Here is a 576,716-nt window from a genome sequence, read left to right as displayed (position 1 = left end):
TCTGTATCTGTTTTGTCACCATTTTTGTGTATGGCTGCCACTTTACTCAACCTCCTGAAAGCTCCCTGGTCTCCATAGGCTCCTCTACAATGATTGGGAGTAAATGAGGACTGCAGATGCTGGAGACCAGAGTTGAGAGTGTGTTGCTGGAAAAGCGCAGCAGATCAGGCAGCATTCGAGGAGCAGGAGGGTCGATGTTTCGGGCATAAGTCCTTCATCAGGAAATTCCTTTTCCAGGGCTATACTTTTCGACTCCTCTATAATGATTGTCAACGCAATGTAAAAATTCTTGGGGTTAGTTAGCTCAGTTGACTGGTTTGCAACAAAGAGTGATGCAAGTTCAGTTCCTGCACCGATTGTGATTACTGTATAATGAAGGACACTCATTCTCAACCTTTCACCTCATCTGAGGTTTGGTGACCCTCAGACTAAACCAACACTGGTTGTGTCTCTAATGAGAAAGCAGCCCTGCGGTGGGGCAGCTTTATCTTTATAAATGTCCATCTTTGTCTGTGATAATACTTGTGGATCAATCAATCACTGGGAATTCTTTGTTTTATGCCCTTTTAGTCTGCTCAACTTTGATCTCATTGATCCTCCAAAGGTATTAATTCTGTTTGGTTGGGCAAGGTATGTTGGCCGCATTTTCTCTAAAGAATACCTCAAGGAAGTAATCATTCATTCAGAATTTTCAGCATTTTGTCCACATCCTCCATTTGGAATCCATTTTGGATCTTTTATTAAGTTCATTGGAAATCTCTGGCTGTAAAACCTTTACAACCGTGAGCTCCCATGACATGACTGAAAGCAGTAAATCAGAAGATTTACCTCAGGGAATCTGCCAATTCACTCATTTTAGTAAGAGTTCTCCTTTATCTTTTAAATTGGCAACCAGTGAAATATATTTTCTCAAAGAAGTCCATTTTCTGCACTGGATAAAAAAGTGATCAAAGTGAGGAGGTAGCCTTTATAGTGCCTTCTGTAAACTTAGTGACTTGTTTATTAAACAGAAAAGGTTTCCTGATCATTAAGGAACCATAAAGAGTGAAATTGAAGGGCAGGTTCAGGTAACACTCCAATCGATCGACAAGATTTTATACATAATGGATTACAGCAAATTAGCGCCTTGACTAAATCCTTAAAATATCATTACACATTAGCTCTTCCACAAAAAATGAGTATACACATGCAAAAAAGCATACTTTGTGACAATGTTAAATGTGATGTGGACTGGCCGGTGTTGGACTGGTGTGAACAAAAGTTAAAAATCACACAACACCAGGTTAATAGTCCAACAGGTTTAATTGGAAGTACAAGCTTTCAGAGCGCTGTTCCTTCATCAGGTAACTAGTCACCTAATGAAAGAGCAGCGATCTGAAAGCTAGTACTTCCAAATAATCCTGCTGGATTGTAACCAGGTGTTGTGTGATTTTTAACCATGTTAAATGTAACTCTGATTCTTTTGATGAAGCATAGGGACGAGTGTCAGTCCCTTCAGCCCTTTGAGCCTGTTCCACCATTCAATGACTTCATGGCTGATCTGTGGCCTAACAACTCTATACACCTGCCTTTGGCCCATACCCCTTAACATCTTTGCTTAACAAACCATTATCTATCTCAAATTTAAAGTTAGCAAATGATCCAGTATCCACTGCTGTTTGTGGAAGAGAGTTCCAAATATCTACCACCCTTTATGTATAAAAGTACTTCCTACCATCTCTCCTGAATGGTCTAGCCCTAATTCTCAGACTATGTCCCCAAGTTCTAGAATCCCCAACCAGTGGAAACAGTTTACCTTTATTTATTCTGTCTTTTCCAATTAGTATCTTGAAGATTTCGATCAGACCACCTTCTTAAACTTAGAAGCATAGAAGATAGGAGCAGGAGGAGGCCATTCAGCCCTTCGAGCCTGTTCTGCCATTCATCATGATCATGGCTGATCGTCCAACTCAATAACCTAATCCTGCTTTCTTCCCATAACCTTTGATCCCATTCACCCCAAAATGCTATATCTAGCCGCCTCTTGAATACATTCAGTGTTTTGGCATCAAGTATTTCCACAGGCTCATTACTCTCTGAGTGAAAAAACATCTCCCCACCTCCATCCTAAATGGTCCACTTCAAATCCTCAGGCTGCGAGCCCTGGTTCTGGACACACCCACCATTGGGAACATAATTCCTGCATCTACCCTGTCTAGTCCTGTTAGAATTTTATAAATCTCTGTGAGATTCCCCCCTCACTCGTCTGAACTCCAGTGAAAACCATCCTAACCTGGTCAATACCTCCTCAAACATTAGCCCTGCTATCCCCGGAATCAACCTGGTCAACCTTCGCTGCACTCCCTTGAGCGTCCTTCCTCAGAAAAGACCTTCCAATGTTTAGAGAAAACAGCCTAGCTTGTATAATCTCTCCCCACAACATAACCACTGAAGTCCGAGTCTCATTCTTGTTCCACTATGTTGTATCCCCTCCAAGGTTGACATATTCTTCCTCAGGTATGGTGCCCAGATCTACCCACAGCGTAGTGCTGAGGTTTGCAAGGATGCGATGCTTGCAGTGTCAGGAAAAGTGGAGTTTCCATGTTCTTCCCATGTCTGCATGGATTTCCTCCGGGTGCTCCGGTTTCCTCCCATAACTCAAAGATGTGCAGGTCAGATGAACTGGCCATGATAAGTTTTCCGTACTGTTAGTCAGGGGTCAATATAGGGTAGGACAATGGGTCTGGGTGGATTACTCTTTGCAGGGTCGGTGTGGACTTGTTGAGCTGAAGGGCCTGACTCCACACTGTAGGGAATCTAATCTAAAACTCAAAGGAGCATGCCACCATCCTCTCTGAATGGTTCATAAACATGCAGCCATCTGGGAAAACCACATGACACTCATGGATGGATGAACTGAGGAGGATATCTGAGGACGGCACACTAAGTCTGTTAATGAGTACCGAGGATGGGGAATGTACGGTTCCAGGGAGTATGGGCGGTGGAGCGGAAGGGGCTGATTTAAATATTCCAAATGTTATTTTGTCACCATTTTAACTAAAAATAAAGTGTGACACACGTGCATGGGCAGATATGCAGGCCTGTGCAGAAACGCAGGTAGGTATAGCCAACAGCAAATATCCATGCACTGACTCGCATAGAATGCACACACTTACATTTCAGACAAAGCAATGGTTTCAAAATGAAATTGTAGTGAAGAAACTGCCACTATTGGAAAAGCTGATCCAACTAAATAAGATGAAAAGAACAACATTGACTTTCTGGCATTCTCACTCCTTATGATTGGTTCTTGCTTTTGGCAAGTGATCACTTTCCAGCGAAGACCACTATATTTTTGGCAAATGCCGAGTAGGTGTGGCAGCATCTGTGGAGAGAGGAACAGGGTTGATGTTTCAAGTCCACTGGTCCATCTTCAGAATGGAAAGCTGTTAAGGAAAGGTGGTATTTCTGCTGATGATGGGAGGGTGAGGGGAAAGGAGTGAGCTGACAGGTGGAGAGACTCCAAAGAGAAACAACGTAAGTGAGGAAGACAAGGCAATGGTTGATAGTGAGCCCCCTGTAAATACCACCCTTCTCCTCGTTACTATCAGTTCTGAAGAAGTATCACTGGACTCGAAACGCCAAGTCTGCTTTCTTAACAGATGATGCCAGACCTGCTGAGTTTCTCCCACAATTCCTGTTTTGATTTCAGATTTTTGGCATCGGTAGTTCTTTATTTTGTTCCACTATATCTGGGATCTGGTCATTTCCTATTAACCAAGAAAACAGGGGGTTGATTTGGATTTCGGAGGGACTGGATGCACCACTGAATACCAGTTCACTGTCAACAGCAATAATACATTGAATTGTTTGCTTGCTCTCTCTATCAGTGAGCAGGGTGGAATAATCACATGCATTTCTGAATAATCAATATGCACACCAAAGAAAAGTTGAAATCCCTAATTTTCTTTCCTCCCCCGATTTGCGTTGTGGAATATTTCCCAAGGCATCTCCTCGGGGTGTTATAGAACATAGAGCAATATAGCGCAGAACAGGCCCTTCAGCCCTCAATGTTGCACCAACCTGTGAACTAATCTAAGCCCATCTCCCTACACGATCCCATCATCATCCATGTGCTTATCCAAGCACTGTTTAAGTGCCTCTAATGTGGCTGAGTTAACTATACTGGCAGGCAGGGCATTCCATGCCCTTACCACCCTCTGAGTAAAGAACCAGCCTCTGACATGGGTCTTAAATCCATCACCCCTCAATTTGCAGCTATGCCACCTTGAACAAGCCAATGTCATCATCCTAGGAAAACTGTCTAATCATCTGATCTAAGGGGCTTTTTTTCGGCAGCTTTGAGAATGAGGGCTGGGTATTGAGTCACAGGAGCACTCTATACCTAGCCTTGGCATCTGGGCCTTTAGCGAGAGAATCCCATGGTTTTCTATCAAGTTGTGGGATCCCTCATGGATTTCGCTTCCTGACGCTTGCAGTTTGCTCTCTGGAAAGGTCAGTGTAGCCCTGATTTAGATCTCAGGAAGACCTGGTGACCCAGCCTGTGTCATTTCCAGTTTGCAGGTGTCATTGCTAACAGAAGTGGCATAATGTGAAAGATGTATTGTACAATAGGGGTGACCAATCCTCAACTGTCATCATCCAAGCTGAATTTTACTCTCATTAAATTAACCTCAGGGATCATTGAGATTTGGAGCCACTGTTTATGATGTGAGTTAAAATCCATGATTGCTCTACTGATCTTAATGTAGTGACAGAGAGTAACCATTCCCTTAATGAAATGGGGATGTGATAGAGGATCACAGTATTGTGGTCAGTGTATGTTTTGTCCAGTCCTTTCTAGCTGTTAGAGCAGTGGAATAATTGATTAGGCTGAGGGGTGACCATGCCCCTTATGGTTTTACAAACCTCTAAAAGGTCATCCCTCAGCCTAATCGATTACTCTCCTGCTGTAGGTGCTAGGGAAAGACAGGGCAAAACAGGCTGACTGCATTACTCTGATCCTCTATCGCATCCCCATTTCATTAAGGGAATTGCTACTGTCTGTCACTACATTAAGATCAGTCGAGCAATCATGGATTTTACCTCGCATCATAAACAGTGGCTCCAAATCCCAATGATCCCTGAGATTAATTTAATGAGAGTAAAATTCAGCTTGGATGAGGACAGTAGAGGATTGGTCACCCATATTGTACATTACATCTTTTACATTATTAGTAATGACACATGCAAACTGGATTTGTCCCAGGTTAGGGAGTCCAAAACGAGAGGGTATTGGTTGAAAGTGAGAGGGGAAAGATTTAAAAGGGACATAATGGGTGCGTGTATGGTTAGATTACTTACAGTGTGGAAACAGGCCCTTCGGCCCAACAAGTCCACACTGACCCTCTGAAGAGCAACCCACCCAGACCCATTCCCTTACATTTACTCCTTCACCTAACACTACGGGCAATTTAGCATGGCACATTTTTGGATTGTGGGAGGAAACCGGAGCACCCAGAGAAAACCCACGCAGACACGGGGAGAATGTGCAAACCCCACACAGACAGTTGCCTGAAGCGGGAATTGAACCCGAGTCTCTGGCGCTGTGAGGCAGCAGTTCTAACCACTGAGCCACCCCTATGGAATGAGCTGCCAGAAGTAGCAGAGGTTGGTACAATTACAACATTTAAATAGTCCCTGAATGGGTATTTGTTTAGGAACAGTTTGGAGGCATATGGGCCAAATGCCAGCAAATGAAACTGGATTAGTTGAGGATATCTGGTCGGCATGGATGAGTTGCACCAAAGGATCTGTTTCTGTGCTGCAGCTCAACTCTGTGACTCTATGATTACAATCTGGCTGCAATAGTTTCCAGGCTGAGGAAAGGGGAATATGTGAATGAAGTGACACCATTAGATCTGACGATCCGACTGTGGAAACTGCACTGTTTTAACCTACAATGGTTTGAGCTTAGGTGAAACTAAAACATGTGGAATGGCAGTTCAATGTTTGGACTTGACAAGTGAGATATGCTGATCATTTGACACAAACTGACTTTCAGATCTTGGATGCTGTAATGAATTTTCAAGCAAAATGATTACTTGACCACATCAATCCTAAGAATGGATTTGCAATATCAGTTAGATGTAATTTAATATGCATGTTCTGATTGGATTTTAATGATTCATTCTAACCTCGAGTCTTGAGGGGTATTTTACAATTGTTTTGATAGCATTTAATGGACAGTGCTGATTCATCTGCAGATTAGATATCATTGCTCATTTTCAATATTATTGGAAGTGAACGTCAGACTTAAACTATGACTGTGGCAACCTACGGAAGGGAATTAGATATATACTCGCAAAGGAAAAACTTGCAGATGCTAGGGAAAAGAAAATCTCAGTCAAAGAGTGGTCACTTTCACAGTGGGCTGAATGGTCACCTATGTGGCTCTATGCTATGATGTTATAACAAAATGTAAGATGGGACCAAACAATTGCTAGCAACGTAATAATTTTCCATCAGTAATGCTGCTGCTGCAGTGGTAGGAACTTACTTGAGCTGGTAAAGTCTCAGTGTGGCTTCATGACGGCAATGCACTGACTCCATCTTAATAGCGATTGAAGCAAGCTAAAAATAAATCTTCCCAGTGTGGCTAATTCCAAGTGTCGTTACTTGCATTTGCAAAACAATGCAGGGGCGTTTTGTGGTTTTCCTTTGGCTTGGCTGGTTAATAAATCTAGAAAGATTTTAATTAGTGTGCTGATAAAGCAGGGCACCAGCAGTAAATCATTATCGGTTGAAAACAACTTATCAAAAAAAAGGGGGGTGTGATCAATGGAAAGGTTTCTTGATGAAGGCTTTTGCCTAATGGATTGTTCACAGGGGTCAGCATATTAGTAATATGGTCCAGAATTGGGATGGCAGAGGGTACATCAAATGATATTATCAAAAATGCTATTTGATAGGCTGTTTACCTTTGAAATAAGGCTGTAAGTCACACACCTCCTTCTGGAATGTGCCTACGCAGAAGAAGTCTGGAGAGGAATGCCGTAGTGTTTGTCGAGGCTCGTCCCGAGCAGTGCCATGACGCGGGACTCCGTGCTCTACGGTCTGTTCCTCGGGACGCACACCGAGACGAACATCAACTGTGCCTGGAGGATCATCAACTCGGTGAAGGACGCTCTCTGGGCGGTCCGAAACTTGTTGATCTTCCAGCTGAAGGAGTTGACCCCGATTGAGTGTTGCAGACTGGCACATTCCAAGGTCCAGGACTACGTGTTGAGGGATGCGCTGAAGCTTGGGACAGCTGCCGCCAAGGCGCGGTGGGGAAAGACCACCGTGTAACATCTGCCTGCCTAAGAAGAACAGGGGGCCCACGCAGTCATTTGAGCTCTGCTGACGCCTCAGCTAAAAATGTAATCGTACAGACCCTTAAATAGGAATGATTACTCTGTATCGGGTATGCAAAGAAATGGAACATTTACATATGTATGGCATGTCCGTTGGAAAGATCATCAAAGTATTCATGATAAAGTATATTTTTGAAATACAAAAAAAAGGCTGTAAGTTGAGAGCAGAATTGGGTAACATTTCATTATTACAATAGCATAACATTTGTGACCAAAACATCTAGTACATACAGATGGGAAATTATTGACCATTTGTAACCATTCCCCACAAAGCCAAATAACCTTGGGAATGGCAAGCTGAAAGCTGCCAGGGTAACACCCATACGAATGCTCCAACAAATGCATACTCACTGCATCTAATGTCATAACATGCCAAAGCCACTTGTTACAGCCACATGCGGAGGGCTAGAGTCACTCTCATCTCGGCCCACTCTTCATTGATCCAATTTTTTAAATATAAAGTGTGTGCTTGCCAATTCAGTGAATGGTTGACAGTGCTGCGACTGGAAAAGCCATGGGGAAATAAATTATCATATAAGTTTCTTTCGAAGAAAAGGGTGTAGTGATTATTATACTGAACATGTGATTTCATGAGATAATTTAATCCAACTCTTTTACACACACACACTCAAACACACTCAATCACAAACACACACACTCAAACACATTCAAACACACTCAAACACACTCAATCACACACACGCACTCAAACACACTCAATCTCACACACACTCATTCACACACAATCACACACACTCAATCACACACACATACACACACACACATATACACACACATACATGCACGCACACACACATGCATACACACACATACACACACATACATACATACACACACATACATACACACACATACACACACATACATACACACATACACACACGCATACATACACACATACACAGACACATACACACACAAACATACACACTTACACACACATACATACACACACATACACACACACATACATACACACACTTGTAAACTACAAAACTGGTGTAATTTTACAGCCCAATAAAAGGTAATGATGATTTGGATGTTGGATCTTCTAGATGCAGCATGGTGGCTCAGTGGTTAGCATTGTTGCCTCACAAAACCAGGGACCAGGGTTCAATTGGGGAGGCACGGTGGCTCAGTGGTTAGCAATGTTGCCTTAAAGCACCAGGGATACGGATTCGATTCTAGCCTTGGACGACTGTCTGTGTGGAGTTTGCACATCCTCCCCGTGTTTGCGTGGGTTTCCTCCGGGTGCTCCGGTTTCCTCCCACAATCCAAAGATGTGCAGGTTAGGTGGATTGGGAGAAAGTGAGGGCTGGAGATCAGAGTCAAGAGTGTGGAAAAGCACAGCAAGTCAGGCAGCATCTGAGGAGTAGGAGAATTGATGTTTTGGGCATAAGCCCTTCATCAGAAGATGTGCAGGTTAGGTGAATTGTCCATGCTAAATTGCCCATACAGTTCAGGGATGTGTAGGTTAGGTGCAATAGTCAGGGATAAATGTAGAGTAATAGGGTAGAGTTGTGGGTCTGGGTGGGATATTCTTCAGCAGGTCAGTGTGGACTTGTTGGGCCTAATGGCCTGCTTCCACACTGTCGGGATTTTGTGATAACAATTGGAGGATAACGACAATGCGTAGCCTTTCCTCCTGGGAATCTGCTGGGATGACTCTGGCTGTGGAGGGTGGGTAGCCAAACAACAGCTTGAGTTTGGAGAGTGAATGAAGAGAAAGCTAGTGCACTCATTCAGGAGCCTGCTTTTTCTGTATCTCTCCCTTCTCTGCCCTAGAGAGAGACGGCTTTTTAAAACACAGAAAACCGTTGGTTTGCTCACCATCATGATCGCCTCTCACCAACTGACTGGTTCCTCAAACGTGGTCGTAGCAAGTTGACTTCCAGGTGCGTGTTTTAGAAATGATCATGTTATGACTGCATGAGATTCCTTGTCAGCCAGATTCCATTGTCTAAAATGACTGTCTCAAACCGGTTGTACCACACTTGGTTGCAAATGTAGGTAGCCTGGAGTTCCTTTTTTGAATGGAACAGGAGATGGAGCATTTACATTCCTGTAAAGTGATTGTCTCTGATGGATTGTTCTAGACAGTGTGGCTCCATTGCAATTCTCAGGATACAACTCTGTGCATGTTTGGCCATCTTAGAAGCTGCTGTTTCAAGTCAGAAATGATATTGTTAAGTCTTTAATACCTCAACCAATGGTTTCACCAACAAATATCTGGAATTATTTTTAATATAAGGCATGTCTTTGTTACACACTCGTGATATTAAATTTTCTCCTTTTAGAAAATACATCAAATGTAATTCTAGTGTCTCATTTATGATATGCTGGGAAACCCCAAAATGTTCCTGAGAATATCATTGCCTTAATAGGGTATGTGAGAAACGAAGCTCACTCACTTCAATCATTTCAGTCTGAGACAAGATCTGAAGCAATAGTATCATTTATTACACTCTTACAAGAGGGGTGTGCTGTCTTCTACTATTTATAAGGTAGTCACGCGCACACCGACTTTAACGAGTACACAACATTTATGTTATTTGTTTCTCTTCCCTCTTCCCATTGCTCCTCCCCTGTGTATATCTGTTTCTAATCTAAACCCGGCTGTTTATCTCTGAACTCATCAGGCCTTATCTGTGACAAAATGTTTATCTCTGGCCTCACAAGGCCGTTTGACCACCTCTCTCTGTGGTCTTATTGTTATATATCCTTCTTCACTGCCATCTGTTTCTGTGCTTTCCAAAGCAATATTTCCTTTTATTCTTTATTTACACTGAGCCTTATGACCTCTTGATTGTGTGTTTTTTTTGCTGAAGCAGGAAACAGATGCTTGTAACTGTTTGTACAGGCATATCTAGCTTAACCTACACCCCCTCCCCTCACAACACCTTATCTATTTGTCTGTAACATCTACCATTGTTTGCAGGCACATTTCATTCTTGTACGCGCATTTCAGCGAATACAAAAACATTTATATATTTCCTTCACATAGTTTTCATTCTTGTTAACTTAGCTCTTGGCTGAAACAATTATACACTGGTGTGAGTTCATTTACCTTGCATAAGTAATTATGGTTGCAGAAGTAACACATACTTTACCTATATCCCACAGGTAGTTAGGTGGTGGAGGATGGTAGGTGCCTGGAACGTGTTGCCAGCAGAGGTAGTAGAGGCAGGCTCGGTTGATTCATTGAAGGTGCATCTGGACAGATGCATGAGTAGATGGGGAGCAGATGGATACAGATGCTTAGGAATTGGGCGATAGGTTTAGACAATTGATTTGGATTGGCTCAGGCTTGGAGGGCCGAAGGGCCTGTTCCTGTAAATTTTCTTTGTTCTTCCTTTGTTTTTCTATAAACCCAAACTCATCCAAAAGTCATCCGTCTGTATCCTCAACTATCCTGCCAATGTCTACTCTTCCTCAATGATCTACGCTGAGTTCACAGTTGATTGTTGGTTTACAATAAACTGGAGAAACTTCCAGATCTACCAAAAGAGCAAATTTTGTATCTCTGTCTCAAAATACCTGAAGTCTGAACGAAGCAAGTTATTTCCTCCAACCAGTTGTGGTAAGCCAGAAGCAACTAAAATACTTTCTAATTTGTGTATCAATTGCCCTAAACCTCCTACAAAGACGTGAAAAAACTTAGAGAAAGGGGATTAAGTAACAGAAGGACTTGGGGAACAAATGGATTACCACGAGGGAGTTAATGGCCTAGTGGTATTTTCACTGGGCTGTTAATGCAGAAACCTTGGTACTACTCTAGGGACCTGGGTTCCAACTCTGTTACAGTTGGTAGTGCCCTCATCCCATGAATTAAAAAAACAGATCAGAGCCTATCAGCTAGTGCTATTGAACCAGTCTTTTCCTCCATCCATAACACCATTTTTAAAAAACTGTTCCTATCTGTATGTAAGTGTAGGAGTCTCAATGATGTGGTGGTGCCAGTGTTGGACTGGGGTGTACAAAGTTAAAAATTACACAACACCAAGTTATAGTCCAACAGGATCTCTGAAAGCTTGAACTTTCAAATAAACCTGTTGAACTATAACCTGGTGTTGTTCAATTTTTAACTAGGAGTTTTAAGAGAGGGCACCAGTAGAGTTTTTATGTTGATAGTTAATAGTTTTACTTACCTGTGGCATATTTATTTATAATAAACAGCATTCTTGTGAAGTACAGGGGTGAGAGAATCTGTGCACTTCTTCAAGTTGATTGCAATACAAGAATGATTCCAGAGATGAGGAACTTCAGTCACAGAGATGGAGTGGAGAAGTTGGGACTGTTTTACTTCAGAGGATATTTTGAGAAGACATTACATGTGGGTCATCAAAATCATCAAGGACCTGGACAGAGTGAAGACAGAGGAATTGGCCCCACTGGTGGCAGGATGGAGTTGGAGAGGTCACAAACTGAGGGCAATTTGTAAAAGAAGCAGAGAAGACATGATTTCACACATTGAGTGGTAAGAGCTGGAACTTGCTGCCAGAGTATGTTGTGGAGAGTGCTTCATAGAATTCCTACAGTGTGGAAGGTGGCCACTTGGCCCATCAGGTCCACACCAACCCTTTGAAGAGCATCCCACCATATCCCTGTAATCTACATTTCCCATGGCTAACCCACCTAGCCTGCACACTATGGGCCATTTCCCATGGCCAATCACCTAAGCTGCACACTGTGGGAGGACACCAGAGCACCTGGAGCAACACTGCACTGACATGGAGAGAACTTGCAAACTCCAAATGGACAGTTGCCCCAGGGTGGAATCAAGCCAGGATCCCTCGCACTGTGAGGCAGCAGTGCTAACTGCTAAGCCATCATGTTGTCCCGTTCAATTGAAGAATTCAAGAGGAGATCTGTTTGTTATAAGAAAAGGAAGCACACGCAGGCCTTACAGGGAAAAGCCAAGTGAGTGACACTAGCAGAATTGCTTCTATGCAGAGTTATCACAGGCACTACAGGCTGAATGGCCTCCCCCTGTGCCGTAAACATTCTGTGATTCTGTTAACAAACACAGCACCATTGTGGGTGTGATTAAACAGATTTTAATAACTTGAGTTGAATCTGCATATGAGTGCACTCACTTCAGAGAGATGCATCTCAAAATGACCAAGCAGCAGGAAGACCTTCAGAGTTCAATTGACCAGCAATGTCCTGCGAGTGCCTTAATGACAGCACTAATACATTCTGTGTCACTGATAGCCACATCAGTCTTATGCAGTAAACTCTCTCAGCCATTCAGTTCATTTTGATTGATGACTGCTTCTGCTGATCTAGCGTTGAGGTGCTTAGTGATGTTAAACATTAATGTCATTGGAGATTGTTGTATCGCAGAGACTTATTAGAACCTGGAATCTCAGGGAATTTACTTACATGACTTTGTGACAACTATTAATGCCTATAGAGAATAAAATCAACTATAATTTAAAATCTGCCTTGCATCTATTTCCAGCAGTTTCCCAGTGGGCAGGTTAAGTTAAAATTGCCCCCAGTCTACGATTATTTCACTGGTTAGAGCAGGCCTCGGCATTAACTCTGAGAATTTCACAAAACTCTGAGTGTTAGATTTCATTTTTACCAGTGCTATGGATGTTTTGGCATTGAACTTTACCTTTGAAATTGAACCATCCACCAAATATACACCTCTGAAATTGATCCATTTCATAAATGTACATTATTGCTTACTTCTTTCCTGGTATTAAAGAAACAATTTTATCTGAATTAATAGAAAGAGATCTTTCTTGTACTATTCAACAGGTATTGAAGCTCTGATCTCTGCCAGGTACAAACACCATAGGCTGCAGGTGGGTAGGCACATCACCTTCTTCCAATTGATTTCCAAATCGCTATCTCCCTCATTTGGAACTAGATCCCTGTTCCTTCACTATCATTGCATGACATCTCTTCAGCAGAGGCCAGTATCCCTTCACCTGGTCACCCTTTATTTACATGTGTGCATAATAAATGACACTGACCCAGCTCCCTCAGAGGAGGGACTACAGATGCTGGAGATCAGAGTCGAAATGTTGGTGCTGGAAAAGCACAACCGGTCAGGCAATATCCGAGGAGCAGGAGAGTTGACGTGTTGAGCATAAGCATTCCTGGTGAAGAGCTTATGCTCGAGACCTCGACTCTCCTACTCCTCAGATGCTGCCTGATCGGCTGTGCTTTTCTAGCACCACACGTTTTGACCAGCTCTCTCAGAGTGAGCAGAACCCCTGAGACTCCTGTTTATATCTGTCAGCCAGGGCTCTCTGATTGGACCAGGTTAACAGCCCCAATCAGCGAACTCATAGTCTGTAAGGTCCACCTGGCTGACCTCGTTACACTCACTACAAAAACAATGGCTCACCATCACTTTCTCAAGGGCAGTTTGGGATGGCGTAGTAAGTGCTGGTTTTGCTAACAACATGGGATGAGGGTGTTACTGGCTGGACCAGAACCTGTTGCCCATCCCTAGTTGCCCCTCTGTGAAGGTGGTGGAAGTGAGCTGCCTTCCTGAACTGTGGTAGACCCAAAGCGCCATGACGCAATGAGTTCCAGCATTTTGCTCCAGTGATGGTGAAAGATCGAGGATATATTTCCAAGTATGAAGAGTGACTATCATGAAGAGGAACTGGCAGGGAGTGGTGTTCCCATGTATCTGCTGTCCTTGGTCCTTCTGGATGGTAATTGTCCTGGGTTTGGAATGTACTGTCTAAGGATCTTTGGTGAGCTTCTGCAGTGCATCTTGCAGATAGTACACACTGATGCTACTGAGGGTTGTTGGTGGAGGGAGTGAATGTGTTTTGATGGTGTCAAGCTTCTTGAGTGTTGTTCGAGTAGCACCCATTCAGACAGTGAGAGAATGTTCCATCACACTCCTGACTTGTGCCTTGTAAATGGTGGCTTTAGGGGTCAGGAGGTGAGTTACTCACCACAGTATTCCTAGCCTTTGACTTGCTTTGTAGTTACTGTGTCATTGTGGTGAGTCCAGCTGATTTCTGGTCAATGGTAATGTCCAGGGTAATGGAGGATTTAGTGAAGAAAATGCTATTAAATGTCAAAGGGTGAGGGTTAGAATTTCTCATATTGGAGATGGTCTTTGCCTAGCATTTGCATGGTATGAATATTGCTTGCCACTTGTCAGCCTAAGCCTGGATATTGTCCAGGTCTGGCTGCATTTGGACATGGACTGCTTCAGTATCTGAGGCGCATGAATCAGCAGTGAACAGTCCTCTATATGATGGAGGGAAGATTATTAATGAAGCAGCTGAAGATGTTTTGACCTCAGACACTTCCATGATGAACTCCTGCGGAGATGCCCTGGAGCTGAGATGATTGACCTCCAACAATCACAACTATGTATGACTCCAAACAGCAGGGAGGTTTACCCATGATTCCCATTGACTCCAGTCTTGCAAGTCAAATCTGGTGTGATGTCACGGGCATTCACTCTCACCTCCCCTCTGGAATTCAGCTCTTGTCTGCGTTTCCACCAAGGCTGTAATGAGGTCAGGAGCTGTGTAGTCTTGTTGGAACCCCGTTTGGGCGTTCCTGAGCAAGTTATTGCTAAACAAGCCCTGCTTGCTGACACCTTCCAGCTTTTCCACATGATTGAGAGTAGTGTGCTAATTGGCCAGGCTGGGACACATCCTGCTTTTTGTGTACAGGACACACACGTGCAATTTTCCACATTGTCAACTAGGTGTCACTGTTGTAGCTGTACTGGAACAGTCTGTGAATGGAAAATAAGACACTACAAAGGAATAAAGAGTGCCATTATAAGCTGCAAAGTTGTAAGAGAAGACTGAATCACTTTGAACGTTGGCTGGGCTGCAGTGAACCTGGCATGAAGGGTGTAGAGAGCCTTTTTCAACCCAAGGAGGTGGGGGTTGGGTATGAAAGAGTGATGATAGAGAAAACCTGAGTAGGAAACTAACTACTCTGGTCAAAGTCCAAATGTCACTTGCTTTTACCTATTTTTATGATTAAAGATTGGATTGTCTTGAATCTGTAAGAAAAGTCAGGGTGAGGCATCTGTCTGACAACCTCTAGAGAGTGTCGATGTACCAGGAGACTGCCCCATGTTCCTGGCCATTACATACTCAGGACTAACGCCCAAGTCGCTGCCAGTGTGAGGGAGGTTAAGAAAGTAGAGCAGTGGTGCAGTGAGAAAGGTCCCATGAAGAACACGAATGAACACCAAAGATCAGAGAGACATTTCAGTCAGAAGATCACTTCTGACCTTCAAGAGAGAGCTTTCCAACCCTGGGCCGTTCCTGATGCAGCAGAGAGTGAAGAAGGCAAATGGGTATGTTGGCCTTCAGAGCAAGGGATTTGAATCCTGGAGCAGGATGTCTTGCTGCAATTATATAGGACCATGGTGAGATGGGATGGCCTGGTGGTATTATCACTGGACTTGTTAGTCTAGAGACCTAGATATTGTTCTGTGGATCTGGGTTTGAACCCCATCACAACAAATGGTAGCATCTCAATTCAATTTAAAAGAAACAAAATCTGGAATTAAGACTCTGATGATGACATTGTTGAGTGTTGGGAAAAAACCCATCTGGTTCAATAGGTATTCTTTAGGGAAGGAGATCATCAGACCATCCTCACCCGGTCTGTCCGACATGTGACTCCAGACCCATAGCCATGTGGCTGAGTCTTAACTTCCCTCTAGGCAATTAGGGGTGGGCAATAAATGCTAACCTGGCCATTGACTCCCGCCTCCTGGGAGTTAAATGAAAAAATGACCATGCCCGGAGCATTGCCAGTCCGGCAATTTTGGTTTCCTTATCTGAGGGAGGATGTTCTTGCTATGAAGGGAATGCAATACAGGTTTACCAGACTGATTCCTAGGATTGCCTAGGACTGGCATTTGAAGAGATTTAGTTCGGACTATGCTCATTGGGGTTTAGAGGAATGAGGGGTGATCTCATAGAAACCCATAAAGTTCCAACAGGAGTAGATACCCTGAGACTGGCGCGCCTGTGAAATTCTCTACCGTAGAAACTGATTGAGTCTAAAATACTTGATGTTTCAACAAGGAATTCAACAAGAAAGCAGATACGATAGCAACATTTAGAAGTTATTTCATTAGACACGTGAACAAGCAGAGAATAGAGGGAAATGTACCATGTGCAGGCACTTGAGATTGGTCTAGAAGTGCATGATGGTCAGCATAGACATGGTGGGCTGAAGGGCCTGTTCCTGTGCTGTACTGCTCTATGTTTATTGGATTGTGGAGGTAGCTACAGCTAAAGGGAAAGTATCTGTTCCTTCTCAGAGGCCAACTCATCCACATCCTGTGAAGCAACCAGTCTAACAGATTAATCCACATCTACTTGGGTAGTATATGGATTACACCAATGTCAACAGCATGATGTTCAATCCCTGTTCCTGCCAAGGTGGATTAAGGGCCTTCCTCCTTACCTTATTCATATTAAACATTACAACATCTCGCTGTGACTCAGAAATAATCACCTGTGGCAGGGAGGTCAGGGAGAAGATAAAGCCGTTAACTGAGGTGATTTCCTTATTGTTGCTAAGGGCTTTGACTTGGTCATTAGCCTAATGAGGGGCAAAGTCACCATGTCACACACACGCCAGGCAATGGTCATCTCCAAAAGAGATAATCTAATCAATGTCCCTTGACATTCAATGACATTGAATCCCCCACTGTTAACTTTCTGGGGTTACCACTAATCAGCAAGTGAACTGGACTTGTCACACAAGTCAGTGGCTACAAGGGAGTGCCAGAGGCTAGGAATACTATAACTCACTTCCTGACTCCCTAAACCTTATCAACCACCTACAAGGCACATGTCAGGAGTGTGATGGGATACTCCCCACTTGCCTGGATAGGTGCAGCACCAACAACACTCAAGATGCTTGACACCATCCAGGACAAAGTCGCTCATTTGATTGGCACCCCATCCACAAACATTCAGTCCCTAAACTACCAACACTTGAGTAGCAGCAGTGTGTACTTATCTACAAGATGCACTGCAGAAATTCACCAAAGAACCTTATCCAGCACTTTGCAAACCCATGACCTCTACCATCTGGAATGACAAGGGCAGCAGATATGCGAGGATAATACCACCTGCATGTTCTCTCCAAACCATTTATCATCGTAAAGCCATAGTCCTAGAGATAACAGCACATAAAAAGACCCTTCAGTCCAACTTGTCCAAATATCCTAAATACATTTCAAGGTTTGTGCGAAGATTTGTAGCTCGGGTTCTCGTTGTTGTGGTTCTGTTAGCCGAGCTGGAAGTTTTTGTTGCAAACGTTTCGTCCCCTGGCTAGGCGACATCATCAGTGCTCTGGAGCCTCCTGCGAAGCACTTCTTTGATGTTTCTTCCAGTATTTATAGTGGTCTGTCCTTGCCGCTTCTGGGTGTCAGTTTCAGCTGTCCGCTGTAGCGGTTAGTATTTTGGGTCCAGGTCGATGTGTTTGTTGATGGAGTTTGTGGATGAATGCCATGCCTCTAGGAATTCCCTGGCTGTTCTCTGTCTGGCTTGCCCTATGATAGTAGTGTTTTCCCAGTCGAATTCATGTTGCTTGTTGTCTGAGTGTGTGGCTACTAGGGATAGCTGGTCGTGTCGTTTCGTGGCTAGTTGATGTTCATGTATGCGGATTGTTAGCTGTCTTCCTGTTTGTCCTACATAGTGTTTTGTGCAGTCCTTGCATGGTTTTTTTTTACATTTAGCTCCATTAGCCAGCATTTGGTCCATATCCCTCTAAACCCTTCATATCATATACCCATCCAAATGCCTTCTAAATGTTGTAATTGTACAGCCTCCACCACATCCTCTGGCAGCTCATTCCATACACGCCCCACCCACTGCGTGAAAAAGTTACCCTTCTGGTCCTTTTTAAATCTTTCTCCTCTCACCTAGTTTTGGACACCCCTCACCCTGGGGAAAAGACCTTCTGTATTTATGCCATTCATGCTATAAATTCTGTGCCTTAGAATTGTGTCCTCCACAACCACCTGATGAAGGAGCGGCGCTCCGAAAGCTAGTGCTTCCAATTAAGCCTATTGGACTATAACCTGGTGTTGTGTGATGTTTAACTTTGCACACCCCAGTCTAACACCGGCATCTCCAAATCATACTCCTCATGGTTTTATAAACCTCTATAAGGTCACCCCTCAGCCTCCAACGCTCCGGCGAAAATAGCCTCAGCCTATTCAGCCTCTCCCTGTAGCTCAAACCCTCCACCCCTGGCAACATCATTGTAAATCTTTTCTGAACTCTTTCAAGTTTCACATCATCTTTCCTATAGCAGTGAGACCAGAATTGCATGCAATATTCCAAAAGTGGCCTAAACAATGTCCTGTACAGCTGCAACATGACCTCCCAACTCCTGTACTCAATACTCTGACCAATAAAGGCAAGCATACCAAACGCCCTCTTCACTATCATATCTACCTGCAACTCCACTTCATGACTTGGGAATATATCACCATTCATTCAGTATTGCTGGATTAAAATGATCTCTCTCTTACAGCATTGTGGGTTTACCTATAGCACATAGACAGCAGTGGTTTAAGAAGTTAGTTCTCTGGTACCTTCTTGAGGGCATGTAGGGATGGGCATTAAATGCTGACCTGCCCAGTGATGCCCCAGTCCCACAAGTGAATGAAAGAGCTCAAGGAAGGATGCACCAGTATTCCCCTCAGAAGAAAGTAAATTTCCTGTTGGAATTACAAGCAGCTTTACAAATATTGAGAACGAATAAACTTATAGCAGAAAGGCAGCGAATCTCCCAATCCTTTCCACTGCCTTCCATTCCCATTAGCACATGACTGAAGGACATTTAAATGCTCCCTCCTCCTCATCTCTGTTCATCACTGCAATGGTCCAACTGTCCAAATAACACAGCGCCTTACACATCCAAACATGAAGCCAATCTGAGTGAGAGGCAGGCGTCACAGCCTGACAAACTCAACTTTGAGGAACTCCCTTGCTGTGTAAGATCAAAAGTTGTGCGAGATAAAAATAGCTATCAGATTAAAATTGACAGATGTGATGATAACAAATGTTCACAGTCGGTGACAGACGAATCCTTCAGTGCCACTTTCAATTTTCTTGAGAAAACTGAGCCTTTTGCGTCTTCATCTCGCATTTAATTTCATTTTTACTGCAATGGCATTGAACTCATCGTTTGGCTTCAAGTAGGATTCACCCATTTGATTGATGCAAGTTTTCATCCAAGGTCAGCCAGTCACATTCATTTGTCAGTGTCGGCTATCCAGAGACACTTAATTCAGCTATCTCCATGCATGTCTGAAATTGAACCTGATAGAGGCCATAATGACCCATTTAAGTGTGAAAGTACCACAAATCATTTGTATATTAATGAATTATAGTTTTTTCAGAAAAGATCAAATTAATACTTAAAACCTCTTACCTTAAGCCGCACTCATAATGCCCGCACGCCATTGTGAGCGGTTAAACTGTCTTCAGCCGCTACCTTTTATCATTGTTTGAAAGGGGTCCAAGGGAGTTATCTGGCTGTAGCTGATGGATCCACAATCGGGCCACCTGGCTCAAAGTTAGGTGCACTACCACTGCACCCCAACAGCCCCGTCTCACGAGTGTTTAGACATTTTAAATTATTCTGTTCAGATATGTTATGATACACTTCTGGAGCAGGTGGGACTTGAACCCAGGCTTCCTGGCTCTGCCTTTGCAGAGTGCGTGTTTATATTATTTGACTTCTGCTCTGGGCCTGAAGGGCAATGACTGAGTACAAAACATTGTATTCACTTGTGCACCAGCTGAGGTTGTGTGAAGGACTGTCCTTCTCAACCTCTCCCCTCACTAGAGCTGTGGTGACCCTCAGGTTAAACCCCACCAGTTGTCTTATAGAGTCATAGAGTCCTATTGCATGGAGACGGGCCCTTTGGCCCAAACTCGTCCATCCCAATCAAAACGTCTATCCGCGCTAACTCCATTTCCCTGCACTTGGCCCATATCCTTCTAAACCTGCCTATCCATGGGTTGGTCCAAAAGCCTTTTAAATGTTGTTAATATTTAAAGTAGCCGCAACCATTTCCTCTACCACGTTCATACCATTCTCTGTGTAAAAATGTTGCCCCTCAGATTCCCTTTTATCCTTCTCTCGCTGACCTTAAACTGATACCCTCTAGTCCTCGATTCCCCAACTCTGGGAAAAACACTGAGTGCATCCACCCTGTCCATGCCTCTCATGGTCTTATACACTTCTGTAAGATCCTTCTCAGTCTCCTAAGCTCTAAAGAAAAAGGCCCTGGCCTGTCCAGCCTCTCCCTATAACTCAATCCCTTGAGTCCTGGCAACATCCTTATAAACTTCTAACATCCTTATATATTTCGTCTGCACTCTTTCCAGTTTAATAACATTATTCCTGTTGCAATGGTCTGAAAGGTGACTTTACTGTTATACTGTATTTTCATCAAAATGCTGGTATTTTTAAACCAACCCATCTCTACCCCCCCCCCCCTTCCTATAATTCTCCATTGCTCCCCTCTCTCAGCTCCTTCACCCAAACTTCCATCCACACTCCCCACTGCCCCTCCACCTCTCCCTTTGGTTTAGTGCATTCCGTTTTCCACAGACATTCTTCATACAATCTTGAATTCTTTGGCTGCGATTCAGATACTGAACATTCAGGCCTTTCTCAAAGTTTGAGAACTGTATTTATTTTGGCATCAAACAACTCAAGGTGACTTTCCTGAGAAAATAGCCAAGCAAATAAATGATCAAAGACAGCACATGAAAGTGCTTGCGAATCCAATAAGATATCCTGAGAATTACTGTTGGCTATTTCTTCTGAAAGCTCTGGTCAGAAGATTGAATTTATAGAGTACCAGACCACTCTCCAGCTTTGAAGTAGGCAGTTGTCTGTGGGTATTTAATGAAGTAGGCAGATGTCTGTGGGATATTTAATGTTCTGATCTGTGCAAGCACTATTTTATAGAAACATAAGCAGGGAAGATTAAAGTTTAGAGAAGCAAATTCACCTCTGATAAAATCTAAGATTCCTTTTTCCAAAGCTGTAACGTGTTAGGTGCATAAATGAATAACTTACAGATCAGCTGTTGCTGTATCCTTCCTTAGCACTAACGGTGTGTCTGTAAGACTGAAACATCAAGGATATGCAGACAAGACAGAAGTTGAAGTAAGGCACTCGAAATCTTTTGCAGCATGAGGATTAGCTTTTACATTAATTTCCAAGGTCAAAATGATCTCTCATTACATATTTTAAAAGTCTGCGATAGTGTGCCTGAGAGATTATGTGCTACTATATGGGTTAAATATTGAATGTTGAGCACAACAATATCAAAACTTTGAAGCCACACAATACTCAACTAGTCCTAGAGATGTACAGCATGGAAACAGATCCCTAGATCCAACTCGTCCATGCCGACCAGATATTCTAAATTAATCTAGTGCCACTTTCTAGCATTTGGCCCATATCCCTCTAAACCCTTCCTATTCATATCGCTATCCAGATGCCTTTTAAATGTTGATGTTGTATCAGCCTCCAACACCTCTTCTGGCATCTCATTTCATATGTACACTAACTTCGGCATGAAAATGTTGCCCCTTAGGTCACTTTTGCATCTTGCTCCTCTCACCTTAAAACCTATGCCCTCTAGTTTTGACTACCCTGGGGAAAAAGACTTTGGCTATTCACCCTATCCATGCCCCTCATGATTTTATAAACCTCTATAATGTCACCCATCAGCCTGTGGTGCTCCAGGGAAAGAAACAGCCCCAGCCTATTCAGCCTCGAGAACACAAACCCTCCAAATCCGGCAACATCCTTATAGTTGTTTCTGAACCCTTTCAAGTTTAACAACATCTTTTCTATAGCAGGAAGACCAGAATTGAATGTAGCATTCTAAAAGTGGCCGAACAAATGTCCTGTACAGCTGCAACATGACCTCCCATACTCAATGTACTGACCATTAAAGGCAAGTGTACAAAACACCTTCTTCACTACCCTGTTTCTCTGCAACTCCCTTTTTGATTAGATTAGAATCCCTACAGTGTAGAAACAGGCCCTTCAGCCCAACCAGCCCACATCGACCCTCCACCCAGACCCATTTCCCTCTGACTAATGCACCTAACACTATGGGCAATTTGTCATGGCCGACTCACCTGATCTGCACATCTTTGGACTGTGGGAGGAAACTGGAGCACCTGGAGGAAACTCACACAGACACTGGGAGAACATGCAAACTCCACACAGACAGTTGCCCGAGGGTGGAATCGAACCTGGGACCCTGGTGCTGTGAGGCAGCAGTGCTAACCACTGAGCCACTGTGTTTCAAGGAACCGTGAGCCGGTGCTCCAAGGTCTCTTTATTTGCCAACACTCCCCAGTATCTTACCATGAAGTATATAAGTCCTGGCCTGATTTCCCCTCCCAAAATGTTGTTAACAAGGCACTGCTCTTTAAAAAGTATTTACTTGGGTCACTTTTAAAAAGCGAAATGTTTAAAGAATGCCTGATATCCGTTTAGTGATGAACTTTTAACAATGGAAGAAAAGAAGCAACTAAAATGGTTGCTTGATTGTGCAATCTTTGAGATTGGGCCCATGCACAGTAACCAGACTCTAGTGAATATCAAACTAAATATGGACTTCTGGGGACTTCACATCTCATTTTTCATAAGGATGTATCAACCCGAAAAACTATCCAGAATTGGAATCAAAGTGAATCGATGGTCCTTACAGAAACAATTCCAAATGGGTATCGTCGAACTGAATGCGCAATTTAAAAATAAATCCTAAATGGTACTCAGCCATAACATATCATCAACATAACCATCCACCTTATTTAGAAAGGACTTTAAGCTTGTGACATGTTACATGGTGAAACAGCTATGTAATAAAAAGGCAAGAACTCTTTTTTGCAGACATATCTCTAACAAAGCCATTAAACTATCTCAATTATCATCTTAAATATCATTTATTTGACTAACTCGAACAGCTAATTCAATTCACTTCAATGTTTATTAGTGGAAGATCTCAAGAGAGAAAAGCACTTCCTAAAACTGTGTAACTTCAAATTCCGCTGCGAACTAACTCCGAGAAATCTCAACTATTGGGAACCTCACCGGCTGCTGCTGACCATCTTTCCAATTACCAGATCCTTGCTTCAATATCAATGCACCAAAACCATTTCCAATACTACAGCCGGACTTGTAGGAGGCTGGAGGTGATAAGTCAGAATGGAGAAGATGATGTAAAACTATGATCAATGAGCATGCAGATAGTTTTCCCAGTATGAATGAGAACAAAGCCTACAAATTCAAGACTTTTATGCAAATGCACGAGTTCATGGAAAGATACTGTGTTGTTGTGTCCAGACTAGGTTACATGATCTTGTAAGGAACAATGGTTACATCTTGCGAAGAAACAGATGACATATCCAAGCTGTATATCATCAACCACCCATTCTCAGTGAATCAGATATGAAAATATAATAATGAATAACAGCTATGTATCTGTGACAAATGATACATATCCATCCACAGTGACTACATCCTGTAGAGAAAATTACACTGCCAAGTCATCATAACTGCATAAGAACTAGATTCTGTCATGTCACATGTCCACCAAGACATGATATGAATATATAGAGAAGATACATTGAACATGTTAATGGAAATGGATGTATTCTGGCATAGACTCCAGACCAGGCTGGCTTGGGCCTTTAAGACATCATGATGCTATGTGTCTGTAACATCAGTAAGCATAAAACTCTGACTGTGTACATTAGTCTGTGGCTTTACAAGGCTACACTATCCAAGTTAAATAAACTTCAAGATATCTGACTCATAAGAACCCAAATATTTGTGATATATGCTAAGTTGGCTGGTGTACTGAAATGAAGAGTGTGGTCTGGAAAAGCACAGCTCATCAAGCAGCATCCGAGGAGCAGAAGAATCAATATTTTGAGCATTATCCCTTCATCAGGAATGAGAGGGTGGCCCACGGGGGCTGAGAGATAAAGGGGAAGGAGCTGGGGCTGGGGGGAAGGTGTCCGAGAATGAGATAGGTAGATGAAGGCCCTGTGGCCGAACACTTTAAAATGCCCTCCCACTCCACCAAGGACATGCAGGTCCTGGGCCTCCTCTACCACCAATTCCCTTGTCAGGTCCACGCCTCCCACCGCCACCCTTCTCTCCCGGCACCTTCCCCTGCCACCGCAAGAACGGCAAAACCTGCACCCACACCTCCCCCCGCTTCCCCTCCATCCAAGGCCCCAAAGGAGCCTTCTATATCCATTAGAGATTTACCCATACTTCCATACGCGTCATCTACTGTATCCATTACTCCTGATGTGGTCTCCTGTGCTTTGGGGAGACAGGACACCTACTTGTGGATCATTTCAGGGAACATCTCCGGGGCACCCACACCAACCAACCCCAGCACCCTGTGGCTGAATACTTCAACACCCCCTCCACTCCTCCAAGGACATGCAAATCCGGGGCCTCCTCCATTACCCAACCCTTACCACCTGACGCCTGGAGGAAGAATGCCTCATCTTCGACCTTGCACTCTCTAACCACAAGGCATGAATGTGGATTTCACCAGTTTCCTCATTTCCTCTACCCCCACCTTATCCCAGATCCAACCTTTCAACTCGGCACCATCCTCTTGACCTGCCCTACCTGTCCATCTTCCTTCTCACCTATCTGATCCACCCTCCTCTCCAACCTATTGCTTTCACCTTCATCTTCATCAGCTACCTTTCCCCCAACCCCACCCCCTCCCATTTATCTCTCAGCCCCTTGGGCCACCACCTCATTCCTGATGAAGGGCTTATGTTTGAAATGTTGACTCTTCTGCTCCTCAGATGCTGCCTGACCATCTGTGCTTTTCCAGCACTACAATCTTAGACTGTGATCTCCAGCACCTGCAGTCCTCACTTTCTCCAAGCAAACAGAAACTACAATGGGCCATCCATTGGTTTGTATGTGTCGAAAAGGAAAATGTAGCAATAATCATTGGACTTCAGAAAAATGAGGGGTGATCTCACTGAAGCGTATAACATCCAATGGGCATTTGACAGTGTGGATACAGAATAGATATTTCCTCTCATGGGAGAATCTAGAACTAGGAGGCACTATTTAAAAGTAAGGGGTGTCCCATTTAAGACTGTTAAGAGGGATTTTTTCTTCTCGCATCCAGAGGGGCGAGGGGTGAAGTGTCATTCAATACACACAATATGGAGCTCCCTCTTTATCAGCATTGTGGGTCTACCTACAGCACATGGACTGCAGCAGTTTACGAAGGCAGCTCACCATCACCTCATGAGCAAGTAGAGATGGACAATAAATGGTGGCCCAGCCAATGAAACCCACATCCCATGACTGAATACAAAGAAATTCAAGGTGGCAATAGACATGTTTTTGTTTGCAAAGGAAGTCAAAGGCAATGGCGACAGGAAATTGGAGTTAAGACCACACTCAGACCAGCATGATGCAGTGGGTTTAAGGGACTGAATGGCCTGTTCCTTCTTCTAAGGTTCTTACAATCTTATTTTGAAAGATTACGCAGATATCTTTCACAGTACGATGTGGAAGGTACAGATTAATACTTACGCAATGCTACAAAACTTCCCAGGCATTTTGATCTGTAATCCCCAGAGACAGGAAATGTTGATTTACAGTATTGTTTGTTTGAAAGTAATTGGACAAGCTGATATTTATGGAGGGCGAAAGATGTGAGGTTAGCCAGGAGAGCATTGGAAGAGTGTTCAGCATGAGCTCACTCTCATACACAGGCAGCACCAGGCGCAACTAATCTGGTGTGAGGTATTCACTGGGGAGCAGTCATTGGGACTGACAGGAATGGGTTAGGAACACAACTAAACAGATGGCAAATATTGACCAGAAACTGAGACTGTGAATACTGCAGCTTTCCTGCTTGTGCAGTTAACACACTTGAATAAACCTGAAATCAATATCCAAAAATTTATTGGGAAAGAAACTTTGAAAGGCACAGTTTAGAGAATTAATATCATCACCAAAACGTTCAGAGATGGAGAGGTTTTAGACTTTCCATAAAAACAGTCCACGTTGCGAACATATTGGGGGCTTTACATTAGGCAAAATCTGGATTAAGAATTCAGGATGAGAATATTTTGAATTTTACCTGGAGATTAACACTTAAAGTGTTTTTAAAATGCTTTTGCTTTAAATTCGGAACTGAATAGATTGCAACAAAGTCTGCTCCTCTTTTTAAAGAGGTATGCTTTGTTCCCATACCTTGGTTTAGTTGAACACATTTCAATATTTTGTCTACAGGGGGTCAAGGTAATCTCACTGACATTCTGTTTCAGTTGTATTAAAAAGTGCTTCCAAGATAATCCCATGATAAATGGTGACACTAAGCTAGATGGGAACCAGAAAGCAGATGAAACATTTTACAACACGAATGAGAGGTCTCAAGGCTCCAACATTTCATATCACGCTTGTTTGTAAGACCTTGCTCTATGTTAACTGCCTCCAGCATATTCTAACTTGGGTCCAAGTATGTAATGTTTGTCACCAGAATCACCAATTTGAAAAGGAATCAGGACAGGATTAATACTTGATTGAGAATGAATACATTTCCACCTCAACTGTGCCTAGTTGTTAGGAGATTTGATGCACAGCTGGATTGGGGTTTGAGCAGAAGGTGGAAGATGGTACCAGCAAATACAGGGGAGAGTACAACCAAGGATTCCCTCTGGGGCCACAGGAAGGAGCTCTCCTGCTCTTTTTGATCCACATGAAAAAAAAATGACTCACCATGGACTTCTCCAGCATCCTGTCCGGTGGCAGTTCTCTTTAGAGTGGGCCTGTGAGCTGGCTTCGCAGCCTCAGCCCCAGGTCAAGAGGTCATCAGGCTCCTACTGACCCACTGGGAAGTCTCAACATTCCCAAAGTCCTGGAAGTTAAAGTGACAGGATGCACTGGGAGAACAGGGCAGGGAGTGTATAACATGGGAAAGGCCCATCTGTCATTATCATTCACTATTTATTTGAAGGCTCAGTGTTGTATGAGGAAATAGTCCTGAAAGGTTTAAAGTTGGAAGTCGCGTTAAGCTCCACTCAATCTGACCATGTCTCAGAGTCTTGGGTAGGAAAATGAGGAGAGTGACTCTGAATCTTTAATGACATCCATGTCTCCCATTAGTCTTTAGTTCCAATGTCTGTGTATTGAATATTGGTATTTTTTAATAAACTTGATCATATGCATCTCTTGAGCAAGTGGAATTTGAACCCAAAACTTCTGGTTCAGAGGAAGGACACTACCACTGTGTCACAATAGCTTATTTGCATATATAGTGCAACTTGCATTGATTTGCTATTCTGCAATAAACAACATTTGGTTAAGACGAGTGTCTCTTCTCATTAATACAGGTTGGACAGTCTGGAGGCAGGAAGCATGTTTCTGCTGATGGGTGAGTCCAGAACCAGAGGGGTAAGCCCTTTAGAACAAAGTTGAGAAGAAGCTTCTGTACCCAGAGAGTGGTGGGTGTATGGAATGCTCTGCCCCAGAAGGCAGTGGAGACCAAGTCTCTGGATACTTTCAAGAAAGAGATGGATAGAGCTCTTAAAGATAGTGCATGGATAGGGTAAATAGGCAAAGATTTTTCCCTGGGGTGGGGGAGTCCAGAACGAGAGGGCATAGGTTTAGGGTGAAAGGGGAGATATAAAAGGGACCCAAGGGGCAACAGTTTTATGCAGAGGGTGGTATGTGTATGGAATGAGCTGCCAGAGGAAGTGATGGAGGCTGGTACAATTGCAACATTTAAGAGGCATTTGGATGGGTATATGAATAGGGTATATGAATATGATTCCTGAAGAAGGGCTCATGCCCGAAACATCGACTCTACTGCTCCTTGGATGCTGCCTGACCTGCTGCACTTTTCCAGCAACACATTTTCAGCTCTGATCTCCAGTATCTGCAGTCCTCACTTTCTCCTATATGAATAGGAAGGGTTTGGAGGGATATAGGCCGGGTGCTGACAGGTGGGACTAGATTGGGTTGGGACGTCTGGTAAGCATGGATGGGTTGGACTGCAGGGTCTGTTTCCGTGCTGTACATCTCTATGACTCTATAGTGGAATCAAGGGTTTTGGGGAGATGGCAGGAACAGGATACCGATTGTGGATGATCAGCCATAATCAGAATGAATGGTGGTGCTGGCTTGAAGGGCTGAATGGCCTACTCTTGCACCTATTGTCCATTGTCTATTAATATGCACCATGGTTCCTCATCTACCACTGCAACCTAGTCAAAGACAGGGAAACAATGGCAGCATCCTTCTAATTCATACATACCACCATTGGGACTCAGGAATAACATTTCAAAATCTGAAGGAGACCTTAGTGGCTGAGTCAGTGAAGTGTTTACATGCAGTGACTTGTAGACCAACAAGATAGAAAGAGGAAGCTTGCTGGAAATTGAAATTGCTGACTGACTCATACAGAGGACTCAGGGACAGATTCTAATGGCCCAGATTACAGGAGAATGTTCATGAACATAAACTGGGATTTGTCGGATGTAGCTTGTCACAGATTCCGTGGAGCATGACCAACTGGGGGAAACTACACTAGTGAATATGGGCAATGCCAAGGAGCTCGTGTTGTTATCAGAACACTAAAGAACATGCCATAGAGCATTGTACCTAACCCAGATATAACTTGTCACAAGGCTTTATGTGCATAAGAATGCAAGAACATAAGAGACAAGAAGAGGATTAATCCATTTAGCCAGAAGACCCTGCTCCACAATTCATGGCTGATTTTCTACTTCAACCTTATTTTCCTACATTGAGCCTATAAGCTTTTAGCATGCAGATTCCAATCTCTGTCCAGCATGTTCTCAATTACTTTTTGATTTTGATTTTATTGTCATGTGTAGTTTATAGTAAGAATACTACAAAAGCTTTCATTTTTGAACACAAAATGACGCCATTTTGAATAATTTAAGAATAAGGTAAAAAAATGGAACGATATCGCTTGAGAGAGTCTGTCAGTCCAGACACTGTTCTATCAACAATGGAGGTCGCCATTGTTACAAAGCGTCTCATAACAAGAATAAAAGGTGGCACCAAGCTGGGAATCGCATGAAGCACCTTACAACAAGAATGTGAGGTCTCAAGTCTCCAACATTTCATATCATATTTCTTTGCAGGATCTAACTCTGTGTAAATTGCCTCCAGTATTTACCTGCAGAACACCAATGACTGCAAGTTATAAATAATTAACTGGTAGCACAGCACATTGGAGTATCCTCAGTCAGGATTTGAAAGCTATCACATGTTTGTTGCTTATTTTTAATGGTTCAAAACCATGAACTATAAACAGCTGCATTGCCTTGGGGAGTGTGTGTGTGTGTGTGTGTGTGTGTGTGTTTCCTACAGCTCAGGGTTGCTAAATAATTACACATTAAAACATAATTCAAATGTGCGAAAGCTCATGTGTGAGGAATAAAACAACCTGATGTGATGCTAATGAGCAAGAAATTTACATCACCCAACGTGAGTCTGAAAAGAAAGTGTAAATCTAGTCCCACACTGAATTCTCTTCGTCCTTCCTGAAGAATAAATATAGACAGGAGAACATGGGAAGCCAAATGCCTCCAGAAGGATAGAGTAAATATTTTTTCATAATATCCAACTGAGAAAACTGTAGTGAAAAGTGAGTCAGAAGTCACACGACACCGAGTTATAGACCAACAGGTTTATTTTAAATTACAAGCTTTCAGAGCACTGCTCCTTCCCTCAGGTGAAGCTCTGTTCCATTGTCACTTCAGCTGATGAAGGAGCAGCGCTCTGAAAGCTTGTAATTTAAAATAAACCTGTTAGACTGTACTTTGGTGCCGTGTGACTTCTGATTTGGTCCACCCCAGTCCAACACTGATATCTCCGCATCATGGTTAAAAATGAGGGCTTATATAATGAGACTCACAACGGAATGAAAACACACCAAAGTGATTTGTTTTATGTCGACCCAGTTTGGGGGCATGGTGGCACAGTGGTTAGCACTACTGCCTCACAGCGCCAGAGACCCGGGTTCCATTCCTGCCTCAGGCAACTGTCTGCGTGGGTTTGCTCCGGTTTCCTCCCACTGTCCAAAAATGTGCAGGTTAGGTGAATTGGTCATGCTAAATTGCCCGTAGCGTTAAGTGTAGGGGAATGGGTCTGGATGGGTTGCTCTTTGGAGGGTCGGTGTGGACTTGTTGGGCCGAAGGGCCTGTTTCCACACTGTAGAGAATCTAATCTAATACTTCTACTGTTATAGGTTTAATTTCACCTTTAAAAAACCCTTCAAGTTCATTTCTTTATAATCTGAGCACAGTAAGCCCTCACCTAAAGTTGTGATTGAATTGTAGAAAATTGTGAATTTAAATGAATCAACTTTATGTGAATTACATCTTTGCATTAACATCAAGCACTGAAGTATTTTGAAGGCAAATCGAATGCTACCCTTTCTCGCAAGATGGGTTCAGTACAGGAGAAGTAACGTCTTGCTTCAGTTGTATAGAAGCTTGGTTAGAAAGGACCTGAAATACTATGGGCAGACTGTTGTGCCCTTATCTCAGGAGAGATACCACTTCCACACGGAGAGAACATAGATTCACCAGAATTGATCCTGGAACAGCATGACGGTCCTATGAAGAGAGATTGCACAAACTGGGTCTGCATTCTCCAGAGTTTCAGACAATGAGAGGTATATAGACAGGGTGGGTGCAGGTAAGGTATATCCCCTGGTTGGGGAGTTCAGAACCCAGAGGCACAATTTAAAAATAATGGGATGCTATTTGGAACTGCGATGAATAGAAACATTTTTCTTAACCTCAGATAATGGAAGTCCCCTCCCCAGAAGGGTGTAGATGTTTAGTCTTTGTGTTTATTTAAAATGGAAGTTGCTAAATCTTGATTATCCATAATGCACAGGGTTATAGAGATAAAGTGGGTAAAGGACATTAAAATGGCCACCAGCCATGATTGTCTTTAGTGGTGGTGTAGGTTTGGTGGCCTGATTGGCCTTTTCTTGTTCCCATGTTCCAATGAAAAAGCTGTAATGAGATTCTCCAACACCTTCTTTATCAGAAAATAAAGTTAAATAATATTAGTTGTCCTATTATATTGGTAAATTCAGATACTGGTAAATATCCCCACTCTTGTGTAGGGGGTGAGTGATGGGGAGCTGTGGTAATTCTAGAGAATTGCGTGGGGATCTGACACAGTGAGGGCATTGATTACAATAAACTCAACTTGGCACTGCTTCAAATCGGGCTCTGCACTTTCACAACCCCAGAGCTTCAGATCAAAACTAGGACCCTCCTTGGTCGGGAAAATGGATTTCAAAGCCGGTAGGTTAGAGAGAAACAAAGGCCAAAATGGTGTCAATTGGTCCCAGGTCATATTGGTTCAAAATCATAACTCAGGTCTCAAACCGAGATCACAGGCCAACTTGACTGAACAACCTTTGCATAAACAATGTAACATGGGCAAGGTTTAACAGGAACTTACTGGAGAGTAAAACAAAATTCATTTCTACATAATGTTAAATCAGAAAGAGTTGGAGAAACTCCGTAGCCCTGGCATATCTGAGGAGAGAAATAACATTTCCAGTTGGATATAACCTTTCTTCAGAATGTCTTCTGAAAATGTTGCTTTTATTCATTCATATATAACCTTTCATGATATGATCATATCCCAGCGTGCTTTGCGGTATTGCCACAGATGCAACATGGGAAATGAAAGCATATATTCACAAAGACTAAATTCCCACACATGGCAAAGAGATAGTTTTCTCTCAAAGTTTATTATAGGATAAACATTGACCATAGAGTCATACAGCACAGAAACAGACCCTTTGATCCAACTAGTCCATTCCGATCATATTCCCAAGCTAAACTTGTCCCACCTGCTTGCATTGGGCTACCTTCCCTCCAAAACTTTCCTATTCGGGTATCTGTCCAAATGAATTTTAAATGTTGTAAATGTACCTGCATCTACCACTTCCTCTAGCAGTTCATTCCATATGTGAACCACTAAGAGAAAGTGAGGACTGCAGATGCTGGAGATCAGAGCTTAAAAATGTGTTGTTGGAAAAGCGCAGCAGTTCAGGCAGCATCAAAGGAACAGGAGAATCGATGTTTCGGGCATAAGCCTGAAGAAGGGCTTATCCCGCAACGTCGATTCTCCTGTTCCTTTGATGCTGCCTGACCTGCTGCGCTTTTCCAGCAACACATTTTCAAGCTCTAATACGTGAGCCACTGTCTGTCTAAAAAAGATTGCCCTCATGTCTTGGTTAAATCTTTTTCCTCTAGCCTTAAAAATATGTCCACTAGTTATGAATTCCCCCACTTTAGGGAAAAGACCTTTGCTATTCACCTTATCTATTCCCCTCAGGATTTTATAAACCTCTATAAGATTGTCCCTCAACCTCCTATGCTTCAATGAAAAATGTCCCAGGTTATCTAGTGTCTCCCTATAATTCAAACCCTTCATTCCTGGCAACATCCTGGTAAATCTTTTTAAAATCCTTTCCAGTTTAATAATATCCTTCCGATAACAGGGTGACCAGAACTGGACACAGTACTCCAGATGAGGCCTCACCAATGGACTGTAAGACCTCAATATGGAGTCCCAGCTCCTATACTCAAAGAGAAGCCAAAAAAAAACTGAATATGTTGTAATCAGAAACAAAAACAGAAGCTGTTGGAATTGCTCAGGCAGCATTTCTGAAGAGAAATGAAAGTTAACGCTAAGTTCCAGTGACCATTCCTCAGAATCGAAAAAAGTCCGTTTGTATGCAGAAAACAGGGTGGAGGGAGGGGATAAAGAGTAAATGGTAGATTAGATTACTTACAGTGTGCAACAGGCCCTTCGGCCCAACAAGTCCACACCGACCCTCCGAAGAACAACTCACCCAGACCCATTCCACTACATTTACCCCTTCACCTAACACTACGGGCAATTTAGCATGACCAATTCACGTAACTTGCACATTTTTGGACTGTGGGAGGAAACCGGAGCACCGGGAGGAAACCCACGCAGACACGGGGAAAATGTGCAAAATCCACACAGACAGTTGCACAGAATTGAACCCCGGTTTCTGGTACTGTGAGGCAGCAGTGGGGATAGAGCACAAAGAGAGAGAAGAGCAGTTAGAAAGGTAAAGGAATCAATAATAATCTGGCTGGGAGGGTGACCAGCTGTTAATGGAGACTGCTAGTGGCTAACAATAGGTAGTGTGTAATGGCAGGCTTTGTGATAATAAGGCCTGGTGTGTGTGGTCATTTTCCACTTGGGGACTCTGCAGCCCTCTGGACTCAATATTGAGTTAAATAATTTTAGGGCCTGAACTCCCCTTGTCCCAGCCCCCTATCCACACATCAGGCCTTGTTATTCCTGATGAAGAGCTTATGCTCGAAACGTTGACTCTCCCACTCCTCGGATGCTGCCTGAACAGCTGTGTTTTACCAGCACTGCACTCTTTGACTCTGATCTCCAGCATCTGCAGTCCTCACATTCTCATAGTCTGTTATTACACACTACCTATTGTTAGCCATTAACAGTCTCCATTAACAGCTATTCACCCTCCCAGCCAGGTCGTTTCCGATTCCTTTGTTCGTCCAACTGCTCTTCTCTCTCTTTGGGTTGTATCCCCATCTATCATTTACATCTTCCCACCAACTCCAACTCCCCCTCTGTCCCCCCACACCAACGCCATCCTATCTTCTACATAAAAAACAACATTTTCCTAGTTACCATCAGTTCTGACCAGACGCGAAATGTAAATTTTGATTTCTCTTCACAGATGTTGCCAGACCTGCTGAGCTTTTCCTATACTCAAAGGTCTAAAGAATGGAGGCAAGTGTAATAGATACCTTCTTAACCACCAGGAGAACACCCGGGTTCTTTTTAAAAAATATTGGATTTGAGAGATCAAAATATTGGCTTTGAGAGGACAGACATGGCCTCAAGTTAGCACCTTATCCAACTGTCGGCACCTCCTTCAGAGCAGTAATCCCTCACCTCTGCACTAGAACGTCAGCCCAGGTGACGTGCACAAGTACTTGGAGTTGAGAATGCAGCTTGTTCTGTTCTTGGTGGAACAGGAACTTGGGCTGTTGGTAAAAGACAAAACTAAATTCATTTAAGTCGGTGGCAGGAGGAGGTGAGTCAGCTTTGTTAGTGTAATCATCTAAACAGCTCTCACTCCGGCAAAAATATATGAAAGCTGTCTGCAATCCCTGCACGAGAAAACTATTAATTACACAATATTCGGGAGGTCAATTAAACTTTTGTTTTTGAATTATAGGCCTCTTTACACTTTTCCATCACAACTGAATTACTAAATCAGTATTCAGATACCAGAGCATTTCAAAAAATGGCAGATTAAGTGTAAGAATCCTCGCAGTAAATTAGATTATACTTAATGTGCAGTTAATAAAAAAGAACAACACTGACAATTATGCACGTACAAATCTATTCTGTTTAAATCTGTGTCTCATCAGACTCAGGGGCATAGCTCAACTTGTTAACCTTTTTTTAAACGGCTTTTTACTGTTTGCGGTTAAACAGACAGAACAATTTCTGGAAAATCTTCTGTTCCTTGAGAATTAATAAAGTGCCTATAGAGCTTCCGAGAGTTTTAGAGCACATTTACATATCAGGCATTCATAGCTCTATATACACTGCATTCATCCTTCTGTTCAGGACAGAGTTGTGTGTAAGCCTGGATTCATCCTGTATTGAGCTGTCGTCTAGCATCTTAACAATTAAATGGTTACAAAGTGTCAGTGAAAGAATCCTTTATCACTACGCATTTGTCGATAATTAGAGTCATGGCTTTATAGAAAAATCATCCCAACACATTTATTGACTCCTGACATATGATTAGCTTTAAACAAATTCTTTATCAGGGTTGAGCAGTGGCTTGTAGAATTGTCATCTTGTACAAGTTATTTCATTCAAAGCAAGAGAAATCATTGAAAGTTTGGTTTAAAAACAGCCTGCATTTTAACCAATCCTGAGATCAGGAACTACGATGGAATGTTATTGAGTCGCACGGTGGCTCGGTGGTTAGCACTGCTGCTTCACAGCACCAGGGACCCAGGTTTGATTCCTGCCTCAGGAGACTGTCTGTGTGGAGTTTGCACATTCTCCCTGTGTCTGCGTGGATTTCCTCCCACAGTCACAAGGATGTGCAGGTTAGGTGAATTGGCCATGCTAAATTGCCCATAGTGTTAGGTGCATTAGTCAGAGGGTAAATGTTGGGGAATGGATCTGGGTGGGTTACTCTTCGGGGGGTCGGTGTGAACTTGTCGGGCTAAAGGGCTGTTTCCATGCTGTAGGGAATCTAATCTTTGCAAGTAAGTGTGGGTTTTACATGGTTACATCTGCAAGTTGAAGTACTATTGGCATTTTATAGTTGGCAGTTTGCAACCATAAAGAGAGTTGGCCAAAACTTTCCATTTTGAAGTCCAAGTGAAGCACTGGGAGTGATGGATGGTGTTACAGCTGAACAGGGGGAGTTACCTCACGTGGTCACGTGCTTCTCAGCTTGTGTTGTTGCATCCTCTCTTTCACTTCTTAGAATAACCAATGGGGAAAAATTCCAGAATTGTTATTAAAAAGCAACAACAGTTCCATTCTGGCTGCCGAGAATAAGCATGGAACTACGTTGATTCTAAGCTCTGCTTACACTTTTAAGCATTAAGAGGCTGATAGCGTTATCTTAATTATATTTCATTTTCAATCCACAAAAAGCCAATCACAACATGATATTCTGTCAGTAAGTCACTTGATTTGAACCCTTACAACATCGGTTGGAATCAGTTGGTGGTAGGTTATGGATATGTTTAGTTAAGCTGTTCAACGCTGTTTCTCACATAACCCTATTAGCAGCAGAAACCAATTTAACTATTATATGATTTTAACTCAGTCAGATAAGCTGTTTTCTTATACTTTTAAGACATTGAGTTAATCACTTTGTTTTCTTATATCCCCACAATATCAATATTCATAGAATCCCTACAGTGTGGAAACAGGCCCTTCGACCCAACAAGTCCACACTAACCCTCCAAAGAGTAACCCACCCAGGCCCATTCCCCTACTACTCTACATTTACCCTGATTAATGCAGGTAAACCATATGCCTGAACACCATGGGCAATTTATCACAGCTAATTTGTGTTTCTTTGGACTGTGGGAAGAAAATGAAGCACCCAGAGCAAACCTGCACAGATACAGGGAGAATGTGCAAACTCCACACAGACAGTCGCCTGAGGCTGGAATCGAACCCACGTCCTTGGTGCTGTGAGGCAGCAGTGTTAACTACTGAGCCACCGTGCCGCCCTGTGCTTGGACAGCATTGTCCAAGTAACTTGCCGAATGAGATACTAAGCAAGCTGGACCTTCTTGTCACTGGGGCACCTTCTGGATGCAAGGTGCTGGGATTTATAATTAAAGCCAAAGGCTGCCACTTCACTCACAGTAACCCAGGACCTGCCCCACAACTGGTGCTAGTCATCCCCTCGTGCCCAGGAATGCCAGGTGAGAAACCAAAGCTGGCTTCTGGGTATTACTGATGCTGCCTTGCAATTCTGGATTGGTAACTACCTTCAGCTCCTGTCGATCTAGCTTTATCCCATCTTTGTCAGTGCTGTTTCCGAAGAAGTGAACAACTCTCTTGGAGTATTCATACTTCCCACAGAATGATGTGGCGGTGGACTGGGGTGGACAAAGTTCAAAATCACGTAACACCAGGTTATAGTCCAACAAGTTTATCTGAAAGTACTAGCTTTCACAGCGCTGCTCCTTCATCAGGTAACTAGCTCTGAAAGCTTGTACTTTCAAATAAGCCTGTTGGACTATAACCTGGTGTTGTGTGATGTTTAACTTCTCATAGAGAGTAAACTTTACATCCTGCAGACATTTTAATGCCACATTGTCACTCTCTGGTCAAGCTTCTCAATTGCCTCCCCAAATATCAATACGTCGTATATAGGACCCCTTTCAAATGTTACAATACAATGGACATTGTATGTTGGAAGGTTTCTGGTGAAACAGTATCTCTCAAATGAGAGATAAGTGTAATAAGCTGTTTTACTTGATCCTCTAATGTGATTTGCTTGAAATACCATTGGCATCAAGTTTAGTAAAAATGCTATTTTTTACGCAATCTCACTAAACTCTCATCAACAGTATGGACATGGTGTAGATTTCTGTCACTTTCTTGAGGTGTGTTAGTTCAACTCGTATTCTGTTGAGGCCATTGGAATTGGGTATAGGAACCATGCCTCAGTACCGCTTGGTTGAGATTAGGTCAAATGGAAAATAACACCCACCTTGGTCATTTCCTGAAGTTGCCTCTGAACGTGATTCATTGAGGGATATGGAATCTTCCTGGGTGTGTGTGGACATAATGACTTAGCATCTTCCTTTAACATGATCTGTATTGATTCCTGGGTTAGCTGAATTGTGCAAACAATGTTGGGGCTTTTGTGTCAAAGAACACGCTAATGTTGTTTTTCCACCTTTTGAAGAAGGTCAAGGGTCAAACAGGGTCAAGAGTGAGGTTTACTAATTCTATCTTACATAAGCATTCTCTACCATCTTTATTGTAATATCATTTGCAACATCACTGGAACCTTTGGCTCTGTTCCTTCTATGCAATGTAACTCCAGATCTGTGGGGGGTAGCTTCTGTTTCCGCAGCCATAGTGTTTGGTTGGAGGAGGACATTGACGGTTAACCATGGAGCAAGGTTCAATCAAATAACAAGTCCATTGACAGAAATAAATTCTTCAAACTCAGTTTGGATGAGTATCTAATTTCCTGAAGAAGGGCTCATGCCCGAAACGTCGATTCTCCTGCTCCTTGGATGCTGCCTGACCTGCTGCGCTTTTCCAGCAACACATTTTCAGCTCTGATCTCCAGCATCTGCAGTCCTCACTTTCTCCTCTAATTTCCAAGAATGCCTCGACTATCACTTCCATTAGAGTTGGTGATCGACTGTGCACAGTTTTGGTTGCAGCCAGAGATTAGAGTAGGTTCCCACAGTGAGGAAAAAGGCCCTTCAGCACAACAAGTCCTCACCGACCCTCCGAAGAGTAACCCACTCAGACCCATTTCCTTCTAACTAATGCACCTAACACTATGGACATTTTAGAATAGCCAATTCACTGGACCGGCACATCTTTTTTGACTGTAGGAGGAAACCGGAGCACCTGGAGGAAACCGACGCAGACACGGAGAGATTATGCAAACTCCACACAGACATCTGTCCAAGGCTGGAGGGGGAGTATGTGGGAGGGAGGGAGAGATGGGGAAGAAAGAAGGAAAGAGAGAAAGAATTGGAGAGAGAGTGTTTTAGAGTGTATGAGGGGAGCCAATGAAAAAGAAAGTGCATGGCAGGCAGAGAGAGAGAAAAGGATAGAGAGTGTGTATTTGGGAAGCACTGAGAGAGGGAGGAAGTTTCCTACTGTTACGTGCCCCTGCCTTGCCTTTTCTCTCTCTCTGTCCCATGAACTGCCCCCTTTCCTTTTGTGCTAAAGTGCCACCTATGAATCTGAAGCTGGTGTGTTGCCATTTCCTATGGAAGATTCCATAATCCCTCAATGAATTGCAGAAGCAACTTCAGGAAATGACCAAAATGGATGTCATTTTCCATGTGACCTAATCTCAACCAAGTGTGTGACAGGCCAGGGTCACATAGAGGCAGCTACCACAGTTGTAGAACTTACAGTGAGAGGGAAGCTGAGGACCATTCAGAAAACTCCACCAGAGGCAGCTGAAACAGTGCAGTAAAGAAAACCAAAACCATCACACGTGAACTATAGGCCCAAGAACGTCATCAAGATTTCAACAGAAATACCTTCATCCGGTCAGGTTATTGCTGAAGTTAATGAACACAAGGCGAGAACACCTTGAAACATAACTGATCAATTAAAGATAGATTACTTTACAGTGTGGAAACAGGCCCTTCAGCCCAACAAGTCCACACCGACCCGCCACCCACCCATACATTTACCCCTTACTTAACACTACAGGCAATTTAGCATGGCTAATTCACCTGACCCGCACATCTTTGTGACTGTGGGAGGAAACCCACGCAGACACGGGGAGAACGTGCAAACTCCACACAGTCAGTCGCCTGAGGCAGGAATTGAACCCAGGTCCCTAGCACTGTGAGGCAGCAGTGCTAACCACTATGCCACCGTGCCACCCACATAGCTGCAGAGGAAAAATCACAGTTGTGCAGCTTATCAGGCACAAGACAACCTAAGGGAATTCTGAAAAATTTGATCGAAATCCTGGGAAGTCTTAAATCCTGGGAAGTCTTAACTCACTTCACCTTTGTCAGTAGAGTGTAGTTTTAAAAGTAATCTGGTAGATGGACGTTCCGTTAATAAAGCATGTTTAAATTATATAAGTAATTAAACTTTAATTGCAATTTAAACAACATGTTCTTGTTGCCCAGTTACCTTCCAGTACAATTCTGTTGAGCTCCAGTCCTTTGTTTCTGACTTTAGAGACAACTCTGTACCTTCTCTGTGCTTGTGCTCTTTGGTGCATGCATTTATTTACTCTTTAGCCAAATATTTCTAGTGATTTCTGTGCACTATTTTATATTGGGTTTTTCTTAACTGCATTATTTTCTATTGGTTAATTGCCTGCATTATTATTACAATCATTACGTGTAAGATTTTTAGGGCGCTTGACAGGAAAGGTGTGTGGAGAGGGTGTGGCCCCTTTTGGGGGAGGCTAAGACCAGTGGACATACAGGTATTCTATCTGAAAGTAGAGTGTTCCTATGAAATCTTTTGTAAGCTGAAATGGCGTTAAGCGAAGAAGCATTAAATTATATGGGAAAAAAAATTGCCTTTTTCTCGTAAAAGCGTACATCCTCTTCGGATTTCTTTCAGTTAGTAAAAACAGGTACTAATGTAGCTCTTTCGGTAAAAGAGAAGTGGTGTAAAGCGAACCTTTGAAAAGCTGGGCATACCTGTAATCTCAGAACGAGAGCTCACGTAGTTAAGACAGAAATGATGAATGTCTTCCCTCAGAAGGTAGTGAAATCTGTGCATTCTTAACTGCCAAGGGGCTGTGGAGGCTGGATCATATTTGAGACTAAGATGTAGATCCTTTTTATTCAGTGAGGGAATCTCAAGTTATGGGGAAAAGGCAAGAAAGTGGAGTTGAGGACCATCAGATTGGTTAGGATTTCAATGAATGGCAGAACAGAAACAATGGGCTGAATGGCCTACGTCTGTTCCTATATCTTCCGATTCAACAGCTTAATCATCAGTGCATTCCAGTGCTCAGTTATCTGACCCACGCAACACTGTGGTGTAAGAAACCCAGACCGTTTAGCTGCAAGTGTAACCCACATATCCTGCTTCATATCGTCATACTTTGGATATTTTACACTCTTGCAGTCCTGCAGTAGAATCTTCCAAAGCATAAAAGGAGATTTAGAAATGAGTAAATCATTCCGAAGGTTTCCGGAGTACTGCAAATTCGTCGTAAGATGTTCAAAGGTAAAAGTAGAAATATTAATGTGAGCTTGCTTATTCTCTCCATTGGCTTCACCCTGATCCAACATTAATGACAGTGCACCCAGTTATGCAGAAAGAGTTAGTATTGTAAAGCTTGTGCACTTTCTTCCACATTCCAAAGGATGATCCTTCGAAGATTGCACAAGTGAAGCAATTAACAGCTGTGCTCTCATCCCATACAGAGTGTGCAGCTGTGCACAAACCACTTGAAGCTTCCTTGTACAAATAGAAGTAATGATAAATCGCTCCTCTTTGTGATCTGTCGGTAGCTGCATAGGTTAATTAAGCTGATCATAAAGCAACAGGCCAGCTCTGATCATTCTCCCTCTTCAGGTCCGAGACGTTCGATTGATACTTTCATCTCTTCGGCCCACAAGCTTCAATGAGTGATGGTCCTTCCTTAACTGGCCCCTCAGTGACTCCTGAGGTACTCTCAGCCTCCATGAAATCTCGCTATAGCAGCTTCAAATATTTCGCAAAATATTTAACCTTGCTGCTCTTTGGATGAACCCCTGCATTATGATCGCATTCGTCAAATGCTCACTTCGCCTGGTGAATGAGCAACACTCCAAAATCTTGTGATTTTAAATAAACCTGTTGGACTATAACCTGGTGTCCTGTGACTTCTGACTTTGTCTGTCCCAGCCCAACACCAGTACCTCCGCATCGTCAAATGTTGACACCTTCAATGGGCTATGAAAATAATGATTGCATGAGGAGCGGTTGAGTACTCGATGGAGTTTAGAAAGATGAGGGTGGATCTGATTGAAACTTACTGAGAGGCCTGGAAAGAGTGGACGTGGAGAAGATGTTTCCACTTGTAGGAGTGGCTAGGAGCCAAGGCACAGCCTCAGAGAGAACTGGTGACTCTTTAGAACTGAGAGAAAGAGGATTTTCTTCAGCTAGAGTTTGGTGAGGCTGTGGAACTCATTGTCACAAAGGGCTCTGGAGGCCAAGTTATTGAGTGTCTTTAAGGCAGTGATAGATAGGTTCTTGATTGGTAAGGGGATCAGGGGCTGTGGGGAGAAGGCAGGAAAATGGGGTTGAGAAATGTGTCAGCCTAAAGTAGACTTGATGGGCTGAAAGGCCTAATTCAGCTCCTATCTTTGATGGCCTCATGGAAGTCATAAGAAGTTTAGCTTCCATAGGGAGTATTGAATGAAGATAACATTACAATGCAATTAGAGGGGCTGATTGGCCTACACCAGCTCATAATTCATATGTTGATACAACTTACATAGGACTTTACTCAAAACCTCTATTGGTTTGGGTTCATATGCAAAGAGAACATTAGTCACATGCCGGTCACAGAAGGTCACATTTCTCCACGTCCACTCTCTCTGGGCCTCTCAGTATTCTGTAAGCTTCAGTCAGATTCCCCTCCATTGCACCCCACCCACCTCATCTTTCTAAACTCCACTGAGTACAGACCCAGAGTCCTCAACTTATAAGCTCCTCATATAACCTTTATTTTCACTGCCCACTGAAGGCGTCATTGTTTGACTTTGTGGAGATTCTGGTGTTGGACTGAGGTGGACAAAGTCAGAAATCACATGACACACATTGGTCACATGTTGTGCCACTGTAGAAACTGAAGCCCATTCATTGGAAGACAGTTTTAGGGTGAGATCTCAACCCTTAAAGAGATGGGGGTCCTAGTTCCCGTGCTCAGATTGGCTCAGCTGGAGTTGGGTCTCCTAGCAGCAATTGAGGAAGCGAGGGTATCCATCTAAATATGCTGATGACACAAAGTTAGGCAACACCATAGACAGTGTAGACAATACCATAAAATTACAAAGGGATATTGAAAGACTGCGTGAGTAGGCAAAACTATGACAGGTGGATATAAGCAAATGTGCGATTTTCCGTTTTGCATCAATAAAGGATAGATCATGCAACTTTCTAGATGGTATGAAGTTAAATACATTGGAGTTCCAAAGAGATTTAGAGGTTCAGGTATGTAGATGTTTTAAATGTGCATAAATAGATACAGAAATTAATCAAGAAGGCAAATGGAATACTGGCTTTTCTCTTGAGAGGACTCAAGTCTAAGCTCGTAGACATTACGCTGGAGTTATACAAAATGCTGGTTAGACTTCACTCGGAGTACTGAGAGCAGATCTGTGCATCACACTTGAGGAACGATAGATTGACCTTGGAGAGAGTACAATGTAAGTTTACAAGAATGATAGCTCGAGTTCAGGGGTTAAGTTGTGAGGAGAGATTATAAAAATTAGGTCTGGTTTCTCTAGAATTCAGAAAGTTGAGGACTGATCTGATCAAAATCTTCAAGGTGTTAACAGGAAAAGACCGATTAGATAAAGATAAACTATTACCAAAGGTTGGAATTCCTAGAGCTGGGTGAGACAGTCTGAGAAATCGGATAAGACCACTCAGGAGAGCACTTCTACACATAAGAATGGCAGCTGTTTGAAACTTTCTCCAACAAATAGTAATGGATGCTGGATCAATTGTTAATTTTAAATCTGTGATAGATTTAAAAAAATACTTTTTTCAGTGAAGATGTTAAGGAATATGGGCCAAAGGCAGGCATATGGAGTTCAGCCACAGATCAGCCATGATCCCATTGAATGGTGGGACAGGACGAGGGTCTCACTGGTCTACTCCTGTTTCTACTTTCCAATGTTCCTTTCCACAGGCATTCTGAGCATTCCCAACATTTTCTGTTCACATTTAAATTGTTTATAAAGTGCTTTAAAATAGTTTAGTATTAATTAGCTTTTGCAGATGAAGTTTTTTTTTGTAGTCACTGTTTCTTGGTCACAGTGATATGTGTGTTCAGTTATATTCTCAGGATAGGAATCCTTGCCCTGTCTGAGATTGTTGGATTGTGCTTACTGCTGTTGAACAATGTGGTGCTGGAAAAACACAGCAGGCCAGGCAGCATCAGGAATGAAGAAGGACTTATGCTCGAAACGACGATTCTCCTGCTCCTCGAATGCTGCCTGGCCTGCTGTGTTTTTCCAGCACCACATTTTTCAACTCTGGTACTCCAGCATCTGCAGTCCTCACTTTCTCCTCCAGATTGTGCTTACTGTGTTCTATTTGGCCACAATATAACATCAGACAGAATAACATGATCTGTTCTTACTACCACTGTTCTAAATGTAGGCAAATAATTGCACTGGGGAGACAGTGAGGACTACAGATGCTGGAGATCAGAGCTGAGAATGTGTTGCTGGAAAAGCGCAGCAGGTCAGGCAGCATCCAAAGAGCAGGAGAATTGACATCTCGGGCATGAGCTCTTCTTCAGGCCAGGCAGCATTCCTGAAGAAGGGCTCATGCCCGAAACGTCGATTCTCCTGCTCCTTGGATGCTGTCTGACCTGCTGCGCTTTTCCAGCAACACATTTTCAACAAATAATTGCACTGGGCCTGCTCAATCACTCGGAACAGCAAATATCCCTGGATATCAGCTAGAGTGAGAAACAACGAGACTCCAAAATTGGCATTCAATTCAGAGGGGAAGAAAGAGAAATCTCGCACCAAGTCATGAATTATTGTAATGAGAGCTTTCCCCTAATATTGCCATATGGACATTCATTGTGTTTAATTTTTTTATATTGCAAAAATATACTTTATTCATAAAAGGAAATCTTTATCTCCATGCACAGTTAATGAAGGTGTTCAGATCTATACCGTCTTTAAATTAGATTCCCTATAGTGTGGAAACTGGCCTTTCGGCCCAACAAGTCCACACCAACCCTCCGGAGAGTAACCCATCCAGACACATTCCCCTGCATTCACCCCTGACTAATGCACCTCACACAACGGACAATTTAGCATGGCCAATTCACCTGATCTGCACATCTTTGGACTGTGGGAGGAAACCGGAGCACCCGGAAGAAACCCACAGAGACACGGGGAGAATGTGCAAACTCCACACAGACAGTTCCCTGAGGTGGGAATTGAACCCAGGTCCCTGACGCTGTGAGGTAGCAGTGCTAACCATTGAGCCACCGTGCCGCCCAGAGAAGAAAATAAACATTGGCGTTTGACTTTCTCTATGTTTACAATTAAACTGTAGCCATTAGCTAAAGCATCAGGAAGGCCCAATCACTGAATATGTTTTGGCAGGAAGACCTCAGACAGAGTCTTTGCCCACTGTGCCTTGGCGGCAGCTGCCCCAAGATTTAGTGTGTCTCTTGGCTTGTAGTCCTGGACTTTGGAATGTGCAAGTCTGCAACACTCAGTCAGGGTCAACTCTTTCATCTGGAAGACCAGCAGGTTTCAGGCAGACCAAAGAGTGTCTGTCGCTGAGTTGATGGTCCTCCAGGCACAGTTGATGTTTGTCTTGGCGTGTGTCCCGGGGAGCAGATCGTACAGCACGGAGTCCTGTGTCACAGAGCTGCATGGGGTGAACGTCGACCAAAACCACTGCATCTTTCTCCAGACTTCCTTTGCAAAAGCGCACTCCAGGAGGGGATGTGTGTCAGTCTCTAACCCCCTCGCAGTTGCTTCAAGGGCAGCCTGCATTGATGCACTAAGTCCAGGCATGTGTAAAGGATCTCTCAGGCAGAGCTCTTCTCACCACCAGCCAACTGATAACTTGATGCTATCACCTGCCACTCATGCGTCTGTCCTTACCCCTTCTCATTACTCACAACAATGTGATCAGCTTCCCCTTCTAACTTTTCACCCCACCAGCCTCTGCATTCAAAGGGCCGTTCTCTGTCATTTCAGACAACTCTCAGCAGAACACCATCACCTAAGGCATCTTCCCCTCATCCATCCTGTCTGCATTTTGCAGGGATTATTCCTTCTGGGACATGCTAGTCCATTCCTCCACCACCAACACCTTTTCCCCTCCCAACGGCACCTTCCCATGTAACAGTAGAAGGTGCAACCCCTACCTCTTCCCCATCTCCCTGCTCACCATCCAAAGGCCGAAACAGTGTTTCCAGGTGAAGCAGCATTTCACCCATACCCCCTCTAATCTTGTGTATTGTACTCACTGAGCCCAATATGGCCGACTCTACATTGGAGAAGTCAAATGCAGACTGGGTGACCATTTTGCAGCACACCTCTGTTCTGACCCTGACCTTCCCATAGCCGGTCATTTTAACACAGCGCCCGGTTCACATGCCCATGTGCCTGTCCTTGGGTTGCTGCAGTGCTCCAGTGAATCACAGCGCAAACTGGGGGAACAACATCTCATCTTCCAAATGGGCAGTTTGCAACCTTCTGGGCTCAATGTTGAGTTCAGCACCTTCAAATTGTGAACCCATTCCTTCCCTTTCTTTTAAGCTTTGCTTGTTATCTTACCTGTCACCCACTCCCCCCACCCCAGTGGGACTGTCTGTCCTTTCCAATCTGTCAGTTAGATACACCATTGTTCTGCCATTCTCACATTCCGATCACTTAATCTGGACTTTAACCATCCTTTCTCCCTATAGCACTCCAACACCTCCTCCTCCCAACTATAGCATAAATGTTGTTCCCTCCACACTTCTCTTCAGCTCTGATGAGAAGGCATTTCCATGGATGCTGCCTGACCCACCATTAGCTCCAACATTTTTTTGTTATCACACGTCTTGGTGCATATAGGAAAGTTCTGGTGATGAGGCATTCTGCCAAAATGGCTTTGACATTCTGCTCAGGAATCACCAGATAAGATCAACCCTCTCCTTTTCCTGGTGGATCTTGAGGACTCTACTTCCTCTACTAAGTGCTGACCACTTCCTGATGGCCTTGTGCTCAAAGGTGTTTGTCTTCACAAATTTCTCCACGAAGGACAGGAGATACAGAACAGTCCAACTACTTGGAATGTTCTGCAGCAATGCATCCAGTCCCATCCTTCGCATCACCGGGGACAGGTAGAATCTTAGTACGTAGTGACATTTGGTGTTTATGTACCGACGGTCTCTGCACAGCTTGATGCAGCCGCATGCAAAGGTGGCCGTCAGGATGAGAGAGACGTCAGGAATACTTCCCTCCTTCCAACTTATCCAGAGTTTTGTACATGGTGGCCCTTTGGACTCGGTCCATCTTCAACCTCCAAATGAAGTAAACGATAGCTTGGTTGACTGCAGTGGCAGCGATTCGGGGAATAGACTACATCTGCACCAAGGAAAACAACAGAGAGTGTCTCATACCTGATGACCACATTTTTACCCACAATGGACAGGGACTGGTGTTCCAATCTGCCTAGTTTTTGCCTCATTTTGGTGACACACCTCTCCCAAGTTTTGGTGCATGTCCCAGTCCCTCCGAACCATATTCTCAGCACCCTCAGGTAATCTGACCTCTCCTGTGAGTTGTTGTCGAAGACCTCCATGATAGAGGACAGGGACAGCCACGAGGCTGCACTTCCTGTGGGCTTCGTATCACACAGTCTGGCATTAAAGGATTTGCTGATTCTCAGGATGTTGGACTGAGGTGACATTACCAAGCCATCTTCTTCCTTCAGTCTGCTCAATGCAGAGCTCTTCCTGTACACTTTCTGGAAGAAGAATGTCTCTTCCTGCTCCGTGGAGTGGACCCTTGACCAGAAGGTTATCTTGGAGATTACTGAGGCAAAGAATGAGGCTTGTTGGCCCTTCACCTCCTGGTGACTTTCATGACATTGACCCCCATCATCTGCAGCAGGAGTAGGTTCTGCGGGCTTTTCTGGAGCTTGGATAGTTTTCCTTGCGTCTCTCTCACTTTGTGAACATCTTTGAAGATGAAGAACTTCTTGATACTCCCTTTGTTTGTTTCCCACCAGTCTGCTGGAGATTCAAAGTGGGGCTTCATGGTTCTCCAACCTGCATAATCCTTTCTCAGCCACTTCAATGATTTCTGGGGTCAACAGTTTCACGTTTAGCTTCCATGTTCCCTTACCAGTCCGCTGGTCATCCTGTAGGTGACAGCCGGCCAGCAGGAGGCAGTGGTGAGAGAAGAACACTGGCTTGATGTCAGTGGATCTGACTGAGAATGTGAGAGACACGAACGGGAAATCTCTCCTTGAGCAGCTAGACCTGTCTAGCTGTGACCAGGTGTACCTACACTGCTCTCCATCTGCAGGGGAGCTGAAGACGTCCTGCAGCTTGGTTACTTTAACTGTTTCCATCAGGACTCTGGATGTGGGGTGCAGTTCGCAGTCAGCCCCTCCACATCTTCTGTCCACATTGATGATGTAGTTGAAGTTTCCGGCCAGAATGACCAGCCTGAACCTAGCCAGCAGCAATGTGATAGGGTCACAGTAGGATGGCTAGCCACTCACTCCCTACAGCCAGGGCGTACACGGTAATTAGTCTCAGAGGAACATTCCCCTGCTACCAGGTGGTACCTGACAACCACCTCCTTAATCCATTGTTGTGTTGAATTCTGGGTTGTTCTTGGCCAATGCCACCACTAGGTGGAGTGTTGCTGTCCACATGTGCGAGGGTTCAGAGTGACTGACAAAAATAACTGCGTCTCTTGTCCCAGAATTTGTTCCCATCAAGAGACAAGGAACCAGAGCTCAACAATGTCTTCCATTAAAGTTTAAACAAGGTGCAAGATCTTGGAAAACACACCAATAATTATCATCGCTCTGTAAACTCCTTTGCAAATCAAGGTTTCTGTTGATTGTTAATTATTCTGGTCTCCATACAGGGACAGTGCAATGTTGTCTGACCAGGAATCAGCCTTGTCTTTACTGAAACCAGGTACTCTCCTGACAAAGAATTGTCAGACTGATGGTAATTAGTTCTGAGGAATAACAACTTAATATACTTACGATCTTATAATACATGGAGTATAATTTCTCAGAATAAATTTCAGAACGATACAGTGATGACTTTTAACAAGGTCATTCACCGACTGGGGCTGTCTTTACTAGCATTCCAGTGGATTGACAATAACATTTGAACAAGAGTGTTTTGAATGTTAAATGTATCCGAATTAAATTTGGATCTCACAGCCTTTGACGAATGTTAACCATAAAATTTCTCGTGACTGGGTCAGTCAAACAGGACTCTCACCATCTATTGTTGATGGATCTATCAAAGTTTGGATGTTGTGTCCTTGACCTTTATACTTAAAAGGCAGCTTTAACTCAAAACGGTTCAATTCCTACTTGGGTCTCGAGCAGACAACCTAGACTAAAAACTAGGCAGAAGTGGGTACTGCAGATGCTGGAGATGAGGGTCTAGAGTGGTGCTGGAAAAGCACAGCAGGTCATGCAGTATCTGAGGAACAGGACATTTCAGGCAAAAGCATGCCTGATGAAGAGCTTTTGCCTGAAATATCGATTTTCCTGCACCTTGGATGCTGCCTGACCTGCTGTGCTTTTCCAGCACCACTCTAATCTTGACTCCTGAACCTAGACTGACACTTCAGTGAAGTACTGTTGATGGTGCAGTCTGTCAGGTGAGACATTGAATTGAAATCAAAACTGGTCGACGGACTTTTTGAAGAACAGCAGAACAATTCTGGCATCCTGGCCAATATTTTCCCATGAGCCAATCTCACTGAGTCAAACTGGATCATTCATCTTATTGCTGTCTGTGGTGCCTGGCTGTATAAAGATTGATTGTTGCAATTCCTATATTGCAACAGCAACTGAAACACTTCAGGCCATTTAGAAGCTGTGAACTGTGAAGTAAATGCAAGTTCTGGTTTTATTTTTACCCACTGTGTAATATGTTGTGGCATGGAAAGCCAGCATCCATTAGTCACGACCAGCTTCGAAACCAGATCCTATAAATACTGCAATTATCTTAATCCACTACCCACTCTGTTCCCTTAAAATTGCAATTTCAACAATTAGATCTATTTCAGGAAATGAGAAAGAATTTCTGAGTCACGAAAAGCTTCATGAAACACTGAATGTGCTCAAGTCTTTTGCCCATTCACAAATTCAAGTCTCAACAAAATTTAATCATAGCATTAAAAAATATATGAAACTGTGAAATCTAAACAGGGACCTGGGTCATGATGATTTCTACTGAATCATTTTAACTGGATTATAATAATTAAACAACTTTGCCCCAATGTTTTTTTGTGACGAGATAAACACGTGACATTTGTGACAAAGGTCTTTACACAGCGTCAGAATTTCTTCTGAGAGAGATTTTCTTTTGGATGCTAAGTGTTAGTAAATATAAATTCTGTATTGATTATGAATGGACTGTTAATAATGAATGATGACTTTCTATTCTCATGGTTGAAAATGCGTTGCTGGTTAAAGCACAGCAGGTCAGGCAGCATCCAAGGAATAGGAAATTCGACATTTCGGGCCTTAAGCCCTCCAGCATCTGCAGACCTCATTTTTTACCCTTTCTATTCTCATGAACAAGTAATCTGTACATTTCATATCCTGTAAGAACACCCATCTGCTTCTTTGTAATGTTGGTTGAGAGAGCAAAGATTAGATTAGATTCCTTACAGTGTGGGGAAGATAGATTTAGGGTGAGAGGGGAAAGATATAAAAGAGACCTAAGGGGCATCCTTTTCATACAGAGGGTGGTATGTGTATGGAATGAGCTGCCAGAGGAAGTGACTGGTACAATTGCAACATTTAAGAGTCATTTGGATGGGTAAATGAATAGAAAGGGTTTGGAGGGATATGGGACAGGTACTGGCAGGTGGGACTAGATTGGGTTGGGATATCTGGTCAGCATGGACGAGTTGGACCAAAAGGTCTGTTTCTGTGCTGTACATCTCTATGACTCTATGACTCTAAGTCACTTGTAGGAGTGATGTCCGTTGTAGCGTAAAACATAAAAAAGAAATAGTTGGAGCTTGTCAGAAAGGCTCGTCAGATAAGTGATTGTATATGTAGATATATAATCTACATATAAGTTGAATCCAAACAGCAAAGGCAGTAACTGCACAGATTCATTGCGCTTTTTAGGTATTTTAGGTTAGACTAGATTAGATTAGATTCCCTACAATGTGGAAACAGGCCCTTCAGCCCAACCAGTCCACACTGACCCTCCAAAGAATAACCCACCCAGACCCATTTCCTTCTAATGTACCTAACACTATGGGCAATTTAGCATGGCCAATTCACCTGACCTGCACATTTTTAGACTATGGGAGGAAACCGGAGCACCCGGAGGAAACCCACGCAGACACGGGGAGAATGTGTTGGAGGTGATTTCCTCTAATTCTAGGAGCAGCAATTACTATTTTTTATGCTGTTTTGGAATTCCGGACATAAAAAAAAGGTCAAAACAACACTTTTAAAAGGGTGAAAGACAAACAAAGGCAGCGAGCACATGTTCCGTAAGGGGGAGAGAAAAATTTGGGAAAGCAAATCTTAGCAGGACGTATACACTTAATGGTAAGGTCCTGGAGTGTTGCTGAACAAAGAGACCTTGGAGTACAGGTTCATAGCTCCTTGAAAGTGGAGTCAGAGGTGGATAGGTTAGTGAAGAAGGCGTTTGGTATGCTTTCCTTTATTGGTCAAAGTATTGAGTACAGGAGTTGGGAGGTCATGCTGCGGTTATATAGGAGATTGTTAGGCCACTTTTAGAATATTGTGTGCAATTCTGGTCTCCTTCCTATTGGAAGGATGTTGTGAGACTTGAAAGGGTTCAGAAAAGATTTGCAAGGATGGTGGCCAGGGTTGAAGGATTTGAGCTGTAGGGAGATGTTGAATAGGCTGGGGCTGTTTTCCCTGGACCATTGAAGGCTGAGGGGTAACCTCATAGACGTTTATATATTAGGTATTTTAGGTTAGACTAGATTAGATTAGATTCCCTACAGTGTGGAAAGAGGCCCTTCGGCCCAACCAGTCCACACTGACCCTCCAAAGAATAACCCACCCAGACCCATGGATAGGGGCATGGATAGGTTAAATAGACGAAGTCTTTTCCCTGGGGTGTCCAGAACTGGAGGGCATAGATTTAGGGTGAGAGGGGAAAGATTTAAAAGGAACCTAAGGGGCAACATTTTCATGCAGAAGGTGGTGTTTATATGGAATGAGCTGCCAGAGGAAGTGGTGGAGGCTGGTACAGTTACAACATTTAAAAGGCATCTGGATAGATATATGAATAGGAAGGATTCAGAGGGATATGGGACAAGTGCTGGCAAATGGGACTTGATTAGGTTGGGATATCTGGTCTACATGGAAGAGTTGGACCAAAGGGTCTCTTTCCATGCTGTACATCTCTATGACTCTATGTCTCTCTGACATATAGACTGAACATGGCAAGTGGGTAAGGACAGCTTAGTTGGTGAATTCATGGAACAATTTTGGGATGGTTTCTTAGAACAGCCAACCAGAGTGCAGGTAATGCTGGAACTGTGATGTTGAGGTGCCAGCGTTGGACTGGGTTGGACAAAGTCAGAAGTCACGCGACACCAGGTTAGAGTCTAACAGGTTGATGTGAAGTCACAACGCTGCTGCTTTGGGAAATTACTTTACCTGATGAAGGAGCAGCTCCAAAAGCCGGTGATTTTGCGAGAGCAAAGAAAAAAGAAGCATATTATCTAAATGCCGAGGGATTGCAGAGCTCTGAAATTAGGAAGGATTTGGCTGTTCAGAATCAGAAAAGGCTACTATGCAGTTATAGAAAGTAATTAGGAAAGCAAATTAGAGTCGTAGAGATGTACATCACAGAAACAGATCCTTCGGTTCAACTTGTCCATGCTGACCAGATATCCGAAATGAATCCAGCCCCATTTGCCAGCACATGGCCCATATGCCTCTAAACCCTGAATTAAGTATTATTATTTCTTACACATGGAATTCAATGTAGAAGTAGGTTATACAGGATACTTGTGAGAGTGTACCCAGAATATAGTGTATAGTATTGGTCATCTTATTTAAGGAAGAAATGAATAGAAGAAATTCGGAAAAGGTTTATCGGGCTAATACCTGGAAAGAGGAAGAAGCTGTCGTATCAGAAAAGGTTGGACAGGTTTGGCTCTGCCTGATCTCAGCTGAAAATGTGTTGCTGGAAAAGCGCAGCAGGTCAGGCAGCATCCAAGGAGCAGGAGAGTTGATGTTTCGGGCATGAGTCTTCTGCCTGATCTCAGAAGATTAGAAAATATGAGACTAAACAAAGAGGATGTTTAGGCAAATCTATAACTAGAGATTGCTATTTAAAAATAAGGGGTCACACATTAAAAACAGAGTTGAGGTGATATTTTGAATTTTTGAGTCTGTCTTTCTAGAAACAGAGTCCTTGAATATTTTTACAGCAGGTGCTGAAAGGATTCTGAGTAAACAACAATGTGTAAGGTTATTGGGGGAAATGAGAATGTGGATTTAAGATTACTTTCAGACCAGTCATGACCTTATTAAAGCTGGATGCTGCTCATGCTTTATATTCATGCACCTGTCAATTCCACATATTGGAAACTGAGAAAATTACTTCAGTTACAAGAGATTGTTTTTCTGTTAATTTATTATCTAAGGCTGAACTTGATTCAGTGGTACTTATTATTCAAAGCTGTTCTTTGTGTTAAAAATAATGAAAATTGAAAATGTCGGAGCTTTTGAAAAGAAAATTTATCAGGCCAATATTTTTAAAAACATTAACATTGACTCTATCGAAGTATTTTAACACCCTCCAGATTTTCTGCAATGACTTTGTCACCACATTAGCTTAGATTCCAGATCGAAGCACTTACTCATTTTTAAAATTCACCCATAGGACATAACATTACTGCCAGGCCAGCATTTATTGCCTGTCCTGAATTGCCTGGAAGGTGGTTAAGGGTCAATCACATTGCAGTGGGTGTGGAGTCACATGTAGGCCAAATCGGGGAAGAATGGCAGATTTCCTTCATTAGTGAACCACTGTGAGTCTTTCAGCTCTCGCTGTGAGGCATAAGCACCAAGAATGCAAGGCAAGGTGGGGATACTGTGAGCATCTATGTGGGTGCCAAGTGAGTCAGCACTAAGAGAGCGAGTGAAAGGTTCTGCTTTGCTCACTGAGCTGCGTTGTCAGTGAGCTGGGTGCCAGTCCCTTTGTGTAAAACATCTTTGTTGCAGCATTACAGGGAGAGACACTGGTTACTCCAGGGTTCAGCACTGATTTAAGTAAGGAAGTGTACTGTCAGAGATGTACCATGTTAGTGTAGTAAAGCTGATACATGTTCAGTGTAAATGCCCCAGAGAGAGGTAATGGCCTAGTGGTATTATCGCTGGACTGTTAATCCAGAGACCCAGTTAATGTTCTGGGGACCCGGGTTCAAATCCTGCAATGGCAGGTTTGAATTCAATAAAAATCTGGAACGAAAAATGAAATGATGACCACGAATTCATTATCAGTTGTTAGAAAAATCCGTCTGGATCGCTAATGCCCTTCAGAGAAGGAAGCTGCCATCCTTACATAGTTTGACCTACATGTGAGCCCAGACCCACAGCAATGTGGTTGGACAGTAAATGCTGGCCGAGCCAGTGAGGCTCTCATGCTGGGAATGAATATTAAAATAATGTGGTGTTTATGCACTCACCTCACCCCCCCCCAACCACCAATGGAGTGTGCCCTAAGATGTTGGGGACTGGTGTTTGCCAATACCTCAGGGCACACTCCACGGGCCGCAGGCGGCAAGCTGAAATCTCCAGGTTCCGCTTCAAGTTTCATGTCATGAATTCTCAGCATCCAGTTTCAACTCAGTGGATAGGAGACCGGGATTGTGCGTTTTGATGAGGTGAGTCAGGTAGTGCTGAGGGCATTAACAAACGATAGCTGACGCAAGCAGGCCCCTTGCTAGCAAGAATCTCATTTTCGCTGTTCAGCACTTGGTTGGAGAAAGGGCCTTTTGGATCTCAATGTTGAGAAGCTCCTTGCTGGACATCTCACCCAGTTTTCTCTATGTTCTCATCATGGCCCACATCATTCAGGAGCCACAATCAGTGATCAAGTTCGATGAGGTGGAGGTGCCAATGGACAAAGTCAGAAGTCACATGACACCGGGTTAGAATCCAACAGATTTATTTGAAATCACAAGTTGCTCCAAAAGCTTCAGATTTCAAATAAATTTGTTGGATTCTAAGTTGGTGTCATGTGACTTCTGATGATGTCCAATGAAACACTTGCACAATAAATACACTTGGTGAAAGTACAAGCTAATATTTTTAGTTTGTAGTAAGGAACCCACATATCTTGTGTTCTGTGTTTCCCACTTAATTAATCCTTCAATTTTGTAACTTTGGGCTTTATTTTCTGAGAGGGAAGTGTATGGTTTGGGAACGATCAGGTTATAATGTGAAATAAAACATTAAAGTTGCAGTGAATGGCTCTGATATCACTCCCTTCATTCTAGGAGGAGGATCTTTCACCAAATTCTTCAGAAAAACGACAAGAGCCTTTGAATTGAATCCTTAATTTTCCCAAATATAAGGAGAGTAATGAGATTGGTGTCTCGTCGGATTTACTTGCTAAACTCGATAATGCCATTCATGGGATGTTGCTCTGTTATGTGCTTGACTGAACAGTTAGTCTTTCTGGGTGAGGTAGTATGGAGATAATGAATACATCACAGAATGAGATTATGTCAAATGAATCATTGAATTTGTCAACTGTGCTGAGTGCTTTATTTTCCATAAATCATCACTTCTCACTCATGTCTCCTGTTTAATTCTGGAAAAAACAAACAGCTGAAAGGTACACGAACTGTCAATTTTAATATGTCTTTTTTCACCCAGTCTCTTACTATAACTCCAGTGCGAGACTAATAAATAAAACAGCTTTTGACTGCTAATGCTGTTCCCTTGGGGATATCACTGGCTTCATGACTGAGTCACGCCTGCAAAGAAAAAGGCTCATTGTTTCCAGTGTCTCATTTTCAAACATGTAATTTGTTCCTAGGTTTGCAATAATACTCCTGCAGTGACCAATATTCTCAATCCCATCTCACGCCTGCTCTTGGTGCTCTTGACACCCCTGAAGCCCACCCTCTCGCCCAGCTAATCATTCACTTTGGTATTCCCTTCTCTCCTTTCCTTCATGTCCAATGGAGACTGGATTTGATTGTTGAAGGTGTACAGCTGGGCTAGCCAACCATTACTAGATCTGGGTAGAACACATCAAACGCTACAGCTCCTGCTCTGCTTCTACCAATATTAATCACTTTCCCAGCATCATTGTGGATTGTAAAGATAGCTGTCATCTTCTTTACACCAGTAGCAGCCATTTGCTTAATCCATTGGCTTCTGCCTCCTCCTCCTCATTACCTCCAGCATCAAATATGACGAGCTTATGAACTATTTTGTCACTAGGATTGGGACCATCTGTCTTAGTTGCTTCCTCTTCTCCTCCTTGATCATTAAGATGATCATATCCCACCGCCCACAAACCCCCAGCCCTATCCTTAACCTTACCCTTTTTCTTCACATCTACCCCTACCTACCTCATGCCCTCTCTGAACTCACCTTGTCCACGAGGCAGCCATCCTCACAATAATTAACCACAACCATCAAGCTTTGAGAAATCGCCCCTTGTTGTTCAACTGGCCATCTCTACTCTTCTCCTGTCATAGCAACCTAACCTCCTGAAAGGCTTCTCTTCCTGTTTTTGCATTGTTAACAATAGTGGCAGCAGTGTGTAATGCTGACAAGATACATTGCAGAAGCTTGCCAAAGCTTCCAAATCTGGCAGATCCACTATCTCTAGAAAGCCAGCAGATACATGGCTGTCAAGATCCCCCTCCAAGTCACTCACCATCTTGATGTCAAACCACAAAACCATTCCATCACTGCCCTAGAACAAGACCCTGAAACTCTCTCCTCAACAGAACCTTGGGGGAGCGGGGTTCCTACATCTCAAGGGTTGCAGCTGTTCAAGAACTGTGGCACATTGGCTCAGTGGTTAGCATTGCTGCCTCACAGTGCTAAGGACCTGGATTCAATTCCAGCCTCGGGCGACTGTCTGTGTGGAATTTGCGCATTCTCCCCATGTCTGCGTGGGTTTCCTCTGGGTGCTTCGGTTTCCCCCAACAGTCCAAAGATGTACAGGTCGGGTGAATTGGCCACGCTAAATTACCCCGGAGTGTTTGGAAATGTATAGGCTAGGTGCAGTAGCCATGGGAAATGCAGCATTATGGGATTGGGTCTGGGTGGGATGTTCTTTGGAGAGTCAGTATGGACTTGTTGGGCTGAATAGCCTGTTGTCACACTGTGAAGATTCTATGATTTGATGACCACATCGAGTCACCCCCTTTCTAGAGGGCAGTTATAAATACCTAGCGATGCCCTCTGCTTGAGGACCAATTATTTTAAGAACTCCTAAGAATTGTGCCTTGGTTTTTTTTCTCTATTTTCCCTCCACCTGCTGGCCCCAGGTGACATTTTGTGAAGACATGATTTGCTGTACGTGGGGCTGATTTCACATGGCCCACAGTACCACCTCCCAGGTTTGCTCCATGACCTCAGTCATCATCTTGCTTGATTGAGCTACACTTACATCAAGCATGAGGTTCAGAAACTAGGCCATAAATTTCGGTCCGGGATACATTCCATGTCATGATATTTGAACATTTTAAATAAGCGATCGATATCCTTGTTCAGCTGGTTCTTGCTTTTCATGACTCTTGTCTCTCGTTCCTTCTTCTCTCCCTCCTGAAATTCGTAAGCAGGACTTCTTAAAGTTCATTCTTTTTATCCAGTTTAACCACCTCCTCTTCGGGTGCTGTTGTGCCCTGATCTGGTTTGTTTGCCAATGCTTGGATAACCTGACAGTTGTGATGGTAACCCACAGTTACAAACCTTCAGCAATACTCGTGGTTCAAACATAAACTAGCCATCTGTATATTTGCTGCTAATTAACTGGAGACATGCCAACAGTAATTGCATAATTAACCCTTCACCTACCAGGAACCGATCAAAAACAATCAACAAAGGAATTCATAGCACACACATGCACATCACCAAAAATAATGAAGCAACAACAGGAAAAATACCAAAAGCCACCACTTGAAGGTAGAGTCACAGGTAGGCATAATAGTGAAGAAGGTCTGCTTTCCTTTATTAGTCAGTGGATTTAGTATAGAAGTTGGGAGGTCAGGTTGCGGGTGTACAGGACATTGATTAAGCCACTTTTGGAATACTGCATTCACTTCTGATCTTCCTGCTATAGGAAGGATGTTATGAAACTTGAAAGGGTTCAGAAAAGATTTACAAGGATATTGTTGAGTTTGAAGGATTTGAGCTGCAGGGAAAGGCTGAATAGGCTGGGGCTACTTTCCCTGGAGTGTTGGATGCTGAGGGGTTATCTTGTAGAGGTTTATAAAATCATGAGGAGCATGGATAGGGTGAACAGCCAAGGTCTTTTTCCCAGGGTAAGAGAGTTCAAAACTAGAGGGCTTTGGCTTCAGGTCAAGGTGGAAAAATATAAAGGGACTGAAGGGGCAACTTTTGCACGCAGAGGGTAATGCGTGTACGGAATGAGCTGCCAGAAGAAGTGGGGGAGGCTGATACAATGACAACATTTAAAATGCATCTGGATGGGTACGTGAATAGGAAGGGTTTGGAGGGATGTGGGCCGAGTGCTGGCATATAGGACTAGATTAATTTCAGATATTTGGTTGGCATGGATGAGTTGGACCGAAGAGTATATTTCCATGCTGCGCAACTCTATGACTGTATAATTCTTTGTTCTCATTTCCTACAGTTGGATGAAATACTAGGATGACTAAAGCCCTTTGATTTCTGGCGTGTGTTTTGCACTAAGTGAATGTTTAGTTTTTGTAATATTTGGTCATTTCTTAGGACTCAGGAATAAAGCAAACATCTGTGTGTAATGAGTCGCAATGATCGTGGAAACTGCCTGGTAATTAGATGCTTTGTTTTAGAGAGTCTGGTCAACCTTTCAGTAATGCTTTCTGGAAACATAATGAATAATTTATTATCACCTCAAATAAAAACAAAACACTATGCATGCTGGGAATCTGAAACGTACGCAGAGAACTCTGGAGGAACTCAACAGGTCTGGCAGCATCTGTTGAGGAGAGAAATGGAGATAATGTTTCGTTGTAACTCTTCCTCACAACTTTTTTATTACTATCACTGTTTTCTGGTTTTCAATAGAAATGGGAGATTTCAATGGTAAGGCTAACTCATTAAACTTGACAAAATCATTCAAGGGAGTTTGCATTGCTTTTGAATAAACCTTTCCTTCTAAGGTGGTGGAATTAAAGGCTACATCATAAAATAATGGGTGATGACAAATAAACTACTCTATTGTCCCCCCACCCTCCTCTCTGACCTATCACCTTCATCCCTACCCTCATTTACCTATTGTATTCTATGCTACCTTCCCCCCCCCACCGCCACCGACCTATCACCTTCATCCTCACTCACATTCATCTATTGTACTTTTTGCTACCTTCCCCCTCCCTCTCTGACTTATCACCTTCATCCCCACCCTCATTCACCTATTGTACTCTATGCTACCTTTCCCCCCCGACCTATCACCACCATCCCCATCCCCATCCATCTATTGTACTCTTTGCTACCTTCTCCCTCCCCGAACCATCACCTCCATCCCCACCCCCATTCACCTATTGTATTCAATGCTACTTCTTCCCCACCCCACCTCCCTCTCGTTTATCTCTCCACCCTGCAGGCTTCCTGCCTTTATTCCTGATGAATGGCTTTTGCCCGAAACATCGATTTTCCTGCTCCTTGGATGCTACCTGAACTGCAGTGCTTTTCCAGCACCATTCTAATTCAGACTCGGGTTTCCAGCATCTGCGGTCCTTGTTTTTACCTACTCTATTGTTCAACTGTGCTGAGTGCTTCATTTTCAATAACTCATAATTTTTTGCTCATTCATAGCATCATAGAGTTGTACAGCACGGTCCAACTTGTCCATGCTGACCAACGGCGAAGGATGAGGGGTGACTTGACAGAGGTTTATAAGATGATCAGGGGAATAGACAGAGTAGACAGTCAGAGATTTTTCCCCCGGGTACAACAGAATGTTACAAGGGGACATAAATTTAAGGTGAAGGGTGGAAGGTATAGGGTGGATGTCAGGAGTAGGTTCTTTACCCAGAGAGTGGTGGGGGCATGGAATGCGCTGCCTGTGGGAGTGGCAGAGTCAGAATCATTGGTGACCTTTAAGCGGCAATTGGATAGGTACATGGATAGGTGCTTAATCTAGGAGAAATGTTCGGTACAACATCGTGGGCCGAAGGGCCTGTTCTGTGCGGTATTGTTCTATGTTCTATAATCTTGTCACATTTGTTAGCACGTGGCCCATATCCCTCTAAACCCTTCCTATTCATATACCCATCCAGATGCTTTTTAAATATTGTAATTATACCTGTTTCCATCACTTTCTCTGGCAGCTCATTCCATACATGTACCACCCTCTGCGTGAAATAGTTGTCCCTCAGACCCCTTTTAAAACTTTTCCCTCTCACCTTAAACTTATGCCTTCTAGTTTTGGACAAAAGACCTTGGTAATTCATCTGTTCCATGCCCCACATGGTTTTATAAACCTCTGTAAAGTCACCCTTCAGCCTCCGACACTCCAGGAAAAAATAGTCCCAGCCACTCCCATAGCTCAACCCTAGTAACATCCTTGTAAATCTTTTCTGAACCCTTTCAAGCTTCACAGCACCCTTCCCATAGCAGGGAGACTAGAATTGGATGCAATATTCCAAAAATGGTCGAACCAATGTCCTGTACAGCCGCAACATGACCTTCCAACTCCTGTACTGAATGCATTCAATCTTGGCAAAAGAAGCAATTAAATGGTTTAAGAAATGTAGGCTGTAGCAGTGGACAGAGTTTCTCCCGGTCTCCCAGCATAGTTCTGGTCATTAGTGTATACTTTGGTGGTTCCACTGAAAATACTGAAGAGTAAAGGCAGCACATGTGGAAAATTAGGATTCAATATTTTAGCCCTTCATTCACGGATGCTGCCTGGTGTGCTGAGTATGTCCAGCTTTTTTTTATTTTTGTTTCCAGCATCTGCTTGTACTCTGTTTTAGATTAGATTACTTACAGTGTGGAAACAGGCCCTTCGGTCAAACAAGTCCACACTTACCCATCCAAACCCATTCCCCCACATTTACCCCTGCACCTAACACTATGGGCAATTTAGCGTGGCCAATTCACCGAATCTGCACATTTTTGGACTGTGGGAGGAAACTGGAGCACCCAGAGAAACCCACGCAGACACAGGGAGAATGTGCAGAGTCCACACAGTCAGTCGCCTGAGGCAGGAATTGTACCTGGATCTCTGGCACTGTGAGGCAGCACTGCTAACCACTGTGCCAAGTTTTTGTCTAGTATTATTTCTGGTGGTGTTGATTTAGCATTGAGATAGTCTTCACTTGAGGTGGACCTTAAGCTGTTTGTTCAGGCTTGTTTTGAAATAACTCCATGAAGTCCGCTATTCCGTCACTAAGTCACCTTTTCAATTACACGTGATCCAGCCAGCTCAGAGCTGGCTTTCAGATGAACAGGACCCCTGATACTCCTAGTTATATCTGTCAGCCAGGGCTCCGTGATTGAACCAGATTAACAGCCCCAGTCAGGGAACTCAAATCTATGAGGTCCACTGGCTAACCTCATTACAATCACTACAGTTTGTATCCAAGGCAGCCACTGTAACAGGAGTTAACCCCTTTTCTTACACTAATTCAGGGCTAGCACCAATCAAAGGACCCTGAGTCAACTCAGCCTGCCCTGCCTACAATCATGCACATTGGTTTGCTCAGGTTATCGAGGTCTGCTTGCTGCCTAGAGTCTAGGAGATCACCACTTTCCTCAGTGGAGTCACGTCTTCCATTAAACACTTCCATTGCTGAGTTGCCTTTAGCATAGAGGGACACAAGCAACACTCTCTGAATCCCTTAAAACTTCAGGTCGTAATCTTAACAAAATGCATGTGTCTGCTTTTCCCACGCTGAGGATGGTCTAACAAAACTTGCATTGGTCTGACACCTTCACAGGGCATAAATGTGATGTTAAACTAGTCAGTCAGTTTCCCTTTGACTAAAACTTCATGTCAAAGTTTACGTCAGAGAGGAGGAGTTTGAGAAAACACTAGGACTGTTTGTTGTTGGAGAAATCAGCCTTCCATATGGAGTTCAACCAATTTAATTCTCCTTACAGACTGAAAAGGTTCACATTGGACTATCACTTGGTGTTGTGTCATTTTTAACTTTGTCCACTCCATCGGCATCTCCACATCACTTTAATATTGGCTTCTTTCTTGATTTCTTGCCACTTGCTCCATCTTTAGTTCAGGACCATCTGTTGATGGAAAGTACATGAAAGCCCCAACAACAATCCATTTCACAAGAGTCAAAGGAAATGATAAAGGTGTGTTTTGAAGCAAATTAAAAGCTGCCTTTCAAATCTAGTTGTGGTACAAAGTATGCCTTTTATTAAACTCGTAATAAAGGCTGGTTATGGCATTAATCAACTCCAGTCTCCCCATTACTCTTGACCCACTCCAATTTGCCGATCGGACCAAGAGATCCATGTCAGATGCCATATCACTTTCCCTTCACTCCTCCCTAGAACACCTTGACACCAAGATGGGTGGGTTGCACTTCGGCGGGTCGGTGTGGACTTGTTGGGCCGAAGGGCCTGTTTCCACACTGTAAGTCTAATCTAATCTAAGAACAGCTACGTGAGAATCCTACTCATTGACTACCGTTCAGGCTTCAACACTATTATCCCCTCGAGACTGATTACTAATCTTCATGATCTCAGACTAAGCCCAACTCTCTGTAACTGGATCCTTAGTTTCCTGACCCACAGCCCACAATCAGTGAAGGTTGGGAACAATATTTCATACTCACTAACACTCAACACTGGAGCTCCCCAGGGGTGCGTACTCAGCCCCCTACTGTACTCACTGTATACCAACGACTGCGATGCCAAATACCAGACTAATGCCATTTACAAGTTCACTGATGCCAACACCATAGTCAGTTGAATCTCAGATGGGGACGAAACAGACTAGAGATGGGAGGTGGAAGACCTGGAAAAATGGTGCACTGAGAACAATCAAGCTTTCAATACCGGCAAAACCAAGGAACTCATTATTGACTTTTAGCGGGATGTTACTCCTGCCCCCCCAATACATTAGCAGCACAGAAGTGGAGCAAGTGGAGAGTGTCAAGCTCCTGGGAGTGGTCATTTCCAACAAGCTTTCTTGGACTCTTCATGTGGGTGCACTGATTGCAAAGGCCTAACAACGTCTCTTCTTCCTCAGGCAGCTGAGGATATTTGGCATGACGGCGAATACCCTTGCTAATTTTTATAGGTATGCCATCGAGATCATTCTGTCTGGATGTATCACTACCTGGTATGGCAACTGCACCATTCTAGATCGGAGACGGTTACAGAGAGTGGTGATCTCAGCCCCGACAATCACAAAGGCCAACCTCCCAACTATAGAATCCATCTCCTAGGCCCGCTGTCAAGGAAAGGCCACCAGCATTCTCAAAGATCCGTCCCACCCTGGCAATGCTTTTCTACAACCTCTACCATTGGGGAGAAGGTACAGAAGCCTGAACACACGCACCAGCCAGTTTCATAACAGTTTCTACCTTACTATTGTTAGAATACTGAACGGACTCACAAACTTTTGGCATTTGCCTGTACCTGCGTTATTGTTTTTGCTGCTGTTAACCTATTATTTACTTACCTCTGCTATTTAATGATATGATCTGCTATTTAATGATATTGTATTGCTCACAAGACAAAGCTTTTCACGGTGCCTCGGTACATTTGACAATAAGTTGAATTCAATATTATTATTGAAGGGGAAGGTGCAATACCTGCCCCTTTACCTCTTCCATACTCACCATCCAAGGCCCCAAACACTCATTTCAGATTAAGCAGTGTTTCACCTGTACCTCTTTCAATTTGGTCTGTTACATTCGTTGCTCCCAATGTGGTCTCCTCTATATTGGAGAGACAAAACACTGACTGGGTGATTGCTTTGCTGACCACTTTCGGTCTGTACACAATCAGGTCCCGGACCTTCCTGTGGCTTGCCACACACAACCCTGCTCCCATGGCCACATGTCTGTCCTTGGCCTGCTGCAATGTTCCAGTGAAGCTCAACGCAAACTGGAGGAACAGCATCTCATCTTCCGACTCGGCCCGTTACAGCCTGCCGGTCTCAACATTGAATTCAACAACTTCAGATGATTATCCCATCTTGACCCCTCTGTTTTCATTCTGCTCTGTGATTTTATTTCATTTATTTTATTTATTTTTAAAAAAATGTCACTGTTCTGTACCTCTTATTTCTTGATTGTCTCTCTTTCTCTCGCTCCCCACTCTCTCATCACCTTTTTCCTCTCCTCTTCCCCCTTTGCTACCCTTCTCCCCTGTTTTCCATTTTGCCCCTGCTTCACCATCCCCCCCATCCCCCACATATTTTGTTACACAGCACTGGCTTCAGCCTTGATCATTCACAGCTTCTAATCTCCCTATAATCTCTCTATGCACTGCCATTATCGCCTTTTATTGCTACCTTTGCTACTAGAACCATGACTCACCTTCTTTCAGCCTCGTATAAATACTTCCCTATTTCTCCACTTTTTTAGCTTTGACAAAGGGTCAGTTAGACTCAAAACATCAGCTCTTTTCTTTCCTTACAGATGCTGCTAGACCTGCTGAGATTTTCCAGCATTTTCTCTTTTGGTTTCAGATTCCAGTATCCGCAGTAATTTGCTTTTATTATTTCTTAATTCTTTCATGGGCGTGTGGCAAAGCCAGCATGATTTGCCCCATCCCTTGGTGTGGTGGCTTGTTAGACCATTTTAGAGGGCAGTTCATCAGCCACATTCCGGAGTCTAAATAGGTCTGACCAGGTGAAGATGGCAGATTTCCTTCATTAATACATTGGACAATCGATGATGTGACCATTACTGAGACAAGTTTTATTAACATGAATTCCATGTCCTCAGAAAATTAAGAGAAACTGAGGACTGCAGATGCTGGAGATCAGAGCTAAAAAATGTGTTGCTGGAAAAGCGCAGCAGGTCAGGCAGCATCCAAGGAGCAGGAGAATCGATGTTTCGGGCATGAGCCCTTCTTCAGGAATGAGCCTGAAGAAGGGCTCATGCCCGAAACATCGATTCTCCTGCTCCTTGGATGCTGCCTGACCTGCTGCGCTTTTCCAGCAACACATTTTTCACCTCAGAGAATTAACCTGGGCTCTGGATTAAGAGTGATATTATCCCTGATATTATCTCCCCTTCTATTATATGATATGCTCTCTGTAATACAGTGATCTATTATAGGTTATACCATCCTCTCAGAGTGTCCTCAGCATGGGAATTGATGATGGTCCATATTAGATCATCTTGTTTATCATCATGTCATTAACATTCTCATAATATTATAACAGGTTGTAAGCAGATGAAAGATTATGGTCAGGAATTGCTGGAAAAACTCAGCAGGTCTAGCAGCATCTGTGAAGAGAAATCAAAATTAACATTGCAGATCTGGTGTTCTGAGGAAAGGTCACTGGACCCGAAAAGTTAACTTTTATTTCTCTTCAATGATGCTGCCATACCTGCTTTTCCAGCAACTGCAGTTTTTATTTCTGATTTACAGCATTTGCAGTTCTTTTAGTTTACATGATAGATTATAATGTGTACTCAATTTTTATCATAGAATCCCTACAGTGTGGAAACTGGTCCTTCAGCCCAACAAACAGGATTTTGTAACACAGATTCTGGATTAGTGGTGCTGGAAAAGCACAGCAGGTCAGGCAGCATCCGAAGAGCAGGAAAATCGACGTTTCAGGCAAAAGCCCTTCATCAGGAGTACAGGCAGAGTGCCTGCAGGATGTAGAGATAAATGAGAGGAGGGTGGGGGTGGGAAGAAAGTAGCATAGAGTACCTGGGAGTTGCAGTGGGAGAGGGATAATCCAGAAACTGCTTTCTAGCATCTGCAGTCATTGTTTTTACCTAGTTGATTTCAACCCTACTGCGAATCCTCTTGCAAGAATGCCAGTCTTGAAGAAAGTTAAAAATCACACAACACTAGATTATAGTCCAACAGGTTTAATTGGAGGCACACTAGCTTTCGGGGCGATGCTCCTTCATCAGGTGATTGCGGAGGGCTCGATCGTAACACAGAATTTATAGCAAAAATTTGCAGTGCGATGTAACTGAAATTATACATTGAAAAATTGATTGTCTCTTCATGAAAGAAGTGAAACTATCACTGTATTCTAACAGATGAAAGGCTTAACAGACAATCAATTTTTCAATGTATAATTTCAGTTACATCACACTGCAAATCTTTGCTATAAATTCTGTGTTACGATCGAGCCCTCCACAATCACCTGATGAAGGAGCATCGCCCCGAAAGCTAGTGTGCCTCCAATTAAACCTGTTGGATTATAACCTGGTGTTGTGTGATTTTTAACTTTGTACACCCCAGTCCAACACCGGCATCTCCAAATCATGCCTTGAAGAAGTTTTCCTCCTCTCTCTACAAGAATCTCAGGGAGTCCCTCTCCCACTGCAACTCCCAGGTACTCTATGCTACTTCCTACCTACTCCCACCTTCCTCTCATTTATCTCTCCACCCTTCTGCCTGTATTCCTGATGAAGGGCTTTGGCCCGAAACGTCGATTTTACTGCTCCTCAGATGCTGCCTGAACTGCTGTGCTCTTCCAGCACCACTAATCCAGAATCTGGTTTCCAGCATCTGCAGTCATTGTTTTTACCTTTTGTGACACAGAAACAGGCCATGTGGTCCATCTGGTCCATGTCTGTGCTACATTTGTATGATTCCCCTCTCCTCTTTACCTAACGTTATTGATGTAACTTTCATCCTTGAGCATTAATCCAGCTTTCCTGAGAGTTCAGGAAATGCCTTTCGTTCTGGTGAAGACACTTCAAGGTAATTAACCAAAGCAACAAACATGTTGAATTAACATTGTGCTTTCAGGAATTGAACCTAATCAGGTCTACCAATGTTGGGATGGCAAAATGGCCACCATGTAGTTAGCAAAGAAAATTTGTGTCAATGTTCTGCTGCCCTCTATTTCGGCATCCTTGGACTATAGCTATGCAAATTGCTTATGTTTAGTGCAAATTGTATAGTGTGAATGTATAAGCTTTCAGCATTGAAAAATTCATGTTGAGGGAAGCAGTTGAGCCCACAGATACTTCGAGGAGACGTTGGTTAAGAAACAGATGCTAAGACCCTCAGGAGGTCAGTGTTGATAGAGCTTCTTCAGTAGCATTTCAAAGAGATAACATACATAGGAACAGGAGTAGGCCATTCAGCCCCTCGGGCCTGTTCTACAATTCAGTGAGATCATGGTTGATCTATGGCCTAACTCCATACACCTGTCTTTGGCCCATATCCCTTAATATTTTTGTTAACAAAATTTTACCCATCTCAGACTTAGAACTAACAACTGATCTAGCACCCACCATCATTTCCAAACATTTGTGTTCAAAATGCTTCCTAAATCATTTGTGAATGGTCTGGCCCTGATTCTCAGACTATGCTCCCTAGTTCCAGAAACCCCAACCAATGGAAATAGTTTATCATTATCTACCCTATATTTTCCTGTTAATGTCGTGAAGACCTTGATTGGACCATCTTTTTAACCTTCTAAATTCTAGAGTAAACAAACCTAATTTATAACATCTGTCCTCATAAGTTAACCCCTGAAGTTCAGTTATCATTCTTGTAAACCTACATTGTACTCCCTCTATGGGTTGTGGTGCACAGACCTGATCAATGTACAGTACAGGGTATACAGGTATTGAGATACCACGCAAAATGGACACACATTAAGTGGTCACAATGCTGGGACCTTACAAAGAGCTAAAACAGAAGAAAGCCCTTCCTAAACAAAATACTTGATGTCACAAACAAAACGTGGGTTTAAGAAAACTTCAAAATGTATTATATATTCAATATGGTTTCACATGAGGAACTGCTACTCACATCTTTGAGATGGATAAGGAACTGGCTGACAGAAAGGAAATAACAGTTATCAGTTAGAGAACGATCAGTTACAACAAACACTGAGAACAGGTGTGGCAGCATCAGTGAAGAGTGAAACAGAGTTAATATTTCATGTCCCATCCGACTCCTTCAGCACTATGGAAGAGTTAAGTTGAGGAGATCCAGTGAATGGAATCATGGGCTTTCTCCTGTTTCTGGTTGATCCTAACCACCTGGATCCTTTCAGTCATCCTGTACGATGTTTCTCCTCAACTTCTGTCATCATCTGTCATCCCAACACCCCCCCCCCGCCCCCCCCACCTAAGTCAGATCACCTCATGAAGACTTTTTGTCTATCACCTGTACTTTTGCCTCCTACCACCCTCACTCTGCTTTCTCTATCCCACTCGTTGATGGCCATGCTTTCGGGCAGCTGTGTATATAATCGGCATCTTGCCTGGAGCCCTCTACCTTCTGCTTTGTTGTGTTGGCTTCATTGTCTAATGCCCCTTTATCACCAACTTTTCTAATGGGTCTCACCAGTTACCTGGGCATTACCTGCTGCAATGTTGGCCCTAATAATGAAAACTCTTTAATGGAAATAGTCGGAAGATGGATCTTCAAGAATTCAATCGATGGGGCTGCGATTAGTTCCTTTGGCTGCTTGTTCCAAAGTGCCTTTGTCCTTGGGAAGAAACTAGAGCACTGTCTTTGAAACAAATGGTCATTTTGGTTGGAGTGGATAACTACCTTGTGTTTTTCAACGCTGCAGATGCTTGGCTCTGCCATTTTGTAACACCCAGTTCAATATTTTATGGAATATGTTCCATCTATTTCTTTCCCACCATTGCTGCAGTGATTCCCACTGCAATTGTTTGATCAAGGATGTATTCTTCTCTTGCAATGGATCTTGGTGCAGGTTTCAGAGCTTGGGGCTTTGGTCATGAATGGTGGGACAATAAATCCTAGGAATGGACAAGAGGTTGGAATTGGAGGGGTGTGGGGGTTGTAGTGGGTTGTAGGGCTGGAGGAGATGACAAAGGTAGGAAGTTAAAGAAACTCGATAGTTTTGTCTCTTCACTGTTGGAGAAATGTTTATCCACCTGTGCTAAAGTTCCTAGCATTTGAAGAAATTAATCAAGAGTGGGAGTTACACAGTTAAGCTGAAATCAAAGCAGAAAATATTCAAAGAAATTCTCAACCTCAAGGACAGAGAAACAGAGTTAATGTTTCAGGTCAATGATCCTTCATTGGAATGTATTTCAACTATTTAGATGCAATTATTCTTGTTTATTCCAACACATTTGAGTTAACTGAGTGTTTTTGAAGTCATTGAATGCGTATTATGTAATCACCCTGTTCCAGAATGTTATTAAATACTTCTAGAACAGGTGGGACTTGAACCTGTATTCCTTGGCTCAGGGGTAGGGACACTACCACTGCACCACTGTTTATCAGGGCTGAGTATAGCTGTTTTTTTGTCTTATACAATGTAACATTGAGGGACACAAAGGTGAAAAATAACAAAATTAATCTGAAATGATAGCATCAGGATTTAATGTGTGGTTTTGGCTTTTCCTCACCACAGTTATTGCACATTGTTTTTATGTGAGCTCCCAATGCCATTAAAATTGCAACATTTTTTTCAGCAATGGCTACTGGCAATGTGAAGGTCATGCATTTTTTTTGGGTGAATTTGTCTTCAATCATTGCTGTGTTACATAGTGACATCCTGCAGAACAAATATTACAAGAGAAAAGTTGTATTTTCAGTGTACAGCTGTTGTGCCTCATCAAACTTGATGGTGTATGTGTGTGTGTATGTGTGAGAGTGCGTGTGTGTGTGAGTGCATGTATTGGTGTGTGTATGTGTGAGTGTGTATGTGCATGTGAGTGTGTGTGTGTATGTGTGTGTGTGAGAGAGTGTGTGAGTGTGTGAGAGAGTGTGTGAGGGTGTGTGTGTGAGAGTGTGAGTGCGTGTGAGAGTGTGTGTGTGAGGATGTGTGTGTGAGAGTGTGTGTGAGAGTGTGTGTGTGTGTACGAGAGGGTGTGTGAGGATGTGCGTGTGTGTGAGGGTGTGCGTGTGTGTGTGAGAGTGTGTGTGTGTGGGGGTGTGTATGAGGGTGTGTGTGAGGGTGTGTGTGGGTGTGTATGTGTGTGTGTGTGAGAGGGTGTGTGTGTGAGAGGGTGTGTATGTATGTGTGAGAGGGTGTGTGTGTATGTGTGTGTGTGTCTGTGTGTGAGTGTGAGTGTATGTGGGTGTGTGTGTGAGTGTGTGTGTGTATTTGTGTTGTGTTTGTGTATGTGAGTGTGTGTGTGTTGTGTGTATGTGTATGTGAGTGTATATGTGTGTATGTTGGTGTGTGTGAGTGTATGTGTGTGTATGTTGGTGAGTGTATGTTGGTGTGTATGTGTGTGTGTGTATATGTGTGTGTATGTTGGTGTCTGTGTGTGAGTGTATGTGTGTGAGTGTGTGTGAGTGTGTGCGCATGTACGTGTGTATGTGTGAGTGTGTGTTGTATGTTGGCATGTGTGTGTTGTATGTTGGCATGTGTGTGTGTATATGTTGGTATGTGTGTGTGTATGTTTGTGTGTGTGTATGTTGGTGTGTGTGAGTGTATGTGTGTGTGTGCATATGTGAGTGTTTGTGTATGTTGGTGTCTGTGTGTGAGTGTATGTGTGAGTGTGTGTATGTGTATGTGTGAGTGTGTGTATGTGTATGTATGTGTGAGAGTGTGTGTGTGATTGTGTGTGTGCACGTGTGTGTGTGTGCACGTGTGTGCGTGTGTGTATGTGTGTGTACGTGTGTACGTGTGTATGTGTGTGTACGTGCATGTGTGTGTGTCTGTGTGTGTGTGTGTGGGTGTGTGTGTGTGTGTTTTGGAGAATGTGTGTTGGAGAATTTGTGTGTGTGTTGGTGTTGGTGTGTTGGAGAGTGTGTGTTTGTGTGTCGGAGAGTGTGTGCGTCGGTGTGTGTGTGCGTCAGTGTGTGTTGGTGTCTGTGTGTGTTGGAGAATGTGTGTGTGTGTTGGTGTTGGAGAATGTATGTGTGTGTGTTGGTGTTGGTGTGTTGGAGAGTGTGTGTTTGTGTGTTGGAGAGTGTGTGTGTCGGTGTGTGTGTATTTGTGTGTGCGTCGGTGTGTGTTGGTGTCTATGTGTGTGTTGGAGAGTGTGTGTGTGTTGGAGCATGTGTGTTTGTGTGTTGGAGAGTGTGTGTTGGTGTGTGCGTGTTTTGGAGAGTGTGTGGGTGTGTGTTGGAGAGTTTGTGTGTGTGTGTATGTTGGTGTGTGTGTGTATGTGTATGTGTATGTGTGTGTGTATGTGTGTGTTAGTATATGTGCCAAAAAGGTTGAGTAGCAATTTGTAAATCCTTCCAATACGTAATTGGCAGACAAAAATGATGGGAGCTCATACACACAAACTCTCCAACACACAAACTCACACACACACTCACACAAACACACATACTCCAACACACACCAGCACACACTCTAACACAACACACACACACACCAATGCACACACTCACTCCAATACACACTCACTCCAATGCCTGCCAATTATGTATTGGAAGGATTTACAAATTGCTACTCAACCTTTTTGGCACATATACTAACACACACATATACACACACATACACCAACATACACTCTCCAAAACACACACACACCAACATACACACACACCAACACACACCAACATACACACACACACACTCTCCAAGGCACGCACACACACTCTCCAACTCACCAACACATACGTACACACGCTCCAACACACAAACACACACACACTCTCCAACACACCAACACATACCCACACACTCTCCAACACACACACACTCTCCAACACACACACACTCTTCAACACACACCAACACACACACTCTCCAACACACCAACACACACCAATACACACATACACTCTTCAACACACACTCCAACACACACCAACACAAACACACTCTCCAATACACACCAACACACACACACTCTCTTCAACACACACCAACACACACACTCCAATAAACACATATCAACACACACAGAGGCACACAGCAACACACACACTCACTCCAATACACACTCACTGCAAAACACCCACACACAGCAACACACTCTATCACATACACCCACCAACACACACACTCCAACACACAAACACACACACTCACTCCAAAACACCCACACACCAACACACTCTAACTCATACACACAACAACACACACGCACACACGCACATACACAGACATACACACATGCACACACACACACACACACACACACAGACTCACTCCAAAACACCCACACACACCGACACACTCCAACACATGCAAACTAACACATACACACACCAACACACACACTCTAACATACCGACACACGCACACCAACACACTCCAACACAAGCACACCAACACTCTCTAACACATATACACACCAACACAAAACACACACTCACTCCAAAACACCCACACACCAACACACTCTAACACACTCTAACACACACACACACACACACACACACACACACGTATTGTTTTGCACTGTTAATCCGGAGACCCAGATAACATTTTGGGGACCTGGTTCGAATCCCGCCATGACAGAAGATGGAATTTGAATTCAGCAAAAATCTGGAATTAAGACTCTAATGACTATTATAAATCTATTGCAAATTGTTGGAAAAATCCATCTGATTCATTAATGTCCTTCAGGGAAAGAAACTGCCATCCTTACCTGGTCTGGACTCCAGACCCACAGCAATGTAGTTGATATTTAATTGCCCTCTGGGTAATTAGGGATGGGCAATAAATGCTGGTCCAGCCAGTGACACCATCATCCTGTGAATGTGTGCTGTGTTGTGTGTTGGAATGCGTGTGTGCATTGGTGCGTGTGTCGATGAATGAATAAAAGAAAAAAACACACACAGACAGACTGACACACACACACATATAAATTATAGATTTTTCTCCACATTTATAGAGATCCTTCACCTTATAGACATGTACAAACTGATCCAAGAAACTGGATTATTGATCAATGAAGATTCTTTCCTTTAGAGCTGGGTTCTTATTCCTTTTCATGGAGGTGATGTTCAAAGTTTTATTTCATTTACAGGAATGGAACAGCAATCTATTAAATGATCAGGACTAAAGCCCTGTCCATCCTTTACAGGAATGCGGGATACAAGGGAAGGGTTTGAGGTCTGACACCATGGTGGGAACTGATTCGCAGTCCCATTCGTGACATCACAATCTCTTCCAGTGATTAATCCTGGGAGTATCTGCTTGAACCATGTGGTAGGTCATTTATATTCACGAATCAGGTATCTGGGACACAAGGAAAGGTCTGTTTGAAATGTTAGGATTGTACTGGCCAGGGCAAGCACCTGATAGGATCAACCCAAAATCAATTTGCTGCCTCATTTGAAAAAGAGTCACCCTGAGCAGAGCAGCACTCCCCCAGTACTGCAGCATGATCAATCTGGATTATATTGGAGTCAAGTCTCTAGGGAGAGACTGGGACCCACAGCTTTGTGACATAAACATACTGAGCTACAGTCACTACAATAGGAATGCGCAAACTTGGATTTTTGAAAGGATGTGCAAGTGGATGGAGCAATTCACAAGGAACATTTGGGCTAAGTCCTTTGTAAGATATTACAGCATACCACAGAATTTGCATGAGTTGGACTTTCATAGAATCTCTTCTGTGGAAGCAACCCATTTGGCCCACCCTAACCAGACCCAATGGCCAATCCACCTAACCTACCCATCGTTGAGCTGTGGGAGGAAACACACTCAGGTATGGGGCGAATGTGTAAGCTCCATACAGAAGCTACCTGAGGTTGGAATTGAGCCAAGGTCCCTAGAGCTGTGAGGCAGCAGTGCTAACCACTGAGCCACCTTGCCACCCTCAGTCTGTCGCTAGATAAGGAGGAAGAAGTCAACACTTGAGTTGATGAATCATGGAGAATGGCTGATCTTTTGAGTTTAAACATTATGCTTACAAGTGTAACAAACACTGCTCTTAAATAATTTGTGATAGATATTTCAAAACAATCAATGGTATAATAACTTTTGCTGAACTACATTAACCTTTTCATGCTTGATCGATTAATGTTCTTTTTTGAACATTATGAATTGTAAATTATTCACAAATTTGGCCTCTCCCAGGCAGTACTTTATAAGCCATTTGTTCTTCCCAATCTTTTAATTAAAAATGTTAAAGACTATAAGCGATGAACGTAACAATTACATTTCTGCATCAATTGTTTATTCGATCACAAAATGTGATTTAAGAAAAAAATCTCATAATGAGAATGAAATGCTGCTGGAGCTTTGAATGTTGAAATTGGAGAGTAAGGAAGATAAATCCAAACGTTAAGATTCACGATTCTGCTCTCTGACCTTTTATGAAGAAGGTTACTTTTGATTTATAACTTGTTCAGCAACGTACAGGCAAAGGGAGTTCTTGGTTTTTAATTCTGTTTTCAGTCAGAACCATTATGCACTCAATTTGATCCCAGAAAAGCCTGTCACGGAGTATTACAGATGAACAGTGAGATAGCAGTATAGCTTATTGTTTTGAAATGCTCATCATTGGGGATCTTTCTAGAACTGAACTCCTTTCCCAGCAGGTCCTCAACAGTTATTTTCTGTTACATATAGTCAGTGCCATAGAACTTGTGTTTCACTGTGATCAAAGATGCAATCATTGCAATGGTCATGGAAATGGCAGACCAATCACAGTTTAAAGTTGAAATTCTACAGCTAACATTGTATAAGATAAATTCACTAATGTCCCATTTTCTCATATATATATATAGAGAAATAGAGTGAGTTTAATCTGAGGGTCACCAGACCTCAGGTAAGGGTAAAGTTGATAAAATGGGTTCTTCATGTAACCTCAGCTGATCCAGAAATTAAACCCACAATATTGGCATCACTCTGCATTGTAAACCAACCAAATGAGCTCGCTCACTCCCAGCTAAATGTATCCACAACTGTGTTATAGCTCCTCTGTACACAAGGGTGGCTCAGTGGTTAGCCCTGCTGCCTCACAACACCAGGGACCTGCGTTTGATTCCAGCCCCAGGTGACTGTCCATGTGGAGTTTGCATACTCTGCCTGTGTCTGCGCAGGTTCCCTCCCACAATCCAAAGATGAGTAGGTTAGTTGAATTGGCCATGCTAAATTGCCCATAGTGTTCAGGGATGTGTAGGTTAGGTGCATTAGTTAGGGGTAAATGTAGAGTAATAGGGTAGGAAAATGGGTTTGGGTGAGACACTCTTTGGATGGCTGGTGTGGACTTGTTGGGCCGAAGGGCCTGTTTCCACACTGTTGGGATTCTATGATTCCAAGGGGCCACTGGCACATTTACTGCTCTGCAAAAATATTTTACTGAACTCTATTTTGTGGTTTAATGGATTAATTCTAACTATAATATGGAAATCAGACACAGGCATCATCAGAGGAAGTGATGCGACAACCACCTGATTGGTGCAGCATCAATGTCACCACCTTGAGCAATAAGATGGTGGTCCAATAAGGCTCTTACTTCACACACTCTGCTGATTTGTTACTTTTCCCATATTAGTCAAGCAAATACCAAGAATATGACAGGCATGAAGGAACATGACCTTCTTGTTTGAGTAAGAACACATTTTCTCTTGAGTATTTGGAATCTCTGCAGGAATTCCTCAAGGTAGTGACCAATCATCTTCACAGGCTTTATCAATAACCTTCCCTCCATTGTAGAGCCAGCTGTGGGGACCTTTGCTGATAAATGTACAATGTTCAGCACCATCCTCATATACTGAAGCAGACCATGTTGACATGCAGCAAGACCTGAACAATATCCAGGCTTGGGCTGACATGTGGCAAGTAACATCGGCAAGTACGGGTAATGACCATACTACATCTGAGCTAGAAACTACTATTAAAGGCAATATAATAAGGCACTTGGACAAGTTCAAGGTAATCAGGCAAAGTTGATATGGTTTTGACAAAGGGGAAATCATGTTTAAATAATTTGTTGGTGTGTGTTGAAGAAGTAACGTGTGCTGTCGATAAAGGAGAACCAGTGGATTGACTGTACTTAGACACCCAGAAGATCAAAAGGTCCAACCACCCACAGAGCATTTTTCAAACAGAACAACTGTAAAACTCAGTCAGGTGACCAAAATATCTTTTGAATGAACTGAGCTTGAAGATTCCGATGATAAAAGCCATCTGTGTGTTGTGGCACTGGTCTATGTGTGCGAGAATGCAGGCCTGAAAGCATCTAGGACACTTCATACTTTAGCCTTTTGCTGTCAGTAACTAACCATTTTTTGGAAGAATTGTTTTTTTTCACAATTAGACTGCAGAGAAAACTTCTTTAATTTTGTTTAATATGTGTGTTGCTTTAAATAGATGAGTACATATTTCCTAATTCTGATATTTCAAACCACGAATTAATCAGCTTTGCATCTCTGTTAAGTGATTATTGTTTTTATAATAAAATTACTTTCCTATTTATTAAAGCAACTGTATGGATGAAGCTTTGTCTTCTAAACCTAATATGGATAAAGTACATCATGGGTCATGTCAGTAACTAGGTTAACTTAGATCATAGAATCCCTACAGTGTGGAAGCAGGCCATTTGGCCTATCAAGTCCACACTGGCCCTCCAAAAAGCATCCCACCCCCAGACCTACTCCTCTGCCCCATCCCTGCATTCCCCACAGCTAATCTGCCTAGCCTGCACATTGCTGGACACTGGGCAATGCGGGAGAAAGTGAGGACTGGACATGTTAGAGATTAGAGTGTAAAAGTGTGGTGTTGGAAAAGCACAGCAGGTCAGGGAACATCCAAGGAGCAGGCAAGTTGACATTTCAGGCATAAGCCCTTCATCAGGGGGGGCAGAAGAGGTTTGAAAGATAAATAAGAGGATGAGGGCGTTGGGGGAGGTAGCTGAGAAGGTGATAGGTAGATGCAGGTGGGAGATGATAGTGATAGGTTGCAGCAGAGGGTGGAGTTGCTAGGTCGGAAGGAAGTTGGACAGGTAGGATATTTCAAGAGGTTGGTGCCAAGTTGGAGGGTTGGATCTGGATAAGGTGGGGGGAGGGGAGATGAGAAACTGGTGAAATTGATGTTGAGGCCATGTGGTTGGAGGGTCCCAAAGCAGAAGATGAGGCGTTCTTCCTCCAGGTGTTGGATGGCTTGGATTTGGTGGTGAAGGAGGACTTGCATATCCTTGGCTGACTGGGAGAGGGAGTTGAAGTGATTGGCCACAGGGTGATGGGGTTATTTGGTGCGTGTGTCACAGAGATGTTCTCTGAAATGTTCTGCGAGTTGGCATCCTGTCTCCATGGCCAATTCACCTCACCTGTACATTGTTGGCCTGTGGGAAGAAACCGGAGCACCCAGTTGAAACTCACACAGACACGGGGAGAAAGTGCAAACTCCACACAGACAACTGTCTGAGGCTGGAATTGAATCCAGATCCCTGGAACTTTGAGGCAGCAGCACTACCCACTGAGATACCATCTAAATGGATATTATGAGTAGCAGAACAAGACAGAGACAGTGCACCCCTGCAATCTTGATGATAACATTACTACTCAAGATGAAACAATGCAATGTGCCACAAGATTCAGTCATCATCTCAGGCTGTGATGAAGAACAAAACACAGGTCAGACATATGTATACACTTTCCACCTTTGCAATACTACCACCAACCTCAAGCCATTCCAGTCAACTATTTCGATGGTGGGAGAGTCCATATCAAAGGGGGCTCAGCCTTTTAGTAGAGTAAGGCTGTTGTGGAGTGACATAGCAAGCACTTAGATGCAGTACAAGCAACTGGGGAGAGGTGATGGTGTAATGATGATGCCACTAGATTAGTAATCTAGAGGTGCAGGTTCAAGACCCACCACAACAATTGATGGAATTTAGATTCAATCTAGAATTGAAATCTTGTCTCAATATTGGTTACCGTGCAGCTATCGTTATTTTTGAAATTAAAGGAAAACACACCTGGTTCCCTAGTGTCCTGTAGAGAAGGAAAGCAGCCCTGTTTCACTTGGTTTATATGTGACTCCAGACCTGCAACAATGTGCTTGACTCTTGAACTATCAATCAAGCTAATCAGTCCAATTGCAATTAGGGAAGGACAAAAAAAAAATCTGGCTTTGATCGCATTGCAAAAACATTAATTTAAAGAAAAGTAAATCTGGGCATCTTTCCCTCCAAAAGGCCATTGACATTGGATCAATTGAAAGTTTCAAAATTGGGATTGATATACTTTTGTGAAAGAAGTAGATGAAGATATTTGGAACCAAAGTGGATCAAAAGTGAAGTGAGTGAACTGAACCAAATTGGGTTTGGAATGTAGGCCAGTCATGTTCGGGTCAAGCAAGCTTGAGGGTTTTAATAGGCAAACCCCATTCTTAATTTGTTATAATTCAGTTCATTTAGGTGAGGAAAAAGTCAATGAGGGACATAATGGTCTCTTCACTTTAATAAAAAGTCACTCATTTGTAGATGATTGTCATGTTTAATTCCCCAGAGTTTCAAAGAATGATCTCATTGAAGTTGTGATGAATTCTTACAGGGTGGTGGGAAGTGGAATATTTCCCCTCGCTGCTGATGTGAGAACCAAGAATATGTTCTCAAAATGAAGGGTCAGCTCTTTAAGAGTGAGTTGAAGGTAAATGTGGTCACACAGAGGATGGTGAATCTTTGGAATCCCAGAGGGCTGTTGGGAGCTCAGTTATTGGACAGTGTAGGAAAGACATTGGTAAGTTGCTGGAGTCTAAAGATATAAAAGGATATGGAGATTGGACAGCAAAGTGACATTGAGGAGAGTACCATCCACAATCCCATTGAATGGCATGGATGGCCTGATGGGTCCATTCCTGATACTGTGTTTACCATGGAAGCTGCCCAGTTACTGTAGTTGAGTTATGATTGTGTAATGTGACTGTTTGATTAGTTAGGTGGTTGTGTTGTCTGGACCATTTGGAAAACACACTCAGTGTAACAAGAGAACCTCCTTTCCCAGCTGAATCAGAGACCTGTACAAATACATTTGAGGCAATGAATAAATTAGCCAGTGCTTTTTAATGAATCGCCATTCAAAACCTGACCTTCACTGGCAGGCATTTATGAATTGAAATCTCTCTAGGGCTAATACTTTCACATTCAAATAGTTTGCTGACTTTTTTGGCTGTAGACTAAGGTATGCAATGACAGGATTGGTATTACCAAAACTGAATATCATTAACAAACACAGGGAATGCTGAAGAAACTCAGCAGGTCTGGCAGCATGTGTGGGGAGAGAATCAGAGTTAATGTTTTGGGTCTGGAATAAATCTGCAACTGCAGTATTTTGCTCTACCTTTGAGCTGGGTTCAACTTCTGCCTGTTCCACAGCAGTGTGTAATAATATGTCTGAACAGGGTGATTGGAAAATATCTGTACAGTTAATGCAGGGAGCAGCCATCGTGACTTTTGCAAGCTGAACATCTCTAGTAAGACGGCTCAAGACTTGTTCATCATCTAATGCCAAGGCCCTGAATGGTCCAGACCCCAGTGACAGTCCTTTCAGTTGTTCCTCTGTTAAGAGCTTCCCAAACTGGTTTTGTGTGGTTAATGTTCCCTCATTGCCTGAGCTTAGCTGTTGAGAAACCTCCAATTAAAATTCACAGCACAATAGTCAAAGGGTAATTATTTTGCTCAATGCGGCAAACTTATTTTGGGATGTCTATTCAGGGCCACTCGAGATAAATATAAGGTGAGTAATGTTTCAAGCTCAGTGTGCAGATAAACAGAAAACAAACACAGCACGCTGCATAGTGTGTTTGTTCCGACTCATTGTAAATGTATTGATATATTTAACTAACGCATTAACACGTTTTCTTCCCCCCAAGTACAAACAGACTACTCATGAGCGCAGATAAATTCTTACTGGCCACTTTTCCATCTTCAGTGGCAGTGAAGTTCCAAAAGTTAGCAACTATTCGCAGAGTATTGCACAACTTGAGCGATTCCATCGTAGCCCGATGGAACTCTGGCATCCCTGCACCTGATTTTCCTCACAGTCTCAGGGCGGATAAGGAAATAAAATCAGTCCTGATCGACAGGATGGTCTTGTTTGAGGAGACTGAGTGAGCGAAGTTCAGAGAGACAACTGGCATGTCCCAATTTTATATCCCTGATGGCTTCTTCACAAATCTGGCAAAAATCACAACCAGGTCAATGAGTAAGCACAAAAGTTCACACAGTGTTCAATGATTCAATGGACCTGTGTTTGATTATGAGAGTCTGATGACTGATCCTTGATCACACTGCTCGATTGGTTCAGACTGGGTGTTGACTCAGAGCAAAGTTATCAGGTGTCACAAAGCTAGTCCTTTTATTTCGTAAAAGTTGTTCCTTGGCTCAAGAATACTCTGTCCTTGATTTTCTTCAGAGGGGTAATAAACCAAGCCGGGCTCCGATCAGACTGGTTTGGTACAGAGATGAAAAAGATTTTGGGAGGCCTTTTGTTTACATGTAAACAGATGAGCCTTCAGGCCAAAGTGGTCATGTTTTAGAAGTGACCTGTAAAATGAAAGGGGATTGGTCTGCTCTCTAACTCAGCAGTTCAGTTCAGTTCAGTTCAGAACTGGTTGGGAGTTCAACAGTGAGCTGCATGGAAAAAACTCTCTCTCTCTCTCTCTCTCTGCCCTTCTAACTTCAACCTGTAAAGATCTGTCCTTCCTTGGACTGTGTTTTAAAGGGTGTTTGCTTATTGGGACTGTTGTGTGTATTTGGATTAGCATACTTAAGTCTAGTTTGAATAGACTGCGTTCTGTAGGAGTTCTTAATCCTGTTCTTTGAGTTTCATTGTGTAATTTTGTGAATACATTTTATGTCTGTTTTAAACCTGGTAGTCAACCTCGTTAACTTAATCCTGGTAATTTTCACTGTACATTTACTGAAACAAATAGCAAAGTTATGGTCTTGGGTTGCCTGCTTTAGAATGTTTTGAGTGGCCTAACCTAGTCTGTGACACAGGCACCACAGAAACTGCAACAGGAGGATGGTGTCGACATTTTAAAGTGTTGTATAAAAGTTTCAAAACAAAATTTCTGCGTTCTGGAGTCATCTCGAGTTGATTAAGAGAAAGAAAGAAAGCCCAACATTTCTGACAGTTAGAAGAATGTAAGAATATATCTTGGCAGCTGGTTAATTGGTGATAGTTGGGTGGGGGGGATGGTTGGGAAACAGTGTGTGAGGCATTTGCACTCCTGATTACACCCCACCCTCACCTGACGTGTTGAATTTCCCTGATCACCATCCTCGCCCTCTTTGTATCCCAAGTTGCTGCCTCCAGATCCCAACATTAGGTCTCCCCACTTCTCTGCTGCACTATTTTCCCCTGTAAACACCTCCCCCTGCCTTGACTTTCACTGAGCTGACCCTCAGGACAGACCATGAGCCCCAGGACAGACTGCCCTGACTGATGACTGACCAGACTGTTGACTGCTCTCCGTGTAGCTCCCTGCCTGGTATATTCTCACATCACGTTGCACTGAGTGCTGCCACCCACCTTTCAGGCCTACTCACAGGACTGTAATAAGGAATCCTTCCACCCCCGGAATGGAAAACTGGCAGTGCCCAAGCCTCTGGCCTGTGAGTGGATAATGCCCCTGTTGAACGGACAGGCCCCTGACTGATGGTAGCTCACTTGACTTGACTCCTGTTTTACTTTGAGATGATGAGGTTGATGCTCATGCAGAGTGTTGCTGCATCAGCTGGATGTGTGAGATTGATATAGTCCTCTGATGTACAGTAACGTTTCCACCCCTTTGACTGATCCTTGCTGTCCAGCCTGACCAAACTCCTGGCTTTGTATTGTACTAAAAGGCAAGCTTTGAATGGCTCAGTGGGTTAGAACTGCTGCCTCATACTCAAGGGACCCGAGTTCAATCCCAGCCGGAGGCAACTGTCTGTGTGGAGTTTCTGCATTCTCCCCGTGCACTCATAGTGCCCAGACTAGATGGGTTAGCCATGGGAAATACAGGGTGACAGGGATCAGGTGGGTCAGTGTAAACCTGATGGACTGAATAGCCTATTTCTATACTGAGTGATTCAGTGAAGATAGATTTACTGTGTGCCTTTTCAGGTGCTTGTTAAAAGTGTCAGAAAGCAACACCAAGATTCTGTGAACATTGAAGTGGGTGGGTGAGGGAGAGAGAGACCTTGATAAGGTTGCCAGCCCTTGAGTTTCCCTCCATGTCCCATCCTAAGAAGGACTGTGGGCATCACGCAAGCCTGTTTAGAGGGCTGGCACCTCAGAACAGCTCCATTGAGAGAGAGAGAAAACACCAGGCCTGATGCATTCTGGGCACTGGGAGGATGGGACTTTGTGCCATCATTGCTGGGCAAAACAGGAGGGTTACACTGAAGATTCCTGCAGCTGTCGGGATCATTGGGATGGAGGAGAAAGCCCTCTGCAGGAACTGGACATGACCTGGCTGTGAACCCTTCCTCCCCTCCAGTTTTGATGGCCTCTTGCCCTGCTGTGGGAAGGCCATCTACTGGTACCCTCCACATACGGGCTTGAGCCATGTTAACAGTGAAACAATGAAAGAACATAGGTCCAGAACCACCTTAACTGACCAGCCATCTCCGTGGAAGTAGCAACTAATCTGGGAAATGACCCTATGGTGGAAATGAGTTGGGGATCTATCTCAATGCAGTTTGCTCTGCTCCCCTCCCAAAACACAACCACTAAACCCCAACTCTTGCCTCCAAACCCATTTTCTCAGGATTGGGATAATCTCACAACAAGTTAAACACCCAATAATTTAGGTTAGATTAGATTAGACTTACAGTGTGGAAACAGGCCCTTCGGCCCAACAAGTCCACACCGACCCGCCGAAGCGCAACCCACCCATACCCCTAACCTAACACTACGGGCAATTTAGCATGGCCAATTCACCTGACCCGCACATCTTTGGACCGTGGGAGGAAACCGGAGCACCCGGAGGAAACCCACGCAGACACAGGGAGAACGTGCAAACTCCACACAGTCAGTCGCCTGAGTCGGGAATTGAACCCGGGTCTACAGGCGCTGTGAGGCAGCAGTGCTAACCACTGTGCCACCGTGCCGCCCACTAATTTCTAAAGGACAGGAGAAAATTGGAGGTTTTCAACCGGTTATATTCACTATGAAATTCAACATGGAACTTGTCTTTACACAAAGAATGGTGGAGATGTGGAATTCTCCGGGAATAAAGCATATGGTATAGATACATTTAATAGTAAGCTGGATAAGAATGTGAGGGAGAAGAGAATAATGGGATAGGCTGATAGAGGAACAATGAGGAGGTTCAGGATATTTCCTCTGGCTGAGGAATTTGGAACCTGGGGTCACAGAGGTGGGACAATGGGTTGAACATCATTAAGATGAGCAGAGATTCCTTCATTCGATGAGCTGTGAATTATTGGAATTCTTGTCCGAGCCTGCTTCTCATTTGTTTCAGCATATCCCAGACAGGCAGCAATCAACATTTAGATGCGAGTCACACATCCTGAAGATAGAGCAGGAATGTTGAGTTGAGGTAGAGAGATCAGTGATGACCTTATTGAAAGGCAGAGAAGGCTTGAAGGGCTAATCTTCCACCTTCTGTGAGTATTCCTGGATTTCTATTTATGTCCTTAAAGAATATGCAGCTGTACCCAATTTACAAAGTATTTGGCCATTTACCAAGGCAGCTTCTGAACTACACAAAGGATGTTTTATTATTTTGTCAAACAATAACGAGTCAAACATTTAAAAATAAGAACACGGTAATGTGAATTTTTACTACTTCACTTACAATGTTTGCTTAACTTTAACTTGAGAAACCAAAGAGATTGAATTTGATACTTTGGTTATGAAACTCACCTTATTCTTCAGCGTTAATCTTACTGCCCATGACCTGCAAAATGTCAGCTTTGTAGGTTATGCGCATTCCATTCCAGCAGCATTAGGATGTCCCTGTGCTACACATGAACAAAATCCTGTTGATGCTTCATTATCAGCCGATAGTCAGGGACAAAGGACTAATACAGTGTTGTTGCTATTGGTAGTCCAGAGATTTCATTTAACACCCTTGTGACCCGAATAGAAACCCATCTCAGAAATAGAAAAATTGACATTAAATTGTTTAACCTGGACTTAAAAAAATGAGTTTCTAAAATAATGATCGCCAGATTGTGTTGCTAACCCACCTGGTTCACAGATCCTTGAGGGGATTCAGTTCTCACCTTCCTCTGATCTGGCCTACGTGTGACTCCAGACCTACACAAAATGATTGGCACTTAACTTATAAAAGAGCATAACAAGTCATTCAGTTGTGGATTGCTCATAGATTCCCTCCAGTGCAGATAGAGGCCATTCAGTCTATCAAGTTGCTCCTACCCTTCAAAGAACATCCCACCCACTACCCTATCCTGTAACCCCATGACAGACAACTTAGCACAGCCAATCCACCTGACCTACACATCTTTGGACTGAGGGAGGGAACCCACACAGACATGGGGACAATATGCAAACTCCGCACATACAGTCACCCAAGGTTGGAATGGAACCCAGGCCCCTGGAGCTGTGAGGCAGCAGTGCTTACCACTGTGCCATCCTAGTTAAGAATGGGTGGCAAATGTTGCCCTAGCCAGCAGTGCCCACATCCTGTAAATTTACGAATGAATAAAAGTTGGAAGACTTACTAAGGAGGGCTAGGAGGAATGCAGCTGGAAACTTTCAAAAGATTAATTAAATATCCAACCGAGGGACTGATTCACCGAAGCCTCAGGAATGGAACTATTGGCTCGTGCCTTGGTCCTGTGTTGCTGCCGGCACATTTATACATCTGGAAACGAATAAGAGGATTTCTCTGGAGGACCCTAGGTTTGCAGATTGACTTTCAACATTTCCCTGTTACTGTTCAACAGTGCTTGAAATCTCCAGCAGAGGGGGGTATTAACACAAGAATAGACTCACTGCTGGCTGTCGTGTGCAAACAGAGATTATTCCTGGTGTCTAGGTCTTTTTCTCTACTGTTCTGTTCAAGAAGAAAATTGTGATTAAACTTATATTGTGCAAAGAAACCATTCCACAAGGTTACATTTTGGTACTCCTCACTGAGTCATGTACCTTACTTCATTTTGAATGTATAAGAATTGCTCCTGATCAGCTCATTTTTAATATTAGGCACCTATCCCCAGCCGGTGTTGACCTTGAGATGTCATTAGCTAATACACAAGGACTCGTGTTTGCATTTAATGCAAGAACATAAACACATCTTTCAGAGAGTCATCTTTAGCAGATGGAGAAAGATCACAAAGTGTTCTTATTGATACAGGGAGCAGATTGTTTGACATCTCCCCAGAAACACTGGGACATGATGCTGTCAATACTCAGTGGATGGAGAAATTCGACATATTGTAAACCTATCATGGGCATTTGAACTTTGAATGTGGTGTTGCAATTTGCAGCAGTAAGAATTGGATTGGCTTAAGGAAGATGGAGTGGGGACTGGTATTTGGCCAAAGTTATTGCTTTAAATAGTTGTGTAGCTGCTAAAGTATCTCAGTATGTGTCCTGTACTGGTTACAGGATCTCCAGTGCAAAACCCATCTGAAAACGGGGAGAATACTTGACTGCTTACCCTTTAATGTGGAGTTTAATTTGGATAAATGTGAGGCATTGCATTTTGTTAATACAAACAAGGACAGGATTTATCCAATTAATGTTAAGGCCCTGGGTAATGTTGTAGAACAGAGGGACCTGGGGTTTAGGTGCATAATTCTTTGAAATTTGCGTTACAGGTAGACATAGTGGTTAGGAAGATGTTTAGCACACTTACCTCCATTGCTCAGAACTTTAGAACATAGAACATAGAACAATACAGCACAGAACAGACCCTTCGGCCCACAATGTTGTGCCGAACAGTTGTCCGAGCTTAAGCACCTATCCATGTACCTATCCAATTGCCGCTTAAAGGTCACCAATGATTCTGACTCTGCCATTCCCACAGGCAGCGCACTCCATGCTCCCCCACCACTCTCTGGGTAAAGACCCTACCCCTGACATCCTCCCTATACCTTCCACCCTTCACCTTAAATTTATGTCCCCTTGTAACACTCTGTTGTACCCGGGGAAAAAGTCTCTGACTGTCTCCTCTATCTATTCCCCTGATCATCTTATAAACCTCTATCAAGTCACCCCTCATCCTTCGCCGTTCCAATGAGAAAAGGCCTAGCACTCTCAACCTATCCTCGTACGACCTATTCTCCATTCCAGGCAACATCCTGGTAAATCTCCTCTGCACCCTCTCCAAAGCTTCCACGTCTTTCCTAAAGTGAGGCGACCAGAACTGCACACAGTACTCCAAATGTTGCCTTACCAAGGTCCTGTAAAGCTGCAACATCACCTCACGACTCTTGAATTCAATTCCTCTGCTAATGAACGCTGATACACCATAGGCCTTCTTACAAGCTCTATCCACCTGAGTGGCAACTTTCAAAGATCTATGAACATAGACCCCAAGATCCCTCTGCTCCTCCACCTGACTAAGAACCCTACCGTTAACCCTGTATTCCGCATTCTTATTTGTCCTTCCAAAATGGACAACCTCACACTTGACAGGCTTGAACTCCATCTGCCACTCCTCAGCCCAGCTCTGCATCATAGCTAAGTCCCTTTGCAGCCAACAACAGCCCTCCTCACTATCCACAACTCCACCAATCTTCGTATCATCTGCAAATTTACTGACCCAACCCTCGACTCCCTCTTCCAAGTCATTAATAAAAATTACAAACAGCAGAGGACCCAGAACTGATCCCTGCAGAACTCCACTTGTAACTGGGCTCCAGGCTGAATATTTACCATCTACCACCACTCTCTGACTTCGACCAGTTAGCCAGTTCTCTATCCAACTGGCCAAATTTCCCACTATCCCATGCCTCCTGACTTTCCGCATAAGCCTGCCATGGGGAACCTTATCATATGCCTTACTAAAATCCATGTACACCACATCCACTGCTCTACCCTCAACCAGATGCTTGGTCACCTCCTCAAAGAATTCAATAAGGCTTGTAAGGCAAGACCTACCCCTCACAAATCTGTGCTGGCTGTCCCTAATCAAGCAGTGTCTTTCCAGATATTCATAAATCCTATCCCCCAGTGTCCTTTCCATTACTTTGCCTATCACTGAAATAAGACTAACTGGCCTGTAATTTCCAGGGTTATCCCTATTCCCTTTTTTGAACAGGGGCACAACATTCACTACTCTCCAGTCCACTGGCACCACCCCTGTTGACATTGAAGACGAAAAGATCATTACCAACAGTTCTGCAATTTCCACTCTTGCTTCCCACATAATCCTAGGATATATCCCGTCAGGCCCAGGGGACTTGTCTATCCTCAAGTTTTTCAAAATGCCCAACACATCTTCCTTCCTAACAAGTATCTCCTCTAGCTTACCAATCCATTTCATACTCTCCTCTTCAACAATACAGTCCCTCTCATTTGTAAATACTGAAGAAAAGTACTCATTCAAGACCTCTCCTATCTCTTCCGACTTAATACACAGTCTTCCATTTTGAGTCCAGGAGTTGGGATGACATGTTAACATTGTACAGGACATTAGTGAGGCCTCTTCTGAAATACTGTGTGCAGTTCTGGCCATAGAATCATAGAGATGTACAGCATAGAAACAGACCCTTCCGTGCAATCTGTCCATGCTGACCAGGTATCCTAATCTAATCTATCCCCATTTGCCAGCACTTGGCCCATATCCCTCTAAACCCTTAATATTCATATACCCATCCAGATACCTTTTAAATGTTGTAATTGTACCAGCTTCCATCACTTCCTCCAGCAGCTCATTCCACACACGCACCACCCTCTGCGTGAACTCTCATCCTAAACCAATGCCCTCTAGTTCTGGAATCCCCTACCCTATGGAAAATATCTTGTCTAATTACCCTATCCAGACCCCCATGATTTTATAAACCTCTGTAAGGTCACCCCCTCAGCCTCTGACACTCCAGGGAAAACAGCCCTAGCCTAATCAGTCTCTCCCTGTGGCTCAAACCCTCCATCCCTGGCAACATCTTTGTCAATCGTTTCTGAACCCTGTCAAGGTTCACAACATCCTTCTGATAGAAGGGAGACCAGAAATGTAAACAATAATCCTGTTATAGTCGACCTGTTATACAAAGGATATGATTAAACAGGAGAGGATTCAAATGGTTTGAGTTATAAGGATAGGCTGGGACCTTTTTTTAACTGGAGTGTCGGAGGTTGGGGAGTGACCTTATTGAGTTTAATAAAATCATGAAGGGTATAGATAAGGTGAATGACGAGGGTCTTTTCTCCAGGGGGTGGAGTTTAGAACTAGGGGGGCCATATTTTTAAGGTGAGCAGAGATAGATTTAAAGAGGACATGAGGGGCAAATCCTTTACGGGGAGAATGGTACGTGTGTGGAATGAACTATCAGAGAAAGTGGTGGATGCAGGTACAGTTACGATGTTTAAAAGACATTTGGGTAAGGTCATGAACAGGAAAGGTTTGGAGGGTTTTGAGCCAAATGTGGGTAGGTTGGACTCGTTTAGTTTGAGAGCATGGTCAGTGTGGACTAGTTACACAGAAGGGTCTGCTTCCATGTTGTATGGGTCTATAACTTCGCCTGGTCAGACCAGGTTTGTTCAGCGGACCACTGAAAATGAAACAAAGGGAAGCATGGAAATGCTCTCCTTTATTCTGGTCCTTCCCAAGAGAAGTTCTCCTCCTGGATTTACAATAAAACTCGGAGCATGTGTTCAATGTACTCCCACACTCTCCTGGATTGTCTCTCCCACTCCTACAAGATTCAGTCTTGTGCGCAGTTGTGAGAAGTCCCAGTGTAGTGAAATGCTGCATTTATTGAGAGGATCTCATATCCTGATTCATGAGCTGTAGAAATATTAAGATAATACTTCTATTAGAATGCAAGCTGTTATCTTCACAGAGAGAAAGCTTTGGTTCTTTAGCAACTGCAACCCTCAAATTAGTAAATACTTACTACTTCCCCTCCCCTCCAGCCCTGATCATCAAATATTTAATCTGTATCTTTGATAAATTGAGCATTGCGTTTTGTCCCATCAGAAATGCTGATCTCGGGAAACTGGGCTTATGAAGTGAAGGTGTAGCTGATTATATGTGAGGTGGCGGGATCCATGCTCCTGTGAAGGTGTACATCATTGGAATCATGTCGATTGCAAGAATATGTTTTGCTGCAGTCTAGATTTCAGCTGTGACAGGCTTAGATTGTCCAGATATTGCGTCTATGCAAAACGAGAAAAGGAAGACATTTAAAATGATTGGCCACCCTGGCCTCAAGTGAATGAATGGTCAGTACTTGAAAGATCAGGAATTGAGTCCTGTGCTAAGACAGACAAAGTCTTAATTGTAAACAAAGACAGAAATTGCTGGAAAAGCTCAGTAGGTCAGACAACATCTGCTGCGAGCAATCAGAGTTAACGTTGTTAACTGTTAACAGAACTGAGGAAGGGTCAGTGGATCCTAACAGGAAGTCTGATTTCTCTCCAGAGATGCTGCCAGAACTTTCCAGCAATTTCTGTTTTTGTTTCTGATTTACAGCATCTGCAGTTCTTTCGGTTCATTTTTAGTGTTTTAATTACCACAGCCTTTCATGATCTTAAAGTCAAAGGTAAGAAGGAAAATGTTCAAAATTACTGTGTTTAATTAGTTTGGAGTTTGAGTAGATAGGAGATGTCATATGAGGATGCATTTACTGACTTAGACCATCACGAAGTTCAACAGATCTGATGTAGTATTGCTGCCAGGAGGTCCTCACAGAGCATACTGAGATGGAATTGGAGCAGGAAGTCAAGGAGCTCAATTTCTTGTCCCTGGACTCTTCTCATGCAGTATAATTATTGCCTTTCCCCTTGAATTTGTGTTCTTGCAAAATGTCCTGATGAGCACAACTTAAAAAGTTTTGACAAAAAATTTCAGCACTAGTTTGGGCACGCTGAGCTCAAGTAAATGAATGGTCCGTACTTGATAGGTCAGGAATCAGGTCCTGCAGCATAACGTATTCTTTCAATTGACATGGTACCAATGGTGTACACCTTCACAGGAGTATGGATCCTGCCCCCTCACAGCTTGATATGAAACCAACCACCTCTTCATTTCATAAGCCCAGTTTCCTGAGATCAGCACTTCTGATAAGATAAAGTGCAATTGCCAACCACCGACCTCAGGTCATGAATGGGGACCCCTGGTGCACACACAACAATTTTCTTAGCCCCTCCGAACTGTGTGGAATTCTGTAATGATGGCCACACCTCGGTGCCCCGTGCTCATCCTAATGAATTCACCTGTAGCCATTTGGTTGTACAGAACGTGAGTGTTGCTGAAAAAAGGAATCAGTTAAGACAGAAAAAGTCTTAATTGTAAACCAAAACAGAAATTGCTGGAAAAGCTCGGCAGGTCTGGCGGCATCTGTTGAGAGAAATCAGAGTTAACGTTGTTAACTGAAAAAAACTGTTAAAAGCCAAAATAGCCAAAACTTTCAAACAAAGCCTTGGCATCATACTTTCTGTTCATCTCCACCTTTTCGTCAGGAATTCCTGATGAAACATCAAATCTCCAGCTCCTCGGATGCTGCCTGACTGGCTGTGCTTTTCCAGCGCACACCTTTTGACTCAAATACATGTACTGCCAAATGTCTGCCTCAGGTCATGAATTGGGGATCCCTGGTGCACACACAACAATGCTCTTAGCCCCTCCGAACGGAGCGGAATTCTTTGACGATGGCCGCACCTCGGTGCCCTGTGCTCATTTAATGAATTCACCAGTAGCCATTTGGTTGTACAGAACATGAGTATTGCTGAAAAAGGACACATTATTTTGTCAAAACTTTATAACCTGTGCTCATCAGGACATTTTGCAGGAATACAAAATTCATGGGGAAAGCCAGCAATTATACTGCACGAGAAGATGCTGCTGATTGGATGGCAAGTGGATTCTCCTTAACCCTATTTGCCAAAGCTATCTAATGTCCCCTTTTTGCCCTCCTGATTTCCCTCTTAAAGTATACTCCGACTGCCTTTATAATCTTCTAAGGATTCACCCGATCCATTCTGTCTATACCTGGCATATGCTTCCTTCTTTTTCTTAACCAAACTATGAGCTGCCAGAGAAAGTGGCGGAGGCTGGTACAACTACAACATTTAAAAGGCGTCTGGATGGGTATAGAGGGATATGGGCCAAATGTTGGCAAATAGGACTAGATTAGGTTGGGATATTTGGTTGACATGGAAGAGGTGGACCGAAGGGTCTGTTTCTGTGCTGTACATAGAACATAGAACATAGAAATATACAGCGCAGTACAGGCCCTTTGGCCCTCGATGTTGTGCCGATCCAAGCCCACCTAACCTACACTAGCCCACTATCCTCCATATGCCTATCCAATGCCGTTTAAATGCCTATAAAAAGGGAGAGTCCACCACTGTTACTGGCAGGACATTCCATGAACTCACGACTCGCTTCCTTCTTTTTCTGAACAAAACCATGAGCTGCTGTTTCTCTGTTTCTGTGCTGTACATCTCTATGATTCTCTCACTGTGATTGATAGATGCGTTGCCATGGAGATTGCACCCATTAATACTGTTTTAGAGTTACATTTTGAACCCGGCAGCTTTACTTTGATTGGCCAGGGCATTGTTCTAAGAAATAAAGCAACAAATTATTGTCATCTATTTTATTGAGTTGAAGCAGACATAGTATATGGACATGTTCCTTATGTCTGGATTCATACACATTGCTTCCAGTACATGCATGTGTGCCCCACTCTGAGCCCAACTGGCCATCCCAATCGAGCATCAGTGTAATCCCTTTCACATTCAGGATTATCCAGCAAATGTTGTCCAATTATGGAACCGTATCTAATATTGGACACAGTGTTGTAGGTTTTGTAAGAGCAGACTGATTGGACAGTACCCTGCTTGTTGTCAAAGGGACATTTTATTTGCTGTGATCAGTGAGTCTTTGGGATATACAGCCTCCATCTGTAACATCACACAAGCATTGAAATGCCGATCCCTCATCACTGAGTTGTGTGATAGGCAGACTGTCTTTTTGGCTTGATAGCAGCATTCTGTTGTGGCAAATATCAACTCATAGCAGCATTATCAAACAGTTAGTCTGACCTGATGATCAAATGTTTGAGATACCTTGCATCTTCAGGATAATCTGAGGTAGATTGTTCAATGTCCAGCACCAAGAGTGACTGTCTTAGGGCCTTTTATGAATTTTTCCTGGTATACAGTCTCTACGTAATCCTGCAGGAGCCAATTTTGTATTTTGTAATGTGAAGTTTCTGTTTTCTGAAGTGCATTATATTTATCTATTTTATAGCTCGTCTGCCAATTAGCTGCTTATTTTCAGGTTTTCTGTGTTATATTGCTTTCTTCCACAATGTCAACTATACCTCTCTGTCTTCCCTTTTGGTTTGGTCTTACCTATAAATTTTGAGATTCAGATGTTTGTTTGTAAGTTCAAATTGTTAATGTAAATTATGGTGAACATAGGGTGGCATGGTGGCTCAGCGGTTAGCACTGTTGCCTCCCAGTGCCAGGGACCTGGGTTCGATTCCAGCCTTGGGTGATTGTCTGTGTGGAATTTGCGCATTCTCTTTGTGGGTTTCCTTGGGGTGGTCTGGTTTTTACCCACAATCCAAAGCTGTGCAGGTTAGGTGAATTGGCCATGCTTAATTTTCGAGGAGAAAGTGAGCCCTGAAGAAGGGCTCATGCCCGAAACATCGATTCTCCTGCTCCTTGGATGCTGTCGGACCTGCTGAGCTTTTCCAGCAACACATTTTCAGCATGCTTAATTTTCCCACAGTGTTCAGGGATATGCATGTTAGGTGCATTAGGAAAGGGCAAATAGGGTCTGGGTGGGTTACTCTTCGAAGGCTTGGTTTGGACTTGTTGGGCCAAATGGCCTGTTTCCACACTGTAGGGGTTCTATGATTTGTCCCAGTGAGGACACTTATAAATCAATGCTTTCTATTTTCCTTCAGCTGAAGAAACTATTTTTAGTTCTCCCCTCTTATTTTCTTTTCTTGGTCCATTTTCTATCTCTGTACCCTCTGATCCCAAATAGCCTAAACCTTACAATGATCTTGACAGGTGGACCCTTAATTAAGGCCTGTTGAAATTCCAAATACATGACATCTTCTATGTTACCCCAGTCAATCTTTCCCATAAGGAACAGAGCATAGAGTACTACACATATTCATTTTGAGCAAAAAGAAGGTTTTATTTTTAAAAAGTGGGGAGAATGACACCAACTTTGGTGTTTTCACAATTAAATTACCATTACTTATAAAAATACAACTTATGGGAAAGGTGGTGAGGGCATTTAATTAAATGGGGGGATATTGGTATTGGCATCTACCGGCTTTCCATCAGTATTCAGGAAGCCTATGGATGGCCTTCTATCCAAATGAGATCTTTAAGGGGTCTTTAAAGCCTGAGTAATAGTTACGCTCACTACCACTGGCAATCACCAAGAAGTGGGCAAGGAAGGATAGGTGGGCGGTGGTGGGTGGCTGTGGTTGGCATTTATGAATAACTGAAAATATTCATTTGCTTGCAGGCTCTCAGGGGTGAGAGTGGGAAGAGAGGAGTGTGATATTTTTCATTCCAATATGCTCAGTACCTGACTGAGGGAATAGATCACACTGAGAGTCCCCCATTCTGCACTGGCAGATGACAGTATCCCAATGATGCTGGGATTCAACAATGATCCTTGCCCTGATGTGGATGCAGTACCAGGCAATGGCACTGCCTCCCATTGGTGCTACTGAGTATGGAAAACCTGCCACCCTTTGATTGGCTGAGTGCGCAGTGTTGTGTTAGTTTTCACAATTAGTACACTGAATATCTTCAAGAGATATATTATGACATCAGCATAACATTATAAGGGTATGAAGTTTTCAGACTCCATCTTAACCAGAGTCACTTGAAGCATGACCCACTGAGAAAGCATACTGCTGTTTGCAACTGGAAACTGAAGAGTCTGTGTTTGTGATAATTGGGTATTTAAAAGAGGTAGAGTACACATCGGTCGAATTTGTCAATATCACATTGTCCATATCGAATTTTTACTTTTATCATAAGCATTGTTTCAAATACTCTGCTGGAGGCAATGTCCATACCATGGTGTCAGTTCATGGTAAGCAGCAATGGCCGTTTCTCAAATTATTCAAGATCCCAGTAAAGGATACCTCATAGAAAACCTCATAGAACATCAACTGGATGGTAACCCTGGACTTTCAAGGCATTCAAAAAACCAGTGAGTAAAATCTGTGAATAGAAATCTTAATTAGGCAGCAGGAAAAGCTTTCTGATTAAAATAAAAGCCCTGCTAAGCTAGAAATTAGCAAGCTGCTTTCTGTTTCTAAGTTTATAAAACCTGTTAAGAGACTTCCTTCAGCATAGATACAGAATTCCACTGAATGGATTAAAACTTTTCAAACACTGAAAGCAGTTTCAGAACCATGCAGTCCTACCTGTGTGCAGAGGTTAGTTGGCTTCACCATTGTTTCATAATTAATGTTGCATAAAGAGTAGTCCAGAGAAAATTTCTGTGTATCCAGTTTTTGTGCATTTTGCATTTAGACCAACACTGACCCAAAACTTTCCCTTCAAAATGTTTTATGAATCTTTTGGTTCCAGAAATTTTCCGAAAATGTTTAAATATAACTTGTGAAGTGAAATATTTTAAAAGGCTGTAAGTTTTTGTTTTGGGAGATGAACTGTTTTCCTTACACTAAATACAGCACAATTCAATTTTTATTTGGTGGGATGGGGCTTGTACAAGCATTTAATAATTTTGGAAGGGAAAGGGTTAATGAAGATCTTGTCCGAATGTTGTAGTACCTAGCAATTTAGTTCAGTTCTGACCTTTTTGTTTTGGGCAGCAAATAGATGATTTGCTGTAATGCGTGCTTGATGATAGCTGTTAGGTTTAATTTATTCATTGATTTCAAATTTTAAAAAGCTCTAATATCACCTTGGTTTAAATTAGATCATGAGATGTAATGCATGTTTGGGACTGGACATATAGTTTTAAATTATTAGTAGTCAAAATTTGTCATGTGCATTACTTAATCCTGCTATATTAATACAGAATTCACAGACTGAGTTAAACTTTAACTTTGAACAAGCTTTTGCAGTTTAGTAGTGATTTTTACTTTTTGGGCAAGTCTGTGGGTTTCTCTTAAAAAAAAGTGTATTTTGTTTTTTAAATTGCAATGCAATAATTACATTCCTTGCTCGAGATGTTGAAATATATTGAAGTCCTCTATATGTTTTGTATTGTTATGCTGTATTTTAACAGGATGACAGAGTACTTGGTCAATGGAAAGATTCTTGGTAGTGTGGATGTGCAGAGGGATCTTGGAGTCCATCTGCATCGATCCCTGAAAGTTGCCACCCAAGTAGATAGTGCTGTTAAGAAGGCATATGGTGTGTTAGGTTTCTTTGGTAGAGGGATTCAGTTCTGGAACTGCAATATCATGCTGCAACTATACAAACCGCTAGTGCGGCCACCCTTGGAATATTGTATACAGTTCTGATCGCCTCATTACAAAATGGATGTGGAAGCATTGGAAAAGGTGCAGAGGAGATTTACCAGGATGTTGCCTGGTCTGGATGGAAGGTCTTATGAGGAAAGGCTGAGAGACTTGGGTCTTTTCTCATTGGAAAGGTGGCGGCTAAGGGGGGATTTGATAGAGACATACAAGATGGTCAGAGGATTAGATAGGGGAGACAGAGAAAGACTTTCTCATAGGATGATGACGTCAGCTTGTACGAGAGGGCACAACTACAAATTGAGGGGTGATAGATTTAAGACAGATGTCAGAGGCAGGTTCTTTATGCAGAGAGTGGTAAGGACGTGAATGTCCTGCCTGCTAAGGTAGTCAACTCAGCCACATTAGGAAGATTTAAACAATCCTTAGATAAGCTCATGGATGATTTTGGGATAGTGTAGGGGGACGAGCTGAGAATAGTTCACAGGTTGGCGCAACATCGAGGGCCGAAGGGCCTGTTATGCGCTGTATTGTTCTATGTTCTAAATGTGCACTATATCTTTAAGAGACACCATCATGTCATAATCACTGAATCAGAGCATGTGACCTAAAGATATAAAGGTCTTAGATGCCATCTAAAATGGGGCCACTTAAAGCATGACATACTGATGAAAGTATGCCCTGTTTTTAACTGAATAACTTGATATTATCTGAAGCAATGGAGTGCCTGTTATATTTGTATATATCAGTAGTTGCAATAATCATCTGTTGAATCTTTCAATACTGAGGTACCCATATGCTAACCCTAACCCTGTTGCAGGTGCTAACATAAGCATCAGATATAAATGCCTTGCTGGAGGCAAAGCAAAAGCCAGTTCAGACAAAATGTGCTCCCTAGGGGAAGGCCTCACTCTGGCCCTAGCAAGTTCCTGAATAGCAAAAAATGTAGTGGTCCTTCTTGGAAAGAGACAAGGTAGGGCAGTCTTGTTTCTCTAGCTGAGACCCTCTCCCCTCCCCCACTTCCCCTTCTATAAGCCTCTCCCAATAATGTCAGAGTTAGCAGAATTGTGAGCATTTACCCATTGGGTGCCTGATTTATGAATGCTTGTATTTACGAATGCGATCCTATATGTGGATTTTAATTTTAAAGACCTGATTTACGAACATTTCCTGAACTCACAAGCGGATATTTATACTGTCCTGCATTGTGGTCTGATTTGCTAAAATAAATCTTGTGAATGGACTCAAGTACAAAACCTGCTCACTACCAGGGGAGTGTTTGAACTCATTTAAAGCACAACTAAAGACATGACATTTAGTAAACACTACATTTCAACACCAGCTGCATTAAGATGATTATTAACAAACCCTTCTAGGTGAAAGTGAGGACTGCAGATCCTGGAGATCAGAGTCAAGATTAGAGTTATGCTGGAAAAGCACAGCAGGTCAGGCAGCATCCGAGGAGCAGGAAAATTGATGTTTCGGGCAAAAACCTGTTATCAGGAAATCTCCCCTTCTGCCCAGCCAGTTTCTTAAATATTAACTTTGATTCACACAGAGTGTATACTTTTCCTGCACAACCTTCGAACTCAAATTTCCAAAGAGGAATACTTCCTTTAGTACCTGCAGGGTTCCGATGCTCCAAATCACAGTTTTCTTGAGTGGTCTTGGGGTGATGGTGCAGGAAGATCGGCCTGTTCAGCCTCAATCAATGATGCTGCTCAAACATAGAGTATTCTGTCAGTGTCCAACTGTAAAAATAAGAGACAGGTGAAAATGTCAGGATGGATTGTGAACAGAATTGCCTTTGGCGGTCTGAGAGCTGTCATCTCCCCGAAACAGCTAATCAAAACTGAGCACAAGTTACATGACCAGTTTGTCAAGACCCTATCAACTGTGATGGGGTTATCAGGTGAAAAGGGAGAAACCAGAAAACCAAATACTGCTTGTGAATTAATCAAATAGTTGTTCCAAGGTAGTCAGCTGTACATTTACAATGTAGTCATAAGCATATCTTCACATTAATAGCCTGCAAGATCAATGGAACTGTAAAATTGTATGTGTCAGAAATATTACATTGTACAGAACACTGGTCCTGCTACAACATATTTATTCATCACTGTTTTAGTACCTAAGGTGAGATTTATGATGGTTGGATCGCTGCTGTTTGACTTATGGACTCCTTTTGAGTTTATTAACACGAGAAAGAGAAAATTTCCAGCTGTGCGTACAATTTTTGTGCATTTTGCGTTTAGACCAACACCGGCTACAGTGCTGCAAACATTCCCCAGTGATAAGAATGCCACTGGAATGTAGAGTTCTTCCTGAGAAAGAGCGCTTGTTGAGAGAAATTGCAAGCCTGTCTTGCCAGATTAGGTGTGATGCTGCGTTGGATATAATTCAAAATATAATCCCCACCTGTGTCGCTTCCCCATCTTTTCCACAACTTTCCTTTTGAAATCATCAAATTAAGTTTCTGCCCTGTAAGATCACTGAAACTGTTATGGACCAGACCAAATCTCTGCAAATTATCCAAAAGATAGTCTAGACTCTAACCTTTTCTTATTATAAAGGGGTTGTGTTCCAGATTCAATTTGGTTGGTCAAACTACCAGGTTTGAAGCAAAACTTCCTTCCTTCATACCCATTATTTAAAACACAACAAAAGGAAAATAGCTGTGACTCTATTGAAATGCTTAAGAAAATAATAGATGCAGTACCTATTACTAATTAACTGTAGGAGAGATATTTATTGACTGACTGGCTCAATATTAACCAAAGCCAACATTTTTCACAATATCTGGTACTGGAGAGTCTCTTCACACTGTTAGAATCATAGGATCCCTACAGTGTGGAAACAGGCCCTTCAGCCCAACTGTTCCATACCAACCCTCTGACGGTTAACCCCCCCCAGACCCATTCTCCTACCCCATTATCCTGCATTTATCCCTTACTAATGCAACTAATTTACACATCCCTGAATACTAGGGGCAATTTAGCATGGTCAATTTATCTAACCTGCACATCTTGGATTGTGGGAGGAAACCAGAGCATCTAGAGGAAATCCACACAGACACAGGGAGAATGTGCAAACTCCACACAGTCACCCGAGAGTGGAATTGAACCTTGGTCCTTGGCGCTGTGAGGCAGCAGTGCTAACCCCACTGTGTCACCCGATTAAGTAGCTAATCTTATCACCAGAATCCATCAAAAATATATACTCACTTGATATTTTTAAACAATTCTTAGTTGCTGGATGACAGCACTGACAGAACTCAGTCTTTACAGCTCTGTAACTCCTTCCTCCCTCTGTAACCTTGCCCTCACCTATATCTCAGGCTCCATCCATATGCCTCTAAAATCCTCAACCATTCCAGCACGGTGGCACAGTGGTTAGCACTGCTGCCTCACAGTGCCAGAGACCTGAGTTCAATTCCGCCTGTCTGTGCGGAGTTTGTACATTCTCCCCGTGTCTGCATGGGTTTCCTCCCACAGTCCAAAAAATGTGCAGGTTAGGTGAGTTGGCCATGCTAAATTGCCTGTAGTGTTAGGTGAAGGGATAAATGTAGGGAATGGGTCTGGGTGGGTTGCTCTTCGGAGGGTCGGTGTGGACTTGTTGGGCCGAAGGGCCTGTTTCCACACTGTAAGTAATCTAAATTTGTATTGCCACAATATTCAACTCAGTGAAAACTGCTTTCTGTAATCCAAGATCCTCATTAAACCCTATCCCTCTAATCAAGGCTATTGTCATTCCATGTCCCTCCTTGTTTTTTATTTATTTTATTTCTGATCACAATGTTGCGAGGCACCTTGCACGTTAAAGGTGCTATGTAAATGCCCATTGTTGTTCATAAAACTATGGAGTGGCTAAGACTCAGCAGAAGGCTATTTGGCCTGTTGGGTCCCTGATGGCTCTTTGCAAGATGATAAGGTGCCTTATAGTGATGGCGACAGCAACAGCCATCTGTTAGCCAGATGAGTGGTAGGATCTCCGGTGGGTATATTAAAGCACCATGGCAGGGGGCATTACATCAGGGCTGCTTTTCAATGCAACACCACCAGAGCCTGTACATGGATTGAAAACATGGACAACTTGCATTTACATAGCTTCCTTCACAGTTTCATGGAGTATCAAAGAGATTTGTCAGCAATGATTGACACGGCTGATAAAACAATATTGAATAGGAAAGTTTGACACAACGATTTATAAAAAAAATGACCAAAATGCATGTCAACAAGGTTCAAGGTGTACGAGCAGGTAGTAGGTATATTTATAAACTGATATATGAACTGTTTAAAAAAGAAATTGATTTATTAAACGTGTACATTTTAAAATAAACCCTATAATAAATTTGCTGCAACTTCTATTTGTGGTTAAAATAGATGGTATTATTAATAAAATCTATGACAGCCTTTTGTTCTCTTTATATTTCAGGAACCACTTTATGTGAGATATGTGACTAGCAATTTCAACGTCAAATATAATGATCATGACCCTTGCTGGGGTCGTTACAAGAAAATTGATGAAGACAGAATTTCCCGGTGAGTGAATACAGTAACCTGCAACAAACCTATAATTTGAATACATCTATTTTTTACCCTGTTTTGAAAGTGCAACTGATAGTCTTATTTTTGTTTTTTTTTAATGCAATTTGGATTTGTAGTAATAGCAGGGCTGCATTGTCTTCTGAGTTTGGAAGAATTAATTTCGTCAAATCTTTGTTACTACAATATCTTATATCAGAATAAAGTCTTAGAGAGAGAGATGACTGGTAGTGAGTTTACTCTGAGGGTCACCATGCTTTCAGTAAGAGGCAGGACCTTTTATGGTAAACTCAGCTAGAGAATCCCTGGGAGCCAGCTGTTTAAGTCTACTCTGACTCTCCAAGCAGCATCCTACTCAGACCCAACTGTGTACCCTATCCCTGTAACCCTGCATTTCCTATGGCTGATCCACCCAGCCTGCACAGGGCTCAGAAAAGATTTACAAGGGCGTTGCCAAGGTTGGAGGATGGGGCGGCATGGTGGCTCAGTGGTTAGCACTGCTGCCTCACAGCACCAGGTTCGATTCCAGCCTCGGGCGACTGTCTGTGTGGAGTTTGCACATTCTTCCCGTGTCTGTGTGGGTTTCCTCCCGGTGCTCCAGTTTCCTCCCACAGTCCAAAGATGTGCAGGATAGGTGAATTGGCCATGCTAAATTGCCCTTAGTGTTAGGTGCATTAGTCAGAGAGAAATGGGTCTGGGTGGGTTACTCTTCGGAGGGTCGGAGTGGACTGGTTGGGCCGAAGGGCCTGTTTCCACACTGTAGGGAATCTAATCTAAAATTTGAGCTATCGGGAGAGGCTGAACAGGCTGGGACTGTTTTCCTGGAGCATTGGAGGCTGAGGGGTGACCTTATAGAGGTTTACAAAATCATGAGGGGCATGGATAGGATAAATAGACAAAATTTTTTCCCTGGGGTGAAGGAGTCCAGAACTAGAGGGCATAGATTTAGGCTGAGAGGGGAAAAACATAAAAGAGACCTAAGGGACAATTTTTTCATGCAGAGGGTGATACGTGTATGGAATGAGCTGCCAGAGGAAATTGTGGAGGCTGGTATAATTGCAACATTTAAAAGGCATTTGGATGGGTATATGAATAGGAAGGGTTTGGAGGGATATGGGCTGGGTGCTAGCAGGTGGGACTAGATTGGGTTGGGATATCTGGACGGGTTGGAGCAAAGAGTCTGCTTTTGTGCTGTATATCTCTATGACACTATCCCTGGACAATAGAGGGCAATTGAGCATGACCAATCCACCTAACCTTCACATCTTTGGACGTTGGGTGGAAACTGGAATACTCGGACGAAACCCACGCAGACACAGGGAGACTCCATACAGACAATTGTCCATGGGTGGAATCGAACTCGCAGCTCTAGCCCTATAAGGCAGCAGTGTTAAACACTGTGCCGTCCTGGTGCAGGTATTTAAGCTCATGCTGCTGGTATTACTCTACTAAGCCAGATGTCCAGTCAAATGAGATGATCAACCTCCATGCATTCCTTACATTGGTAAGGAGAAGAAGTCATCTATAGAATTGAGTTGTGTCAGGCAGGGGTCAGTGATATGGAGTTGAGTATTGTGAGATTTCCTGCGTGAATGTTCGGTTGTTGCACTATGAATTGTCTGTTAGCTCCCTCGCTTGTGAATCGATTGGAAATTTTCAGTTTTTACTTGCTTCTTATGATCTTCCTTTTCTTTTACGAAATGTTGAGTAAACCCTTATGGACTTGTCTGTTATCCAGGGTAAGGGTGCCCAAAACTGTGGGTGGGGGGAGTGGTTTGGGGGATGGGGTCTGAGGAAGGGTTACCGGACCTGAAACATTAACTCTGATTTCTCTCCACAGACGCTGCCAGGTCGACTGAGCTTTTCCAGCGATTTCTGTTTTTCTTACCCAAACTAGACTGTGTAGGCTCAAGGTGAGAGGGGAAAGAGTTAAAAGAGGCAACTGAGGGGCAACCTTTTCACGCAGACGGTGCTGCATATATAGCAACGAGCTGCTAGAGGAAGTGGTACAGGTGATAACAAATGCAACATGTAAGATGTTTGCACTGGTACATGGATAGGAAGGGTTTAGAAGGATAGGGGCCAAACACAGGCAAATGGGACGAGTTCGGTTTAGGAAAACTGGTTGGTATGGACGAGTTGGCCAAAGAGCTTGTTTCCATGCTGTATCACTCTATGAGCAGGTTGTAAGAATCACAGAATTGTTATGCGTAGAAGGAGGATTTTCAGCTCATCATGATTGCCGTGATACTGGTTTATCCAATGGGGCTCTATTATCTAGGACAAGTCTCCTGCCTCTGCCTCATATCCACGACTACCATTTCTATCCAAAAAAAACTTCTAATAGCCTCTTGAACGCTTCAGTTGAACTTCCTTCCCCCACATTTCCAGACAGTATATTCCATACCCTGACGACTCACTGTGTGAACAGGGTATTTACTCAGATCACCCTTGTCTTATTTACTTTAAATTGATGCCCTCTTGCTCTTGTTTCTTACACACACAGAAATAGCTTCAGCCTACCTACTCTATCCAGCCCCCACCCCTGATTTTTGAGAATGTCAATCAGGTTTCCTGTCAGCTTTTTTCTGTCCAGAAAGAACAGTCCCAACTTCTCCAATCTACCCTTTTAACTGAAGATTCTAATCTGTGGAACCATTCTAGTAAATTGCTTCTGCACTCTCTCCAATGCAATTTTGGTGCCCGAAATTGTACACGATTCTCCAGCTAATGTCTAATAAGTGTCTTATACACGTTCAACACCACCACGTTGCTGAGAGTCCAAGCCCTGTTTATTGAAGTAAGGGGGATATGCAGGTCTGTAAAATTCCCTGGTTGGCCATCCACAGTTTTATGACAGGGAAGGCAAGGCCTTGACTAGAAAATGGAAGTGACTAATTATAAGGGTCTCATGCCTGCTGGCCTTAATTTTGGCACCGAGTGGAGATGGAGCTGGTGGCGAGAGGGTGAGGGCACAGCTGGTCATCTTGCTCAGGTCTCAGTTATGAAGGAAAGTTGAGGCAGCTGGCCTCAATGGTTCCCTTTCCTAATCAGACAAAACACATAGCAACCTGTTCCCAAACACCTACCAGCCCCAAGGATGCTCTATCTTCACCTCAGCCTCTCCATCAAAATCACCATCCCCCAGATCTCAAAGGTTTCTCCCCACATCCCTCAAGTTTTGTCTTCTTCTCCTTTGAGCTAGGGGTTACTATTGACCATAAACTCGACATTTTATGGAAGTGTGTGCTATGTACAAATTACTTGTTATGCTTCCTGCAATACACAGGATGTACACTTCAAAGATGTTTCTTTAGATATAAAGAGAATTGGGATGTCCTTTGCCATTAGTTAAATTAATACATTAATGAATAAAGTAACATAGACTGATAAAAGATTCTCCTGCTCCTTGGATGCTGCCTGACTTGCTGCGCTTTTCCAGCAACACATTTTTCAATAAAGACTAATAATAAGTAGGAATGGCTGATAATAAATTAATTAATGATAGGGTTTATTTTAAAATGTACAGGTTCAATAAATCAATTCTTTTAAACAGTTCTTTTATCAGTCCATAAAAGATACACACTATTGGAGCATCAGCCTTAATTTCTGTTGACGTTTATGTTAATAAAGTTTTCTTCCTTGATTGAGAAGTTTTTAAACCATATTCATTGAAGTCATTTTGAGTTTGTGCAATATTTTTGTGTTCAGTGGTAATGATATTCAGGAGAGATGCAACACAAGATTGTGACTTGCTATTAATTGTTCTAAACCATCAAACCAAATCAAAATAATCACCATCATCCTGGAGCCAGAAAGTATTAGTCTGTCACTAACTAACATATAAAAAGCTTAGAGTCATAGAGTCATAGAGATGTACAACACAGGAACAGACCCTTTGGTCCAACTTGTTCATGCCATCTGATATCCCCACCCAATCTAGTCCCACCTGCCAGCACCCAGCCCATATCCCTCCAAACCCTTCCTATTATATACCCATCCAGATGCCTTTTAAATGTTGCAATTGTACTAGCCTCCACCACTTCCTCTAGCAGCTCATTCCATACACACACCACCCTCTCCATGAAAAAAGATGCCCCTTAGGTCCGTTCTAAATCTTTCCCCTCTCACCCTAAACCTATGCCCTCTAGTTCTGGACTTTCTCACCCCAGAGAAAAGACTTTGTCTATTTATCCTATCCACGCTCCTCATGATTTTATAAACCTCTATTAAGTCATCTCTCAGACTCCGACGCTCCAGGGAAAACAGCCCCAGCTTAGTCAGCCACTCCCTTTAGCTCAAATCCTCCAACCCTGGCAACATCCTTGTAAATCTTTTCTGAGCCCTTTCAAGTTGTACTAACGTGGAGAATAAATGGAACTTTGTCACCACCAATGCAACCTTCTTCACACAAAAACATCACACTTTGTACCACAGAATAGAAATACTGGAATCATAGCATTTCTTTGGACCACAGTCTCATCACAGCCTGACTCCTGATCTACTCTATACACGGTCAGAATGAATTGGGTAAAATACTTTTCTGCAGTCATGCTTGTTTACAGTAATAAATAGATGCATCAGACCTGTCTGAAACACAATGTATCAGAAATCTTCTTATCTCTTTTAGCTTATAGAGTTTATAATTGAGTTGGTGAACCAAATATATAAGATGGATTATTTTCCTCTCACTTCAGTGGTTATCACAAAATGGATTCAATGCATAGTATCTGCCTCCTGAAAAGGAAGGAAGGAAGGAAGGAGAACACGAAAAGTAAATGCTGAGGGAACTGACATGATGTTAAAAGTGAACAGTTTTTATTTAAGTTTCTACAGTTGTAAGTGTTATAAAAGCAGTTATCTCTACATGTACTGGTGTTTATCTCTCACTGTTGCAGTTTATGCTTTAAATCTGCCAGTCAGTGGTGACTAAGGAACTGATCTTTTGTTTAAACTCCCTACATCTATGACACAGATGGAATAATGATGAGGCACGTTCTTACAGCACAGATATGATTAGATTAGAATACCTACAGTGTGGAAACAGGCCCTTCAGCCCAACCAGTCCACACCAACCCCCCAGACCCATTTCCCTCTGACCAATGCACATAACACTATGGGCAATTTAGCATGGCCAATGCACCTGCCCCACACATCTTTGTGACTGTGGGAGGAAACTGGACCATCTGGAGGAAACCCACACAGACACGGGGAGAATGTACACACTCCACGCAGACAGTCACCCGAGGCTGGTATCAAATCTGGGACTCTGGTGCTGTGAGGCAGCAGTGCTAACCACTGAGCCACTGTGCCACCCATATGTTGTAGAGCATTTGTATGCCTCCTATTGAGTTAGGAAGACTGTCTGAGATAAGTCAGTGTAAACACCGAACTCCAGTTTACCAAAGCTCGATTCTGGTGAAATTCACCTTTTCTACAAGATAGTAATTTGATAGTTCAAGCTTCTTGTCCTTCTTACTAAGTATTAGTGTATGGGGCAAAGTTTCAGATGGTTGATTGGACTTCTGGTGTGTGTTCCATTGTAGAACAATTGCTTCTCACAGAACGTTGGATTAATGGAAGATACTAGCTGACTATATTGGTTCAATCTAAACTTCACTCACATATTTACTCTCAAAATGTTTTCCCATGGTGTACACAAATTACCGAGGGTGACAAGTGGGTAAATCAACTAACATTACTGTGCCTAAACTAAGTGATGTGTACAGAAGGACATTATTAAGCTGGAGAGGGCTTGGAAGAGATTTACCAGGATGTTGCTGGGTATGTAAGGTTTGAGATGTCAACAAGGCTGGATAGGCTGGAACCTTTTTCACTGGAGCTTAGGAGGTTGACGGGTGGTTTTATAGAAGTTTATCAAATAATCTCTAGTATAGATACAGTTAATGATAGTTGTCCTTTCCCTCGAATGGGGATTTCAAGACTAGGGGGCATGTTTTTAAGGTGAGAGGAGAGAGATTTTAAAAAAAGATATGAAGCAATTTTTTTTTACACAGAGGGTGGTTCGTGTGTGATTGGATTCCCTACAGTGTGGAAACAAGCCCTTCGGCCCAACAAGTTCACACCGACCCTCCGAAGAGCAACCCACCCAGACCCATTTCCCTCTGACTGATGCACCTAACGCTATGGGCAGTTTAGCATGGCCAATTCACCTGGCCTGCATATCTTTGGATTGTGGGAGGAAATCAACTAGGAAGAAGTGAGGACTGCAGATGCTGGAGATCAGAGCTGAAACATGTGTTGCTGGAAAAGTGCAGCAGGTCAGGCAGCATCCAAGAAGCAGGAGAACCAACGTTTCGGGCATAAGCCCTTCTTCAGAAATGAGGAAGGTGTGCTAAGCAGGCTAAGATAAAAGGCAGGGAGGAGGGACATTGGGAATGCGATAGGTGGAAGGAGGTTAAGATGAGGGTGGAGCATCCAGAGGGAACCCATGCAGACATAGGAAGAATGTGCAAACTCCACACAGACAGTCTGCCCAAGGCTGGAATCAAACCTGGAACCCTGGTGCTGTGAGGCAGCAGTGCTAACCACTGAGCCACCGTGTGGAATGAATGTTCTGATGAGGTGGTGGATATCAGTACAATTACAATGTTTTGAAATACATTTGGATAAGTATATGAACGAGAAAGTGTTGAAGGGAAATGGACCAGGAGCAGGCAGTTGAGACTAGTTTAGTTTGGGATCATGTTCAGCATGGACTGGTTTGACCGAAGGGACTGTCTCCATGCTGTCTGACCCTGACTCTGTCAAATCCTTTAGAAGAATCACTCCAACTATTTTTCAGTCTCTAATCTCCAAAGAACAGAAGAGCAGGTCAGAGCCTCAGACCAGTGCAGTGAATGACTTACCTCCTGACTTCCTCAAACCTGTCCACCATCTATAAGGCATAAATCAAGAGTGTGATAAAATACTCCCTACTTGTCTGGATGGGTGCAGCTGCAATGAAGTTCAGCACTATCCAGGACAAAGCAGACTGCTCAATTGACAACAACATCTGCTCCCTCCATCACTGATACTCAGTAGCAGCAGTGTGTACCATCTATAAGGTACATTAGCAACATTTGAAAGGCATTTGAACAAATACATAGAAAGGAAAGGATTAGAAGAATATGTGCCAAGTGCAGGGTAATTGGGTTAGTATGGACGGACATTTTGGTTGTCATGGACCAACTTGGGTCAAAGGGCGTGTCTCCATGCTGTAGGACTCTATGACTCTGTACACTGCAAAGATTCATCATAGCTCCTTAGACAGCTCCTTCGTAACCTACGACAACTTCCATCCAGCAGGACAATGGCAGCAGATAAATGGGAACACCAGCCCCTCCAAGCCATTCATCCACCTCACTAAGGAATATAAGTATCATTGTGTTAAATCACTAAGGAATAAGAGTGCCATTGTGTTAAATCACTAAAGAATAAGAGTGCCATTGTGTTAACTCACTAAGGAATATGAGTGACATTGTGTTAAATCCTGGAACTCCCTTCTTAATGGCATTATGAATGTACCCACAGCAGGTGGGCTGCAGCGGGTCAAAGGGGCATCTCATCACCACCTTAAGGGCAACGAGAGGGATGGGAAATAAATGCTGCCCATTCAGTGACACTCACATTCCACGAGTGATTTAGAAAAAAGCAAAATCAGCAATCTGACCACATGAAGCTCATTGAGTTAGCTGAACCCCTCCAAGACTGGAGGTACTGCAGGAGGTGAACAGAGTTCTATTGATGCAAGTTTCTAATGGTGCTTATTGAGACACATTTCAACTTGGATGGACTGCCTCGGTTTATCACTATGACCTACTTTGGGAGGCAGTTATTGCTATGATGACACTAGGCTTTTGGGTTTGAACAAAAACATGCATCGGTCCACTTGCTTGAACGTTTGAGATTCCTCGATTTATATTTAGCTCCTTGAGATGAGCATAGTTTAATCCCATCTTTAGCAGCCAGGTGTGTTGTGCTGAACCCTCACCAGAGGTGCTGAGGCAGGGACTCTACCCACTGTCTCATCATCTCATGCTGGGTGAATCTCCAGGATGGGCATCCCCCACCCAGGGGGTTGTCCCTGCTGCAAGAGCACAAGATATCCAAAGCTGGTTACTAACTGCTGCTCCCAAGGGAGGCAGATTGCAGGATTACCACAAGGAATTTCCTCTCTACCTGCAGGAATTCTATCCGTCTCTTCAGCTTCTCTCAGGCAGGGTGGGGGTGTTTGACAGGTCAGCTTCTCTACGATCCTTGGGCTATTCAGTTTTTGTTGAGTCTTGGAAATGACAGAACCAAAAGTGCTCAACACTCCCACTTTCTATTTTAGTCATTTGTCCTTGCGTTACGAAAGAATTGTCGTGATTCCATTATTTCTCTGCAGTGAGCTGCCACAGAAACTCATTCCTTGTACTCGCCTGTCATGAAGTTCTTGTTTTTCCCAGCAGTTTTCTGCAGACCCTCAGTTCTGGCTATGAGTCACTCTGGTATATTGATGTGACACAGCATTTCCACTGCACTGTTCCTAACATCTCGCAAGTAGTCATTGTAATGCCTTTACAGTTGGTTGTTATTTGGGGTAATGGTAAGTGACTGCTCACGCAACATACTCGCATCTGCTTGGCATTGCAAATTAACAGCTCAGCAGAAAGTATTTCTTGTTAAGGCATTTGCAACAGAATTCTTAAGTCTCTAAGAGGAACATAGGACTTTGGAGCAAAATAAGATAATTCAGCCCCTCAGTGCCTACTCCACCAGTCAATGAGATCATGACTAATGTTTTTGTGATCTTGGCCCCACTTGTCAGTCTGCTTCCTTATTGCCTTCAAACTGCACTGTTTCTGAAAAGCCAATCCACAAGAATGAAAATTTTGCATAAATTCTCTGGTAGCTCATGGCAGAATTAGTTATGTTTCCATTTGCTCATTGTACCTCATAATCAATGAAGTTACCTTTGTATTGAGACCTAGGTTTGTACCCAGCACTGGATTTCACTTGGCTGTCGATGTCGACTATAAAATTGGCACCACTCATTACATCCTTGTGAGTTAGGAACATTGTTATGGACCAGACCAAAATCACTCAAAGTATAATAAGAAGGTAGCCTGGACTCTAACTTGCTCTTATTTTAAAAGTAAATGTGAGGTGCTGTGTTCTAGGTGCAGTTCAAACTACTCAACGTTAAGTGAAATACAATTTATTCAAACAGTGTAGTTAAAGTACAATGAAAGAAAGACGAACTTCGAATAACCTAACTCTATTAGAAAACTTTTCAGAAGAATGGATTATTTTATTACTAATCAGTAACTGTTCCAATGTAGTAACATCGCATCAACGTGCCCTTGTCAAATTCAGAAAACAGAATTGTCTCACACGCAATTCCAGCAACCCCAGATGAAAAATGCCCAGAGAAATCTCAGAGAGAGAGAGAGAGAGTGTAGCAGCCGGGAGAGATTCACTGCTGTCCAATGCTGCAGAGACCCCAGCTACTACTGCTGCATAGAAAAAGTAAACAAAACCCTGCTTCTGTGGGAGCTTAACCCCACCCATTCAGGCTGCTTCTATTGTTCAAACTTTAAAAAAAAAGTTTCACAAGCTGTTTACTTTACTGGCTTTCCAAAAGGATATTCAGAACCTCTGTCTTAAAACTTCTGTTTAAAGTAATACAGAACAAAATAATTACTTAACAGCAATGCATCGTCACAGCATATTGGAATCAAAGCACGTATTAATTCAGGTAAACTATTCATCTCCTTGAGCTTGTTTTTCCTGATGACAATTCCAGTTCTCTACTTTAAGTTTTAAACCCTTTAATACCCACACCTAATAACTGAATCTTGACATTTTCAATGACAGAGCTGCATTAGCATTTTGGAAGAGAAAGTTTCTACATTCAAGGGCATTTTAGTTTTAGGGGAGGTGGGGCCTTGTGGCATTATGATTGGGCTGTTAATCCAAGGACTCGGGTAATGCTTTGTGGGCCTGCATTCAAATCCTGCCACAGCGGAATTCAATAAAAATCTGGAATTAAGAGTTTAATTTGGACCATTGTCGATTATTGGGAAAAGCCCATCTGATTCATTAATGTCTTTTAGGGAAGGAAACTGCCATCCTTATCCAGACCGACCTCCTTGTGATCCCAGACCTACAGCAATGTGGTTGATTTTTAACATCCCTCTGGGCAATTAGAATGGACAATAAATACTGGCTTGACCAGGGATGGCTACTACCTGTAAATGAACAATAAGAAGACATGAGACCCCAGGTAATCTCATGTTGTTGACTGCCTATTGGTTTGTGTCAGTGCAGCTCTCCAACTGGTTTCAAAATTCCTGATTTGGAGAAGCCGGTGTTGGACTGGGGTATGCAAAGTTAAAAATCACACAACACCAGGTTATCGTCCAATAGGTTTAATTGGAAGCACTAGCTTTCGGAGCGACGCTCCTTCACAACCACCTGATGAAGGAGCAGCCCACTGAAAGCTAGTGCTTCCAATTAAACCTGTTGGACGATAACCTGGTGTTGTGTGATTTTTAACTTCAAAATTCCTGACTCCATTGAGGTCCCTGTGCAGTTAGTGTTTGGTTTGGTCTATCTTTATAGATGCAAGTGATGCAAGGTAAATTCTCCATCCACAGACCACAGGAAGACTCAGGATTGACTTTGTGTTCATTCAAGCAACCTCAGCCTTAGAGTTATGTCTGCTATTCTGTCCTATATCTGTCAGATACATACAGAGAAAGCATCATCCGTTATCCCCAGTAAGTCACGTGAGTATATATTGTTGACATTCCATTATTGTACTCTAAACAGAAATCTTTCAATCTAAGTCCTTCTCTTATCCTACTACAGGAAGCTGATGGTACTGGGAGAAAGTGAGGACTGCAGATGCTGGAGATAAAGCACAGCAGGTCAGGCAGCAGCCGAGGAGCAGGACAGTTGATGTTTCAGGCATTCCTGATGAAGGGCTTATGCCCGAAATGTTGATTCTCTTGTTCCTCTGATGTCTGACCTGCTGTACTTTTCCAGCAGTGCACTCTCGAAGCTGATGGTACTGTCTAGTCTGGTCACAAGGCTGATACAGGCCTTAGGCTGTTTAAGGTTCATGACTGCTCAGATATTCCTTACAGTACTAGTCTTAAGCTATCATATAGGCTTAGGGACAGGCCATTCAGCCCAAGAAGTCTATACTGACTCTCTGAAGAACATCCCACCCAGAATCACCCCCTACCCTATCCCTGTAACCCTGCATTTCTCTTTGCTAATCCACCTAACTTATGCATCCCTAGATACTATAGACAATTTAGCATGGCCAATCCATCTAACCTGAACATCTTTGGATTGTGTGAGGAAACCCACACAGACACGGAGAGAATGCACAAACTCCACACAGTCACCCAAGGCTGGAATTGAACCCGGGTCCCTGGTGCTGTAGGCAGCAATGCTAACCATTGAATCACTGTGCCATCTTGTTGGAACCCCTTTTAAAAAAGATATTATTTATTTCCCACGGCACAACTTTCAGTAGACCAGCCATCATAGGTTAGGCTGTCATTGGGTTTCGGGCCCAGGGTTCTAAACTGCACTGCCCAGACACCGCTCCCATAGATCGTATTGTCTCTACTCCTGGTGTGCTGCATCTCTGCCCTATCCAAGATCGACTATTGTCTGATTCTGAGGAATTTCAACAAACTATTTAATTTATTCTTTTTAGACGTCACACTGATCTCTATATGTAACTGCACTGTAGCACAAGATATTCTCTCCTCTCAGTCTTGATAACATGTGACAGCTAATGATCATCTTAAATATCATCATGACATTAACTTGTGCATTCTCTTCATACTATAATTCTGTATGATGTTATTATCATACCTGATAATGAATTCATTGCAGTACAGTATGGAAACCAAAAGAAAAATGGATAAATCTCTCGATACACTTTTTGAAAAATAAATTTCATGGGATGTGGACATTGCACGCTGAATCAGCATTCATGGTCCTAGGACCATTAAGAATCAACCATCTTGCTGTGTGTCTGGAGTAGACCAAACCAGGATGACAGATTTCTTTCTCTACAGGGCATTACAGCACTAGATGGGTTTTAACAAGAATTGTCATGGTTTCTGTCAGACTAACTTTCTAATTCCAAATGTCGATTGAATTCAGCTTCACCTTCAGAGGGATTTGAACCATTACCCGCTGCATAAACCCAGTTTAAAGTGTGGACTGCAGATCTTGGAGTTCAGAGTTGAAGATGTTGGTGCTGGAAAAGCATGGGCTCATTCCTGATGAAGCGCTTATTCCTGAAACATCAATTCTCCTGTTCCCGGATGCTGCCTGACCAGCTGTGCTTTCCCAGCACCACACTCCTTGACCCGTATTAACCCAGGTGCACATTATCAGTCCAGTAACAATACCATTGCACCACTGTTCTCCAATTAGCCTTGACATACAGGAAGTGGAAGTTGATGGTAGGTGTTTTGTGAATCAGTGGTTTTATAGATCCTATTAAAATCTAAAAGGATCCAGGTTCATCGGTAGGCACAGCCCTTGTGCCTGGCTTCAGAATCGTTGCTATTTCACAGCCATCGGACCTGATGTTCCTTCTGTTGTATTGTGTAATCTAGCATGTGACATACCTTCAAAGAGCCTAGTCCTGATAGTGCCACTGCAGCATAACTTGTGACCTGATGGTGTTCAGGTCTCAACCTCTATCTTACTGAATCCTCTTGCAGCATGACATGCTGAGGGAATTATGCTGCAATTTACTTAGCTTTAGCCCATGTAAGCAAGCGTCTGTGATCCTAATATATGTGGATACAGGACCTGCTGAATCCTTTTGTACTGTGTTACCTACCTCTTATTTGTATGTCACAGCTAACATGGCAGCATGGTGGCTCAGTGGAATCCATACTAAATTGCCTGTTGTGTTTTGGGATGTCTGGATTGGGTGGATTATTTGATTTGCGACCTTTGATGTATTATTACCATGTGTATGTGGGTACAGTGAAACGCTTTGTTTTGCATGCAGTACAGGAAGATTATACCATGCAAAGATCACAGGATGAGTGAACAGAGTGAGGAGAACAAAGTCACGGCTGCAAAGAAAGTGTACAAAAAGCAAGATCAACATTAGATTTGAGAATTGAGGTTTGAAAGTGCAGAATGATTGTAAGAAATCAGAGAATACGATGTGCTGCAGGGTGCTCTCAAAGAGTCACTCTGTGTTAGCGCCATCTTGATTCCTGGATGTTTGTAAAGAAACTGCTCCCAGGTACCACATCACTTTTTGCTTCCTGCATAACAGGTGCAAATGCTCATGGCAATAACCTGTTTAAATGTGTCCATGTTGCCGGTCAGATCTCTCAATGATGCCCCAGTTTTCTGCCACCTTGGGTGAATAAAAAAGACCCCATGGCATTGTTGGACATTGGCACATTGGCCAAAATTTATCCCTCAAATAGCATCGCAGAAACAGATCATCACATCTTTATCATACTGCTTAATAAATGTAGGGAAGATGTCTTCAATGACCAGGGAGCCTAGAACCATGGGATTGTAGGTTAAGGATATGGGATATGCATTTAGAATAGATTAGATTAATGTGCAAACAGGCCATTTGGCCCAACACTCAGTGAGTGGTGAGTCTGTGGAATAGAAAGCGAGCGAGGCTGAACATTTAATATTAAGAAGGAGATGGATATAGATGTGGGGGCTAAAGGGATTAGAGAAGTGCGGAGAAAGTGGGGACAGGGAACTGAGTTGGATGATCAGCCATAACCACACTGAATGGTGCAGCAGGACTAAAGGGCCAAATGACCTATACCTATTTCTACGTTTCTATGTTTTTGCAGTTGATAAGACCTTGCAGTGCAGAAACTGACTGGTTTCACACAGCATTTTAAATAATCTGAGGCTCTCCTGTGGCTGTAGGAGAATGTGCAACGTGCTGAGGGCATGACAGAGGAGAGGCAATTTTTTCTTTCCGATTTACAGGATTTTCCACCAGCTCCCATTAATGCAGAGGAACATGCTGCGATACTCTCATTTCTCACTTGTGTTTTTGAACACCATGTTTTATTCTCTGGAATTATTTGGCTCAGTGGGTTTTACTGCAGGGCTGTGTGGCTTTATGAATTGGTTTGTTGTGAAGTTTCCATTTCTCACTATAATTTGCTTTGATCCTTCTCGGTCTGGCTCCTCAGAATGGATTTACTGCCACCATCTGAGTTTTCCAGATGATTGACACAACTGATTGTTTCTCAGAAAGAAGTGAACAATGGCTCCTATTTTCTCTTGACTACAATCTGGTTCTTTGCAACTTCACTTACAATCACAGAATCCCTACAGTATGGAAGCAGGTCATTTGACCCATCCTGACCCTCTGAAAAGCATCCTACCCAGACCCACCTCCCTACCCTATTCCCCCTGCATTTTCCATGGTTAATACACCTAGCCTACACACTTTTGAGCACTCTGGACAAAATAGCATGGCTAATGCACCTAACCTACGCGTCTTTGAGCACTATGGGAAGATCAGCATGGCCAATCCACCTAACTTGAACATCTTTGTGACTGTGGGAAGAAGCCAATGCAGATGCTGGGAGAAAGTTCAAACTCCATGCAGACAGTCGCACAAGGCTGGGATCAAACCCAGGTCCCCCTGCATTGCGAGGCAGCAGTACTAACCTCCTGAGCCACCCTGCCACCTAACATCTCAGGGACATTGTCATCGTGTTAATCAGATGGTCCTTATAATACAGAAGGAACATTCTTATTTAAATTTGGAGGTCAGAAAGCTGGAGCATTTACTTGGTCTGGTATTTGGACACAGATTCATTTAAGATGTGTCTGGATAAATGCATGAGTGGGTGGGGAGCAGAGGGATACAGATGCTTAGGAATTGACCAACAGGTTTAGACAGTGGATTTGGATTGGCTCAGGTTTGGAGGGCCAAAGGGCCTATTCCTGGGCTTTTTTTTTGTTCTTTGTATTTGTCCTAAAAGAAAACCTTTTACTGGAGCTCATCGGGAGTCTGGCAGATTTGCTACCACCATCTTCTCTCAGGTTAGGGCAACTACAGGAACTGAAAATGTGTTGCTGGAAAAGCACAGCAGGTCAGGCAGCATCCAAGGAGCAGGAGAGTCGACATTTCGGGCATGAGCCCTTCTTCAGGAATAGGAACTGCCATATTTACATATAAACAAGGAGGCCACTCAGCCCTTCAAATCTGCTCTGACACTCAATAAGGTCAGGGCTGATCTGATTTGACCTCAACCCAACATTCCTTCATTCCACTGAAAACCTTTCATCCTCTCGGTAATCAAAAATCTATCTAAGTCTGCCTTAAATGGATTCTGCATTCATTACCTTTTGAGGAAGGGAATTCCAACACTTCGAGTAAAAAATGAGGTCTGCAGATGCTGGAGATCACAGCTGAAAATGTGTTGCTGGTCAAAGCACAGCAGGCCAGGCAGCATCTCAGGAATAGGGAATTCGACGTTTCGAGCATAAGCCCTTCATTCACAACCCTTTGAGAGAAAAAGGAGCCTCCTTATCTTTGTTTTAAATGGGCAACTTTTTACTTTCAAACAATGGCTCCTAGTTTTAGATTTTCCCACAAGAGGAAACATCCTTTCCACATCCACCCAGTCAAGGCCCCTTAGGGTCTTTTTTGTTTTGATTAAGTCCCCTCTAATTTGTCTAAATTCCAGAGGATACAGACCCAGCCTGTCTTGTAAGGCCATCCAGGTACCAGTCCAGTACATCTTCGATTATGATAAGCACGTGGCTTTATGGAAGTTATTCTGGCAGTCTTGTAGTTAACTTAGTGTTGCAATGTATGCCTAGGATCATGTTACAGGGCCCCAGTAACAGATAATGGCAGTGCATTATGATAGGGTTAGTTAAATCACTGGGAGATGAGCTAAAGCTGAAGATGATGGTGTTGTAATGTGATAGGTTAAATGTGATGGAAGAAACTAATGTGGTAGACGATGATTAGTTTAGAAAGATAAAGCAAGCCAGCATGATTGGCTATGCTAATATTATCTGGTAAGTGCGGGACCAACAATTTATATAAACTGGAGGAGAACAAAGAAATTGTTTTGAGAAGATTTGTAGATCAGGTTGAGTTTCTGGATGTAGGTTTGCTCACTGAGCTGGAAGGTTCATTTCTAGATGTTTCGTCACACTACTAGGTAACATCTTCAGTGGGCCTCCGGGCTTTACCTAGCAGGGTGACGAAACGTCTGGAAATTAACCTTCCAGCTCAGCGAGCAAACATACATCCACAAGAAATGGTGGGCAATCAGGGAAGACATTTTTCTGGCTACCACAACTTTGATTTTGTAAGATTAAAGTTTCATTTTGTGAAGGATTTCAGGGTAGCAACTAGGCACGAGTTACATTAATGTGATAGACGTTGTTACAGCCTATGAGGAAGATCTAGATGATAAGTCCTACCAGAAAAACCTAAGGCATAGAAGCAGAAGTAGGCCATTCAGCCCATCGGGTCTGCTCCACCATTCAATAAGATCATGGCTGATCTGATAACCCTCAACTCCACTTTTGAGTGTTTTCCCTGTAACCCTTGATGCCTTTACAGATTAAACATCTTTCTATCCCAGCCTTGAATATATTTAATGATCCAGTCATCACAACCCTCTGTGTTGCAGAATTCCACAAATTCACATTCCTTCAAGAGAAAGAAAGTCCTACTCATCTTTGTCTTAAATATGCCAGCCCTTATTTTGAGATTGTACCTCCTACCCTGTCCTCTAGGCATCAGGTCCTCTAAGACTCTTGCATGTCTCAATCAGGTCACCTCTCATTCTTCCATATTCCAATTAGTACAATCCAAACCTCCTCAACATCTCCTCACAAGACAGTCCCCCCCAACCTGGTATCAGTCTAACGAGACCTCTTTGGACTGTCTGCAATGCCAGTATGTCTTGCCTTAGGTAAGTAGCCCAAAGCTATTCCCAGTATTTCAGCAGTGGTCTGACTAATGCCTATTTAGCTTTCTAGTACCTTTGTGATGTCAAGCTATTTTCCTATCGAGTCCATATGATAGCATCATAATGGGGCTGTGCTGAAGGCACTCCTCATTATTAATCCTTAAATCATCACAATAATTCCAGGAGTCACTGCATTTTGTACAGTAGTGCATTGTGCATGCTTACTTCAGTTGTTTCCTCTGAATCAGAACGTTGTAGATTCAAATGTCACTTCAGACCCTCGAGCCAGCATCCAGGCTGGTAGCCTCATACAGTATAGAAACAATGCTGATTTGTTGGCATTGCTATCTTGCAGTTGAGATATCTGTCTGTTATGTACATAAAACAGATCCTACGCACTATGTAAAGAAAGGCAAGGGAGTTATCCTCAGTGTTTAATAAATATAAACCCTTCGGTCAACATCACTGATAACAGGTTATCTACATAGAACATAGAACATAGAAGGATACAGCGCAGTACAGGCCCTTCGGCCCTCGATGTTGCGCCGACCGAATCCTATACTAGCCCAATAACTTCCAAATGCCTATCCAATGCCCGCTTAAATGACCATAAAGAAGGAGAGTTCACCACTGATACGGGCAGGGCATTCCATGAACTCACAACCCGCTGTGTGAAGAATCTACCCCTAACATCTGTCCTATACCTACCACCCCTTAATTTAAAGCTATGTCCCCTAGTAACACCTGACTCCATTAGCGGTAAAAGGTTCTTAGTATCTACCCTATCTAAACCCCTAATCATCTGCTCATCAATTCGTTACCATTATGGGCGGCACGGTGGCTCAGTGGTTAGCACTGCTGCCTCACAGCGCCAGGGACCTGGGTGTGATTCCCACCTCCGGCAACTGTCTGTGTGGAGTTTGTACATCCTCCCCGTGTCTGTGTGGGTTTCCTCCGGGTGTTCCGGTTTCCTCCCACAATCCAAAGATATGCAAGTGAGGTGAATTGGCCATGCTAAATTGCCAATAGTGTTAGGTGCATTAGTCAGGGGTAAATGTAGGGGAATAGGTCTGGATGTGTTACTCTTCAGAAGGTTGGTGTGGACTTGTTGGGGCGAATGGTCTGTTTCCATTCTGTCGGGAAACTAATCTGGATTTGTAAAGAGCTTGCTGTAAGCAAATTGGTTGCTGGTTTCCTTCATAACACCAGCCACTGATTTCTAAATTCTTCAATGGTTGTAAAATGTTTTAGATAAATTGTGAAAGAGCAAAAATGGAAGTTCTTTCTTTCAATATCTTGTCTTTGAAAATTAGTTTAATTGACAAAATTAGCTAACTGTCTAAGTAATTTTCTTTTGCAGTATTTTAAACTGGTGAAGGGAATAAGGCTGGATTGTTAGTCTTATTTCTTCATTGTTTAATTCATTTGCTGTTTTACTGTTTGTGGGGATTTCGTTGTCAAGAGGATTTCTCACGATCAACACATGATGCAAATTATGGGTGAAAAACTGTTAAACCTGTGTTGTTCACGTTAGCAGATGAATTTAAGCCAGCCCCTGCAATCTTTCTAAAACAGCTATTCCAGTTCAATAACTGTTTTGTAAGAAAACTATTTCTAGTCAATTAAATTGGAGTTATTAAAGTTATTCTGTAAAGCTAATAAAATGAATAACTGGAATAACTTTAATAACTCCAATTTAATTGACTAAAAAAACAGTTTCTTCTGACTTGACAAAATGCCACCTCATAGTCATTGAAATACTGTGTATTGAGGGGAGGTGATAGCTGTGTTATATTATCTCAAGGTTGTTAATTCAGAGATCCCAGATAATGTTTTAGGGATGTGGACTTGAATCCTGCTGTGGAAGATGGTGGAGTTTGAACTGAGTATAAAAAAAACCCTCTGGAATTAAAATTATGATGATGATGACCATGAGACAATTGGCAGAGGAAAAGAAAACTGTTTATATAATAGTGGATGCCGCAGATCTGAAATTAAACAGAAAGTGCTGGAGAAACTCAGCAGGTTTGGCAGCATCTGTGGAGAAAGAAACAGTTAATGCTTTGAGTCTGCTATGATTTTTCCTCAGAATTTCACACAAATTCTGTATCTCTCTACAAACGCTGCCTGACCTGCTGAGTATTTTCAGCCTGTTTCTTGATCGCATTAAGACAGAGAGAGTTGTTTGCCCTGAGGCTTGTTTTTCTGTATAATCTCTGCCACAGATCAATTTTTGGTTCATAGAATACAGAGCTTTACTTATTGTTTTGAACACTATCGGGAGAGAGAGCCTGAATTGTGTCCGTAACTGTTTGAATAGATATTGAATGACAAAATGTTTTTCTCATCAAGTGATACCTGCAAATAACTGTCAGTTATTTATATTACATTAAAAAAAAGTATGGCATGCAAGATGCAATTCTGACAAAAAAAATGTTAGAGAAACAAAGGTATTGTATAATAAATGCAGCCAGGGTGACTTTTTAGATGAGATATGCAGTCTGTAATAGCTTAAAGGAAGACTGTCCCTTTTGTAACGTGCAGTGAATTAAGTTCCAATGTTGCTTCTTTTCACAAACACAGTGGCACCTCAGTTTTGACAAAGAATCTGTGTCTGAAAACTTGTTGTGATTGGCAGCATCTGCAATCAAGCCTTGCTCAAAATAAAAGCTGCAGTGACGTTGAAATCCTTGCCCTATGTACCAGGTAAGGAGACCAAACTTGGTCACAGAGATCAGAAGTTGAGGGGGTGGAGTTCTCATTGGCCTAGATTCACCAGTCTCGAGGTAATTCGAGACAGAATATACTCAGAATGAGTGCCACCCCCTCCCCCCGAGGTCCCAATGGGCAATTACCCCATGTCCAGAACTCCCTGCAAAAGTCTCTGACTGTGGGATAGCACCAGAGAATTTGGTCAGTTCTGATTTAACTCCCTGGATAATTACATAGGATATGTTGGAAAGATTAGAGGTAGGTCTAACTCATTGGTGACGATAAAATGGACACCAAGTCACTCATTAACCCATCCCCAGAGAAACCCCTAACCGCAGGAACCCATCTGACCCACAAAATAACTACCAGCCCCCGGAAATCCTGATGCACGCAATCAGCTTAAACACTCAATCTGCCACCCTCTGGCTGGACAAACTCCCTCAGCCCCCGACACACTCCCCGCTCACCCCCGACAAACTACACCCTCACACCCGACACACTACCCCCTCACCCCTGACACACTCTCCCTCACCCCCCAACACACTCTCCATCACGCCCCCGACAGACAACCCCCTCGCCCCCCGACACACTCCCCGCTCACCCCCGACACACTACACCCTCACACCCGACACACTCCCCGCTCACCCCAGACACACTACACCCTCACACCCGACACACTCCCCGCTCACCCCCGACACACTACACCCTCACACCCGACACACTACCCCCTCACCCCCTGACACACTACCCCCTCACCCCCGACACACTACCCCCTCACACCCGACACACTACCCCCTCACCCCCGACACACTCTCCCTCACCCCCCGACACACTACCTCCTCACCCCCGGCACACTACCCCCTCACCCCCGGCACACTACCCCCTCACCCCCGACACACTCTCCCTCACCCCCCGACACACTACCCCCTCAGCCCCCGACACACTCCCCGCTCACCCCCGACACACTACCCCCTCACCCCCCGACACACTCCCCGCTCACTCCCGACACACTACACCCTCATGCCCGACACACTACACCCTCACCCCCCGACACACTCTCCCTCACCCCCCTACACACTACCCCCTCAACTCCCGACACACTAGCCCCTCACACCCGGCACACTCTTCCTCACCCCCCGACAGACAATCCCCTCATCCCCTGACACACTCCCCCCTCACCCCCGACACACAACACCCTCACACCCGACACACTACACCCTCACCCCCCTGAGACACTACCCCCTCACCCCCGACACACTCCCCCCACCTTGACACACTACCTCCCTCACCCCCGACACACTACCCCCTCACCCCCGACACACTACCCCCTCACCCCCCGACACACTACCCCCTCACCCCCGACACACTACCCCCTCACACTCGACACACTCCCCCCTCACCCGTGACAAACACCCCCCTCACTCACCCGACACACTCCCCAGTCATCCTCCGACATACACCCCATCACCCCCGAAACACTACCCCCTCACCCCCCGACATACACCCTCCCACCAGGGTTATGTAGGTGCGTGGGTGTAGGGGTAAGGTGACAGCTATCAGAATAGAATGACAAGTGAGGGGTGAGGGGTGTGAAGGTAGGTTAGGTTGTTGGGAGGGGGAGATGTTTGATTAGTTAGGGGATAGTCAGTTCAAGAGAGCATTCGGAGGGTATATTCAGCTTAGCATGGGTGAGTCCCATCAGTGTGGGGCTCATTGGGTTTGGGGGAGGGTGGTATTCGAAAAGTTGGGGGTTGGTGGTCAGCCAGGTGCAGAGGGTGTTGTCTGGTCATGTCTGGTGGGTAGAGCAGTCAGTCAGTGGGGAGTTGGGGTGGTCGGTGCAGGTGGGAAAGGGGTGTGCATTGGAAGAGACCAGTTTTATAGTGATCCTGAGTTTGACACTGTTTGAGTCTATCCATCTTTTCTTGAAGAACCGTCCAGGTCAGTAAGTCAAATCTCCAGCTCTCACTCTGAAGGGACGGAGGACTGGGTTGCAAAGTCAAAGAAGCAGAGAGGTGAGGGAGAAGTTTCATTTTTGTTGTGGTCCATGTGCAGTGTCTGAAAAGATATTGAAAGCTGAACGCATTTCTGATCAGAAGTGCAACAACTTTCAAAGATTTATCACTTCATTTACCATCTGGATGTCTGGCATTGACTAATGCGTAGGTGTTCTCATCTTGCAGACAGTTCTGATTATAAACATACCAGTTCAGTCAAGTCCCCTGTCAAATTCCAGATGAGTGACATGGCAATACTATGGCTTTGAGAGGAGTAGAATCATAAAATCCCTACAGTATGGAAGCAGGCCATTCAACCCATCAGACACTACAAAGAGCATCCCACCCAAACCCAACCCATCCCTGTAACCCTGCATTTCCCATGGCTAATCCACCTAACCTGCAGATCTTTGGACTGTGGGAGGAAACCCTTGAAGACATGGGGAGAATGTGCAAACTCCACACAGACAGTTACCCGAGGCTGGATTTGAAACCAGGCCCCTGCAGCTGTGAGGCAGCAGTGCTAACCACTAAGCCACCATATTGCCCAAGGTGCTTTTCAGGTATATTTAGACTCATAGAGTCATAGAGATGTACAGCACGGAAACAGACCATTCGGTCCAACCTGTCCATGCCGACCAGACATCCCAACCCAATCTAGTCCCACCTGCCAGCACCCGGCCATATCCCTCCAAACCCTTCCTATTCATATACCCATCCAAATGCTTTTTAAATGTTACAATTGTACCAGCCTCCACCACTTCCTCTGGCAGCTCATTCCATACATGTACTACCTTCTGCGTGAAAAAGGTGCCCCTTAGGTCTCTTTTATATCTTTCCCCTCTCACCCTAAACCTGTGCCCTCTAGTTCTGGACTCCCTGACCCCAGGGAAAAGATTTTGTCTATTTATCCTATCCATGCCCCTCATGATTTCATAAACCTCTATGAGGTCACTCCTCAGCCTCCAATGCTCCAGGGGAAACAGCCATAGCCAATCCCACCTCTCCCTATAGCTCAATTCCCCCAACTCTGGCAACATCCTTGTAAATCTTTCCTGAACCCTTTCAAGTTTCAAGTAGGTAACGGGAGATAAATTCCACAGTTTAACCCAACATTCAGAATGATCTCTCCTAATATTACAGGACATGATTTTGTGCCCAGTATCATTATCTAGTTATCAGAGTTGATAATGTATTGCTGGAAAAGCACAGCAGGTCAGGCAGCATCCGAGGAGCAGGAAAATCAACGTTTCGGGCCGGAGTCCTTCATCAGGAAATGATCCTTGGATGCTGCCTGACCTGCTGTGCTTTTCCAGCAACACACTCTCAACTCTGATCTCCAGCATCTGCAGACCTCACTGCCTCCTTATCTAGTTATCACACAGTCTGAAAACTTTGCATATTGAAGATACTGTTCCCCCAGCCATATTCAGTCCATCAATAAGATCATGTCTGCTCTGTTTGTGTTTCATATTCGATATTCCTATCAACTCTGATCAGCTTTATTTCCCTTGCCTTGCGGAAACAAGTCACACAACCTTCTGAGAGAAAAGAGATTTCCGTTGTCTCTTTCTTCAAAGGGCACCCTGTGTTTTTATAAACAATGGCCCCTGGTTCTGAACTCGCACAAAAATGGGGATGTAATGATTGGGGAGGTTAAAATCAGATCAGTTGTGAACCCGTTCAGTATCTAACCTGGCTCAAAGGGCGAGTGGCCTACTCTTTTCTTTGTACATTCATCAAAAACATTCTCTCCCTGCCCACTTTATCAAGACCATTCAGAACCACATACACTTCAAAAAAGCCACCACTTGCTCTTCTCAATTCCAGTGGTAACATACCCAATCTGTCTAACCTGTCCTCATAAGACAACCCGTTTATTCCAGGTATCAGTCTGGCAAACTGCTGAACAGCCTCTAACACCATTACATCCTTCCTTAACTAAGGAGACCAGAACTGCACACAATATTTGAGACAAAACCAGAAATTGTTGGAAAAGCTCAGTAGGTCTGGTAACATTTGTGGTGAGCTATCAGAATTATCTGCGTTATCAGAGGAATCACAGTTCTGAAGAAAGGTCACTGGACTAGAAACATTAACCGATTTCTCTCCACAGATGCTGCCAGACCTGTTGAGGATTCCCAGCTATTTCTATCTTTGTTTCTGATTTCCAACACCTGCAGTTCTTTCTGTTTGTTTTTCCCGAGATGCAGTCTCACCAATGCCATATATAGAGTCATAGAGATGTACAGTATGGAAACAGACCCTGCGGTCCAACCCGTCCATGCCGACCAGATATCTCAACCCAATCTAGTCCCACCTGCCAGCACTGGCCCATATCCCTCCAAACCCTTCCTATTCATATACCCATCCAGATGCCTCTTAAATGTTGCAATTATACCAGCCTCCACCACATCCTCTGGCAGCTCATTCCACACATGTACCACCCTCTGTGCGAAAAAGTTGCCCTTTAGGTCCCTTTTATATCTTTCCCCCTCAACCTAAACCTATGCCCTCTAGTTCTGGACTCCCCCACCCCAGGGAAAAGATCTTGTCTATTTAACCTATTCATGCCTCTCATGATTTTATAAACCTCTATAAGGTCACCCCTCAGCCTCCGACGCTCCAGGGAAAACAGCCCCAGCCTGTTCAGCCTCTCCCTGTAGCTCAAATCCTCCAACCCTGGCAACATCCTTGTATATCTTTTCTGAACCCTTTCAAGTTTCACAACATCAGGGCGGCACGGTGGCACAGTGGTTAGCACTGCTGCCTCACAGCGCCAGGGACCTGGGTTCAATTCCCGCCTCAGGCGACTGTGTGGAGTTTGCACATTCTCCCCGTGTCTGCGTGGGTTTCCTCCGGGTGCTCCGGTTTCCTCCCATAGTCCAAAGATGTGCGGGTCAGGTGAATTGGCCATGCTAAATTGCCCGTAGTGTAAGGTAAGGGGTATGTGTAGGGGTATGGGTGGGTTGCGCTTCGGCGGGTCGGTGTGGACTTGTTGGGCCGAAGGGCCTGTTTCCACACTGTAAGTAATCTAATCTAATCTTTGCAATAGGAAGGAGACCAGAATTACACACAATATTCCACAGTGCCTTAACCATAACATAACACTTACAAGATGCTTTGAGCCTTCATTTCCAGACAAATATTTTCATGTTACTTGCTTGCCATCTAATTATCTTTATTTCTTACCTTTCATTTTTATAAAGCATGTCTGAACATTAATGTGAGGAAATTGAATGATTATGATATTTTAGAAAGATGTTCACTGTCTTACTTGTAACCACCAATAAAGTGACAATTCTAAGTTTCATTTATTCAGAGCACAAGGAAATATCTTTGTGTGTGAATGATCTGAATATATTCTTTCTGAACATAAGTTGTTCACTAAACGCCAAGATCCTCAAACAAGCTTATAGCTTCTTTTGAAAAGTGCTGTTATACATTTTAGTGGGATGATTATTATTCCTTTTTCACCTTATATTCTAGGTATAATTGAAACAGGTTTGCCCAATCAATCTGTTAATTACAGTTCTTTTTCAAGTCTCCCCTTTTTTTGTGGGCTTTAAGGCAGGAGTACATATCTGTTTTAAGCTTCCAAGAGTTGACTTGGAACTCTTATGGAAGAGTTCCATTCTAACTTATGGAAACATAGGAGAAGGCCATTCAGCCCCTCAAGCCTCTCCATTCTAGATCATGGCTGATCATCTACATCAATGCCATATTTCCACATGATCTCCCATTGTTTGATATCATTAGTAACTATTATTATTAATCCCAATCTTGAACTTACTTAATGACTGAGCTTCCACAGCCCCCTGGAGTATAGAATTCCAAAGATAACCCCATCCTGAGTGAGGAAGTTCCTCATCATTTCAGTCCTAAATGGCTTACCTTTTATTCTGAGACTATTGTTACAGGCCATGCCAGACCCTCTCAAAATATTTTGAGAAGGTATCCCAGACCCTAACTACTTCTTATTTTAAAGGCAGATGTGAAGTGGATATTCCAGTTGTGACGCGGCTGGTCAAACCACTCAGCTTTAAGCAAAACAGAATTTATTTAAACACTATGGTTGAAACATGAACAGAAGAAAACAAAATTTAGAATAAGTTATTTGCTTTAAATCACACAACACCAGGTTGTGGTCCAACAGGTTTATTTGGAGGCACTAGCTTTCGAAGCGCTGCTTCTGCATCAGGTGGTTGTCTTAACTTATTTGAAAACCCAACCGACTCAATATTGCAACTTAACGAAGGAGCTTTTCTAATCCCTGCAACATCCCATTAACACACCCCTTTGTAGAAGGTAAATTCAAATACCAGTTCTTACAGACAGGAGAGATTTCAGAGAGAGAGTTCAGGCAAGAAGCATCTGTTGAAGCATGGAAGCTCTTTTTTACTGCAGCTGCTTTTCTAGGTCCCCAGCAGTTTCTGACTCCCTGCTAAAACCAACCCAAGCTAGAAAAACAAACTGGGAGAACTGGCCACGCCCCTGCCATTGTTAAAGTAGTCAATACAGACATTTCGACCCCCCTGCCTTTACAACCCCTGCTGAAAAAACAACAAGGACAAAATAACTTTGTTAAAAGGGCAGCATTATCACATTATGCCCCCTGGTTCTAGAGTCCAGAACCAAGAGAAACATTCTTTTTACATCTGCTCTCTCTATAGAATCATAGAGTCACACGGTGCAGAAGAGGCTGTTTGGCTGATTAAGTCTGTGCTGCCAAAGATACACTAAATCTACTCTAGCCCTATTTACCAACACTAGGCCCAAAACTTTGAGTCAAGAGTGTGGTGCTAGAAAAAAAGGGCTGATGAAGGGCTTCCTGATGAAGGCCTTTTGCCCCAAACATTGAGTTTCCTGCTTCTCGGATGCTGCCTGACCTGCTGTGCTTTTCCAGCACCACACTCTTGATTCTAATCTCCAGCATCTGCAGTCCTCACTTTCGTCAAAACTTTGAATGTTATGACACTTCTAGTGTTCATTCCTCGGCACTCTTGGACTTTAACGCTTCCAGACACTTGGCATGCTCCACACCTTCGTCTCTCCAACCAAAGTTGGTAATCTCCCAGTTGGCAAAATTACATCCACCTGCTACTATCTTACCCATTCACTCAGCCTGTCTTTTTAAAGGTTGTGAGGTTAACAACCTCAACTACCCCTCCCAGGCAGCGCATTTCCGAACCCTACCACTCACCAGGTGAAAAATGTTTCCTCAATTCCACAGGTTCATAATTCCGTGAACGTGGAGTCACAGATAGACAAGGTGTTGAAGAAGCGTTTGGTATGCTTGCCTTTATTGGTCAGTGCATTGAGTATAGTTGGGAGGTCATGTTGCAGCTGTGCAGGACATTATTTCAACTAGTTTTAGAATACAGCGTTCAATTCTGGTTGTTATGAAACTTGAAAGGGTTCAGAAAAGATTTACAAGGTTGCCAGGATTAGAGGACTTGAAGCATAAAGAGAGGCTGAATAGGCTGTAGTTATTTTCCCTGAGGGATGACCTTATAGAGGTTTATAAAATCATGTGAGGACTGAATAAGGTGAACAGACAAGGTCTTCTCCCTGGGATGTGGGAGTGCAGAACTAGGGGACATAGGTTTAGGGTGAGAAGGGAAAGATTTAAAATAGACTTAAGGGGCATGTTTTTCAGGCAGATGGGGTGCGTACATGGAATGAGCTGCCAGAGGAAGTGGTGGAGGCTGGTACAATTGCAACATTTGAAAGCATCTGGATGGGAATATGAATGGAAGATTTCTGAGGGATAGGGGCCTGGTGTTGGCAAATAGCATTACATTAATTTAGGATATCTGGTCGGCATGAGCAAGTTGGACCAAAGGGTCTGTTTCTGTGTTGCACATTCTATAATTCTAAATCTCTTGCTTTTACACCTCTCTTTAAGAATGCCGGACGTTTCCATGAGATTGCCTCTTATTTTCCCAACTCCCAAGAATACAGGCCCTGTCTGCATTCAGCATCCCAGGAGTCAGCCTTGTAAACCTTTCTGCACTCTCTCAGGTAAGTCTATCCTTTTTCAGTTAGGGGGACCAGAACTGTGCAAAATACAGCAGATACGATCTCACCACTGAAATTAAAGCAAGATTTCTTCACTAATGTACGCAAATCTTGAAGGTTAACGTACGGTTTTCTTTCCAAGTTGCTTGGTGCACCTGCATGCTAGTTTTCAGTGACTTACACACAATAACTGTGCGACCTCTTTGGACATCCAACCCTACCAATCTCTCGGCGTTGAAGAGATACTCCACACCTTTGTCTTTCCAACCAAAGTTGACAACCTCCCAGTTGGCAAAATTACATCCATCTGCTATTCTCTTGCTCATTCACTCGGCATGTCTAAATCCTTTGGAAATCTCTTTGCATCCTCTTTATGACCTATATTTCCACCAAATTTTGCCTCATCTGTAAACCCGGGACCAATACAAAGGCTGTCACATCCCAATCATTGTGAACCACAGAGAACACAAACCCTGATCTTTGCGATACCCCAGTATTCCCAGCCTGTCAACCTGCGGCTGACTTAATTACTATTCTCTGCCTTCTGCTTTTTAACTGATATTTAACCCATGCCAGGATATCACCCCACTTACATGCACTTTTTGTTTACAAGACTCCCATATCAGATTTATCAAACATGATTTTCAGTTCATAAATCCATGTTGACTCCGCCCAGTCATAGAATTATTTTCTAAATATATAACAATCATGTCCCTTTAGATAGATACTAGTATATTTTGTTCCACTGACGTCAGGCTAACTGGTCTGTAGCTGTCTGCTTTCACTCTCCCTCCTTTCTTAAACAGAGGGTTAAGGTTAGCTTCACATTGTTCATCTGTTCTTGCTTGTGTCAACTCTTTACCATCTGAAACCAAAGGACAAGAGGATTGTGGTGAAGGAGGAGGGATCATGATAGTGCATAATATAGAAAAGCTTCATTACTCCACAGAGCAGGAGGGAGGGGGACCCACATCAAGAAATGAGTGCAAACTCAAGACCAAGAAGCAGAATTAACAATGAGTACAAACTGACGTGATATCTGCAATGTAATCTGCTGCAATTTTCACAATTATGTTTTTATACAATTTTAAGATCAGTGAAGCACTCTTGGGCATAATTACAGCAGATAAAACAGATGCTGACATGTTGATTATCCCCCAACTGACTTTGTGTTTATAACTGTCAATGCTGTAAGATTGCTTTGGTAAGATAATATATAGCTCCTTTAAACACCATCTTAACCCTGACAGGACCTAACTGCATTGCTAAGTGTCTCTTGATTATTGAGCCCTGTGTTCTGGCCAAGATTAGAGACTGTTAGCTGAAGGACCTCAGCGTAAGACAGTTCAATGATTAGGTACTTAATCCCAAACACAAAGCAGAGACGCCAATTTTTGAGTGCACCATTAACCCTGAAAGCCCTCTTGAATCTATCACAATGCAAGTTTTCTGCTGTGCAAATGGCAATTTTTTATGTGCATTGGTTGGACTTGAATTAAGTAAAATGTTGAGGCTCATTAACTGAAGAAAGACATTAAAGGTTGCTTGATTTTCTGATGCAGGGGAAATAAATATCTTCAATATTCAAACACGAAAGCAGAAAAAAAAGGTTTCTTATTGATATTTTCAATTTACTAAGAACATTGTGGAAGAATCATTCATTGTTTCACCCCAGTCCATACCCAAGGGGATCTTGATGTCAAATGCCTTGTAACTGACTGTGTGTGCTATTGCCAGAAGTGATTTTGGAAGCATTGTCCATATCCTTCTCTGCCTTGGCTCATTTAACGCTGAACCCCACATCCATATTCTTATTAAATGCTAGATTTCACTATTTTAAATTTCTCCCAGCCTCCGTCCAGATATTGACAGGAGAGCTGAACTTCAGAGGTGAAGTGAGAGTGACTGTCCTTGATATCGACTAAACTGGAGTCAATGGAAATAAACTGGAGTTATATGTAGCATAAGGAAAGATAGTTGTTGTTGGAGGTCAGTCATCTCAGCTCCAGGACATCCCTGCAGGAGTTCCTCAGGGTATTGCCCTAGACCCAATGATCTTCAGCTGCTTCTTCAATGACCTTCCCTCCATCATTAGGTCAGATCGTCTAATGAGAGAGCAGCCCTATGGTCTGTCAGGACTATGGCAATTTCAGAAGTGGGGATGTTCATTGGTAACTGTACAATGTTCAGCCCTCCTCAGTTACTGAAACAGTCCACTTCCATATGAAGGAAGACCTGGATAGGCTTGGGCTAAGGCATGGTAAATAGAGTCAAGTCACAAAGGTTGCTGAGAAAGGTTGGGATGAACTCAGATTTCTCCAGTTTCCACATTTCTCCTCCCCCCACCTTGTCTCAGTCCCAGGTCTCGAACTCAGCACCACCTTCCTAACCTGCAATCTTCTTCCTGACCTCTCTGCCCCCACCCCCACTATGGCCTATCACCCTCACCTTATCACCCTCACCTTAACCTCCTTCCACCTATCACATTTCCAATGCCCCTCCCCCAAGTCCCTCCTCCCTACCTTTTATCTTAGCCTGCTTGCCACACCCTCCTCATTCCTGAAGAAGGGCTCATGCTCGAAACGTCGATTCTCCTGCTCCTTGGATGCTGCCTGACCTGCTGTGCTTTTCCAATGATACCCCACTGTCAATATCTTGGAGGGGTTACCATTGAACAAAATCTGAACTAGACCAGCCATATAAACACACCACAGCTGCAAGAGCTGGTAAGAGGATAGGAATTCACTGGCAAGTAGCACACACCTGTCTCCCAAGTTCCTGTCCACGATCCACAAAACATAAGGCAGGAATGTGATGGAATACTCTCATCCTGCCTGGATGACTGCAACTCCAACAACACTCAACGGCTTCCAGAACCAAACAACCCAGCTGATTGGCACCCCGTCCACCACTGCCAGCATTTATCCCCTTCATCGCTGCTGCAACAGTACCACACATGGGATGCACTGCAGTAACCCACGAAGGCCCCTCCCATAGTAAACACCAAATCTGCAACATCTACCACCTCGATGGACAAGAGCAGCAGAGGCATTCCCTCCAAGTCTCACACACAATCCTGACTTGCAAGTATATCAGTTGTTCCTTCATTGTCACTGAGTCAAAGCTTCCTTCCTGGCAGCATTGTCTACGTACCTACATCTTACAGACTGCAGTGGCTCACAAAGGCAGCTCACCACCAGCGTCTCCAAGGTAACTAGGGAAATGCTAGTCCAGTGAGCCACACCCGCATCCTGTGAACAAATAAAAGAAACTTATTGAATGGCTGCATCAAAAGCTTTTCCTCATGTCATGACTGCTTCTTTTGCTAGTTGTCTTCAATCAATTTCCTCTAGCTCTTGACTTTCCTGGTGTAATGGGAATCATCCCACCTTGCTTTCCCTTTCTCCGCCCTTCATGATTTTTTTACAACTCCATCAAGCCTTGCCTTAGCATTCACTTCTCTAATGGGAAAACCCTTCCTCTGTTCCCTTGAATCATTCTTGTAAACCTGTTCTGCACCCTCTCCAAGTCCTTCATGATTACAGTACCCAGAATAATACATGATTTGGAGAATAATAGAATAACTAGAATAGTACACACTTCATTTGAGATTGAACCATAAGCTTCACCATAATGTTACTCTTGCGCTTTACGCCTTCATTTATAAAACTGAGGATCTTCCTAAACCACTTTCTCTACCTGCTGACTTTGATATTTCTGAGGCCCCTTCCAACATTCTATATCTTCTATTTATCATGGATATCCTGCCTCCTTCACTTAGCGTTGTTATTCTGTTGCCTTTCTCCCTCAGCAATGGATTAATGTGTCTCATTTTCCACGGAAGATTTCCTTGTTGTTATCAATTTCTTTATAGGCCTGCTGCTCCCACTAATTTCTTATCTCATCTGTATTCTGTTTTGCAAGATTTATTTCCTTTTTAGACTTGATTTAATCATTTTTGCACGTCTCTAGAACCCTCCAGCTAGACTTTACAATTTTCCTGACACTAGATTGGCATTTCTTTTTTCATGGGCTATGCTTGGCTGACTTTGAATATCCTTCTGTCATTTGGTTATAAATCCTCACTAATAATACACTTTGGTCTCAGTACAGAAGAAAAAGTTCATAGAGTGTTGATAACTTCTGTTGTTTTTTGTTGTGTGTGTGTGTGAATGTGTGTATGTGTGTGTGCGTGTCTGTGTGAGTGTGTGTGAGAGTCCTTCACGATGACAGTACCCAGAATAACACATGATTTGGAGAATAATAGAATAACTAGAATAGTACACACTTCATTTGAGATTGTTGGATATTTGACTCCACAGAGATTTCCCTGGTTCTCACATTGCTGAGTAAAACCGATAGTATGTCAGAATGAGGGGAAGCTTGGGATGGTCATATTCCTTGACCAAATCCATTGACACTTGAAAGGTGCCCCAGGGAAAATTAAACTAAAAAAGCTGCGGGTCCACAAGCTGTCAAGAAAATTACTCATTGCTTTTCATCTTCCTCAATATCGTTTGACCGAAAAAAAAATGCATTTTTTTCCATATACTGCGCCAACTCTTCGCTGGCAGGATCGAATGAGTCAAGTTTCCTAAATAATGGCATAATGCTAGGAATGTTTACCACAACTCAAAGACGACTGTTGTGAGTGAATTTCTTCAGAAGCGTGCTTCACTCTGATCGCCACTGCAATAACTCCACAGAGGCCAGTATTCCATCACCAAGTCACTATTTATTTACCCGTGGAGAGTAGTTGACGCTGATCCAGCTCCCTCAGAACCAAACTCTCAGAACAACGGGGTGTCTGATACTCCCTTTCATTATCTGTCAGCCAGCGCTCCCTGATTGGACCCGATTAAAGCCCCAATCAGGGAACTCATATTCCATGTAGTCCAACTGGCTGACCGCACTAGAATCACTGCACTTCACAAGGTACAAAGCTTACATTTGAAAGGTAAAGCAGGATGCTTTGCTTCAACTGACTGTTTTATGTAACAAGTCTATTTGGGAAGCAAGAAAGATATCAAAGTTGGTGGTTTAGTAGATGAGAATATTGGGTGAAATTGCCCCAGTTCCTGCATAATGGGGTACTGGTGAGAAAGTTGGGAGAATCATGTGAGAAGACCAGAGAGGAGCTTCCCATTGTCAATAGCTGCACGTTGAATTTTCCAACCAAGAGTTGGACAGTGAGAAGGGACTTTTGCCAATGTTTGCATGCATTAATATCCTCATTGTGAAAACATTGCACCTCATTAATTTGCAGTTTTCCATTCTACCAAGATCTGGGAAGGAACTAAACGGTGACAAACCCTGACATGAAAGACAGAGCAGTAACCCAGCAAATCCAGCTTGCTGCTTGCTCCTCCAGACCTCTGTCAGTTACCAATATCTCAGGGTGTACTCTGCCAGTGGCAACTGCAAATACCATCACCAACTCACCCCCATCTGCCAGGACCTCAGCAGCAAAGCAGGGTGTATTTGTGGCAATTATTAGAAACCAAATGGGCTAGCTATGGACTCCCAGTGTTTGACCAGGTTTATCTCTGGGCTTTAAATATGGTGTGGGTACCAGGAATCCTGGCATCAGTTGGTACCTCTGGCTAAAACCAAGTGGGAGAAAAGGATGAGTGGGACACCATAGGTAATGAATTTGGGCAAGATAACATGAGAATCCTTGCTGGTTCATGCAGAGAGAAACCCTTTGTGAAATTTACCAGAATTGACACGGGGATAATTCCTGGTATGATTCAGCCCATGGTCATCTAGTCAATGTTGGTCCACTGTAGAATTATTCATTCAAAACAAAACCAATTGACATCTTAGTGGCACAGTGGTTAGCACTGCTGCCTCATAGCGCCAGAGACCCGGGTTCAATTCCCGCCTCGGGCAACTGGCTGTGTCTGCGTGGGCTCCCTCTGGGTGCTCCAGTTTCCTCCCACAGTCCAAAAATTTTCAGATTAGGTGAATTGGCCATGTTAAATTGCCCACAGTGTTAGGTGAAGGGGTAAATGGGTGGGTTGCTCTTTGGAAGGTTCGTGTGAACTTGTTGGGCTGAAGGGCCTGTTTCCACACTGTAAGTAATCTAATCTAATCTTAGTAAGCTTACATTAATGCTGCAATTATGCATCTTGCAAGATTGTTGCTTCTAAATAGTGATGATTCTGGCCAGTATTACAGGTAATGTACACAAAAACAAAAGAATCACAAGTGATATGGAACCAAATTAAGAAATTAGTATCATATATAATGAAACAGAATGGTTGTCCTGGAGCTATAGAGTTATAAGGTCATATAGGATGGTAAAAGACCCTTTAGTCCAACCAGTCCATACCAGCCATGTTCCCAAACTAAACTAATCCCATCAGCCTGCACTTGGCCCATTTCCCTCCAAACATTTCCTACTCATGGACCTATCCAAATGCACTTTCATCCATCACTTCCTCTGGCAGATTGTTCCACACACTAACCACTCTGTGTAAAAATGTTGCCCCTCACGTCCTTTTTAAATCTTACTCCTGTCACTCTAAAAATATGCCCTCTAGTTTTGAACTCCGAGACGTTAGTGAAAAGAGCTTTGCCTTTCACATTATCTATGCCTCTCATGATTTCATAACCCTCTATAAGGTCACCCCTCAATCTCCTATGCTCCACTGAAGAAAGTCCCAGCCTATGCAATCTCTCCTTAAAACTCAAACCCTCCTTTCCTGGCAATATCCTGGTAAATCTTTTCTGAACCTTCTCCAGATTAATAATATCCTTCCTCTAACAGGGCGACCAGAACTGGACACAGTATTCCAGAAGAGGCCTCACCAATGTCCTGTAAAACCTCAGTATGACACCCCAACTGCAATGCACAAAGGACTGAGCAATGATGACAAGTGTGATAAATACCTTCTTAACCGTTCTGTCTACATGTGATGCAAATTTCAAAAATTAAGTACCTGAACCTCTAGGTCTCACTGTTCTATAACACTACCCAAGGCCCTACTGTTAATTATATAAGTCCTGTCCTTGTTTATTTTACCAAAGTGCAATATCTTGCATTTATCCAAATTAAACTCCATCTGTCTCTCCTCAGCCCGTTGACCCAATTGATCACAATCTGTTTGTAATGTTAGATAACCTCCTTCACTGTCCATTATACCACCAATTTGGTGTCATCTGCAAACTTACCAATCATGCCTTTTATACTCTTATCCAATTCAATTACATAAATGACAAACAAAAGTGGACCCAGCTCCGATCCCTATGGAGCACTGTTAGTCACAAACCTCCAGTCGTAAAAACATCCACCATCACTCCCCGACTCCTCCCCTTAAGCCAACTTTGTATCCAATTGACAAGCTTGCCCTGAATCCCATGTGATCTCATTTTACCAATTAGTCTACCATATGGAACCTTATCAAAGGCTTTACTAAAGTTTAAGTAAACAACATCCACTGCTTTGGCTTTATCAATCTTTTTAGTTATTTCCTCAAAAGACTCAATCAAGTTTGTGAGACATGATTTTCCTCACACAAAGCCACGCTGATTATCTCGAATTGGTCATTGACTCTCCAAATGCATACAAATCCTATCTTTCAAAATCTCCTCTAACAACTTGCTCAGACAAGGTCAGACTCACAGGTTGATAGTTTCCAGGCTTCCCCTTATAGCCTTTCGTGAATAAAGGCACAACATCAACCACCCTCCAGTCATCTGGCACCTCAGCTGTGATTATAAATGATACAAATATTTCTGCTCGTGACTCCACAATTTCCTCCTTAACTTCCCATAATGTCATGTGATGCACAAGATCAGGTCTTGGAGATTTATCCACCTCCAGCACTTCCTCTTCTGTAATGTGAACTGTTTTCAAAACATCAAGATGTGTTCCCTGGCATTCTCTAGCCTCCATTTCTTTCTCAATAGCAAAGAACTGACACGAAATATTCATTTGATATCTCTCCCATCTCCTGAGGTTGAACACAAAGGCAATTTATTGTGGAGTTACTGCGACGTACAACAATTCTTCGGAAAGGAGATAGGCCTGCCATTTCTAGAAGTTTGAATTTTCGATCTGTCTTTAACTTGTCCATTGTAAATAGAGCAGCTAGCTAAAGGCAAATACAATTCCCAGACTAGCTGTACATTATCCTAATTGATCAGTTGTTTACAAAACATAATGGAAGCCGAGAAAGCATTTCTAATCGCACTTTTCATGAGCTGAAGCTGTGCAAAAGGACTTTGCCTCCAATAAACTATTTTTGGTGATATGGCCACTGGAGTGTAGTAAACAGCAGCCATTTTGCAGACAGCAAGTACCTCTAGGAAGGATATTGTGAAACCCAGGAGGTGCAGAAACAATTTATAAGGATGTTGCCAGAGTTGGAGGGTTTGAGTGATCGGGAGAAGTTGAATAGCCGGGGCTATTTTCCCTGGAGCATCAGAGGCTGAGGGGTGACCTTATAGAGGTTTACAAAATTATGAGGGGCATGGATAGGGTAAATAGATAAGGTTTGGATTAGAGTGGTGCTGGAAAAGCACAGCAGGTCAGGCAGCATCCGAGGAGCAGGAAAATCGACATTTCGGGCAAAAGCCATTCTTGATAAAGGGCTTTTGCTGGAAACATTGATTTTCCTGCTCCTCGGATGCTGCCTGACCTGCTATGCTTTTCCAGTACCACACTAATCTAAACTCTGGTTTCCAGCATCTGCAGTCCTCACTTTTGCCTAAATAGGCAAGGTATTTTGCCTGGGGATGGGGGAGTCCAGAACTAAACTGCATAGGTTTAAAGTGAAAGGGGAAAGATTTAAAAGGGACATCAGGGGCACCTTTTTCATGCAGAGGGTAGTGTGTGTATGGAATGAACTGTCAAAGGAAGTGATGGAGGCTGGAACAATTACAACATTTAAAAGGCACCTAGATGGGAATATGAATAAGAAGGGTTTGGAGGGATATAGAGCAAATGCTGGCAAATGGGATTAGGTCAGATTGGGGTGACTGGTCAGCCTGAACTCCTTGGACCAGAGGGTCTATTTCTGTGCTGTATGACTCTATGACTCTCATGAGCTAATCAATGGGTTTAGGTGATAATTATAAAGTGCTCAAGCCTAGAGTTCCTGTGGGGGCTCTTGTGATGAAAGTGGTAGTGTCCCTGCCTCTGGAGAAGGAGACCTGTGTTTAAGTCCCACTTGCTCCAGAGGTGTGGCCTAGCTCTCTAAACAGGTTGATATCAAATTAGGAAAGACTTTTATGAAAACTGGGCTCTTGTGGCACGGTGGGAGCGTCCCTACCTCTAAGCCAGGAAACCTGGGTTCAAAGAGTAAAAAGTGAGGTCTGCAGATGCTGGAGATCAGATCTGAAAATGTGTTGCTGGTTAAAGCACAGCAGGTTAGGCAGCATCCAAGGAACAGGAAATTCGACGTTTCGGGCCAGAGCCCTTCATTCCTGATGAAGGGCTCTGGCCCGAAACGTCGAATTTCCTGTTCCTTGGATGCTGCCTAACCTGCTGTGCTTTAACCAGCAACACATTTTCAACCTGGGTTCAAATCTCACCTGCTCCAGCGTAACTCTGAGTAAGTTGATCAGAAATATTTAACCATGCTAGTTTGAGTTGTTGTGAAACTTTTGATCTAACTACCTCCAGATTCTTTCTAATATCCTTATTCTTACATAAAGGGCAATTATTTTTAATCAGTAATGTACTTGTCAGCAATTGCTTTATGGCTGACTACCTTTTAATGTTACTGCCAATTTTGAACGAGCGATGTGGCTGTCTTGTGAGCACATTGTGTAATTGGTCCCTGGGCATTTTAAAAGTCAACTTGTTAAGAATCTTGAGCAAAAAAAAGGTACGCAATATAAACATTTATGATGCATCATTATTTTAAAACTCTGTTTCTAAAGTAGAGATAATTGGTTTTTGGTCATCAGTGCTGAGAAGCTCTGGTTTGTTTTATGAAAGGGTCAGAAAGTCATTTTGAACAGCCAGTTGCAAAAAAGAATGTAATTTAAGCTGAATGACTAGTAGTGCTTCCTGGTGAGATAATTACTGGGATGTTAACAAAGTGATTAGATTAGATTCCCTACGGTGTGGAAACAGGCCCTTCGGCCCAACCAGTCCACACCAACCCTCCGAAGAGCAGCCCACCCAAACCCATTTCCCTCTGGCTAATGCACCTAACACAATGGGCAATTTAGCACGGCCAATTCATCTGGCATGAACATCTTTGGACTGTGGGAGGAAACCAGAGCAAACCAATGCAGACACAGGGAGAATGTGCAAACTCCACACAGACAGTCGGCCGAAGCTGGAATTGAACCTGGGACCCTGGTGCTGTGAGGCAGCAGTGCTAACCACTAAGCCACTGTGCCACCCCCAAGTGGACCTATAGCTAGGCAGATGGCCGGGGCCAAAGAGGTTACAAAAACAGAAGTTGCTGGAAAAGTTCAGCAGGTCTGGCAGCATCCGTGAAGAGAAATCAGAGTCAATGTTTCGGGTCTGGTGACCCCTCCTGAGAACAGTTCTGAGGAAGGGTGACTCGACCTGAAACGTTAATTCTGATTTTTCTTCATGGATGTTGCAAGACCTACTGAACTTTTCCAGCAACTTCTGTTTTTGTTTCTGATTTTACAGCATTCACAGTTCTTTCAGCTTCCAAAAGAGGTTGAGTTCTGTGGAGGTTCAGCAACTCTCATCAGGTTGATTCTTGAGCTGTTTTATGGGGAAAGATTGGACATGCTAGGCCTGTATCCACTGGAGGATAGAAGAGTAGGAGATGAATTGATTGAAACACAGAATAGAATGGCCCTTAGTGGCTTAGTGGCTAGCACTGCTGCCTCATAGTGCCAGGGACCTGGGTTTGATTCCACCCTCGGGTGACTGTCTGTGTGAAATTTGCATGTTCTCCCCATGTTTGTGTGGGTTTCCTCCAGGTGCTCTGGTTTCCTCCCATAGTCCAAAGACATGCAGGTTAGGTGAGTTAGCCATGGGAAATGCAGGGTTACAGGAGGCAGATAGGTCTGGGTGGGACGGTCTTCGGAGGGCTGGTGTGGACTGGATGGGCTGGAGGCCTGCTTTCACACTGTAGGGTTTCTATGATACTCATAATACCATTCTCAATACTTGCCTAGTGAGCTCTTTAAATAATCTGACCAATACTGTGCACAGAAGAGATTTACAAGGATGGTGCCATGGTTGGAGGGTTTGAACTGTGGGGAGAGCCTGAATAGGCTGAGGCTATTTTCCCTGGAGCATCAGGCGCTGAGTGGTGACTTTATAGAGGTTTATATAATCATGAGGGGCATGGATAGGGTAAATACACAAGGCCTTTTCCCTGAGGTGGGGAGTCTAGAACTAGAGGGCATAGGTTTAGGGTGAGAGGGGAAAGATTTAAAATGGACCTAAGGGGCAACCTTTTCACGCAGAGAGTGGTATGTGTATGGAATGAGCTGCCAGAGGAAGTGGTGGAGGCTGGTACAGTTAGACTCTGATCTCCAACATTTGCAGTCCTCACTTTCTCCTCCTTTTTCAGGTGAAACGTACTGTTTGAGAACAGTGAGGTTACACTGGGACTGGATAAAACATTGCTTGAGTCACAGCTAATGTTAGCCCTGGAATCCATATTCTAGGAGGGATGTGATAACACTGGAGAGGATGCAGTGGAGATTTACCAGGATGCAGCCTGGGCTGGAAGTTTCAGGGATGAGGAGAGATTGGACAGACCAGGGTAGTCTTCCTTAGAACAGAGGAGGTTGAGAGGGGACATGATTGAGATGTGTTGGATTATGCAGGGAATAGATACTGTGGGCAGGAAGGAAAATTTCCCCTTAGTGGAGAGATCAATGACTAGGGGCCATAGATTTAAAAAAAGGACAGGAGAGGAGGAAAAAAGTCACTGAATGGACTCACTGTCTGTAATGGTGATAGAGGCTGAGACTCTCACAACATTGAGGAAATACTTAGATGCACAGTTTGTGATGCCAAGATATAAAAGTGAGAGAAAATAGAATACAATAGTATAGTCTTGATTGTCACATGCTTTGGAATGAATGCAGTGAAAGGTTTATAACATCAGCCCTTGTGCCACCTTAGTTACAGGGGATCTAGCTGTTAAATATTATTACAGAATTGAAATACTTAAGGAAAGACCAACATGGGAATATGGAGTTTAAAAAGCCCAGGCTGATAATAAAAAGTACCTTTGAAGTTCTCAAGTTATAGTCCTTTTTCACCGAGTCTGTACCAACTGGCCTTCACAACATGAGGTCTTGCTGCCTCCATGTGCTGGCTCTGTCCCAGAATCTGCTCGTGCTCACTCTGATCCTGCTCCGAGCTCCGGCTGCCACTCACTTCCGGGACTTGCATCCAGGATTCGAACTGCTCCCGCTCCAGGCTCCAGCCGCCCACACCGGCCTGGTCTCTGACACATCTCCCACATTGGCCTGGTCTCTGACACATCTCCCACACCGGCCTGGTCTCTGACACACCTCCCACACCGGTCTGGTCTTTGACACCTCTCAAGTACCGACCTGGTCTCTGATACGCCTCCTACATTGGCTTAGTCTCTGACACACCTCCCACACCGGCCTGGTCTCTGACACACCCATCACACTGATCTGGTCTTTGACACAACCACCACACCGGCCTGGTCTCTGACACAACCACCACACCAGCCTGGTCTCTGACACAACCACCACACCGGTCTGGTCTCAGTTCTTTCCCATTCTCCTTCCTCCCCAGGTAGGGTAGTTTAGAAAGCTAAAAGGTGGTGGACTGGGGGGGTGGGAGCGAAAGAAATACTGAAGCAAAGAAGGAGAAAAGAAAGAGAAAGGAAGAGGAACTTGTGAGCAGAGAGGCTCTGGCTGGAGCACTTACACAGCTGCCAAATTAATTCCCACATTCAAATAGTCAGGTGCTATATGACTGACACAGACTCAACGGGCTGAAGGGCCTTTTTCTATGCTGTAAATATTTTGACTAGATGTTAAACTCTCAAAGTTGACTCAAACCTCCTTCCAAACAATGTACTTCTGAGGTTTACTGAGGTTGGACAGGGAACAACACACTCTCAGGAAGTAAGTTCACACATTGTGAGCAGCCAGCAGCCTCTGATTCAATGTGGGTTTCAGGTCTTCTCATGTCTCGGGGTAACACGGCAGCTCTGAGAGGCAGTAAGTGCCTTTCCAGATCCCTGCCTCTTCACCTCTACCAAGCTGTCAGATTGGCTGTGCAGATATATTCACCTCACCACCGCTCCCGCACCACCCTCATATCACCCTGTTCCTGAGAGTGACCCATGGACTGAACCCTCCCTGGATGTGGGGAGCTCTCCACTCAACTGAATGCCAGGCCTGAGTGTTAAAGAACAAGGTTTCAGTTCTAGCTCCACAAGCCTGCCTGAATTCTGCCCTGCCACGCCCTGACAAACCACCCTCTGCCTATTTGTTTTCTGTTCAACCTATTCAGAGATGTTGTTACACACCTCTGAAGTACATAGGTTTTGAACCTCTGCCATCCGTCGCATATCCCTCCAGCCCCCCCCCCCCCGGCTGAGAGATAGGGACATTACCACTGCACCACAAAACCCCATTACCTTCTGTCTATATATTTCTTTTTTTGTGTTTTCCAATTCATTAATTGGCATGCAAGACCTATAAAGTTCCACCCAAGAATGAGGGAGATGGAGGGGGCTAAATCAAAATGGTGTTAGAACAGGAGATAGAACACTCTGCCCCTTGTGGTGCCCACCTCTCTCTAAAGGCATGAAGAGTGGGCACTGCGTGCTGCCTCCCCAAGGACACCCAGACACTCCCTCCCCCACCCCCCACCATCTATGCGGTGACTGTAGAATTTACAACACAGGCGGAGTTTATGTGATAACTCAGCCACTGAAATGGTTAAGTTCAACAGCTTCAAAATTACGCTGCTATTGGTCTACAATTACACTGTCAATTATAATTAACATTAGCTTAGGGCTTGCAGTGACCTTTACCCAAGCACTGCCTGCTCTGTAATTTGTGTGACCTTAGGGGCAGCATTGACTTTGATTCTGTTAGAATCTAACAGGGCGATGCAAGCCTGCAATATGGCCAGCTAAATCGCTGTTACTTCATTCGACATGGAATGAAGTATGATTCAGATGTCCGCTTCTGAGGGGCAGGACCTCAGACACTTTCAGCATGCAGATTTAGTTTCTGAAACACATTAAACATTATGAAATAAATTAAACATTATGAAAATGCAAAGCAAATTACCTGGAAACTCTCCTTGTTATGTGAGGTCAATAATTTAGGGAATGCAAAATGAGAATAGATGAACAGCCAGTTCGAAATCTGGGTGTGATGGATGAACCTGGAACAAAATAAGGAAATTGAATTGTAATTAAGTCAGCTATGCATGTAGAAGAGTTCCTCTTTTTTTAAAAAAAACAGAAATAATGTCTTTTTAGTCAGTGAATTGTTCATGTTTATTAGTCATTCTATATAATATGTTTTTGGCGATTTTTGAGTTTTGTAGCTCAGGTTAATGATAAGTCTGTAAGTTAGCTCCTGAGCTGAAAAATGTGTTGCTGGAAAAGCGCAGCAGGTCAGGCAGCATCCAAGGAGCAGGAAAATCGACGTTTTGGGCAGGCTTATGAAGGGCTTATGCCCGAAACGTTGATTCTCCTGCTCCTTGGATGCTGCCTGACCTGCTGCGCTTTTCCAGCAACACATGTTTCAGCTCTGATCTCCAGCATCTGCAGTCCTCACTTTCTCCCGTAAGTTAGCTCCTTCAAGCTCAGTGAGCTAACTTACAGACTTAATATATTTTTATCTGACTCTGTCGTGATGTGATTATGAAATTATAGGGGTGGCACGGTGGCTCAGTGGTTAGCACTGCTGCCTCACAGTGCCAGGGACCTGGGTTCAATTCTCACCTTGAGCGACTGACTGTGTGGAGTTTGCACATTCTCCCCGTGTCTGTGTGGGTTTCCTCCGGGTGCTCCGGTTTCCTCCCACGGTCTAAAGATGTGCAGATCAGGTGAATTGGCCATGCTAAATTACCCATAGTGTTAGGTGCATTAGTCAGGGTGAAATGTGGGGAATGGGTCTGGGTGGGTTACTCTTTAGAGGGTTGGTGTGGGCTTGTTGGGCCGAAGGGCCTTTTTCCATATTAAAGGGAATCTAATCTAACATTTGTTGCAAATAAATTCCATTATTGGGTTTCGATTTGTAAAAGGGCTTGACAAAATAGTTGCAATGGATATTTTCTATGGCTAGGTAATAACAAGGACTGCAGATGCTGGAAAGCAGAATCTAGATTAGAGTGGTGTTGGAAAAGCACAGCAGGTCAGGCAGCATCCGAGGAGCAGGAGAATTGACATTTCAGATAAAAGCCGCTAGACAGCCCAGAATAAAAATAGAAAATATTATGTACGCCTTACAGCTACAATTATGCCTTCAAAGGACATGTTCATGATACACCACCATATATAACCCATGGGTAAGGAACTCTCAGATTCTATCTTAATTGGGACCACTTGAAGGATGACATACTGGTGGAAATGTGCTGTAGTGTATGTCCAAATAGTTCAGTATTCACCCACACACTGAAGAGTCTATGACTGTAATGCATACATATATTATATGTATATATACACACACGTAAAACTGTAGGAATTATAAGACAAGTCTAACAACTCTTTCCATCCCATGTTAATCAAGTCTAGCCCCTAGGCTATATGAGCTAAGAAAGGTACTCCCTCATAGAGTCCAGAAACCACATGGGAGGCAAATGGCAATAAGATGACAGCTGATGGTAAACAGAATTCACCACTTTTAAAACAAATCTAAATTCAAAGTGGTGGACAACTGGAAACCTCAGTTAAGATCAAGTAATTCTGAGCTTCAAGGCATTCAGAAAAATACCAACACCAATTTCTGTGAGGACAGGTTGGTAGATTAAATGGCAGAATGTTTTTTGCAGTTCTTTCAAAACAGAAGCTCTCTTTTAAAAAAAAATCTTATAATGAGCAAACAGTTTGCTCCCCTTTTTATTATTTGTCTGTGGGGTGGAGGTATCACTTGCTAGACCAACATTCATTCCCCGGAGTGCAGATAGGAGTCAACGAGAGTGCATTATGTCTGAAAACACATATAGACCAGACCAGGTTAAGACAGCAGATTTTATTCCCTGAGGGAATTTTAGAACAGTAGCTGTATGAAACTGAATCTCATCCTTTTTGGCTAAGACCGAATTTCGTAGGTTTTTTTGGAGGGTTCTTTGTCATGGGACCCAGTGAGTTGTCGTCTTGTCAAATCTTAGCAAACGTGCTGCATTAATTAAAAGCAACATACTGCGAAAGCTGGAAAACTGAAGTGAAAACAGACACCGGTTTTCATGTGTGCTGGAAGTGCTTTCAAAACTGATGAAACACTAACAGGGCTGGCAGAATTTGTGGAGAGAGGGACAGAGGTAATGTTTTGAGTCGGATATGACTGTTCTTCAGAACTCTTGACTGAAAAGTAAGTGAAGCAGGAATCAGCCCTCCCTCTAATGATGAGCCTATTACAGTGGCACAAATGAGCTACCAACTTATTCATCAGAATGGAAACTAGCAATACCAAGCCATTCCACAAATGTAAAATGATTGATAAAATGTGGCAATTTAAAAACAAAATAATTTTCATATCAATTTTATATATTCAAACAGTAATAGGTGCCTCAAGAATGTTAGATTGTATTGAGAGTAATTCCCTTTCTGAAATGGATGCAGTGTACAAAAGAGGATAAATGAGTTTGTAGCACAGATTAAAATTGGCTTGTACGCTGCTGTGGATATCACAGAGACGTGCGGATTAAAGTTGGGAACTAAATCTCCAAGGATCCACATCCTAGTGAAAGGACAGGCAGATGAGAAAAAGGAGCAGGGTTACCTTGTTAGTAAGAAATTAAACTAAATCAATAGCAGGAAGTGATATTGAGTCTGAAGGCGTAGAATCTGTGTGGGTAGAGTTGAGGAACTGCGAAGGAAGAAACACCATGATGGGAGTTGTATACTGGCCTCCAGATAATAGTCAGTGTATGAGGAAGAAAATTCATCAGGAGACAGGAAAGGCAGGTAAGAAAGGCATTATTACAAAAATCATGGGGGACTTCAATATGCAGGTGGACTGGGAGAATCAGGTTGGTAGCAGATCTCAAGAAAAGGAATTCATTGAACTTTGTAAGTTTTTTTGGAGCAGCTTGTAGCAGAGCCCATAAAGATAAGGAAATTCTGGATTTGGTGATGTGTAATGAGGCAGACTTCATTAGGGAGCTGAAGATGAAGGAATTCCCAGGGTCAGTGACCATAAAATGATAGAATTCACCCTGTAGTTTGAGAGGGATCAGATGTAAAGGTATTATAACTGAGTCAAGATAACTACAAAGATAACTCACGAGGGAGGAGCCAGAGTTGATTGGAAGGAGAGTCATATTAGAATGGTGCTGGAAAAGCACAATAGGTCAGGCAGCATCCGAGGATCAGGAAAATTGAAGTCTCAGGGCGTTTGCCCAAAACGTTGATTTTCTTGCTCCTCAGATGATGCCTGACCTGCTTTGCTTCTCCACCACTCTAACCTTGACCCTAATCTCCAGCATCTGCCATACTCACTTCTGCCTTGATTGGAAGGGGAGCCCATCAGAGAAGGTGGTGACAGGAGCTTCTGGAGCTAATTCGGGAGACACAGCAGAAATTCATCCCAAAGAAGAAGAAACTTACTAAGGGAGTGAGAAGGCAATCAAGACTGACCAGCCTGAGAGCAAAAAGAAATGTATGCAATGTGGTGAAGTGAGTGGGAAGCCAGAGGATTGGGAAGCCTTTAAAAACCAAGAGCGGATCAAAAAGACAATGAGGAGAGAGAGAGAGAAAGAGAGAGAGAGAGGATGAAATACGAGAGTAAGCTAGTTTGCAATATAAAAGAACACTGCAAGACTTTTTTGGATATCTAAACAGCAAGAGAAAGGCCAGAGTTGACATTGGACCATGGAAAATGAGACTAGAGAAGCAGCAATGGGTTAACAAAGAAATGGCGAAGGAATTCAATAATACTTCGCATCAGTTTGTCCTCCACAATAATCCTCAACACTGATGCCTCACAAAGCTGTGTACTCAATCCCCGATTATACTTCTTATACATACACCACTGTGCGGCCAAATGCAGCTTTAAATCCATTTCCAAGTTCACTGATGACACCACCAGAGTGAGTTGGATCTTAAACAACATTGAGACAGAATGCAGGAAAGAGATGGACAGCTTAGTGGCATGGTATAAAGATGACAATCTCTCCCTCAATGTCAGTAAAATGAAAGAGCTGGTCATTGACGTCAGGAAGCAGGGTAGAGGACACGCCCCTGGTCTGTATCATTGAGGCTGAGGTGGAGATGGTCAAGACCTTCAAGGTCCTTGGAATAAATATCACCAACAATCTGTCCTAGTCCATCCACATCAATACTACAGTCAAGAAAGCACACAACGCCTCTAAGTTCTCAGGAAGCTAAGGAAATTTGGCATATTCACAAAGACTCTTAACAATTTTTATAGATGCACCATAGAAAGCATCCTCTCTGGATGCATCACCAGCATGATGTGGCAACTGCTCTGCCCAAGACCGCAAGAAATTACAGAGCATTGTGAACACAACCCAGTCCATCATGAAAACCAGCCTTTGACCCATTGACTCTACCTCCACCACTCGCTATCTCAGGAAAGTAGCCAAGATAGTCAAAGACCCTTCTCCCCCCAGTTACATTCTCTTCCACCCTCTTCCGTGCCCTCATAGTGAACAGATTTAAGGACAGCTTTGTCCCTGCTGTTATCAGACTTTTGAATGGATTGCTCATATATTAGAGTCAATTTTTCTCTGCACCTTCTCAGCATGCACTTCCAAGTACTCTGCAATCTCATCTTTAATAACAGACTCCAAAATCTTACTGACCATCAAGGTCAGGCTAACCAGTCACAGAGGCCTGTGGAGGCCTGGTCATTGAGTGTATTTAAGGCAGAGGTAGGTAGGTTCTTGACTGGTAAGGAGATTAAGGGTTTGGGGAGAAGGCAGGAAAATGGGATTGAGAAATACATCAGCCTTGACTGAATAGTGGAGCAGATTCAATGGGCTAAATAGCTTAATTCTGTTCCTATAATCTGATCATCTAGTGGTCTATTTTCTTCACTTCACCAAATGGGCCTCCCAGCCTGCCTCAATCCCTTGCAATTAGCCTACTGGTCAAACAGGTGTACAGCAGACACCACTTCCTGAGCCCTACACCCTACACCCTGGATCATATGGATAACAAGGACACCTAACTCAGGCTCCTAGTCACCAACTACTGCTCCACCTTCAATGCTATAATTCCCTCCAGACCGATCACAAAACTCCAAGACCTAGGTCTTGGCTCTGCCCTCTACAACAGGATCCTCAGCTTCCTGACCCACAGACTGTAATCAGTGAGGATAGACAACTGCACCTCCTCCACAATAACCCTCAACACTGGAGCCCCTCCCCAAGGATGCATTCTCAGCCCCGTACTGTACTCCGTGTGCACCCAAGACTGTGTAGCTAAATTCCCAGTCAACGCCATCTACGAGTTTGCTGACAACACCACCATGGTAGGATGGATATCAAACAGCGGTGAGTACAGAAAGGAGATCGAGGGCTTGATGACCTGGTGTAATGATACCTACCTCTCTCTCAATGTCGGTAAAACTAAAAAATTAATCATTGACTTCAGGAAGAAAGGAGGAGGACATCCCCCCCTCCCCATTTACATCAACAGAGCTGAGGTGGACAGGCTGGAGAGCGTCAAGTTCCTAGGAGTGACGATAACCAACAACCTGTCCTGGACTTTCCTAGTGGATGCGATGGTCAAGAAGGCACAACAACGCTTCTTCTTTCTCAGGTGGCTCAGGAAATTTGGCATGTCCATAAGAGCCCTCACCAACGTTTACTGATGCAGCGTTGAAAACATACTGTCTGGGCGCATAACGGCCTGGCTCGGCAACTGCTCTGCCCCGGGCCATAAGAAACTACAGAAGGTGGTGTGAACAGCCCAGACCATCATGGAAGCCAACCTCCCATCCATGGACTCCATTTACACTTCTCATTGTCACGGAAAGGTTGCCAACATCATCAAAAACCCCTCCCACCCCAGTAATGCTCCCTTCCAACCCCTTCCATCAGGGAGAAAGTACAGACACTTGGAACACACGCACCACCAGGTTCAAGAACAGCTTCTTCCCTGCTGTCTTTAGACTGATGAATGGAACTCTCTTAGTTCAAATAATGTTGACCTTGGTCTGTGCACCTCCTGCGCAGCCATGACCTTGCATGCCTTTGTCTGTCTATGATGTGGAGGAGCCGGTGTTGGACTGGGGTGGACAAAGTTAAAAATGACACAACACCAGGTTATAGTCCAACAAGTTTATTTGGAAACACTGGCTTTCAGGGCACTGAACCACCTGAAGAAGGAGCGGCACTCTGAAAGCTAATACTTCCAAATAAACCTATTGGACTATAACCTGGTGTTGTGTCATTTTTAATCTCGCTCTGTCTGAGTGTCGTATGATTTGTATGTCCTTGTTGCTATGACCTGCCTTTCTGCTTGCAAAATAAAACTTTTTACTGTACTTAGGTAGACGTGACAACAATAAATAAATCAAACCAAATCAAGAGCATTATAACTTTGAACAAATTGAATAATGTGTTATTTCCCTGTGTGATATAGTCTGGGTTTTTGTGAGAATCTCATTAAGCTGGAAACCAATGGCTATTTTCAGTTTTCAATAACAACCTGTCCCCAGACAATGGTTTTATCTTTAGTAAGGAAGATTTTATTTGTAGAAACATTTCTACTTTGCCTAGCTTTAATTTTTTTCCATTACTATCAGATGGTCTGATTATCAATATTTAAAAGTACTTTTCGGGTGATTCCGAAAGTGTTCTTCCCACAGCTGTCTCTGCATATATCCACAACTGATGAGCTTTCCATGAATTTCTGTTTATTATTCTGTTTTCTTTGTTGTGTTGTTCTCATTTTTTAAATAACTCTTAGTCCTTGACTCTTTTTCACTCCTTTATTTTGTTGTTTTCCCCATCTGTTCCTTCATTCTCCTCTCTACATGCATTTCATACGTCTCTCTCAAGAATGTGAAAATCAGAATCAAATTGTAATTTGGGCAGCACGATGTCTCAGTGGTTAGCACTGCTACCTCACAGCGCCAGAGACCCGGGTTCAATTCTCCACCTCAGGCAACTGTCTGTGTGGGGTTTGCACGTTCTCCCCGTGTCTGTGTGGTTTTCCTTCGGGTGCTCCAGTTTCCTCCCACAGTCCAATGATGTACAGGTTAGATGAATTGGCCATGCTAAATTTCCCCTTAAGTGTTAAGTGAAGGGGTAAACGTAGGGGAATGGGTCTGGGTGGGTTGCTCTTTGGAGGGTCGGTGTGGGCTTGTTGGGCCGAAGGGCCTGTTTCCACACTGTAAGTAATCTAATATCAGCTTCTGGAGATTGTCAGTTCCTCTGAAGCACTTTGCGGTTGCACACAGGTAAGTTGTGTTTTTATGACAGAAAAGTCATTTAAGCAAACAAAAATGAATTGTTTTCACAGCTAGATATTGTAGGAACTTTCCAAGACTTACACAGCAAAAACTTGAACCAATATGCGTTGTGGCTTTTTCTTTCAATGTCTCCTACCCCTCCTCCCTTCTTTTCCATATTATCTGTCCTTGAAAACACCACATCATTATTTACCAGGGCTCATCCCAGATCACATAGGAGAGAGTGAGGGCTGCAGATGTTGGAGAGCAGAGTCGAGAGTGGGGTGCTAGAAAAGCACAGCAGATCAGGCAGCATCCGAGGAGCAGGAGAATCGATGTTTCGGGCATCGTCCCAGATCAGGTCAGACATCTGAAAACTCACAGGTTGGTTGCAGCACTGAAGGAGAGCACCTTGGCCAATTCTGTCAGCTCTTGGCTCTCCGAATAAGCAATTCACCTCATGCTATCCTTCCTCCTTCTTCCTGTGTCCCTGCACTTTTTTTTCTTTCTGCAGCTAACATTCTAATTCTCAACTTGGCAAAACACTTTCTGGTGGTGTAATCCGGACCGTAACCATTTCCTGCATGGAAGACTTTCTCATGGAATCCCTACGATGTGGAAGGAGGCCATTCAGCCCATACTAACTATCTGAAGATCATTTCACCCAGACCAACCCCCCCACCCACCCCACCCACCCCCCCCCCCCCCCTCCCACCACCCCCCACCTGACCCTTGTAACCCTGCATTTCCCCTGGCTAATCCACCCAACCTGCACAATTTAGCATGGCCAATGCATCTAACCTGCACAAGTCTGGACTGTGGAAAGAACCCAGAGGAAACACACACAGACACAGGGAGAATGTGCAAACTCCACACAAACAGTTGCCTGAGGCGGGAATTAAACTTGGGCCCCTGGCGCTGTGAGGCAGCAGTGCTAACCACTGAGTCACCATGCTGTCCTTTACTTCATGTCTCTATTGCTTCTTATATTAATTGCCTTAAATCTGTGTCCTCTTGTTCTCAATCTCTTCATAGTAGAAAAACCTTTTCTTTTTCCACTCTGTCTGGATGCCTCATGATTTTAAATTCCTCTTTAAGCAGTTCCAATTTGTCCGATCTATCTGCACCGAACTCAAGCTCATCATTCCTGTAGCCGTTCTCGTGAATATTTTTTCACACAAACAAGGGTCAAACATTCGACCCCTCAGACCTGCCATTCAATAAGACCATGGCTGGACTGATTGTAGCCATGAATCTGCTTTCTCATCTCCTCCTGATAATCAAGAACTGAATCAAGAATCCAACTCAATAACACCTCCAGCAGTGTGGCACTCCCCCCTGTATTACTTTGCAGTGTCAGCCTTTTACCCTCAATCCCTGGAGGAGGATTTGAAACCCCGAAACCTTCCGCTTCAGAGGCAAAAGCCTTGGCTAACAAATTTTCTCTGCACTCCCTCATGTCTTCACGAAGAAGTCATTCAAGTACTTACAGTCGCCAGTGACTGTCCAATCCTACCATCCATCAATATGTTGAGTGGCCGCACATTTGCTCCATTCCTCACTCAGTACCAACCCCAGCCAGCCCTCACCTTCAGAATAAAGTGACACAGGGGAGATAAAGGAAACATGAACAAAGACAGTGTAATACAGACAAGATTGCAATCAAGAGAAAGTATAAAATTAATAGCGAGAGGGTATTGATTGAAGCACACTGGGATCATGACATAGTTTTTCCAGATCTCTTGCAGACTGAACTGTACTCTGCATACTGTGTTTCTAGCCTGTGCTAGCGTGATAGGACAAGACAAGATACCCTCACAAGGGAATCTGAAAGATGAGAGTGCAAATATTGTCCAAGAAGTGTATTTCAGAGTGCTGATTCTTTGAATAAGTGAAGCACTATAATGAATCTTTGGTGATGCAGTATTGACTTTCTTTAGTTCATGTTCTCTTGCTTTATTGTGACATATATTCAATCTAATGGGTGGAAGTGATGGGAGTCAGGTCTGGTACCATCCTAGCCTAGTCCCAACTGCATGATTGCACTGTTTCTTGTGCAGGTAAATGCTTTTTTATATTCACTCATGGGACGTGGTCTTCACTGGTTGGGCCAGCATTTATTACCTGCCCCTCATTGCCCCTGAGAAAGTGGTGGTGAGCTGCCTCTTGAACCATTGTTGTCCATTTTGTGTAGGCAGACCCACAATGCCCTTGGGGAGGGAGTTCCAGTATTTTGACCCAATGACATAATTCCAAGTCAGGAAGGTGGGTGGCTTGAAAGGGGACTTGAAGGTGGTGGTGTCTGTTTCCCTTATCCTTTTGGATGATAATGCAAATTATATCATCTTTCACCCTTGCTCATTTGTAGTCGAGGAACTTTAAGGGGAGTTTATCTTTCCTCTTCAGAGTCCATTCCACCACCAGATACATTCACTTGTTTTACATCTAACCAATCCCTGAAGACTTTGGGTCCTCTCATCCTTTGCCAATGCCTTTTCTTTAATAAAGTGGAATCAATTCTTCCTATTATCTTTCCCTTGCATTTACTCCACATTTCTGGATGTCTTCGCAGCCCGTGTCAGCAACTCAGCAGCAATATAGCTTTCTGATTATCATTAATTACCTGAAGAAGGGTTCCACCCAAAATGTCGACTTCTCCACCTCCTGATGCTGCCTGGTTTGCTGTGTTCTTCCAGCCTCCTGCCTCTCTACCTTGGATTCCAGCAGCTGCAGTTTTTGTTTTGTCTCTAACCATCATTAATTACCAGCAAGCTTCCAGCACCAGGAAAGGGGCTCATTTACTTACCCTTCCTGATCGCTGCGTGCAAGCTAATTCTCTTTTTACCTTGTTCCTGCTGTTGTGAAGAACGATGAGAGGTTCAATCACATTTTTATCACAAATGAACTACCTCCCCTGCTCTGTTACTTTAATAACACGGTATTCATTTCAACACTTCTGTGGTGCCCCAAATAATCTTATGCTTCTCAACATTATTCTAATTTACTATTTCTATCATTACTATTTATCTGTTTGTCCTATTACTATAATTCTCATTTACTCTCTAGATTCTATGAATGGCTTCTTTTCCTATGAGAATATTGCTATCAGAGCCTGAATGCATTGACGATTTTAATTTCTTATAACTTTGGCGAAGTCACTATTAGATATCATGAACAATTGGGTTTGCTAGAATAAATCTCCCCACATTCTGCAGCATGTCTGCTATTTCCTGACTGGAAACTCCACTGGGATTCTCCTGGCTTCTCTTCGGTGGGAGATGAGTAGAAGCGCCAGGAAAATTGAGCAGGCCGTTGATACCTTGCTGCTTTGATTCTGATGGTGACGGACTGAAGTTATGATGGAAACATGTCAAATAGTTGGATAATGGCCACAGGATTTCTATGCACATAATTCATTCCAACAGCGGGATGTAAAGTCTTGGTTGTGGAAATGTACTTCCTTTGTGTATTCTGAAATATTCCATTGATTAGGCATCTCCAATATCTTTGGACTGTGGGAGGAAACTGGAGCACCCAGAGGAAACCCACACAGACACGGGGGAGAATGTGCAAACTCCACACAGACAGTCACCTGAAGCTGGAATCAAACCTGGGTCCCTGGCGCAGTGAGGCAGCGGTGCGGGCCGTGCTGTATTATCATTCTGCATTAGAAACCAGCCATCCAGCCAACCGCGAGAAAGTGAGGACTGCAGATGCTGGAGATCAGAGCTGAAAATGTGTTGCTGGAAAAGCGCAGAAGGTCAGGCAGCATCGAAGGAGTAAGAGAATCAACGTTTCGGGCATACGCCCTTCTTCAGCATTCCTGAAGAAGGGCTTATGCCCAAAACATCGATTCTCCTGCTCCTTCGATGCTGCCTGACCTGCTACGCTTTTCCAGCAACACATTTTCAGATCCAGCCAACCCGCGCTGACCAACCCACCCTTTCAGAGCAGACTATACTGGCTGATCAATATAAAATTTCTTTAATATTGGTGGCTGCTGCTGCAAAATGATTTGATGCCTGGACAGTGGAACCAACCAGCAGGACAGTGCAACCAACACCTAATCCAGGGGCTTTCTGGTAATCTGTGGTAGAGAATGGTTTGCATATAAGTCTCAGCAGAAGTGGATCTTGTCTTAGATAGCAGGATGTACTTTATTACATCTCAGCAATTACACACAGATTACCTTAACTCTTAGGTATGTTAACGATTACTAACAAAGGACGGAGATTCACATGTGCCGACAACAGGAGGCTGTGCTAGAATCTAATGCTAATTGCAATGGCCAAAAACCACACGTTACACCCACTGACTGTGTTGTACATCAGAGTGGACTAAACTTCAGCTAAGCTCATTGATTAACCCTTTAATACCCAGTATCTTATACACCATCTGTATCAGTGTTCTAGCAGAAAGCCAAGTGGTTTCCAGCTGGCATTTCTCAAATAGACATCCTGACAGGCTTGGTAATAATCTTCACCTTCTCTGTTTATCACTTGTTCCCCATTGGTGGAAATACAGTTTTACTGTGGATTTGAAGGGTTGACTCAAAAGAAAGACTATGATAAAAATATTACATGTGTGGCGCTGCTCATTAATTCTCTATCCCTCAGCCATGATCAATATGGAAAACCACCCAAACAGCAAAACAGGCTCTGTCAGGTATAATATCTGACATTATTGATCTTCTGGAAAACCATAGGATTAAAACACCCATTTCTGTCACCTCAGCATCTTCCACGAAGTGTTGCATAAAGCAGTTTCCTTACTGAGTGGTGACCAAAACTTTTTTTTCACAGCATGGGGTGTAACTAATACATCAGTTTCGAAACACAGGGCTCAAAGAGGAACCTTTAAATTAGAAATGAATGTCAGTGTGACAGACACAGCTTAATATATTATTGATTTCAATGAGAAAAAAGCTGCTGTCAGCAACTGATTTGAATAATTTCTCCTTAAGCATTTTAATCACAATGAAATGCTTGTTTCTATTATGAATGAGGTCTGTTCATTTCACAGTAGATATTTCTGCACCACATGGGCCTTATTCTTGGTCCTTGTAAACTGATCCTGAATTCACAGAAACATAGTTGGAAGATTAAGACAGTCAGCTGCTGAGGTTCATTCTACTATTCAATTAGATTATGGCTGCTTGTCCCACAACTTCACTCAATCACTTATTCTTCCTCTTTGAAAAATTTCATTCATGGATGTGGATGTTGCTGGTGAGGCCATTGTTTATTGTTCACGACTAGATGCCCTTGCGAAGGTGGTGCTGAGCTACCTTCTTGAACCATTGCTGTCCATCTGCTGTGCGTTGACCCACAATGCCCTGAGGGAGGGAATTCTAGCATTTTGTTTCAGTGACAGTGAAGGAACAACAATATATTTCCAAGTCAGGATGATGGGTGATTTGGAGGGGAACTTGCAAGTGGTGGTGTTCCCTTGTATCTGCTGCCCTTGTCCTTCTGGATGGAAGTGGTCATGTGTTTGGAAGGTGATGTCTAAGGAGCCTTCGTGAATTTCTGCAGTGCATCTTGTAGATAATACACATTGCTGCTACTGAGTATCGGTGGTGGAGGGAGTGGATGCTTGTGGATGTGATGCCAATCAAATGTGATGCTTTGTTCTGGATCTTGTCAAGCTTCTTGAGTGTTGTTGGAGTTGCATCTATCAAGGTATGTGGGGAGTATTCCATCATACTCCTGACTGGTATCTTGTCAATAATGGACAGGCTATGGGGAGTCAGGAGATGAGTTACTCACCGCAGTATCCCTAGCCTCTGACCTGCTCTTGTAGCCACTGTATTTGTATGGTCATTTCAGTTTCTCGTCAGCAGCCAATGATCCATTGATCTTAGTCTTGAACACTTCAATTAACTTAGGATCCTCAGTTTTTTCAGATCGTGATGGATTCCTCCGGCCATTTTATTTTGAAGACATGTTTCCTAATTTCATTGCTGATAGAATATCGGTCCAATAATCATTTGGTAGTGCTCCACTTAAATATTTTGTCTTGTACTCATCAGGATAAAAGCAAGGGTGCCAAATTTCAAATGATTATAACAATGTGTATTGCATAAATAAAAAATATGCAGATTGGTTGGCAAGTCATATCTGCTTGGTTGAGGTGTCGCACTAGAGAAAGCAACAGGGAACTATGGGCTTCCCAAGCTTCCAGGTAATTTGCAAATGACACAAGGCTTGAACATATTTAAGCCTCAAAGTTTCATCGATATTAAAGCTCTAATTATAAGATTACACGATCAGTTCTGACATCAGAAGAAATAGTTGACCTTGTACTGACTGTATTGAATCCTATTACCTTTTTAAACACCTTCATCAGAGCGTCCCACAAGATTCTAAACTCAATTGAATGTGAACCATCCTCAAGAAATCTGGCCTCATCGTTTAGTTCTTTTTGTTCAGTTTTCATTCCAGTGAATCACTGCTGGAAACAGACATTTTAAAGCTAATGTCAAGACTAAGCCATCCTGAGGTATGGAGCCCAGAAAAGCTAATGCTTTCCTGAAGTTTGTTTATCCAAGTCTCTGTCCAACTGCATCACCTTTTCATCATTTCTGAATTCCAATGCATCAGAGATGAGTGTTGGAGTGACATAATGAACAGTGGAGAGGTCATAAGAGTTATGTAATCATAGGGTCAAGTATTAAGTGAAAGAATCACACCAGATGACCACAAACATGTCTCAGTTGGGTTAACTGAGCAGCTACAAAGCATAATGTCAAATGAATTATTGATATTTTGCTTTGAATATTGATGAAAAGAGCAACATGCTGATAAAGCTTCTGGTCTTGCATTCATCAACAAATGCAAAATTTCAAATGATCACAACACTTTACACCACAGAAGATCAGGAGTCATTAAATTGCCTGGTCAAAGCATCACCTTGGAGAAAGCACCGGGGATCAATAGGCTCTGATGCTTTCAGGCAATTCTCAAAGGTTTCAAGGCTTGAACATATTCCCCTTGCTTATAGAGGAATGGCCCCTATATACGAACGTATGTCGTTCCAGCAAAAGTAAGTGAACCATGTTACAAGCTCAGCTGCTTAACTTAAAGTGGTTACTAGTGTAGCTATTAGCACACTCCTACTGTTTAGCAAGTGCTGCCCAATCAGAAATTCACACCTAAACAAAGGCGCTTTGTTTTATGTTTTGCCAGCACAGCCTGCTTAAATACAATCTGTACTCTGTCTGTTACAGGCAACCAAATCATTGAATCCCTACAGTCAGGAAAGAGGCCATTCAGCCCATCAAATCTGTACTGACCCTCTGAAGAGCATCCTGCCCAGACCTAGCTCCCTCACCCCATCCCCGTAGCCCTGCTCATAAGCCATGACTAATCCATCTTGTCTGCACATCCCTGGATACTACAGACAATTTACCATGGACCATCTGTCTAACCTGTACATCTTTGGACTGTTGGAGAAAACTGGAGCACCTAGAGGAAACCCATAAAATGTAGGGAGACTATACAAACTCCACATGGACAGGTGCCCGAGGGTGGAATCAAACCCAGGTCCTTGCATTGTGAGGAAGCAGTGCTAACTACTGATCCAACGTGCCACTCATGGATGGCACATGGCCATGCCAGAACAAATCTACAAAATGCCAATGTTATCTGGCTAGGCCAAATGTTATTACCCGTCCCTAATTGCCCTTGAACTGGGTGACCTGTGAGGCTATTGCAGAGGGTAATTAAGAGTCAATGAGATTCCTGTGGGACTGGAGTCATTTTAAGGACTGACTATGTAATGAAGGCTGGTTTTCCAAAATTAGTGAAGAGAGTCAGATTTTTCTTTCGACGGTGGCTTGTCTAAGCACCACAGGAAAGGGGTACCAAAGAGCATACAGGCACAAAGAAAAAACTGATGATATTGGTCAACATCCAGTCTCAAAGATGGCACTGCAGGACGTGAGCACTTAGAGAGGTTTTTCCTGCTTTTAGATGGTTGTTTTGATAAGTCGAATCATTCTCAGTTCTGGTGTAAGACCTCCTCTGTGCATTTTCCCAGTGAAGGTTTCACTTTTATCCCATTGGGGGCTGCAGTCTCTGTCTGTTCCTGCACCAGGATGTTCCAGGCTCACTGTCCCCCTTTACATTGCAAAGACATTTGCATAGGTACATGAACAGGAAAGATGCAGAGGGAAACGGACCAAACGCAAGCAAACGAGACTAGTTCAGCTCAGGATACCTGGTCAGCGTGGACACGTTGGATGGAACGGTCTGTTTCTGTGCTGTATGAGTCCATGCTCTGAGGGGACATGTCATTGCATTTGGAATGCAACGAAGACATTGGTGCATCGACAAGACCCTTCAGCCATCATGGGCCAGATCTGCACGTGTGCAGATTATCAACGACAATCAATGATAACTCAAGATAATATTAATGAGACTAGCTTTCAGTTCCAGATCATATTTGTGAATTGACACTAAATGATGGGATTTGATGTCCTCAGATCATTATGAGGCCAGTGATGTTACTATAGCTGCCACTATCTTCTCAAGGAGGAAGAGTTAAAGAGTATCCCGTATTCTTGCAGAGAATATCGTGACCTTTCTGTAATGCTCCTGATTAGCAGTCAAGTTCAACCTGAGCGGCTTGTTATAAACAGGAGTGGAACAGATTGAGAAAGCTCCTTAGGTTTTGGAATGAGATCTGCTGGAGGGTGAATGGAATGCAAAGGTGCGGAATAATGAAAAATAAAACATATCAGAATTAAATTTTTAGAGACGAGGACCAAAGTGAAGAGGCAATTCCGTGCAGAGAAATTTAGTTAGCTCTCTATCCAAACTGATCCTTCATGGGTCAGTGGAGATCTGTTTAATTTACAATGTAATTTCAAGGCAGCAGCAGACAGCAGTCATTCTAAGGTATTTTGGTTGCCAATAAAATCCATTGGAAATTTAATGGAAACACTGATTGCATGTAATATAATTTTACTGCTTTCTACACCTTGTCAGCCATCAAAAAGTAGATGAGTAAAATAATTTACCTGGGAACAACAGCAACTAGCCATGGTAATTAAAGCACCGACCTTACCTCAGGCAATGTCTAGTGGGCTTCTACTGGGGATAGAGAAAAAATAGTTGAACCTGTTTGCACTGAAGTTTTGCTCTATGTTGTATTTTGTAAGTCATGGGTAACATTTCTTTATCAAAGATAGGAAAGTAAGGGACAATGAAAATGAGCAACATTGATACACCGAGAATTAAATTTTGGTTCTGAGATCCAGTGGGCAATTCGAGCTGCCATTTTAGCAATCACACCTTTGCATATCCTACTTCACTTCTTTCTTGCCATTCAGTGCAAACCCTTCCACTGCTAGCCAGATTCCTGCTATCTCCGACGTTACAGATCGGCACGTTTTTCCAGCCAAAGGTGATCCATTTGAGGAAGCACCCCCAACTTTAACTCCCTCACACCCCCTTCCAGGATGAGGACAAGCTGCTCATGAAAACTCTGACATAGCTTTGGCAAGGAGATTATGACGTTGGTGGCACCTTCTCAGTGCCAAGCTGGTGAGAGTGCAATCAGACCGGCATTCCTGTATCGCACCCATCTGACACATGTTCCCACCCACCTCTGCATTGTCTCAAACATTCTTGGCTCATAAACTCTTGAAGATTAACACATAGAGTCATGTGGTCGTAGAGCATAGAAACAGACTCTTTGGTCCAACTTGTCCATGTTAACCATGCTCCCAATACTAAACTAGTCTGCCCTGCTGCGCTTGGCCTATATCCCTCCAAACCCTTCCTATTCATGACCTTATCCAATTGTCTTTTAGACATTATGACTGTACCTGCATCCAACACTTCCTCTGGCAGTTCACTCCCCACACAAACCATTCCCTGTGAAAAAGTTGCCCCTTATGTTATTTTTAAATCTTACTTATTTCACCTTAAAAATCTGCCCCCTTGTTTTGATCTCCCCCAACCTAGGGAAAAGACTCTTATCATTCACCTTATCTATGGCCCTCATTATTTTATAAATCTCAATAAGGTCACCCCTCAGCCTCCTATGTTCCAGTGAAAAACATCCCAGTCTTTCTAATGTATTTTTATATCTTAAACCCACCATTCCTGGCAACGTCCTGGTAAATCTTTTCTGAACCCTCTCCAGCTTAATTATAGCCTTCCTACCACAGGGTGACACAGTACTCCAGAGGCGGCCTCACCCATGTCCTGTAGGACTTCAACATGATGTCTCAACTGATGTACTCAAAGGTCTGAGCAATGAAGGGTATAAGTGAGGACAGCTTTGGTGATGATGAGGATGTCATCATGAAGCCTGTGTCTCTCGGGGGCATACATATCAGAAAGTTGTTGTTGCAAGTTTTGGCCAACAGGGAGAACTACAATTGGCCCTGACACTGATGTCTTGACCAAATGTATAAAATCTTACTTTGGGTGTCTGAAGGCAGAGTGGCAAAAGAAAATGCTGCTTAAAAAAAATTCTGAACCAGAGAAATCTAAAGCTGAAACCCTCCAACCTCTCTGTTTGCACAAAGTTCTCAGCCCTGTCTCATACAATTTCTGAACCTCAGCAACAGTCCCGTCAGCTTGCTCACACCAAGCGGCTGGAGGACGTCTCACCTCCTGACATTGAGAAATGGTGTCGGATCAGGTAGCGGGAGAGTGTAATGGGTTCGGATCAGGTAGCGGGAGAGTGAAATGGAGTCAGATCAGGTAGCAGGAGAGTAATGGGGTCGGATCAGGTAGCGGGAGAGTGAAATGACAATTCCTGAGGAGTCGAGGGAACACTCCCGAACCTTTTGGCTGCCCTGAAAGGTTCACAAAGATGGCCCTGTGTGATGAGAGGATTCTCCTGTCGCGAGGGTGCAAGTAGATTGTGTCTGTATTCTCTGGCTATTAAAGGAAGGAGAGGTGACCGCACTGAGGTTACATGATTCTGAAGTGAAATTCTGAGACGTTGGGCTGAATGTGAAAAGGAGGCACCCCCACATGAATCCGTGAAAAAGTGTTCTGCCAACTCATCTTTTGTTGGCTGCCATATTTTTGTGGCAGAGACAAAATGCGGCTGTTAACGAGACACTCTTGGACCTCGCGAGGTTGGGGGGTGGTCATTCTGAGAGACAACTGCTTTCACCGCCTGCAGTGGGTGACTCAGAAATAGGCACAGAAGCGGTTAGTGAGCTATCTCTCATTTCTTACGTGCAGGGGTGAGGGGAATGATCACTGTGCATGGGGGCATTGTCTCGGGGCAGGGAACTAAGGTGAAACAAAGGCCCTCCATTTAAACGGTGGTGAGTTTTAGGTATTCCCCACCTTCGTGCCTTGTGAAAGTTCTATGGTTGGAAGTGCTTAAGGTCAACACCACAGAGTTCTTATTTGTCAGGGAATTAAGGGACAGGAGGAGTGGACAGGGAAGTGGAATTGGCTATTGAACTGCCTTGAATGGTGGCCAGGCTAGAGGTCCCGAGACATCTTTCTGATTCTTCGATTGCCGTTGATAGAATGACAGTTGTGATGTGGTGCTGAAGAAGACCCTTTAACCCTTTTGTGTCTGCACCAGCTTTCCATATGAGCATCTTGATGGAGTGCCATGTTTGCACCCTTTCCCCATACCTTCCATTTCAATAATGCCACCTTGTATGCCTCCATTGAGTCTACATTTACAGACACTGCATCCTGGACCTCAACCACTTACTGCACAAAAATTGTTTTCTTCCATCTCATTTACTTCTTTTTGCAAATCACTTCAATTCTGTTCTATCTCATTCATGATCTTTTTGTGGGTCAGAACAGTCCCTCCCTGTGTATATGGTTCAGACCCATCATGATTGTCAGAACTTTAAACAAATCTCATCTTAGCCTTGTCCTCTCCGAGGGGGACAGCCCCAACTTCACCAACCTCTCTTCATAACTTCATTACTGATCTTTCTCATCATTGGAACCATTCTTATAAACATCTTTGGCATTCTCTTCAATGCAATTACATCCGTCCTAAACTATGGTGCCCAGAACTACATAAGGAATAAGAACATAGGAACATAAGAACTAGGAGCAGGAGTAGGCCGTCTGGCCCTTTGAGCCTGCTCAGCTACTCAATAAGATCATGGCCTCTGCTCCACTTACTCACCCTCTCACCATAGCTCTTAGTTCCTTTACTGTTCAAAAAATGATCTATCTTAGCTTGAAAAACATTCGATGAAGAAGCCTCAACGACTTCACTGGGTAGGGAATTCCAGAGATACACAACCCTCTGGGTGAAGAAGTTCCTTCTCAATTCAGTCCTAAACCTGCTCCCCCTAATTTTGAGGCTGTGCCCCCTTGTCCTAGTTTCACCTGGCTGTGGAAACATCCTCTCTACTTCCATCTTATCTATTCCCTGCATCATTTATTCTGTTTCTATAAGATCCCTCCTCATTCTTCTAAATTCCAGTGAATATAATCCCAGTCTACTTAGTATCTCCTCATAAGCCAACCCTCTCAACTCTGGAATCAATCTAGTGAACCTCCTCTGCACCCCCTTTAGTGCCAATACATCCGTTCTTAAGCAAGGAGACCAAAACTGCCCGCAGGTGTGGCCTCACCATCACCCTGTGTAGCTGCACCATAACCTCCCTGCTTTTACACTCAATCCCATTAGCAATGAAGGACAAAATTCCATTTGCCTTTTTAATGACTTGCTGCACCTGCAGACCACCCTTCTGTGATTCATGCACAAGGATACCCAGGGCCCTCTGCACAGCAGTGTGCTACAAATTTTTACCATTCAAATAATTCAAACTATACACAAATATTCTAGATGAGATCTAACTACTGCCTTACAATACAATTCAATATAACCTCCCCTGCTTTTGTATTCAAAGTCACTGTTTGTAAAGCCCAGGGTACTGTATAGTTTATTAACCATGCTCTCCACTTATCCCGTCTTCTTTAATGATTTATGTGCATAGACACTCACATCTCTCTGTTCTATTTAAGCTTGTATTTGCTATTTTATACTGTGTCTCCACATTCCTTCTACTAAATTCTTTTCCCCTCACAATCCTCCACATTGAACTTCATCAGCCACTTATCTCCAACTCTACTAGTTTGTCAATGTCCTTCAAAGTTCTACGATCTCCACCTCGTGGTTTAAAATACTTCCAAGTTTTGTAACATCCATAAAGCTGAAAATTGCCCTTTGCTTCTCAGGACTTGCTTTCCATTTTTCCAGCTACCTCCCGAAATTGTGACTGCAGGACCACGTTTCACTTCCTGCCCATCATTGGTACCAACACGGGTCATCGTCTGTAGCTGATCACTCTCCCCCAGAAAACAATATTCTGCAGCCACTCTTTGCCATCCCTGACCCTGGCTCCAGGAAGGCAATGTGCCATCTGTGGAGTTCCACAGAAATGCCTCCTTTGGGAACCATCGCCTTTACTTTTATCCAGAATGGAAAACCAGTTTTGGAACTTGACATCAGGGGACCCCTGCACATTCTTTTCTGGTTCTTTTGGATTGTCTGGAAGTCACTCATTTCCCAGCTGCCTTCAGGTCTGCAAACCTGTAATGTGACCATGTCTTTGTATATGCTGCCTCAGCCTCCTAGATGCACCCATTTTTGTTCCAAATCCCAGAATTCAAATTTCTTGTGCTGGTGATACTTCCAGCATATATGTTCATCCAGATCACATGACTCATCCACAATCCTTCACATGCCTTCTACATGGTCAAACTGTCCTGCCATTACAGAAGCTTTTGTGTTGTGAACTATAAACTGAGCATTAGGGATTAATGAAATTTAAGCTTTTCTGTGCTGTCACCCTTTGATACCTTTTCTTCAAGCTCAGCTTTCTTTACAACTCCTGGTCTCCTGCAGGTTGGCCATTTGGCCCCTCAAGCCTGTTCCCCCATGCAATGAAATCTTGGCCCAACTCTGTATATCTGCCTTTGGCCCTTATTCTGAATACCCTTGTTTGACGGATATTTATGTATGCTGAAAATGTGTTGCTGGTTAAAGCACAGCAGGTTAGGCAGCATCCAAGGAACAGGAAATTTGACGTTTCGGGCCAGAGCCCTTCATGAAGGGCTCTGGCCCGAAACGTCGAATTTCCTGTTCCTTGGATGCTGCCTAACCTGCTGTGCTTTAACCAGCAACACATTTTCAGCTCTGATCTCCAGCATCTGCAGACCTCACTTTTTACTCTGATATTTATGTATGTCAGCCTGAAGGCTAACCACTAATTTAGCGTCAGCTGCCATTTGCAGAAGGGAGTTCCAAACACCTACCTCCTTTTGTGTACAGGAGATAGGATAGATAAAGATTTACAGGTAAGAAAAGGGGGAGAAAAAAAGGCACCCTCCACCCTTCCGCACTGAATTCCCTTGCTGACCAGTTTGCAGCAAGTCCTTTCCTCTGCCAGCCATCAAACACAAAATATTACTGACTGGGTTCAATGATAAAAATCACACAACACCAGGTTATGGTCCAACAGGTTTATTTGGAAGCACTAGCTTTTGAAGTACTGTTTCTTCACCAGGTGGTTGTGGAGCAGGAGCATAAGACTGAGAATGTATAGCAAAAGATTACAGTCTCTTTGGGCGGCACGGTGGCACAGTGGTTAGCACTGCTGCCTCACAGCGCCTGAGACCCGGGTTCATTTCCCGACTCAGGCGATTGACTGTGTGGAGTTTGCACATTCTCCCCGTGTCTGCGTGGGTTTCCTCCGGGTGCTCCGGTTTCCTCCCACAGTCCAAAGATGTGCGGGTCAGGTGAATTGGTCATGCTAAATTGCCCGTATTGTTAGGTAAGGGGTTGTGCTTCGGCGGGTCGGTGTGGACTTGTTGGGCCGAAGGGCCTGTTTCCACACTGCAAGTAATCTAATCTAAAATCTTTTGCTATAAATTCACTGTTTTATAGTCCTGCTCCACAACAACCTGATGAAGGAGCAGCACTTTGAAAGCTAGTGCTTCCAAATAAACCTGCTGGACCATAACCTGGCGTGTGTGACTTGTCTACCCCAGTCCAATACCAGCTCCTCCAATCATGGGTCCAATGAGGCTCCACAAAAGGACTTCAGTCACCAACTTACAGAGCTCAAAACTTGACAAAAATTGCTGACGATTAAAGTCTCCAACAAATTAAACCCCAGGCCATCCTGTAACTAAACAGAGAAGTCCGTGGAATAAAAGCAAAATACCGTGGATGCTGGGAATCTGAAACAGAGACAGGGAATACTAGAGAAACTCAGCAGATCTGGCAGCATTTGTGGAGATAGAAAGAGACAGAATTAACCCTTTTGTGTCTCGTGCGACTCCTCTTTAGGAGTTTTGAAGATAGGTCATACAAGACTGGAAACGCTAAATCGATTTCTCTACTCTGTGACGAGGCTGTCACTTTAAGAGGTTATCTTGTCTTGTTTTTTAAAAAAAAATTATAAAGCAGACGTCTGAGCTGTCTCTCAGGAAAGTAAACAATTTGTGAGGCCTTGGGGATTTTTTAAAAATTGGAACCATAGAAGCAGCCTAGGTGTGGGCAGCTCTCACAGACCAGGATCTTTAGTTCTTTTTTAATTTTTAGGTTAAGTTAAAGTCAGAAGTCTTTGGGGCTTCAAATGAGTTGGAAGTTTCAGCCAATGTCCCCTGGCTGGTACTGTTTCTGAATTTCTTCTGGATGTATTTCTTCCTCCTGGATTAGAGAACTGCATGTGAGAATCTGTGTCTGAATTTGCCTTTTGTTTACTAAGGGGAGTGTTTATTGGATGTTACTACATTGGAATGGTTAATTAGCAACAGGTGCTGTATCTTTATTCTGGTAAGTTTCCACTAGAGTTAAGTTATTATAAATTCCTCTTTCTTTGGTGTGTTTTAACTACACTGTTTAAATAAATTGTATTTTGCTTAACATCAAGTAGTTTGACCAGTCGCATTGCATTGGGAACAGACTCTTCAGATTTGACTTTAAAATAAGAGAAGGTTAGAGTCTAGGCTACCTTCTTAAAATATTTTGAGCGGGTCTGATCTAGTCCATGACACTACAGATGCTATCAGACAAATTAGAGTCAGAGTCCTACAGCAAGGAGGCATGTCCTTCAGCCCAAACTGATCCATGTCGACCAAAATGTCCATCCACCCTAATCCCATTTCCCTGCACTTGGCCCATATCGTTCTGTCCTCACCTACCACCCCACCAAAGTCCCCTTTGTCCTTACCTACCACCTCACCTACCTCCCCATTAGAGTCCCCTTTGTCCTCACCTACCACCTCGCCTACCTCCCCATCAGAGTCCCCTTTGTCCTCACCTACCACCTTACCTACCACTCCATCAGAGTCCCCCTTGTCCTCACCTACCAACCCACCAGTCTCCACATTCAACGCATTATCTTTAAACACATCTGCCAACTCCAACTAGACCCCAAGAACATCTTCCCCTTCCCATCTGCAAGGACAGTTCCCTTCGACAGTCCTCGGTTGGTACCACACTCCCCACCAACCCCCCTGAACCCCCAGGTACCTTCCCCTGCAACCAGAAAAGATGCAAAACCTGCCATTACACTACCCCCCTTCATCTCCGCCCAGGGCCCCAAATAGTCCTTCCAGGTGAGACAGAGGTTCACCTGCCTCTCCTCCAACCTAGTTTAATGTATCAGGTGCTCCCGATGTGGTCTTCTCTACATCGGGGAGACCGAACGTAAACTTAGGGAATGGCTCACTGAGCATTGCAGCCAGATCTGCAGGGGCCGGCTGGACCTCCCAGTCAGTGCCCATTTCAATTCCCCTTCCCACTCCGTTTCCGATATGACTACCTTTGCTCTCCTCCATTGCCAAAACAAACTACAGCTCCTATTTGAGGAACAACACCGTATCTTCCGCCTGGGCACCCTACAGCCTGGAGGACTCAACTGTGAGTTCTCCAATTTCAAATAACCTTCCTCCCCATTCCCTGACTCTCTTCCCACCCCCTCCCCCTCTCTTCTACTGCTCCCTGCCACCAACTGGATTCATTTCTCTCATTGATCAACCAGGTCGTACAGTCTACCTGCCTTCACCTAGCCCCACTTCACCACCGTGCCCAACACCACCCCCTATATCTGCAGCTCCCCCTACACCCACGCCCAGTCCTGAAGAAGGGTTACACCTGAAACGTTGACTTCTCTACCTCCTGATGCTGCCTGGCTTGCTGTGTTCTTCCGGCCTCCTGCCTGTCTACTTTGGATTCCAACATCTGCAGTTCTGTTTTGTCTCTGTCCCATATCCTTCTGTGCCTGTTTTATTCAATTTGTACTTCATACTGTCTGTTAGCAATGCAGTAATGGCAACTAAACTTTACTGTTCAAGGTGAAAGGGTGTACTCTGGATTACGGCCATGAGTTCTTTCTCCGCCGTGCGAGCAACACAATGAAAAATAGTGACGTGCAAAAATGTTGCGACATTTTGTCTTTCATTCTGTGCATGCACATCCTTTTAATAAAACAAAGATGCTCAAATCTGGGCCTGAAGTGATTCAGGTTGAAGAAAAGCTTGGCAATTTACCAGAACTGGCTAAATTAGAGTGACTTTCACGAAATCAGATCACTGCATGGCTCCCACTGAATGGTATCTAATAAGGAAGATGTGACATTTTTGTTTATGAGCGCAATATGGTTAGACGATTTCAGTGAGCGTAGAGGAAAACAGAGCATCCTTTGGGGATACAGATACGTTTGTGGTTTTAAAGAGCTGACATGTATTTTTACCCTCCCTCTGATTGACTGGAGTTTTCTGCTGACATTGTCTTGCAAACTACAAACCTATAATCACAAACTTTGTTCCCAACTGAATTCAGTTGGAATAGCTATGATTATGGAATGCGGAAAAAAACATTGGTAGCGGTGTGACAGGTTTTCATATCTTTGAGAAGATTACTCTGAAAGCACCAGACTGTGTAGTCAGTCACACTGGTGTTTCATTGTTCCCCTGGAATTGCTATTTTCAGCAAAAAAAAACTTAATAATTCAATTTGTTTTGCAATTTGTTTGGGTTCCTGAAGCATTGCTGCTGAAACATATAAATTTGAATTTAAGTATAACTGGAGCCTTGGGATGCTGGGTTCCTCACGTGGTTTAATAATTATAAAAATAAATCCAAAGCTGTGATTCGGGAAGATAGCATTTAAAAGGAGGTGCGTCAATACAAGGCATGTAACTCCATATTTTAAAGATGCCATAACCACTGGCCATGATGAACTTGAGAATTCCAGGTGCCAATAAACTTCAATTGTATGTTATTTTAAAGCTGTGATAGTTCACATTTAATTATATCTTGTGCTTGCTTCTGGAAATGCTTGATTGTCCTTTAAAGGAGTGATTAATGAAGGGCCTTTGCCCGAAACATCGATTGTCCCGTTCCTCGGATGCTGCCTGACCTGCTGTGCTTTTCCAGCACCACTTTAATCTAGAATTTAACAGAGTGCTTAAATAGTTGAAATAACTGCACAAAGGCTGGTATCCCATCACCAATTCACCCTTTCTTAGCTTGTGCACAATACACTGACTGAGGCCAGTCAGCTAGGAGTCAGTCCCCTGGATTCTTAATCCCCTGGTAATATTTCTTTTGCGCAGGTGTGAGACACAGTGAAAGACAACATGTATATAAATCTTTATTCAATTTCCACCACCAGAAAGGAAGGAAACACCAGAGTAGCCAGTGACAAGCAGTGCCCTTCACATCAAAGGGCAATGCTATGTGGTCAAAAAAGTGAAGGGGAGGGCAGGGAGTAAATCAAAATGGAGTTGGAGGGGGAAATAAAACACTCCACTCCCTGCAGCGCCCACCTCTCTCTGAAAACCTTGAGGGTGTTGGTAGACATGGCATGCTCCTTCCCCAGGGGACACCCAGACTTGAAAATAACCATAGAAAGGGGGCAGGCAATCTGTCATAATGACCCCCTCCGTGGCCCAGTTTGTCCAGGTCCAGGAGCAGACCCACGAGGAGGTCCTCTGACCTATCCTCCCCCCTCCGCACCGGGTGCTCAAAGATCAGGAGTGTGGGACTGACGTGCAACCAGAAACAGAGGAGAAGGTTTTTAAGAAACTCAAAAAGGGAGCGCAAACACCCACAGCCAATGGTGCATGGACTCCACAACACCACAGAACAAGCAGTTGGGCTGGGAGTCTGTGAACCCCTGCAATCTGCCGTTGCATCTCCTGGTTATATTAATTTTGTAGGAGCTAGGCCCAGACTGCAGCAGTGGGAGCTAGGCCCAGGCTGCAGCAGTGGGAGCTAGGCCCAGGCTGCAGCAGTGGGAGTAGGCCCAGGCTGCAGCAGTGGGAGCTGGGCACAGGCTGCAGCAGTGGGAGTAGGCCCAGGCTGCAGCAGTGGTAGCTAGGCCCAGGCTGCAGCAGTGGAAGTAGGCCCAGGCTGCAGCAGTGGGAGTAGGCCCAGGCTGCAGCAGCAATGGTGGTGCTGGCATCTGCTTGTGCAGCTGAATACAGCTCCAATTGAAGAAGAAACAACACACAAAAAACAATAAAGAAAACTCAAAAGAACAAATGCCTTCCCTGTGCAAGAGGAAAGAAAAATAAACTCTCCTCCTCCTCCAGAACAGAGACCAGCAACAGTAGCAGCAGGAAAATATTGATTGTGGCCCAGCCAGCACAGAGCCAGTCCCCTAAACTGTGGAGATTTTCAATCTCTTAATTTTTTTTGTCTTTTCTTTTGTTTTCTCCCCTCCCCCCACTTTTTTTCTTCCCCTACACTACTGCCTAACAGTGGCTCCCCTGGTTATGTATATTTTTTTTTGTTTTATTTTCCCCCACACTCCCACCTAACTGTGGAAGTGCTTATATTTTCCCCAGCACCCATGTTGTGTGTGTGCAGGTGTAGGACACAGTGAGAGACAACAGGTGTACAAACCTTTATTCAATTTCCACCACCAGGAAGAAAGGAAGCACCAGAGTGCCCTTCTCATCACAGGACAATGCTGTGTGATCAAAAAAGTGAAGGGGAGGGCAGGGGTTAAATCAAAATAGAGTTGAAGGGGGAAATAAAGCACTCCACCCCCTATGGTCCCCACCCTGAACAACTCCAGGGTGTTGGTAGACACCTCGTGCTCCTTCTCCAGGGACACCCGGACTTCAACATAACCATTGGAAGAGGGGCAGTCAATCAGCCCTAACGACCCCCTCCTCGGCCCGCTGCCTGGATCTGTTTATGGCCAGTTTGGCCAGGACCAGGAGCAGACCCACAAGGAGGGCCTCAGGTCTACTCTCCCTCTTCCACACTGGGTGCCCAAAGATCGGGAGCGTCGGACTGAAGTGCAACCAAAAGCAGAAGAGAAGGTTTTTCAGAAATCTAGGAAGGGAGTGCAAACGCCCATATCCCAGGTATACATGGTTCCTGGTCTCCACAAGACCACAGAATAAGCAGTTGGGCTGGGCGTCCGTGAATCACTGCAATCTGTGGTTGCATCCCCTGGTTATATTTTTTTGTTCTAAATCTCTGTTTTTTTTTTGTTTTTCTTTTTTTTTCTCTTTTTATTCCTTCCCCTACACTACCGCCTAACAGCGGGAGTGCTTATATTCTCCTGTTTCTATATGTATTTGTTTTCTGAATGGAGGAGATTCTGAATTCCCCTGTTATCTCCTGGTTATTTTTTGTTTAGTCTTTCCTTTTGTTTTTTTTTTCCTATTTTTATTCCTTCCCCAACACTGCTGCCTAATAGTGGTTCCCTTGTTTATATATATTTTTAAAATTTCCTCCCATTATACTGCCTAAAAGCGGGAGTGGCTTATATTCTCCTGTTTGTGCGTATATGTATATATATATATTTTTTCTCTGAACGCAGGAGATTCTGAATCTCCTGTCATCTCCTGGTTATTTTTATTTTTTTTGTTTTTTTTTCTCTCTTTTTATTCCTTCTCCATACACTACTGCCGAACAGCCGGTTCCCTGGTTATATTAGTCAGGCAAGGTTTTCCTTGATTGGCCCAATCAAGGATCTCAAGGCCAACGAGATTCAGCTGGTTCCAATCACTACTCCAATATAATTCAGGGATTCTGATGAAGAGTCAAATTGGACTTGGAATGTTAACTCTCTGATGTGATGGGTACTGAACTCATTTGGATGGACAGGTGCACTGTGATGCTGACAGTGTGGGTTCAATTCCCTGAGGTTACTATGATGGACTCTCCTTCTCAATCTCTCCCCTCAGGTGAGGCGTGGTGACCCTCAGGTTAACTCACCACCGGCTGTCTCTCTCGAACGAGAGAGCAGTCCACTGACATCTCTATCTTTGTTCACAGGTGTTGCCCAACCTGCTGAGTATTGCCAGCAATTTCTATGTTTTTTCCTATTTCAGACTTCCACCATCAATAACATTTTAATTTTATTTCGCTGTTCTCAGCCTTATTTCCCTGGATTCAATTAAGTCTGAGTCTACATTGCATGAATTCATGCTGCGTGTGTCAAAGTTCAAATATAACATTTCAACAGGATTATTAACACATTACATTCACTTTTGATGCTATCATTTAATACAAAGTTTTGAAACATCTATTTGTATTGATTGCTGAAACCCTCCCAGTCCTTTGGTTCTTTCATGTTTGACTGTTCCAATTCTTCCTTGGCTTACCTACTTCCATCTTAAATAGACTTGCAAAGATATGCTGTCCGTGTTCTAATCTGTGAATGTCTTGTTTGCTTATCAGCCCCTGTGCTTACTGACCAATGTTGTCTTTCAATATGGCAGCGCCTCCAATTTATAGTTCTCATCATTGACTTGGAATGGCCTCACCTCCAATGTTCCTGTAAAGGGTCCACACATAAACACTCAGTGTGACGTCTGATCCCAGATGTTGCTGGTGCTGATGGACCACGGAGGTCACAGGGACAATCCCACGGAATGTGGCTCACCTCTGTCCTTCTCTGTAATCTCCTCTGACTGTGCACTTCTTCACGATGTGATTAAAGTTATGTAGCATTTCTTATTATTATCATTTTTGAATGTGGATTATAGTCATAGAGATGTACTGCACAGAAACATACTCTTCAGTCCAACTTGTCCATGCAGACCAGATATCCTAAATTAATCTAGTCCCATTTGCCAGCGCTTGGCTCATGTCCTGCTGAACCCTTCCTATTCTTGTGCCCATCCAGGTGCCTTTTAAACGTTGCAATTGTACCAGCCTCCACCACCTCCTCTGGTAGCTCCTTCCATAAATGTGCCACTCTCTGCATGAAAATGTTGCTCTTTCGGTCCCCTTTAAGTCTTTCTCCTCTCACCTTAAACCCACATCCTCTAGTTTTGGACGTGACTATTCATCCCATCCATGCCTTTCACCATTTATAAACCCCTGATGGTCCAGAAAAAATAGCCCTAGTCTATTCAGCCTGTCCAATTTCCAAAAGACAGGGAATGTGGGTTAGAGCTATTATGTTTGAAAAGCTCAGCAAGTCATTCTGGAACAGTGATGCACATGCATCCATGCCAAGAAATCAAGAGTGCCTGGCAGACAACTGTGGTGTTTAAAAATGTTTATTCTTTTGGGTTTATGACTGGCAGTGTAACACAATAAGCCATTTGTTTAGTTCTGACTTCAGAGCAGGGCACGTGGAGTTTATTTCGAATGACAACAAGGGTTTTCACTTCACTTCAGTTCAGGAAACTAATCACTTCAGTAGAAAAGACTCCTGGTTTAAGGAGTTTCCAATATAGGAGAGTTTGGGATAGAAATCTTCATATTGTTAGTGTGAATAATGCTGCTCCTTTAACAAGGTTATGTTGTCTTTGGTCTTTTTTCAGAGAGGTCGTAAAAGACACAGACTTCAAAAAGATTAAGCTGAAGGATTTTTGGGCCAGTTTGATTATTGCTAACAGGTACTGCCTCAGGCAACAGGTGTTCATGTTCTTGGAGAAATCACTTGTGCAATGAAAGGGGAATGGCCAGTTCTCCCAGCTCAGCCTACTCTGATTTGGTTTGGGTTTTAGCAGTAGTGTTCTGAAGCTGCTGGACCCAAAGAAGCAGGTCCAGGCTGGTACTCTGTCTCTGACATCTCTCCTGTAAGACCCTCTCTTTGATTTTACCTTTTGTGCCAAGGAGTGTTTATGGGGATTATTGCAACCTATTGGAAAGATGTTGTGAAACTTGAAAGGGTTCAGAAAAGATTTACAAGGATGTTGCCAGGGCTGGAGGATTTCAGCTATCGGGAGAGGCTGAACAGGCTGGGGCTATTTTCCCTGGAACATCAGAGGCTGCAGAGTGACCTTTTAGAGGTTTACAAAATTATGTGGGGCATGGATAGGATAAATAGGCAAAGTCTTTTCCCTGGGGTTGGGGAGTCCAGAACGAGAGGGCATAGGTTTAGGGTGAGAGGGGAAAGATATAAAAGAGACCTAAGGGGCAACTTTTTCACACAGAGGGTGGTACGTGTATGGAATGAACTGCCAGAGGAAGTGGTGGAGGCTGGTACAATTGCAACTTTTAAGAGGCATTTGGATGGGTATATGAATAGGAAGGGTTTGGAGGGATATGGGCCGGGTGCTGGCAGGTGGGACTAGATTGGGTTGGGATATCTGGTCGGCGTGGACGGGTTGGACCAAAGGGTCTGTTTCCGTGCTGTGTATCTCTATGACTCTACGACTCTAAATATTGGGAACAGCATCATTAAATTGGTATAGTCTGTTGACTATAAGTTGTTATTCTGTTCATTTTTGTTTGTGTTTCATTGGGTAATCATGTACATAAATTCTGTTCTGTTTAAAACTAAGTGGTTGGGCCAGTTGCATCCCTCCTGGAATATCCACTGAGCACCTGCAGAAAACAACCAGCAAAGTTAGGGTCTGGGCTACTTTTTTGGAATGTTTTGAGGGGGTCTGGCCTGGTCCATAATATTAGAATCTCTCCCCTCAGGAGCCCAGAATTTTAAAAGCTTTGGACATCAAGAATTGTAAAAGGTTTGTGCCATCAGAATTGGAAAGGAAGTTTATTGAAGTTCAAGAAAAAGAAACTGGAAGAATTCAGTTAAGTAGAAACTTAAAGAGTTGAGACAGGGGATTAATTTGTCTGGACTCGAGTCTCTGTAATGGATAATGTCAGGAAATAAATTGAAAGTTTGTCTTCCTATCTGTATTAAGGTCTTTCTAAATTGTCTTTAGATCCATATTTTATATTTTTTCTCTTTTATGCAATAAACTTATGTTCTGTTCATAAAAATAGTTACAGACTCATATGGATTTGTTTCAAAGACTAACCATCATGTTAACTAGCTAAAACATGATCCACCAAGTCAGGTTTCAATCTGGTTTCTGACTTAACCAGAATTACTGGCAACTGAGATCATAACAAAGATCTCTATGATTCTCCAGTCTGGGCCTGTTTTAATTGGTCACTATTAGCAGCCATGTTTTAATTTCCTACGTCCCAAGCTCTGGAATTTCCTTCCCAAACTGCTCCACATAATTCCCTCATTTTGTTTCTTAAAACCTACCTCTTTGACCAATTTGTTTCTGTCATCTTATATAGCTCATGTTTAATTTCATTTGTTAATGTTCCTGAATAAAATTGTTACAATTGTTAACATATAAACCCGTGTTTACGAATCAAAAAATAAAATGTTTACCGTCAGATGTGATTCAATACATGGACAGCACTCCTGAACAACTCAACCCGTGTTAATAGCTAACCTAACAACAAATTGAAAATGATTAGTCAAAGTCATAACAAGAGAGAAGCTGTGAACAGATGAACACAGGGATTGATTCTTGACAAACTGAAGGGGTATATAAAAGCCTTGCATTCTTTTATTGCCTTGGAACTTTGAGAAGTCTACGCCATCTTTTCTTTCTTTACAACACCTTGACTGGGAAATGGATCTGGGTGGATTGCTCTTCAGAGGGTTGGTGTGGACTTGTTGGGCCAAAGGGATTAGATTCCACACTGTAGGGAATGTAATGTAATGTAATGTAATCTAATCTAATCTAATCTAAGAAGAATTGATTTGCCTGCCAATCAGACACCTTTTTCTTGTGCAGGCATCAATTGTTGTGATCGTTCTAAATGTGTCATTCTTGCATTAGTCCTGATGAATGCAAAACGTGTCTATCTGTAATGATTGGAATGAGGTTAGCCGGGTGGATCTCAGAGAGTCTGAGTTCCCTGATTGGGGCTGTTAATCTGGGCCACTCAGGGAGGCCTGGCTGATGGATAGAAACACGAGTGTCAGAGGTTCTGCTCAATTTGACAGATGGCTCTGGGGGAACTGGGTCAGTGATATGAGCTATGCATGCTTAAATAAAGGGTGACTTGGTGATGGGATAATGGCCTTCGTGGAGTTATTTCACCATCCACCCTCACCTGCGATAATCCTCTACCTTTGTTGCCTTTTGAGATGGAGGGTCCAGAGTCACATGCCCTTCTAACATGAAGCAAGATGGGGTGGGGGGAGCTGGATAAGATGAATCACTGGGGAATCCAAAGTCATGAGGAGAACATGGGAACAGGTTCCTGAGTTGGACACATGAATCTCAGAATTCCTCTAGTTGCTGGATTAGAGAAATGTTTTCTCTTAACAAAATCTGCCAGAGCATTACTGTCTTTCTCCAGCATTTTCTGTTTCTTTCCATGATTTTCAGATCTCCAGCATCTGCAGTTCTCTGTTTGATATTACTGAGTTGGAAAATGATCGTATTGAAGGGCTATTCCTATTTCCACATCCGCACATTTTTCATTTAAAGCCCATTCCAGACTCCAGTGCTTTGCCTGTATATCAGATTCAAGCAGCAAGCTAAAATGAGTAAGGAAAATGACTTCAAGTCACCATTGTCTTCTGCATTTTCAGAATTCTGTTGTACACTTACAATTGATTTTTCTGACATATATCCAGCCGTCCATATGGAGTTTGATTATCATTGCAGAGAGCTGAAGGGAACATTTATTAATAGCTAAGGAATAACACTCATTCAATTAAATCCCTGGCTTTTGATTGCTCGGGCTCTAATGTCTTCTCATTTGTCAAATCTATATGATACAGTAACTCCCATGCAGATTGCGCCACCTTCATGCTTGACAGTTACTGAGTACTCTGTCACACAGTCCGCTGCTCTTTTGCAAACACGCTCACAATCAGCAAACTCTGTTGGCGTTTTAATAAAAACAAAGACAAAATAAAAAACCACAAGTCTGAGACAACGGAGAAGTGTCAGAGGTACTCAGCATCTGTGGAGGAGGAGACAGCATTTTGAGTCGAATGTGACTGAAAAGGAACAATATTTGATTGAAAACAATTTGAGTGAATTTTACGTGGGTGTGAGGGGAGGGTGGTAGGGATTCCTTATGCAATTAAGCTTTGAAGTAGCCAATCTGTATAATCTAGGATTCAAGTAACTTTCTGTCTCCATGTTCTTCCCTTCCTCATCTTGCAACAGGGTAAGAAAGTTAAAATAAAGCAAGGAACTGTGGGTGCTGGAAAGCTGGGTATGAATGTTTCTGGTTTGTGGTTTAGGTTCTACTTTTGGATCTTATTTGGTCATCAGTCCTGGTAACTGTCTATACGGTGACTATGGTCAGATTGTGGCAGGTTTCTGCAAACTCCTTTTACTTGCAAACCCATAAATGTTCTCCTTTGAATTAGTTCATCTCTCCTTAGTCCAGACTGTTACTTGTCTCTTGGAATTTAGCCCATCACTCTTCATATCACTATCACAATACCATATACCTCACTATTTCATGACTCTACAGCCACCATTTAGTTGAAGTAAAAATCATTTATCCTTTATTTTCCATCTGTCTTTCTAATGTGATCTGGGCCAGAATCATTCTTTCAACCGTTACTCAGTACTTAATGTTAAATCCTTTGGCTCCATAATTTGCAATTTAGCACATGATTCCTCAATAACATATGAATGGACTCTCTAACTTCAAATTATACTGATCTCGTTAATGTTCATGATTTGGAGATGCTGGTGTTGGACTGGGCTGTACAAAGTTAAAAATCACACAACACCAGGTTATAGTCCAATAGGTTTAATTGGAAGCACATTAGCTTTCGGAGCGTCACTCCTTCATCAGGTGATAGAAGGAGCGACACTCCGAAAGCTAATGTGCTTCCAATTAAACCTGTTGGACCATAACCTGGTGTTGTGTGATTTTTAACTTGTTAATGTTGATCTTGCCTCACACACGTTCTGTGCTATGTAACTTGTATGGCGCACTCTGTCCACGATTTTATCACCGAATGATCGGTATGTCCTTGCTTACTATGATCTGGTCGCAAACACAGCTTTTCATTGTACTTAGGTACACGTGACAATAAATCAAATCAATCAACTTGCTTCCAAAATACAAGCTCTAAACGTGACGGCAGAAGATTTAATTTGACAAGTGAATATCAATCCAACTTCTTCAGCTGCTGGTACTATCAATATCTTGTTTCATAATTTGTGTGGCTGCACATCACATTATTGCATCTGCCAATAGGCAGGAATGAATAAGATTCAGTCTCAGGTGACTTCCTGTGGCTTGCTTTCACTGAAGACAGTTGCTAAAGAAATAACTTGCCAATATTTGAAATTGATCTGTGATACTTTTAGCCACTGCTGTGATTAGCATTCAGGCACATTCCTGCTATTTAGTTGGATAATATGCATGGATAAGCATTTGGCAGCTGAGAATGAAAGCCACTCAATAAAATATTCCATTATTGATTTTATTGCATTACTGAGCTCTATTCCTTTCAATGATGCACTAATTGCTGTGTCAGCTGTGAGCTCAGTCTCTCTCTCTCTCTCTCCCCACTATTCATGTAAATCAGACAGCCAGGTTAAAAAGGGAAAAAATAAAGATTTATTCATTGAACATAAGCTTCGATACCTTTGAATTTCTAAAAAATGAAAGCAATCACATCCAGCTCCATGGAATTGAGTACAGTACTGAAGGAGCGCTGCATCGCTGGGTTTAAGACATTAACCTGAGCTCTCTTGTGCTCTGTCAAATGGACATAAGAGGTTCCAAGCCATTATTTCATCCAGGATATTGCCCTGGGTGATATTTATCCCTCAACCAACATCACTAAAAAGACAAGGATTGAATCATTATCTCATTGCTGTTTGTGGGAGCTGGTGTACAAATTGGCCACCATGTTTCCTACATTGTTCTGGTGATTATACTTAAGCCAAGGAGGCTGATTACCAGTGAAGCACCTTTGGATGTCCAGAAATTGTGAAAGGTGCTAAATAAATGCAAACACTTCCTTGTCTTTGTGAGTAACTTCCACAGGATCAGAGGGTGTTGGGAGTCGGGAACTCACCACCTATATGGGTGGTGGAGGCAGAAACCCTCATAACATTGAACAAATATCTAGAATGTGTCAAGGCTGGAGGTGCTGGAAAATGGGATTAGAGTAGCTTTTGACTGGCACAGACATGATGGGCTGAAGGGCCATTTTCTGTGCTGTATACCATGATGACACTGCGATTCCATGAGTTCCTTGGCCAGCAAAACTGTGCTGTAAACCTTTAAAAACTGCTGGATGCGATTGTTATATCATACTGTAAAGGTGCAGATTAAGAGAATGCAGTGCCTGTATTTGTAGACTTGTAGATTTGTATTTGTAGAATAGGTCTATCGATCTATTTAGCTGCTCTGTTTCTTGCCATGCTTCCCACTGTAGCATGACCTCGGGTTTCATCCAATATTGAGTTTGTTACTATTTGCCAATGTATATGGTCTATTATAATGATTAAAATATATTGCTGACACTTTAATTAGCAAGTGCCTTGTCTCTGGACCCGAGCCACAACTAACATTCACTACCGACAGATGCCAAACAATAAGTGTTGTTACAACAAGGGTAGGCAGTTGTGGAAATGAGGTGCGAATCATTGCCCCTGTCTTTGATCTCCTCAGTTGTTTGCAGCAAAGATTTAATCACCTTTGTAGCGCACAGCTATACCTCACTTCAATTAAAAGGTATTTAACTAGTTCACCGGAAACAAGGTGTTCTGAACTGAAAGGAAAATCAAACTTATTACTTGCTAACTCTGGAAAACTTTATTACAGCGATCTCACCAAATACACACGCATAAACACAATAATGAGATTTAAAAGAGAGCGTGTCCAGTACAAAAGAGAAAGAAAATGCATCTTGGAGTGTTATGTTTAGGCCTAATGCCATAGTTGGTGAGGTTTAGGGGTTAGTTAGCACAGTTAACCAGATAACTGATTTGTAATATGAAGGGATGCCAACAGCAGACATTCAATTCTGACACCAATTGAAGTTACTGGGAAAGGCTCGGAAGGAGTTGGGCACTCCCACTTATGGGGCGAGTGTGGGCTCAGCATGGGCACCAGCAACGGCATCGGTGGCTGCGTTGATGAGGTGGGCCCAGTGGTGAAGAGGTGGCACCTAAGAGTGCCAACTCTGAGGTTGGTGGAGGAGGCGCGGTGGTGTAGGTGTTGTTTGTGAGCTGGCGCAGGGCTCACGGTTCATAACGGATGTGGTGAATCCAAGATGGACTTTCTTTCAGTTATATCTTTTCATTCTTAAGCTATTCAAAATGACAGCAGAATGTGGTAACTGTTGAAGTTTTTGCTGCATTATTCCCCATAAAATATAAGTAACAATAAATCATTCAATTCCGATTTTCCTGACATGTAACTTGCTTGGTAAAATAGGATGTTAAGTATTAACCATTAATGTGCCATTAATAAGGTGTTTATTGGAGGCACAGTGGCTCAGTAGTTAGCACTGCTGCCTACCAGGCGCCAGGGACTTGGGTTTGATTCCACTCATGGCTGACTGTCTGTGTGGAGTTTGCATGTTCCTCCCCATTTCTGCATGGGTTTCCTCCCAAAGTCCAAAGATGTGCAAGTCAGCTGGATTGGCCATACTAAATTGTCCATAGTGTTCAGTTTAGGTGGATTAACCATGGTAAATTGTCCATAGTGTTCAGTTTAGGTGGGTTAGCCATGGTAAATTGGGACGGCATGGTGGCTCAGTGGTTAGCACTGCTGTCTCACAGCACCAGGGTCCCAGGTTCAGTTCCAGCCTTGGGTGACTGTCTATGTGGAGTTTGCACATTCTCCCCGTGTCTGTGTGGGTTTCCTCTGAGTGCTCTGGTTTCCTCCCACAGTCCAAACATGTGCAGGGCAGGTGAATTGGCTATGCCACGTTGCCCATACTAAGTTAGTCAGAGGGGAAATGGGTCTGGGTGGGTTACTCTTTGGAGAGTCGGTGTGAACTTGTTGGGCCTAAGGGCCTGTCTCCACGCTGTAGGGAATCTAATCTAATCATAGTGTTCAGTTTAGGTGTGCTAGCTTTGGTAAATTGCCCATAGTGCTTAGTTTAGGTGGGTTAGCCATGGTAAATTGCCCATAATGTGCAAGTTAGGTGGATTAGCCATGGTAATTTGCCCATAGTGTTCAGGTTAGATGGGTTAGCCATGGTAATTTGCCCATAGTGTTCAGGTTAGCTGGGTTAGCCATGGTAATTTGCCCATAGTTTTCAGGTTAGGTGGGTTAGCCGTGGTAAATGCAGGGATTGACTGGAGGGCTGGCTATGGGTGGGATGCTGTTTGGAGGGTTGGTACTGACTCGATGGGCCAAATGGCCTCTTTCTGCACTGTCGGGCCTCTTTCTGCACTGTCGGGTCTCTTATAATTTAATAAGCATCAGACCCTGTCAATTTGCACCTTGGCCTGGCCTATAAAAAGCAGAAAGGATGGAGTGAGCTGCTGTCAACACTGAGATGGGCCTCGTCACATGTCTTGTTATAGGCTACATCACTCAGGATCCCAGAAGACCATGCTCAAGGGGCTGAAATTTCTCCAAAACTGGCTAAGTATCAAATGCAGGAAGTTTCATGGAGGGTTTTTCTCTGTGAGTTGCAATAAGTTATCTCACCCAGATCTCTGCTCATGACCCCATGATATATGGCCCACATCCCTATAGTGCTGTGCTTTTGCTATTTTAAGGTCATCAGCAGAGGAAACGCTCGGTGTTGCTACTGGAATCTTCTGGGATTCCTGCTGCCATTGCTATATTTAAAGCCGAAAATGTGCACCAGGTTAAAAAGCAGGAACAGCCCTTCCCAGGAAGTGAAAGTGCGAACTTCTGAGAGCTTGGCTATAAATGCTGACCAGCCAGCAATACTCACATCCCACAAAAAGAATAAATATGAAAAATAGAAAATGTAAGTGGAACAGGTGACAAGTCTTTGGAAATGGAATATCTCTCTCGTAAACACATTGACATTTTAAATCATCAGTATCTGGTTGACTGTCATTGTAGCTGCAGATACAGGAGTGAGACCTCAGAGACTACCCATCCTTTGTGATTGTAACACTACAGCTTGTTGTTGTTGAATGTGGATGTGTCACTTGTTGGAAAGACTTCAAAAAGCCGTTGATGGTGACTTTAACTAAACAACAGGAAAACTGAACAAAGAACAAACAAAGAAGCTTCATCTGCTTTTGGGTGTAAAGAGGAACCACTCATATTTCTGGTGACAGCAAATTTATAGTCAACAAACAATGAATTCACCCAAATCACGTCTGTTGGATAAGGGTTTCATTAAGTTCTGCCTGGCTTGTTACACCCAATGCTGCACCACTCTCTCATTCTGAAGTTGATGTTTCTTCTGATTAAGGTCCAACTCCAGGAAGAAAGGAGGAGGGCACTCCCCTATCTATATCAACAGAGATGAAGTGGAGAGAGTGGAGACTGTCAGGTTCCTTGGAGTGACGACAACTGTCAACCTGTCCTGGACTGCCCATGTCGGTGAAATAGTCAAGAAGGCAGAACAAGGCCTCGTCTTCCTCAGGTGGCTCAGGAAATTTGGCATGTTCATAATGACCCTCACCAACGTTTACAAATGTACCATAGAAAGCATCCTGGGTCTAGTACAGAAACTGCACTGCCCAAGAAGGTTGTAAGTATAGCCCAAACCATCATGGAAGCCAACCTCCCATTCATTGACATTTCTCATTGCCAAGGAGAGGCTGCCAACATCATCAAAGATCCCTCTAGGAATGCTCTCTTTCAAGCTCTTCCATCAGGCAAAAGGTACAGAAACTTGGAACACACACACACACACACCGACAGATTCAAGAACAGCTTCTTCCTTGCTGTTATTAGACTGATGAATGGACCTCTCTAACCTCAAAGAACACGAACCTTGCAGATCCTGTGCAGCCGTAACTCTGTATGTCTCGCTCTGTCCAGATGCCCTGTGATCTTATGTCCTTATTTGCCATGATCTGCCTGTACTGAACACAAAGTAAAACTTTTGACTGTATTTAGGTACATATGGCTACAATAAATCAAATCAAACCAAAGCAAATCAAATCAATCGCCTTCCTCTTTGGAAGTCTGCTCCTGTACAAAGAATGTGACTGTTTGTATTCTACAAAATACTGTCCTCTCATGGTGGCCTCTTGCTGTGCAGGGGTCCAGTGCTGGCTACAGCTTGTTCCCTGGGCTTTCTTGTTCATAGCCTGCAACCCTCAACTGCCCTGTGTAACTTAATGAAAGCATTTAATAAATTGCAAACTGTGTGTTTTTTGTACTCCATTGCAGAGGAGAGTTCATTGCTCTGAGGCAGCTCTAATGAGCTGACATTTCCAGCACACAATGTGTTGTCTGAATAGAATGATCCCATCATGATTTTCTGATTTTGCAATGAGTTATTTTCAGTCTCGCGTGTATTCAGTTGAGTACTGTAACACTTTATGAAGGTAGAGGGGGAAGAAAGCGTGACAGGCTAGACCATTGAGTTATATGGAAAGGCTGATAGGCTGGACATTGTTCCCTGGAGCGAAGGACTCTGAGGTTTATACAATCGTAAGAGGCATAGATAAGGTGAATAGTAAAGGTTTAAGTGGTTCTGCTCGCCGAGCTGGAAGTTTTTGCTGCAAACGTTTCGTTCTCTGGCTAGGGAACATCATCAGTGCTGTTGGAGCCTCGTGTGAAGCGCTGCTTTGATGTTTCTTCCGGTATTTATAGTGGTTTGTTCTTGCCGTTTCCGGGTGTCAGTTTCAGCTGTAGTGGTTTGTATATGGTGTCCAGGTCAATGTGTCTGTTGATGGAGTTTGGGGATGAATGCCATGCTTCTAGGAATTCTCTGGCTGTTCTCTGTCTGGCTTGTCCTATGATAGTGGTGTTTTCCCAGTCAAATTCATGTTGCTGGTTGTCTGAGTGTATGGCTACTAGAGATAGCTGGTCGTGTCGTTTTGTGGCTAGCTGATGTTCATGGATGCGGATTGTTAGCTGTCTTCCTGTTTGTCCTATATAGTGTTTTGTGCAGTCCTTGCATGGTATTTTGTAAACTACGTTAGTTTGGCTCATGCTGGGTATTGGGTCCTTTGTTCTAGTGAGTTGTTGTCTGAGCGTGGATGTTGGCTTGTGTGCTGTTATGAGTCCTAAGGGTCGCAGTAGTCTGGCTGTCAGTTCTGAGACGCTCCTGACGTATGGTAGAGTGGCTAGTCCTTTTGGTTGTGGCATGTCCTCGTTCCTCGGTCTATCTCTTAGGCATCTGGTGATAAAGTTGCGTGGGTATCCGTTTTTGGCGAATACCTTGTATAGATGTTCCTCTTCCTCTTTTCGCAGTTCTGGTGTACTGCAGTGTGTTGTGGCCCTTTTGAATAGTGTCCTGATGCAGCTTCGTTTGTGTGTATTGGGGTGGTTACTTTCATAGTTTAAGACTTGGTCCTTAAGTCTTAAACTATGAAAGCAACCACCCCAACACACACAAACGAAGCTGCATCAGGACACTATTCAAAAGGGCCACAACACACTGCAGTACACCAGAACTGCGAAAAGAGGAAGAGGAACATCTATACAAGGTGTTCGCCAAAAACGGATACCCACGCAACTTTATCACCAGATGCCTAAGAGATAGACCGAGGAACGAGGACATGCCACAACCAAAAGGACTAGCCACTCTACCATACGTCAGGAGCGTCTCAGAACTGACAGCCAGACTACTGCGACCCTTAGGACTCATAACAGCACACAAGCCAACATCCACGCTCAGACAACAACTCACTAGAACAAAGGACCCAATACCCAGCATGAGCCAAACTAACGTAGTTTACAAAATACCATGCAAGGACTGCACAAAACACTATATAGGACAAACAGGAAGACCGCTAACAATCCGCATCCATGAACATCAGCTAGCCACAAAACGACACGACCAGCTATCACTAGTAGCCATACACTCAGACAACCAGCAATATGAATTTGACTGGGAAAACACCACTATCATAGGACAAGCCAGACAGAGAACAGCCAGAGAATTCCTAGAAGCATGGCATTCATCCCCAAACTCCATCAACAGACACATTGACCTGGACACCATATACAAACCACTACAGCTGAAACTGACACCCGGAAACGGCAAGAACATCCATCAACAGACACATCGACCTGGACCCCACATACAAATCACTGCAGCTGAAACTGACACCCGGAAGCGGCAAGAACAAACCACTATAAATACCGGAAGAAACATCAAAGCAGCGCTTCACACGAGGCTCCAACAGCACTGATGATGTTCCCTAGCCAGGGAACGAAACGTTTGCAGCAAAAACTTCCAGCTCGGCGAGCAGAACCACAACAACGGACACCCGAGCTACAAATCTTCAATCAGATTTTAAGTAAAGGTTTAATCCCCAGCCTAGGGAAATCCTAGGTTCAAATCCTAGCAGATGGTGAAATTTGAATTCAATAAAGAATCTGGAGTTGCAATGACCAGGAAACCATTGTTGCTTGTCGGAAAAAAAAATCTGGCTCACTAATGTCCTTTAGCGAAGAAAATCTGTCATCCTTACCTGGTCTGGCCAACATGTGATCCAGACTCTGGTTTGACTCTTAAGTGTCCTCTGGACAGTTAGCGATGGGCAGTAGTGCTGTCCCAGCTAGCGATGGCCACATCCCATGAAATGAATAAAAGCAAATATTGTGGTTTAGTATTTTTAAAGTTTCCTGATTTTGCTCGCTTTATAATAAACTCTATCCCTCATTTCATAGGGGAAATGCTGGATGGAGTTCATTATAAAGGATTCAATAACAGGAAATTTAAAAAATACTCAGTCATAGTATTTGCTTTTATTGATTTCATACTGATGTTAGGCTCACTGGTCTGGAATTCCTGGTTTTCTCCCTCACTCCTTTAAACAATGGGGTTACCTTTGTCACCCTTCAATTTGTCAGGATGGTCCAAAATCTACAGATCTTTGGAATTGACAGCTAACAGATCCTCTCTAAATAACATGTGTAAATAAAATGCAAGTTAAAACAAAACAAAATTGACTTGAAACAAAAATCTTAAAATGGTAGCAAGAGGTCAATATTCAAATCTGTATGTTTTTCTGTATGTTGCTGGGATGGACTGTCACGTTCAGTAGCAGGAGGTGTTCCAGCCATTCCAGCTCTGTCAGCTTAATGATCTCCATATAAGCCCCTGATCCATGAAATCCTTGGTCTACCACCTTCCCTTGTATCTTGGGGCTGCTTTTTGTAAGCCTGGGGTGGAGGTTTCAGCCATGGCTCAAGACAGCAGATGGTTTTGGTACACACCACACCCCACCTCCCACCTACCCCCCCACCTCCCCCCACCAACACTTGCAGCTATTTACTGGCTGGTTGGAGCTAGTTTCCCTGAATTTTGCACTCGTTGTTGCACACTGACATGTGTTTTTCATCAAACAATGGTTGGTGTGAAAGTGGAATCCACACGCTGGTAAATCAGGGATGAGGATATTGGACTCAGGATGATAATTAGATGAAGGTGATGTTAGATTTATTTTGTGTAGGTTAATGGAATGCACCATGAATTTAACAAAAATGGTAATTAAGGCATGTTCCACATAAGGAAATTGAATCCCTATTTTGAAAGTAAGACAAAGGACACATGAAAGAGCCAAGGAATGGCTTCCATTCTGCAGTATTCTGATTCTGCTTGAAGAAGACATTACCTATTTCCATAAACGTGTCATTCCTTACTTTCCTGGGAATTTACATTTCTCTATACATTTATCACCTCTATACAGAGGTGAGGCCACTTCTGGAATACTGTGTCCAGTTCTGGTCACCCCCACTATAGGAAGGATATTATTAAGCTGGAGAGGGTTCAGAAAAATTTACCAGGATGTTGCTGGGAATAGAAGACTTGAGTTATAAAGAGAAACTGGAACATTTTTCACTGGAGCATAGGAGGTTGAGGGGTGACCTTTCGGAGGTTTATAAAGGCATGGGGGCATAGATAAATTGAATGGAGGTGTCTTTTCCTTGTGATGAGGGATTGGGGGGGTATTTTTCAGGTGAGAGGAAAAAATTTTAAAAGGATGTGACGGGCAACCTTTTACACAAAGACTGGTTCATGTGTGGAATGAACTTCCAGAGGAAGTGATGGATGCAGGTACAGTTACAGCGTTTGAAAGACATTTGCATGAATAGGAAATGTTTAGAGGGATATGAGCCAAGTGCAGGCTAATGAGCCTAGTTTCGTTTGTGATTATGGTCAGCATGGACTGGTTGAATTGAATGATCTGTTCCATGCTGTTTGACCCAAGACTCTGTACTGAATGAAGGGTGTATCCTTTGGCTGCAGAGTTTATAAGGGAATCACAGTCTCAGTACAAGAGATTCGCCACTTAAGACTGAGGCCACATGAAATTTTGTCCCTCCAAAGGGTTGTGGCCTTTTGGATTCTCAGCCATCGAATACATTCAAGAAAGAGTTGGGTAGAGCTTTGGAAGCTGAGGGGATTAATAAACAAGGGGATATTCCAGGAGACCAGTGTTAAGGTAAGCAGAATAAAAACACTTAAGTAACTGACTTTAACTCCTGTTTCTGAAGTTCCATCACATACCCACCTGGCTTAGGATGTCTTCTTCCAGGAATCTGCACATGCCCACATGCATCTGACAAGAAGCTCTGAAAATACTTGAGCTCCTCACACTATAAACTCGGTCTCGAGGGCACTGCCTCCCGCAAGCTGGAACCTATTATGAACCGGACCAAGCCCTTCCAAATATGTCATGGTGAAAGCTTAGGCCCTAACTATTATCTTAATTAATAGTAAATACAAGGCACTGCTTTTCAGATTTGATTAGCCACACTACTAGGTTTTAAGCAAAATACACTTTATTCTTACCCCACAGTTAAAATACAAATTAAAAAAAGAAGAATTGTCAGAAATTTAATACAATAGAAATACATAACAAAATAATATTATTTAATTAGTACTTATCAGCTGTTCCAATATAACAGTATTCCATAAACAAACACTTGGTAAAGGCTAATTCATCAGATTTCCTTCACATATTATCTTCAGTCCAGGAGAATGAACACAGAGAGAATGAATCTAGCAGCATAGAGAGAGCTGTAGCTAGCAGCTTCAACTCCATAACTTCAACTTCAACAACTGAAAACCAAAATAAAACCCTGAGTCTGTATCAGCCTGACTCAGGCTTGTTTTCTCTACTCTAAAAAAAAACCCAAACTATTTCCCCTGCCTTCCATGGAGTGGACATCTTGGCACCCAGTTGGTGACACCCTTGTTCAGGAAAAACAGGGCAGAAACAAAATCCCTCTTAAAGGCACATATTGTCACAAGCTCCATCCACATTTCCCCTCATCTGCAGAGCAACAGGTGATTGAGGAAACTGCTAGTGAAACTAGCATTATCTGGTGGCATGGTGGCTCAGTGGTTAGCACTGCTGTCTCACAGCACCAGGGTCCTGGGTTCGATTCCCACCTGTGTGGAGTTTGCACATTCTCCCTGTGTCTGTGTGGGTTTCCTCCGGGTGCTCCAGTTTCCTCCCACAATTCAAAGACATGCAGGTCAGGTGAATTGGCCATGCTAAATTGCCCACAGTGTTAGGCGCGTTAGTCAGGGTAAATATAGGGGATGGGTTTCTCTTTGGAGGGGCGGTGTGGACTTGTTGGGCTGGAGGGCCTGCTTCATACTGTAGAGAATCTCATCTAATTCCACACCTGAGGAGCAAATAGCTTTCGAGTGTCTGGACATTGACAGCTGTGAAGTGCAGATCAATTCCATACTTCTCAAAATTACTTGCGACACAATTAAATCACATTCCCATAAATTCTTCGAGCAAAACCTTTCCCTCTGGAAAGAGCGGAGCTGTCATAGCTCACTGTTTTAATAGTTTTCATGTCTGGCAATTTTGAAAAAAAACCCCAATTCCTGTTGTCCACTCAGCTTGGTGAATGAGTGGGCAAATGCATGGCAGATGCAGTTGAATGTGAATAAATGTGAGATCATCAAAACAAGAATGAAGATTATCCGAATGGCTATAAATTGAGAGACGGAAGTGTCCAATGAAACCTATATGGTATCAAACACCAATCCCTGAGGGCAAGTGGCAGTTTGGCAAGTGGTGAAGAAGGCAAATAATATCTTGACCCTCATAGCAAAAGGATTCAAATACAGGAGCATGGATGGCTTGCTGAATTATACAGGGTCTTGATGAGACCACACCTGCAACATTGTGCCCAGTTTTGGTCTCCTTATCTGAAGGAGGATATTCTGGCTATGGAGGGAGTGATTCAGGGGATTGGCAGGACTGACATATGGAGAGAGGTTAAACCAGTTATGATTACATCCATTGGAGTTTGGAACAATGAATTAAATTGAATTAGCTTTAATGAGGGGTTACCACATAGAAACCTATAAAAGTCCAGCAGTACTAGATTGGGTAGATGCAGGAAGGATATTCCTGATAGCAGGGGAGTCCAGAAATAGAGGCCACAGTCTAAGAATACAGGGCAAGCCATTTAGTACCGTGATGAGGAGAACTTTCTTCACCCAGAGAGTGGTGAGCTTGTGGAGTTCGCTGACAGAAAGCAGTTGAGGCCAAAGCATTGTGTGATTTCAAGAGGGAGTTGGATGTAGCACCTGGTTGAAAGGATCAAAGGGTGTGGGGCGAAAGCAGCACAAGGGTATTTAGATGGATGATCAGCCAAGATCATACTGAGTGGCAGACCAAGCTGGAAGGGCCGAATGGCCTACTCCTGCTCCTATTTTCTATGTTTCTAGAGTTCCACAAGGTCTGGGTCCAATCAGGCACAGCTAAAGTCAGCACTCAGAAGCAAATAGATAGCGCTTTACATGTTTAACTAGCTGATGCACCAATCCCACGGGAGTGTGGAGCACACACAGGTTACAGGCAGAAGTTGACAAATTCCCGTTAATGCACCATTGACTTCAGCTCATTGAATCTGCCCCACACTCCCAGCTGCACTTGGTGTGTCAGATTAAAACTTCCTGAAGAAGGGCTTATGCCCGAAACGTCGAATTTCCTGTTCCTTGGATGCTGCCGGACCTGCTGCGCTTTTCCAGCAACACATTTTCAGCGCTAAAACTCCCCTCAGCCCACCTCCAAAACAAAAAGACAAGCTGACTGTTAATCTTCAGGAGAGATTTATTTCAGAAATCAGAATTGAAACTTCAAGGGCTGCAGTGCAAGGCCAGGACGGAGTGGAGGATTACAGACAGCGACTTCTGTCAAAGGGCAGGCTGCTAGCGTGAATGCGTTTAGAAACAGCTTTGAACAAACAGCGTTACAGACATAGAGCTGCTAGTAAGGAATGGTTCATAGAGTGATGGCTCCGGTCTGTGATCAAGGTAAAATATAATTTTACTGTCATTGGTGACTTAGTTGACAAGTATTTAACATGTAAGGATGATATAGCAGTGAAAGAAATTTTAATGCATGTGTTTGCACCTTGAACTTTGGAAACATTTGAGAGGCAAGGCTATTAATGAGGAAGAAGGACTGGATGTGCTGTGCTGACACAAGGGTACATGCTTGTTCAGCACTATCTGAAATGGTTGCAGGCTGTCTATGTACTGCATTCCTTTTAATAGTGCTGAGTTTTGTGGAGAACTCGAAAAAAATTGACTCAGAAGTGGCAGAATGTTCTTTTGCCGAAATCATAAGGGGGACTTACCTGTTCCACAGTGACACTGCTCATTTCACAGTTATGGCTATACAACAAAACGATTTAGGAGCAGAAATAGTCCATTCGGCCCATTGAATCTGCTTTGGTGTTCAATGAGATATCATGGCTGAACTGATAATCCTCAACTTTGCTGTTCTGCCTTTTCTCCATCACCTTTAATTCCTTCACCGATTAAAGACCCTGTTCTTGAACATGCTTAATGACCCAGCGTTGACAGCCCTCTGTGATAAAGAATTCCACAAGCTCACAACTTTCTGAGAAATTCTTCCTCATTTCTGATTTAAATGAGTGACCTCTTATTCTGTGGATTCACCTTTGAGTCTCCTACAGGGGGAAACAACCTTTCGGTTTTTTTTTGATGTTCGGCTGAGCGCAGATACACTGCAGTTCGGACTTTCACTAATTATTGTTAAGAGTGACAACCAACTTCAATAAGCCAGTTAGGTTTGCAAATCAAATAGCACCCTTGTTTACAATTGAATGAAAGGGTGGGCATAACAGATTGGAGCTGTGCAGAGGTAGTGGTCTTTATCAATTTGACCTTGACTCAGTGCCTGAGCTATTGGGTTTGAGATGAATTAGCACCCTTACTGCCCCATCAAGTCTGATAACGTGACCAACGGCAGTTTCAAATGCATAGATATCCAGCTCATGTCTGGATAGCCCAAAGTCCTTGAAAAAAAGCAAAATGGAACATTGATTATAGGACATAGAACAGTGCTCTTCAGAGGGTTGGTCTGGACTTGATAGGCTGAATGGCCTGCTTCCACACTAGGGATTCTGGGATATGATCAACAATTCTATGGGAAGGATTGATAGAAAATTCCTTGTACTGTAATCCTTTGCTTAAACTTGTTGTTGCTCTCTTACAACTTTAAGTGAAAAAGACTTTAAGTGAAACAGATTTTCCCATAACAACCAAAGTCACAGCTATAGTTAGGGATTAGGACTTTTCTCAAAAACATATTTCTAACCCATCCACTGAAATTGCTAAACTTCTGTATTGGTAACTGAAACAAATTTATGTTTTTAAAGATATCTTAATGTTAGGGAAATGTGGTAACTCTTATTATCTAGCCCTGGCTGTCTCAGTCATGACCCCCTGGTTGCAGTCATAGAGTCATACAACACAGAAACAGACCCATCGATCTAACCAGTCAATGCTGATCATAATTCCAAACTAAACTAGTCCCACATGCCTGCTCCTGGCCCATATCCCAACAACTCTTTCCTATTCATGTATCCATCCAAATATCTATTAAAAGTTGAAATTGTACCCACATCCATCACTTCTTCTGGAAGTTCTTTCCACACTCGAATTACTCTCTGCGTAAAAAATTTCCCTCTCATGTCTTTTTAAAATCTCTCTCCTCTCACCTTAAGAAGGCACCAATCTTCAAATTCCCCATCTTAGGGAAAAGACAACATCTCTAGTGATACCTCTCATCATTTTAAAAACTTCTATCAGGTCACCTCTCAACCTCCTAGCCATTACTCTCATCGATCTTCCTGCTCCACTCCTCTCCTAGTTACTGCTGCCCTCTCCGAATGCTTGCTGAGGATTAGGGTGAGGGAGATGAGCAGTGAGGAGCAAGGAGATCCTATTTGTCTTGAAGGAGGAATGCCACAAGCTGGGGGCAGGACTAGACAGAGAGTTGACGAGCAGGATTGAAGGTGACCTGGAGGGTCATGAACGGGAGAGCCAGTGGTTTGGAGGCTCAGCGACATGTAATGTTGGTGAGCAGCAGCAACAGCAGCCATCAGGAGGGTCAGGGAGGAGGTGCAGAAATAGCGCCAGTCAGGTTACATGACTTGAGAAGTGTGAAATGATTTTAAAACAACACTCCTAACGCTGCAGTTGTTTAACAACAGACGATAGACAATAGGTGCAGGTGTAGGCCATTCTGCCCTTCAAGCCTGTACCACCATTCATTATGATCATGGCTGATCATCCTCAATCAGTATCCTGTTCCTGCCTTATCTCCATAATCTTTGATTCCACTATCCTTGAGAGCTCTATTCAACTCTTTCTTAAACAAATCCAGAGACTGGGCCTCCACTGCCCACTGGGGCAGAGCATTCCACACAGCCACCACTCTCTGGGTGAAGAAGTTTCTCCTCATCTCTGTCCTAAATGGCCTACCCCTTATTAGCCTGCTCACTGACCCCCAGCTTCAGTTCCGGTAGGGCCACTCTGTTCCTGACTACATTACAGTGTTGATTCAAACATGAACAAAAAAAGGCTGAGTTGCAGATGTGGATGTGAATGCCCTTGATACGAAAGCTGCCTTTGATCAAGTGTGTATTCAAACAGCCCTAGCAATCCGAGTCAATGGGAACTGGGGGAAGACTCTGGTTGGAGACATACTTGGAGTAAGCGTAAGGAAAGATGGTTGTGGTCATTGAAAGTCAATCACCTCAGCTCCAGGATATCCCTGCAGGAGTTCCGTAGGTGCTTGAGTCCCAACTATTTTCAGTTGCTTCATCAATGACCTTCCTTCCACATAAAGTCAGAATTGGAGATATTCATTCGCGATTACGCAACGTTCAGCACCATTCACAACTCAGACATTTATAAGCCATTGATGCTCTTAGATTTCCAAGCACTTTGGCCTTGTGAGAATGAAAAGTACCTTAATTAGATCGTTATATGTTACACATCTTGCTTTCACACAGCACTGGTGTTAATGACAAAGCTTAATGAGGTTTCTGCAGTTAACTCTAGATCATTTTGTGAAATCACAATATGAAAGATTGTGATATTACTGTTACTGACTAACATAAAATAATGCTTTTCTTGTTTGATTTACTTTGGCTTGCTATCAGAGTAACAGATAACCATGGGACAAAGTACAGACATTTTAATAGGTAGAACACTTAAAACTGTTCCTGTTATTAATTATTCACAGCTGAAACATTAATAATATGAAACCCAGAATGGCTCAGAAAGTGGCACAATGCAATTAAATCCAGAACTAAAGAAGCAGACTGCAGCCCTGAGGTGTACAGCTTTTCCTTTCGTGCCAACATTCGCTTTGGTTTTAAATTAAATATTGCAGAAGACTACTCTTATCCTTGAATTATTCTTACATTCAAGCATTAAGTAACTCACTATACATCTGAAATCACAAAGCCTGATAGAAATAGCTTGATTTTCTGTTATTGATGGAACCTTCTTTCCCACTTCCTTCCACTGTCCACCATCTGGTTTCTCTTCCACAAAGGACTCCACTACCATGTGACGTCTTCCAGTTTGAAGTGCAGCCACATTTAGTTTCATGCCAACCCTATTTTCTGCAATGGGAGCTGGCTTCAGAGTGCACTAGAGTCATTGAACCAGCCAGGCTTTCTGCTCTGTCAATATAAGAACTGAAGAACTAGGAGCAGGAGTAGGCCATCTGGCCCCTCAAACCTGCTCCACCATTCAATAAGGTCATGGCTGATGTTTTTCATGGACTCAGCTCCAATTATGGAGTTATAGAGTCATACAGCACGGAAACAGACCCTTCGGCCCAACCAGTCAATGCCAAATTATTCACACTGAGTTGTGAATGGTGCTGAACTAATCCCAAACTAAACTAGTCCCACCTGCCTGCTCCTGGCCCAGATCTATCCAAACCTTTCATATTCATGTATATGCCTGAAAAGTCAACTGTCCTGCTCCTCGGATGCTGCCTGACCTGCTGCACTTTTCCAGTGCCATCCTTTTCGACTCTGGTCTCCAGCATCTGCAGTCCTCACTTTCTCTCTATTCATATATCCATCCAAATGCCTTTTAAATGTTGTAATTGTATCCTCATCCACCACTTCCTCAGGAAGTTCACGCGAACAACTTTCCTAATAACAAAATATTTGCCACCCATGTCTTTTTTAAATCTCTCTCCTCTCACCTTAAACATGTGCCCCCTAGTTTTCAAATTCTCCATCTTAGGGAAAAGACAATTACCATCAACTGCTACGTCACCTGTTCACCATGACCCTGAACTTCGTTACTGTTCAAAAAACTGTCTATCTTTGCCTCAAAAACATTTAAGAGGTTGTTTCATCTGCTTCACAGGGCAGGGAATTCCACAGATTCACAACCCTTTTGGTGAAAAAATTTCTCCTCAACTCAGTCCTAAATCTGCTCTCCCCTATTTTGAGACTATACCTCCTCGTTCTATTTTCACCTGCCAGTGAAAATAAACTTTCTGCTTCTATTTTCTTCTTAACTTTATATGTTTCAACATGATGCCTGTCTCATTCTTCTAAGTTTGAATGAATACAGTCCAAGTTTACTCAGTCTCTCCTCATGAATCAACCCTCTCAATTCCAGAGACAACCCAGTGAATGTCCTCTGTATTCCCTCCAGGGCCAGTACATCTTTTCTCAAGTAAAATGATGAAAACTGTCCACAGAACTCCAGGCGTGGCCTCAGCAGCATCCCATACAGCTGCAGCACATCCTCCCTGTTTTTAAAATCTATCCTCTAGCAAAGAAAGACAATATTCGATTTGCCTTCTGAATTACCTGCTGCAACTGCAAACCAACTTTTTATGATTCATGCACAAGGACACCCAGGTCCCTCCTCACAGCCTGTGAGTGAGGGAGCTGTTGTAGAAACCTTTTGAGATAACAAATGCTGTGACTGCGACTGTGGATGGATTCCACTGTTCAGCCAGGTTCAAGCCTGAAATTATCTTCATTGATGTCAACATTTATAGGAAAAATATGGCGGTGGATCAGGCTACAGGCTTTTCGATTCAGCTATGGGTTTCTTTATATGTTGTGATCCATCCATCAAGATATAGAAAACCTCATTTGTATGGCTACATCAATCACCCTATACTCACCCATCGCAATGTCAGATAGCTGTCTTACAATTCACATTGAGTCATAGTCATGTGCAGCACGGAAACAGACCCTTCCGCCCAACTCCATTCTCAGCAGGTACAATTGTACGTATCTTAACTTGGATGGAAAAGAGATTTCTCCAATTTCTCTGTGAACCTTGCCCTGCAGCCCTACCTCTTCCCAGTAAATTATTCATTAGACTTCTCTAGGACTCCTAAATTAATGCAGAGTAACTTCTCTTCATCAGCATTCACAAGGTGGAATTGAAGAGCAAAAACACCCTTATTGTTGCCAAAGTCATCCCTTATACAGACACCAGTTAACTCTGTCATTTTGTTTTAAAAAACAGGCCCAGAGAGTCCCATAAAAGACAGGAGCGATGTCTTTGGGAAAAATAAAAGGAAAGAGTGGCAAAAAAGGGAAAATTAAAGGAGAAATGAATTGAAATGAGTAACAGAAATAAAAAAAAAGATGTTGCACAGCACTCAACTTTTTTTGAAAGAAAAGCCAAAAGCCTACAAAGAGGATTGGAAGGCAAACACTCACCAATGGATTGCTACACATTTGATATTCTGTCAAAACTTCAGTCAATGAAAGGAAGAGTCGATCTTTACTTTGTGGGTCAGCAGTTAACTGACAAAGAGTGGCAGACAATCAAACCCCTGCTCACTTTGGGCACAGAAGTCCTAAACAGCACAAAAATCATCCAGGTTTCTTTGACAATGACCACAAAGGTCTTAATGCTTTCTGTTCAGATTTTTGAAGTTTTAAGATTGAGTCAATTCGGGACACACTAGTTAGAGTTCATGTTATGTGACTAACAGACAGGTCAAATGTTTGGCTGTTTCATCGGCAGATTTTGATGCAGGAAGTACAGAATGTGATTTCAGCAAAGACAACTTAGCTGAAAGGCTTATGGAACTGGCCATTGCCTCTACACCCATCAAATCCTTCTAAAAATCACTTCTGGACAAACCAAACGAGGATGCCAACAATGTTTCGCTCGGAACAGCAAGCCAACAGCACTTGCCACAGCTTGACTCTGGAACTACTATTGCAGCCATCAACAGGTTCAGTGGAACATTCAAACCTTGTCTGAGATGTAACTTGCCTCACCCAATGAGTCAGTGCCCAGCATTTTATGACATATGCAGGCTATGTCCTACAAGAGGACACTAGCTGCAATATGTAGGACATCCAATCACCCAGAGAAACCTTAAGTCCAAAGTTAGGCCCACAGCAGCTTGCAAAGAAGGTCAACATAGGAACCGCACCAAAGGAGCTGCCAAACTTTCATCCTGGGCACATGTGCATGTCCCTGAAGTTTAAGAGGTAACCCCACTATTACAGCTTACAGACCCTGATCAGATGTCAATTTGACACATCGCATGGGGACTGTCAGAAAAACTGAAAACCTTTCATCTATCCAAATGATAGAAACCACAAGGATGGACAACCTGCACTTTATGACAGGATTAAGGCTGGTGCAGGTGCAAATACCATCCCTGTATGGGCTTTACACAAGCTGTGTGCAGGAAACTGGCACCACTTGGTGTAGTCCTAACAATAACCACATACAACGAGCCTGACATCCCATGTGGCGGGACTATCCTTAGATCCTCGGCATGATCGCCATCATTGATTTCACATGGACTTGCAGCGAGGTCATCTTTGGATCACAAAGAAATGAGATATATCATCTGGGTCTCCTCAAAGTCTCCCTAATAATGTCTATCATATCAATGCCTAATTGTGACAAACTATATTTTGTTGAAAGACTCTTCAAGTTAGACAGCACGAACGTAAACATTTGGAAGCGATGGAGGTGACACAGCACCTCGCGACTGCTTGACCACTCAATATGAAGGAAAAGGTGGTTCTCCTCTCCCACAGGAGATGAAGCAGGCTCTGTAGCTTCTTACATTTAAGAAGGATGTGGTCAGCAACCTTCCCCATGAGCAGCTGCTCACACAGTGCTGTGAGCTGGCACGCCCCACAACACAATTTTACTATACCTTGTTTCCAAATGATCAACAGCACGGTGTCAAATTGAGTAGGCTACAGGTGTAAATGATGAGCTTGCAAGTGATCGCTTGGTTGGATTCAGTCTGAACTCAAGCCAAGCCCAACAACTACAAAGCTGGTCCAAGCTGATAGCAGTTTCTTTGCTAATCCGTTCTCTGCTTCAGTGGCGTTGTGAGAAATTGGCTCAATTAAAGGGGAAGCTTTTTCTCTCCCATGCTGTTATTGACAAAAACAATTTAAATCCTCCAAGCCCAAGCCCAGGATGCTTGGTTTAACTCATCCTGACGGCACCAGATGGGGGAAGTGGTAAGAAGGAGAATTGTTGACTCCACACTGTGCTGAGGTTACACAGGACTGCTTTCGAATTAGAAACAATTGACAGATTATGTTGACAATGCAGGATTCTGAATTTCTTTGATTTTCATTTCATTATTGGAATGTCTAAACTGCAAACAGGTTTTGAATGCTTTGCATTAGAAATAAAATTGACAAAGATATCTGAGCATATCCAATGTGATAACTCAACCTACCCATCTCAGCCTAACCCATACCACCTTACTCACCTGCTTTGCATTCACCTTGCCACCATTACAATATACCCCCAACCACTTGCCAACCTGTCCACCTACCATGCAAAGTACCTACCACCCTATCCACCTGCTCCCCATTCATCTACCAGAAACTATGAGGAGAGATTAGACAAATTTGGATTGTTTTTGCTTGAACATCAAGGATGGGGGGTGGACCAATAGAAATTTACAACTTTCTGAGATACATGGATAGAATAGGTAGTCAGAGTCTGTCTCCCAGGGTAGAAATTTCAATTGCTGGGAGATATAGATAAAACGGGGCGAGTTTAAAGGAGATGTGAGAGGCAGGTTCTTTTACACAGAGGCTGGTAAGTGCCTGGAATGCACTGCCAGAGGAGGTGGTATCAGTGGCAAAAATAACAACATTTAAGAGGCGTCATGGCAATAGACAATAGATGCAGGAGTAGGCCATTCGGCCCTTCGAGCCAGCACCACCATTCATTATGATCATGGCTGATCATCCACAATCAGTATTCTGTTCCTACCTTATCCCCATAAATCCTTGATTCCACTATCTTTAAGAGCCCTATCCATCTCTTTCTTGAACGTATCCAGAGACTTGGCCTCCATTGCCTTCTGGGACAGAGCATTCCATATACCCACCACTCTCTGGGTGAAGAAGTTTCTCCTCAACTCTGTTCTAAATGTCCTACCCCTTATTTTTAAACTGCGTCCTCTGGTTCTGACAAATATATGAATGGGTGTAGACTTGATGGGCTGAAGGGCCTGTTCCTGTGCTGTAGAACAGCAAAGATCAAGGGGAGGGGGGAGGATTTTTGGTTTTGCGATCAGTAATTTGCTGAGATTAAGGTGGTTCAACTCACCCCCAGATGCCTGGTTCTGACACGACTTATTCCAGGAATGTGAAACAAAGAAAGAGTAGACAAATGTTTCAGAGCAAAAGAATCTCTGCATTTATTTAGCTACAAAAAGCTAAGTATAATACAAGAAGTAAAAGGCAAAATAGTGAAATAGACACAATGACAAAGAGGACAGTAGTTAGATACACTCTCATAGTCAGACTCTCTCGATCCCCTGGCCATACTTTGAGAATGGCCGTATCAGGACGATAGCAAAGCAGTTTATAATCTATAGACGATAGGAACTTCCGTTGATCATGGATGCTAACATCCCTCTGTTAGAAAACGCCTCGAGGGCTTTCTATTTTAACTTCAACAACGTTGATCTTCATTTGCATATGGTCAAATTATTTCTGAGAATGATAATTATGCAGATTTCTTTTTGCAAAATTTATCTTGAAGTTGGTGATTAGATTTCTAATACTTTGTCTTAGATTTGCCGTCCTGTTAATGATAGATGATAAAATGTGCACCCCTCATTAAAGATCTATATAAATTCCATAAAAAAGATGCTTAATGTCATAAAGGGAGAAGTCTGAGAAATCATTTTGCAAATCAGTCACTCTTTCATGCCTAGTTTAAAATCTGGATATGACTATTGAAGACAATTAGTTGTGGATAGTGTGTTGTATCGCCCAGTGAGGAGGGTGCTTGTCAAAGAGCCACGTTGATCTTTGAAGGAAAGGCCCCGCCTGCTGGCAGTCAGGCATTTCCAAGGACACCCGTGAGCCTTCCTCTGGGATGGACCTTCTGCTAGTCATAGACCAGCAGCCCCTGAGATTGGTGACACCATTGAGGAGGCTGTGACATTTGCCGGAAGTATTCCATTAATTCCATGTTTCAGGGGGGTAGGGAGTGTGGGCAACGGGGTTTCCGAGGTCAAGGGTCAGGAGGGTGGGGTGGGGGCTGGTAGGAAAGATGGGGCTGGCTTGCAGTAGGTATTCCCTGCTCTAAAACCATGCATCCAATCAGATACTGAGGATCTTCGGTCAAGTGCAGCTCTACAGCCAACATTGGCCAACATCTCTTGCTTCTGGGGATGCCATTCAGAGGAATAGAGCCATAGAGATGTACAGCATGGAAACAGATTTTTCAGTCCAACTCTACATGCCAACCAAATATCCTAACCAAATCTAGTCCCATTTGCCAGCACTTGGCCCATTTTTCTCCAAATCCTTCCTATTCATATACCAATCCAGATGACTTTTAAATGTTGCAATTGTACCAGCTTCCACCACATCCTCTGACAGCTCATTCCATGCACGTACCACCTTCTGTGTGAAAAAGTTGCCCCTTAGGTCTCTTTTATATCTTTCCCCTCTCATCATAAACCTATACTCTCTAGTTCTGGTCTCTCAGGGAATAGCCCATGTCTATTTATCCTATCCATCTCCCTCATGATTTTATGAACCTCTATAAGGTCATCCCTCAGCCTCCGATACTCCAGAGAAAACAGCTCCAGCCTATTTAGCCTCTCCCTGCAGCTCAAATCCTCCAACCCTGGCAACATCCTTGTAAATCTTTTCTGAACCCTTTAAAGTCTCAAAAAATCCTTCTGAGGGAGACCACTATCACTATCCTATCTAGCTATGACTCTACTTTCAAGGAGCTATGAACCTGCACTCCAAGGTCTCTATGTTCAACAACACTCCCTAAGATGCTACTATTAAGTGTATAGGTTCTGCTAAGATTTGCTTTCCCAAAATGCAGCACTTCACATTTATCTAAATTAAACTCCATCTGCCACTTCTCGGCCCATAGACCCATCTGGTCCAGGTTCTGTTGTAATCTGAGATAACCTTCTTTGCTGTCCACTACACTTGGAATGTCAGTGTAATCTGCAAACGAACTAACTATACCTCCTATGTTCGCACCCAAATCATTTATATAAATGATGAGAGACAATGGACTCAGCACTGATCCTTATGGCACTCCACCTGTCACAGGCCTCCAGCCTGAAAAGCAACCCTCCACTACCACCCTCTGTCTTTTACCTTTGAGCCAGTTCTGTATCCAAATGGCTAGTTCTTCCTGTATTCCATGAGATCTTACCGTGCTAACCAGTGTCTCATGTGAAACCTTGTCGAATGCCTTTGAAGTCCATGTAGATCACATCCACCGCTCTGCCCTCATCAATCCTTTTTGTTACTTCTTCAAAAAGCTCAATCAAGTTTGTGAGACATGATTTCCCACGCACAAAGCATTGTCTACTATCCCTAATCAGTCCTTGCCTTAAGTGTAAATCCTGTCCCTTAGGATTCCTTCCAGCAACTTGCCCACCATCGATGTCAGGCTCATTGGCTTGTCCTTACCACCCTTCTTAAACAGTGTCACCACGTTAGCCAACCTCCAGTATTCCGACACCTCACCTGTGACTATTGATGATACAGGTTTCTCAGCAAGAGGCCCAGCAATCACTTCCCTAGCTTCCCACAGAGATATAGGGTACAGCTAATCAGGTCTTGGGAATTTATCCACTTTTATGCATTTCAAGACATCCAGCACTTCCTCCTCTGTAATATGGATATTTTTCAAGGGGTCACCATCTGTTTCACCACATTCTATGTCTTCCATGTCCTTTTCCACAGTAAATATTCATTTAATATTTCCCCCATCTCCTCCGTCTCCACACAAAGGCTGCCTTGCTGATCTTTGAGGAGCCATATTCTATCCCTGGTTATCTTCTTGTCCTTAATGTATCTGTAAAAGTCCTTTGGATTCTCCTTAACTCTTTTTGCCAAAGCTATTTCATGTCCCCTTTTTGCCCTCCTGATTTCCCTCTTAAGTATAGTCCTACTTCCTTTATACTCTTCTAAGGATTCACTCGATCTATCCTGTCTATACCTGACATATGCTTCCTTCATTTTCTTAACCAAACCCTCAATTTCGTTAGTCATCCAGCATTCCCTATATCTACCAGCCTTTCCTTTCACCCTAACAGGAATATACTTTCTCTGGGCTCAGATTATCTCATTTCTGAAGGCTTCCCATTTTCCAGCCGTCCCTTTACCTACGAACACTTGCCCCCAATCAGCTTTTGAAAGTTCTTGCCTAATATCGTCAAAATAGCATGCCTCCAGTTTAGAACATAAACTTTTAGATCCAGTCTATCCTTTCTCATCTGCAAATGTGTTGCTGGTCAAAGCACAGCAGGCCAGGCAGCATCTCAGGAATAGAGAATTCGACGTTTCGAGCATAAGCCCTTCATCAGGAATAAGAGAGAGAGAGCCAAGCAGGCTGAGATAAAAGGTAGGGAGGTGGGACTAGGGGAAGGGGCGATGGAGGTGGGATAGGTGGAAGGAGGTCAAGGTGAGGGTGATAGGCCGGAGTGGGGTGGGGGCGGAGAGGTCAGGAAGAGGATTGCAGGTTAGGAGGGCGGTGCTGAGTTGAGGGCACCGACTGAGACACGGTGGGGGGAGGGGAAATGAGGAAGCTGGAGAAATCTGAATTCATACCTTGTGGTTGGAGGGTTCCCAGGCGGAAGATGAGGCGCTCCTCCTCCAGCCGTCGTGTAGTTGTGTTCTGCCGGTGGAGGAGTCCAAGGACCTGCATGTCCTCGGTGGAGTGGGAGGGGGAGTTAAAGTGTTGAGCCACGGGGTGATTGGGTTGGTTGGTTCGGGCGGCCCAGAGGTGTTCTCTGAAGCGTTCCGCAAGTAAGCGGCCTGTCTCACCAATATAGAGGAGGCCACATCGGGTGCAGCGGATGCAATAGATGATGTGTGTGGAGGTACAGGTGAACTTGTGGCGGATATGGAAGGATCCCTTGGGGCCTTGGAGGGAAGTGAGTGTGGAGGTGTGGGTGCAAGTTTTACATTTCCTGCGGTTGCAGGGGAAGGTGCCGGGGGTGGAGGTTGGGTTGGTGGGGGGTGTGGATCTGACAAGGGAGTCACGAAGGGAGTGGTCCTTGCGGAACGCTGATAGGGGAGGGGAGGGAAATATATCCTTGGTGGTGGGGTCCGTTTGGAGGTGGCGGAAATGGCGGCGGATGATACGTTGTATGCGCAGGTTGGTGGGGTGGTAGGTGAGAACCAGTGGGGTTCTGTCTTGGTGGCGGTTGGAGGAGCGGGGCTCAAGGGCGGAGGAGCGGGAAGTGGAGGAGATGCGGTGGAGGGCATCGTCGATCACGTCTGGGGGGAATCTGCGGTCCTTGATGAAGGAGGCCATCTGGGCTGTGCGGTGTTGGAATTGGTTCTCCTGGGAGCAGATGCGGCAGAGACGAAGGAATTGGGAATATGGGATGGCGTTTTTACAGGGGGCAGGGTGGGAGGAGGTGTAGTCCAGGTAGCTGTGGGAGTCAGTCGGTTTATAATAGATGTCTGTGTTGAGTCGGTCGCCCGAGATAGAAATGGAAAGGTCTAGGAAGGGGAGGGAGGAGTCTGAGACAGTCCAGGTGAATTTCAGGTCGGGATGGAAGGTGTTAGTAAAGTTGATGAACTGTTCAACCTCCTCGTGGGAGCACGAGGCAGCGCCGATACAGTCATCGATGTAGCGGAGGAAAAGGTGGGGGGTGGTGCCAGTGTAGTTGCGGAAGATGGACTGTTCCACATATCCTACGAAGAGGCAGGCATAGCTGGGGCCCATGCGGGTGCCCATGGCAACTCCTTTAGTTTGGAGGAAGTGGGAGGATTGAAAAGAGAAGTTATTCAGGGTGAGGACCAGTTCAGTCAGTCGAAGGAGGGTGTCAGTGGAAGGGTACTGGTTGGTGCGGCGGGAAAGGAAGAAGCGGAGGGCTTTGAGTCCTTCGTGATGGGGGATGGAGGTGTACAGGGACTGGATGTCCATAGTGAAAATAAGGTGTTGGGGACCGGGGAAGCGAAAATCCTGGAGGAGGTGGAGGGCGTGGGTGGTGTCCCGAACGTAGGTGGGGAGTTCTTGGACTAAAGGGGACAGGACCGTGTCGAGGTATTGGGAGATGAGTTCGGTGGGGCAGGAGCAGGCTGAGACAATGGGTCGGCCGGGGCAGGCAGGTTTGTGGATTTTGGGCAGGAGGTAGAAACGGGCGGTGCGGGGTTGTGGGACTATGAGGTTGGAGGCGGTGGATGGGAGATCCCCTGAGGTGATGAGGTCCTGGATGGTCTGGGAGATGATGGTTTGGTGGTGGGAGGTGGGGTCGTGGTCAAGGGGGCGATAAGAGGAGGCGTCCGCGAGCTGGCGTTTGGCTTCAGCGGTGTACAGGTCAGTGCGCCAAACTACCACCGCGCCTCCCTTGTCTGCGGGTTTGATGGTGAGGTTGGGATTGGAGCGGAGGGAGTGGAGGGCTGCACGTTCTGAGGGTGAGAGGTTGGAGTGGGTGAGAGGGGTGGACAGGTTGAGTCGGTTGATGTCACGGCGGCAGTTGGCTATAAAGAGGTCGAGGGTGGGTAGGAGGCCAGCACGGGGTGTCCAGGTGGATGGAGTGTGTTGGAGGCGGGAGAAGGGGTCGTCAGAGGGTGGACGGGAGTCTTGGTTGTGAAAGTAGGCACGGAGGCGAAGGCGGCGGAAGAATTGTTCAATATCTCGCCGCGTGTTGAACTCATTAATCTGAGGGCGTAGGGGAATGAAGGTGAGGCCTTTCTCATCACTATTTTAAAACTAATAGAATTATGGTCATTGGCCCCAAAGTGCTCTCCTGCCCTACCTATTATAGGGGGTCTATAATACAATTCCAATATGGTGATCATCCCTTTCCTATTTCTCAGTTCCACCCAAATAACTTCCCTAGATGTATTCCCAGGAACATCCTCCCTAAGCACAGCAGTAATGCTGTCCCTCTTATCCAAAACACCATTCCCCCTCCTCTCTTGCCCTCCTTTCTATCCTTCAGGTAGCACTTGTATTCTGGGACATTAAGCTGCCAGTCCTGTCGATCTCTGAGTCACATCTCTGTAATTGCTATGGTATCCCAGTTCCATGTTTCTAACCATGTCTTGAGTTCATCTGCCTTCCCTGTTATGCCCCTTGCATTGAAGTAAATGTAGTTTAATTTATCACTCCTACCTTGTTCTCTGCTTTGTCCCTGCCTACACTGACTGTTTGATTCGTTTCTTTTCCCAACTGTACCATTGTCAGACTGACCTCTTTCCTCACTATCTCCCTAGGTCCCACCGCCATCAACCCCCCACCCCCCCCCCGCCCCACCTTACTAGTTTAAATCCTCCTGAGTAGCTCTAGCCAAGCCCCCTGCCAGTATATTAGTCCCCTTCCAATTTAGTTGTAATCCATCCTTCTTTATACAAGTCACTTCTAGTCCCAAAGAGATTCCAATGATCCAAAAATGTGAACCCTTCTACCCTGCATCAGGTCCTCAGCCATGCATTCATCTGCTCTATCCTCCTAATCCTACCCTCACTAGCCCATAGCACTGGGAGTAATCCAAATATTTCTCTCCTCAACAACCTCCTTTTTAAATTCCTGCCTAGCTTTCTATATTCTTCCTTCAGGATCTCAACCTTTTCTCTTCCTATGTCGTTAGTTCCCATGTGTACAGTGACCTCCTGCTGGGCCCTCTCCCCTTTGAGAACATTCTGCACCCTCTCTGAGACATCCTTGATCCTGACACCAGGAAGGCAACACACCACTCTGATTTTCACTGCTGGCCGCAGAAATGTCTGTCTGTGCCTCTGACTAAGAGTCCCCTATCACAATCTATCGCTTGGACCCTGACATATCCCTAATTACATTACAGCCTGTCTCGATACCAGAAACTTGGCTGTTCTTGTTACATTTCCCTGAGAGTCCATCACCCTCTACATTTTCCAAAACAGCATACTTTTTGAAATAGGGATAGCCACAAAAAACTCCTACACTACTTGGCTACCCTTCCTACCTTTCCTGGGGTTAACCCATCTACCTGATTGTATCTGCAGCTTTTCTCCCTTTCTGTAACTGCCATCCATCACACACCCCCAGTTCCTGTAAATTTGTCATTGCCTCTAACTGCCGCTCCAACTGATCCATGTGATCTGATAGGATTTGCAACCAAATACACTTCCTGCAGACATAATCATCATTAACATGGAAACCATCTACAAGCTTCCACATCCAAAAAGAAGAGCACATCACCCTCCTAAAGGCCATCTTTGTTCCTTCTCAATCTACAGACCCAGAAAATAGCACCGTTGTCTTGTTCTAAAAAATAAAGTGTTCCAGGCTAGCTTAGCACTTGTGGTTGATATTTTTAAGATTTAATCAAGAGACAGATTGCAAAAAATAACATATGATCAAGAAAGAACCCACTTTACTTCCTATTGTAGATTTACAGCAAGATTACACCTAAAAGACTATGCACTTATCTGATCATGCTGTGAGCTCTCCCAGACAGGTTTCTTCAAGGTCAGCTGTGAATTTCGCTGTTTGTTAATTTTTCATCGATGCACTCTGCTGTCCGGATATACATGAATTCAAACAGCAAAGGCATTAGTTGTGCAGATTCACTGCTGTGTCAGTTAGCAGTGTAGGTTTCTTTCTCTTTCTCTCAGTGACCATGTGGTTGCTGCCTTTTGTCTGTCTTCCTCCTTTTAAATGCACCATTGTTTTGATCTTTTTTCCCCAAACATTTGAAAACAATGCAATAATTGCTGCTCCTGGAATTCGAGGAAATCAATGCCTAAAATACCTCAAAAAGGAGTAGCCCTCACAGCCATACTTTTTTTTCCCGTCCTCCATCTTGGATTTGTTGAAATATTCCTAGCAGCCACTGGCTAAGATGCTACATTGGCCACTCAAGAGCCAATGTTGTCAGACCTGCTGAGTTTCCAGTAGGACACACTTTCCTCATTCCTGAAGAAGGGCTTATGCCCGAAACGTCGATTCTCCTGCTCTTTGGATGTTGCCTGACCTGCTGCGCTTTTCCAGCAACACATTTTCAGCTCTGATCTCCAGCATCTGCTGTCCTCACTTTCTCCTCTTACATTTAGATCATCTATTTCAGAACTGCTCTGAATCCAGTCCTTTCTCTGGGAGATTTGGGAATCCCAGTTATTGATACTCATATTCCATGTATGTTTTTTTTTAAAAAGCTATGTTTTTTGTAAACTGAAACAAAAAAGTTTTCTAATCTATGAGGTTGTCCCTAAAGAGAGAGAGAAAAAAATTATTTCTGGAATCTCCTATAACAAGAGTAACCTAATACTTTTAGCTGTTTAGTTGCTTCAATTGTAAAACTCTCATGATACAGATAATTTCCTATTATTATTCCAAGAGCTGCTCTCTCACACATGTTGGTTTAAAACTCATGGCTCCAGAAAGACTGACAAGTTAATTATCAAACCCATTCATATATATTAATCAAAACCCAAATGCCACTACTTCAAATCCAAACTCTAAACTAAATAATATTAATTCATAGACCATACACCCTACATCAAAACACCACCTCCATCAATTGGGTCCCAGATCCAGAGTAGAATGCAATCCCTGGACTTTGTGATTTTGAGGGAAGTGTGTTAACATAATGAGCCACAGCTACAACACATGTGAAGGTGGTGAAGCAGTTGGCTTTGTCCTCCTCAATGAACAGGACATTTGAGGGGTTTACTCTGTGTATGTAACTAGAAACCATTTCTACCTTCAAAGACTGAATAATCAGAAGCCACTGATTCGCAATAATTGATAAAGGAATAGAGGTGACACGAGGAAGCAATGTCTTCCTTCAGCAGTTCTGGCACTCTGGAATGCACTGCCTGAAATCAGATTCATTTGTAATCTTCTAAACAGAAGAGAGAAAAAAAATGTGGCTCTACGGGATTAGAGCAACAGCATGGGATTAATGGAATAATCAGAAACCTCAGCAAAATCTGATTGGCTCATTAAATGTGTTTTTGCTTACTGGCAATACCTTCTGGCAGTGGGTAAGACATAATTAACACTTTGGTTTTAAATTCAGTCTCTCTCTTTCTCTGTTTCACCATGGGAGTATACAGATTGAGCCAGCAATATCGCTGGTTGCAGGGTAATTCCTGGCTGCAGGCAGCAGAGATGATTACAACTCTGGTCTTGATCTGGTTTGTGTAACTCTCAATGTATCAACAATGTGTTCGTATTAAGTGGAATGTGATGCAGTGGCTCCATCTGATGTCATGTCAGATTTAGCCCTGGGTTCCTTTGCATGACAATTATGTTTAGTTGCAAGCCTTTATAATTGATCCAAAGGGACTTGCTGGAGCTTGTTATATGGGTGGCACATTGGCTCAGTGGTTAGCACTGTTGCCTCACACTAGCAGGTTCCCAGGTTCGATTCCAGCCTCGGGTGACGGTCTGTGTGGAATTTGCACATTCGCCCTGTGCCTGTGTGGGTTTCCTCCCATTAATTAAAAAATATGTGCATGTCAGATGAATGCCCACCGCGTTAGGTGCATTATTCAGAGGGGAAATGGATCTGGGTGGGTTACTATTCAGAGGGTCGGGTTGGGCTGAAGGGCCTGTTTCCACATTGTTGGGAATGTAATCTAATCTAATGTATATTGTGCCATACAACTTGCTTGCCTTTACCTTGCATCAAGAAGGAATGGATGTTGCCCTAAACAGGGAGTAATCTGCACTAAAATGATCTGGCTACGATGTGACTGATTTGGACTGTGTTTATGTTGCAATCGACATAACTCAGCTGTGAGTCTTAACATTGTTGTTGATGAAACAGAAAACCTGGCGGTCACTTGACTTGGGAGGATAATTGTAACACAGTCCATATTGGATCAGCAACCGCAGTATACATCTCTCACCATTAACTTGAATGTGTATAAACCCAATATCATCTACAATCTGCTATGCCATTCAAATTAACCTTTGCTCTTTCACAATACAACTTACACAGAGTAATGTTGATGGATGAAATGATGAATGGCACAACTCTCCCAGTGGCTTTGGTGGAAGTGAATTATGTTGGGTTTTGTGGAATGTTACTTGTTGTGAGTTTTCTCACTGTATCTTACCAAACTCTGATCATTAATGGGCATTTCAGATGAACATTGCGTTCCATTTCCAACCCCTCTTGCCATGTGCCAATCCCAGAGTATCTCACCATTCAGAATTCAGAATTGACTGACACTCCCAGCGCCCGCTCTATATTTGAAAAGCTGATGTGAACCCGGACCAGTGGAGTCACATGTGGAGGCATGCTGCATAGTTCCCGACATTTGCCCAAGAACATGGCAGTAAGGGGAAAGTTGGCACTGTGGTTTGTGGGCATGGTCCCAGAACTTCTACAGGACAGGGTTGAACATGAGTAGGATGTTCTCCTTATCCAGGAGCACCACTGCAGACCATGCCAGCCTGGTTCAAGATTGTCCATTGGTGGTCTCAGCTGTCTAAAGGAATGCCCAGCACTATAGGAAGATCAATCACCTCCTAAACTCAACCAATGTAAATACCACCATCTTCTCTCTTCTCACTCTGTCTCTGCAACTGCATCACCTCCCACCAAGGCTCACGCTCCGCCACTATTTCTCAGAATATCTTCCCTCACTCTCTGTCACCCGCCCCAATACCTCGACACTACTCCCTTTGGGTGTCATACTTGCCCACTTGGCAAAACGTTGATTTCGCTGCTCATTGGATGCTGCCTGAACTGCTGTGCTCTTCCAGCACCACTAATCCAAAACCTCCCCTCCTACACCAGCTGTGCCAACCACTTTCATTTTCCGTTATACTTTGCCCATACTCTCGCTCATTCCAGAAGTTGAACAGCCAACAGCGTTGTAAAAAGAGTCAAGACAGCTGGTGTATAGCCCATCACTCTGATTCCTACATCTCAGAAGCAGAGAGAGGATTGTGGCTCTGATTGCCTGAGCTGCCCTGGACGGCAAAGTGAAGACTATCCCCCTTGACTGGACTGTGACAAGCTTTCTGGTTTTAGATTAGATTACTTACAGTGTGGAAACAGGCCCTTCGGCCCAACAAGTCCACACCGACCCGCCGAAGCGCAACCCACCCATACCTCTACATTTACCCCTTACCTAACACTACGTGCAATTTAGCTTGGCCAATTCACCTGACCCGCACATCTTTGGACTGTGGGAGGAAACCGGAGCACCCGGAGGAAACCCACGCAGACACGGGGAGAACATGCAAACTCCACACAGTCAGTCGCCTGAGGCGGGAATTGAACCCGGGTCTCAGGCGCTGTGAGACAGCAGTGCTAACCACTGTGCCACCGTGCCGCCCACTGTGTCTATGCTGAATGAGACTGTAGTAATATGATGTCTCTGGCTGAGGGGTCAATGTGCTAAAAGGCAAGGCAAAGCAGAGGTGCTTTCAGATGAGTTCAGAGCGAGTGAGCACTTTGACATTGTTTGAAAGACTTGGAAACACAGCCTGGTGCAGTCCAGGAACTGAGTAAATAGTGTCCTTGCTGCAATTACAGTGTCCTTCCTGCTGTGTTACAATGGGAGTTACCACTACAGCCCAAGGTTGAAAGGCAGAAGTGTGTTGTAAATGGACTGGAGATAAACCATGAGATTCTTCAGGCCTGGCACTTGTTGGTTGCCAACATTCGTGGACCTTGGGTAACATGTGGCTGTTACTCATGTTAGTTCCGGTGTCCAACATGGAGGTTCTTGGGAGTAAGTGAAGAGTTGAATCCACCCAAGAGTCTTTTCTGGTCTCCAAATTGAGGTTAGTTTGCATGGTAAGTTTGGTTAGATCATAGCTGCAAATGTGTTGCTGGTCAAAGCACAGCAGGCCAGGCAGCATCTCAGGAATAGAGAATTCGACGTTTCGAGCATAAGCCCTTCATCAGGAATAAGAGAGAGAGAGCCAAGCCGGCTGAGATAAAAGGTAGGGAGGAGGGACTAGGGGGAGGGGCGATGGAGGTGGGATAGGTGGAAGGAGGTCAAGGTGAGGGTGATAGGCCGGAGTGGGGTGGGGGCGGAGAGGTCAGGAAGAGGATTGCAGGTTAGGAGGGCGGTGCTGAGTTGAGGGAACCGACTGAGACAAGGTGGGGGGAGGGGAAATGAGGAAGCTGGAGAAATCTGAATTCATACCTTGTGGTTGGAGGGTTCCCAGGCGGAAGATGAGGCGCTCCTCCTCCAGCCGTCGTGTAGTTGTGTTCTGCCGGTGGAGGAGTCCAAGGACCTGCATGTCCTCGGTGGAGTGGGAGGGGGAGTTAAAGTGTTGAGCCACGGGGTGATTGGGTTGGTTGGTTCGGGCGGCCCAGAGGTGTTCTCTGAAGCGTTCCGCAAGTAAGCGGCCTGTCTCACCAATATAGAGGAGGCCACATCGGGTGCAGCGGATGCAATAGATGATGTGTGTGGAGGTACAGGTGAACTTGTGGCGGATATGGAAGGATCCCTTGGGGCCTTGGAGGGAAGTGAGTGTGGAGGTGTGGGCGCAAGTTTTACATTTCCTGCGGTTGCAGGGGAAGGTGCCGGGGGTGGAGGTTGGGTTGGTGGGGTGTGTGGATCTGACAAGGGAGTCACGAAGGATCATAACCCATGGTGAATTGGGCTGTTACCGTGGTATTAAACAAGCAATAATGAGTGTCATTTAGGAGCCCAATGCTGCCTGTTCGGAATCATGTCATGCTGCTTGTGGTTAGTGCCAAGAAACAGCAAGATGGCTCTCACCGAATATTACATCTGTTGATCTCACTGTGGCTCATGTCAGTCAGAGATGCTGTCACCTGGTGTTAATGGGCGACATCCATTTATCCAAAGACCTGCCATGCCATGAACACTGGGTCATCACTTGCTGGACGATTGCACTTCTGCAATAAGACACGTGCAAACAAATGTGAGGATGGTGGACATTGAGACTGACAACTGGGAGGCAGTTACTGATGGCTATGCCCCTGGGAAGCTGCCTGTTTGGAAGAACATTGGAAAAGGCAAACAGAAACTCAGTTGACTGAGAGGAGCCAGCCCAGGAAATCAGAGACTGGCAAATTGTACTGCTTTTCACCTGACTGCCTTCCTGTGCAGAGACTGCCATGCCAGAATGGGTGTCTAGGGGATTGAAAGTTGGCCTCCAATGTGTGAACATTCATCTTACAAGACAGTAGACTTTCTAAAATCTGCTTCCTGCTCCACTTTTGTTTCTCGCTGTCACCCATCAGCAAGTTTTCTATCTTTCCAAACACATTGCCAGGAGCACTCAGCAGTGGGCATCTCTTGCCATTGTCTTGTATGCCAAGGGCTATAGAGCATCAGGGTAAAACAAAGGAGATGAGCAAGGTTTACTGCAAGAGGCAATTCAATACATGGGTTTTTTCTTCACTGGGACAAAGTCTATTTTTTATATCACAGCCACCTCTGAACCACCTCTTATCCATTTCCTATCTCTCAATGCACTACACATCTATTATATGACACCATTAATCCAATACGGGCAGACATATTGGTCTGCAATCCCTTCCTGAAACCTCTCCCTCTTGACCTCTCTCTCTGTCTAGTCCTCTCTGGGTAAATATCAATATAGATGCCCTGGAAATAATATTGGATGCCCAAGACTCATATGTTTGTCAAGTTTCTGCCTATTTCAAAACTCCAAAATTGAGGCTTCCTCGTTAATGCATTAAATTTCCTTTGGTCACAAAAACCAACACGATTGCAATAAGAAAGTATTAATTCAATCCCACCACTTAACACATGGAAAAATTGAGCATTAACAAGTAAAAAATTACCTTTGATGTCTCCTCACCAAGCCTGATCCAGAAAAGGTGTCAATAACAGTCAAACTGATGCTCATCATCCAAACTCAATCACGAAAGGCTATCACTTGGATAAGTGAAGGTTAGGGTGACACTATTCCAGATCAAGGAGCTGATATCTATTAAAGAATAGAAGGAGCAGACAAATCCAAGGTTTCACATAGAATAGGATAGATTGGATTGGATTGAATAGAATAGAATAGTCTTTATTACCAGATACACTCAATCAATGAAAAGGTTATACATCGCCAATTACAGCACTGACAGGGATACAAAAGTACCTGGGAAGGCTTCTTTATTTACAAGATCTTAGACAACAGAGAAATAAAATAGGTCATATGAAAAGAGCACAGAATTGTAATATATACACAGTATTAGGTGATGTAGGATACAAAGTCATTTTAGCAAACCTTCACCAAAAATCCAACAAAGTCTTTTCGACGTTAAATTAGTTTCTTGATGCAGTTTGAGAAGAACCTCTCCTTATGTTTATTGTCCCCTGGTTTTGCTGAAAGGGCGATTGCTATTAGCAATGGTGAGCAAGAACATTTGAAGCTGAGTTTATGGTGAAAAAAATGATGCATTTCAATTTGTCTCTCTGCTTTGAGATATGTATGGTATAATGATTTATGTCATTTTTAAAGCAACGTAGTGAGAGAGGAGATGGGAGCTCTTTTGATGGCATTTGCCAAATGCTACAAATTTCTGGAGCAATGTGATCACAAATGCAGTTGTCAGTGAAAAGTGGATTCCAAGAATAACAACCCTTAGGATGTTTCTTCCCTAAAATAGTCTTCATCTTTCTGAGAATGATTTTCTCTGACTGACTTCAACATGGCTAATGGAAAATAGAAGTCCTTTTAAGCCTTCAAATACAATAACTGAAGCCTGGACTCCGCAATGAGTGATTTGGAAATATTTCAGCTGCCTTATTCTAGGGGGTATAGATGCTCAATCATTTGATTTTAATGACTAGTCCTGCTGCTCTTGAGCTGGTATGGTAACAGCTACACAATAACATCGGGAAAGAAAGAGCTGCATTTAACTTAAGGCAATATTGAGAAAACTTACATCTTATTCACCAATATATAGGAAGTTTCTTTGTGATTCCTTTGTGTCTGTGGTGGTTCTGAAGCAGTTGCTTGTATCATTCATTATGTTCATCAGTTCATATTCAGTTTATTGGGCAGGAAACGGGATTTTTCACATTCTCCATAAATGTTTTATTCTCTCAAGGGACGTGGGCGTCACTGGCTGGGCCATCATTTATTGCTCCTTGAGAAGGTGGTGGTGAGCTGCCTTTTTGAACTGCTGCAGCCTGTGTGTTGTAGGTTGACCCACAATGCCATGAGGGAGGAAGATCCAGCACTTTGACCCAGCGACAGTGAAGGAACGGCAATCTATTTCCGAGTCAGGATAGTGAGTGGCTTGGAGGGGAACGTGCAGGTGCTCTTATGTATCTACTGCCCTTGCCCTTCTAGATGGATGTGGTCATGGGTTTGGAAGGTGCTGCCTGAGGAGATTGGGTGAATTTCTGCAGAGCAACTTGTACATAGTACACAATGCTACTGTGAGTGTTGGTGGAGGGAAAGGATATTTGTGGGTGCGGTGCCAATCAAGCAGCTGCTTTGTCCTGGATGGTCTCAAGCTTCTTGAATGTTGTTGGAGCTGCATTCCTGATGAAGGGCTTTTGCCCGAAACGTCGATTTCCCTGCACTTTGGATGCTGCCTGAACTGCTGTGCTCTTCCAGCACCACTAATCCAGGAGCTGCACTCATCCAGGCAAGTGGGGAGTATTCCATCACACTTCTGACCTGTGCCTTGTTTTTTTTTATTTTATTAAACAAGTTACAAAAATAGTTTACAGCAAACAGTTACATTAACAGCTGCATACAAGAGACAGCAATTTTACAAGGGAGAGAAGCAGCAACGCCAGGCCCCAAACCCTATCGTTCAAACAGTTTACAGGGACAAGAGGACAAACCTCAAATCCCAGTTTCACATAAAAATATAAAAAAGACATCAATGACATTTGTACATTAGACAATACTGTTAGAGACTTGTGCCTTGTAGATGGATAATGTTGCATTGTTACTGGTTCATTATGACTTGATTGCTTTATTGACTGGTAATGGAATTAATCTGTCTACTACTGGTTGCTTTATTCACCAGTCTGTCACCAGCTGAGGAATTATCAATAACAAAATATGCTCTTTACTTTTCCTTGAAGTGCACTTTTGTGCTCAGCAATTTTCTGTAACAATGTCTATTGCAACAATAATCAGTGTAACAGTTGTCTGAATTGTTTTACTAACAATAAGAAGCAACTAGAATTGCCTTGTTATTTATCTCTTAGTTTCTGTGACATTGACTATGTGCAGTTGAAATTGAAAGCCAAGAACTGGTTACATCCCAAGTCCTGCCGTGCGTTCAAGGACTGAAATATACAGGTAGTCATTCCAAAATATTAATGTAAAGGATTACATTGCCTAAGGATATTAAAGCCTCTGTGAAGGCTGCCCAGAAATTGTGAACATATGCTCACTGGGAGGCATGGTGGCTCAGTGGTTAGCACTGCTGCCTTGCAGCATCAGGGGCCTGGGTTCCATCCCCACCCTTGGATGACTACCTGCGTGGAGTTTGAACATTTGCCTTGTATCGAGGTGGGTTTGCTCTGATTTCTGTGTGCAGCTTAAATGGATTGCCGCTGCTAAATTATCAAAGCTAGATGGATTTAGCCATGGGAAAGGCTGGGTTACGGGGGTGGATCTGTGTGGGGTAATGTCGACTTGACATCAAATGGCCTGCTTCCACACTAGAGAGATTCTGTGATTTAACCAAGTGTAGTATTGCTTATATGTACATCATGTAACTGAAAAATGTCCTGCTTTGTGGTTTTCAGTCCTTTTGATTTTGGTATGCAAAAACCCATATGAAGTGCTCAAGTTTAAGTTGAACAAAAAGGACTAGTTAGTACCACTATATACATTGCTTGATTAGGAAAATAGGAAAGTTTAAAATTTTTAGAGATTCATTTATTTAAATACAGTATTTACCGCAGACTCTGAAAAAGAATTTAACAGCCTATTACCAGAGAAAGAAATGATAGTGAATATGGCTCATGAAAGGTCATTAAACAGGATAATGAGAAAGAGAACAGACAAGGATTAATGCTTTGTTTATACTACAGGCTGATGACATGACGCCTAATGTACTGGAGGGCATTTATATATTATTGAGAGAAACCAACTGTATGCTAATGTTGCCTGCTGATGTCCTTAGGTGATCTCGCTAACATACAATAAAGTGATGGCATCATAAAGTGAAGAAAATAGGGGCCGCTAATGTATTCTCAATTTATAGCTTCCAGTTCTACTTAGAGAGAACTGGTCCAATGGCCTAGTTTGATTACTAATTTCAAGATTTCAGCAAAAGATCACAAGACATAGGAACAGAAGTAGGCCATTCTGTCTCCCAAGTCTGTTCCACCATTCATTGGGATCACAGCTGATCTGATAATCCTCCTTTCTCTGCCTTTTTCCCTTAACCCTTGATTCCCTTATGGATTAAAAATCGTGCAAGGAAAATTCCAGCAGGGCACAGTGACCCCGCGTACTTGAATTCCTCACATGAAAGGTTATGCATGTAGATATGAGAAAGATCCTCACAGAGAGTGAGATCAGAACTCATTCTCGAGTTTCCCTGGTTAGCAATGGAAAATTTATTGACAACCCTACAAATATCATAACTTGCATTGATGTACTCCTTTAACAATGGTGCATGCTGTATCACGATGGCAGGATCTGAAAGGGTTAATGCTGAAACACGTGTGCAATATGATAATACATCATGGGGCTAACAGCTTTGGATCTCAAAGGAGCATTTTCACATCACCTCATATTCCCAGTAACATTAGAGCGGTGCAGGAAAAGTACAACAGGTCAGGCAGGATCTGAGGAGCAGGAAAATTGGCATTTCGGGCAAAAGGATGAAGGGCTTTTGCCCGAAAGGTCAATTCCCCTGCTCTGCGGATGCTGCCTGACCTGCTGTGCTTTTCCAGCATCACTCTAATATTGACTCTAATCTCCAGCATCTGCAGTACTCACTTTTTCCTAGTAATATTGTCTGTCGATAAATTGCAAAGGTGCAGAAGGGGCTTTATAAGAATGGTTCTAGGCATGAGAATCTTCAGATGTGGGATGAGAATGGAAAAGTTGGGAATAGACAGGAGAAGGGGAAGGGGAGATCTAATTGAAGTGTTCAAAATTATGAGGCATTTGGATGGCATGGGTCGGGAGAAACTGTTTCCACTCATGAATGAGTCAAGAACCAATGGGGACAGATTGAAAGTTTATTGCGAAAGAAGCAAATGTGAGGTGAGAAAATAAACTATCTTATGACAGCAAGTAGCCAGGGGTGGAATGTCTGGAAGTGTAGTGGGAGCAGGTGCAATTGAGGAATTCAAGAGGACAATGGCATATTATTTAGACAGAAATAATGTGTGGGGGGTGGGGGAAGTCAGGAGATTAGTACTAAGACAAAAATACTCAGAAGGCTTGTACATTCATGATGGGCTGAATGGCTTCATTCTATATGGTAACAATTCTGTGATTCTATCATACCACTGTAACTTGTACCTAATTGATTAACTACACCTTGTTTAGTACAAAAGCCTCTCCATTTTAGCAGGCCTGGTTGTCTTCCACCACCACACTGGACCAAGCAGTCCGTATGGATCTCTGTCAGGATTGAAGATGGTGGCAGCAAACTTACATTCTCGGCTGATGTACTGCGCTGAGGATTCACATTACGATAGAAAACCTCTCAAAGAGCTTCATGGAATGGTATGGAAAAATACACGCTGAGCCAAGAAAGGACACGCTACTAAAAGGTGGCAAAGAGGCTAGTGAAGGTCATGATTAGACAGGGAGATTAGCATTTAAATAACACTTCACTTCAGGATATTTTATATCAAATTAAAAATATGGATTTGAAGTGGTTCACTCCAGATTGTAGGACTGTTACCGTTGTATCAGTTGTTCCAGCACTAAGTCGTATACCTCACAATCATAATGGAAAAGTGTGGTGCTGGAAAAGCACAGCAGGTCAGGCAGCATTCAAGGAGCAGGAGAGTCAACGTTTTAGGCATAAGCCCGTCATCACGAATCTCAAACTATGTGTACTTACTCGTATGTTGAGCCTGATAGTCTCACAAGCAAACATCATGTTTTTCAGATGGAATGTGACGAGCTACTAACTTTTTTTTGCTTTCCTGAAAGACGGCATGTTCTGTCAAACCTTTTATCTTGCACTCATCAGGTCAATTACCAGTTCAAGGAGAAAAGCAACATCTACCCTGCATGATATGATAGTGCTGATTGGTTGACAGGTGACATCAGTAGAGAATGTGTTGCTGGAAAAGCACAGCCGGTCAGGCAGCATCCAAGGAGCAGGAGAATCGATGTTTTGGGCATGAGCCCTTCTTCAGGAAGAAGGGCTCATGCCCGAAACATCGATTCTCCTGCTCCTTGGATGCTGCCTGACCTGCTGCGCTTTTCCAGCAACACATTTTCAGCTCTGATCTCCAGTACCTGCAGTCCTCACTTTCTCCTCCGACATCAGTAGAGACATTGCTGTAGAGAATGCATCAACTGATGATGATTGAGAGTTAACTGATGGACCTTGCTCAGATTTTAAATCAAAGTTGACTTTGATTCATCAAGGCATATCCCTGAGAAATGAACTGGTGAATGGCCTGACACCTACAGTATTGAAGCTGAAACAGGTGCAATGTGTGTGCATACTCTTTCTGACTGCATAGCGATCTGCCAACATACTTCTGCTTCAAGCTCAGGTTATAAGGGATAAGAAGTAGCTCTCAGATATACTTAAGGATGCTGAACTCAAGAAAATGAAACTTTATTAAATGAGTACCAAAAATATATCGTTCAAAACAGCATGGCTTATCGGTGACATCTATACCTTTGCAGTTTTCTTAGGCTATGTTTATACCCCTTTATCATTTTGCCACTCTCCACCTATGTAAACATCCCCAGCCCTTCCCCCTAACCCATATCCCACCATTTCTATCACGCCTATACCTGTGCCTCTCTTCACTCAAATATTGCTGGCCTTCCGAACCTATGTTCTTTCTTCTTCAGATTCTGTCATTTTCCCTTAAAGCCCTCCATCCTTCCATCTTCCTTAAACCACATTTTTGATCAAATTTGTTTGGTCACCACTCCGATGTCTTGACTTAATTGGCATTTAAACTGTCTGCTTTCACTTCTTGATACTGCCTTGACTCATGTTTCATCTCGAGGTGTTTTGGAAATGCCTGTGTTTGGGGTGTGTTGTACAGAAGCAGAGAATAACAGCCTGGTCCAACCTGCACATCCTTGGAGTGTGGGGAGAGACAAGAGCACCCAGAGGAAACCCACGCAGATGTCGGGAGAACATGCAAACTCCACACAGTTGCTTTAGTGAGGTAGATTAGATTAGATTACTTACAGTGTGGAACAGGCCCTTCAGCCCAACTAGTCCACACCGACCCGCCGAAGCGCAACCCACCCATACATTTACCCCTTACCTAACACTACGGGCAATTTAGCATGGCCAATTCACCTGACCCGCACATCTTTGGACTGTGGGAGGAAACTGGAGCACCCGGAGGAAACCCACACAGGTAATAGTGCTAACACTGCGCTACCCTACTAGAATAAGGTGACTTACATTTAAAATTTTTATCATTATTACTTACTCTGGTTCAAATTCCTGTTGCTCTTTATTACCTATAGATCTCCAACCTCTCTTGTCATAACTTGATTACCATTCACCTCTGCTCTTGTTTCTTCCTGATTTTTTTAAACTTCCCTTCAATTGACCATCCTCCCTCAAATAATTAGTTGAAAACTCTATCCATAACCCTATGTATGCAATTCTCCAGGAAACAGCATGCTTCAGTTGAAGTCCATCACAATGGAACTGCTCTCTCTTTGCCCAGTACTGCAGCCAGTTCCAGAGAAAAATGAATTCAGCTAGCCATGCCTGATCCAGATATAAATCCCAGTGTCAAAAATCTGAGCAAAGTGACTTTGGCTGTGGACCAAGGTTTGGACAATCTGCGAATAATTCTTTTTTCTCTAAATTTAACTTGCTTGGCCAAAGTACTTTAAAGGTAACACTCTACAGAGTTATGTATTTTTTTTCCCAGACATGGAGGCTTTACATGTGATTGTGTCTGTTAGTTTTCATTAAGGTTGCGAATATATATTTACATAGATTAAGCCATGTTTACATCTTTTTGCTTGAGTGAGTTTTGTTTGCAGTAAACTAGTTCTGTCTTTGTTACTGATTCTGTTAGTGAGCTAGTTGCAATTTGAAAAATGAAATTTATATGTAGCACAACTGACGATAGCATCTCAGTTTTTAGGTTCAAACTGGTGTGAACAGTGACAGAATAGAACTCTCACCTCTGTAGCAGATGCCACAGTTCCCTATTGTCATTGCGCTGTGCTCAATCTCCCCTGCGTTGGTTCAATCTCTGCCACATTGGACTCTCTCTATCTCCCCGTGTCTGCGTGGGCTTCCTCCTGGTGGTCAGGTTTCCTTCCCAGTCCAGCGATGTGCAGGTTAGGTGGATTGGCCATGCTGAATTGTCCTGGAGTGTCCAGCGATGTGCAGGTTAGGTGGATTGGCCAAGCTGAATTGCCCATAGTGTCCAGCGTGGTGTAGGATAGGTGGATTGGCCATGCTGAATTGTCCTGGAGTGTCCAGCGTGGTGTAGGATAGGTGGATTGGCCATGCTGAATTGCCCGTAGTGTCCAGCGATGTGCAGATTAGGTGGATTGGCCATGCTGAATTGCCCGTAGTGTCCAGCGTGGTGCAGGATAGGTGGATTGGCCATGCTGAATTGTCCTGTAGTGTCCAACGATGTGCAGGTTAGGTGGATTGGCCATGCTGAATTGCCCGTAGTGTCCAGCATGGTGCAGGATAGGTGTATTGGCCATGCTGAATTGCCCATAGTGTCCAGCATGGTGCAGGATAGGTGGATTGGCCATGCTGAATTGCCCGTAGTGTCCAGCAATGTGCAGATTAGGTGGATTGGCCATGCTGAATTGCCCGTAGTGTCCAGCGATGTGCAGGTTGGGTGAATTGGCCATGCTAACTTGTCCTGTAGTGTCCAGCGATGTGCAGGTTAGGTGAACTGGCCATGCTAAATTGTCCCGTAGTGTCCAGCGATGTGCAGGTTTAGGTGGATTGGCCATGGGAAATTTCCCTGTCATATCCAAGGATGTGCAGGCTAGTTGGTTTAGCTATAGTTAGTATAGGGTAGGGTCTGAATGGGATAAACTTTGGAGGGTTAGTGCAGACTCAATGGGCCGAATGGTTTCTTTCTGCATTGTAGAGGTTCTATTGCTTTGCAGGGAAGAGGGTTGCCTTTGCTAGGGAAGTAGCCTATAGGGGAACAGCACTTCATTTTCCATGGCTATATCGGAACCTGTCATTGAACAGGGATAAAGGTCTCCTCTGGGAAAACAGAGCAAAAATAATTGAAGAAATTGCACAGCCAAGACAGCAGTTGCCTGTGGTGCTTGGCTGAGGCCCAGTTCCATATTAACATACAGTAGAGGGCAGTGAAGCGACACCTGACTTCAGAACGTTGCCAAAGTTTTGGCTCCACAGGCATACCATTTTTTGAGAAATCATTGTACCCCATCAACACGAATCTCAAACATGGGGAGTAAAACTTGGCTTTGGCGAGGTTGGGGGGGGGGAGGTGGTGGTGGGGGAGGTTGATGCTAGGGGTGGGAAGGGGGGTTAGCTAATTGACAGGAGATTTCGGAAAGTTATCGAGTCACTGCACACTGCTTCAAAGCCTGAGGCCTAGTTAGCTTCCTCCTTGAATATTTCCCCACCTAATTATACCATAAAAGGATGTACGACCATCCAGGGTGAAAATGGAAGAGAACTTAAGCAGTGAGCAGCAAGTGAACCTTGAATGAAATTCTTTTTTAAAAACTCACAAAACGGATTAACTTCCTTGGTTAATACTTAGGAGGAGAAAATGGAGCAGTTACAATGGAAATTCTGTAAATAATAAAGATGCGTTGATTTGGAGAATAAACACATGTGTATCCTTTACTGGGACCGGAAATTAATTTTTTCAAGGCAATGCTAATATTTGGATAATCATTTCATTGGGTGACTAATCCCAACCCAGCTGTTGCTTTGATGAATAAATATAAAACAGACGTCCTTCCATTCTTAGAATGTTTGAACACCACGATTTCAACTACAGTGGAGATCCAATTCAAATCTAGCTCATTAAAATTTGACTTTCTCCCCCAGGGACAGTCATGCTATTTGAGAAAAAAATGAGCTTCAGAAACTTTTTACAGCACAACCTTGCCTCAGGCCTGTAAGAATTCAGATGAGTCAGGCCTAATTAATTATTGAGGCTGTTTACTATCAGCTCATTTAAGGATGTTAATACACAAAGCAACATTGGGATGGAAAATTATCTCTCAGAATAAAGTAAGATTAGTGGCGTTTCTACCCTACTGTTGTTAGAATACTGAATGGACTCACAAACTCTTAATATTCGCCTGTACCTGTGTTTTTGCTTTTGTCGCTGTTTACCTATTATTTACTATCTATGCTACTTAAATATGTTATCTGCTTGTATTGCTCGCAAGACAAAGCTTTTCACTGTGCTTCGGTACACGTGACAATCAATTCAATTCATTCAGAGACAATTCTCATCAACAGAAATCCGATCTGCTCAAAATTAATTAATTTTGTGACATTACATTAAACACCAGGTAAGAGAGGTTAGTCGCAGATCACAAAGTGTGCTTTGGTGGGAAGAATATTGAAAGACAATATAAAATAGGGGCTACATTTCTAAGGGAGGGGTTCAGGAGTGGAGGGACCTTGGCATTTATGTGCACAGACCATTGGAAGTGGCAGGACAGGTCGCGAACATGATAAATAGAGCATACATTATCCTCAACTTCATTTTCTTTTCCTCAACTCTATTTGAGTCATAGAGTCATACAGCACAGAAACAGACCACTTGGTTCTATGCCCATCATAATCCTAAACTAAACTAATCCTGCCTGCTAGCTCCTGGCCCAGATCCCTCCAAACATTTCTTATTCACCTGCTTTTCCAAATATCCTTTAAATGTTGTAACTGTACCCACATCCACCACTTCCTCTGGAAGTTTATTCCATACACGTACCAGTTCCTGTATAAAAACAGGCTTTCGCTCGAAACATCGATTTTCCTGCTCCTCAGATACTGCCTGACCTGCTGTGCTTTTCCAGCACCACTCTGATCTTAACTCTGATCTCCAGCATCTGCAGGTCTCACTTTCGCCTAAAAACAATTGCCCTGCATCTTTTTCAAATCTTTCTCCTCTCACCTTAAAACTATGCCTTCTAATTTTGACATCCCCCCACCTGAGGGAAAAGGACACCCCACCATATACCTCATCAATACCCTTAAGAGATAATATTCACAAAAAATACACCCCTTATAGAGTCTTACTGAGTGGAAACAGGCCCTTCTGTCCAACTCATCTGCACTGATCAGACATCCCAATCTGACCTAGTCCCATTTGCCAATATCTAACCTTTCCTATTCATATACCCATCCAGAAGGCTATTGTACCAGCCTCCACCACTTCCTCTGGCAGCTCATTCCATACACGTACCACCCTCTGTGTGACAAAGTTGTCCCTCAGGTTATTTTTAAATCCTTCCCCTCTCATCTTAAATCTATGCCCTCTAGTTTTGGACTTTCCCACCCTTGTCTATTTACCCCATCCATGCTCCTCATGATTTTATAAACCTCTATGAGGTCACCCCTCAGCCTCTGATGCTCCAAGAAAAATAACCCCAGCCTATTCAGCCTCTCCCTGTTACTTAAACCCTCCAGTCCTGGCAATATCCTTGTAACCCTTCTCCGCACCCTCCCAAGTTTAACAACATCCTTCCTATAGGAGTTTGTCTAGAATTGTACACAGTATTCTAACAGGATCTTGGAATACAAAGGCAAGGAAATGATGTTGAACCTCTGTAAGACACCTGTTAAACTTCATTTGGGGTATAGTGTACCATTGTGGGTGCCACATTATAGGAAAGGTGTGAAGAGTTGGAGTGAGTGCAGCAGTGGTTGAGAAGAACAGTTCCAAGGATGAGGAGCTTCAGTCATGAGGAAGAATTGAAGAAGCTGAGATTGTTCTTGTTGGAGAGAAGGAGGCTGAGAGGAGATCAGATGGAGACTTTCAAAATCATGAGTGGGCAGGACAGAGTGGACAAGGAGAAGCTGCTCTTGCTTGTAAGAGCAACATTAACAAGAGGGCGTAGATTTAAAGGGATGTGCTAATAGAGCAAAGGCATTGTGAGATAAAACGCCATCACACAGGCAAGTTGTTGAGGTGTGAAATGGATGGCTTGGAAATGTGGGACAAACACGTTCAATTGAGGCATTCAAAAGAGTGTTGGATGACCATTAGACTAAAAAAAACTGTAAAGGTGTGGGGAATAATCAGGAGATTGGCACAAGTTAGTGATGCTCATTTAACAAACCAGAGCAGGCACAAAAGGTTGAATGGCCTTACTCTGAGCGGTAATCCTCCTGCGAGTCTGTGATTCTGTGATTCTCTGGGCTCTGCTGTGTCTCTCAATGTTGCAGAGTCACGTTGTAAAATTGGCAAGGGGGAGGCAGTCCCTGGAACTTACCTTGAAGCAGAGTGGATGTTTGGAGCAGAGCGGGAATGGCCGTTGGACTGGGGTCTGGTGCGAGTGGTCAGACCATGTGCGGAGGCCCTGTGCTGAGCTGCTACAATGTAATGCTTATTTGAAATGTTTTACCTGACTGGAATGGCATTCCTTTATTATGAACTTATTTTTGAAACTCAGTAAAGTAATGCAACTATCTTTTATTTCTCTTTTGTATCCAAGATTTGTCCTGAGGTACTTGTACCTAAGATGGCACCATAATAGGTAGACATTGTGTAAGCTTTTCACTGTACAATGGGGTACACTTGACAATAAAATGATGTTCTATTCTATATTCCATTCCATTCTATTTTACCTCTTAATACTTTTGCTTAACAAAACTTTGCTTATCTCAGATTTAAACTTAACAGCTGACCCAGCATCCACTGCTGTTTGTGGAAGAGAGTTCCAAACATCTCCCATTCTTTATGTGTGGAAGTGTTTCCTAACATCTCACCTGAACGGCCTGGCCCTAATTCTCAGGCTGTGTCCCCTGGTTTGGGAATGACTTAAGAACAACCGAGTATATATAGTAGAGGAAAGAAAATCTTTTCAAGCGCCAACATTCTGGCTCTGAAATGGAATATAAATAGTGCCAGTGCCTTCCAATAACTGTTGATGTTATATTAAAAATTATGGATGCTATTTCCCAGACAAAACAGTATATATTGTGTCAACATGGAAATGTCTGGGTCATCAGCCTGTGTTTCACTGTCTCACAAGAAAAAATATTTGTGTGTTTACTGGTCTAATGGGTTTCCTTTAACAAGCAATTTTGACTTTATATTGCGTGAACCTTGTATGATAGTTCACAATTATTGCATGCTAAATATGTAAAACACAATTCAATTAGAGAAGCAAATGTTTTTTTTAACAAGATAAATAAGGCTCAGTAAATGAGCTTCTTTGAGAGTTTCTGTTCAATTCGTTTAGATGGTGTGTTTTGGGTCAGAGTTCAATGGAGATGGAACTGTGCAACCAATTTATTTTTAACTATGATATTAAATGTTAGTATTCGCTGTAATGTGAGTTCTAGCTGTGCACTTGAAACAGTGTTTTCAATCTGCTTCAAGCCCTTTCCAGAATGCTGTCAAAATAGTTCTCGCTTCCAGCAGATCCTCAGCAATGGTTAGCTGTGGACAATGGAGATCACTATCTAATTTTTGACAGCAGCTTTGGGGATTTAGGGGGAGCATGTCCTACACTTCAGTGAACCCCCGATTCCAATCCAATGGCAACCAGCGCGATGAAGGCTGCCAGACTACCTTCCCCACCCCCATCTCTGCCTGTCGCTGGTGGATGTAGGATGAGGCCTTTGGCCGGCCATCAGTTGTCCATTTAAGGGCCTCAATAGGTCCCAAACCTTCCACATCCCACGAGGCAGATCGTGAATGGGTAGGAAAGCAAAGGGCAGGTCCTAATTTTAATTTATGAGGCCATAGACCACACCAACCCCACCCTGCTTATGTTTCTACAGGAGATTTCTGTTTTGCTTTGGAAGCTTATTGTGCCAGGGGTAAGCCCATTTCACCCCCAGCGGGTTTTCATGCTATTGGCTGACGGTTGCCAGGATTCTAGGAAAAAGCATCTATTGTTTGGGCAGTATGATGGGATCACTTATACCCACCTGAGAGGGGAGATGTAGCCTCAGTTTAACATCTCAGGACTGCACTGAAGTGCCTGCCCACATAATTTATTCCAATTTCTGATGTAAACCTGGTGTCCTTCTGAATCAGACCAGATGGTACTGCTGAGTCAGCACTGACATTTGGAGCTGGGTAATGAGGTTTGTTGGATGTGATAGACAGCTGGTTTATTTGTCCACGTTATTTCAATTTTACAGAACTAATCTCCCTCAGCATATGGGATTCCCACTTTCAATGGTAACCTTGATAATGTGGACACATTTACTCCTTGGCTGGATGCAATCTCCTGGTGGGTTCACCAAGCTGGATTGGTCAGCAATATAATTTGCGAGCAGCTGACACAGTTATCACCCTCTTTGATCAGTTTGAAAAATCAGTTAATAGTTTAATGTTCTTCCCATGCGACTAATGATGAAATATCGCTGTAAAAATATGGTCATTGTTTCCTTTACAATTTGCAAGTGATTCTGTTTTTATGAGCTCAAGGACCACATCGCGTATAGAACAGACGTCCCTCACCCATTTCCTCACACATACGTGATTTAAATCCCTTGGGCAGTTAAAGAAATTATTTCACACTGCAAGTCTCACTTGATCCTTATGAACTCACAGTGGTGGATATCCACAGTTCTCTCTGTACGTGAGTAGATTCTTTTCATTTCATCAATATATTCCCACATCATCTCCTTGGAATACAGAACAATAACAAACTAACAAATAATGATCAGAACTGAAAGTTAATAATGCTCCACTCACCCTAGAAATATTGCAACTCTTAAAACATTTTCCCTGTGCCTTCTTTAATGATAGAAGTGTTTTTCTTTCAAGTGAACGTAAGCAAAAACATATCCTATAATCAACAGGCTGGAGCATCATAAAACCAAGGAGTATTTTAATGTTACTCATCGCTGTTATTATTGTCTGTAATTGTTTAAAATGCTTTCACATTCTCCAAAATACTTTAATATCCTATTCTTTGGGCAACATAATAGACATTTAACTGCCTACTGAATTAGTTATTGATTAACAATAACCTATGCACTTGGTATCAATTTTTGTTTGACCTTACTCCTGGGAGGTATCTTGTGTTGTTTTACTATGTTAAGGGAGATATAAAAATGCAAGTTGTTTTTGTTGCTAGTGTTGGCATATGCACGCTGCTCATTAGTTAAGTATCACAGAGTGGACAATAACCCTGTGATATTGTTATTGTGCTGCTAAAACCCACCCCCGATATTTAAATATAATTTGCTGGTTAACCATTTACTGCCACACGTAATGAATTTGTAAATCCAGATTGTAAATTAAGATTAGCATTAGGGCTCACAGCATGACCAGTAACATGCTGAAAGCAATGGAAAGGTCAATGTTCTCCCCAAAATGGCACTCGTCAGACAGACATTTGCCATTCAGACTAAAATTAGCAGCAATTTTATTTTATTATGTTATTTTTTTTCTGTCCTGAAGTGCTATCACACACAGCCTATAGCCTTTTCCCACTATCAAATAATAAGCAGGAATTTTATCGACTTTCCTCAACAGATCTTTGGATACATGCAACAATTTGTAGAATCCTGAAAGTGCATAAAGAGGCTATTCAGCCCAACAAGTCTGCAGTGACCCTCTGAAAAGCATCCCACCCTATCCCCCACAATAACCATAGCTATACACCCCACCCCCAAGCTTGCACACTACAGAACAATATGGAAAGTCTAGATTAGAGTGGTGCTGGCAGCATCCGAGGAGCAGGTAAATCGATGTTTCGGACAAAAGCCCTTCATCACTCTAATCTAGACTCTGGTTTCCAGCATCTGTAGTCCTTGTTTTTCCCTGAACAACTTGGGAAGGTCCATCCACCTAACCTGCATATCTCTAATGTGCGGGAGGAAGCCCACACAGTCTCCTGTGGTTGGAATTGACCCCAGGTCTCTGGTGCTATGAGGCAGCAGTGCTAAAGCAGAGTCATTTAGCTGGGACTGAGTACCATCCTGCTTTGTTGCAAAGCCAAAGATTTCACTGACAATATTGCTCAACATCGCTGGCACAACCTTCGATTGAATGATCTCTGGGATTGTTTTAAGAGCACATGGATCTTTGAATGGCTGATTTCCGCGCTTTGAAACCCTGCACATGGACCTACGATTCCTCAATAAGATGACTATCATTCCCAAGAAACATGAACTAGACAGATAAAACTGTAAGAAAAACAGCGAATATACTTGGCCTATTGTTGAGAGTTCATAGTCATGCAGTTTACCACCAGGTAAGACATGCTGCAGAGTATTACAAGAACCCCTTTAGATCTTGTAGGTTTCTGTTGTTCCTCAATCTCCCTTTTAACTCTGGTGAATCCTGTAGGGAAAAATCATAAACAGTCATTTTTAACAGTTGATGCTGTTTACTGGGATTTGGGATGTTCTCCTACTTAAATGACAATGGAGAAATCATGAATTTCAATCTTAAATCCCCTATCTCCCTTGAGCCTGACATCAATGGTGGGTAAGTTTCTGGCGGAAATTCTGAGGGACATGATTTACATGTATTTGGAAAGGCAAGGACTGACTAGGAAAGTCAACATGGCTGCATGTGTGGGAATCCGTGTCTCACTAACTTGATTGCGTTTTTTGAAGAAGTGACAAAGAGAATTGATGAATGGTGGATGTTGTACATATGGACTTCAGTAGGGTGATCGACATGGTTCCACATGGTAGACTGGTTAGCAAGGGTAGACCACATGGAATGCGGGGAGAACTAGCCATTTAGATTCAGAATTGGCTCAAAGGCAGGAGACAGAGGGTGGTGGTGGAGGGTTGCTTTTCAGACTGGAGGCCTGTGACCAGTGGTGTGCTACAAGGATCAGCGCTAGGTCTCTAATTTTCATCATTCATATAAATGATTTGGATGTGAATAGAGGAGGTATGGTTAGTGCATTTGCGGATGACATCAAACTTAGAGGTATAGTGGACAGCAAAGAAGGTTATCTCAGATTACAATGGGATCTTGATCAGATGGGCTGAAGGCCGATGGAGTTTAATTTAGATAAGTGCGAAGTGCTGCATTTTGGAAAGGCAAATCAGAGCAGGACTTATACACTTAATGGTAGCATCCTGGGGAGTGTTGCTGAACAAAGAGACCTTGGAGTGCAGTTTCATATTTCCTTGAAAGTGGAGTCTCAGGTAGATATGATAGTGAAGAAGGTGTTTGGTATGCTTTCTTTTATTGGTCAGGATGTGGAGGTTCTGGTGATGGACTGAGGTGCACAAAGTTAAAAATCATACAACACCAGGTTATAGTCCAAAAGGTTCAAGTGGAAGCACTAGCTTTTGGAGCACTGCCCCTTCACCAGGAAGCTGATGATGGAGCTGCCTGATGAAGTGGCAGTGTTCCTAAAGCTAATACTTCCAAATAAACCTGCTGGACTAGAACATGGTGTTGTGTGATTTTTAACTTTATTAATCAGTGCATTGAGTATAGGAGTTGGGAAGTCATATTACAGCTGTACAGGGCAATGTTTAGGCCACTTTTGGAATACTGTGTTCAGTTCTGGTCTCTCTGATATAGGCAAAATGTTGTGAAACTTGAAAGGGGTCAGAAAAAATTTCCAAGGAAGTTACCAAGGTTTGAGCTATAGGGAGAGGCTGAAAAGGATGGGCTATTTTCTCTGAAGTGTCGGAGGCTGAGGGATGACCTTATAGAAATTTATACCATCATGAGGGGCATGGATAGGGCAAATATTCAAGATCTTTTCCTAGGGCAGGGGAGTCAAAAACTAGAGAGCATAGGTTTAAGGTGAGAGGGGCAAGATATAAAAGACTTTTCACACAGAGGGTGGTGCGTGTGTGGAATGAGCTGCCAGAGGAAGTGGTGGAGGCTGGTACAATTGCAACATTTAAAAGGCATCTGAATATGAAGGGTTTAGAGGGATATGGGCCAAATGCTGGCAAATGGGACAAGATTAATTTAGGATATCTGGTTGGCATGGACAAATTAGACCGAAGGGTCTGTTTCAACACTGTACATCTCTATGACTCAATGACTCTGTGACACAAACTTTGTTCACTTTTGCAGATGTGATGTAAGTGGTATTTTTTATATTTTATATCATTTATTTTTCAGTTAGGATTCTTGAATTTGAATGCGTGGGATAAGGGTTTTCTATGTGTCTCAGGGTGTTTCATGTGTAACTTAAAAGTATTACTGTAACCATGGTAATGTCTTTCAAAAACACAGTGGGACAAAGACGGTTTTGGAGGCTAATGGCAATTTGTTTCCACCAGGAGAGTTTATGAGTGAAGAAAGGGAACAGTCTCACGCATTATACTTTTAGCAAAAACAGGTTTAGCTTCTTTTCAGGTTGGGGGGCAACTCCCATTAGGAAAGCAAGTTTCTTTTAGTTTCAATAGAGCCAGTTCTGTTGAATTCTAACCGGTAGCTGATTTAAAAGCTCCTGAGAAACTAAGGCTCTTGTTTAGAATTTTAAACTCAATGACGTTGGTGTAAGGCGTTCAGTTTCAACATTTTGGACAGCAGGTGTTTGGTTAAACCTTTTGAAGAATGATGTGAAGCTGAAAATATCGAGGCTCTGAAGATGTTGAATCAAGGAACAGGCGATCAGATCATCATGGCCAGGAACTGAAGCCATATTAAGTCCAACTCAATGTGCTGTAGAGAAGGGCAGACTGTCTATTGTTTCAGTGCTATTATGGGATGCTTTTGGGGTTAGTGGAAACATGTTTTTACTGTGTGTAATGAAATCTTTAGGCATGTTATTTGTAAGTAGTTTGGTGAACTCTATTTTATCATTGTCTATTTTGCACAGTGGCTCAGTGGTTAGTACTACTGCCTCACAGTGCCAGGGACCTGGTTTCAATTCCACCCTTGGACGAATGTCTGTATGGAATTTGCACATTCTCCATGTGTCTGTGTGTCTGAGTGCTTCAGTTTCCTTCCACAGTCCAAAGGTGTGTAGGTTAGGAGGGTGGATTGGCCAAGCTAAATTGCCCGTTGTGTATAGGGATGCGCAGGTTAGGTCGATTAGCCACGAGAAATACGAGGTTACAGGGATTGGGAAGGTCTGGTTGGGATACTGTTCGGAAGGTTGGTGTGGTCTCAATGGGCTGAATGGCCTGATTCCACACTGTAGAGATCCTATGATAACAAACTTTTGTTTCACTGTTAAATTACAGCCTTACATGTTTGTGCTTCAGTGAAAGATTGCTGAGTTAAAATGAAAAAAAAAGATCATTAATTAAGTCAGATTCCAATCTGACTTGTCCAGTAATAGCATCAGCTTGGAATACAGCATAGGAAGAAGGAAAGTGCAGAGTATTACTTGGGAACACTGCAGAATTCTGAGGTGCAGAGGGATTTAGGTATTTGGATGTTTGCATCACAAAAACATTAGTAAGCAGGTGCAGCACATAATCAAGATAATTAAGGGGATGTTATCCTTCATTACAAGAGGAATCAAAGAAGAATTTGATGCTTCAGTGGTTTGGATCAGTCAGTAAAGCAAGACCAAGCTTGCTGTCTTCGAGATGAAAGATCCCATGAAGTGTTCAGAAACGTTCAGGTCAGTGTTCTGGCCAGTATTTCCCAAACAGTGACCAGAAACTGATAATAACCATCTCATTAACAAAAACAGAAACTGCAAGGAAAACTCAGCCATTCTCGCAGCATCTGCAGAGAGAAAGCAGAGTTAACATTTGACTCCAGTGATCTTTCCACAGAACCATCTCATTTCTGTTTGCTGGAAATAACAGTGTGCAAATTGGCGGCTGTGTTTCCTACATTTACAACAGTTACCTCTTCGGAAGTAATCAATTAAAAAGCAGTAGAGAATGACCTGAGGTGGTGAAAAGTCTTATCGAAAAAGTGCTTTTATCATAACTTCTGTCATTATAGGTGTCATGATGGGGTGACTTAGAACATTTTACATTGTATTTTCAATGTTAAAATACATATGGAAATAAATTCTAATTCTAATTCAAATTCTAATTCTAATTTTAATTCTAATTCTCTCTTTGATAGATTCAGAATTATAGAGATGTACAGCACGGAAACAGATCCTTCGGTCCAACCTGTCCATGTCGACCAGATATCCCAACCCAATCTAGTCCTACCTGCCAGCACCTGACCCATATCCCTCCAAACCCTTCCCATTCATATACCCACCTCGATGCCATTTAAATGCTGCAATTGATCTGGGTTTATTATTATCAAGTTGGAAAGACAGAGGCTCAGGAGTGACCTGATAGAAGCATAGATAGTTTGGATAGTCAGAGGTTTCTTCCTCAGGGTGGAAAGGTCAACTCCAAAAGGGCACAGTTTCAAGGTGAGAGGGGGCAAGTCTAGGGGAGAAGTGCGGGGAAAGTTTTTCACCCAGAGGATGGTGTTTGCCTGGATTGGTAGTTGGTAGAAGCAGTCACGTTATCAACATTGAAGGCGTTTTTTGATAGACACATGTGTGGGAGACAGACAGAGGCATAGAAGCTGTGTGTGGGTAATAAGTAACCCATCTAAATAAGGACTAGGAATCAGCACAGTCCTGGTGGAGCTGAAGAGCCAGCTCCTGTGCTGTATCGAATTGCAGGTCATGTTCCACTTCATCCAGTTTGAGGAATTTACTTCCCTTATTACTGCAGAAAGACCATGTTAGAAATTTTGAACAGGGGACTTCGGATGTAAGTTGTAACAAGCTCGTTCTCCTCTCCTGTGTGTGCGATCTTTGCCAACGGAACTCTCCAGTACTCAGCAGGTGGCACCTTTCATGTTGGCTGACATGGTGAGTGCCAAGTCAGTTCACTCACTAACTGATGACAGCAAGCCACTTGTTTTCGAATGTTTAACATGAGGATCTCTTTCACAAGGAGAAGAAGGGTCGACAGATATCCAGAATCCCTGGCTTCTCAATGCTGTCCAGGTCAGCTCCTTCCACTTATAAAAGGAGCTGTTTGCTTAGTTATGTTAGGAAAACATCACACAAGTGGATGTCAGACACATAGAAACAATTTTGGATGTAGGGTTGCTCGCTGAGCTGGAAGGTTCATTTCCAGATGTTTCAATACCCTAATAGGTAACATCTTCAGTGGGCCTCAGGCAAAGCAATGCTGAAAATTCCTGCTATCTATTTATATGTTTGGGTTTCTTTGGATTGGTGATGTCATTTCCTGTGGTGATGTTATTTCCTGTGGTGAAGTCACTTCCTGCCCCTTTTCTCGGGGATGGTAAATGGAGGTCTAACTTGATATGTTTGTTGATAGAGTTCCGGTTGGAATGCCATGCTTCTAGGAATTCTCGTGCGTGTCATTGTTTGGCAACACCCACAAATGAAGCTGCATCAGAACATTATTTCAACAAGCCAACACACACTGCAGCACAGAGGAACTACACAGAGCAGAGGAAAATCACCTATACCGTGTTTTTTTAACAGAACTGGTACCCAATGAACACAGTCCACCGAGTTCTCAGCAACAAACCCAAAACAAGCAGACAAAACATGTCCAGAAACCCTGGCCACTCTCCCCTACATCAAAGACATCTCGGAAATGACTTCCAGACTACTCAGACCCCTTGGCATCATGGGAGCCCACAAACCCACCAACACAGTAAAACAGCAGCTAATGAACTTAAAAGACCCTATACAGACAACAAGCAAAACTAATGTCATTTACAAAATACTGTGCAAGGACTGTAACAAACATTACATTGGACAAACAAGCAGAAAGCTAGCCACCAGGATACATGAACACCAACTAGTTACAAAATGACATGACCCTCTCTCACTAGTATCATCACATACGGATGAAGAAGGACTTGATTGGGACAACTCATCCATCCTAGGACATGCCAAACAAAGACACGCACAAGAATTCCTAGAAGCATGGCATTCCAACCGGAACTTTATCAACAAACACATCGCATTAGACCTCATCTACCACCTCCTGAGAAAAGGAGCAGGAAGTGACTTCACCACAGGAAATAACATCACCACAGGAAATGACATCCCCACCCAAAGAAACCAAACATAAAAATAGAAAGCAGGAATTTTCGGCATTGCTTCACCTGAGGCCCACCGAAAATGTTACGTAGTACAGTAATGAAACGTCTGGAAATGAAGCTTCCAGCTCAGTGAGAAAACCTACATCCAAAACCTCAACCTGAGCTACAAATCTTCTGAAAACTCGCCATAACATAGAAACAATGATTCAAAACGTGGTGCTGGAAATGCACAGCAGGTCAGGCAGTATCCGAGGAGCAGGAGAGTTGACATTTTGGACATAAGCTCTTCATCAGGAATGTGATAAAGAAACAATGCAATGTACAAAGTCGATACTGCCACCATCGTTCCAAGGAACATCTAGGTCAGCCATGATGGATGGATTCTCACCACAGGTCTCGAAACCAGTGTAAAATGTATCCATTTCAGTTGACTGAAACTATAATGAGGCAATGTATCCACAAGTTGAGCATGTGATACTATTTTATTGCTACGAGATAATGATGAGGGTGCGGCTGAATAAAGAAGATTAGCTGGGCCCTGAAGAGTCTGGTGGTAATGGTCTGAGTCTGACCGAGCCCTCACTCTGTGCAGGCTGTGGCTAACACACTGCCGGTGTGAAGATTGTGGAAATTACTGGGTGGGATTGGCCTTCTCCTACCATAATACTAATGGGACGATTCATATACAACACACCCAAGTACCTTTTCCTCAGAGCAGTTCTAGTCAAACTGGAATAAATCTTTGGCTGTTTGCCCTTCCCTTGGTGGCTGAAAGTGAACCATTGTTGAGAAAGAGGATTTCCTGGTTGTATGGATGATGTTCCTGGGTCTGGTTATGAGGCTGCAGTCGACATGTGATTGTTTGGAGGGAAACCGTTAGCCTCAGATATGTCACAGATCACACAGAGAGAGAGAGAGAGAGAGAGAGAGAGGGATTGGGAGGAAGGCAGAGAGAGAGGAGCAGAGAGAGTGTCACAGAGAAAAAGAGAAACAGGGAGAAAGAGTATCATGGCGACAGAGACAGAGAGAAAGAAAGCAAGACAGACTGACTCAATCACTCTGGAGATTGCCTCAGCATTATGACTGATCTCCATTCTAATTCCATTCATCTATCTTGGTTCCATGTTTTGAATATTCAAATTCTCTTTCTCATCTCTGAGGCTACTTCCCTTACATTGAACATTGCAGATACCTGCTCCAGCAAGCCCTCCAGTCAGAATTTACATCAGTCTTTTGAGGTGACACCCAAAAATCCTCACTTTCTGAGTTCACTTTCGCGGCTTCCCTGAGTCACATTCAGCAATGGGGTGATCTTCCTCTGTCCCCTCAGCAACAAATCCCTTCTACCAGCCGCACATTAGGTGGGAATTCTAATTTCCCTTTCAACCCCCAACCCCCAACCTTTGAAATCTGCTGTCACCTCAGATCTCTGCCTCCCTACAGCAAACATCATCCAATCTACTCCGGAGATGCAGTTCACAATGTGCCAGGAGGCTTGCTCCTCACATTGTTAATGTGTTGTTTCAAATACTCCCACAACCACAGCAATGAATCGATAATAATGGCACATTCAGCAATGGGCCTAATGCTAACCTCTTTGCTCCCTCTGCAGCTTTCCATTTTCTCAGCCAAAACTGTCATATATCTTTCTCCATGATTAACTTATGACTGAGAGAGAGAGAGAGAGAGAGAGAGGTCCTGAAATTTTGACAGATACATTCTGATCTCTTATTTTGCCTGCTCCTGTTAGATTTCCCTTCCTTCTTTATCACCAGGCTGCAGGTTGACAGCAATTTCTACTCCTTTCCTTTAAACTCAGATTAACTTGGGCAGGTATTTCCGAAGGTTGTGAAGATTCAGTTCAGGCTGCAGAGCAGTGCGTCTCCTTGTCAGTGGATCATTGGTGGTTCGACTTGCATCTATTCCCCTGAAGGAATGAAGGAAAATCTTAAATATCTCCACTGAGCTTTTGTGACTATGGGACTTCCTGTTACAGCTGGTTATGGAAACATAGGAACAAACAAAATAGGAACTGGAGTAGGCCATTCAGCCTTTCAATCCTACTCCTCCATTCAATCTGAAAGTCCAACTCAGTCCGCTGTTCTGCCAGCTCATGGATACCTCCTCCTACTGCCCCCTTGACTATGACCCCACCATCGCCAGACCATAGCAACACGACTGCTGGAGGAAGAGCGCCTCATCGTCCGCCTAGGAACCCTCCAATCACAAGGGATGAACTCAGACTTCTCCAGTTTCCTCATTTCCCCTCCCCCCACCTTGTCTCAGTCAAATCCCTCGAACTCAGCACCACCTTCCTAACCTGCAATCTTCTTCCTGACCTCTCCGCCCCCACCCCCACTCCGGCCTATCACCCTCACCTTGACCTCCTTCCACCTATCGCATTTCCGACACCCCTCCCCCAAGTTCCCTCCTCCCTACCTTTTATCTTAGCCTGCTGGACACACTTTCCTCATTCCTGAAGAAGGGCTCATGCCCGAAACGTCGACTCTCCTGCTCCTTGGACGCTGCCTGACCTGCTGCGCTTTTCCAGCAACACATTTTCAGCTCTGATCTCCAGCATCTGCAGTCCTCACTTTCTCCTATTCCAACTTGTACACAGGAACCTTGACTATCTAAGGAGGGATATTTTGTTTGGTTAATCAAATTCCGGATAACATAGCATAGCCAAGCATCAGAACCGTATGATCTTGCCAGATAATCCAATATTCAGATAATCAAATGCCAGATTATCAAGGTTCTTCTGTATATTGAAAGGTCTGAAGCAATGAAGCAAGCATGCTAATTGCCTCCTTAACCACACTGACTACTTGCAGTGCAACTTTTAAAGAACTATGTACCTGTGCTCCTAAGTCTCTCTGTTCAACAACCCAGGACTCTACCATTAAATGTATAAGCCCTGTCCTTGTTTGTTTTACCAAAATGCAACACCTCGCATTTAATCAAATTCAACACCATCCGCCACTCCATTAGCCCAATTGGTCAAGATGCCTAGTCCTGTTAGAATTTTATAGGTTTCATTATGAGATGCCTCTTTATTGTTTGAAACTCCAGAGAACATTGTCCAAATCCATCCAGTCTTCATACATCACTCTTGACATCTCAGGGATTACTTTGATTACTCTGTTGTTTGTTGATTCACTGAATGAGAGTGTCACTGACTAGTCCAGCATTTAATGCCCATCCCAGAGGGCAGTTAAGAGTCAACCACATCCCTCAGCGCACTCCCTCCATTGGTAGAATATCCTTCCAGTTAATTGCATTTGAAATGTAGCCACTGTTGTAAGGTAGGAACACAGTGGTCACTTTCTACACAGCAAGATCCCACTAACAGTAATGACCAGGTTATCTGCCCAGTGCTGTTGGTTGAGGGATCAGTGTTGGTCAGGAAGGTGTTCTTCCTTATAGGAGTACCATACTTTCACGCCTGTGGGAGGTGGAGATGGGATTTAACATTTCGATCAGATGGTTTAGGGACTTCTTTAAATCCAACCTGCCCGCTTCTGCTGACCTGCCTGACTCCGAGATAGCTTTCCACCAGTACACAGAAAGCCGCCTAGTCTGTGATCTCCCATCTCCCCAGTACTGGCTGCCTGTCACAACTCACCCTCTCCTCCTATCCCTGTGTACTGTTTATCTCTCCTGATTAACGCTGCTCTAATTCCAAACGTACAGCAATAACCAGCAGCTTTCAAGTGGAATGATCTTTCAAATCTTTTACAGATCATCAAATGACTTCGCCAAGGGGTTATCAGGCAGCAGCAGATTGATTATCTCTCTCCAAGGTTTACTGCTGCAGTCTGCAGAATGATAGAACCCTCTCTGATCCATCTTTAATTTCACAGACTTCAAAGCGCTATTCAATACACAATCTAATGCTTTGGATTAATCCACTTGAACTTTTCTACGTGTTTCTTTCTTCCAGATCTTGAAAACTTTACGCATTTCACTGTTGTGTGTTTATAACTTTATTTCAGGATGTCTCCCACATAATTGGAACCAGGGCTCACTTCATTATTCGGAATTTGCGTCATGGGTGAAAGTTTGCTCCTTCCTGTGATCCCCAAGGATTCGATTTCTATATCATAACAACGTCAGTCTCTTTCTTAGAAACTCGCTTTGAATCTAATCGGAATGATGACACAGAAAGCAAGTTGTTCAGCCCAGGGTGGTGTCTATCCTCTGAAGGTTACTGAGACCGGGTAGTGCGGAGGTTCCTGCAAGTTACCTACATGGTGGCTTTCAAAGCTAATTCATGAGCAGTGAAACGCAGTAGCGCATAGAACATAGAACAATACAGCTCAGGAGCAGGCCCTTCAGCCCACCATGTCTGTGCTGACCATGATGCCATTCTCAACTCATCCCATCTGCTTGCACATGGTCTGTATCCCATCATTCCCTGCCTGTTCATGTTGCTGTTACATGCCTCTTAAACTTTGCTAACGTGCCTATTTCTACCAATCAGATTTCATTCCACTTACTGACCTTTCCTTCCAGCCACCAACCGGGATTTCACATAACCTCCCTTCCCAATCCCTCCAACTCCCTTCTCAGCACTTCCTCTCCCTTCCATTCCATCTACTGACCCTTCCTTCCAGCCACCAACTGGATTCATTCCTCCCATTGACCAACCAGCTCATACCCTCTACCTGTGTTCACCTACTGCTACCTCACTACCCCGCTCCCTCCCTACCCAAGACCCTCCCCCAACCCGCCACCCCTTTTCTCTGCAGTTCCTCTCATCCCCACCCCCAGTCCTGAAGAAGGGTTAGATCTGAAACATTGACTTCTCCACCTCCTGATGCTGCCTTGTTGCTCTGTGCTTCCAGCCTCCTGCCTGTCTATTCTACCCTCACTCCTGACAGTGCTTTACAGGCACCTACCACTGTCTGTGTAAAAAACTTTCATTGTACATCTCCCTTAAACTTTTCCACACTCACCTTAAACCTATATCCCAAGTATTGGACATTTCCAACCTTGGGGAAAAAAACCTCTGTCTATCCACCCTATCCACTCCTCTCATAATTTTACATATTTCTATCAGATCACTCCTTAGCCTTTGATGTTCTAGTGAAAACAACTTTGTCCAATCTCCCCTTATAGCTCCAATCTAAACAACACACTGAGAAACCTCTTTTGTACCCTCTCCAGAGCCTGCACGTCTTCCCTATCTTGAAGTGACCAGAACTGCTCACGATGCTCCAAATGTGGTCCAACAGCTGCAACATGACTTACCAATTTTTATACTCACTGTCCCAACAGTTGAACACAAACATGCTGTAAACCTTCTTTACCACTTTATGCACTTGTGTTGGCACTTCCAATAAGCTGTAGACTTGGACTCCATAACTCATTGAGGTCTTGGAGACATGAATAGTGGTACATAAATGCAGCTACATTCTTAGCTCCTGTGTTGCTGATTTTGAGGTTCTTGACCTGCTTCCTCCATGGCTCTGAATCGCAAGATTCCAGGTTCAAGCCCCACTTCGGGGTCTGGCTGCAAAAACCAAGGGTGATGCTGAGGGCGTACTACACTGTCGGAGGTACCGTGTTCAGATGAGGCACTCAAACAGATTCCATGGCATTCATTTCAGGAAGAACAGGGGAGTTCTGCATGATCTCCTGGCCAACATTTGTCCCACAATCAACATCCCAAACAACAAATGGTGAAGTAATTTTCAGATTGCTGTTTGTGGGAGTTTGCTGAGTACAAACTAACATCTGCTTTCCAACAGTGCCTGCATGTTAAAGTTCTCAAAGAGTTTCAGAATAGACAGAGTCCTTCTGCCCTGCATTTTGATATGTCCTGCATTTGGGAAAGGTACTATTTCAATGCACATATTTTCTATTTCCCATCACCAGGCTGACTTTATTGTCTCTTTCAATGCCCTGCATACTTGCTTGAAACAAAAGCACTCTGTCTCAATCTCTCAGCTACTGATTTAGTGGAATTTTTGGCAGCTGGGGGAGCATTCACCCTGCCTTCCTGATAAACTGGGCTTGCCACCCATCAAAGAAATGTGCTGTTTCCTTGGCAGAGATTTGTAGGGTCCCTACAGGGCCACTCAGCTCATACTGATGCTCCAAAGAGGATCCCACTCTGTCCCTGTAACAGTACATTTCCCATGGCTAATCCACCTAGCCTACACACCCCTGGACACTATGGGCCAATTTAGCATGGCCGGTCCACCTAACCTGCATACCTTTGGACAGTGGGATGAAACCCCACACAAAGTGAATGTGCAAACTCCATGCAGATGGTTATCCAATGCTGGAATTGAACCCAGGCCCCTGGCACTGTGAGGCAGCAGCACTAACCACTGAGCCACTGTACTGCCTGGAGTGCAACAGTTATTACAGAGACACATCAAGGACTGGGGACTCCAACGCAAATGGAGAGTGCAGATGAAAAGTTGGGAATGTCCTACGTTTTGGGGGGGAAGGCAATTCAAATTCTTTGATTGTTTGCTGCTACCATTTGGCTGCCTGGATCACGAAAGGACCTACTCACAGCAGGGAGCTGATTCATCCATGTTTAAAATAATAAACAGTGGTGTTGACATTCAATACCAAATTGATTTCCAGATTTTGTTCTTGGGGAGAGGAAGAGGAAGGTTCTTAAGACAATGAACGGCCAGAAAAAAAACATTGAATTCAATGTCACTACATTGTCTGACCTTTTTACTTCCATGCTATTGCCTTTCCAGTTTCCTCTGTATCTCTCTTCTAGCTCAATTACTTGTCAGCTACCTATTGCAGTGCACATTTGGCACTGACTTCAAGTCAGATCAACGTACTGACATCGAGTCGTTTGTGTCTGAGCATGTCCTACAATTCAGATAATTAACCTGTGCACCTCTAATCCTTTCCTCATCTCACCTCCCACTCTTTTTTATCGAAAGACTGACCCGAAAGCCAAGTGTCACTTGACAATTTTTCAGTCTGCAACTGAGCACCAGCTGTGTAACCTCTTTCACAGGGAGCCACTAATGGCATTTAATTACCTTTGCACATGTCATTGTGCAGCTCCAGATGGAGGTAAGGGAGTAGAAAACACTGGAATTCATAACACAGAAATGTTTTTTCTTGTCATTGTGCTTCCTGGTGTGCATGAAAACAGACAGACGTGGTCTCGCTGGCTTTTTCAAACAAGAAACGCGGCCTTCATTTTGGATGAATGTTGATGCTGTTTTCATTCGTTGCAACCCTCCCAGTTCTGGATGTCTGTGTCCATATTTGGGTTCACACCATGAAGCAGATTGCTTATGTTTCCCATGTTATAGCACCTCAGGAAAACAAAGTTACCAAGGAAGTTCTCTGTAAATCCACCAGTGTTGACCCAGAACCTATGCTAGCACTTGTACCATCTCCCCCACCCCCAGCTACTGCCTGTGGAAAGGCCAGCCCTGTATAATGTTATGGACCAGACCAAATCCCTTCAAAATATATAAGAAGATAGCCTAGACCCCCATCTTTTCTTATCTTAAAAGGCAAAATGTAAGGCACTTTATTCTGGAAGCAATTTGATTAGCCAAACAGCCAGGCTTGAAGCCAAACACACTTTATTCTTATATTACAGTTACAATAAAGACAAAATAAAAATGAAAACAAGAAGTAACTTAATTGTAACCGTATCAAAATACTTTGCAAGATAACGTATATATGTTCGCTGGCACTGATTAGCTGTTCCAGGATAGTAACATCTCTTAAACACACCCTTGGCAGAGGCAAATTTGGTAAAATAGTTTGTCTCACAGGCAATTCCAACAGCAGGAAGAGATGTATAGCAGCTTCCAAACTCCGGCAGCAACTGGAAGTTAAACAAAAATCCTGGTTCTGTGGGAGCTTGATCCCACCCATTCACGTTGCTTCTATTGTTCCAACTTTAAATAAAAAATAACCTGAAGGCCTCACAAGCTTTTTGCTTAATTGGTTTTGAAGAGACAACTCTGCACTTCTGCTCAAAATCTCTCTTCATAAAAATAATGGACAAAATGCACCTCTTAAAACCTTGGTATTGTCACAATAAACAGCAATATGGTGATATTTCAGGGCATGATTTAAAGGAGGACATGAGTGAAACTTGCAAAAACGTTACCTCCCGAAAGACATTTTTTGATGTGTTCATGGGATGTTGGCATTACTGGTTAAGCCAGCATTTGTTGGCCATCTGTAATTTCCTTCAAGAAGGTGCATTGTTGAATTGCTGCAGTTCCCTGGGGTATTGGTGCATGCACAGTGCTGTTATGGAAGGTGTTCCAGGATTGTGACCCAGTGACAGCGAAAGAACAACAACATATCTCCAAGTCAGGATGGTTTGTGGCTTGGAGGGGAACTTGAAGCTGAGCGATGTTCCCATGTATCTGCTGCCACTGTTTTCTAGATGGTAGAGACTGCAGGACGTTGGAAGAGCCTTGGTGAGTTGATGGTTGTTGGCTGGTTTGAGCTCTGGAATTCCCCCAAAGACTTTGTCTGCCAGGTTTCAAGAATTTTAAGAATGCTTGTTTGGGAACTCCTTAACTCATGTACGATGCAGATGGGGAGGAGGATTTGGAAGTTTATCAATTAGATTAGGAGCAGCTGAATAGGTTGGGACTTCTTTCACTGGAGTGTAGGAGGTTGAGGGGTGGCTTTATAAACTCATGAGGTGAATAGCGGGTGTCTTTTCCCTGTGTGAAAGGATCTCAAAATATGGAGGACATATTTTTAAAATGAGAGGAGAAAGATTTTAAAATAACATGCGGACAATTTTTTTTAACAATGAGAGTGGTTTGTGTGTGGAATGAACTTCTAGAGAAAGTGGTGGATGTGGGTACAGTCACAACATTTAAAAGATATTTGAAGAAGTACAAAATAAGAAATGTTTGGAGGGATATGGGCCAAGCGCAGGCAGATGGGACTAGTTTAGTTTGGGATTATGGTCGGTGTGGACTGGTTGGACTGAAGGGTGTGTTTCTGTGCTGTATGACTCTAAGTACTAAGAAGCACTAACAGGGAGACCCAGGGACACACATGTACATACCACGCAGATACATGGATATGAAGACCATGGAGGATATCATTTACATTTTGCAAGCGTCTAACTTTTCTGAAATTTGCTTTCCTCCCTCTCAAAGGTATGCCTGGCTAAATATCAGCAGATTTTACATCTGGAGAATTTCTATAATTCTGAGCACCAAAGTGAATTTGTTTGCCTCTGGGTCCTTACAGGCACCTTGTCATCGTATAAAGGAACTTATTGATGAGAATAAACAGTCCAGTTCCCAGACACGTACGCAGCTAGTGATAACATGCACAACATATTGAAAGCCCTCCAATAGGACTATTATTAATGTTTTGTAGTGTGACATATGTTATTAATGGAACACATTTTCAAATAAATACATGTCCAATTAAAACATGCTAAGTACCTTATCCCTCATGTTATTTGGGGTATGGTCATAATGATTTAGTGATGAGGAATCCCACTACATAGCTGGTTAATCAGAGGTGATCAGACTTAACCTTAGAGATCTTCATTTATGATTCCATCCTACAGTCACACATGGAGGATAACTATCATGATATCCACAGAGAGGGCAGGCATTTTAACAGATCAGAGATCAGACTATTGACATTTTGATGTCTCACACTGGGGGTCTGATGGCTCCCTGATTCATGTTCAGCAAGAGGCCTTCCCAGTCATTGCTGTTATGGCATTATTTTGTCTTGCCGAAAAGGAGTTGCAGTCACTGTCATTCCCATGTGAGAAGGAGTCAGTTTACCAATGGGAGCATTGGAGTAAGACATCGACGTGCTCAGAACAGAAGGAGAAAGCCAGGCCACATGTTGTCACTAAATGTAAGGTGTTCAACAAATAGAGCATCTCCTTCTGTCCCCTACAAGCCAGGACATCACTGAAAGGTGCGGTGAACTCATCATAGATTGCCTACAGTGTGGAAACAGGCCCTTCAGCCCAACAAGTCCACACCGACCTTCCAAAGATTAACCCATCCAGACGCATTACCCTACCCTATTACTCTACATTTACCCCTGATTAATGTATCTAACCTACCCATCCATGAACAGCATGGGCAATTTAGCATGGTCAGTTCACCTTACTCTGCACATCTTTGGATTGTGGGAGGAAACCACAGCACCCGGAGGAAACCCATGCAGTCAGAGGGAGAACGTGCAAACTCCACACAGACAGTCACTGAGGGCTGTGAGCTACCAGTGCTAAGCACTGAGTCACTGTTCCTAGGAGAAGGTTACTGTATCTCAGAGTCAACATGAAACATGGAAATTAGGGCAGCACGGTGGCTCAGTGATCAGCACTGCTCCCTCACAGCACCAGGGATCAGGGTTTGATTCCAGCCTCAGGCGACTGTATGGAGTTTGCACCTTCTCCCCGTGTCTGTGTGGGCTCTCTCCCAGGCTCCAAAGACATGCAGGTTAGATGGATTAGCCATGGGAAATGGGTTAGATGGATTATTTATGGGAAATGGGTTAGATGGATTATCTATGGAAAATGGGTTAGATGGATTAGCCATAGGAAGTGGGTTAGATGGATTAGCCATGAGAAATGGGTTAGATGGATTAGCCATGGGAAATGGGTTAGATGGATTATTTATGGGAAATGGGTTAGATGGATTATCTATGGAAAATGGGTTAGATGGATTAGCCATAGGAAGTGGGTTAGATGGATTAGCCATGAGAAATGGGTTAGATGGATTAGCCATGGGAAATGGGTTAGATGGATTAGCCATGGGAAATGGAATAGATGGACTAGCCATGGGAAATGCAAGATTACAGGGTATGAGAGTGAGTCTGGGTGGGATACTCTTCAGAGGATTGGTGCGGACCCAATGGGCTGAATGGCCTATTTTCACATTGAAGGGATTCAAGGAGCAGGAGAGGACTGTTTGGCCCTTCATTTTTGCTCTGCCATCCAATGTAATCATGGCTCACCCTCTATCCTAATGCCATATTCCTGTTTTCTCTTGTTGCTTTTAATATTTCGATTAAAAAATGAGGTCTGCAGATGCTGGAGATCACAGCTGAAAATGTGTTGCTGGTCAAAGCACAGCAGGCCAGGCAGCATCTCAGGAATAGAGAATTCGACGTTTCGAGCATAAGCCCTTCATCAGGAATGAGAGAGAGTAGCCAATGAGGCTAAGATAAAAGGTAGGGAGGAGGGACTTGGGGGAGGGGCGATGGAGGTGGGATAGGTGGAAGGAGGTCAAGGTGAGGGTGATAGGCCGGAGTGGGGTGGGGGCGGAGAGGTCAGGAAGAAGATTGCAGGTTAGGAGGGCGGTGCTGAGTTGAGGGAACCGACTGAGACAAGGTGGGGGGAGGGAAAATGAGGAAACTGGAGAAATCTGAATTCATACCTTGTGGTTGGAGGGTTCCCAGGCGGAAGATGAGGCGCTCCTCCTCCAGCCGTCGTGTTGTTATGTTCTGCCGGTGGAGGAGTCCAAGGACCTGCATGTCCTCGGTGGAGTGGGAGGGAGAGTTAAAGTGTTGAGAAGAGTTTCTGTGCAGAGGAGATGACCTGGGGGGTGCAGTGAGAGAGAGACTCACTGAAATCCTTGTAGAGGGAGGAAGAGAGCTTCTTCAAGGAAGGCATCCTTGTAAGAGGATTCGCAGTAGGTTAAAATCTTCGAGTAAAAAATGAGGTCTGCAGATGCTGGAGATCACAGCTGAAAATGTGTTGCGGGTCAAAGCACAGCAGGTTAGGCAGCATCTCAGGAATAGAGAATTCGATGTTTCAAGCATAAGCCCTTCATCAGGAATGAGAGAGAGTAGCCAAGCAGGCTAAGATAAAAGGTAGGGAGGAGGGACTTGGGGGAGGGGCGATGGAGGTGGGATAGGTGGAAGGAGGTCAAGGTGAGGGTGATAGGCCGGAGTGGGGTGGGGGCGGAGAGGTCAGGAAGAAGATTGCAGGTTAGGAGGGCGGTGCTGAGTTGAGGGAACCGACTGAGACAAGGTGGGGGGAGGGAAAATGAGGAAACTGGAGAAATCTGAATTCATACCTTGTGGTTGGGGGGTTAACCCCCACCCCACTCTGGCCTATCACCCTCACCTTGACCTCCTTCCACCTATCCCACCTCCATCGCCCCTCCCCCAAGTCCCTCCTCCCTACCTTTTATCTTAGCCTGTTTGGCTACTCTCTCTCATTCCTGATGAAGGGCTTATGCTCGAAACATCGAATTCTCTATTCCTGAGATGCTGCCTGGCCTGCTGTGCTTTGACCAGCAACACATTTTCAGCTTTAATATTTCGATGTATATCAATTATAATTTGCTTTAACATACTCAATGACTCACCTTCTGTGTTAGTGAATTCCACAGGCTGACCACCCTGGAATGAAGAAATCTTTCCTTACCTCAGTCTGAAATGGCTTACTCTGTATCCTGTGACTGTAACCCCTGGTTCTAAACTCCTTAATGAATGGGAACATCCCTCCTGCATCTAATGTGTCCAGCTCTGCTAGAATTTTAAACAGCTCTCTCTCATTTTTCTAAATTCATAGTCAATATAGGCCCAGTCAAACCAGTCTCTCCTCATCTGACAGTCCTGCCATCTCCAGTATCAGCTTAGTGAGCCCTCACTGTACTCCCTCTATGGCACTATATCTTCTCTTAGCTAAGGAGACCAAATTGCTCGCAGTACTGTGAAGAGTGGTCTCACCAAGTCCTTGTGTAACTGTAATGAGGCAGCATTACATCTAATCTCAAATCCCTTCACAATGAAGATCACTTGCCAGCTTGGCTGTATCTTCATGGATGGCACAAGTATGGAATAACACACGAGAGATCTTTTGGAGTGGCGTGCTATCTCTGGCCTAGGAGGCTGGGTTCAAGTTCGACCTGCTTCAAAGGTGTGTCAAAACATACCTGAACAATTTGATTGAAAATATCTACAACTCAACACTCAAACGTATGGATGATCAGGTTTGTGTGTACCTGAATGTGCAGCAGGGTTATGCTACCTGGCCTGTTGAGCCTGCTCTCTGGTCATTAATCTCATGGCTGATTTGATTTTAAACATCACCTCCCCGTTCCTGCCTATCCCCAATGACCTTTGACTCCCTTCTTCACTTTGCACTTCAAGGTATGTTACAGTTATATAGAACTTTAGTCAGGCCACATTTGGAGTATCGGGTGCAGTTCTGGTCACCGCACTGTGTGTCACGAGTGTGGTGGTGGAAAAGCACAGCAGGTCAGGCAGCATCCGGGGAGCAGGAGAATCCCGTTTCGGGCATAAGCCCTTTATTAGCTCTTCTTCCTGATGAAGGGCTCATGCCCAAAACGTCGAATCACCTGTTCCTTGGATTCTGCCTGACCTACTGTGCTTTTCCAGCAACACACTCTCGAATCTAATCACCAGCACCTACAGGCCTCACTTTCTCCTCACCACACTATGTGGATGCTTTGGAAAAGGTGCAGAGGAGGTTTGCCAGGGTGTTGTCTGGTCTGGAGGGTTTTGGTTATGAGGAGAAGTTGGAAGAAACTCAGGTTGTTTTCACTGGAAAGATGGAGGCTGTGGGGATGACCTGATAGATGTCTACAAAGTTATGAGAAACATAGATAGTCATTGGCTTTTACCTAGGGTGGAGAGGTCAGAAACAAGAGGCCACAGGTTAAAGGTGAGAGGGGGAAAGTTTAGTGAAGAAATGCAGGGAAGATTTTCACACAGAGAGTGGTGGGTGTGCCTGGAATACACTGCCAGTGGGGGTAATGGAAGCAGACATGTTAGCAATGTTTTAGGTGTATCTTGGTAGACACATGAACAGGAGGCAAATGGAGCTTTAGAAACTGCTTATGGGCAATAATAGCAGGTCTAAATCAGGACTAGGAATTGGCACAGCATTGATGGACCGAAGGGCCTACTCCTGTGCTGTATTGTTCTTTGTTCTATCATCTCTTGCAGGCTACTGTGTGACTCTGCAGAAATAAAATGTATTTTTGACAAAAGGCAGATTATAATGAGAATCCTCCCCCATGGATGTAAGATAAAAATGAGTGTTTAGGTGATTTTCACGGCCTTAGATGATGTATCGTCAATGACTGACTATTGCCGCGTCCTTTTACCAATGATTGAAATATCCCAGCACCCTCGTGGGACTTGTCATTCCCTACACCTCCTACACACCCATCCATGTGATTGTGCGCATCCTACACCATCTGTATTCCCTGCCCACACCCCCGTCTTCCCACTGTAACATAACTGCATTGGAACAATTACGAGCTATTTGGACATAAAAAACAATCACAAGTTGCCATAAAAATTAGACATTTTTTGCTCTTGCATCTCCCATCAGTTGTGCTACAGAACAATTTATCGTCAATTTATTTTGAGACTATTCCCCGAAGTATTCTATACACAAACAAAGACTCAATGTTTTTATAATTTGATTGCAATACTTTCCCCTTCTGCGAGGAATTATAACTCAATGGGTTTAGAAGAATGAGGGAGGATCTCAGAGAAACCTGTTAAATTCAAACAGGGTGAAGAGAAGATGATTGTTCCCGATGACCAGGGAGTCCAGAACCAAGGGTTACGGTTGAAGGACCTGGGCTGAGATGAGGAGAAACTTCTTCACCCAGAGAGTGGTGAGCCACAGGAAGTGGTTGAAGCCAAAACATTTGATGTTTTCAAGATGGAGGTAGTTCTGAGGGCTGAAGGAATCAGGCAGTATTGGGAGAAAGCAGGAACCAGGGTATTGTTGTGAAAATTGTGGGATGGGAGGCAGGAATTTAGTGTTTGTAAAATATTGGTGTTTGTAAAATGCGAGACAGGAAAGCTTTGGACCCTTTAAAAGACTGTGATTTTTTTGGTGCTTAGAGGTTTACATTGGATGTCTGTGAAAAGCAGCTTGAAGGTTTTCAAGTGCACAGAGAGTATCCGAATTTAAACATTTATTTTGACAGGCTGTACTGTTAGTAGACCAAGCAGCAGTTTTACTAAGACAACAGGCTTTTGAATTTAGCCAATGATTTGAACCCAGGCCGTTATATACCAAAATCCTATCAAATTTAAATCTAAGACCAATTTTGACAACCTAAGACCAATCAGATTTGAAGAATAATGAAATGTCATCAAGACTATAAAAGAAGAGGGAATTTGGAAAGTCAGCAGGGCTAACTGTCATCTGGTAAAGATACCAGCCCTCCGTTCTCAGGGGAAACACCATCTATGTACAATGGTGCCAAAGACAGCAAGAAGAAGAAACGACAGAGAGTACACTCCTAACAGAAAGGTTGGAGGATAAGGCACAGAACATTCTGGAAGCCATAACCTTGTTGCAATTTCAAGAGACTAAGTTCTACTTGTTTTTATATAAGTGGGATTTATATTTATTGAAACAGCAAACATTAGAGTCTTGTTGTATTTGGGAATAGTTAGTAGTTGGAAAGGGTTTATTCAGTTTGTTAATAGTTTAGTTAATTCCTTCACTGTTAGAGTTAGATGAACAAATTATTACTTGTTGATTTTAAAGTGAGCGTCAGGGATTTATTTTATTTAACTGCTAGAAGTTGCTGAAAGGCAGATTACACCATTTTTCACACTGTTTTTACAGATGATAGGGTGAAGTACTCCTGTTTGAGTAGCTTGGTTTTAGTGCTCAGATGGGCGTCAACCCTTCCTTTATAACAGTATTGAGTTGAATGATCAGATTGTAAAGCACAGCAGGATTGAAGGGCCAAATGGCCTACTCTTCCTCTGGGTCTGAGTCTCCTGGGTTATTGCACAGTCCTGATTGTGAGACACCTATATGTAATCTGAGTTGGATGCAGTTGAATGAAGGAATGATTTATTGTCACATATATCGAGGGAGACACAATGAAAGGTGTTCTGTTGCCAGAATCTGGTGCCATTTTGAGCTACAAAGAGTGAAAAGAAAATAAGAGTTCATTCTCATCAGCCAGGGCCCCAATATAGCCCCAGGACTTCTGCAATGTTCATGCTCCAGGCCTACTGCTACCCAGGAGCCCCGCTCCTTCATCACTATGGCCTCGCTGCATGCTCACACAATGGGCCTGCAAAGCCAGGAGTCCCTGCTCCAGTCATCAGCGATACTGTGCCAGCCTCCTGGCAACATCAGGAAGATGAAGGAAAAAAGAAAACAAGAGGGAAAGGGGAGAGAAAATAAATGGATGTGGCCGGCCTTGAAAGGGTAGGCCCACTGCGCCGATGGCTCTACCTTGAATACCTGGGTCTGCGCTCTGTCCTCACTCTGCTGATGGGCCGCTCTCTCCTGCCACCATGTGGTCCGTGCTGCCTCCTTACTTCCTGAATGAGCCGATCATGGGGAACCTTATCAAATGCCTTGCTACAATCTATGTACACCCTAACTACTGCTGTGCCTTCATCAATGTGTATTGTCAAATCCTCAAATAATTCATTCAGGTTTGTGAGGCATGACCTACCCCTCACAAAGCCATGCTGACTATCTCTAATTACATATGGTTTTCCAAGTAATCATAAATCCTGTCTCTGGGAATCCTCTCCAATACTTTACCCATCACAGATGTAAGACTGACCAGTCTATAATTCCCAGGATTATCCCTATTGTCTTTCTTGAGCAAGGGAATAACATTTGTCACCCTCCAAACATCTGTCACTACTCCAGTGGACAGTGAATATGCAAAGATCATTGCCAAGGGTGCAGCAATCTCTTCCCTCATTTCCTGTAGCTACCTAGGGTATAGCCCATCTGGCCCAGGGAGTTTATCTATCCTTATGTTTTTCAAACTTTTCAGCACATTTATTTTAACATCAACCTGTTCAAGCATATCAGCCCATTTCCCATTGTCCTCAGAAACATCAAGGTCCCTCTCAGTAGTGAATACTGAAGCAAAGTATTCATTAAGGACTTCCCCTACTGCCTGTGACTCCAGGTGCAGGTTCCCTCTACTATCCCTAATCGGCCCTACCCTCACTCTGGCCATCCTCTTATTCCTCATATAAGTGTAGAACCCCTTTGGGGTTTTCCTTAATCCTACCCACTAAAACTTTTTCATGTCCCCTTCTAGCTCCCCCAAGCCAATTCTTCAGTTCCTTCCTGGTACCTTGTAACCTTGTAGAGCCCTGTCTGATCCTTGCCTCCTCAACCTTAAGTAATTTTCCTTCTTCCTCTTGACTAGATGTTCCACACCCCTTGTCACCCAAGGTTCCTTCACCCTACCGTACCTTCCTTGCCTCAGTGGGACTAACCTGTCCAGCACTATCAGCAAGTGCTTCCTAAACAACCTCCATATTTCTGTTGTGCATTTCCCTGAGAACATCTGTTCCCAATTTAGGCACCCCAGTTCCTGCCCACTTAAATACTTTCCCCATCTGCCCCTATACCTCTCCATGGCCATTACAGAGACTTCGATATCACAGAGTGTGATAGTAATGGTCATGGAGTTGTGATCACTATCACAGAAATGCTCTCCCGCTGCCATCTGAACTGATTTGTTGTCAAACACCAAATCCAATATGGCTTCCCCTCTAGTTGGCCTATCTACATATTGAGTTGAAAAATGTGGTGCTGGAAAAACACAGCAGGCCAGGCAGCATCCGAGGAGCAGGAGAATCGACGTTTCGGGCATAAGCCCTTCTTCAGGATATTGAGTCAGGAACCCTTCCTGGACACACCTGACAAAAACTGCTCCATCCAACTATTTGAACTAAGGATGTTCCAATCAATTTGCAGGACGGCCACGGTGGCACGGTGGTTAGCACTGCTGCCTCACAGCGCCGGCGACCTGGGTTCGATTCCCGCCTCAGGTGATTCTCTGTGTGGAGTTAACACATTGTCTGTGTGGGTTTCCTCTGGGTGCTCATGTTTCCTCCCACAATCCATAAATGTGCAGGTTAGGTGAATTGGCCATGCTAAATTGACCCTTCAATTGTTAGGCGAAGGGGTAAATGTAGGGGGGGTGGGTTGCGTGTCGGTGTGGACTTGTTGGCCCGAAGGGCCTGTTTCCACACTGTAAGTAATCTTAAAAAAAAAATTTCTGAATTTAAAGTCACCTATGACAACAATCCTGTTACTTCTCCAACTTTCCAAAATCTGCTCGTCCATGTCTCTGTTGCTAGTGGGGGATCTGTGGAAAACTCCCAATAAAGTGACTGCTCCTTTCCTGTTGCTGACTTGAATCCATACTGACTCTGTAGACAAACCCTCCTCTGCAGCTGTGATTCTGTCCCTGATTAACAATGCCACTCTTTAACCTCCCTCCCTACTTCTTTTGAAACATCTAAACCCTGGAACATCCAACAACCACACTTGCCTCTGTGATATTGAAGTCTCTGTAATGGCCACAGCATCATAGTTCCAAGTACTGATCCATGCTCTGAAGTCATCACCCTTATTCCTGAGACTTCTTGCATTAGAATAGACACACTTCAACCCATTACACCGACTGCACCTTTCTCTTATCAAATGCCTATTCTTCCTCACACTCTATCTGCACATTGTGTCTGGCTGTTCACTACCTACTCCTTCATCTGATCCGTAGTTCTGATTCCCACTCCCCTGCCAATCTAGTTCAAACCCTCCTGAAGAGCTCTGGCAGACCTCCCTTCCAGGATATTGATGCCCTTTCAGTTTAAGTGAAACCTGTTTTTACTGTACATGTCCCATCTTCCCAAGAAGGTATCCCAATGATCTATGCATCTGAAGCCCTCCCTCCTACACCAGCCCTTCAGCCACTTGTTTATCTGCATTCACTCCCTATTCCTAGCCTCACGAGCACGGGGCATCAGTAGCAATCCTGAGATTACTACTCTGTTCATCCTGCCTTCTAGCTTCCAACCTAACTCCCTATATTCTGTTTTCAGGTCCTCCTCCCTTTCCCTACCTATGTCAATGGTAATGGTGTGTACCACAACTTCTGGCTGCTCTCCCTCCCCTTTAAGAACCTGTAGACTCGATCTGAGACATCCCTGACCCCGGCACCCGGGAGGCAATGTACCATCTGGGAATCTCGCTCGCGACCTCTGAGTCTTCCTCTCACGATTGAATCTCCCATCACTAGTGGGATCTTTCTGTGCAGATTATTTAATGCACTCCCTACAAAACGCTAGTGATTACGTTTAAAAAAAACTCTTTTGGTGATAAAATATGTTGGGATGCCCTGAAAAGCATGATATCAATCTGAATCTTTGTGCTGTATTGAGGCAGGTCTGGATAGGGACTAGACTGATGTCAATAGCTGAAGAGGCCTCAGAATTAGCTGAGGTGCATGGGATCCAGTTGAAACTTGGATGGGCTGTGATGCTATTACCCATGTTGTCTCCAGCAATGATAGTCAAATGGCCCATACTATTATACAATCATATTGTAATGGGCACCAAATTAGAAAGGATATCTCTCTCAGGTGACTGCTGGTCACTTTTTGCTTCATTACAGGAGGAGTGAGAAGGAGTTCCTGAGCTCAGCTTTGATTTTCCCCTGCTGTTGAGAACAGAGACTCTCCTTGTCCCCTGGCATTTAACAGTCTTGTGGAAATGCTTGTTGAACTCCCAGTAAACAGTAAGCTGTAATCTACACCCACACCGTCTTTGTTTGAGGTTCCCTATCCTAAAAGCCAAAAGCTCTTTCCCTAGACTGGGGTAAAGATTTGATGTCATTCGTTACTCATGGCTTATTCTTGTGATTCATGATGCACTGTAGGAACCCATGCCAGAAACCCTCCAGCAATTAACTGGGAGCAAGAAAACAAACCTCAGAATGTAATGAGCTCTCTGTGTTCCATAACATTCACTTGCACCTATTACTTGTGTGGGTGGGCTTCAATGCGGTTGTGACAGAGAAATGGAATTGCAGGAGACAGGGTTTTCTGCCACAGCATCTAGAATGAGCTGGATTCAGATATTGTTTCTGATTAAATGCTATTCTATTTTTGTGTGTCCCTCATATGCTTCAGGATTATGTGACGCTTGTAATCATGTGCCAGAACCTATTGTGTTTCTGGAGATTCTTTAGAGGCTGGAATTCCCTTCTTTAACATTCCAAAGGTACGCGCCTCTGACTTTGTTTAGAAGTGAAATACTGAGGATTCTGGAAATCTAAAATAAAAGCATAAGATGATGAAGAAACTCAACAGGTCTGGAGTTTTGCTTTTAAATTCACATGTGTGTCACTGGTTAGAATTTATTGCCCAGAGCGCAGTTAAGAGTCAACCATATTGTTGGAGTTACAGACAGGGTCGGCAGGCAGGAGGCTGGAAGAACACAGCAAGCCAGGAAGTTTCAGGAGGTGGTGAAGTCGACGTTTCAAGTCTAACCCTTCTTGAGTCACATGCAGGCCTGACCAGTTAAGGATGGCAGATTTCCTTCCCAAAGGGACATTACTGAGCCCACATGGGTTTGTCCCCAACAATCAGCATTGGTTTCATGTCATCAGTAAACTCTTAATTCCAGAACCTTTATTGAATTCAAATTCCATCATCTGCTATGGCAGGACTTGAACCCAGATGCCCAGAATGTTACCTGAATTGCTGGATTAACAGTCCATTGATAATACCACTAGATCATCATCTCCCAAAATCCAGCATGACTTCTTCAGCACTGAGTTCCTGACACAGTATATAAGCTGCGTACACCGTATACAGATGATAATCAGCCAGGAGGGGGTGAGGACTGCAGCTGCTGGGCATCAGAGTCGAAGATTGTGGGGCTGGAAAAACACAACAGGTCAGGTAGCATCCAAGGAGCAGGAAAATCAGGAAGGTGATGAAGGGCTCATGCCAGAAACATCGATTCTCCTGCTCCTCGGATGCGGCCTGACTGGCTGTGCTATTCCAGTGCTGTGCTTTCCACTCTCTGACCTGGATATTATACAGTCATGGAGTCATAGAGATGTACAGCATGGAAACAGACCCTTTGGTCCAAATCGTCCATGCCGACCAGATATCCCAACCCAATCTAGTCCCACCTGCCAGCACCCGGCCCATATCCCTCCAAACCCTTCCTATTCATATACCCATCCAGATGCCTTTTAAATGTTGCAATTGTACCAACCTTCACCACATCCTCTGGCAGCTCATTCCATACACCTACCACCCTCTGCGTGAAAATTTTGCACCTTAGGTCTCTTTTATATCTTTCCCCTCTCACCCTAAACCTATGCCCTCTAGTTCTGGACTCTCCCACCCCAGGGAAAAAACTTTGTCTATTTACCCTATCTATGCCCCTTATGATATTTGAGATGGACTCACCGCTGGATACATCTGAAGAAAACCCAAAGCATTAACTCTGTTTCTGCCACCACAGATGCTGACAGACCTGCTGAGTCTCTGCAGTGCTTTCTCTTATTTTTGATGAATTTGGTTTCTCTTATTTGCAAACTTCTTTCTTTCTTGCCCTCTTCAGCCTACACCTGTGGAACAGAACCCGCAGAAGAGGACAAACTGAAGCAGAGAACTGTGGATGGTGAAGATCTGACGCAAACAAATAACAAAATTGCTGGAGAAACTCAGCAGGCCTGGCAGCATCATTGGAGAGAGAAGGCAGAATTAATGTTTCGAGTCCAGGGACCCATCGTCAGAAAAGGTAAGGCAGACAGCACTGAATGATGGATTTGGAGATCAATAGTTTGCTTTTAGAAATTCTGTCTATCCCTCTCTGTCTGGGGTCCTTGTAGATTAGATTAGATTTCCAACAGTGTGGAAATAGGCCCTTCGGCCCAACCAGTGCACATCTACGCTCCAAAGAGTAACCCACCCAGACCCATTTCTCTCTGACTAATGCACCCAACACCATGGACAATATTGCATGGCCAATTCACCTGGCCAGCGGGAGGAAATCCATGCAGACACAGGGAGAATATGCAAACTCCACACAGACAGTCACCCGAGGCTGGAATCAAACCCGGGTCCCTGATGCTGTGAGGCAGCAGTGCTAACCACTGAGCCACCGTGCTTTTGCAGCTAGCCTGGGTAACCTGGGAAAATGCTACCAGTTTCTCTTGGGGGTTATATTACCAGCAGTTCACCTGAAGGTAAAGATCTGAAGGCAGATTTCCAGACCACGGTGGATAAATGCTACACACGGAAAGTAAGTAAAGGACCTTGCAACACATGAGAACTTCAGGTAGACAATATTGGAATGGCTTCTACGTGAGAATATTTGGAGGTTCATTCACACTTGGTGCACATGAGGATGAACAGTCATCTTCAATGACCGAGACTTAATACAAATTGTATATAATTTAAAAAGTAAAATTAATTAGTGGAGCTGCCACCATGGTGGCAAGGGGAAATGGGGGAATACTGCATTGTCCAGGCCAATGAACCTTTGAAGACATTGCTTTCTTGTCCTATGGCTCGAGAGGGCCGACATCTATTGTCACCCACCTCGACATGGCTCGGGCGACTCATTCAATCATTATTATTCTCACTCCTCAGCCCCAGTGTCTGAACTGGGAAATCCACAGCTTGGTCTCATTCGGAGTTCAATCACGATGCTTAGATTGAAACACCCGCAAATATCTCTGGCTATCAACATTTTAGCAACAACAATTTGCGATTATGTGGCAGCGCTTTGCAAGAGCATTGCGAAGCAAAGTTTGGCCTCAGCAATATAAAGCTGGAACAGAATCCTGGCGTTCTCCCCTTAGCAGCACTGTGGGTGTTTCTACACAGGCCAGCTCAGCACCAGCATCGTCAGCTTAGCTAACGGTGTGCACACCAAGTGAACACAATTTTAAGAACAAATCCCACGTCACTGGTTTGGTCACAGGGGTCAGTTTTAATCAGTAATTTGCAGGGAGAGCAGTAGTGAGATGGAGAGGTTCAGGGCATCAATTCTAGATTTTAGATTTTCAAGTTGAGGGCATGGTCACCAAAGATGGAGCTGACTCAGATGCCAAAATTGGAGAGCAGATATTTTCAAAGTGTGGGATTGGAGAACATGACACAGATAAAGAAAGACAAAATAAATCTTGGTCATTAAGTGCTTTGGGATGTCCTAACATTGTGAAAAGCACTGTATAAATGGAAGTCGTTTTTTTTCTACGACACCCTATTTTCTACGAGCAAACTCGGAGCCATATAAAAGTATTAGGTTTGGCAAATTACCCGCTTAGAGCAACAAATTTAATATCGCGCACCAATACTCTCTTTTCCTTCCAAAAAGATTATTAGAACTTTCAATTCCAGATGGTTCCCTCTATCACATTACTTTTTATTACAACAAATCTATAAAGTAAAGGTCAATAATTTGTGTAGGTCATTTAGACAAATTCTCATCTTCACAGAATGAACTCCTGAGTCAATTTGAACAAAACTCAATTTCAACTAAGGTGTCTCAAGAACCTGATAGAGTCAATAAACAATAGCAGGTGGTGCTTTTGTATCTCAGCAACTGATTAACCTTTATATTTAAGACCTTTCAAAACAAATTTTCATTTCCAGGTTTTATTAGTTGGCATCAAAAAGCAAGAGAACAAAAAAAAAGGCTGAAGCCAATACAACATTGACAAAACTTTGAGGGAAACGACTTATAATTTGGAACTTTCTAAACCTATACAGTCAATGAGGCACACAAATAAAAGCTGATTGCAAGCCAAATGGCAATCCATTTTGTTTACACACCTTCCACTCAATGCTTTTAAAAGCATCCAAAAGAAACATAATTTGTCTCATTGAAGGCAAGTAATTCCTAACTACCTTAGCAACAAGAAACAAATATTTTACTGTGTGCCACGAAATGTTGATTGTTAAAACTACTGCTCAATCTATATATTGCCAGGAAGATACTATAAAACGAAAAATGTTCACTTTAAAGTTAAATGTTATAGTGTTTAGAGATGTACAGCACAGAAACAGACCCTTCAGTCCAACTCATCCATGCGAATGCCCCATTTGTCAGCACCCGGCCCATTTCCCTCCAAACCCTTCCTATTCATATACCCTTCCAGATGCCTTTTCAACGTTGCAATTGTACCAGCCTCCATCACTTCCTCTGGCTGCTCATTCCATACACGCACTACTCTGTGCATGAAAAAGTTGCTAGGAGAAAGTGAGGACTGCAGATGCTGGAGATCAGAGCGAAAATGCGTTGCTGGAAAAGCGCAGCAGGTCAGGCAGCATCGAAGGAGCAGGAGAATCGACGTTTCGGGCATGAGCCCTTCTTCAGGAAAAAGTTGCCCCTTAGTTCCCTTTTATATCTTTCCCCTCTCACCCTAAACCTATACTATCTTGTTCTACTCTTTCCCATCTCAGGGAAAAGACTTTGTCTATTTATCCTATCCATGCCCTTCATGATTTTATTATCTTCTGTAAGGTCCCCCCTCAGCCTCCAAAACTCCAGGGGAAGCAGACCCAACTTATCCAGTCTCTCCTGTAGCTCAAACCCTCCTACCCTAGCAACATTCTTATAAATCTTTTCTGAACCCTTTCAAGATTCACAACAAGTTTGTTACAGATGGCTTTGTTAGTGCTATTGCTGTACCTGCTATCAATGTAGGTCAAAATTGTGATGAAATAAAAAAAATGATGGGCTTACTGTGAGTGTTGGGATAATCGGATCAAATAGGATTGGTTTAGAGGGGCAGTGAAGAGGAAAATACAACACAAGTTAACAAAACAGGGAACCCAATCTGGGCTTTTGTGGTGCAGAGGTAGTGTCCGTGCCTCTGGGTTGGAAGGTCTGGAATCAGATCTCACTTGGTCCAGAGATGTGTTATAACAAGTCTGAACAGATTGATTTGAAACAGTTTTAAATGGGTACCCAGAAGCCTGCGACAGCAGAAGTGTGTTAAAAACAGAAAACGTTGGAAAATCTCATTAAGTCTGGCAAAAGAGAGAGAGAGAGAGTGAGAGAGATAGAGAGAGAGAGAGAAAGATAATGCTTTGAGCCCAATGACTCATGATCTAACTTTACAAACTAGATCATTCTTGATTGACCTAATTGAGTTTTTGATGAAGTTTGAAAAGTTTGATAAAAGGAATGTTGTCTGAATGGATTTTAAGAAAACAATTTACAAAGTGCCACTTAAAAATGCTGATCAACCAAACTCGGAACATGGGACAGGAGAGTGAGTGCACGTCTGGAAAGTATATAGTTTAAAAACAGAAAACAGTGAGATGCTATGTATTAAAAAGAAAAAGAAGCAGAAATTGGTGGAAAAACTCAGCAGGTCTGGTTGTATTTGTGGAGAAAAAGCAGAGTAAATGTTTCAGGCCCAGTGACTCTTCTTCAGAACTGATTGCAGTGAGGAAAAGGCTGGTACACATGCTGAAGATGCGGTGGGGTAAGGAGTAAATGATAGGTGGAGATGACCCACAGAGAGAGAACGAAAGGGTTGAACCCACAAAGGAATCAATAAAGCTCAGCTTGGCATAATGAATGGGTAGGAGAAAGTGGGGACTGCAGATGCTGGAGATCAGAGCTGAAAATGTGTTGCTGGAAAAGCGCAGCAGGTCAGGCAGCATCCAAAGAGCAGGAGAATCGACGTTTCGGGTATGAGCCCTTCTTCAGGAAATAATGAATGGGTAGACATGCAGGAGGCTGAGAGAACACAGCAAGCCAAGCACCATCAGGAGGTGGAGAAGTCAACGTTGTGGGTGTAACCTTTCCTCAGGACTGGGGGGTGGGTGTAAGGGAAGCTTCAGAGATGGTTGTGAAAACAGCAGCTGAGGAACGTCACGTGGCTGTAGTAGGGAGTTTGTTTTATAGTGTGGTCGAGGAGATCACAGCACTGTGGCAGTGAAAAAGGGACTGACTGAGTGCACATCTGAAGGAGGCAGAGAACTTCCTCAAGATGGGCATCCTTTCCAGTGAAACGAACTTGGTTAGAGACAAAAAGAACTGCAGATACTGGAATCCAAGGTAGACAAGCATAGCTGCTCATGTCACCAACTGTAGCTGACAATAGGTTGTTTGTGGTAGCAGCTCATGTGATGAAAAGTTCCAGTGCTGGGGGCTTGTTATAAGGACATGGAAGAAGGTGTGCAGACCCTCCAAGTCATTGAACTCTATATCAAGTGCTGAAGGCTGCAGGTCTCCCAAGTGGAAAATCAGATGCTGTTTCTTCCAGCTTGTGGTGACATTCATTGGAGCATGCAGCAAGCCTGAGACAGAGACGTTGGCCAGGGAACAGAGTGGGCTGTTGGAGTGGCAGGCAACACTTGTGGCAGCTGGTTGTTTTCCAGTCTGGAGAGTAGTATATTCACCAACCTATCCGATTCTAGACACCATGTGTTTAGAAAGATGCAAAAACCTTTAAGTAGGATCAGAATGGTGTGTGTGTGAGTGAGTGAGTGTGTGTGTGTGAGAGAGAGAGAGAGTGTGTGCATGTGTGAGTGAGTGTGTGTGTGAGAGGTAGAGTGCGTGTGTGTGCGTGCGTGTGTGTGTGAGAGAGAGTGCATATGTATGTGCGTGTGTGTGTGAGTGAGTGAGTGTGAGTGTGTGTGTGTGCATGCGTGTGTATGAGTATGTTTCTATGTGAGAGTGCATGTGTGTGTGTATATGCGTGAGAGAGGGTTTGTGTGTGTGTGTGTTTATATGGGGGATGTCCAATTGTTAGCAGTGTACATGCTTATAACATGCCGACAGAAGGTACACAGTTAAAAGCTCTGCCATTAGCTAACTGTACATGGACAGAGGAACATGAGACTTCTGGGCACGAAATGCAGGGGGATTATAAGGAACATTTTTAGTGCAGTGGGTGGTAATTACCTTGCGGGGAGTAGGGGATGGGTGAAACTGGAAACAATCAATGACTTCAAAAGCAATTTAGAGGGGCTCTTGAAGGAAATAGATTTAGCGACTAAGCTTGGGGAGAAATCACTAGCTAGTGGATACTGGTTGGCAACGACCTAAGAACAAAATTTCCTTTCTGTAGTGGGTTTTTCTGACCTTGTAGGCACTGTGTAGCAGCACCATGAAAATTCAATAGGGTCCATCAAAAGACAATCAATACATGAAAAGTAACATTTGCAGCTCATTGGGGAAATGACAAGGGAATGGGACTCAGTGGAAAGCTGTTGTAAAAAGATTCACGTGCAACTAGCGACCTGTATTATGTGGTAAGATTCTATGATCAAATCTCAGCTGCAGCAAGCCTGCTATTTGGTAAGAAAATAATGGGATTTTCATTAAAGAAAAGTTAAACTGTTGGGAGTCTCAATTTTCAGAATAAAACGGTGACAATCAAGAAGATTTGGGTCGTGTGCCTTACATCTGAATAAAAGTGAATGAGCTTTATTGTCACATGTACTCAAACGTGCCCTGAGAGAGGTTTACAACTCACTGCTTACAGCACCATCTCAGGTACAGGTATCGCTTCTTCAGTTGCATCGCTTACAAAAATAGGGCAGTAAAACATTCAGCATTGCTGATGTTCGAAATAAATTTTAAAAATGGAGAGAGAGAAAGAAGTTAAATTGAATTTGCTTCATTGTCCCACGCACTCCAATGAGCACAGTGAAAAGTTTGTAATGTTGCTGCTTTGATGCCATCTTGGGTAACAGGATACCCAGATACAGATACCTAAGTGTGTATTACAGACATGAGAGTATAATAAGTAAAAGTTCATCATAAGAATAAAGATGTTTTTTTATAAAGTGATTAGATTGGATTCCCTACAGTATGGAAACAGGCCATTCAGCCCAACAAGTCCACACTAATTCTCCAAAGAGTAACCCACCCAGACCCATTCCCCTACCCTATATTTACCCCGACTAATGTACTTAACACTATGGGCAATTTAGCACAGCCAATTCACCTGACCCAAACATCTTTGGACTGATGTTAGTCTTTTCACCAAGTCTGTGCTAGCATTGAGCCTTCCTCTGCCCGGGCCCACTCTCTACACTGCACTGGACTTCAAACCTCAAGGCTTCGCTTCCAGTCCCCAAGGGACTCACCTCCACTCTGGGACTCTCCTCTGGGACTGTCTTCCCCTGCTCTGGCCTGGTCTGGGACTTTCCTCTGGGACTGTCTTCCCCTGCCCTGGCCTGGTCTGGGACTTTCCTCTGGGACTGTCTTCCCCTGCCCTGGCCTGGTCTGGGACTCTCCTCTGGGACTCACCTCCCCCTGTGTTGGCCTGCCCTGGGACTCTCCTCCAGTACTCTCTTCCCCTGCGCCAGCCTTCCCTCTCGGACTGTCCTCTCAGAAATCACTTGTCCCGCCCCGACCTGGTCTGGGTCTCTCCTTTCAGGCTCGCCAGTGATGGTCTTCAGTGTGGAGTCACCTCCATTCCCCTCCTGGTAAATTTAAGTTAAAAGAGCTTTTGAAAAAAAAACTACATAGAAAGTGAAAAAAGGAGAGAAAAACCAAAAACGAATGAGCGGTGCAGAGGAGCTCTAGCAGGCATGCCTCACTCAGCTGCCATCTTGTCTCAAAGGGTTTAGAACAATGAACTTCCAACCCAGTCCATACTGACACCTAACCTTGACCCCTAACCTTGACCCCAGTCCACACCAGACTTGACTCCAGTCCACACCGGGCCTTGACAGCAATCCACACCAGGCCTCGACTCCAATCTGCACTGGGAGAAAGTGAGGTCTGCAGATGCTGGAGAACAGAGCTGAAAATGTGTTGCTGGAAAAGCGTAGCAGGTCAGGCAGCATCCAAGGAGCAGGAGAGTTGACGTTTCGGGCATGAGCCTGAAAAAAGGGCTCATGCCCGAAACGTCGACTGTCCTGCTCCTTGGATGCTGCCTGACCTGCTGCGCTTTTCCAGCAACACATTTTCAGCTCCAATCTGCACTGGGCCTTGACTCCAATCTGCACTGGGCCTTGACATCAGCCCACAATGGACCTTGACTCCAGTCTGCACTAGGCCTCGACAGCAATCCACACCAGGCCTTGACTCCAATCTGCACCAGGCCTTGACATCAGTCCACAACGGACCTTGAATCCAGTCCGCACTGGACCTTTATTCCAGTCCCCAATGGGAAAATTGACATTTTGGCAAAAGCCCTTCATCAGTCCATTCCTGATGAAGGCCTTTTGCCTGAAACGTCGATTTTCCTGCTCCTCGGATGCTGCCTGACCTGCTGTGTTGTTCAGCACCACTCTAATTGAGACTCAGGTTTCCAGATCTGCAGTCCTCACTTTTGTCCAGTCCACACTGGGCCTTGACTCCAATCCGCACCACGCCTTGACACTAATCCACAACGAGCCTTGGTTCCAGACTGTGCAGGCCTTGACACCAGTCCACATTGGGCCTTGATTCCAGTCCATACCTGCCCTTGATTCCAGTTTGCGGTGGGCCTTGACACCTGTCCACACTGGGCCTTGACTCCAGACCGTGCCAGGCTTCACCTCAGGATTCACGAGGCCGGGAGTTCACTCTGGAAATACCTTATGATTAAACATCCTCATTGAGACCATGGCCGGCCAAGTGACCGCCACGTACTGTCTGAAGGTGACTACATCAGGCTGAGAGACCGCCATGCTGGGCCATTGGGACCACCATGCCAGGCCCGAAGATGTCATGCTGGCCTGAAAGAATGCCCAGGATAACAATGGTGTGAGCAACATATAGGGGAAATCATCTTACAGCCAAAATCCCCATGACAATTCAGGACTGTGTCATGGAATATGGTGACTGGGGAAGAGAAGAAAAAGCTATGAGGTTTCCTTTCCTATCAGTTGTATTATTGTGGAGGGCTTTGCTTCCGGTTGGCCTTTTGTAACGATGCAGTGACACTCCCATGATATAAGAACTAGATGTAGGTAACATGGTACTGAAAGATTCAACAGATGTTTGTTAAAACTCCTGATAGATACATTAATTGCAGTCACAAGCACTTCAGTAAATGGGTTAAGATTAAGTTCTGCAGTTACAAACAGCAGCACATTTTCACCATCATGATACGCTCACCCCAGTTAAGATGGATCATGAGATACGTCCTCACTCAGACCATGTGATACTATACAGAGATTATCTCATGAACATGTCTTTTACAATAAGACAAACAACTGCAGTTGCTGGAGATCTGATACAAACATAAGCAGAAAGTGCTGGAGAAACTCGACAGGTCTGGTAAAACTAAAGAGAAAAAAAGCATTGAAGCAAAAAAAGTCTTTTAAATGTATAATGCACATTAACTGCAAGGCAGAACACAACAGCATCAGTCACTGCACATCATCCTCACCATTCGTCGACTGCAACTTTATCAGTCCCGTATAACTTAAGCATTCTTGCTTATTCCATTCATAGTTGGCACGATAGGCTGAAGGTAACTTTTTCTACACTATATATCTTTTCTCTGGTTCTATTTCAGGCAAATTTTCCATCACCATAGGCATCTATACACAGTTTTATAAGAACACAACGTTGAAAAGTTAGAAAACACAAAATCTCCACAATTTCTGACAGCACATAGCGAGCAGATTTGACAAAGAGTGAGAATGATTGTAAAGACATGTCCAAAGGAAACGGTATTTCTCATTCATTTGCAGTTCTGACATAGGAAAACATCCCAAGTCACTCTACAGAAGATTAATGAGACAAAAATTGACACAGAGCCAAAGGAGAGAATACATAGACTCATAGAGCATAGAGATGTACAGCACGGAAACAGACCCTTCGATTCAACTCGGCAAAAGTGAGGACTGCAGATGCTGGAAACCTGAGTTTAGATCAGAGTGGTGCTGGAAAAGCACAGCAGGCCAGGCAGCACCTGAGGAGCAGGAAAATCAACGTTTTGGGCAAAAGCCCTTCATCAGGAATAGAGGCAGGAAGCCTCCAGGGTGGAGAAAAAATGGGAGGGGTGGGACTGGGGAGAAGGTAGCAAAAAGTACAATAGGTGAATGGGGGTGGGGATGGAGATGGGGGGAGGGTGGAATAGATAGGTGGAAAGGGAGATTGTCAGGTAGGACAGGTCATAAGGACAGTGCTGAGCTGGAAGTTTGGAACTGGGGTAAGGTGGGGGGAAGGGGAAATGAGGAAACTGGTGAAGTCTACATTGATGGCCTGGGGTTGAAGTGTTCTGAGGTAGAAGATGAGGTGTTCTTCCTCCAGGCGTTGGGTAGTGAGGGAGTGGCGATGGAGGAGGCCCAGGACCTGCATGTCCTCAGCAGAGTGGGAGGGGGAGTTGAAACTTTTGGTCACAGGGCAGTGGGGTTGATTGATACGGGTGTCCCGGAGATGTTCCCTGAAGCGCTCTGCAAGAAGGCGTCCAGTCTCCCCAGTGTAGAGGAGACCACATCGGGAGCAATGGATACAATAAATGACATTGGTGGATGTGCAGGTGAAACTTTGATGGATGTGGAAGGCTCCTTTACGGCCTTGCATAGAGGTGGGGGGAGGGGGGAAGGTGTGGGCACAGGTTTTGCAATTCCTGCGATGGCAGAGGAAGGTGCCAGGATGGGAGGGTGGGTTGTAGGGGGGCATGGACCTGACCAGGTAGTCACGGAGGGAACGGTCTTTGTGGAAAGCGGAAAGGGGTGGGGAGGGAAATATACCCCTGGTGGTGGGGTCCGTTTGGAGGTGGCGGAAATGTCGGCGGATGATTATGGTTAATGTGAAGGTTGGTAGAGTGGAAGGTGAGCACCGGGGGGGGCGTGCGGTTCTGTCCTTGTTATGGTTGGAGGGGTGAGGTTTGATGGCGGAGATGCGGGATGTGGATGAAATGCGTTGGAGGGCATCTTTAACCACTTGGAAAGGGAAATTGTGATCTCTAAAGAAGGAGGCCATCTGATGTGTTCGGTGGTGGAACTGGTCCTCCTGGGAGCAGATACGGTGGAGGCGGAGAAATTGGGAATACGGGATGGCATTTTTGCAGGAGGTAGGGTAGGAAGAGGTGTAATCCAGGTAGCTGTGGGAGTCGGTGGGTTTGTAAAAAATGCCAGTGTCAAGTCAGTTGTCATTCGTGGAGATGGAGAGGACCAGAAAGGGGAGGAAGGTATCAGCGATGGTCCAGGTGAATTTACGGTCAGGGTGGAACGTATTGGTGAAGTTGGTAATCTGCTTAACCTCCTCATGGGAGCACGAGGTGGCAACGATGCAGTCATCAATGTAATGGAGGAAGAGGTGGGAGTGGTGCCGGTGTAACTACAGAGGATGGACTGTTCTACGTAGCCGACAAAGAGACAGGCAGAGCTGTGGCCCATACGGGTGCCCATGGCTACCCCTTTGGTCTGGAGGAAGTAGGATGATTCAAAGGAGAAATTGTTAAGGGTGAGGATCAGTTCAGCCAAATGAATGAGAGTGTCAGTGGAAAGTTACTGTTGAGCACGTCGGGAGAGGAAGAAACGGAGGGCTTGGAGACCCTGGTAATGGCAGATGGAGGTGTAGAGGGACTGGATATCCATGATGAAGATGAGGCGTTGGGGGCCGGGGAAACAGAAGACTAGGAGGAGGTGGAGGGCATGGATGGTGGCTCGAATGTACGTGGGGAGTTCCTGGACTAGGTGGGTTAGGACAGTGTCGAGGTAGGTGGAGATGAGTTCAGTGGGGTCAGGAGCATGCTGATACAATGAGTTGGCCAGGGGTGGTCAGGCTTGTGGATCTTGAGAAGGAGGTAGAATCGGGCAGTGAGAGGTTCCCAAACTACGAGGTTGGAAGTTGCGGATGGGAGATCTTCTGAGGTGATGTGGTTCTGTATGGTCTGGGAGATGATGGTTTGGTGATGGGGAGTGGGGTCATGGTCGAGGGGGCAGTAGAAGGAGGTGTCTTCGAGTTGGTGTTTGGCTTCAGCGGTGTAGAGGTCAGTGCGCCAGACTACCACTGCATCCCTTTATCTGCTGGTTTGATGGTAAGGTTGGGATTGGAGCAGAGGGAGTGGAGGGCTGCGTGTTGTGAGGGTGAGAGGTTGGAGTGGGGGAGGGGGGTAGACAGGTTGAGGCGGTTAATGTCTCGGTAACAGTTGGAAACATAGAGGTCGAGGATGGGTAATAGGCCAGCATGGGCTGTCCAGGTGGATAGGGTGTGTTGGAGGTGAGTGAAGGGGTCCTCAGAAGGTGGGCAGGTGTCCTTTGGTCCAACTCGTCTATGCCAACCGGATGTCCCAATCTAATCTAGTCCTATTTGCCAGCACTTGGCCCATATCCGTCCAAATCCTTCCTATTCATTTACCCATCCAGATGCCTTTTAAATGTTGCAATTGTACCAGCCTCCACCACTTCCTCTGGCAGCTCATTCCATACACATACCACCCTCTGTGTTAAAAAAAATTGCCCCTTAGGTCTTTTTTATATCTTTCCCCTCTCACACTAAACCTATGCCCTTTAGTTCTGGACTCCCCTACCCCAGGGAAAAGACTTTGTCTATTTATCCTATCCATGCCCCTCATGATTTTGTAAGCTTTATAAGGTCACCACTCAGCCTCCAATGCTCCAGGCAAAACACCCCCAGCCTATTCAACCTCTCCCCATCCTTCAATCCTGGCAACATCCTTGTAAATCTTTTCTGAGCCCTTTCAAGTTTCACAACATCCTTCCAATAGGAAGGAGACCAGAATTGCACACAATATTCCAAAAGTGGCCTAACCAATGCCGTGTACAGCTGCAACATGACCTCCCAACCCATGTTCTCTATACTCTGATCAATAAAGGAAAGCCTTCTTCACTATCCTATCTACCTACAACTCTACTTTCAAGGAACTATGAACCTGCACTCCAAGGTCTCTTTGTTCAGCAACACTCCCTAGGACCTTATCATTAAGTGTGTAAGTCCTGCTAAGGTTTGCTTTCCCAATATGCAGCACCTCACATTTATCTAAATTGAACTCCATCTGCCACTTCTCAGCCCATTGGCCCATCTGATTAAGATCTTGTTGTAATCTGAGGTAACCTTCTTCTCTGTCCACTACAACTCCAATTTTGGTGTCATCTGCAAACTTACTAACTATACTTCTTATGCTTCAATCCAAATCCTTTATATAAATGATGAATAGTAATTGACGCAGAGCCGAGGGTGTGGCACTCCACTGGTCACAGGCGTAGAGTCTGAAAAACAACCCTCCACCACCACCCTCTGTCTTCTACGTTTGAGCCAGTTCGGTATCCAGAGGACGCTGGGGAGTGGAATGGCCAGATAGGTGCCAAATGCTGTTTAATGTGGATAAGTGGGAAAGAAACAAAGAACAAAGGTTTGCTTCATTGAAAGTCAATGAAGAATATGATTGAACAGTGAAGCTTGAGGTTTAAATGCACAATTCCTTTGAAGTAAAAACAAGAGATAAATACCAGAAGAAAAAGACCAGCATTCTGAAGAGTTCAAAGTAAATGTACGAGGACAAAATTGGATCAGCTCTGCAAAGATATTGGAAAAACATGATGACCTGCTATTCTTTGATTGCAGCCTGTGCATTAGAATGATTGCTCTGTGCATTCTACATTCCCAGATTGTTCATTGATGGCCCAAAATCAAAACTTCCCAACAATTCTTAAAGTTAGCCAACTCTTTGTAAAGTTAGCTTGCAGCACTTACTGGACATCGTGGCCATGGGAGGTGCTGACAGTTCTGCAAAAGGGAATCGGACCCAGGAAAGAGTAATACTAGGTTTCCAGATACCCTACTGGAGGTCCTTGTGTTGGACTTGGAAAATAGGAAGGACATAGTTTATCTGTCAGGTTCCATTGCATTAGGAGCAGAAAGCTGTGGAGGTGAAAGTCAGGGGTCCATCTCCAAGAACCTAGAAACAGTCTCATGAGAAATGTAATAATCTAACAGGAGGGATCAAGGTCCCTGAATACATCCACAAACATTCGGTTCCACCATTTCTACCACTTATCTTTGAGACTCCTCAATTCACAAAACCTCCATTACTCACCTTTCAATCATCTCTATCAATCAGAACTCAAACCTCACACACATCTGCTGTATACACACACACACACACACACACACACACACACACACACACACACACACACACACACACACACACAGTCTTACTGGACCGGGGGTTAATTAATGCTGTGGGCTAATCTCCATGGTGGAGACTCTGCTGGTCATTATTGGAATTGTAACTGGTCAGTGGCAGGACTGGATCAATTGAAGATGACAGTATCCTTATACTTCACACTTCTTCTCACATCCCACTTCCCATTCATCCTGAAATCATTTCCGATGCTGTGAACATGAACCTCTTCTGCTTCCCACACGCCATCCCTGCAAGGGACTCAGAAGGAGACATGGACGGGGCAGGGTCCAGCAGAATGCTGATGGATGCACACACTGGTCATCATTGACTGGTCTGACAGAAAGCCTGTGTTTAACTCCAGGAGAATGATGAAGTTCAGTACAAACACATCCCAAGGATGTACACAGAGGTTGGAACGACTGCTAACCCAGCAGGGATGTGATAGTGAGCTCTAGTTGGAACACCACCTTGAGCTGCACTTGATGGCTGATGTCTCAGTTTCCTTTCGATCACAAAGCCATTACCACAAGATATTCAAGTGCTGCAGAAAAGGACAAACTGGAATTGTGAGAACTCGGGCACACCTTATGTAATCTCCAACTTAGTGCCATTGCGGCTCCAAACCTGACCCTATCATAGAATCCCTGCAGTTTGGAAACAGGCCATTCGGCCCAACGAGTCCACACTGACCCTCCGAACATTAGCTGCAAATGTCCGAGGCTGAAGGCTTTCTTGAATCCATTAAAAATAATACTTGCTGTAGGTAACAACATTTGGGATGACTCCATGTTTTGGGCGGTGAATATTAGGATAATGGCCAAGACAAGGTAAGAGATAACTCAGGCATGGATAAGAGGATCAACAGCTGTTGGGTGTTGGGGCTTGGGAAGTGACTGGGACAAAGCCTAGTGTGTCTTTGATAAACATATGTAGAGGAAAATTCAGTCAGAAGGGCATGACAGTGGGAAGAAGTTTGAATGACTTTGGCACAGCATTCGAACATTTCTGATCCAAATCTCAGCTGTGTTTTCCCACCTTGACTTTCTAACTCTAGACACCACTACCTCACCTAAATCTTTAACTCTCTGTCTGAAAAGTTCTAACTTCTGCAGCGTTCGTAGGCTTTTGAAGGGCAAAGGGAATATAAGTAGTATTTTGAAGTCCGTACTAATTTCCACAATTAGAAAGAAAAGCAGTGAACTTTCCCAATTTGATAAGCTTGGGAAAATAATGCTTAGTTACTGAGAAAAAATACACCAATCTATACTGAAGATCCTTTATTGGTCATAGCATTGAGTATAGGTGTTGGGAGTTCATGTTGCAGATGTACAGGATGCTGATTAGGACACATTTTGAAGATTACTTGCAATTCCAGTCTCCTTCCTCTTGGAAAGATGTTGTGGAACGTGAAAAGGTTAAGAAAAGATTTACAAGGATGTTGTCAGGGTTGGAAGGTTTGAGCTACAGAGAGAGGTTGAATAGGCTGGGGCTGTTTTCCCTGGAGCGTCGGAGGCTGAGGGGTGACCTTATAGAGGTTTATAAAATCATCAGGGACATGGTTAGGGTAAATAGACAAGGGCTATTCCCTGGGGTGAGGGAGTCCAGAATTAGAGGGCATAGGTTTAGGGTGAGAGGGGAAAGATTTAAAAGGGACCTAAGAGGCATCTTTTTCATGCAGAGGGCAGTGTGTGTATGGAATGAGCTGCCAGAGGAAGTGATGGAGACTAGTGCAATTGCAACATTTAAGAGGCATTTGGATGGGTATATGAATAGGAAGGATTTGGAGGGATATGGGCTGGGTGCTGGCAGGTGGGACTAGATTGGGTTGGGATGTCTGGTCAGCATGGACAGGTTGGACCAAAGGGTCTGTTTCCGTGCTGTACGTCTCTAAGACTCTATGACGTGATGAAATTTCTCCAGATTTAGGTTGCATCTTGATGAATTTAAGAAAGCAGGAAGATATCAAAACCATGTACATGAGGAAACATTTTGTGTGAAACAGCAGATATCATTGATGCTAAGTTACAGCTAAGGTAAATTCTATTGTGTATCACCAGATGCGTTTATAATTACTTTGTATTAACTTGAAGCAAATTCAGAATTTAACTCGTGTGCTGGTAGTGATGGGACATCACAAACACTCGATAGCTGCAAACATTTAATATTAAAGGAGCATATTGATTCCTTTATAGTCACAACAAACATTTCTTTGTTCTAAACAACATTGATTATACTTTCTGATCAAACGTAGTAAATACAGATCCTTCACTGACAGACACCAAATTTTTCTCTTGAAGTAGAAGAAAGTATTGATACCTACATCATTCCACAAAAATGATCAGTGAGTTAGAATGATGAATAAGTGAATAGACTGTAAATTACATTGATGTTAAAAGTGATTGACAGTGGTGCATTCTTGGGATTGCCAGAATTATGAATACAATATGAGTGACTGATTGTAAGTCACGTAACATTTATTTGGAAAATAGCACTGAAGTCTACTTCGGGTAAATTAGGTTTGTGCCAGCAAGACTTTACACACTTATTTAATATTGTTGTTGGAAAGTCTACCGTCTCTATTCATTATGCTTCAAGAAAAGAAGCTCTAAATCTGATGGAAGGCTGAAGGTAAATGAGTAGGCTATTCAAAGTAGACTATTAACTCTTGATAGATGATCAATAAGGGCTTCACCCAATAAATATAATGCCCCTTTCACAGATTGCAATGTCAATCAAACCAGTGAATCATGGAATCCTTACAATGTGGAAGCAGGCCATTTGGCCCATCAATTCCACAGAAGAGCATCCCGCCCAGGCCCACCCCTCCCTAATCCTTGTAACCCTGAATTTCTCCATGGCTAATCCACCTAACCCACAAACCTTTGGACTGTGGAAGGAAACCAGAGAACCTGGAGGAAACTCACAGACACAGAGAAAACAAGCAAACTCTACACAGACAGTTTTCTGAGGGTGGAACTGAACCCAGGTGCCTGTTTCTGTGACATAGCAGTGCTAACTACTGAGCCACTTAGCTGAAGCATCAATTCCAACTAAAATAAAATCACTCACCCCCGCAACCATAATAGAAGTAATACCACAACATATCATTCAAAATTATTCTCATTTGTTGCTGGTTCAAGTAATGAGTTATAATGTTCTTCATTAAGCGCATATGTCAACTGATTAAAATAAAATGTGAAAGTGCTGGAGAAACTCAGTAGCATCGGTGGGGAGACAAAAATAGAGTCAACATTTTGAGTCCTTTGTAAGAACATAAGAATATTGTGTGCAATTCTGGTCTCCCTCCCATCGGAAGGATGTTGTTAAACTTGAGTGACTTCAGAAAAGATTTACAAGGATGTTGCCAAGGTTGGAGGACAGGGAGATGTTGAACAGGCTGGGGCTGTTTTTACTGGAGCATCAGACGCTGAGGGTGACTTTATAGAAGTTTATAAAATCATAAAGGACATGGATAGGGTGAATAGTTTCCAGGTGAGTCCAGAACTAAAGGGTGTAGGTTTAGGGTGAGCGGGGAAAGATATAAAAGGGACCTGAGGGTGGTGCATGTATGGAATGGGCTGCCAGAGGAAGTTGTGGAGGCTGGTACAATTATAACATTTAAAAGGCATCTGGATGAGTACATGAATAGAAAGGGATTGGAGGAATATGGGCCACGTGCTGGCAAATGGGACTCGATAAATTAGGATATCTGATCAGCATGGACAAGTTGGACCAAAGGGTTTGTTTCCATGCTGTATAACTACGATTCTATAAGTAGGACCAGGAATAGGCCATTCAGTCCCTCCAACCTGCTGTGCTATTTGATACAGTCGTGGCTGACCTCACCTCAGCCTCGACTCCATTTTCCTGCCCTCTCTCCACAATCCTTCAACTCATTACTCATTAAACATCTACCCATCTCCTCCTTAAATTTAATCGCTGCTCAGGCATCTGCCACACTCTGGGGGAGGGAATTCTACAGATTCAAAACCCTTTAAGGGAAGTAATTTCTCCTCATCTCTGTTTTAAATCTGCCACCCCTTATCCTAATGCTGTGGCCTGGCAGTCTAGCTTGGCTCAACAAGGGGCCAAATACTTTGTAAATCTTTCTACTTTCCTACTATCCACTTTTATTCTGCAGGTTTGATAAAATTGACAATAAATATGCTTTCAGTGGATAAGTACTGGACTATCCAAAAGCTATCAAAAGATGTAATACGGCATTTGACAGAGGCCAGTTTGATGTAATTTATAAATTTTCAATTATATGTAAGAATAGTTAAGAATCAAATATCTAATAACATCTGAGAAAGAGTAATCACCAACATCTCAAATAAAACTTTGTCTTCAAAACTCAAGGTACCTTTTCCCATTTCTCCCAGTGGAAGAAATGTTAGGTGATGTCTATTGGCTGAGTTGGACAACTCCTGGTGAAACCAGTAAACTAACAAACTGACAATCTTCGACACCATCGACCTTACTGTGAGCTCACAGCCATATAAATGCTGAACAACACCTCTAGTTACAAATAAAACTCATGAAAGTTTTAAACTGGTGTTCTGTTCAGACTTTGGCCAGCTTTCATTGTCATTACTCCTCTGAGACTAATGGCAACTTATAGAATCCACACAGCATTAAAATGTAATTAAAACCATGAGATACACTGTTAAATCTCTCCCTTAAGGATGTAATCAAGCAGAAATCAATGAACTAGCAAGAACTTCCCCTTTTAACTAATTTTGCTGTAAAAAAAATTAATAACTTTAGACATTGTTGGATGGGATTTAACACATTTTTAACAGTGCGCTAAATTCTTAATTACAGTTGGAAAAAAGCTCTAACTGAAAAATGAATGTCTGTGTCAAATTTCTCCATGTTGTAAAACATGCACATGTTTAAAATAGTAGCTTCCTTTAGAAAAAGTTTAGTTTTATTCTTTTCAGACTCTCAAGTGCATGTCCCAGTCATTTCTGGTGCAATTTGTAAAATTTTCACTCAATACATTTTAGATCTTGGTCTGCTGTCAGTGAGAATCCTTCGATATGATTGGTTACTTACCCTGTTGGATGATATCACTGATATTGGCTACTTGGAAACCTCACTGATGGTGTACAGGTATAAATCTGGTGGAAGGAAGGGGAAATTTGTCCCAAAGATGTTGTTTGGTCACCGTTATTAGTTTGGCAGTCGGAAATTTATACGCAGTACTTCAGACATTTTGCTGAATATTCATTGAGAATAGGCCAAACATTTTCAGGAAGAGTCTGCGGAATAATTCATAATGATTTTGACAATAACATTGCTCTCTGATGTTCATTGGGCTTTCTAACACAATTAGACCGATTTGAATCTTGCCAATATATTAGGCATGGCAATGAATGCCCAGTGATCACAAAGGTGGCATTTAATTTTTAAGGGAGCTCCAGATCATTGAATAAATTTTTGTTCATGTAAATTGAGAATGATTAAAATTTCATCTCTTTCATCCATTGTCAGAGATCGGTCAGGAAGCAGTTCTATGTCCAAGCTGTCATCATGGACAGTGTTGATTTGTGAGTGCTTGTTGCAGGATTCCAACCTTGCAGCTAGTTAGCTCCACTTCCAACATTGAATCCCACCCCGTCAAATATTTCAGTTCCATATGTTTCAATTGTCAATGGACCAGTGGAAGAGGTGAGGGGTGGGCCTGAGTAGCATTGGAACAAAGAACTTTCTAGATAGTATACAAAAAGGCAGCTATGACTAGGCCCCATGATGCAATCCATACCAACGTCTTTAATTTGGGAGACGTGATTTTGGGGATGAAGGAGAAGTTGCTAGATTTGGCAGCAAGGCCAGTTGGCCCGAGGAGCTGGTGGTACATAGGAATTGCTTAGACCTTCGTTGAAGGGCCTATACCTGGGGATGAAGGGATTATTTTTAAGGAGAGTTTGGATAGATTGGGAATACATTCATTGGAGATTAGAAGAATGAGATGTGATCTTATTGAAACTCAAAAGGTCCTGACAAGGTGAATGCTGAAAGGATGTTTTATCTTGTGGGAGAGACTAGAGCTCAGGGACAGGGATAAAATTGAGAGGTGTCCTAAATTTAGTTCAGAGATGATTTTTTTTACCTCAGAGGTTTCTGGTCTGTGGAAGTCAGGGCAGTGTAGGTGGGTCATTGAAGGCCAAGTTGGATAGATTCTCAATTGACAAGGGAGTCAAAGGGTATGGAGGCTAAAGCAACTCCTCAGAGGCTGGTATTCCATCATCATGTCACCATTTATTTACACATGGAAAGTCCTCGACACTAGTCCAGTTCTCTCAGAGCCAGCTCTCAGACATTGTGACATTTTCTTTATTTGTCAGCCAGGGCTCCCTGATTGGAGTAGATTAACAGCCCCAGGCAGGGAGCTGTTATTCTATGATGTCCACTCGGCCAACTTTGTTACAGTCACTTTGGAGGTAAATAGGAAATTGGAGTTGAGACTACTATCAGATCAGGCATGACCTTAGCAAATGGCAGAGAGAGCTGAAAGGCCTGAATGGCCTATCCTTACCCTAATTCATGTGTTCATAAGTACAAAGAAGTAGAAAGCTTTCAGACCAACCAGTTGGGATTGTAGAGAGCTCCATAGTGAAGGGGAGACAGCTAGGGCCAGAAAGCTGCTGAAGTAACAAAGCAATGAACTATCACAGTGTGTGACAGAAGGGACTGGTCAAGGGGAGAAAAGACAGAGTTAAAATTGGAAAACAAATGAGTGCAGTGAGGCAGAAACAGTTTGAAACCATGGCTATTCCTGTTTATGGACACACTAGACTTGAACATTCATCACACCCTGAATCACTCAGATCTGAAGAAATATTTGTCGATTTTAACCAACAAGGGGCAGTGTTATCATCCTTGAAGCATGTACACTTAATTTAAACTTTAAGTGGTTTTCTGTGAGGACTTGATCCTGATTTCTTGAGTTAGTTTGCACTTGTCTGTTTTCTGTTCACTGCCTCTTCAATCGTGATTAATAAATCACAGTGACACTAATATATCTTATGTAATTAAAATTAAATGAGGACCCCCATAATATTATGTAAACTTGTGAAATGGTGCTGATAAATTATTTTTACAACTTTACTGGATTTTGCTCATGCTGACATAGCCATACATTTGTAAGCAGCTTAAGAGCAGCATTTTTATTTGGATATTGATTTACTCATGTATCTATTCTCACTGAACATGTTTCCAACATTCCTCTACTGATGATGCCAGGAGCAACAGTGTGCAACATTGACAAGATGCATTGCAGAAATTCAACAAGGTTTCTAAGTCATCACCTTTCAAACCCATGACCACTTCCATCTAGAAGGACAATGGTTGCAGTGGGAATACCCCTACCTGCAAGTTCCCCTCCAAGCCATTTACCATCCGGACTTAGAATTATATCCCCATTTTCTTCACTGTCAATGAAACAAAGTCCTTCCCTCACAACATTGTGGGTCTCCCAGCACTGCATGAACTGCATTGCTTCAAGAAGGCAGCTCATCACCACCATATCAAAGGGTAGTTAGGGACAGGCAATATATATTGGCCCTGCTATCTGTATCATGTTATTGCCCATTCTTAACTGAATTGAATTTATTGTCACGTGTACCAAGGCATAGTGAAAAGCTTTGCCTTATGAGCAATACTGGCAGATCACAGAGTTATGTAGCATAGCTAGCAGATAATAGTCAACAAAAACACAGGTACAGGTGAATGTTAAGAGTTTGTGAGTCCATTCAGTATTCTAACAATAGTAGGGTAGGAACTGTTACGAAACCGGCTGGTGCATGTGTTCAGACTTCTGTATCTTCTCCCCGATGGTAGAGGTTGTAGAAAAACATTGCCAGGGTGGGATGGATTTTTGAGAATGCTTCAGCCTTTCCTTGACAGCGGGCCTGGTAGATGGATTCTGTAGATGGGAGGTTGGTCTTTGTGATTGTCCGGGCCGAGATCACCACTCTCTGTAACCGTCTCTGATCTTGAATGGTACAGTTGCCATACCAGGTAGTGATACATCCAGACAGAATGCTCTTAATGGCGCATCTATAAAAATTGGCAAGGGTATTCGTTGTCATGCCAAATATCCTCAGCTGCTTGAGGAAGAAGAAACGTTGTTGGGCCTTTGTAACCAGTGCATCCACACGAAGAGTCCAAGAAAGCTTGTTGTGGATGACCACTCCCAGGAGCTTGACACTCTCCACTCGTTCCACCTCTACTGAGCAACCTATCCAAAGGGATGGGGTGAGCAGATCTCATAGTAAAGCCATGTGACCAAGCAGCACTTTGTTCAGTTCCCTATAACGAGGGCCACTGGAACTGAAGAAAAATTGCGTTGCCATGTTAGTCAAGTGCATTGTCTTCAGGAAGAAGCAACAAGAAGTGAAGTTTAAATCCGCAGGGAACAGTTTACAATTGATCTCCGATGCTCACTCACACATCAGCTTGTAAACTCTCAGAACAATACTCAAGGAGAAACGTTAAGTATGTACAAGAGAATTGCCCAACTTTATTTTTACCCGTTCATGCTCAATGTGTGGAAAATTCAGCCCCATAGTTCAACTAGAATGAAAACTCTCTAAAAGGAAGCTGCCTCCCAGCTGTGCTCTTAACCAACTAACATGGTCTGACTTTGACTTAAAGATAAGTGCAGCTGCTTTAAATGCTTTCCAGGTATGGACCATTGCCAATAACGTGGCACTGTTTTTGCCATTAAACAGACGACAATGTGTGGACTAAGAAGAGTGGATTGTTAAGAAAGGGTTACTTGGCAGAGAGGCTACAGAACAAAGCAGAGTAATGAAGACAGAACAGATTATAGCAGCCAGCTGAGCCCAAATATTGTGTTCCTGGCTTAAACATCATCTGGGCCATCATTTACTGATTACAAGATAGCTGTATCAGACTCTGGTACTCATTCCCTGCTATTTTCTTACAGATGGGACTATGTACTCAGGGAGGCATTTCCAGATCATATGAACAGCATGAAAATAGACCTCTTTTGACAAACAATGTTAATACGATCACTCTGAATGTTCAGGATTGAACTGCAGAAAGAAATTGAAATGGCTGCAATATATTTTTTGTTTTCTCAGTCATAGGATGCAGGTAGCACTGGCTGGGTCAGTGTTCACTGCCCATTCCAAGTTGCCCTAGAGAAAGCGGTGGTGAGCTGCTATCTTATTAGATTAGATTACTTATAGTGTGGGAACAGGCCCTTTGGCCGACCAAGTCCACACCAACACTCCAAAGAGCTACCCACCCATTCTCCTACATTTACCCCTTCACCTAACACTACGGGCAATTTAGCATGGCCAGTTCACCTGAGCTGCACATCTTTGGACTGTGGGAGGAAACTGGAGCACCCAGAGGAAACCCACCCAGACACGGGGAAAGTGTGCAAACTCCACACAGACAGTTGCCTGAGGCAGGAATTGAACCTAGATCTCTGGCGCTGTGAGGCAGCAATGCTAACCACTGTGCCACCTTGGGGTGTTGTGCAGCACCTGCAGTGCTGTTATGAAGAGCATTCTAGGCTTTTGAGCCACTGACAGTGAAGGGACAAGTTAGGATGGTGTGTACCTTTGAGGGGAACTCACAAATGATGATGTTCCCATGCATCTGCTGCTCCAGGACTTCTAAGTGAAAAAAGTCATGGATTTGGAATATGCTGTTAATTGAGCCTTGGTAAGTTGTTGCAATGCATCTGTAGATGGAACACACTATTGTTGCTGTCCACCCATACTGAAATAATGAATATTTAAGATTGTGAGTAGGGTGCCACTCAAGTAGGCTTGAATGGTATTGTTAGAGCTGCACTCATCCAGGCGAGTGGAGAGTATTCCATTTCACTCATGGCTTGTCTCCTGTAGATGATGGATGGGAATGGGGAGTTAGGAGATGAGTTTTTGCTGCGGAATTCCTAGGATTTTGCAGCCAGTGTTTATATGGTTAGTCCGTTTCAGATTAGATTAGATTTCTTACAGTGTGGAAATAGGCCCTTCGGCTCAACAAATCCACACCGACCCAGACCCATTTCCCTCTGACTAATGCACCTAGCACTACGAGCAATTTAGCATGGCCAATTCACCTGACCTGCACATCTTTGGAGGAAACCAGAGCACCCGGAAGAAACCCACGCAGACACGGGGAGAATGTGCAAACTCCACACAGGCAATCGCCCGAGGCTGGAATCAAACGCGGGTCCCTGGCGCTGGGAGGCAGCACCGTCAACTACTGAGCCACTGTACCACTCACATCAGTTCCTGTTCACTGTGAGACCACAAGACGTTGACAGTGGGTGATTCAATGATAGCAATGCCATTGAATGTCATGGGGTAATGGTCTATCTGTGCAGAAATTTTAATTTGGAAATTGTTAAATGCTGCAAGAATGTTAATACCTTTGGTTCGGAGAAATTCCCTAAGATGCTGATCAAAATTCTGTTTTACATAGTAAAAAAAAAGCGAGTGTAGCATTTGGGAAAAACTAAAAGAAGAAAAGAGAATCTGGCTTCCTGACCACTGGCATTAAGCAAAGCTAAAACACTTAGTCGAACATTGCAGGCTGTTGTAAGGAGCTGTGTGGTACCATTTTACATAATTACTTCTGGGTTTCATTCAGACCTCGGAATCCTTCCCTTGCTCAAGTGATTTTCTTTGAATTTTTGCCTTGGCTATCCCACCCACGAGGCTCCAACATGTTAAAAGACCTCAGACATCAAACCTCAATTTGCTTTGATGTTTTAGAGCTATGTTCTGCTGTGCTATTTGTCACAGATATGGGGCTATAATATTATAGATTTGGTAACAAATTGTCATCTCCTTGTCATAACAGGCACAGAGCAGATTTTAACATTGGCTGCAAAAGTCACTAGAGGTCTCTTGTTGATTCAACTGCAACTCGAGCCAGGTGATGTTATCTCAATAAGGAACAAGAAAACCATTTGAAATTTAATGTGTATCCCAACAAAAATAAACAGTGTGACAACATGATGGCTTCAAGAGGTGTATTTTGTTCCCTTCTTTTATGAAGAAATGTTGAGCAGTCTGCTCAGAGCCACTAGAGTCAACAGTTTGTGAGGCCTTGTTTTTTTTAAGTTGGAACAATAGAAGTATCCTGAATGGGTGGTTTCAAGCTCCCACAGAACCAGGATTTTTAATTTTAATTTTCAGTAGCAGTTGCTGGGGTTTTGAAGCTGCAGTGCATCTCTCCCTGCTACTCTCTCTCTAAGAGTTTTCTCTTGATGTTTTTCTCCTGGACTGGAGAATTACCTGCGAGATAATCTATTTCACTGAATTTGCTTTTTGCTGAGAGTGAGTTTTTGGAATGTTACTACATTGGAACAGAGACTGTTTAGCAGTTAAATAATCTATTATTCTTCTAGGTTTTCCAACAGAGCACAGTGATTCCAATTTCTTCTTCCTTTTGTTGTATTTTAACTGTTGCGAATGAATAAAGTGAGCTTTGCTTAACGTCGAGTACTTTGACAAATCGAATTGCATCTGGAAAGCAACACCTTACACTGACCTTTAGCATAAAAAAACGTTAGGTTCTAGACTATCTTCTGAATATTTTAAGGGGGTTTAGTCTGGTCCATAATAACAGAACTCATTGACCTGGTTTCCATGGAGATACAAATAGGTCTTTCTTATCTCACCAGTCTGGAAGAATGGGAGCCATTCAAGTCAATGGCTGAGACAGTTAGACATTGATTACATTGGCTAAAGGGTTTTGATTTGATTTGCTATTGTCGTAGGAACCGAGATACTGTGTTAACCAGGCAAATCGTATCTTACATAAGTGCATCAAGGTAACTGAACAGAATACAGCATGTAGTTACAGAGATGTTGTAGAGAAAGATCAAATTTCATATATGAGAGATCTGCTCATAAGTTTGGTAACAGCAGGGAAGAAGCTGTTCTTGAATCTACAGGCGCATGTTTTCAAACTTTTGGATCTTGGATGAGACAATGCTTCAGACTTGGGTTAAACTCGACCGAGTATGAAAGCATGATGTTCCTGTTTGGGATAGTATCCCTTTTGCCCTTTGAACTGTACCAAATGCCAGCTGCAAGCAGCCATTTTGTGCAAAGATCTCAGCAGATCCTCAGAAAATAGCTCCGGATCTAGAGTCAGCTGGACTGAGTATGAACAGCTTATGGCAATGGGGGTTTTCCCTCTGTAGCCCGGAGATACAGAGATAGGATGTCTTTAAGTCACCTTTTCCTGACAGAAAGGAAATTTTCTGCTACTGTGCCTAACGTGGCTTTTTTTCTCTGCTTGAAGTTGTTCCACCCACTGAGTCCATATGCAAAGACAAACTATGACTGATCAAGGACCGTCGCTGCTGAACCCAACTCTCCAATTTAACTCCAGACAACTCACTCTTCAACTACAAGCTCCGGGCCTGCCTGCAATGGTTACGTTACAGTTGTACAAGACTTTAGTGAGACCACATATGGAATATTGTGTGCAGTTCTGGTCACCATACTACCAGAAGGATGTGGAGAAAGTGAGGACTGCAGATGCTGGAGTATCAGAGCTGAAAATGTGTTGCTGGAAAAGCGCAGCAGGTCAGGCAGCATCCAAGGAACAGGAGATTCGACGTTTCGGTCATAAGCCCTTCTTCAGGAATGAGGAAAGTGTGTCCAGCAGGCTAAGATAAAAGGTAGGGAGGAAGGACTTGGGGGAGGGGCGTTGGAGATGCGACGGGTGGAAGGAGGTCAAGGTGAGGGTGATAGGCCGGAGTGGGGTGGGGGTGGAGAGGTCAGGAAGAAGATTGCAGGTTAGGAAGGCGGTCCAGAAGGATGTGGATACTTTGGAAGAGGTGCAGCGAAGGTTTACAGGGATGGTTACCTGGTCTGAGGGTTTTAGTTATGAGGGGAGATTGGATAAACTTGAACTGTTTTCAATAGAAAGGTGGAGGCTGAGGAGGGGCGACCAGATGGAGGTCTACAGAATTTTGAAAGGGTGGAGAATCAGATGCTTTTTCCCAGGATGGAAATGTCATCCACAAGAGGGCACAAGTTCAAGGCGAGAGGGGGACGGTTTAGGGGAGAAGCGCGGGGAAGGTTTTTCACCCAGATGGTGGTGGGGGCCTGGAACACACTGCCACTGCAGGTGGCACCAGCAGGCACATTAGCAATGTTTGAGGTGTATCGTGACAGACACATGAACGTGAGGTGAATGAAGGGATAGAAACCACACATGGGTAATAAGTAGCAGGTCTAAATAAGGATGAGGAATTGGCGGAGGTTGGGTGGGCCGAAAAGATTGTTCTTGTATCGTATCGACTGAACTCAATTCCTTTAATCCTTTTCTGTATTTACTGAGTAATTTTCCACTTTATGTATTTACTTAGTAATTTTCTGACTTTTACTTAAGTACCTTAAAGCAGAGTTTTATAGCAAACATTTTTCTTGCTTGAGGGTAAAACTTTGCTGCTAGTTATTCTTGAATTGAATTACATGCAAATTAAAAGTGCGTAAATACACTCTTACACACTCATACACTGAATCAAATATGCACACATATACACACATTGAGACACATGCACTGACATGCAGTCAGACACACACATATGCACACTCATGTACAATCACACATACATACATAATTACACACAGATACACAAACACACACAGAACTACTCACAATGGCACACACAAACACACACACACACAAACACATTTCATACACACAGACACACAAGCAAACTCACTGACACACATGCACATACAAAATGACGCACACACATAATCAGGAACACATGCACAATTCGACACACACCACTGCCACTCTAATGGAGGAAACATCTCGTAAATAGAGTAACGTTCCCTGTGTATTTTTCTCTTGCTGGTCATCTCCTGAAATATTCGGGTAAAAAATGAGGTCTGCAGATGCTGGAGATCACAGTTGAAAATGTGTTGCTGGTTAAAGCACAGCAGGTTAGGCAGCATCCAAGGAACAGGAAATTCGACATTTCGGGCATAAGCCCTCCTGATGAAGGGCTTATGCCCGAAACGTCGAATTTCCTATTCCTTGGATGCTGCCTGACCTGCTGTGCTTTAACCAGCAACACATTTTCAACAACCATCTCCTGAAATACCTCTGTACAACTCACAATGATAATGTGTATTCATGTTGTGCCTTTCACATCATTAGATGTGCCAAAGTGATTCATTAAATCATTAGCTGGAATAATTGAAGATAGAGACATGAGGACAGATGACCAAAAATATGGTCAAAGGGATGGGTTTGATGCAGTATTTTAACTAAGAAGGGAGAATTGGCAAAGCCCTAGAGATTGTCCACCATCTAAACCGAGATGCCCAACTTGTTTTACCAGTCTATCGCATGTCACTGAATGTCACTGGAATGCTCTGCCCCAGAAGACAGTGGAGGCCAAATCTCTGGATACTTCCAAGAAAGAGATGGATAGAACTCTTAAAGATAGTGGAATCAAGGGTTCTGGGGAGAAGGCAGGAACAGGATACTGAGTGTGGATGATCAGCCATGATCATAATGAATGGTGGTCCTGGCTTGAAGGGCCGAATGACCTACTCCTGCACCTATTGTCTATTTTCTATTGTCTAAGAGCTCAATTTTTAAAATGATATTCACTGATTGGATAAGGTATCAGTAACTTGAATGATAGAAGAAAGATCATTTGAGCAAGATGTAAACACATTGTAGATAATTTCACTTATGACATCATCCATGTATTGGATCTTTGGCTCTGAATGGACTGTGTTCATCTCGATCTCCCCATTCCTCAGTATTGGAAAACTGACCTGTCCATTGCCTGGTTGTAATGGAGTGGGTTTTGTTTCAGGACTATAGCATATCCTGGGCACATCAGGACACAATGGTTTATTTGTGAATCCCTCAAGACAGCTGAAAGCTCTGAGGTGGTTGATTAGTTGAATTGGCTCGATGGTAACGTAGAGTGAGTCCGAAAGTGTGGGTTTGATTCCTGCATTGGCTGATGTTACCAGGAAGGTCTTTTCTTCTCAACCTCACCCCTCACCTGAGGCATGGTGACCCACAGTTAAGCCACTATTAATTGTTCCTCTCTCATGAAAGAGCATTCCTACCTCTTGGTAAGACTATGAGATGGCATTAGTAGGTATCCTGCTGTGCTTTTGATACGCATATGGGGAGTACAGGCAGGGTGAATAGAATAAGAGATGTATAAGGAAAATATTGGAGTGATTGCAGTGTTTAAAAGCAAGTCACTGTAGGTTAGAATAATTGAAGCACTTGTTGTTGGGATTTGGAATGTGCTGACTGGGAGACTGGTGAAGACGGATTCCACAGCACGTTAGGTTAAACCCTAATCATAGCACAGGAGGTTTCAAAAGAGAACTGGATATAAATTTAGAAGTGATGATTTTGGAGGGATACAGAGATAGGTCCAGAGATTGGGACTTGATGGATGGCTTTTTCAGGAGCTGAGACCCTTCTTCAGAACTGAACTCTGGTCACTGGACTTGACGTGGTAACTCTGCTCTATCTTTCTTCAGTTTCTCTAACAATTTCTGTGCTTGTTTGTTGCAGATCTCCAGCACCCGCAGTTCTTTGTTATATTCTATTTGGTAATGCCTGTGCTCCACATTCAATGCACATTCTTCCAGCCTCCTGCTTGACTATCTATGATTCCAGTACCAGTTTTTTTTTGCCTCGAACACACGTTCAATAGGAGCAGCTAATAATCACAGAGCCAGACTGAAATGGTTTTCTCTGTAGGTTCTCTCCTTCTCTATGAACTGGAAGGATGCCCAGCAGATGACGCACAGGGCCTGTGATTTACTTTGTTGAGAACTGCATGCAACTGGTTGCCAAATGATGTTGCAGTCCCTACATCAGCAATTCAAGCATCTCCTTAAACATCTAGCCCTCCACAATCTGTGCATTCTGACTGCATTGTGTGTCATGTATAAGATGCACTCGAATAACTCATCTCCCAAACCCATGAACATTTGAAATACCAAGGGAGTAGGCTCAATGGAGTGCCATCATCTCCAAGTTTCCTTGCAAATTACACACCATTTTGATTTGGACATATCTCATTAGATCTTCTAGGCTTCTTGCTCAAAAGTTTAGAATTCCTTCCCAAACAGAACTTTAAGAGTAGCCTCAACACTAACATTGCAGCAGTTCAAGAAGACCTTTTGCTATCTTCTAGTCGAGAGCAATTGGGAATGGGAAATATAAACTGGCCTTATCCGTGACGTTATGGCCTGAGAAAACATTCTTTTTAAGAATGCACTAGTTAAAATTTAGTAACGCAAATTCAATTATCTTACAAGTTTATTCCTGTAGTTCCTTAGCGAACAAAAGATATTCTGTTTCTGGATTAGTGATGCTGGAAGAGCACAGCAGTTCAGGTAGCATCCGACGAGAAGTAAAATTGACGTTTCGGGCAAAAGCCCTTCATCAGGAATAAAGCATCTGCAGTCATTGTTTTTACCTAAAAGATATTCTGTTGTTGATACTTTTAATGCAGATAAACAACTTTCCAAGTGAAATTTTCATTTTCTATGTCAGTTTTTTGTAATTCCTGCATCTTGGATAATTGGGTCGACATTGATATTTGGGTCAAAGTTTGAATAGAACTGATGTCAGCTTGGGGAGCCTTTCTGTTATATCCATGTTCTGAATTAGGAATCCTTTAAAAGCATGGATACTCTCTTTAGAATAGACAATGCTGGCAAAATCGTACATTGTTTGGAACACAAAGTGTTGATTATTTACACTGGTGCAAAGTTCTGCCCTAAAATACTGCAATATATGTTTTAATTTTACATATCATGCCCTTTTTACAGTATCAGACTCAATTTTACAGATGTAAACACTGATTTCTCTCGCTAAGTAGAAATTGGGTTTTACATTGTTGATAAAACATATGTTGGAGGTGCTGGCGTCAGACTGGGGTGTACAAAGTTAAAAATCACACAACACCAAGTTATAGTCCAACAGGTTTATTTGGAAGCACTAGCTTGCGAGGCACTGCCTCTTCATTTACCACCTGATGAAGGAGCAGTGCTCCAAAGGCTAGGCCTTCTAAATAAACCTGTTGGACTATAACCTGGTGTTGTGTGATTTAAAACTTTGATGAAACAAATGGCTTTGTTCATATACCTCAACTCTGGAAGAAGCTGTGTGCATTTCCCTATTGAACCCATTGCCACAGTGATATCTTCATGATGTTGAAAACCTCAGGAACAGCAACTCTGAAAGCCTGAAACAAAAACAGAAAATGCTGGAACAACTCAGCAGGTCTGACAGCAGCTGGGGAGAGAGCAACAAAGTGATCAGAACTGAAAGCTGCTGGGAAATAGTGGTATTTATGCTGACAATGGGGGTGGACTGGGGGGTGGGGTGCGATGGATGTGGGATGGGGAAGGGGTTAGTGGACTAGCTGGAGATGTTGCCCAGAGTGAGAGAGAGAAAAGTGAAGCAGACAAAGAGATTGCTGATTGTAAATGGGAGAGAGATGAATGCTGAATAGGTGCTAATGGGAAGTGTGAAGGGTTGAAAATGGATTGGCTGTAGTGGGAGCCACTGTTGTAGAATAAAAGTAAATTATAGAATAGAATAAACTGGGGTATTGGGGCAGGTAATAAACATGGAAGAAGATGTTCTCTGTTTTATTTTAATGACTGCTCCTAAACAATGAAGAATTATTGGAACAGAAATTGGTGTGGAATCTTAAATTTTTTTTGAAGAAATGCCAGTTGTGTTGTGTTTTTTTGGAAGGTTTTTCTTCATGAGAGCCTAGTGAGTTGTCACCACATGCTCCTCAGAAACTATTTACCGAATCGCCACAACACCCCTTTAATACAATTTTAGCCCCACCTTACCACACACTATTCCCAGAACAATTTGCCATTGTTGGAATATCCCAGAGTTGAATGGGGCAGCATGGTGGCTCAGTGGCTAACGCTGCTGCCTCACAGCACCAGGGTCCTGAGTTCGATTCTGCCCTTGTATGACTGTGTGGTGTTTGCTCATTCTCCCCGTGTCTGTTTGGGTTTGCTCTGGTTTCCTCCCACACTCCAACAATGTGCCTGTGAAATGGGTCTAACATATGAGGAACGGCTGAGGATCCTGGGATTGTATTCATTGGAGTTCAGAAGATTAAGGAGAGACTTAATAGAAATTTACAAGATAATACATGGCTTGGAAAGGGTGGAAGCTAGGAAATTTTTTCCATTAGGCGAGGAGACTAGGACCCGTGGACACAGCCTTAAAATTAGAGGGGGTCAATTCAGAACAGAAATGCAGAGATATTTCTTCAGCCAGAGAGTGGTGGGCCTGTGGAATTCATTGCCGCAGAGTGCAGTGGAGGCCGGGACGCTAAATGTCTTCAAGGCAGAGATTGATAGATTCTTGATGTCACGAGGAATTAAGGGCTATGGGGAGAATGCAGGTAAGTGGAGTTGAAATGCCCATCAGCCATGATTGAATGGTGAGTGGACTCGATGGGCTGAATGGCCTTACTTCCACTCCTATGTCTTATGGTCTTATGGGTTGCCCATAGTGTCCAAGACTGTGTGAGCTAGGTTGGGTTAGCGATAGGGTAGGGGCATTGGGTTCCACTTTTGATGCTGAATGGCATGCTTCCACACCGAGGGGATGCCATTATTGGCATTCCTGGTGCCAGTATCATCTTGAAAAGCCACTGTGTACCTGCTGTCAGTCCAGAGCTGCCCTGCTCAGTTCCTGCTGTTTATCCTGGTCATGGCAGACAAAGAGCTTTAGGTGCCCTGCTTTGTGGGCAGGGACTTCCACAGGTGGGAATGCCTTATTCCCACAGGAAGCCACCATGCCATGTAACAAGGTGAATCTCTGCCACTTCTGTGGGCCGTCAGACAACCCAGTTTCACCATGATGTTCCTGCCCGCTACGTGGGCACTGCCCTCCTCCACCCTTTGTCCACCAAGTGGACATTGCTTACATTAGTGAACAGAAGAGGTTTTTCCAAAAATGGAGTCATTAAACCAAGTATTATTATTGGGTTTGATGGAAGAGGATGGAAGCGCAGTGAGTGGAGATTCGGTAGCAGGGGAAGTGGTGAAGTGTCCGGGTGTGTCAGTAGGAAGTGCAGAGGTCAGGAAGGGTTAGTAGTTTGGAATGATGAAATGGTGGACAGCCCTTGAGTGGACATGTGCACAGAATGGTGAAAGCTGTAGCCTATGACCTTTGGTGAGAGGTGAGTGTGGGGGTCGAGTTGGAATGAGCGAGAACCCTGAGAGTGTGAAGAAACTGAGAGAAGATGGAACGGAGAAGATCATTAGCCTGCTCTCCGCTTGGCCGTGCATTGCATTCTATCCAAGACAGTGCATTGAAATGGACCGCTACCTCAATGCAGGCTGGCTGAATCTGGTGGTCTGGCCTCCTTTGTAGACCAGCAGGATGCAACACTGCCTTTGTCTGCACCAGCCCGTCCACCAGCTCTCCATGGGCTAACCAGCAGCCCATGGGTCATTTCCATTGACGGAAGCACTGCAGGCGCAAATCATAAAGGCCAGTTCTTGAAGCTCAGTGCAACTGGGACTCAAACGTGGCATCACCATCTTGTAGGTTGCAAACTCCTGGCAGCTTTCCTGCTGTACAATTCCAACAGTAGTAATGAGCTGAAGACTGTGTGAGGGATATCAACGCAGGCCATGGCAGAAACCCCCAACATGAATCTCAGGGGAAAAAAAACGCTGTCAAAAACAAATCCAGGAACATGCAGCCCTGCGTCTCACTCAGCACAGACACTGTCATCATCAACATCTTCCAGTAAAGGTGATTGAGGAAGCCAGTCAATAGCCACTTCTTGCTCTTTAAGCTGGAGTTTTTTTGCTTGAAATAAGGATAATGGTTAGAAAATGAGATTTGCTTTAATACGGTAAGTTGTGATGATTTAGAAATTACCACATGAAAAGATGTTGGAAAGGCCAAGGTTTCAGCTTTCAAAACCCAGAGGGTAAAACCAGTCAGTACTGGACTAATGAAAGATCAGATTACCATGGGATTTGAGTCTTTGCACCAGTAATATTGGTCTTGGAGTCAATACTGGTTACAGAGCCAGTAACTGATCATTGTGCCAGTAACACTGGCCGCAGTGCCAGTTGTGATGCAGTGCACTGGAAATGCACATTCTCGTGCCAGTCTGTATTCAGTCGGTGTTTCTATGTGTGGAGTTATTTGTAGGTTTGGTCCAGGCACACCCTCCATGTTTTCACTGTGTCTGAGGAACTAGATTAAGAAGTCTGAAGAGACGTATTCTGAGGAAGGGTCACCGGATCTGAAACATTAACACGGATTTCTCTCCACAGATGCTGACAGACCTGCTGAGCTTTCTGATTTCCAGCATCTGCAGTTCTTCAATTTTTTTTTGGTTTAGTATTTAACTTGCTGCCACATCTCTTCCAGGTAGCAGCTCTCCAAAATGAAGGAGCAGTGCTCCGAAAGTTAGTGCTTCCAAATAAACCTGTTGGACTATAACTTGATGTTGTGTGATTTTTAACTCTGTCCACCCCAGTCCAACACCGGCTCCTCCCACATCATGTCTTCCAGGTATGTCCACCTTGAAGAAATTCTGCTCCACTTTCCAACAAGGTTTCCAATTCTTTATCTTTTTCTCTAGTTCACCATCATTGCTCTCATTGTTGCTCCTGGTGTTAGATAAGGCATTTGTCAAAACTCGCTTCCATAGTTATGTCTCCTTCCCCAGTGACTGCCTCTACCTTAGACGCACCCCATGTGGATTCCAACTCAAGCTTCATCCTTCCTGTTAAAAAAAAAGGAATTCTGAAGCATAGTCACTGAAATATCTCCACAGGAGTAGCCCATCATGAACTCAAAGGTGACTGTTGAAAGTGAAATTCTTCAGGAGTGTGCCTTTCTCTCCTCGTCACTGCGATAATTCCACAGAGGTCGGTATCCCATCACCAAGTCACCTTTTATTTACACGTGGAGAGTCCCTGACACTGATCCAGCTCCCTCAGAGCCAGCTCTCAGAGTGAACAGAACCTCTGACACTTCTGTTTATTTATTTTTTCTCTTTTTTTTATTACACAAGGTGCACAAATCTTTATTCAAATTTCCACCACCAGGAAGAAAGGAAACACCCAAGTGGCCAGTGACAAGCAGTGCCCTTCACATCAAAGGGCAATGCTGTATGATCAAACAGTGAGGGGAGGGCAGGGATTAAATCATAATAGAGTTGGAGAGGGAAATAATACACTCCACTCCCTGCGGGGCCCACCTCTCCCTGAACAACTCCAGGGTGTTGGTGGACACCGCGTGCTCCTTCTCCAAGGACACCTGGGCTCTAACGTAACTGTGGAAGAGGGGCAGACAGTCTGCCCTAACAACCCCCTTCACTGTCCGCTGCCTGGACCTGTTTATGATTCCTGTTTATATCAGTCAGCCAAGGCTCCCTGATGGGACCAGGTTAAGAGCCTCAATCAGAGAACTCATATTCTATGAGGTTCACTTGGCTGACCTCATTGCAATCATTTCAGTTAATGGACACGAAATGTTAACTTTGCCATCTCTCCGCAGATGCTGCCAGATCTGTTGAGTCTCTCCAGCAATTGCCAGTTTCATTTCTGATTTCCAACATTTGTCGGTGGCACTGCGGTTAGCACCGCTGCCTCACAGCACATGAGACCCGGGTTCAATTCCTGCCTCAGGTGACTGACTGTGTGGAGTTTGCACATTCTCCCCGTGTCTGCGTGGGTTTCCTCCCGGTGCTCTGGTTTCCTCCCACAGTCCAAAGATGTGCAGGTTGAATTGGCCATGCTAAATTGTCGGTCGTGTTACAAGTGGGGGAATGGATCTGGGTGGGTTGCTCTTTGGAGGGTCGGTGTGTACTTGTTGGACCGAAGGGCCTGTTTCCACACTGTAAGTAATCTAATCTACCGCTGTTTGGTTGTCTGGATGTGTATGCCTGTGCGTGTGAGGGTGTACATGAGACCAGCAAATGCAGCACTCATATAAGAATTTGTAAGATGTTTGCTTGAGAATGTAAACGAAAGTGTGCAGCCAGCATTAAAAAAAAAGACATTTCTCAGTGTGAAAAATGCCTAAAGAAACTGTACACTCCCTCACCATCACCGCTTGCCCCCCCCCCCCCCGTCAAAAATGCTCAATGCCTTATCTGACTCTGTTCAATTCCACTATTCAAGATATAACTGTGGACCTGGGATTGCTCCCTGTGCATTTCTTTGTCAGTTATCCCCTTGAAGCAGAGGCGGGAACTGAAGCAAGTTTTGGTTGAGAAGAAACGATGGAAATAATTGATAGCTGTGAGCAACAAAGTAAAGTGTGGGAGATTAAGCGCTGAAATATTGGTTAAAGATGCTGGAGAGAGGTGTTAGTGACACGGAGGTGACGAGGAAATTAAAATCTGTAACTGTCTTAGCATCATAATCATAGAGTCCTACAGCATGTAAACAGATCTTTTGGTCCAAACAGTCCATACTGAACATGATCCTAAACTAAACTAGTCCCTGTTCCTGCCCCATATATCCTTCCAAACCTTTCCCATTCATGTTTCCACCTTTTAAATGTAATTTAATTATACCCGCATCCACTACTTTGTCAGGAAGTTCAGTCCACCATCTGTGTAAAAAAAAATGCCTCTGATATCTTTTTAAATGTCCCTCCTCTCCTCCTTCAGGGAGTTGCACATGTACATGAAATGGAAACAATCTGCAAGATCATGTGGACGCAATGAAGGCAGGACTCTTTCAGAGAGCAGGCACGGTAACATTTGGATGAAAGGACCTCTTTCACTGGGGTAAGATTCCACTTGCATTCTGTATTATTCCAAAAGGAGGAGGAGTGATTTGCTCAGAGGACCCCAAGGTGGTGTGGGGGTGGGTGGGGGTGGAGAAAGGGAGGATTTCCAATTCCATAAACCAAAGGTCTCTGGTTTGAATTCATTCTCTGTTAGAAATGTAATGAACCTCCCACCAGCTTTGGGATGGTTTAGACTTGTCCCTGCCTCAGAAGATTATGGGTCCAACGCCAGCACAGAATCCAGTCTGATGCTTCAAGGTGGGACAGAGGGAGTGCTGTGATGGAGGTTTCAGGGTTTGAAGTATAATCCATTCACTTTATTTGTAAGGATCCCATTGCAAAACGTGAAGAGCAGAGGAGGTATTTTTGCTAACATTTCTCGTGAAGAGCATTAGTCACTTGCTGCAGTGGGGCGTTGCTGTGAGGCTTGGGTCTGCTGTGGTTCCTTGCAAGACACCAACCTCAAACTGTTTCATTGATCAAAATAAACAAACATCACACTGTCTAAAGTGAAGCATTTGTAATTCGTAAAGGAGGATCTTTCAGTTTTTCGTCAAGATTAGAGTGGTGCTAGAAAAGCACAGCAGGTCAGGCAGCATCAGAGGACAATCGACGTTTCAGGCAAAAGCCTTTCATCAGGAATGATGCTGCCTGACCTGCTGTGCTTTTCCAGCACCACTCTAATCTTGACTGTAATCTCCAGCATCTGCAGTACCTACCTCCGCCTCTCAGTTTCTTGTCCACCCAATATGCAAATAACAACCCAATTGTGAAGCAGTTCGTGCCTGTGCTTTTTCTGACCGGCTTATGTCATAGAGCAAACAGAACATGTTGATTATTAAATGTAATTCAAAACAAGGCATAATCTGTGACAGCTCACTTTAAATAAAATGCTAATCCACAGGGTCTACCAGCACTCTATTAAATTTGCAGCAAGTCATTGCACGGATATTTGAATTAATGCCATATTTTAGCTGAATTGAAAACTAGCATATCTATGTGCCTGGTGTAAAAACTCTGCATTCATAATTGAACACCTCTGTGACCCAAACTAGGCACGCTTCACAAGGTGACCCAGGATTGACAATTTCAAATAACCTCACGACAGCGATCGCAAGGGAATCCAGACAGTCAGCTTTTTAGCAACAGTCTGGAGTAAATGAAGTCCCTTTTTGGCAAAATATATTGCAGACTTGTAGCTAGATCTAAGACACCCCTGCTGTGATTCCAAGCCAGTGTAAACTTGGGAGAAAAAAATGCTTTCAAAAACAAACAAGATGTTTCGACTTGGAATGAGTTTCAATGTGTGCACTTTTATGTTTGCTCCATTTCAGATGATGCATTCAAAATTGTAAATTAAGCAGGTCTACCCAAGTTCATGAACAGGCAACAAAAAGATGGATTCAAAGGCATTGCGACTCTAATCAGTGATTTCACTCATCAATGTCGAAGGACTGGCACAGCACATATGTTCGAGCACCATCACTTGGAGGGTTGTCCTTAGTATTTGTTTCCAGTGAGTGGTGTGTATGTGTGGCAGTGACTTCCCCATGTGAATAGAATCTCCCAACCACTGAGTAGCCACACAGCCACAGAGCTTGGAGGAACAGAGCCTGCCAGTGGCCTCAGCTTAGAGTTAGGACACAGCCCTCTGCACTTCATACTCACTCACTCACTGAGGACACCTCGCCAATCTCTGCTGCTCAGGCAGCATCATCAGCTGCTCTTCCTGCTTCTTTCATCCTATTCCATCCAGCCCTTTGTCTCATTCCAGGACCAAACTGCTCAGATCTTGGACTGAAATCACTGTAACTGATGCAGCTCTAACGCTTGGATCTGCAGATCTGACTGGCACCAACTCCCACGTCTTGAATTGGATGAGCCCCTTGACTAAGTCTAGCACTATCCCCCTGACTGACTGCAGTTCCTCCTTGACCCTACTCGGGAACTGATCCCCTTAGATTTGCAGATGTGGCTTTTCGGCGGACACATAATTGGAAATCAGGTTTGCCACGTACTGTCAATGTGGCATCGTCTTAACACTCTGCCAGACAATAACACTTCACCCCCATGACAGTGCAGTTCTCTAAACCGTGACAAGCTTCTGCCTCTCCTTATGCACCAAAAAGAATGTGAGACACAGTTGCTGGCAGCCTCCAAATAAGAACAGGAGAGTAAGCATTAAGAGGGAAAGCTAAGAGCATAAATGCATTCTCTGTAGATACAGGAAACGATTGTATGTCTCTGTGCGCAGAGTGACCTTGCATGCCAAAGATGTCCCTGAAGTGTGGACAAGGCTGAAGCATTGTGAAAGCAAGCTATGATGACGTGGTGAAGCTGACCATTTGCTAATTCCAACATGCTTGAGTGAAGCTTGGAGGAGGATGATGTCCATGGAGCATCCAGGGACATGATGGTAGGGGCAGAGGTAGATGAAACCATAACTCTGGAATTCTTGTTGGGAATTTGCACTACCTAGTTTCTCAGGGAAGGAGGGGAGATTCGGGAGCTGCATTGGAATGAGGGGACTTTAGCTCTGAATGAGATGCAAAACCATGGAACTAAGATGGCCGCCGCTCATTCGCAAGATTTCGAACACGCCAATTAAACCTTACAGAGAAAACTCAATGTTGTCCCAACTTCCTCACTATTCCCCTTCTTGCTCAAAGAAGATGAAAATTCCACCCTCAGATCTTGTCACTTGAAAGCTTTTAGTCACACTCATTCTTGCATCAATTGGAGGTAGGTGGCAGAAAGGAATTTTGCCACATTTAATGTTGCAAATATGCAAGAGCTATCCTGCATATAAAATGGAGCTGGCTATAAAATGTTAACTCGTGTGTAATGTACTCTTGGGTGTTCAATGGGGTTGTTTACGCTACGTGATGGAAACAGCGAGAAAAAGAGATACAGAGCAATCAGTTATTTTGCGGCAGGCGCTTATGTGGAGAGAGGTAATTGTTTTTGTGGGGAGCAAGAATCCTGGGTGGGAGTGCTGTAATCTTACACCCCTGAGGGCTATTGGCCAATTGAAAACCTTCTGAAAAACTAAATACACAACCTCTACAGGCTCTCCTTTATCTAGGCTATCAGCAATATCCTCAAGAGCTTCTCTAGGTTTGTCAGGTTTTATTTTCTTTTCATAAATCCACGATGACTCCATCTAATCTGACCATAATTTCCTTAGCTTCCAGTTATCACATCCTCTAGCATTTTCCCTGCTGCTGATGTCAGGTTGGTGGGTCTGTAATTTTACGTCTTCTCTCTCCCTTTCTTCTTTTGCAGCAGGCAAGGGGATTCCAGAGCAAACTGAGGAGGTGGCCTGTTCCCCTCACCCGGGTGGGCTCCTCGCTCAGACACTGAGTACCAAGTTAAAGTCTCAGTAGGTGGTGGGACAGGAAAACCATCTTGCCCCAATTGGGGTAGAGCCAGGAAAGCCAACCCCCCACCCTCACAACCAATTAAATGCCCACTCTGCCTCCAAACATGCCTCAGGGAAGGGCATTAAATTCCACCACTTGGCGGGGTAACTGGCAGAATGTGGATACAACACAATTGAAAGTAATAGCCAGTAATATCTGGTAGTACATAAATCCATTGGTCTACCTCATTCCATTGGTTTACCAGAGGCAAGTAGGCCTAAAATTGCCCCTTTAATGTCTCTTCACTCCATTTAATTTTGCCCCTTGCTTTACCATGGGGTCTCACCACCTTCTGTACCCCAAATCCTGCTTCATGAGCCTAATGTCCTTCCTCCAAGCTCTTTGTTTACAGTATTGGGGGAATGAGTCTGGGCGTTGTGTGAATGTCACTGGATTAGTAATCCAGAGGCCAAAGCTACGGTGAGGGAGAGAAAATGTAAAGCAAAAATCAGTGATACTCAAAAATAAATGCACTGGGCATTCAGGACCTCCAGTCTTAAGATATAAGACAATGCAGATTGGTATGTGTTATTCACATACTTTATGTTACTTATTTCTGTTCATACACTGGGTACAGAGGTTCAATTGTTTTGGGTTGTAAAATCCATTTATTTCACTAATGCTCTTTAACGAAGGAAATCTCCCATTTTTACCTGGTCTGACCTACATGTGACTCCAGACCCATAACAGTTTAAAACTGCCCTCTAAAATGGCCTTTCAGTTCAAGGGAAATTCAGGATGGGCAACAAATGTTGGCCTTACCAACAACATCCACAGATAAAACACGGGCAGCTGTTAAGACTCTTGTCAAACTGTTGTCTCCTTCTAAATCTCTCTACGTAACTGTGTGACACTGACATAATCTTTATAGTGTGATGAAGCTCCTCCTTTAACAAGATGATACTGTCCTTGGTTTTTATTTTTAGAGAGGTTGTAAAATACACAGACTGCGAAAGGTTTGGGTTTGAAGGTTTTGATTATAGCTAACAGACACTGCCTCAGGCAGAAGGTCTTCAAGTTTTAGAGAAACACTTGTGCAATGAAAAGGGAGTGGGCAGTTCTCCCAGCTCAGCTTTTCCTGGGTTTGGTTTGGTTTTTAAAACTGTTAAAAAAAACTGCTGGACCCAAAGAAATCGGTCCGGGCTGGTACTCTCTCTCTCTCTGACTTCTCGCCTGTCAGACTCCATGTTTGATTTTACCTTTTGTGCAAAGGGGTGTTTATAGCGATTATTGCAAGTACTTGGAACAGCATCATTAAGTTGAGATAGTCTGTTGGGTTTTCGGAGACGGTAAGTTATTCGGTATTCTGTTCTCTTTCTTGGTAATCTTGCAACTAAATTCTGTTTTGTTTAAAGCTAAGTGGCTTGACCAGCTGTATCACTTCTGGGATATTCGCGTTAAAGGAGCTAGCAAAGTTTGGATCTGGGCTACTTTCTTGAAATGTTTTGAGGGAGTCTGGCCTGGTCCATGATAATATGCATAAATCAAACAAGTAAGTTTAACAGGTGATCGGAAAGACAAATAGAAGGTTGGCCTTTATTTCAAAGAGAATGGAGTGTAAAAAGGAAGGGATGCTTTCCTACAGCTGTACAAGGCACTGGTCAGACCACAGCTGGAGTACTGTGAGCAGTTTTGGTCTCTTTATCTAAGGAAAGATATTGTGGCATTGGAGGCAGTCCAGAGAAGGTTTACTCGGCTGATCCCGAGTATGGAGTGATTATCTTCTGAGGATGGGTTGAGTAGGTTGGGCCTGTACTCAGTGGAGTTTAGAAGAATGAGATGAAACTTTATTGAAGCCTTTAGGATTCTTAGGGGACTTAAAAGGGTAGATGTACAGAGGTTGTTTCCCCTTGTGGGAGAATCGAATACTAGAGGGTGTAATAAGAGAATGAGGGGTCACCCATTTTCCAACCCAGATGAGGAGCAATTGTTCTCTCAGAGGTTACGAAGCTGTGGAATTGTGGACTGCAGAGGGTTGTGGAACCTGAGACCTTCTGTCGATTCAAGGCTGGGAGAGCGTTTTTTCAAAATAATTGAGTTCTAGGGAAAAGGCAGGTGAGTGAAGCTGAGGATTATCAGATCAGTCACGGTGTGATTGAATAACGGAGCAGACTCACTGGGCTGAATGACCTCCTTCTGCTCTTATGTCTAATGGTCTTTTGTCATCATTTATTCTGCTGATGTCTCATTACTGGTGGGCAATACGGTGGCTCGGTGATTACCATTGCTTGTTCAGTTCAATTCCATCCTCGGGCAGCTGTGTGGAGTTTTGCATGTTCTCCCCGTGTCTGCGTGGGTTTACGCTGGGTCCTCCAGTTTCCTCTCACAGTCCAACGATGTGCAGGTTCGGTGGATTGGCCATGCTAAATTGTTCCGTAGTCTTCAGTGATGTGGAGGTAAGGGGGAATGAGCCATGGGGAATGCAGGGTTACAGGGATAAGGTAAGGGGTGGGTCTGGGTGGGATGCTCTTTGGTGGGTCAGTGTGGACTCGATGGGCTGAATAGCCTGCTTCCACACTGCTGGGATTCTAAGTTCTATTCCATGCACCTCTGCACCCAATTGGGATGCAGAAGAGCTGAAGACAAAATTTACACCATTATCTCTCCAATCATCGCATTTTTGGAACAATTCATTGAGAAGGAAATGTTTTAAAAATATTGGATATTGAAATATTTGAATCTCCAAATATTTCACTGTACTGAAACACTGCAATAAGATGATAACCCATTCAGTACAATAATGGAGTGGGTTTTGAACTTGCTTGAGAAGAACAGTGAGGTAAAATTTGTAATCAGAGTGTGTCTGAAAGTCATGGGGCATTGTATGTTGGACGCATAGTGAGTCTGTGAAAATTTACCTTTGTGTGTTTGTATTCAATCAGAACACACCTCAAAAAATAACCTGTCGATGTTTGAGCTAATCCTTTATTATTATGACTAAAGGTTTCTTGCTCTGGGCAACACAGTGGAGTCCATGAATAATTTACATGGAAACACTGAATCTGGAAGGCAGGATGCAATGGCTGAAAATAATTAATCTCTTGTGCTTTGACTTCTATCCGACACAGCTAGGTGGAAGGTGTTGAACTGTTTGCTTATGAGGAATTCCTGCTATTGACAGGTGTATCAGTATCAGAAGTAATGATCATCTAAACTAAGTTCAACAACAAGCCTGCATTAGTGTAGCCTCTGTCTCAATCTCAGGTTGTCCTGAAGCACATGACAAGCAATAAAGTGCTTTTTTACCAGTGCAGTCACTGATGCCATGTAGGGAAACATCCACAACAAGATGTTATACAGACTAGTGTGATTGCGAAGGTGATGATCATTCACAACATTGGTCTGAGTATAAATTTGACTAGGAGTCTGAGTGAAATTAGCCACTCTTCCTTGTAAAACATTTTGGAAGTGCGGTGATTTAGACCTGAACTAATGAGCTGGAGCCAAAGAGTTCAAATCCCACCATACACTTTGAAGTATTTTAGGTTTAGCTTACTAACATATTGTGAAGCAAAGTTCATTTCAGTAATGATGACCGTGTGATTACTGGATAACCATGAAACAAAACCTTCTGGTGCAGGAGAGAAAATCTGCCTTCTTTAGCTTTTACGTGACATCAGAACACAAAACAATGTGTTGGCTCTTAATTGCACCCTGAAATGGACCTAGTAAGTTACACTCGTTGTATTAGATTGATAATTTATTTTAACCAGTTTTTTGGCTTGCAGACTGGACAGGCCTGAGTGTCTCTCTCTCTCTCTCAAACAAGCAGAAATTGCTGGTGAAACTCAGCAGGTCTGGCAGCATCCATGGGGAGAAAGCAGAGTTAACATTTCGAGTCCTGTGATTCTCCTTAAGAATCCAGAACTGGGTTCTGATGAAGAGTCACCAGATGCAAAACAGTAATTCTGCTTTCTCCCTCAGGAAGCTGCTGGACTTGTTGAGTTCTGCCAACAATTTCTGTTTTTGTTTCTGATCTCTAGTATTCTTTATTTTCTTACCCCAGTGTTTTGCTGACTGGTACAGGATGCCTGAAACAACATATCAGAAATAGGGTTCGCACATTCTGATGAAACTTCTTTGAATTGAAATGTTAACATTTTCTCATTGATCGGAATGTCACCCTCAAGGTAATATTATCTGTGCCTAGTTGCCCTCTATAAATGGAACGGGTTATTTATTTGAACTCTTGCAGTCTATGTGAAGTATCACACAAAACCAGGTTAAAGTCCAACAGTTTTATTTGGAAATACTAGCTTTCAGATCGCTGCTCCTTCATCAGGTGATTATGGAGAATGAGATGGTAAGACACAGAATTTACAGTCTTATTCTCCACAACCACCTGATGAAGGAGCAACGCTCTGAAAGCTAGTGCTTCCAAGTAAACCTGTTGGACTATAACCTGATTTTGTGTGACTTTTAACTTTGTCCATCCCAGTCCAACACCAGCATCTCCAAATTATGTGAAGTATGTACGTCCTATAATGATCCTCAGCAAAGAAGGAAAACCAGAAGGTAGGTTGGATGTACGTAAGGAAGTAATGTGTACATCTCAAGTGGTCTTTGTGAATTTTCAGGAATGTAATGACTTGCAATATAGGAGTTTATTCAAGGCTCAGAGGTTCAGAATTTGAATCACTCAGGGAGACGAGAGTTATGAGGATAAGGGAGGGAAGTGGAGTGGAGGATTGTGGGATCTCCCATGATCCCATCAAATGGCAGAGCAGGGGCTGAATAACCAAATTCTTCTCCTAAGTCTTAAAGGAATTATCTTGGTGCCAAATTAATAATCTATGAAAACGAGCAGTAACCAAGGTGTGATCTCATTAGCTCGGTGTGAATCGAACTGAACCCTTACACAACGCGGGATATTGGCTTTCTCCTTGGCGTGCTCATCATTTTCACAACACAAAGTGTTTCGGCACCTTGTGGAAGAGAAAAATGTGAATTACTAAGACGCAAATTCACCTGAATGGTTGTATTCTAATTTTCTGAAAACCCCTAAGTTATATCATTTCTATGGTTCTCGCCTCTCAGCTGCGTGGGCATATAAACAAAATGTGCTCTTGGAAAGGCGATGAAACAGCAGCATCGCAATAATCTCAGCAGAGTAATCCAGAGGGAGGAGTTCCAGTCTCAGCATGGGTAGCTGGGGAATGTGAATTTAGTCAATTAAATAAATCTGGAATGAACGGCTGGTATCTGTAAGGACGGCCTGAAAAACTCTTTTGTTTTCAATGGGGGAAGGTATTTGCTATTCTTAAATACAATTAAGGCCTTCAGCAATATAGTTAATTCTTCATTGCCTTCTGAAATAATCTCATGCGATACAATGATTAATTCAGTAGAAGGAAAATGTTGCCCATTCTACCCTGCAAAGTCTTCTTCACTAATGTCATAGCCTTGTGCCAAAACTGAGAGAGTTGGCCCACAGACTAGTCAAGAAATACCCTGGTACACACCAATTCATACTTCACAGACAATGCATGAGGATGGTATGGTGGCTCAGTGGCTAGCACTGGTGCCTCCCGGCGCCAAGGACCTGGGTTGGATTACAGCCTTGGGCAACTGCCTGCGTGGAGTTTGCACATTCTCCCCATGTCTGCGAAGGTTTCCTGCGGGTACTCCGGTTTCCTCCCACAGTCTAAAGATGTGCAGGCCAGGTGAATTGGCCATGCTAAATTGCCCATAGTGTTAGTTGAATTAGTCAGAGGAAAATGGGTCTAGGTGGGTTACTCTTCAAAGGGTCGGTGTGGACTTGTTGGGCCGAAGGGCCTGCTTCCAAACTGTAGGGAATCTAATCCTATTTACAATGTGCTAGATTCCTCTATTACCATTCCTGGATACAGTAGTGACCAAGCGGTACATCATCTTGTGGGAGAGACCTGCAAGTCCTCACTGATTGTCTCAGCAACCCAGAAAGTCTCACCGTATCAGGTCAAATACCAGAAAAGAAGCCCTCAGTGGAGTACCACATGCAACCCACTCCCGGCTTATATAAGTCAGTCCCTCACAATTTTGAACACCACTTTTGCTGACGACACCACCGTCGTGGGACAGATAGCCAGCAATGACGAGTCAAAATACAGAAAGGAGATCGAGGGCTTGGTGAGGTGGTGCAATGATAACAACCTCTCTCTCTCTCAACATCGACAAAACCAGAGAACTGGTCATTGACCAGGAAGAAAGGAGGAGAGCATGTCCATCTACAACAATGGAAAGAAGGTTGAGAGTGTGGAGAGCATCAAGTGACGATAATCGACTACCTGTCCTCAAATTCCCACATAGATGTGATGATCAGGAAGTGTAATCTAACAGCTCCAAGACACCATGACGTTCTTTTTCAAAGACAGAAGAGAATGAAAGAAATACACAATGAGAGAGCAAGTCGAGAACTGGAAAAGCTGTGCGCTGAGCAGAGAGTAGAAAAACAAGTACAAACATCTATTTACCAACAAAGTTTTCCAGAGCATGCAAACAGTCTGGATAATAGATAATACCCAAACTGTTGTTATAGGAGACAGTGAAGAAGGCTATCTAAGATTACAAAGGAATTTTGATAAATTGGGCCAATGGACCAAGGAATGACAGATGGAGTTTAATTTAGATAAATGCAAGATGTTGCATTCTGTTAAGACGATTAAGGATAGGACTTACACAGTTAATTATAGGACCCTGAGGTGTGTTGTTAGGGGCTTCAGTTCATCATTCATTGAAAGTGGCCGCACAGGTAGGCAGGGTGGTCAAGAAGACATTTGGTATGCTTGCCTTCATTGCTCAAACCATTGAGTATAGGAGTTGGGATGCCATGCTGCTGTTGTATAGAACATTGGTGAGTCCTCTTCTGGAAGTATTGTATCCAGTTCTGATTGCTCTGCTACAGGAAGGATATTATTAAATTGGAGAGGGTTCAGAACAGTTTTACAAGTATGTTACCAGGACTGGAGGGTTTGAGTTATAAGGAGAGGCTGGATGGGCTGAAAGTTCTTTCACGAGAGTGTAGGCGGTTGAGGGATGACATTATAAAATCATGAGGGGCATAGACTAAGTGAACAGAGAATGTTTTTTCCCCAGGGTAGGGAAGTTCAAGGGGGCATAATTTTAAGGTGTGGGGAGAAAGTTTTAAAAGAGACCTGAGGAGCAACTTTTTCACACAGAAGGTGGTTCAAACATAGAATGAAATGCCAGATGAAGTGGTAGGTGCAGGTATGATTACACCATTTAAAATACATTTGGACAGGCAGATGAATAGGAAAAGTTAAGAGGGACATAGGCCAAATGCAGGCAAATGGGACTAGTTTAGTTAGGGAAGTTTGATCGGCATGGACAAGTTGGACTGAAGGGTCTGTTTTCATGTTGGATGCCCTATGATTCAAGATGAAATCAATATTGGTCACAGTGCTACACATTGTAAAGCCAGTTCCAAACAATGTATGGTGCACAAATCACACAGAAAGATAGCAAGGAAGAACACCCCAACAGTGATGATTGTGTGTTAATGCTGAGCAGCAGCAATGAGGATTAAGGCAATCGACTTAACAAACAAGTGCAACAGACAATGATACATATCTCCCAGATCAGAATGAGTTGTCAAGTCTCCAAAGACTGAATTTTGAATTATTACCCATGCAAACTCTGTTTTGCTTGTTTGTATAATTATCAAAGTGACAACACATGCCTCTGTACAACCAGTTTTCTTTACACATAAGGGGTTGTGTTTTGTCGCACAGTCAATATGTCCCTTTACCTTTTAGAGATGCAGTATGCCAGTGATATGATACGATATCATCACTATATCATAGTATGTGACCTAAGGGTGTATGGATCTCAGATTTCATCTTAACCCAGGTCGTTTGAAGCATGACATATTATTGTAACTAGATAGCTTAACATTAGTCCAGACATTGATATCCCTGTGAATGCCACATTTGTGTGTAATAGCTAGTGGCAATAAATTTCCATTGGATCTTTCAATATCACATTCTCTATACCGAGTTTCTGACATTCTGAGAGATAACAATTACAACTTTTCAAAGACATTTGGATAAGTAAATGAATAGGAAGGGGTTGGAGGGATGTGGGCCAGGAGAAGGCAGTTTAGTTTGGGATTATGATCAGCATGGACTGGTTGGACCGAAGGGTCTGTTTCCGTGCTGTATGACTCGATGACTCCACAAACATTGTCACATCAGATAAAATAACTTGCTGGCAGCAAAACTGACATCATATAATCTTCCTGGAAGATCATCCATTGAGGTTTTGATCTCAAGGCCCACATTCTTTGTTGAGTTTAGTTTGATCCTGATCAGAGGTTTGGAATACTATAGTTAATGTCAATCCCTTTGGACGAGAAAATGGAAGGTGTGGGGAATGTAAATCTGGAAATGTTCTAATTCCTGACTATTTCCAATCACTGATGTTGGAAAGTACCCTGATGTGGATATGGAGATCCTGTGGGGAATTAGGGCTGAGGATGGCACAGGAGTTGTATCTAAGTAGGCGACTGCTATTCATTGTCTACCCTCGCCCATGTAGAATGGTTATCTGCTTGATAAGGACCACCTGCATTGTGTTGCTGAGCATTGATCCACCTTCCTCTCCCTTTGGAACTGACATTCCTGATGAAGGGCTTATGCTCAAAACATCGACTCCCCTGCTCCTCGGATGCTGCCTGACTGGCTGTGCTTTTCCAGCACCACACCTCTGACCTCCAGCATCTGCAGTCCTCACTTTTTCCTAAAGCTCACTCTACATCAGAGCAGGAACATTTTGTAAGGTAATTCCAAACAACAGCTCTCAGATGAGCATTGAAATTTGGGGACTGAATTGAACCCTGTGGATCTCGTGTGAGGTGTGTATGGGGATGAGGCGAGCTGAAGATAATTACAGACCCATATTTAGTACGGGGACTACTTTGATGCCTGAGCCTCATCTACATTCCAGGTCCAGGCAGCGGCCAGTGGGGGATGATGACAGCCTGCAGCCTGGTGGGCAGAGTTCTGCTCTGCAGGCAGCTTCCTGCTCTTTTCGAGTTGCATTGGAGAGAATTGCTTTAGTCTGGCCAGAAAAGCTCAGCATCTACCCGACACAATTTTTAACACAATAGAAAGCTGATCGCCAGAAAATGATCTCCTCCATTTTCCTGAATTCTCCTCTATTTCGCCCACTGCTCTTACCGCCTGCCTCTTGAGCAGCTCATGGAAGACACCATTGAGGAGATCCCTCTTGCTTTTGTGTCTTTACCTTTCGTTGTGACAATACCTTCCACGGCTGATGGCCAGCTAGCAGACCCTCCTTGCAACCCTACTCTTAGAGTCATCGAGTCATCAGATGTACAACACGGAAACAGACCTGCCAGCACCCGGCCCATATCCCTCCAAACCCTTCCTATTTATACACCCATCCAGATGCCTTTTAAATGTTGCAATTGTACCAGCCTCCAACATATCCTCTGGTAGCTCATTCCATACACGTACCACCCTCTGTGTGAAAAGGTTGCCCCTTAGGTCTCTTTTATATCTTTCCCCTCTCACCCTAAACCTATGTCCTCTAGTTATGGACTCCCTGACCCCAGGGAAAAGACTTTGTCTATTTATCCTATCCATGCCTCTCATAATTTTATAAAACTCTATAAATAAGGTCACCCCTCAGCCTCTGACACTCCAGGGAAAACAGCTCCAGCCTGTTCAGCCTCCCCTAGAGCTCAAATCCTCCAACCCTGGCAACATCCTTGTAAATATTTTCTGAACCCTATCAAGTTTCACAGCATCTTTCCAATAAGAAGGAGACCAGAATTGCAATCAATACCTCTAACCACCCCACCCCACCCCCCACCCACTTCCTCACTCTCACAGTTTCTTCAAGTGCAGAAGAAGTCATTACCAGACTGGAAATGTTCACTCAGTCCCTCCCACCATGGATGCTACCTGACCTGCTGGGTTTCTCAAAGACCCTCTGTAATTTCCACATTTGTTTATATTGGTTCATAAAACTCGGTCAACCATGAATTCAGGAAGTTGCCCCCGGCCTTTGGTGACCCACTCCTCTTCTCTCATCACCTTAAAGGTCATGATGTGAGAAAACAGGGAAGGAGGGAGTTGGCGAATGACCTGGGTTAGTAGCATTAAAATAAACGCCCTGCTAGATTCAGGTTTCTTATGTTAAAAGCCCAGAATAGAGCTTGAATTGAATCTTCTTCTGGCGAACCTGGCCAGTTTGCTCTGTTATTGATTGTACAAATCATCTTCCCAATTTGAAATGATAAGTCAGCATTAATAGTTGCCTGTTCTAGGCTTAAAGACAGTATTGTTCACTATGAACAAAGGCTAAGTCCTCAATCTATTTGCAACTCTGCTCCCAAGCACAAGAGTTTCAATCCTGATACAGTTTTCAGACTTATTTATGGCTGTGTGATGTTTGAGGTGTACTGCAGGTACTCCGACAAGATCATAATGCTACAGGCAACTTTTAGTTTAAATATTAAATTCCATTTCTCAGTTGCCCAGCTGAAAAAAGACAATAGTGTACTTACCATGTAGGAAACCTGCAGACATTTTCAATGAAATGAAACACACAGTTAACAAAGAAATCAAATGCACATTTTGTTTATTTTTAAACCAAGCTAATTTTTGGGATGGAGGGATAGTCCTATGAGGAAAGATTAAATGGGCCTTGAGTTTGGAGCAATGAGAGATGATTGTATCTCAACATAGAACATAGAACAATATAGCACACTTCAGGCCCTTCAGCTCTCGATGTTGTGTCGACCTTTTAGCCTATTCTAAGATCAGACTAACCTACAAACCCTTCATTGTACTGTATTCCGTGTGCTCATCCAAGAGTAGCTTCAGTGTCCTACGTAGTTCTTAGAAAACTCAACAGGGAAGATGTAACATTGTGGAAGAACTCAGACTAGGTACCATTGTGGAAGAACGCAGGTTAAGTACCATTTTAGAAGAACGCAGGTTAGGTACCAATAGACAATAGACAATAGGTGCAGGAGTAGGCCATTCTTCCCTTCGAGCCTGCAACGCCATTCAATATGATCATAGCTGATCATCCTTAATCAGTATCCGCTCCCTGCCTTATCTCCATAACCCTTGATTCCACTATCCTTGAGAGCTCTATCCGACTCTTTCTTAAATGAATCCAGAGACTGGGCCTCCACTGCCCTCTGGGGCAGAGCATTCCACACAGCTACCACTCTCTGGGTGAAGAAGTTTCTCCTCATCTCTGTACTAAATGGTCTACCCCATATTTTTAAGCTGTGTCCTCTGGTTCGGCACTCACCCATCAGCGGAAACATGTTTCCTGCCTCCAGAGTGTTCAATCCTTTAATAATCTGATAGGTCTCAATTAGATCCCCTCTCAGTCTTCTAAACTCAAGGGTATACAAGCCCAGTCGCTCCAATCTTTCAGTGTAAGGTAATCTCGCCATTCCAGGAATTGACCTCGTGAACCTCCATTGCACTCCCTCAATAGCCAGAATGTCTTTCCTCAAATTTGGAGACCAGAACTGCACACTGTACTCCAGGTGTGGTCTCACCAGGGCCGTATACAGCTGCAGAAGGATCTCTTTGCTTCTGCACTCAGTCTCTCTGTTATGAATTCTGGATCAGTGGTGCTGGAAGAGCACAGCAGTTCAGGCAGCATCCAAAGGTCAGCGAAATCGACGTTTCGGGCAAAAGCCCTTCATCAGGAATAAAGGCAGTGAGCCTGAAGCGTGGAGAGATAATCTAGAGGAGGGTGGGGGTGGGGAGAAAGTAGCATAGAGTACAATGGGTGAGTGGGGGAGGGGATGAAGGTGATAGGTCAGGAAGGAGAGGATGGAGTGGATAGGTGGAAAAGGAGCTAGGCAGGTCGGACAAGTCCGGACAAGTCATGGGGACAGTGCTGAGCTGGAAGTTTGGAACTAGGATGAGGTGGGGGAAGGGGAAATGAGGAAACTGTGGAAGTCCACATTAATGCCCTGGGGTCGAGGTTTTCCGAGGCGGAAGATGAGGCGTTCTTCCTCCAGGCGTCTGGTGGTGAGGGAGCGGCGGTGAAGGAGGCCCAGGACCTCCATGTCCTCGGCAGAGTTGGAGGGGAAGTTGAAATGTTGGGCCACGGGCAATGTGGTTGGTTGGTGCGGGTGTCTCGGAGATGTTCCCTAAAGCACTCTGCTAGGAGGCGCCCAGTCTGCCCAATGTAGAGGAGACCGCATCGGGAGCAACGGATACAATAAATGATACTAGTGGATGTGCAGGTAAAACATTGATGGATGTGGAAGGCTCCTTTAGGGCTTTGGATAGAGGTGAGGGAGGAGGTGTTAGCACAGGTTTTACAGTTCCTGCGGTGGCAGGGGAAAGTGCCAGGATGGGAGGGTGGGTTGTAGGGGGGCGTGGACCTGACCATAGAACATAGAACAATACAGCACAGAACAGGCCCTTCGGCCCACGATGTTGTGCCGAACATCTATCCTAGATTAAGCACCCATCCATGTACCTATCCAATTGCCGCTTAAAGGTCGTCAATGATTCTAACTCTACCACTGCCACGGGCAGCGCATTCCATGCCCCCACCACTCTCTGGGTAAAGAACCCACCCCTGACATCTCCCCTGTACCTTCCACCCTCCACCTTAAATTTATGTCCCCTCGTAATACTCTGTTGTACCCGGGGAAAAAGTTTCTGACTGTCTACTCTATCTATTCCTCTGATCATCTTATAAACCTCTATCAAGTCACCCCTCATCCTTCGCCGTTCCAACGAGAAAAGGCCGAGAACTCTCAACCTGTCCTCGTACGACCTATTCTCCATTCCAGGCAACATCCTGGTAAATCTTCTCTGCACCCTCTCCAAAGCTTCCACATCTTTCCTAAAGTGAGGCGACCAGAACTGCACACAGTACTCCAAATGTGGCCTAACCAAAGTCCTGTACAGCTGCAACATCACTTCACGACTCTTGAATTCAATCCCTCTGCTAATGAACGCTAATACACCATAGGCCTTCTTACAAGCTCTATCCACCTGAGTGGCAACTTTCAAAGATCTATGTACATAGACCCCAAGATCCCTCTGTTCCTCCACCTGACTAAGAACTCTACCGTTCACCCTGTATTCCGCATTCTTATTTGTTCTTCCAAAATGGACAACCTCACACTTGGGCAGGGTTGAACTCCATCTGCCACTCCTCAGCCCTGCTCTGCATCATATCTAAGTCCCTTTGCAGCAGACAACAGCCCTCCTCACTGTCCACAACTCCACCAATCTTCGTATCGTCTGCAAATTTACTGACCCAACCCTCGACTCCCTCATCCAAGTCATTAATAAAAATTACAAACAGCAGAGGACCCAGAACTGATCCCTGCGGAACTCCACTTGTAACTGGGCTCCAGGCTGAATATTTACCATCTACCACCACTCTCTGACTTCGACCGGTTAGCCAGTTTTCAATCCAATTGGCCAAGTTTCCCTCTATCCCATGCCTCCTGACTTTCTGCATAAGCCTACCATGGGGAACCTTATCAAATGCCTTACTAAAATCCATGTACACTACATCCACTGCTCTACCATCATCCACATGCTTGGTCACCTCCTCAAAGAATTCAATAAGACTTGGAAGGCAAGACCTACCCTTCACAAATCCGTGCTGGCTGTCCCTAATCAAGCAGTGTCTTTCCAGATACTCATAAATCCTATCCCTCAATACCCTTTCCATTACTTTGCCTACCACAGAAGTAAGACTAACTGGTCTGTAATTCCCGGGGTTATCCCTATTCCCTTTTTTGAACAGGGGCACAACATTCGCTACTCTCCAGTCCCCTGGTACCACCCCCGTTGACAGTGAAGATGAAAAGATCATTGCCAACGGTACTGCAATTTCCTCTCTTGCTTCCCACATAATCCTAGGATATATCCCGTCAGGCCCGGGGGACTTGTCTATCCTCAAGTTGTTCAAAATGTCCAACACATCTTCCTTCCTAACAAGTATCTCTTCTAGCTTACCAGTCCGTTTCATACTCTCCTCTTCAACAATACGGTCCCTCTCGTTCGTAAATACTGAAGAAAAGTACTTGTTCAAGACCTCTCCTATCTCCTCCGACTCAATACACAATCTCCCACTACTGTCCTTGATCGGACCTACCCTCGTTCTCGTCATTCTCATGTTTCTGACATACGCATAAAATGCCTTGGGGTTATCCTTGATCCTATCCGCCAAGGATTTTTCATGCCCTCTCTTAGCTCTCCTAATCCCTTTCTTCAGGTCCCTTCTGGCTATCCTGTATCCCTCCACTGCTCTGTCTGAACCCTGTTTCCTCAACCTTATGTAAGCCTCCTTCTTCCTCTTTACTAGACATTCAACTTCCCTCGTCAACCAAGGCTCCCTCACACGACCATTTCGTTCCTGCCTGATAGGTACATACATATCAAGGACACGTCGTATCTGCTCCTTGAAAAAGTTCCACATTTCCACCACATCCTTCCCTGACAGCCTATGCTCCCAACTTATGCTCCTCAAATCCTGTCTTACAGCATCGTAATTTCCCTTCCCCCAATTGTAAAATCTACCCTGTTGTGCGCACCTATCTCTCTCCATGACCAAGGTGAAAGTCACAGAATTGTGGTCACCATCACCAAAATGTTCACCCACTAACAAGCCCATCACTTGTCCCAGCTCATTACCGAGTACCAAATCCAATAGGGCCTCCCCTCTGGTTGGACAATCTACATACTGAGTTAGAAAAGCTTCCTGGACACACTGCACAAACACCGCCCCATCCAATCTGTTTGATCTAAAGAGCTTCCAATCAATATTTGGGAAGTTGAAGTCGCCCACGACTACGACCCTGTGGCTTCTGCACCTTTCCAAAATCTGTTTCCCAATCTGTTCCTCCACATCTCTGCTGCTATTGGGGGGCCTATAGTAAACACCCAACAAGGTGACTGCACCTTTCCTATTTCTGACTTCAGCCCATACTACCTCCAAAGGCAGATCCCCCTCAAACTTCCTTTCTGCAGCCGTTATACCATTTCTAATTAGCAATGCCGCCCCCCCTCCTTTTTTACCACCCTCCCTAATCTTACTGAAACATCTGTAACCAGGAACCTCCAACAACCATTCCTGTCCCTCATCTATCCACATTTCCGTGATGGCCACAACATCATAGTCCCAGATACCGATCCACGCCTTAAGTTCACCCACCTTATTTCTGATACTTCTTGCGTTGAAGTATACGCACTTGAGCCCATCTCTGTGTCCATAAGTATTCCCTGTCAGTGCTACCTACTCCACAGCCTCCCTACATTCTTGGACATCCTGACACACAGCTAACCTACTTGCTGGACTACAAGTCCGGATCCCATCCCTCTGCAAAATTAGTTTAAACCCCCCCGAAGAGTGCTAGCAAACCTACCTCCCAGGATATTGGTGCCCTTCTGGTTCAGGTGCAACCAGTCCTGTTTGTACAGTTCCCACCTCCCCCAGAATGCAGTCCAATTGTCCAAATACCTGAAGCCCTCCCTCCTACACCATCCTTGCAGCCACGTGTTCAACTGCACTCTCTCCCTATTCCTTGCCTCACTGTCACGTGGCACCGGCAACAACCCAGAGATGACGACTCTGTCTGTCCTAGCTTTTAGCTTCCAGCCTAACTCCCTGAGTTCTTGAATGACCTCCTCACCCCTCTTCCTACCTATGTCGTTGGTGCCAATGTGTACCATGACTTCTGGCTGCACACCCTCCCCCTTAAGGATTCTGAAGACACGGTCCGAGATGTCTCGGACCCTGGCACCCGGGAGGCAACAAACCATTCGAGAGTCTCGCCCATGTCCACAGAACTGCCTGTCCGTCCCTCTAACTAGAGAGTCTCCTATAACTAGCGCTATCCTGCTCTCCCCCTTTCCCTTCTTAGTCTCAGAGCCAGACCTCACGCCACTGACCCCTTCACTGCAGCTTACACCTGCAAGGCTGTCCCCTCCAACAGTTTCCAAAGCTGCATACCTATTTTTTAGGGGAACAACCACAGGGGAACCCTGCACTGCCTGCTTCTTCCCCTTCCCACCTCTAACTGTTACCCAGCTACCTCTGTTCTCTGGCGTAACTATGTCCCTGTAGCTTCTATCAATCACCCTCTCAGCCTCTCAAATAATCCTCAGTTCATCCAACTCCAGTCCCAGTTCCCTAACTCGTTTGGTGAGGAGCAGGATCTGACACACCCACTCAAATACTACTCACTCACCTTCCCGACCAGCTCTGCGCTGTTTGACCAGGTAGTCATGGAGGGAACAGTCTTTGCGGAAGGCGGAAAGGGGTGGGGAGGGAAATAGATCCCTGGTGGTGGAGTCTTTTTGGAGGTGGCGGAAATGTTGGCGGGTGATTTGGTTTATACGAAGGTTTGTAGGGTGGAAGGTGAGCACCAGGGGTGTTCTGTCCTTGTTACGGTTGGAGGGATGGGGTCTGAGGGCGGAGGTGTGGGATGTGGATGAGATACGTTGGAGGGCATCTTTAACCACGTGGGAAAGGAAATTGCGGTCTCTAAAGAAGGAGGCCATCTGGTGTGTTCTATGGTGGAACTGGTCCTCCTGGGAGCAGACACAGCGGAGGCGGAGGAATTGGGAATATGGGATGGCATTTTTGCAAGAGATAGAGTGGGAAGAGATGTAATCCAGGTAGCTGTGGGAGTCGGTGGGTTTGTAAAAAATGTCAGTGTCAAGTTGGTCATGATTAATGGAGATGGAGAAGTCCAGGAAGGGGAGGGAGGTGTCAGAGATGGTCCAGGGAAATTTAAGGTCAGGGTGGAATGTGTTGGTGAAGTTGATGAATTGCTCAACCTCCTCGCGGGAGCACGAGGTGGCGCCAATGCAGTCATCAATGTAGCGGAGGAAGAGGTGGGGAGTGGTGCCGGTATAATTACGGAAGATCAACTGTTCTATGTAGCCAACAAAGAGACAGGCATAGCTGGGGCCCACACGTGTGCCCATGGCTACCGCTTTGGTCTGGTGGAAGTGGGAGGATTCAAAGGAGAAATTGTTAAGGCTGAGGCCAGCATGCTATTAGCCTTCTTCACTACCTACTGTACCTGCATGCTTACCTTCATTGACTGGTGTACAAGAACACCCAGATCTCTTTGTACTGCCCCTTTACCTAAATTGATTCCATTTAGGTAGTAATCTGCCTTCCTGTTCTTGCCACCAAAGTGGATAACCATACATTTGTCCACATTAAACTGCATCTGCCATGCATCTGACCACTCACCTAACTTGTCCAAGTCACCCTGTAATCTCCTAACATCCTCATCACATTTAACCCTGCCACCCAGCTTAGTATCATTGGCAAATTTGCTAATGTTCTTACTAATACCATCTTCTATATCATTAACATATATTGTAAAAAGCTGCGGTCCCAGTACTGATCCCTGCGGTACCCCACTGGTCACTGCCTGCCATTCCGAAATGGAGCCGTTTATCACTAGTCTTTGTTTCCTATCAGCCAACCAACATTCAATCCAAGTTAGTACATTGCCCCCAACACCTAAATGGAATGCAGGCTAGGTACCGTTGTAAAAGAATGCAGGCGAGGTACCATTGTGGAAGAACACAGCCTATTTTCTCCCCACCTCCACCCTCCTCTAGCTTACTCTGTGCTACTTTCTCCCCATCCCCACCCTCCCCTAGCTTATCTCTCCACGCTTCAGGCTCACTGCCTTTATTCCTGATGAAGGGAATTTGCCCGAAACGTCGATTTCGCTGCACTTTGGATGCTGCCTGAACTGCTGTGCCCTTCCAGCATCACTAATCCAGAATCTGGTTTCCAGCATCTGCAGTCATTGTTTTTACCTCGTTGATTTTAACCCTACTGCGAATCCTCTTGCAAGGATGCCTGACTTGAAGAAGTTTTCCTCCTCTCTCTACAAGAATCTTAGGGAGTCCCTCTCCCTCTGCAACTCCCAGGCCATTTCTGGATTTGTCCGACCTGCCTAGCTCCTTTTCCACCTATCCACTCCACCCTCTCTTCCCTGACTTATCACCTTCATCCCCTTCCCCACTCACCCATTATACTCTATGCTACTTTCTCCCCATCCCCACCCTCCTCTAGCTTATCTGTCCACGCTTCAGGCTCACTGGCTTTATTCCTGATAAAGTGCTTTTGCCCGAGATGTCGATTTTGCTGCACTTTGGATGCTGCCTGAACTGCTGTGCTCTTCCAGCACCACTGATCCAGAATCTGCATCTGCAGTCCAGCATCTGCAGTCATTGTTTTTACACCATTTTGGAAGAATGCAGGTCAGGTACCATTGTTGAAGAATGCAGGCTAGGTATCATTGTGGAAGAAGGCAGGGTAGGTACCAGTGTAGAAGAACGCAGGCTAGGTACCATTGTGGAACAACACGGGCTCGGTACCATTGTGAAAGAACGCAGGCTAGGTACCATTGTTGAAGAATGCAGGCTAGGCATCATTGTTGAAGAATGCAGGCTAGGTATCATTGTGGAAGAAGGCAGGGTAGGTACCAGTGTAGAAGAACGCAGGCTAGGTAACATTGTGGAAGAACACAGGTTAGGTACCATTGTGGAAGAACGCAGGCTAGATAACATTGTATAAGAAGGCAGGCTGGGTACCATTGTGGAACAACACAGGTTAGGCACCATTGTGAAAGAACGCAGGCTAGGTACCATTGTGGAAGAACGCAGGCTAGGTACCATTGTGGAACAACACGGGCTCGGTACCATTGTGAAAGAACGCAGGCTAGGTACCATTGTGAAAGAACGCAGGCTAGGTACCATTGTGGAACAACACAGGCTGGGTACCATTGTGAAAAAACGCAGGCTAGGTACCATTGTGGAACAACACAGGTTAGGTACCATTGTGGAAGAACACAGGATAGGTACCATTGTGGAACAACACAGGCTAGGTACCATTGTGGAACAACACAGGCTAGGTACCATTGTGGAACAACACAGGCTCGGTACCATTGTGAAAGAATGCAGGTTAGGTACCATTGTGAAAGAATGCAGGTTAGGTACCATTGTGGAAGAATGCAGGTTAGGTACCATTGTGGAAGAACACAGGATAGGTACCATTGTGAAAGAATGCAGGTTAGGTACCATTGTGAAAGAACGCAGGTTAGGTACCATTGTGGAAGAATGCAGGCTCGGTACCATTGTGAAAGAACGCAGGTTAGGTACCATTGTGGAAGAACACAGGCTCGGTACCATTGTGAAAGAATGCAGGTTAGGTACCATTGTGGAAGAACACAGGCTCGGTACCATTGTGGAACAACACAGGCTAGGTACCATTGTGAAAGAATGCAGGTTAGGTACCATTGTGGAAGAACACAGGCTCGGTACCATTGTGGAAGAATGCAGGTTAGGTACCATTGTGGAACAACACAGGTTAGGTACCATTGTGGAACAACACAGGTTAGGTACCATTGTGGAAGAACACAGGCTCGGTACCATTGTGGAACAACACAGGTTAGGTACCATTGTGGAAGAATGCAGGTTAGGTACCATTGTGGAACAACACAGGCTAGGTACCATTGTGAAAGAATGCAGCTTAGGTACCATTGTGGAAGAATGCAGGCTAGGTACCATTGTGGAACAACACAGGCTAGGTACCATTGTGGAACAACACAGGTTAGGTACCATTGTGGAACAACACAGGCTAGGTACCATTGTGGAACAACACAGGTTAGGTACCATTGTGGAACAACACAGGTTAGGTACCATTGTGGAACAACACAGGCTAGGTACCATTGTGGAACAACACAGGCTAGGTACCATTGTGGAACAACACAGGCTAGGTACCATTGTGGAACAACGCAGGTTAGGTACCATTGTGGAAGAATGCAGGTTAGGTACCATTGTGGAAGAATGCAGGCTAGGTACCATTGTGGAACAACACAGGCTCGGTACCATTGTGGAACAACACAGGCTCGGTACCATTGTGAAAGAACACAGGTTAGGTACCATTGTGGAACAACACAGGTTAGGTACCATTGTGGAAGAATGCAGGTTAGGTACCATTGTGGAAGGATGCAGGCTAGGTACCATTGTGGAACAACACAGGCTCGGTACCATTGTGGAAGGACACAGGTTAGGTACCATTGTGAAAGAATGCAGGTTAGGTACCATTGTGAAAGAATGCAGGTTAGGTACCATTGTGGAACAACACAGGTTAGGTACCATTGTGGAAGAATGCAGGTTAGGTACCATTGTGGAAGAACACAGGTTAGGTACCATTGTGAAAGAATGCAGGTTAGGTACCATTGTGGAACAACACAGGTTAGGTACCAATGTGGAAGAATGCAGGCTAGGTACCATTGTGGAACAACACAGGTTAGGTACCATTGTGGAAGAATGCAGGCTAGGTACCATTGTGGAACAACACAGGCTAGGTACCATTGTGGAACAACACAGGTTAGGTACCATTGTGGAAGAATGCAGGCTAGGTACCATTGTGGAACAACACAGGTTAGGTACCATTGTGGAAGAATGCAGGCTAGGTACCATTGTGGAACAACACAGGTTAGGTACCATTGTGGAAGAACGCAGGCTAGGTACCATTGTGGAAGAACGCAGGTTAGGTACCATTGTGGAAGAATGCAGGCTAGGTACCATTGTGGAACAACACAGGTTAGGTACCATTGTGGAAGAACGCAGGCTAGGTACCATTGTGGAAGAACACAGGCTAGGTACCATTGTGGAAGAACGCAGGCTAGGTACCATTGTGAAAGAACACAGGCTAGGTACCATTGTGGAAGAACGCAGGTTAGGTACCACTGTGGAAGAATGCAGGTTATTCAGTGGGAATCTTGTAATTAAAAATGAACACCAATAATAGTGGTTTGTAAGGACAGTAACTGGACGTTTCATCTGCAAACATTTCTATCACATTGAGCAGGAATTGGTTGAATGAAGAAACACTGGAAAATTGTGGGATGGAGTGATGTCCTGTCAACTCTTTTTAGCAGATACCAAAATGTTATTGCAATTGGTGACAGTTATTAAACAGTATAATTACCCAGGTTATATTTATTCATATTAGGACAGAGGTTTTGTGGAAGAACACAGGCTAGTACCATTGTGGAAGAACACAGGCTCGGTACCATTGTGAAAGAACACAGGCTCGGTACCATTGTGGAAGAATGCAGGCTCGGTACCATTGTGGAAGAACACAGTCTCGGTACCATTGTGGAAGAATGCAGGCTACGTAACATTGTGGAAGAACACAGTCTCGGTACCATTGTGGAAGAATGCAGGCTACGTAACATTGTGGAAGAACACAGGCTCGGTACCATTGTGGAAGAATGCAGGCTCGGTACCATTGTGGAAGAACACAGTCTCGGTACCATTGTGAAAGAACACAGGCTCGGTACCATTGTGAAAGAACACAGGCTCGGTACCATTGTGGAAGAATGCAGGCTACGTAACATTGTGGAAGAACGCAGGTGAGGTACCATTGTGGTGAAAACCTCTGTCCTAATATGAATAAATATAACCTGGGTAATTATACTGTTTAATAACTGTCACCAATTGCAATAACATTTTGGTATCTACTAAAAATAGTTGACAGGACATCACTCCATCCCACAATTTTCCAGTGTTTCTTCATTCAACCAATTCCTGCTCAATGTGATAGAAATGTTTGCAGATGAAATGTCCAGTTACTGTCCTTACAAACCACTATTATTGGTGTTCATCTTTAATTACAAGATTCCCACTGAATAACAACCCCAACATTGCTTTAACAAGACCCATAATGAAATATTATAATTTGGAAACTTCAGCCTCTGCTGGCAAACATAATGGTTAGAAATGCTCTAAAATTGTTTACATATTTTTGCATTTTATTTTATCATGTGATGAGGGCAACATTAGCTAGGCCAGCATTTATTGTCCATCCCTAATTAGCCAGAGGGCAGTTAAGAGTCAACCACATTAGTGTGTGTCTGGTGTCTCGACCAGGTAAGGGTGTCAGTTTCTTTTCCTAATGAGTATTAGTGAACCAGATGGTTTATTCCAAAAATTAACAACAGATTCACAGTCATCATTCGACTCTTCATTCCAGATTTCTATTCAACCCAAATTCCCCTGTCTGCCATGGCAGGTTTTGAGCACAGGTCCCCAGAACATTATTTGGATCTTTGGGTTAATGTCCAGCCATAATACCACTCGGCCATTGCCTCCCCATTGCACCATTGCCTCAGTTGATTATCCTGGAGAGCACAACATTCTAGAAAAGTGTATGAATTCCATTAGGATGAATTCTAGGACCAAGTGACTCATTGTACTTGTGTGTTTATATGGTTTATCCCACACATGTGGTGGGCAGTGTAAGTATAAATGAGATTTGAACCTCTAACTGCTTAAAATGCAATTTGTTGTCTGTATTAATGTTTTACAGAATCTAAAACTTTGGCTAATTGGTTTGTCATGACTATAGTTTCACTTTCTCCAGCGGTAACCTGTTTATTTCCCAAACATAATTTCTGTATTCATACATGGATAAAAACCTGAGAAGGAAAATTTCCGGGACAACATGGAAAAGAGCAAGAGATTAGAACTACCATGATAAGTCTTCCAAAGAGCAAGCACACGTATGATGGGCCAAATGGTCTCCTTCTGTGTTGCAGGCATCCATGCTCTATCATCTTTTATATTCTGGCATACATCCACCTTTGGTTTCTATTAATAGAGACAAGTGTCTTGTCTGGTAGTGCATTCCATGCACCCTACACTCTCTGAGTGAAGAACCAACCTCTGTCATCTCCTCTAAACTCTTTACCAAGTTTGGACAGAATGTGTATAACCAACGTGATGGAGTATAACTTTCCAAAATAACCTCGCAACTTTGCAAACTACACCAATAAAACATCCTGAATGTACCATCATCTCCATGTCCCTCATCAGGTTACACACTGTCTTAACTTAACCATAGACAGGCATTATCATCTTGGGGTGAAAACACTTGTGGTTACTAAAAAAGCACAGGCCCTCAAGCAGTTCAGGAAGTATGCCCACCATCATCCACGAGTGATGGATGGCGATGAGCAATAAATCCACCCATACTTGCTTCGTTATCTTTTGTGGACAGATGGCATGGCCAATTATGAATAATAATCTCCATTAAAACATTCTGATGCTAACTGATAGATTGGTAGTTGGCAGAATTAGCCAGCATGTCATGCCAGCACATTTTCCAACCTACCGAGAATTAAGTGCCAAGTGAACTGAATTGAACCCGTTTGTATGTGAGTGTAAATGCCCATACCCCAAAAGTGCAGAAGACACAGATAGGAGAGCAGCTGAATTTTGTTTTGGCTTACTTTAAAGAAATAATTTATTTCCTGCATTTTCACCATATCCTGAAATATTTTCAAAACAACTTTACCATTCAATTCCAACCCAAGGTTGCACAGATAGCAAATAAGATGAAGGCCTAGTTAATTTGTTCGTGCATCTTGACAAATGAATGCTGGCAAGGATACCAGAAGAGCATTTTATTTTCTCCTTGAACACTGCCATTAGACTTTTTGCGTGCTCTGAAGAAAAATAATGCGGTCTCAGTTTGCTTTGTCTGTGACATCCCCAACAGTGTAACATCCCCTCAGAATTGTATTGAAATGTTAGCTTAGATTCTAGATGTTGAACCCATGAATGTTCAGCTTGGAAGTGATAGTCTTGCTACTAAACCAAGCTGATCCCTAGCATCTGCAGTCCTCACTTTCTCCTCCATGTTGACAGTCTAGTGCTTGTGCCATTGAGACAAGAATATTCTTTGTTCATATCCACATCTCAGGGTGAGCAGACTACAGTTTCCTCATGTTGAACTATTGCTTTAAGAGCTTACTATGCCAATACAACAAGGGGTGGTATGGAGGCTCAGTGCCTCACAGCACCAGGGACCCAGGTTCGATTCCACCCTCTGGTGACTGTCTGTGTAGTGTTTGCACATTCTCCCCTGTGGGCTTCCTCTGAATGCTCCAGTTTCCTCTCACAATTCAAAAATATGCAGGTTAGCTGAACTGGTCATGCTACATTGCCCATAGTGTCTAGGGACGTGCAGGCTGGGTGGACTATCCATGGAACTGCAGGGTTACATAAGTAGGATAGAGGGCTGTAGGTCTGGGTGGGATGGTCACTGGAGGGTTAGTATGGAATGGATGGATTGAATAGCCTACTTCCACACCGTAGAGATTTTATGATTCTAAGGACCAGTGGCCATGAGGAGTCCACACTAGACCAAGCATGTGTACAAGACTTGCTGTGTATCTGTCAGTCACCAGTTTACTCAGTAAACCTGTTTGAAATTTTCAAGTAAATTGCACCTATGCTACTTAAGGATTGTGAATGAGAGTGGTAATTCTGTGTTAAGGAAAATAACACAGAAATACAAAATGGACCTCAATGGTGCCTTCTTTCCTTGATAGAGACCTTATAGAGGTTTATAAAATCTGAAAGGCATAGATAACGTCTTTTCCCTAGGGTGGGAGAGTTCAAACTAGAGGGCATAATTTTATGGGGAGAGGAGAAAGCTTTAAAAGGGACATAAGGGGCAATCCTTTCACTCAGAGTGCGGTTTGTATGTGTAATGAGCTTCCAGAGGAAGTGGTGGATGACATTTAAAAGACATTTAGTCAGGTACATGAATAGGAATGGTTTAGAGAGTTATGGACCAAACTTGTCAAAGAGGTTTATTTTAGTTTAGGCCAGCTGGTTGGTATAGATGTGTTGGACTGAACAGTCTGTTCCCATGCTGTATTGCTTTATAATACTCAATCAAAGGTAGCAGTATGAACTTAAAAACCACAAAAAAAAACCTCAGACAAGATATGAAGCAGTACTATAGTTACATTTATATCAGGTGCCCCAGAAAGCAAGTTGTTACACAAACAGAACTGGCTAATCTGTGAGGGTGCAATGTGTGAGTTCGCCAGACCAGTAGTTTTTGTGAGTAATGAACCAATTCCAAATTGGGCTGCAGTTATCACAGGACTGTCCAGACCACCTTGGGCACCATTCTCACAAAGAAAGAAAGAGAGAGCATGTGAAACATAACGTTTGAGTTGCAGCTGTAAATAGTGTAGGGAAGGATAAATAAAACAAATGATGCATAGCAGCCGGATTGCTGAATCTACATATGATTAACTTTATAGTCTTCCTACTCTTAACCCCCTACACATTGATAACATTGACTAAAACTGAGATAAACAGGAAGACAACTACCAACTTCCCCAGCATGAATTGGAAGGCCACAGATATTCCATATGGAGGCTAGGGGAGTGCACCAACAAGATGGGAAATCAATTGTATTTGGATCCAAAAATATATTGTAATCACAAGCAAATTCTTCCAACAAAATGCATGGAACACTTGCTCTTGTTGTACATATAACAAGATTCCATCTGTGTCTGTTGATAAGTGATTTATTTTAGAAAATGATTGCAAACTGTTGGAAATGAGTTGTTCCAAACCACTGATAAATTCACCAACTAGATTACAACAACTTCTTGTAAAAGTACTGGGGTACAACTTTGACATCTACTGCACATCTGGTACCAAAATGGTTAACCTTGGATACCCTAAGGAGATTATCAAATCAGAATCAGAATGCAGAAATTCTGCTAAATGTACAATTAGGCAGAATGCACATTGAGGTGGAAAATATTCTTCAGGTCCATATGATCAATGTTGGTCAGCATAAATGCAACCAACTTCAGGAAGAAGCAACTAATAATCCACAACTAAAAACACCATGAAGCATTGATATTGAAGGATGGTTGACATATTTGGAATACTGCATCCAGTTCTGGTCGCCCTATTATAGGAAAGATGGGGATGCTTTGGAGAGGGTTCAGAGGAGGTTTACCAGGATGCTGCCTGGACTGGAGGGCTTATTTTATGAAGAGAGGTTGACTGAGCTCGGACTTTTTTCATTGGAGAGAAGAAGGAGGAGAGGGGACCTAATTTAGGTTTACAAGGTAATGAGAGGCATAGATAGAGTCGATAGCCAAAGACTATTTCCCAGGGCAGAAATGACTAACATGAGGAGTCATACTTTTAAGCTGGTTGGAGGAAAGTATAGAGGGGATGTCAGAGGCGGGTTCTTTACATAGAGAGTGTGAGAGCGTGGAATGCGTTGCCAGCAGCAGTTGTGGAAGCAAGGTCATTGGGGACTTTTAAGAAACTACTGGACATGCATATGGTCACAGAAATTTGAGGATGCATTCATGAGGATCAGTGGTAGGCACAACATCGTGGGCTGAAGGGCCTGTTCTGTGCTGTACTGTTCTATGTTCTATCATACCAGGGGTACCAGACACTCTCAAAAGCTTCTGGCCAGATAGAGATGAACGAGGTATTCTAAGGACTGTGATGTTTCAAGTAAAATAAGTGCTTTTGCCTAAAGCTCTTCCTAATTTGTTTTGATTTGATTTATTGTAGTCATATGTACCTAAGTACAGTGAAAAGCTTTGTTTACGAGCGATACAGGCAGATCATTGAAAGCAAGGGCATACAGGCCACAGCGTGCTTAGACAGAGTGATGTATACAGGTTACACTGTACAGGAGGTTCATGAAGCAAGATCAACATTAACAAGATCAACATTATTTGAAGTTAGACAGTCCATTCATCAGTCTAATAACACCTGGGAAGAAGCTGTTCCTGAACCTGTTGGTGCATGTGTTCATGCCTAGGTATCTGGAAGGTTGGAAGGGAGCATTACCGGGGTGGGGGGGGATCTTTGCTGATGTTGGCAGCCTTTCTGCAGCATGGAGCCTTGTGAGTGGAGTCCATGGATGGAAGGTTGGCTTCCGTGATGGTCTGGGCTGTGCACACAACCTTCTGTAGTTTCTGATCAGATGACCCAGACCTAGAGTGGAGCAGTTGCTGTACCAGGCCATTGTACACCCAGATAGAATGCTCTCCATGGTGCATCTGTAAACATTGGTGAGGGTCCTTATGGACATGTTGAATATCGTCAGCTGCCTGAGGAGGAGGAGGTGTTGTTGTACCATCTTACATGGGAAGTCCAGGACAGGCTGTTGGTTATCGTCACTCCTAGGAACTTGGTGCTCTCCAGCCTGTCCACCTCAGCTCCATTGATGTAAATGGGGGTGGTGTCCTCCTCCTTTCTTCCTGAAGTCAATGATCAGTTTTTTAGTTTTGCCAACATTGAGAGAGAGGTTGGTATCATTACACCAGGTCACCAAGCCCTCGATCTCCTTTCTGTACTCATCGCTGTTTGATATCCATCTTACCATGGTGGTGTTGTCAGCAAACTTGTAGATGGCGTTCACTCAGAATTTAGCTACACAGTTTTGGGTGCACATAGAGTGCAGTACGGGGCTGAGAATGCATCCTTGGTGTTGAGTGTTATTATGGAGGACGTGCAAGTTGACTATCTTCACTGATTACAGTCTATGGGTCAGGGAACTGAGGATCCAGTTGTAGAGGGCAGAGCCAAGACCTAGGTCTCGGAGATTTGTGATCATTCTGGAGGGGACTATAGTGTTGAAGTTCGAGCTGTAGATGGTAAGTAGGAGCCCGAGGCAGGTGTCCTTGTTACCCTGATGTTCCAGGGATGAGGGAAATGGTGCCCACTGTGGACCTGTTATGTCAGGAGACAAATTGCAGGGATTGTGGCAGGCTGGGAGACTGGAGGTGATGTGGGCCATGACCAGCCTCTCGAAGCACTTCATGGTAATAGAGATCAGAGCCACTGGGCGGTAGTTGTTGAGGCACGTTGCATGCGCTTTCTTAGGTATAGGGGACAATGGTGGTATTCTTGAAGCAGGGGGGGCTTCGGCTTGTAGGAAGAAGAGGTTGAAGATGTTGGTGAAAACCTCTGCCAGCTGGTCCACACAGGATCTGAGTACTCAGCTGGGTCACTGTCCAGGCCTGTCGCTTTCCTTGGGTTGACTCTCAGGGAGACCAATCTGCCATCTGCAGTAATGACCGAGGAACAGGGGTGTCCAGGATCCACGCCCCTGGCATTCTGTTCAAACCGAGCATAGAAAGCATTGAGCGCATCAGGGAGGGATGTATTTGTGCCCACTATCTTGCTCTGCTTCTTGTTGTATACTGTAGTGTTGTGTAGGCCTTGCCACAGATGGCAGACATCCATCTGGTTGGTTTGGGTCTCTAACTTGGTCTAGTCCTGCCTCTTGGCATCTCTGATAAGTTTGTGGAGGCCATTTCTGGATTTTCTGTATAGGTCTGGGTCATCTGATCTGAACACTGCATGCTTGGAGGACATACTGTCATCAGGAGCAGACGGGCATAGTCCAAGTTAGATGGTTGGCAAAGATTACTGTTTATGGAAGGGTATAACAGTGATGTTATAAAGACAGTGAAGATGTGCAAGGTACTTTAGCTCAGAAACCATGGCAACACAAATGACCTCTACACCTTCATGAGATCCTGTCAGTCCCTTGGTTCAACATTGCAACTAATTTATTTACATATATGGTGAGGTTATCTCTGCATCACCAACTATTGACCTAAATTTCCAGATATCAGATAGTTAAAGGAAACTACAACTGTGAGATTTGTGGATACAGTGAGTACATTATTCAACAAGAGGTTAAGTCACTAAAGTATTCACCAGACCACAGAACTGCGTCCCATTACAGAGAGATGATGAGTGGTGGTTTAACCTGAGGGACACCACGCCTCAGGTAAAGGGAGAGGTTGAGATAGAACTCAGCCACTGTAGGAATTGAACCCATCCTGCTTGGCATTAACTCTGCAATGCAAGCCATCTGTCCAGCCTGACAATGGGCCATAACATACAATCAGACCTTTTGCAACATGTGTGCCAAATGGGCCGTAAACCAGGTTACGTCTTCACCACATTATCCCAGGTTCAATAGTCCCGCTAAGTGAATAGTTCACACTGTCAAAGCAGTTACCATGAAGTGCAGGGTGACAAAACAGGGAACTCTGATCGCTGTGGTACACCTATGAGCTACATCTAGATAAGGACTCACCATCATTAACAGCCATGTTTGGAAGGTAAGTTGGGACAACTGCCAAATCATCAGTTGCCCTAGTTTTCAGAAATACAGAATGAGCAGGGGGGAAATTAAGATGGCACATGATCGATACACAGGTGTGGAGCAGCCTACATTGTGTGAGAGTCAGAGTCCTGCCTCCTAACCAAGGAACTTGGCAATATGAACAGTTTGTTTCTTTATTCATTCACGGATGAGGGCATCGCTGGCTCGGCAGCATTTATTGCCCATCCCTAATTACCCAGAGGGCAGTTAAGAGTCAACCACATTGCTCTCAGTCTGGAGTCACAGGTAGGCCAGACCAGATAAGGATGGCAGTTTCATTCCCTAAAGGACATTAGTGACAATGGATTCATAGTTATCTTTAGATTCTGAATTCCTGATGTTTACTGAATTTAAATTCCACCATAGTGCCATGGTGGGTTTCAAACCCGGGTCCCCAGAACCTCTATCCAAAGTGTGCAATGGGCCAGGATTCCAGGAGGTCACAATACCTAATGGAGCAACATTGAGGAGAAACAGAAATCAACTGAGGGACTTTACAGGAAAATTGGAGGTGCAGTGGACAGTGAAGAAGATTACCTCAAAGTACAATAGGATCTTGATCAGATGGGCCAATGCTGCAAATGTGTTGCTGGTCAAAGCACAGCAGGCCAGGCAGCATCTCAGGAATAGAGAATTCGACGTTTCGAGCATAAGCCCTTCAGATGGGCCAATGGGCTGAGAAGTGGCAGATGGAGTTTAATTCAGATAAATGTGAGGTGCTGCATTTTGGGAAAGCAAATCTTAGCACTGTATACACTTTATACACTCTATGGTAAGGACCTAAGGAGTTTTGCTGAACAAAGAGATCTTGGAGTGCAGGTTCATAGCTCCTTGAAAGTGGAGTCGCAGGTAGATACGGTAGTGAAGAAGGCGTTTGGTATGCTTTCCTTTATTGGTCAGAGTATTGAGTACAGGAGTTGGGAGGTCATGTTGCAGCTGTACAGGACATTGATTAGGCCACTTTGGGAATATTGTGTGCATATCTGGTCTCCTGTCTATTGGAAGGATGTAGTGAAACTTGGAAGGGTTCAGAAAAGATTTACAAGGATGTTGCCAGGGTTGGAGGATTTGAGCTATAGGGAGAGGCTGAACAGACTGGGGCTGTTTTCCCTGGAGCATTGGAGGCTGTGGGGTGACCTTATAGAGATTTATAAAATCATGAGGGACACAGATTGGGTAAATAGACAAAGTTTCTTCCCTGGGGTGGGGGAGTCCAGAACTAGAGGGCATAAGTTTAGGGTGAGAGGAGAAAGATATAAAAGAGATCTAAGGGACAACTTTTTCATGCAGAGGGTGGTACGTGTATGGAATGAGCTGCAGAGGAAGTGGTGGAGGCTGGTACAATTGCAATATTTAAGAGGCATTTGGTTGGGTATACGAATAGGAAGAGTTTGGAGGGATATGAGCCGAGTGCTGGCAGGTGGGTCTAGATTGGGTTGGGATATTTGGTTGGCATGGACGGATTGGACCGAAGGGTCTGTTTCCATGCTGTACATCTCTATGACTCTATGACTCTATGACTCTGAATGTGCACACGGATAATGTAGATTTGGAGGCCCATCATGACAATAACCACAACAGCAAGATTGCAACATACAATGAAATCATGAACATATAAGTGTGCAGTCTCGACTTCTGGAAAGTTGTGAGATTCAGAATGATTGCTAAACCACTTACAACGGGGCGCAATTAGTTTGGGTGGCTGTTTGCAATGTTCTATGATGCTAATAAATGTGGGTTCAATTCTCACTCTGGCTGAGATCATCATGAAGGTGCAACCATCCCAATCTCACCCCTTACCAAAGTTGTGCTAACACTCATTTTAAACACAGCACCAATTATCTGTTTTTCTCGAAGACCGATGTTTATTTGGGACTTAGACTTTATATTGTACAGAATCTTAAACTCAGGCATTTTACGATTTTTGTTTCCACATCAATAAGCTTGCCAATTACTAAAGGTATGTTTATTCTTACTCAGAGCAGCTGGTGTTATCTTTGAAAGAAAGGGAATGTTGTGTTACTGCCTTCTGAGCTGAGAATGGTAATGAACCATAGACCAGAATGTACCACATGACTGGCAGCATGAGGAGTCCAAACTGAAGTGTGCTGTACTCAGGATTTCGACAGAAGTTGTTTGATGACTGCATGCCAGCAATTTGTCCAAAGGTAAACCTGTTGAAGATTTTTAGAACACGACAAAAGAATGCAAGACTTCATGTTTATCTTCTTTGCGACACATGGGTGCAGTGATTGGAACGTGGGCAAAGTGGGTCTCATTGACGACGAGAACATTGATTGGGGTTGTTAACCTGGGGAGCCCTAACTGACAGATATAAACCAGAATCACAGAGAGTCTCTTCATTCTAGGGATAGATTTTGGGATAACTAGTCAGAGTCCATTTATGGTGCATGTGTAAATAAAGGGTGACTTGGTGAAGGGATACCGGCTTCTTTGGAGTTATTTCAATGGGGAATAATTTTCACTTGTTGTCACAAAATTGCTGGTGAGTAACACCTTCCCCCCGCCATTAAATGTTGTGTAGTGTTTAGTTGTTCTGCACTTGTTAACATGAGTACGCTTGCTATTAATGCTCATTGTGCTTGATTTAATAAGCATGGGTGTGGAATGAGTTCAAAGTAAACATTGTTGCTGAAAGACTGGGAGTGTGTAGCAACATCTTGAAGCAAATAGAAAGTGGGGTCATCTCGGCGTAGCCCTCAGATACAAACTGTGCAACCGTTCAGTTCGCCAGTTTTTTTTTATAATTGTTAAAACTGAAAGATCAGTGTCATCTTTTCAGTCTTGGACTAAGAATTCCTGTTGGAAATAGCAGGGGTAAGATAGTCTATTTTTCTCCGAAAGTCTGCTGCACTTTAGGGATGGTAAACTGTACATGGGTCGTGCACAGTTTTATAAAAAGCCTTCCTCATTCACATCAGGGACATAAAGCTCAAATTTTCTGTCCTTCCATTAGTACTTGTTTGGTTAATGGGGGAATTTGGCAAACTCTTGTATTTAATTGCATCCTCTACGGCTGATCTCAAAACTAGAAGGCGACTTATGTTGGGAAGGCAATTTAGGGATTATTACTTGACCCATATCCACCTCATTCCCCCTCTGCCTTTACACCTAAATGCAGGGGAACTAAAATGAACTTTATTTGCCAGATCTGAATTGAACCATTTTGTCTTGTGCTGAGATGACTAAACGTCACTGTGCATCCACAGGAATTAGACAAGCTCATATACTGTGACATGCAAGCAATTTGTACCGGTCAACGCATTACATTTCAAAGATAATCTAAATTTTATAAATCTGGCGAGTTGAATGGATCATGGCAGATTTATCAAGGCATTCATCATATTGATTAAAATGTCGCAGACAATGTAAATCAAAGAAATAGCCTCAGTGTCAACTAAGTGTTAGCCGATAGTGTCTCAGGCATAGAGCTGAGAATTGAGACCAGAGCTTAATAGTTTGAACAGGTCAAGAAAAATAGTGATAGACTATTAAACCTTGAAATAACATTTAAAGAACGATCTTAATGCAATGCAATAGCCATTTTAATAAAAAGTCACTATCAGCAACAACATTGTGAATCTAAACTGAAAGAGCTGAGGGTGCTGTTACATCAGAAGCATTAACAGCAATTACTGGAAAAGCTCAACAGCTCTGGCAGCATCTCTGGAGAGAAATCAGAGCAAAGGTTTCGGGTCCGGTGATCCTTCCTCATTAACTCTGATTTCTCTCCAGAGATGCTGCCAGATCTGCTGAGATTTTCAAGCAATTTCTATTTTTGTAACATTGTAAGTCTGTTCTTTATAAAGCGTGCCTCCAGGTTTTAGGATGAATGCTCCAAGGAAATCTCTCAATACGTCAAAGTGCAACAAATAATTAACCATGAGTCTCAGTCGGATAAATGCAAGATTCCTGTGCTGCTTCAATCAGATTAACTGCATGTATGTTAACATGCTTTATCTTTGTAATTAAAAATCACACAACACCAGGTTATAGTCCAACAGGTTTATTTGGAAGCACTAGCTTTCAGAGTGCCACTCCTTCATCAGGTGATTAGTTGGTGCTCTGAAAGTAAGTGCTTCCAATTACATCTGTTGGACTATAACCTGGTGTTGTGTGATTTTTAACTTTGTCCAATTCCGGCATCTCCAAGTCATGTTTAGTTTTGAAGGTAGCTCTGTTCATTCCACACTGAGTTTGTGTTAATGTTGCTTTCCTTTAGCCTTTCCTGCTATTGTGTCACAAAGCGGGCAGCTTGATTTCGGTCAGGGTCCTCGGTTTCAAACTGAGTGTTCATTCAGTGGATCATCAGAATTGGGAAATGTTTACATAGAGATTTGAGTCTTAGTTTCAGAAGGAGAAAGTACCAGTCGGAGATGATGTGACATACTCTCATCTTCACTGCAATGGGGATTTCATCTGGGGGAATGACTGTCCGCCTCTCTGAGAACCCTCTCTATTCCTGATGAAGAGATTTTGCCCGAAACGTCGATTTTCCTGCTCCTCGGATGCTGCCTGACTTGCTGTGCTTTTCCAGCACCACTCTAATCCATACTCGGGTTTCCAGCATCTGCAGTCCTCGTTGTTACCTCTCTGAGAACCCGACCAGTTTCACACTCTAGAATTTACTGAGATAAAAATCAGCCAAGTTCTGAAACGGGGTGCTCCACCATGTTATCCTTGTCCAGAGAAACTGAAAAGATGTTCCCTTTGATTATATAGATGAGGAGCCTTAAAAGGTCCAGGCCCAAATGAAGATCCCTGCTTGGGGGGGATCAGACTTCTGGGCTTGAGTGAATAAACTAATATCAGGATGATTCTGTCCTTTCCTGTTTTCTTGGAGTACAGATGCTTACCTCCACCACAATGATTTCACTTACAATTGTTGTAGCGATTATTGGTTACAGTTTGGATCCATTCATGCCACATTTCCGAACATGTCACTTCCACCTCCCCCATCCCTTTTTAAAGAGCAGCTAGCCATAAGACTATAAGATTATAGCAGCAGAATTGGGCCATTCGGCCCATTGAGTCTGCTCTGCCATTCGATCATAACTAACATGTTTCTCAACCCCATTCTCCTGCCTTCTCCCCTTAATCCTTTGACCCCCATACTAATCAAGAACCTATCTACCTCTGTCTTAAATACACACCACAGCCTCCTGTGGCAATGAGTTCCACAGACTCACCTCTGGCTGAAGAAATTCCTCTTCCAATGTTTGCAGGAGAAAGGTGGCAATAGAAGAGGAGGGAATATGTGGGAAATCGTGAGGTGAGTGGCAATTGAGGGAGAGAAAGAAGACAGAGGAAACAGTTAAGAGAAACATGGGTTAACAATGATGGAAAAGTGAGAGGATGGATGTACCTCATTTGAATTGTTGAATGGGCAAAGTATTGTCATGTAGTGGTAATGTTCCTGCCTTTGATCCAGAAGATCTGGGCTCAAGTCCCACTCAAAGAGCTGTGGGCCCTGGTAGGTGCTCATCACAAGGTGGTGTATATCCTTCCAATGTTTCTGTAAGGTGTGTGGGAGAGGTTCCTTTGTCAGGAATGCTTGGTGTCTGGTGATGCCCCTCACATTATAGCACCTGATGTAAGAGACAATGGAATTTCTTTTCTGGGTTATAAAGTGAAATGGAAACTGGCGCACTGTCTAGCACACTTACCCGGAGAGATTTGCAATTTGGACAAACAGGTGGAATGGGTTGGTGCCCACTTTCAGCTGTGCAAGACTAAGGGCTGAAATTACTGTTGTTTTTCTATTGGCTAAATGTCAATTTTATGGAGTTTATTGGAGGACCTCTCACTCTTAGGCCTAGTGAGATCTCCTGCTGCATCTCCCCAAACTCAGCTCAGTAAGCAACACCATCGGAATGTGAGATGTAGGAGGGGAAGTTGGCAATTCAGCCCATGGAGTCATTCAACGGGATCATGGCTGATCTAATCAATGTCAAGTCTTCTTCCCTGTCCTTTCCCCAGAACTCTTGGAAACCCCTCCAGTGCTCCCCTCTTCTCCCATTCTAGCCACACGTCATTCCCAGAACTCAATGGTCACCAGATATCCAACAGAAGACCAGCTTCCGTGGCACATGCGCCAACTTTAAATGGTCACTGTGCCACTTGGATGGACAGGGGTATTTGAAAGTTGCCCTGCTCAGTGATGGACATTCATTGAGACTATACCAGAAAAGGAGACAATGAGGCTGTGATTTTCCGACAGGGGTCTGAAGGTCCTGGTGATCTGGTGATAAGGCGGAGGGACATCCTTTCTCAGAGGATCAGCAGCGGAGGACCTGGCAGCCTGGTCTGAAAGTGTTACTCGGGTCATTGCAATCTGGAGGAATGGTCAGCAATGTCTTAAGAAGGTCAATGACTGTCTCTGCCCTGTCAATGAAGGGGCCATCCTCTTCTCTCTGCTATCACACACTCATTCCACCTCAGTTGCTGCACTTGACTCCCAGCAAGGCTCGCACTCTGTCGCTCTCACCATTATCTGCCATGTCTCCTCTCCCTCGCTTCCACTCAGTGTCCCCCAGCCTCTGAGTCCACTAACTTCTGCGCTGTCTAATGACCAGTGGGATAGCTCACCACCTTTTGACCTCCTAACATACCCAGGCCATCTACTCTCATCTCACTGAATCCTTCCCATTCTCTCATTGAAAGAGAAGACTAGAGTGTGGAAAGCAGACTGGTGCCTGCGATCATGTTCCTCCCCCTTTATGAGGATACGGAGAAGGCTGGACACACTCCTAGTGGGATACTGAAACATTCAGGACCCACTAACTGAGTAAGTACCAGTGGGACTCTCTGAGAATCCACACCGTCCGTGTCCCACTGCTTCTAACCACTAACCAAGATGTCTTCCCTCTTGTGCCCTGTAGGTATCAATGGATTGTCCACGGACCCGTGGAGAAACAGGCTTCACTGCCAGCAGGTACCACCTTGCCCTCTGAGGAAGAGAGTTCAAATGAGTCAGAAGATGCATCAACAAGGCTGACTTCTGCTTGCTTACCCCCAGCCCAGCTCTGATACTGACACCTTGGGAGCACATTCCGTCCAGTCAGCACCTCACTGCGACAACTCCATGGCAGGCCAAGATAGAAACAGCCCAGGCAGCCTGCACCCAGAGGTCTGCCAGTGAGTAATCATTTACTCAGTCCCAGGAAGGAATGCATCCTGTGGCGTTGGCAATCAGAGACTTGGTCACAGGGTGCAGGAAGGAGCCTGAGCAGCAGGCTGGCGATGGCCGTCCTAGCCCAGAGGATGCAGCAGTGCAGGCTGTGGCATGGGGACCCACCAAGCATGTGATGATCTGTCTGCCTCCATGGACATGTCGCTGGCTGCTGTGGAGAGCTAGATCCAATAGTCTGCATTTGCCAGACACCCCTGTGATCCACCTGCCCCAGCCACTGATTCTCAGGACTCATGGCATGGTACCAGGGTGAGGGAATCTGACACATGCTCCAACACCATCAACCCCTCCTGCCAACCCCTGATAGTAAGAAGATCAGGCTGGGGAGAGTTGCTTACCCCTTGCAGGGAGACCCTCTGTGTGTCTGTGCTGTGTAAGCACAAGCACCTCCCCTCCACCCCTCCCAAAAGGTTGTCTGGACAAACCTCCAAGACCAATAGGCTCCACTGTCAAAGAGCTCCCTCTACCCAGCTCAGGAGGATACCAAGATGCAGTGGGATGGAAATGATGGATAAATCCTTTGAGGGCACTGTGGTGACCTGGGTGACAGTGCACTGTCTGTAAGGTTTGCATGAATGGTTTTATATTGCATTGATTTGTTTGAGAAGCCATCTGGTCCTGGATGTAACTGTGCCACCATAATGCCCAACTTCATGGCCCAACAGGAGGCAGGGTGGAGCGATGTCTGTCTGTGTTCAGAACCTGCTGAAGCAAGAATAACAAGGTGGATAGGGCAATTACTAACCATCACGCCCAACCACCACCACTGTCTTTGGTCAAACAACCCCCAATCCTTCCATGGTCTCCATATCCAAAACTGCTGGTGTGAATCACGTGGTCAACAATGGGGTAGGAAGGTTTACATTACACTGAGATTGCTAGGGATTAGGAACCCCACAGGCCTGTGTCCTGCCTGGTGTGTATGTATGTGTGTGTGCGCGTGTGTGTGCGTGCGTGTTTGAGTGTGCATGTGCGTGTGTGCAAGAGTGTGCATGTGTGTGCAGGCGCATGCACGAGTGTGTGTCTGTGTGAGTGTGTGTGTTGCATGTGGGTCTGTGTGTGCATGTGGTGTCTGTGTGTGCAGTGTGTGCATGTGTATGTGTGCACACATGTGTGTCTCTATGTGTATGCACGTGTGTGTCTGCGCATATGTGTGTCTTGTGTTCTGCCTAGTATGTGTGTGTATACGTGTGTGTGTGTGTGTGTGCGCGTGCATGTGTGTGTGTGCGTGCGCATGTGTGTACCTGTGTGCCTGTGTGTGTGTGTGTGTGTGTGTGTCTGTGTGTGTGTGTGTGTCTGTGTGTGTGTGTGAATAGCTTGCTACAGGGGAATTTAAAGAATGGGATTAGGGGTAAAGGACATGCTTTATCTGTCTGATACAAGGCGTGTGAAGGAGATCAATAAATGGCACATTACAAAACCTCAGAATAGTGTAAGAAAGTGAAGTGTGTGTCTGTTTACATTTACCAGGCAAGAATTAGGCGAGTGGAATAAACCAGAGCAAATCTGCATCATTAGATTCCCAGAAAGTGATTGCTTGTAATAAAACGAGTCAAACTGGAGAAACTCAATCGGTCTGACATCTTCTGTGGAGAGAGAAACGGTTAATGTTTTGTGTTCCGACCTGCTGAATTTCTCCAGCACTTTTTAGCTCTTTTAAAATCAGATTTCCAGCATCAGTTGCATTTTACTTTTCTTGAAGTCATTGCTTGTATGTCTTTATTATTCATATAGTTGCCTTTTATTTAGGTTGGGCGGCATTTTGCCTCATGGATATTGGAGGCTTCTGGGCATGCTGAACCCAGCACAGCACATATCCTTTCAGATGAATTTGTGGTTTTGCTGACAGTATTAGCAAAGGATTTCAAATGTCACAACTCCTCCTGAGCTGGATTACCATGTGTTTGACCTCTTTTGACCGAAGAATAAATCATTCCCAGGAGAGATTTATCTGCTCACAACTTTGCTCCTTTAGTGTACACTTGGATTTCGGTTTCATTTCAAAATAGACTCAGGAATTCCTGCAGGTTGTGACTAAACATTATTATTAAACGAGAGTCAGGTTTTCTTTTGCTTTTGAATTTTTTTCTTTGATCTGAAAATGCAAATAGCCAATTAGACATATCGTCATCATCCCCCTAGCTCTTATAAGAATCAAAACATATACACAAGGAAAATTAGTACCAGTCCAGAGAGCATATTATTTAAGTCTGTAATGCAATTCATTTTGAAGTCAATGCTGATATTTAATCTCATGAAACCTTACCATGTGGACTCATTTTAATCAGGGCCAAAGTGAGAACTGCAGATGCTGGAGATTAGAGTCAAGAAGGGAGGGCTTTTGTCCGAAATGTTAATTTTCCTGCTCCTTGGAAGCTGCCTGACCTGCTGTGCTTTTCCAGCACCACACTCTTGACTCATTTTAAACAGTATCGTTGCTAAAATGCGAGGATACCTGGATGAAGGAGTGAAAATCAAGATGTGCGACTAATCAACCAGCAAACCACTTCATCTACATCAGAATGCAACTCTCCCCACCGAGGTTCTGCATAAGCAAATGCCTCATCCGGAGAATGTAAACACAATTTTAAGTCAGCCTGCACTATTTAAAGCTAGTCTATAGCTGCCTGGCAATCCAACTTCCACAGTACCCAAGGGTTGCTGCAATTGTACAAGGTATTGGTGAAGCCCACTCCTGAAATATTGTGTGCAGTTTTGGCCTCCTCATCTGTTCTTGCCAGAGAGGGAGTACAGCAGATGATTACTAGATTGGTTTCTGGGATGGCAGGTCGGATGTATGAGGAGAGATTGAGTGAGTTGATTAGGATTGTGTTCATTGGCATTTAGAAGGCTGAAAGGGGATCACATAGTAACCTATAACATTCTAACATGACCAGACAGGTTAGATACAGGAAGGATACTCCCAATGGTGGGGGCAATCCAGAGCCAGGGAGTCATAGTTTAAGGATAAAGAGTTAAACTCTTTAGCACTGAGATAAGCAGAAATCTCTTCACTGAGAGTGTGGTGAGCCTGCTGAAGCAAAAACATTGTGTTTCCAAGAAAAGGGATGGCTATATCTCTTGTGGCTAAAGGGAGCAAGGGATATGGGGGAGGGTGGGATTAGGGTATGCAGACATGATTGTATAGAAAGATGGCACATGGCTCAAGGGGTTAAGAAACCTACTCTTATCTTCTATGTTGCAAACAGAAACAGAAATTGCTGGAAAAGCTCAGCAGGTCTGGCAGCAGGGAAATCAGAGTTAATGTTCTGAGCGCAGCGACCCTATGTTCTGTGCTTGCTGAGGTGCCACGCAGAGTGAGGAGCAGGACTGTGAACCTGCTGCCCTGTCTCGTGGTGACAGAGATTGCTCTCCAACCAGAGCAGCACTGTCAGTGAGCTAACCTTGCCATGTCCTGGGTGTCAGCCAAGTCGGGGGCACTTTGAGCTGGGCCACACCGAGGCTGGGTGTTCCACACCCAGGGTTGTGTGAAACCATCCTTTGCCATCTGCAGTCTCGGCCACCTGGCTCCTCGCCCAAATTCATCAGCCATCTGCCTGCCGTGTTGCAGCTACTGGGCATTGTGTTGTGGCACCAGCGTGAGTGAAGGCACATGGGCAAATAGCCACTAGGATGTGTAGCTGGCTCGATGTACATTTGGTATGGAGCGATTGGAGTGACATGGTGGATCAGTGGTTAGCACTGCTGCCTCACAGATCCAGAGTTCGATTCCAGCCTTGGGTAACGTGTGTGGAGTTTGTGCATGCTCCCCACATTTGTGTGGGTTTCCTCCCACAGTCCAAAGAAGCGTGGGTTATTCCGATTGGCCATGCTAAATTGCCCATCGTCTCTATGGACTTCAGCAAGGCATTTGATAAGGTTCCCCATATTAGGCTGATTCATAAAGTCAAGGAGTATGGGATTCAGGGAGATGTGGCTATCTGGATTCAGAATTGGCTGGCTGACAGAAGGCAGAGAGTGGTTGTAGATGGAAAATATTCTGCCTGCAGGGTCAGTGTTGAGTGGGGTACCACAGGGCTCTGTTCTTGGGCCTGTGCTCTTCGTAGTTTTTATAAATGACTTGGATAAGGAGGTTGAGGGATGGGTTAGTAAATTTGCTGATGACACAAAGGTTAGTGGTGTCGTTGATAGTATAGAGGGCTACTGCAGGCTGCAGCGCGACATAGACAGGATGCAGAGCTGGGCTGAGAAATGGCAGATGGAGTTCAACCTGGACAAATGCAAAGTGATGCATTTTGGCAGATCGAACTCGAATGCTGAATTAAATTCAGGATTCTTGACAGTGTGGAGGTACGAAAGGACCTGGGCCCAATGAGGATGGTGGCGTGCACACACACCCACGCACACGCACATGCACACACACACCCACGCGCACACACACACACACGCACACACAAACACACGTGCGCTCACATGCACACACACATACATACACACGCACGTGCGTACACACACAAGCACACATACATGCACACACACACACACGCACATATACACACACACTTGGGCACACACAAATGCACACGCACACACACAACACGCGCACACACACATGCACACATTCACACACATGCACACACACACGCGCACACAAATGCACAAGCGCATACATGCACACACGCACACACACACATGCACACACAAGCGAGCACACACACACACAAGCGCGCGCACACACCCAACGCATGCGCACACGCACACGCACATACACATACATGCGCGCGCACACACACCCATGTGCACACACAAACACACTCGCGCACATGCATACACACGCACACACACACGTGCAGACACAAACACACACGCGCACACACACACACACACACACCTCAAACTAGTTAGGTTTCTAAAATTGGTGTCACAATCATAAAATTAGAACAAGGACGATCTTCTTCCACAGGAAGCTAAGGAAGTTCGGCATATCCATAAGACCCTCACCAACTTTTACAGATGCATCGTAGAAAGTATGCTATCTGGATGTATCATGGCTTGGTACTGCAACTGCTCTGCCCAGGACCCTAAGAAACTACAGAGAGTTGTGAACACACTCCAGTCTATCACACAAACTAACCTTCCAACCATCTACACTTCTTGATCCAGCAGAAAGACAGCCAAGCCCCCTATTTGCTCCGGCTCCAACCTCTTCTGTCAGGAAGAAGACACAAAAGCGTAAACACACGTGCACCAAAGGGTTTAAGAGCAGATTCTTACCCAATTTGTTTGTACCTGTAATACGTATTAGATTTCTGAATGGACCTCTCAAATTTCAAATCTTGCCTTTTGTGCACCTTCTGTGTGGCTGCAACTTTGTCTTCCTCACTCTGTTCAATCATCCCCTATGATCTTTGCATAGTGTGATCTGCTTGTGCTGTATGCAAAACAAAGTTTTCACTGTACTTAGGCACACGTGACAGTAATAACTCAAATCAAATCAAGGAGCATTTCTGTCCACAGGAAGGCGAGGTCAATCTGCAGCTCTCTTTCTCTCTGCGGTAAAGTCAATTCAAAATTTTCAAATGAAAGCTAGATGGGTTTTTATTCAGTGAAGGTGACAGGACTAAAACTGCTCAATGGAGATAAGATGCACATGAATCATTAGCCAATAAAGTGAGTTCAGAAGGCTCAAATGTTAACTTCTGCCTCAATACTCCTGTGAGACACCTTATCAACTATCCTCAGAAAACTCTCGGTATGCCGTATCTTCTCCAGTACCCTTATTCACGCAATTGTCTACTCTTCCAAAAGTACCAGTAAACCAAACATGATTTTTTTTTATTTCAGTATGAACAATCCTAACATATTAATGGTATGTACTGATGAGGCGAACATGCCAATGCTGGATTCTGAAAGTTAAATCTGATTTACACAATGAGTCTAGTTGCATCGAAGCATTTTATCTTTTCAGCTGCCAATCTGTAATAAGGTGGAAGCTCCTTCCAGGTCGAAGCACTTAATGGGACACACAGTCTGTTAATGACATTTTGCCTCTGTAGCTGCGAGATAATAACCAGTGCTAAAGCACTCTTTATCAGTAAATTATTACTGTCTTTGAGAAGATAGTTTTCCCCCGATAAGGCAAGTCCTATTACAGGTAGGAACAAACTGTGTCCGGTGAAGAAATATAATTGGTAGCGAGTGAAAAGCCAGAGGCTGCAGACTGACTTGGAGAATGAAGTGCTGCAGTATTTCTGGCCTCTGATTCTCTGCCTTCTCTGAACTGTAACATTTATTTCCTTGTCTTCTGAAGCAAAGGTGGGTCATTTGACAAAAGCAGGGCCGTTTATACACAGTAATCTCTGAAGCGGCAAATTTTGGGGTCGACCGCTCGAAGAGAGCCACTCACGTGATTCTTCTCCCTGGCTAGAGAGATCGTGAGGTGGAGGTGCGGGTTTTGGACTGAGATTGACAAAATCAGAAGTTCCACGATACCAGGTTAGAGTCCAACAGATTTATTTGAAATCATTGAGCTTTCGGAGTGCTGCTCCTTCTTTAGGTGAAGTTCACTTCACCTGACGAAGGAACAGTGCTCCAAAAGCTTGTGATTTCAAACAAAGTCTGTTGGACTCTAAACTGGTGTTGTGGGATTTCTGACTAGGTAGAGAGGAACAGGTAGAACACAGCTCTCTCTCAACGGTTCCTTTCTTTTGCATTTTATTCATTTTATGTCCTTTTATGTTTTCAGAGAGAACAAACCAGCAGCCTCCCGTGACCTCTGGAAGCAGTTGCCATGGGTTTTATATAATGCATCAGACTAATTGACTCGCAGTGCTACACAATGTGATGTGTTTTGTCCAGGTTTCTTTAAAAGAGAGATTGGGGCAGAAGTACCGAACAGTCTACAAGAAGATGAACAACTTGAGGCCTTGAGTTTTTTTTTAAATGTTGGAACAATAAAAGCAACCTGTGCGGGTGTGGTCAAACTCACTCAGATCCAAGATTTTTAGTTGTACCTGGAGTCTCACCAGGTTTGGGAGACACTGAATCCCTCCCAGCCGCTACACACACACACACTCTCTCTCTCTCTCTCTGTCTCTCTCTGGGGAGCTGCTACAAGCATCTCTTTCCAGCTGATAGGATTGCATCTGAGTCAATCTGTTTTTCTGAATTTGCCTTTTTCCCAAGTGTGTATCCATGGGCTGTTGCTATATTGGAACAGTTACTATTTAAGTAACTGTTAAGTATTCCAGGAGAGTTAAGTTATTCCAAGTTACTCTTTCTATTGTTGTGTTTTGAGGGGGTCTGATCTGGTCCATAACAACAACAACACAGGCATTGAGGAAAATGTGTCATGTTGCAGGAGATTTTTTGCCTTGTGTGCATCAGGATTAATGCAAAAATGCCAAAGTATTGGAGATTTGGCATTCTTGGGTATGTCCTGATAGTGCAAGATGAAAATCTTTACCAATGTTCCCTTCTCTCTGCAATGTTTACCATTTATATCTTCATATTGAGATGAATATTGATGGTTTCTTCTGGGAGGCACATGATCTACGATCACCAATTTACCCTCTCGTTCCGACTATGATCAAGAAATCCAGAAAAGCACTTCTGATCTAACACGTGGTGGTGCAGTAGCATTTACTCTGAGCCACACGCTCACAAAAGTGGTGACACAGTGGCTCAGAGGTTAGTATCACTGCCTCACAGCACCAGGGACCGGGTTTCAACCCCTCCCTTGAGCGACTGTCTGTGTGAAGTTTGCATATTCTCTGTTGCTACCTGATGCTCCAGTTTCCTCCAACCATCCACAGATAGGCAGGTTTGGTGGACTGGCTGTGCTAAGTTGCCCTGTAATTTGCAGGTTAGCTGGATTTACTGTGGGGATAAGGTGGGATGCTCTTTGGAGAGTTGGTGCAGACTCAATGTGTCAAGTGATCCTTTTCCACACAGAAGGGATTCTGTGATTCCACCAGGAAGTGCCAGTAGTGACAATCATCAGCGTAGTACCACAGGAGAGTCATTGATCATCTTTAAGGTCGCGATAGATTGTTGACAAACAAGGGAGTCAACTAATATTTGGAATAGAAAGAAAAAGAGAGTCCAAGTCACAATGAGATCAGTCATGATCCGATTGAATGGTGGACCATGCTTGAGGGGCCAAATGGCCTCCTGATGCTCCTCATTCGTAGGCTCAATAGACAACAAACAATAGAAATAGGTACAGGAGTAGGCCATTTGGCCCTTCGAGCCAGCACCACTATTCATTATGATCATGGCTGATCACCCACGATCAGTATCCTGTTCCTGCCTTAACCCCATAACCCTTGAGTCTACTATCTCTAAGAGCTCAATCCATCTCTTTCTTGAAAGTATCCAGCGACTTGGCCTCGACTGCCTTCTGGGGCAGAGCATTCCATATATCCACCACTCTCTGGGTGAAGAAGTTTCTCCTCAACTCTGTTCTAAATGGCCTACCCCTTATTTTTAAACTGTGTCCTCTGGTTCTGGACTTACCCATCAGCGGAAGCATGCTACCTGCCTCCAGAGTGTCCTAACCTTTAGTAATCTTATATGTCTCAGTCAAATCCCCTCTCAACCTTCTAAACTCACGTGTACACCAGCCTAGTCGCTCTAATCTTTCAACATATGATAGTCCTGCCATTGACCTTGTGAACCTACACTGTACTCCCTCAATAGCCAGAATGTCCTTCCTCAAATTTGGAGACCCAAACTGAACACAATATTCCAGATGTGGTCTCACCAGGGACTTGTGCAGCTGCAGAAGGAGCTCTTTGCTCCTATACTCAATTCCTCTTGCTATGAAGGCCAGCATGCTATTAGCTTTCTTCACTGCCTGCTGTACCTGCATGCCTGCTTTCATTGACTGATGTACAAGAACACCTAGATCTCGTTGTACTGCCCCTTTACCTAACTTGACTCCATTTAGATAGTACTTTGCCTTCCTGTTCTTGCCACCAAAGTGGATAACCATACATTTATCCACATTACACTGCATCTGCCATGCATCTGTCCACTCACCTAGCCTGTCCAAGTCTCCCTGTATTCCCTTAACATCCTCCGCACATTTCACCCTGTGATCCAGCTTTGTGTCATCAGCAAATCTGCTAATATTACTTGCAATGCCTTCATCTATATCATTAATGTATATTGTAAACAGCTGCAGTCCCAGCACCGAACCTTGTGATACCCCACTGGATCACCGCCTGCCATTCCTAAAGGGAGTCGTTTATCACTACTCTTTGCTTCCTGTCAGCCAGCCAATTTTCAATCCAAGTTAGTATTTTGCCCTCAGTACCATGTGCCCCAATTTTGCTCACTAATCTCCTATGTGGGACTTTGTCAAAGGCTTTCTGAAAGTAAAGGTACACTACATCCACTGGCTCTCCCTTGTCCATCTTCATAGTTACATTCTCAAAAACTTCCAGAAGATTAGTCAAGCACCATTTCCCCTTCGCAAATCCATGTTGTCTCTGACCTATCCTGTTACTGCTATCCAAATAAGTCGTAATTTTATCTTTTATAATTAATTCCTGCATCTTTCCCACCACTGATCTATAATTCCCTGTTTTCTCTCTCCCTCCCTTCTTCAAAAGTGGGACAACAATAGCCACCGTCCAATCCACCGGAACTGATCCTGAATCAATAGAACATTGGAAAATGATCACCAATGCATCCATGATTTCTAGAGTCACCTCCTTCAGTACCCTGGGACGCAGACCATCAGGTCCCGGGGACTTACCAGCCTTCAGACCTAACATCACTTCCTGCCTAATATAAATTCCCTTCAGTTCATCCATTACCCTTGGTCCTTCAGCCACTATTACATCTGGGAGATTGCTTGAGTCTCCTCCCGCGAAGGCAGATCCAAAGTACCTATTCAACTCTTCTGCCATTTCCTTGTTCCCCATAATAAATTCACCCGTTTCTGTCTTCAAGGGCCCAATTTTAGTCTTAACAATTTTGTTTCTTTTCATGTACCTAAAAAAGCATTTACTATCCTCCTTTATATTTTTGGCCAGTTTGCCTTTGTACCTCATTTTTTCTCCATGTATTGTCTCTTTAGTTATCCTGTGTTGCTCTTTAAAAGTTTCCCAGTCCTCCGACTTTCTGCTCATTTTTGCCATGTTATATTTGTTCTCTTTAATCTTTATACAGTCCTTAACTTCCCTTGTCAGCCATGGCTGCCCCTGCCTTTCCTTAGGATCTTTCTACTTCTTTGAAATGAACTGATCCTGCACCTTCTGCATAATATCCAGAAATACCTGCCATTGTTGTTCCACTGCCATCCCTGCTAGTGTATTGAGCCATTGAACTTTGGCCAGCTCCTCCCTCATAGCTCCACAGTTCCCTTTGTTCAACTGCAATATTGACACTTCCGATTCTACCCTCTCCCTTTCAAATTGCAGATTAAAATTTATCATATTATGGTCACTACCTCCTCATGGCTCCTTTACTTTGAGGTCCCTGATCAAATCCGATTCGTTGCACAACACCAGATCTAGAATTGCCTTCTTCCTGCTAGGTTCCAGTACAAGCTGTTCTAAGAATCCATCTCGGAGCCACTCCACAAACTCCCTTCCTTGAGGTCCAATACCATCCTGATTCTCCCAGTCTACCTGCATGTTGAAATCCCCCATAACAACCGTAGTAATACCTTTGTGACAGGCCAAGTTAAACTCCTTATTCAACTTATATCTACATCCAGACTACTGATTGAGGGCCTGTAGATAACTCCTGTTAGGGTCTTTCTAACCTTAGAATTTCTCAGCTCTATCCATACGACTCAACATCTCCTGTTTCTATGTCCACCCCCGCAAGGGACTGAATATCATTCCTCACCAACAGGGCCACCCCACACCCCCTGCCCATCAGTCTGTCCTTTTGTTAGCACGTATAGCCTTGAATATTCATTTCCAAGTCCTGTTCACTTGATGCCACGTCTCAGTTATCCCCACAACATCGTACCTGCCAAATTCCAATTGAGCCTCAAGCTCATCCACCTTATTTCATATGCTTCCTGCATTCATATGTATTCTTAATATTTTACTCCCCTCACCCTTCCTATCAATCCCTATTTCACTTGACCATACTGTATGATCCTTTTTTGAGTTTTCTGCTCCGTTGATTCTGTTATCTTTCTTAACTTCTCTTATTCTCACTTTCCCTTTGACTTCCTTCTTGACTTTCCAGATTGTCCCCCCCCCTTAATTTAAACACCCCTGTGTTGCAGTGGCAAACCTGCCTGCCAGAATGCTGGTCCCCCACCTATTAAAGTGCAACTTGTCCCTCTTGTATAATTTATCCTTACCGCTAAACTTACCCCAGTGATCCAAGAATTTAAATCCTTGCTTCCTGCACCAGTTCCCCAGCCACACATTCAAGTCCATTATCTCCCAGTTCCTGCCCTCTCCAGCCCGAGGAACTGGAAGCAAACTGGAGATAACCACCCTGGAAGACCTGCTTTTCAGCCTTCATCCGAGTTCTCCAAAGTCCCGCTGTAGAATGTCCCTCCTCTCCTTCCCAACGTCATTTGTGCCGACATGCATCACCACCTCTGGCTCTTCACCTTCACTCTGTAGGTGACGTTCTATCTCCTGGCACCAGGAAGGCAACACACCATCCTCAAATCCTGTCTGTTGCCACAGAAGCCCCTTTCAGTCCCTCTCACTATGGAGTCCTCTGTAACCACGGCTCTACATGATGTCTGTCTCCTCGGCTCTGCTTCCACGTCAATTTCCAATTGGCAGACTTGTCCACCTCTTGGATTGGTAGTGTCGTCTGTCTCAACAGTTTCCAAGAGATTCAATCTATTCATGAGAGGTACTTTTTCTGGGGTCTCTTGTACTTGAATAATCTCTTCCTTCCTCATCGTCATCTCCCTTCTTCTCTCTTCTGTTATGCTCAGTGTAATGACCTCGCTGAATGTCCTGTCCAGAAAATTCGTGTTCTCTGAGATGAGCTTGATGTCATCTAGTTCTTTCTTCAGTGCTGCGACATGCTCCTTCAGATGCTGAATGTGTGCACACTTGCCACAGCTATAGGAGCCAGAGACACCATCAGTGTCCCTGACCTCCTACATCTTACACACAGCATACTGAATCAGCTTGAACCTCAGTTACATTAGATTAGATTAGATTACTTACAGTGTGGAAACAGGCCCTTCGGCCCAACAAGTCCACACCGACCCGCCGAAGCGCAACCCACCCATACATTTACCCCTTACCTAACACTACGGACAATTTAGCATGGCCAATTCACCTGACCCGCACATCTTTGGACTGTGGGAGGAAACCGGAGCACCCGGAGGAAACCCACGCAGACACGGGGAGAATGTGCAAACTCCACACAGTCAGTCGCCTGAGTCGGGAATTGAACCCGGGTCTCAGGCGCTGTGAGGCAGCAGTGCTAACCACTGTGCCACCGTGCCACCCATGTTCAATTAACAACATGATCTAATGTTAAAATGATTGAGATGTCATAAGGGTTATTGTAATTTACAGGAGGCAGAGAGTTGTGTCTGTATGACTGGGAAGGTTGCAGAGATTTGATGGATCATGCCAGTTTACCTTCGTTTTCATCTGAGTTACTTCTCAAAACCAGACTCACACCGTTGTATAATTTTACATTTTTATGGAAAGATCTGAAGGAGGACACAGCTGCATCAGTTCAAGTTTGATTTAAAGCAGATGAAGAGATGTCAAACAGAGCCGAAGATTACAGAATAATTTCAGATGAATAAAGACAATGGACTCACATTAGACAATCCATCTTATGGCAGTCAGAAAGAATTGATTGGTACAGTGGCAAAATAGGCTGGCTCCATCACTCTATAGCTTACCGGGAGAGAACATTATGTTATGGGACTATCAAGTGAATTAACTTCATGGAGGTAATTCTGATTGGAATGAGTCAGAAGTCACATGACACCAAGTTATAGCCCAACACAAGCTTTTGGAGTGCTGCTGCTTCATCACATGAGTCCTGACTTTGCAGAACCCCTGTCCAATAGCACTTCTCTCTCAAAGGGAGATGGTTGCAGGTGATTCTACAGTAACGTTATAGATGCAAGTTAACAGGGAATGGATGTAGAGAAGTTGTAGGAAATCCACAAGTGGTCAATAACAAATCCAAAGAGTTATTCAGAAGAATGCTGCAGATACCAGAAATCTGAAACAAACACAGACAACGCTGGAGAAATTCAGCAAGTCTGTCAGCATCTGTGGAGAGAGAAACAGAGTTAACATTTCAAGTCCGGAATGACTCTTCAGAATTCAGAATATGCTGTGAATGGTTGGAATACAGATCTCACTATCACATCAAGTAGATAGCGTGAACAGCGTGAATGCATTTGAAAGGAAACTAGATAAGCCTGAGTGAGGGAGGTATGGAGAGATACACAGATAAGGTCAGCTGAAATCAGATAACACAAGACTCATACGGATCTTAAACACAGATCAAGTCCTCTAGTGAAACATCTTGTTATGCTGCTGTTAGATCTGTGCAAAGGTAAGTAAAAGAAAATTCAACCTTAGCATAGAATTATTCATTCCAGTCAGAAAATACAGTGTAGTTTGGATATATTTTGCCAACAATTTTGCATTCTACAAGGATTGCTTGTAGTAAAAATCCTCTTTTAGTTGCTTGTGGTTTTTCAAGATTATTCATTAGCTTGTAAATATTTCTGTTTCTGCTTTACAATGGCTCTTTAGGTTATTGCAACTCTCTGATTGCATGCTGCTATTACTTATCCCCTCAGCCCAAGTCAATGCCTTGATCATGAAGCTGATTTCCATATCTCACAGCAGGGTCTCTCTTTCCTTACATGGAGATTCCTTCACTTCCTTTCAAGCATCTAATAGGAGATATTTGATGCTTGAAGGAACAGAGAAACTCCTGGGAGACATTCTCCTCCTTTGATGGACAAAAACAAAAGTTTATCAAAGAAGCAATCAGGCATTTTGCAGAAAAATAGACTGAAGTTGGGCGTAAGTCAAGGGAAAAAAAAGTAGTGTGAGATGCTGGCTCACTATCATCCAATTGATTATCTTCATGGAGTCAGGATTTACCTCATGTAGCTATGCTACTGTACCTGATTTAAACAAATTGCATCTTCAGATCAGGCATTTGGACTGAGAAATGATTCTGAGAGATTCAGCAACAATCTCATTGTTCATCTGAATTCCACAATAGGCAGTGAATTGTGTAGGAGAGATGGGACACAGGGTGGCTTGAGAAGCAGTTTGAATATTGCGGGAGCTGTAGCAAGAGGGTTTTGGTGTCAGTGGGAGTGCGTGTGAAGTAATCACCAGCTGTTCTATGCCAAATCTAACACTGCGTCCAGGTTCAATTGCCTCCCAATCCCCTCACACGGCGAAAGTTTCCAAAGTAACTGAAAGATGTTGACATGGTGGAGTCATCGCAGAGAATTGGACCACCTTTCTCATCAGTAATCACGGGATTGGTCAAGAATTGTTATTTGAATGGAAAACATCAAAGAAGCAGATGTATAGTAAAATTAATCCTCTGGCAACTGCTGTCGAGGGGTTTAGTCCATCAGTGTTGACTTCTGAATTTAATTAAACCAAGATGTCATAATGCCCCTTAGGTTATTACTTAATGGAGATAAGTTTTTTATCATTAAATGGCCTCTGATGATGCATAGAAAGAACATGTTAATATTATGGCACTCACTAAAAAAAGTTAAAACTGCAAATTGGATGAGAATGATTGAAAACGAGTTTAGATTTTAATAAAATTGGCCAAGCATTTTCACAGTTGAGTACATGAGAAAACCATTAATAAAATAATTAGATTACTGAGTAATGAAAATGGTTCAATTATATTAAGAAACACTCCTGGAAATAATGCATAAAAGTTAGCTAGTGCTAATTTACAAGCTAGCATTTTATCAGTGGACAGTTGAGGTCACATGATCACTGTGGTGACCAATAATCCAGGAGAAAGTGAGGACTGCAGATGCTGGAGACCAGAGTTGAAAAGTGTGGTGCTGGAAAAGCGCAGCAGGCCAGGCATCATCCAAGGAACAGGAGAGTCGACATTTCAGGCATAATCCCTTCTTCAGGAATGAGGCTGGTGTGCCAAGCGGGCTGAGATAAAAGGTGGTGACGGGGGGGGGGTGGAGTTTGGGGGAGGGGTGCTGGGAATACGATAGGTGGAAGGAGGTGAGGGTGAGGGTGATAGGCCAGAGAAGGGGTAGGGGCAGAGAGGTCAGGAAGAAGATTGCAGGTCAAGAGGGTGGTGTTGAATCTAGGGGTTGGGACTGAGATAAGGTAGGGGGAGGGGAAATGAGGAAACTGGACCAATAACCCAACAGATAGTAGAATCAAGGGGCCAAGTGACCTGCTCCTGTACCTATTTCTTCTGGTCTCACAGAACCAAACTGACCATACGCCCTGAGGACAAAACAAAGAACAAGGGCAGCAGATGCGTGGGAGTAGCACCACCAACACCCATTCATTCCCCTTCCAAGTATTCTCCACCCTGGCTTGGAAATAAATTGTCATTTCTTCAGTGCCTCTGGGTCAAAATGCCAGAACTCCATCCCAGATGGTGTTGATGCTATAGCTATACCAAATGAATTGCAGCAGTTCAAGAAGGCAGCTCACTACCATCTTCTCAAAAGATAATGTAGATGGGGATGCCCTCACCACATGAATAAATGGAAAAAAGTTAAAGATCTTGCAGGTTTATTGCAAGTCTCCTTAGCACATATGGTTCCTCCTGTAGTCACCATTATCTTCAAAGGTCTGTCTTCCTCAGGTAGATTCAACACCCTCTTCTCACCCAGGATTTGGTCAACATGGCAGCACCAACAATGCCTTCACTCTATCTGGGCCCTACTGGATAGGATTATCAACAAAAACACTCATTTCTGCAGACCATCTATAGCTCAGCTCACCACTGCCTTGATGGTGTTGCTTGCCGGAGTTGCCTCACCTTTCGGACTGTCCTACACACAGTTCTCCACAGCCTATCTGCTCTGATCTTTGTACTTTTCTTTTCAATTCAATCTGTCTGTTTCCCTAGCAATCTGGGATAACTGATTTCACGAAAAACCTAATGTCATGGTGTGGAATCCGGAGTTGCAGCCATTCCTTTCTCAGAAACTGATCTTTTAGTTTCTGTTTACATTTAGAGACTGTCTCCAAAAGGCGTATAGACGTTAAAGCTAAAGTTAGGCAAGATTTAGGATGCATTGGATGGTGAAAGAAACTACAGTGGATGGGCACAGTTGAAATATGGAGCTTATTTAAGGATCATCTACTGTGGGTCCTTGTTAATTATGTCCCAGTCAGGCAGGAAGGAGGTTGTAGAGTGCAGGAACCATGGTTTACTAATGAAGTTAAATCTTCTATCAAGAGGAAGAAGGTGGCTAATGTTAGGATGAGATATGATGGCTCAGTTAGGGTGCTTGCGAGTTGCAAGTTAGCCCGGAAAGACCTAAAGAGAGAGCTCAGAAGAGCCAGGAGGGGACAATGAGAAGTCATTGGCAGATAGGATCCAGGAAAACCCTAAGGCTTTCTATAGGTATGTCAGGAACTAAAGAATGGCTAGAGTAAGATTCAGACCCATCAAGATAGTAGTAGGAAGTTGTGTGTGAAGTCAGAGGAGATAGGGGAAGTGCTAAATGAATACCTTTTGTCAGTATTCGCACTAGAAAAAGACAATGTTGTTGAGAAGTAAACTGAGATACAGCCTAGATGGGATTGAGGTGCATAAGGAAGAGATGTTAGCAATTCTGGAACGTGTAAAAATAGATAAGTCCCCTCTGGCCTGGATGGGACTTATTTTAGGATTCCCTGGGAAGCCAGGGAGGAGATTGCTGAGTCTTTGGCTTTCATCTTTATGTCATCATTGTTAACGGGAATAGTGCCAGAAGACTAGAAGGTAACAACTGTTGTTCCCTTGTTCAAGAAGGGGAGTAAAGGCAACCCTGGTAATTATAGACCTGTGAGCCTTACTTTGGTTATGGGTAAAGTGTTGGAAAGGAGTTTAAGAGATAGAATTTATAATAATCTGGAAAAGAATGAGTTGATTAGGGATAGTCAACACAGTTTTGTGAAGGGTAGTTCATGCCTCACAAACCTCATTGAATTCTTTGAGAAGGTGATCAAACAGGTGAATGAGGGTAAAGCAGTTGATGAAGTGTATATAGATTTCAGTAAGGCATTTGATAAGGTTCCCCATGGTAGGCAATTGCACAAAATACGGAGACATGGGATTGTGGGTGATTTAACAGTTTAGATCAGAAATTGGCTAGCTGAAAGAAGACAGAGGGTGGTGGATGATGGGAAATATTCATCCTGGAGTTCAGTTACTAGTGAGGTAGCACAAGGATCTGTTTCAGGTCCACTTTTGTTTGTCGTTTTTATAAATGACCTGGATGAGGGCAGAGAAGGATAGGTTAGTAAATTTGCAGATGACATTAAGGTTGATAATGTTGTGGATAGTGACGAAAGATATAAGTTACAGAGAGACAGAGATAAGCTGCAGAGCTGTGCTGAACAGTGGCAAATGGAGTTTAATGCAGAAAAGTGTGAGGTGATTCACTTTGGAAGGAGTAACAGGAATGCAGAGTATTGGACTAAAGGTAAGATTCTTGGTAGTGCAGATGAGCAGAGGTCTCAGTGTCCAGGTACATAGATCCTAGAAAGTTACCAACCAGGTTGATAGGGTTGTTAAGAAGGCGTACGATGTGTTAACATTTACTGGTAGAGGAATTGAGTTTCGGAGCCACAAGGTCATGCTGGAACTGTACAAAACTCTGGTGCAATTGCATTTGGAATATTGTGTACTGTTCTGGTCGCCACATTATGGGAAGCTTTGGAAAGGGTTCAGAGGAAATTTACTACGATGTTGCCTGGTATGGAGAGAAGATCTTACGAGGAAAGGCTGAGGGATCTGAGGCTGTTTCTGTTAGAGAGAAGAAGGTTGAGAGGTGACTTAACTGAGACATATGAGATAATCAGAGAGTTACATACGGTGGACAGGGAGAGTCTTTTTTCTTGGATGGTGATGACTAGCACGAGGGGACATAGCTTTAAATTGAGGGATGATAGATACAGGACAGATGTCAGAGGTAGTTTCTTTACTCCAAGAGTAGTAGGGGTGTGGAATGCACTGCCTGTAACAGTAGTAGACTTGCCAACTTTCAGGGCATTTAAATGGTCTTTGGATAGACATAGGGATGAGAATGAAATAGTGTAGGTTAGATGGACTTCAGATTGGTGCAACATCAAGGGCCAAAGGGCCTGTACTGCATTGCAATGTTCTATCTATCCATCTATCTGGTGCAAACTGCAGCTCCCACAACTTTCATGGTCATAGAGTCATAGAGATGTACGGCATGGAAACAGACCCTTCGGTCCAACACCTGCCAAACTGCAGCTTTCATCTCAATCGTATGTCTGGAGAATAATTTTCCAAATGAAACAGAAGCAGACTGGGAAGATAATGGCCTAGCGGTGTTATCACTGGATTGTTAGAATACCTACAGCATGAGCACAGGCCATTTGGCCCAATAAGTCCACACCGTCCCTCCGGAAAGTAACCCAACCAGACCCATTCCCCTACCCTAATCCTGACAGTGACTAATGCACCTTGTCTACATACCCCTGAACACTACGGGCAACCTAGCATGGCCAATTTACCTAATCTGCACATCTTTGGACTGCGGGAGGAAACTGGAGCACCTGGAGGAAATCTGCACAGACTCAGGGCAAATGTACCAATTCCACACACAGTTGCCTGAGGCTGGAATCGAACCCAGGTGCTGTGAGGCAGCAATGCTAACCACTGAAGCAACATACCACCCAATCTAGAGAGGCAAGGAATATCTGGGAACCTGGGTTTGCTATGGCAGATGATGGAATTTTAATTCAATGAAAAGAAACTCTGGAATTTAGAGTCCAAGAATGAGCATGAATCCATTGGCTCACTAATGATCTTTAGGGAGCAGAACTGCCATCTTTACTTAGTCTGGCTAATCTGAGATTCCCGATTGACAGCAATGTGGTTGATTCTTACCTCCCCTGTGGGCAATTAGGGATGGACAATAAAAGGCTGGTGTAGTCAATGCTGCTCACATTGTGGGAATGAATTTTTTAAAATCCTGATTATAAACAGCATTGCTTTGAATATTGACAGGAAGGATTCTGTTTACGTGAGAATGGTCAACAAGTTGTCAGAACAGGTATTGTGCCTGACTGAACCATATAGACCAGCCGAGTAAAGCTTCTGGTATTGTCCTCTATTTAGGAACCTCGGGTGGCCATCTGCTTATAATTGACCAGAGAATTGGAGATTTCTGCTTTGCAAGTAAACTATTGGTTTTAATGTTATTATTAGGGCTACAGCAGTAACTTTGAGCATTTGTTAAGAGAGGTTAAGTATAAGAAGATCTTCTGGGCTCTGAAATGGTGGCTGACTATGATGGGAACACAGGTCTATTGCAAGGCAGAATGAGGACATTCAGCCCATCATGCCTGCACTGGCTGTATCATCCAGTCCAGTTCTTGTAACCCTCTTCTACCCTTCCCCTATAATCCCTGCACAATGTTACTGTCTAAATCCAACGTCTTGAATCAGAATGACAAAGTTTCCAAATGCAGTAATAGAGGCAATGCTGGTGGAGGTGGGCATGGGAAGGTAGTCTTTCTGTCAATGACCATTTCCATAGCATAGCCTACAACTTCACAGAAACAGGCGATACCAGTGCTGCTACAACCTTGGAGACTGGACATGGGGTGAAAGTGATTTCTATGTATCTGAGGCATGGTTGTCTACCGTTACATTATGCCATGGACTTTGGAAAGTGTGGATGCCGCAATCAATCACCCTGTTGCACTTTCAGACCCTTGATGTTCTGCAGCCCTGCTCAAACTGGAACCACATCCCAAATCGTAAAACTTTGCAGAAAGAGATGGACAAAAAAACACCAGGGAATCCGGGTTCCTGGTTCTCATGCTCCCAGATCCAGGCAGCCAGAAATCACACTCCATCATTTTCATGAAGTGGTCTGCTTTGTGTCGTCATTTAATTTCAGGCTAAATTGTGATGCTCTGTCACTGGCTTATCTGCTGTCAATGCAGGTTATCTTCCATTGGCAAAATAGGATTCCAACTAATGGCTCTCTTTTAATTAAAGCTTTAATTGCTCTTTGCTTCTAATACCCACAACTAGATCAATTGTTTTAGTGAAAGTCACATGTCCATTTTGATACCAATTTATAGTTGAATGTCATTATGCTTCAACTCACTGCTGGCCCAAGAAATGAGTGCAGTAGAAATGAGACAGTAGATATGTTAAATAGATCTTGAAATATTCAAGCTGACATCTTAATTAGAGGAAGCCTTCTAAAAGTCAGAAGTCGCAGAGAATTAAATAATTGTATATAAAAATAATTATCTTTGATAATGCCTGGAATCATTCAAGCAATGGCTGGTTCTTGGAGAATTATGTTTATGAGGTTATATTCTAACTCTATGCCATCATTTATTAGCAGCCGTCTTATATTATTACGCCAATTTAGGTTTCTCCCAATTTTCTTTGTTTTATATTTGCTACTTCGTGTGTTGCATACATTGGGTCAATATTGAGGTGGCACAGTGGCTTAGTGGGTAACACTACTGTCTCACAGTATCAGAAACCCAGGTTTGATTCCAGCCCCGGGTGACTGCCTGTGTGGGGCTTGCATATTCTCCCTGTGTCTGCGTGGGTTTCCTCCCCCAGTCCAAAGATGTGCAGCTTAAATGAATTGGCCATGTTAAATTGACCATAGTGTTTAGGGGTGAATGGGGTTAGGTGAGATACTCTTCTGAGGGGCCTGTTTCCACACTTTAGGGATTCTTTAAAAAAAAAGTTACCTATTCCTAATCGCTGTTGAATGTAGTGAGTCACCTTCTTGAACCATTGAGGTTGGTGTAGGTGCACACAATACTCATTGAGACAGGGTTTCAGGCTAATGACTCAGTGACTGTTCTTTTGAAATCAATGGAAATGGGGGAAAAAAAGGAAGACCAGAAATTTCACAGGCCAGCCACACCCTACTGCAGCTACAACAGGTCAGAGGATTCTTCAGTGAATGAGTCACTGCTTGGTTTCTCTGAGACTTTTCTCTGTCAACAAGACTGAAGTCAGGAGTGTGATGGGGTACTCTGCGTTTGCCTGGATGGGTGCAGTTCCAACAACACCAGAGAAGCTTGATGCCATCCAGGACAAGCGCAGCAGGTCAGGCAGCATCCAAGGAGCAGGAGAGTCGACGTTTCGGGCATGAGCCCTTCTTCAGGATTCCTGAAGAAGGACTCATGCCTGAAACGTTGACTCTCCTGATCCTTGGATGCTGCCTGACCTGCTGCGCTTTTCCAGCAACACATTTTCAGCTCTGATCTCCAGCATCTGCAGCCCTCACTTTTGCCATCCAGGACAAAGCAGCCCGCTTCATTAACATCATATCAAGTGTCCTCAACATTCACGCCCTCCAGCATTGGTGCATCATGACCCCAATGTGTACAAAAGCAAGATGCACTGCCACAACTCAACAAGGCTCCTTCGACAGATCCATCCCGACTTGGCACACTCACCTTTGTGGAGGAGATTCAGACCTGTGTTGGGAAGGAGATCCAGCGGCCCAGTTCAGGCACATTGATCGTGGCAGGTAATATTCTTTCTCGGATGGATAGAGCTGGACAAAGAGTAAATATTATGTGAGTTTGAAAAAGACTCACATTGTGTTTTGGTAAGGAACATGTTATTAATAAAAACATGATGAACTGCAAACCGATTTCTGTGCCCCCTTGTCTGACTCACTGACTTGGGTGAAGTGGTTTTGATATATGCCCTAGTCAAAATGTCCAAAACATGGCCAACAGTATGTAAACAACTGCAAAAAACTCAAAGTAATTGGAAGAAACCCAGAGAAATAACTCCAGACTGGTGCTATCAAAGTGTGCTTCCCTGTTTTTATTTTTACAGTCATAAAGGTCTACAGCATGGAAACAGGCCCTTCAGCCCAACCTGTTCCATGTTGCCCAGTTTTGACAATTAACCTAGTCCCAGTTGCCTGTGTTTTATCCATATCCCTCCATCCCTATCCCATTCATGTACCTGTCTAAATGTCTCTTAAATGATAAAATATTACTCACTTCCACCACTGCCTCTGGCAGACTCACCACCCTCTGTGTGAAAAGGTTGCCCCTCTGGACCCTTTTATATCTCTTCCCTCTCACCTTAAACCTCTATCTTCTAATTTTAGACTTCCCTACCATGGGGAAAAACTGTTGGCTATGTTCCTTAGCTATGCCTCTCACGATTTTATATTCCTTTAGAGAGTGGCCCCTCAGTTGCCTACGCAACAGGAAAATAGTCCCAGCTCATCCAGTGTCTCCATATAACTCTAACTTTCCAACCCAGGTAATATCCTATCAAGTCTTTTCTGCACTCCTTCCAGTTTAATAATATCCTTTTGTTATGAAGATGTAGATGTAACAGTACCTTTAAGAGAGACTGGAAGCTGGCACGGACTTAGAGCGGCACAGAGCATACTGAAAGAAGTGCAAATGTAACATTTGACTGTGAAACCAATTGTGCGGCTGAGTTGCCATGATACCAAAACAATTCTAATTTGGCCAATCTGTTTAAATTATACCCCAATATTCCAAAATCCAATCAAATTTGAATTTAATATATTGACAACCTCAAAACCAATGTAATTATCTAATATTTTGAGGTATAAAACCAGAAATTTTGAACAGTTAGGAAGAGAACTGCCAATGACACCAACAAATATAGTCTGCTAGGTAAGAGCTTTCTGAAAGGTACCTGTCTATAAGGGGTTTGTGCAGCAGAACATCAAAACCGACTTAGAGAAAAATCTACAGAGGAAAGTCTACAAAGGAGAATTGACAAAGCTGACTGATTTTGAAACATGATTTTGTTTTGTAAATCTTAATCGGGATTTTTATTGGACCAGTATTGTGGAGTGAGAGGTAAATGATAGGTTTAAGAGGAAGGAGTTGTAAAACATTGTTGTTTTACAGTTCTCTGTTGGACTTAAAGAATAAATTGTTAATTTTTACCTTAAATAGTGACCTCTGGGATAGGTCTTTGCCTCTCGAGATTTAACAGATTGCAGTGAGAGGTGAGCTTCTCTGTGAGTTGGGGTTAAATTCGCAAAAGAGTTTTCCCCTTTTTCCTTTTTAATATCCATGGCTCGTCTGTTTAGTGTATTGCTTTGTTTGTGAAAGGAATAATTTAAGAAGGAATGGGATCTAAGTTGTTGAGTTATAAGTTAACAATTTGTTCCTAATTCCTATTAGTTAAAGGCAATTTATTAGCGATAAACAAATACTTTCTCATTAACAGCATAAATCTGATGAGTCCACATTCTTAAGCTGAGTTTGTCAGTCAAATATATTGGGGACTTTGGATGGTTTGAATAATCTTTTCATATTTATGACTCTGGGAGCAGATGATTTCCAATGCACTACTCCAGTGAGTTTTGGCACATGTTTTATGCCCTCATGACCTCATCAAGGGTTCTGAGAAAGGGTCACTGGACCTGAAACATTAACACTACTTTCTAACCACAGATGCTGCCAGACCTGCTGAGCTTCTTCAGGATTTTTTTTCCATTGGCCAGTATTTATTGCCCATGCTTAATTTCCCAGAGGGCAATTAAGAGTCAACCTCATTGTTTTCAACCTTTTGAGAGAAATGACCTTTTGGGTTATTAAGGTTGTATGGGGACCTGCCATATTGCCTGTAACATGACCCTGTGAAAGAAGAATGTAAATTGTGATTGATATAAATCACTGAAATTATCTAACAAATGCTACTAACAATGTCTTCAGAGCTGCCAGAAATTAATAAAAGCCTTTGCTTTAGCTCAACAATGTGGGAGAGGTTTGCTTTTCTCAAAATTAATGAGCATCATTCGTTTATTTTTCTCATCTTTCATTGATTTTCTTTTTGCTGTCTCATGATATTCAAGCTCTGTTCAAACAAACACTTCTGTGCTGTGAAAATATTGACAAATGTGGATCTGTGCTCAGTATTATATGTCTGTGGTAAGTCTTGAGAAAATCTTTTGCATAGAGTCATTCAACACAGAAACAGACCCTTCGGTCCAATCAGTCCATGCTGAACATAATCCCAAACTAAACTAGTCCCACCTGCCTGTTCTTAGCTCATATCCCTCCAAACCTTTCCTATTCATGTACTTATCCAAATGTCTTTTAAACATGGTAATTATATCCACATCCACCATTTTCTCAGGAAGTTCATTCAACACATGGACCACTCTCTGTGTAAAAAAAATTCTCCTCATGTCTTTTTAAATCTCTCTCCTCTCACCTTAAAAATATGGCCCCTAGTTTTGAGGCCAGAATTTCCAGTCCACGCTGAGGCCAGGAGTCAGAGTCCACACTGAGGAAGGAGTTTGAGTCCGGATCAGCCATGGAAATCATAGTTAATGGTGGAACAGGTTGGAGACTGAATTGCCCACACCAGCTCTTATTTCTTGTATTCTTGGATATTCTAAACCCACGAGCTCTGCCACATAGAAGGACATGGACATCAGATACATGGGAACACACATGGCAAGTTCTCCTGCCAACCACACACCATCCTGACCTGGAAGTATATCGCTGTTCATTCACTGGTACAGGGTTAATACCAATGGCACACAACCCTGGAGGGTAGGGGTTTAACAAGGTAGCTCACCACCAGCTTGAGGGGAATTAAGGATATGCAATAAGTGTTAGGCCAGTCAGCAATGCCCATATCTCATGAACAAATGAAAATTGTTTCCATTTTATTAGATGTGCTTGATTCAACTTTGCATCAACCTTCAGGGACTCAGTCATTGATGGCATTGTGAGAAATGTGTTGGTGCTATGGTGTTGATTTCTGACAAAGTAGGACTGTGACTTTAGAACAGCATGATAAATGACCTGAAATTGATGTCCCAGTATAAGGTACCATGATACAAGAGCTGAAATTGATATCCCAGTATAAAGGTACCATGATACATGAGCTGAAATTGATGTCCCAGTATAAAGGTACCATGATACATAACCTGAAATTGATGTCCCAGTATAAAGATGCCATAATACATGAGCTGACATTGATGTCCCATAATAAAGGTGTGAAATGCAGTCATTACGGTATGTTTAGTCAGTCAGTTACATATATCCAATGTGCAGTCATATCAGGAACTGGAAACTGCTTCAAATGTACATCTGAATTAAAATTTGATCAATTAAACATTTCTCACATGACCCTGATGTTTGTATAAGTGGCTGACATGAGATGAGCCAAGAAGAATGAACAATGTTTTGAACTAACACTCGTATACATTTTATTTTCATGAAGTTTGCCTTTTACAACCACTGCATTTCTCAAAACACTACAGTCAATGAAATACACTTTCCACCATTTGAAGGCTTTGGAATGTGTTAACGCCCCACACTGAACAACGAGAAGATATTAAGCTACAATAAGCATTGGGGAAAAGTGGCATTCCATTTGACAAAGCTTCTAAGACAGGATGATGCTAAGGTCGGGTAAGCTGTCTAAGTTGGCTCTTAAACAGATTTATGAATGTGCACTTGTATTTGAAAGGATGTGTCAGCTGTGTCTTGAGAAGTATTTGATTTTGCTTCCTCTCCCACTACGTGCACGATGGTGGGCAGTCTCTGACTGACAGCACCTTTGACCCAGTACACAACTGGGCTTTCCAAAGGATTCAAGGGCCAGGAATCTGAGGAAGACGTAGGGAGTACTCCTTCATTTGGATGAGCAGTGTGTCATAGAGGCATGGTGCATAGATATTGCGATGTATTTTGCAGAACAGCTTGAGAAATCATGCGAGGGCTCACAGGGAGACACCCTCTGTGTAAAGTCCAACCCAATAATACAATTTCTCCATCTCCAGATGCTCCTAGACATGCTGAACACTTCCAGAATTTACTGTTGTCAGATTTCCATGTCATTGGTATCTTATGTACCTTTTAACAAAGTAATCATATTTAGAACATAGAACATAGAACAATACAGCACTTAACAGGCCCTTCGCCCCATGATGTTGTGCCAAACATTTATCCTAGATTAAGCACCTATCCATGTACCTATCCAATTGCCGCTTAAAGGTCACCAATGATTCTGACTCTGCTACTCCCACAGGTAGCGCATTCCATACCCCCACCAACTGTCTGGGTAAAGAACCTACCTCTGACATCCCCCCTATACTTTCCACCCTTTACCTTAAATTTATGTCCCCTTGTAACACTCTGTTGTACCTGGGGAAAATGTCTCAGACTGTCTACTCTATCTATTCCCCTGATCATCTTATAAACCTCTATCAAGTCACCCCATATCCTTCGCCGTTCCAATGAGAAAAGGCCTAGCACTTTCAACTTTCCTCGTACGACCTATTCTCCATTCCAGGCAACAGCCTGGTAAATCTCCTCTACACCCTCTCCAAAGCTTCCACATCTTTCCTAAAGTGAGGCAACCAGAACTGCACACAGTACTCCAAATGTAGCCTGACCAAAGTCTTGTACAGCTGCAACATCATCTCACTACTCTTGAATTCAATCCCGCTGCTAATGAACGCTGATACACCATAGGCCTTCTTACAAGCTCTATCCACCTGAGTGGCAACTTTCAAAGAGCTATGAACATAGATCCCAAGATCCCTCAGCTCCTCCACCTTACTAAGAACCCTACCGTTAACCCTGTATTCTACATTCTTATTTGTCCTTCCAAATGGACAACCTCACACTTGACAGGGTTGAACTCCATCTGCCACTCCTCAGCCCAGCTCTGCATCATATGTAAGTCCCTTTGCAGCTGACAACAGCCCTCCTCACTATCCACAACTCCACCAATCTTCGTATTGTCTGCAAATTTACTGACCCACCCTTCGACTCTCTCTTCCAAGTCATTAATAAAAATTACAAACAGCAGAGGACCCAGAACTGATCCCTGCGGAACTCCACTTGTAACTGGGCTCCAGGCTGAATATTTACCATCTACCACCACTCTCTGACTTCGACCGATTAGCCAGTTCTCTATCCAACTGGCCAAATTTCCCACTATCCCATGCCTCCTGACTTTCGCATAAGCCTACCATGGGGAACCTTATCAAATGCCTTACTAAAATCCATGTACACTACATCCACTGCTCTACCCTCATCCACATGCTTGGTCACCTCCTCAAAGATTTCAATAAGACTTGTAAGGCAAGACTTACCCATCACAAATCCGTGCTGGCTGTCCCTAATCAAGCAGTGTCTTTCCAGATACTCATAAATCCTATCCCTCAGTACCCTTTCCATTACTTTGCCTACCACCGAAGTAAGACTAACTGGTCTGTAATTCCTGGGGTTATCCCTATTCTCTTTTTTGAACAGGGGCACAACATTCGCCACTCTCCAGTCCCCTGGCACCACCCCCGTTGACAGTGAAGATGAAAAGATCATTGCCAACGGCTCTATAATTTCCTCTCTTGCTTCCCACATAATCCTAGGAGATATCCCGTCATGCCCGGGGGACTTGTCTATCCTCAAGTTTTTCAAAATGCCCAACACATCTTCCTTCCTAACAAGTATCTCCTCTAGCTTACCAGTCCGTTTCATACTCTCCTCTTCAACAATACGGTCCCTCTCATTTGTAAATACTGAAGAAAAGTACTCATTCAAGACCTCTCCCATGTCTTCCGACTCAATACACAATCTCCCACTACTGTCCTTGATCGGACCTACCCTCGTTCTCGTCATTCTCATGTTTCTCACATTTATTTCATTTTGCCTTAATCTATATACTCACATAACACCTTGAAATGCTGTATATGACTAATGTGGTAAATGTTTTGAAGAGAAAAAGTTTGAAAATGAGTTTGGAAATTTCACTCTTAAACCTCTCGCTGCTTGAATTCTCCTATTGTTGCTTCTGGGTGAGTTTCCGGATTAATTGACAGAGATTTATTGCTGTGGATCAGTTAAATATTATAATCACGTTGACAGGTAAGGTCACTCCAGTCCTACCAGGCCATTAAGGCTGGTCTCTCATCAGAGAGATAGACAACTGGTGGTGGTTTACCCTGAGGGTCACCACACCTCAGGCGAGGGGAGAAATTGAGAAGGAGGGTCCTTCAGGGTAACCTCAGCTGCTATGGGTATTGAATCTCTGCTGTTGGTATTCACTCTGCATCACAAACCAGCTGTCCAACCAAACCGATCCCCATCAATGAGTTACCCGGATGGTTCAAGATGAACTAGGTGGATTGGGAAAATTGGATTCTTGGTGAAGATAACAGGCAAGTTCAATTGTTTCTGAAAACATGTTCACTTATTTAGTTTAATTTGGAGGGCAGCATTTTTTACCTGTCCCTAGCTGCCCTCGAGAAGATGGTATTGAGCTTCTTTCTTCAACTGCTGTAGTACATACACCCGCGATTAGTGATGCTGTTCCAGGATTTTGACCCGGTGACACTGAAGGAACGGTGATATATTTCTAAGTCAGGATGGTGAGTGGCTTGGAAGGGAACTTGCAGCTGGTGGTTTTCCCAAGCATCTGCTGCCCTTGTCCTTCTTGATGATAGTGGCCATGGATTTAGAATGTGCTGTCCAAGGATCTTTGGAGAATGTGCCATCCTGTAGTTAGTGCACACTGCTGTTACAATAGACAATAGGTGCAGGAGTAGGCCATTCTGCCCTTCAGGCCTGCACCATCATTCATTATGATCATGGCTGATCATCCTCAATCAATATCCTGTTCCTGCCTTATTTCCATAACCCTTGATTCCACAATCCTTGAGAGCTCTTTCCAACTCTGTCTTAAATGAATCCAGAGAGTGGGCCTCTTCTGGGGCAGAGCATTCCACACACCCACCACTCTCTGGGTGAAGAAGTTTCTCCTCATCTCTGTCCTAAATGGCCTATCCCTTATTTTTAAGCTGTGTCCTCTGGTTCGTGACTCACCCATCAGCGGAAACATGTTTCCTGCCTCCAGAGTGTCTAATCCTTTAATAATCTTATACATCTCAATCAGATCCTCTCTCAGTCTTCTAAACTCAAGGGTATACAAGCCCAGTCACTCTAATCTTTCAACATAAGATAGTCCCGCCATTCCAGGAATTGACCTCGTGAACCTCCGCTGCACTCCCTCAATAGCCAGAATGTCTTTCCTCAAATTTGGAGACCAGAACTGCGCACAATATTCCAGGTGTGGTCTCACCAAGGCCCTGTACAGCTGCAGAAGAACCTCTTTGTTTCTATATTCAATCCCTCTTGTTATGAAGGCCAGCATGCTACTAGCTTTCTTCACTACCTGCTGTACCTGCATGCTGGCCTTCATTGACTGGTGTACAAGAACACCCAGATCTCTTTGTACTGGCCCTTTACCTAATTTGACTCCATTTAGGTAGTAATCTGCCTTCCTGTTCTTGCCACCAAAGTGAATAACCATACATTTATCCACATTAAACTGCATCTGCCATGCATCTGTACACTCACCTAGCCTGTCCAGGTCACCCTGTAATCTCCTAACATCCTCCTCACATTTCACCCTGCCACCCAGCTTTGTATCACGTTGAAAGGTAAGGCCACTCCAGTCCTCCCATTCCTGAGTGGTGGAGGAAGTGAACAATTGTGGATGCGATGCCAATCAAACTCATCGCATGGTGCCAATTATAGAACATAGAACGTAGAACAATACAGCGCAGAACAGACCCTTTGACCCTCACTGTTGTGCTGATCTGTGAACTCTTCTCAGCTCGTTCCCCTACACTATCCCAAAATCATCCATGTGCTTATCTAAGGATTGTTGAAATCTCCCTAACGTGGCTGAGTTGACTACATTGGCAGGCAGGGCATTCCACGCCCTTATCTCACTCTGCGTAAAGAATCTGCCTCTGACATCTGTCTTAAATCTATCACCCCTCAATTTGTAATTATGCCTCCTCATACATGCTGACATCATCATCCTAGGAAAAAGACTTTCACTATCTATCCTATCTAATCCTCCAATCATCTTGTATGTCTCTATCAAATCCCCTGTTAGCCTTCTTCTTGCCAATCAGAACAGGTTCAAGTCTCTCAGCCTTTCCTCCAGACCAGGCAACATCCTGGTAAATCTCCTCTGCACCTTTTCCAATGCTTCCACATCCATTTTGTAATGAGGCGACCAGAACTGTACACAATATTCCAAGTGTGGCCGCACTAGCGGTTTGTATAGTTGCAGCATGATATTGCTGTTCCAGAACTCAATCCCTCTACCAATGAAACCTAACACACCGTATGCCTTCTTAACAGCACTATCCATCTGGGTGGCAACTTTCATGGATCGATGCAGATGGACTCCAAGATCCTTCTTCACATCCACACTACCAAGAATCTTTCCATCGACCCAGTACTCTGCCTTCCTGGTATTCTTCCCAAAGTGCATCACCTCACATTTAGCTGCATTGTACTCCATTTGCAACTCAGCTCAATTCTGCAGTTTATCCAAATCCCCCGCAACCTGTAACATTCTTCTACACTGTCCACTCCTCCACCGACTTTAATGCATCTGCGAATTTACTAATCCATCCACCTATGCCCCTGTGTCTATGTCATTGAAAAAAATGACAAACAGCAGTGGCCCCAAAACAGATCCTCGTGGCACACCACTAGTAACCGGACTCCAGGCTGAATATTTTCCATTAACCACCACTCGCTGCCTTCTTTCAGAAAGCCAGTTTCTAATCCAAACTGCTAAATCACTCTCAATTCCATGCCTCTGCATTTTCTCCAACAGCCTACCGTGTGGAACCTTATCAAAACCAGGATGACAATGTAACACAGTCACGACATATTCGATTAAAGCTTGGGATTTATCAGGCGATGTTACGATGGACCGGCACAGTTTGCTATAGAAAGGTGATAAATGTTCCCAGTTAAGAGTTTATGAGGGATACTGAGGGCATCAGGCCAAGTCGTTACAAGAACAGAAACTGCTTAATGTTTCATACATCCCCGCCTTTTGATAAATAATCCAAGTGGAACATTTAATATAGAATGCATTTACCATCCCGAAGGAAAAGAGAAAACGCTTGCTTCATTGCTTTTGAAGATATTAATATGGCTAATGGTAGAATTATGTTGAGATTCTGGATGTGAGGACCACTGATGATAATAACCATCAGTTTAAAGTCTGCAATTCAAATGAGTCAACTGGAATTCAAAATAGAATTAAAGAAGTTCACAATGTGAGGTATAATGTTGTCAGCAGTTGTTTTCATTTTGCTGTCCACTCACACTGAGAAAACAGGTGAAGGATTTATTTGTGATTCAGCAGTTGGATTTGACAGAGAGCTTTCTCAATGTGGAAACTGAGCTGTAAAATATTTGATTTTCTTACCACAGGACTTCCGAGCTCTTTAAAATCTCCGCGCTGAATCTTGAGTGTTTTTTGTTTACAAGGTCTGTGTTATGTTAAGTTATTTAAAAGGGATTCTCAATACTAGGCCAAGTGAGATTTTCTGCAGTATCTCAGCAAACGTGCCTCATTAAACACTCCGAGTCAAAAAGGGAGGTGCTGGAAAAGCACAGCAGGTCAGGCGGTGTCCAAGGAGCAGGAGAGCCGACTTTTCGGGAGCATTCCTTTAAATGGGAAGTTTACTTTCCCAGCAGCCCCCTGGTCCTGGTTCTGGAATTTCCCTGTAATATATTCGGGCCATGGCAAACCGTGAGTAAATGAAACCACGGAAACCGGACCCGCAGATACAGCGGTCAGCCTGTACTTATTAATTTTAATTTGGCTGTCATTGATTGGGTAGCATTTTTTGCCCATCCCTCTCTGTCCTTGAGAGGATGGTGTTCAGCTTCTTTCTTCAACTGTTGCAGTACATACATTTGGGGGCGGCACGGTGGCTCACTGGTTAGCACTGCTGCCTCACAGCCCCAGGGACCTGGGTTAAATTCTACCCCTCGGGGTGACTGTGTGGAGTTTGTACATTCTCCCCGGGCCTGTGTGGGTTTCCTCTGGGTGCTCCCGTTTCCTCCCACAATCCAAAGTTGTGGGTGGATTGGCCGTGCTAAATTACCCAGAGTGTTCAGGGATGTGTAGGTTATGAGCATTAATCAGGGGTAAATGTAGGATAATAGTGTAGGGGGTTGGATCTGGGTGGGTAACTCTTTGGAGGGTAGGTGTGGATGTATTGAGCTAAAGGGCCTGTTTCCACACTAATCCCATTCTTCAGAATCCCACATGTCCACCTACTGCTCCCCCCAGCCCCACACGTTCCCCCCTACCCGTCTATCTCTCAGCCTCCTTCCTGCTTCACATTCCTGATGAAGGGCTTATGCCCGGAAAGTTGTCTGTCCTGTTCCTTGGATGTTGCCTGACCTACTGTGCTTTTCCAGGGCCCCACTTTTCGACTCTGACTTTCCAGCATCTGCAGTCCTCACTTTCTCCTCACTGAATACCTATGCTGCCCAATGCCATTCCTCAAGTCTGATTCTAGCCCCACCTTACCACGTACCCTTGCCGGAGTAACACGCCACTCAGCAGATAACCATCGAAAGATGGGCAGCACTTGAACCTGCATGGTTTTCAAAATCCTGTTGTGTACCGAGCAAACATTGCCAGCCTAAAGCTGCCCCCTTGTGGTTCATGGCTTTTACCTCAGACATGGCAATCGATGCCCCATTTTGTCAACAGTGACCTGGAGCTCTCACTGAATTGGGGCAGAGCGAAGGTGAGATTTCCTCTTACCCCAGCACCAGCTGTGGAGGGGCACGACACCAGGCCATGCCAGTCTGGTCTGGGGTTGCTGATTGGGTCCTCCATCGTCAGAACATAACAACACGACGGCTGGAGGAAGAGCGCCTCATCTTCCGCCTGGGAACCCTCCAACCACAAGGGATGAACTCAGATTTCTCCAGTTTCCTCATTTCCCCTCCCCCCACCTTGTCTCAGTCGATTCCCTCGAACTCAGCACCGCCCTCCTAACCTGCAATCTTCTTCCTGACCTCTCCGCCGCCACCCCACTCCAGCCTATCACCCTCACCTTGACCTCCTTCCACCTATCACATCTCCATCGCCCCTCCCCCAAGTCCCTCCTCCCTACCTTTTATCTTAGCCTGCCTGGCACACTCTCCTCATTCCTGATGAAGGGCTGTGGCCCGAAACGTCGAATTTCCTGTTCCTTGGATGCTGCCTAACCTGCTGTGCTTTAACCAGCAACACATTTTCAGCTCTGATCTCCAGCATCTGCAGACCTCACTTTTTACTCAGTACAGTCTCAGCCACCTTGAGGAATGGCCAGCACCAGAGGAGAAAGGTCAATGGCTTTCTCCACTCTCACCTTCTCTACAGTACCCTAGCCTCCATCTATGTTACTGCACCCACCTCCCAGGAAGGCTCATGCTCTGCTGTTCTCACTGTTCTTTGCAACACCTTTCCTCACTATCACTCAGCCAACACTCCCGATATTACTCACCCTGTGCACCCTCAGCACTGGGCACCTTTGATCTGCACCAGTGGGCCAGACAATTTCGGCTCTCATATTACCTCTCTCTCTCTCTCTCTCTCTCACTGCAGGAGGAAACTGTTTCTGGATTGGACAGAAAGAATCAAGGTACATTCTCTGACTTAAGCCTCTTCACCCCCAATTCAGGCAATGTTCACACTCAAACTACCCCCAGGGACTGACTGTACAAATCCAAAGGCGAAAGTGGGTTCTGTAGATGCTGGAGATTGAAAGTCCAAGATTAGAGTGGTGCTGGAAAAGCACAGCAGATTAGGCAGCATCTGATCTGATCAGGAAAAATTAATGTTTCAGGCAGAAGCCCTTCATCAGCCCTTCCTGATGAAGGGCTTTAGCCCAAAACATCGATTTTCCTGCTCCTCGGCTGCTGCCTGACCTGCTGTGCTTTTCCAGCACCACTCTAATCTTGTACAAATCCAAAACCTTGGGACTGATATTGGGGGCTGCCCTTCACTGACTGTGCTGGGACCACCTGAGTAAAGGCTATCTCCCTGGGCTTGACTCAGTTCTACTGACCAGCTTCCTGCCTACTGGGACAGCGGTGATATGAGCCTGGTATCTCTGCCTCAGGGGGCAAAGGCACAAAGGCAAAGCACAACCCAGATTCTTTGAGCATTAGGGTCGGCTCAGAGTGACTGAGCAGTGTGACAGAGTGACCAACCCAGAGCTGGAGCCTGGTCCTGTCACAAAGCTGGGTGTACAGTGTCCTTGCTGCAGCATTTAGTGCTAGTCGCTGGTGAAAGCTGAGGTGTAAAATTGATCTGTAAGTGGTTCAGGGGTGTGCCATGTGTGGGTTCGTAGAGGATGGCACATATCACATGCCAATGTCTGTGGTTGTGAGGTGCTTTCAGCAGTACTCATGGATCATAGTCTGAAGTCATAGAGATATACAGCACTGAAACAGACCCTTCAATCCAACTTTTTTTTAGATTGGAGTGGTGCTGGAAAATCATAGCAGGTCAGGCAGCATCCAAGGAACAGGAAAATTGACGTTTCGGGCAAAAGCCCTTCATCAGGAAACTTTTGCCCGAAACGTCAATTTTCCTGTTCCTCGGATGCTGCCTGACCTGCTGTGCTTTTCAGCACCACTCTAATCTAAATTCTGCTTTCCAGAATCTGCAGTCCTCACTTTGCTCTTCAATCCAACTTGTCCATGCCAAAGATATCCAAAACTAATCTAGTTCCATTTGCCAGCATTTGGTCCATATCCCTCTAAACCCTTCCTATTAATACACCCATGCAGATGCCTTTAAAATGTTGTAATTGTATCAGCCTTCACCACTTCCTCTGGCAGCTCATTCCATACATGCATCACCCTCTGCATGAAAAAGTTGACCCTCTGTCCCTTTTATTTTCAACAGAGTCCAATCTCTTGTTATATTTTTTCTTCCTTTTTTTTCTTTTTTTGTCTTTTTTACCCCAACACTATTGTCTAACAGCGGTGGTGCATAAACTTTTCCCAGCACCTATGTCATGTGTGTGCAGATGTGAGACTGAGTGAAGAACACCAGGCATTTGAATCATTATTTATATTCCACCACCAGGAAGAAAAGAAACATCTGAATGGCCAGTGACAAGCAGTGTCCCTCACATCAAAGGGCAATGTGCATGATCAAAAACGTGAAGGAGAGGGAAGGGGTTAAATCAAAATAGAGTTTGATTGTCCCTTTTATATCTTTCCTCTCTCACCTGAAACCTAGTCCCTCTAATTCTGAGAGACAGACTTTGGCTATTCATCTAGTCCATGTCTCTCATGATTTTATAAATCTCTAGAAGGTCATCCCACAGCCTCTGATGATCCAGGGAAAACAATCCCAGCCTCTCCCTAAGCTCAAACCCTCCAATCCTGGCAACATGCTTGTAAATTTGAGCCCCATACCTCAGGAAAGGTGTATTGGCCCAGGAGCTGGTCCAGAGGAGGTTCACGAGAATGGTCCTGGGAATGAAAGGCTTAACATATAAGGCAGGTTTGAGGACTCTGGGACTATACTCGATGGAGTTTAGAAGGATATGGGGAAGATCTGATGAAACTTACAGAATACTGAATGGCCTGGACAGCGCAGAAGTTGGGAAGATGTTACCATTAGTAGGAAAGATAAGGACCCAGGGCACAGCCTGAGAGTAAAGGGAAGACCATTTAGAACGGAGATTAGGAGAAACTACTTTGGTGACAGAGCGATGAACCTATGGAATTCATTGTCTCAAAGGGCTGTGGAGGCCAGGTCATTGAATATATTTAAGACGGAGATAGATAAGTTCTTTATTGCCAAGGGGACCAAAGGTTATGGCAAGCAAATGGGAAAATATGGTTGAAAAACCTATCAGCCACGATTGAATGGTAGAGCAGACTCGATGGGCTGAATGGCCTAATTTCTGCTCCTATGTTTTATGGTCTTATGACTAACTCTTTTCTGAAACCATTCAAGTTTAACTCATCTTTTCTATAGCAGCAAAACCAGAATTGAACACAGTGTTCTAAAAAATGCCTCACTAATGTCCTGTACAGCTGCAACATGACATCCCAACTCCTTTACTCAATGTTCTGACCAATGAAGGCAAGTGGACCAAATGCTTTCTTCATCACCCTGTCTACCTGGGACTCCATTTTTAAGGACCTGCTCACCAGTACCCCTTGGTCTCTGTTCAGCAATACTCCCAGGGCCCTATCATTAACTGTATCGGTCCTGCCTTAATTTGCCTTTCTGAAATGCAGCACCTCAAACATTTAGCTACATTAAACTCCATTGGCCACTTCTCAATCCATTGGTCAATCCGATCAAGGCGCCCAGTGACTAAAATGGAATTCCAATAGACCAAGCAGCGAACTGAAGTCACTCTGCTTTCCATGACATGGTGTCTTGACGGCTAGCTCATTTGGCACATTTGGTAAAGTAGGCTGCTGGTTGTAAAGAGATGAGTTGGAGCCTTATTAAACCTTTAAGCATGGTATCGTCTCCCTTAATTGACAACTTGTCATTGGCCCATGAGGAACTTGCATGCTGCTTGTCAGAGGTATTACAGATGGCATGTGATGTTCCTGACATTGAGCTGTGCTCACTGGACTCCTCAGCCAATTCTGCCACACAATCCCATGGTGTTGAGACATCTATAAGATTCTGCCTTTCTTCATTAAAAGGCTTGCTTCATCAGGTTTGACTCTGCTGTTTGAAAATAGGAACATAGGACTTCGGAGCAAGATCAGGCTATTTAGCCCTTTGACCTCATAACCCAATTCTAGGACTCACTAATAGCTGCTCTGAACCAGCCTGTTAATGTGGCCTGGGGTAACTGTCCCCACTGCCCTTTGGGAAATATCTGGCCTCTATTCTTTGCTTCATAAGATATCATCTTTAAGATTGAAGCTTATTCTTTGGAGGCTCATGATCATGAATTTAGCATGTATCGCTACGTGACACAATGTGTGGAACCCATACATATTTGATTATATCCTGTGGCATGCACAGATGTTTGTCTTAATAAGATGCTCTAGAATAATATCCAAGTGGCCTAAGTCAATGAGCATTCACTCATGATAAAAATATGTACAATTGAAGTAGCATTTTATGTATAATTTTAAATGCAAGCAACCAAGGAGCTAATTTCCCTTGTTTGCTGTTGAAATAACTCCACCAAGGCCAGGGTCCCATCACCAAGTCACCCTTTGTTTACATGTGGAGATACTAATCCACCTCCCTCTGAGCCTGTTCTCAAAGTGAACAGAACCTCTGACACCCCTGTATTATATTTGCTTTTTCTTTCCCCCAGCATGCATATTGTGTGTGCAGGTGTAAGACACAGTGAATGAAAAACAAGTGGACATTCCTGTTCATAATCTGTCAGCCAGGGCTTCCTGATTGTCCCAGATTAACAGCACCACTCAGGGAACTCATATTCTATGAGGTGCACAGTCTGACCTTGTTACAATCATTGTAGCTGTTTACAATAGTTTTTTTTAAATGCTACTAATTTTCTTAGTGAAAGCTAAGCTTAAGTGAAATGTATTAAGGTACCAGATTAAATTAGCCTGGTTAACAGTAGACTCTCTGCGTAAGTTAAATTAAAATGTTCAATGACCTTAAAAAGTGGCCAAACATTTCTAACCAGACAAATGAATGACAAATATGAGCCACCACGTTTATAGCTTAAACACAGATTAACAGTTTATTAATAATACTGTAACATTAGCAGAGCAAAGCTAAACAAAGTAATCTAATTAATATCTATGGTTTTAGTCTAATTTTCTTTGATCATTATTCTCACTCACACACAGAGACACATTTAATTCATAATCAAAAAGAAAATAAAAGAGTTGTAATTTGTCAGTTCTGTACCTATTTCAGCGATGGATACCAGATCTTTGTTGAATCCTTGCATGATGCACTGTGTTCCAGGCAAAAGCGATGTATCTTGCTTGAATTCCAAAATGACCAGTTAATGCAAACAGCTTCCAGGTGGCTCCAAGGAATATTCATTTATTTATTATAAATGAGAATTCTTTAACTCAATAGAAAGCTAGAGAGAGTAAAACTCAAACACAGTCTCCCAGTCCAGCATCTTCTGAGTGTACAGTCTTGCCAAAAACATACTCATCAAAACCCAACTCATGCTATTTATTTCTCTCTGTTTCAACATTTTCCGTTGTTGGCTGGGCAGCTCCAGATTCCCCTTGACTGGCCAATTCAACATACAATCATCTGCAAGTCCTGGTGTCAAAATGTCTGCAGTCTTCTCGGAACTAATTATCCTGCAATTATCTCTCCAGGCCATTTCTCATAGGCAAGCATCAGTACATATTTGAAACAAGCTGCTTATCAAAGTACAAAATTTGACTCTTACCTTCAGCTCACAGTTCCAAACGAAAAATGAGGAAAATGAAGAAAATAGTGATGGACTCAACACTTAGAAGATTGTCAATATTAATTGTGTAGTTGAAATTTTGCAAAAACCATTGAAATATTCCAAAGTAGACAAACAGGAGGCTGGAAAAACATTGCAAGAGAGGCAGCATCAGGAGGTGGAAAAGTCAATGTTTTGAGTATAACTCTTTTTCAGGGTTAGATGTGGAGGTAGGGGGAGCTACCAATTAGTGGAGGAGGGCAAAGAGTTGCGGAATGGTGAGGTAATGATAGGTGGACACACACAACGGGTATGACCTGGTTGGTCGATGGGACAGATGAATCCAGTTGGTAGCTGGAAGGAAGGGTGGGTAGGTGGAATGAAAGAGAGGAGCTGGAGCTGTAAAGGGCCCCAGGGATGGGTCCAAGTGTTATATCGATAGCATTATTTCTGAAACATAGAATGAAAAGCGAGACTACTGTGATTATTCCGTGAGAATTCAATGCACTGATTATTGTATTTAAGCGAATATGATAGACCCTCCCTGAATGGATATTTTAGGCATTAACACACCTGGAACTTTGACTTCATCTCCTGACAGAGCTCCTGCGTTGTCTGATTTTTGTGATCATTTGAACTGTCGGTAAATCCTGAGCTAGCTATAGGTAAATCTACAATTATAACATTGTGTGACACGACTACTATGTGGATAGTTCCTCAAGAACATTATATAATGTGCAGCAAGGGATTATCGAATTGTCAAATACTGAAGTGTATGAACCTGTGCTGTTCAACCAGTAACATAGCTCAGCCAAAAAGAAGAAAATCCTAAACCTGTCCCCATTAACACTATCCTCCACCAACATCCTCCCCTTCCACATGCTCATATATTTTATTCTGAGGATTGTAATCATTCCTATCAGCTCAATGTGAGTTAACTACCGGCATTGGCCAATTTAAAATTTAGGTTTGTCTGCATTGGGAGCAGGTAGATGTTTTCTGGACAGGCAAAGGATCCAGAAGGGAAAGATGGAAACTAGGAAGTTTGTTTAGTAGCAGTTTGCAGATGACACCAACGTTGGTGGAGGGGTGGACAGCGGAGCAGTTTATTTCAGAGTATAATGGGACCATGATCAGATGAGCCGATGGGCTGAGGAGTGGCAGATGGAGTTTAATTCAGATAAATATGAGGTGCTGCATTTTGGTAAGGCATATCAGTGTAGGACTTATACATTTAATGGTAAGGTCCTGGGGAATGTTGCTGAACAAAGAGACCTAGGGGTGCAAGTTCATAGTTTGATTAAAGGTGGAGTTGCAGGTAGATAGAGTAGGAAAGAAGGCGTTTGGTACGCTTGCCTGTATTGGTCATTACATTGAGTGTTGGAGTTGGGAGGTTATGTTGCGACTGTACAGGACATTGGTTAGATCACTGTTGGAATACTGCATTCAATTCCTACACTCTGCTACAGGAAGGATGTTCTAAACTAGAAAGGATTCAGAAAATATGCACAAAGTTATGCCAAGGTTGGAGGGTTTGAACTTTGGGAGAGGCTGAACAGACTGGGGCTACTTTCCCTGGAGCATTGGAGGCTGAGGGGTGACCTCATGTAGCTTTATAAAATAATGAGGAGCTTGGATAGGGTTTCATGGCTGGCTTTCTCCCAGGTGAAGGGAGTCTAAAACTAGACAGCATAAGCTTAAGGTGAGTGGGAAAGATGTAAAAGGGGCCCAAGGGGCAACATTTTCACGCACGTGTAAAGAATGAGTTGTCAGAGGAAGTCATAGAGTCATAGAGATGTACAGCATGGAAACAGACCCTTCGGTCCAACCTGTCCATGCTGACCAGATATCCCAACCCAATCTAGCCCCACCTGCCAGCACCTGGCCCATATCCCTCCAAACCCTTCCTATTCATATACCTATCCAGACGCCTCTTTAAGATTGCAATTGTACCAGCCTCCACCACATCCTCTGGCAGCTCATTCCATACACATATCACCCTCTGTGTGAAAAAGTTGTCCCTTAGGTATCTTTTTTGTCTTTCCCTTCTCACCTTTAACCTATGTCCTTTAGTTCTGGACTCCCCCACCCCAGGGAAAAGACTTTGCCTATTTACCCAATCCAGGCCCCTCATGCTTTTATAAACCTCAATAAGGTCACCCCTCAGCCTCTGATATTCCAGGGAAAACAGCCCCAGCCTGTTCAGCCTCGCCCTGTAGCTCAGATCTTCCAACCCTGGCAACGTCCTTGTAAATCCTTTCTGAACCCTTTCAAGTTTCACAACATCTTTCCGATAGGAAGGAGACCAGAATTGCACGCAATATTCCAAGGTAGAGGCTAGTACAATTACATCATTTAAAAGGCATCTGGGTGGGTATAAGAATAGGAAAGGTTTAGAGGGCCATGGGCCAAATGCTTGCAAATGGGACTCGGTAAATTTAGGATCACTGTTCGTCATGGACGAGTTGGACTGAAGGGTCTGTTTCTGTGCTGTACATCTCTATGACTCAATGGTGTTTGTGCTCAGCTCTAGATGTGCAATAAAACCCTTGTCAATCTCTCTAGGTCTTTTGCTTCCTCATTCAGCATGTGGATATCAATTTGTTAAATGCCAACTATTCCTCGCATACTTCAGGACTGTTCCAGACCTGCTGAGCTTCTCCAGCATTTTCTGTGTTTGATTCAAGTTTAAGTAATTCCACTGAAAGAAACAATGTCCTGTAGCAGATTGTGCTGCCAAAATTCTGCACACCACAATTAAAACCGATAACTATCCTCAATGAGAGGTTAACACTAACTTCTTCATTCAAAGGGTTTTGATTCTGTGGAATTCCCTGCTCAGTTAAGGCTACCTCGTTGAATATTTTTAAGGTGAAGATAAACAGATTTTTGAACAATAGAGGAAATAAGGGTTATAGCAAGTGAGCGGGTAAGTGGAGCTGAGTCCATGAAAAGAGCAGCCATGATCTTATTGAATGGCGGAGCAGGCTCAGTGGGTTAGATAGGTGAAAGTGAAAACTGCAGATGCTAGAGATCAGAGTCTAGATTAGAGTGGTGCTGGAAAAGCACAGCAGGTCAGGCAGCATCCGAGGAGCAGGAAAATCAACATTTCAGGCAGGAGCTCTTCTCAATGGGCTGGATAATCTACTCCTGCTCCTACTTGTTATGTGCTTATGTTCTGTGATTTCCATTAAAAATCATCAAGCCAAAACTATTTCTCCATTTTGCTACAGAAGAATTATTCTTCTCATGAATGTCTAAAATGCTGTGGCAGTCCCCAGAGTGGGCATGCAGAGCAAGGGCATGGACCTGAACAAATGTGCCAACTTGTTAAAAAAACACACAAGAAAGGTAAAGGCTTTTGATCTTTATGTTACTTAATGACAATAAACTATTTGTCGTCCAGTTGCCTTCATTAACAGCATGACTCTCAAGCCCTGACTTAGCATTTCTCAATTGTCTGGTTTTCACTGGGCTGCAGTAAACATTGTGTTGAATTGTCTGGTTTCTCTGTGTGTTTGATTCACTGGCCCTTGCTTTTTCAGGTGCCCACATTGAAGAAGTTCTGCTCTTCTCTCCAATGAGATTTCTGTCTCAATCTTTTGACTTCCTGACCTTCAGCCCCTCCACCCTCTCTGTATGAATAACCCTGACCTTCTCTCATTTCAATGAACCCCTTTGCTTTGATGCGAAGCTTTCTATCCTGGGTCTGCTGCCGCCTTCCTAACAAGTTGGAAGATACAAAAGCTTAAACACACACAGACCAACAGATTCAAAAACACCTTCGTCCTTCTGTTATAATCTATTAGATTTATGAATGGACCTCACAAATTTTAAATTTAATGATTAGATTCCCTACAGTGTGGAAACAGGCCCTTCGGCCCAACAAGTCCACACTGACCCTCTAAAGACTAACCTACCCAGACCCATTTCCCTTGGACTAATGCACCTAATACCATGGACAATTTACCTAGCCTGCACATCCTTGGATTGTGGGAGGAAACCCGCACAGAAGGTGAAAACCCCACACAGCTAATCACCCAAGGCTGGAATCGAACATGGATCCCTGGTACTGTGAGGTAGCAGTGCTAACCACTGAGCCACCATAATGCTGGCCTTGCTCTTTGTGCCCCTTCTCTGCAGCTGTAATGTTGCATTCCTCACTGTTCTGTTATCCTTATGCACTTTCATGGTGTCAACTGCTTGTACTGCTCACAAAACAAGACTTTTCACTGTACTTAGGTGCATGTGACAATAATAAATCAAATCAAATCAAAAAACATTCAGTCACCTGCACACACGTGACATGGGTGCTGGGGAAAAATAAGCACTACCACTGTTAAGAGGTAGTGTTGGGGGGAACAAAAAGAAGGAAAAATAGAAAGAAAAAACAAAAAAAGCAAAAAAAGAAAAAAGTAGTAAGCAGGAGTGTCAGAGGTTCTGCTCACTCTGAGGGCTGGCTCTGAGGGAGCTGGATCAGTGTCAAGGACTCTACATTTTATGAAAAAGAAAAAATAAAAGCGTTCAGTGCAAACTGGAGGAACGGCACTTCAGTTTCTACTTTGGCACTTTACAGCTTGCAGGATTCAATATTGTATACCCCAACTTCAGAACATGACCTCTCCCCATTTCCCTTTGAGGGAGAAACTCCCATTGAGTTTCTCCAGCACTTTCTGTTTCTATTTCAGATTTCCAGCATCTGGAGTGATATTTGTCATGTTGAAGGAACTTGGCCGTGAGTTTATGGAATGGGAATGATACTGGGATTTATTCTTAGCTAATTTATTTGCTGCAAGGCAAGGAGTTTTCTCCTTCAGAGAACACAATGGAAAGTTTCTGGGGTTACTTTTAAAAGTTGTCTTTTCGAGTGGTGTGACACCAAGGTTGGTAAGAGTTGCCTTGTTTATGGATTCTAGTAGATTTTCCCACATTATTGACAAACATTGACTGACTTTAATCCATGTGGGATTCTACAATTCTTCATTTTGTCTTCCAATTACGTTCAATGTTCACCGAGTTGCAACTAATTATACCTCACAATTGATTTACTGTTTTCAGTTTATTGACAGTCCAGTTTAGGCTCAAGGTCATTCAAGTGTGCTATCCTTTTGCGCTGTGCAGAAAATCCTTGAATTCATTTTGCAAGCAATCTTGCTCTCACCCATTTTCAATTCTGCCACTTGCTGTGTGAGGCAATCCTTCAACAAGTTGGGCAGCACGGTGGCTCAGTGGTTAGAACTGCTGCCTCACAGCGCCAGGGACCTGGGTTCAATTCTAGCCTCGGGTGACTGTGTGGGGTTTGTACATTCTCCCCGTGTCTGCGTGGGTGTGCTCCGGTTTCCTCCCACAGTCCAAAGATGTGCACGTTAGGTGAGTTGATCATGCTAAATTGCCTGTAGAATTAGGTACATTAGTTAGGGGGAATGGGTCTGGGTGGGTTACTCTTCGGTGTGGACTAGTTAGGCCAAAAAGGCCTGTTTCCACACTGTAGGGAATCTAATCTAAAAGGGGGGGAGGGGAGACCCAAGTTTCTCAGCGGAACCCAAGAGGTGTGGGCTTACATCCAGTTCATTCAGCTAAGATTAAGTGTTACCTCCTCCCTAATGGAGGTTTTATTTTTAAGGATACTTAGTGAACTCTGCTTTCATTTAATTCCCAGCGTCCAAAACATTTTCATATTAATTGCATCTTATTTGACAAACTCATTCAAATAGGTAAAATTAGTGTATTGTATTGATACAGTGGAGATCCCTTCAGGATGATTCAGATCTGCTGTGTTGGTGCCAAAGGAAGGACATGTGCATGAAACAAAGAAAAGAAAGACTCATGTTAATTTGGGAGGTTTCACAACATTAAGATGTCCCATTGCAACAATTGGCTGTTGGCATCATACTGCTCTGTCAACCAACATTTGAGCTGACTGGGCTAAACTGATGCCCCTCCTATATCAACTGGGAACAAGCATTTTATTTGAAAGGTAGAATCTCACTACTGTATTCATTCAACTGAATGTAGATGGGTATACTTGGAATTAATGTTGTACTTTGCTGGTATACCTTTTCTAAATCTCTCTCACCATTCCCAGTAAAAAGGGAGCAACTTTTTCTACTCGAGGTCCTCAGGCTGAACTGCAAAGATATTTATCCACAACTAGCTGACTTGGGGGTAGGTTAGCTCAGTTAGCTACTTTATCATACAGAGTGATACTGACAGCTTGGGTTCAATTCCTGCACCAGCAACAGTTCCCATTGTTTCAACTGTATCCTTCATCTAAAGTGTGGTGATCCTCAGGTTAAACCATCCAGTTACAGGCCGTTCTTCTGTAACATAACGGTTGCATTCTTGTGCAACACTGCATTATAGGAAAATCACAATTTAGAAACCGTGCTTTCAGTGTTGACAATGTAATCACATTACAGTCAACACACATTTTAAAAGTTTGCACTTGAGAAACAATGTCCCCAATCTGTCGATCATGTTACAGTGAGTTCACATTTAGTGAAATGCACATTATGGCAGAACAAACAGTTACCTCTTTTCCTCACTCTCCTACTCAGGACCTTGCCATTTAGGAGTTGGGAGGTCATGTTGTGGCTGTGCAGGACACTGGTTAGGCCACTGTTGGAATATTGCATGCAATTCTGGTCTCTTTCTTATTGGAAACGTATTGCGAAACTTGAAAGGGTTCAGAAAAGATTTACAAGGATGTTGCCAGGGTTGGAGGATTTGAGCTGTAGCGAGAGGCTGAACAGGCTGGGGCTGTTTTCCCTGGAGCGTTGGAGGCTGAGGGGTGACATTATAGAGGTTTACAAAATTATGAGGGGCATGGATAGTGTAAATAAAGTCTTTTCCCTGGAGTGGGGGAGTCCAGAACTAGAGGGCATAGGTTTAGGGTGAGGGGGGAAAGATATAAAGGAGACCTAAGGGGCAATGTTTTCATACAGAGAGTGGTATGTGTATGGAATGAGCTGCCAGAGGATGTGGTGGAGGCTGGTACAATTGCAACATTTAAAAGGCATCTGGATGAGTATATGAATAGGAAGGGTTTGGAGGGATATGGGCCAGGTACTGGCAGGTGGGACTAGATTGGGTTGGGATATCTGATCGGCATGGACTGGTTGGACCGAAGGGTCTGTTTCTGTGCTTCACTTTTCTATGACTCTATGACTCTACTAACAGTTTTCCAGTTCTGTGCTTCCCAAATTGATGTAAGTTTTGTTGAAGTATTTTGAGAAAAGAGATGGAGCTTATGACTTTATTGCTGTGACAAATGTGCCTAAACAGTCTATGTTAATGGGTCCATCTCTGCTTTACTGGCAGATGGCTTTTAATATTGACAGCCTTTATTTGCAATATCAGTGAAATATCTGGTGATGTAATACAATTGATACATTCACCATCCTTATCATTCAAATATTCTGTTGTAAACATTTCCTGCAACAACTCAAGCTAGGTGGAGTAGAGTTAGTAGCCAACTCACTCGAAAAACAAATAAAGAATTTTGAGTGCAGTTCAAAACAGAGTGATTGTCTTTCCTCCAATTTATTGTACTGGGTCTTGCAAACATTGTTCAGGGAGTCAACCTTATCGATCCAACACGAATAATGAATTTCCTGATTTTGGGGAAGCTTGCTAAATTAAGCCTTTTATTTGAGCAGCTTTTAAGAGTTTTTAAATATGTAAGTAACTTAGCCTGGGAACCCTCCAACCACAAGGTATGAATTCAGATTTCTCCAGTTTCCTCATTTCCCCTCCCCCCACCTTGTCTCAGTCGGTTCCCTCAACTCAGCACCGCCCTCCTAACCTGCAATCCTCTTCCTGACCTCTCCGCCCCCACCCCACTCCGGCCTATCACCCTCACCTTGACCTCCTTCCACCTATCCCACCTCCATCGCCCCTCCCCCTAGTCCCTCCTCCCTACCTTTTATCTTAGCCTGCTTGGCTACTCTCTCTTATTCCTGATGAAGGGCTTATGCTCGAAACGTCGAATTCTCTATTCCTGAGATGCTGCCTGGCCTGCTGTGCTTTGACCAGCAACACATTTGCAGCTGTGATCTCCAGCATCTGCAGACCTCATTTTTTACTTTTTGACTTGTTAAGAGACCACCATGCATCAATGAATCAAGGAAACAGTTTTGTGGAAATTCTGTGAAATTTTGTTGGAAACTGATGAATGTTGCCATCACTGAATTCCCCCACTATCAACATCCAGGGGGTTACTATTGTCTAGAAGCTCAACTGGACTTGCCACATAAACACAATGGCTACAAAAGGAGGTCAGAGATTAGGAATACTGTAGCAAGTAATTCATCTCCTGACGCGCCAAAGCCTGTCCACCATCTACAAGGCACAAGTCAGGAATGTGATAGAATACTTGCCCCTTGCCTGGATGGGTGCAGCTCTAACAACACTCAAGAAGCTTGATACCATCCAGGCAAAGCAGCCACTTGATTGACACCACATCCACACGCATCCAATCCCTCCACCACCGACTCTCAGTAACACCACTGTGTAGCATCTACAAAATGCACTCAGAAATTCACCAAAGATCTTCATGCGACACCTTCCAAACCCAAAACAACTTCCATCTGGAAGGACAAGGACAGCAGTCACATGGGAACACCACCACCTTCAAGATCCCTCCAATCCACTCACAATCCTGACTTTGGAATATATCATCGTTCCTTCGGTGTTGCTGGGTCTGAATCCTGAAATTCCGTCCTTAATGTCATTGTGGATCAACCTACAGCAGGTGGACTGCAGCGGTTCAAGAAGGAAGCTCACCATCACCTTCTCCTGGGGCAAGCAGGGACAGACAATAAATGCAGGCCAGCCAGCAATGTCCATGTCTTGTGAGGGAATAAATTAAGAAGAAACTGTTATTTTTTAAAGAGTACAGGAGTAGGGCAAGAGGACAAATTTGTTGCCCTTTCAGCCATGATTCAAGAAGATCATGCCTGATTATCTGTCGACTCCACCTCCTTGCATTTTACTTATATCACTTGATTCTCTCAATGTATGACCTACTTGAACACTCATGGGATGCAGTGGTAGTGTGCCTACCTCTAAGCCAAGTGGCCTGTGTTCAAGTTCCACCTACCCCTGAGATATGTCATAACATCTCTGAGCAAGTTGATTCAGACATGTCTGTATCCTACTGACCTCTGACCTGAGCATGCCATTAGAATTTTCTTTCTTAGACTTCTATTTGGTTAACAAAAATAATATTACCCTAATAAATGCTTCAGCATTATACTCAGAGTGTCATAAATTAATGGCAGATACATTACTACGTTGAATGTACTGTTTATAACATTCCATATGTTTTGTGTTACTTATGGTGACTCATTTTATTCTGTCAGTAAAAGAGTTAAACTGCTTCTGAAAAAAAAGGGGTTTCTCAGACATAAGGTTTGGATCTATATTTTGCAACTCTGGGAAGTTACTCTCTGGCCGTGACAACAAAGATGACAATAAAACTCTTTGAGTTTGGGACTATTTATTTTAACAAAGAACCAACCATCTTGCCTGTAAAATAATTCACCTCCAGTGTCACAAAAAAGCCAACAATGGAGTATTAACATGAGAATGCCTCCATTTTGTCTTTGATAACTCAATATTTGAGAACGTTATCACATTGACTATTGAGGGTTTCAGAGGTCAACCTGGGATTAGAGTGAACTTGCTTCAAGCATTCTATTCATTGATCATTTCCTTCTTCTCTAGTTCTTTTGTAGATGTCAAAAGAATGCAATTGTTTTCAGAACCAAAGGCAGAAATTGATGGAGAAACTCAGGAAGTCTGGCAGCATCTGTGGACAGAGACAACAGCTTAACATTTCAGGTCCAGCGACCCTTCTTCAGGGTTGTGGTCCTGCCCAGCAATTTCTGCTTTTGTTTCAGAACCTCAGCATTTGCAGTTCTTTCTTTTTATTCTGAGAGATAGCTATAAATGGTGTACCCATTGTGCCATGCAAATTCAGTAGGATTCCTCTCAGGCTCTATCTGTAACTCTGCCCATCTGATGCCTGAACTCTGGGATGATCCATCCAAAATATGGTATAACACATCTGCAATATTGCCTGCTCCCCAGAGATGAAGGAGATTTCTCAGCTAATGGAAAACAAGCATCAGGTAAAGCATCAAGTAAACAGAAATCAAACATGCAAAATATCCACTAGATTGACCAGCCACTTCTAGGTCTGCACTGTCATACCTCATCATCCGTACTGGGCAATAAAAATTCTCACAGAGGGTATACAGTACAGTTAACGATTAGATTACTTACAGTGTGGAAACAGGCCCTTTGGCCCAACAAGTCCACAATGACCCTCCAAAGAGCAACCCACCCAGACCCATTCTCCTAACACTACAGGCAATTTAGCATGGTCAATTCACCTAACCGGCACATTTTTGGACTATGGGAGGAAACCGGAGCACCCGGGGAGAATGTGCGAGCTCTACATAGAAAGTTGCCTGAGGTGGGAATTGAGCCCGGGTCCCTGGCACTGTGAGGCAGCAGTGCTAACCACTGTGCCACCATGCTGCCTAATCAATATTTCAAATAGACTTCATGATTGAGAATGTGAGGCAGTTCTCTCAATTCCTTTCCAAATTTAAAAAATAAAATCTTATTAAGTTCCAAATCTGTTTCTGATCCACAGGTTGGACAGAGGATCTGCTCTGATGCTGTCAGCACACCACAGTCATTAATTGCTAGGAACTGAGCTGAAGACATCCAAACGGCTGCCAGGTGATTGATCCACCTCAATCTGTTGGGAAAACCCCTCCCACCTATGCAGAGGGAAGGATTTTTGGTTTGGCTGCTGAGGATTCCTGATCCAATGGGAAGAGTTGGCAGGAATTACATTTCTGCCAATGCCATAACACCATAAGACATGGGAGCAGAAATTAGGCCGTTCAACCCATCAGGTCTGCTCCGCCATTCAACCATGCCTCAATCCCATTCTTCCACTTTTTCCCTTTAATTCTTGATCCTCAAGAATCTATCTATCTTCATCTTACACACACTCAATGGCCTGGCCTCAGCAGCCCTCTGTGGCAATGAATTCCATTGATTCCCCACTCTCTGGCTGAAGACGTTTCTCCTTGTCTCTGTTGTGAAAGGTCTTCCTTTTACTCTAAGGCTGTGTCCTCAGGTCTTAGTCTCTTCCCAACATCGACTCTGTCCAGGCTGACCAGTATTCTGCCAGTTGCCACTCTCCCCTGACACCACCCCCCCCATCTATTTAATATTCATCAAGGGCTTTAATTAACTAAGCCTCACCCTCAACTCCCAAAAATTGGCCAGAAATTATTGTTCCTTTTATGTCAGGCTTTGCAGACGAGTTCCTGCTGGAACTATGTGTAATCTCTGAAGTACAAGAGGAAACCATGCAGGCCACATGGAAGGTAAGCTTGGTGGATCAAGTGAGTCCATATTGTCAGGTCCTGATATGGCGAGTCAGAGGATTTGGGGCTCTTAGGTTTGAGAGGCTGGGGGCAGGTTTAACAGGCTGTGCAACCTTCTGTATTGACTCATACAGACACAGGGAATCCCACCCTTCCCTGTAAATGTTGCGTCCTTCCCCCCCACCATCCTGTCTGGCACCAGCCTTTGGATCACCTGGACTTTCTGAGGGCACAGAACTCCCAAATCTGTGGGCAAGACAGTGACGAGTGAGATGGTTAAGGGGCGATTAGTTGGTTACTTCAAGAGAAAATGAGGACTGCATTTAAGAGTCAAGAGTGTGATGCTGGAAGCATCTGAGGAGCAGGAGAGTCGATGGTTCGGGCGTATGATGGTTCGTTCTTCCTAAGATATGCATGAAACGTCAACACTCCTACTCCTCAGATGCTGCCTGACAAGCTGTGCTTTTCCACACCACACCTTTTGCTACTAATGGGCTTCAGTGGACCCAAGAGAGACTAGATTCTCCACCCTGAGGGAACAGTCCCTTCAGCCCAACCAGTTCACACCGACCCTCCGAAGAGTAATCCATCCCCCTGACTAATGCACCTAACATTATGGGCAATTTAGCATGGCCAATTCACCTGACCTACCCCTCTTTGGACTATGGGAGGAAACCCATGCAGACTCAGGGAGAATATGCAAACTCCACACAGCCAGTTGCCCAAGGCTGGAATCAAACCTGGGACTCTGGTGCTGTGAGGCAGTTGTGCTAACCACTGAGCCACCATGCCGCACCACGCCCAACTCCTCAATCTGACAGGTCCCCTGTAGTGCAGGATAATTGGGGGAGTACAAGTCACATCCTTTTTCACAGCAGACAAAGGGAGCTGTCCAATCCCAGGACTGAGGTCCTGGTGCAGGGTGTCACCAGTTATGGGTCTGGGGTGTCGGTATCCATGAGAGGTGTATTTGGGAGGTGGGAGGTAATTTGTGAGGTCAGTTGAATGGTTACTCAGCGGTTTGGCAAGGTTTTTAATCGTCCTGACAATAATTGAGTAACCATTCAGTTAACTAGAGGAGAACCCTCCAAATTGTCCTATTTAAATTATACTCATAGAAGGTTCCAGCCATGGGAGCTCTGTCCAGTGGAATCCTGGAAAATTCCTTCAGATTCTGACATGTTGAGGATTCTGTTGGAGCTCTGTGTGTGATTCCCATGTGCACTGGGATGACGAATGTCTGGCCATTGGAAAATGCGGGAAAATCATCCAGAGGATTGAACAGGGTATTCTCATGTGTAAATGCAAAGGGAATGGTTGCATTACAAAGTTAGAGAATAGGGAGATCCCTGACGTTCAGTGAGTTCAAAACATTTCCTCTCCCCAGTTTGCGTGTGAAACTTGGGACAGGATAGGATTGAGGATGGAGTTGAAAGGCCATATCAATGAAGACTGTTTTTTAGAATGATTTTATTGAAGAGAAAAATGCATTAATCAGCTTTCCAGGAACAAGCAGTCCTTATTTTCATAAGTGATGGGATTGAAGAATAAACGATATACTTTAGGCTAATAACGGACCTCCCCTCTCTCTCAAAGAACAGAAAGTATCTCCCCCCACACTGTGCTCTGAAAAGCCTGTGAATATAGGTATTCCTTGTTATATTAACCTTGGAAAGGCCAATAGCTTTAAACCAATGGATCACCAAAATTAGAACAACTTTGCTTCAGGATCCACTTTTGCAATCTTCGCAAAGTTCAAATTCATGATCTCAGAAATGTCACTTAATGATCAGTCAGTTCTCTAGCAACCAATCAACTTTTATTCCTTACTTCTAAGTCTTTTAACTGTTTCTGAATATGCATTTTTTAGAAAAAAAAAACACAATTTACACTCTTTTCCCATTCGGTCCATGATTGGACTGGGCTGCTTGGTAGCAGACAGTGGAACAACACTTACACTTTGTTTTCAGAGATTGCAAGGCATTGCAAAAGAAAAATTATCATATGCAAGTTAAGGTAACGTGCGTCGAATTTTATGTATTTTGGTAAAGTGTCATTTTAGTTGCATTTTCATTTACTTGTGTGACATTATATTTCCAAGTATCCATTACAAAGCAATGTCCGCTTTGGTGGTAAATATGGTTTTCAGAGCAGGTTGCTGTTTAACTTCCATGTTACCTTAATTGCGTTTTTGTTTTCAAAAAATTGCATGTTCAGAAACAGTTAAAAGACTATTCATATCAATAGTGGGGCTAAATTCCTTGGCATCTGAGGAATTGTTCATGGTAACTTGGAGACCAACCTCTGCAAAAGTACAGAATTGTCGACAAACATAGTCAATCGAACAACTCCCTCAAAAGGTTTTCATATTGGGCTGCAATTGGCAACGATTGAATGATTTACCTGCAGTTCTGATGAGACTAATGTGCTCTGTGGGTAGGGAAGACAAGAACCAAACAAGTCATAATAGTAAACAAGGTAAAAGTTAGAGCATGTCCTTTTAGACATGATTGAAGGCAGGCAAAGGGGCTGGCATTATTACACTAAGTCATTAAAGCACAGCAGTTTGAATTCTAATTGCATGAAATAATGGAAGGCAAGCGGCAAATTTTGCAGTGGAAACCTTGTGTATTTGGTGCACAAACCTGAATTACTGAGTGTCATATACCTGTGGACAATATTATGCGCTTTGACAAGTCATATTTAGCAAATTGTCCGGAGCTCTGGGAGAACCTTTCACTTTTCCAATCACGCTGGCTGTAAATCTAACAAAGCAGCAACCAATGTGGTTCTGCCAACTGCTCTGAAAATCCCTGGAGATTAGCTTTCAGAATACATGAATTGACAGGGTCTTGTAACAACAGCTCCACACCGCTGTGTGAGGAGAGTTACCAGCTTCTGACCAATTTTGCTGGAACCCATTTGACTGCAACCAAACAATGTTGCATTATCCAATCCCATTGCTTAGTTCAAATGGCAGCACATATTCCAAAATGTATCAGATGGGGTCTTCCTGCTGTTTGATTAGTGAGTGAAATGCATTTGATGGAAATGACATTATTTAAAGGTAACTTCCTCGAGATGGTATACTGAGCTGTTATTCCTGAATCTCTGGACATTTAGAAACACATTCTTCATGGTCAGCCTGATAATCATGGCTGGTAGCTTCACCTTCAATGTAAAAATGGTGGTCTCAGTAGGAAGACTCATCTGTTAATCATATGGTCACCAGCATGTTTGATTTGATTTATTATTGTCACATGTGCCTAAATACAGTGAAAAGTTTTGTTTTGCAATTAGTACAGGCAGATCATAACATTCAAAGATCAGAGGGTGATTGAAGAGAGTGAGGAATACAAAGTTATGGTTGCAAAGAAGGTGCACAAAAAGATCAATATTAGTTTTGATATTTGAGAGATCCATTCAGAACTCTAATAACAGCAAGGAAGAAACTGTTCTTGAATCTGTTGATCCATGTGTTTAAGTTTTTGTATCTTTTGCCTGACAAAAGAGGTTGGGATAGATTATAACCGAGGTAGGAGGGCTCTTTGATGATGTCGGCTGCCTTTCCGTGGCAATGAGAAGTGTAGACATCCCATTATCCTTTCCAGATTAACACCAGTGAACACAGTGACACCTACCGCCCACCACTAATCTTTCTGCCATTTCATGTGGGTGCAATGGAGGAGTTGGGCATGGTGCGGCATGGTGGTTCAGTGGTTAGCACTGCTGCCTCACGGTCCCAGGTTCAATTCCAGCCGCAGGTGACTGTCTGTGTGGAGTTTTCACATTCTCCGTGGGTTTCCTCTGGGTGCTCCTGTTTCCTCCCACAGTCCAAAGATGTGCAGGTTAGGTGAATTGGCCATGCTGAATAGGCTGTAGTGTTAGGTGCATTAGTCAGAGGGAAATGGGTCTGGGTGAGTTCCTCTTCAGAGGGTCAGTGTGAACTTGTTGAGTTGAAAGATCTGTTTCCACACTGTAGGGAATCTAATCTCAAAAAAACCTCCAGGTTCAGGGCCCTGCTTCTGTGATGGTTGTGCATAGATTATGATGCGGAACACTTATTTTTGTATACTTTCTCTTGAAAATTCCATAAAGTCTGCTTCTTGATCAGGATCCTTGTGACCCTAAGATCATCCATCCAAGGGTTGAAAAGATGACATATATCTGTTTCATTGTCCTCCCTTGTGTGTTTAACTTAGTAATGAAGACCAAGCAACTTCTTAAACACGCAGTGCCTGGTTCTGCCATGCACAGTAGGCTATTGTGCCGGTGAAGTTGGCCACTTTTTCCCAGCATCCTTGCAGAGATTTAACGTTCTAGTACAGTAAAGGAACTCAGACCCTACCATTTGGCTACAAGCATCTCTCAGAACATACGCTTTACATTTATAAAGCACTGGTGAATACTGAAAACTATCCCAGAGCACCTCACAGAGATAAAGAAACTACAACACCACAAACCCCCTCCAAAGGCAGGGGTGAGGTGGGGGTCGCGTGATCAGTAGTTTGGTCTAAGAACTATTCAGAAGGAATTTGAAGGAATGGAGCAAACTGGAAGTAAGAAGAGCTGCACAGGGGGTTTTATAGTGTAGGACAAAAATTGGTTGAGGGCACAATGCCAATGAATGGAATGATTTGGAGATGCCGGTGTTAGACTGGGGTGTACAAAGTTAAAAATCACACAACACTAGGTTATCGTCCAATAGGTTTAATTGGAGGCACATTAGCTTTCGGAGCGACGCTGATGAAGGAGCGTCGCTCCAGAAGCTAGCGTGCTTCCAATTAAACCTGTTGGACGATAACCTAGTGTTGTGTGATTTTTAAATGAATGGAATGGAAGTGAACAGGGAGTGGAAAGGACAAACAACCAAAGTCAAAGAACAGAGGAGACAAATCAAAGGAGGGAATAGTTGATGGATTGAACAAGACCCATTGAGATTTGAGCAGGAGGGTATAACAATGCGACTGTATTTCAGCAGGTACTTAATGGGAAATCCATCCAAAGCAATAATGTTTTGAACCACAAGTTTAAGAAAATGATTCAATAACTTCAGGTCCCCAATGATGAAAGGATTGGGAGCATCATGCTTAGACTAGTCCTGACAGTCAATGCTTGTGACCATCTTTGAGTTGGGGGTTGATCTCATAAACCGTGGTCTCGCATAACTGGATATTGCTGAACACAACCATGGCACTGCTCATAATCAATCATTTGATTCTGCCCAATACTGAAAAGCAATTTTCGGACAAATGCACTGAAGGGTCATATAGTTGTACAGCACGGAAACAGACTCTTCGGCCCAATTCGTATATGCCAACCAGATATTCTAAATTAATCTAGACTCATTTGCCAGCACCTGGCCCATATCCCTCCAAACCCTTCCTATTCATATACTCATTCAGATGCCTTTTAAAGGTTGGAACTGCATCAGCCTTCACCACTTCCTCTGGCAGCTCATTCCATACATGCACCACCCTCTGGGTGAAAACGTTGCCTCTTCAGTCCCTTTTAAATCATTCCCCTCTCATCCTAAATCCATGCCCTCTTGTTTTGGACTCCTATACTATGGGTAAAATTTTGTTTATTTACTCTATCCCAATGCCTCTCTTGATTTTAGAAACCTCTATAATGTAAACCCTCAGCCTCCGACGTTCCAGGGAAAATAGCCCTAGCCTACTCAGCTCTCCCTATAGCTCAAACCCTCCACACCGGCAACGTCATTGTAAATCTTTTCTGAACCCTTTCAAATTTCAAGCATCTTTCTTGTAGCAGGGGGACCAGAATTAGAAGCAGTATCCCAAAATTGGCCAAACCAATGTCCTGTACAGCCGCAACATGACCTCCCAACTCTTTGTTCCACAGTATTCTGAAAAGAAAAGTTTCCCAATAGCCTGGTGTGACAATGGGAAACAACTGTCCAGACTCATTTATGACATCTTCTTGCATAACAGAACATTGAAGAGGCAATGACCTGTGATTTTTTTGCCATAGGAGAAAAGTCACAGCTCGTCTGAGTGGGGCAATGTTCTATATATAATTCGAATTACTGCGCAGTTTTAGACAACTGGAAGAAAAGCTTTAACATCAGTTATGCACTGCTGGCGTTTATCTCCTAAGAGGTTAGTTTCTTCAGTTAACTCTTCTGATGCTAACTTCCTGCGGATAATATTTCTGCATTAATCTATTCAGAAAGTCAACTGAGTTTCATGGAATGAAACAGGAAATTAGCTATTTATTGAATACTTCATCTGAGTCCCTTGAAGTGAATGAGTGAATTCAGGGAAGGTCAAAACATGGCTTCAGAGAATACTTGCCATGTGGAAACAGACCATCCGGCCCATCGAGTGCGCACTGACCGTCCCATCCAGTCTCAACTATCTATAACCCCAGAGGAAACCCACGCAGACACAGGGAGAACCTGCAGACTCCACACAGACACCTGAGGCTGGAATTGAACCCAGGTGTGTGGTGCTGTGAGGCAGCAGTGTGAACCACTTTGCTACTGTGCTAGCCCATGCCTCATGTGTAGAAGTGCAGTTCTGTATGTCTGTTCCCTCACTTCATTGAAACCACAACCTGCTCCACCATTTATTTATGCCAGTGCTGATTGAGAACATAATCCCATTTACATTGCTTTATGCTATTTTTCTCAAACTCTAATGTACTTTGTGATCAAACCTATCGTTTGCAAGATCAGAGTGGGAAGCAGAAGTGAGCTGTTGTTTGCACTAATTTTGATTTCAGAGCATCTATATTTTCAAATAGTTCCTAATTCAAAAAGTGACCATAACTTTAATTTTTCAGAAAGGTGGAGTGGGTTGGAGGGGTCTTTTGGTGTAACTTTAGATTTCTGACGGTGACATCGGAATTCCGGAAGATCAGACTGTGTCCTCAGATTGCTCAGGAACCTGAAGCCAAATGGGGCAAAAAAAAATCGCACATAGTTCTCAGATTTCAGCAATAATTCAAGACAGATTAACGTGTTAGTGAGTGAGTGTTTGTGACTGCTAAAAAGACTGGAACATGAAGATTGCTGTGAACTAAGCTAAGAAGGTTCTACAGGAATGTGTCCTTTGATGATAACCACAACAGTTTTGGAACTTGAATGGAATATGGACCATTCCTATGGACTGGTGGCTTGAATTTCAAGCTTCTACTGAATACTGTTTGTGTTTTATTGATTTTGGTTTGAATTGTTGAAGTAGAAATGATAACAAGTGAAGAATTATCCTTCAGTTGGGTCACTTGGGAACTTGAATGGAATAGGTCAGCCATTAGAGGTGAAAATGTGTTGCTGGAAAAGCGCAGCAGGTCAGGCAGCATCCAAAGAGTAGAAGAATCGACATTTCGGAAATGAGCCCTTCTTCAGGAATTCAGGATTCCTGAAGAAGGGCTCATGCCTGAAACATCGATTCTCCTCCTCCTCAGATGCTGCCTGACCTGCTGCGCTTTTCCAGCAACACATTTTCAGCTCTGATCTCCAGCATCTGCAGTCCTCACTTTCTCCAGCCATTAGAGGTGACTTGGTGACCAAGCTGTGTGAGAGACAAAGAGGAAGAGTTTTATCAGAGGAAAGCATGTGGTGGCAACATGGCTACTCATCAACCTGTCAGTATTTCCTGAGATCTGCCTTTGTTTTATGGGTTATATAAAGCATAACTTCAAGCTTGTGTTTGGCTTTGCTCAGTTGGCTGGATGAAGCCAACAGAGTGGGATCAATTCCTATTACTGGTTGGAGGTTACCATGAAGGACTCTCCTTCTCAAGCTCTCTCCTTGCCTGAGATAATGGGTAAATCACCATAAGTCATCTTTCTCTAATGAGAGAGCAGTCCTATGGACTGGTGGCTTGAATTTCAAGCTTCTACTGAATACAGTTTGTTTGTGTTTTATTGATTTTGGTTTGATTGTTGAAGTAGAAATGATAACAAGTGAAGAATTATCCTTCAGTTGGGTCACTTGGGAACTTCGGTCCCTTCAGGTTAGCTACCGCCACAGAAATCATTGGGTCCTTACAGTGTGGAAGCAGGCCATTCAGCCCATTGAGTCCACACTGACCCTCTGAAGAGCATCCCTCCCAGAACTCTCATCCACCATTCTCTAAACCTACGTTTCCCATGGCTAATCCACCTAATTTATATGTCTCTGGACACCATGGGCAATTCAACCAACCTGCACATCTTTAGACTTTGGGAGGAAACTGGAGCACCCGAAAGAAATCCACACAGACAGTCGCTCGAGGCTGGAATCAAATGAGGGTCTCTGACACTGAGGCAGCAGTGCAAACCACTGGGACACAGTACGGCCCGAATCATAGCATATGGAAAAATTGGTCAATCAATCCAACAGTTTTCTGATTCGACTCCCATCCCTAATTTTATAATATTCTCCCATTGTTATCAGTTTCTCCGGCCAGAGGAAAGAGTTCCCCGGACCCTCCTTTCATTTGAAACATTTCAAACTTATTCATGTAAACTCAGGGAAATACAGATCATGTTTTTGCAACCAATCCTCATTAAGTGAGATTTTCCATCACTCATTATAGTATTGCTATGCCGAACCTACTTCAGGTTTACCATATCCTACCTAATGAGTGGGCTGGGAATTTCAAAGGGGCTTTGGATTTGGACATGGAATTTGTCAGGGTGTGAGATTCCTGATCCCAGATTGAAATTCCAATCCAGTAAACTGGAAGTAATACTTCAGGTGCAGTCTGACCATGTTCTATACTACTGTTCCTTGCTCATAAATTGCAACCTATAATAAAAGCTTCCATTCGTGATTCTGTGACCTTCTATACCTGTGCACTAACCCTTAGGGAATTTGCAGACAGGCACATGTAAATCCTTTTGCTGTTCCATAGGTGTTACTTTCCCTTCTAAAAATCATCCTATCATATTGATTAGGTCTGTGTTCTGAATAGATGTTAAAAATCCTCACAGTGTGGAAAGAGACCATTTGGCCCAACAAGTCCACACTGACCCTCCAAAGAATAATGCATCCAAATCCATTCCCGTACCCGATTACACCACATTTACCCTGACTAATGCACCTAACCTACACGTCCTTGAATACTATGGCCAATTTAGGGTAGCTAATTCGCACATCTTTGGACTGTGGGAGGAAACCCACACAGACACAGGAAGAACGTACAAACTCCACACATACAATCGCCCGAGGCTAGAATCAAACCTAGGTCCCTGGTGCAATGAGGCAGTAGTGCTAACCACTGAGCCAGTGTGCCACCCCAGTTCAATATAATTGGATCAGCTGCATGATACTGTGATCTTTTGCTATAAATTCTGTGTCTTATGATCCTGCTCCACAGCTACCTGCTGTAGGAGCAGTTCTCCAAAAGCTAGTACTTCCAAATAAATCTGTTGGACAATGACCTGGAGTTGTGGGATTTTAACTTCGCCGACCCCAGTTCAACAGTGGCATCTCCACATCATGGATGGAAGACAGTCTAGGTCCATGCCAATAAACATTAGTCACTTTTGCTAAGTAAGAATTCTCAACAAGAGATGGCAAGAGAGGACGTCTTGGGAACTAGATGGACTCGGATCCCACATTGCTAACACAAGGAGTCATAGTTTTAAGCTGGTTGGAGGAAAGTATAGAGAGGATGTCAGAGACGGGTTCTTTACACAGAGTTGAGAGAGCATGGAATGCGTTGCCAGCAGCAGTTGCGGAAAGAAAGTCATTCAGGACATTTAAGAGACTGCTGGACATGCATATGGTCACAGAAATTTGAGGGTGCATAAATGAGGATCAGTGGTCAGCCCAACATGGTGGGCTGAAGGGCTTGTTCTGTGCTGTACTGTTCTATATTCGGAGAGGGCCATGAGACATGCTCAGTATCTATTAGTAAAGGCATAGTTAACCCTTTCCTGCACCACTCCTGGTCTTGCAGTGAACGTGCAACTAGCTTTAGTTGTTTCAAATGAACCTGTGGGACTATAACCTGGTGTGGTGTGATTTTTGACTTTATCCAACCCAGTCCAACACCTGCCCCTACACATTCATTCTCAGATCATTGGAGTTGGACCAAAGGGTCGGTTTTGATACTCTCTGACTATGAATATTAAAAGGCAAAAAAAAAATCAAAATTAATTCTGAATACTTGTGGCAGACCGAGGGCAAAGTCAAGACTGGTGACAAAACAAAATCAATTGTAGGTAATAATGGTGTCATGTGTATGCAACATATCCCATTCCCCAAGCAGTAAACAGATAAGAAGGACCTCAAAAGGTTTTTTTGTAAGCTCTTTGCATCCTGGCTCATATTTATTCTTTCACTCAGCATTGCAAAATAAGTTGATTATACCATCATATTAGTTGTACAAGTTGGAAGCTTTGTTTTCTGCATTGCCATAGAGAGTAAACTTTAAAACAAGACTATTTCATAAAGTGTTTTGGAATCTCTTCAAGATCATGAAAGTTGCTGTATAAGTGCAGCAATTTCCTTCTGTGTTCACTAGAGCAGTGGAAACAATCTCTTCAGAATATTTCTTAATAAATCTCTGTAGTGCATGAAGGATATTTGAGGATTGCTGAATTCTCCTTCCGCTGTGTAAAGTGTACTTGCAGCCTGGCTCTCTCCAGCTGGAGGATGGGTGATATTTGTACAGAGAGAGAGAGAGAGGGAAATAAAATGATTTCTAGAGTGAATCGGAATAGGAGGTGCTAGTTTAACCTAAACCTAACTGTCACTCAATGGAATTGGAATAACTCCACAACAGCCTGTATTCTGTCACCAAGTCACCCTCTATTTACATGTGCATAGTATGTGACATTGACCCAGCTTCCAAAGTGAGCAGAAACTCTGACATTCCTGTTTTTTTAAAAAAATATTTTATTAATGACAAAACAGTTACAAAAAACAGTTAGCATTTACAGCTGTATACAACAGCAATTTTACAAGGGAGAGGAGCAGCAAAGCCAGGCCCCAAACCCTACCATTCAATCAGTTTACAAGGAATTGAGGACAAGCCACAAATCCCAGTTTTAAATATAAAAAGACAGCAATGACATTTATATACAAGACTTAAAAAAAAAAGTTACATAAAAATGCACAAAATACAGACCCAGCAAGCCCCTGCCCCTCCCACCTTCTGACCACTAAAGGCAGCCCACCCCTATCCACCTTCCAGCTCTCACTCCACCCCATGCTCATTCCAGTTCTTGGTTTGCCCTGACACACCTTTCGACCACCTCTAGGGCATCTCGGGGTGACAGCGGTCAGGACGGCCTACCCACCTTCCAGCTTCACTAACCACCCTCAGCCCCTTTCGACCACCTCTGGGGCAGCCCGCCCCGATACCTGCCCGGGGTGACAGCGTTGAGGACAGCCACTCGCCTTCTGGCTCTGTCTGCCCCCATGTACCATTGGGCTCTCACTCACCCCAATGCGCCGTCTGGCCAGTGGGCTATCCTGGCACACCTTTCGACCACCTCTAGGACAGCCCGTCCCCTTCCCTGGGATGACAGCGTGCAGGGTAGCCCACAAACCTTCCAGATCTCAGCCTGCCCCTACGCGCCTTCTAGCTCTCAGCTGCTCTGACACCTTTCAATCACCTCTAGGACAGCCCGTCCCGATCACCCCTTCTCGGGACGAGAGCATTCAGAACAGCCTACTCACCACCTGGCTCTCGGGGTGACTGGCATCAGGGTGGCCTACCCACCCTCCGGCTTGCAGGACAGCCTATCAATCGAGGTTCACAGCATGGCCTACACGCCCTCCGGCTCTCGGGGTGACAGCTTTCAGGACGAGCCATGAGCCCCCCAGCTCACAGTAAGATCTGCCAGGCGCAGGGACACAAGACCGTGCCAGTGATAGACCTAAACATCATAAAACAGTTAATTACATAATGAAAAAAAAAAGAGTCCTTTCTGGTCCACAGTCCAAATATATGGAGTCTTGAAAATAGAGTCCATTCCCAGGAACGGAGTCCACTCCAGTTTACGAGGTGCATTGTCCAAAATGGAGCCCACTCCATACTGCAGAGTCCACCACTATATAAAAAAAGGGTCCACAACCAAGGGCAGAGTCCACTCCCGAAGGCAGCAAATGCACACCCCACAGCACACAGGTGTTCAGTCTCGATGGAGTCCTGGCCCAGCCTTGGAAAGCCAGGCCCACTCACAGGAACACAGTACATTGTACAGGTGCAGTTAACTCACAGGGGTTTGGTCCACTCCTGAAGGAAAGGTCTTCTCCCAAACTCCAGGATACAGCAACTGCTCACCTCCCAGCACGCGCACACACACACACACACACGTGTTCAATCTTCAGAGGCCCAGTCCCAGGGCTAGGCCTCCCCACAGGAACAGCTCCTCTGGTAAAACATATGTCTTCCACAATGGCTCAGTCCAAACACCAAGAAAAAGTGAAGACACACATGAGGAGAAAAAAAAAACAAAGAAAACTAGAGTCCAGGGGCTAAACCCTACCACAAAATTAACATTTTCTTTTTTTGAGAAAAAGGACAAAGAATAACACACCGGCTGTAACCAGCTAGTGAAACAACAATCCTCTAATGAGAACTGAGTTTCACCTGAAACACATTATGTGCATCAGGAGTTTTAAAAATCAGTCCTCACTAAGAGGAATACCAGTTAACAAACTGGCTAAATAATTCAGCCAGTTCAGGAATCAGGTTTCCCCCTCCAAAAACAAAGCAGAAATTCACAGTAACAGACCGACTATAGTACCAGCCAGCACAGAGTCAGTCCCCTAAACTGAGGGGACTCTGAATTTCCTGGTTATCTTTTTATTTTATTAAAACAAACAAACAAAATGCAATTTACAAAACCATTAAGTTATATACAAAGCAGCAGCAATTTTACAAGGAAGCAGAATTGCAAAGCCAGGCCCCCCTTACCATTCAACCAGTTTTCAGGGAAATGAGGACAAACCTCAAATCCCATCTCCTGGTTGTAATATTTTATTAAACAAATTACAAAACACACACAGTTTACAAAAAACAGTTAACATTTACAGCTGTATACAACAGCAATTTTACAGGGGAGAGGGGCAGCAAAGCCAGGCCCCAAACCCTACCGTTCAACCAGTTTACAGGGAAGTGAGGACAAACCACAAATCCCAGTTTCAAATATAAAAAGACAGCAGTGACCTTTATACATAAGACAATCTAGTTACATAAAAACAAAGTTACATAAACGGTGCAGACAATACAGACCCAGCAAGCCCTCATCCCTCCCACCTTCCGACCACTCTAAGACAGCCCACCCCTACCCACCTTCCTGCTCTCGGTCCACCCCATGCCCCTTCCTGTTCTTGGTCCGCCCTGACACACCTTTTGACCACCTCTGGGGTAGCCCGCCCTGGGTGACAGCACTGAGGACAGCTACCCGCCTTCTGGCTCTCGGTCTGCTCCTACGTACCATTGGGCTCTCACCCACCCTGATGTGCCTCCGGCCAGTGGGCTATCCTGGCACACCTTCCGGCCACCTCTAGGGCAGCCCATCCCCTTCCACAGGACAACAGCGTGTAGGGTAGCCCACAAGCCTTCTGGATCTCAGCCCGCCCCCTACGCGCCTTCTAGCTCTCGGCTGCTCCGAACACCTTTCAATCACCTCTAGGACAGCCCGTCCCGATTGCCCCTTATCGGGACGACAGCGCTCAGAACAGCCTACCCACCATCTGACTCTCAGGGCAACTGACATCAGGGTGGCCTACCCGCCCTCCAGCTCTCGGAGTGACAGCTTTCAGGATGACCCATGAGCCTCCCAGCTCACAACAAGGCCTGCCAGACGCAGAGACACACAAGAAAGTGCCAGTGATAGATACCAGGAAACACCATAATACAATTATTTACCACACAAAAAAAAAGTCCTTTCTGATACACAGTCCAAATCTATACATAGAATCTTCAAGATATAGAATCCATTGCCAGGAAGAGTCCACTCCAGTATACGATGTACCTGGTCGGAAATAGAGTCCGCTCCAAACTGCAGTCTGTTACTAAAAACAGAGTCTGCAACCAAGGGCAGAGTCCACTCCTGAAGGCAGCAAATGCACACCCCACAGCACACAGTTGTTTAGTCTCCATAGAGTCCTGGCCCAGCCTTGGAAAGCCAGGCCCACTGACAGGAACATAGTACGGATACAGTTAACTCACAGGGGTTGGGTCCACTCCTGAGGGAAAGGACTGCTGCCAAACTCCAGGATACAGCAACTGCTCACCTCCCAGCACACACACACAGGTGTTCAATCTTCAGAGGCCCAGTCCAGGGCTAGGCCTCCCCACAGGAACAGCTCCTCTGGTAGAATGTATGTCTTCCACAAAGGCTCAGTCCAATTACCAATAAAAAGTGAAGACACATACAAAAAGCAAAGAAAACTAGAGTCCAAGGGCTAAGCCCTACCATAAAATTAACATTGTCCTTTTCTCAAAAAAGAGAAAAGAGTAACACAGCCTGTAACCAGCCAGTGAAACAACAATCCTCTAATGAGAACTGAGTTACACCTGAAACATATTATGTGCATCAGGAGTTTAACAATCAGCCCTCACTAAGAGGAATACCAGTTAACAAACTGGCTAAATAATTCAGCCAGTTCAGGAATCAGGTTTCCCCCTCCAAAAAAAAAGGGAAGCAGAAACCAACAGTAACATACTGACTATAATACCAGCCAGCACAAAGTCAGTCCCCTAAACTGGGGAGACTCTGAATCTCCTGGTTATCTCTGTCAGCCAGGGGTCCCTGATTGGACCAGGTTAACATCCCCAGTCAGCGAACCCATGTTCCATGAGGTCCACCTGGCTGACTTTGTTACAATCACTACTGTAATCACTACCACCCTTGAGCCCCGCCCCTACAATCGCCACCAGGACAGAACCCCACTGGTCCTCACCTACCACCCCACCAACCTCCATCGTATCATCCGTCGTCATTTCCGCCACCTTCAAACGGACCCCACCACCAGAGATCTATTTCCCTCCCCTACCCTATCAGCGTTCCGAAAAGACCACTCCCTCTGTGACTCCTTCGTCAGGTCCACACCCCCCACCAACCCAACCTCCACTCCTGGCACCTTCCCCTGCAACTGCAAGAAATGCAAAACTTGCGCCCACACCTCCCCCCTTACTTCCCTCCAAGGCCCCAAGGGATCCTTCCATATCCGCCACAAATTCACCTGCACCTCCACACACATAATTTACTGCATCCACTGCACCCGATGTGGCCATCTCTATATTGGGGAGACAGGCCGCCTACTTGTGGAACATTTCAGAGAACACCTCTGGGACACCCGCACCAACCAACCCAACCACCCCGTGGCTCAACACTTCAACTCTCCCTCCCACTCCACCAAGGACATGCAGGTCCTTGGACTCCTCCATCGCCAGACCATAGCAGCACGACGGCTGGAGGAAGAGAGTCTCATTTTCCGCCTGGGAACGCTCCAACCACAAGGGATGAACTTAGATTTCTCCAATTTCCTCATTTCCCCTCCCCCCACCTTGTCTCAGTCAAATCCCTTGAACTCAGCACCACCTTCCTAACCTGCAATCTTCTTCCTGACCTCTCCGCCCCCACCCCCACTCCGGCCTATCACCCTCACCTTGACCTCCTTCCACCTATCGCATTTCCAACGCCCCTCCCCCAAGTCCGTCCTCCCTACCTTTTATCTTAGCCTGCTGGACACACTTTCCTCATTCCTGAAGAAGGGCTCATGCCCGAAACATTGACTCTCCTGCTCCTTGAATGCTGCCTGACCTGCTGCGCTTTTCCAGCAACATATTTTCAGCAAAAAAATTACAAACTCTTACTGTCCTTTATGGCACTCACATTTCCCTATTCTGCTCCTGAAATGTTTGACTCTAATTTTTAAACTCTGCCCTCTGGTCCTAGGCTCCAAAATCAAAAAGTTTCTTCCTATTCAGAATATCGCTCCTCCTCATTTTCATGAAACTTTGGTCAAATCACCAGTGAATCTTCTAAATTCCAAGGATTAAGACACTAGATTCTGTAACTTACCCTTTGGTAACCCTCCCCCTGCAGACTGGGATATAATTTTGAAGATGCAGGAGTTGGCATAGCCTAGAAGAAACATAGAATCCTTATAGCATAGAAACAGGCCATTCGGCCCAACAAGCCCACCCCAACCCTCCAAAGAGTAACCCATTCTCCTACCCTATATTTACCACTGATTAATGCACTTTAACTACACGTCCCTGAATACTATGGGCAATTTAGCATGGCTAATCCACCTAACCTGCACATCTTTCAACTGTGGGAAGAAACCCACACAGGCAAAGGGAGAATGTTTGTGTAGAGTTTTCACAATCACCCAAGGCTGGGATCGAACCTGTGTCCCTGGCGCTCTGAGGCAACAGTGCTAACCACTGAGCCACCATGCCGCTCCTGAGCTCTGCCTGAGAATTTTGATTTTGTGACTAAAGCTGCGAATCATTTATTTAGGATAAAATGAGAAATGCCAAAGAAAAAGAGGAGAATTAGTCCATTCCTTCAATTCCTATGTAGATTCTCCAGAGGAAAGCTTGGCTCAGTTCCTGTTCTCGCTCGCTCACTGTGTTTGGTGGATAAGGTGAAATGGATGATACCTGGACCACTGCTGGGAACAGAGCTTGCATGCTTGGGAGTTGCAAATGTCTTACGTACAGATGGCAGGCTTTACTCTGAAGAGCTGCAAAACCAGGAAAATGTAACACACCGAACAAAGTGGGTCAGAGAAAGAAACTGAAGCTCCTTGGAGGCTCAGCAGCTGATATTGAGAGCCAGTCTTGACTTTCTGAAGGCAAATATTGTGTGTGTGTGGATGGCTATCCACTCCTGTTGTAGTATCTGTGCCAAGGCAGTAGGACAAGATTCTTCATAAAAGCACGGAGTAAGGTTTATTTTTGAAGACATTCTGCACAGATTGAGGTCACCTGCATAAAATGTTGGACCTGCTCTTAATTTTGTGGTTTTAAATGGGTTGAAATCATAAATCAACAAGGTATTTTCCCTGGGGTGGGGCAGTCCAGAACTAGAGGGGCATAGGGTTAAGGTGAGAGTGGAAAGATATAAAGGAGACCTAAGGGGTAACTTTTCCACACAGAGGATGGTGTGTGAATGGAATGAGCTGTCAGAGGAAGTGATGGAGGCTGGTATAATTACAGTATTTAGAAGGCATCTGGATGAGTATGTGAATAGAACATAGAACATAGAAAACATAGAAAAATACAGTGCAGTACAGGCCCTTTGGCCCTCGATGTTGCGCCGACCCAAGCCCACCTAACCTACACTAGCCCACTATCCTCCATATGCCTGTCCAATGCCCGTTTAAATGCCCATAAAGAGGGAGAGTCCACCACCGCTACTGACAGGGCATTCCATGAACTCACGACTCTCTGAGTAAAGAAAGTAGGAAGGGTTTAGAGGGATATGGGTCGAGTGTGCATTGCTGGAAAAGCACAGCAGGTCAGGCAGCATCCGAAGAGCAGGAAAATTGATGTCGAAATGTTCATTCTCCTGCTCCTCAGATGTTGCCTGACCTCCTGTGCTTTTCCAGCAATATACTCTCGACTCTGATCTCCAGCACCTGCAGACCTCACTTTCTCCTTAGAGGGATATGGATTAAGTGCAGGCAAATGGAACTACATTAAGTTAGGATATGTGGTCGGCATAGATGTGTCGGTGTTTCCGTACTGTACATCTCTATGATTCTAAATCGGGAAAATTAATTCTCTTTTTTTCTCTCTCTCTGCTGTTGAGTGTTTCTAGCACTTCATATTTTTATTATAAATTTTTGGCATCCGTAGGGTTTTTCTTCGATATTAAGTTTATTGATTTTGTGCCATATTTAAATACTCGTTCATTTAACTAACTTACTCCCACATGATGATCACATATTAAACTGAGAATTCACATCCTCACAAGAATCTTGGCTCAATGAAAATTTTCTAGTTTGAAGTTGATGAATTTATTGAGGAGTCTTGCGGAATATGGATTCATGGTGAGTAAATGCGTAGGAACAGGAGTAGGCCATTCAGCCCCTCGAGCCTATTCCACCAGTCAATGAGATCATTGGCCTAACTCCACACATCTGCCTTTGGCCTATATCCCTTCATAAGTTTGATGAACAAAAATGTATCTGTCTCGGATTTAAAATTAACAACAGCTGCAATTTGTGGAAAAGAGTCCTAAATCCCTCCAACCCTTAGTGTATAGACTGTAACTTAACTGTAACTCTATCAAAATTCTTAACAAATAAATACGTATATAACTATTTCTAATTAACTGTTCCAATATAGTAACATTCCACAAACACACCCTTGCCAAAGGCAAATTCAGTAAAACAGATTGTCTCACATGCAATTCTAGCAGCAGGAAGAGGACCCCAGCTTTTAGCTGTAACAGAGAGAGGAATCATATCTTCTACATCCAGCTTCAGGAGCCCAGCAACTGCTGAAAGCTAAAACTAAAAATCTTGGTTGTGTGGAAACGTGACCCCTCCCATTCAAGCTGCTTCTATTGTTCCCACTTTAACAAACACCCAAGGCCTCACAAACTGTTTACTCAGTTGGCTTTGGGTAGACTACTTGGTGCCTCTGTCTTAACCTCTCTTCTTAAAAAAAAGCAGGACAAAATACAACTCTTGAAGCAATAATATCATCACAATTTGGAACAAGGAATTACATAGCAGGTAGACAAATTGTAAGTCTGAACAGGAACACTTTATTGACATTGCTCACACTTCCACAGCCAGCTCTAGAGTACACCCAAGCTCCAACCCTCTGGGTCACCTGACCAACTCTCTTAAAGGGACAGCCTGTCTAATGAAATACACTGCAGGATGGATTCAGAACCAGTGTAAAAATCTTTGCTCCCAGGGATCAAAAACTGCAATCACAACTTCACTTCCAATAGCAGTATTCTTTCTCAGGAACAGGCAGAGCCTGAAATCAATGCCCATCTTTTGCCAGCCTCAGCTACTGGATCAGCGGTGTGGCCTGTAGGGTTAGAGGGAGAAGACCATCAAAATGAAGGGAGTCTTTGTTGGAACAATCCAAAACGAGGTTCAGTGCTCCAGAATCTTCCTGTAGACCAGTCTTTCCCTCCATTTCAAATCCTTCTCCAATTGACTCTTTAAAGAAACACTGGTCTCGGTCTGTCTGAGGCATCATTTTCATGGTGCTAAACGTTACAATTCTTTGACCTCTCTCAGCATAACATCAATCTCTCAGTACCCAGCTCCAATTTAATCTCTTAATTTAAACAATAGCCTGAATACCGTAGGGAACAAACTAAGAGGAAGTTGCAGAACAGTGAATTGCATCACTGATTTGCCCTAATGCGTTAGTCTAATGCAAGTTCAAACCAGCACACAGTTAAGGCATCAAAGAAACAAGCTTAGATTGCTCCCGGGTACCTAATTAAAACAGAGTAAATTTAAGCTTTAAAGATCGTAAGATACATAAATGAAAATATCAGTGCAAAGGCCCAATGTTCCTGCTGAGGCTAAAACCTCACAGTGTTTTAGCGTTACACACTCCACAACACTTCTGCAGTTTAGGAAGTACCCCTGAGGCCTATGTGGCCCCACATTCAGTAGAGGTCAGATTATTCCTATCAGGCAGACAGAGTGTTTTGAGTCTGTGACATATGGAGAGAGGCAGCCAGCGTGCTTATGAGCCTCGCCTCTGGTGAAGCCTCAGGAAACTGGCGCATTATTCTTTCAAACAGGCCACTGTACTAACACAGCCGCAGCACTGAAACAGGCAACTCGGCCGAATGTCTGTACTCTGTACGAACTTCCTGGAATTTGTACATCTTCTAACCCTAGCAGTGCATCCTTTTATTCTTTCTCCTTCCTATGTTCATCTAGTTTTCCCATTAATGCCCCTAAATATGGTGGCCGAATAGCCAAGATGGTTAGAACAAAGAACAAAGAAAATTTACAGCCCAGGAACGGGCCCTTCAGCCCTCCAAGCCTGAGCCAATCAAAATGTAATGTCTAAACCTGTCGGTCAATTCCTAAGCATCTGTATCCTCCTGCTCCCCACCTACTCATGCATTTATCCAGACGCATCTTAAATGAATCTACCGTGCCTGCCTCTACCATGCCTGCTGGCAACGCGTTCCAAACGCCCAGCACCCTCTGTGGGAAGTACTTGCCGCGTGTATCCCCCTTAAACTTTCCACCTCTCACCTTGAAAGCATGACCTCTCATTATTGAATCCTTCACCCTGGGAAAAAGCATGTCTCTATCCACCCTGTCTATACCCTTCATGATTTTGTAAACCTTAATCAGGTCTCCCCTCAATCTCCTTTTTTCCAATGAAAACAATCCTAACCTACTCCACCTCTTTTCATAGCTAGCACCTTCCATACCAGGCAACATCCTCGTAAGCCTTCTCTGTGCCCTCTCCAAAACGTCCACATCCTTTTGGTAATGTGGTGACCAGAACTGTACACAGTATTCTAAATGCGGCCGAACCAATGTCATGTACAATTTTAACATGACTTGCCAGCTCTTATACTCAATACCCCTTCCAATGAAGGCAAGCATACCATATGCCTTCTTGACCACTCTATCCATCTGTGCAGCAACCTTCAGGGTGCAATGGACCTGCACTCCCAGGTCTCTCTGCCCATCAACTTTTCCCAAGGCTCTGCATTGAAATCCATCTGCCACTTTTCTGCCCAACTCTCCAGTCTATCGATATCCTCCAGTATTCTCTGACAGTCCCTTATGCTTTCTGCTACTCTGCTAATCTTCTTGTCATCTGCAAACTTGCTGATTATACCAGCAATGCCCTCTTCCAAATCATTTATGTATATTACAAACACCAATGGTCCAACATTGGAACACCACTGGTCACCTTTCTCCATCTCGAGAAACTCCCTTCAACTACTACTCTCTGTCTCCTGTTGCTCAACCAGTTCTTTATCCACCTAGCTAGAACACCTTGCACACCATGTGACTTCACTTTCTCTATTAGTCTACCATGGGGAACCTTATCAAACGCCTTACTAAAGTCCATGTATATGACATCAATAGCCCTTCCTTCATCTATCAATTTGGTCACTTCCTTGAAGAACTCTATTAATTGGTAAGGCACAATCTCCCCCACACAAAACCATGTTCCCTATCACTGATAAGTCTGTTCTTTTCTAAATATAAATAGATCCTATCTCTCAGAACCTTCTCCAGCAACTTTCCCACCGCCGACATCAGGCTCACTGATCTGTTGTTCCCCGAAATATCCCTACTACCCTTCTTGTACATGGGGACAATATGAGCAACCCTCCAGTCCTCCAGTACCTCACCTGTATTTAAGGTTGCCACAAAGCTATCTGTCACGGCCCCAGCTATTTCCTCTCTCGCCTCCCTCAGCAACCTGGGATAGATCCCATCCAGTCCTAGGGATTTGTCCACCTTAATAACCTCTAGCCTACCCAACACATCTTCCCTACTTATGTCAATGTGATCCATACTAATCAAACTTCTATCGCTAATCAGATGAAATAACTGCACAAAGGCCAGTATTCCAGCCCCGTCTTTATTTACACGTGCACACAGGCTCTGACCAGCCAGCTCAAAGTCAGTCCCTCTTTTAAAATTGGAAAAGAAATAGGAAGATAATTTACAAGCAAGTAAAGCAATAAAAGGAAAGAGAAAGGTGAACAGGGTAAACAGACAAATAGATCATCCCATCAGAGAGAAGAACCAAATTTCTTCAAGGCTGTTACCTTGGAAGAGAAGCAGCAGTAAGTTAAATACTAGAACAAATAATATAAATATTGTAAGTCCTTTTGATAATAAAACTAGGTTTTCAGTGCAGGAACATGACTGTATACATCAGAAAGATATAGGTCAGAACTGGGAATTCTGCGATGAGTAACTCATCTCCTGACTCCCCAAATATTGCCCATCATCTACAAGTCACCCAAAGGAAACCCACACAGACACAGGGAGAATGTGCAAACTCCACACAAACAGTTGCCTGAGGTGGGAATGAAACTTGGGTCCCTGGCGCTGTGAGGCAGCAGTGCTAACCACTGAGCCACCATACCACCCCAAAAAAGTCATAAGAGATAAGATATAAAATCATAAGAGGTACAGAAGAGGTGAATAGTAAACATCTTTTTCTTAGGGTAGGGGAGTTCAAAACTAGAGGCCATATTTTTAAGACGTGAAGAGACTGATTTAAAAGGGACTTGAGGAGCAATCTTTTTCACACAGAGGGTGGATTGTATGTGGATTGAACTGCCAGAGGAAGTAGTAGATGCAGATATAATTACAACATTTAAAAGATATTTGGGCAGGCACTTGAATAGGAAAGATTTAGAAGGATACAGGCAAAAGGTAGGTGAGTGGGACAAGTTTAGTTTGGGAAACTTGGTCAGCATGGACGAGTTGGACCAAAGGGTCTGTTTCCATGCTGTATGAGTGCCTGGCACTATATCTGTAGCAGTTCAAAAGGGTGGTTCACTAGCACCCCAATTAATAGATGAATAGTGAGCCTGTCCATGGAAAAGCTGAAGTGGTGCTATTTCACATTTAGTGAGGTGCTACTTGGACTAAGGCAAGATGTCTACCCTTATCTGGGGAAGAAACTCTGCCTTACAGAGTTTTTGGCCAATCTGTATACATAGCACCACTAAAATTCCACCAGTGCTGAGTGTCAGCAGTGACTGTTACTCACACTAAAGGCAGTCCCCAGAGAAGAGGGTGGCACAATGGTTAGCACTGCTGCCTCACAGCACCAAGGATCTGGGTTTGATTCCCACCTCAGGTGACAGTCTGTGTGGAGTTTGCACATTCTCCATGTATCTGTATGGGTTTCCTCCCATTGTCCAAAGATTGTGCAGGTCATTAGCCATGATAAATTGCCCATAGTCTTGGGTGCATTAGTCAGAGATAAATATAGGGTAAGGGAATAGGTCTGAGTGGGTAACTCTTTGCAGGGTTGGTGTGGACTTGTTGGGCTGAAGGGCCTGTTTCCACACTGTAAGTAATCTAATCAAAAAAGAGTTGGCTATAGAAACCAGATTGGAAACAAGTCCAGGTATATCTGGCCTGGGAGAGGAGAGAAGTAGGCAAGGAATCGACTTATGAAGGTTGTGTGGAGGGGAGTTGTTGGAGGATTAAAGGGAGGGTGTGGCTCTATTGGGTACAAGGGATCCACTGAAGGAGATAACCTCAGCAATTAAGGATTTCCCCAGCTCATCGGGTAAAACCTGGCAGGCTACCTGCTTGTACCTCCCCCTGGCAGCAGGTAGAATAATATCAGGAATGGGATGGGATACTTATGCTGTCATGGATGGGTCATTTCAGGACTTCAACAAGCCCAAGAGCGAGCGACTTTTTTGGCAGTCCCAGCCAGGGTGGGCAGGCTTGGCACTGAATTTTATGAGCTTGCCCGCTTTCTCATGTTGTGAGAGATCGTAAAATCCAGCTGATAACCCCTACTCCTCACTAATTCTAAAATCAAACACTTAACTTCAGCACAATTAGGTCACTACAAGGGTTGAAAAACATTTTGTAAGTAACTTCAGCAACAGAGTCAAAGTGTCTCCAGGAGAAGCCTCTCCATCTTGTACAGAAGTTTTATTTTATTATATAATTGACAGGGGGAGAAATGTCATCCATAAATGATTTAGATCAGCTCTGCGATAAATAATTAATAAGACCTGATTTCAGAACAAAAAACTGAAGCAGCCGAGAGATTTTGGCAATTCTTTCAGTTCTCACACTTGGATAAAGATACCGAAACTCCCTTAATTGGCTCATTCCACTGAAGTAGTAAAAATAGAATTATCAAACAACATGCAGGAAGATCAATTAGGTATCCACTACCTCGGCCCTCCCTATCTCAGTGACCTCTGTACGTCCTGTCACACTCCAAGGACTCTGCATACATTCTGGCCTCTAAGAATCTCCAGTTTCCTTTCCTGCAGTGCACTGTGTATTCAGCTAAACACTGTCTAGGTTACAGAGTCACAGAGTCATACAGCACAAAAACAGACTCTTCGGTCCAACCAGTCCATGCCAACCATAATCCCCAAACTAAACTAGTCCCACCTGTCTGTGTTTGGCCCATCTCCCTCCAAACTTTTCCTATTCTTGAACTTAATCAAATGTCTTTTAAATGTTGTAACTGTGCCTGCATTTACCATTTTCTCTGGCAGTTCATTCCACACACAAAGCACTCTATGTAAAAACTTTTGCCGTTTGCATCCTTTTTAAATCTTTCTCCTCTCACCTTAAAATGATGCCCCCTTGTTTTGAATAACCTCACACTCAGAAAAAGACCCTTGTCATTTATCCTATCTGTGTCCCTCATGATTATATATATCCCAGTAAGGTCACCCCTCAGCCTCCTACATTCTAATCAAAAAAGTCCCAGTCTATTTTGATATCTCTAACCCTCCATTCCTGGTAAATCTTTTCTGAACCCTCTCCAGCTTAATAATATCCTTCCTATAGCAAGGTAACCAGAACTGGACACAGTATTCCAGAAGAGGCCTCAGCGATATACTATACAACCTTAAAATGATGTCCCAAGTCCCAAATCCTTCAAAATCATGACTCCTTTAGCCCTTATTTGAAGCCCGTGGTACTGGGGGTAGTGTATGAGAATGGATGGAGGATTGGCTAACTAATAGAGGACAGAGAATTGTGATAAGTCAGGCATTTTCAGGATGGCAACCTGTGTATAGCAGTATGTGACAGGGATCAGTGCTGGAGCAGCAATTATTTACAATGTACATGTATAACTTGGATGAGGAAAATGGATACACTATAGCTAATTGCTAATGTCGCAAAAATAGAACATCGAACATAGAACATTATAGCGCAGTACAGGCCCTTCAGCCCTTGATGTTGGGCCGACCTGTGAAACCAATCCGAAGCCCATCTAACCTACACTATTCCATTATCATCCAAATATTTAAACAATGACCATTTAAATGCCCTTAATGTCGGCGAGTCTACTGCTGTAGCAGGCAGTGCGTTCCATGCCCTTATAACTCTCTGAGCAAAGAAACTATCTCTGACATCTGTCCTATATCTATCACCCTGTAATTTAAAGCTATGCCCCCTCGTGCTAGCCATCACCATCTGAGGAAAAAGGCTCTCCCTGTCCACCCTATCTAACCCTCTGATGATCTTATATGTCTCCATTAAGTCACCTCTCAACCTTATTCTCTCGAATGAAAACAGCCTCAAGTCCCCCAGTCTTTCCTCATAAGACATTTCCTCCTTGCCAGGCAACATCCTGGTATATCTCCTCTGTACCCTTTACAAAGCTTCCACATCCTTCCTATCATGCAGTGACCAGAACTGTACGCAATACTCCAAGTGCGGCCGCACCAGTGTTTTGTACAGCTGCAACCTGACCTCGTGGATCTGAAACTCAATCCCTCCACCAATAAAAGCCAACACATTGTATGCCTTCTTAAGAACCCTTTCGATCTGGGTGGCAATTTTCAGGGATCGATGTACATGGATACCAAGATCCCTCTGCTCATCTACACTACTTGGAATTTTACCATTAGCCTTCAGCACTATCCACAACTTTATCAACCTTAGTGTCATCTGCAAATTTACTGATACATCCTTCTAAACCCAGGTCATTGATTAAAATGACAAACAGTATTGGCCTCAAAACAGATTCTTCCAGTAAATATATTGAAAGGCAAGTGTTGAGAATGACAAAAGGGTGTTGAGGCAGGTTAAGTGAGTGGGCAAAAATTTGGCAGATGAATATAAAGTAGGAAAATGAGAGGCTATGAACTTTGGTGGGAAGAATAGAGAAGCTTAATATTATTAAAATGTAGAAAGACTGCAGGAAGGTGCAGAACAGAAGGATTTGGGAGTCCTTACGCTTGAATCACAAAAAAAAACTACGTTCAGCCGGAAATAGGGAAAGCAAATGGAATGTTAGCCATCATTTCAATGGGAATGGAATATAAAAGATGGAGGCTTTTCTAAAACTGTACAAGGCACCAGTTAGACCACAGTTGGAATACTGTAAGCACTTTTGGGCACCTTATCTAAGAAAAAGTCATGTCAGCATTGGAGGCTATCACTTGGCTGATACCAGGCTTCAAGGGACTGTCTTTTGAGGAGAGGGTGTTTAGGTTGGAGTTTAGACAAAAAAAGAGGAGACCTTATTGAGAGTTATGAGATTCTTCAGAGACTTGACAGCATGGATGTGGAGGGGTTGCTTCGCCTTGTGGAGTAAGGGACATAATCTCAGAATAAGGGGTTGCTTATTTAAGACAGAGATGAGATGGAACCTCTTCTCTTGAAGGCTTGTAAATCTGTTGAATTTTCATTGCAGAGGGTTGTCAAGGCTGGGTCATTAAAGTATGCTCAAGGTTGAGATCAATTTTTAAGAAGTAAGGGAATCAAGCGTTATGGGATAAAGGCAGAACAGTAGAGTTGAGGCTTATCAATGATTTCAATGAATGGTAGTGTAGATTCAATGGGTTGAATACTCCTCTGTTTTACAGTATTTAAAATCCTCTTTGATACTCAGGGTTTTAATTAAGCTTGTCACTGTAGGCTCAGGGACTAAGTCTGACTGTGAGATACTGTCGACATGATGTGTTGTAATGTCACATGGTCTTGCTCTCACTGGCACACTTGTGGCAAGGTGAAGCCACAGTGAGATGTTACTTAACTGCATCAGATTAAATTAAAACATTAAAACATAAAAATTGTAGCATTGGTCCAAAGGGAATTCCTTACTAAGATATACAAGATCAATGTGAACCATACTCATGCTTCCATTAATCTGATGAGGTTTTTTTTGCTTACTTCAGTAGATGTGGCAAACATTCTTTCATACCACAATGAAACCAAATATATTATAGCCACCTACCCTCACATTTATAGTCCAGTGTCAAATTTTACACTAAACTCTTTCTGAGAAGCATCTTGAAGCACTTTACCATGTAGGTGGTGCTATTTAAATGAAGGGTTTCAGCCTGAAATGTTGACTTTCTTGCTCCTCGGGTGCTGTCTGATCTGCTGTGATTCCCCAGCCTCACACTGACTGACTCTGGCTTCCAGTATCTGCAGTCCTCACTGTCTCCGAGCTACATCAATGAAGTTGTCGTGGTTGAGTTAACATGGATAGCGGGCAAAGTGCAGACAGCGATAATATGTCGAACCCAGGTTGGATTTAAACTGGACCCTATCGGAGTTTAAACTGGTTTGAGGTGTTTCCCTGGAGACAGTCTCATGTTTCATAACGATAGTTCATTGCTACTGAAGCAGTATGCTGGGCTCAATCCTTAATAGAACTGCGGGTGAGACTAGTATTGCCTGAAGGTAAAGAGAGAAGCTCCTGATGGACGGGGATAAGAAGAGGAATGTGGGGTTTTTGTTTGGAGCGGAGAGGAGGTGTTGTTTGTTGGGGGCAGGGTGTGTGGCTGGGTTTGAAGGGGGTGGGAGGTGGAGGACGAGAATCAAACACTGATGGACTGGGGGCATAGAGGCCAATACTTGATGAAGGGTGTGAGGGAGGAAGACAGAGTAACCCCACAGGTGACCACTCTATGTAGCTTGCTTCCTTGCCAATGTCATAGAAACATCGTGTCATAGAAATGTACAGTGTGGAAACAGACCCTTCAGTTCAATTTGACCATGCCGGCCAGATATTCCATATTAATCTAGTCCCATTTGCCAGCACTTGACCCATATCCCTCGAAACTCTTCATATTCATATATCTATCCATGAGCCTTTTCAATGCTGTAATTGTACCAGCCTCCACCACTTACACTGGCAGCATATTCCACACATGTACTACCCTCTGCATGAAAACGTTCCTCCTTAGGTCTCTTTTAAATCTTTCTGCTCTCACCTTAAACTTTTGCCTTCTGAATTTGGAATCACCTACCCTGGGAAAAAGACCTTGTCTATTCACCCTATCCATGTTCCTCATGATTTTATAAACCTCTATAAGGTAACCCCTCAGCCTACAATGCTCCAGGGAAAACAGCCCCAGCCTATTCAGCCTCTCCCTATAGCTCAAACCCTCCAACCCTGGCAACATCCTTGCAAATCTTTTCTGGACCCTTTCAAGTTTCACAACATTCTTTCTATAGCAGGGAGATCAGAATTGAATGCAATATTCCAAAAGTGGTTTAACCAAGGTACTGTACAGCTGCAACATGACCTCAAAACTTCTACATTCAATGCTCTGACCAATAAAGGAAAGGATACCAAATGCCTTCTTCATTATCCTATCTACTTGCAACTCTACTTTCAAGGAGCAATGAACATGTACTCCAAGGTCTCTTTGTTGAACAACACTCCCCAAGACCTTAGCATTAAGTGTTTCAGTCCTGCCTGATTTGCCTCACATTTACCTGAATTAAACTCTGTTTTGAAGTTGTTCACTGCCACCAATCCCACTTTGAGATTAGTCATATCACCAGAAGAGCTTCTGTTCTTAGCTAACAAGAAAGTTTATTGCATGATCACAATAAATGCACTTACATTTTGCGAGGCATCATCACTAGGAGCTTAGGGTGCTCCTTCTGAAAGCTAGAATAGAACACCTTGTCTCCAGTCATAAACTGTGACAGCAGGAGAACGAATGAGCCAATGAGCCAATGTATTAACCCCTTGAAAATCATTCACTCATCCAGTCGAGGAGAGTGCAATATTGAATGATAGGTGGTAAAAAACAAGTCTTTTTTTGCTTTTTGCAGGTGTTGGACACAGTGAAAAACAACAAGTGCATAAGTCTTTATTCATATTGATATTCCATCACCAGGAAAAAAGGATATACCTGAGTAGGCCAGTGACAAGCAGTGCCCTTCTAAGAAGGCAATGCTGCATGATCAAATAGTGAGGAGGAAGGCAGGGACAAAATCAAAATAGATTTGGAGGGGGAAATAATACACTCCACTGGCTGCGGTGCCCACCTCTTCCTGAACAGCTCAAGGGTGTTGGTGGACACCGCGTGCTCCTTCTCCAAGGACACCCGGGCTCTGACATAACCATGGAAGAGGGGCAGGCAGTTGACCCTAACGACTCCCTCCACAGCCCTCTGCCTGGACCTGTTTATGGCCAGTTTGGCCAGGATCAGGAGCAGACCCACAAGAAGGGCCTCAGGCCTACCCTCCCTCTTCCACACTGGGTGCCCAAAGATCAGGAGCGTAGGACTGAAGTGCAACCAATAACAGAGGAGAAGATTTTTAAGAAAATCAAAAAGGGCGTGCAATTACCCACACCCAATATATACATGGTCTACAGACTTCACGGCACACAGAACAAGCATTTGGGCTGGGAGCCCATGAACTATTGCAATCTATGGTTGCAGGGAACCGTTGCGTGCAACATCCTCCACCCCAGGTCCTTGAGAGAGAGGGGAAGGACTCCTGTGTTGAGACCCCTTCGCTGAGAATCCCCATCACCTGGTAGTAAATGGGCATGAGCAAGTCAAATATTGACTGGAGAGGAAGTGGGAGGAGGAGAGCCCAATATTGACTGGAGGCAAGGGTGAGGAGGGGAGTCCAATATTGATTGGAGAAGAGGGGGAAGAGGAGAGTCCAATAGTGACTGGAGAAGAGGGGGAAGAGGAGAGTCCAATAGTGACTGGAGGCAAGGGGGAGGAGGAGAGTCCAATATTGATTGGAGGAGAGGGGGAGGAGGACAATGTAATATTATCTGGAGAAGAGGGGGAGGAGAAGAGTCTAATATTGAATGGAAAAGAGGGGGAAGAGGAGAGCCCAATATTGACTGGAGAAGAGGGGGAAGAGAAGAGTCCAATATTGACTGGAAGGGAGGGGGAGGAGGAGAGTCCAATATTGACTGGAGGAGAGGGGGAGGAGGAGAGTCCAATATTGATTGGAGGAGAGGGGGAGGAGGAGAGTCCAATATTGATTGGAGGAGAGGGGGAGGAGGAGAGTCCAATATTGACTGGATTAGAGGGGGAGGAGGAGAGCCCAGTATTGACTGGAGTAGAGGGGGAGGAGGAGTGTCCAGTGTTGACTGGAAAGTATGGGTAATGTTTCATTACCAGATTGGGGCAAGGAAGTATGGATTGTTCAGAATTGCAATGTCTCCATAATGCTTCTGTATTTAAAGACTTCTAACAATTAGATGCAATAGAAAGGTAACTTTCACCCAACTTCCCTGTTCTGAGGGATGAGAGAAACCCAGGAGGTTAAGTACAATGACAGGTTTACACTCACTCAATAGTCTTCTGGGTAGTGTTGCACTCAATCCTGTGAGAATCATGATGAGCCAATTAGATCAACGTAGCATTGCTCAGGCCTCAATACACTGCTGCTACAGCCTACCAGCTCTGTACTATAAATAAAACAATATGTACATCACTCTTGCACTTACTCACTGCACAAGGGTTGGAGTTCTTAGAGCTTCATTTATGACCTATACTGCCCTTTGTTCAATCAATGCAAAGCCAGGCTGTATTATCAATAGCTGTTCCTGGATTGTCAGCTTTTATTTGGAGGCTGTAGTTTTGCTGCCACTTTTTGGGTTGTATTTGTAGGACTTTAGTAGTAACAGTGAAGTTGATGTTAGGTGGTTATGAGAAAAGGTACAGTGAAAGCAGCTGACACATGAAGTCAGCAATCTGTCAACTGGAAGAAAGATATAAGATCAAAATGAGAAACAGAGATCAGCTTCCTTTGATTCACTGGCTGCTATAAATGTACAAAATGATCCGTGTTTCAGAATAACACCAATGAAGCTCTTTAATATCACATGAATGTTTTGTCCCTATTGTTTTGGAGAATGACAGAGTTGCTTCCTTTTTGTGACAACATTGTGCACTATGGCTGAAACATGGACTCACTGGTTTGTAATTGTTCCAAGTCGCTATTGCAAAACATCTTGTAATTTGACAGTCCCCGTGAGACAGTCAATATGTTGGAGCCGCTGCAATGTCTCAGATCAGTTCAAGGCATGAATTTGAAGATGCAGCATTAAGAATGCAAGATAAAGAACAGGAGTAGATCACACAGCCTGTCAAATGTGCTCTTCCACGCAATCAAGTCATGTCCCACCTTCTACTTCACCCTCATCTCTTTGCTGTTCTGGTCCCAGTGAACTAAAACTGACAGAAGCCAGTATCCTATCACCAAGTCACCCTTTATTTACAGTCCCTGACATTGATCCAGCTCCCTCAGAGTGAGCAGAACCTCTGACACTCCGGTTTATTTTTTTTCTTCCAGCTCCCTTAGAGGCAGCTCTCAGAGTGAGCACTCTTTGTTTTTTTTTCAGAACTCCTGACAATCCATTTTTATTTCCCTTCCTGACAGCAATAGTGCTTATTTTACTCTCGCACCCATGTGGTGTGTGTGCAGATGCCGGACACAGTGAAGAACAACAAGTGTGTAAATCTTTATTTATGTGCCACCACAAGGAAGAGGGAAAACACCTGTGTGGCCGGTAACAAGCAGTGCCCTTCTTAAAGGGCAATGCTGCGTGATCAAACAGTAAAGCAGAGGGCAAGGATTACATCAAAATAGAGTTGGAGGGGGAAATGTTACACTCCACTCCCAGAGATGCTTACCTTTCCCTGAAAATCTCGAGGGTGTTGGTAGAGACACTCCTGCTTATGTCTGTCAGCCAGGGCTCCTGGATTGGACCAGATTAACAATCCCAATCAGGGAACTCATATTCTACGAGGCCCACTCGGCTAACCTTGTTACAATCACTAGACCCTGCTGATGGTAGCTTGAGACAAGTCAGATGCCAGACTGAGACCTTGTTTGATATACCATGAGTTTTAACTTTTCAATTTTGTTACTGAACATATTAGCACGAGGCTGCTAGTGCACCTTTACAAAAAGAACGTAAGCGAGGTTATTACACACAAAAGGAAAACAAACACAAACTTTTGTATGCCATACTAGTTGGAAAGGTCTTGTTACAGATTTCAGAATTAAAGTTTCAAACCTTTTACCATAACCACTAACCTTCAGGGTCACTCTGTGGTGACAAAGCTGCACCTTTAAACACAATATGCTGCCCTTGGCTTTCTTTTTCAGGGAAGTTGTAAATGACACAGGCTCTGAAACATCTGGGTTTGAAGGATTTTAGGACCAATTTGATGATAGCTAATATATACTGCCTCAAACCGAAGGCTTTCAAGTTCAAAAACATACACTTGTATAATGAAGGGGAAGTGGTCAGTTCTCCCAGCTCAGCTTTACTCTGGTTTGGTTTGGTTTGGTTTTTAGCAGTAGTGTGGAAAAAGTTGCTGGACCCAAAGAAACAGGTGCAGGCTGGTACTCTCTCTGTGACTTTTCTCCTGTAAGACCCTGTGTTTGATTTTACTTTTTGTGCCAAAGGATGTTTGTGGGGATTGTTGCAAATATTTGGAACAGCATCGTTAATTTGGGATGATCTGTTGGATTTTCAGAGAGGTAAGTTATTCGGTATTCTGTTGTTTGCATTTCAATCAGTAATCTTGTAAATAAATTCTGCTTTGTTTAGAACAAAGTGGTTTGACTAGCAACATCTCTCCCAGAATATGCACTTACACCTGCTTAAAACACCTAACAATGTTAGGGTCTGGGTTACCTTCGTGAAATGTTTTGGCCTGGTCCAGAAAACTGTTGCCATTTTAATGTTTGCTGTTCAGTGGGCATAGCTGTGTTTAGTTTCTGGAGCTTTCTCATCAGTGACAGCTCACCATTTTTCAAGTAAACACATATATTTTCCATATGATCAACTTCCAACAGTTTTCTGCTTCCGCACGTTTCTTCTCTGGTTGTTTTCATCAGCTTTGACATTTTTTTTAAAGTGCTTCTTTTTAGTCTGGCTGAACCTGCCTATAATCCCATACCTTCAGGATGGTTCTGTCACCCTGGCTGACAGGACACTATGTTGTCAGGCAACAGAATTTTTTTCTCTCTCTTCTACCTTTATTTCCAATGCACTGAGCTGTTCATCTCAAGAATTTTAATGACCTATTTAGATGCATGTGAAAAGACTGAAGACAACTCATCACAACATACAGAACTCAGCAAAGACATTGCAGCTGCGGAATGAGTTTCCTCATACTCTGGCTGTCATTTTCAGGGTGATTCATGGGGTGGGGTTTCCCTTTGTGATCCCTGGTGACTTTCCTCACACAATTCTGCACTGCTCATCTAATTAATTATGGACCTTTTCTCCAAGATGTTGATCTCCCACAGTCTTGAGCTCAGCAGATGAAGACAGGATAAAGGGTTCCAGAAAATCCTGGCATCCTTTTTGCAGGCACCATGTTCAAACTTGAACTGTGGACCACTTCAAACCAGCAAGTGAGTCTCGTGCTGTCCATGTGGAAAGGTTCATATCTGAGAGGGCTAAATGAGAACACCGCTGACTGGAATCCGGAATTCCTGAGGTAAGGTATGAGGGAGAAGGTATCACTTTACTCACTGCCAGAGGAGACCAAGTCTCCAAAATCTGCCAACCTGGTTTGCAATTGCCATCTGGGTCCCTGCACTGTCTATGGTCTGAGATTGGCATCTGCCTCCCTGCACTGTCCATGGTCTGCGATTGCCATCTGGGTTCCTGCACTGTCTATGGTCTAAGATTGGCATCTGGGTCCCTGCACTGTCTATGGTCTGAGATTGGCATCTGGGTCCCTGCATTGTCTATGGTCTAAGATTGGCATCTGCCTCCCTGCACTGTCTATGGTCTAAGATTGGCATCTGCCTCCCTGCACTGTCTATGGTCTAAGATTGGCATCTGGGTCCCTGCACTGTCTATGGTCTGAGATTGGTATCTGCCTCCCTACAGTGTCCATGGTCTGAGATTGCCATCTGCCTCCCTGCACTGTCCATGGTCTGAGATTGCCATCTGGGTTCCTGCACTGTCTATGGTCTAAGATTGGCATCTGGGTCCCTGCACTGTCTATGGTCTGAGATTGGCATCTGGGTCCCTGCATTGTCTATGGTCTAAGATTGGCATCTGCCTCCCTGCACTGTCTATGGTCTAAGATTGGCATCTGGGTCCCTGCACTGTCTATGGTCTGAGATTGGCATCTGGGTCCCTGCACTGTCTATGGTCTAAGATTGGCATCTGCCTCCCTGCACTGTCTATGGTCTAAGATTGGCATCTGGGTCCCTGCACTGTCTATGGTCTGAGATTGGCATCTGGGTCCCTGCATGTCCATGGTCTGAGATTGGTATCTGCCTCCCTACAGTGTCCATGGTCTGAGATTGCCATCTGCCTCCCTGCACTGTCCATGGTCTGAGATTGCCATCTGCCTCCCTACAGTGTCCATGGTCTGAGATTGCCACCTGCCTCCCTGCAGTGTCCATGGTGTGAGCTTGGCATCTGCCTCCCTACAGTGTCCATGGTCTAAGATTTCCAACTGGCTGCCTACTGTGTCCATGGTCTGAGATTGTCATCTGGCTGCCTACACTGCCCATGGTCTGAGATTGCCATGTGGGTGTCTGCAGTGTCCATGGTCTGAGATTTCCAACTGGCTGCCTACTGTGTCCATGGTCTTGAGGAACAGCCAGCAATGTTGCAAAAGGGTTATAGTTAAATATATTATTGACAATCATCAATAAGGGTAACCATGTAGCTACTAGATAGTTGTTAAAATCCTATTGGTTCACTAATGTCCATGTGAAGCCAAACCTACTGCAAAGTGGTTCAGTCTTTAGTGGAAAACCACCACCCTCTTATATGTATTTAAGGGTGGGCAATAAATATCATCTTTACTAACAATGCCCAGATTCCCTTCTCCTGAGAATGAATAAGTAGAAATGGAACATGTTTGAGAGAGTGTCTGATCTCCTCCTGGTCCATTCCCTTGTACGACATGTTAGATAGATGTTCCAACAGGAAAAACTTTTGGTTTGTAGAATAGATCTTAGACATTGTTAAATTCAGACATGAAGCTGTATCTCTTCATGCTGCACTCATGTCATGTTTTAGTCCTGATACATGTGGAACAAAAAGATGTTGACTTCATGTCTCCATTTGCCGATATTCAGGCTGTGAGAGCAATATCCAAATTTCAGGTGTGAGAGGGAATCGAAAAAATAGACTTCAATCGTATCTAGCAAAGGGAAAATGAAAAAACCTCGCTTCCATTGAACCACATTACTTTTGTATTCTTTACCCAATAAAAATCAATAAATCTTAATTACAAACAGAAAAAAAAATTGCTGGAAAAGCTCAACTGGTCTGGTAGGATCTGTGGAGAGAAATCATAGATAATGTTTGGAGTGACCTTTCCACAGAATAGATCAATTACTCTCAATGTTTGGCCCTACCTTCCATTGTTTTTTCTGAGGACAAAAGTTCCAGCTTTCTCCTCGTCTTTGTGAGAGGAAGTTCCTCCTTATTGCCCTCTGATATGGCTTGGCTCAAGTCTTAAGATTACATTCAGTTATTCCTGATTCCTCAGGTCATCAAAGATTAGCTTCTCTTGACCTAACAGTATGAATTCTCTGAATACTATAACCATGTATATCAGATCAATCACCATCTTCCAAATTCACATAACATGACTCAAAATCTGTCATCTATAAAGTTAAAAGCAGATTCAAACTTTATCAGATGTGCTCTGAAATCCAACCCGTGTCGGCCACCTATCCTCAATTTTATTGCTTAAACCTGGTTCTTTCTTTCCTGTTTTCCCATGTACAAAGGATCATGACAAATTTCACTAATCACCTTCGGAGTACTGTGTGCAGTTCTGGTCTCCAAATTTGAGGAAAGACATTCTGGCTATTGAGGGTGCAGCGTAGGTTCACGAGGTCAATTCCTGGAATGGAGGGATTACCTTACACTGAAAGACTGAAGCGACTGGGCTTGTATACCCTTGAGTTTAAAGTGAGGTCTGCAGATGCTGGAGAGACGGGCCGCCTACTTGCGAAACGCTATATTGGGGAGACAGGCCGCCTACTTGCGGAACGCTTCAGGGAACACCTCTGGGACGCCCGGACCAACCAATCCAACCACCCCGTGGCTCAATACTTTAACTCTCCCTCCCACTCCACCGAGGACATGCAGGTCCTTGGACTCCTCCATCGCCAGAACATAACAACACGACGGTAAGAGGAAGAGCACCTCATCTTCCGCCTGGGAACCCTCCAACCACAAGGAATGAACTCAGATTTCTCCAGTTTCCTCATTTCCCCTCCCCTCACCTTGTCTCAGTCGATTCCCTTGAACTCAGCACCGCCCTCCTAACCTGCAATCTTCTTCCTGACCTCTCCGCCGCCACCCCACTCCAGCCTATCACCCTCACCTTGACCTCCTTCCACCTATCACATCTCCATCGCCCCTCCTCCAAGTCCCTCCTCCCTACCTTTTATCTTAGCCTACTTGGCACACTCTCCTCATTCCTGATGAAGGGCTCTGGCCCGAAACTTTGAATTTCCTGTTCCTTGGATGCTGCCTAACCTGCTGTGCTTTAACTAGCAACACATTTTCTACCCTTGAGTTTAGAAGACTGAGAGGGGATCTGATTGAGACATATAAGATTATGAAAGGATTGGACACTCTGGCAGCAGGAAACATGTTTCTGCTGATGGGTGAGTGCCGAACCAGAGGACACAGCTTAAAAATACGGGGTAGACCATTTAGGACAGAGATGAGGAGAAACTTCTTCATCCAGAGAGTGGTGGCTGTGTGGAATGCTCTGTCCCAGAGGGCAGTGGAGGCCCAGTCTCTGGATTCATTTCAGAAAGAGTTGGATAGTGCTCTCAAAGATAGTGGAATCAAGGGTTATGGAGATAAGGCAGGAAGCGAATACTGATTAGGAATGATCAGCCATGATCATATTAAATGGCGGTGCAGGCTCGATGGGCTGAATGGCCTACTCCTGCACCTATTGTCTATTGTCTATTGTCTATTGTATCGTCCACCATTTTCCATTTATTTCATCCATTCATGGGATGTGAAAGTGACTAATTGCCAATTATTGCCAATTCCTCGTTGCCTTTGAGAAAGTCGAGGTGACCTGCTTTCTTAAACCAGTGTTGTTCAAATTGGGGATTTGATAGGTGGCTTTACAGTGAGACCCCCTTCCTGCTACCACCCATCCCATTTATCCAGAATGGAAACTGGGCATGATCCACATGGCCTTTATCTGCCCTGCTAAATCCAGAACTATCAAATATTTTAGAATATAGGAGTTTTGTTGCAGCTGTATAAGACATTGGTAAGGCTACATTTGGAGCATTAGAGACTGAGGGGTGACTTTATAAAGGTCTATAAAATCATCAGAGGCATAGATAAGGCAACAGCTTTTTCCCCATGGTAGGGGAGTCTAAAACTAAAGGGCATGGGAGAAGGGAGAGACATAAAAGGGGTCGGAGGGACAATTTGTTCACAGAGGGGGTGATGAGTGTCTGCAATGGACTTCTGGAGGCAGTGGTGTAAATGAGTACGATTTTGTCATTAAAGAGACATTTAGACAGCAACATGGATGGGATAGTACGGAGGGACATGGACCAAATACAGGCAAATGGGACTAGTTTAAATTGTGAAAACTGAACAGAATGGACAAGTTGGGCTTAAGGGCCTCCAGCAGTTAGGGTTCTGTAAAGTAGTGCTATAACATAACCTTCCTTTTACCATCTTTCCCATTTCTTGAGAATGACTTTTAAATGAATTTCTGGCACGGACTCACAACATGAGTCCTCAGGGAAGATTTGAATTTTACACTCTAAAGGGCACATGCTCTGATTAAGTTTGGAACTGCTTTTAACTTTATAGTTGACAGATTTTGAGTCACATTAAGTGAGATTGCACGCTTAAGGAATCTAAAATATTCCAATCGGCATTAATTCAGCACTTGATCAATGGGTGGAAAATGGACGGGATCACAAAACATGATAGGCATATCTAAAATGAAATCATGAACGGTGTTCATTTTAGGGAGTTTGTGATCACAGTTACCTAATGTAGGCAATTAATGATTTATTGCAATTTTCTGATAGTTTATTGTGAAGCTGCAGTTTTGATATGCTACATTAGTTCCTTTGGCAAAAGAAAATACACAATTTTTTGTATTCATTCACGGGATGAGGGTATTCCTGGTTAGACCAGCATTTATTGTCCATCCCTAATTATCAGAGGGCAGTTAAGAGTCAACAACATTGCTGTGGGTCTGGAGTCACATGTAGGTCAGAGCAGTTAACGTTTGGAGTTTTCTTCCCTAAAGGACGTTGGTGAACCAGATGAGTTTTTCCAACAATCGACAAAGGATTCATGATTGTCGTCAGACTCTTACTTTCAGATTTTACTGAGTGCAAATTACACCATTTGCTGTGGTGGGATTCGATTCTGGGACCTCGGAACATTACCTCAGACCCTCCAAGGACACACAGATCCCTGGCCTCCTCCACCACCAAATCAAAGCCACCTGCCAACTGGAGGAGGAACACCTCATCTTCTGCCTCAGGACCCTACAACCACGCGACATCAACATCGACTTCACCAGTTTCCAAATTTTCCCTTCCTCACCCCACCCCAGATCCAACCCTCCAACTCGATACCTCCCTCTTGACCTGTCCTACTTGTCCATTTTCCTTCTCACCTATCCACTCCATCCTCCCCACCAACAATCACCTCTCACCCGCATCCACCTATCGCCATCCCACCTACCTTCCACCCAGCTCAACCCATCCCCCTATTTACTCTCAGCTTTCTTCCCACCCTCCACATTCTTGATGAAGGTCTTATGCCCAAAATGTCTCCTCTCTTCTCAGACTTAAGCGACTGGGTTTGTATACCCTTGAGTTTAGAAGACTGAGAGGGGTTCTTATTGAGACGTATAAGATTATGAAAGGATTGGACACTGTGGCAGCAGGAAACATGTTTCCGCTGATGGGTGAGTGCCGAACCAGAGGACACAGCTTAAAAATACGGGGCAGACCATTTAGGACAGAGATGAGGAGAAACTTCTTCACCCAGAGAGTGGTGGCTGTGTGGAATGCTCTGCACCAGAGGACAGTGGAGGCCCAGTCTCTGGATTCATTTAAGAAAGAGTTGGATAGAGCTCTCAAGGATAGCGGAATCAAGGGTTATTGAGATAAGGCAGGGAGCGGATACTGATTAGGAATGATCAGCCATGATCATATTGAATGGTGGTGCAGGCTCGAAGGGCTGAATGGCCTACCCCTGCACCTATTGTCTATTGTCTATTGTCTATTGTCTTGCCCCTCGGATGCTGCCTGACCTGCTGTGCTTTTCCAGTGCCACCCTTTTTGTCTCTGGATTCACAGTTGAGCGATAGTAGCACTAGGCCATTGCCTCCCCTGTGACACATGAGAATGCTTCCCCAATCCCAGAGCCATTCTGAAAAAGGAGGGGGGGGGTGCGGTTGAGGGGGTGGGGTGGGGTGGGGTACAGGCTGCACAACGCCATGTTCCCGTAGCCCTACGTCCTCTTGTGGTGGACCCTGAAAGTCTTTAGTGGTCTTGACAGCATTAGTCTTTGTTCTTCCCTCAGACTGATGTCTCCTGGACTTCTCCCAAGAAGATGGTAAGACTTGCCTTCCTGGATCTTCTTTCCTCTCCCTTCTTTCCTGTTCCTGTTAATATTCCTTATTTTGGCACCTGCCCATGAAGACTATGTCAATCACCTGACCAACCCCCTTTGATCAAAGCTATTCGTGAGACAAGAGTGTAGTGCTGGAAAAAGCCCTTCATCATGAATTCCTGATGAAGGACTTTTGCCCGAAACATTGTTTTTCCTGCTCCTTGGATGCTGCCTGACCTGCTGTACAATTCCCGTGCCACACTCTCGACTCTAATCTCCAGCATCTGCAGTACTCATTTTCGCCTAACCATGAGTCAGATGCCTGTTGTCCACCTCTATCTGAAGGTTAATTTTATTTCTTTCTGGGACCAAAGACCTTATTTGAAGTACACTACCTTGATAATGGAACAGGTTGATGCCTGATAAATCTTTTGACATGAGTCAGAAACCCTTGATGATTCTTATGATCTTGCAGAAGTCTAGTTACTAATGTGAAAGGAGATGAGTCCGGAGTCCATGCGTCCATTCCTGAAGAAGGGCTCATGCCCAAAACGTCAATTCTCCTGCTCCTTGGATGCTGCCTGACCTGCTGCCTTTTCCAGCAACACATTTTCAGCTAGTTACTAATGTGAAATTAAATTAAATCCCATGTCACACACAAACTGCCAAATAAGGAATTCTGAGTTAACAGAGGGGTTAAGGGGAAACCCCAATTCTCAACAACAGATTTCATTGTAGATAAAGTTCCTCAGGGGAGAGTGCACAGGGAGTAAAGATTAGGTAAAAACAATGACTGCAGATGCGGGAAACCTGAGTCTAGATTAGAGTGGTGCTGGAAAAGCACAGCAGGTCGGGCAGCATCCAAGGAGCATGAAAATATTGTCAGACCATATAACATAAATAATGAGAGAGAGAGAGCGAGAGAGAGAGGGAGACAGAGAAAAAGAAAGAGAGAGAGAGAGAGAGGGAGAATTGTTTTCAGTCTTAATGGAAGATGAGGGAGTTAAACTAAATATACTCTTGATCATCTTACATGTAGAATTGCTGATGTGCTGAAAGAGATTGCTAATGAAGAGGTAGTGGGTATGTTTACATTAGGTGATTCACTACTGCATCCCTTCATCATTGATGGCGTAATTAGGAATTCTGCAGGTGATAGAAAAACATTGGTGGTACTGTTGACAGTGAGGAAATAAACTCCAGGAATCTATCGAGATGGGAGTGTGTCCAATTTTGAGTGTAGGGTTCATCCCTCAGCACAATGTGTTTTAAATCAGTACACAACAAAATTGGAAACAAACTGCAGTTGAAATTTCTCAATCTTTTGGAGTGGCTTGGCGAATTCTAGGCTAATTTGCACTGGATACAAAACGCTGGAAATTGACACTGAAACAATCAATGAGGAGATAGGACCATGATGTTGTAAATTTGAGATGCCAACGTAATGAGAGTTGAAATACATCAGACAATGTCATGTTTTCCCAGTTAACAATTTTCCCAAAAGATGCCAAATTTCTGCTGATGCTGTAACACAACCAATTACAGGAAGACAAAACAAAAACTCCTTCCTTTGGCCTTTATGTCCTCCTCTCCTTCAGACTTGGCCAGAGGTTGCGCTAGTGCCTCAGTCTGCACAGAGTAGTATGTGCATGGAGGCGAAACGTGCATGGAGTAGGTAAAACCCAACTCTTCCCTGAAACGCAGAGCCATATTGGATTGGAGCACACTGTGACATCCTGCATCTTCATTCATTACTTTACAACACCGCTAGTCGGTTTTTCGATGTGGATCACGCCCAATCTTCAGATGAGGACTCCATGATGTAGATTACATTAGATTCCCTACAGTGTGGAAACAGGCCATTTGGCCCAACAAGTCCACACCAACCCTCCAAAGAGTAACCCACCCTGACCCATTCCCCTATCCTATATTTACCCCTGACTAATGCATCCAAAACTATGGACAATTTAGCATGGCCAAGTCACCTGATCTGATGTTGTTAGTTTCCTGTCAAAAAAATCAGGCTAATGTGCTGACTTTAGTTTACAATGACCTATATCTGAGAATGATTGACCTTTGTTTTAGCTGTGGTGGCATTAAGGACTAACACTTCTATTCCGCCAATGTTTTACAGATTTGATTACTCATGAGATTGGCTCCAAACCCCATGTTGTTTTTTACCTTGATATATGGGTGGCACAATGGTTAGCAATGCTTCCTCACAGCGCCTGAGACCTGGGTTCAATTCCCGCCTCAGGCAACTGTCTGTATGGAGTTTGCACTTTCTCTCTGTGTCTGCGTGGGTTTGCTCCGGTTTCCTCCCACAGTCCAAAAATGTGTATGTTAGGTGAATTGGCCATGCTAAATTGCCTGTAGTGTTAGGGGAATGGGTCTGGGTGGGTTGCTCTTTGGAGGGTCAGTGTGGGCTTGTTGGACCGAAGGGCCTGTTTCTACACTGTAAGTAATCTAATCTGTACAGGACATTGGTTAGGACACTTTTGGAATATTGCATTTCTTTTTGGTCTCCTTCTTATCAAGAGGATTTTGTGAAACTTGAAAGGGTTCGGAAAAGATTCACAAGGATGTTGCCAGGGTTGGAGGGTTGAGCTATAGGGAAGAGGCTGAATGGGCTAGGGCTGTTTTTTCTCTGGAGCGCCGGAGGCTGGGAGGTGACCTTAGAGAGGTTTATGAAATAATGAAGAGCATGGATAAGGTAAGTAGACCAGGTCTTTTCCCTAGGTTGGGGGAGTCCAGAACTAGAGGGCATAGTTTTTGGGTGAAAGGGATAAAATTTAAAAGGGACCCAATATGCAACTTTTTCACACAGAGGGTGGTGCATGAGCTGCCAGAGGAAGTGGTGGAGGCTGGTACAATTACAACATTTAAAAGGCACCTGAATGGGTATATGAATAGGAAGGGTTTAGAGGGATACAGGCCAAGTGCTGGCAAATGGGTCTAGATTAATTGAGGATATCTGGTCGGCATGGACGAGTTGGACCAAAGCGTCTGTTTCCATGCTCTCTGACTCTATGACCTCTCTTCTGAGGTTATGGCCCTTCGCAATAATTAGAAGAGTTACATAGAAGGGATATCTGCATTTTCTGGCATCTGTGGACGAGCCCTGGGGATAGTGAGAAATCAGTCTGCTTGAACTGTGCATTGTCATTACGTCTTCCTTGCTGAAGGGCTTCTGTTTTGGACAATCCCCATTTAGACAATGAGCCTATTCCCTGCCCAGCAGTTGAGGGAAATAGAAAAACCAGCTAGTGATTTTTATTCCTTATGTAGAACAGGGTTGTCACCTTCATTTACCCTGAACTTGGCACCCCAAAATCAGGGACAAAGTCTGGGCCTCAAGCACCGAATCTCGCCTGACACTGCGGGGAAATTAATAATCTGGCAGCCTCATTTGGGTCGACAGTTTGGATTGGTGCTTCAATTGCAAAGCTATTGAGCCATCAGTTGCAGGTTTGCTCGCTTAGCTGGAAGGTTTGTTTTCAGACATTTCGTCACCATGCTAGGTAACATCATCAGTGAGCCTCCGATGAAGCACTGGTGTTCTGTCCCGCTTTCTGTGTCTTGGTCTCTTAAGGTGGGTGACAGCATTTCCGATCAATACATCATCAGAACTCAATCAACAAACACATCGATTTGGACCATTTGCCAACCTCTGAGAAACAGAACCGGAAATGCAATCACTCACCTTAACAGACCAAGAACATTAATAGAAAGCGGGACAGAACACCAGTGCTTCACTGGAGGCTCACTGATGATGTTACCAAGCATGGTGGCAAAGCGCCTGAGAACAAACCTACCAATTCAGAAACCAAACCTCCATCCTGAACTCCAAAATCTCAAAAGTCACTATTGCCATCATGCCCAATACGTCTGGGCTACTCATTTGGCCTCTGGGGCTTGGGAGTGTCTTTCATTTGCCCACCTTCCTCTGACCATAACCCATATTGTTTGTTTTCCAGTGTGACCCTCTTGCCAGTCGTTGCATAGCGATGGGATATCTTGCCTGCTGCCTTTTAACCTTACTTATTTTGCAAGTAGCAGTGTGTCTGTCTCTGTGACAACCACAGCTAGATCGTCAAGAAAGATTCATAATGAACTTTGAGTATTCACTTAATCAATTCTGACAGGAATTCTGAAATATGTTCTTAACCGGTCTATGAATGTAAAGCAGTAATACTCTGACATGAAGTCCATCTAGTGAGGGTGAATGAAATGACCAGGAGCTCTTATCCTGTTACCTGTGAGGAGAAATTTGAGTTTGAATTGTGTGTTTCCATTCATCGGAAGTGAGTGGAACTCAGCAGTAACCTGCTCAGGAATGTCTTTGACAGCACGTGACATGGGTATAAAGTGAGGTCTGCATCACGATCAAATGTAATCGATTTTCAAAATACAATTATCCTGGGTGCAGGGATACTGGACATATATTACAAAGTCAGTGTTGGCCCATGAAGTGTACAGTATGCATGTCAATTCAGGTTAAATATGGGGATCAGGAAGGACAAAAAGGACAAGATCATCTGTCTAGTATCCGGTTTGCTTCATTTGTCTTCATAAAATGTGTTTAAAATATTCCTACTCTGCAGGTTAAAGATGATTGATGGGGCCCAAGGCCTTGTGCTCATGTTCAAACCCAAAGAAATGCAGCACTCTCCCAGGGAAAGAGGTGATTTGCAGCAAGATTATTCAGCAACATAAGGGTACAATTCACCTTCAGCACTGGACCTTAACGTATTGCAAACAGCTGCCTGTCCATGAACTAATCTCCATTTTCCACCATCACAAAGCAGCAGGCAAAGCAACCATAGAATCCCTACAATGCAGAAAGAGGCCATTTGGCCCATCAAGTCTGCACCAACCCTCCAAAAAATATCCGTGCAGATCCAGTCCCCTCCCCCCGCTGTAACCCCACTTTTCCTCAGGTTAATGCACCTGACCTGCACATCCCTGGACACCTAATCTACCTAACCTGTACAACTTTGGACTACAGGTGGAAACTGGAGCACCTGGAAGGGGGGAGGGGAGAATGTACAAAGTCCACACAGATAGTCGCCCAAGGCTGGAATTAAACCCGGGTCCTTGGCATTGTGAGGCAGCAGTGCTATCCACTGTACCACCCCAAAGAAGATCAGGTGGAGTATACAATGGGTGGGAAATCTTTAGCATGCCTAATACTTCCTTGTCAAAGGTTAAGATTCTGTCATTCCTTCAATACTGCAACACTTCACATTTTGATTTGTTTTCCTTGGGCTCCTTTCCCCCTTTCACCTCACACTGAAGTTGGATTCTAACCTCAAACTATTCCCCATGGAAACTGTGAGGGAAAATCGGCACTGAAGAATGAGTTGATGCCGGCACTTGCGGGTCTCCTGGGAACGTTTCTCAGCTTTTGACATTTTCCTCTTGGAGAATAAGTTGCTCAAAAGTAAAATCCATCTTTGCCAGGTGAGCACTGGCAAATGGATTGCCCCTTTCAACACACCCCAGATTAATATTTACCCCCTCTCTGGGGACAGATTTTGAAGGTCCCATCAGAAGGCAACATCTTGATAATGGAAGTGATTTATCCGGCTAGGTTTCTGCACCACTTTGTATGGATTGTATTGTCGGGACTGACCTTCCTCTCTGTTAAACTGTGTATCTTTACCTCGAACAAACATATACCCCTTCCGCCAATGGCACACTACATCAGCAGCATTTACTGCCCACGAGATATTTGGTAGGCTTTTACAAATGGCGTTGGCATAAGACATGGTGTTTTGGCAGATACCCTCTGAGTAGCAAGCTGCTCCCAGGACACGGTGAGGTGGAGCAGAAATCAGATTTGGGAGGTGCCATAACAGGGCTGTGGGGAGGTAACTAATGAGGTGAGTTTGGTATGGTACAGTGAGAAAACTCAGAGAAAAATAAATCCCCTCTTCCAAGAAAACTCTCATGCGGCTCAGATGTTTCCAAAATAATGTAAAATTCAGCCCACAGTACGTTAGACACATGATAACAAGTTGGAAAGTACAAACTCCTGCGAGCCAGTAATGACCCCATAAATCACCCAAAAGAACACTTACCAATTTATTTATGACATATACTTCTTTCTCTCCTCGTTAGTTATTCTATGCTTTATGTGATCCCTACTGCTAGATTCTTCACTAATTCTCCCTGGAATCTGTGGGCTCTGGCTGTCTCCACATACACACCGAGTGGCTGCTCTCTTTGCAAAGTTATTGTTTCTCTTCATCACTAGCATCCCTTATCGAAGATTAAAACTCTATTGCTTCTTCAGAACTGTAACACTTTTTATTTAGTCAGAAGCCACACAGCACCAGCTTACAGTCCAACAGGTTTATTTGAAGTCACAAGCTTTCAGAACGCTGCTCTATCATTAGGTGAAGTGAAGGAATGCACACACGTTGATGAAGGAACAGCGCTCCGAAAACTTGTGACTTCAAATGAACCTGTTGGATTCTAACCTGGTATCATGTGATTTCTGACCTTGCCCACTCCAGTCCAAGGCCTGCAGCTTCACATCACTTTTTATTTAGATTAGGTTAGGTTAGATTAGATTACTTACAGTGTGGAAACAGGCCTTTCGACACAACCAGTTCACACCGACCCACCGAAGTGCAGCCTACCCAGACCCATTCCCCTACATTTACCCCCTTACCTAACACTATGAGCAACTTAGCATGGCCAATTCACCTAACCTGCACATTTTTGGACTGTGGGAGGAAACCAGAGCACCCGGAGGAAACCCATGCAGACACGGGGAGAATGTGCAAACTCCACACAGTCAGTCACCTAAGGCGGGAATTGAACCCGGGTCTCTAGCGCTGTGAGGCATTATAGGTTACTGAATACAGCTCCCTCGTGTAATGTCTATGTTCTCTCTTCTGCATACCTCTTCGCATCCTCTACGCATAGAGTCATAGAGATGTACAGCACAGAAAATGACCCTACAGTCCAACCTGTCCATGCCGACCAGATATCCCAACCCAACCTAGTCCCACCTGCCAGCACTACTGATGTCAGACTAACATCATCACTATGGTGTATAAGAATATAAGGGTCTGAAAGGGTTAATCCCAAGGAGTGCTTTAAGCATTGCCCAATAGGATCAGATCACATGGATTCAGGGGCAGAAGACAAGGTTTGGATTTTGAAGATGTAAGATCCACCATCAAGGTCTCCCTCATAGTCCTAGTGACAATGTCCACCTCACCAAATGTAACTTGGACCTGGTCTCCCTTGTTTAAACCAAGAACCCCTTCTTGTTTGATTACCAAGTGCTTTTTCCCTATTGGATATCCCTACCAGGGAAAGAGACTTGTGCACCTTACCCTGTGGTGAGCTGTAGTCAAGATCCACCTTACAAGCTGGATTTGTGTATTCCATTATGTAACATTTTGAGCAGGTCCTTCAGAGGAGCCTCATCCCACTGCTACTGCTATTATTCCAGCGTTGAGCAAGTGAGGGGCACATCATGCGTGGAACATGACGAGCAACTGTGTGAGGCTGATTGCAGAATTCTGGGATGGATGTGGCTGAGGGGGTGATGGGGTGGGGTGGTGAGGGGAGATTTATTCAGGGGCACCCAGTGCCCAATTGAGGAACTCAGCATTGAGAGGTGGGAGGGTAAGGGGCTGGGAGGTGCTGCCGACCCCACACGTGGTATTGGTTCTCCTGACTCATGCCATTCCCCCTCCCTCTCAATTCCACTATTGCTCACCTGTGACCTTTGATCCAGAGATTCAAGGGGTTACGGGGGAAGGCAAGGGAATGGGGTTGAGAAATGCAGTCAGCACGGCTTTGTGAAGGGCAGGTCATGCCTCACAAACCTTATCAAGTTCTTTGAGGATATGACTAGAAAAGTTGATGAGGGTCAAGCTGTGGATGTGGTGTATATGGATTTCAGCAAGGCATTTGATAAGGTTCCCCATGGTAGGCTCATTCAGAAGGTCAGGAGGAATGGGATACAAGGGAACTTAGCTGTCTGGATACAGAATTGGCTGGCCTACAGAAGACAGCGAGTGGTAGTAGAAGGAAAATATTCTGCCTGGAAGTCAGTGGTGAGTGGTGTTCCACAGGGCTCTGTCCTTGGGCCTCTACTGTTTGTAATTTTTATTAATGACTTGGATGAGGGGATTGAAGGATGGGTCAGCAAGTTTGCAGACAACACAAAGGTTGGAGGTGTCGTTGACAGTATAGAGGGCTGTTGTAGGCTGCAGCGGGACATTGACAGGATGCAGAGATGGGCTGATAGGTGACAGATGGAGTACAACCTGGATAAATGCAAGGTGATGCGAATTTGAAAGCAGAGTACAGGATTAAGAATAGGATTCTTGGCAGTGTGGAGGCACAGAGGGATCTTGGTGTGCAGGTACATAGATCCCTTAAAATGGCCACCCAAGTGGACAGGGTTGTTAAGAAAGGAAATGGTGTTTTGGCTTTCATTAACGGGGGATTGAGATTAAGAGTCGTGAGATCTTGTTGCAGCTCTATACAACTTTGGTTAGACCACATTTGGAATACTGTATCCAGTTCTGGTCGCCCTATTATAGGAAAGATGTGGATGCTTTGGAGAGGGTTCAGAGGAGGTTTATCAGGATGCTGCCTGGACTGGAGGGCTTATCTTATGAAGAGAGGTTGACTGAGCTCGGACATTTTTCATCAGAGAAAAGGAGGAGGACAGGGGACCTAATTGAGGGATACAACATAATGAAAGGCATAGATAGAGTCGATAGCCAGAGACTATTTCCCAGGGCAGAAATGGCTAACACAAGGGGTCATAGTTTTAAGCTGGTTGGAGGAAAGTATAGAGGGGATGTCAGAGGTGGGTTCTTTACACAAAGAGTTGTGAGAGCATGGAATGCGTTGCCAGCAGCAGTTGTCCCCAAGGTCATTAGGGACATTTAAGAGACTACTGGACATGCATATGGTCACAGAAATTTGAGGGTGCATACATGAGGAACAGTGGTCGGCACAACATCGTGGGCTGAAGGGCCTGTTCTGTGCTGTTCTATGTACTATGTTCGAAATAGATCATCCGCGGGAGAGCAAACTTGATGGACTAAATGGTCTATTTCTGCTTCTATATTTTATGCTTTTCTGATCTTCAATGCAATGGTCAAATGCATTTATTCTGTTCTCATGCCACATTGACTGGTAATTTAAGAGATTGTGAATGAGGACTACTTAGACGCATTTATCAATGGATATTCCAAATGATATAATGATACAAATAAATCTGGTCTTAGATGATGACAGGTTTTACAGTGAAACAACACGGCTCCTGTGGTACAGTGGTAGTCTACATACCTCTGGGTCAGATGGTCTGTGATTATGTCTCACCTTTGCTGGGGATGTGACATAACATGTCTAAAAGAGTTGATCAGAAATAATTTGCAATTAAATAATTGGCATCAAGCTGTGTAAGCTGTGTCATATAAGCTAAATGGCCAATCTCAATGATGATGTAACAACCACTAAACAAATGAGATCAACACGGCTTGGCTGTACATTATTAAGATTATTTTGAACCGTTAATCAGTATTTGTTTTACAGGGGGAACAATCCTCATGGGTTCATAAACATGCTCTCAGCTTCTTTCACAGGATGAGGCAGATGGAATAACATTCTGGCTGGTGAATCAGATCAGAGGTCAAGAAACAGGTACAAGGTCCCATTGCATTAGTCTGGGAATTCTACACAATCCGAAGAAACTGAAAAAGAAAAGATGCAGAAAAATAATCAAAATAAACTACAGGAAGAGAGTTTTTCAGAAGGTAAGTGCTTATTTCCATTAATATGTCTTTAGTCAACATACTGACTTGGAACACTTTAGCAAGTTGAACAGTGAGCCTGTGAACAAATTTCACAGGTACAATCCACATTTATGTAGAAGTAAGTAACAACGTCAGTGACTTCATCTGGCAAAGGAGCGATGCTTTTTTGAATAAACCTGTTGGACGATAGCCTGGTGTCATGTGACTTCTGACCTTGTCCACCCCCAGTCCAACACTGGCACCTCCACATCAGAAGAAACTGAAATCAGTGTGGAAAATGTTAATCCAACATCATCACTGGAACAATCTCATCTATGTACACTGAATATATATTACCCCACACTATAAACATTATAATTGCTGACAGCCAAAAATAACATATATTGCAATCTTCAAATCACAAACTCTTTATCTGAAACTCCCTGGACCTTTATGCAATGTGGGATTGCAGCAATAATGTAACTTCAGCATGTATAACATAATCAGCTCAGTCTGATAGTAACATTAATTCATGGACCCCAGGTGGCAGTAAATGCCGATCTAGATGGTCTCTGAATAAACAATGCAGGCATTTATAATTTAATGAATTAAATTTGTGAACCCAAGAATGATTTCATGTTTAAAGAAAAGACAGCATTCTCATTGGAATAAATATTGTTCACTGCTGTTGTATTAGAATGTTCGACTTTGAAAAAACAAAAAAAAACAGTTACAAATATGCAATGGGAAAATGGTCTGGCACTCTGGCTCTCGATCGTGTAACAGAACATGATATTGATCATTTCCCATCAGCAAGACATCAGCAAAAGCTTCACGTCTGTAAAACTGCAAACAGGCATTTATTTCAAGCCACATGCGTCTTAGTAAAAGAGAGAGCTGAAACAGTAAATGGCAGAGCCATCACAGGAAAAGCCAAAAGGTAGGAGCTGAGGAACGGGGAAGCTGTGGATAACTAATGGAGGTGACAAAGGGTTAACTCAACTTGGTATTCTTAAAACAGTGGAAGCAAAGTCAGTGATAAAAAAAGGTTTAAAAATATTCAGTCGCAATAGTTCAACTGCAATTTCAGGCAGGAGGATTTTTGAGTCATAGAGATGAACAGCATGGAAGCAAATCCTTCGGTCCAACTTGCCCATGCCAATTAGATATCTTAAATTAATCTAATCCCATTTGCCAGCACTTCACCTATATCCCTCTAAACCCTTCCTATTCATGTACCAATCCAGATGCCTTTTAAATGTTGTAATTGTACCATCCACCATCACTTCCTCTGGCAGCTTATTCCACGCATGCACCATCCTCTGCATGAAAAGGTTGCCTTGGATCCTATTTAAATCTTTCCCCTCTCATCCTAAACCTATGCCCTCTAGTGTTGGATATTCCTATAATGGGGAAAAGATCTTGTCTATTTACCCTATCCATGCCCCTCATGATTTTATAAACCTCGATAAGGCCACCTCTCAGCCTCCGACGCTCCAGGGAAAACAGCCCCAGCCTGTTCAGCCTCTCCCTCTAGCACAAACCCTCCAACCCCGACAGCATTCTTGTAAATCCTTTCTGTACCCTTTCAGGTTTCACAACACCCATCTTATCGAAGGGAGACCAGAATTGAATGCAGTATTCCAGAAGTGGCCTAACCAATGTTCTGTACAGCAGCAACATGATCTCCCGCTTCATATACTCAATGCACTGACTAATAGAGGCAAGGAAATCAAACACATTCTTCATCCTCCTTTCTACTTGCAACTCCACCTTCAAGGAATTATGAACCTATACCCCAAGGTCTCATTGCTCGATAATATTCCCCAGGACCTTTTTTTTTAGATTACTTATAGTAAGTAAGTAACTTACAATGTGAAAACAGGCCCAACAAGTCCACACCAACCCGCCAAAGCACAACCCGCCCAGACCCATTCCCCTACATTTACCCCTGCACCTAACACTACGGGCAATTTAGCGTGGCCAATTCACCTAACCTGCACATTTTTGGACTGTGGGAGGAAACCAGAGCAAACCCATGCAGACACAGGGAGAATGTGCAAACACCACACAGTCAGTCGCCTGAGGTGGGAATTGAACCCAGGACCCTGGCACTGGGAGGCAGCAGTGCTAAACACTGTGCCACTGTGCTGCCCACTATTCTGAAAGGCAAAAATCTAAATCCTTATTCAATTAATTATCTAAAGTGAAGTGTTTGATGTTTTTGGCAATGAAAGGTCAGAAAATATCCATTTGATCAAGGCAGAAGTAGGAGACTTTATCATAGCTGCAGAAGGTAGGAAACTCCTTGAAGAAGTAAGTAGACATCACTTTGATTGTTAGAAAATGTCAACAAATCCTATCAATGATGGGAGAATCCAATAAGCAGTACAGAGATACAGTATTACAAAGAAACAGATTTATAAAAATTAAAATCAGTAAATTCCTACAGAACACTAGAAATATATATTGAAGCTTTGTATTACAGCATTATACTGATAAAATGACTGACAAATAAAGGAAACACTGGAATACTTCTGTGGTACAGATTCCAGCAAGTTCCACAATCATTCAATTTAAAACAGCTTTGTTAAATGAATGGAAACAAAAAGAACAATAGGGTTATAGCCATATTGCAGATTTAAAATACCATTACAGTAATGAAATTAATCAGCACATTGATTAGATTACCTACAGTGTGGAAACAGGCCCTTCAGCCTAACCAGTCCACACCAACCCTCTGAAAAATTATCCACACACTCCTATTTCCCTCTGACTAATGCACCTAATACTATGGGCAAATTAGCATGGCCAATTCACCTGACCTGCATATCCTTGGGAGGAAACCAGAAAGTCCAGAGGAAACCCACGCAGACACGGGGAGAATGTGCAAACTCCACACAGACAGTCACCTGAGGCTGGAATCAAACCTGGGACCCTGGTGCTCTAAGGCAGCAGTGCTAACCACTGAGCCACCATGCCACCCCATGCAAATAAATGAAAAAATACATAATACGTTGTAGCAGATTCAAGGTGAGAGAAACATTGGGAACACAGGATTGGACTTTATATTCTTAAGGTAGACTATTGCGTCAAAAATAAATAGTAACAGTGAAACTGAGCAAGTTATTCCATTCAATGGGTGTGATTGTAAAATGAATTATTTACAGACAAGACAGTAAAGACAGTAGAGTCATTTTAGATTATGTCTTCATAACTTTTTATTTAAAAATCAATAGAATTCTATAAATAGCAAAATTTAACAGAAGAGTTCAACATCCAGGAAAATGTGTATCTAATTTAATTCATAACTTTGATAGATTAATGAAAACTGTCATTATGTGGCTTGAGGTCAGAATTTATGAGACAGACTTTTTGTTGGAACTCTTGCTGAAGCTTCATCAGATTTCCTAAAGTCAAAGGAAGATTTAACTTTGGAGAAAGCTATTCAAAGTGTGCTGGAAGCAGAAACTAGTAAGACTCATAGACATAGACCTGAGGTGAGGAAGACCAATCGTACTGCAAACGGGCAACAGCCAATTCATATTATTAGGTACGGATATTCTTTAAGGAGGCAAGTGGCAGTCCTACTGAAAGAAAAGGTCAAACACCAGATGCTAATCACTGGTGTCAGCACTGTTAACGGACAGACCTCACAGTACACAAATCTCCAGGCTTCAATAATAAATGCAATATTTGCTAAACTGTGGGTCATTTCCAGAAGTTCAGAAGTAGGTTATAGTTTCAGAAAAGTAGAAGTACTGGCAGTCATGTACATAAAAATGCCTACACAATAGAGCCTCACTACTATTTGAAAATAGAGACTTAATTGCTGATGTATTTGCATTGGAGAAGATAGCTGAGGCAGTCCTGGGGAACTAATTAATCCGGATCAGCCAAAATAGACAGAAATGGCTTATGTCCTGTTGGTTTTACACTTGATACAGAGACAAGTGTTACTGTCCTATCAGACCAGTTATTACAGCTGAAGAAACAGAATTTACAGCCTACAGTGCTGAGAATATTCAGGTAGAATAACAGAAGCAGAGGAATGTTACAAATTACGCAACAACACAACGCAGAGTCTGAAAATATGTACATTATTTGCAAACGAGGAACTGTGCTGTTCAGCTTGCACACAGGTCTTGATTTCAACTTCCTCCGAAGAGTTGAAGGAGGTCAACAATCCCCAAAGGCAACAACTGGCCCAGAAGCAAATAGCTGCTCAATGAATGGTCCAGGGACCAGTGGTTGCTGAGCAACCAGTCAAGAGACAACCTGGAGGAGAATTAATTTGGCTTCAAAGTCTCATGGCAGAACCCAAACAGATGAAATCATCCAAGTGGGTTCCTTTATTTTGGCATCAGACCATAAAACCATAAGACCATAAGACATAGGAGTGGAAGTAAGGTCGTCCGGCCCATCAAGTCCACTCCGCCATTCAATCATGGCTGATGGGCATTTCAACGCCACTTATCCGCACTCTCCCTGCATCTCTTAATGCCTTGCAAAATTAATAATTTATCAATCCCTGCCTTGAAGGCATTCAATGTCCTGGCCTCCACTGCGCTCCGTGGCAGTGAATTCCACAGGCTCACCACTCTCTGGCTAAAGAAATATCTCCTCGTTTGCATTGTAAATTGACACCTTTTAATGTTAAGGCTATACCCATGGGACCTAGTATCCCCGCCTGATGGAAACAAAATCCCAGCATCCACCCCTTCTAAGCCATGCATTATCTTGTAAGCCATGCACTATCTATATAAAGTATACCATGTAAAGAAGTTGTTTCACATTGTCAATGTATAGGGAGTCATAGACTTCACAACAGTGATAAAGATGTTCAAAAACCCAAGGAAAATAAGTTACGGGAGCCAGAGCAATGCCCATAGATTCAGAACATGGTCAAGAAAATGAAACTGTCTGGTCCCAACATACAAGATGCTGTAAAAAACAAACTAGCTCTCTCTGTTAAAAGCAATTGCCTGGTTCAGAAGTCCAGGATATGACAAGGAAGAAAGTTTACATTTCAAAACAGCAGTTGTCTTCTAGGAAGGAACATTGAGAAATTAAGAATCCTCCAGACAGGACAATGGATCAACCACAATGTCTGTAAAGAATGACATTGTCTGCAAAGGAGGTCTGATCGATAAAATATCCTTCAGTGGAAAATTAATCCAGGGTCAGATCCAGGGTCTTTGAGGGAGTGACACACCTTCTTCCAAATCCAAACAGATTGTGTTCTGAGAAAAGTGAAACATTGAGACTGCCTGCATTTGTGGGGTACGGTTAGGGTAGTGGTCAATGTTATAGAGGTATATCCATGATTATAAAATGGTTTAACTGTGGGGGGTAAAAAACATTGGCATCAAGTTCTGGAAGTTGCCATTGTGCACTGAAAAAGATAGTAGAGGGAGTATCACTAAGCAAATGTAGCTTGTATTCCCATACAATAAATCTTTGTGTAATCTATTAACAATGTATATGCTCTACTGTGGGGGTGTATCCTCTTCCGTTCATCACAGGATAGACCCACAATAAAGCAAAGATCAATTAGGATTGGTGACATTGAATTACCTCAAACATCTCGTACCCAGTGCCACACTGATAGAGGTGGTAAATACCATACGGATCAGTAATCATCTGGGAAAATATCATGCGACTAAGAGCCAATTACTTGTTGAAAATTCCTTATATCCCTTGATTTGGAAGATTGACTCAGTCTGAAGCCTGTTGGGCTGCGAAACATTTTCTTGCTCATAAATCTTCTTATATTCCAATTACCCAACATCAGACCTGCAGGAGGACAGCACTGCAGCCAACAATGAAAAAGTAGGCATCCTGATTGATATCTCAATGCTTCTGTACTGCCAGTTGGACACAGGTTTTACATGAAGCATTTGGAAACATATGTGTTGATTTCTGTGAGAGAACACATTTTATTCAAACTAGCATAAATGCAAATGGCTGACCTGTTAACATTACCTGCTGCAGTTTGTGACTTTCTATACATTCGCCGATTAACATCCTACAGAGAGTTGGGTTCCTGTTGAGACAGATGTCCTGGAAGTTTATTAACAACGCTAACTATTTACACAGCTATAATATCACAGACTTGCAAATTCTAAGTTCTGAGCTCACTAATGTTGCAGTATATTGCAGACATATCAATGACTGACTGAAGACACTTCACTGACTCTATTACATAAAGAGACTGACTGAAGGTGGGAACCTTATGATAGGACATTACATGTCATGATGTAATACAACTGCCTGAAAAGTATAGTCCTGTATGGTCCGAATGCTTGCCAAAATGCAACATTCCCCTTTTTCTCTTTAAAGAATGTGAAACCAGTTCCAACTATATTTCAAAGAAGCATAAAGATGTATGATTTCCATATATTCAGATAATGCCTTGATGGATGTAAAACATGACCAGATATATCATAAGCTGGCAATGTAACTTCACTCTGTGATGTCTTATCTGTCATTATAGATGGATATATATCATTTATTATAGATGTTTGATTTGATTTATTATTATCACATGCACCTAAGTACAGTGAAAATTTTGTTTTGCGTGCAGTACAGGTAGATCATACTAAACAAAGATCATAGGCTGAGTGAACAGAATGAGGAATACAGAATTACAGCTGTAAAGAAGGTGCACAAAAAGTAAGATCAACATTCGATTTGAAATTTGAGAATGTCATTCAGAAGAAATTGTTCTTGAACCTGTTGGTACAAATGTACAGGGCAGTATGGTGGCTCAATGGTTAGCACTGCTGCCTCACTGCACTAGGGAGCCAGGTTCAATTCCAGCCTTTTGTGACTGTCTGTGTGGAGTTTGCACATCGTTCCCGTGTCTGCGTGGGTTTCCTTTGGGTGCTCCGATTTCCTCCCACAGTCCAAAGATGCGCAGGTCAGGTGAATTAGCCATGCTAAATTGCCCGTAGGGTTAGGTGCATTAGTCAGAGGGAAATGGGTTTTGGAGAGTTGGTGTGGACTTGTTGGGCCTAAGAGCCTATTTCCACACTGTAGGTAATTTAATCTTGGCATCAAGTTCTGGAAGTTGCCGTTGTGCACTGGAAAAGATAGTAGAGGGAGTATTGCTAAGCAAATGTAACTTTAAGGCTTTTTATTTTTATTGAGAGAGATTATAACCGGGGTGGAAGGGGTCATTGATGATGTTAGCTGCCTTTCTGAGGCATCGAGAAGTGTAGATGGAGTCAATGTGTGGAAGTTTGGCTTGCATGATGGTTGCTTGTTATTTGCCATATCTCTGGTGTTTAGCTCATTGCTGTGTGTGATGGATGCTAGATGATATATAATGCAGAAATGTCTATGTATTTGCAGGACTGGACCATCGATCATAACTTATACCCATATGGGTTTGTGCTTTTTTTGTGCTTTGTCCTGGTTGAAGTTGGAGTAACAGCTTGCATGCTCATTAACCATGTTATTGCAGCATTGTTCTCCCTTCTTTCCAGTAATGCATCACGCATGTACGTTTTGGATGGTGAGAGTGTGTGAGGGAAGATATGTGTGGATCTGTTTACCAAATATGAGGATAAACTGTTGTTCAGAAGAGTAGTACAGAGATAAAACATAGCCATTTGAAAATCTTCACCATGAGTTTGACATGTAATGACCATGCATTTTACAGGATAGTTGTATTCTGCAAAACCATTGAATAAGGGTAATGAGGGGCGGAGGCAATATATTGAAACTTCCATTTCTTGCATATTCTGAGAGGCCTGAACAGAATACATGAAGAAAGGCTGCTTCTCCTTGTGAGACACTCCAGGACCACAGGCTTCGATGTCAGAGTCAGAGGTCACCCATTTGACACAGAGATGAGGATATCTTTTATTTCTCTCAGTGCATAGTGAATCCATGGAATCCTTTGTCGCAGAGGGCTGTAGAGTTCAAGCTGTGAAATCTATTCAATGCTGAGACTCAGAATTTCAATCAGTAAGGGTTACTGGGAGTCAGCAGGAAAGTGGCGTTGAAGGTTATCAGATCAGCCATGATCTCAATAAACGCCAGAGCAAATTAGATAAGCTGCCTGGCCTATTGCTGAACCTACCTGTAGTATTACATCGCTTTGGAAGAGTACACTAGATTAGATTGGATTGCTAACAGTGTGGAAACAGGGCCTTCGGCCTAACAAGTCCACACTGTCCCGCCAAAGCATAACCCACCCAGACCTATTCCCCTACACCTAACACTATGGGTAATTTAGTATGGCCAATTCACCTAACCTGCACATTTTTGGATTGTGGGAGGAAACCAGAGCACGCGGAGGAAACCCACACAGACACGGGGAGAATATGCAAACTCCACGCAGAGAGTCGCCTGAGGCGGGAATTGAACCCGGGTCTCTGGCGCTGTGAGGCAGTGCTAACCACTGTGCCACCGTGCCACCCACAAGTGGATGCAATTTGTTAAGGTGCACCAAATATACTGAATATGGGGTCAATGTCTCATTGCACTTGATGGTATTCTTAATTTGTGGCACAGAAGGCAATTTTAGTGAAATCGTCAGTCACCAGAGTGCAATAGAGTCCTTCAGTGTTAAAACAAAATCAGTCACATTCTTGTACCTTGCTCAGAAGGAATCTCATGTGGAAGGAGAGATTTGCTTGATCATTGAGGTTGATGTGACCTGATTAGTTAATTGCTGTTCTTATTAATGTCGGGTCAGTAGGTGGAACCATGTGCCAATCACTTGTTATTTTTCTGCACCCATATGACCTACTTGCACACCACCCAGCATCTGTTCATGAAGAATTACAACTTGTTTGCATCTGAAGATTGCATTGACCTGGCATCCTAGCTCATCTCTAAATGATTATAAAGAACAGGCTAGTTTGATTAGAAGTGTAGAGGTCTCCTGCTAATAAAGATCTTTACACACTGCTGCTCATCATCATTCGAAACAGCTTTCTGAGTCTGATCTCGGTGGCTGTGGCAGAACATGCCAGATTGATGTTGCGTGTGGAACTTTTGAAATGGACGGGTTATTTTTACTTATGAACTGTTGACATGTAACTCCACTATTTAAAACTCTAACCCTTTCATAAATCTCCCCCACACATGAATGTAGACTGATACAAAAAGACGTGGTTGTTATGAACAAAGGGAAAAACTGCGAAGTACAGAGATCTCTATCCACATGGTATGCTGAAATGATCCTCTTGTCAGGACATGCTGCTCCTCAATCACCTTTCTCCAGGTACTTTCCCTTGCTTGCAGAAGGCACAGGGTGACTGCTTCACATTTATAAAGTCTCTATCTTATTGGTGCAGAGTAATAGTTCACACCAACTGAAGAGGCTAATAAACTGACATTCTTTGGGCTTGAGGTTTTCTTTTACTGCAATGATGAAGGATAGCTCCTTCCTTTCTTAATGTCTTCTTCACAAATATTTACACCCACATTCTGCTAGGTTGCCTGGGATTAGAGTGATGCTGGAAAAGCACAGCAGGTCAGGCAGTATCCAAGGAACAGAAAAGAATTGACATTTTAGGCAAAGGCCCTTCATCAGGACTGATGAAGGACTTTTACCCGAAACATCAATTTTTCCTGCTCCTCGGATGCTGTCTGACCTGCTGTGCTTTTCTAGCACCACTCTAATGTTGACACTAATCTCCAGTATCTGCAGTACCCACTTCTGCCTAAGTTTCCTGGGAGCCCACCACATAGGTATTGGCAGGCAGACAGTTTTTGCATGGTCTGCACTTCACAAACCAATCAGCTACTGGTTGCCAGCCCAGTCGCTTTCATCCACAGCTTGTCTGGAGTAACCTTCCCCATTGCTTGAAGAAACAGCTGTGTAACTAGCACTTGCAATGAGCACTCTTAAGGAGTACAGTCATCCTTTCCACAATACTTGGTTATTAAACACATCCTTTCCTCATTTCAGTCTACAATCAAAATGACAGAAAACTAAACAGACCCAGTCTTCACATTACATACAGGTAACTAACTGACTGACAACATTACACTGACCCCATTTGACAGACAGAGTGATGGAAGGTGACATGGGTATCCTATACCAGCATGCCACATGTCATAATGTCATGTAACAGTCTTAAACCTATGTAGTCTGTAATCTATGCTAAATACAATATTACCGTTATTTTGAAATAATAACATTTAAAAGAAAATGATATTTGAACATTGAGGTTATCAGAAAGACTCTTAAATATTTTTACTCTTATTGAGGGATCTCATATTGGCAACAGAAAATTATTTTTAAAAATTCATTCATGGGACATGGGTGTCACTGGCTGGCAAGCACTTATTGCCTGTCCCTAGTAGCCCCATGAGAAGGTGCAGGTGAGCTGCCTTCTTGAACAGCTGCAGTCCATGTGCTATAAGTTGACCCACAATATCCTGAAAGAGAAAATTCCAGGATTTTGAGCCAGTATTAATGAAGGAATAGTGACATATGACCAAGTTAGAATGGTGAGTGGCTTGAAGGAGAACTTGCAGATGATGGTTTCCACATGCAACTGCTGCCCTTGCCCTTCTAGATGGAAGTGGTCATGGGTTCGGAAGGTGCTGTCTGAGGATCTTTGGTGGATTTCTGCAGTGCATCTTCTAGGTAATACTGTTGCTACTGAGCAGGTGGTGGGAGTAGATGTTTGTGGATATGGTGCCAGTCATATGGGCTACTTAGTCCTGGATGGTGGCAAGCTTCTTGAGTGTTGTTGAAGCTGCACTGTTTCAGGCAAGTGGAGAGTATTCCATCACACCCCTGACTTGTGACTTGTAGATGGTGGACAGGATTTGGGGGAAATCAAGAGGTGAGGAGGTCTCAGGATTTCCCCAATTCCCTCACAGACATGTTTCTAATCTTAGTTCAGTTCTCTGTGTTCTGTCTTAGGGATGCGGAAATAAATGCATGTCATTCCATTGTCACCAATATCCTTCGACTAGAAAATGGCAAGCGTACATGTGACAGTCTTCACCATTGTCTGGTTCTTAATTTGAGAATTATGTCTCCTCAAGGTCTGCCGTGGGTCTTCATGTGGCTGCACAGCTGAATGCCAACCACAGATCTTTGGGTGCGTTGGCAGGACATCCCGTGAGGTAGCGGGATGCAGAGTGCAGGATTTGTAATCTTTTCTTTCTTCCTCAACCTCTTTGTTAAGATCATTGGGACTCAAGCCATGATGTAACTTGCGGAACGTGACAATGTGAAAGATCCACAGCCAGTTCCTCCCAGTCATTAATGTTATTGTTAACTTTCTTCAAGGCGAGCTTGATCGTTAATACAGAGTAACAAAAATTGCACTGTGCATTTTGTTCACTTGAGGCTACCATATGGACATGTGTCAGCAGAGGAAATCTGTTCAGTAGAGTTAACAAATAATAAATAAAAATCACATTTAACAACTCATACTATTCTAATTCTTAATGTCTGTAAGTATACACCTGTTTCTGAGCGATCCTGAGGCACAGTGGTAGTGACTCTACCTCTGAGCCTGAGTTCAAGTCCCACCTGCTCCAGCACTCTATAACGACATCTTGGGACAAGTTGATTAAAGATATCTATCTCAGATTCTGTCCCAAATTTTTCCCAGTCAAATATCAGGAAAGACCACGGGGAGTGTTCAGGACATACAAAGATGTGAAAGGTGCTATATAAATGCAAGTAACTCCTTTTTTGTTTTCACTCAGTTTCTCAAAAAGCAAATTGCTGGCATTTTAACTTATTAACTCTCTGTAGTAGATGACACTCCTGATTTCTAATGGCATTGCTGAACAAGCATAAATGGCTGTGTTATTAACCTGCCAATTCTGTATAGCGACGCTAGTAAGCCTTGTTTACCTAGAAGGCAGTAGGATTTGACTCTGTAGCTACTCTGTATTTTTAATTTTCAGATGTGGACATTTGACGAACTATATAAAAATGATGAGAACACAAATGGGGCTCGAGTTCATTTCTTGAAGGATCACAAACCGAGTCCTCAGTCATAGGGTGAATATGCCATTGGAGGCAGACTCTGTGATCTGCTGAAGTGATAAATTGTCTGAAGTCAAGTGATGACAGGAAGACTTTCATATCTGCACCTTGAGTGTTCACTGTCAAGGTCATTTATCACAGCTTAGGGAAACATGAATCGTTTATCTCTGGTTTGAGTTTTGCCATAAACATTTATGATCAGAGTCCCACATCAGCCTTTATTTCCCCTCCCGAGTTAATCTCGCTGAGATTCTGATTGGTATTTTTTCCAATAAAATTGCTACCCCTTCCCTTAATTTACTCTGTTTGTGCAGTCAACTGTCCCTGACATGAAATCCAAAATTCTCATGTTTATCTTAATCTGCAGGTAATCACTCTATCGACCGTGTTTCAAAGTTGCTTTTGGTTCCAAAGTTGGACAGATTGTTGATGGAAAATTAACCTGCACAATGTCTATTCTGGCTATTCTCCTAATGCTAGATGTTTGTTGTTTTCTCAGGAGACTCCTATTTCAATGATGTATCCAGGTTTATCTAGTATTGCGTGGGTGGCACAGAGGCCAGCATTGCTGCCTCACAGTGCTAGGGACCCTGGTTTGATTCACGCCTCGGGCAACTGTGTGTGGAGTTTGTATATTCTCCCCGCGTCTGCATGGGTTTCCCCTGGGTGCTCTGGTTTTCACAGTTCAAAGATGTGCAGGTTAGAATGGAATGGCCATACTACATTGTCCATAGTGTCCAGGGATGTGCAGGCTAGGTGGGTTAGCCAGGTCAATGTGGGATTATGGGGTCTGAGTGGGATACTCTTCAAAGAGTTGATACAGATGTGATAGGGTGGATGGCTCTTCTGCACTGTTAGCGTTCTATGATACAGCATAAATGCTGTTATAGACCCATTGGGCCAAATGATCTACCTCTGCAAATTCTATATATACCTGTAGGAACTCATGTTGACCAAGGTGCCCATCACAAGGAAAGTCATGAGCAATACAGGCACAGATCCTTAATGAACCTGATGGACCCACAATGTTGACTTACACCTCTGACCTTTCAATAACCTGGTGTGACAATCCTTGTTCCCCTATGCATGGTGTGTGCAATTAATTTAATAAACTCACGAATTATAAATGCCACTGCTTCTGACATTGACAATGTTTTTATAGAAAAAAAACCACTGTAATATCTTTTGTTCACATTGTGGACGATTCGAGTTGAATTTCATCCTTCCTCACTCCATTACAGAAATGTCCGCATTTTGTAATCGAATGGATCAAGAGTTTCTTCTTTATCCTTTCTTGGGATGGGGACCTCACTGATACGCCTTTGTATTGGGTAACTAAATTGGCTAACCTTAGATCCCTAAAACCATGGGGTGACACGGTGGCTCAGTGGTTAGCACTGCTGCCTCACACAACCAGGGACCCAGGTTTGATTCCAACCTCAGTCATCTGTCTGTATGGAGTTTGCACATTCTCCCTGTGTCCGTGTGGATTTCCTCCGGGTGCTCCGGTTTCCTCCCACAATCCAAAGATATGTAGGTTAGGTGGATTGGCCGCGCTAAATTGCCCATAGAGTCCAGGGATGTGCAGGCTGGGTGGACTAGCCATGGGAAATGCAGGGTTGCAAGGATGTAGGGGGTGGTCTGCTCTTCGGAGGGTCAGTGTGGCCTCAGTGGGGGGTATGGCCTGGCTTCCGCACTGTAGGGATTCAACGATTCTAAAATGGCTAGCTATAGTAGAGGTCAAACAAAAACAGAAGTTTCTGGAGAAACTCAGCAGGTCTGACAGCATCTGTGGAGCGAGAGACAGAGTTAATGTGTCAAATCCAATGGGCCTACTTCAGAACATTTCAGAGGACATTTGGGCCTTGGCAGGTAAGGATGGTGAATGGCAGCTTTCCAAACCACAATTGCCATCTCTAACACTAGTTTTATTTTCCAGGCATACTTCATGAATTCAAATTCCCACAGAAAGAGAAAACAGTAGCACCAGCAGAAACAATAATTGAGATTGGTAATTCACCAACACCTGGCTGTAGGCAGTAACTATCAGGAATAATCCACTTTACTGTCACTAGGTGGACATGGTAGTCACTGGTAGCTTCAGGTATCATAGAATCCCCACAGCGTGGAAACAAGCCGTTGAGCCCAACCCGACCCTCGAAAGAGAAATTCACCCAGACCCATTCTCCCTTATCTGTAACCCTGCACTTCCCATGGCTAACACACCTAACCTAAACACTATGGGTGATTTAGCACAGCCAACCCACCAAACCTGCACAGCTTTGGACTGTGGGAGGAAACCAGTGGAAACCCACACAGACACAGGAGAGTGTGCAAACTCCATACAATCACCTGAGAGTGGAATCAAACCTGGGTCCCTGGTGCTGTGAGGCAGCAGTGCTAACCACTGAGCCACCTTGTCACTCTGTGGTAGGCTGGTACTATTGACTCATACTGGCAGCTGGATAGTAGACATCTGCACCCCTGTGGGGGCAAACCTGCAGGCTGTTGGTCATAGTAACTAGCCATGAGTAAGTCACAACTGATGTGTTTACTCCATAGTTTGGGTTCAAAGGTATTTCTGATCTGAATAACCATTCCCCTGGTAGGTGCCAGTAGGGACTGGTAAATACAGATTAGCACCTTTTCTGGTGCCAACTGATTTCTCCATCTGGGCCATTAACTCCCATTATTTCATTTGAACCTTTGACTCTGCAGCTTTAGCCTGGACCTCTGGTCACTAGTCCTGGGCTTAGCGTAATGCTAACATCTTTCCTTCCACTTCTCTAAAAAACTAATCGGATGGATCCGTTTTTGTCCAATGTGTGCAGGAGGGTTTCTGACACAGTATGTCGAAGGGCCAACAAGAGGGGAGGCCTCACTGGATCTGGTGCTTGGTGTTTAATTGAGTGATAGGTGAACACTTTGGAGACAGTGACCATAATTCAGTTACATTTAGTTTAGCGATGGAAAGGGATAGGTACATGCCACAGGGCATAAGTTATAGATGGGGGAATGGCAATTATAATGCGATTAGGCAAGACTTAGGAGGCATAGAATGGGATAGCAAAATGCAGGGGATGGAGACAATCGAAATGTGGAGCTGGTTTAAGGAACAGATATTTTGTGTCCTTGCTAGCTATGTCCCTGTCAGGCAGGGAGGAAGTGATAAGGTAAAGGAACCGTGGTTTACAACAGAAATTGCATCTCTTGTTAAGTGGAAGGAGGAGGCTTATGTGACGTTGAGACGAGATGGTTCAGATGAGCTGAAGAAGAGTTACAGATCAGCGAGGAAGGATTTAAAGAGAGAGTTAAAAAGAACAAGGAGGGGAGATAAGCAGTCTTTGGCATGTAGAATAAAGGAGAACCCTAAAGCTTTCTATAGGTATGTGAGGAATGAAAGGATGACTAGGGTAGGAATAGGGCCAGTCAAGGACAGAAGTGGAAAGTTGTGTGTGGACTCTGTGGAAATTGGAGAGGTGCTAAATTAGTATTTCTCATCTGTTTTCACTCAGGAAATGGGGAATATTGTAGAGGAGAAGAATGGGAAACAGTATTAGACTAGAAAGGATCTAGGTTAGGAAGGAAGAGGTGTTAACCATTCTAAAAGGAGTGAAAGTAGACAAGTCCCTTGTGTCGGATGGGATTTATCCGAGGATTCTCTGGGGAGCTAGGGAGGAGATGTTGGATACCTTGGCCCTGATCTTTGAGTTCTCATTGTCTACTGGTTTGTACCAGAGGACTGGAGGATTGCAAATGTTGTGCCCTTGTTCAAGAAGGGCAGTAGATTGACCCAGGTAATTATAGCTGGAAAAGCGCAGCAAGTCAGGCAGCATCCAAGGAGCAGGAGAGTCGACGTTTCGGGCATGAGCCCTTCTTCAGAAAACTTCCTGAGGAAGGGCTCATGCCCGAAATGTCGACTCTCCTGCTCCTTGGATGCTGCCTTACCTGCTGCGCTTTTCCAGCAACACATTTTCAGCTCTGATCTTCAGCATCTGCAGTCCTCACTTCCTCCCAGGTAATTATAGACCACTGAGCCTCATATCTGTTGTAGGAAACATTTTGGAAAGGATTATAGGAGATAGTATTTATAGTCATCTAGCAAGTAACAAATTGATTGCAGATAGTCAACATGGTTTCGTCAAGGGCAGGTCATGTCTCACAAACCTCATTGAGTTTTTTGAGAAGGTGACCAAGCATGTAGATGAGAGTAGGGCAGTTGACGTGGTATATATGGACTTCAGTAAAGCTTTTGATAAGTTTCCACATGGTAGGCTGTTGGAAAAAATGCAGAGGCATGGGATTGAGGGTGATTTAGCAGTCTGGATTAAAACTGGCTTTCTGAAAGAAGGAAAAAGTGGTTGATGGAAATATTCAGCCTGGAGTCTGGTTACTAGTGGTGTGCCACAAGGATCTGTTTTGAGACCACTGCTGTTTGTCATTTTTATAAATGACTTAGATGCAGACATAGGTGGATGGATTAGTAAATTCACAGATGACATTAAAGTCGGTGGAGGAGTGGATAGTGTGGAAGAATGTTGCATGTTGCAGGGGGTTTTGGATAAACTGCAGAATTGGGCTGAGAAGTGGCAAATGGAGTTCATTGCAGATAAATGTGAGGTGATTCACTTTGGGAAGAATAACAGGAAGGCAGAACGCTGGATCAATGGTAAGATTCTTGGTAGTGTGAATGTGCAGAGGGATCTTGGAGACCATGTATACAGATCCCTGAAAGTTGCCACCCAAGTTGATAGTACTGTTAAGAAGGCGTACGGTGTGTTAGGTTTCATTGGTAGAGGGATTGAGTTCTGGAGCTGTAACATCATGCTGCAACTATACACAACGCGGCCACACTTGGAATATTGTATACAGTTCTGGTGGCCTCATTACAGAAAGGATGTGGAAGCATTGGAAAAGGTGCAGAGGAGGTTTACCAGGATGTTGCCTGGTCTAGACGGAAGGTCTTATGAGGAAAGGCTGAGAGACTTGGTTCTATTCTCATTAGAGAGAAGAAAGCTAAGAGGGAATTTGATAAGACTATAAGAAATAGGAGTGGAAGTAAAGCCATTCGGCCCATCGAGTCCACTCCGCCACAGCAGTGGTCTCAAAACAGTTCCTTATGGCACACCACTAGTAACCAGACTCCAGGCTGAATATTTCCATCAACCACTTTTTCCTTCTTTCAGAAAGCCAGTTTCTAATCCAAACTGCTAAATCACCCTCAATCCCATGCCTCTGCATTTTTTCCAACAGCCTACCGTGTGGAAATTTATGGGCATTTCAACGCCACTTATCCACACTCTGGTAGAGACATACAAGATGATCAGAGGATTACATAGGGTAGACAGTGACAGTCTTTTTCTTAGAATGATGATGCCAGCTTGTACGAGGGGCATAGCTACCAATTTAGACAGATGTCAGAGGCAGGTTCTTTACTCAGAGAATGGTAAGGATGTGGAATGCTCTGCCTGCCAATATAGTTAACTCAGCCACATTAGGAAGATTTAAACAATCCTTGGATAAGTACATGGATGATGATGGGATCATGTAGTGGGATGGGCTTAGATTAGTTCACAGATCGGTGCAACGTCGAGGGCCGAAGGGCCTGTTTGGCAATGGATTGTTCTATGCTCTATGTCACTCTATTTGTCACTACAAGGTATTTTTACACCAGAGGACTTAGAACTCATAATCTTATTTCTCTTGGCTTTGTTCCAAAGTGTAAACAAATTTTGAGTTTATCCCAGATGGAAAAGAAAAGTAACACTTGGAAATGAATATATTGGTCATGCTCGAGCTCCATGTGAAGTGTATAAGACGCGTTGGACCAACTTGTCAAATTCACTAATTTAGTGAATTAGAAGGCTCACTGGACTAGAAACATTGACTCTGTTTGTCTCTCTCCTGCTGAGTTTCTCCAGTACTTTCTGTTTTTGAGCGATTCACTAATTTTCCTGCTTTGTCCTTCAGTACAGTATTAAGGGTCTCCTGGTCCAGTGTGTGTATACAGGGATAACCCAGGTTCCCAAAAACCCAATGATAGACTATCGGAGTCGGAGAAAGTGAGGACTGCAGATGCTGGAGATCAGAGCTGAAAATGTGTTGCTGGAAAAGTGCAGCAGGTCAGGCAGCATCCAAGGAGCAGGAGAATCGACGTTTCAGGCATAAGCCCTTCTTCAGGAATGATACTTAGAGTCATTGAGTTATAGAGACGCATGGCAAGAAACAAACCCTTCAGTCCTAATCATCCATGCCGAACAGAGATCCTAAACTTTTCCTAGTCCCATTTTCCAGCATTTGGCCCATATCCCTCTAAATCCATCCAGATGCCTTCTAAATGTGGGAATTGTACCAGCCTGCACCACTTCCTCTGGCAGCTCATTCCATACATGCACCACCCTCTGTCTGAAAAAGTTGCCCCTTAAGTCCCTCTAAAATTTTTCCCCCTCACCTTCAATTCTCTACTACAGGAAGCTTTTGGGGTCAGTTCATTCGATATATCCAAGAGGGAGTTGGACATGGCCCCTGAGGCTAAAGGGATCAATGGGGGGTTGGGGAGAGGGCAAGAATGGGATATTGAGATTACATGATCAGCCATGATCATATTGAATAGCGGTGCAGGACCGAATGGCCTACTCCTGCACCTATTTTCTGCGCTCCTATGTTTCAACCTCTGCCATCTAGCTTTGGACTCTCCTGCCCTGGGGAAAAGATCTTGACTATTCACCTCTATCCATGCCCCTCATGGTTTTATAAATCTCTATAAGGTCACCCCTCAGCCTCTTAAAAATCAGAGAACAAAAGTGACAGTGGAGCATTGGTTATAGGTCAAAACAGAATCAGTAGTAAAATCCTGATGCAGCCTACCTCCAGCACTGGGTCGACAGTACAAACCTCCCTGCACCCTTGCGGAAAGACACAAACAGAGTGACACATAGCTGACGGATCTCCTCTCAGACAAAGTGGTGGACTAATCTCTTTAAACTTAACAAAGGAGAAGGCAATTGCTTAGCTCCAGGGAGTTACGTTCACTAAATAAAAGCGACTCAGGGCTTTAGTGCCCTATTTTAAAATCTTGTCTGCATCATGAAACCCGCCCGTTGAAATAAAAGGCTGGTCTTGAAATATACAACAGGCTAGTTACCAGCTGAAAGCGAAATGACTCCAGTGTTTTGGATTTGACAGTCCATCAGCCCCTTCAGTTTCATGACAGCATTATATAACTATTCGCATTCAGTGCTGCACTTCCAACTTCCCATTAAGCAAGTCTCCTCTCAGCTCTCTTGTGTTTTGTCAGCTCTACCTTCAAGGCAGAAGTGAATTTAGTTTCCTCAGGAAAAAAAATGACCTGTTTTCACTTACTGGGAGCGCATCTCAGAAATCTGCTTTGAAAAGCCTGGGATATTTTACCCAGGCGTAATTTTGACTAAAGCTGTCATTATGCCCCCTTCGTCATATCATATTGCAGCAAGAAGAAAGGACGTGTAGCACTTAAAGTACATGAAGCCCCTGTGCTAATTACAATGTTGACATACAAATGTAAGTGTTGAGGTACTCCCTGTGGCACAGAAAAAAAACTTGCTCAAACAAATGCGGGTTGCTGTACTATGCATTGATTTCAATTCCCTCACCAGATAGGAGGATCTGCGTTTATATAGCGCCTTTCATGATCAGTGTGTTCCAACCTGCTTTACAGCCGCGGAAGTACATTGAAGGGAACTCACCGATATAATGCTGGAAATACAACAACCAAAATTTGCAGAGAGTAGGCATACACACTCAGAAATGTGATTGTGATCAGATCATCCCTTTTCTTTCCTTCAGGCGCTGGATGAATATCTATCTGGGCATTTGCATTTCTTCGAAATATCGCACGGTGGCTTTAACGTGGAGCTACGTTGGGAGGCAGGGCCTGGCTTTAATATCTTATCAGAAAGAAGACACCTCCCAGTAGACCATATTTGTACCTTGCCTCCAACCCTTACCTTTGCCACCTCTTTGCCTCCATAAAAATTGCCCAAGGTCAGACTCAGTATCTCATGAACCACGATTACTGTTCCAGTCATGGCGGTGTCATTGATGTTAACCTCCAGAGGGGGTGAGAGGTGAGAAATGAGAGGTGACATGATTTGATTTGATTTATTTATTATTGTCACATGTGCCGAGATACAGTGAAAAGTATTGTACTGCGTGCCCACTGGATAAATCATACCATGCATTGTTGCATTAGGGTAAGAGAACAGAATGCAGAATATGATGTTATAACTACAGAGAAGGTGCAGAGAAAGATGAACTCTAATATATGAGAGGTCCGTTCATAAGTCTGATAACAATGGGGAAGATGCTGTTCTTAAATCGAGGTACATGTTTTCAAACTTTTGTATCTTCTACCCAATGGAAAAGAGTGGGAAGGGTCTTTGTTAATGTTAGGAGAAAGTGAGGACTGCAGATACTGGAGATCAGAGCTTAAAAATGCGTTGCTGGAAAAGCGCAGCAGGTCAGGCAGCATCAAAGGAGCAGGAGAGTCGACGTTTCGGGCATAAGCCCTTCTTCAGGAATGAGGAGGGTGTGCCAAGCAGGCTAAGATAAGAGGTAGGGAGGAGGGACTTGGGGGAGGGGCGTTGGGAATACGATAAGTGGAAGGAAGTTAAAGTGAGGGTGATAGGTTGGAGATAGGGTGGCGGTGGAGAGGTCGGGAAGAAGATTGCCGGTCAAGAAGGCAGTGCTGAGTCTGAGGGTTGGGACTGAGAAAAGATGTTAATGTTGTCTCCTTTCCTGAGGCAGTGGAGAGTGTAGATGGAATCAATGGATGGAAGGCTGGTTTGCGTGATGGACTGGGCTATATTCACAACTCTGAAATTTCTTGTAGTCTTGGCTGTACCAAACAGTGATGCATCTCGATAGGATGCTTTCTGTGGTGCATCTACAACAAAATGGAAGAGTCTTTGCAGACATGTTGAATTTCCCTCACCTTCTGCGGAAGTAGACACATTGGTGTGCTTTCAAGGCCATAACGTTGAAGTGTATGGACCAGGATAGATCATGGGTGAGGTCTGCTCTGAGGAACTTATCGCTCTCGGCCATCTCCACCTCAGCCCTCAGTGATACAGACAGGGTATGGCCTCCACCCCACTTCCTGAAGTCAATGACCAGCTCCTTAGTTTTACTGATGGTGAGGAAGAGATTGTTATCTTTACACCATGCCATTTTTCTTGCACTCTGTCTTGTTGTTGTTTGAGATCCAACCCACCACGGTGACGTCATTAGCAAATTTGTAAATGGAGTTGGAGCTGAATTTGGCCACACAGCTGTGAGTGTCTGAGGAGTATAGGCCATGGGGTGAGTACATCGCCTTGTGGGGCACTGCTATTGAAGGTGAGTGTGGAGGACGTGTTGTTACCTATCCTTATTGATTACGGTCTGCGGGTCAGGAAGTCGAGGATTCAGTTGCAGAGGAGGGAGCAAAGTCTTAGATCTCGGAGTTTGGAGATGGGGTTGGTTGAAATTACGGTTTTGAAGGCTGAACTAAAGGTAATAAAGAGGAGTCTGAGGTAGGTGTCCCTGTTGTTGTGATTCTGTTCGCCGAGCTGGGAGTTTTAGTTGCAAACATTTCATCCCCTTTCTAGGTGACGTCTTCAGTGCTTGGGGGCCTCCTGTGAAGCGCTTGTGTGCTGATTCCTCCGGCATTTATACTGGTTTGAATCTGCTGCTTCCGGTTGTCAGTTGCTGTCCGCTGCAGTGGCTGGTATGTAGGGTCTAGGTGCACTCATCCACAAATTCTATCGACAGACACATCGACCTAGACCCTATATACCGGCCACTGCAGCGGACAGCAACTGACAACCGGAAGCGGCAGATTCAAACCAGTATAAATGCCGGAGGAATCAGCACACAAGCGCTTCACAGGAGGCTCCCAAGCACTGAAGATGTCACCTAGAAAGGGGACGAAACGTTTGCAACAAAAACTCCCAGCTCGGCAAACAGAACCACAACAACAAGCACCCGAGCTACAAATCTTCTCACAAACTTTGAACACTGTAGGTGTCCCTGTTATCCAGATTTTCCAGGGATGTGTATAAGATCAGGGAGATGGCGTCTGCCGTGGACCTACTGAGCTGATAGGCGAATTATAGCCGATTAAGGTAATCTGGAGGCTGGAGTTGATGTATGTCATGACTAACCTCTCGAAGCACTTCATAAATGATGGATGTGAGAGCCACCGGGCAGTAGTCATTTTGACACACTGCATGAGTGCAGCAGGATGATGACAGTCTTCTTGAAGCGTTTGGGAACTTCACATTGCAGCAAGGAGAGGTTAAAGGGCTCTGCGGATTCTCCTGCCAGCTGGTCCGCACAGGATCTGAGTTTACAGCCAGGGACTCATTCTGGGCCGGTCACGTTCTGTGGGTTCACCCTCAAGTAGGCCAACTGACCTCTGCTGCTGTGACTGTGGGTAGAGGTCCACATGAGGCATCAGGCATGACGTTCTGTTCAAAATGAGCATCGACTGCATTGAGCTCACTGGGGAGGGATGCATTGTTGTCAGTGATTCTAGCCATATGGGCCAATGGTCGATTCAACTTGTTCAAGGCGAGAACACTACACATCCTCATACAGGCACGATGAGAGAAGAAAATGCTTTATTCTTCAGAAATTGGACTGTTGCTTTGACAGAATTTCGACTGTGCATGTTTTAATTGTAATTTGGTCGTGCCGATGGGTAAGTGCCTATTGGATTGTGCCCCTTTGTTCTTTGGTTTGATGCCCGGAGGGATAAAGGGCAGTGATATTAATATTTTGCTCGTGGCAGCCATTAGATGAAAACATAATTGAATTTTAGCCTGAGCAGTAGAATTCCTAATGAAGCATTTTGAAGAATGCATTTAATTAAGAGAAGATATTAACTGGAATTAACTCCGAGTTTGCAAGCCTGCTCTGTGATCCTCTGACTATTGTAGGTTTTGGTTGGAACCAATGCTCGGGAGTGACTAATGTTTGAGAAAATGATGGTATCACTAATCTTACATGCTTTTACATTTTTGGCATGTGTGTTTATAATGAAAAGACGACAAAAATAAATCTTTTCATTCTCGAGAAAGGATTAAATGAGAAGGATCCTTGGTGAAATGCATTGTCGGGTGGGTGAGGTGGATATTGACAGTATTCTGTTGTTCTAACTAAATGCCGACAAAATGTTATTCTTCTTTCCAGAAGCCATTTTTGCCTCTTTCTCCACTCCTCTTTCACAGCCCACTTCGACCTGGGATATTATCTGACAACCAATCTCTGGCTCTTCTGTAATCTGCCTGTGAAGTGGCAAGCAACAAAATAATTTTGTGGTGTTATCCTGTCAAGGCAAAATCTCCCATTCTTCTTTCAGATGGGGTGCCAATCAAGCGATTGCTTTGTCCTGGAAGGTTTCAAGCTTTTTGATTGTTGTTGGAGCTGCACTGATCCAGGCAAGTGGGGGGTATTTCACCACACTCCTGACGTGTGCCTTGTAGATGGACGGCTAAGATTTGGGGAGTCAAGGGGTGAGTCACTCATTGAAGAATTCTCAGCTACTGACCTCTTCTGGCTGATGCGCTTACACAGCTAATCAAGTTAACTTTCTGATCAATGATGATCTCCAAGTCATGCAGCTTTGATGGTTATGGTGTTTTTGAATGTCAAAGGGAGGGGATTAAATTCTCTTAGAGCCTTGGAGTCAGACAGCATGGAAACAGACCATTCGGTCCAACCAGCCCATGCTGACCATAATCCCAGGGCAGAACGCCCCTGGTGCTCACCTTCCACCCTACCAACTTTCGCATAAACCAAATCATCCGCCAACATTTCCGCCACCTCCAAAAAGACCCCACCACCAGGGATATATTTCCCTCCCCACCCCTTTCTGCCTTCCGCAAAGACCGTTCCCTCCGTGACTACCTGGTCAGGTCCACGCACCCCTACAGCCCACCCTCCCATCCTGGCACTTTCCCCTGCCACCGCAGGAACTGTAAAACCTGTGCCCATACCTCTTCCCTCGCCTCTATCCAAGGCCCTAAAGGAGCCTTCCACATCCATCAAAGTTTTACCTGCCCATCCACTGATATCATTTATTGTATCCCTTGCTTCCGATGTGGTCTCCTCCACATTGGGGAGACTGGGCACCTCCTAGCAGAGCGCTTTAGGGAACATCTCCGAGATACCCGGACCAATCAACCACACCACCCCGTGGCCCAACATTTCAACTCCCCCTCCCACTCTGCCGAGGACATGGAGGTCCTGGGCCTCCTTTACCGCCGCTCCCTCACCACCAGATGCCTGGAGGAAGAACGCGTCATTTTCCACCTCGGAACACTTCAACCCCAGGGCATCAATGTGGACTTCAACAGCTTCCTCATTTCCCCTTCCCCCACCTCATCCTAGTTTCAAACTTCCAGCTCAGCACTGTCCCCATGGCTTGTCTGGACTTGTCCTACCTGCCTATCTCCTTTTACACCTATCCACTCCACCCTCTCCGCCCTGACCTATCGCCTTCATCCCCTCCCCCACTCACCCATTGTACTCTATGCTACTCTCTCCCCACCCCATCCTCCCCTAGCTTATCTCTCCACGTTTCAGGCTCACTGCCTTTATTCCTGATGAAGGGCTTTTGCCTGAAACGCGATTTCGCTGCTCGTTGGATGCTGCCTGAACTGCTGTGCTCTTCCAGCACCACTGATCCAGAATCCCAAACTAAACTAGTCCCACCCGCCTGCTCCTGGCACATATCCCAACAAACCTTTCCTATTCGTATTCCTGTCTAAGTGTCTTTTAAATGTTGTAACTGTGCTCACATCCATCACTTCGTCAGGAAGTTCATTTCACACCCAAACCATCCTTTCTGTCCAAAAAATCTGCTACCCATATCTTTTTAAAATCTCTCTCCTCTCACCTTAGAAATATCCCCCTGGTCTTGAAATTCCGCATCCAAGGGAAAAGGCACCTACCATTAACCCTATCCCTACCTTTCATGGTTTTATTAACCTCCATTAGGGTGGCACGGTGGCTCAGTGGTTAGCACTGCTGCCTAATGGTGCCAGGGACCCAGTTCAATTCCAGCCTCAGGTGACTGTCCGTGTAGAGTTTGCGCATACTCCCTGTGTCTGCGTGGGTTTCCTCCCACAGTCCAAAAATGTGCAGGTTCGGTGAATTAGCCATGCTAAATTATCCACAGCATTCAGATGAGGTGCATTAGTCAGGGGTAAACGTAGAGTCATAGGTTCAGGGAATGGGTGGTGCTGGATTACTGTTCGGAGGGTCGGTGTGGAGGTCGAGCAGAAGGGCGTGTTTCCACAGTGTAGGGATTCTATGATTCTATCTCTCAACCTCCTCTGCTCCAGTGGAAAAAGTTGGAGATGACAGTATAGAAGGCATTTGGTATGCTTGCCTTTATGGGTCTGTACATTTGAGTGTAGGAATTAGAAAGTCATGTTGTGGCTATACAGGGCCACATATCAGGCCACTATTGGAACATTGCATACAATTCCAGTTTCCCTGCAATAGGAAGGATGTTGTGAAACTTGAAACAGTTCAGGAAGAGATCAACAAGATTAATTTAGGATATCTGGTCAGCACGGACGAGTTGGACCGAAGGGTCTGTTTCCATGCTGTACATCACTATTACTCTATGACTCTATGATTGTGACTAGAACATATATAATGCCCCCTACCTCTGACCTCTGAATCAATAGAAGACGTTTTGGTCTGGGGCCATTCCCTGAGGAATTCTTACAGCAATATCCTGGAGCTGCAAAGATTAATGTTGACCAAGCACAAGCATCTACCCTTTGTGTCAGGAATGTCTCCAGTCAATGGAATGTTTTCCCTGATTACCTTTGAGTACAGGCGTTGGAGATATCACCCTGAGGTTCTACAGGACATTGGTGAGGCCTCTTCTGGAGTATTGTGTCCAGGTTTGGTCACCCTGTTATACTAAGGGTATTATTAAGCTGGAGAGAGTTCAGAAAAGATTTATCATAGAATCATAGAATCCCTACAGTGTGGAAACAGGTCGTTGGCCCAACAAGTCCACACCGACTCTCCAAAGTGTAACCCACCCAGACCCATTCCCCTACCATATTGCTCTACATTACAAGGTTGTTGCAAGGAATGGAGAGTTTGAGTTATAAGGAGAGGCTGGATAGGCTGGGACTTTTATGTACTAGAGTATAGGAGGCTTCTCTTTCAGGGAGCCTGCCTCTATCAGCCTTGCTTCCTGGAGGGTAGCTATGTCCACGTTGAGTCTCTTGAGCTCGTTATTTATGACAGCTGATTTCCCAGAGTTGCTGATGTCCTGGAGGTTTTCTGAGAGGTTTGTCATCATTGTCCAGACATTCCAACTTGCTGGTCTTAGAGCTGGTCCCTTTTGTTGCTTTCTTTGGTTGCTTGGTACAGTGATTACAATCTGCTGTTCGGATAATTCCTAATCCCCAAGCACTCAATGAGGACAGCAGGTTGTTGGGGGAGAGCATCTTACGGGCTGGGGCTTTCCAGCTCGAGGTGGGCAATGGCTGTCCAGTGGGATCCGAAAATCCCTTCCATAGCGGGAGCAACCCTTGGCTTCGCACTCTACGCCAATGTAGCGATGACCTAAAACCGGTATCTGCTTCCCCCAGTATCTGTTGTACTTAAAACCAGTTTCTGCTTAAAACCAGTATCTGTTGTGCCCTGACACTGCAGGTGAAGCTATACTGTCCTCCTCAGGTGCAGTGGTGGGAGGATGCAAGCCTATGTGGTGCTGTAAGGGGAAGGAGCTGTTGCCCATGAAGCACGTCCCCCCTCTCCACCACACTGGCTAATCCAAAGGAACAGCAAAGCCATTACAGTTTGGTACCAACACCATTGCAGGAGCTGCCCCAACAAGGTTATGGGTAACAATGAACTGCCTTCGGGGTCCCTGCTCTAGATATTTCCACACGGTTTACTCCTGAAGCTTTTCCCATGTGTGGGTGTGACTAAACATCTTCCACTTGATGAATATCCACCGTATCCTGGGCATAGCCTGGTAAGACAGAGTGTCTAACACAGCCATCCTATCCCACACTAGCCTTCCCAGCATGTACACTCTGCTCAGGCAATGGAGGCTGCACTACCTGGGCCATGCTCACCTCATGGAGGATGGCCGCATCCCAAAGGATATCCTCTGTGGAGAGCTCACATCCGGGAAGAGACCCACTGGGCATCCCCAGCTACACTACAAGGACGTCTGCATGAGGGACATCAAGGTGCTTGATATCGTTACGGACTCCTGGGAATGGCTTGCAGCTGACTGCACAAGATGGAGAAGCACCCTGAACCAACACCTCAACACAGGGGTAAAGAAGCTGATGAGCACTGCAGCAGACAAGCGGGCACTCAGGAAGGAGGGCAGCAGCTCCAGCAGACCAATGACTACATACAGATGTGACCTCTGCGACTGGGACCGTCACTCCAGCAATGGTCCCTTCAGTCACAAGCGACATTGCTTCAGGGAAGCAGAAAGCCAGAACAATGAGGTTACAACCCATGGTCAGCCATGACCGAAAGGGGCCTCACACACAAAATCATGAGAGGTATGGATAAGGTGAACAGTAAAGTTCTGGTTTGTAAGGTGGGGGAGTTCAAAACTAGGGGACATATTTTTAAAGTGAAAGAAGAAAGATTTAAAAAGGACACGAGGGACAACTTTTTTATACAGAGAGTGGTTAGTGTGTGTGTAGAAAACCAGTATCTCACAGGACTGTGAGAGCTAAATTCAACAATACTCAACAGAAAATTCAACAAACCTTGTTCCAACAAAATAATTGGCTTTTATTATTAAGGAAACTGCATGCAGATGGCTGAACCTGGAAGAGAGAGAGAGTTGCTCACAGCTCTGAGTGTCTCTCACAAGTTCATGCTTACAGAGAGAAAGGCAGGAATCTTTATACTTAAAACTTATCAACAACTATCAATAGTTATCACTAGAGGTTAGTCATCTATTAGACTGGCACATTGAATGATAATCTGTGTTATTACTTCCAAGGTTTATCATATTGACTTCCCAAAACCTTGTGTCACATACGTCATCCCATCGTCCTGTCCTTGTTGGGGGCTCAGAGAACTTTGAGGAGTGTTCTGTATCCCAGAATTTAGGTGGAGCCAGCTAGTCAAACTCTGACGCGGTCGACCAAAGTTAAAGAATTTATATGCACTTGGCCTATGCCAAGTCCTGCTGAGTTTAGCAATGCTTTGAGCTTTGCTGTAGTGTTAACTTGTACTGCGTTATGACCAGGGGTTAGCCAGTTTTCCCATCATGCAACTATCTGTTTCACACAGTTCAACATTGGAAATGAACTGTCCGAGGGAGTGGTGGATAAAGGTACAATGTTTAAAAGACATTTGGATAAGGTGAATGGGAAAGGTTTGGAGGGATATGAGCCAAATGCAGGTAGGTGGGACTAGTTTAGTCTGGGAACATAGTCAGTGTGGATGGGTTGGGCCAAAGGGTCAGTTTCTGTGCTTTATGATTTGATGACTATTACCGTAGAACTGAATTTTCCAACCACTCCAATGTTATGAATTGGTTTCAAACTAAAAATTAAAATTGATTTGAAAACAGTATTACTAATCCTCAGAAATCCTGTATTGGCAAAAGAGTGCATTTATCTACATTTAACAGCTTTTCATGTTATCCTGCACTTTGAGGAATTGAAAGTTGCAGATACCTGACAGCAGAAAGTTTTTGCTGAGTCACACGCAACTTTCTGCTTGAAGGCATTATTTTGTTATTGATTTACATGCAAATGTGTCAAGACTGTACAAACTGCACAAATGACCTGAAGGCACAGTACGTGTCAATGATCTTGGGTGACAAATTGCTAAACTGCCAAGTTGTTAAGTGTTCTAATTAGGGACAAATTAAGAGGGTATTTGAAACATCACAAAGTCATTTCTGACTTACATTGGTGTCATAAATTGACCTTGGAGTAATTTTTCGTTGAGAGGATTTCTTTTTCACCAACGGTGACATTTGAAGGGATTAAGATGGTTCACGTGCCAAGGCAAATGTATCCCTTTTCAAAACTTATGAAGGTGGCAAACATCCTTTAGAATGGGTTTAGCCTGTTGGAAGGGAAGTTTCAGACAATTATCCTTGTTCCTTAGTCAACAGAGGTGGAGCTGGAGAAACACAGCTGGACAGAGCAGGAAAGTCAACGTTTTGGTCTGGAATTCTTCATCAGGGAACGATAGGCCAGTGAGTCTAACTTTAGTGATGAGGAAGCTAGTGGGAAAAATTCAGAGGAATAAAGTTACTCTCCAGTTTGAAAGGCAAGGATTAATTAAGGATATTAGCATGGCTTTGCTGGGGAAATTCTGTCTGGCAGGTTTGATTTAGGATGTGATGAGATGTATAGATGATGGTAATGTATTGGATATAGTCCACACAGACATAGGTAAGGCAATTGGCAAGGTGCAGAATGGGAGACTCGACAAGAGGGTAAATGCTCATGGATTCAAGGCAATTAAATCCAAAATGAAACTCAGTGTGGGCAAATGCAAGGTCTTGCACTTTGGAAAAAAGAACACAGGCATGGACTATTTTATAAACGTAAGAAAATTCATAAAGCCAAAATACATAGGGATCTGGAAGCACCAGTCCAGGATTCTCTAAAGGTTTACTTGCAGGCTGAGTCTGTGGTTAAGAAAGCAAATGTAATGTTGTCATTTATTTCAAGAGGGTTGGAATGTAAACGCAGTGAGATGCTACTGAGACTTTATAAAGCTCTGGCTAGACCCCATTTAGAATACTGTGTCCAGTTTTGGGCCCCACACCTCAGGAAGGACATACTGGCACTGGAGCATGTCCAGCAGAGGTTCTCACAGAATGATCCCTGGAATGGTAGGCCTAACATACAATGAACAGCTAAGGATCCTGGGATTGTATTAGTTAAGAGTTCAGAAGGTTGAGGGGAGATCTAATAGAAACTTAGAAGATAATGCATGGCTTGGAAAAGGTGGACGCTGGGAAGTTGTTTCTGTCAAGCGGGGATACTAGAACCTGTGGATCCAGCCTTAGAATTAGAGGGGGTCAATTTAGAATGGAAATGCGGAGACATTTCTTCAGCCAGAGAGTGCTGGGCCTGTGGAATTCATTGCCATGGAGCGCAGTGGAGGCTGGGACGTTAAATGTCTTCAAGGCAGAGATTGATAAATTCTTAATCTGGCAAGGAATTAAGGGGTATTGGGAGAGCGCGGGTAAGTGGCGTTGAAATGCCCATTAGCCATGATTGAATGGCGGAGTGGACTCAATGGGCCGAATAACCTTACTTCCACTCCTATGTCTTTTGGTCTTCTTATGGTCTTAAAGTTGGCTTTGTGGCAGGAGGAAGAGGGTGTTGGTGGAAGGCTGGTTCTGTGACTGGAGACCTATGCCCGCTGGTGTGTTGCAGGGTTTGATACTAGTTCCTTTACTGTTTCTAGTGAACATCAATGAGTTAGATATCAATGTAGGAAGTTTGATCAGTAAGTTCACAGATGACTTAAAAATTGATGGCCTGGTAAGTAGTGAGGAGAAAAACCTTAGACGACAGGATGTTATAAACAGGCTGGTCAGATGGACAGAACAACAGCAAATGGAATTTGATCACGGTAAGTGTGAGGTGATGCATTTGGAAAGAGTAACAAGACAAGGGAATGGCAGGACCCTGGCAAGTAAAAAAGGATCAGAGAGACTCCCCCAGTTCTGAGGTAGGGTCACTTGACCTGAAATGTGATTTTTCTCCACAGATGCTGCCAGACCTGCTGAGCTTTTTCAGCAAATTCTGTTTTTGATTCTGATTTCCAGCATCTGGGACTCTTTGGTTTTTATATCAGAGAGACCTTGGTGTGCATATCCATGGTTGCAAATGTGTTGCTGGTTAAAGCACAGCAGGTTAGGCAGCATCCAAGGAATAGGAAATTCGACGTTTCGGGCATAAGCCCTTTGCTTTAACCAGCAACACATTTGCAGCTGTGATCTCCAGCATCTGCAGACCTCATTTTTTACCCCACGTGCATATCCATGGAACTTGTAGGCAACAGAACAGATGGTTATGAAGGCATATGGGAGACTCGATATCATTAGGGGATGTGTTGAATACAAGAGCAGGGAGTTATGATGGAGCTGTATATAACATTAGCTAGGCCACAGCTGGAATACTGTGTTCACCACACAACAGAAACATCTGAGAGTGACACAGTTCTGACTCCACTTACATTCTTTGAAATGGAGTTCCAGTACGACCAATATCTTTATTTCCAAGTATCATTGACTTTTCTTCCCTCTTGGAATGAAAGAAGATCGTAGCAGTAAACCAATCCAACCACAACTGGATATTGGCGATGTAATACGTACAGCATCCACTGGTATTCAATTCTGCCATATGCTATCCTCTCAGTATGTATCTTGTCAAGTCACCTCAGAATTGTATATATTTCCTTCCTTATATGTATCTGCTTTTTCTAAACTCCAATGAGTATGCACTCAGCCTTTCTAACATTTCCTTATAATGCAACCTTTCCATTCCATAAATCAGCCTGGTGATAACTTCCACCAATTCAAGCTTATCCCTCCTTATGAAAGGGGGTCAAAACTATATATCCAGCACTCCAGATACAACTCTCTAAACAGTTGCTGCAACACTTCCCTGTGTTTATATTCCATTCCGTTTGCAATGAAGGCCAATACACATTTACATATCTAACTGTTTACGTTACCTGCATGCTAACTTTTTGTGATTTATGTACAAGGATACTCAGATTCCTCTATGCCCCAATATTTTGCAATCTCTCTTCAGTTAAATAATATTCCACTTTTCCATCCTTCTTATCAAAGGGGACAATCTGATGTTTTCCTCCATATTCCTTGGTTGATACTATGTGTGCTCTTCACATGTTGTAATATCAGCATATTTTGTCACCTCACAGTATGACCCTTCAACTGAGTCACTAATATGTGCTGAATATAGTTGACACCTCAGCACTGATCCCTGCCGCTTGCCATTTGTTAGTTTGCCAACTTGAAAATGATGCATTTCTCCTGACTATTTATTACCTGTAAGAAAGCCAACCTTCTATCCATACTAAAGTATCACCTGCAACACCATAAGGTCATATTCTATGCATTAATTGTTTATGTGGCACATTATGGCTAACCTTTTGAAATCAGCTCCTACTTCTGTAATAATGGATATTGCCATTTTTCCAATGACTGGTATGTCCCTACAGATGAACCACTGATATCTACCATGTGCTCCTCTTCCTGGGATCACCTCTCACTCTAATGAACTTGTGCCTGCAAAGCCACTTGATTTCTCTGTCCCCTTCAATGACTTAGCAGCTCCCAATATGCAAGTGTGGGGAGGTGATGGCTGGTGGTATTATTGCTGGATTCTTAATCCGGAGATCCAGGTAATGTCCTGGGGACCCAGCTTGAGGGCGGCACGGTGGCACAGTGGTTAGCACTGCTGTCTCACAGCGCCTGAGACCCGGGTTCAATTCCCACCTCAGGCGACTGACTGTGTGGAGTTTGCACATTCTCCCCGTGTCTGCGTGGGTTTCCTCCGGGTGCTCCGGTTTCCTCCCACAGTCCAAAGATGTGCGGGTAAGGTAAATTGGCCATGCTAAATTGCCCGTAGTGCTAGGTAAGGGGTAAATGTAGGGGTAGGGGTATGGGTGGGTTGCGCTTCGGCAGGTCGGTGTGGACTTGTTGGGCCGAAGGGCCTGTTTCCACACTGTAAGTAATCTAATCTAATCTAAAAAATCCCATCATGGTAGATGGTGAAATTTGAATTCAATTTTTACAAAATCTTGAATGAAGAGTCTCATGATGACCATGAGTCCATTGGTGATTGTCAGAAAAACCCTTTTGGTTCACTAAAGTCTTTTAGGGGTGGGACGGTGGCTCAGTGGTTAGCACTGCTGCCTCACAGCGCCAGGGACAATGGTTCAATTCCAGCCTTGGATGACTGTCTGTGTGGAGTTTGCACATTCTCCCTGTGTCTGCATGGGTTTCCTCCGGGTGCTCCAGTTCCTGCAATCAATCCAAAGATGAGCAGGTTAGTTCAATTGACCATGGGAAATGCAAGGTTGCAGGGATAGGGGTGAGGTGAGTCTGGGTGTGATGTTCTTTAGAGGGTCATTATGGACTTGTTGGGCTGAATGGCCTGTTTCCACTGTGTAGGGATTCTATGAAACTGCCTTCCTTACCTGGGCTAGATTATGTGATTTTAGTTGACTCTCAATTGCCCTCTGGGCAATGAATGAATGAATTTTTAAAAAGATGCGATCCCTCAGGAAATTTACAGCAATCATTCCAAAACTCAAACATTGAGACTTCCAGGCCACTCTCTGCCCACCCCAAGCTTGTCCCAGAGTCGAAAGTGTGGTGCTGGTAATGCACAATAGGTTGGGTTGCATCCGAGGAGCAGGAGAGTCGACATTTCAAGCATAAGCCCTTCATCAGGAATGAGGAGATGTTAGAAAGGTTAAGTGCATACTCATTGGAGCCTCTCGTTCCTGATGAAGGGCTTATGCCCGAAATGTCAATTCTCCTGTTCCTCGGATGCTGCCTGACCTGCTGTACTTTTCAAACACCACACTCTCGAATCTGATCTGAAGTCCTCATGTTGTCCAAACTTGTTTCAGTCATGTGATTTGGCATGTCGCAAGACTAACACACAATTTCAGTAGCACCTATCACTCATGTTTTCAGGAATAATTAACTGATGAAGAATCATACTGGAGTCAGAACGGTAACTGTTCTTCTCTCTGCACAAATGTTGCCCGACCAGCTGCGTGTTTCCAGCAATTTCTGTGCCTGTGTCAGATCTCCAGCCTCTGCTGTGTTTTACCTTTATTCAAAGCCTAAACTAACAGTCACCAATGGGAGACTGCAATGGAATTGAGTACGTGAACTGAAATGGTTGGCGTTCTTTTATTGTCAAAACCAAATTTCAAACATGCCAATGTGCAAAGATAAGTCTGTCTAAATTCACTGCAAAAAGGATCTGATTAATTAATTAAGGACAAAGTAATTAAATTAGCATAAAATGCATCATTTTTAGTTAATCAACTTGGAGCAGAATAACAAAGAATCTTCAGGTCCCAAAGAAATTTATGCAAAACAGATTTCTTCTGAGGCATAATTTTTTTCTGAAGGTAAATGCCTTGGAAATATGGAAAACGAGACAGAACATCTATTTATTATCCATCAGGGCTGCTAGATGATGAAGCTTTGTTTGTTTTAAGGGTTCACTCTCTTCAAAGATTCCTAACGTGAATTGAAGGGAAGATTCTGTGCAGTACTGTACAAGTCTATCTGCTTTTGCAGCTTTCCATCTTGCCCTGCTCTACACATTCCCTTTCATCCGCTGTTTTCAAATGGATATTGCAATAGGGACAGACAATGTGGTCAGAATACTGAATGTTGTTTTTGCTGCAAGCTTATTGATGTACATGTCCACTAGGTTAAAACCTTTACACGTCCATGGAAGACAAAATGGGTTTCAAACTGGAACAGAGCAGATCAGTCACTCGAACCCAGGCCCCTGCTAATCACTTCGTTAAATTAGAGGGCTCGATGTGGTTGACATGTTGAGTGAAAATCCAATTGAGAGACATAGAGCTGTCGCTTGCATTAGAAAGGAAGCATCCGCACAAGTTAAAGAGCCTTCACATTATCAACTGTTACTTGGAGAGGCAAGAAAAAGCCCTTTCTCTTCCGAGTTTGTGAACAATGTGTCAAAAGGCTCTGAGAAATGAATTTTCCTAAGTTTACAGGCTGCAGCTAATGCTCCCTTGGAATAGGCCACACACAACGATTGGAAAAAAATGAGTACTGCAGATGCTGGAGATCAATGTCAAAATTGTGTGGCGCTGGAAAAGCCCTTTGAAGAGCTTATGGCCGAAACGTCGAGCCCCCTGCTCCTCGGATATTGTCTGACTGGCTGTGCTTTCCCAGCACCATGCTATTTGACGTACATAATGTTTGGGCTGCCAGGACCATTTCAACTTCACAATTATGAATGACCACAGAAAGACAGAAACAAGGAGAACAGGAACAGGGGTAGGCCATTCGGTCCTTTGAGCTTGCTATGTCATTCAATACAGAATCCCCACAGCATGGAAACAGGCCATTCAGCCCATTGAGTCCACTCTGATGCTCTGAAGAGCTCCCATCCACACATTCCCCCTCCCCCCCCTCCACCCCCATCCCTGTCACCCTGCATTTCCCAAGGTTAATACACACATCCCTAGACACTACAGGTGATTTAGCATGACCAATCCACCTAACCTGTTCGTGTTTGGACTGTGGGTGGGAACTGGACCACCCAGAGAAAATCCACGCAGACACAGGGAGAATGTGCAAACTCCACACAGGCAGTCGCTCGAGGTTGAAATTGAATCCAGGTCCCTGGCACTGTAAGGCAGCGGTGCCAAGCGTTCAGCCACCAGGCAAACTCAGTACCTGGCTCCCACTTTCTCCTCATACTCTCTGAATCCTTTAATCCTAAAAAACTGATTCGAAATCCTTCTTGTAAATATTCAATGTCCTCAATCATTTTCCATGGCACTACAAACTTACCAGTCTCTGGGTGAAGAAATTTGTAATCATCTTAGTCCTCAAGGTTCTAGATTCCATCTTGAGACTGTGAACCCAGTTCTTGACTCCCTGGTCACTGGGAATATTGCTCCTGCTGAGGGCTACTTCTGTACCAATGCTTCCCACATTCATCTCACATTCATCTTCTTGCTGCTTTAAGTGGATTTGTGCATTTGCTAAATAAGAGGTAGAGGAATATCTGACCTCAACATGATAGGATGGATGAGCATATCAACCTTTTCCTGTTTGCATGCTCAATGCATGGACAAATGTGCATTAGTGGTTCAGGAGCAAAGATACTATCAAGGTTGGACGGTTTGAGCAACAGTGAGAGGTTAAATTGACTGGGGCCGTTTTCCCTGGAGCATCAGAGGCTGAAGGGTGACCTTATAGAGGTTTTTAAAATCATGAGGGGCATGGATAGGATAAATAGACAAGGTATTTTTCCTGGGGTGGGGGAGTTCAAAATTAGAGAGCATTGTATTGAGAGGGGAAAGATTTAAAACAGACTTAAGGAGCAACTTTTTCACGCAGAGAGTGGTGCGTGTATGGAATGAGCTGCCAGAGAAAGTGGTGGAGGCTGGTACAATTGCAACATTTAAAAGGCATCTGAATGAGTATATGAATAGGAAGGGTTGAGAGGGATATGGACCAAGTGCTAGCAAATGGGACGAGATTAGGTTAGGGTATCTGGTCGGCGTAGACAAGTCTGTTTCCATGCTGTACATCTCTATGACTCTCAGAGACAACGTAAAGATTTTATTGCTGTGATGAAAAATGTCAGTTTGGCGGAAGGGAGTGAGAATTCCAACTTCAGACTATAGTTTCTCGGTTTGATTTGGAGGTCAAAATTGACAACTATTGAAACCCATAAATAAATGTGCAAAAACTCTGCTGGAAGGCATTTTCTAACCAAGTTGTTTGGAAATCCTTCCATATCAGGGAGAGATTTCCCTGAACACTCAACCACCTCATCTCTCGATGTGGTCTCCTCTACACTGGGGAGACCGGACGCCAACTTTGGAATGTTTCAGGGAACATCTCCAAGACACATGCACCAACCAACCCCACCATCCTGTGGCCGACCACTTCAACTCCCCCTCCCAGTCCGCCAAGGACTTGCAACTCCTGGGCCTCCTCCAATGTCAACTCCAAGCCAACCGACGCCTGGAGGAAGAACACCTCATCTTCTGCCTTGGGACTCTCCAACTACATGGCATCCATTCTGATTTCACAAGGTTCCTCATCTCTCGATTCCCCCATCTCATCCCAGATCAACTCTCCAATTTGACACCAGCCTCCTAACCTGTCCATCTTCCTTCCCATCTATTTGGCCCACACTCCCCTCTGATTTAACACCATCACCCCCCACCTCCAGCTATTTATTGCCTTCTCACTGCCTCCCCCCAGCCTCACTCACGACTTCCTATTTATCTCTCAGCCCCCTTCCCCCTCCCCCCCCCCACCACAATATTCCTGAGGAAAGGCTTATGCCCGAAATGTCAATTCTCCTACACCTCGGATGCTGCCTGACCTGCTGTGCTTTTTCAGCACCACACTTTTCAACACTGATCTCCAGCACTGCTGTCCTCACTTTTTCCTTCGGATATGTTTGGAGATGTTATTACAGAACTCTAGAGCAGATGAAAACTGAAGCTTACAAAATAACTGTACACTCACACACGCTGCTTCACCAGAGATATTTCAGGAAAAGGTGAACCTGGGAATTTTACCCTTTTGGATTTTCCAAGGCCTCAGTCTGACCATGGCATCTGAATTTTGGTGGTGACTTCTGCAGGTCTCTCATGAGTCTCCAGGCAGGTGGAGGTAGTGAAAGGAACAAAATACAGTACCACCGACAAATCTTCGCTGGTATCCATGAATTACTGCAGCCTTGCATGAAATCCCTAGGTTTGAAGATCAGCCTGAGGCCTAGTCAGGCAATAGCTCGGACCGAGTGGAAAAGCCCAGGAATTCTCAGAACTTACAATGTCTAATTAAACATCGAAGCCATTTGAGATGAGCTACATAATCGATGTTTGTTAACTAATGAAAGAAAAGAGGCCATGCCAGGAAATAGTAATAGTTTTAGCAGACGAGAGATTCCAGAGATTTTAATTTGTTCAAATCAGGGTGCAAAGCTGAAATTAGGCATTAATCCATTTCGGTATAAATTGATATAATAAGGTTCAATTTTGTTTTGTTGAAAAGTGAAAAAAAAGCTGTAAAAACCCAGCAGGTCAATTTTGGAGATAAATGTTCAGTTTTGAAAGGTTTCAGAAGTGACTTACAAGGATGTTGCCAGGGTTGGAGGATTTGAGCTATAGGGAGAGAGGCTGAACAGGCTGGGGCTGTTTTCCCTGGAGCACCGGAGGCTGAGGGTGACCTTCTGGAGGTTTATAAAATCATGAGGGGCATAGATAGCATAAATAGACAAGGTCTTTTCCCTGGGGTGGGGGAGTCCAAAACTAGATGGCATAGGTTTAGGGTGAGAGGGGCAACTTATAAAAGAGACCTAAGGGACAACCTTTTTACACTGAGATTGGTGCGTGTATGGAATGAGCTGCTAGAGGAAGTAGTGGCGGCCAGTACAATTATAACACCTAAAAGGCATCTGGATGGGTATATGAATAGAAAAGGTTTAGAGGGATATGGGTCAAATGCTGGCAAATGGCACTGGATTAATTTAAGATATCTGGTTGGCATGGACGAGTTGGACCGAGGAGCCTGTTTACGTGCTGTACATCTCTATGACTCTGTGATCCATTGATAAATTTCTGACTAAAAATTGAAGAGGATTTTGTTTTGTCAGTGCAAGCAAACATCAGGCACCTTTTGTAAACAGGCGAGGGACCCAGTTCCTGTTTTAAGGGCATTCAAGAAATTGTTGACCTGAGGAATGGAACAGGAATGGTCAGGCCTGATGGAAGAAGTGTTCCTCTTCAACCCCGCCAGCTGTAATCGGAAACTCACTTTTGTTGAAGCCAACCGAGGGCAGGTGCTAGAGAGAAGTGGGTAACAAATTTAATTCATACTCAAGGGCTTCCATCCAATAGAGCCATGACAGACCCCGGACCTGACTCAGATTGCTTTGATAAATTACTGAGTTCCTTCAGTGCAGCTCGAGGCCATTTGGCCCATCTAGTCTGTACAGACCCTCCAAACAGCATCCTACTCAGACCTGTCCTCCTACTTTATCCCCTGTAACTCTGCATTTCCCATGGTTAATCCATACAGCCTGCATATCTCTGGACACTATGAGCAATTTAGCATGATCAATCCACACTGACCTGCACATCTTTGGACTGTGGGAGAAAACTGGAGCACCTGGAGGAAACCCGCTCAGTCACGAAGAGAACATGCAAACTCCACAAGGATAGTAACCTAAGGTTGGAAGCAAACTTGGGATCCTGGTACTCAGCCAAACGGACAGTCCACTGTGCCTGGGCTCCAATTTGCACCAGGCCTCAGGCCTCATAATTTGGATGAGACATTAGAGTGTTGCTGTTGTATCATTGCCTTTTGACTCAAGGCCTTGCATGCAAGAATTTCAATTCTGTTGCCATGGTTCTGGATTTGAACGCAATGGAATCCAGGGAGGAGGAGGGGAGCACAGATGGTACTTGTTGTGGGAAAAATGTCACCCCCTGAGTGGGAGATGATTAAATTAAAGAAAAAAACACTCTTACAACCATGCAAGGAAAGCTGCAAACTCCAAATTTGCCATATGAAAGACTCTCTTGCTCACTCAAAAACTCTCAGTCTCTTTCATTCACTTAGACTCCTCTCTCAAAGATTGGGTTCTGCAAGCAAGAATTATTTCTAGAAAATTCAAAGATGAGTACATCCTTGATCTTGTCTGATCTGTGCCAGTCCTGGTATCACCGTTAACCCCCTCTCCCATTCTCATTGACAATTGTGACTGGGGAAAAGATGCAGCAGGAAAATAAGTGGAGTTTCTGTATTAACCCCTCATTCTCCACATTAATACATTTGATATTTAGAAGGTGAAAACACATATAAACAATGAGCTATGGTTATTATTATGGAAATAAAGTGTAAGGAGAGTGTGGTGAAGGATAAGAAATGGGAGCAGGAGTTGGCCAGACACATTTCAAGTCTGCTCTGTTGATCCACAAAATCATGGCTGATCATTCATTTCATCCCACTTTCCTGCTCAAGTCATGTATTAAAAAAATAGAAGCTCCTTGGAGTCCAAATCTATCTCCATCTTGAATATACTCAATGACTGAGCATTGATGGCTTTAGGTATAATGTTATGTAAGAGCTGGAACACTTTGAGTAATGAGGTCTCTCTTCATCTTAGTCCTAAATAGTCAGACCCTTGTTCTGAGATTTTGTCCCCAGTTGTAGAATCGCCAAATTAGGAGACCACTAGTTATGTCTTTGGTATCTGGTAGAAAACTAAATATAGATGCAAATATAATCTATTTGCTCTTGTGCAAAACTCCAAGATGACTACAACCATAAGTTTACATCATTTTAGCAAATCAATAAAACATGCCTCAATGCCTTTTAAATATCTTGGTTTAAAGCTTTAGATGTTCTTTGTTGTTCAAGGAATGAGAAATGTGAAATTTACAATCAGGTGAATAAGGGAATTTTGCGATCTTGTTTTATAATAGTTAATTTTTGCAATGACACTGGGAATCATGGTGCTCAATTTCCAATGTGTTACCCCAAGAAATCATGACAATTTCAAGACTTCTGTTGAATTGATTCGATTTGGGTATATCGATTTGGGGCAGCACGGTGGCACAGTGGTTAGCACTGCTGCCTCACAGCGCCTGAGACCCGGGTTCAATTCCCGACTCAGGCGACTGACTGTGTGGAGTTTGCACGTTCTCCCCGTGTCTGCGTGGGTTTCCTCTGGGTGCTCCGGTTTCCTCCCACAGTCCAAAGATGTGCGGGTCAGGTGAATTGGCCATGCTAAATTGCCCGTAGTGTTAGGTAATAGGCAAATGTAGGGGTATGGGTGGGTTGTGCTTCGGTGGGTCGGTATGGACTTGTTGGGCGGAAGGGCCTGTTTCCACACTGTAAGTCTAATCTAATCACAAACCATGAGACTGGAAGCTGGATAGATAAACAATGGAAAGATATCAAAAAAAGTGTTGCTTAATCTCATTATCCACTCTCCGTGATTACCTCTGGTGCACTTTGACTAATTATTAAAAAATAATTAATATTAAAGCTTCAAAATGCCATTTGGAGTGACCAATTAACTTGTCTACTTGTGTTTCAGGTGGCTGCTGGGATCCTGGATTTACTTCTTGTTAGTATTTGATTATAGATGGAACACTGGGGAAATATCATGTCATGTCATTGGTAATATGTTTAATTTCTTCAGTCTGGGTTTGGATTTGAAGTTTTCTCTAAGGATTACTGATTCACTGCACATGCTCACCTGAATTACCAATGTAACATTGAGCAGGAGCCTCATTTGCTCCGGGCAGGGTGACTTTCAGGTTGACAAGAGGAAATGTAGAACCAGTTGCAAATGTCAATGAAAGAGTGTGTTTTCTGTTCTCGACAAAGAAAGATGCAAATATGTAGAACTTTAAGAGGTTAATGTTTTAGGTGAAGGGGTGCAACATTTAGATTTACAACAGTTGAGGAGGAATTATTTCTCTCAAAGGGTCGTGAATCTTTGGAATTCAATACCACAGTGTGCAGCTGGATGCTGGACGTTGGATGAATTTAAGGAGGAGGCAGGCAGATTTTTAATGAATAATGCATTGAAGGGTGATGGAACGGCCAGGAAAATGGAATTGAGGCTGAGTTGAGATCAGCCATGATTATGCGAAATGACGTAAAGAATGACAGAGAGTTATGAACACAGCCCAGTCCATCACACAAACCAACCTTCTATCCACTGACTCCATCTACACTTCCTGCTGCCTCAGGAAGGCAGCCAACATCATCAAAGGTCACTCCCATCCCGGTTATAATCCCTTCCAACCTCTTCCATTGGGCAGAAGATACAAAAGCTTAAACACAGACCAACAGATTTAAGAACAGCTTCTTTCCCACTGCCATTAGACTTCTGAAGGACCTCTCAAATTTTAAATGTAATATTGATCTCACTGTTTGTTCACCCTCTCTACAGCCGTAACATTGTATTCCTTGCTCTGTTCTACTACCCTTATGCACTTTGCATGGTGTGACTTGCCAGTGCTGCATGCAAAACACAACTTTTCACTGTATCGAGGTACAGTGACAATAATAAATCGAGTCAAACCTATTCAAATCAAAGGACAGACCAAGCTCGAGGAGCTGAATTGCCTATGCCTGCTCCTAGTTCATATATTTCAGTAAATCTACTAGAAAGCCCCTCTGCAGAAGGATTTAGCACCAGGATTTACTTGAACAGACCAGTTAGTGAGCCTGTTCTGATATCTCATGAACCAGGCAATCTGTGATCGACACTGCAGTTGATAAACTTGCTGATGTAGCTATTCTTTCCACATTTCAACTAACAATCAAAGCGTGAAGATGTAAGCTGCATGCTGAGCACGTTTTCCATGCTGGGTAACCCCAGCAGTCCTGGCAACTGTAGAAACTGTAGCCATAAACAGAAAGTATTCTCAATCATCACGAATTGCTGAGCATTCCAGCTCACACTTGGCTAAGGTAGGCTGCAATACAAGGGCCTGGAATCGGAGCAGCTTGCTGCTAGCCCTCCACCTCTCATTCAGTAACATTGACAGGAGGTGATGGTTTAGTGGTATTATCACTAGATAATACCAGGTAATCTTCTGGGGACCTGCATTCGATGCCCACCATGACAGAATTTCGATTCAATAAAAATCCGGTTCATTAATGTCTTTTAGGAAAGGAAATCCAGACCTACAGAAATGTGGTTGACTCTTAACTGCTGTATGAGTGGTTAGGGATGTGGAATAAGTGTTAGCCTAGCCAGCAATGCTCATGTCCCATGGTTGAATCAAAAAACAAATTGTTAAGCATTGTGTGCCCTTCCTTTAAGGACAGATGGTTAGGCAGCATGCGCAAAGCACGTCTCCCCAGCAACATCAGCCAACCCAGCTTGGCACAACCAGGAGACACATCAGTGGTGAGTGCTGCTGTCTCAAGATGCCAGGGATCCGGTTTCAATTCCACCCTCCGGTGACAGTCCAGAGGAGTTTACACATTCTCCCTATGCCTGTGTGGTTTTCCTCCAGGTACTCCGGTCTCCCCCCACAGTCCAATGATGTGCAGGTTGGGTGGATTGGCCACACTAAGTTGCCTCATTGTGTCCAGGGACATGCAAGCTAGATGGGTTAGTCATGGGAAATGCAGGGTTGTAGGGTTGGGGGGATAGGAATGGATGAGATGCTGTTCGGAGCATCACTGTGGACTCAATGGCTTGCTTCCGAGCTGTAGGGATACAATGATCAAGAAGGTTTTAGGGTCATTATTTGAAATATGTGAAGGGTCTACTGCCCCAAGTCAGGCACAAGTCCCAGGTATCTAGATTAGATTAGATTACTTACAGTGTGGAAACAGGCCCTTCGGCCCAACAAGTCCACACCGACCCGCCGAAGCGCAACCCACCCATACCCCTATATTTACCCCTTACCTAACACTACGGACAATTTAGCATGGCCAATTCACCTAACCCGCACATCTTTGGACTGTGGGAGGAAACCGGAGCACCCGGAGGAAACCCACGCAGACACGGGGAGAACGTGCAAACTCCACACAGTCAGTTGCCTGAGTCAGGAATTGAACCCAGGTCTCAGGCGCTGTGAGGCAGCAGTGCTAACCACTGTGCCACCGTGCCGCCCTATCTCTTTTGATGTCCTTTGCCAATGTGGTCCCCTCAGCTCAGAATCTGTGGCACCTGCAGTGGCAGTCTCTTCATTGGCACTTGTCGCCAAACAGGCACAGCGACACTGGATTTCTTTTGGCTGTTAGTTCACCCATGACCCTCAACAACCCCTTCCTGAGTCACGTAAGATGAACCAGTGACCAGTTGATGCTCTCAGAGGCTATGAAGTTAACAATTACGGATGAACAAATCGCAGTGATTGGTTAAACAAAAACAGGAAGTGTTGGAGAAACTTGGTGGGTCTGGCCACATCTGTGGAGACCGTTAACATTTTGAGTCCAATTTGACTCTTCTTCAAATTGTATTGACTTCCATATTGGACTCAAAAGGTTGACTCTTTCTCTCTGCCAGACGTGCTGAGTTTCTCCAGCAGTTTCTGATTTTATTGCAAATTTTCAACAGCTAAAAGATTTTGTTACCACCTGCACGGCAGGCCTGTTGCTTCAGAATTTGCCTATCACATTCCTGGAGCACATTCGAACAGCCTTAATTCCAGAATCATTGTTCCAATATGAAGACAAACACACTAGACAGTCTGTCTGGAGTTCACCATCACACAAAGCATACAAACTAACTCTCAGCTCCTCAAAGTTCCTCTTGAGGGAGATCACATCAATTTTCTTTGCCACACAAGGGCAAATTTGTCCAGACAAACTTCCAACCAGAATACGTAAACATTTGCCTTATTTCTCTTGGGCACTGACCACTGGTTGTGAAAAGTTAAGTCCAATGTTGAGAGTTCTCTCTGGTGACGTTTTTGTTTTCCTTCAGTAATCGCTAGGCTGTGGAAATTTCTCAACGTTAGCTGTTTCACTGAAGTTTCACTAGCCATTTTTTATAAACAAAAAGATGACCTTGTACTTCGAATTGGAGCTCGTTTTAAGGTCAGCATCAGAGCTGTGCTGAAACCTGGAAAACATTGAGGGCTCCTGGGCCACCAAGTACTCCCAATGGTTGGAGGCCAATGTTTGCACCTTGGGAAAGCATAGAAGCGTGAAGCTAGCTGTGGAAACGTTGCAGTCTGTGAGTCTGTGTTAACCTGAGCTTTTCTTGCTGTCACGGTCAGTTGGGTGGACAGCTGGTTAGTGATGTCAGTAGTGTGGGGTCAATTCCTTGTACCCAGCTGAGGTTGCCATGTAAGTCTTGCCTTCTCAAACTTGCAGCTCCTTTGAGGCATGGTGACCCTCAGATTAACCTCCTCATCAGAGGTCTCTCTCTCTCTCTCTCTCTCTCTCTCCCCCTCTCTAATGTGAGAGTGGCCAATGGTGACTTTACCATACCCTTCACTGGCTGTGAGATGTCAGCATGTGGGATCACTCTTGTGGCTGCTGCTTGTCTCCGAAGTGTAATTGAAATCTATACAGAATACTGTACCAGGCTCTCTCATTTGGGGGTATCAGGGTCCTGCATTGGAGCATTTGAAGGTTCAATGTGTGGATTCTGGTGAGGAAGGGGCTTATTTATCAGGAGACGTTAAAATAGTTTGGTTCTGTCCAGAAGATAAGTAGCAAAAAGTGTAGCGCTGGAAAAGCACATCAGGTCAGGCAGCATCCGAGGAGCAGGACATTCGACGTTTCCTGATGAAGGGCTTATGCCTGAAGTGTCGACTCTCCTGCTCCTCGGATGCTGCATGACCCCTGCTGAGCTTTTCCAGCGCCACACTTTTCGACTCTGACTGTCCAGCATCTGCAGTCCTCACTTTCTCCTAGTCTCTGAAGATATGGGCCAAATGCTGACAAATGGGGTGAGATTAATTTGGGATATCTGGTTGGCATAGACAAGTTGGACTGAAGGGTCTGTTTCTGTGCTGTACAGTTCTATGAGATGATCATTTTAAAACATAGATTTTTGAAAAGGCTTGATCAAATGGAGGCTGACAGGCTGCTGCCCCACTTTAAGGGTCTCCCCATTTAAGACAGAGATGATTGGGAACTTCTCACCTCAGAGTTGGGAACGACATTCCTTTTGCGGCTGTAGCTCCTGTGGGACCCAACACGCACATTATCAAGTCTCCCCTGAAAGACTTCTGATCTGCTTTGAACATTGAGTGCGCAGAACCCAGAGATCTGTGCAGAAAGGAAATAGCTGGTCATGAATCTTTAGAATGCTGTGTCCTGAGAGCTGTGGAGATGAGGTATTGAGTATCTTAAAAGTTGAGGTTAAAAATCACACAACGCCAGGTTATAGTCTAACAGGTTTATTTGAAAGTACAAACTTTTGGAGCACTGTTCCTTCATCAGGTGTACTATCAAATAAACCTGTTCTCTATGTTAAAAATCGCCAGGTTATAGTCCAAGGTCTTATGATTTTATACTCCACAACCACCTGATGAAGGAGCAGTGCTCTGAAAGCTAGTGCTTCCAAATAAATCTGTTGGACTATAACCTGATGTTGTGTGATTTTTAACTTTGTACACCCCAGTCTAACAGCAGCAACTCCAAATCACGAAAAATTGAGATCAGCCTTTTTCTTAACCTTAAGGGAGTTGAGAACAATGGGGACAGTGAAGTCATGATCAAGATCAGTTCAGCTATGATCTTATTGAAGGGCAGCATGGTGTACTCCTGTTCCTGTATCCTACCGACTCACATTGAAATCTAATAGTTATTTTGTCAAAAGTAGGAAAGTAAAGAATATGCATTTCATCAGGTAGCACTTCGTCATGTACCTGAACATACCAAAATGCCTCACAACCTATCAATTCCAGTTGTAGTGTAAGTAAAGGACAAAGCCAATTAACACACCCCAAGATTCCACAAACAGCGAATGAAATGAGTGATAAGGCAGCCTTGTTATCATGGGTTTTACTGGGGGGTTTTCATTTCTTGACCTTTTGCAACTGCACTAAAAGTTTTAAATCAGGTTTAATTCTTTTGTCCACTTTACCGGGCCACAGCCACAGCGATATGTATTTTGATTTGCAATATAAGGGTGAGGTAGAAGGGAGGAGGAGAAAGGAACTCTGGTGTGAAGTTCCACAGGGGTCAAAGGTCAGAATGCCTCTCCAAAACATGCACATGACTCTTTAGGGCTTGCATGGAGAAAGGGGATAGAATACTGCTCAAGATCTGTTCACTCCCCATGCCACTGAACTACATTGGCCCCTGGTTTGATCACTCTTCTGTTTTAATTCTTGGCCTTGAGTTTGAATGGTTTCATGTGCTTGTCTTCTCCTGTCCTTCTGACCTTCAACATCTCTGGAATCCTCCAAGATCCCAGTGCTCTTCTAATCCTGAACTCTTGGAAGCCCTTGATTTACACCACTCCCCCATTGACTGTGATTTCTGCCAACAATTCCATTTCTTGACTATTGGTTTCTATCGCTGCTGACTGTGGACTGTTTGACCCTGAGGTGACCTTTCGACCACACAATCTCTCAATCACCAAGATTGCCTCCCTCCACTTCTATAAAACCACCCAAATTCCTAAACTCAGTTCATCTGTTGTTGGAAATCTCATCCACATTTTTGTTTCTATAAACATGTTTATTCCAATGGTCTCCTGGTTAGTCTTTCATCTTCCGTGTCCATAAAGTATCGCTCATCCTGAACCCCGCTGCGGGTAGCAAGACTTGGTGCAAAGTCTCATTTACTCAGCACCCCTGGGCATGTTGAATTACAATCTGCGATGATTGATTAGCTCTGGAGGTGGCATCCTGTCTCACCATCCCTGCCCTTATTTTCCTATCCTTGTAAATTCCTCCAGGCACATGAGACGTCAGCATTTCTCCTCATCTAACATCCTGATCTTAATTGCTCCAGTCAGTGGTGTCCATACTTTCTGGGTATGGGGCCTATATTCTGGAATTTCAACACTGAACCTCTGCCTTTTTTGCTTTCTAAAGCATTGATTTTTGACCAAACATATAGTTGTTTGATCTGGTCATACTTTCTATGGTTGGTGTCAATAATAATTATATAATGCTCTTTTTTACCAACTCAATCACTCTAAATCCTGATAATTTTTTTTTCAGTATCTTGATGTTTTGTAACTTTATAGAAGTCTCATGCTTAACTATGCCTTCTCCTAAAGTCCTAAACTCTGAAATTCCTAAATCTGTCTACTTCTAAACCTTTGTCTTTTCCTGGAAGGTACTCCCGAGAATTCATTTCTTTCATCTGTCCTCTTATCTCCTTATTTCCCTTGAATAGCTCCTTAGATGCATCAGTGATAAATTTTCTGTGACAACACCACTGTGGAGTATCTTGCAAAAATTGACAGAGAGCCAGTGATGAGGGGGAAAAGGCAATGCAAAAGACACACAGTTGAAAGGACAGGGATGGAGAGGAAAAGGTAGAGGGAGAGAGATAAGGAGTTAGTGAGGCGTCATTAAAATCTATGTCACAAGGTCATAGAGTCATACAGCACAGAAACAAACCCTTCGATCCAACTAGTCCATACTGACCACGTCCCTAAACTAATTTAGTCCCATATCCCTCTAACCCTTTCTTATTCATATACCCTGTTCAAGTGTCTTTGAAATGTTGTAACTGGACCTACATTTATCACTTCTGGAAGCTTGTCCCATATAGGTACCACCCTCTGTGTGAAAAAGTTGCCCCTCGGGTCCCTTTTAAATCTTTCCCCTCTCACCTTAAACATATGCCGTCTAGTTTTCAGTTCTCCTACCCTAGTGAGAAGACCTTTGCCTTTCAGCTTATCTATGCTCCTCATGATTGTATAAACCTCTAAAAGGTCACCCCTCAACTTCCTACACTCCAGGGAAGGAAGTCCTAGCCTATCCAGGTCCTCCTTATAACTCAAACACTTGAATCTTATTAACATCCTGGTAAACCTTTTCTGCACGCTCTCCAATTTAATAACATCATTCCTAGAGCAGGATGACCAGAACTGTACACAGTACTCTAAATATGCTTAAGAGAGACTGGTGAATGTTATATAATTTGCATATAGTCAGTGTTTTAGTTACATCCAGTGGTTTATTTGATGCCATACGTTATTTCAGCTCAGAATACATAATGTTGCACACTAATAGTACACTATTCAATTGGCTTTTCTGGCATATAAAATATCTGAAGGAACCTAAGTCTGGCCTTAATGTTGATTTCTATGGGAAATCATGATTCACTCAAAGTTGTTTCACTTAAGGTTGTGTTTTCTAGGAATACAGCCTCAACTTTGAGGAGGATTACCTGCATATTAAAAGTGTGATATAATTGCAAGCTGTCCTCATAATATAACTACAATGACTGTTTGGAAATATCCGACTTTCTCAAATGGCCGTTCCAGTTCTGAATAGTACACTTCACCTTGTTCAAATTTGTCAGAAGAGTGGCAGACATCCAGAATTATTGCTTGAATTCTGAAATTAAAGCAGGTGAGAGGGAAGGTTCAAGTTTATCCACCACATGGGCCTCGCTCAGACTGATTCCGTGATGAGTGATTCGCTCTGGAAGGAGAATGATACAGCCTCAGTATACGCCTCTGACTGAATCCAATCAGACCAACCAATAAATAACATGATGTTGAATTTCTCAAAGGAAAACTGTTTTCCAACTTTTTATTGAAGGTCCTTGGCATGAGTAAAGCTAGCAGAACCTTCTCAAAAATTTAATTCTTTACAAATTAGTTCTGTGCTGAAGTCAGCTATTTTGTCTTAACTTAATCATCAAATTGCAGAGCAAAAAGAACATTTGAAGGATAGATTCGAAATCCCTTGCTTCAACAGCAAAATAAAACTGCAATGGCTAAAAGACATTTGAGTCAGAGTTTATCCTTGAGGACAGATTCTGGGGTAATTTTCAGCTTCACTGCTTGAACAGTGCACTGTTAATGTTAATCATGGATATTCCATATTTGGAAGAAGCTGAAAATGTGTTGATGGAAAAGTGCAGCAGGTCAGGCAGCATCCAAGGAGCAGGAGAATCGATGTGTCAGGCATGAGCCCTTCTTCAGGAAAAGGGATTCTGGATGTAGGTTTGCTCGCTGAACTGGAAGGTTCGTTTTCAGACATTTCATCACCATACAAGGTAACATCTTCAGTGAGCCTCCGGATGAAGCACTGGTGGGTAGTCCACTTTCTATTTATAGGTTTGGGTTTTCTTGGGTTGGTGATGTCATTTCCTGTGATGACATCATTTCCTATGGTGATTTCATTTCCAGTTCCTTTTCTCAGGGGGTAGTAAATGGGATCCAGGTCAACATGTTTGTTGATAGAGTTCCGGTTGGAAAGCCATGCTTCTAGGAATTCTCATGCATGTCTCTGTTTAGCTTGTCCTAGAATGGATGTGTTGCCCCAGTCAAAGTGGTGTCCTTCCTTATCTGTATGTAAGGATACTAGTGAGAGAGGGTCATGACTTTTTGTGGCTAGTTGATGTTCATGTATCCTGGTGGCTAGTTTTCTGCCTGTTTGTCTAATGTAATGTTTGTTACAGTCCTTGCAAGGTAGTTTGTATGATTCAAAAATAACCTGGGGTGCAGATTCAAGAGAAGGAACAGGAGATTTAGAGGGGAAGCTGGGGAAGGGGAGGGGTGCAGAAGGGAATGTAATCAAAATAGAAGAGAGAATATATGGTCTGAACTCAACGTTGAATCACAGAGTCAGAAAGATGTACAGTATGGAAACAGACACTTCAGTCCAACCCGTCTATTCCGAACAGTTATCCCAACCTAATCTAGTCCCACCTGCCAGCACCCGGCCCATATCCCTCCAAACCCATTTTATTCAAATACCCATCCAAATGCCTCTTAAATGTTGCAATTGTACCAGCCTCCACCACTTCCTCTGGCAGCTCATTCCATGCACGTACCACCCTCTGTGTGGAAAAGTTGCCCCTTAGGTCTCTTTTATATCTTTCCCCTCTCACCCAAAATCTATGCCCTCTAGTTCTGGACTCTCCGACCTCAGGGAAAAGACTTTGCCAATTTACCTTATCCATGATCTTCATAATTTTGTAAGCCTCTATAAGGTCACCCCTCAGCCTCCGACGCTCCAGGAAAAACAGCCCCAGCCTGTTCAGCCTCTCCCTATAGCTCAAATCCTCCAACCCTGGCAACATCCTTGTAAATCCTTTCTGAACCCTTTCAAGTTTCACAACACCTTTCCAATAGGAAGGAGACCAGAATTACATGCAATATTCCAATAGTGGCCTAACCAATGTCCTGCACAGCCGCAACATGACTCCTTTAGATTAGATTACTTACAGTGTGGAAACAGGCCCTTTGGCCCAACAAGTCCACACCGACCCACCAAAGCGCAACCCACCCATACCCCTACATTTGTCTCTGGCGCTGTGAGGCAGCAGTGCTAACCACTGTGCCACCGTGCCGCCCTGTACTCAATACTCTGACCAATAAAGGAAAGCATGCCCAAACACCTTCTCCACTATCCTGTATACCTGCGACTCCACTTTCAAGGAACTATGAACCTGCACTCCAAGGTCTCTTTGTTCAGCAACACTCCCTAGGACCTTACCATTAAGTGTATAAGTCCTGCTAAGATTTGCTTTCCCAAAATGCAGCACCTCGCATTTATCAAAATTAAACTCCATCTGCCACTTCTCAGCCCATTCGTCCATCTGGTCCAGATCCTGTTGTAATCTGAGGTAACCCTCTTCACTGTCCACTGCACCTCCAATTTTGGTGTCATCTGTAAACTTAGTAACTGTATCTCTTATGCTCACATCCAAATCATTTATGTAAATCACATAACGTAGAGGACCCTACTCCTTGGATGCTGCCTGACCTGTTGCGCTTTTCCAGCAACACATTTTCAGCTCTGATCTCCAGCATCTGCAGTCCTCACTTTCTCCAAAAAGTAGAGGCCCCAACATCGATCCTTGTGGCACTCCCCTGGTCACAGGTCTCCAGTCTGAAAAACAGCCCTCCACCACCACCCTCAGTCTTCTACCTTTGAGCCAGTTCTGTATCCAACTGGCTAGTTCTCCCTGTATTCCATGAGATCTAACCTTGGTAATCAGTCTCCCATGGGGAACCTTGTCAAAGGCCTTACTGAAGTCCATATAGATCACATCTACTGCTCTACCCTCATCAATCCTCTTTGTTACTTTTTCAAAAGACTCAATCAAATTTGTGAGACATGATTTCCCATGCACAAAGCCATGTTGACAATCCCTAATCAGTCCTTGCCTTTCCAAATACATGTATATCCTGACCTTCAGGACTCCCTCCAACAACTTGCCCACCACTGACATCAGGCTCACTGGTCTATAGTTCCCTGGCTTGTCCTTACCACCCTTCTTAGACAGTGACACCACATTTGCCAAGCTCCAGTTCTCCGGCACCTCATCTGTGACTATTGATGATACAAAGATCTCAGCAAGAGGCCCAGCAATCACTTCTCTAGCCTCCCACAGAGTCCTCAGGTACACCTGATCAGGTCCTGGGGATTTATCCACCTTTACCCGTTTCAAGACATCCAGCACTTCCTCGTCTGTAATCTGGACATTTTGCAAGATGTCACCATCTATTTCCCTACAGTCTACATCTTCCACATCCTTTTCCACAGTAAATACTGATGCAAAATACTCATTTAGTATCTGCCCCATTCAAAGTTTGGGAGAAGATTTGTAGCTCAGGTACTCGGGTGCCACAGATTCAATCAATAAGCACATTGACCTGGACCCAATATACCGGCCACTGCAGCGGACAGCTGGAACTGACAACCGGAAGCGGCAGATTCAAACCATTACAAATGCCGGAGGAAAGATCACAGAAGCGCTTTACAGGAGGCTCCCAAGCACTGAGGATGTCACCTAGATAGGGGACGAAACGTCTGCAACACAAATTCCCAGCTCGGCGAACAGAACCACAACATCTCCCCTATTTTCTGTGGCTCCACACAAAGGTCGCCTTGCTGATCTTTGAGGGGCCCTATTCTCTCCCGAGTTACCCTTTTGTCCTCAATAGATCATAGAAAAATACAGCGCAGTATAGGCCCTTCGGCTCTCGATGTTGCGCCAACTGAAGCCTACCTAACCTACACTAGCCCAATAACCTCCATATGCTTGTCCAATGCCCACTTAAATGACCATAAAGAGGGAGAGTCCACCACTGCTACTGGCAGGGCATTCCATGAACTCACAACCCGCTGAGTAAAAAATCTACCCCTAACACCTGTCCTATACCTACCACCCCTTAATTTAAAGCTGTGTCCCCTAGTAACAGCTGACTCCATTAGCGGAAAAAGGTTCTCACTGTCAACCCTATCTAAACCCCTAATCATCTTGTACACCTCTATCAAATCTCCCCTAAACCTTCTTTTCTCCTTTGAAAACAGCCCCAAGTGCCTCAGCCTTTCCTCATACGATCTTCCTACCATGCCAGGCAACATCCTGGTAAACCTCCTCTGCACTCGTTCCAATGCCTCCACATCCTTCCTATAGTATGGCGACCAAAACTGCACACAATACTCCAGATGAGGCCACACCAGAATCTTATACAACTGCAACATGACCTCAGGACTCCAGAACTCAATTCCTCTACCAATAAAGCCCAGTACACCATATGCCTTCTTCACAGCACTATTTACCTGGGTGGCAACTTTCAGAGATCTGTGTACATGGACACCAAGATCCCTCTGCTCATCCACACTACCAAGTAGCCTACCATTAGCCCAGTAATCCATCTTCTTGTTACTCCTACCAAAGTGAATGACTTCACACTTAGCTACATTGAACTCCATTTGCCACCTTTCTGCCCAGCTCTGCAACTTATCCATATCCCGCTGTAACCTGCCACATCCTTCTTCGCTGTCCACAACTCCACCAACTTTCGTGTCATCCGCAAACTTGCTCACCCAGCCTTCAAGCCCCTCCTCCAGGTCATTTATAAAAATGACAAACAGCAATGGTCCCAAAACAGATCCTTTTGGAACACTGCTAGTAACTGCACTCCAAGATGAACCTATACCATCAACTACTACCCTCTGTCTCCTTCCAGCCAGCCAATTCCTAATCCAAACCTCTAATGCACCCTCAATGCCATACCTCCGTAGTTCTTGCATTAGCCTGCCATGGGGTACCTTATCGAACGCCTTGCTAAAATCCATATACATCACATCTACTGCTTTACCCTTGTCCACTTCCTTGGTCACTTTCTCAAAGAACTCAATAAGGTTTGTGAGGCACGACCTGCCCTTCACAAAACCATGCTGACTATCCTTGATCACATTATTCCTATCCAGATGTTCATAAATCCTATCCCTTACAATTCTCTCTAAGACTTTGCCCACAACAGAAGTGAGACTCCCTGGCCTATAGTTACTAGGGCTATCCCTACTCCCCTTCTTGAACAAGGGGACCACATTCGCTATCCTCCAGTCTTCTGGCACTATTCCCGTAGACAACAACGACATAAAAATCAAGGCCAATGGCTCCACTATCTCCTCCCTAGCTTCCCAGAGGATCCTAGGATAAATGTCATCAGGCCCAGGGGACTTATCTATTTTCATCCTTTCCAGTATCCCCCAGACCTCTTCCCTACGTACCTCAACGCCATCCATTCTAATCACTTGTGACTCAATATTCATATCAGCAACAGTGTCCTGTTCCTGAGTGAATACTGACGAAAAGTATTGATTTAGTGTCTCTCCAATCTCCTCCGCCTCCACGCACAACTTCCCACTACTATTCTTGACTGGATCGATACCTACCCTAGTCATCCTTTTATTCCTGACATACCTATAGAAAGCCTTTGGGTTTTCCCTAATCCTACCAACTAAGGACTTTTCATGTCCCCTTCTCGCTGCTCTTAGCTCTCTCTTTAGATCCTTCCTGTCTACCTTATAACTCTCAATCGCCCCAACTGAACCTTCACGCCTCATCCTTACATAGGCCGCCCTCTTCCCTTTCACAAGGGATTCCAATTCCTTATTAAACCACAGCTCCCTCACAAGACCCTTTACTCCCTGCCTGACTGGTACATACTTATCAAGGACACCCATTAGCTGTTCCTTGAACAATCTCCACGTATCATTAGTGTTCTTCACTTGAAGCCTATTTTTCCAATCCACGCATCCTAAGTCATGCCTCACTGCATCATAATTTCCCTGCCCCCAGCTATAAGTGTTGCCCTGCAGTGCACACTTATCCCTCTCCATCACTAAAGTAAAAGTCACCGAGTTGTGGTCACTGTCCCCGAAGTGCTCACCTACCTCCAAGTCTAACACCTGGCCTGGTTCATTACCTAGAACCAAATCCAGTATAGCCTCACCTCTTGTTGGTCTGTCTACATATTGTGTCAGGAAACCCTCCTGCACACATTGGACAAACACTGACCCATCTAACGAACTCGAGCTATAGCTTTCCCAGTCAATATCTGGGAAGTTAAAGTCCCCCATAACAACCACCCTGCTACTTTCACTCTTCTCCTGAATCATCCTCGCAATACTTTCCTCTACTTCTCTCGGACTATTAGGAGGCCTGTAGAAAACTCCTAACAGGGTGACCTCACCTTTCCTATTTCTAACCTCCGCCCAAACTACCTCAGATGGCAAGTCTTCCTCCATCACCCTTTCCACCGCTGTAATACTATCCTTGACAAGAAATGCCACACCTCCCCCTCTTTTACCCCCATCTCTGACCCTACTAAAACATTTAAACCCTGGAACCTGCAACAGCCATTCCTGACCCTGTTCTACCCACGTCTCTGTAATGGCCACAACATCGAAGTCCCAGGTACCAACCCATGCTGCAAGTTCACCTACCTTATTTCTTATACTTCTGGCATTGAAGTATACACACTTCAAGCCACCTTCCTGTTTACAGGCACCCTCCTTCGAGATCGATGCCATATTCCTAACCTCCCTACACTCAAGGTCCTGTACCCTAAAGCTACAGTCCAGGTTCCCATGCCCCTGCAGAGTTAGTTTAAACCCTCCCAAGAGCACTAGCAAACCTCCCCCCAAGGATGCTGGTGCCCCTCAGGTTCAGGTGTAGACCATTCTGTTTATAGAGGTCTCACCTTCCCCAGAAAGAACCCCAGTTGTCCAGAAACCGGAATCCCTCCCTCCTGCACCATCCCTGTAGCCACGCATTTAACTGTTCTCTCTCCCTACTCCTCGACTCTCTATCACGTGGCACGGGTAACAAACCAGAGACAACAACTCTGTTCGTTCTAGCTCTGAGCTTCCAACCTAGCTCCCTGAAAGCCTGCCTGACATCCTCACCCCTCTTCCTACCTATGTCGTTGGTGCCAACATGGACCACGATCTGGGGCTGCTCCCCCTCCCCCTTAAGGACCCAGAAAACACGATCAGAGACATCACGTACCCTTGCACCTGGGAGGCAACATACCAAATATGTTTGTAAAGACCCTTTGGATTCTCCTTAATTCTATTTGCCAAAGCTATCTCATGTCCCTGTGTTGCCCTCCTGATTTCCCTCTAAAGTATACTCCTACTTCCTTTATACTCTTCTAAGGATTCACACGAAATATCCTGTCTATACCTGACATATGCTTCCTTCTTTTTCTTAACCAAAACCTCAATTTCTTTAGTCATCCAGCATTCCCTACACCTACCAGCCTTCCCTTTCACCCTGATAGGAATATACTGGATTCTTGTTATCTCATTTCTGAAGGCTTCCCATTTTCCAGCCGTCCCTTTACCTGCGAACATCTGCCTCCAATCAGCTTTCGAAAGTTCTTGCCTGATACCGTCAAAATTGGCCTTCCTCCAATTTAGAACTTCAACTTTTAGATCTGGTCTATCCTTTTCCATCACTATTTTAAAACAAATAGAATTATGGTCGCTGGCCCCAAACTGCTCCCCCACTGACACCTCAGTCACCTACCCTGCCTCATTTCCCAAGAGTAGGTCAAGTTTTGTACCTTCTCTCGTAGGTACATCCACATATTGAATCAGAAAATTGTCTTGTACACACTTAACAAATTCCTCTCCATCTAAACCCTTAATACTATGGCAGTCCCAGTCTATGTTTGGAAAGTTAAAATCCCCTACCATAACCACCCTATTATTCTTACAGATTGCTGAGATCTCCTTACAAGTTTGTTTCTCAATTTCCCTCTGACTATTAGGGGGACTATAATACAATCCCAAAAAGGTGATCATCCCTTTCATATTTCTCAGTTCCACCCAAATAACTTCCCTGGATGTATTTCTGGGAATATCTTCCCTCAGCACAGCTGTGAATGCTATCCCTTATCAAAAATGCCATTCCCCTTCCTCTCTTGCCTCCGTTTCTTTCCTTCCTATAGCATTTGTATCCTGGGACATTAAGCTGCCAGCCCTGCCCATCCCTGAGCTGTGTTTCTGTAATTGCTATGATATCCCAGTCCCATATTTATAACCATGCCTTGAGTTCATCTGCCTTCCCGGTTAGGCCCCTTGCATTGAAATAAATGCAGTTTAATTTATTAGCCTTACCATGTCCCTGCCTGCCCTGACTGGTTGTAGGTTGTAACATTCCCAAACCTGCAGGAATCAATGAGTTCAGTTTCCCAGCGTGAACACTGTTCTCCACTTTGATTTTGTTCATTATCCTCCAGCATCTTGATTTGCATGGCTCTGCTCTCATCAAAATTGATCTATATACTACTGTTTGTATCTGCCATTAACACCTCTATTGCAACTCAATATTTTCTTCATAACCGTTGTATGGTTATAACCCTTTTGCTCTGGGCACCTTTCTCCTTGCTCCCTTTACTTATTTGTCTGCAGAATAAAAGCCACCATTTTCCAGACCCCTTCAATTCAGACGAAGTCACTGAGCTCAGCGATCTCACCCTGACCTCCACAGATGCTGCCAGTCCGTTGGGTGTACCCGGTGATTTCTAGTTTTATTTTTGATCTCCAATATCCATAACACTTTATTTTTAGTTTAATCATTAAGATTGTTCAAGACAGAAATTTATAATTCTTTGTATCTTAAACTCATAACACAAATGGTATAGAGTGGGATAATGTGCTGAGGTAGAAGATCAGATATGATCTAATTAAATGGCAGAGCTAACTCGAGAGAACAAATAATTTTGTCCTGCTGCAATGTCTCTCTATCCCTATAATAGGAGAAAGTGAGGACTGCAGATGCTGGAGATCAGAGCTGAAAATATGTTGCTGGAAAAGCGCTGCAGGTCAGGCAGCATCCGAGGAGCAGAAGAGTCGACGTTTCGGGCATGAGCCCTTCTTCAGGAATGGAGGAAGAGAGCTTCTTCAAGGAAGGCATCCTTGCAAGAGGATTCGCAGTAGGTTAAAATCTTCTAGGAGAAAGTGAGGACTGCAGATGCTAGAGATCAGAGTTGAAAATGTGTTGCTGGAAAAGTGCAGCAGGTCGGGCAGCATCCAAGGAGCAGGAGAGTCGACGTTTCGGGCATGAACCCTTCTTCAGGCTTCCTGTCCAAATGTTGCTTGAATGTCCTTAATGTATCTGACTCTACTACCACCGTTGGCAGTGCATTCTGTGCACCCACTGTTCTGTGTAAAGAACCTACCTCTGGCATCTCCCATAAACCTTCACCAATCACCTTGAAATTATGCCCACTTGTGATAGCTAGTTCTGCCCTGGGAAAACAAAAATCTCTGTCTATCCACTCTTATCTATGCCTCTCATCACCTTGTACACCTCTATCAAGTCACCTCTCATCCTTCTTCACTCCCATGAAAAAGTTCTACCTCCCTCAAACTTTCTTGATTAGCCATGCCTTCCAGTCCAGGCAGCACCCTGGTAAATCTCCTCTGCACCCTCTCTAGAACTTCCACATCCTTCCTATAATGAGGTGACCGGAACTGAACACAATGTGATGTTTCCCTTTAGGTGTGGAGGTGGTGCCCTATGCAGATGCACTTGTTGGAGGACAAGTGCTGGGGATGAAGAGGTGGGAAGTTATGTGTTCAACCTCTGTCTTGCTTACTCTTTATTCATCCAGTTATTGACCTCCACTGTTGCCACTGGGGCTTGCTACCTTATTTGGCCTATGCTGTTCCCAACCAGAGATTAAAGTCAGTGGGATCTTCAAAGGACTGTGCAAGTGGGTCTTCATTGATATCAAGATATCAGCACCTCTGCCCAGGCAAATGTAGTAAGATCCCCCTTGCAAGGTTCAACTATGTAGGCAGGCTGTGCAGACAGCACCTGTAACTTTTTTTTTATTCAACCTATTTTTCTAACCAACCTGCTCAGAAACATTATTACACATCTCCAGAATAGGTGGGACTAGAACCCAGCCTTCTTAGTCCAAGAGTAGAGTCCCTACCACTGCACCATGAGAGGGCCGCAACCCAGGAATTGTATTTCCTCAATAACTATCCAGGAAATAAATTGATGATTTTGTTGACTTGTTCAAGATGATTCATGTATCTAAAAAGGTGGGAGAAGCAAATTTATTTCTGCTGGTGGGCAGTGAGGGGATGCAGAACATGGAACATACTGTAAACATTAGAGCCAGGCCATTCAGGCATGAAGCCAGGAAGTACTGATAGTACACAAGGGAACAGGATACTGCCTCAAAGAAGCTGCTGAAGTTGGTGATCGATTGATAGCTTCAAACTTTGAGAATGATGGATTTTTGTTAAGTGATGTGAAGCCGAGATGGCTAAATGGAGTTAAAGTACAGACCAGGCATGATCTGAGTGAATGACATAAGAAACTGAGGGATGGTGAATAGTCTATTCATGTTCCTATCTTTGTAGCATTCTGCAGCACTGATTACTCATCAAGGCACCAGAGCTGCTTTGGCTTGCAATGTTTGCAGCATTTCAGATCAAATCATATAGTCTTACAGTACAGAAACAGACACTTCAGTCCAACTAGTCCACACTGACCATGTTCCCAAACTAATCTAGTCCCGCCTGCCTGTATTTGCTCCATATCCCTCCAAACCTTTCCTATTCATGAACTTAACCAAATGTCTTTTAAATGCTGTAACTGGAGCTGCAGCCACCACCCCTTCTGACAGTTCATTCCACAGCCCGTCTACTTTCTGTGTGAAAAGAATTGGTCCTCATGTTCTTTTTAAATCTTTCCCCTCTCACCTTAAAAATATGCCCGCTAGTTTTGAACTCCCCCCACCCTAAGGAAAAGACCTTTGCCATTCACCTTATCTATCCCCTCATTATTTTATAAACCTCTATGAGGTCACCCTTCAACTTCCTACGCTCCAGTGAAAACGGCCTATCCAGCCTCCCCTTATAACACCATTCCTGGCAACATCCTGGTAAATCTTTTCTGACCTCTCTCCAGTTTAATAGTATCCTTCCTATACCAGGGAAGCCAGAACTGCACACAGTACTCCAGAAGAGGCCTCATCGATTTCTTGTACAACATCAACATGACATCCCAACTAACAAACCCAAAGAACTGACCATTGAAGGCAAGATGTTAAAGGTCTGCTTAACCGTTCTGTCCACTAGTCATAAGGATCTTATTCAATCAAGTGCCTCAAATATAAATTGCACTGATGAGGATAACGTTAACTGATTGAAACATATAGGAGGTGCTCAGCCTTTGACATGCTAATTACAACATAACTATGCAATTAGATCTGAAAATGCTGGAAACAGTTAATTGGCAAGTCAGCTTTTGATGAGAGAGGAAAGGGTTTTGTTTTATTCTTCTGTGGGATGTGGGCATCACTGGCTTGGCTATTTAACGCCCATCATTAATTGCTCCTGAACTGAGCAGCCTCCCAGACCCTTCAGAAGGCAGTTAAGCAGCAACCACTTTGGTCTATGTCTGGAGTCACATGTAGGTCAAACCAGGTAAGGATGGCACTTTCCTTCCCTGGAGGACATTAGTGAACCGGATGGGCTTTAACGCCAGTCAACAATAACTTCAGGGCACCAGTACCTCCTGGCTTTCAATTCAAGACTATTTATAATCTACCAATTGAATTGAAACTCTACTGGCTGTCAAATTACCACATTTGTTTGTTCTGGAGGCAACATGATGGGATTTGAAGGCAGAATACAAAATGGTTCCCTTAGAATTAGACAGGGTTGTACTCGTGATTATCACTCTGCCCCCTCATAGCAGTCACACAGTCTTGTCAGTTCAAGCTGAGTTTATAGCACCCTTACCTCGGAGATCAGAAATTCCTGTAAATGTAATTGCAAAGACTAGGGACGAAACAAAGCACAAGATTGTGCAATTTACATCAACTTAAAGTGACTACAACTGAGTTCAGATACAAACTCATGTGATGGTGACTCAGTGGTTAGCACTGCTGCCTCATAGCCCCAGGGTCCCAGGTTTGATTCCAGCCTCAGGCAACTGTCTGTGGGGAGTTTGCACATTCTCCACGTGCAGTGTGGGTTCCCTCCCACAGTCCAATGATGTGCGGGTCAGGTGAATTGGCCGTGCTAAATCGCCTATCGGGCTAGGTGCATTAGTCAGAGGGAAATGGGTCTGGGTGGGTTACTCTTCGGAGGATCAGTGTGGACTTGTTGGGCCGAAGGGCTTGTTTCCACACTGTAGGGAATCTAATTTTTAAAAAAAACTTAACAAAGGATGAGGGGGTTGCTGGCTGACCCACCATTTCTTGCCCATCAGTAGTTGTCCTTGAGAAAGTGGTGGTGAGCTGCCTTCTTGACCTCCTGCAGTCCATTCTGTCCACAATGCTAGTCGGGAGGGAGTTTCAGCATTTAGAAAGACTCCAAGGGACTGATAACACATTTCGAAGTCAGGATGGGGAGTGGCTTGGAGGTGAATCATATAAAGTATCATAGAATCTCTACGGTGTGGAAACAGGCCATTTGGCCCAACAAGTCCACACTGACCCTCCAAAGAGTAATCCACCCAGACACCCATTCCCCTAACTAATGCAGCTAACCTACACATCCCTGAATACGATGGGCACTTTAGCATGGCCAATTCACCTAACTTGCACATCTTTGGACTGTGGGAGGAAACCAGACAACCCGGAGGAAACCCACATAGACACGGGGAGAATGTGCAAACTCCACACAGACAGTTGACCGAGGCTGGAATTGAACCCACGTTCCTGGTGCTAAGAGGCAGCAGTGCTAACCACCATGACACCCATGTAGGTTTCCTGTGATTAGTGTAAACCACTTGGATCATTAGAAAACCTTTTCAGATCCCAAAGTGCAAATTCCAGAAAGTAGTAGGAGAGAAATTGAGGATGAAAATAGCATTCTTCTTTTATAAAAATGTCTTCTTTGCACTAGCTAACACATACAGCAGGAAGGTTGTCTTGTTACAGACATGGTATGACAATGTTAAATAAATTCATCCAACAATTTGGTTCATCTGTAATCAGTCATATCTGTAGACGATCACCTTCCAGCACCCCTTGAAGTCAAAACCCATCTTGCTAAGAATCAAAGTTGGTGCAAAATCCTGGAAATCAGTCTCAAAACACATCCTGAAATGTCAGTACAGAGAGTGACACACTGTGCTCTTGCATCTGTCTCCTTAAGACAGAGAGAGAGAGAGAGAGAGCAGCCAGTGATTTATATGTTGAGGGGTCTAATCCTGCGTGAAGCATGGCTATCTCTCCCACTTTGTCACGAGGGAGTTGAGAAGATTTGTTGGCTGATTGTCAACCTGTTTAGCCAACTGTTACTGTACGCAAGATTGAAAATCTCTCTTAAGCTCCCTGGATTCAGATTTTATAAAAGTAAAGCCTTTAGTGGCTATTCTCCTCCATTACCAGCAGCGGTGTCTTTTAGCAGTTCGAACAAGTTTTGTTCTCTAAATGCAACTAGCTTTGTACATCTTCACAGAGCTGCTTTACTTAGCAGACAATACAAAACACATTCCCTTGCTATGTCTGATCATCTGCATTTCATTTTCCCCCTTAATCAAATCAATCAAAAAAATTTCATTTGAGTAGATATTTTCTTGTATAAAACATTTAACATTTAATTCAAATGTTGGCTCCAACTAGTCTGGAGAATTAGTAATCATTTCTTCATCCCTTTTATGTTGAAGCAGATATGAATCATGTGGCATTTTAAAATTTCTCCATCTCACTGAGAAACATTTTATAATGTTTTTTTTTTCTCAAGCATTAAATCATCTTTTTTTTTTGGCTGGAATCTTACTCAGCCCAAAATAAGAATAATTGTTGTTGGAGGTCAGTCATCTCAGTTCCAGGACATCTCTGCAGGAGTCCCTCAGGGTAGTGTCCTAGGTCCAACCATCTTCAGTTGTTTCAGCAATGACCTTCCCTCCATCATAAGGTCAGAATTGAGGATGTTCAGTAATGGTTGCACCATTCACAACTCTTCAGGTAATGTAGCAGATTGTGCCCATGTCGAGCAAGACCTCAGCAACAATTCAGGCTAAGGGTGAAATAAATGACGAGTAACATTTACATCTCACAAGCAGTAAGCAATGACCATCTCCAATAAGAGAGGATCTAACCACCTCTCTTGAGAAGCCAATGACATCATCATGGTTGAATCCCCCTCATTAGCTCCATTAACCAGACACTGAACTGGACTAGTCAAACACTTGACATATAAGGGAAGGTCAGTGCTTGGGAATTCTGCAGTGAATAGCCTACCTTCTGATTCCTCAATGTCTGTCCACCGTCTACAGACATATGTCATGAGTACGATGGAATACTCTTCATTTGCCTGGATGAGTGCAGCTCTAACAACACTCGAGAAGCTTGACATCATCCGAGAGAAATGTCCCCTCCACCAACTTCAGTATTCATTGTCTACATCACCAGTGAATAGTAGCAGCAATGTCTACTGTCAGTAAGATATGCTGCAACAACATGTGAAGGCTTCTATGACAACGCCTTCCACACGAAAAAGCTTTGTCACATAGCAAGACAGGGGCAGGAGAGAGATGGGATCACCATCACATCCTCGCTCTCTTTGAAGTCAAACACCACCTCAGCAAGCATCAATGTTGGTGCAAAGACCTGTAAATCCATCCCACAGTGGGTGCACCCATTCGTGAAACACAGCAGGAAGTGACCCACCAAGGTCTTGCATTCTACTGCGCTCTCCAAGATGGCTGCTGATCATAGCTTTCCCAAGAGCAATTTGGGAAATAAGCCAGTAATCCCCACATCCCATGATGAATAAAACTTACTTTTTAGCAATTTTCAATGATACCCCATCTGCTGCCCTTTTGTCAGCATGGCTGTCAATGTTATCATCTCGGTTAGACAAGCAGGAGGCTGGGAGAACACAGCAAGCCAGGCAGTATCAGGAGGTGGAGAAGTCAATGTTTCAGGTGTAACTCTTCTTCAGGACTGGGGGTGGGTGTGGGGGAGCTGCAGATAAAGGGGGAGGCAGGGACAAAGTGGTGAAATGGGAATAGGTGAAGACAGGTAGAGGGTACGACCTGATTAGTCAATGGGAGGGATGAATCCGATTGGTGGCAGGGAGGAATGAAAGGGAGGATGAGGGGAGGGAAAGGGAGTTGAGGGATGGGAAGGGAGATTATTTGAAATTGGAGAACTCAATGTGTTTAGTCAGGTCTGACAGGAATACCCAACATTGGATGAAACACAGTACTGTGACTGGATGTCAATGGTGGAGGGAATGGTGTCAAGTGTCTTGAGTGTTACTGGAGCACCACTCATCCAGACAAGTGAAGAGTATTCCTGATATGTATCTTTCAAATAGTTGGCAGGCGCTGGGGAGTCAGGAGATGAGTTACTTGCTGCAGTATTCCTACCTTCAAATCTGCTTTTACAGCCATTGTATTTATATGGCTCATTTAGTTCAGTTTCTAGTCAATGGTAATCTCCAGGATATTGATAAGACCATAATACATAGGAGCAGAAAGTAGGCCATTCAGCCATTGAGACTGTTCACCATTCAATCATGACTGATACGTTCCTCAACCCCATTCTCCCACTTTGTCCCTATAACCCTTGATACCCTTGATACTATCTATCTCAGTCTTATACTCAAAGACCAGGCCTCCACAGCCTTTTGTGGCAGTGAATTCCATAGATTCCCCATGAAATTCTGGCTGAAGAAGTTTCTACTCATCTCCATTCTAAAAGGTCTTCCCTTTACTCTAAGGCTATGCCCTCGGGCCCTAATCTCTCCTACCAATGGAAACATCTTCCCAACATCCACTCTGTCCAGGCCATTCATTATTCTGTATGTTTCAGTTAGATCCCCCTCATTCTTCTAGACTCTATCGAGTACAGTTTCAGAGTCCTCAAATGTTCCTCATATGTTAAGCTTTTCATTCCTGGGGCCATTCTCGTAAACCTCCTCTGAACCCACTCTAGGACCAGTGCATTCTTCCTGAAATATGGGGCCCAAAACCACACACAATATTCCAAATGTGGTCTGACCAGAGTCTTATAGAGCCTCAGAAGTACATCCCTATTTTTACATTCAAGTCCTCTCAAGATAAAAACTAACATTGCAGTTACCTTCCTAACTACTGACTCAACCTGCCAGTTTACCTTGAGAGAATCCTGGACTAGAACTCCCAAGTCTCTTTGCACTTCAGACTTCTGAATTTTGTCCCAATTTAGAAAATAGTCCATGCCTCTACTCATCATATCAAAGTGCACGACCTCACACTTTCCCACGTTGTACTCCATCTGCCATTTCTTTGCCCACTCTCCTAACCTGTCCAAATCCTTCTGCAGCCTCCCTCAGATAGTGAGGCATTCAGTGATGGTAATACTATTGAATGTCCATGGGCTGATAGTTAGATTCTCTTTTGTTGGAGACTGTCATTGCCTGACAATTGTGTGGCATGAGTGTAATTTGCATCGTCAAGGTAAGCCTGTGTTTATGCAAGGGCTGCTGAGTCATGAATAGTGCTGAATATTGTGCAAACGTCAGCAAACATCCTCACTTCTGACCTGATGATGGAGGGAAGGTCAGAATAACTGCGAGAGGCTCCAGCACGGTGACTCAGTGGTTAGCACTGCTGCCTCATAGCACCAGGGTCCCAGGTTCGATTGCAGCCTTGGGCGACTGCGTGGAGTTTGCACATTCTCCTTGGGTCTGCCTGGGTTTCCTCCGGGTGCTCTGGTTTCCTCCCACAATCCAACGATGTGCAGGTCAGGTGAATTGGCCATGCTAAATTGCCCATAGTGTTAGGTGCACTAGTCAGAAGGAAATGGGTCTGGGTGGGTTACTCTTCGGAGGGTCAGTGTGGACGGGTTGGGCCAAAGGGCCTGTTTCCTGACTACTCCAAATCCATTCATTAAATTTAAATTCTACCAGCTGCAATGGTGGGATTTGAACCATTGTCCCTAAAAAGCATCAGTGGGAGCTTTAGATTATGAGTCCAGTGATATTATCACTTCACCATTCTCTCAACGTAACTCAGGTGTTGTTATTAATCTGTTTGCTATCTTACAATAAATTATTTTACACCTCTCCACAATCAAGATCGACTCATGATCATTTCCACTGGACAGTCTCTCACGCTGCGGGCCACAGAGAAGCCATCGTTCAAAAAGTCCTGCGGACATCTTAAGCTTCAATATGATTCATCACAATTAGTAGGGTAGCAAAACGTTAGTCCATTGCTTGAAAATCCAGCCAGTATTCGGTGCTGAGAGACTGAGAGGGTGCACAAACACATGTGCAGATTTCTGTCTTCTTTGATCATGGCAGGCAGTATAACTTAAATCTTCCAGCTCTATATATTTCCACAAATCTTTGGCTGAAAAGATTGCTGGTAATATGTTTGCATTTACACACGACTGCTTTCAATTGACGGAAAGCTTGATGTCCACTCCAGAGCCGATGACGTTTTCATGGTAGTTGTGGAGGGAGAAGGTGTGGAAAGGGTTAGTCACATAAAGACTTGCTGACCTAAATCTCAACAGTCTCACCAGCTCAGACACAGTCTATCTTCTATTTTCTGGTCGAGTGCTCCATTCATGTCATGAGCACAGTTGGAAAGGAATGCTTTGTAAGAATCTTTTTTTCAGTATCTCCTGATGTTTGTTCCAGCAGTGTATTTATCTGCAAGTTTTACTCCGTCAAAAGCCAGAAGTCTGTCTAAATATTTCGATAACTAGCACGTCAGTACCGATTGAGGAATAGCAACATAGAATTGCTGCGATCTTGCATACAATCTACTGAATTCCATAATGGCATCTTCTATGAAACCATTGTCCCTCATTATAAATTTACCAAAATCTGACCACACTGTATAGTTCATTATTAAATCATCTTTTTTCATAGTTTTTAAATCCATGAAAAGCAACAATTTCTCCAAGTCATCTTATCCAAATTGTTATGTTCCAATTCTGTAAAGAAGTTTGTTATTTATCTTACTTTTCTTCAGTGGCAAAACAGCTAAGTTCATTTTTTTGCTTATTCTTTGGTTAGGATGTAACATGGATCCGCACAGTGACCTTATTCTTCTGCAGGTCATAGGGTTCGTATTCAGAACCAAGAGTGAGTAATCATACCCTTCAAAATTTGATTCTGTTGGCTTTCTGAAATTTTCTCTGAATCGCTGTTTTTGGTTGGAATCGTTTTCAGTAAAGTGTAGGAAATTGTTGTCAAAGAGCATCACCTGCTCAGCAATAACCTGCTCAGTGACACCCAGTTTGGGTTCTGCCAGGCCCACTCAGCTCCTGACCTCATTACAGCCTTCGTTCAAACATGGACAAAAGAGCTGACTTCCAGAGGGGAGGTGAGAGGGACAGCCCTTGGCATCAAGGCTGCATTCGACCGAGTATGACAGCAAGAAGCCTTCGCAAAGCTGGAATCAGTGAGATTTAGGGGATAGCTGTTCTGGCTGGAGTCATTCCTGATACAAAAAAAGATGGCTGTGGACATGTGATCATCACTGCACGAGTTCCTCAGGACGCTGTCCTCAGGCTAACTAACTTCAGCTGCTTCATGAATGATTACGTGAATTGCCGTGGGAAAAGCTGTTGCCACGTGAGTGACAGGGCCCTGAGCATGGAGGGAAATCACCAGATTTTATTGCCGTTGGAAAAATGCCTACAATGATGAGAAGAGGCATGTAAGATTTTCCGAGCAGGAAAGTTGACTTCCTCTTTGTTGACGGAACTCTATGGTGTGTTGAAGGTAATGAGAACCATTATCTGCAACACATATTATCTCCCCCTTTTTCTCCCTCGAGACCATCGTATAACCTACAGTGCTTCATGTCCTTGTGAGTTAGCATCGAGTAGAAAGTGGGACCAGCCTTTGAGGAATGTAGCAGATCATTCACCCTCTTGTGATACGAGAGCTAGGTTCTTGTGAACCTCCCACAGGTACTGACCTCTGCTTTGACCTCAGCCCAGGCTACTTCGTTTGTCGGGATGACGTCCAGCTGCCATACTGCTGAAAAAATAAATCTCTTCTCTCTCCACCCCAGCCTACAAGAGAACATTTAAGAAGGTGATGGTAAAGCAAATGAGCCACAATCTCTCTGGCGTCAGATATCTCCGGGGTGGGTTCAGAGTGATGAAGAGAGGTTTAGTGAAGCTTCTAGCTTGCAAAACAATAAGTGCGATCCAGGTGCCTTTTAAACAGGGTACCTGGAAGTTGCCACCCAGGTGGCCCTGTTGGCCCCCCCCATCCTTGAACACATAGAGTCATAGAAATGTACAGTGTGGAAACAGACCCTTCGGTTTAACCTGTCCATGCCGACCAGATATCCCAACCCAATCTAGTCCCAACTGCCAGCACCCGGCCCATATCCCTCCAAGCCCTTCCTATTCATATACCCATCCAAATGCCTTTTAAATGTTGCAATTGTACCAGCCTCCACCACTTTCACTAGCAGCTCATTCCATATCCTTACCACCCTCTGTGTGAAAAAGTTTCTCCTTAGGTCTCTTTTATATCTTTTCCCTCTCAAACTAAACCTACGCTCTCTAATTCTGGTCTCCCTGACCCCTGGGAAAAAGCTTTGCTTATTTACCCTATCCATGTCCCTCATAATTTTGTAAACCTCTATAAGGTTACCCCTCAGCCTCCGACGCTCCAGGGAAAGCAGCCCCAGCCTGTTCAGTCTCTCCTGATAGCTCAAATCCTCCAACCCTGACAACATCCTTGTAAATCCTTTCTGAACCCTTTCAACTTTCACAACATCTTTCCAATAGGAAGAAGACCAGAATTACAAGCAATATTCCAACAATGGCCTAACCAATTCCTGTACAGCTGCAACATAACCTTCCAACTCCTGTACTCAATATTCTGATCAATAAAATAAAGCATACTAAACGCCTTCTTCACTATCCTATCTACTTGCGACTCCACTTTCGAGGAGCTATGAACCTGCACTCCAAGATCTCTTTGTTCAGCAACACTCCCTAGGACCTTACCATTAAGTGTATAAGTCCTGCTAAGATTTGCTTTCCCAAAATGCAGCACCTCGCATTTATCAGAATTAAACTCCATCTGCCACTTCTCAGCTCATTGGCCCATCTGATCAAGATCCTGTTGTAATCTGAGGTAACCCTCTTCGCTGTCCAGTACACCTCCAATTTTGGTGTCATCTGCAAATGTGCTAACTGTACCTCTTATGCTCGCATCCAAATCATTTATGTAAATGACAAAAAGTAGAGGGCCCAGCATCAACCTTTAAGCCACTTCTGTATCCAAATGGCTAGTTCTCCCTGTATTCCATTAGAGCTAACCTTGCTAATCAGTCTCCCATGGGGAACCTTGTCGAACACCTTACTAAAGTCCATATAAATCACATCTACCGCTCTGTCCTCATCAATCCTCTTTGTTACTTCTTCAAAAAACTCAATCAAGTTTGTGAGACATGATTTCCCACACACAAAGCCATGTTGACTATCCCTAATCAATCCTTGCCTTTCCAAGTACATGTACATCGTGTCCCTCAGGATTACCTCCAACAACTTGCCCACCACCAACGTCAGGCTCACTGGTCTATAGTTCCCTGGCTTATCCTTAGCGCCTTTCTTAAACAGTGGCACCACATTTGCCAACCTCCAGTCTTCCAGCACCTCATCTGTGACTATAGATGATAGAAATATCTCAGCAATTCCTCCTCTGTAATCTGGACATTTTGCAAGATGTCACCATCTATTTCCCTACAGTCTATATCTTCCATCACCTTGTCCACAGTAAATGCTGATGCAAAATACTCATTTAGTATCTCCCCCATTTTCTGTGGCTCCACACAAAGGACACGTTGCTGATCTTTGGGGTGCCCTATTCTCTCCCTAGTTTACCTTTTGTCCTTAATATATTTGTAAAAACCCTTTGGATTCTTCTTTATTCTATTTGCCAAAGCTATCTCATGTCCCCGTTTTGCCCTCCTGATTTCCCTCTTAAGTATACTCTTACTTTCTTTATACTCTTCTAAGGATTCGCTCGATCTATCCTGTCTATACCTTAAATATGTTTCCTTCTTTTTCTTAACCAAACCCTCAATTTCTTTAGTCATCCAGCATTCCCTACACCTACCAGCCTTCCCTTTCACCCTGACAGGAATATACTTTCTCTGGATTCTCGTTATCTCATTTCGGAAGGCTTCCCATTTTCCAGACCTGCGAACATCTGCCTCCAATCAGCTTTTGAAAGTTCTTGCCTAATACCGTCAAAATTGGCCTTCCTCCAATTCAGAACTTCAACTTTTAGATCTGGTCTATCCTTTTCCATCACTACTTTAAAATGAATGGAATTATGGTCGCTGACCCCAAAGTGCTCCCCCACTGACACCTCAGTCACCTGCCCTGCTTCATTTCCCAAGAGTAGGTCAAGCTTTGCACCTTCTCTTGTAGGTACATCCACATACTAAATCAGAAAATTGTCTTGTACACACTTAAGAAATGCCTCTCCATCTAAACCTTTAACATTATAGCGGTCCCAGTCAATGTTTGGAAAGTTAAGATCCCCTACCATAACCACCCTATTATTCTTACAGATTGTTGAGATCTCCTTACAAGTTTGTTTCTCAATTTCCCTCTGACTATTAGGGGGACTATAATACAATCCCAATAGAGTGATTGTCCCTTTCTTATTTCTCTTTTCCACCCAAATAAGTTTCCTGGATGTATTTCCAGGAATATCCTCCCTGAGCACAGCTGTAGTACTATCCCTTATCAAAAATGCCACTCCTCTTCCTCGCTTGCCTCCCTTTCTATCCTTCCTGTAGCATTTGTATCCTGGAACATTAAGCTGCTGAATGTTTTTAGACCCAACAGCAAACGTAGTCACAAAAGAGCATGACACCTTCCTAATGTGTAAATTGGGAATCACTCAAAAGCGACCTTATTTTATTGTAATATTTTTAGGAATGATAGAAAAATAAGATGGGAAGAGGAATTACAATCTTTATTGATGGAAGCAGTAAGAGAGCCCTGTATGTGCATAGAAATGAAAATAACGTTTATAGGATCCCTACGGTGTGGAAACAGATCCTTCAACCCAGCAAGTCCATACCAACCCTCTGAAGAGTATCCCTCCAGACCCATTCCCCTACACTTCCCCCAACTAATGCACCTAACCTACACATCTCTGAACACTATGGGCAATTTAGCATGGCCAATTCACCATTGTGGGAGGAAACCAGAAAAACGTGCAAACTTCACACAGACAGTCAGTGGAGCCTGAAATCAAACCCAGGTCCCTGGCACTGTGAGGTAGCAGTGCTAACTACTGAGCCACCATACCGCTCATTCATAAACTGCCATATTGGATGGTTTATAAACCGTCAATATAGTTAGAAATCAGATTAAAAATACAGATCATTATATGAGTAGAGTTGCGTTGCCTCTTAATCAATTCAATTATTTTCTCCCTGAAGTTATTGTGGGTCAACCCACAGCAGGTGGACTGCAGTGGTGCAAGAAGTCCTCGAAGGTTCAAGAACACCACACCCTTCTCAAGGGCAACGAGGGACTGGCAATAAATGGTGACCCAGCCAGCGATGCCCACATCCCACAAGTGAATAAAATCTCCAATCTCCGACTCCCAACCCTCTTTGGAAGCTTCCATTAAATTTCATCCATGCAGTGCAGGTCAGATTGAGGCATGGATATTCTTTGTAAAGGTGGAAGCAATGCCAGACAGGGTAGAACTTTCTGACCCTCCAGTCTCCACCGCACATTTATGAGACCTCATTGTTTCACCATATCTACCTCCTCTATCCCAGCTAAAAGCTACACGACCTGCTGGAAGAGGTGGAACATTAGTCATAACTCACCCTAAGTAGAGGGGGCTGGGAGTAGGAGGGGATGTGGATCGGTAATAAAACATCTCTCTCTGAACAGTGCACAAGCCAATTTCCCAACAAAAGGCCACTATAATAATTTTAGGCAGCGTCTACTATAGACCATGCAGAAGGATCGTGTCAAACAAACACTGATGGGGGTGAGGGGTATATTTGTATTGAGCACCTCACCATGTAGCAAATAGAAAGATGGATAATGGTTTATTAAAAAAGTCATCATGGTTGTGGCTGGGATGTGATGATGATACGAGAAAAAGATAATCAGAATTCAAAACATGGTTACAGACAATTATTAAAATAAACAGAAAGCATAAAATAATAAATGGATTGAACAATGATGAGCCTTTCAGTATAAAAATAGCTACAGTACATTACAAAGTGTAGAAATTTGTATGATAAAAATGAACTGATTATAAATGATATTTTGCAATCCATCAATCACATGTTGTCAGACTGAGGGTATTAACTTATTTGGTGGCTCAGTAGTTAGCACTGCTGTGTCACAGTGCTAGGAACCTGGGTTCAATTCCACTCTCATGTGACTGCCTGTGTGAAGTTTGCACATTCTTGCCATGTCTGTGTGGGTTTCCTTCAGGTGCTCCAGTATCCTCCCACATTTGAAAGACGTGCAGGTTTGGTGGATTGGTCATTTGGAAATGCAGGGGTTTACATGGATGGGGTGGGTCCGGGTGGGATGCCCTTTGTTGGGTCAGTGTGGACTCAATGGGCTGAAAGGCCGATTTCCATACTGTCGGGATTCAATGATTCACAATTGTTGACATTCTATTTCTGTGTTTTATGAAGTAGGGGAGTAGGCAGCATAATAGTTTGTTTGTTCTAGGTCTTGTTTACAGAATGATGCCTTTTCTTCCTAACTGCATCACCCATTCAGTTTTGTGGTGACAGCCAGTTATAGTGGGAGGTGTGATTCAAGAACTATTGAGCAAACAACTTACAGCAAGGGAGAGCACACAATTTTAATCCTCCCATTGCGTCAGAATAATTTCCATGTATAAAATGGAGACTCCTTTTCCATTGTGTGTTGTGTGCTTCCTGCTGTAAGGAGTAGGTGTCAAGTGGACAAAGGAGAGTAATTTAAGGGAACACACAATCCCAAAATGACCTTGGTGAAGCGAATGATCTTGTTTTTTTCATATGATACTTATTAGTCAGCATTGTGCGATAATGTTTGCTTCAATAATATGTAGAAATGAAAACACATATCCAATAATTAGGTGCCAAGTCAAACCAATAATAAGATTAATCTCCTTAGGGTGTTTAATGTAATGACTCTCCTGTTGCTCTGATGAATATTGCAAATTTTACTACAAATGAATGCGAAAAATGTTCTCGTTTTCATTGGAACATCATGGTCATTTTAAAGCAAGTCGTTAGTATTCAATATTAGAAAAACATTAATGGTTAATTTAGCCAGATTATCTTGTTGAGAAAATAGATCTTCTATTATTGTGAATTGTAAGCGAATAAACATATTGCAGAAACAAGGTATAAGAGCCATCAACCATTGGCAAACGTGTCATCTAGGGAAATAAAATGGTTGCTAAGAAAGTGGTTAGTCCCAGAATTCAGTAAATGACACTGTGACAATAGAAAATAGTCCTTTAATAATGATATAGAAACATTAAATCAGCAATAAGCCATTCTGTCCACTGAGCCTGCCTAGCATTCATTGTGATCACGGCTGATGGAACACTTTAATGCCTTTTACATTAGCCTTTCCCATAACCTTGGATGCCATTGACAATCAGAAACTCACATACTGTCGAAACAAACTCCAAGACTGAGCTTCCCCAGCTCTCTGTGGTCGAGAATTCTAAAGGTTCACAACCCTTACGCTGTGAGCAAAAATAATCTTTATCGAGAGTGTGGTGCTGGAATAGCACAGCTGGTCAAGCAGTATCCGAGGAGCAGGAAAATTGACGTTTCGGGCAAAAGCCCTTCATCAGGAATGAGGCCCTTCATTCCTGATGAAGGGCTTTTGCCCAAAATGTCGATTCTCCTGCTCCTCGGATGCTGCCTGACCTGCTGTGCTTTTCCAGCACCACACTCTCGACTCTGATCTCCAACATCTGCAGTCCTCACTTTCCCCAAAACTAATCTCTCCTCACCTCAAATCTAAGTGGCAGCCCCTTATTTTCAATTATGCTCCCAGGTTCTAGACTCACCTACCATGGAGAACACCTTACCTGCATCTACCCTGCGCATCCCTTCAGTGTTTTGAAAGTTTCAGTGAGATTACATTGTTAAAAATGCAAGCGCAGTTTGCCCATTTTCTCTTCATGGGACAGTCCTGCCAGCCCAGGAACACATCTGATCCACAGTTCTTGCACTCCCTTCTGGTAATACCATTCTCCTGGTGTTGGATTGGGGTGGACAAAGTTAAAAATCACACACTCCAGGTTGTAGTCCAACAGGCTTATTTGAAAATGCAAGCTTTCAGAGTGCTGCTCCTTTGTCAGGTAGCTGTAGAGCATGACTAACTACCTGGTGAAAGATCAGCACTCCGAAAGCTTGCATTTTCAAATTGACCTATTGGTCTATAACCTGGTGTCATGTGATTTTCAACTTCCTGAAGTAAGGAAACCAAAACTGAACACAATAACCATCAGGTGTTGTCTAACCAAGCTCATATACAATCAAGCAAGAGTTCTCTACTCCTGTACTCACAGCTTCTTATGATAAAGGCTCACATCCTTTTAGTTATCCCTATTCCTATTAGCTTGCAGAATCTACATGTTAGTCTTCAGTGACTTATTGACATGGATGCCTAGGTGCCTTTATACATCCACACTTTCCAACCTCAAACCATTCAAGAAATACTCTGTTGATCCTAGCAAAGTGGATAACGTCACATTTTGCTCCATTATTTTCTATTTGTCATGTTCTAGCCTGCTCATAAAGCCTGATTAAATCCTTCTGATGCCACTTTAAATCTTCCTCACAACATACATTCTTAATTACTTTGCATCATTTGCAAATTTGGAAATATAACATGCGGTCCCTACCTCCAAATCATTGATATAGATTGTGAACAGCTGGGACCCAAGTACTGATCCTTACAGTACCCCACTAATTCCCCCAGCCTACCAAAGCGACAATGACCCATTCATTCCGATGCTTTATGTTCTAGACCAAAACAGCAAAAGAAGTAAGAACAGAAATAGGCCATTCAGCCCATCAATGTTTTAAGAAGGGTGGTAAGAACAAGCCAGGAACTATAGACCAGTGAGCCTGACATCAGTGGTGGGCAAGTTGTTGGAGGGAATCCTGAGGGACAGGATGCACATATATTTAGAAAGGTAAGGACTGATTGGGGATAGTCAACATGGCTTTGTGCGTGGGAAGTCATGTCTCACAAACTTGATTGAGTTTTTTGAAGAAGTAGCAAAGAGGATTGATGAGGGCAGAGTGGTAGATGTGATCTATATGGACTTCAGTAAGGCATTCGACAAGGTTCCCCATGGGAGACTGATTAGCAAGGTTAGCTGTCATGGAATACAGGGAGAACTAGCCATTTGGATACAGAACTGGCTCAAAGGTAGAAGACAGAGAGTAGTGGTGGAAGTTTGTTTTTCAGACTGGAGGCCTGTGACCAGTGGAGTGGCCACAAAGATCGATGCTGGGCCATCTACTTTCAATCATTTATATAAATGATTTGGATGAGATCATAAGAGGTACAGTTAGTAAGTTTGCAGATGATACCAAAATTCAAGGTATAGCGGACAACAAAGAATGTTACCTCAGGTTATAATGGGATCTTGACCAGATGAACCATTGGGCTGAGAAGTGGCAGATGGAGTTCAATTTAGATAAATGTGAGGTGCTGCATTTTGGGAAAGCAAATTCGAGCAGGACTTATACATTTAATTGTAAGGTCCTCGGGAGTGTTGCTGAACAAAGAGACCTTGGAGTGCATGTTCATAGCTCCTTGAAAGTGGAGTCGCAGATACATAGGATAGTGAAGAAGGTGTTTGGTATGCTTTCCTTTATTGGTCAGAGTATTGAGTACAGAAGTTGGGAGATCATGTTGTGGCTGTCCAGGACATTGGTTCAGCCACTGTTGGAATATTGCATGCAGTTCTGGTCTCCTTCCTATCAGAAAGATGCTGTGAAACTTGAAAGGGTTCAGGAAAGATTTACAAGGATGTTGCCAGGGTTGGAGGATCTGAGCTATCAGGAGAGGTTGAAGAGGCTAAAGCTGTTTTCCTTGGAGCATCGGAGGCTGAGGGTTGACCTCATAGAGGTTTACAAAATCATGAGGGGCATAGATAGGATAAATAAGGAGTCCACGGAGTCCAGAACTGGAGGGCATAGGTTTAGGGTGAGAGGGGAAAGATATAAAAGAGACCTAAGGGGCAACGTTTTCACACAGAGGGTGGTACGTGTATGGAATGAGCTACCAGAGGAAGTGGTGGACGCTGGTACAATTGCAACATTTAGAAGGCATTTGGATGGGTATAGGAATAGGAAGGGTTTGGATGGATATGGGCCGGGTGCTGGCAGGTGGGCCTAGATTGGGTTGGGATATCTGGTCAGTATGGACAGGTAGGACTGAAGGGTCTGTTCCCGTGCTGTACATCTCTATGACTCTAAATCTTCTCTGCTATTCAATGAGATCATGGCTGATGTAATAACTCTCATCTTCACTTTTCTGCCTTTTCCTCATAACCATTGTTGTCCTTACTGACTAAAAACATTCTTTTTACTCTCAGCCTTTAATATACTTAATAGTCTCTGTAGTCCTCTGTGGTAAAGAGATTCACTGCTCACTGAGAGTAGAAATTCCTTCTCATCTTTGTTTTACACAGGTGACCACTTATTCTGAGATGATGCCCTGTGGTCTGAGACTCTCCTACAAGGGGAAGCAAACTCCAAATCGACCCTGTCAAATTCCCTGTTTGCTAGCCAATACATTACCTTCAATCTCATGGGCTTTAAGTTTTCTAACCAGCTTCCTTGTGGGGGTCTTGTATCAAAAGCCTTCTAAATATACTATGTCCATCAACTCTCCTTTATCAATGTTGTCAGTTACATCTTCAAAAGACGCCACCAAGTTTGTCATACGTGATTTCCCATTTGCAAATCTAAGTTGACTATACTCAATCAGACTATTATTGTTTGTCTATTTATTTCACCCTTTATAACAGATTCTAACATTTTCCTGACTGCTAATCTCAGGCTAACAAGCCTATGGTTCCCTTTTTGTTTCTCACTCTTTTCTTAAACAGTGGGATGACATTTGGTCACTTCTAATTTAGAGGAATCATTCCAGGATCTAAAGAATGCTTGAAGATGATTACCAATGCATTGACAATCTCCACAGTCACCTCTTTGAATACTCTGGGATGGAGACTATCAGGTCCCAGTGACTTATCAACTTGCAGCCCCATCCAATACCAGCTTCTCACTAATTTTCCTTCAACTCCTTATATCCCTCGCTACTTGGAGCTCCAGTTCTGCAGACAGTTTGTATCATCCTCAATGAAAACAGTCACAATCTTCTCTTGGTTATTTCACACTCACTCTATCTCTGCTGCTGTACTCACCTCCCACCAAGGCTCGTGATCTTCCAGTCTCTCTATTGCCTGTAACATCTCACTATCATCCACCCCAAACCCAGACAGAACCAATTCTGCATGCCCTTTCACCTGCCTCCAACAGCAGGAGCTGTGCCACCCACTTTCATCTCTCTTAATACCTGCTCTTCTTTCTCATTCAACTTACAATAGAGCAGACAGCATCAAAACAGTTGGTGGGCAATTTGACAATTGGCTCCTGAGCTGCTATAAGGAGAAGACCCTGATTCTGACCACCCTGAGCTGGGCTGGACTAATATTGGAGAGTCCTGTTGACTAACATTGCCGGGAACCCTCTGAATGAAGGTCATTCATCTTGAATGCAACGATGACAAGCCTCCTGGCTTTGTGTCTGCACTACATGACATGGCAAGACACATGGTAATGTGGACCTGATATCTCTGGCTGAGAAAGCAATGCAAGGGAGGACTGCTGATACTATCCAGGTCAGCTCAGAGTGAGTGAGTGTTATGGCAGTGAACAGGGTCCTGTATGTTGTGGAGGTGTGGGTGTTGAACTGGGGTGGACACAGTTAAAAATCACACAACACCAGTTTATAGTCCAATGGGTTTATTTGGAAGTACAGGCTTTTGGAGCGCTGCTCCTTCATCAGGTAGCTAGTAGGGCAGGATTATAGGACACAGAATTTAGACCAAAAATTCATTGTCTCATATACTGGCGCGATATATTGAACAAACCTAGATTGCTGTTCAGTCTTTCATCTTTTAGAATGGCTTGTAGGTTTCGATTCATTATTACGTAAATCCCAGGATTTAATTAAAAAAGAATCTTGTTGATACAGCTTGCTCTAGTCCATGCACTGGGTATGTGTCCCTGAGCACACAGAGTCCTTGCTGCAGTGTTACAATGAGAGTTACTTGGTTGAAGTGCAGCAATGTGTTGTGATTGGATCTGAGATGTTCCATGAGGGTGGGCAGAAGCTGATGTATGTTGGATGCCAATGTCTGTGGATGTGCCATGGAGTGTGCCCTGAGATGCTGGTGTCTGGTTCCCAACGTGGAGGACTTCTGGACCAAGGGATGGGTTCAACCCACCAAGAACCCTCTCCGATTTCCATGGTCCTGACAGCTGGGTTGTCCCGAAAGTTTGGTAATATAACAAGGTGGGCTGTGTTTATCAAAGATCTCCAGCAAACTCATTGCTGTCTAACAAGAATCTCACCACGCCGCTTGAGAAAAGAGTATAAGACGATCTCAATGTCAAGATAAGCCTCACTGAACAGTTCACTCGATTCTACCACTCACCTCACTATAGCCTGCGTCAGTTAAAGCCTGATAAGATTCCACCCAAAGTAACCATTTTGTTCTCATTATTAATTCTCCGGACTCTATGCAATGGACCACACTTGTTCTAGCACACTTGTTTCCTTTTTATGAACCTATAACAGCTATGGTTGTAAGCTGGTCAGCTTTATCAAAGGGAGCATGCTTTATACAAAGAGGAATGCAAAGATAGATTGAAGGGTGACAGATCATCCTCCTGTGTAATATTTTAACACAAATATAGACTCAAGGCCAAGTCTTCTCACATGGGACATTAGTTGGTATCCAAGTAGTTTAAAGACTGTGCAAAACCAGTGCAAAGTGAGTGCACAGCACTTTATTGTCCCCAATCCTCCCCTTGTAAGAATTGGTTTCAGATTCAGATTTGGAAATGCGGAGGAACCTCACCGTTTGTGGGAACAAGCATTTAGCAGGATTCAGTGATGTGCAAGAGGAGTAGCAACTGTAGACAGTAGTTTAGTGTTAATATTTCTAGACTGGTCACTCTCTATCGCAAAACCAACTGTGCAGCCAACTGAGAGTTCAATTCTGACACTGGCTGAGGTCACCATGAAGATGCCACCTTCTCAACATCTCCCCTCACCTGAGGCATTGTGAATCTTAAATCGTCTCTCTCACCATTTTCTCAAGGGCCCATAAATGGCAGTAATGCCCACGTACCACAAATAACTGAGAGGCGGCAATTCTGAAGAAAGGCTCAGAAAGGATTTCCACTCGATGACAACCTTTCTCAGACTGAAGGAGGAGAAGAGACGGGAGAAGAATGAAGAGGAGGAAATCTCCTGGTACAGACATGATAGGGCAACTATGTGTTTAACTCTGACCCAGATGCCACCCACTCCCTGTTTCTGAAGAGGAGCTGGAATGTTGCAAACTGGATGCAATCAGAGAAACTGTTTGAAACTCCAAATTTATATGGATGCAATAAATGATTGCTTAATGAGGAACTGAAACAGGACCACCATTTGTCCCAGGCCTGTTTGGTCTCCTGTTGTGTATATTTCCATCAGATCAGTGCATGGATAAGTTCCCAAGTGTGCAGTCGGTTTATTTGTGACTTTTCAAGTATCGAACACTGCTTTGAATAGCCGCTTTGCTAACCCTTGTCTTTGCTCGGAGTCCTCACTCAGGCTTAACCACCCAAGCACTGCAAGCATGGATTGGACACCCACAATCAAACACAGAATCATTAAAGTCAAGAGAGTGGTGCTGGAAAAGGGCAGCAGGTCAGGCAACATGAAGGGTTTATGCCCGAAACGTCGATTCTCCTGCTTCTCGGATGCTGCCTGACCTGTTGTGCTTTTCCAACACTACACTCTCAACTCTGATCTCCAGCATCTGCAGTCTTCACTTTCTCCCACAGAACAATTACACAATAGTGCACTACACTGCCCGACCAGAGATTTAGAATTACATTGAATGCAACACAATGCATAAAAAGACCATTTCCTGTGATAGTGACACGTAAAATAATATTGGAAAATAAATCTTACCCCATTTTAATCGCGCTTGCTACAGTTAATTAATTGCAAAATTAATGAGTTTCATATTGGCGCCTGATGTTTCCCAACTGACGTCCTTTGGCAACAAAATTTTTATTTTTAGTTCCTCATTATAGACACAATAATGAGGTGCCACTCAGTGAGATAATTGGGTAGCAACTGGAACTGGTGCAAAACTATGGACTTCCACACAGTTTATTGTGAAGCTGATGTGTAACACACAGTCTATGTGATAATAACTGTTTAGTATATTCCCAGCCAAGATAAATGCCTTGTCCACTGCTTAATTCAAGTTAATAATCTGTTTGCCAGATAAGTATGAGCAGAATCCCGACAGTGTGGAAAGAGGCCATTCAGCTCTGTGAGTCTATATTGACCCTCTGAAGAGTATTTCACCCAGACCCACACCCGACCCTATCCCTATAACCCTGTATTTCCTAAGGCTAATCCAATTAGCCTGTGCATCCCTGGATACCATGCAAACTTTAGCATGACCAGTCCACTTAACCTTCACATCTTTGGACTGTGGGAGGAAAACCATGCAGACACGGGGAGAATGTGCAAACTTCACATAGACAGTCTCCCAAGGCTGGAATTGATCCCTGATGCTGTGAACCACTGAGCCACCATGCCACCACTGACTCTCCCTCTCTCCATCTCTATCTCTCAGTCTCTCCCTCTCACAGCATAACAAATCTCTGGCTCTCTTTCTGTTTCTCTGTCTGTCTGTCTCTTTTTATCTCCCTCCCTCTTTCCCCCTCCCAGAATTACAAATCCTTGACTCTGTCTCTGTCTGTCTATCTGTCTCTATCTCTCTCTTTCCCACTACCAGAATTACAAATCCTTGTCTCTCTCTCTCTCTGTCTGTCTGTCTGTCAATGTCTTTCCCAAGACCAGAATTACAAATCCAATCAAAAATCTGTTGGTTGGTTCCCTGAAACCATATGTTTTACACTCTGGGAGAGAAGTGCTTGAGTAGTTTGGTGAAATAGCTCACCTTACCCCTGTAACCAGCATTTATCTCATTTATATACTGGTAATTATTATTGTTGTATTGTGTTCTGATTATGTTTCATAACTTTTGGATCTCTTGTTTAACTATCAGGTGGAGAATAGTTTGATTGCTGTTTGCTTTAATACATCCAAAACTTGATAGCTTGGAACAAATGCACAATAAAAATAACTTACAGTATATGAAAGCTGACTCAGATAAAGCTGGTCACCTCAGGCAATACTGAACTGTCACAAAAAAAGACAACAATGGGATGTCACCTTGATCTTGTACAAGATCTTGTACATCTTGGGAATGATGGACTCTGGTAAAACACATTGGCTACTGTGATTTACCTCCAAACCCACAGTGATTAAAAATTAGTCATAGACCAAAATACCAGGGTAGGAATGGGTGATTTAGTAAAACAAATTCTTTCTTCCTTTTTAAACTTCCCTCCAATATAACTGTGACATGATTGGTTACAAAATGCTTTGGGATGTCTTGGGGTTGTGAAAGATACAAGTTAAATGCATGTCCTTCGTTTGTTATTTAAGTCTTGCCAATTGTAACAGTTGTAAAGGGAATTGAAAGAGAATTAATGCCCAGAGATGGATAGTATCCACTTTCTACTCTTGCTGATTAATAGAACAGCTGGGACCAAAGCCAGTGATCAGTATATTGAGGTTAGACAGGAAAAGATAAGAGTGGAAGTCGACAAATTCTTAACTGTGAGTGTTAATGGCAAATATCTTCCCTCTGAACAGCCAGAATGATCACCTGAGATCAGATGTCAATTCCAGTGCTGGGAGCCTATCATGTCCAGGGATGTGCAGAGGAGGAGGATTATCCATGGGGAATGCAGGGTTACAGGGATAAGATAAGGTAGGGGGTGCATCTGGATGGGATGCTCTTCAGCAGGTCAGGATGGACTTGATGGGCTGAATAACCAGCTTCCACACTGCAGAGATTCTACAACAAGCCATGGGAAATGCGGGGTTACAGGGATAGGGTAGGGGAATGGGTCTGTGGGATGCTCTTTGGAGAGGACCACGTTTTACAGTGGGAATGTTTTACAGCTGGAATGTTTCACAGTGGGATTGTTTTACAGTGGGAATGTTTTACAGTGGGAATGTTTTACAGAGGGATTGCTTTTCGGTTGCAATGTTTCACAGCGGGTTTATTTTACAGTTGCAATGTTTTACAGTGGGATTGTTTTACAGCGGGATTGTTTGTACCGGAATTGTATTGCGGTGGAATGTTTTACAGTGGGATTGTTTTACAGCGGGATTGTTTTATAGTGGGAATGTTTTACAATGGGATTGTTTTACAGTGGGAAAGTTTTACAATTGGAATGTTTTACAGTTGGAATGTTTCACAGTATGATTGTTTTACAGTTGGAATGTTTTACAGTGGGATTGTTTTACAGTGGGATTGTATTACAATGGGAATGTTTTACTGTTGGAATGTTTTACAGTGGAATTATTTTACGGCGGGAATGTTTTACAGTGGGAATGTTTTACAGTTGATTTGTTTCACAGTGGGAATGTTTTACAGTGGGAATGTTTTACTGCGGGAATGTTTTACAGTGTGAATGTTTTACAGCGGGATTTTTTTTACAGCAGGATTGTTTTATAGTGGGAACGTTTTACAATGAGAATGTTTTACAGTGGGATTGTGTTAGAGTGGGAAAGTTTAACATTTGGATGTATTACAGCGGGAAAATTTTACAGTGGGAAAGTTTTACAGCGGGAATGTTTTACAATGAGAATGTTTTGCAGCGGGATTGTGTTACAGTGGGAATGTTTTACAGTGGGAGTGTTTTACAGCGGGATTGTGTTACAGTGTGAAAATTTTACATTTGGATGTTTTACAGCAGGAAAATTTTACAGCAGGAATGTTTTACAGTTGGATTGTTTTACAGTAGGATTGTTTTACAGTGGGAATGTTTTACAGCAGGAATGTTTTACAGCCGGATTGTTTTACAGTGGGTATTATTTTACAGCGGGAATGTTTTACAGCGGGAATGTTTTACAGTTGGATTGTTTTACAGTGGGATTGTGTTACAGTGGGAATGTTTGACAGTGTGAATGTTTTAGAGTTGGATTGTGTTACACTAGGATTGTGTTACAGTGGGAATGTTTTACAGTGTGAATGTTTTACAGCGGGAATGTTTTAAAGTTGGAATGTTTTACAGCGGGATTCTATTACAGTGGGAATGTTTTACAGTTGGAATGTTTTACAGTTGGATTGTTTTACAGTGGGAATGTTTTTCAGTGGGAATGTTTTACAGTGGTAATGTTTTACAGTCGGAATGTTTAACAGTGTGGTTGTGTTACAGTGGGAATGTTTTTCAGTGGGAATGTTTTACAGTGGGAATGTTTTACAATTGGAATGTCTAACAGTGGGAATGTTTTACAGTTGGAATGTTTTACAGCGGGATTGTGTTATAGTGGGAATGTGTTACAATGGGAATATTTTACAGTGGGAATGTTTTACAGTGGGATTGTGTTCCAGTTGGATTGTGTTACAGTGTGAAAGTTTTACATTTGCATGTTTTACAGTTAGAGTGTTTTACAGCGAGAATATTTTACAGTGGGAATGTTTTACAGCGGGATTTTTTTACAGCAGGATTTTTTTACAGTGTGAATGTTTTACAGTAGGAATGTTTTACAGCAGGACTGTTTTATAGTGGGAATGTGTTATAGTTGGAATGTTTTACAGTTGGAATGTTTTACAGCGGGATTGTTTTTCAGCGGGAATGTTTTACAGTTGGATTGTGTTGCAGTGGGAATGTTTTACATGGGATGTTTTACAGCGGGAAAATTTTACAGCGGGAATGTTTTACAGTTGGACTGTTTTACAGTAGGATTGTGTTACAGTGGGAATGTTTTATAGTTGGATTGTTTTATAGTAGGATTGTGTTACAGTGGGATTGTTTTACAGCGGGAATGTTTTACAGTTGGAATGTTTTTCAGTGGGATTGTATTACACTGGGTATATTTTGCAGCTGGAATGTTTTACAGTTGGAATATTTTTCAGTGGGATTGTGTTTCAGTGTGAATGTTTTTCAGTGGGACTGTTTTACAGTGGGAATGTTTCACAGTGGGATTGTGTTACAGTTGTAATCTTTTAGAGTTGAAATGTTTTTCAGTGGGAATGTTTGACAGTTGGAATGTTTTACAGTGGGATTGTGTTACAGTGGGAATGTTTTTCAGTGGGAATGTTTAACAGTGGGAATGTTTTACAATTGGAATGTTTAACAGTAGGAATGTTTTACAGTTGGAATGTTTTACAGTGTGATTGTGTTACAGTTGGAATGTTTAACAGTGGGAATGTTTTACAGTGGGAATATATTACAGTGTGAAAGTTTTACATTTGGATGTTTTACAGTGGGAATGTTATACAGTGGGAATGTTATACAATAGGAATGTTTTACAGTTGGAGTGTTTTACAGTGGGAATATTTTACAGTTAGATTGTTTTACAGTGGGATTGTGTTACAGTGGGAATGTTTTTCTGTGGGAATGTTTTACAGTTGGCATGTATTACAGTGGGATTGTGTTACAGTGGGAATGTTTTTCAGTGGGAATGTTTAGCAGTGGGAATGTTTTACAATTGGAATGTTTAACAGTGGGAATATTTTACAGTGTGAAAGTTTTACATTTGGATGTTTTACAGTGGGAATGTATTACAGTGGGATTGGTTTACAGTGGGAATGTTTTGCAGTGGGAATGTTTTACAGTGGGAAGTTTTTTACACTGCAATTGTTTTAAAGTGGGATTGTTTTACAGTGGGAAAGTTTTACAGCGGGATTGTTTTACAGTTGCATTGTTTTACAGTGGGATTGTTTTACATTTGGAAAGGTTTACAGTGGGAATGTTTTACAATGGAATTGCCTTATAGTGGGAATGTTTTAAAGTGGGAATTTTGTCCACTGGGATTGTTTTACAGTGGGATTGTTTCACAGTGGGAATGTTTTACACTGGGAATGTTTTACAGTGGGATTGTTTTACACTGGGAAATTTTTTACACCGCGATTGTTTTAAAGTGGGATTGTTTTGTAGGGGGAATGTTTTACAGGGGGAATGTTTTACAATGGATTTGTTTTACAGTTGGAATGTTTTACAGTGGGATTGTTTTACAGTTGAATTATTTTACATGTTGGAATGTTTTATGTGGGAATGTTTTACAGCAGGAATATTTTTCAGTGGGAATGTGATACATTGAGATTATTTTACAGTGGGAATGTTTGAGTGTGGGAATGTTTTACACTGGAAATATTTTGCAGTGGGATTGTTTTACAGTGGAATTGTTTTACAGCGGAATTGCTTTATAATGGGATTGTTTTACAGCGGAATTGTTTTACAGTGGGAATGTTTTACACGGAATATTTTATAGTGGGATTGTTTTACAGTGGGATTGTTTTACAGCGGAATTACTTTATAATGGGATTGTTTTACAGCGGAATTGTTTTACAGTGGGAATGTTTTGCAGTGGGATTATTTTACAGTGAGATTGTTTTACAGTGGGATTGTTTTACAGTGGGAATGTTTTACACTGGGAAAGTTTTTACACTGCAATTGTTTTAAAGTGGGATTGTTTTACAGGTGGAATGTTTTACAGTGGGAATGTTTTACAGTGGGTATGTTTTACAGTGGGTATGTTTTACAGTGGGATTGTTTTACAATGGGAAAGTTTTACAGCGGGATTGTTTTACAGTTGCATTGTTTTACAATGGGAATGTTTTACATTTGGAAAGGTTTACAGTGGGAATGTTTTACAATGGAATTGCCTTTCAGTGGGAATGTTTTAAAGTGGGAATTTTGTCCACTGGGATTGTTTTACAGTGGGATTGTTTTACAGTGGGAATGTTTTACAGCGGAATTGTATTACAGTGGGATTGTTTTACAGTGGGAATGTTTTACAGCGGAATTGTATTACAGTGGGAATGTTTTACAATGGAATTGCCTTACAGCGGGATTGTTTTCAGTGGGAATGTTTTACAGTTGGATTGTTTTACAGCGGAATTGTTTTACAGCGGGATTGTTTTTCAATGGGAATGTATTACAGTGGGAATGGTGTCCACTTGGATTGTTTTACAGTGGGAATGTTTGAGATTGGGAATGTTTTACAGTGGGAACGTTTTACAGCGGGACTGTTTTACAGCGGAATTGTTTTACAGTGGGATTATTTTACAGTGGGATTGTTTTTCAGTGGGAATGTTTGGCAGTGGGAATGTTATCCACTTGGATTGTTTTACAGTGGGAAGTTTGAGAGTGGGAATGTTTTGCAGAGGGATTGTTTAACAGTGGGAATGTTTTACAGTGGAATGTTTTACAGTGGGATTGTTATACAGTGTGATTGTTTTACAGTGGAATTGTTTTACAGTGGGAATGTTTTACAGTGGGAATGTTTTACAGTGGGATTGTTTTACAGCCGGATTGTTTTAGAGCGGAATTGTTTTACAACGGGAATGTTTTACAGTGGGATTGTTATACAGTGGGAATGTTTTACAGTGAGATTGTTTTACAGTGGGATTGTTTTACAGCGGGATTGTTTTACAGGGGAATGTTTTTACAGCGGGATTGTGTTACTGTGGGAATGTTTTACAATGGGAATGTTTTACAGTGGGATTGTTTTACAGTGGGATTGTTTTACAGCAGAATTGTTTTATAGTGGGATTGTTTTATAGTGGGATTGTTTTACAGCGGGAATGTTTTACAGCGGGATTGTTTTACAGTGGGATTGTTTTACAGGGGAATGTTTTTACAGCAGGATTGTGTTACTGTGGGAATGTTTTACAATGGGAATGTTTTACAGCGGGATTGTTTTACAGTTGCATTGTTTTACAATTGGAATGTTTTACATTTGGAAAGGTTTACAGCGGAATTGTTTTACAGTGGGAATGTTTTACAGTGGGAATGTTGTCCACTGGGATTGTTTTCAGTCGGATTGTTTTACAGCGGGAATATTTTACAGCAGGATTGTTTTACAGTGGGATTGTTTTACGATGGGATTTTTTTTACAGTGGGAATGTTTTACAGTGCGTTTGTTTCACAGTGGGATTGTTTTACAGTTGGAATGTTTTACAGTGGAAAAATTTTACAGTTGGAATATTTTACAATGGGAATGTTTTACAGTTGGATTGTTTTACAGTTGGATTGTTTTACAGCGGGATTGTTTTACAGTGGGAATGTTTTACAGTGGAAAAGTTTTACAGTTGGAATATTTTACAATGGGAATGTTTTACAGATGGATTGTTTTACAGTTGGATTGTTTTACAGCGGGATTGTTTTACAGTGGGAATGTTTTACAGCGGGATTGCTTTACAGTGAGAATGTATTCCAGTTGGATTGTTTTACAGTTGGAATGTTTTACAGTTGGAATGTTTTATCTCAGGAATGTTTTACAGTTGGAAAGTTTTGCAGCTGGAATGTTTTACAGTGGGATTGTTTAACAGTTGGATTGTTTTACAGTTGTAATGTTTTACAGTTGGAATGTTTTATGTGGGAATGTTTTACAGTGGGAATGTTTTGCATTTGGAATGATTTACAGCAGGATTGTTTAACAGTGGGAATGTTTTACAGCGAGAATGTTTTACAATTGGAATGTTTTACAGCGGGATTGTTTTTCAGTGGGAATGTTGTCCACTTGGATTGTTTTACAGTGGGAATGTTTTACAGTGTGATTGTTTTACAGTTGGAATGTTTTACAGTTGGAATGTTTTATGTGGGAATGTTTTTCAGTGGGAATGTTTTACAGTGGGAATGTTGTCCACTTGGATTGTTATACAGTGGGAATGTTTGAGAGTGGGAATGTTTTACACTGTGAATGACTTACATTGGGAAAGTTTTACACTGGGAATGTTTTGCAGTGGGATTGTTTTACCGTGGGATTGTTTTACAGTGGGAATGTTTCACAGTGGGAATGTTTTACAGTGGGATTGTTTTACAGCGGGATTGTTTTACAGTGGGATTGTTTTACAGCGGAATTTGTTTACAGCGGAATTGTTTTACAGTGGGAATGTTTTACAGTGGGATTGTTTTACAGCGGAATTGTTTTACAGTGGGATTGTTTTAGAGTGGGATTGTTTTACAGCAGGAATGTTTTACAGTGGGATTGTTTTAGAGTGGGATTGTTTTACAGCGGAAGTGTTTTACAGAGGGAATGTATTGCAGTGGGAATGTTGTCCACTGGGATTGTTTTACACTGGGAAATTTTTTACACTGCGATTGTTTTAAAATGTGATTGTTTTACAGGGGGAATGTTTTACAGTTGGAATGTTTTATGTGGGAATGTTTTTCAGTGGGTATGTTTTACAGTGGGAATGTTGTCCACTTGGATTGTTATACAGTGGGAATGTTTGAGAGTGGGAATGTTTTACACTGTGAATGACTTACATTGGGAAAGTTTTACACTGGGAATGTTTTGCAGTGGGATTGTTTTACAGCGGGATTGTTTTACAGTGGGATTGTTTTACAGCGGAATTTGTTTACAGCGGAATTGTTTTACAGTGGGATTGTTTTACAGTGGGATTGTTTTACAGCGGGAATGTTTTAGAATGGGATTGTTTTAGAGTGGGATTGTTTTACAGTGGAATTGTTTTACAGAGGGAATGTATTGCAGTGGGAATGTTGTCCACTGGGATTGTTTTACACTGGGAAATTTTTTACACTGCGATTGTTTTAAAATGTGATTGTTTTACAGGGGGAATGTTTTACAGTTGGAATGTTTTATGTGGGAATGTTTTTCAATGGGTATGTTTTACAGTGGGAATGTTGTCCACTTGGATTGTTATACAGTGGGAATGTTTGAGAGTGGGAATGTTTTACACTGTGAATGACTTACATTGGGAAAGTTTTACACTGGGAATGTTTTGCAGTGGGATTGTTTTACCGTGGGATTGTTTTACAGTGGGAATGTTTTACAGTGGGAATGTTTTACAACGGGGTTGTTTTACAGTTGCTTTGATTTATAATGGGAATGTTTTACATTTGGAAAGGTTTACAGCGGAATTGTGTTTCAGCGGGATTGTTTAACAGTGGGAATGTTTTACAGTGGGAATGTTGTCCACTGGGATTGTTTTACAGTCGGATTGTTTTACAGCGGGAATGTGTTACAGTGGGATTGTTTTACGATGGGATTTTTTTTCAGCGGGAACGTTTTGCAGTGGGATTGTTTTACACTGGGAATGCTTTACAGTGCGTTTGTTTCACAGTGGGATTGTTTTACAGTCGGAATGTTTTACAGTGGAAAAGTTTTACAGTCGGAATGTTTTACAATGGGAATGTTTTATAGTGCGTTTGTTTTACAGTTCTATTGTTTTACAGTGGGAATGTTTTACAGTGGGAATGTTTTACAGTTGGATTGTTTTACACTGGGAATGTTTTACAGTTGGAATGTTTTACAGGGGAATTGTTTTACAACGGGATTGTTTTTCACTGGGAATGTTTTGCAGTGGGAATGTTTTACATTTGGAATATTTTACAGCGGGATTGTTTTACAGTGGGAATGTTTTGCAGTTGGATTGTTTTACACTGGGATTGTTTTACATTTGGAATGTTTTACAGCGGGATTGTTTTACAGTGGGAATGTTTTACAGTTGGATTGTTTTACAGTGGGAATGTTTTGCATTTGGAATGCTTTACAGCAGGAATGTTTTACAGTTGGATGGTTTTCCAGTTGGAATGTTTTACAGCGGGATTGTTTTACAGCGGGAATGTTTTACAGTGGGAATGTTTTACAGCGGGATTGTTTTACAGCGGGAATGTTTTACAGTTGGAATGTTTTACCGCAGGAATGTTTTACAGCTGATTGTTTTACAGCGGGATTGTTTTACAGCGGGAATGTTTTACAGTTGGAATGTTTTACTGCAGTAACGTTTTACAATAGAATTGTTTTACAGTTGGAAAGTTTTGCAGTGGGAATGTTTTACAGTGGGATTGTTTTTCAGCAGAATCATTTTACAATAGGATTTTTGTACAGTGGGATTGTTTTACAGTTGGAATGTTTTGCATTTGGAATGTTTTACCGCAGGAATGTTTTACAATGAGAATGTTTTCCAGTTGGAATGTTTTACATTTGGAATGTTTTACCGCAGGAATGTTTTACAGTGGGAATGTTTTACAGTTGGAATGTTTTGCATTTGGAATGTTTTACAGCGGGATTGTTTTACAATGAGAATGTTTTCCAGTTGGAATATTTCACAGCGGGAATGTTTTACAGTGGGAATGTTTTACAATTGGAATGTTTTTCAGTGGGATTGTTTTACAGTTGGAATTTTTTACCGTTGGAATGTTTTGCAGTGGGATTATTTTACAGTTGGAATGTTTTACAGTGGGAATGTTTTACACTGGGAATGTTTTACAGCGGTATTGTTTTACAGCGGGATTGTTTTACAGTCGGAATGTTTTACAGTAGGAATGTTTTGCAGTGGGATTGCTTTGCAGTTGGATTGTTTTACAGCGGGAACATTTTACAGTTGGATTGTTTTACAGTGCGTTTGTTTTACAGTGGGAATGTTTTACAGTGGGAATGTTTTACAGTTGGAATGTTTTCCAGTTGGATTGTTTTACAGTTGGAATGTTTTACAGTGGGAATGTTTTACATTTAGAATATTTTACAGCAGAATTGTTTAACAGTGGGATTGTTTTTCAGTGGGAATGTATTACAGTGGGAATGGTGTCCACTTGGATTGTTTTACAGTGGGAATGTTTGAGAGTGGGAATGTTTTACACTGGGAATGTTTTGCAGAGGGATTGTTTAACAGTGGGAATGTTTTACAGTGGGATTGTTTTACAGTGGGATTGTTTTACAGTGAGATTGTTTTACAGTGGAATTGTTTTACAGTGGGATTGTTTAACAGTGGGAATGTTTTACAGTGGAATGTTTTACAGTGGGATTGTTTTACAGTGGGATTGTTTTACAGCGGAATTGTGTTACAGTGGGAATGTTTTACAGTGGGATTGTTTTACAGTGGAATTGTTTTACAGAGGGAATGTATTGCAGTGGGAATGTTGTCCACTGGGATTGTTTTACACTGGGAAATTTTTTACACTGCGATTGTTTTAAAATGTGATTGTTTTACAGGGGGAATGTTTTACAGTTGGAATGTTTTATGTGGGAATGTTTTTCAATGGGTATGTTTTACAGTGGGAATGTTGTCCACTTGGATTGTTATACAGTGGGAATGTTTGAGAGTGGGAATGTTTTACACTGTGAATGACTTACATTGGGAAAGTTTTACACTGGGAATGTTTTGCAGTGGGATTGTTTTACCGTGGGATTGTTTTACAGTGGGAATGTTTTACAGTGGGAATGTTTTACAACGGGGTTGTTTTACAGTTGCTTTGATTTATAATGGGAATGTTTTACATTTGGAAAGGTTTACAGCGGAATTGTGTTTCAGCGGGATTGTTTAACAGTGGGAATGTTTTACAGTGGGAATGTTGTCCACTGGGATTGTTTTACAGTCGGATTGTTTTACAGCGGGAATGTGTTACAGTGGGATTGTTTTACGATGGGATTTTTTTTCAGCGGGAACGTTTTGCAGTGGGATTGTTTTACACTGGGAATGCTTTACAGTGCGTTTGTTTCACAGTGGGATTGTTTTACAGTCGGAATGTTTTACAGTGGAAAAGTTTTACAGTCGGAATGTTTTACAATGGGAATGTTTTATAGTGCGTTTGTTTTACAGTTCTATTGTTTTACAGTGGGAATGTTTTACAGTGGGAATGTTTTACAGTTGGATTGTTTTACACTGGGAATGTTTTACAGTTGGAATGTTTTACAGGGGAATTGTTTTACAACGGGATTGTTTTTCACTGGGAATGTTTTGCAGTGGGAATGTTTTACATTTGGAATATTTTACAGCGGGATTGTTTTACAGTGGGAATGTTTTGCAGTTGGATTGTTTTACACTGGGATTGTTTTACATTTGGAATGTTTTACAGCGGGATTGTTTTACAGTGGGAATGTTTTACAGTTGGATTGTTTTACAGTGGGAATGTTTTGCATTTGGAATGCTTTACAGCAGGAATGTTTTACAGTTGGATGGTTTTCCAGTTGGAATGTTTTACAGCGGGATTGTTTTACAGCGGGAATGTTTTACAGTGGGAATGTTTTACAGCGGGATTGTTTTACAGCGGGAATGTTTTACAGTTGGAATGTTTTACCGCAGGAATGTTTTACAGCTGATTGTTTTACAGCGGGATTGTTTTACAGCGGGAATGTTTTACAGTTGGAATGTTTTACTGCAGTAACGTTTTACAATAGAATTGTTTTACAGTTGGAAAGTTTTGCAGTGGGAATGTTTTACAGTGGGATTGTTTTTCAGCAGAATCATTTTACAATAGGATTTTTGTACAGTGGGATTGTTTTACAGTTGGAATGTTTTGCATTTGGAATGTTTTACCGCAGGAATGTTTTACAATGAGAATGTTTTCCAGTTGGAATGTTTTACATTTGGAATGTTTTACCGCAGGAATGTTTTACAGTGGGAATGTTTTACAGTTGGAATGTTTTGCATTTGGAATGTTTTACAGCGGGATTGTTTTACAATGAGAATGTTTTCCAGTTGGAATATTTCACAGCGGGAATGTTTTACAGTGGGAATGTTTTACAATTGGAATGTTTTTCAGTGGGATTGTTTTACAGTTGGAATTTTTTACCGTTGGAATGTTTTGCAGTGGGATTATTTTACAGTTGGAATGTTTTACAGTGGGAATGTTTTACACTGGGAATGTTTTACAGCGGTATTGTTTTACAGTGGGATTGTTTTACAGTCGGAATGTTTTACAGTAGGAATGTTTTGCAGTGGGATTGCTTTGCAGTTGGATTGTTTTACAGCGGGAACATTTTACAGTTGGATTGTTTTACAGTGCGTTTGTTTTACAGTGGGAATGTTTTACAGTGGGAATGTTTTACAGTTGGAATGTTTTCCAGTTGGATTGTTTTACAGTTGGAATGTTTTACAGTGGGAATGTTTTACATTTAGAATATTTTACAGCAGAATTGTTTAACAGTGGGATTGTTTTTCAGTGGGAATGTATTACAGTGGGAATGGTGTCCACTTGGATTGTTTTACAGTGGGAATGTTTGAGAGTGGGAATGTTTTACACTGGGAATGTTTTGCAGAGGGATTGTTTAACAGTGGGAATGTTTTACAGTGGGATTGTTTTACAGTGAGATTGTTTTACAGTGAGATTGTTTTACAGTGAGATTGTTTTACAGTGGAATTGTTTTACAGTGAGATTGTTTTACAGTGGAATTGTTTTACAGTGGGATTGTTTAACAGTGGGAATGTTTTACAGTGGAATGTTTTACAGTGGGATTGTTTTACAGTGGGATTGTTTTACAGCGGAATTGTGTTACAGTGGGAATGTTTTACAGTGGGATTGTTTTACAGTGAGATTGTTTTACAGTGAGATTGTTTTACAGTGGGATTGTTTTACCGCCGGATTGTTTTAGAGCGGAATTGTTTTACAGCGGGAATGTTTTACAGTGGGATTGTTATACAGTGGGAATGTTTTACAGTGGGATTGTTTTAGAGCAGGAATGTTTTACAGTGGGAATGCTTTGCAGTGGGAATGTTTTACCGTGGGATTGTTTTACAGCAGAATTGTTTTACAGTGGGAATGCTTTGCAGTGGGAATGTTTTACCGTGGGATTGTTTTACAGCGGAATTATTTTAGAGTGTGATTGTTTTACAGCGGAACTGTTTTTACAGCGGGATTGTGTTACAGTGGGAATGTTTTACAATGGGAATGTTTTACAGCGGGATTGTTTTACAGGTGCATTGTTTTACAATTGGAATGTTTTACATTTGGAAAGGTTTACAGCGGAATTGTGTTACAGCGGAATTGTTTTACAGTGGGAATGTTTTACAGTGGGAATGTTGTCCACTGGGATTGTTTTACAGTCGGATTGTTACAATGGGAATGTTTTACACTGGACATGTTTTACAGTGGGACTGTTTTACAGTCGGATTGTTTTACAGTGGGAATATTTTACAGCAGGATTGTTTTACAGTGGGATTGTTTTACGATGGGTTTTTTTTACAGTGGGAATGTTTTACAGTGTGTTTGTTTCACAGTGGGATTGTTTTACAGTTGGAATGTTTTACAGTGGAAAAGTTTTACAGTTGGAATATTTTACAATGGGAATGTTTTACAGTTGGATTGTTTTACAGTGGGAATGTTTTACAGTGGGAATGTTGTCCACTGGGATTGCTTTACAGTCGGATTGTTACAATGGGAATGTTTTACAGTTGGATTGTTTTACAGTGGGAATGTTTTACAGTGGGAATGTTGTCCACTGGGATTGCTTTACAGTCGGATTGTTACAATGGGAATGTTTTACACTGGGCATGTTTTACAGTTGGAAAGTTTTGCAGCTGGAATGTTTTACAGTGGGATTGTTTTACAGTCGGATTGTTTTACAGTGTGATTGCTTTACCGTTGGCATGTTTTACATTTGGAATATTTTACAGCGGGATTGTTTTACAGTGGGAATGTTTTACAGTGGGAATGTTTTACCTCAGGAATGTTTTACAGTTGGAAAGTTTTGCAGCTGGAATGTTTTACAGTGGGATTGTTTTACAGTTGGATTGTTTTACAGTTGGAATGTTTTATGTGGGAATGTTTTACAGTGGGAATGTTTTGCATTTGGAATGATTTACAGCAGGATTGTTTAACAGTGGGAATGTTTTACAGCGGGAATGTTTTACAGTGGGAATGTTTTACAGTGGGATTATTTTACAGTTGGAATGTTTTACAGTGGGAATGTTTTACAGTGTGATTGTTTTACAGTGGGAATGTTTTACATTTGGAAAGGTTTACAGCGGAATTGTGTTTCAGCGGGATTGTTTAACAGTGGGAATGTTTTACAGTGGAATGTTTTACAGTGGGATTGTTTTACAGTGAGATTGTTTTACAGTGGGATTGTTTTACAGTGGGAATGTTTTACAGTGGGAATGCTTTGCAGTGGGAATGTTTTACAGCGGGATTGTTTTACAGCGGGATTGTTTTACAGCGGGATTGTTTTACAACGGAATTGTTTTACAGTGAGATTGTTTTACAGTGGGATTGTTTTACAGCGGGAATGTTTTACAGTGGGAATGCTTTGCAGTGGGAATGTTTTACAGCGGGATTGTTTTACAGTGGGATTGTTTTACAGTGGGATTGTTTTACAACGGAATTGTTTTACAGTGGGATTGTTTTACAGCGGGAATGTTTTACAGTGGGAATGCTTTACAGTGCGTTTGTTTCACAGTGGGATTGTTTTACAGTTGGAATGTTTTACAGTGGAAAAATTTTACAGTTGGAATATTTTACAATGGGAATGTTTTACAGTTGGATTGTTTTACAGTTGGATTGTTTTACAGCGGGATTGTTTTACAGTGGGAATGTTTTACAGTGGAAAGGTTTTACAGTTGGAATATTTTACAATGGGAATGTTTTACAGATGGATTGTTTTACAGTTGGATTGTTTTACAGCGGGATTGTTTTACAGTGGGAATGTTTTACAGCGGGATTGCTTTACAGTGAGAATGTATTCCAGTTGGATTGTTTTACAGTTGGAATGTTTTACAGTTGGAATGTTTTATCTCAGGAATGTTTTACAGTTGGAAAGTTTTGCAGCTGGAATGTTTTACAGTGGGATTGTTTAACAGTTGGATTGTTTTACAGTTGTAATGTTTTACAGTTGGAATGTTTTATGTGGGAATGTTTTACAGTGGGAATGTTTTGCATTTGGAATGATTTACAGCAGGATTGTTTAACAGTGGGAATGTTTTACAGCGAGAATGTTTTACAGTGGGAATGTTTTACAGTGGGATTATTTTACAGCGGGAATGTTTTACAATTGGAATGTTTTACAGCGGGATTGTTTTTCAGTGGGAATGTTGTCCACTTGGATTGTTTTGCAGTGGGAATGTTTTACAGTGTGATTGTTTTACAGTTGGAATGTTTTACAGTTGGAATGTTTTATGTGGGAATGTTTTTCAGTGGGAATGTTTTACAGTGGGAATGTTGTCCACTTGGATTGTTATACAGTGGGAATGTTTGAGAGTGGGAATGTTTTACACTGTGAATGACTTACATTGGGAAAGTTTTACACTGGGAATGTTTTGCAGTGGGATTGTTTTACCGTGGGATTGTTTTACAGTGGGAATGTTTCACAGTGGGAATGTTTTACAGTGGGATTGTTTTACAGCGGGATTGTTTTACAGTGGGATTGTTTTACAGCGGAATTTGTTTACAGCGGAATTGTTTTACAGTGGGAATGTTTTACAGTGGGATTGTTTTACAGCGGAATTGTTTTACAGTGGGATTGTTTTAGAGTGGGATTGTTTTACAGCAGGAATGTTTTACAGTGGGATTGTTTTAGAGTGGGATTGTTTTACAGCGGAATTGTTTTACAGAGGGAATGTATTGCAGTGGGAATGTTGTCCACTGGGATTGTTTTACACTGGGAAATTTTTTACACTGCGATTGTTTTAAAATGTGATTGTTTTACAGGGGGAATGTTTTACAGTTGGAATGTTTTATGTGGGAATGTTTTTCAGTGGGTATGTTTTACAGTGGGAATGTTGTCCACTTGGATTGTTATACAGTGGGAATGTTTGAGAGTGGGAATGTTTTACACTGTGAATGACTTACATTGGGAAAGTTTTACACTGGGAATGTTTTGCAGTGGGATTGTTTTACAGCGGGATTGTTTTACAGTGGGATTGTTTTACAGCGGAATTTGTTTACAGCGGAATTGTTTTACAGTGGGATTGTTTTACAGTGGGATTGTTTTACAGCGGGAATGTTTTAGAGTGGGATTGTTTTAGAGTGGGATTGTTTTACAGTGGAATTGTTTTACAGAGGGAATGTATTGCAGTGGGAATGTTGTCCACTGGGATTGTTTTACACTGGGAAATTTTTTACACTGCGATTGTTTTAAAATGTGATTGTTTTACAGGGGGAATGTTTTACAGTTGGAATGTTTTATGTGGGAATGTTTTTCAATGGGTATGTTTTACAGTGGGAATGTTGTCCACTTGGATTGTTATACAGTGGGAATGTTTGAGAGTGGGAATGTTTTACACTGTGAATGACTTACATTGGGAAAGTTTTACACTGGGAATGTTTTGCAGTGGGATTGTTTTACCGTGGGATTGTTTTACAGTGGGAATGTTTTACAGTGGGAATGTTTTACAACGGGGTTGTTTTACAGTTGCTTTGATTTACAATGGGAATGTTTTACATTTGGAAAGGTTTACAGCGGAATTGTGTTTCAGCGGGATTGTTTAACAGTGGGAATGTTTTACAGTGGGAATGTTGTCCACTGGGATTGTTTTACAGTCGGATTGTTTTACAGCGGGAATGTGTTACAGTGGGATTGTTTTACGATGGGATTTTTTTTCAGCGGGAACGTTTTGCAGTGGGATTGTTTTACACTGGGAATGCTTTACAGTGCGTTTGTTTCACAGTGGGATTGTTTTACAGTCGGAATGTTTTACAGTGGAAAAGTTTTACAGTCGGAATGTTTTACAATGGGAATGTTTTATAGTGCGTTTGTTTTACAGTTCTATTGTTTTACAGTGGGAATGTTTTACAGTGGGAATGTTTTACAGTTGGATTGTTTTACACTGGGAATGTTTTACAGTTGGAATGTTTTACAGGGGAATTGTTTTACAACGGGATTGTTTTTCACTGGGAATGTTTTGCAGTGGGAATGTTTTACATTTGGAATATTTTACAGCGGGATTGTTTTACAGTGGGAATGTTTTGCAGTTGGATTGTTTTACACTGGGATTGTTTTACATTTGGAATGTTTTACAGCGGGATTGTTTTACAGTGGGAATGTTTTACAGTTGGATTGTTTTACAGTGGGAATGTTTTGCATTTGGAATGCTTTACAGCAGGAATGTTTTACAGTTGGATGGTTTTCCAGTTGGAATGTTTTACAGCGGGATTGTTTTACAGCGGGAATGTTTTACAGTGGGAATGTTTTACAGCGGGATTGTTTTACAGCGGGAATGTTTTACAGTTGGAATGTTTTACCGCAGGAATGTTTTACAGCTGATTGTTTTACAGCGGGATTGTTTTACAGCGGGAATGTTTTACAGTTGGAATGTTTTACTGCAGTAACGTTTTACAATAGAATTGTTTTACAGTTGGAAAGTTTTGCAGTGGGAATGTTTTACAGTGGGATTGTTTTTCAGCAGAATCATTTTACAATAGGATTTTTGTACAGTGGGATTGTTTTACAGTTGGAATGTTTTGCATTTGGAATGTTTTACCGCAGGAATGTTTTACAATGAGAATGTTTTCCAGTTGGAATGTTTTACATTTGGAATGTTTTACCGCAGGAATGTTTTACAGTGGGAATGTTTTACAGTTGGAATGTTTTGCATTTGGAATGTTTTACAGCGGGATTGTTTTACAATGAGAATGTTTTCCAGTTGGAATATTTCACAGCGGGAATGTTTTACAGTGGGAATGTTTTACAATTGGAATGTTTTTCAGTGGGATTGTTTTACAGTTGGAATTTTTTACCGTTGGAATGTTTTGCAGTGGGATTATTTTACAGTTGGAATGTTTTACAGCGGTATTGTTTTACAGCGGGATTGTTTTACAGTCGGAATGTTTTACAGTAGGAATGTTTTGCAGTGGGATTGCTTTGCAGTTGGATTGTTTTACAGCGGGAACATTTTACAGTTGGATTGTTTTACAGTGCGTTTGTTTTACAGTGGGAATGTTTTACAGTGGGATTGTTTTACAGCGGAATTGTTTTACAGTGGGATTGTTTTAGAGTGGGATTGTTTTACAGCAGGAATGTTTTACAGTGGGATTGTTTTAGAGTGGGATTGTTTTACAGCGGAATTGTTTTACAGAGGGAATGTATTGCAGTGGGAATGTTGTCCACTGGGATTGTTTTACACTGGGAAATTTTTTACACTGCGATTGTTTTAAAATGTGATTGTTTTACAGGGGGAATGTTTTACAGTTGGAATGTTTTATGTGGGAATGTTTTTCAGTGGGTATGTTTTACAGTGGGAATGTTGTCCACTTGGATTGTTATACAGTGGGAATGTTTGAGAGTGGGAATGTTTTACACTGTGAATGACTTACATTGGGAAAGTTTTACACTGGGAATGTTTTGCAGTGGGATTGTTTTACAGCGGGATTGTTTTACAGTGGGATTGTTTTACAGCGGAATTTGTTTACAGCGGAATTGTTTTACAGTGGGATTGTTTTACAGTGGGATTGTTTTACAGCGGGAATGTTTTAGAGTGGGATTGTTTTAGAGTGGGATTGTTTTACAGTGGAATTGTTTTACAGAGGGAATGTATTGCAGTGGGAATGTTGTCCACTGGGATTGTTTTACACTGGGAAATTTTTTACACTGCGATTGTTTTAAAATGTGATTGTTTTACAGGGGGAATGTTTTACAGTTGGAATGTTTTATGTGGGAATGTTTTTCAATGGGTATGTTTTACAGTGGGAATGTTGTCCACTTGGATTGTTATACAGTGGGAATGTTTGAGAGTGGGAATGTTTTACACTGTGAATGACTTACATTGGGAAAGTTTTACACTGGGAATGTTTTGCAGTGGGATTGTTTTACCGTGGGATTGTTTTACAGTGGGAATGTTTTACAGTGGGAATGTTTTACAACGGGGTTGTTTTACAGTTGCTTTGATTTACAATGGGAATGTTTTACATTTGGAAAGGTTTACAGCGGAATTGTGTTTCAGCGGGATTGTTTAACAGTGGGAATGTTTTACAGTGGGAATGTTGTCCACTGGGAATGTGTTACAGTGGGATTGTTTTACGATGGGATTTTTTTTCAGCGGGAACGTTTTGCAGTGGGATTGTTTTACACTGGGAATGCTTTACAGTGCGTTTGTTTCACAGTGGGATTGTTTTACAGTCGGAATGTTTTACAGTGGAAAAGTTTTACAGTCGGAATGTTTTACAATGGGAATGTTTTATAGTGCGTTTGTTTTACAGTTCTATTGTTTTACAGTGGGAATGTTTTACAGTGGGAATGTTTTACAGTTGGATTGTTTTACACTGGGAATGTTTTACAGTTGGAATGTTTTACAGGGGAATTGTTTTACAACGGGATTGTTTTTCACTGGGAATGTTTTGCAGTGGGAATGTTTTACATTTGGAATATTTTACAGCGGGATTGTTTTACAGTGGGAATGTTTTGCAGATGGATTGTTTTACACTGGGATTGTTTTACATTTGGAATGTTTTACAGCGGGATTGTTTTACAGTGGGAATGTTTTACAGTTGGATTGTTTTACAGTGGGAATGTTTTGCATTTGGAATGCTTTACAGCAGGAATGTTTTACAGTTGGATGGTTTTCCAGTTGGAATGTTTTACAGCGGGATTGTTTTACAGCGGGAATGTTTTACAGTGGGAATGTTTTACAGCGGGATTGTTTTACAGCGGGAATGTTTTACAGTTGGAATGTTTTACCGCAGGAATGTTTTACAGCTGATTGTTTTACAGCGGGATTGTTTTACAGCGGGAATGTTTTACAGTTGGAATGTTTTACTGCAGTAACGTTTTACAATAGAATTGTTTTACAGTTGGAAAGTTTTGCAGTGGGAATGTTTTACAGTGGGATTGTTTTTCAGCAGAATCATTTTACAATAGGATTTTTGTACAGTGGGATTGTTTTACAGTTGGAATGTTTTGCATTTGGAATGTTTTACCGCAGGAATGTTTTACAATGAGAATGTTTTCCAGTTGGAATGTTTTACATTTGGAATGTTTTACCGCAGGAATGTTTTACAGTGGGAATGTTTTACAGTTGGAATGTTTTGCATTTGGAATGTTTTACAGCGGGATTGTTTTACAATGAGAATGTTTTCCAGTTGGAATATTTCACAGCGGGAATGTTTTACAGTGGGAATGTTTTACAATTGGAATGTTTTTCAGTGGGATTGTTTTACAGTTGGAATTTTTTACCGTTGGAATGTTTTGCAGTGGGATTATTTTACAGTTGGAATGTTTTACAGTGGGAATGTTTTACACTGGGAATGTTTTACAGCGGTATTGTTTTACAGCGGGATTGTTTTACAGTCGGAATGTTTTACAGTAGGAATGTTTTGCAGTGGGATTGCTTTGCAGTTGGATTGTTTTACAGCGGGAACATTTTACAGTTGGATTGTTTTACAGTGCGTTTGTTTTACAGTGGGAATGTTTTACAGTGGGAATGTTTTACAATTGGAATGTTTTTCAGTGGGATTGTTTTACAGTTGGAATTTTTTACCGTTGGAATGTTTTGCAGTGGGATTATTTTACAGTTGGAATGTTTTACAGTGGGAATGTTTTACACTGGGAATGTTTTACAGCGGGATTGTTTTACAGTCGGAATGTTTTACAGTAGGAATGTTTTGCAGTGGGATTGCTTTGCAGTTGGATTGTTTTACAGCGGGAACATTTTACAGTTGGATTGTTTTACAGTGCGTTTGTTTTACAGTGGGAATGTTTTACAGTGGGAATGTTTTACAGTTGGAATGTTTTCCAGTTGGATTGTTTTACAGTTGGAATGTTTTACAGTGGGAATGTTTTACATTTAGAATGTTTTACAGCAGAATTGTTTAACAGTGGGATTGTTTTTCAGTGGGAATGTATTACAGTGGGAATGGTGTCCACTTGGATTGTTTTACAGTGGGAATGTTTGAGAGTGGGAATGTTTTACACTGGGAATGTTTTGCAGAGGGATTGTTTAACAGTGGGAATGTTTTACAGTGGGATTGTTTTACAGTGGGATTGTTTTACAGTGAGATTGTTTTACAGTGGAATTGTTTTACAGTGGGATTGTTTAACAGTGGGAATGTTTTACAGTGGAATGTTTTACAGTGGGATTGTTTTACAGTGGGATTGTTTTACAGCGGAATTGTGTTACAGTGGGAATGTTTTACAGTGGGATTGTTTTACAGTGAGATTGTTTTACAGTGAGATTGTTTTACCGCCGGATTGTTTTAGAGCGGAATTGTTTTACAGCGGGAATGTTTTACAGTGGGATTGTTATACAGTGGGAATGTTTTACAGCGGAATTGTTTTACAGTGGGAATGCTTTGCAGTGGGAATGTTTTACCGTGGGATTGTTTTACAGCGGAATTGTTTTACAGTGGGAATGCTTTGCAGTGGGAATGTTTTACCGTGGGATTGTTTTACAGCGGAATTATTTTAGAGTGTGATTGTTTTACAGCGGAACTGTTTTTACAGCGGGATTGTGTTACAGTGGGAATGTTTTACAATGGGAATGTTTTACAGCGGGATTGTTTTACAGGTGCATTGTTTTACAATTGGAATGTTTTACATTTGGAAAGGTTTACAGCGGAATTGTGTTACAGCGGAATTGTTTTACAGTGGGAATGTTTTACAGTGGGAATGTTGTCCACTGGGATTGTTTTACAGTCGGATTGTTACAATGGGAATGTTTTACACTGGACATGTTTTACAGTGGGACTGTTTTACAGTCGGATTGTTTTACAGTGGGAATATTTTACAGCAGGATTGTTTTACAGTGGGATTGTTTTACGATGGGTTTTTTTTACAGTGGGAATGTTTTACAGTGTGTTTGTTTCACAGTGGGATTGTTTTACAGTTGGAATGTTTTACAGTGGAAAAGTTTTACAGTTGGAATATTTTACAATGGGAATGTTTTACAGTTGGATTGTTTTACAGTGGGAATGTTTTACAGTGGGAATGTTGTCCACTGGGATTGCTTTACAGTCGGATTGTTACAATGGGAATGTTTTACACTGGGCATGTTTTACAGTTGGAAAGTTTTGCAGCTGGAATGTTTTACAGTGGGATTGTTTTACAGTCGGATTGTTTTACAGTGTGATTGCTTTACCGTTGGCATGTTTTACATTTGGAATATTTTACAGCGGGATTGTTTTACAGTGGGAATGTTTTACAGTGGGAATGTTTTACCTCAGGAATGTTTTACAGTTGGAAAGTTTTGCAGCTGGAATGTTTTACAGTGGGATTGTTTTACAGTTGGATTGTTTTACAGTTGGAATGTTTTATGTGGGAATGTTTTACAGTGGGAATGTTTTGCATTTGGAATGATTTACAGCAGGATTGTTTAACAGTGGGAATGTTTTACAGCGGGAATGTTTTACAGTGGGAATGTTTTACAGTGGGATTATTTTACAGTTGGAATGTTTTACAGTGGGAATGTTTTACAGTGTGATTGTTTTACAGTGGGAATGTTTTACATTTGGAAAGGTTTACAGCGGAATTGTGTTTCAGCGGGATTGTTTAACAGTGGGAATGTTTTACAGTGGAATGTTTTACAGTGGGATTGTTTTACAGTGAGATTGTTTTACAGTGGGATTGTTTTACAGTGGGATTGTTTTACAGTGGGAATGCTTTGCAGTGGGAATGTTTTACAGCGGGATTGTTTTACAGCGGGATTGTTTTACAACGGAATTGTTTTACAGTGGGATTGTTTTACAGTGGGATTGTTTTACAGCGGGAATGTTTTACAGTGGGAATGCTTTGCAGTGGGAATGTTTTACAGCGGGATTGTTTTACAGTGGGATTGTTTTACAGTGGGATTGTTTTACAACGGAATTGTTTTACAGTGGGATTGTTTTACAGCGGGAATGTTTTACAGTGGGAATGCTTTGCAGTGGGAATGTTTTACCGTGAGATTGTTTTACAGCGGAATTATTTTAGAGTGGGATTGTTTTACAGCGGAACTGTTTTTACAGCGGGATTGTGTTACAGTGGGAATGTTTTACACTGGACATGTTTTACAGTGGGACTGTTTTACAGTCGGATTGTTTTACAGCGGGAATATTTTACAGCAGGATTGTTTTACAGCGGGAATATTTTACAGCAGGATTGTTTTACAGTGGGATTGTTTTACGATGGGTTTTTTTTACAGTGGGAATGTTTTACAGTTGGATTGTTTTACAGTTGGATTGTTTCACAGTGGGATTGTTTTACAATTGGAATGTTTTACAGTGGAAAAGTTTTACAGTTGGAATATTTTACAATGGAAATGTTTTACAGTGTGATTGTTTTACCGTTGGCATGTTTTACATTTGGAATATTTTACAGCGGGATTGTTTTACAGTGGGAATGTTTTCCAGTTGGATTGTTTTACAGTTGGAATGTTTTACCTCAGGAATCTTTTACAGTTGGAAAGTTTTGCAGCTGGAATGTTTTACAGTGGGATTGTTTTACAGTTGGATTGTTTTACAGTTGTAATGTTTTAGAGTTGGAATGTTTTATGTGGGAATGTTTTACAGTGGGAATGTTTTGCATTTGGAATGATTTACAGCAGGATTGTTTAACAGTGGGAATGTTTTACAGCGGGAATGTTTTACAGTGGGATTATTTTACAGTTGGAATGTTTTACAGTTGGAATGTTTTATGTGGGAATGTTTTACAGTGGGAATGTTTTACATTTGGAATGTTTTACATTTGGAATGTTTTACAGTGGAATTGTTTTTCAGTGGGAATGTTTTACAGTGGGAATGTTGTCCACTTGGATTGTTATACAGTGGGAATGTTTGAGAGTGGGAATGTTTTACACTGTGAATGACTTAACATTGGGAATGTTTTACACTGGGAATGTTTTGCAGTGGGATTGTTTTACCGTGGGATTGTTTTACAGTGGGAATGTTTTACAGTGGGAATGTTTTACAGTGGGATTGTTTTACAGCGGGATTGTTTTACAGCGGAATTTGTTTACAGCGGAATTGTTTTACAGCGGGATTGTTTTACAATGGGATTGTTTTACAGCGGGAATGTTTTACAGTGGGATTGTTTTAGAGTGGGATTGTTTTACAGCGGAATTGTTTTACAGAGGGAATGTATTGCAGTGGGAATGTTGTCCACTGGGATTGTTTTACACTGGGAAATTTTTTACACTGCGATTGTTTTAAAATGTGATTGTTTTACAGGGGGAATGTTTTACAGAGGGAATGTTTTACAACGGGGTTGTTTTACAGTTGCATTGTTTTACAATGGGAATGTTTTACATTTGGAAAGGTTTACAGCGGAATTGTGTTTCAGCGGGATTGTTTAACAGTGGGAATGTTTTACAGTGGGAATGTTTTACAGCGGGAATGTTTTACAGCGGGAATGTTTTACAGCGGGATTGTTTTACAGTGGGATTGGGTTACAGCGGAATTGTTTTACTGTGGGAATGTTTTACAGTGGGATTGTTTTACGATCGGATTTTTTTTCAGCGGGAACGTTTTACAGTGGGATTGTTTTACAATGGGAATGTTTTACAGTGCGTTTGTTTCACAGTGGGATTGTTTTACAGTCAGAATGTTTTACAGTGGAAAAATTTTACAGTCGGAATGTTTTACAATGGGAATGTTTTATAGTGCGTTTGTTTTACAGTTCTATTGTTTTACAGTGGGAATGTTTTACAGTTGAATTGTTTTACACTGGGAATGTTTTACAGTTTGAATGTTTTACAGTGGAATTGTTTTACAACGGGATTGTTTTTCACTGGGAATGTTTTGCAGTGGGAATGTTTTACATTTGGAATATTTTACAGCGGGATTGTTTTACAGTGGGAATGTTTTACAGTGGGAATGTTTTGCAGTTGGATTGTTTTACACTGGGAATGATTTACATTTGGAATGTTTTGCAGCGGGATTGTTTTACAGTGGGAATGTTTTGCATTTGGAATGCTTTACAGCAGGAATGTTTTACAGTTGGATGGTTTTCCAGTTGGAATGTTTTACAGCGGGATTGTTTTACAGCGGGATTGTTTTACAGCAGGAATGTTTTACAGTTGGATGGTTTTACAGTTGGAATGTTTTACCGCAGGAATGTTTTACAGCGGATTGTTTTGCAGTTGAAATGTTTTACTGCAGGAACGTTTTACAATAGAATTGTTTTACAGTTGGAAAGTTTTGCAGTGGGAATGTTTTACAGTGGGATTGTTTTTCAGCAGAATCGTTTTACACTAGGATTTTTGTACAGTGGGATTGTTTTACAGTGGGATTGTGTTACAGTGGGATTGTTTTACAGTTGGAATGTTTTGCATTTGGAATGTTTTACCGCAGGAATGTTTTACAGTGGGAATATTTTACAGTGGGATTGTTTTACAATGAGAATGTTTTCCAGTTGGAATATTTCACAGCGGGAATGTTTTACAGTGGGAATGTTTTACAATTGGAATGTTTTTCAGTGGGATTGTTTTACAGTTGGAATTTTTTACCGTTGGAATGTTTTGCAGTGGGATTATTTTACAGTTGGAATGTTTTACAGTGGGAATGTTTTACACTGGGAATGTTTTACAGCGGTATTGTTTTACAGCGGGATTGTTTTACAGTCGGAATGTTTTACAGTAGGAATGTTTTGCAGTGGGATTGCTTTGCAGTTGGATTGTTTTACAGCGGGAACATTTTACAGTTGGATTGTTTTACAGTGCGTTTGTTTTACAGTGGGAATGTTTTACAGTGGGAATGTTTTACAATTGGAATGTTTTTCAGTGGGATTGTTTTACAGTTGGAATTTTTTACCGTTGGAATGTTTTGCAGTGGGATTATTTTACAGTTGGAATGTTTTACAGTGGGAATGTTTTACACTGGGAATGTTTTACAGCGGGATTGTTTTACAGTCGGAATGTTTTACAGTAGGAATGTTTTGCAGTGGGATTGCTTTGCAGTTGGATTGTTTTACAGCGGGAACATTTTACAGTTGGATTGTTTTACAGTGTGTTTGTTTTACAGTGGGAATGTTTTACAGTGGGAATGTTTTACAGTTGGAATGTTTTCCAGTTGGATTGTTTTACAGTTGGAATGTTTTACAGTGGGAATGTTTTACATTTAGAATGTTTTACAGCAGAATTGTTTAACAGTGGGATTGTTTTTCAGTGGGAATGTATTACAGTGGGAATGGTGTCCACTTGGATTGTTTTACAGTGGGAATGTTTGAGAGTGGGAATGTTTTACACTGGGAATGTTTTGCAGAGGGATTGTTTAACAGTGGGAATGTTTTACAGTGGGATTGTTTTACAGTGGGATTGTTTTACAGTGAGATTGTTTTACAGTGGAATTGTTTTACAGTGGGATTGTTTAACAGTGGGAATGTTTTACAGTGGAATGTTTTACAGTGGGATTGTTTTACAGTGGGATTGTTTTACAGCGGAATTGTGTTACAGTGGGAATGTTTTACAGTGGGATTGTTTTACAGTGAGATTGTTTTACAGTGAGATTGTTTTACCGCCGGATTGTTTTAGAGCGGAATTGTTTTACAGCGGGAATGTTTTACAGTGGGATTGTTATACAGTGGGAATGTTTTACAGCGGAATTGTTTTACAGTGGGAATGCTTTGCAGTGGGAATGTTTTACCGTGGGATTGTTTTACAGCGGAATTGTTTTACAGTGGGAATGCTTTGCAGTGGGAATGTTTTACCGTGGGATTGTTTTACAGCGGAATTATTTTAGAGTGTGATTGTTTTACAGCGGAACTGTTTTTACAGCGGGATTGTGTTACAGTGGGAATGTTTTACAATGGGAATGTTTTACAGCGGGATTGTTTTACAGGTGCATTGTTTTACAATTGGAATGTTTTACATTTGGAAAGGTTTACAGCGGAATTGTGTTACAGCGGAATTGTTTTACAGTGGGAATGTTTTACAGTGGGAATGTTGTCCACTGGGATTGTTTTACAGTCGGATTGTTACAATGGGAATGTTTTACACTGGACATGTTTTACAGTGGGACTGTTTTACAGTCGGATTGTTTTACAGTGGGAATATTTTACAGCAGGATTGTTTTACAGTGGGATTGTTTTACGATGGGTTTTTTTTACAGTGGGAATGTTTTACAGTGTGTTTGTTTCACAGTGGGATTGTTTTACAGTTGGAATGTTTTACAGTGGAAAAGTTTTACAGTTGGAATATTTTACAATGGGAATGTTTTACAGTTGGATTGTTTTACAGTGGGAATGTTTTACAGTGGGAATGTTGTCCACTGGGATTGCTTTACAGTCGGATTGTTACAATGGGAATGTTTTACAGTTGGATTGTTTTACAGTGGGAATGTTTTACAGTGGGAATGTTGTCCACTGGGATTGCTTTACAGTCGGATTGTTACAATGGGAATGTTTTACACTGGGCATGTTTTACAGTTGGAAAGTTTTGCAGCTGGAATGTTTTACAGTGGGATTGTTTTACAGTCGGATTGTTTTACAGTGTGATTGCTTTACCGTTGGCATGTTTTACATTTGGAATATTTTACAGCGGGATTGTTTTACAGTGGGAATGTTTTACAGTGGGAATGTTTTACCTCAGGAATGTTTTACAGTTGGAAAGTTTTGCAGCTGGAATGTTTTACAGTGGGATTGTTTTACAGTTGGATTGTTTTACAGTTGGAATGTTTTATGTGGGAATGTTTTACAGTGGGAATGTTTTGCATTTGGAATGATTTACAGCAGGATTGTTTAACAGTGGGAATGTTTTACAGCGGGAATGTTTTACAGTGGGAATGTTTTACAGTGGGATTATTTTACAGTTGGAATGTTTTACAGTGGGAATGTTTTACAGTGTGATTGTTTTACAGTGGGAATGTTTTACATTTGGAAAGGTTTACAGCGGAATTGTGTTTCAGCGGGATTGTTTAACAGTGGGAATGTTTTACAGTGGAATGTTTTACAGTGGGATTGTTTTACAGTGAGATTGTTTTACAGTGGGATTGTTTTACAGTGGGATTGTTTTACAGTGGGAATGCTTTGCAGTGGGAATGTTTTACAGCGGGATTGTTTTACAGCGGGATTGTTTTACAACGGAATTGTTTTACAGTGGGATTGTTTTACAGTGGGATTGTTTTACAGCGGGAATGTTTTACAGTGGGAATGCTTTGCAGTGGGAATGTTTTACAGCGGGATTGTTTTACAGTGGGATTGTTTTACAGTGGGATTGTTTTACAACGGAATTGTTTTACAGTGGGATTGTTTTACAGCGGGAATGTTTTACAGTGGGAATGCTTTGCAGTGGGAATGTTTTACCGTGAGATTGTTTTACAGCGGAATTATTTTAGAGTGGGATTGTTTTACAGCGGAACTGTTTTTACAGCGGGATTGTGTTACAGTGGGAATGTTTTACAGCGGGATTGTTTTACAGGTGCATTGTTTTACAATTGGAATGTTTTACATTTGGAAAGGTTTACAGTGGAATTGTGTTACAGCGGAATTGTTTTACAGTGGGAATGTTTTACACTGGACATGTTTTACAGTGGGACTGTTTTACAGTCGGATTGTTTTACAGCGGGAATATTTTACAGCAGGATTGTTTTACAGCGGGAATATTTTACAGCAGGATTGTTTTACAGTGGGATTGTTTTACGATGGGTTTTTTTTACAGTGGGAATGTTTTACAGTTGGATTGTTTTACAGTTGGATTGTTTCACAGTGGGATTGTTTTACAATTGGAATGTTTTACAGTGGAAAAGTTTTACAGTTGGAATATTTTACAATGGAAATGTTTTACAGTGTGATTGTTTTACCGTTGGCATGTTTTACATTTGGAATATTTTACAGCGGGATTGTTTTACAGTGGGAATGTTTTCCAGTTGGATTGTTTTACAGTTGGAATGTTTTACCTCAGGAATCTTTTACAGTTGGAAAGTTTTGCAGCTGGAATGTTTTACAGTGGGATTGTTTTACAGTTGGATTGTTTTACAGTTGTAATGTTTTAGAGTTGGAATGTTTTATGTGGGAATGTTTTACAGTGGGAATGTTTTGCATTTGGAATGATTTACAGCAGGATTGTTTAACAGTGGGAATGTTTTACAGCGGGAATGTTTTACAGTGGGATTATTTTACAGTTGGAATGTTTTACAGTTGGAATGTTTTATGTGGGAATGTTTTACAGTGGGAATGTTTTACATTTGGAATGTTTTACATTTGGAATGTTTTACAGTGGAATTGTTTTTCAGTGGGAATGTTTTACAGTGGGAATGTTGTCCACTTGGATTGTTATACAGTGGGAATGTTTGAGAGTGGGAATGTTTTACACTGTGAATGACTTAACATTGGGAATGTTTTACACTGGGAATGTTTTGCAGTGGGATTGTTTTACCGTGGGATTGTTTTACAGTGGGAATGTTTTACAGTGGGATTGTTTTACAGCGGGATTGTTTTACAGCGGAATTTGTTTACAGCGGAATTGTTTTACAGCGGGATTGTTTTACAATGGGATTGTTTTACAGCGGGAATGTTTTACAGTGGGATTGTTTTAGAGTGGGATTGTTTTACAGCGGAATTGTTTTACAGAGGGAATGTATTGCAGTGGGAATGTTGTCCACTGGGATTGTTTTACACTGGGAAATTTTTTACACTGCGATTGTTTTAAAATGTGATTGTTTTACAGGGGGAATGTTTTACAGAGGGAATGTTTTACAACGGGGTTGTTTTACAGTTGCATTGTTTTACAATGGGAATGTTTTACATTTGGAAAGGTTTACAGCGGAATTGTGTTTCAGCGGGATTGTTTAACAGTGGGAATGTTTTACAGTGGGAATGTTTTACAGCGGGAATGTTTTACAGCGGGAATGTTTTACAGCGGGATTGTTTTACAGTGGGATTGGGTTACAGCGGAATTGTTTTACTGTGGGAATGTTTTACAGTGGGATTGTTTTACGATCGGATTTTTTTTCAGCGGGAACGTTTTACAGTGGGATTGTTTTACAATGGGAATGTTTTACAGTGCGTTTGTTTCACAGTGGGATTGTTTTACAGTCAGAATGTTTTACAGTGGAAAAATTTTACAGTCGGAATGTTTTACAATGGGAATGTTTTATAGTGCGTTTGTTTTACAGTTCTATTGTTTTACAGTGGGAATGTTTTACAGTTGAATTGTTTTACACTGGGAATGTTTTACAGTTTGAATGTTTTACAGTGGAATTGTTTTACAACGGGATTGTTTTTCACTGGGAATGTTTTGCAGTGGGAATGTTTTACATTTGGAATATTTTACAGCGGGATTGTTTTACAGTGGGAATGTTTTACAGTGGGAATGTTTTGCAGTTGGATTGTTTTACACTGGGAATGATTTACATTTGGAATGTTTTGCAGCGGGATTGTTTTACAGTGGGAATGTTTTGCATTTGGAATGCTTTACAGCAGGAATGTTTTACAGTTGGATGGTTTTCCAGTTGGAATGTTTTACAGCGGGATTGTTTTACAGCGGGATTGTTTTACAGCAGGAATGTTTTACAGTTGGATGGTTTTACAGTTGGAATGTTTTACCGCAGGAATGTTTTACAGCGGATTGTTTTGCAGTTGAAATGTTTTACTGCAGGAACGTTTTACAATAGAATTGTTTTACAGTTGGAAAGTTTTGCAGTGGGAATGTTTTACAGTGGGATTGTTTTTCAGCAGAATCGTTTTACACTAGGATTTTTGTACAGTGGGATTGTTTTACAGTGGGATTGTGTTACAGTGGGATTGTTTTACAGTTGGAATGTTTTGCATTTGGAATGTTTTACCGCAGGAATGTTTTACAGTGGGAATATTTTACAGTGGGATTGTTTTACAATGAGAATGTTTTCCAGTTGGAATGTTTCACAGCGGGAATGTTTTACAGTGGGAATGTTTTACAATTGAAATGTTTTTCAGTGGGATTGTTTTACATTTGGAATGTTTTGCATTTGGAATGTTTTACAGCGGGATTGTTTTACAGTGGGAATGTTTTACCGTTGGAATGTTTTGCAGTGGGAATGTTTTACAGCGGTATTGTTTTACAGTTGGAATTTTTTACCGTTGGAATGTTTTACAGTGGGAATGTTTTACACTGGGAATGTTTTACAGCAGGATTGTTTTACAGCAGGATTGTTTTACAGACGGAATGTTTTACAGTGGGAATATTTTGCAGTGGGATTGCTTTGCAGTAGGATTGCTTTACAGTTGGAATGTTTTACAGCGGGAACATTTTACAGTTGGATTGTTTTACAGTGCGTTTGTTTTACTGTGGGAATGTTTTACAGTTGGAATATTTTACAGTGGGAATGTTTTACATTTGGAATGTTTTACAGCAGAACTGTTTTACAGCAGGATTGTTTTCCAGTGGGAATGTTTTGCAGTGGGAATGTTGTCCACTTGGATTGTTTTACAATGGAAATGTTTTACAGTGTGATCGTTTTACCGTTGGAATGTTTTACATTTGGAATATTTTACAGCGGGATTGTTTTACAGCGGGATTGTTTTACAGTTGGAAAGTTTTGCAGTGGGAATGTTTTATGTGGGAATGTTTTACAGTTGGAATGTTTTACAGCTGGATTGTTTTACAGCGGGATTGTTTTACAGTTGGAATGTTTTGTATTTGGAATGTTTTACAGCGGGATTGTTTTATGTGAGAATGTTTTAGAGTTGGAATGTTTTGCAGTGGGATTGTTTTACAGTTGGAATGTTTTGTGTTTGGAATGTTTTACAGCGGGATTGTTTTACAGTGGGAATGTTTTCCAGTGGGATTGTTTTACAGTGGGATTATTTTACAGTGGGAATGTTTTGCAGTTGGAATGTTTTTCCCTAGGAATGTTTTACAGTGGGATTGTTTTATAGTTGGAATGTTTTGCAGTCGGATTGTTTTACAGCAGGATTGTTTTACAGTTGGAATGTTTTACCGTGGGAATGTTTTACAGTTGGAATGTTTTACAATCGGAATGTTTTACCATGGGATTGTTTTACAGTGGGAATGTTTTACCGTTGGAATGTTTTGCAGTGGGATTGTTTTACACTGGGATTGTTTTACAGTTGGGATGTTTTACCGTAGGAATGTTTTACAGTTGGAATGTTTTACAGTGGGACTGTTTTACAGTGGGATTGTTTTACAGTTGGAATGTTTTACCGTGGGAATATTTTACAGTGGGAATGTTTTACAGTGGGATTGTTTTACAGTTGGATTATTTTACCGTTGGAATGTTTTACCACGGGAATGTTTTACAGTTGGAATGTTTACAGTGGGAATATTTTACAGTGGGAATGTTTTACATTTGGAATGTTTTACAGCGGGATTATTTTACAGCCAGAATATTTTACAGTTGGAATGTTTTACTGTGGGTTTTTTTATGGCAGGAACATTTTACAGTTGGAATGCTTTATAATGGGAATATTTTACGGTGGGATTATTTTACAGTGGGAATATTTTACAGCTATAATTTTTTATAGTGGGAATGCTTTCCAGTGGGATTGTTTTACAGTTGGATTGTTTTACAGCGGGATTATTTTACTGTGGGAATGTTTTACAGTTGGAATGTTTTACAGTTGGAAATTTTTACAGCGGGATTGTTTTACAGCCAGAATATTTTACAGTTGGAATGTTTTACAGCGGGTTTTTTTATGGCAGGAATGTTTTACAGTTGGAATGTTTTACGGTTGGAATGTTTTATAATGGGAATATTTTACAGTGGGATTGTTTTACAGCGGGAATATTTTACAGTGGGATTATTTTACAGCGGGATTATTTTACAGCCAGAATGTTTTACAGTGGGAATGTTTTACAGCTGGATTGTTTTACAGTGGGAATGTTTTACGGTTGGAATGTTGTCCTGTGGGAAAAGGCACTCTAGGTTTGAATGTATCTGTCTCAGGTGTAATTGTTTTTTTTTGAGGGACAAGAAGAATTGAGGGGGTAATGTATCTTGAAGTTTTTTGTTATACATCTCATGGTACATTTGAAAAAAAATCAAAATCACAATGTTTTCCTGTGGTATTTCCCTGATGACACCTTGTGGTGACTTTCACTCCCATGAGTATGTGTTGCTGTGTAAGGGCTGTTTGAGATGGTTCCTTATCATCAATCCTACTTTGTCTCTGCTTTGCGATTCATGATTGAATATACAGCACTGTAGTGTATCAGCTGTCCTTACAAGACAAGGAGGCTTATTGTATGATACCTATATGTTCAACAGAATTGGGTTGTCTGTAATTTCTAAGCCCTTAGACAGCTGGTACAGATATGTCTGCTCCCTCTGAAGGTTGGAGTAAACCACTTAGTCTCTCTGTGAGACTCTGTGTCTGACATCAGGGGAGTGAGTGAAGCTCAATGAACCAAGAAGATTAACTCCTTCAGCACCATTCCCTCACAATCGTAGTTTTCACTGGTTCAGTAGAATTGCGTAAAATCTCATGACAATCTTTTCTAAATTGACCCGCCCACCATCATGCAATGGCTGATCAGTTGTTAAGAAAACCCACTCATGTCTTTTAGGAAAGGAAATCTGCCCTCCTTGCCTGATCTGGCTTACATGTGAGTCCAGCCTCACAGCAAAGTGGCTGACTCCTAACTGCCCTCTCAAATGGTCTAGTGGGCCGGTCAACTCAAGAGTAACTAGAGACAGGCAACTAATGGTGGCCTTTTCGCATCTTAGAGATCACAGAATACCAACAGTGTGGAAACAGGCCATTCGGCCCAAATGGTCCTCACCGACCCTCTGAAAAGCATCCCATCCACACCCATCCCTTATATTTCCCATGCTAACCCACCTCACCTTCATATCCCTGAACACTTTGGGCAAGTTAGCATGGCCAATCCATCCAACCTGCGCATCTTTGGACTGTGGGAGGAAACTGGAGCACCTGAAGGAAGCCCACGCAGACAGTCACCCGAGGCTGGAACTGAACCGGGTGCCTGCCGCTGTGAGGTAGCAGTGCTAACCACTGAGCCACCATGCCGCCCTAAGAGACAACATATTTTTTTCCCAAGAAAAAGACTAATTTTTGTGGACTTTAATGGTTTTGAGTTGGAATGTTGGATATCCTGACTGGCACAGATAACATAATGGCTCTTAATTTGCAGTTTATGAGCTGGGCAAGGATGTATTCTAATTAAAGGCTTTCTTTGTCAGGTAGGGATTGCTACAGTTCTGGGTATTTTTGGCATCGTGTGAGTGTCTGTGTGTGTGCGTGCGTGCGTGCGTCCGTGTGTGTTTATGTGTGTCTATCTGTGTGTGTGTGTGTGTTTATGTGTGTCTATCTGTGTGTGTGTGTGTGTGAGAGAGAGAGAGAAGCTTGTGTAACAGAAAGTCAAAATGATTATGAGGACAACATTCATGTGAATACTCTGCACTTACGCAAGCCAGTGTGAAGCAGACAGAAAGAAAGAAAGGAGAACTCAAAGCAAGTGCTTCAGAGCAGGGACTGTGCTACGGCAATTAAAAAAAAATTGCATTGCTTTATCGCCATGTTACATCCTCAGCATTTCACTTCAATGCATTAATTTTAACCCATAAGGTGGAATCTTCCCAGTTCCTGCAAAACATGGCCAATGGTGACACAGGTGGGAAAACACTGTGGTTTTGGAACAGCGAGATTATCGATACAGATCAAAGTCCGAATTTTAGCAACAAGACAAAGGTCTGGTTAGTGAGCAGTCAGGGACCTATGTGCGTGCCTTGATACCTCAATAAAACCACTGTCTGCAGGTTACTATTTTCTCAGGCTGCAGCGAGAAATAGGATCACTGTCCTTTATGTTACTCAGCTGCCTCCCAACACCTCAGTGGTGACCACCAGCACTCCCTGTTCACAGAGTTTGGCATCATTCCTGATCATGCTTCCAACACATCATTGTGGTACATCTCTGACCCACACACAATCCAGGTCACCATTTCAACATTGCACCCTGGAAGCTCACTAATACCTTTCATTGCCAATACAGCTGCCAAATTCGGAATTAAAACTTAGCCAAAGGCAACCGTGAAACCAGTGTCAATTATCATTAAAACCATCTGGTTCACTCATATCTTGGAAAGAAAAATTTCCATCCTTACCTGGTCTGACCAATATGGTGGCTCAGAGATTAGTATGGCTGCATCTTTCCCCTGCTTTGGAGCAGGATACATCTCACAGCTCTTAATGTTCACTCACTTTACTCTACCTGGGATCCCCATAGCATCTCTACCTTATCTCCTTTTTGTGTAATGTCACATAATTCATAATCAAAGCCTCATGGTACTCCTGCCCTGCCTGGCCTCTTAGCTAGTGGTGACATGATGCCATTGTGTTAATATCACTGGACTGGTAATCCAGAGACCCAGTCAAAGAGTCTGGGCCGTGGGTCTGTATCCCACCATGTCAGATGCTGAAAGTTGAGTTCAATTAAAGATTTGGAATTAAAAGTTAGCCAAAGGCAACCATGAAACCAGTGTCAATTGTCATTAAAACCATCTGGTTCACTCATATCTTGGAAAGAAAAATTTCCATCCTTACCTGGTCTGACCAATATGGTCGCTCAGTGGTTAGCACTGCTGCCTCACAGCACAGGGGCCTGGAATAGGGTGACTAGAAACTCTGGACATCTTGCGTTTTCCAGTTTATGTCTGTTGTGCAGAAATTGACCCAGAGACTCTCGTCACCCTACTATACATAAAAGACATTTCTGAAATGACCACCAGACTATTCTGGCCCCTAGGCATCACAGTAGCCCACAAACCCAATACCACACACTAAAACAATTACTGATGAAGTTAAAGGACCCTGTACCCACAGCCAGCAGAACCAACGTGATTTATAAAACACCCTGTAAGCTCTGCAACAAGCAATGACAAACTGGTAGGAAACTAGCCACCATGATTCATGAACACCAACTAGCCACCAAAAGACATGACCAACTATCACTAGTACCATTACATAGGTGAAGATGGACACCAGTTCAACTGGGACAGCACATCTATCCTGGGACAGGCTAAACAAAGAGACACATGGGAATTCCTAGAGGCCTGGCATTCAAACCAGTACTCCATTAACAAACATATCGATTTGGACCCCACCTACCAACCTCTAATAAACAGAATCAGAAATAAGATCACCCAGCACAACAGACCAAGACACATACATATCAAGCAAGACAGAACACGCCAATACTTCACCGGAGGCTCACTGATGATGTTACCTAGCATGGTGACAAAGCATCTGAAAACAAACCCACCAGCTCAGATGGGGTGTGTGATGGACTCTGTAGAGCTGGGAGAGTGGCAGTAATGTTTTGAGGATGAAGGTGAGGACATTGAATAGGACCATCACCTTCATCGTGATGGAACACTGAAGCTTTGGCCACTCAAAGCCAGGCTGGATTTAATAGAGATGCAGTTCCAACAGACCATAATTGGGTGAAGTGATCATTCATTAATTGCAAATTTGTTGTTGGTGGAAAGGCAAGAAGCCCCTGTTCAATCCTGGAGCAAATACAACTTCACGGCTTGTCGCTTCTTTACTTTTCGTATTGTTAATAAAACTTAATCTGAATAACTACTTAAAGGCTTTGCAGCACTTGAGGCTCCCACATTGAGTAATGACAAGATGACTTAACTACACTAAGTGCTAGGGCAAGAGTAAGACTCCATTAAATGCTACAGGTGGGGAATCTTTGTAGTTTGATTCTTATAGCTGTAGTTACATTACCAATTGATCAAACAGACGATGAAAAAATGGCAATCTAGTTGTGAATGTGAGCTTCTGTACACAGAGTGCTGGCTGTATCACCTGGGTGTATTCAGAAGCTGCTTATCTCTGCTTGTTTTCATCAGTAGGAGTCACTGGCTAGGCCAGAAGTTGTTGCCTCTCCCCATTTGCCCAGAGTGTGATTAAGAGTCAACCACATTACCATGAGCCTGAAGTCACATGAAGGCCACACTGGGTAAGGACAATAGTGAACCAGATGGGTTTCTCCAAACAACCGTCGACAGTTCACGGTCGGCATTAGATTATTGTCTTCATTCCAGAACTTCATTGAATTCATATACCACCATCTGCTGTGGCAGGACTCAAACACTGGTCCCCCAGAGCACCACCTGGGTCTCTGCATTAATAGTCTAGCAATAACAGCACAAAACCATTGCCTCTTCCAACTACCATAACGGGACATTCATGGCTCACAGTGATTGACGTGGGGCACAGTTGGGCCCTAAACATAGCAGTGGTACGAATCCCAGAAGGTCCTGGAAGTGGTGAGTACTTCCACCCCACAAGTGGGCACACGGTAGTATAGAGATGTACAGCACGGAAACAGACCCTTCAGTCCAACCCAATCTAGTCCCACCTGCCAGCTCCCGGCTCATACCCCTCCAAACCCTTCATATCCAAATGCCTGGTTCTTCAACTTAATGGCCTATAAAGGCAAGGCAAAAAGATTGACAAAATGGAGACCAGCTCATTGTGGCTCTTTCACCACTTTTTCTACTTTTTAATGAAGGTGTTTAGAAGGCCATGTCACGTTCCAGGTGCCATTTAAATGCAGAGTGTGGTTGATGTTGATGAACTGACTCCAAGATTCAACCAGAAATGAGACCCATTCATTCTTTTGTTCCAATGTAATCTCACAGAAATAAAGGTACAATGGTCTCAAATGTTCACCAGCTAAGTCTCCTGTGCTGTGATAATGTTTCAGTGTAATAAAGAGTTTTGCTACATCAGGAGTTGGTTGATGAAGTTATGCATGCACAAGAAAGCATATAATTGGTGGCTAAAGGGCAGAATTAGATTAGCATTTATAATGCAACAAAGGATAACAGCAAGAAATATATAAAGTTTTGATAACCTAAAACACAATGCATAGACACATTTTAAAGATGGACGTGGTTTTAATTCACTCTAATTTCGCCATTATTAAAAAAAAGGTTTACTCACTTTGCAAACTTTTGCCCACGTCAGTCGATTAACTATAATATATTGTTCATATGTCTGCGCTCCTTTTATCACTTGTGATAAAGTTTAAGTTGATTTAAATTATTTCTGAATGGAATGTGACAAGTTTTTTTGCACCAAATTATGTGCAATCCTAGTTGCACCCAAAGATAATGATGGAAAGAGTTGACAAGTTAAACACCACTGATGAAATAGGCAATGCACTTCATGGGCAATGTTTTGCTGGTCCAGTCTCTTAAAGCCTTATTGTGATCATTGTAACCATGGATTACTGCAGGCTCTTGTGGTGCTGTGGTAGTGTCTTTACTCCTGAAGCAAGAGGAGGCCATTCAGCCCTTCGAACCTGCTCTGTCATTTATCATGATCATGGCTGATCGTCCAACTCAATAACCTAATCCTGCTTTCTCCCAGTGACCTTTGATCCCACTCGCCCCAAGTGCTATATCTAACCGCCTCTTAAATACATTTAATATTTTGGTATCAACTACTTCCTGTGGTAATAAATTGCACAGGCTCACCGCTCATTGGGTGAGGAAACGTCTCCTCATCTCCATCCTAAATGGCCCACCCCGAACCCTCAGACTGTGATTCCCTGGTTCCAGAAGTTCCAGGTTCAAATTCCACTATCATCGGGTATGTGCTTTTGCATATCTGAACATGTTGATCAAAAATGAGTTATCAATTTTCAACTTCCAACATCTGATTTTGAATACCTGAACTTTCATGGACTTAGATGGTTTTGAGAGACACTGATTTAAGATGGACGCTGACCACAGATTGAGATTATTCATGAAATTCATTAATAGCCAAGATCCATATGGAGTGAAATTAACAAGTCATCAAAATGCCTTAAGATTGGTGTCTTAAGTTTAACATATACATTGCAGAAGTTTCACATATTCCTCAGCTGGTTGTAACAAAACTGGGACATCAGTTGGTTTGTTCAAAAAGACTGGCAAGAGAACCGGAATGAATAAAGAGCCTGTTTCTTCAAAAGCAATTTTTTTTAAAAAGCAGGGCAATGGCTTTCAGAGAGCGTTCATCCCAATACGGCACAGGCTTCCACCAATCAGTTTCGAACAGCAGGTTAAGACTGGGTTACATTGAGAAGGCTGTCCAGTCAGAATGGAGGAAGTCATTGCCCTCATTTTAACAGCTTCTCCTCCACCCGGATTCTCCTGACAATGGGGATGTTTACTTTGAGGCCTTTACCAAATGTTAACCGTGTCAAATGTGTTTTCTTTTTTAGAATAGAAAAGTCCATGGCTTCAGCTAAAGACATCACAGAACAAACAGAGAACATAGAACCATTCAGCACAGAGACAGGCCCTTTGTTCCACGGTGTCCCTGATGCCGTCGTCAACTTACCCATCTGTCTGTACATGGTCCACTTCCTTGTATTCCCTGCCTGTTCATGTCTCTGTCTAAATGCCTCTTAAATAATACTACAGTATCTGCTTTAACCACCACCCTCTGTGTAAAAATCTTACCTCGCACATCTCCTTTAAACTTTCCCCCTTTTCCCTTAAATTTGTGCCCCCTGGTATTTGACATTTCTCCCTGCCATGCCTCTCATTATTTCATATATTTCCATCAGGCCACACCTCAGCCTCTGATGCTCGAGTGAAAACAATCCAAGTTTGTTCAACCTCTCCCTACTGCTAGTACACTCCAATCCAGGCAGCATCCTGGTAAAACTCTATTGCACCTTCTCCAAAGCCTCCACATCATTTGTATAGTCTGGTGATCAGAACTGCACGCAGTACTCTAAATATAACCTAACTAAAGTTTTATACAGCTGCTACATAACTTGCCAACTCGTATACTCAATGACCTGACTGATGAAAGCGAGTATGCCAAATGCCTTCTTTATCACCTTTTCCACTTGTGTTGCCACTTCCAGGAAGCAAGGGACTTCAGTTGGTATATATTGCAAACAACAAAGGCCCCAGTACTAATTCTTGTGGAGCACCACTGGTCACAGGTTTCCAGTCAGAAAAACACCCCTCCACAACTACCCTCTTCTAATGACCAAGCCAATTTTGTATCCAACTTACCAATTCCCTGTGCATCCCATGTGATTTAATTTTGTGGACACCAGTCTACCATGAGGGATCTTGTCAAATGCTTTAGTAAAGTCCATTCCTTACCCTCATCAATCATCCTCATTTATTCCTCGAAAAACTCAAATATCTGAAACAAGACCTCCCCTGCACAAAGCCTTGCTGACTATCCCCAATAAGCTCATTCCTTTCCAAATGTTCATAGATCTGTCCTGAAGAGTTTTTTTTACCCAATAATTTCCCTACTACTGATGTCAGGGTCAATGGCCTATAATTTCCTGGATTTTCCCTGTTGCTCTTCTTGCGTGAAGGAACAATATGGACTATTCTCCAGTCTTCTGGGACCTTGTCTATGATTAAAGAGGATATAAAAATCTCTGTCAAGGCCTCAGAATTCTCCTGTCTTGCCTCTCTCAGTATCCTGGGGTCGATCCCACCAGGCCCTGGGGACTTACCTATCTTAAAGTGTGTCAAGACATCCAACATCTACTCTTCCTTAATATTAACACGAATATCTGTTCGCAATCTTACCATCTCCAATCCCAATGTGAAGTACTCATTAAGGTCCTCACCAATGTCCTCTGGCTCCATGTATACTCTTTCTCCTTTCTCCTTGAATGGATCTACCTTTTCCCTAACTACTGTCTTGCCTTGGGATTTTCCTTAATCCTATTTGCCAGGGACATTTCATGATCCCTTTTTAGCCCTCCTAATTCCTTGTTTAAGATCTCTCCTGCTTCCTTTTTAATCTACAAGGACCTTATTTGATTCCAGTTTCCTAAATCTGACACATGCTTCATTTTATTTATTTTTTCTTTACTTTCAGTATTTTCTATCATCAAGGGTTCTCAAATCTTGCCATCCTGATCTTTCATCCTCACAGGAATATGCTCGTCTTCAACTTTTTCAATGGGCCTTTAAAGAACTCCCACGTCAAATGTGGATTTACTCTCAAACAGTTTCCCCCAGTCTAACTTTTCCAGTTGCTACTCCATACTGTTGTAATTAGCCTTCCTTTAATTTAGCACTACCACCCGTGGACCAGTCTTATCCATTACCATCTTAAAACTTATCAAATTATGATCACTGTTCACAAAATGCTCCCCCATCAAAACTTCAACCACTTGTCCAGGCTCATTCCCCAGTACAAGGTTTAGCACGGCCCTTCCCTTGTTGGACCATCTACACATTGTTTCAAGAAACCTTCCTGGATACACCATTCTGCCCCATCTAAGTCCCTGGCATTAAGGGAGTCTTAGTTAATGTTGGGCAAGTTAAAATCACACATTACATCAACCCTGTTGCTGTTAGATCTTTCCCTGATATGCTTACAACCTGTTCCTCTATCTCCCACTGGCTATTGAAAGGTCTATAGTGTAACCCCATCAAAGTGATTGCACCTTTCTCATTCCTGAGCTCTACTCATAAGGCCTTGCTGGATAAGCCCTCCAAAGATATCCTCTCTTAGTGTAGCTGTGACATGCTCTTTCATCGGTAACACAACTCCCCCACCCCTTTGTATCACGCCTGAAACCCTGAAACCTTGAGCTGCTGGTCCTGCCCTTCTCTGAGCCAGGTTTCTTTTGTGGCTACAACATTGTAGTTACGTGTACTTATCCAGGTACTAAACATATCTACCTTTCCTGTTATAATCCTTGCATCAAAATAAATACAGTTCGGACTGCCAGTCCCACCATGTTCTGGCCTTGTCAGTTTTTCCCGATAGACTTTTTTGACTTAACCTCTGCCTTCTTCTCAATCACCCCACAAGCTGCCCTCCTGCTCTGATCCCCACCTCCCTGCCATACTAGTTTAAACCCAGTGGCAGTGGCAAACATCCCTTTAAACCAACTGCGGGAGTATTTACCCCCTGCTCTTACTGTAGTGCAAAGACAATGAGTGCCGTGTGTAGCAAGAGTCACGTTTCCAGTGAGTCAGATTCAACCTTTTCACTGCAGGCCACACATAACCATTTAGCTCATTAATTCCTCAAGTCAGTTCACTTGATTACATTTGGAGACCTCAATGCTCAATACAAATTCATGTTAATTATAATTACATCTTATTTCAACAAATGGTGAGAGTCAAGTCAATTGTAACCATTTTACTTCTGATTAATGTAGCTGATGGCACAGTGAGGATGGGTGGGTGGGTTGGGGGAAGGGGACATTTCCAATTCCAGCTACTACACAGAAGAGTCAGATCAAGAGAGTGTGAAAAGTGGGAATGTTTTCAGAACACTTGACAAATTTTGCCCTCCCTTATGATGGAGGGTCAATTTATTTTGTATTTTCAATGAAATGAAAGGGAGAGGCAATGAAATTAGTCCTTCCTTTTACATGCAAGTACTGCACCATCAGAATCATAGAAATAGAATCCCTAAAGGGTGGAAGCAGGCCATTCAGCCCATCAAGTCCACATCGACCCTCTGAAAGGCATCCCACCCAGACTCAACCTCCTCTACCCTATAACTCTGCATTTCCCATGGCTCTTTCACCTAGCCTGCATATCCCTAGACACTATGAGTAATTCCCCATGGCCAATCCACCTAACCTGCACATCTCTGGACTGTGGGAGGGAGCCAGAGCACCTGGAGGAAACCCACACTGACATGGTTGGGGGGGGGGGGGGAGCGGATATGAAAACTCCATACAGATAGTCACTAAAGGTGGAATCAAACCCGGGTCCCTGGCACTATGAGGCAGCAGTGCTAACCACTGAGCCACCCAAACTCGGTTGTCATCTGTTTTGACAGGGAGGTGTGTTCGGGAAACCATATTTGACAATGCCTGTAAGTTTTGTTGAACACAATCAATATCTCAGTGAATATTGCATACATTACTCCACAGTGTTGGCTCGGGCTAAAACTGAATCCACAACACAAAGTGCCAACAGTTGTAATGCCTGGCCTTTATGATCCTATTTTCTTGAAGAGGACCCAATACTGAGATAGAATGAGAGTAACTGGAACCAAGAAATATCTCCAGGAATCTGATGGGTTTGTGTGCAATTCCATTGGGAATTGAACAGTGACTGGGTGGGCGGGGGAGGGGTTGGTAGTGAAGCAGTGTCCCAAATTGGGAGGTTTCCTCACGGATGAGTCCAGCAAAATTTATCCCCAACACGTCAGCCCTGAGGTGAACTGCCCTGATTTGGGAACAGCCTTCGGAGATCAGGAACATTGACGTGATGATGCTTTGTTAGTGTGAGGAAGGTTTTTGCTGCCATTTGAGAATATCTCCTGACAGCGTTTGGTGTCTGGATTATAATGCGAGGTGACTCTGAAGGCCAGGTTTGAGAGGATTTGCGGTTTTTAATCGCATTAATGAATTTCCCCTTTGTAACATGTTGCACTGAGCGTTTGGCAACAGTGGAAGTTACACTGAGTAGAGAGAGTTTGAAACATAGCTATGGCTTGTGGGAAAACTAAGATTCTGACAGATACTGGTTAATTGAAAAAAGTTGATCCCAGGCAATTTTAATCATAGAAGCCTTGTGGATGAGTCCTGTCAATGTAAGGAATGGAAATTAAATAAAAGCAAGGCAGGCTATAAAATAACTGAGTATATCCCATGATAATTTCACCCAAAACAATAAGAGTGAAATATTAGATCTATCTTTGCCTCAAAGGCAGTGCATCAATTACAGAAAATGTCCAGCCCAGAAATTATACTGTTCAAGATTAATATCAGCTGCATGCCTGTATGAAATCTCCTTCTTTACCACAGGAATTGGTCCTTTTACAATCACAGACTCTTTTAAGAACAGTGACCGAAGTATTCTAATGCTAACATGCCCCTGAATTTTGTCAATGAGTTTGTCAACTTGGTAAATTATGGACTAGTAATCTATAAAATTTTATTGGCTAGGGTTCAGAGAGAAAATAGAGTTAAGAAAGAGACACTGAACTAAAAGTTACAAACATAAAAGGGTATTCAGAAGTTAATTGCCTGGACATTAACTTTCATTATTTAGTATGTATAACTGATATTGAGAACTTCAGCTATCTCGACATGGGGGGGGGGGGGGGAGGAGTTAGAACGGAGTGTTCTTTGCCAGAAGCATTGCTGAAGCACAGTCTTAAATCCAAAACTTAGAAAGAGGAGGGTTGAAAAGCCCCCTTCCCAGGTATATCAAGGAATAACAGGAGAAATATAATAACGGATCATCAACACTGTTGGTAAAACAATGATTCTCTCATTGTGGCCATCATGGGTTTGAAACATCAAAGTCTATTACATCTCAAAAAGACACCAACAAGCGCAGGGCGCACATACACACACAAATACACACACACACACACACAAATACACACACAAATACACACAAACACAAATACACACACACACACACAAATACACACACACACACACACGCACAAATACACACACACGCGCACACACACACACATACAAATACACACACGCATACATACACACACACGCACACACGCACAAATACACACGCGCACACACAAATACACACACGCGCACACACACACAAATACACACACACGTACACACACACGCACAAATACACACACGCACACACACACACAAATACACACACACACGCACACACACACAAATACACACACACGCGCGCACACACACACAAATACACACAAATACACAAACGTACACACACACGCACAAACACACACACTAATACAAACACGCACACACACATACACAACCCGACACACACACACTAACACAAATACACCCACACACACAAATACACAAACGTACACACACACAAATACACAAACGTATAAACACACACACATACACAACCCGACACACGCACACAAATACACAAACATACACACACACAAATACACCCACACACAAATACACAAACGCACACACACACAAATACACAAACGTACACACACACTAACACAAATACACACACGCAAATACATAAACACACACACAAATACACACACACACACAAATACATAAACACACACGTACACACACAAATACACATACCCCGACACACACACACCCCGACACACACACACGTACACACACTGACACACACCCCCGACACACACACACACACCCCGACACACTCACCCCGACATACACACATACACCCCGACACACACACACACCCCGACACACACACACACACACACCCCGACACACACACACCCCGACACACACACACATCCCGACACACACAGACACACCCCGATACACACAGACACCCTGACACACACACACACACACACACACCGACACACACACACAGACACACTCACACCCCGACACACACACACTCCGACACACACACACACTCTGACACACACACACCCCGACACACATACACTCCGACACACCCATACACACCCCGACACACACACACCCCGACACACACACACACACACCCTGACACACACACAGAGACACACTCACACCCCGACACACACACACCGACATACACACACACCCCGACACACACACACCCCGACACACACACACACACACACCCCGACACACACACCCCGACATACACACACACCCCGACACACACACACACACACCCACCCACACACCCCGAATCTCACAACCCGACATACACACACACCCCGACACACACACACACACACACCGACACACACACAGACAGACACACATACCCTGACACATTTACACACACACAGACACACACACCCTGACACACACTCACACACACCCCGACACACACACACACCCCTGACATACACACACACACCCTAACACACACACACCGACACACACACAGACACACACACCCCGACACACGCACAGACACACACCCACGCAGACACACACACACACACAGACACACACACACACACACACAAAAGAATCGTCAATGACTGCAGCATTCACTGTGATTGATTGGATCCAAGACACCAACTCGTCAATTGTAGTCTTACATTAAATCCTTATACCTGACAGACACCTTTAAGTCTCTGAACCATGTACGCTTTTACCTTGCTTTGCATTAGACTTATATTTCCATTTAACTTTGTTTACGTGTGTGATATGGTTGATGCTGTTTAAAAATGACATTTACCCTGGTTTAATAGCCAATCAATTTACTCTTCCTTTGATTTGATAAAATCTCATTGATCGTCTTCAGAGCAAAAACAGTTAATGAGTTAATTGGAAGGGGGGAAAGCCTCAAACAAAAAGAGGAACATAAACCCTTGTGAAAAGCTGAAAAGATTGAACAGTGAGAAATTAGATCACCCCTTTTCAGTTGGTTAGAATGATTTTTTGCAACACAATTCCATCTAATCATGTTTTAAAACAAATGGGCCCACTGCAAAGTATGTGGGATATCGATTTAAAAAGTGATTCAAAACATTCCAGAGCCCTAGGATTAATAACTAAAAATGATTAGTAAAATTGAAGGAATCATTACTTCAGAGACTCAAGTTGATAATAGCAATGGTATGTTGAAGCCTTGCGGAGCTCGATTGAACACTTTCTTACAGATGGTAAGTGCAAATCATGAAACACCATTCAGACCGAGCACTTGTGAAGGACTAATTGCTTTGCTTAGCTGTGGCCATGTTCCCACAGCACCAGACAATTGCATCGGAGTTCTACACGTTCCATCGGCAATAAAAGAGCAGTGCAGTCAATTATCAGTTACAAGGAGAAAACTGAGTGGCAGAAACAATTTAAATCAAACTTGAAAGCCTCCTATGGGATGTACTGGATATTAATCATAATCTGAGCAGTTCTTCAAAGACTAAAAGAGTGGTTTAATGACAGATAGAATAATGCTTACAAAGGTTTGAAACACATCCCCAAACTAATATAACTTAAATTAGTAAGTGGTTGGTTGAGAAACTTTCATTGGGTTTGAAAGTGAAATATCAGTCTATTTTCCCCAAAAGACTACTCCAAATATTTTCTCGCAGAGAGTGCAGTTAAAATCTCATTTATTCTATGTGTTTAAATTGTATTTGACGGCTTTTTGGGGGATTATCTCTTCATTGTCAGCATCTTTTTTCTTTCTTAACACGTTCTTTTTTGTCTTGTCTAGAGTTCGAGCTACATTGTGGAAAATAGAGTTATGCCGTTTAGATTTGGAGATGCTGGTGTTGGACTGGGATGTACAAAGTTAAAAATCACACAACACCAGGTTATAGTCCAACAGGTTTAATTGGAAGCACTAGCTTTTGAAGTGCTGGTTGTGGAGTGTCACTCCGAAAGCTAATGTGCTTCCAATTAAACCCGTTGGACTATAACCTGGCGTTGTGTGATTTTTTAATGCTGTTTAGAGTTTGTGAAAGCTTAGATAACAGATACCTCGTACATTCAGCTCTAGGGAACTGGGACTTATATTGTTGCAAAAATGATGACATGGGGAGCTGACTTACATAACTGGTGAAAGGATATGGAAGATTGTTTCGAGGGAGACCTCATAACAGATTCAATGTTTTCTTATTGGCTCTGAATAGCAACACAAAAATAATATTTTGTTTGCTGTCAGCAAATACATGGAAAATAGACCACCTGGCTGGTCCCTAGTCTCAGACACATTTCCACCCCAGATCCAACTTTTAAGATAAATGCAACTCCCCTTGGAGTATGGGAGGGAAGCGTTCAACTTTTAATGTCTTACTCAGAACTTCATACAGCAATGACCAAGAAATGTATTAGCTTGCAATGTAATTATGTCTTCATTTGCCCTTTGCTAAAATATCTCTAAAAAACATTTACTGCCTTTCACTCATAATTCCTAATCCTCAGGAGTTGAGGTGACTCTAATTCTCATGCTGTCACTGGGTCAGACTGTGTGCCTGATTATGAACCCTGGTTCACTATAACCAAGTTCCATGGTTTCTTTACCCAACCCAACACACATCATCACACGGGCACAGCCAAACCATTTTCACCTACGTATGGTCTCCATTAGCAGCTTTTTTCCCCTCCCCATCCCTTTGTCTACCTAGCTCTCCTTCTCTTCCTCTGGTCTCCATCACCACCTATTACTTATTCCTTGACCCACCCACGCCATCTACCCAACTCCCCCACCCCCACCCCATCGTCAGCATCTTGTCTAGTACTATGAGTTCACTGTAGAGAGGCCGGAGGCTGGAAGAACACAGCAAAGCCAAGCAGGCAGCAGGAGGTGGAGAAATCAACATTTCTGGTGTATCCTTTCTTCAGGACTGAAAAGTTGACTTCTCCACCTCCTGATGCTGCCTGGCTTGCTGTGTTCTTCCAGCCTCCTGCTCATCTACCTTGGATTCCAGCATTTGCAGTTTGTTTTGTCTTTAACTATGAGTTCACTGGATCTGAAACGAGCTTTATCTCCACAGATACTGCCAGACCTGCTATGTTTCTCCAGTAGTTTCTGTTTTATTTTAGAATGAACCTTGGCACTGCCCGTACCACTGACACCTTTCCACACCTCTCCCTGCCACCCCTCCTGATTAAGGCAATCACTTGAGTGCTATCCAATGCCTGTTTCTTGCTGAATAGAATAGAATAGGATGATTGAATCCTGACAGTGCAGGAAGAGGCCATCTGGCCCGTCAGGTCTGCATCGACCCTCTGAAAAGCCATCCTAACCCAGCCCTGCCTCCACCCTATCCCTGTGACCCTGCATTAATTGTGACTAGCCTGCACACCCCTGGACACTGTGGGCAATTTACCGAGAGCAAGTCAGGCAGCGTCAGAGGTGCAGAAAAATTGACGTTTCGGACCGGAGCCCATCATCAGCAATTTACTACAGCCAATCCACCTAACCTGCACAATGTTGGAGATAGCACCAAGCTTTGGGGCACCTGAACTCAACAGGGCAATTGTGCCCCAGTTTTGGACTTTCTGGTTAAGAGCTATTGACAAAGTGAACATGCAGAATTGTTTTAGGATAGATAAACAGATCCCTCACCCCCTCCCAACCCACTGGCTCTAAATTGCAAATGGCATTCGGAAAATATCGCCCAGCGCTTATGCAATCAAAACAATCACTCACAATTGTCAAATATTTCTCCTGAAAAGAGGAGAGAAAGAAGAGAGAGATACAAAATAAGCTGGAAATTGAGGCAGAACAGCACACCCACAATTATAATTTATAATAGGGCCTTTAGATTGAAGAAAATAAACACCCAAAGGTGTTAAACAAAGATGGAATCAGAGATAATCAGCGAGAAACCGAGATCGGCAATTCTGTCCTGACTGCAGAATGAAGTTAAACAAATAGTCAATCAGACCTAATGCACCATGGCTATTTTCACATCCAGAAAACTGCACTAACGTTATTTTCCATCAGCTATAAATACTTGTACTCGGAAATTGGACAAAAGTTAATTAGAGCCCAATTCTTTTTGTGAAATCTTTCATTTGCTTTTTGTGGCTTTTGAAAATGGTGGCTCTTTCACAGAGTGACTATTACAAGTATTAATAATATGGAACATTTGCACACAATCAAAGGCATGTCTCTCTCCTCAGTATCGAATATTCCCATACTTTACACAAATTGGACTTTTCACGGTCTTCCATCGTCTTACTTAAGCAGTTGTGTGCCTGCTACACCATATTGTATGATCATCTTATTAACAGCAGTGATGTTGTCAGCATTGCTCAAATCAACAAAGCTGACATCTTATGTTTATGTAGTGTCCTCATTATAATGTCATGATGACAGTTTAGATCTCCGAAACACTGTGGACATATTTTAACTTTTAATTTCAAACTGTATTTATTAAAACATGACGACTGTAGGAGGAAAGTGACTGCAGACATACATAGAACATTATAGCGCAGTACAGGCCCTTCGACCCTCGATTTTGCCCCGATCTGTGAAATTAATCTGATGCTCATCTAATCATTTTCATCCATAAGCATGACCAATGCCCATTTAAATGCCCTTAACGTTGGTGAGTCTACTACTGTTGCAGGCAGGCCATTCAACACCCCTACTACTCTCTGAGTAAAGAAACTACCCCTGAAATCTGTCCTATATCTATCACCCATTCATTTAAAGCGATGTCTCCTTGGATTAGCTTTCACCATTCAAGGAAAAAGGCTCTCACTGTCCACCCTACCTAACCCTCTGATTATCTGATACATCTCGATTAAGTCACCTCTTAACCTTCTTCTCTTCAGTTCCCTCAGCCTTTCCTTCCAGACCAGGAAACATCCTGGTAAATCTTCTCTGAACCCTTTCCAAAGCTTCCACATCCAAATTATAATGTGGTGACCGGAACTGTATGCAATACTCCAGGTGTGGCCGCATCAGTGTCGAGTACTATATATTGTGTAGTATCTCGCAAAGAACTGTGTGGAACCCATGGATTATTTAAAACAGAGGCAGAGACATAATGAGGGAGACATAACGAAGGAGCTATCTCTTTTTCCCACTCCCCTCAGAAGAAATTCACCTCTTGCACTCAATTTTTATTTTTTTACCCTTTCAGGAAAATACCAAAGAAGGTGGCAAAGAAACTGCTACAACCCTGGGCTGTGTGTACTGGTGGGCTATAGTGTATTAGTGATCTGAGGTTCATGTATATTGCTTGGGTTTGGAAAGCTAGTGTTCTGTGAAGATCACAGTGGGAGAACTAGCCAAAAGCTAACCTTGTAATACAGGTAAAAGGACTCTCTCTCTCTTTCTCTGTAAGTGCCAGAAGGCAACCAGCCAACAAACCAGCTCAAAGGAAACTCTTCACAAGTGACTTAGAGCGATCGAGTTTTTTTTTAACTTTTGTCTTTTCTTGGACTCTCTTGTCATTTCTAATCTGTGTGTAATTGTGTTGAGTTATTTGTTCTTTTGCCTAATAATTAAGAAACTTACTTTTGAGAATTCAATAAATTCTCCTTAATTTGGCTCCCTGTTAAATGTACATTTTTGATGTTCTGAGAAAAATGTATCTGTAGTGATTGTAATGAGCTCAGCCAAGTAAAACTCATAGAACAGGGGTTTCCTGAGTGAGGCTATTAACCTGTTCCAATCAGGAAGCCCAGCTGACAGAGATTACTTACAGTGTGGAAACAGGCCCTTCGGCCCAACAAGTCCACACCGACCCTCTGAAGAGCAACCCACCCATTCCCCTACATTTACCCCTTCGCCTAACACTATGGGCAATTTTAAGCACGGCCAATTCACCTGACCTGCACATCTTTGGACTGTAGGAGGAAACCGGAGCACACCCGCGCAGCCATGCGGAGAATGTGCAAACTCCACACAGACAATTGCCCGATGCAGGAATTGAACCCGGGCCTCTAGCGCTGTGAGGCAGCAGTGCTAACCACTGAGCCACTGTGCTGCCCTAAACAGGAGTGTCAGGAGTTCTGCTCACCCTGAGAGCTGGCTTTGAGGAATCTAGATCAGTGTCAAAAACTCTCCACATGTACATAAAGCGTGACCTGGTGATGGAACACTGGAGTTATTTCAGGAACCATAAGGGAGGGGGAAGCTTCCTGAATTAACATTGTGACCAACCAAGGGGGAGAGAATCAGTTTGTCCCTCCTCACCCAGGAACTTAGCAATTTTGGTTGAGTTGTCTGGAATTGTAATGTCTTGTGGATCCTCATATAGGGTCTGGTCATAACATCAATAGAGTGTACCAAACAACATATCAGGATCATTATAAAACAAAGCCACATAAGGAAATATTAGCTTAGATGACCAAGAGTGTCATAAAGGAGATGCTAGAATTAGAGGACGACAGATATTTCAGAGGCCTGTGGGACAAAACCAAGGAGGGATTTGAACACAGTAACTCCTACTCCCTTTAGTTAGTACATGTTAGTAACCAAAGTACAAGTCAGTTTTCCGTGCCACACAGAATATGCAGTGCCGAGTCCTTTGCACTCCTTTACATTTGAAACTTTGCTGGTGATTGGAAGCACTGTCCAGGAATTTGCCATTTCACTTGTCACATCATCCCTCAGGATGGTTCTGTAAGTGATGAAAAACATTGGTTTGCCACAAGTCAGTTGCAAAGTTGGATGAAATGTTTAGAGAAGAGGAACTACCACAAGTGGGAATGAGCGCGATATATGAAAAGAACTGATTACTTAAAACTGAGATGGGAAGAGGCCAATGAACTCCACATGACTCTTCTGCCATTCACTGAGGTCTTTGAGACATCTGGGACATAGGTTCACACACGTATGTGGCATTGTGTTAATGTCAGAGGACTAGTAACCTTTGAGGCAGCACAGTGATTCAGTGGTTAGCACTGCTGCCTCACAGCACCAGGGACCCAGGTTCGATTCCAGCCTTGGGCGACTGTGTGGAGTTTGCACATTCTCCCTGTGTCTGTACAGGTTTCCTCTGGGTGCTCTGGTTTCTTCCCACATTCTAAAGATGTGCAGGTGGACATGCTAAATTGTCCACAGAGTTCAGGGATGTGTGGGTTAGGTGCATTAGTCAGGAAAATGTAAAGTAGTAGGGTCAGAGAATGGGTTGCTCTTCTGATGGTCTGTATTGACCTGTTGGACTGAGGGATTTGTTTCCACACTGTAGAGCTTCTGAGGTCCAGGTTAGTGTGCCGGTGACATCGGTTCAATTGCCAAAATGGTAACTGGTGAAACTTAAGTTTTCTGAATAAAGTCTGGATGATAAAGCTCATCTCAGTCATGATGACAAGTATCTTCAATCGTGGTAAAACCTCACTGTTTCACTGACATCATATCCAAAAGGTCATCTTCCACCCTTACCAGGTCTGGCCTACTTGTGACTCCAGACCCTGTGCAATGTGGTTGACCCCTAACTGCCCTCTGAAATGACTGAGCAAGCCTATACATTCAAGGGCATTTCGGGATGGGCTACAAATGCTGGGCTGTCCAACAATGTCAACATTCCATGAGTGAATAAAGTAAATAATAACATTAATGACATTAATAAAACTCTGTCAATCTAAATTTAAAATTCATCTAGCTTCAATTACAAATTGCAGAAGACAGTTTCAAACTTCTCAAGTACAAATGTTTCCCAACTTCACCCCTGAATGATCCAGCGTTAATTTTTCAGCTATGTCCTGTGGTCCTCTGTTCATCAGAAAGGGGAAACATTTTCTCTTTATGTTGAAATGCTGCAAAGCGAATGTTCACGCTGTGAAAGTGAAAATTTAGCTGGCCAATTATGAGTGTCTTTCTGAGTGCACATTAAGACATAGGAGTGGAAGTAAGGCCAATCGGCCCATCAAGTCCATTGTGCCTGTCTTTGTGAAAGTTGGTGCCGATACACACTTTACCTCTTGGTCTTGTTGATAACCATTGAAAAGTGCTGGGTCTGTACATGTTAATGCAAAGTTCAACATTATTACCCATCTATAAATTAGAACCAGTGATGATGAAGGAATGGCAATGTATTTTCAAATCAGGATGGGATGTGTCTCAGAGGGAACTGCCAGGTGGTTGTGTTACAAATGTATACACAGGAAGCAGGAGTATGCCAATCCCACAATTTCCCAAAGTGTCCATAAATGAAAACTCAACCTCCCAACAGCAGAATCTAATTAGGTTCCTACATGAGCTAAAAGTTAAATAAACAGCCAGGGCAACAAGGTCACCAGATTGGAGATTTCTTCCTCTCTGCAAAGAGGCAGTAGCTGTGAGGAGAGATCAGGTAAAGATTTACTATTATACAAATGCCAGCATCAGTCTTTTGTACAGTATTGCAATGGTGATCAAGCTATCTAATTGCTTCCACAAAGCTCATCCTTTCTTTTGAAGGGGTGTCTACTGTCCCTCCATATTCAGATCTTTCTAATGTCTCTCTTGTTGTGCTCTGCACTGAGCAGGAAGATGGTCTTCACCTAGGGTAGCCACTGAAGATGTCTTTCTAAAACTCCCTCCCCACCACAATGTTCACGTCCAGCCCAATCTCCAGCACCATGCAGGATAAACCTACTTGGTTCAGTCAGGCTCTCTGAAAGACAGATTGTGTTGAATCACCATTATTGTGGGATATGAGTGACTGGCAGAAATACTGATCGAACGCCAACATCTCATACCGACACAATCTGTCCACCCAAATGTTTAATAACTGAAAGCATTTATATTGCCAAATGGAGGGAAAGCTGTGCAAAACCTACTAAGCCATCTGCCGCAATGATAGTTGCTCTCAACATGGTAGAGGTGATGAAGGGAATGTTTAATAAGTGAGTGAGGGTAAAGACATAGAATAATCTATTAATGCACCTAGGTGAAGGAGATTTGGAGGTGGCTCCCATACAATGTAAAAACTGGAACAGACTAATTTCGGCCAAACGTTTCTCAGCCGTCTACTTGAAATAAGTTTAAAAACGATTCAGGCTGAAGTAAGTTAACCATGCACTGTAATAGATTTGTGATACCCATAAGAAACTAAGAAGGCCATTTTATTTATCTGCTTTCAAAGTTGCTCACAACCCCTTTCAAAGATGCCTTTACTGCTGTGACATGCTATAAATTGCAGATAATTACAATAATTTATGAGCTATTCAGACAGCATCATAAAATTACATAATTCATTTGGAGTATTAAATGCTCCAATTAAGTCTTACTTTTTTCTTCCTATTCTGAATAATTCATAGGTCACATTACCCTTCTTTTCATGATAATTACTGGTCTGCCCTTTGACACTCACTCCCTCAGTACCTCAAGTGATTTACCATAGCTTTTAACTTACTCAACAGAACGGAAGATAAGGGCTTGCATTTCTGTAGTGCTCCTCATCGCCGCAGATCACAAAGCATATTTCAAAAGAAACTTGTTGATTGTATTATTGTCAATGCTGTGATGTAAGAAACACACCTATCTTAACAGTTTAAGAAATCATCTGTATTCTCATGTATATAAGTTTTGGAAAAATGAATGTGTTGAAATTGGACAGGGTCGATTAATGATTAACAACATGCTCTTCAAGTCGACCATCCTGGCAGTGATGTTGAAGCCGTCTTGTGCTGTTATTCCTATCACCATTGACTGTGCTGCTTCCATGGACTTAAACCTGCATTGTTCAACTTACCATGAGCTCTGTGCATTGAGTTCCTCTCCTGCACTCTTGAAGCTGTTATATTTAACTTAACGTTTCCTACAAACAGTCTGTTTTATCTCTGTCGAGAGTGCGGTGCAGGAAAGGCACAGCAGGTCAGGCAGTATCTGAGGAGTAAGAGAATCAATGTTTCGGGCAAAAGCCCTTCATCAGGAGCTTTTGTCTGAAACGCCAATTCGCCTGTTCCTCGGATGCTGCCTGTGTTTTTCCAGCACTGCATTCTCAACTCTGATCTCCAGCGTCTGCAGTCCTCACTTTCACCATGTTTTTTCCTCTGCTTTTACCTTATTCAAGAATAATAATCATGTAAACTCAGTAAGTCGTGAAATCTCTTCCTTTACGTTTCACTTTATTTAAGTATAGAGCATGCATTTTGGCAGAGATATTTCTTATAAGTAAAGTTCCAAGTACCAATTAACGGTTAAACAAAAGACAAAACTTCTTTCAGGTTTCAAAGCTCAGCTTTATTGTTAAAAATCGCACAACACCAGGTTACACTCCAACAGGTTAATTTGGGAGCACACTAGCTTTCAGAGTGCAGCTCCTTTATCAGGTGGTTGTGAAGGAGCAGCGCTCCGAAAGCTAGTGCTTCCGAATAAACCTGTTGGGTTATAACCTGGTGTTGTGTGATTTTTAACTTCATCCACCCCAGTCCAATACCAGCACCTCCAAATCACAGTTTCATTTTGTGTATGTGGGCAATAACTGACAGTGAGTTTGCTACAAATTCCAACTAAAGATGCTAGTTAAATAAACCATTATATTGTGATTTTAATATTTTTGAGTGGTCACACATGAGGTGTTAACAATGTACAACATTTTTAAAAAGTGATTGCCTTAATATTGTGCGAGTGCTAACGCTCACATCCAGTCGGTAAATATGAGAAGTAAAAGAACATCAGCAAACGGATGATATCAGGGATGATATCTTGCTAAACAGAGTTAGGTTAGAGCTCCCTCTCATACACCACTGCCTTTTCTCTCTGCTCAGCCAAAGGAGCATGTAACTGTGGGTACCAGAGTTGCATCTTCTTCAATAACATATGCATTACAGAAACTGCATTTCTGTGTACATCTGTTTTGCATGGATTAAAGAGAAAGTCGCCATAGTTGTACCAGACTTCACTCTCATTAGAGAGAAAGAGACTACTGGTGGTGGTTTAGTTTGAGGTCAGCATACCTCAACGAAAAGGGAGAGGTTGAGAAAGGGCGTCCTTCATGGTAATCTCAGCTCGTGCAGGAATCGAAGCCACCCTATTGGCATACCATTGGAAACCAGCCATCCAGCCAAGTGGAAGATATTTTTGAAGTTCTACTAATCTTAAATTGAATGAGCTTTATTGTCACATGTACTCACCTGAGTACGGTGAAAAGGTTACAAGTCATCACTTACAGCACCATCTTAGTTACTGAGGTCCCGAGGTACAGATTCTTGAGTACCCACCAACTTAAAGTACCAATTGTCTGCCCTGAAGACAAATGCTGAACTGCTGCATGTTTCCAGTTCTTCTTTCTGTTTCTTGTTTCATTCTGCCTTTGCAGATTAACAGATATATTTCACTGATATCTTTTAAAAATCATGCATTTTTGTAATCGCATATTCTCATCAGGGTTAGATAATCTCGTGAGGACTGATTTTTGTTTGCTTTTTAAAACTGTAGCTTGAAATGAATGGTTTTAAACCAGGGACTTGCAGGATGGCTGCATGTTTTTGAAAGTAAGGCATTTGATACCTTTTGTGAACTCTATTTTTGTAGTCGCTGTGACTTCCAGCAGTGAGCAGATGAACTGGTGCTGAGGGACTGCTTATAAGTGAAGCTGAGTGGTGTTGATTGTGGACCAGTTATTGAAGACAAAGATCCTCTGCCTTCCGACAACTGTGTGATTGGATGTCAGGGAGCTGAACAACTTGGCCTCTTAGCAAGACAGAGCGAAGCATACCGTCTGGTCGCTGCATTATAGGAAGGATGCGGAAGCTTTGGGAAGGGTGCAAAGGAGATTTACTAGGATGCAGTCTTGTATGGGGGCAAGGCCTTACGAAGAAAGGCTGAAGGACTTGACGCTGTTTTCATTAGAGAGAAGAAGGTTGAGAGGTGACTTAAGAGAGACATATAAGATCGTCAGAGGGTTAGATAGGGTGGACAGGGAGAGCCTTTTTCCTCAGATGGTGATGACTAGCTCGAGGGGGCATAGCTTTAAATTGAGGGGTGATAGATACAGGATAGATGTCAGAGGTAGTTTCTTTACTCAGAAAGTAGTAAGGGTGTGGAGTGCACAGCCAGCAACAGTGCTGGACTCGTCAATGTTAAGGGCATTCAAATGGTCATTGGATAAACATATTACATTGGATTCCCTACAGTGTGGAAACAGATCCTTCAGCCCAACAAGTCCACACTGACCCTCCGAAGAGCAACCCACCCAGACCCATTCCGCTACATTCACCCCTGACTAATGCACCTCACATTACGAGCAATTTAGCATTGCCAATTCACCTGACCTGCACATCTTTGTGACTGTGGGAGGAAACCTGCGCAGACACGGGGAGAATTGCACACTCTGCACAGACAGTTACCCGAGGCGGGAATTGAACCCAGGTCCCTGGCGCTGTGAGGCAGCAGTGCTAACCACTGAGCCACTGTACCATCCCATGGATAATAATAGAATAGTGTAAGATAGATGGGATTCAGATTGGTTCCACAGGTTGGTGCAACATGGAGGGCCGAAGGGCCTATATTGGGCTGTCATGTTCTATGTTCTAAGCTTTGACAGATCACAAGGGAAATAAGCAGGTCTGTCACAGCCAAAGATCTTTCTGTCTCAGTTCTCTGCAGTAAGCCACTTTGGACCTGAAGAAAACCAACTGATCTTTCCTTCGGCTGCAAGATGCTGCAAATCCTGTATTTTTTGCGAACTAGTAGAAACATTCAGAAAAAGGAAGATCAAAGATAACACTTTGGATAAGCAAGAACATAGCCAACAGTAATCTTGTCAATAAAGACTACAGAGCTGTTTTCCAGTCTTCTCTTCACTCATGTCACACAATCCCTACAGTGTGGGAACAGGCCAATTGCCCAATAAGTCCACACCAACCTTCTGAACAGTAACCCACCCTGGCCCATCCCCTGACTCTATATTTACCCCTGATTAATACACCTAACCTACACATCCCTGGGCACTTTGGGTAATTTAGCACGGTCAATTCACCTGACCTGCACATCTTGGACTGTGGGAGGAAGCCAGAGCACCCGAAGGAAACCCACAAAGACACAAGGAGAATGGGCAAACTCCACACACAGAGTCACCCGAGGCTAGAATCGAACCCAGGTCCCTGGTTCTGTGAGGTGGCAGTGCTAACCATTGAGACACCATACTATCTTCTTTGAATCCCATTTTTGTTTGTCTGCCTGTGAATATGTAAGGTGGAGTTGGTAAGAGGTTTTGAGTTTTAATTTGTGGAGTTTATTTAATTTAGTTTAATTGTTTATCTGTAGCTGGAATCTAATCACCACTGGGCTTCTTCCTCGGCTGTTCTGAAACTATCAACTTCATTGTGGCACATTGATCTGGTCAAAACCGGTCACCTCAGCTTTTTCCCATGATTTTTCCCAACCTCTCAGGCTTGTCCCTGCCAGTCAGTTGAATTGGTAACTCAGCAGTGTGGGATCAAAAACCAGGGGATCATCCACATTTGTTGATTCACTGTACTGGTCAAGGCACTAATTTAATTAACATTTCAGAAGGTGCCTGTCTCACAGTCAGTATGTTGGTGTACCTTTAAGAGATACCGTATGTCAGTCTGCCTTGAAGATACAGGCTCATGATAACATCACCACTTCACAACATGTGACCTGAGGCTATAAAAGGTTAGATTACTTACAGTGTGGAAACAGGCCCTTCGGCCCAACAAGTCCACACCAACCCTCCAAAGAGCAACACACCCAGACCCATTCCCCTACATCTACCCTTTCAGTTAACACTACAGGCAATTTAGCATGGCCAATTCACCTAATCTGCACATTTTTGGACTGTGGAGGAAACCGGAGCACCTGGGGAAACCCATGCAGACACGGGGAGAATGTTTAAACTCCACACAGACAGTTGCCTGGGGCAGGATTTGAAACCGGATCTCTGGCGCTGTGAGGCAGCAGTGCTAATCATCTCATACTTCACCCTGGGGCACATAAAACTTGACCCTCTACTGGAAGAATGCTACTCATTTGGAAATACTAGCTTTCAGAGCACTGCTCCTTCCTCAGGGAGGGGAAAGGATACACATCAGCAATGACCTCGTTGAATATTGGATAAGGTTCAAACTGTTAAACTCCTGTTCCTCAGGCCTATAAAAAGGAGATTCTAACATAAATTGCTGGAAAAGCTCAACAGGTCTAGCAACATTTGTGCAGAGAAGGCAAGAGTTTACATTTCAGGTAAGTTCTGAGAAAGGGTCAGAGCATTCCTGATGAAGGGCTTGTGCCTGAAACGTCGAATTTCCTGTTCCTTGGATGCTGCCTGACCTGCTGTGCTTTAACCAGCAACACATTTTCAGCTCTGATCTCCAGCATCTGCAGACCTCACTTTTTACTCTGAGAAAGGGTCACTCAACCCAAAACGTTGACTGTGATTTCTCTCCTCAGGTGCTACCAGACCTGCTGAGCTTTTCCAGCAATTTCTGTTTCCATTTCTTTTGCAGTTCTTTTGGTTTTTAAAAAGGAGATTCTGATGACCAATTGCCATGAACAGACAAAGAAGAGACGTATTTCAGGAGGAGACGAAAGACAGATGATCAGAAAGAATGGAAATAAAATTAGAATGAGTGAGAAGATACACTAAATTGCTTAAAAGCCAAAAGCAACTCATCGAGTGGGTAGTTAAAGAAAGTGGATCCTGGCAGCGCTATCTATCACTATGATTAAATTGAGAAAGTGGGCTTGACAGAAATGAAGACTTGCCAGGACAGTAATATTTACTGAGCTTGCAAAGCCCTTATTACTGTGCAGTTTACAGAAAGTGTATACTTGATGTATAGCACAGACGTGTGGAAAATATTCGTCATGAAAAATGTTAGGAGAAAAGATTTGGTGGCCAAGTGTTAGACTCGACAGATATTGGGTCTGAAATCTGATGTGGGTAGAGCAGTGAAATGGATAATCGCGATGGGATATGCACTGAACTAATGTTTGTTTCTATTAATATCCATCACTTTATGCAACTCACTTCAAGTAGGGAAGATTTTAACTCATTCATCTGCCAGTCCAGGATTAAAGCAGCCCCAGTGCATCTGTTACTGTGGGGAAATATTTGCTGATGAAATTAAGGGAATTGTTATCAGACAACTGAACAAGTTAACAAGAGGAGCAAACTACTGCAGGTGCTGGAATTTCAGCCGAAAACAAATCAAAAACACTGGAGATCACAGCGAGTCAGGCAGTATCCATGGAGAGACAGCAAGCTAATGTTTTGAGTTGACTAGACTCAATTTACCGATCACTACAATGAACAAACGGAACTGGCAAATGGAATGACACCAAATAAATTCCAACTGACCCAGTACAGCAGCCCTCCACAAGAGGCTCCACAGCTCTGGGGATGTCACCTAGAAAGGGGACAAAATGTCTGCAAACCGCCTTCCCCTTCGATCAGAATTCATGCCTTCCCAGCTCGGCGAGAACACCCACACCCACTGCAGTCCAGCTGATTCTTCCTCAAAACGTTAGCTTGCTTTCTCTCCATGGAGGTCAGGCAGCATCCAGAGAACAGGAGATTCGACGTTTCGGGCATTCCTGAAGAAGGGCTTATGCCCGAAACGTCGAATCTCCTGTTCCTTGGATGCTGCCTGACCGGCTGCGCTTTCTCAGTGACACATTTTCAGCTCTGATCCCCAGCATCTGCAGACCTCACTTTCTCCTTCTCTCCATGGATGCTGCCTGACTCGCCGTGATCTCCAGCACTTTTAAGTTTCCAAATTAATAAGAGGATTCAGGAAATCAGTCATTTATTTAATGTATTGGAAGCTAACTTTATTACCATGGAGTGTAAAACTCACTTTGGTGGCTTTACAGCTAATCCCAATCTTTATAGAAATGTTGCAACATTCATATTGCCATTCCTACACACCTTGTGTCCAGATGTCTCATGTAATCTGTTGGTTTCTCCACCAATCTTTCATAGGATTGTCTGTCTTTACCCAGGCCTAACACTAACCTGCTCATAGTATAGCTTCTGTGATGCTACCCTTGATGTTTTTGTACGTTCCATTTGTTAATCATTCTCTGCATATCTTTGGCTCCCAATTGCTTGCCTAGCTTTGCTGTTATTGTGAATATGATTAAAGCTTGACTATGTGACCCCCGTTCAGGAATGTTTCCTAACTTGTTGGTTTCTGCTCACCCTGAAACATGGAGGGATATTGCAAGGATGGCTGGTATGTTTTATAATTGTACAAGAAAGACTGCAGAAGTGGAACCCATGGTCTTTTTAAAAATTCATGCACAGGATGTGGGGCGTTGCTGGCTGGATCAGCATTTATTGCCCATCCTTAAACAATTAAGAGGCAACCACGTTGCTATGGGTACGGAGTCACTTTGTAAGCCAGACCTGGAAAAGATGGCAGATTCCTCCCCGAAAGGACATAAACAATCTACAGAGGAACCTCGATTATCCAGTATTCGATTATCCGAATTTCAGATTATCCGGAAAAGATTGCACGGTCCTGATGCTTGGCTAAAGTGTGTTATCCAGCATTTGATTATCCCAACATTCGGTTATCCGAACAAAATACTCCCACCTGTGTCGATCAGATTATCGAGGTTCCTCTGTAGATGGGTTTTTCTGACAATCGACAATGTTTTCATGGCCATGATTTGGAGATGCCGGTGTTGGACTGGGGTGTACACAGTTAAAAATCACACAACACCAGGTTATAGTCCAACAGGTTTAATTGGAAGCACACTAGCTTTCGGAGCGACGCTCCTTCATCAGGTGATAGTGGAGGGCTCGATCGTAACACAGAATTTCTAGCAAAAATTTGCAGTGTGATGTAATTGATATTATACATTGAAAAATTGATTGTCTGTTAAGCCTTTCATCTGTTAGAATACAGTGACAATGTAATTTCAATTACATCACACTGCAAATTTTTGCTATAAATTCTGTGTTACGATCGAGCCCTCCACTATCATCTGATGAAGGAGCGTCGCTCCGAAAGCTAGTGTGCTTCCAATTAAATCTGTTGGACTATAACCTGGTGTTGTGTGATTTTTAACTGGTTTCATGGTGTTATTGAAAATCTTCGTCCACTCAGGAGGGGCCTCTTGGTTCGAGATCGGTCAAAGGAATCGACAAATGCGGTCTATTCAAAAAGCAAGGTTCATTAGTTTATTGAATTAAGGAACCCTGGCGCAATTCTATCCAGTAACACAGAGATTGAAGCCTCTGTGTCCCGTGATGAAGTTGTGCAATTACATGTGAATATTACACATTATTTATGTTTTTTAAGAAATAGTATAGCCTTAATTACAAGAAAGACCAATCTCATATAATAAGGTGACAAGATCTATAGCAAGTTAATCCAATAATATTTCCTGGGAAAGGGTTCATAATTACAAGAAAGGTCCAATCAACCGTAACAAGGTGACATGATTGAAGACAGGCTAATCCAATGGTATTCTATGCTAAAAGGTATCTTATTTACATAAGTTGTCATGCCATGTACTGGTTCAAGGTTCGTTCAAATGGTCAATTAATGTGTCAGTATTCAGCTTTTGAAAGCTCTATTCTCCTCTTATCTTTGAACTGCAACTTAATTTTGCAAATCAGCAGTATGGTTCCCAGGCCATCTTATAGTATTCTTGTAAATCGAGAAACCATTTTGTTATAATAAAACTCTACATATTTTGTTGCCTAAATTCAAATTTTAGATCCTCATTATAATGTGGGGACAAACAGCTGTCTATCTCAGTTTCCTTACCTGTGCAAAATTAAAACCTTTGAAGACCTAAAAAAATGACTCCAATGGTTCCAAATCAGCCCCAGGCTTTGTAATTAGTCAATACTAGACATCAGTTTTATAGCTTAAACAAGAGATTTAACAGCTTTTTAACAATATATTGACTTCAGCAAACAAAGTTGAACAACAAAGTAATCTAATTAATACCTAGGATTCAAATACTAAACCCTATTCTCAGCACCAGTCACACAAAAGGCAAACAAACACAGTTAAGGGGTAACGGTAAAAAAAAGAAAAAAGTTCAAAATTGGCCAGGCTACTTAAGCAGTTTCCATGATGCGGTAAAAACAATGACTACAGATGCTGGAAACCTGATTCTGGATTAGTGGTGCTGGAAGAGCACAGCAGTTCAGGCAGCATCCGAGGAGCAGCGAAAATCGACGTTTCGGGCAAAAGCCCTTTATCAGGAATCGGGCTTTTGCCCGAAACGTCGATTTCGCTGCTCCTTGGATGCTGCCTGAACTGCTGTGCTCTTCCAGCACCACTAATCCAGTTTTCATGATGCGTTGTATCACGGGGCACATGGGATTGTCTCTTGATTGATTTTCTGAATACATCAATCAAAGCCACATTTCCCAGTTCGCTCTGAGAAGATTCAATAATACTTGCAGCTTAGTTTCTATTCTCTGAACTTCTAAAAGCTGATAACAGGAGGTTCAGCAGGGAGCTTTCAGTTCTTCACGCTCTAACATCAACTGCTAAACTCCTCCTTTCAGAAGTCTCCAGTTCAAACAGCGTATTTAGGATATTGTGAGCAGTTTTGGGCTCCATATCTAATGAAGCATGTGCTGGCCTTGGAGAGGATCCAGAGAAGGTTTCGAAGAATGACCCTGGGGGTAGAAGGGCTTGTCATGTGAAAAGAGGTTGAGAGCTCTGGGTCTGTCCTCGATGGAGTGTAGAAAGATGCTGGGGAGTTGGGGTGGGGGGTGGGGGGGGGGGTGGGGGGGAGTGGTGATATCTGATTGAAACTTACAGAATACAGAGAGGCTGGACAGAGTCATCATAGACAAGATGTTTCCACTTGAAGGAGAGACTAGGAATCGAGGGCACAGTCTCAGAGTGAAGGAACAGCTGTTCAGAACTGAGATGAAGAGACATTTCTTCAGCCAGAGAGTGGTGAATCTCTGAAACTCATTACCACAGAGGGCTGTGGAGGTCAAGTTATTGAATATATTTAAAATACTGGTAGATAGGTTCTTGATTGGTGAGGAGATTAAAGGTTATGAGAGAAGGCAGGAAAATGGATTGACAAACGCAAGAGACACAATGGACCAAATGGTTTAATTCTGGACCTTATCTTATGACCTTAAAAACTCGGGACCTCCCTCTGACTTTCATGCTCCCTTTCAGACTTCCTGGCACCAGCTCCCAGGTACTGACCCCATTAATGGCCATGCATCTGCTATCTGGTTAACATGTTGCCACTCTCGAGGCACAAAGCAAAGAGCACATTTTAGATTAGATTAGATTGCTTACAGTGTGGAAACAGGCCCTTCGGCCCAACAAGTCCACACCGACCCACCAAAGCGAAGCCCATCCAGACCCATTCCCCTACATTTACCCCTTCACCTAACACTATGGACAATTTAGCATGGTCAATTCACCTAACCTGCACATTTTTGGACCGTGGGAGGAAACCAGAGCGCCCGGAGGAAACCCACGCAGACACGGAGAGAATGTGCAAACTCCACACAGTCAGTCGCCTGAGGTGGGAGTTGAACCCGGGTCTCAGGTGCTGTGAGGCAGCAGTGCTAACCACTGTGCAACAAGAATCAATGTGCAATTAATATCCAGGCCCGACTTCATGAAAAAATAACTATATTCAGACTCTTTTTCAAATCAAACTGCTACTCATCATAATGAATACTCAGCAAGGATTCTAGCAATGGTCATTATTAAACTCTTAAGTCCATGTATTTTTATTTAATTCAAATTTTATATCCAGGTCCCCAAGGCATTACCTTGATTGCTAGATTAATAGTCCAGCGATGATACCACTAGGCTATCATCTTCCCCTTGGAGTAGAGTTTGTTTATCCATACCAAACAGAAACAAAAGAACATGTTATTCAATCCCCTACACATGGTCGCCTGTACACTTTGTTCATGGCTGTTTTGCAGCTCTTTATTCACCATTGCACCATATCCCTTGATATTCGTATTCAACAAAAAATCTATTCACAGCAAAAATAAAAATGCTGCAAAGACTGCACATCTGAAATGAAAAGGGAAGCCTGTAGTCTCTCAACAATTCAGACAATATCTGCGTAGTGGGAAGCAGAGTTCATATTTTGCTCAATAACTTCTGAACAGAACTACAATCTGTCCATCAAATCTTCAACTGTCCCAGAATCCAGAGCCTTTTGTGGAGAGTGAGAGATGTCAGTCTCTGATGGTTTTGTTGGGGGAGAAATGCTTTGTGAATTCATTCCAAAATGAATTCTGCTCAGCTGTACTTTTAAGATTATATCACCGTGTTGTCAATTCCCCTGAGTGGATCGAATAAAGGAATGGGCTGAATCTGATAATACCATAGAATTTTTGTCATGTTTCATTGAGAGATTCTCTTCACAAGGCCCAGCCGGATGTAGTGAGAGAGAAACAAAGAAAAAGATCTCCTAAGAGCGCATTGACATTGGAAGTACTTTCTTGTAAGAGTTTCGCAATCTTGTAAATATATGTTCTGTTCTCATCATCAGATGTGTGTATGTGTGTTTGGACATGTAACTGTGTATGAGAGTGTGGGTGTGAGTGTGTGTGTGAGTGTACGAGCATGTGCATGAGTGAGTGAGTGTGTGTGTGTGTGTGTGTGTGTGTGTGTGTGTGTGTGTGTGTGTGTGTGTGTGTGTGTGTGTGTAGTGTCTTTGGAAATGTATCTGTGTACGAGAGTGTAGCTGAGAATGTGTGTGCCTGTGAGTGCGCGTGAGCGTGTATGTGAGTATGTGTGTGTGAGTGTATGTGTATGTGTGAAACTGTTATGAGTGTATGTGTGCGTATAAATGTGAATATGTGTTTGAATGTATGTGAATGTAAGTGTATGTGTGAGATTGTGTGTGAAAGTCTAATGAGTGTATGTGTGCGTGTGTGTGCATGCAAAAGTGTGTCTATGTATATGTGCAAGTATTGTGAATGCGTGTGTCTGTGAAAGTATTATGAATGTGTGTGTGAGTGATTGAGTAGCTGTCAAAGTAACATTGCAGCTACTGAAGCCATTAATGATTATCCCTGGGTAATATTCCATGGATCAGGGAGTGATGTGAGGAGCTGCTGCATCATCAGCAGGCAATGGATTAGATTAGATTACAGTCAATTAGATTACTTACAGTGTGGAAACAGGCCCTTCGGCCCAACAAGTCCACACCGAAACCGCCGAAGCGCAACCCACCCATACCTCTACATTTACCCCTTACCTAACACTACGGGCAATTTAGCATAGCCAATTCACCTGACCCGCACATCTTTGGACTGTGGGAGGAAACCGGAGCACCCGGAGGAAACCCATGCAGACACGGGGAGAACGTGCAAACTCCACAAAGTCTGTCGCCTGAGTCGGGAATTGAACCCGGGTCTCAGGCGCTGTGAGGCAGCAGTGCTAACCACTGTGCCACTGTGCCGCCCACCGCACCTGGATGACCTCCAGGTTTCTGCAACTCAGCAATGGAGGGGGAGGGGGGTGTGGAGGGGGAGGAGGAGGGAATGGGGGGTCCATCCTTCCTGGTGAGCAAATGCTGTTATTGTATCAGTGGGGTGCAGCCATTATCCTGCAAGAGATGGTCACGAGAGTGATGGGGCAAGGAGTTGGACTGTACACGAGAGGGTCATGCCTCATGGTTACAAGGAATTGGGGCTCAGAGGTTTGTGTTTCACCCTCAGTCTCTGGGGAGGGGCTAAAGAAGCCTCGCAGAACCGTCTCTCACAGAGAAAAAAGCACCTCCATCTTACTCTGGGCATTTTCTTCCCAACCCACACTTCTCACTTCCAGGACGACAGAAGGCAGCAGCAGCAGCGGCTGCTCCTCCAACAGTGGGCTCCAGGCCCTGTCTCACGTGTAGATCAGCCCCCAAACAATGCCACCTTCCTGATTGGCCTCCTACTAAGCATACTGTCACTGCACTTACTGCGGACTCCAGCCAAACCATCTAGCTGTGTCTGAA

The 576,716-nt window shown here is 43.3% G+C and overlaps 1 long non-coding RNA gene across 1 annotated transcript; it reads right to left on the bottom strand.

Moving 5' to 3' along the window:
• Window positions 1-428,654: 428,654 nt before the first annotated feature.
• On the bottom strand, window positions 428,655-447,894 carry LOC132825138 (uncharacterized). Its single transcript, XR_009645755.1, has 2 exons — window positions 447,754-447,894; window positions 428,655-428,867 (listed from the first exon to the last, which is right to left on the bottom strand). It is a non-coding gene; the product is annotated as an uncharacterized LOC132825138 (long non-coding RNA).
• Window positions 447,895-576,716: the final 128,822 nt, after the last annotated feature.

Source organism: Hemiscyllium ocellatum, chromosome 20 (genome assembly GCF_020745735.1).
Source record: "Hemiscyllium ocellatum isolate sHemOce1 chromosome 20, sHemOce1.pat.X.cur, whole genome shotgun sequence".
NCBI lineage: Eukaryota > Metazoa > Chordata > Chondrichthyes > Orectolobiformes > Hemiscylliidae > Hemiscyllium > Hemiscyllium ocellatum.
Note: the sequence above shows the minus strand (reverse complement) of the source record. Positions and strands in the feature narration are given on the sequence as shown.